Source organism: Plecotus auritus (assembly GCF_963455305.1).
Source record: "Plecotus auritus genome assembly, chromosome: 2".
Classification (NCBI taxonomy): Eukaryota; Metazoa; Chordata; class Mammalia; order Chiroptera; family Vespertilionidae; genus Plecotus; species Plecotus auritus.
The window spans coordinates 169,304,063-169,784,876 of record NC_137771.1 but is presented as its reverse complement, the minus strand read 5'-3'; the positions used below and the strand labels follow the sequence as shown (position 1 = coordinate 169,784,876).

The 480,814-nt window shown below is 41.3% G+C and overlaps 8 protein-coding genes and 1 pseudogene across 18 annotated transcripts in view; 3 read left to right on the top strand and 6 right to left on the bottom strand.

Annotated features, from left to right (window-relative positions):
- Positions 1-2,812: 2,812 nt before the first annotated feature.
- SLC49A4 (solute carrier family 49 member 4) lies at positions 2,813-85,823 on the bottom strand. Of its 3 annotated transcripts, none has more exons than XM_080655728.1 (10): positions 85,357-85,819; positions 79,459-79,552; positions 65,255-65,520; positions 57,514-57,643; positions 51,761-51,869; positions 45,819-45,886; positions 41,843-41,970; positions 26,407-26,589; positions 6,255-6,300; positions 2,813-3,661 (listed from the first exon to the last, which is right to left on the bottom strand). In XM_080655728.1, exons 1-9 carry the CDS (start codon positions 85,697-85,699, stop codon positions 6,296-6,298), a joined length of 1,326 nt encoding a protein of 441 aa, XP_080511854.1. In that variant the 5' UTR covers positions 85,700-85,819; the 3' UTR covers positions 2,813-3,661; positions 6,255-6,295. The 3 variants fall into 3 exon arrangements, 2 of the variants coding, with proteins under 2 accessions (XP_080511854.1, XP_080511853.1); XR_013959912.1 differs by lacking the exons at positions 2,813-3,661; positions 6,255-6,300 and adding exons at positions 18,897-19,093; positions 19,494-19,771; XM_080655727.1 differs by lacking the exons at positions 2,813-3,661; positions 6,255-6,300 and adding an exon at positions 18,897-19,771 and having other exon boundaries at positions 85,357-85,823.
- HSPBAP1 (HSPB1 associated protein 1) lies at positions 85,564-143,508 on the top strand. Of its 5 annotated transcripts, none has more exons than XM_080655724.1 (9): positions 85,564-85,830; positions 99,179-99,257; positions 103,037-103,222; positions 115,956-116,137; positions 126,469-126,605; positions 129,195-129,366; positions 132,117-132,200; positions 142,386-142,496; positions 142,611-143,508. In XM_080655724.1, exons 3-9 carry the CDS (start codon positions 103,084-103,086, stop codon positions 143,142-143,144), a joined length of 1,359 nt encoding a protein of 452 aa, XP_080511850.1. In that variant the 5' UTR covers positions 85,564-85,830; positions 99,179-99,257; positions 103,037-103,083; the 3' UTR covers positions 143,145-143,508. The 5 variants fall into 5 exon arrangements, with proteins under 5 accessions (XP_080511850.1, XP_080511848.1, XP_080511851.1 ...); XM_080655723.1 differs by lacking the exon at positions 85,564-85,830 and adding an exon at positions 87,360-87,529; XM_080655722.1 differs by lacking the exons at positions 85,564-85,830; positions 99,179-99,257 and adding an exon at positions 85,901-87,529.
- Positions 143,509-149,348: 5,840 nt separating this feature from the next.
- LOC308243050 (protein mono-ADP-ribosyltransferase PARP14-like) lies at positions 149,349-225,940 on the bottom strand. The gene is made up of 17 exons (XM_080658112.1): positions 225,625-225,940; positions 216,196-216,329; positions 215,466-215,499; positions 211,376-211,612; positions 208,115-208,351; positions 202,258-204,509; positions 199,781-200,014; positions 198,817-199,038; positions 191,365-191,443; positions 169,064-169,213; positions 167,936-167,998; positions 167,440-167,611; positions 159,614-159,813; positions 156,815-157,414; positions 155,374-155,507; positions 151,118-151,292; positions 149,349-150,786 (listed from the first exon to the last, which is right to left on the bottom strand). Exons 1-17 carry the CDS (start codon positions 225,809-225,811, stop codon positions 150,497-150,499), a joined length of 5,400 nt encoding a protein of 1,799 aa, XP_080514238.1. The 5' UTR covers positions 225,812-225,940; the 3' UTR covers positions 149,349-150,496.
- Positions 225,941-240,310: 14,370 nt separating this feature from the next.
- On the bottom strand, positions 240,311-316,251 carry LOC308243049 (protein mono-ADP-ribosyltransferase PARP14-like). Its single transcript, XM_080658111.1, has 17 exons — positions 315,986-316,251; positions 307,787-307,920; positions 307,020-307,053; positions 302,754-302,990; positions 300,004-300,240; positions 285,311-287,562; positions 282,926-283,162; positions 281,978-282,199; positions 277,109-277,187; positions 273,345-273,494; positions 272,945-273,007; positions 272,454-272,621; positions 268,753-268,956; positions 251,085-251,684; positions 249,634-249,767; positions 243,885-244,059; positions 240,311-243,159 (listed from the first exon to the last, which is right to left on the bottom strand). The coding sequence occupies exons 1-17, from the start codon at positions 316,170-316,172 to the stop codon at positions 242,870-242,872; spliced, it is 5,403 nt and encodes a 1,800-aa protein (XP_080514237.1). The 5' UTR covers positions 316,173-316,251; the 3' UTR covers positions 240,311-242,869.
- A 44,634-nt stretch (positions 316,252-360,885) lies between these two features.
- Positions 360,886-361,055, bottom strand: LOC308240857 (small ribosomal subunit protein uS14-like; annotated as a pseudogene). The gene has a single exon. The product of its transcript is annotated as a small ribosomal subunit protein uS14-like (transcript).
- A 2,714-nt stretch (positions 361,056-363,769) lies between these two features.
- PARP15 (poly(ADP-ribose) polymerase family member 15) lies at positions 363,770-385,545 on the bottom strand (the record flags this gene model as incomplete). Its single annotated transcript, XM_080654688.1, is given in 9 exon segments — positions 363,770-365,833; positions 366,150-366,324; positions 369,622-369,755; positions 373,494-373,703; positions 376,207-376,374; positions 380,889-380,951; positions 383,806-383,955; positions 385,394-385,473; positions 385,475-385,545. Coding segments are annotated over 9 exon segments (1,341 nt in total). The 3' UTR covers positions 363,770-365,543.
- Positions 385,546-409,820: 24,275 nt separating this feature from the next.
- Positions 409,821-417,770, bottom strand: DTX3L (deltex E3 ubiquitin ligase 3L). Of its 2 annotated transcripts, none has more exons than XM_080654157.1 (5): positions 417,300-417,752; positions 416,201-416,406; positions 413,177-414,718; positions 412,566-412,783; positions 409,821-411,433 (listed from the first exon to the last, which is right to left on the bottom strand). In XM_080654157.1, exons 1-5 carry the CDS (start codon positions 417,472-417,474, stop codon positions 411,364-411,366), a joined length of 2,211 nt encoding a protein of 736 aa, XP_080510283.1. In that variant the 5' UTR covers positions 417,475-417,752; the 3' UTR covers positions 409,821-411,363. The 2 variants fall into 2 exon arrangements, with proteins under 2 accessions (XP_080510283.1, XP_080510284.1); XM_080654158.1 differs by having other exon boundaries at positions 409,823-411,433; positions 414,599-414,718; positions 417,300-417,770.
- PARP9 (poly(ADP-ribose) polymerase family member 9) lies at positions 417,591-467,724 on the top strand. Of its 3 annotated transcripts, none has more exons than XM_080654154.1 (11): positions 417,591-417,668; positions 421,238-421,340; positions 422,156-422,297; positions 424,392-425,239; positions 435,988-436,215; positions 437,534-437,752; positions 444,136-444,196; positions 456,362-456,739; positions 460,359-460,495; positions 461,112-461,286; positions 465,443-467,724. In XM_080654154.1, exons 2-11 carry the CDS (start codon positions 421,326-421,328, stop codon positions 465,820-465,822), a joined length of 2,583 nt encoding a protein of 860 aa, XP_080510280.1. In that variant the 5' UTR covers positions 417,591-417,668; positions 421,238-421,325; the 3' UTR covers positions 465,823-467,724. The 3 variants fall into 3 exon arrangements, with proteins under 3 accessions (XP_080510280.1, XP_080510281.1, XP_080510282.1); XM_080654155.1 differs by having other exon boundaries at positions 417,594-417,668; positions 422,156-422,189; XM_080654156.1 differs by lacking the exons at positions 435,988-436,215; positions 437,534-437,752 and having other exon boundaries at positions 417,594-417,668.
- Positions 467,725-480,511: 12,787 nt separating this feature from the next.
- KPNA1 (karyopherin subunit alpha 1) overlaps positions 480,512-480,814 on the top strand; it is a 78,635-nt gene continuing 78,332 nt past the window's right edge. The window contains exon 1 of the mRNA XM_080654947.1: positions 480,512-480,727. The gene's annotated coding sequence lies outside the window, so the exon portion shown is untranslated. The remainder of the gene's footprint in view (positions 480,728-480,814) is intronic.

The following is a 480,814-nucleotide window of genomic DNA, read 5'->3' as shown; positions in this document are numbered from 1 at the left end:
GGTTACCATTGTATCGAATCAGCACATCAACTCTAGTGGTTTGCACAGGGCATGCCACTTAGATTTATTGTTAATAGATGATACTTGCTATAAATGTATACCCGGACCTTGAAATAGAAATCTCTTTATGCTTCATATGTTAAAATACTATATATGTGTATTTAGTATTGTAAGAGTAAAATGCCACATTAACGATGATTGTGAAACTGCTAATTGTATTTTCAAACACAAGTAAGCATTTTAAAATAGTAAATAAATATGGGAAAAGGTTGAGAGTTTAAAGAACATTATGAGAGAATAATTCATGTTAGTCTTTGTGAGTCAACAAATGTTAAACAACTTTACAGAGAATTAGTCAAGGTGATTTCATTGTCCCTCCACCTCCAAGGAGTCCCCTCCTTCCCTGCATGGCCCTGGTTCCTCAGTCACCTGGTCAGACCCCCTCAAGGATCCTGCCACACCTGTTCTTTCACCATCAAACTCTGTCTGTCCGATGTCCTCCATTTCCTAGGACCCTCTTCTCTAAAATACCAGCTGGATAAGCAGATTCCCGCTTCATATAATTTCCTTGAATTAAAATAATTAGGTTTTCCAGGCCTAACCTAAAAGAAGTGATGCTGGGACTTTCAAGAACTACCTGGCAGGTGAGACTGACATTTTAGGTAGAGGGACACTTGACATTCCCTTCTTCCACCCTTTTCCATGTTCAGGAGTTGGGCAAAGGCCTGGGGTTCTCTCACATTGCTCCATGGCTTCCTCCTGACCCTCTACTGAGCACTTTCATCTGCACAAGGAGTGGAGTCTCTCTGGCTGCTTGGGGCATCTCTTTGTACTTAGAAGGTTTCTGTGTTTTCTTGATCTTCATTTTAATGTCTGTATAGGACCCTGGTCCCTAAATAGCAATATAAAGGCATTACTTCAACTTGATTTGTGGCAGGAGATTGGGACAAGCAAGCATGGAGAGAACCAGGCTTCCATCTCAACCCCACAGAATGACACTCAAAGGAATGCATCAGTCCTAGTCCTGTCAAGTCTATTGTTCCCAAAGCTCTGAAGCAGCCCCACCCTCGCACAGGCCTCCTCCCTTCAGACAAGCAACCTTGGTCGTTGGTTGGCTCCACCTGCCACAGGGTGGCCTGGCACGAAGGACTCAGAAGCCCAGAGGAAAATCAGCTGAGCCAATCAGATTGGAACTCTGTGGGATTTGGGATGAAGAATAAAAATAAGATTGGCCAATAGCAATAGAAGAATGGAGCAGACACACAGAGACTCCACAGAGAGAATGGGCTGAGAGAGATGGGGGAAGGGTGGCGATGCCCTCTCTTGGCTCCACACATCGTGCCTTGCTGGGATGGCTGAGGTAACTCTGTGATTCCTGTGACCATGGAGCACACTATCTCACGGACAACCATGGGTGCAGCTCAGAACTCATTCCCCTGGTCCGCCTTCTCCCTCCACTCAATATCCGGCCAAGGAGATTCCCCACCCACAGGGTGTAAGACTGGCCTGGCTCATGATCTTTACTTTTAAAATTTTCTTGCAGAGAAAAGAGGAGTCTGACATAGTCATGTTTGCCTGCCTGACCACATCCAGAAGCAGTCGATGTGCTCAGGTAAATCCAGTTCCCTGAACATCTTCTCTCCCTCCTCCAAGAGGCATGCCAGCACCGAGCCAGCAACTCTTGTGCACCTGCTGGTCCTGAAGGGTAGAGCGGTGGCCATTATTATTATCTTTTCTTTTCCTATATACTTTCTGAAGGAATTTTGAAAAATTTAGTTACATCTTCAGATTTTTACATTGACATCTAGAATATTTCATCATACTTTAAAGAGCTGCAAAAGATGTAATTTCTGGCATATTCTAAAGACTGGCATCCTATATAATAAAAGGCTAATATGCAAATTGACTGAATGGTGGAACGACCGGTTGCTATGACGCACACTGACCACCAGGGGGCAGACACTCAATGCAGGAGATGCCCCCTGGTGGTCAGTGCGCTCCCACAGGGGGAGCTCCACTCAGCCAGAAGCCCTGAGCTAGGCTCACGGCTGGGGAGCACAGTGGTTGTGGCAGGAGCCTGCCAGACTGCAAGAGGGCACAGGCCAGGCTGAAGGAACCCTCCCAAGTGCACGAATTTCATGCACCGGGCCTCTAGTTTAAAAATAAAGTTGTTTTTTTAAATGTAACTGTGATTTAATAGAATCTAAAAAGCACGGCATAAATAGAATCTAAAAAGCACGGCATTTAAAAAAATACAGGAAGAGTTCTTTAACAATTGGAAATTCACATTGTTCCTTTTACCCTTGAATGTGAATATCATCCCACCTACCCCACAGAATTTTACCACAATGTAATATATTTTTAAGTTCAAAAGTCTCTTAATATTCACACTATCATACTTCTCTGCAACTAAAATGTGTACATGAATTATAATGTTAATTTTTAAAATGTCTTATGACTATAAGATCTAAGTTAATCAAGTATTTGGAATTGAGATATCATAATTATTATTAACATCAAACATTATAGAGACACTTGAATTTTAACAAATATTAAATGTAAAATAAATTTTAGGCAACAGTGGTTTAGAATAAATGTTACTTATTACTAAAATGAGAAAGATTAACAATAGAGAGAGAGACCTTCTTAGGACTTGCAAAACAAGTATTAATGCTGAGTATAAGTGCATTATTTACAGAACAACACTTCAGAAAATGGTCTGGCCATTTCTTAAATAGTTAAGCATGTATTTACTACATGATCCAGCCATTCCACTCCTAGGTATTTACTAAAGAAAAAAGAAAGTATATGTCCACACAAAGAAAAAAATAGAAGTTTTATTTGCAAAGCCAAAAACTAGACACAGCCCCTCAACAGGTGAATGGATAAAAACTGTGGTATATCCTTTCAATGGAGTACTATACAGCAATAAAAAGGAACAAACTATTGATACACACAGCAACTTGAATAAATATCAAAATAATTACACTAAGTGAAAGAAGCCAAAAATAAAGGGTACATACTGTACTGTTCATTTATATACAAATCTAGAAAATGAAAATTAATCTATAGTGGCAGAAGGCTGATCAGTGTTGGCCTAGGATGGGGTATAGTGACAGGAGAGAGGGGTGTTAAAGGGGGCAGTAGATATGTCCACATAGTTGATGGTAGTGATGGTTTCATGGGTATGTACATGTATCAAAATGTATATTGTACATTTTAAATATGTTAGGCAATTATATCTCAATAAAGCAGTTAAAAATGTGAATAAGTGTCCAAGAAAATATAAAATACATAACTTAGCTCTTACAGTGTTTCCTTTACTTGAAGATGTACTATTCATCTGGCTGAAGTAAATAGGGAACTTCTTTCCTTCTGGTCTTTGAAACTCTCTCAAGGCTTCCCCTGGGACTCAGGCCGGGCCTGGGTGAGGGACAGCTCTCTCAGAGCACTTCTTCCGGGCTGGGAGCGTGGAGAGGCAGAGGGGATGGCCTTCTCACGCAGCAGGCTTTATTCCAACCTTGAAGATTCCAAGACAGATACAGTGAGATAAGGCCCGCAGCCCAGACACGGGTGTCACGTGGGGGAGATAAGGTCCTGCCACCGTCACCATCTCTCACTTGCTTTGCTTTCTTGGACTGTTCCTTAGGAGTTTCATGATCTTTGACAATAGTTGGGGATAGAAAAGGTGAGGTTATTAAACAGAAGTTGTCATCCCTTCTGCTCCCCCACTCTATACTACATCTGAATTCTGAGCCAGAGCACCCCATTTATAATGCCATGTTTTCTGTAACAGAAATATGTATAAGAAAGGGATGGATACGAAGCCCTATAATAACTTACTGTAGGAGGCATTGTGGAATTGTCCCGATTCCTCCCCTTTTATGGGGCAGTGGGGAGGTTTTCACATCCCAGGACCTCCATAGTAATAATGCTAAGTGTGAGAGATACGCCTATCACTTATAAAGTAGAAAAGGGACAAGTATGAAATGGTAAGTAGGAAAAGTAGAACCCAGCCCGCACCTCAGGTCAGCAGGAGCCATCTCAGATGGGTGTTAGGAAAGGCCGCCCTTGGTTTCCTTAAATCCAGCACCTTGTGAACCTCCTGCACTCACACGCCCTGAGCTGAAAGCCCCTGACGCACAAGGATGACCCCTGGACCTTTGCATTCCAGACCCACCATTTCCTGGCTGGGCGATGTGAGGTGGGAGCGGTGACACCTACCTGGCAGGACTTTTGTGAAGAGTAAATTTTATAGAACAGAGCCTGAAACAAAGTCTGGCAGTGATCTTAAAAAAACCTCCTCCACGTGTGTGTGTGTGTGTGTGTGTGTGTGTGTGTGTGTGTGTGTGTGTGTGAGAGAGAGAGAGAGAGAGAGTGTGTGTGTGTGTGTGTGTGTGTGTGTGTGTGAGAGAGAGAGAGAGAGAGAGGGAGTTTTCCAGGACCTGCTGCCTCCTGGTTGGAGTCGGGGTCTGCATCCTCACAGCCGGGGCTCTAACGCAGCGCACTGCTCACCAGCAATTTAACCTTGGGCAATTTGTTCTTCTTATGCAAAATGGAGCTAATAATAGAATGTACTCTGGGTTTGCTGTGAGGGCTAAAGCATGGAAAGTGCTTAGGACAGTATCAGGCACCCAGCAAGCACCCAAAATTGTTATCTGAGCTAAGCGTGGGGGTTAAGGTTTGTTTCAGCAATCTAAGTCACTGGTATGTCAAAGTAAATATGGAAAATATAGTCTTGAGCTTCACAAAAATTGCTTCGTTGACAAAATTCCAAAATATGTCCTAGCTTCCTTTGGGGACAAAAGATACCAGTCCAGTAAATTATGCATGAAACAGCTCTGCAAGACACCACTAGTGAAAAACTAAAGTCTCCTCTATAGGGTTTTCCATTTATCTCCATTTATCCAAACTTGAGAATTTCTCTTCTTCCCTCCATCCCTTCCTATACTGCCTCCTTCTGGCCTCTTACTTACTGGAATTCAGAATTGAACGGGATCTTAATGATCAGCAGATCCAGTGTTTTAATGTAAGAAAGAACTAAAGGGTTGTAGCAAGGGTCATACATGCCAAGGGTGTGCAATTTATGAGAAGCGAAGCAAAGATCAGGGAGGGGAAAGGCCAGTGTGACTTGCCCTCCTGTCACCCTTACTGCTCACTTTCCCACCAGAGTAGCATCTCTGAAACAAACGCATTTGCTGGTAGACCTAATGGGGCTGTGACACAATAAGAAATAGACATTTGGTCTCTGCCTCCACTTCGTGGCACACAGACCCTAAAACCAGGGGAGTCTCCTAAGTGCGGTGTCTTTTTGTATGCTCATGAGACAAACGGGGCCACAGCCACAGTATGGGGGCTGGTTGCTAGGGGAACCAACCACAGGGATTAGACCGAACTTCAGTCCCACTCTGAAACCTCCTGGGAGGGCAGAGGGACGGGAGGTTGAGCTAATCTCTAACAGCCAATGATTTAATCAATTATTGCTAATGAACCCCTATAAAAACCCTAACTGAAGGCGGTGGGACCTGAGCCTTTGGTGAACACATGGAGGTGCTGAGAGGGTGGCGTGCCTGTAGGGCACCGAGGCTCTGTGCCCCTTCCTCCATATGTCCATCTCCTCCACCTGGCCATTCCTGGGTTGTATCTTTTTATAATAAACTTGTGATCTAGTACAAAAAGTGTTTTCCTGAGTTCTGGGAGCCATCCTAGCAAATTATCAGACCTAAGGAAAGGCTCATGAGAACCCCTGATTTATAGCCTTTCATTGGTCAGAAACACAGGTGACAACTTGGCTTGCAATTGGCACCTGAAGTAGTGGGGAGGGGATCATCCTGTGGGACTCAGGCCTTAACCTTGAGGTCTACCCTAACTCTGGCAGTTAGTGTCAGAATTGAGTTAAATTGTTGGTGTCTGCTGAGAATTAGAGAATTGCTTTGTGTGGAAAACCCCACACATTTGGTGTCGGAAGTGAGAATAGGCCTGTCTCATTTTATTGAGCTTCAGAGACACTGCCTTTTTTTTTTTTTTTTTAAACAAATTAAAGGCAAGATCTTCCACCAGCAGAAAGATTCCAACGCATTGAAGGCTCAGCTGATGGTTAGCATAATTTTTTAGCAATAAAGTATTTTAAAATTAAGTTATGTACATTTTTAGATAATCTTATTGCACATTTAATAAACTACAATATATTTTAAACTTTTATATACACTAGGAACCCCAAAAATTTGTGTGACTCACTTTATTGTGATACTCACTTTATTGCAGAGTCTGGAACTGAAATATCTCCAAGGTATGCCTATACTGAGTATAGAGAAGAAACAGTTTTTCCATTGAGGCTGTATAAATAATCCTATATAATAAAACCCTAATATGCAAATCAACTGAACAGCAGGACGACCAGTGGAACGACCAGTCGCTATGACTCGCACTGACCACCAGGGAACAGACGCTCAATGCAGAAGCTGCCCCCTGGTGGTCAGTGTGCTCCCACAGGGGGAGCGCCGCTCAGCCAGAAGCCAGGCTCATGGCTGGCCAGTGCAGTGGTGGTGGTGGAAGCCTCACCCGCCTCCTCTGGAGGTGGGCGGTAAGGAGCAGTAAGGAGAGAGGGGTCTGGGACTGTGAGAGGGATGTCTGACTGCCGACTTAGGCCTGATCCCCCCCTAAACTGGCAGGCAGACATCCCCTGGGGGGTCCTGGACTGCAAGAGGCCGCAGGCCAGACTGAGGGACCCCCCCCTGCAGTACACAAATTTTGTGCACTGGGCCTCTAGTTAAATTAATATGAGGATATGTGTCAGGAGCTAAAAGTCTTCATACCTGAACCAAGTAATTCTCCTTCTAGGTATCTTTCATAGGAAAATATTGAGAAACTAGGACAAAGGTAAATATCAAACAATGCATTTTCCCAGAATACATCTCCTCAGAAACAACCTTAATGTCCAACAATAAAATTAAAAACCTTAAATTATAAAAGTGTCCCTTGTCATGGGAAAATGTTCATGACATAATGTTAAAGATATAAAATAAAAATGCAGTGATGCTTGTTCTATATTAACCCTGTTCACAATGAGATGTAGAGAAAGCATTATATTTTCCTGTGTTTTTAAAAATGAAGACTTTGAAACCTGTAAGAGGAGAACAGGACAGTTCGGAAACTAATCTGGGAAGATTAAGAAAAACTTTCCTCCACAAGGTTAAAGGACGTTCACGACGCCACGTGTTTCCAGGACTGGGCACCCGGCCACTCGCTCATGGATGAGCTTGCTTTGAAACTAAGAAAGGAAGTGCCCCCATGTTTTAGCAATGGATCTGGACCTACTTCAATAGCTTTAGCTGCTTGTTCTTTTGTTTCAAATTCCACAAGGCAAATCCCATTGGGTCTCCAGTAGACTTAAAGTACTGTCTACTTATATAAAAAAACATCACCTCATTCCCCAGTTGCTCTTTCAATCCAGCTGTGATCAACAGTTTTTGGAATTAACTCCCATGAAAAATTAGAAGCAATATTAAATATGTAAACATCTAATCACTATCTTCTTACTCAGAGGCCAAAAATTTTAACTTGAATATTAAAAAAATAAAAATGACTTTGGGAGAGAGACAAGAGGGGAGGAAAGGGAGAAGGCAAGGAACACCAGGCATAAAAAGAATAAAAGAATATAAAGGAATAAAAATACTCGCGACCTCAACAGTTCCAATGTGCCAGGTGCTCCATGTTCCTCACAAAACTCATGGGAGGGAAGCATGATTTTCCCCCTCCTTTATTTTAATTATGTATTTTTAAAATTACGTTTTATTGGTCTTTAGAGGGAGAGGGAGAGGGAGAGAGAGAAATATCAATTGTTGCCTCCCACACGCACTCAGACCAGGGACAGACCCAAAATCTTGGGATGTATTCTGACAGAGAATCAAACCAGCAACTTTTCGGTGCTCGGGACGATGCTCAACCAACTGAGCCACCCCGGCCAGGACTTTAATTATGTATTTTTAATGGATGAGAACACAGGATCTCCAAAAGAGATGAAGGGGTTCCCAAGTCTCGGGGCTCATTGGTTGAGGGGCAGGGTTCGGCCCAGCCTGTCCTGCTCCCACGCTCATGTTTTTCCCACCACATCTCGCTGCCCAAACGCTCAGGGAGCTTTGTCTTCACTTCTCCTGCCATTTGGAGTTTGGTTAAAAACAAAATGCGGACCACGCTAGCACAAGTGCTTTCAATACACATTTATTGAAAAAGCACAGCACAGTCACTACACCGTCAACAGAACCGTATTTCCTGACTGAACAGGAGATTGCCATTCTAACGTGAATTCTCCCCAAAAGCGGGCCTGTGTGGAAGCTCACGCTGCGAGTAATGACTAGAGCCTCCATTCTGAGCTCGGAGTTCTAAACCATTAAACATTTAATTACCACTTTGGCAAAGCAAAGCACATTACCATTTCTACAATGTAACAGCACAGAGATTTTAAATGCATCTTTATTTTTTAGAATCTTCAGTATTCACAACATGTAAAATGACGTTTTAAATAAAAGGCTATGCCAAAACACAGTTTCTTAGAAAGGCCCAATGGCAAGGAAGGAAAGTTGCACATGAATAATATTTATCAGTGATTATAGTTGACATGAACTATAGTTTTAAAAGAATAAAAATACGACTTCAACATTTCCTTACAAAAGTATACTTGGCCATAAAATAAAAATCTAGAAAACCTCGACTGTTGAAAAAGTAAAATGAAAAAACGATTTATTTTATTAAAATGTAATACAACCTTTACATGGTAAGAATTATTTAAAAACACACAGAACCCTTCCTAAGAGAATTCATCCCATACACTCATGTTCTGACAGTTGCATAGACCCACCAGGTCACAGAGCTGGGACCCCCAGCATCGTCTCAGTGCCGGCAGATGTTAAGCCTCCTCCCTGCACCATTTCATATTTGCACCACCCCTCCTGCCAGGAGACCAGTTTGCTAGGCACGCGGGGAGTCACAGGAAGAGAGCACCGGCTGTCAGGAGCCTGTAATCACCTGGGACTTAGAGGGGCTATTTTAAAGTCAGGTCCTGGAGGTGGGAGAAGCTCAATACATCATGTGCTCTATCCTCAGTCCCCTGGGACTGGCCTAGCCTGTTCTTAACTCAGAGCCCAGAGGCAGGCGTCGGGGCAGCCGGAACTTCTTATGTCTGTCCCACTGCAGCAGTTTCAGCCCAAACTACTCCCAGGACCCCAATAGGTAAGGACTTTGTTCTTCCACAGACTGAAAAGGAGTTAGGGGCTTCAGTGTGGCCAGGACTGGGAGGAAGAATAGGGGAAGGCATGACATTCAAGGTCTAGAGGGAGGCCTAAAGCCAAGGGATGGGTCACCTCCAGGAACCCCAGGGAATGGGGTGAGGGGAACCCTGTTTGGCATGCGAGGCCCCCTAGTGTGGAGATTGGTGACAGTGGGACTATTAAAGGCTCCCACACCAGCGGCTGCCTCTGCTATTACTGCAGCCATCCCACTCAACTCTCTTCCTCCCGCTGCCCCTGCAAAATCAAACCAAATGCACCATGGCTTGAGAACAGGAGAACCAGAGTGCTTGGGCATTGGGATAATGATTTCGGTTGGACAGGCTTTGTGGCTTGCTTCTAGGAGTGTGAGAGGGTGGAGGCAAATGGAAAAGTCTGAATGGAGTAAGACATGGCAACCTGACTTGAATCTAGGTCCACTTGGACGACCTAATTCCTCTGCTCCGCGCTCAGGTATGAAAAGTGATTACTCAGGCAGAGTGCATGAAACATATTGGGGAGCTGAAAGCATGCCTTCACTTACAGACATTCCTAAAAAATGGAAGGGGGCACTGTGAGATTTACAGACTTTTGAATAAAACTCAGTTCCTCTTGGGAGGCAGTGCAGGTGTAGATTCCCACTGTTTCTCAGAGCAGCACAGGCACCTCCACTGTGCCAGATGGGTCAGGGTTCCGGATGGCGGGCTCCACCTTCCAGTGTTCCCGGGGCTTTGGAGTGTGGAGGAAGTGAGAAATTCCTGGTCACCATTCCTTGTCACAGGTCCTCTGCCCTGACTTGTGCTGCTTGTCTTCCCTCTGTCACATGGTTTCTTGACCCCATCTCTCCTGCCGCCACTCTTTGGAAGCAAGCACTTCAAAGTGAGAAGGGCCTGGCTCTGGAACAGACGACAGGGGGACTATAGAACTGCCATCTCTCAAGAGCTGAAAAAGCAGGTGGCCAGACGCACAGCAGACAGGATGTGTGTGGAGGCAGGAGGCTGGGCCAGATGAGTCAGGAGATGAGCCAGCTCAAGCTTGTTTTCTGGAACCTTCTTCCACCACAATTCCCTACGTCCAACCTCCTCCTCCACTTTTGCTCAGCAGACATGCTTACACATGCCTATAAGCCAGTCATACCTCACTAACTCTTCCACGGGGGTCTCCTGGGTTTCCCCGTGCGGGAAGGCCCTTCCCTCTGCCTAACCCCATGTCTGAACAAACACTAGCAGATATGAACGCTTTGGAAGCTTGTCATCTTTCCCTAAACTCTTTCCAATTCTTTTCAAGCCATTAAAACAGATTTCTCTGCCTTTCCCTTCGAAGGCTGTCCTTGAAGGTTACACATAGTTATACGTTGATTAGAGACAGCATGGAATTTTAACAGACCAAGAAAACAGGATTTAGAACATATTTTCCAAGGAGGGAAAGATCCCATAGACAGCTGTAGAAATAAGCTGCAAAACTTCCAACAGCATTTAGGTGGTGTTGCTGGCTTTGAATCAGTTTTTATGAATGGATTCTTCAGAATATGAATGTCTCTGAGGGCCAGGACCCTGTCTTGTTTCTGTAGCCACAGCGCCTAGCCCAGTGCCCAGTGTGCAGCAGGAACGCAAATATACTGGTTGAATTACAAGATCCAGCCTCCTCCATCCCAGGTTTGTGTGTGTGTGTGTGTGTGTTTGTGTGTGTTTAAGTACGATCTGCTTCTCCCAGCATTTAGTATTGACTTTGATGAAATCCCTGCCTGACTTTATTTTAGGGTATTCTGTTATGTTCTCATCTATATATATAAAAGCTTAAGTGAATGGCTGACCGGCCGACTGTCCAATAGTTATGACGCACACTGACCACCAGGAGGCAGATGCTCAACACAGGAGCGGAAACCACAGGCATGGAAACATGGAACAGAATGATGAATCTCAGAGGGAAGGCGGGAGAGGGGAGGGCGGAAAGAGATTAACCAAAGATCTTACATGCATACTAGAGGCCCGGTGCAAGGAGGGGTCCCTTGGTTGGGCCTGCGGGGATAGGGCTGAAACTGGCTCTCCGACATCCCCCAAGGGGTCCTGAATTGCGGCGAGAGGGCACAGGCCAGGCCTAGGGACCCCAGTTTTATTATAAAGTACTCAGATGAAAAAAAGATCACAGTCTGCTTTAAGACAAAAGAAGAAACTTTGTAAGCAAAAATTAAAGCAAAAACAATGAAATAAATTTCAGGACTTAGATAACAAAGAATTGACTGGTAAAGGAATACTGATAAAAGAGTGAATAGGTCAGGGAATCAATGGCTGGTTCATTTCCCCCAATTAGATGGAAGGACAATTATGGGCGACAGAATGTAGCACAGAGTTGCCTGCCCAGGACACTGGGGGACTATAACAAGCTTGTGTAAAAATGACAACAAATATGGATAGGCCTCTTTATTCTGAGATAGAAGAGGGTGAAATATCAGGGCTAAGATATCAATTGATGTTTTGTGTTTTCCTGAAAAGGACAAGGGTAACTGCATTTCTTTGGGACATGGAGCAAGAATTCTGGGGTGCAAGCCGAAAGGACCATGGGGTCATGAAGGACAGGGACGGGTCCATTGGAGACATTTACATCACTTACGAAAACACTTTTCTCAGCAATAACTTATTGATCAGGAAGAGCAGTGCAGTGTGGGTTAGAGGGTTCAGAGGAGGACTGAAAAGAGACAGTCCTCAATTTGGGGTGGATTACGTTGGGTGGCCTGGTTCTGCCCATGGTTGGTGAGGTGGGATCAGTCACCACACAGGACTTCTTCCAGGTACTTTCTCTGAATCACAGACCTAAACAGAAACATGTGTGTATGTCAAGAAAGTGATTTTGGCCGAAACCGGTTTGGCTCAATGGATAGAGTGTCGGACTGCGGACTGAGGGGTCCCGGGTTCGGTTCCGGTCAAGGGCATGTACCTTGGTTGCGGGCACATCCCCAGTGGGAGGTGTGCAGGGGGCAGCTGATCGATGTTTCTCTCTCATCGATGTTTCTACCTCTCTATCCTTCTCCCTTCCTCTCTGTAAAATATCAATAAAATATATTTTAAAAAAAAAGAAGAAAGTGATTTTGTTTGAAACTTGTAGATGTAATTTGGTAGAATGGAGGCAGAATTTTCCTAATATTTCATTTCCAAAAATCATATATTTCTGGTGGGGAGAGAAGTAAGTTTGAAATTGGGAATTCATAGTAAACAAAATCATCTACAGAACTAAAACCTGCCCTTTGAGCAATCTTTGGGTTTCTGCAAAGGCTTAGGAAGGCCAGGACTTCACTAGCAATGCATCAAGTGTGGCATCCAGTGTGGCTCAGGCATACTCACAGGTGGAGACCTGAAGGGCTTCCACATCTCCAGCCCCCGAGTAGCCCTTCTCTACCTGGATAGCTGGTATCCCAAGTTCTATCATTAGAAATCCTTCTTTTTGGTGTTTAGACTTTGTTCTTTGTTAAAACTCAAATCTCTTTCAGAAAGGAGACTCACAAGGCCTCCCGAGCATGTGTATTTCAATGTGTATGCATTTTTGTCTCCAGGGGGAGTTGAGGAGCCAACAGTATCCTCAGCTTCCCTAAGGAATAGTCACCCACCCCCCAGTCATGGAATGATAACAGGGTCTGGGATTCCTTGAAATTGATCCTATGCTCCCAGACAGGTACAGGTTCTGTCTATGATGGCAATTTCCATGGAACAAAATATCCTTCCTTGAACTCAGTTATAGTCAGTGATGTTATGAGACAAATATTTGGGTTCCTGTTATGCATAATTAGGTATTTGGGAAACGGTCACCGTTCCTTTTCATTGTTAGTTCAGGAGAGTATTTGCAAATCAACACGTAATTCGAGGATCAGCTTTACCATCTGATCTGACAATTTGATTCCTGCAGGTGCAAACCCATTGCTGGCCCACGATGAATCAAACCAAACCAAAGGACGTTCCTGTTAGGCCTGATTCTCACGAGCAAATGCAGTATTCTGACCTGGCGCTAGAATGCTCTCTCAGCATCAGATGGCAGGTTTTCTCTTATTGCATTTGATAAATTTAATAAACCCACATTTCATGTATATAGTCCTCCAGGGAAATAAATAGCACCTGTGGTTTATCTCCTGTCAGAAAATGAAGAAGCCACTTCTCATTGCATGTGAGTGCGAGGGAACAGCCCACGTGTTCATGTACCAGCAGGCACAGCAGGAGGGCTACTGCACAAACGGAAACATGACCATAAACGTGACCGTACCACAGGCTGAGCAGTTCCACAGACTGCATGACCTTCAGTCATTTTCTAATACTCAAATACGAGTGGACCTGAATTTCCTGGAAGAAACCTTAGCGAATATCTTTGCTCACTCCCTCATTTCAGCGATGTGAATAAATGAGAGACGAAGTGACTCACTCACGGTCAAACGGCTGAAGACACCAGGGCTGGGACCTGAGCCAGGCCTGGGGCTCCTCGGCCAGGGTGCTTTCTCTATGTCCTCTCCCATCTAGTTCATCAAGACACTGCTTGGCCAGCTTGCCTCCCTGATGCTGGCAATTCAAAAAATCTGGGTTTCACACAACTTGCTTCCAAGCACAGTCAGAAATTAAGTAAGAACACAACCAGAAGGGACAACTGGACGGGAGGGAAGGCAGGAAAGGAAGTGACCACAAAAGCTAAGTTCTTGTCCTGCTGCAGCTCATCAGCTTTGCTGCTAGCGGGAAAGATAGGAGAGCTGAGGAAGCCGGTTAGGAAAACAGTAAGGGTTACCACATCTTCCTTACCTATTATTTTGAGCAAGTGGAATCACATACGCGCATCCTCCAGATGTTCTGAAGCATTGCGTGCCTCTGCTGAGATGGGGAGCCAAGAAACAGGGTCAAGAAATCTATTTGGATTTTGGGGGTCACTCATCTTCTTCCCTCACAGTATGTGGACCTTAGTTGGTGACTTAAAAACAGAAGCTCTATTTCCCAAAAGAAAGGCAGAATATTGCATATTGGAATTCATCTCTAAATTTTAGAATATGATAGAGCTTGATGGTATATAATGAGGCCGGTAAAATGCTGTTAAATATTAACCACTGTGACATTTGATTCAGACTCATGAGGAGACAGATCTCAGAAACTCCTGCTTCTGCCCAAAGTTAATGCCAATGTGGCGTAAGAAACATTCCTTAGATCACTTGATTTTAAATCCCAAGTTTTTATGCATTTGTATGAAACTGCATAGAAGATTTGAGAGGCTTCTGAGGGATGACCTCTGGAAAGGAGAATGGATTAGCCAGCACTTGTTTGTAGAGTTCACTTTATACTTCTGAACTAAGAATTTTATAATGAGTCATGTATTTCTTGTTTCATTTTCAAAAATTTTAAAGAAATGAAAAAAAATTTACCTGTAAGAATTTACTTCTGGTTAGCACATTTATGGAGGGAAATGCTGGTCTGGGAGGCAGTGACCTGCTAAGCCCTGGCTGCGTCATTAACTTCTCAGGTTCTATTTTTACTTACTTGTAAAATGAGGTGGTTGGATTAGATCATCTTTTTGATTCTATGATCCTTCTGCGTAAATGGGAAGAAAGCCAAGCTGACTTATAGGAAGTTCAAATTAAACTGTAGTTTCTTAAAGAAGTATCATTTTCTAACCTTGAGGTAAATTAAAAGTATCTCCAAGTCATTTTGGCCATTTTGGTGGAGCCTGAAGCCGCCTCCCTTTTAAACTGGAAGAGCCAGGTGGGAACCCCAAGAGCCCGTGATGTGGGGTGGATCTCCTGGCAGTCCCTCTGGAGCCCCAACCCTCAACATGTACCAATCCCAGCACGTTTAAACTAAGAGAGTTTGACGTGTGTGTGTGTGTGTGTGTGTGTGTGTGTGTGTGTGGTTTTTAAAAAAATCATTTTACCAAAGTTGCTGAAATGAATTCTGTGCTTTGTTTCATTTTTTAGCTGTGTTTTTTAAAATTTTATTTCAATGCCCCCTTGTTGAATGAACACAGCAGGTGGGGTGGGCTAACTTTCTGCTCTTTCTCAGTAAGGGCTGAGATGGAAAGTTACTGTTTGAGGCCCACCAAGTTCCAAAGCACAACCGGAAGACAACGTAAGGCAATCCAATGTCCGTATTCTAACATGCAGCAGATAACAAGTATAGAAATTTGTTAGAGACCTTTGTAATTCTCATCTATGAGCTTTGACCATAAGAATTGCCGAATCTTTCTGGAGTACCTGGATTTACTTATGTTTGGGCCATGTTAGCATCCTTTCAGGAGAGGGGAGGTCTACCACCAGTCAGGACTGAGCCTGGGACTTTGGCCTGGGAGCTGGGGGAGGGGTGAAGGGTGTGAAGAACCCTGTGCCAGGAAGTCAGTTCAAGGAAGCGGACATCTAGGAGTTGCAGGGATGGAGCTGAGGTCTGACTCACGCAAGCATTCCGAAAGCTGAGGTGCCAGACAATGAGGACAGTGGAGAGACTCAGAAACTGTTCAGTGAAACAAGAGGCTGATGTTTCTGTCCTGCGCAGAACAAACTGAAAGTGGTTATAAAAAGAAGCATGTTCAGGGGAGAGACTGCCCACAGCCTCTATCCTTCCCACCCCTGGCCAGAAGTGACACTTTCAAGGGCCTTGGTATTGTTCACCTCCTGACTCTGCGGTTCTAACTGAGCTGGGAGAACTCCTGAAAGGAAATGAATGCTCAGGGTGGCCAACATGATGTCTGCTTCCCCGATGGATGCTGCCGTAAGGGAACCCCCTGTCTGTCAAGTTTTGTTCTTCTGGGATGGTCCAACACTTTCCCCAAAGTACTGCTTCTATTTCCTAACAGAGTAGCAACTGTTTGATATTATGGAAATAAACTATATCTTTCTCCTTTCTGCATAATTCCCAACTATAATGGAATTCTAGTTTTCCTATATTTAGGTCAAACAGGTTTGATAACATTTTCTCAGTTTTCTATATATTTCTTTTTTAATACGGCACTTTCTTCCTATCACAGCTTTTGCACTTGCTATAATCATAGTAATTCCTTTATTTATTATTTCAGGGACAAATGTGGAATTAAATGTGGCTGTTAACATTAATTTAAAGGAAATTTACTATGCATTTGTATTGGATCTTAAAATGAAGCTTGTACTTATGCAAACAGGAGGATGAATGCCTATATTTTAATAAATATAATAGCAACAAAACTAATTAAAAGTAGATGGGAATTTAACCTCTTCAATTTAAAAGCTCTTAGCTTGAATCCTTCATTAGAAGAGTTTCATCAACAAGTTGTAAGCATTCTCAGTAATTAAACATGCATATGTGATCTATGATAAAATTTGGCCCTTAGGCCATATATGCTTAACTATACAAGATTATACATGTATGGATTCCCTCTTTTTATTTATTTTTTTATTAGCTCCATCCTCCAAGGAAATGTGTGTACTTGTCTTGTTCCTATTCCTCCATCATGGACCATATTAAAAAATATGTCTTCCCATAGACTCAGTTTTCACTGATAAGCCACAGGGGACTTAGACGGTAACATGTCCTTACCAATTACTAATGATGTGGACTTGGTTTATGAGGACTGAACTATTCATCAGATCTTTCTGTATCATGCCATTGCAAACTAAGACTTAGAGTACCAACTGGAGAGTGAAGAAGAAAATAGAATGATTTTACTTAAAAACCAAATAATCACCTCAATTTAATCCCTGTACTTTCCACACAAAATAATGGCAGTTTACTCTTAGGCCCTACTGTTTGTGAACATGGAAGAGTATTCATAAACTCCCCCAAGTGTCCAAATTAAGCTGCAATTCTGTGAGGTAGGAAAAAAGTATTTTGGAAGTCTGAAGATGTGGGTTTTAGTTCTACTTTTGCACTAACTAAGAGTGTGACCTTTGGCAAGATCCTTGACCTCTCTGGGACTGTTTCTACAAATTCTAAAATGAAGGCTTGGGTTAGTGGAAAGTTAAGATTTCTTTCAGTTATAAAATTTCATTAGGATTATATTATAGTTGTTTAGAAAGTGCAAAGATAGCAGCTGGCCTATTTTAAAGCAAGCTGGAAATAAAAACAAAGATAAAAAAATAAGATTTGAAATATTCAGGTAAATAAATAGTGTGTAATGCTCCCCCACCCCAAAGCTTTTTGGTTCTATTTCTATCAGATTTTGTATATGAAATTTTAATCACTTAAAACAGCTGCAATTTGTGATGAGAACAATGAATGATCTGCTGGAGTGGTAAGTGGATATAAATGAGACAGAGGGCCTCATCTCATGCTAAAAACAATGGCTGGTTTCTGGCACATGCGAGAACTTTTAATCACTACTCACTTGAAATATTGAGTTAACTAATGAGCTGTTAACTAATTAGTCATTTAGGTAATAAGTGTTATTCTTTACTTTGTGTTAAAACTAGAATTAACCATAATGAAAATGTTCTACTGGTATATCAGAAGCATTACAGCAAAATTTTATACAGCAACATCCTCAAATACAAAAGATCTGACTAAAACCAAATACTTCAGAATTCTTCCCTCTGCTCTCTATCTTCTTTCTAAAGAGAAGGGCTGGTGGTTAATTTAGGTTCTGGGGCATGAACTACTGATATCCTTAGTGGCTAGCTTTCAATCATCTTAAGGAATTCTGGTTTCATTTTATTTTTATTTAAGAAGAATGATCGAGTTCATTGGAAATAAGTCTAGCTTTCATGGGTTTTCTTCTACTTTTCAGCAACTTCCTTAGGTCCTTTGTTTCTTGTTGCTAAGTCAGCAGAGTGGTTATAAAAGGGAGATGATTTAAAGGTGACTTACAGATGTTAAATTTCAGGGTTTTTGTAAGAAACTTTCCAAGTTGAACAATTTAGGATTTTAGAAGAAGGCTCAGAAGTAATAGAATCTTCCTCCAGGACCGACGTGAGTTAATGAATAGCCTTGAACTTACTAAGGGTTGGAACTATGGACGAGTGTGAGTGATGGTATATGCACACATGGAGAGATGAGTAAGTAAGTGCTGACCAGCTTTCCTTAACCATACGTCACCGCCGTGGCTAACAGAAAGATCTGGCTTGCACCTTGTCTGCCCCCCAAAAAAGACAAATATAAGTTATATTGAGCTGATAAGGAAGACACAATTTCAAGTGAGGAAAAAGGAAAGAGGGTTGAGTGAAACATAATAATGAAGGCAAAGTATCACTCTTGACTTCTGGGGGAAATGTTTGGTTTTCCTGTGTGAGGGGAATTATGTAAATGTGAATAGTGGAAATAATCCCACCACAGCATATTTCATGTGGCAGTGAAGTCCATGTCTGAGAGCTGTTCCATGAGTTATTGTTATTTTTTACAAAGCTATCCTCCTTACACAGAAAATGGGTACCGGTAAAATACTGCCCTCTCAAATACATCGACTCCATATAGAACTGAATATTTTACAACCTGAATTGAAATACAAGAATGTAATTAACAGAAGTTTCAATGTTGTAAATTGTTATTTTCAAACAAGGGTCATTGAATAAAATGTAACCCCTGTAAATAATAGCTGGTGCTGGACTTACACCTCATGCCACCATACACACACACACACACACACACACACACACTGAAGACATAGAATGTCCTATGTGATTTGTCATTTCTCTTTTAACAAAGTGCTAAATCAGAATGGAATTACATTTGTCATACAATTTTTAATGAGACTACATTAAACGTTTAGTCACCTTTAATATAATCATTTAAGAGCCTAATAGATGAAACTGTATTTCACAGAAACAAGGATAACTTTAGGTCGAGACACTAAGTGTGTGTTCTGAAGTCACTGGAAAGCGGTTGGTCGCCATAAGATGGCCAGGGGTTTCTGACCTAATTAAAAATAAGGAGTCATAGAAGAAATGGCTTTATTAGAAAAAAATGTAGTGTACATGTGGCTAATTTCTATCCTGGATATACCTGTTGGCTATTTTTTTTGATTAAAATCGGATATAAGGTTTAAACTTCTTTAGAAGTTAGTGGCATTTCTTCCTATTCTGATATGTCACTTAGGGAAGGAGTTATCTCCATGTGATAGACGCCCTTTATTTCTTTTCATAGTAACAATGGATCCGTCAGCCCTGTGGCACTGGCACAGAGCACAGAGGGAATTATTTAGGTAGTGCCTTGTGTGTAAGACAGAACACTGCCAACCCCAGCAGTGGGCACAGGCATGCCATTTAGAGAGTTTTTTAAATCCCCGATTATCATTTGAGTCCCACATTATCATTACCTAGTAGTAATTAAATGAATGTGATCACCGGTAACTTCACAAGACCTCTGAATGAAGTTTCCGTCTTCTCCTTTTTATCCGTCAGGTGTGCAATTCCGAGCAAATGTGCAGGATGCAGGATGGATCTCCAGTCTCTCTGTAAACTCCTTCGAGTCTGTGCTATTACACGGAGACAACCACATCAAGATAGAGTCTGTCATAGGATTCCCTGAAGCACAGAATGAGGAGGAGACTGAGCAAACACGACCCGGGAAGGCACCAGTTGAACCAAGACAACTCTGTAAGACAAACACACGCAGTTGTAAGCATCCATGTGTCACCAGCAGAACGCCACCTCTAAGCCGGGAGCAAGCTGCCCTGCGTTCAAAAGCACTTTCGATAAACTTGCCCTGGAAGGCCTGGCAACTGGCTTTCCATAAACAGAGAGAGTCTGGGGTCTAAGTGGTACATGTAATATACTACAGGGCTTTCATGTGGAGTATTTTTAATCAGTGTTGTTAATAAGTTTTCATCAATTTAATCTATCTTGATTTTTGTGGCAGAAAAGAATCTATTAACTTCAAAGGGAAAAAATCAATCACCTTCAAATGTTAGTTTGTTAATTATTTTGAAGGGCCCTCTATCACTCTCACTTTTGTCCTTATTTAGAAATAGCTGATGGATTAGACAGACAAATAAGAAAATCACCTGAACTTTGAAATAACACATTTATTTATTTATTTATTTATTTATTTATTTATTTATTTATGGATAGAAACATCTAATTCTCAGAAAAAACATCAAGTAGTAATTCATTGTAAAACAGATGAGAAAATATATAAAAATTAAAGAAAAACATAAAAAATTAATCCTAATTCTACCCTTACAGAAACTACTGTGCCTATGTTGGCTTATGTATTTCTTCTTTTTTCCTACTGGCATCATAGTTACATATGATGCCAATTACCAGAAAACCTACAAGAATCACCTAAACCAGTGGTTTTCAACCTTTCTAATGCCGCGACCCTTTAATACAGTTCCTCATGTTGTGGTGACCCCCAACCATAAAATTATTTTCGTTGCTATTCATAACTGTAATTTTGCTACTGTTATGAATTATAATGTAAATATTTGTGTTTTCCGATGGTCTTAGGCTCTACCCACAGGTTGAGAACCACTAGCAGGGTTGCCTAAGACCGTCGGAAAACACAGATATTTACACTACGATTCATAACAGTAGCAAAATTACAGTTATGAAGTAGCAACAAAATAATTTTATGGTTGGGGGTCACCACATCATGAGGAACTGTATTAAAGGGTTGCGGCATTAGAAAGGTTGAGAACCACTGACCTAAACAGACAATTCTGTTATGATCTGATTTAATGGAATTAAAAACATGCTTCTTCAAAAAGGCTTGCTCCTGAATTCAGGACTCGCCAAAAGACCAATCCTGGGCCTCTCGCTACGAATACACACCACCCACCGTGGCTGCTGCCAGCTGTTCCCTCCAGCTCCAGTGGCCCTTCAGCGAGGCATCTGCTCAGCCTTCTCCTACCCTGACCCCTTTACCAGTCAATCCTGAGGTGCTGGGTGCAGAAGTGAGCAGCTTCTTGGCATAACGAGGTTGGTGGCAGTGGTGGGGATAACTCTGTAGTTTAATATCCATGTAGCAGTTTCAATTTAAAGAAACAGCAAATTAGATAAAGAAGTTCCCTGGGACATCGTTTCTTTGGGCACTGCTATCGGTTTATATTTTCCCTTTGTACTTCTACTGAATGCTAATACTGCCCCAAAGATGTCCACAGTTTAATCCATAATTCATATGGCTAAAAGAGCAATTTTATGCTCAGGAATGGAAACACAAAAACCAACTGGTAAGAGAAGGTGTTGAAATACTTTTTTTCTGTAATATGCTCAGAAAAGCCACCTCCTTACCTCTCAATTTCTACATTTTAAAAGTCAGACATGCTATTATATGGCATGTAACAAAGACATGTATTTCAATCATATTTCATGGAAAGCTGTTTTCTGTGCTTTACTTGGTCTGAATATAATCTAAACACTCAGAGAGGCTGTGACCTCTGGGATCTTGTCTTTATTCAGATATTCCCTGAAATGACACACCAGGTGTCTTCTGCTTTAATATTAACCATATAACCTCTGGATTTCTGATGATAATATTAACAGGCAAAAAGAAAGCAGTAAAAAAATAAGAGAAAAAGCAGCAAAACAGTTGACAACAGCATACCGTTTGTAGTGAGTATTTTGACTTTAAGGGAAAATTTTCAGCTGTTTTTTATGGGGAGCTAGAGCAAACACACATGCAGCAACAATCAGCTTGTCCTTGCTCTTCTTAAACCTAGCTAAGTGTTTGCCAAAGCAAAACTTTGTCAATACTAAGCAAAACTTGATCAAATACTGCCAAAGCGGACCTTCTAGTTTACCAGAGTTGTAAATTATTCCCTCTACCTATGTTCGGATGAAGTCTTTAAAAATGCCTCATAATTACTCTTTAGTGTCATGGTGGGTTGGTCCATGTTTACTATTCTGCTTCTCTCTGAAAATTCAAATCCACCTTTCGGTAAGTTCACTTGGCTCAGTTAACTATAGGGTTCTTTGAAATTCTTTGCCTTTTACGAAAGCAAAAGGTCAGAGACGTGAACCTGTATATTTTCCCACTGGAAGCCACTCACATAAACCACAATGTAGGAGCTCTAACAATCAGGAAATGGTTTGTGTAAAGGTGTCATTTAACTTAGCAGTAGCAAAGTCAACTGCTGTCCTTTCCAACCAGATGTCATATGACGCAATTGAGCCAACAGAGTCCTAATCCATTGGATTTACTTATTCTTATCCTTAAATCTTTTAAAGTGAGCACTGTTTTCTAACATTCCTTCCCTTTGCTCTTAACCAGAGAAAATATAGATCTATATTCCAAGGCTCTGCAATTTGCCTCTCTGCTTCTGCTGGTTCTCTGTCAGTTGTTATGTACTCTGTAACCTGAGACTCTCTCTGCCAATGTACAGTTTGGACGGGTGCTGTCTTTCACTCGGTGTAGTGGTGATGCTTTGTTGGGACTGAACTAATTAGGGTTTTGCTCATCCTCTCACCTTTTTCTACCAGAAGCACTATTGTGCTTTCCACCTGCTCTTTCCATTCAATGATGCCATGGTTTTGTCTCTACCACCTTCGGGTACTTTTCTGAATCCAGATACCACCCTCCAGAAAGAACCTTCTATTTGTCTTCAGTGCTTTAACCAGAATTATGATGATTTAGCAAAACTGCCTCCGTTCTCATTTGTGAGGATCCAGCTGATACCATGGTTTCACACACCGTGTAACACCCTGCTCCCTTCACGCCACGTTAGTTACCCACCAGATGTGGCCATCAAACACACTGCCTGATTTTATCCCTTAGATGTAAGAATACTTCTCACAGGTCCACATATGCTGAAGCTGTTGTAACCACTAGTTAATGCCTCCTACCTCAGCCAGACCCCTGAATCTTTTGAGCCACAAGTGTAGCCTCAAATTTATGGACAGCTGCTTCAAAAATGAAAGGACTGAGGTTAAAACAACAACAACAACAAAAACTTTAAGGCTTTTAGCCAAAACCTGCTGCGAAGCTTCTAGAACAACAACAACAACAAACCAGATAATACAAACGTCAGAATAAGTTACAAACCACACAACAGAACGTTGGAATACATTTCAGAGCATATAAAGAATGTAACAGCATTCCCTAATGATGCTGTAAGTGAAGTTATTGGAGTAAAGCATCACTGTGCTGTGTGAAATAACTCACTGAGATTCTCAAAGCAGATATTATAGGAACACCTGAGTTTTACAAATATGCTTATATTAGAGAGCATGTAACAATTTTTAAAAAGTGACCATGAAAAAGCCAAGTCAGAGCAACTCTAAGAAACTTCTGATACGGTCCCAGGTACCCAAAGCAGAATCAAAACAGGACCTGGGGGGCCCTGTGACCCAGGGCTCCAGTCGTCGGTGTAGGAGCTGAGTGACATTTGCTGTCAATGGCGGCGATGGCCATGAGCTGCAAGCAAATCGCCAGTGGAGCCTTTCCTGCTGGGCAAGCCAGTCTAACGGGCTCACCGCGGGCCAGTCTGTATGCCCTGAAAAACTGTCTGACGTAATCGCTCCTGGGTAGCACATTGTGGGAGACAGAACTCCAGTCAGGAAGTGCAGTGCTTCTTTGAGAAGAGACCTAAAGAGCCGCAGATCTTGATGATGATTAGAAAGCTGGCCTTCCAATCATGTAACTACCAGCTGAATTCTGACATACCACTTAACTTCTGGGTGAATTTTTCAAGTTTTTAAATGACTAAATTATGACATTTGAACACCGGCTCTAATGGAAGGGAATTCAATGTATCATAAAAACTGTCGAGGGTACTAGGCTGTGGAGCTAAAAGATATTTTTAGGAAATAATTTTACAGAATTTTCAGATTTGTAATTTCTGTATCATCATGCCTCAGTTATAAGGCATGCGGACTTTTGCTATAGGACTTTTGGGACAACACCAATTAATTGTATGTGAAAGAATCTCAACACAGTTTTCATAGTTCTGAGGACTACAGCCTCAGAGAGATGTGGGGTATGTTCGTGTGCCTTCAAGAGACACACTCAAAAACAAATATATATAAAAACATTTCTTTAAAATAGAAGCCTAGATATTTAAATTACTAACACCAACCAGTTAGTTATCTAGAAGGAAACAAAACAAATATTGGGGGAGTGTCAGGATCTCGGGAATGACAGAGATATTCTGCTGGCCAAGAAAATGGTCAGGAGTGCCCTGGGCTCTCCAGTCAGACAGTGTTAGGGATAGTCCCTACCCTAAACTGATCAATAAATATGTGTTTCAGTCCGAAGACCGCACACAAGAGGTTTATTGGGGGGAAACATTATCTGGCATCGACTGCTGTTTCTAAATACTGGGAGGACAAAACTCTATTTCCAGCAGACAGGAAAAACCATGCTCTACTGGGCTGCAAGGATCACTACCAAACCTGTGCCCATGAGCTGGAAAATGGTTTCTATCATCTGGAGAGGCAACACAGCCATCTTTGATACTTTACCTGGCAAAAGAGAGATGTGGAGCCTCTTAATTGCAACTGTGACATAACTGAAGTAGATTAAAGCGGATAGGTAGTCATTATCAGGTGATTCTGTTCAGAAAACTCCCTGGAAGCAAACGCCTTAGTCCAGCAGGTGGTGACGGCATTTTCTCTAAAGGAAACACACGTTTCCAGGACAGTCAGGAGTGGTCTGACGTCATTAACGTCACTCTCCTTCAAGCACACATCAGGTTTAGCAAAGCTAAAACCTATTTTACCTGCATTACTGATGGGTAGAAATAATCTAATTTGTTGTTAATTATCATCAGAAATGAATATGTCATTTGTATGACTTTTGCTGTTAGGTGAAAGTATGATGCCAAAAGTTGCCCAAAACTTAGGGCAAATTCTGTTTCATCAGCTTTGAAAGTTTCAAAAATGTCTTTTCCAGGTAAGCAGGTTATCGTGGCTACGATTTCAATTATAAGCTTGTCAGAAAACTTCCTATAAACAATTAGGCCTTTTGGAGCAACACATTTTAGAGCACTTCTTACATTTGAATCTTAAAGATTCTTCCATGTACAAGTTATTCACATTTACTGGTATTTGATGAGTAGTTAAGAGAATAGCAACCAAAGTGTGGCAGGGTAGTAATATTAGATTGATTAAGATGAGATATAAAATGGGATATAAACCTAGTATAAATTAATAAAAGCTTTCTATTCAAAGAGTCACAAGTGTAAGTTCTTATTTTAACAGGCAAAAAACAATTCTAGATAATTATGCCCAAATTTTCTGAAATAGTAAAACAGAATCTGGATTGCAGGAGAGAGAACATCAGAGAAAACCAAACAACTGTACAGAAAAATACAAACCACGAACCCGAACACCAGGGGGCCTGCCTTCAACAGGCCCAGCAACCTCTCCAGCTGTCCCCCGTAGCACCTCCTCCCGCCCCTCAAAGGTTATGTGAAAGTTTCATTCTCTCCTGAAGCCCATTCTCCACCTTCTTCCCACCAACTCTTAATAGATGAACTGGCTTCTAAGCAGAACAGTGATGCCAATAAGAATGAACTCCTTCAATATTCTGCCCAGCAAAGGCATCTGCCTCCACGCCCAACAACACAGCCTTCTCTTGTATCTCCTTCTGTGCAAGGCAAACTCCTCCACTTGGGTTCAGGACCACATCCCTTCCTCCTTTGTACCGATTTCCCTCTTCTTCAAATGTGTATCCCTGGGCTCCAACTTCAACCTTCTTTTTACTCTATACTTGCATGACTATGAGTAACTACTTAAACTTGGATTAATTAAAATGAAATTAAAAATCCAGCCCCATAGCTGCACTAGCTTCATGTGGCCAGTGGCTACTGTACCGAACAGTGCAGATAAAAACATTTTCGTTATCATAAAAAGCTCTGTTTGGACAGTGCTGTTCTATACACTCTATATACTCCTTGGATGACCTCTCATTCATTCCAAGGCTTTAAACTATGTACCCCTGACATTAATGTATACCTCTGTTAAGATAGGAGAGTCTAAATATTTTTTAAAAAGTAATATACCCGTGGTTCTCAATGGGAGCCTGCATATTAGAATTTATACAAATTATAAATGCTTGGCCCTGGTCCAGGTTAATTAAATCAGAAATTTGAGGAGGGGGTAAGGGTACATTAGTTCAGGTTAGGATGCATTAAAAAACAACAACACTGAAGGTATTTTCTTTTATTAGCATGTAAAAGCTCAACTAAAGTAACTGGTCTTAATGAAAATTCTCCATATAAATCCCCTATATAGCAGTGCCACAAACCCCTCTCATAACACATTTAGATAAACAAGAAGCCAATTTCTTACCTTTGTGATAAAATGTGAGAAAAAGTAAAAGCACTCCCATGAACATATTACTTAAAAAAGTGACAACTCCACAAGTAATTCCTTCTGGAACTGGGTAGACAGTTTCCACAAAAAGCTCAAAAAATATCGGTATACTGCTATTCAAGAACACTCCCAGGAGAATACAGGAGGCATACAACGTCACTGAAATGAAAACACAAACACGTCAGTCTCCCGGTGGCAGCAGGGAGTCACAGCAGGTAGGTCTTCTGGGTCTTCTCTCTTATAAGTATTGACTCTGCAGTTTCATCTCTTTTCAATGCAGTTGATAATGTCTGACAAGGCATCATACATCCATCATCTCTTTGCTCCGGTGGGCAGATAGGGAGAAGTTTTGTAGCTAGATGCTTACCAGTTTAACTGTTTTATCATTTTGGTGGCTTATTCCAAAGCACAGAAACAATTTTACCATTATAATATAATTAAAAGGATTCTTCCTCCTTAGTCCTACACTCCTGGCAAATAGAGAGATAGATAAAATATAGCAACTAAATTTGAAATCTAGACTCATTCTATCATTTTAAAGAGAACTTAAAATTTAAGAATAAATATAAGAAGTATTATTACTGACAGTTACATCTTTAAAGAGACTGGTTAATAACAACCCTCCCAGTACAAAATAAAATTATTCAGTATGTAATTCCAGAAGAAACACTTAAACTAGAATTAGTCCTCAATTTTGGAATGAGTTTTGTATCAACTATTGTTTTAAAATTTGTAACTTTTTGGAACACAAAAAAATTCTATCCAGAAATGTATAATTAATAGTAATTAGAGCCCTGGCCAATGAGTGTCGGCCCGTGCACTGAAGGGTTGTGGGTTCGATTCCCGGTCAAGGGCGCATACCTAGGTTGTAGGTTTGATCCCCAGCCCTGGTTGGGGCACATACAGGAAGCAACTAATCGACGTGTCCAACTAATTGACTTGTCTCTCTCACATTGATGCTCCCCTCTCTCTCTCTTTCCTCCTTTCTCTCCCTCCCTCACTGCCTCCCTCCCTTCCTCCCTTCTACTCTCTCTAAAAATCAATGTGAGGATTAACAACAACAAAAAATAGCAGTTAGAACCCTAGATTAGCCAATAAAAAGCCTATTAACCCTGTTCTGTAAGTGAAATTTTTGAATAAGGGCATTATTCTTTTTCTTAGAATAAAGTTTAGAGACATGCACCCCACTCCAAATAATTATATCATTTGCTACTGCTTACATACAAACCTTCACAAATTTTAATTTGAAGATAAAATGGAACCAGTGAGGAAAAAATTATATCCTATTTAGAAATCTAAAACATGTCTCCTATAGACTAATAAGTATATCATACCCACTAGTGATAATGAATAGAACTTATTCTAAGGTTAAGGTTACCAGGAAAATATCTATAATAATAAAAGGGTAATATGCTAATTAGACCAGGTATCCTTCCTTCCGGACAAAGCCACAGCAGGCGAGGGCTGAGGCAGAGGCGGCAGAGGCCCCTGGCCACAGCAGCGGTGGGCGGGGGCCGGGGCCAAGGCCCTTGCATGAATTTCGTGCATCTAGTTTTTAATAAAAATATTTGTTAATGAAAAAATTTCTGTATAGAAAGTGAAGGAGTTATCCTAAATCTGTTAATGTATTATTCATAGGACACAGCAAATTACCACAATTTATCATACTGATTACAATAATTAACAGTCTAAGACATTGTTGAAGGGGTAAAAAAAATAATATGCACTGTTTTCTAATAGAGTTTCTCCAATTAACCTCAACTCCCACTTCCTCTTCCAATTATACTGGCCTTTCAGGGTTATAAAATATTTAGTGTCTTCTAATAACATAAATAGCTGGTGATTACTTTGACTTTCTTTGCATGGATGACACATGAAAATAGAGAACAAAGGCATGACAGTTACTAAAGGACATACTGCTGGCTAAAGCAGTGATCAAATTACCCACAGGATTAAATGGGAAGCATCTAATAGTTACAATAAATACCATTTAAATCATGAAGTAATTGTCAAGAGATTCCTGGAAACAACAAAACCTAACACCGCATGCTCACTGTATATTTACTAGACATAGATCATGTAATTCAATCACCAATTCTACCCAACACATGTCTCACTAGTGAGTGACCCATTAGGAAATCCAGGGATGAAATATCACTGGTAGCTTTTATAGAATATTCTATCTATAAAACATTTTATAATAATTTATTGGGCAGTTAATGGTAATCAGAGCAGATTTGGCTATTGACCCAAACACAGACAGGCCTAGGAGTTTAAAACAAGACAACACTTAAGTGACAGGAAAAAGTAAACCCTTAAGAACTAGAAAGTGCTACTGCTAAGAATTCATAAACCAGTGACAGACTTACTATTTTTTAGGAAATATGTTTGGAAATAATCCTTTCGACATTTATATTTCTGAAGGAAATATACCCTCACATGTAATGTTTAATCAGGCAAATTAAAATGTAGTACCTACAAAATAAACATCATAATCTCTATATAATAGAATAATTGCATGTTGTTAAAAAAAAGCAAGATAATGTAATGATGAGCACATATTGAAAAGGGACCATCTATTGGTATGGAGTCTTGAAAAAAGACATCTGAGTTTGCTGATTTTTATCAATCATGATACAAAAAAGAGAGGGAGGGAAGGAAGGAGGGAAGGAGAGGAAGAGAGAGAGAGAAAGAGAGAGAGAGAGAGACTTGGGATGTCTCAGAGAAGGAGAGCCTGGTGATGCAGGGGAGGAGCCTTTTCTGAAAACCCTCCATGGCCATGCAGCTCCCGTAGCTTCAGTTTATACTCATTATAAATCTCCCAGTTTTGGTTTCTTAGGTATCTAAATTGTGGGAAGGGAAGAGGAAATCTTGGTCATTGGAAAAATAAAATTTTTATTGTGATTAAATTTTGTTGATGGAGCTATAAATAATTCATCTTCTAGTGGGTAATTGAAAATGTCTATCAAAATAAATAATGCACACTGTTTGACCCAGCAATTCCAGATCTAGGAATTTATCCTGCAAGTCCAAGTATATAAAACAGAATCACTGAAATATTGTTTGTAGCATGAAAATATTAAAACCAAGCTAAATGTCTACCAATAGGGGGTTGGTTGTTAAAAATTTATCAAACATCCAAACAAAGGTTCATTATACAACCATTAAAAATGAATTAACTTTATATGTACTGATATTAAGGACATCTAAGATATGTAAGTAAAAAAGGTACAAGTGTTGCCGAAACCGGTTTGGCTCAGTAGATAGAGCGTCGGCCTGTGGACTGAAAGGTCCCAGGTTCGATTCCGGTCAAGGGCACGTAACTTGGTTGCGGGCACATCCCCAGTGGGAGGTGTGCAGGAGGCAGCTGATCGATGTTTCTCTCTCATCGATGTTTCTAACTCTCTATCCCTCTCCCTTCCTCTCTGTAAAAAATCAATAAAATATATTAAAAAAAAAAGTTATTTAAAAAAAAAAAGGTACAAGTGTTATATTTTTTAAAAGGATACACATACATTTGCAAATGTATAGAATTCTCTGGGCAAATACCCAAGAAACTGAGCTTCAGGGTTGCCTCTAGAGAGGAAAGTGGGGGCACAGGAAGATAGACATTTTTCATTGCATACCCTTTATCTACTATTTGAATTTGAGGTGTTTTTTTTAACTATGTGTATATCTTGCCTATTTGACAAAATAAAAAGGGAAATTTCATTGGTAATAAAATAGAGACTTGGTAGCTCATCCAACTCCCCTTCATGCAAAATTGTTAGCTCACTGACTCATCAATGATGTCTGCACTTGGGAGCCACATAGCCCAGTCTTGGTGCAGGAGCCTTGACATAAACATTCCCATTTCATTTACTAGAATTCCTTTTATACACAGGAAAAATATGCTGTGATGTATATTACTTCAGAGGCCAGTAATAAAAAAGTGAGTATTTCCATTCAATTCTCTTACTCTTGATGTTTGCTTCATATATATATATATATATATATATATATATATATACATATATATATATATATATATATGGCTAATATGCTAAGTGTCCGACCATCTGATTGAGCTATGATGGGCACTGACCACCAGGGGGCAGATGCTTAATGCAGGAGATGCCTAGCTGCAGTGACTTGGCAGTGGTGGTTCTTGGGTGACACACCCTGAAACCAGAGAGAAGGGAGCCCGATTCCTCGTGAGGCTGTGCGATTCCACCTTTGGCCGTGGGTTATGTTGTTGCTGGGGCACTGTCGGCCCTGAATCTGGTTTACTGCACACTTGCGTTTGTGTTCCACACCCTGTATGACAGCAACTTTGCAGAGTGCCCTCTCGCACTCTGGGACCCCTTGGGGGATGTCGGAGAGCAGGTTTTGGCCTGATACCCACAGGCCAGGCCAAGGGACCCTACCTGCCAGAGGGATGCCACTCACTCTGCAGACACCCTTCGAGCCACAGCGGCACCCCAGGTGCGGCCAGCTGGGGAGGGACCATGGGAGGTTGGCTCCAGAGCATTTCCAGCCCGTCTTCCCCAGTCCCTCCCTGCTGGCCACCTTCTAATTAATTTCCTTTCAATGTGCATAAATCCATGCACCAGGTCATTAGTCTATATATACGTATAAAAGGCTAATATGCTAAGTGTCCGGCTGGTGCTGCCATGGTGTGCACAGAGAAATGGCACCATGGACCTGGCACCCACAAAGCAACACTCTGCTTCCCCCAAGTGGGACACAGGCCCTGCCTGCCACCACCCCAGAACGACACCCCACCAAATCGCAGCCGATGCTGCAAAATGTGCCCCCAAAATGGTGGGTGTGGGTGCTGGGTAATGATGTCACATGGCAATGCCTGCCTTCCTCTCCCTAGCACCTAGCCTCCTTGCAGTTTCTTCAGCCCAGGATCACGACTTGCTTTATAGGCAGGTGGAAACATTTCACACCTGTGAAACGTTTTCCCGTGCCTCATCTCATATGATCCTCACAGAAGTCCTGGAGTACATATATAGGAGACTCGGCGGAATCCTATTTTCTTTTCATTAGCCAGAAAACGGAGATTTAGAAAGCTTAAAAACTTGACCCGACTGAAAAGAAGTAAGAAATGGTGGACCTTGAAAATGACTTCAGGTTTTCTCACTGTGCAGAACAGAGTCAAACACTGTTGCAGTTAAATATTTTATCCTTTGTTCTCCCTGCATGATCTACAATAATAATATGCTTCGTGTTGATATTTACTGCTGTGTTGCTGACAATTACCTGAAAGAGAAGTTGGGGTGCTTCACTGGGCTGGAGAAACTTGAGCTAAATCAGAAAGCAGGTCTAATTAAGCAAGTTTCTCTATCCTATCTAATAAAGAGGGAATATACTAATTGACTGTCACACCCTCACAAAGATGGAGGTGCCCACGGCCAATAAGGAGGGAATATGTTAATTGACTGCCACACCCTCAAAGATGGCAGCGCCCACAGCCACAAGATGGCGGCACCCAGTCCCCTCAGCCCTGCCAGGGAAGAAGGCGTGTGGCACAGCCGGGCCTGTCCTCAGGCAGATCTGGCTGCTTCGCATGCCTGCCTCCAGAGCCCCCCAGTTCCCTCAGCGCCCCAGCCACCCAGAGCCAGCCCAAGGCACAGGCAAGCCTCGGATGTCAGCTGCCCAGCTGCCCAGGGCAGGCCCGAGGCATAGGCAAGCCTCAGATGGTGGCTGCCCAGCCACCCAGGGCCACCCAAGTCTCAGGTAACCAGGGCTGGCCAAGGCTTGCACTTCCGGCAGTGGCAGTAGCAGAGGTGTGATGGGGTGTTGCCTTCCCCTGATTGCTGGGTCACCTCCCACCCCTGAGGGCTCCGGGACTGTGAGAGGGGGCAGGCCAGGCTGAGGGACCGCCTTCCAGTGCATGGATTTTCATGCACTGGGCCTCTAGTATATATATAAAGCTCTCGCTGGCACCAATCACATGCATGTGTTTTGATCTGTTATTGTCAATCGTGAATTTGGTTGACGCTTCTATTATAGAGAAAGGGCGAATAGCGATATTAAAATATTTCTTCTAATTAATTTCCTTTCAATGTGCACGAATTCGTGCACTGGGCCACTAGTATTACTACAAAAATGATAAGCAAGCCCTAGCCGGTTTGGCTCAGTGGATAGAGTATCGGCCTGAGGACTGAAGGGTCCGGGGATTGATTCCGGTCAAGGGTACAAAAATTGGTTGCAGGTTTCCTGGCCCTGGCTGGGGTGCATGCAGGAGGCAACCAATCGATGTGTCTATCTCATGTTTATGTTTTAATCTGTCTTTCTCTCTCCCTTCCACTCTCCCTAATAATCAATGGAAAAATATCCTCGGGTGAGGATTAACAAAACAAAACAAAAAAGGATGAGTAAAAGGTTATTTTACACTCTATAGATATGCTGAAATCACTTCTTATTGTAGAAACTAAAGAATCAAAGTAATTTGCACAGGAAAGGGTTAAATTGGGATCTCCATAAGCAGAATGGGGGAAGGTGGCTGTCAGGACTGATTTAAAATATTCCTCCCCAGTGTTCTGGGGAATGCCGAAAGTAGAAGCTGATTATTAAGAGCCTGAATTTGACTTCCATTTGAGTTTGCAGTTTAGAGCCTGATACAGTGTCTTTATACACTGGTTTGGCAGATCTAGTGGGTGAATGTCATCTATTAAAAGTCAGGCAGACAAGATAATTTCCTGCTCGTCAGAGAGGGTTCAAACTACATGATCATTAAATATTTCTATGACTTTCTATAGTACTCATACTAAAATTATAACAGACTGCCTTTCAATTAAAAAGCCAAGGTAATTTAGCAGAACAAACACAATGCTGTTGTAGAGTTCTTTCAAAGAAACTAACAAAATTCACAGGCCCATAATTTAAATTTTAAAAACACAAAGTCCTGTGTAGCACAAAATACAGTTACAAAGGATGTGTTTCAAGAACATTAATTGGATCATAACCCTGAACATCTGGTCCCCCAACCCTGCTCCCAATGACAAACCAAATTATTAAACTTTAGGGAAATAAAACTATGTATAAATACATTTTTTAACCAAAATATTCAAACCTTAGATGAGTAGCGGTTATAAAACAAATCACAACATTTCAGATAAGAACTATTTCTACTCAACATCTAATGAGATTCTCAAGATATCATCAATAACAAGAACAATTTCAAATCTTGGATTTACATAATTTTGAAAACATCTTTTAAAATACTTTCAAATATATTATCATATTTTATCATCCTATCAACTCTTTGAGGCAGGTAAGGTGTTTTACAGATGAACTGACCAAAGTTCTGAAGGTCAAAAGGACTTATTTAGAAACAATGTGAGTTAGCAGTGGTAAAAATAATGTAATTAAGGCCTACAGAATCTAGCATGTTTTCCACCAAGCAATTGTGGAAAACAAACAAGGCTTGGTATTTCTTTTACTCAGTGGTATTGACACAGCAGGCATGCTCCTCAAATCTGTATTCAGCACAAAGCTGGAAGTGACTGCACATAAGACAGATGACAGAAATAAAAAATAGAACACCAAAAGGTTACAAAGAAAGAGATGAACTTTAATCATGATAAATGCAAAATGAGTCCAAAAATTATTGCTTAGGCATATAACAGGGAAAACTTTAGCTTAAGTCATTCTTCAAAATCATTTATCAGGAGCCTATTATATGTAAGCCACTCTACTAGAACAATTAATAGGACATACTCTGTCCTCAAATCACTCCGAATCTAAAGAAATATGATAGATGCCTATTGGCTCAGCAGCCATTTACATGCACAAGAAGAGTTTAGGAGATAATTATTCTTCATTCTCTTAGAAAAAGCAATGTCTAATCATGAGAAATAAGAGCCTCCTAATATTAAGTGCTGAGTGCAGCAGGAAAGGTGTGCTGAACTCTAGCAGTACATTTTGAGAAGGACAATGACAAGCAATGGTAGGATTAGAAGAGAGTGACTATGCTGGTCAGTGGTGTAGAATCCAAGTCCAATGAGAAAGAGTTGTAAGAACTGGGGGATGGTTAGATTAAAAGGCTAAGGCCAGACATGATAAATGTCTTCAAATGTTTTGAGGGCCATTAATGGAAGAGGGAGGGAGCTGGCTTGCTCTGTGGAAGCCGTGTTGTTCCACATCAGTTATCTCAATAGGAGGAAGAATTTCCCAGGACTTAGAGCTGACTAACAACAGAACTGGTAATGTGCTTTCTCTTTGGGGAGGTATTCAAATTGCAGTGTGATGAAGATCTATCTGGATGGTAATGAAAGAGATACACTGATACGTTTATGGGATGATAAGTTATAGCAGATGATGACCAGGATTCATTTAAGTAGATCAATAACAAAATTAAAAGATGTAGGTAAGAGAGCTTAACTAGAATATTAGAAACAAAAACCTTATAGGTGCTTCTTGATAGATAAGAATAATAGAGAATTTGTTTGTGGTTTTATTAAAAAGCATTATAAATAAGAAATAAGGATTACAAAATAACAATACATTTTTATTATGAATTATTAACAATTAGAATCAAGAAGTTTCCCTAAAGAGTAGGTTTATAATATTAGTATTCTTTATTATATAAACTTTTATTCTTGCGTATATTGATTGATTTTTATTTTATGATAAAGTTAGGAAAATAACTGGGAATTATATTAGACCTTTACTAAAAATATTTCTACAATCTAAACTTGGTATTGCAAATCCTTTTGGAAATAAAGACATACCTATAAAGAGAAAGAGTAAACACCCACATTGTTAACTACATAGCCTTTCTTCATAGATTTTGAGCATGTGGAACACACAGAATACATATGTATGCATATACACACATACCAATACACATTCCTGTATCACTGAGCTGTGCCTCTCTTTTCAGCCTCATATTTTCTTCCTAAAAATGACTGCTGTGGCCTTCATAATCTTCTGTAATTAAAATATGCAGTGCATCAAACTGTGGCTCCAAAAGAGGATGGGCATATTTTGCTGCAATATTCAGCAGTGGAGATGATTTTCTTTCTTTGTGTTATTAATTTGTGGTGTCCCTTGTTTAGCCTCTTTGTTGACACAGGCTAGTCCTCCAAAGGTTGATGGTTATGTTTAGAGTCTCTCAGGGCTAGAAGTGATTATCTCGAAGGAACCAGGCACAACTAATAATCCATTGTAACAATGGTCCCAGAATAGAGACTAGTGTGAAATCAGATATCGTAGATAAAGGTTTAATCAGTAACTTTCAAGCTCCCAAAGAATTACTTAAGGTTCTGAAGAAGGCGATGTACTGTTAAATCACGAAACACTGATAACCTGGTCAAGCCCTCTACCTTCAGGAAATAGAGATTCTGCCTGGAAAATGATTGTTCTTGACAATCTCATGGATAAACCAACAATATATGGTCTTCCACAATAGGCCCTTTGAGCATTTCATGACATTTAAGATTTTTCACAAATTCATTTTCTTCTTTTAATCTATGTTCTATTTTTTCACTCTTGATCAATCATGAACATGAGTAGTAATCATTTTTAGTTCATAAAAAGTGAAAATAATTAAGTCATTTCTAGTCTTCTTAATATCCCTAATTTATCCTTTAATACCCCTAATTTCCTTAATAATATGCATTTCTTTCATCATGTTCATCATTCTTTTCTGAATTTTCTTTTTTTAAAATAATTCTGTTTTCTAATATGTTTTTAATGATTTTAAAGAAAGAGGAAAGGAGAGAGAGAGAGAGAAACATCAATGTAAGAGAGAAACATCGTTTGGTTGCCTCCCATACGTACCCCATCTGGGGATCAAACCAGCAACCTGGACATGTGCCCTGATCGGGAATCGAACTGGCAACCCTTCAGTGTATAGAACGACACTCAACCGAGACACACCGGCCAGGGCCTGAATTTTCTTATTTACCACCCTTTTTGGCAATTATGTTTTTACTTCTTTACATGCTAATTAAAATGGGACATAATTATCTTAATAAATGCAAAATACATGAAAATATATTAAGAGACTAAAGCTCTCCCTTATTTATGTCACATGCCTTCAGTACAACCAAATATGTTTTCTTTCTTCAAATATCTCTTGAAGTCAGCTTTGTAGTCAGGTATCACTCTCAAGGGGCTCATGTCTAGCTAATTATCCCCCTTATTCCCCTCCCACTATCTGTTTCTGACATCACCATCATGGCATTCTAGTAACTTGAATTAGAGGAAAAACGTCTCCCAAGGCAACTTCTGTTAAACACCCAAATTATATTGTTTCAGCAAACTCAACACCAAAGTGCTAACATTTTTCAAAATGCCATTTTCAAAGTATTCATCTGTTCTGTGAAAAATGACTGAGTTGTGGCTAACAGGGCTAGAGACATCAAGTTCTCAGATAAGGTGAATAATGTATTTTCATAATTTTGTTCATGGCATAGCTTCAAGGTTTTGAAACTTGCATTATCTAATCATGAGTTTATTTATTTTCCCTATTGTAGATGCTTCAATTAATAAAGATATAATGCAATTTTAAATGTTAAGTTTCCTTAAGGAAATAAAAGCATATTGCTGATAGCCTACAAGAAGATGTGTGCAAGCAAGTACATGTAGCAAAACAGTATGCCTTTACACAACTGAAATGATCCAGTTTTCTTCTGTATGGCACAATAATGTCAAGATCAGTGGATTACAAAAAGATTGCATTAGAAGGTTTTAGTAGTAGTAGCACTTACAACACATGGGTTGAACAAAATTAACTAGCTTTTAGTTTATTATGTCAACTGTTATAATTAATGCATATATTTTCAAGTGCTTTTCATGTAAATTCTTCTGATATAGAAAAAGCAGTAACAGAAATACTAAGTTTGCTAGAAATGGGGAATAGGGCTAGATATTTTCCTGATTAAAAAAAGAATGACTGTGGTAAAAAAAAAAAAAAAAAAAGAAAGAAAGAAAGAAAAGAAACATGAATTTGCCATTACTGACTTTAAATAGCTCCAAGGTCTAACTTTGTCTATAATTAGGTCTAATAGTAAGTTCCTTTTCGTGAAACCTCTTTTACTTAAGAGGAATGAGATCAGATTTTTACAAAGGCGGTAAGAGTATCTGTGACAGATTTATTCAAATGCTCCACTGTTCCATTAAAATGTGCCCTTTTGCCTTCCTACAGCTAGTGCTAAATAACAGAGTGGGCATGATTGCTGACTACTACTTGCAATAAGTCATATCTACTGAGATTCAAAATGGAGATAATATATACATTGCATTCATTCATTCACTCATTCATTCCTCAGGGCTTGTGGTAGGTACTGTGGTAGGAGTTTTAAGGTCAGAATTTATAAGGCACAAGTTCATACTTCACATTTTTAGAGGAGATAAAACATACACTCAAGTAACTATTAAGTGGTATCAGGAAAGTGAAAAAAAAATACTATAATCAAGAGAAGGAATGTGAACAAATCTAGTCCTTAACCCAGTGTATGTATAAAATATAAATATAAAAAATATTGAAACTGCATCTTTCAGGAGTATCTAAGTGACATTCAAAAACTGACTTGCAGTTGAAAACAACAGTAGAATTTATAAATTCAGTAGTTGTTAAGATGGCCACATCAAACTCAACCTTTCAATCATGGTCTTGATTTAATTTAGAATTCTGTTTTCCTTTCTGTCCAACATAATTATTTTCAGGGACAAATTGGGAAAACAGTCGTGACCAGGTTCAGTTACATCAATTTTCATTTAAGATTAAAAAAGATGTATTGTTTTCAAATATATACTTTTTTTCTGATTATAAAAGTATGTTCATTATACAAATCCCAGACCCCCCAAAAAGGAGGTAAAAAGTTAAATTCATTCCTACTGCCTCCATCCAGAGATAAAACTGTTAATTTATGTTAATTAGAAAATACATATAATTTAATGAATGTACTATCTTATAATGAATATTTTACACTTAATTCAAGGGAAAGAAATCTGTTCGTTGGGTACTCATGACCATGTTCTTGTAAAATCTAACAGATGCATACTTGACATACAATATCACACAAAAATCTGAGCATAATGCCATGAATAAGAAAAGTTATAAACCAAAACTGTTCCACCAGAATGTTGTACAACTGCTAAACTATGAAATTATACCAGAATAAAATAAAATTATGGCCCAGAATACTTCCCCAAATTGCTCAAAACCCTAAAGCAGGAATGTTAATGTATAAAAAGTACATAATATCCAAATATGATTACTCTGGACACTGGGCTTTATAGGCAAAGCGATAAACATTACAGAGGATTCCCAGGGTGGTATAGAGCAGAGGTTTCAAACCTGCCCTCTCAGCAGTCTTTCTGTCTCAGTAAGTTTTTCATGGTGCTCCAAAGCCAAAAGAAACAGCTAACAGTTGTGTTAATTACACAGTTAGAGCCAAACAATTTAAAGAATATATATGTCCTAATAGTTTAGTAGCTATTTTAAAAAATAATACCCAAATATTGAAATAAATATGTTTTTTATTTCATCCTTAAATAACCACAGTTACCTACTGATGGGATGTGTGCTTCTGATGGGCACTGTACAACTTCTCAAATCTTAGAAATAGATTGACACCACCACTCTCATTTCCTGTTCCACACTGATTTTTGGCAGTATTTGCCTTCTATCACAGCAACCGCAGAAAACCTAACTTTGCCAAGACATCATCAAAAATAACGTAGCAGGATCCATGCTGAAAGTGGAAACTGCCTGGAACCAGAGGCTCGCACAGTGTCTGGCAGATGTGGAATATCTGTTTCCTTTGGAAATTTAAAATAGCCCGTGTTGCCTTGTGAGTTTGCTGTGGCACTTCAGGGCAGCTCGCTTGGCACAGTTTGGTAATCATGGCTATAGGACAACTGTATCCTGTTGCCCTATTATTACCATGAAAGTGGTAGGAACTCCCAAATAAATGAGTGCCTTGGAAAGATTTGCCCCCCACCCCCTGCCTTACATGTCAAGTGTTGGTCCTTTTATTACAGACAGTATAAGTCCAAATTGGGATGCATAGTATTCCTCAATTATCTGTAGACAAGGAGCCCTCCTCTCATGGAGTCCCAGGGAAAATGCATGCCACTGGGTAATAGGTGGCTACAGAGCCACTTTCAGACTATTCACTCCTACCCTTATAAGTGCTTGGTATAACAAATAACCCTACAATCCTACAATCTACCTTTACAACAAATAATCCTACAGTTAAACACATAATCCAACAGGTGGCCGAATATTAATTGCAAATGAAGTAAAAAATATAGTAGTCCCCCCTTATCTGTGGGTTTGCTTTCTGCAGTTTCAGTTACCCAAGGTCAACCTTAGTCTGAAAATATTAAATGAAAATTCCAGATATAAATAATTTGTAAGTTTTAAATTGCACACTTTTCTGAGTAGGGTGATGAAATCTCTCATTGTCACCTCCCCAAACTCCATCCGGCTTGGGACATGAATCATCCCTTTGCCCACACATCCACAATGCATATGATGCATATGCTACCTGCCCAGTACTCACTGAGTAGTCTCTGTTACCAGATCAACTGTCATGGTAGCTCAGGGATTGTGCCAGTATCCCTTATTTTACTTAATAATGGTCCAAAAGCACAAAAGATTCTGCAATTAGAATATGCCAAATAGAAGCCATAAAGAGCTTTCTTTAAGTGAAAAGATACTTACATATAGGAAAAAAAACATAGTATATCTAGGGTTTGGTACTCTCTGGACAAAAGGCATTCACTGGAGATCTTGGAACATATTCCCCATGGATAAGAAGGACTAGTGCATGCATCTCAATCTTTGGTTAAAGTGGAAAAAAAAAAAGGAACAGAATCCTTTGATTTATAAAATAATTTGTCATAGTAATTTTAAAAAATGTTTTAATTAATTTCAGAGAGGAAGGGAAAGGGAGAGATAGAAACATCAATGATGAGAGAGAATCATTGATCAGCTGCCTCCTGCACACCCCCACTAGGGATCAAGCCCGCAACCTGGGCATGTGCCCTTACTGGGAATCAAACTGTGACTTTTGGTTGAAGGTAACAGGTTGAAGCTCAACCACAGAGCCACACTAGCTGGGCTGTCATAGTAATTTTATAAAGATCCTGTGGTAGGCAGAACAATGTCCCCCCAATCCTAACCCAAAATATACTTATGTCTTAATCCCTGGAATCCATGAACATGTTATCTTTGGAATTAAGGTTACTAATCAGCTGACTTTAAAATTGGAAGACTACTATGTGTCTCTCTGCCTAAACCGGTTTGGCTAAGTGGATAGAGCGTCGGCCTGCGGACTGAAGAGTCCCAGCTTCGATTCCGGTCAAGGGCATGTACCTTGGTTGCGGGCACATACCCGGTGGGGAGTGTGCAGGAGGCAGCTGATTGATGTTTCTCTCTCATCAATGTTTCTAACTCTCTATCCCTCTCCCTTCCTCTCTGTAAAAAATCAATAAAATATATATTAAAAAATAAATAAATAAATAAAATTGGAAGACTATCCTAGATTATCTGGATGGGCTCAATGCAATCACAAGGATCCTTAGAAGTGGAAGAGGGAGACGGAAGATGAGAGTTCAGAGGAAGATGTGGCTTTGGAAGAGAGGCACAGATGATACAACGTGGGAAGGATGTAACAGGCTGTTCTGGGCTTTAAAGATGGAGGAAGGGAGCCACAAGCCAAGGAATGTGATAGAAAAGGCAAGGAAACGATTCTTCCTGAGTCGGCCCACACTTTCATTTTAGCCTAAGGAGATCCAAACTGGACCTCTAACGTATAGAAATGTAAGGTAAGTTTGTGTTGGTTTAAGCCACTACCTTTGTGGTAACTTATTACAGCAGCCACAGAGAACTATCACAGACCCCCAATGATACTAATAACAACAATAAAAACAACAACTATAAATGTTTCAGGTCAATTGGATGAGCTAAGTAAGCTGCCTCTAATATACTTCCAATAGATATTTCCAGTAAGTTTTGTTTTGTATTGATGATGTAATTATACTAAATATAAAATAAATTATAGTTGCTGGCTCAAAGGATTTTACTGGAGTGTACTACAAACATCATAGCTTTTTGCCTTTGTTCATTTTCTTTACTGTTGTACAATGATGTAATGGCTATAAAGAAGATAAAAATCTTTGTATTATGCACTGATATGAATGTTAAAAGCATATAAGCTTTTCCATGTTATACAGCTTGGGTTAAAGATAATACTTCTTTTTCATATGTAAAATACAAGTAAAAATATTTTTAGTTATTTATTGAGCTTTTTTTAGATGGGATAATGGTTTGATGGCTGGCAAGGGAGACCTTTTTGTATATTAAACAATTACTTATAGAAAGCAAGAAAAAGTCCTACTGTCAAAATATACATACTCCTATGAACTAAAAATATTTATTCAAGGTTCAAAAGTAAGTGTTTACCTGTGGTTAAAGGCAAGTGTGTGATGCTGTTCAAACAGGTGAGGGTGAACCACGTGGATGATAGTGTAGCCCCAGAAAACAGGAGGAGAAGAATTAATTTCAGCATACCCCTGATAAAATCTGCAAACCTAAAAAAACACAAAAAACACACACAACAGTCTATAAATCCTAGCTGAATTTTAAAAATACTGTTTAAATCTATGATACACTTTTATTTAAGGACTAGGAGCCCAGTGCATGAAATTCATGCACAGGTAGGGTCCCTAGGCCTGGCTGGTGATCAGGGCCGATCGGGGCCTTCCTTCAGCCGGGGCCTTCCTTCCCACGGCTGCTGGCTGGGCCTTTCTTCGTTCCATGCTGCCCCCTGGTGGTCAGCACGCATCATAGCAAGCAACTGAACTCCTGGTTGAACTCCCGAGGGGACACTTTCCATATTAGCCTTTTATATATATAGAAGATAGATAATTTCTTAAAGAAATTTCCATACATTCTTTTAAAAGCAAGTTTTAAATTTTTTAACTGATACATTTTGTGTGTGTATGTGCGCGCGCGTGTGTGCATAAGTGATAAATGTTACTTCGTGATAAATAATTTTTTTCTCTTACCAAACTCACAAAAGGAGATCTCTGTTCAGGATCTATAACTCACAGGATGGATTCTGAGCTTTTAAATACCACTTTTACTTTCTTTATATTTTTTCTTTAATTGCTAAATATCCTCTAATGAGTACATATTGTTCTAGTTTTAGAAAACAGGCTAACTTGTTGACATAAACTTGTAGAGATGGCTTTCCCAAAATTCAGACTAAGAGAACAAATTCTAATGCTTACACTAGAGTCTATGGTCCTATATGACCTGGTCTCTGCCTCCACCCTCCCTTTGCTTTACTATGCTCCAGCTGTACAGGCCTGTTTCTGTTTCTCATACATGCAACATTGTTTCCCCCAGCAGTGACCTGTCCTGTCTGCCTGGAATGCTGGTACTCCCGTTCTTCACATGACTTACTCCCGCCTCTTCCCCAGGTCATTCAGGTGTCAGTTCAATAAGGCTCATTTAAAACACCTCCCTTGGCCACCTCTTTATTTTCTTCCTATCATTTACCTCTATTGTAATTCCTCCTGTTTTTGCATTTGTTTTCTGTCTTTCTTGTCAGACTATAAGCTTTGTGAGAGCAAGAACATGGCTCTGGAACAGTGAATACTATTGTTTAAACCTTGTGACTACTGTTTCCTAGCATTTTAAGTTCTTAAAATCCCTGCTTTTCCCTCTGAGTTAATGTGAAACTAAAAGGCATCTGGTAAGAGATGCTTATCATTTTGTTATGACCAAAACCTTTTCCATTTGTTAATTGCTTTTCCTCATCTGCTGACTAACTGTTGCCTGTACAGGCACAATCCTCTGGCTGAGCCAACATACAACTTTCTCTGTCCTTCAGAATTGTTTCCATCGCAGAAAAACAGATCCCACCCTAAATATGGCTTTTACCATGTTTTCTCTTTGAAGCTTTAAAAATGAATTTAGTTTCTGTTGTAATTATGTGTCCATCCCTATCAACACTTTCAATACTATCTTTTGTATTGCAGTTATTTGGCATGATATGGTTAATCATGACTGTAAGCATTATCGAGACTTAAATAACTTCCTCTGAGAGCTGATGCCATCTTTTGGTAGGAAAAATGACTGCACCTTTGCCCAGTGACAGGTTTGTTCTCAGCTATGAAAGTTCACAGACAGACAATTTTGATCTCGAAAATTCTAAAAAAAGGTTCCACAGCTTGATAGAAATGTCCCTCAAGAAAATCTAAAAATCACACATGTTTCTGATATATATTTTTGGTATGCTGCCTGAACATATTGTCAGATAGGCAGGTGGCCAGGTATGAGAGAATAGAAGAGTTCTGGTACAACCAGAGCTGAGTGAAGTTGAACTGGGAGACAGTTTCCCAGGGCCAGATGACCCAAGAACAAACTGACCACTGGGATCTGCTCTTTTTTGGAGACCTAGACCTTTCAAATGGGCTAATACTATCAAAGTATACTGCTAGGACCAAAGTAGTACATTTAGGAGTGGCCTTTGCCAACATAAATATAAAATAATCATCCAAAGCACTCATGTCTATAAGGAGACTGCAATCTAGGGGTCCCAAAAATTGGTGTTATAAATGTAATTTTAAAATTTATTTAAGGTCTAGGACAGCCGTGGGCAAACTACGGCCCGAGGGCCGGATCCGGCTGTTCTATCCGGTTCTCTTGCTCTCCCCTCCGCTCCTTTACTTTGAATTTATATTAGTTCACACAAACACTCCATCCATGCTTTTGTTCTGGCCCTCCGGTCCAGTTTAAGAACCCATTGTGGCCCTCGAGTCAAAAAGTTTGCCCACTCCTGGTCTAGGAGATACATATAATTGATTTCAGATCCCAGGGTAAGGGTAGTACTTTATAGAACTTCCACTTCAACATATTAAAAACAAAAATGTTCTCATTCTCATTTTCCCCTTAATTCTATTTCTATAGAGTTAAAATGAAAGGTTAATGAAAGAAAATAAAGAGAAAGGAGAATGTGAGATGTCATTTCTAATATATGTATAATGGTTCCCTCTAACCTATTCGGTGCTCAGAATAGAATTTGGTAAATGATGACTCACTCTAATTGGCTTGGAGATTTAATTAGAATAATTAGGTGTGATTTTTGTCAATTGTGATAGGTCAATGCATTTCAGTATCAATGTAGTGATTTGCTACAAATAGCTATCTTCTGGATTTTATTCTTATATTTTCTTAACTTATAAAAACCTCATAAAGTGATTTAGAAATTAGTATCAAATTATTCTTTCATTATCCAAGAAACACTTTGCAAACTTTAAGATCTAGATAGCCCTAGCTGGTTTGGCTCAGTGAATAGACCGCCAGCCTGTGGACCAAAGGGTCCCAGGTTCAATTCTCGTCAAGGGCACGTATCTTGGTTGCAGTCTCCTCCTCGGCCCGGGGCCCTAGTTGGAGTTCATGAAGGGGGCAACCAATCGATGTATTTCTCTCACATCGATGTTTTTCTCTGTCTTTCCCTCTCTCTTCTACTCTCCCTAATAATCAATGGAAAAACATCCTCGAGTGAGGATTAACAAACAAACAAACAAACAAACAAACAAACAAAAGATTTAGATATAATATTATCCTGTGTCAATTATGCTTTAGTGTTTAGATATTGAGGTGATTTACCCATCTTATTTATCTCCCCAAATATGTAATTAGATTCTTCCTTTCCTGGTAAAGTTGATTGCCTAATTTTGTTTCTGATTAAATAGGGTAAAATTATTTGGGAAGTGAATGAATATCATCTCTTTGGAAAGACCAAGAGTAGTCTTATAGGCCGTCACATACATGAGTGACATTTTCATTCTTTCCTTTTTTTAGAATAAATGAAACTTTTTCCCTCTCCTGACTCATTCTAAAAATGTGTTGTCATAATGTGTTAAGATCATAGGCAGTTTGATGAAACTGGAAGTCTTTATGGACATTTTTAACCAAAATGGAATAACCATTGAGATACATGCCAAAAAAAAACAGAAGTAAATATATGCTAATCAGGACAGTGCCTTTTCATGGAAAGTTCTAGACATGCTCTTACAAATGATTGTTTTCAATTCTCGATAACTATCCATTTGCCTCTATTACACTATCACCTTTGGGTTCCATTTGTAGATGTTGTTCTCTAATAACATGGCAAGAGGCAGCTCAATTACACTGGAAATACATCGCCAGTCTACAAAAACATTTCAGGACGGACCACTCTTGAGGTTTCTTCTAGCAGCAAATTCTCCCTACTGTATGTCCACTTTCTTGTAGTCCCCTTCTCTGACCTTTGCCTATTTTACTTTTCCTTAAATTTTAAGGTTTATTTAGGGGAGCTGATTATCCCTTTGGGCTTTTTGTTTGTTGGTTTCTGGCTACTCACATGTTTAACATAAAATGTTCTTACCTTGCCATAGCTATTCCAACAACACAGCCCCCAACAATGGACCAAAATCCAATCCAGCCAGCATCTACCTGTTAAGAAAATGGCAGACACATTAAACATAAGACCATCATGTTGCAATTTAGAAGGCTTGAAAAAAAATCCTCTATAATCAATATTAATAGCTAAATGACAATAAATCTAGGAAATGCCATTTAAGAAAATGAATCAAATGAAGGGATTTGTGTGTGACTACGTAATACAAATGTATCTCAGTAAATATATCCTCCATTAACTTATCAGTGTCACATCATATAATCAATGTCACAACAAATATTTTTAAAATATATTCTACATGCCTAGCATTTTAATAGAAACCCTTAAGAAAATAGGAAAAGGACAAAAGATGGTCACTGATGGAAAGAAGTTTAAAAATAGCCAACATACAGGCAACTACTAGGAAATAATTAAGTGCTAAACACCTAGCAACAACTAAAAATGTATTAACAGAACACAAAAGGGGGAGACAATGTAGGTTTGAGGGTTGAGCACCTGGGGAGACTGGATAGAGCAAGAGAATTTGAGCTGAGTTTCAACTGTATAGCTCAGTCAGCTCTTGAGAAAACATTTCTGGCCCTGCCATGTACTAGCTTTGTGACCCTGGGAAAATTATATTACACCTTCTTAACTATAAAATAGACTAAATGAGATAATTTATGTATAGATCTTAGATCAGTGGTTGGCACAGAGGAAATGCTCAATAAAAGTTAGAGCTGTCATCATTACCTGATGATGCTTCTCTATCTACCTAATGTCTTAATCGCTTTCCTACCTTCATGGCCAAACTTATTCAGAGCAATCTACAAATGCTGCCTTTATTTGCTCATCATGCCTGTATCTTAAACTCTTATTATGACTTGGCTTCTGTCTCAACTCACACTCTAAGTTTCAGTTTTCTCACTAGTAGGTGGGGATGATAAAGATTTTTTTTTTTAGAATTAAATAAGCTAATAAATGTAAAATGCTTGGTACATGTTAGCAGTTGTTACCACTGAAATCCCTGTGTCCCTAACAATAAAGACGTATTCTGTCTCCTATTTCCCCTTCCCACATCCACCACACTTGCTTATCTTATTTCCCACTCTAGACTCTTGTAATAGCATCTGGAATGGTCTCCACAATCTATTCCTCCCATAATGCCAGAACAATTATCCCGATCATTCCACTTTGCTTCTCAGAAACAGTTCCTGGCTTTCCTTGTGGCTGCTGGGAGAAGTCCAAATCTAACCGGCATTTGAGAGCCGCCTAAACCAACTTCTACCTTTTATTTTTTTCTAGTCATATTTTTCATTACACCTGTGTCAGAAATGTTCAGCTGTCCACCAAAATATATCATCTTCTTATGCCTGGGCATTTGGCTAGATTACATGTCCCAGCCCCCATTCAGTTCCATGTGACCACGTGACTAAGTTCTCATTAATGGAAGTAACCAGACTGAGGTGTGCCACCTCTGGGCTAGAACCTGGAACACGGTTATATGCCTCCTCCAAGCTTTCTTTCCCTTCTGCCAGCTGGAATCCAGATGTGGTCACCCAGCTTCACCCATGCCTATAAAGACCAGGTCCTAGGAGACAGAAGAGCTGCAAAGTGGAAGCAACCCAGGTCTCTAAATAAGAGTGAGGAAAAGACTTGTCCCAACTGTAGACAACTGCCCTACATTACCAGGCCAGCTGTCCTAGATTGCTATGTGAATGACAAATGGATTTCTTCTTAAGTCTCAGAATTTTGGGATTCTGCTCCAAGTAATACAATACTTTACACAAGTCCTTTGTTGTACCAGTGTTTGGTGCCAGAGCAAAGATAAACACTCTCTGGAAAAAAGAGAACACCCTGAAGCTTAAATTATCTCTACATTTTTTTTATACTATTGGTTTTTGGAGCAAGAGAATTCTCTGTTCTGCAGAACTGCCCCTCTCACTGCATCCATCATCTAAGGCCCACATAATGCTATCAGGCTCCCGCTAACATTTCCATCTGTCCCCTAGGCGAGTGGGGTCCTGTACCAGGGCAAGAACCACCATGCTTCTGACCATACTGACCCTGGTCCTGCCAGGCTTTTGTGCTTTTCTGCTTCCTTTGCGCATGACAATTGCTTTAGTTAATAGCATTCTACACAATAATTAAAATATTTTCTTTGTTTTGATCTGTTGCTTTCATTTAATTTTAAATTTCGCTTTATTTAATACCTGGTGTGATTTATGGTCTCTATACCTCTCAGAGTTTGTACAGAGGCAGATACTTGGAAGGATTTATAAGATGAAGCATAAAATCTTACAAAATCAGTCCTTGCCTGTTTGGTTCAATGTTTAGAGGAGCCGTGGGCAAACTATGGCCCGCGGGCCGGATCCGGCCCGTTCGGCTGTTCTATCCGGCCCGCGGAGCCGAAAGAGCGGAGGGTTCTCTTGCTCTCCCCTCCGCTCCTTTACTTTGAATTTATATTAGTTCACACAAACACTCCATCCATGCTTTTGTTCCGGCCCTCCGGTCCAGTTTAAGAACCCATTGTGGCCCTCGAGTCAAAAAGTTTGCCCACCCCTGGAGTGTCAGCCTTGGACTGAAGGGTCGCAGGTTCAATTCCCGGTCAAGGGCACTCACCCTGCCCGCCCGGTTGGGGTGTGTGCAGGAGGCAACCAATCCATGTGTCTCTCTCACAGTGAAGTTTCTCTCTGTCTCTACCCCACCCTTCCACTCTCTCTAAAACTCAATGGAGAAATATTGTCTGGTGAGGATAAAAATGAAAAAGGATTTGCAGAATCAGAATCATTTAAATGAGTACTGCACTTTTCCTTCTTGAAAGTGAACATGCTTGAAATACCTGCCATCCAGAAAATAGGTTAGGAAATTAAGGAAGGCTTAGTTCTTATGGTGAAAGTATACCAAGTAATCTGGATTAATACTCTGGTTGAGAACTTGGAAATCTATCTGATGGCATCAGAAAGCCAAGAAGGTAATACCTAACTAATTATGGAAACATGTAGAATGGGAAGGAAACCCAGAGAGATAAACCTGGTACTTGGGGACTCTTTTCCCTTAGGAATGGGGTGTCTGCTGATTTTAGAAAAAGTGGCTAAGGTGCTGAGAAGTTATCAACAGCCTCATTGACACAAGGGGGAAAAAATGAGTTTGAGGCTTACTGTGGGATGAGTGGTCTTGTAAAAAATCCCAGGCTTTAGTTGGGGGCTCTGAAGGACTATACTTAAGAGTACTGTGACCTGGAAACTATACTCTGAGGGACGGAAGCCCAGCTATAAATAATCCCTATTTCTGGAACTAGATTAAATGATCCCTAGACTCCTGTAAGAAAAATATAAGTTCTTTTTGGACAAAAATAAAATCATCTTGGAGCTTAAATTATCTCTATAACTTTTCATAGTGCTACTATGTCTAGCACTCAGTCAAAAACAATATAACACATTAAGGAGATTAGAAAACATCAATGAATACCACAAATATAAAAATACCCACAGGAGATCCAGAAAAGGGAATTATGAGATACAGACTTTAAATAACTACTTAAAAAAATAAAAGACAAGCTCAAGCATTCTACAGAAATTTGGAAACTATGAAAAAGTACCAAAAAAATTTTATAACTTAAAAGTATAATTGAAATTGGTAACTCATTAATAGGTTTAATAGCTTATTAGACTGAAAACTAAAATTGGATTTGGAAGAAAGGCTGGATAAAAAATCCAGTCTGAAGCAAAGAAATACAAAAGGATGAAAAACTCAGAATTGAAAGTAAGAGACTTAGGGAATACAATATGGAGGTATAACATATTAAGAGTTCCTAAAGGTAAAATTAGAAAAAATTTAGCATAGCCCAGCCAGCATGGCTCAGTGGTTGAGAGAGAATCACTGATAGGCTGCCTCCTTTACTCCCACACTGGTGATGGAGCCCACAACCCAGGTATGTTCTGTAACCGGGAATTGAACTGTGGCCTCCTGGTAATTTTTTAAATTAGCAATTACAATAGCTTCAAAAAATATCAAATACTGGGGAATATATCTAACAAATATACAGACGGCATCTTTGCAGAAATTTATAAAGCATCATTCAGAGACATTAGGGCCTAAGTAAATGAAGAGAAATACAATGATCATGGCTTGGAAGACTCAGTATTATGAAGAAGTTAATTCTCAAGCTGATCTATTGATTCAAAAAATATTTCATCAAAATCTGAATAAAAAAGAGTATTATTCTACCAGATACCAAAACTTGTAACATTAGAATACTTAAGACAATTTGGTACTGACACAAAGACAGACAAACAGACTAGAGGTTGACACAATTAAACTAAAGATGACACAAAAACTGTAAACAAGAGGAAGGAATGGATGGCATCAAGGATAGAGGGGGAAAATAATTTAGAAACACCTTCATGTGCACGAGGGCACTTCATTATGACCAAGATGACACTGGAGAGCAACGGGAAAGCATGATGTTTTCAAAGACTGAATTAGGTTAATGGATATTTATTTATATTGGGGGAAAATAAACTCCTAACTACAACAAGCACAAAATTCCATTCTAGGTTTAAATATGACAGGCATAACGATAAAGCTTAGAACAGCACTGTCCAATAGAACTTTCCATGATGACGAAAATGCAATATATCTGAACTGTTCAATGTGGTAGCCACAAGTTACAAGTGGCTATTAAGCACTTGAGAAGTATCACTGAAGAAGTGAATTTTTAATTTTTATTTCAATTCAACTGATTTAAATTAAACAGGCACATGTTGCTAGTGGCTACTATACTTTCAGTTCTGCAAGATTAACAGAGGGAATATGCTTATGAACTTGGAGCAAAGATTTCTCTCTTTTACATTACAGTCTCTGTCTGCTAAATCCAACATCTAGACTATCTCCAAGCTGGTTTCTACTGACTACTTTTCTTTTTACTTTTGTTTTTAAAATATGGGTCACATTTTCCTGTTTCTTTGTATGCCTAATGTTTTGGTGTGGTTTCTTTTTTTTTATTGTATAGTATAGGTCGTGGAAAATACAATATAAAGATTCCAGACTCTCTCATCTTCCTTTAAAATGGTTGACTTTTATGTTAGTAGACAGTTCAATTACTCAACGATCGCCTTGCTCTTGGCTAGGCTTGGTTTTGTGCTTTACGATAGCAGAGAAGTAGAAACCCAGGTGTTTCCCAAGCCCCCTCTCCCTTGGTAGGACTCAACTGTCTCCTCTGCAGATTTTCGTTGGGGCTTGGTTTTAGGCTTTGTTTCTGGGTTTAAGCAGGCTAGGTCTTACTCAATCTCGGGAAGAGTCCTACATTCTAAAGTTTGGCCTTTCTGGTGTCTCAGCAGAAGCCCAAGATGTTAATGAGGCCTTTCCACTCCGGCAGGGCCCGAACTCCGAGAGCCCAGCATTGCTTGCCCTCTACTGTGTGTGTTCTGCTTCCAACCCTGTAACAGTCTCTCTGTTAAACCTCTGGTAGCTTTGCCCCTTACATGTGCCGTGCATTGCTCACTTGCTGAGGACCCCACACCATCAATGAAATGGCTACTTTTAAATAAATGAGATATCCTTATCCTGAGACTAGAGAGAAAGTGAGAAATTAGATGTAGGAATAGCCATATATTTGAGAATGAGATCTTAATCTTCATGAAGCATAAAGCAATAATATAAAGGACAGAGTCAACAAAACTAAGGTTTTCCTTCTTTATTTTTCTGCTTAGTAGCATCATTAATAACATCCAAATAAATGTGAAATTCATGACTTAACAAAATCCAGGAAGAAAATAAATATTGTTTATAACTATTTCACATAGACCTTGCAATAATGGTATGGACTATTATTTTATCCAGGCCTTGAAGCTAAAACTAAGAACATGTAGACAATAGTTATCATTTAAATGAACTAAAAATACCTTCAAATATAAAGATAAAATGCTTACTTGGCTGACATGCACTGGTGTTAAAATTAAGTCCAGAACTCCAGACCAGCCAGCAAATACACCGAGCGGTATGGCATATGCTAAAGCAATCATCAAAAATCTCACGTTGCTGTGAAAGAGAAGTAAAAAATATTATTGCAGATTCAAACTCTAGAATTTAAACTTACTCATGAAAACAGTCATTTGAAAATTGGAACATTCGAATCAGAAATAAAAAATAGTTGTCAGTTGTTAATAAAATCAAAGTTCTTCAAATGTTTTATTTTTATAAGAATAGTCTTTTTTGTTCATATTATTTAAAATTGTCAATGTTTATTATATCGATGAATTACCAACATTATTTCATAGGATGACGTAGGTAGGTTCAGTTAAAAAAAAGCTCTATTTGAAAGGATAAATTACTGTTGCTTAGGTGAGTACTAGACTTATCAGGTGATCACTTTATAAGTTATATAAATGTCTAATCACTATATTGTACACCTGAAACTAATATAATATTATATGTCAACTGTAATTGAAAAATAAAAATTCAAATGTTAAAAAAATTATACTTTCTCCTTGAACAAGTTAGAAAAAAAGATTAAAAACAAATACATAATTTGTTAGTTTTACCATTTTCAGAGAGTAGTTTTAATTTTTGTTTTATTATTATCATTTGTTTTACTATTATTTTAAAAAATAATTATTTAATAGGCAATACAATTTAAATGGCTCACAACCAAACAGGTATAAAAATATGGGGAAAATATCTCCCTCTAATCCCTATTGCCCTCTTCCCACAATTACCAATGTTATCACTTTCTTTGGTAACTTCCCAGAAATATTACAAAACATACAAGCCGATAAAAAAAATATATTCCCCCCCAATCTTTTTACATAAATGATAGCATAGTACAACCATTTGCTGAATTTTACTTTTTCATTTTAAGTCTTAAAGCTCTTCCATAGTCAATACATACAGAGCTTCCTCATAGCTGCATAGTATTCCATTATATTGGTATATCATAATTTATTTATCCAGCTCCATACTATAATATAGACATATAATTTTACATTTTATATAATATGTAGTTTATGTTTTTATATTTATAACATAATTTTATTCCTTTGCTCTTCCTGTTGGAAGAAGGAAGCATCATTTATGAAGTAGTCTTGTAAAACCAAAGCAAAAGCAAAAACTTGAGTTAGAACATAGCTCTGGCTACAATTTGCAGGAAATACAAAGAACAGAGAAACATGGCAAACTACACCATAAAGAAGCAATCCCCAAAATCTAGACCCTGGAGACAAAAGAGTTGGCTCCTCAACAAATAAATTACAAGGGTACGAGAGAGAGAAGAAAGGAAACCTATAGATTGTAATGGATTTGAACCAACTGCAATATGTGAACCTAATTTGGGTGCTGATTCGAACAAATTGCTAAAAAATTTTATGACGTTTATGACAATTGGAAATATAAACAATGATGTAATATTAGTAAACTTTTTTTTTAAGTTTTTAGGTGTGATAATGGTACTATATTTGTGTTAAAGTGTCCCTATATTTTTAACATATATTACACATATTGAAATATTTATGGATGAAATGACTTGTCATCTGGGATTTGCTTCATGATACAGGAATGGGGGAAGTAGGTAAAGTAGAGCTGAAACAATATTAGCTATAAATAGGCAACTGTTGATATTGGGTTATGGGGATATCAAAGTTGAATTATTCTACCTTTGGATACTTCTATAAATTTCCCAAATAAAGTTATTTAAAAAAAACAAACCTTACCATGTTCAGTGAAAATAGTCAAAAATAATGAGATACTTAATGTGCCATCATTTAGATAAGTTAAACACAGATGCATTTAAAAATTACACATATTGAAAAAGCACACAGTCAGATACACATTAAATGCATTTGAAAGGTGGCCTGGTCAAGGGGAGGGGAGAGGAATGAAAGTGGGAAATATAAATAAAAGAATGAACAAGTAAATAAATGAGTAAATGTGTTCATGTGTCCTGAAGTAAATAACATGTTCAACTCAACTCTCCACCCTTAAAGTTTGAAAGGCAAAAACAACAACCACCGTCATCAAACATTAAACCAACACATAAAGGGAGAGAAATGTTTATATTAGGTTATACAGTTTAAATGCATATTAAGAGATGGGAATGGTATGAATAGTAAAAAAATAATTGTGGTGGAAACTTTAGCATATAACCATTGCTTCCCCTACCCCTTACCCCAGATAATGCAATTAATCTAGGGGAAAAAACCACAGTTATTCCAATGAATCCAGGAAATAATAAAGTAACCAGGGTTTCTTTGAAGGACCAGAGAAAATTTCAATTACATTGGTAAGCTAGGGGAATACAGCATGGCAGGCCCAAAGAACTCCCCTGAGGAAGCTCTGTATGTATTGACTATGGCGAGCCAAAAGTAGAAGCAAGCAATTCTGCAGAGTAAACAGTCGAATATGGGAGAGACAAAGGAATGTTAAGCATTAGTGAAAACGATTTATTTTTAATAGAGAAAAAAGATCTTACACTTTACAGTTTACACAGAAAATAAAGATCTTGACTCTGGGGCAATTAGAAGAAAACAGAGGGTAATCAGGGTGATAATTTTAAGTTGTTTTCCCTTGTCAGAACAATCTTTTATATAACTTCTTTCATTAAAATCAATCCTTCAATGACCCCTCATTTCCCACAGAATAGTCCAAAATTACTAATATGGCATAATATGACCCTAATCTACCTCTCTAACCTTATCTATTGCTATCTGATCTCTGGCTTGGCATAAAGAAAAACTTAAATAGCATTTTATTTCCAAAAAACCTATCATTTTAACTGTCATCTTATAAATGTATGCCACTGATAATAATTCAATTTAACTAATATTTCTGTTGTTGCTTATTATGTGGAAGGCAATGTACGAGGTGCTGTAAAGGTTTCAAAAACCTTTTACAGTGCTCCAGAGTAAGAAACATATTTTTACATTGTGACCTACCCATATATATGTACATATAGGTAGACTGAAACTCTCACAAAAGATATGTATCATTACTATAAATGATGCAATAATATTATTCTATTTTATTCTACTTTTTTTTAAAAAAAAGGTGCTAAAAAAAAAAAAAAAAGGTGCTCTACCTTCTTTCATTAGTTGGCTGTGAACCAAAGTTGAAAAAAAATGTTACATAGCTATGCTAACATAGTAGTCACTAGCCAGATGTGGCTATTAAACACTTGAAATGTGGCTAGTGCAACTTTAGAACTAATTTTAAATTTTAAATGCAACGTTTTTTCTTTGGTAGAACTACAATTCACTTTAACTACTGCACTGGGTAAGATACTGTAGTGTGCATGTTGTAGTATGTGTTGCTTCTAGTATTATAACCTGTCACTGACCTTCTTGGTGTCAGTGAACTAACTCAATTCTAAATATTTTTTTTACATTATAATATAACATTGTAATTTGCTTATCTAAATGTTTTATAGAGAAAAATATGAGACTGGAATAAAGTACACTGCAAATTTTGTAACCAATAGCAATTGCAATTTGCTGCAGCAGAGCAAAATGATGTCTGCTGTGTAAAACAAATTTTAAGATAATTAAGTGGATAATATTAAGAGACATGTTCAACAAATACACAGTGAATTTTATAAGTTTCCACAGAAATGAAGTGAAAGATCTTCAATTAAGGGCCAAACAATTGTCTGTAGAATGTAAGACCTTTAAAATAATATCACAGCCGAAACCGGTTTGGCTCAGTGGATACAGCATTGGCCTGCGGACTGAAGGGTCCCGGGTTCGTTTCTGGTCAAGGGCATGTACCTTGGTTGCGGGCACATTCCCAGTAGGGGGTGTGCAGGAGGCAGCTGATCGATGTTTCTCTCTCATCGATGTTTCTAGCTCTCTATCCCTTTCCCTTCCTCTCTGTAAAATATCAATAAAATATTTAAAATAATATCACAGATGTAATGATTCCAAGCTTGAAAAATTGCAGGTACGTATTTTTAACTTTAGATAAAATAGTGCAATATGTGAGACACTGCTCAATTGTTAATATAATAAAATTTAAATTCAGACCAAGTATGTCTAATGAAAATCTAGCATCTGAATTGAGATATGCTGTAAGTAAAATATACACCAGATTCCAAAGATTTTGTATGAATAAAAGAATATAAAATACCTCATTAATAATTTTTAATATGGATTACATGTTAAAATAATATTTTAGATATACTGGCTTAAATAAAATATACTACTAAAATTAATTTTTACCTATTTATTTTAATCTTTTTAAATGCAGTTACTATAAAATTTTAAATTACCTATTATGTGGCTCATATTATAATCCTACTAGAAGCCCGGTGCATGAAATTCGTGCAGGTAGGGTCTGTAGGCCTGGCTGGCGATCAGAGCTGATTGGGGACTTCCTTCCCCTGGCTGCGGACCGCCGGCCAGGGCCTTCCTTCGTTCCGTGCTGCCCCCTGGTGGTCAGCGCACGTCATAGCGAGCGGTCAAACTCCCGGCTGGTCGAACTCCCAAGGGGACAATTTGCATATTCGCCTTTTATTATATAGGATTAGGTAATATTACTGTGGACAAAAAGACATCGTTTTGACTACAGGGTCTTACCATCTGGTGGGAGAGGAGGACTAGAAAAGAAAGAACCAACCAGAGAAAGTTGCTAATGAATCACTAAAAAATTATTATAACAAACTGGGGGAAAAATTCAAAAGCTAAGTTCTAATGACCCAACTGAAAATCATAATCACCAGTGATGGTCTATATATCCAAAGAATCGAGTTCAGTACTGTTGCATTTGAGCCTTCAAGGGCAGAATTTAATCTAGTTACATTTAAATTATACCAATAAAAAAAAATGTTAAGTTTCTTGCCCTAACCGGTTTGGCTCAGTGGATAGAGCGTCAGCCTGTGGACTGAAGGGTCCCAGGTTCGATTCCGGTCAAGGGCATGTACCTTGGTTGCAGGCACATCCCCAGTAGGGGGTGTGTAGGAGGCAGCTGATTGATGTTTCTCTCTCATCGATGTTTCTAACTCTCTATCCCTCGCCCTTCCTCTCTGTAAACAATCAATAAAATATATTTTTAAAAAAATGTTAAGTTTCTCAAAGTATGATCATACTGGATGCATATAAATAAACATTATTTATTTTATTAACTTTTTATTTTAATGTGTATTAAGAAATACAAAATGGCCTGACCAGTGTGGCTCAGTGGTTGAGTGGTAACCTATGAACCAGGAGGTCATGGTTTGATTCCCGGTCAGAGTACATGCCCAGGTTGCTGTTTCTATCTCTCTCTCTCCTTCTCCCTTCCTCTCTGAAATCAATAAAAATATATTTTTTAAAAAAAGAAATACAAATGAATAAAAAGAATTTACATAATAGGAAAAATATAATAAACACATAAAACCCATGATTTCACAGATACTATTATGTGATATGGCTCCTTATAAAAGAAATTATTTAAATGAAAGATTTAATTTTTAAAATGTTAAATAAATAACAATAGAGATAGAGAAGGGAAAAATTATGGAGGTTTTTGTTTTGGGCAACTTTTTAAGATAGATTTCTGATAGGAAGTCCTATTAAAGTATTTAATCCATTTTTATCAATTATTTACAACCTGATTAATAGATTGCTGAAAAATTACTATTTTAAATTATCTTAAATAAATGTGGAATTATTTTTAAAGGTGCTAGTCAAAACCACTCAGTAATTCTAAATACATTTACCTTAATAATCTACAAAAGCTTCGCCGATAACTCAGTCGCTGGCTAGCTGCAGCAACACTGGGAGGAAGGGGAGGCCGGGGTGGGAAATAAGCGAGAGTTGCAGAAAATATTAAGCAGACCACTCCAAATTCTGAAAAAAAAAAAAAAAAAAAAAAAAAAAGTGAAATGTTAACCAGATGACACAAACAGTTCAACATTTCAAGTATTACTTATCTAACAAATATTTACTGAGCATCAACTAACCACTAGGCCTATGAAAATAGGCAAAATATAGTACCTAACCCAAATAGCTCAGCCTTGTGAGAAACCTATGTCAAGATACACATTTCAGCAGGTCATAGGTAAGAAGTCCTACTGTAAGCAATGAAGTGTGGTGGTACTATGGTGCACTATACAGACAAAAAGATTGAGGCAGTAAGCAAAGGTTGCTCTATGGAGAAAAGGGAGGGGGCTGGGTAAAGGGGGGCAAAGAGGGAGGAAGGGAGAACATCTGTAAATGTACCAACAGCAACAGAAAAAATTTTCCTCATCTCCCCAAAAATACCACCTTTCCCATTAGCAGTGACTCTCCGCCCCACCCTCATCCTCCCCAGCTTGTGGAAACTGCTAATCTATTTTCTATCCCTGTGGCTGTGCCTTTTCTGAATATTTCATATAAAAATATAGATATAATGAAAAAAAAACCCCACAGTACTGAACTGTAAGAGATTTTGAAACAGGTCTGGGATGGTTGTCTAATAAACATGGTCCTCATGAATAAAAAATATGAGTAAATATGTAAGAAGAGATCAGGAGGTTTGTTTGATCAATGATATGATATTCTGATGTAGGACAGATTCAATTTACAGGCTATATGGGAAATTTGAACAGAACAGGAAAGCATACAAAAATAAGAAACCAAGAGACAGAAAGTAAAATTTATAAACACAAGACTAGCTACTACAGAATATTAAACAATCAGAATTAAAATGAATATCGCAACAATCTTAGTTTGGCATTATCACAGGAGGGAAGGTCTCTAGTTATCCCGATTATTCCCTCCAGAGATCTGTCTCCTAGAAGTCCCACCTTTTGTTAGCTGTGCTTAATTTAGTAGAAATGTCTGGGAGCCTTAAAGTATATACCTGTCTATGCTATTAATTAACTTGGAATTTGAATGAATCACTTACTCTTTCTGGGCCAATAAAGGGTTTGGGTTAAGTGATTTCCAGAGGACCTTTCAGTAGGATAATTCTAATTCTAGGACTATATTCTTAGCAAAAAAATACAACATTCTTATGACACTTAGCCACAGATAATATCTTTATTCTATGTCAATCTGAGAAGCAACTAAAGTTAATGAACTGTTTTAATTTATAGTTCTTTTATTTATTAGTAACAATGAATGAGCATCTATAATAATAAAAGCATAAGATGCTAATTAGACTGGACATCCTTCCGCAGCCGTGGGATCGAGGATCCAGGCCGCCGCCATGCATGGCTGCGAGGAAGGGAACCAGGCAGCTGCAGTGGCTGCAAAAGCCTACTCTTGCACCAATTTCGTGCATCAGACCTCTAGTCTTCTATACGCTTATTGGCCACTTGTATTTATTTTACTGTGGTTGCCTTGTTCCTATTCTTTGCCCATATTTCAACCGGCATTTTTGTAAACAGCTTGAGATATAATTCACATAATATACAATTTACACTTTTAAAGTGCACAATTAAATGGTTTTTAGTATATTCACAATTGTGCAACCATCACCTTAATCAATTTTAGAACTTTTTCATCATCCCAAAAAAGAAACTCTGTATTCATTACCTGCATAAATATCCCAGGCCTAGGTTACCATTAATCTACTTTCAGTGTCTATGGATGAGTATTATGGAGATATCTTATAAACGAAATCATATAATTTGGGTTTTTTTATGACTGGCTCCTTTCACTGGCATGTTCTCAAGGTTCATTCATGTCAGAGCATATATCAGTACTTTATTCTTTTTTTGCCAAGTAACATTCCACTGAGTAGATATACCACATTCTTAATCCACGTAATTGACAGACATTTTGGACTGTTTCTACATTTAGGTCATCCTATATAATAAAGAGGTAATATGCAAATTGACCATCACGCCCTCACACAAGATGGCTGCCCCCATGTGGTCACAAGATGGCCGCCACAAGATAGCCGGCAGGGGAGGGCAGTTGTGGGCAATCAAGCCAGCAGGAGAGGGCAGTTAGGGGTGACCAGGCCAGCAGGGGAGGTCAGTTGGGGTGACCAGGCCTACAGGGGAGGGCAGTTGGGGGCGACCAGGCCTGTAGAGGAGGACAGTTGGGGGCAATCGGGCCAGCAGGGGAGCAGTTAGGCGTCGATCAGGCTGGCAAAGGAGTGGTTAGGGGGTGATCAGGCTGGCAGGCAGAGGCAGTTAGGGGCAATCAGGCAGGCAGGCAGGCGAGCGGTTGGGAGCCAGCAGTCCCAGATTGTGAGAGGGATGTTGTGGGATCGGGTCTAAACCAGCAGACATCCCCCGAGGGGTCCCAGATTGGAGAGGGTGCAGGCTGGGCTGAGGGGACCCCCTCCCATGCACAATTTCGTGCACCGGGCCTCTAGTTATGAATACCACTACTTTGAACATTCATGTACAATTTTTTGCACAGATGTGTTTTCATCTTACTTGGGTATATACCTAGAAATGAAATTACTGGGTCATATGGCAATTTCTGTTTAACATTTTGAGGAATTGCCAAAATGTTTCCAAAGTGGCATTTTATATTTCTACTAGCAAGGTATAAGGGTTCCAATGTATCATTTCTCCACTTTCTCACCAACACTTATTTTCAATTTGATTGATTATAGCCACCCTATTGGGTGTGAAGTTTATCTCATTATGGCTTTCATTTGCATTTCCCCAATGACTAATGACAGTGAGCATATTTTTCAGGTGCTTGATGGCTATTTTTATATTTTCTTTAGATAAATGTCTATTCAGTAGTCCTTTGCCCATTTTTTAATTTGGTTGTTTATCTTTCTGTTGTTGAATTGTAAGTTTTAAAAAATATATTCTGGTTAAAAGCTCCTTATTAGATACGTAATTTGCAACTATTTTCTTCCATTCTATGGATTATCTTCTCAGTTTGTAGATGGTGTCCTTTGAAGCACAAAAGTTTTAACTTCGATGAAATACAATTTACATATTTTTTTCTATTGTAATTTGTGCTTTTGGTGTCTTTTATAAAAAGGCTTTGACTACCCCAAGGACATGAAGATTTACTCCTATCTCGTCTTATATAAGTTAATTGTTTTAGCTCTCACATTTAAGTCCACGATCAATTTTGAGTTCATTTGTGTATGGTGTAAGAAAGGGGATCAAATGGATTCTTTTGCATGTGGATATCCAGTTATTCCAGTATTGCTCATTGAAAAGACTTTTCCTTCCCCCATTGAACTGTCTTCGCACTCTCCTGAAAAATCAATTGCACATAAATTATGCAACAGTTTATTTTTTGGAATCTCACTTCTGTTCCATTGACTTATATGTTTATCCTTATGCCAGTAGAATTCTGTTTTGATTGGCATAGCTTTGTAGTAACTTTTGAAATTGGGAAGTGTGAGTTCTCCAACTTTGTTCTTTTTCAAGATTATTTTGGCTATTCTAGGTCCCTTGAATTTCCATATAAACTTTAGAATCAGCTTGTCAGTTTCTGCAACAAAGGAAGCCAAATATTATTTGGGCTTGCACTGAATTTGTAAATAAATTTGGGGATATTAGCATCTTCACAACACTAAGTTTTCACATGGGATCTTTTTCCATTTCTTTAGGTCTTCTTTCATTTTTTCCAACAGTGTTTTGTAGTCTTTCAGAGTGCAAGTTTTACCTTATTTTGTTAAACTTATTCATAAATATTTTATTCTTTTTGAGGCTATTGTAAATTGCATTGTTTTCCTAATTTCATGTTTGGATTATTCATTGCTAATGTACAGAAATACAATTGATCTTTATATATTAATCTTGTATCCTAAAACTTTTTTTGGAATAAACTTGTTCATTCTTACTGAACTTGTTTTTTAGCTCTAATATGTTTTGAATGGATTACAGGGGATTTTTTATATTCAAGATCATACCATTTTCAAAAGAGATAGCTTTGCTTTTTCCTTTCTGATCTAAAATGCCTTTTATTTCATTTTCTCAGTGATCCTGGTTAGAACCTCCAACACAATGTTAAGCAGACATAGCAAGAGTGGACATACTTATCTTGTTCCTGATCTCGAGGTAAATGCATTCAGACTTTGACCAATAACTATGATCTTATCTGTGGATTTTTCATATATGTCCTTTATAGACATTGCAAAAATAGACATCCTTGTCTTATTCCTGATCTCAGGGGGAATGCATTCAGTCTTTGACCAATAACTATGATCGTATTTGTGGGTTTTTCATACATGCCCTTTATTAGGTTGAGAGAGCTCCTGTATCTATTTCTGATTTGTTGAGTGTTTTTATCTTGAAAGGGTGTTGGATTTGTGAAATGCTTTTTTTTTTTTCATCTTTTAAGATGATCGCATGGTTTTTCTCCTTTATTCTACTGATATGGCATATTACATTAGTTGAGTTTTGAATGTTCAAACAACCATGCATTCCAGAAATAAATCCTATTTAGTCATGGCATATAATCCTTTGTATATGTTGCTGAATTTGGTTTGCTAGTATTTTTTTCAGGACTGTGGCTCTATATACCTAAGAGATATTAGTCTATTAGTCTATATTTCACCTATGATGTGTTTGGAATAATTCCGTGTAAGAATCATTAATGTTTTAAGGTAGCAATTCTAGCAAATATTTTTAATGGAATGAGGGTTTTGGGATAATATTTCAGGAAGGCAGGTTGGCAAATATAAAAGCAATGAAGAAATAACAGGGAAGTTGTGAGTAGGTTATCTGCTATACACAAAAGTACCTAAAATCAAATCATTTGAAGATATAATCATTGCTTACATTTTCAATAAAAAGGATGATATAACTGAAATAAAGTTTAAAATTTGTTTCACCTGCTTTGTGTTTTATTTATTTACTTATTTAATTTTTACATTTCAATTTTTTTCCTTTAGTAGGAGTAAGGTGGGTTAAATGCTTTATATGCTGCCACTATTTCTGTTTTCACTTGTATTCCCTTCAAACCATATTTTGAAATGTAAATCTCACCATGTAATTCTCTAGCATAAATTCTTCAGAGTATGGCCACTACGGAAAACGTGGTGAATTTCAAACCCTTTAGTCCTGTTTAGAAGGCTTACAGGGCCTGGCTTACTTCATCTACTCTCACCACACCTAAGCCACTCTGGGCTTTAAGTTGCTTGAATGTAGTACACTCTCTCCCCTTACTGGGCTTCTCCTCCATGGTTCTCTCTCTGGTATATTCTTCCTCCTGCCTATTATACTTGGCTAACTCTCTGCCATCCCTCAGGTTCCAACTTAGATGCTAGATCTCTGGGAAGCTCTACTTGACCTCCAAAATCTGGGTTAGGTGTTCCACTTCTCAGCTCTTAGAACAAGCGTAGGCCTTTGGTTATAGTACTTACCACCCTCTTTTACAACTGTTTGCTTTCCTGCTTGTATCCTTTGGGACACTATACGTTCTATGAGAAGAGGAACCATATTTACCAGTACCTCAGTGCCTAGCACAGTGATAGATATATAGGAATTCAAAATACAGCTGTCAAATTAATCAGTGAATAAATTAATTCAAAGTTTATTATAATCTGGTCCCTTATCTTTCCAGTCTCATTTTCTGCCACTTGCTATCTAAACCTAATCACAAATATTGAACCTACTGTAGACATACCAAATTACATGCAGTTCCCTAGACATATTGCATTCTCTAATCTCTATCTTTGTGATTGCTGTTCCTTCTATGCACAATACCCTTAACTCACTTAAGCATTTGGTGAACTCCTATAAAATTCCTAATTTTGTTTATCACAATCTTGGTGAAGGCTTCCCTGCCTCCTCAAATTCTATCCAAACTCAGGCTGGTTAGGCCCTCCAAGGTCTGTACATCTCTATTTCCTTCATCAATGATCTTACCAATTGCCAGTGCTTAGCACAGTGCTTGATATATAGTAAACACTTATTATTAAAAGTTTTCTGAATGCAGAAGGAAACAATAAGCATGCATATGGGGAAAGGGAATATATTTAAGGAGACCTATAGGAGACTGTAACGTAAGAGTGGACTACGGCTTGGCTCTAGAAATAAAGAAAAAGGATATAAGAGAATGTATTGGAAAGGTCTTTATCCCTTATTAATAGACTAAACATACAGAAGGTAGGAAATGAAGAAAAGAATAAATTGTAGGTGACCTAGGTTTATTAGATTAGAGAACATGGCCAATAAAGGGGAAATTGCAAAGGAAGAAATGGGCTTAACACCTACCAATAGATGCTTAAATAATGTTCATTGTTTTTCACGATATTTAGTTTTATATACTGACTAGAGGCCCAGTGCACGAAATTCGTGCACTCAGGGTGGGGGGATCCCTCAGCCCGGCCTATGTCCTCTCGCATTCCGGGAGCCATCAGTGGAACATCCTTAGTGCTGCCACAGAGGCAGGAGAGGCTCCCGCCACCACCGCTGTGCTCGCCAGCCGCAAGCCTGGCTTCCGGCTGACCGGCACTCTCCCTGCGGGAGCACACTGACCACCAAGGGGCAGCTCCTGCATTGAACATCTGCCCCCTGGTGGTCAATGCGCATCACAGCGACCAGTCATTCTGCTGTTCAGTCGATTTGCATATTAGTCTTTTATTATATAGAACTAGAGGCCCGATGCACAAAGATTCGTGCAAGAATGGGCCTTCCTTCCCCTGGCTGCCGGCACTGCCTTCACTCTGGCCAGAGCAGTCTTTCCGCTTCGGCCCGGAGCCGCCTTTCTGCCTTCCCACACTGCCCAGAGGCCCGAAGTGGCTGGGGTGGTGCGGAACACCTGTGTCATCACCATGGTGACGATGCCAGCGTCCTGCCCCTGGCCACTCGGCGCCTGCATATGCAAATTAACCTGCCATCTTTGTTGGGTTAATTTGCATACTCACTCCTGATTGGCTGGTGAGCATCGCAAAGGTACGGTCAATTAGCATGTTACTCTTTTATTAGGTAGATAAGATACCTAGAAAAGAGATTCAAAGTTTTACACTGAGCTTAATTGTAAGTGGGTGGGAAGAGTAAGAAATAACCTTCCATGTAGCAAGAATACATTTGAAACTTAACTTCCTAGAAAGGGTAAGTTTCAGATAGGCCTCTCCATCCTATATAATAAAACCCTAATATGCAAATTGACTGAACCGCCGAATGACCAGTCGCTATGATGCGCACTGACCACCAGGGGGCAGACGCTCAATGCAGGAGCTGCCCCCTGGTGGTTAGTGTGCTCCCACAGGGGAAGCTCTGCTCAGCCTGAAGCCGGGCTCATGGCTGGCGAGCACAGCGGAGGTGTGACGGGAACCTCTCTGCCTCCGGGGCAGCACTCCTAAGCCGGCAGGCAGACATCCCCCGAGAGGTCCTGGACTACGAGAGGGCATAGGCCAGACTGAAGGACCCTCCCCCGCAGTGCACAAATGTCTAGTATTATGTAACAAAGAAAGCACATATATGCATATGTATATATTAGCCCTCTTAAGTATTTCATAAGTGATCTGGTATACAAAAGCAGAGTGAAGATGACTGGGATAAAAGACAAAATATAACAGGAAGAAAATAAACTTCAAAATACCTGCATATAATACAGTCTCTATTCGGTCTTTAATGTGGGCCCTGCTATTCTCGGATGCAAGAAGAGGCGACGTGCCATTGGGAGCTGGAACAAGAAGTGGTCCAACTAAAAAAGCACATGCTCCACCGAGATAACTGAGCATGGATGCGATAGCTGTGGCAGTGGCCCGTTCATCTGCAGAAAACCACGTTGTGGACAGGAATGGAGCTGCATTCATTACGGTTGGGCCTGCCAATCCATTTAAAAGCTGTCCTCCATGGATTAGTCTGGAATTAAACAAATTAAAAGGCTGTGAGGTAGGTGAAGCAGGCATTTTCTAGACAAGACAGTAGCCAAACAGCAGTTAATTAAGGCAATAAGAATACATATCTGTAAATAATATTCCACACCTGAAGGGTAAAGAATGTTGACTCTCTCTGAGGAAGTTTAAATACAGTAATTAGTTACCCCTTATTCATTTCACAAATATTTACTGAAGCCTATGATTTATGCAACACGCCAAACTAAGACTTCCAAATAATCTTGTGTCATTTGTTATAACAACACTATGTGGAAGCTATTATTATCCCCATTTATTGAGATGTGAGAGCTTCACTGAGAAAGAATAAGAAACTTGCCCACGTGCTAACAGGCAAAGCAAAACCCATACTCACAAAGAGACCTAGTAAGTGCTACCAGCCCTACAAATAACACAGTTATTAATGAGCTCCACATTTCATGCCTACTCTGTACCAAGTGACAGAATTACAGACAGAAAAAGTCATCACAGAACCTTCTAATAGAAGAGGAATTAGTGGAGGAATCAGATGACGTGATCTGTAACTAACTAGCTGAATGGCACCGGGTAACCTCTGTGGGAGTCCCTTTCTTCTCCCGTAAAATGAGGGGTTAGGTTACGTAAGCAGGTACTAAGCCCCTGTTAGGTTAAGGGACTGTCATCACAGGATCGCTAGGTCCCTCTGGTTCTAGTTCTCTGGCTGACATGACTTGTAAGGGTTGGTGAAGAGTAGTTTCTTCCATTCCACGTGTTCTCTTGCCCACCTTTTCTCAGCATTCTATTCAGTGCTTCATCCTGCTCTTTGCTGAGCAAACCTTTTCCCAACATTTCTCTTTCCATCCCCAACATACACATTCACATTATGAATAGCCTTGAAGAAGAAGCCAGAAGTCCAAAAAAGGAGGTGAGTCCACCTCTTCTGCCTTAAAGGTAAAGGGAAGGGCAGCGACAGTATATGTAACATATACATGATAGTAATGACTTTTTTTTTTTTTGCTTGTTTTGCCTTTTAATCACATGGGCGTCAAATCCTCTCTATGAAGAATTGCCACCATAAGTTACTTACTTAAAGGTTTCTGAATGCAGAAGGAAGTAACAAACAAGTATTGGAAAGAGAGGTAGGGCCTTAATGTAGAAGCATAAGTGAGTGGGAGGTAAAATATGTGAATTAGGCCTGCTCACATCTTTGTAAATGTTGGAAAAATTATTTTAAGGCAAAATAGTTTCACGTGTCATTATTAAATTAATGCAACTAAAGACATTTTAAAATCTTCTTGTGTAAGGGGAACTATTTTCTAGATGACAAAAATAATTTAGTGTTTATAAACTGAATGCCTCCTCCAAAAGTCAGTGGATCCCAAGCTGTCACACAGCAATTTCATCATAAAAGTATTCTTGAAACAATCACTAAGTGGTTTTAATCATGACTCCCTTAATCATTACTCCCTTAATCATGACTCGTGATGGCGCAACAATCAGACAGCGCAGGATGGCTCATACAGGTAACTGCTTTGATATTTAATACTTTTAATAAGGTGTTCCTGAAAGACTCATCTCACCTAGAAAGGGGAGGGGTGGAAGATGTACATTTTATTAGGCCTAAAAATGTTAAGAATAGAAGGAGAATAAGGAAGAAACAACCCATTAAAAAGACAAAAAAAAAAAAAATGACAAAACAGTATGAATCCTCAAAGTTAAGGTTAAAACTAAAATTATTGCCATGGCTTAACATTTTGGTACTCCACTGTGGAATCATGAATAGACTATTTTCCCAATAGCAAACCTAAGAGTCAGGTCATGTGAGCTGCAATAATGTAAGGATCATCCAAATCCAGTTTACTCAATTCTCAGATCAGAGTATTCCTCACCACAATGTGGTGCATGTGCTCAAGTAGAAACAAAAGCAGGTATGATACTGGGGCATTCAGTCTCCAAGGTCACTGAAGTTGGGGGGTGAACCTAGAACAAGTGTGTATTATCACACTGAAAAGTCATCTCGAATTAAAACATGCTGATTTGGTACTTTAAAATCACTCAAATTTAAATAATTATGTGTGTTTTGTATTAAAAGTAATCACACACAAACACACCCCTCACAAATGAGCTCAGTAGAACTGGGACCTACAGGATCTTGGGGTTACCCTCTGAATTCATGGGAAACCTGGCAGGGAAACCCAATTCCATTCTTATCAGCATCTTTAATTTTTCTTGCTCCTTCTCACGCTAGTATCCCAGAGCCCCTCAGGACTTGGTAGTTACTCATATAACTGGTTATAAGCACTGTTGTCCTGGTAACCATGATATAACACTAACTTGTATTATCAAGAATTTTATGTTTGCCTGACACTATTTTATGCTACCTACCATTAACTAACTCTATTTTATAACATTGTTTGTAAAAATATCTTTAAAAATAAAATTCAGTTTTATATATATAATCTAGTTTTCCCATAAAATAGTAATGCAAAATTAGAGGCATGTTTTCTGGAACAATGCTGGCCATAAGACATAATAAAACCATACAAACTTTACAAGTACAATGAAGAAGATGAATAATGTTAAATTATTCATTATAAGCTGTGTTGTTAACTCATTCAACAAACAGACTGAGTATTTACTGTGTGTTGGGGTAGGTGTTGTGATAGGCCTATGTATACTGGAACATTTGCCCTTAAGAATCGCTAAAAGTAGTTGAAGCACTGTACCAGGAATATAAAGGAAAGTAAGGCAATAATTAGTCCTACCCCTAATGCTTGTGGGCCTCTGACGAGAGTACCAGTGGAGGTCCCTGCCATGTCCTCCTCCTCCTCCTCCTCCTCCTCCTCCTCTGACCTCTGGCTCTGATCTACAGCACCCAGGGCTTCACAGGTATGCACATGACCAACTCTATCCAAGCGCCATCTATCCCCTTCAGAACAGCTGTCCCTTGGGCATAGGGAGCACACACGAGGCATGCAGTCTACTCTTGGAAGAACAGAACTGGAAGGGGGCCTGCTGCAGGGGTTTCTGGGGTCTTGTGTAGCTAGATAGTGGTGGGCAGGGGTGAGGGGACACACACACACATTTCACATTTTCTTGGCCCTACAGACTCTTCAGCTCATAGGGAACGGCAAAACTAAAGGAAAACCAGAGTGGGACACTTTCAAGCATGGAGTCTAGGACAAGGACCCTTTGGCAGTGTTGGCAACAAGAGTGGGGCTACAGAGGAGAGGATGGTTTGGAGAACTGGTCCTAGCCACACAATATGGCTAGGTGAATGACTGGAGAGTACCAACATGTATATTTTCTTTCTTTAATCCTTACCCGAGAACATGCTTAGAAAAAGGAAAGGGGGGAGGGAGGGAGGGAGAGAGGGAGGGAGAGAGAAAGAGAAAGAGAGAGAGAGAGAGAGAGAGAGAGAGAGAGAGAGAGAGAGAGAGATATCAACTGGCCACCCAATGCCCCCCCCCAACACACACACACACACACACACACACTCCCCTACTGGAAATCAAACCGAAACCCAAGTATGTGCCCTGACCAGCAAGAGTCAAGAAAAAGGATTGAGAAGGAGCAATTATAGAGTGAGGAAAAAAATAAAAGTAAAGATGAACATTATAGCAACTGAGAAGAAAAGGGTATCAAGAAGATGAGAGTGAGTGGTTGATAGCATCAAAATTAACAGAGAGATAGTTTAACTGAAATGTAACCACTGGATTCAGCAACAGGAGGTTATTCCTGATTTGAATAAAAGCAGGAATGCTTCCTGAGGAAATGGAAATTTCAATTTAGACTATTCATACTGATAGTTAGAAACAGATGCCAGAACAGAAGTTAGGTATATAAGCTTAGCAATGTGAAAAGAAAAGCACCCAGCTTAAATGAACAGTCTGGACTGAAAAGTCTCTCTGCCTTCACATCATGAAAGATAAATGCACCTCATTATGATTGTCGTAATGCTTTCTAAGCACGCGTGGAAGAAGCTGACTTTCAGAAATTAATACTTAGTGATCTGGGCTGACTGTTAAAAATAATGCAGATAAACAAAAGAGCGTGATTCACAATCTCCAATGAAGTGAAACGAATCGTATGACTTAATGTCTATTTTTGTGTGTCATTGCATGCTTCAGTTTTGTTTTGCAAGTAACAGTTAAATTCCTTGTGGGTAAGGACCATGGTTGCTGAATTCCCAGAGTGCTTCATGAAGAGCTGAGGCGGTGTAGATGCTCTCTAGGAATGCAGGGACCGATTCAAGTAGAGGCAGGTGGGGTCACTGAGATACATAGCTAACCTGCCCTTTAAAAATCTCAGTTACCTTGCCCGGCCGGCATGGCTTAGTGGTTGAGCATGGACCTATGAACCAGGAGGTCATGGTTTCTGGGTCAGAGCACATGCCTGGGTGGTGGACTCGATCCCCAGTGAGGGGCGTGCAGGAGGCAGCCAATTGATGATTCTCTCTCATCACTGATGTTTCTATCTCTCCCACTTCTTTCCTCTCTGAAATCAATAAAAATGTATTTTTTAAAAATCCCAGTTACCCAACACATGCATCATGTCAGTTCTACTTGTAGATTTTAAAAGTTTCAAAATCAGCAATATGAAAAACAAGGTGATTAACTAATATTTGGAAATAAACATTTTTAAAAAAGACACTCAGGGTGGTAAAAGCAAGGCCAACACTTTAGTACTGTCCCAAGCACAGTGGACTTGAGAAGGGTGAAAAGAGTGTGAGGAGGCAGTTTTGTCTCCTGGGCAATAAGGTCTGTAGCAGAAAGGGAGCACCCAGGAAACTGACTAATTAATTCAAGGGGTGAACTCTTGCTTCCTCACCTGATGAAGTAGGTGTATATTCAGAGTTAGGGGATAGCAAGTCTCACCTTTGCAGGCCAATCTGTGACAGATCATCCCAGTCTCCTCTCACTGACCCCTAAACTAACTCCCTCTCCCAGTCTCCCACCCTCTCCTCTTTTCTCCCTTTCTCCCTCCGGTCTTTTTCCTTTTCTCCTTACCTAGCTTCTGCCTACTTCTGAGGTCTGGTTTGTGTCATCCCCATAGGCCCAGTAGGAAAGTGGATAAGAGACAGGGGAATTTCCATAGCCGCTGAGAGGAAGATGAAAGATTCGTGAATTTCTCTAGCACCAGCAGAACTATACCATAGAGACTGGGAAGGCCGAATGCTGCCCACCAGTGTCAGTCTTGCTGAGGCTTGCTGGCCTGTGGTAGGCCAGGGGGACACCTCAACAGGCCTCACCAATCCTGCCCTTGCCTGTGTACTTTCTGCCCTCCATTAGTGCCCCTGCCCATAGAGAGGCTCAGGCCTGGTGGTCCGTGTGGTATTTGTGCACAGCTGTACTCCCTCTTGTATTATTCTATGTACTACAGCTTTTCAAAGAAATGCCAATAGCAGAAGTTCAAACTGAGGATCTCTAGTGCACGTTTTCTAATGTACTTGACATTTCCGTTTGTATTTAATGGTATTCTGATATCCTAATCTTTTGCTTTCTGATATCCTGGAACAAATACCTATCATCCCTAAATTATTTTCTACTTAGAATAATATGATGTTTTAGCCTTAGAATTTTTATAGCTGGAAGAGACTTGAAACCTCACCTAGATAACTCACCCTTCTCATTTTATAGAAAAATTGAGCTCCAGAAAGGCTATTACCATGTTTAAAATCACACTCATAATTTTATAACTTTCCTACCCCTAAAAGTATTGGGGGGAGCTCCAAAGTCATACAATTAGCTAATAGCTGAGCCAGGACTAGTAAGTAAAATTAGAAATGATTTCATCAGCCCACAAATCTCTCTATTCTTCCACAGGGTCTCATTCTGAAGGTTCTCTGTTAATAGTAATAATAAAAATCATTGATTGCTAAGACAACCTAAGATTCTCAGATCCAAAGGCAAACAGTAGCTAGTATATTTTTATTCTGTGGATATATCTACTTTATAAACCTTCAGTTTATTATGACTAGCATTGGTGATAACATTGGAGAGTCAGCTTTTTAGAAACTTAGCAGATACAGCATTAGTGTAAGTACAGCAATCTTAACTTAAATGATATGTATTTTTAATATGAAATAATTTAGAATCTATAAAATACTTCCCTCTAAGGCTCAATATACCAATGGTTCACAAACATTTTTTCCGATTCTTAATCATTGTATGTCAGAATAAACTCATGTGTTATAGAAGTTCCTGGATATTGGAAATGTCAAAAGTGCTAGAAAGAGTTTTCCTTTATGTAGCCCAAGAAAAGATAGGGCAATAAAAAGGATCAGAGATGTTATGAATCAATTATAGAAAAGGAAGTTAGGAAGGAAGAAATAGAGATAATGGTGGAAAGGAAGCGAGCCTTCTAAAGACTGTTATCACAGCCTCAGTTTTCTTTTATAAAAATCTATTTCACTTTTGTATCTTTAATAATCTTGGCCAATTAAGATTCAATTAAAAATATCTATTGACTATCTATTATAGTGAAAGCACCTGCATCTAGACACTAAAGGGAATACAAAGATGAGGATTACAGTCTTGTCCCTAAAGAAGCTTATAATTACTTATCAAGTACCAGTTATAGAAAGTACAGAAAAAAAACACAGAAAAATAATATTGGATTAGATATCAGAAGTCTCAGCTTCTAGTCTTAGCTAAATTTATTAACCATGTAATCTTTGTTGAATCACTTATTTCCTTTCTGTTCTATCTCACAGAGTTTTTATTAAGGCCAAATGCAATAATCTCTCGGCAAGGTACAGGGGGGAAATAAACTGATCTGAGAGATGTCAACCTCCCCACATTTGTCTCATAACTTTTTTCTTGTTTCCTACCTTATATTTTGTACTCTTAGCTTAAAAGTATATATACTCATAGTAGAAGAGTACAAAGAGAAGAAAAAAATGAATACATTCAATAATTCAATTAAATAACTCACACAAGCACTACTAAAATTTTGGGGTTTTTTTAATCTTTCTTTTTCTTTCATTTTTTCCCCCAAAACAATCCTTAAGCATAGGTAACCACAGATATCATATAGAATATACAGTTTTATGCACTAAATATTTTTAACTTTACAGTCTACCATAAGCATTTTATCATTTCACTAAAGATTCTTCATAATTTATTATCATAATTATAATGGCTCCATGGCAGTCTATTATGCAGATGTACAAAAACCCATTTAAGCATTTTTCTAATGTTTGCTACTTATTTGCTAATATTAATAATGCTGTCGTGACCATCTTTGTATGTAAATATTTGCCACTTTCCAAATTATTTCTTTAAGATCAATGAAACAAAGGTATGAACATTTCAGTCCTCACGAAACTTACTTCAAAATTGATTTTCAAAAGAGTTTGTAGTAATTTTCATTCCCCTCAGTAGTAGATGACAGGACCTGCCTTACCAGCACTGAATATCACTAAAAATTACGCATACATGCACACACGCACGCCTACACACACACAAAAGTAACTTGGTGTACTAGTTTTCTATTGCTCTTATAACTAAGTATCACACACTCAGTAGCTTTAAAACAACACTAATTTATTATATTACAGTTCTATAAGTCAGAAGTCCAACATAGGTCTCACTGGGCTAAAATCAAGGTGTCGGCATGGCTGTGTTCCCTTCTAGAGGGAAAACATTACAAAACAGTTCTAGAAAAGTTTATGATTACAGATGCCTAAAGCAATCCTCAGGTCCCGAAATCAGCACCAGGCAGAAAGGGAAATGCAAAGCTGTGTAGCCCTCACAAAGAGCATTTCTTCCAACATTCGCAGGCGTGGACAATGAGGGGCTGGACAAGAAAAAGCCTTGCAGAGGACAAAGCCAAAGCCACAAACAACAAAGAAATTACTCACAGAGCCAAAAAGACTCCGCAGAAACCATAAATCCTGGATTTTGAATTAGATGCAATAATTGAACCTTTGAGGAACTTGTTAAAATTATTGATTTGGGATTCACTCCAGAGACTAACTGAGTAGGATTGGAGTGAGGCCCAAGAATCTGTATTTTTAATAATCATGTAGTCTATGGACCATACTTCTAAAAAATATTGACCTAGGGGAATATGAATCTTATGCAAAAACAGAGACGACTCTTAGTTCTTACATCTACCAATTGTTCATTTTTACATCAAAAGGTTTATATTTCTGTACTAGGGAAATTTACATATAACCCTTACCTTTCCTTCTCTTATTTTCATTATTGAAGCTCTGATTATTTCACTTACCTGGTGTTCTCAGTCAAAAAGGTAATATATGCAAAAGCAAATACATTCCAAAGACTAGAAAAGAGTATAAAATAAAAAGTAAATCTCCTTTCCATCTAGACTTCTAGTTTCCTAAACCTCCTCCCAAAGAATAACCAATGGTAATGGTTTCTTTTATAAATAGCCCTTGCCAAACAATGGCATATACTATCTCCTTCTCACTTATTTCTATGTGAGAAGATATTAAACACAATCTATATATATAAAAGCATAAGCGAGTATTCAACCGTTCGACTGGTAGCTATGATGCGCACTGACCAGCAGGGGGCAGACCCTCAATGCACAGGCATGGAAACACGGAACAGACTGATGAATCTCAGAGGGAAGGGGGGAGAGCGGGAAGAGATTAACCAAAGATCTTATATGCATACTAGAGGCCCAGTGCACAGATTTGTGCACCGGTGGAGTCCCTTGGCCTGGCCTGCGGGGATCAGGCCAAAACTGGCTGTCCAACACCCCCAAGGGGTCTTGGATTGCAAGAGGGTGCGGGCTGGGCTGAGGGACCCCTCCCCCCGTGCACGAATTTCGTGCACCGGGCCTCTAGTCTATATACATAAAAGCCTAATATGCAAATTGTACCCTCGGGAGTTTGACCCAGAGACTGGGAGTTTGATCACTCGCTGTGATGTGCACTGACCACCAGGGGGCAGCGTGGAACGAAGGCAGGCCCTAGCCGGCAGCCAGGGAAGGGAGGCCCTGGCCGGCAGCCGGAAGTCCCCGATCAGCCCTGATTGGCCCTGGTCACCGGCCAGGCCTAGGGACCACCGGTTGCCAACCACTGTCCTAAAGCAGCTTCAACAATTTCACTGAACTGACTTCCTTTCAGGACTAAATAATGGAGGCAATGAAATACGAGACAACCTACCAACTTCGCTTCTGAAATGATACAACAATTCCATTAAAAAGCTACTTCAGGTTATTCCACCCAGCCTACCGACTGTGGAACCATCAGCTAACAGCCCTCTGTCCCAGTCTCGGATCCCACTCCCTGGTCCCCATAGATCAGGCGGGAGAGACTGCCATCTAGACTTCTAGTTTCCTAAACCTCCTCCCAAAGAATAACCAATGGTAATGGTTTCTTTTATAAATAGCCCTTGCCAAACAATGGCATATACTATCTCCTTCTCACTTATTTCTATGTGAGAAGATATTAAACACAATCTATATATATATATATAAAAGCATAAGTGAGCATTCAACCGTTCGACCGGTAGCTATGATGTTATAAGCAAAGCTGCATAAACATGGTTGTTCTTACAAACTGGTAGAGCTTTATATGTGAGCCAATTTTCTAGACATGCAAATACTGGGTTAAAGAACATGTGCATTTTGAATCTGATAAATACTGCCAAAATGCCCTCCAAATAGGATGCATCAAACTACTCACCCATCACAGGGTTCTGTTTTTCCCTATACTTCAACAACACAGCACATTATCATACTTTTTCACTTTTGCTAATAAACAGATATTTAATTGCTGTATTAATTTTCATTTCCTTAATTATGCTGGAAAGTTGAACATCTTAAGTTTATGTCATTTGTATTTCAATTTCTATAATTACTTGCTCATATCTATCACCCATTTTCCTACTGAGTTGCTATGTTTCTTATTGTCGAGAATATTTCCCAGTTTTTAACTTGTCTTTGACTTTGTTTTATAGTATATTTAATCATGCAGATATTTAAAAATTTTAAGTAGTCAATTAAGCTTTTCTTTTATCACTTTGGGGATGTGTGTTTTAGCTGGAAGGCCTTCTCCATTCTAAGGTTATTAAAAAACAGTCTTATTAAAAAAATCTGGTTTTCTCATATGTTTATGGTTTATTTTTCACATTTAAATCTTAGATCCAACTGAAATTTACTAACTGTTGAGGCAGAGATTTAAGGTTCAACTTTATTTTTTTTCCCAGAGAGATAAGCAGTTGTCACAAAACCATATACTAAACAAATCATTTTTTTCTGTTATGATCAATTTAAATGTAATTTTGCCAGCTGCGAAGCACTTCAAAATGGAGTATATTTCTAGAAAATCTATGTTAACTAGATGCATAGTATTTAACTATATAATACATATTAGGAAATGTTATCTATTGTTAATATTAATGAAAATTATACTGAATTGAAAAATAATGGTATGGCAATGTGTTATAGGAATTATTGAATACATTTATGATTAAAAGCAGGTATAACTTACTATATAAGTTCACCTTCTAGGTCTTTAAATTGTTCACTGGATATGCAATATTACATTTCACACTATAGAGCAATGCCATCTATAATTTCTTTAGGTTTGATTTGCTTCCAGATCATAAAAGGAGAAATGTCTTATACTTCATTATTCTAAATTCCATATTTGTCTATGATATTAATAAGAGAAAAATGGTAAAATAATTTTTCTTGAATTGTCATTGATACGATGTACATAAAATAAATAATTGATACTATGCAGTGGTGGAACACCATTTGGAAGGTGGTTAAGACTAGTTTTGATTGAGGAAAGGGCTTGTCAGAAAGCCACTATTCTTGAGATTTACATAAGCTAAGATACAGGAAGCCATAGGTGCATAGACAGTATTCCACAGGCTGGGTCAGTAACTCAAAAGCTCCAAGTGAAACAGGGCCACAAAAACACAGACTGCCAAATGCTGTTTCAGTGCTGGACAAATGCACATTAACAGTCTTTATCCCTTCCCATTGAGTGTCAGCCGAAGCTTCAAAGTGGTGATGTATTGAACTTACTAGTCAACAATACATATTCCAGTTGTAGCATTTTCATTTTAACAGCTGTTAATAAATAATACTGCTTAAAAGAAATACTGTATAGACCTAAAATGAAATCTAATTCCAAGGGGATAATATTACTAAATTCTTTATAACTGAACACACAAGGACTGAAAATTCAAGTTTTTTCATAAACGATTCAATCTCTCTGAACTCTATTTTATTTCTTTCTTCCCTTTCCTGCTTTGTTTACATTTCTTTATGAGCTTTATTTCTTTTTCATACCACTTTCTCCACCAAAACAGAGAGTCAACTCTTTATTATTCCTGGAATTTTATATCTGGAAAGTATATGAAGGGATGGATATAAAACCAGAGAGAAGTAATAATATGGATGGCCCCAAACAGAAGAAAAGCTAACAAATATATTAATAAGCATTTTATAAGAATGTATTGTAGAATTTAAGCTTACCCTGAAATTTGTACTTAAAAGCTGAGGATGCTTAGAAAAAAAAACTGGATGTTTGAAAAATTAAGACCATAATGATAATGAACGTAATCACAACACAATAATGAAAGTAATCTATTAAAACCTCACTCAGGATAGAAAATAAGACTAGCTTTCCATAGGAACCCAAATGATTTGGCTGTCTTCCTATATTTAAAAAAATATATGAAATACTTGCAGTTTATATTTTCTGGAAAGATAACATATTTTAAAAATTTGAAAATGAACAGTATTTATTTTAAAATGGAAAAATTCTTTTCCAAATGAAAGTCAACATCTTGCCCTTAAAATTCCCTCCTCCTGTATTCTTTGAGTGAAACCTTAACACTCTGCCTTCAATTTCTTTCTCTCATATCTGTGCCATTCTTTTCATTCCCACAACTTCCCAGAGTCATTCTGGACTCTACTCTTTTTCTTATCTCCTTATCCAATCCATAAGCAAATCCTTCAAAACATAATCAGAATTTCACCACTTCTAGCCTGGCTGGTATGGCTCAGTGGTTGAGCACCAACATATAAACCAGGAGGCCACGGTTCGATTCCCTGTCAGGGTACATGCCTGGGTTTCGGGCTTGATCCCCAGTATGAGGTGTGCAGGAGGCAGCCAGTCAATGACTCTCTCTCATCATTAATGTTTCTATCTCTCTCTCCCTCTCCCTTCTTCTCTGAAATCAATAAAAATATACTTAAAAAAAAAAAAAAGAATTTGACCACTTCTCACCAGCACCATTGCCACCACTATGGCCCACACTACCATCTTCTCTTACCTAGTTTATAGCACTGGTTTCCTAATAGGTCTCCTTACTCCTGCCTTGACCTCCAGCTTAAGTCTATTCTAAGTAAAGCAGACTATGACTCTGGTTCTCCTTGGCTCAAAACTTCCAGTGGTTTCCTAGCTCACACTCCCACCACCATGCATAACTGCGCTGGTCTCATTTCCTACTATTCTTCCCATGAAGTCTCTCACTCAACTCCAGCCATTATCTCCCTGCCAAGCCATGTCATTCCCTTCCCACCCTTTCCCCTTGTTAGTCTCTCTGCTTAGAATTCTTGTCCCCTAGATAATGCATCATTCCGTCCTATCCTAGGTTTTTATCCAAAAAAGTGAACTTCCCAATGAGGTTTTTTCGTTATTTATGAAATTTTACCATCCTTCCCCTGACATTTCAAATCTTTCTTTCTTATTTTTTTTTCTCCATAGCACATACTACATATTTTACTTACTTACCTAGATTATTGCCAGCCTTCCCAACTGGAATGTAAACTCCATGAGGCAGGGATTTGTCTACTATGTTCCATGCTGTATCCCCCACACCCAGAGCACATAATAGCTCAGTTAACTTTGTTCAATAAATGAACTAATACGTAAATAAACAAACAAAAGAATGACTCCAGCTTGGGCTCTCACTGCATCTTTCCTGGTCTCCTGCCGGCAGGCTCTGTAATTAATCCTACACACCTCAAATCAGTAGTTTACCTCACATGGGTCTGACTCTACTGCTGCTCTGATTAAGAACCAAAGTGGCTCGCAACTGTCCTTTAAGGAAAATAAACTGTATTGATCCTACATAATCTGGATACTCTTTTGTCAACTTATCTCTTCACATTCCATTCTTATACCTTATTCTATAGACCAGTGTCTCCCAAAATCGAGTATTTTATGGGTCTTTTTTAAAGGGAACAAATTTCTTAATGGTTTACAAGGTCACATCTAAGGACACCATTTAAGAAACACTAATTTAAGAAACTGAAGTTCTGATAAATAAAAATGTTTTTTAAATATAGATTGTTACTGGTAAAATAATTCTTAATACAGTATTATAACCAAAAGGAAAACAAAAATTTTAAATCTTCTTATACTTTACATCCCCTGAGAATAAATCCATGGACCCCAGTGGCAGAAATGAAACTACCTACCCAGCTCAGAAGAGGCCTACACTTACCTGCCTCCGTGCCTTTGTTCCTAATGTGCCGCTATCCCGGAATATCCTTCCCCTGACAATAGTTACCAGACTTCTACTCATTCTTCAATACCTAGTTTAATTATCAGCTCTTTCACAAACTCTTCTTCTTCATACCCTCAGACAAAACTTCTCAGTCTCTCAGAGCAATTTTAACCTCTTCTATGACATTAACTACATCATTTCTTCCTTATGTTACACTATTATTTTCCTGTGGTTATTATAGCACCTGGATAGCATGAAGATGAACTTGTTCTCTTTTTATTTACATAACTAGTATAATGTCTTCCATATAACAACTAATAAATGTATACTAAATTAATCATTATATAGGGGGGGAAATAAATGCTACTATAAATATGACCCTCTATTGATCATCTTAAAAATAGAACTGTTCACTAAAAGTTTATAAGCAAACATACATAACATACTCATAACAAAAGAAAAAACTGGGGAAAGAATTTTAAGTTATTTATAGGAGTTACCTTCTTTTAAGCATTAAGTCTGATATAGGTATGCATCTTAGACCAGTTCCCAAAACCATGAGGAAGGATGTCAGGAGCACAGTTATCCGAAGACCTAAAAGGAAACAAAAACATCCAGATTATTTTCTATTTTCTCTTCAAGTAAGTCCAGTGTTAAGAACAAAGATTTTTTTATTCAATCATAATAATGTTATAACCACATATTATAGCTTTTCCCCATAACACCCAACATGGACAAAAGACCTCTACATGCTGAAAATGAAATTTTTATAACTTTAATAGAAAATTTAATGATCACATCAAGGATAAAAGAAGTTCCATTAGCTCTGGTTTTTTCAAAATAAATGGCTAGAATGTTTTGTTCATATGGAACACTAAAAATATAGAAAAAAATTTTAAAGGACTAGGTATTTTAGTTTTATACCTCCAATATAAAATTTCTAATTTTCTAATGCAAACTGCAAAAACTCTAAACTTTCACTAAAATATATATATTTTTAAAGAGCGGTAGTTTTAACTTTTAAAATTTTTTTATTGATTTCAGAGAGGAAGGGAGAGGGAGAGAGAGATAGAAACATCAATGATGAGGGAGAATCATTGATAGGCTGCCTCCTGCACGCCCCCAACTGGGGACTGAGCCCACAACCTGGGCATGTGTCCATGACCGGAATCAAACCCGGGACCCTTCGGTCCGCAGACCAACGCTCTATCCACTGAGCCAAGTTGGCCAGGGCGCTAAAACATTTTTTAATGTGATATATTATTGCTTTAAATTTTCTCCAAAAATGACAACTGGCTAATTACGTATTTTATATTATAATCATGACTAGTAGCCTGGTACATGGTAAAGGGGGTGTCCTTAACCCCGGCCTGTACCCTCTCCAATCTGGGACCCCTCGGGGGATGTCCTAAACTGGCAGTCGGATATTCCTCTCGCAATCCGGGACCGCTGGCTCCTAACTGCTCACCTGCCTGCTTGCCTGATCGCCCCTAACCATTCTGCCTGCCAGCCTGATTGCCCCCAACTGCCCCCCCCCCCCCCCGCTGGCCTACTCGCCCCCAACTGCCCCCCTGCCAGCCTGATCGCCCCCAACTGTCAGCTCCAACAGTCTGCTTGCCCCCAACTGCCCCCCCTGCCAGCCTGCTCACCCCCAATTGCCGCCCCCTGCCAGCCTGCTGGCCCCCAAGTGCCCCCCCGCCGCTGGCCTGGTTGCACCCAACTGACCCCCCCCCTGCAGGCCTGCTCGCCCCCAACTGCCCCCCTGCCAGCCGGCTCGCCCCCAACTGCCCCCCCTTGCCAGCCTGCTCACCCCCAATTGCCCTCCCTCTGCCAGCCTGATTACCCCCAACTGCCCTCACCTCCTGGCCTGATCACCTCTGCCTCAGCCCCACCACCATGGCTTTGTCTGGAAGGATGTCCAGAAGGTCTCCTGGTCTAATTAGCATATTACCCTTTTATTAGTATAGATAAGCTAATGCTTGTTATAGGGTCATAGGAGGTGATTTTGAGAATCCTTTGATTAGTAACACAATAATGGTCTTTCTTTTTATTTTTCTTGATTTATCATATGGCTTTCAACTCACAGAAAGATGTTGTTTAAAAAAAAAAGAAAAAGAAAACATAGCTTAGGACTTTAGAAGAAATTTGGGTCAGATAGCTTTCCTTTTTGTATCACAATATGAACAATTATTTTTAAAATGTTTGCCTCTGGTCGGTCACATGGATAATAGGGTAAGAGAGAATATAAAAAGAAGGTACCAAAAATAGACACAATAATTTAAGTAATAAAGTGGGACTATATCATCCTATTGGAAAGTTGCTGTTGCTTCTAAACGAATGCCACCTTCTTGTTTGCAGCAGCCACATCACACAGTGGCTCATAGTGAGCATGTGGCAGAGGTGGCAAAATTCCTTCCAATTTCTCCCAAACTCAACACCTCTTTGAAACCATTTCACAGTGAGTAGACAAATTGTTTAATGCAAAATTTTCTCTCTTTTCATATCTTTCTCATTTTTTGGCAAAGGGGAGATGGTTAATGGTTTTTTCAAAGGGCTTCTCTGCTCGAAGAAAAATCAACAAAACTATAATTATTCAGATTAAACATAGTGAGGAAAATAAACTTGATATCCAGATCAGGCACACGTAGACACTACATTGAGGACAATTTGTGATATGAACACTATAATATTCTTTATGAGCTGAACATGATTAATGCAATTTGGCAGAAGGAATAGCACAGAAAATTGTGCTTCTCAGTAATAAGCAATGCATACACATTGCTCATTTACTGCTTCTACTAACAGAACACATACTTTAAAACCACATTATAGTCCTGGACAATGTGGCTCAGTTGGTTAAGTGTTGTCCTATGCACCAAAAGGTTGCTGGTTGGATTCCTAGTTAGGGCACATGCCAGCTTTGTAGGCTCAGTCCCCAGTAGGGGATGTGCAGGAATCAGCTTATCAATGTTTCTCTCTCTCCCTCTCTCAGTGGATAGAGAGTCAGCCTGTGGACTGAAGGGTCCCAGGTTCAATTCCGGTCAAGGACACATGCTGGGATTGCAGGCTGATCCCCCGCAGGGGGAGTGCAGGAGGCAGCTGATCAATGATTCTCTCTCATCGTTGATGTTTCAATCTCTCTTTCTCTCTCCCTTCTTCTCTGAAATCAATAATAAATGAATTAATGAATTAATGAAAACTGCAGGATTCTGTTTGGCCTGCCATCTCTTCAGTGCTGCTTGGAAATTCTCTCCAGGTAGTAAGCTGAAGCAACCACAGGAATCACTGCCTTGCTCTGCCGGTTGTTCAATGTCTAAAAACCAGTTTCATATACTTGGATTTTGTTTTTAGTTGTTTAAGGTGGAACAATATATGCAGTTCTTGTTACTCCATCATGGCCAGAACAGCCTTTGATTTAATTCTATCTGACTGTAATACTCACCACTCCTGGCTGCAATTGTCTACAGACCACCACATACCTGCCTCTAGGTCATTCACCTTCACTACTTGAAAATGAATTGGCTCATTATTACTCCTTAGGACACCACTTCTTTCATAAGCCTGGTGATTTCTTGTGCAGATCCTTTCAATATCTTGCCCTTTCAGTCCCCTGACTTCTTATTCCACAGTCATGTCCTCTACCCCAGCTTAGTCCTCCTCTCTGTTGGTTACACTCTGACCTTAAGTTTGCCATAATTGTACCCGTGACACAATTGCAATTTCCCTCATGAATCAACTCCAGCCACACAGGCCTCATTGCTCTTGGATATGCCAAACTTGTTTGCTCCTGGATATGCTAAACCTTTGTATTTTCCCAAAACAGTCTTATCCAGAACTGACAAGCCAAGCTTCCTTTTAACCTCAGGTCTCTCCTCAAACACACGCATCAGGAAGGCCTTCCCTGACACTCTATAGAGAGTATTATCCAATCACAGCCCCTTTCTCCCTTGCCTTACTTTGTTTTCCAAAGCACTATTCACCATTTGACATAGTAAATATTTAATTTTATTGTTGCATGATGCCTGGGTCTTCTCACTAGAATGCAAACTCTGTGAGGGCTATCTCCCCAGTGCTTAGCACATATGTAGGTGCTATCTCTTCTTAAACCTTTCTTCATTTGGCTTCTGGGGCGCACTAGCTTTTGGCTCTCCTAGTATCTCTCTAGCTAGTCCTTTTTATCTCCTTGCTGGAAAATGAAAAGGGGTAGAGGAGTACAAAACCAACCTCAGGAAGAGAAACAGTCTTCTATGCTAAGCAGGCTGTGACTCATGGTAGCAGGAAGGCCAGACAACTACCTCTACCTTCTAGGGACAAAGATACTTTAGAACCCAACAATAGCAAGAACTCACTTTCGATATATGCAGATAGACTATCTGCAGCAGGACAACCAACATATAAACGTTTATTAGCCTTCTGCTACTGAAAAGGAAAACCACTTCCTAAAAGAGAGAATTTTTAAATTTATTTTTTATTGCTTCAACCAACTGAAAACATAAAATTGAATTCACTACATATTCAGGGGAACTCTGAAACAACTCTTAAAGTAACGTGTTTTATGAAGCAAATAGGTAATCCCTAATTTATCTGGCCAGAGATAGCAGATAGTATTATAATAATAAGGGTAAAAATTAACATTTCTCCATCATAAAAATAAGGTTAGCTAAATTCAGTAAACAATATTTGCTCCTGATAAAAAGAAACAACAAAAGAGCATTTCCCTCTAAAGTTAGCCAACCTTGTGAGAAATGACTGAGGAATTGTCACAGATTGGAGGAGGTTAGGGAGAAATAACAACTAAACACAATTTGGGACCCTCCACTGAAACCCTGGAACGGGGAGGAGAGGAAAGGACAGTGGAAAAACTAGTGAAATCTAAATAAAGTCTATAATTTAGTTTAAAAGCAAACAAAACAAACAAAAGAAAAAAGAAATGAAAAGAAAACCTCCGCCTGGCCGTTGTGGTTCAGTGGCTGAGCATCGATCTATGAACCAGGAAATCAGGGTTTGATTCCCGGTCAGGGCACATGCCTGGGTTGCAGGCTCAATCCCCAGTGTGAGGCATGCAGGAAGCAGCCAATCAATGATTCTCTCTCATCACTGATGTTTCTATCTCTCTCTCCCTCTCCCTTCCTCTCTGAAATCAATAAAAAAAAATTTTTTTAAATAAAAAGAAAACCTCCATTCAGAACAAAAACCCTGTCTCAGCACCTAATGCACATCTTCTGCATAAGTGCCTGCTCTACCTGGAGGTTCCACACCAACCAAGACACACCTTCCAGGGTTGGGCACCTTTCATTGTTAGAAGGTTCTTCCTTGTGTGGCTTCTCCCTTTGTAACTTCACTCAGTTTAGTTCTTCCTTCTAGACCCACGCACATTAAGTCTAATTCCTCTTTCACTTGATCTCCACATATTTTATATTCTGCCTCAAGTTTCTTTTTGAAGTCTGACACACCCAGTTCCCTTCATGTTACACATTAAGATTTTTACATCCTTGATTATCCTTGCCACACAACTTCTAAGGTACTCCAGCTTGTCAAGAGCCTTCTTTAAATTAATGTTCAGAACTGAACACTGGAGTAGAGCCTATCAAATGTTTTCTCTTCTTGTTTTTGACACTATGCTCCTCTGCCTAAAATCGTCTGCCCCTTTTCAGCAGCTATATCACATCTATCATGAATCATTTGCTTGTGCTTGTGTGGTATAAATCAATGCCTTATCATTCAATCCTATGACCTTTCCTTCCTCCTCAAAGAATCATACTGGCAAGTGGTAAAGTGAGATATCTGACCAGAATATTCTTCCGTGAAGAGAGAGACTCGATTATCTGCAAGTTTTACCTGAGAATTAAAAATCTCAACTCACACAGCCACCTAGTCCATTCACACACTTTACAGCTGAGGTGCATCGGTTCCCAGAAACCAGAGTCAGATCCGGAGTTTCCCAACAGCTCTTCCTGGGCTGGAGTCATCTATTAGGCAAAGCCAACTCATTACTTCCTTAAATCTGGGCATCACCTATTTTCTAACCTTTCACCCCCAACATCCCCAAGTTCATATGAAGTCAAAGCATCAGTCATTTTTGTGAGGTGTAAAAAAACATACACAGCACGTGCACGGGAATGCTCTGAGGTCCGCAATATGCAAAAACGTCAACGTTAAGAGAACGCTTTGTCTCTGCTGTTGCATAATGAGCCTTGATAAAAAAACAAAACAAAAAAAAAAAACATAATAGCTGCGAAGAAGCCTTCCCGTATTTGCTGCTTTGGGCCCAGAGGGTTCCTAGTCAGGAATGGATGCCAGCAATTCTCCCGTCACCTCTGACAACCTCTAAGACGAAACGGAGAGGAGGCTCCCCCCAGGAGTGACAGCGCGGGCGGGTGTTCCCCGGACCCCCTCACCTCTCTTGTCCAGGAGCCACATGAACGCGAAGCAGGGCAGGAAGCCGATGGGCCCCCACAGCACGAGCAGCGCGATGTCCCAGCTGGAGAAGCCGTAGGCCTGGCACGCCGAGTTCTGGATGGGGCCCCAGGTGTTCCACACCAGGCCCTGCGCGAACCCCAGCAGCGAGAAGAGCAGAAGCACCAGCCAGCGGCGCCCGTACACCCGCCCAAGACCCGGGGCCGCCACGGGCAGCGCCGCCGCCGCTACCTCCCGGCTTCTCCAGGCGGTGCCCGGCGCAGGCCCCGGCCCCGGCCCCAGCAGCGGCTGCCGCTCCTCCTCGCTGCTCCAGTCGGAGCCCATGGCGACGCGCGGCCCGCGGGGCCCCTGCCCAGCGCGGTTCGTGTGGCCGCAGACCAGCCCCGCGCAGAGGCGACGGGAATAGGCGGAGGCCCAAGCTGCTTTGGACGCCCTCGGCCTCCCGGCCGCGCCTGGTGCGCCTGCGCCGCGCGAGCGGGTCCCGGGCTGGGAGGGGTGGCAGGTGCTGCGCGCCTGGAGGAGGCTGGGGTGCTGGAGTGGGACGGCCCCCCCGGGTGGGGAGAGATGGAGAGGAGCTGGCGTCCCAGAAGGAGGACCGTGAGGAATTGGGAAGGCAGGGAGGAGGCGGCTGACCCCGGGAAAATACCGGAGAGGCTGTATTAGAGGAGGTTGGGCAAAGAACCCGGGTTGCTTGAGGAAGTGTCCAAGTTTTACATCATGTGCCTAGTAAACAACTTGTTGACCTCTAGTCACTTAAGCTAATGCTTGCTTCTATATTGGGTTTCTTTTTATTTTTTTTGTTGTTTTTTTAACTTCAGAAATTATAGGGGGAGGTAGAATAAAACTGAGGTGTAGTAGGGACCCAAATGTTGCCACTTGAAAATAATTTTTTTAATGTACAGTAAGTACTGCCTAGTTTTATCAGCTTTTTGTATTACAAATCCAATGAGATTATAAACTAGCCAATTTTACTCATATATAAAAGATAATGTTTCTACTTTTTCCTGTCATCAATAAGCGAGCAATAAAGATATGATCATTAAACTGGAAGATGTGTGCCCTGGCCCGGTGGCCAATTTGGTTGGAGGGTCCTTCTCTATACCAAAAGGTTGCGGGTTCCATTCTGTCAGGGCACATAACTAGGTTGCAGGTTCATCCAGGGTCTGGGCGCTTACTGGAGGAAGCAGATCTTCCTTTCTTTTTCGTCCTTTCTTTCTTGTTTTCTTTCTTTCTCTGTCTCTCCTCTCTCTCAAATCAATTCTACTAGTATATATCCTCGGCTGAGGGTAAAAAAAAATTGCACTGGAAGGTTTGTTCCCAAATGACCAGCTCCATATCCAATTATGATTTTGACCTGAGAAAGAGTAAACGAGAAGGGTGGGGGTTGTTGATCTCTTGATCAAGCTGACGGTTGTTTATTTTGCTATACAAATCCAGAAGCCTGACAGCTGCCGGTTAGTGCCCTTGAAAACCTTAAGCGATTTGGCGTGACTGGGTGGGGAAATGAGTCACAGGGAACACAATTAAAGGGCATCTGATCGAGGTTCATATTCCCCGGCAGCCACGAAAACCAAATGGAGTCATGTTGCTGTCAGAAGGGCAAAACAGGTGGGAAGGAAAAAGAAGAGAAGCGTGAGATCTAGTATCCAAGGCTGGCAAGAGAGTTAGCAGAGTAAAGGGACGCAGGGCTACTCCACTGCTCCGAGCTCCACCAAAAAAAAAAAAAAGCAAACATCCCTAAAACTCCAATATAATTGGAGAGAGGAAATCACCAAGGCCGCAAGGAAGGATCAGACTAGAAAACGAGGAGAAGCAGAAACGAAGCCAAGAAAAGACTGCATTGAAAGAAAGATAAAACTGTGGAAGGCAAAAAGAACCACAACCGAAACCACGTGGTTACATTAGAGCTCCGATGGAATCAAAACAAACCTGCGTGGCCCCGCCCAGCGTCGGTCACATGACTTTCACGTGAGCGGCGCTTCCGGAAGAGCCGGTAGCTGGTTGCAGAGCCAGAGCTTTGGCCCGCCTGGGACCCCTCTCACTCTCCCCTCCACGTTTGGGTTTCGGGCGGAGCTGGAGCCGTGCTAGCCATGGCGGCAGGCTCGGGGGCCACCACCGCTACCGGCGCTGCAGCTGGAACTGGAGAGGAGAAAGGTAGGTGCCAGCCTGAGGTCAGGCCCTGGGTACAACCCTGTGCCAGTTGACTCTCTTGGCACCTCTCACGTGGCCGTTTGGTCTAGCTTCTGTCTCAGGCCTCTGTGGTCCTGCAGTAAGCTGTGAGGGAAATTGTTTTCTAGTGAACGTGGCTGTTCTCAAGTTGTGGCATCCAGATTTTCGATCCTCGCACAGGCCCTATATCCCCGCATCCTACCAGTGCTGTTGCATGCCTGACGGTGTTTCGAATGTTACAGTGGATTAAAATTAAATGTGTAAAATTGGAGCCCACTCTTGAGGCACATGGAGATATCTAGGGCCTTTGCGAACAGGGATTATGAGCTTTTGTTTGATTTCGGTGGAATCCTGTTTTAAAGAACGGGTGAGGTTTGGAAGCCCATTAGCCTGGAGATCCCTGTTAGCATTTATGTAATGGTTTCTCGGTTCTTGGTACTGTTGTGGGGACTGCCACAGGACCAGAGATTGTTTATAACAATGCCTTTTCCCAACCGAGTAAAGAGGTATAGAAAGGAAAAACAATGACTAACATATGTGGTAACGTGAATACTGTCAGTAGTACACACTGGGTGAGGTCTGTGGTCAGGAGAAGAGATCCCAGTAGGGTGAGATAAATGCTTCAAGGTGGGAATAGTTTGAGGTGGGCCTTTATAATTGGATGAGATAGTGACAAACTCAGGTGGTAGTAATGGGGAGTCTTTGGAAGACAGCAGGGGGCAGGATGGATGTGATTCGGGATAAAAGCCTTTTTTTTTTTTTTTTTTGTCTAAAGTTTTACACAAGTCTCCTTTTCCCCCAATTGACCCTCCCCCCACCCAGCCGTTCCCACCCAGGGCAAGCCCCCACTGCCCCAGTGTCTGTGTCCATTGGTTATGCTAATATACAAGTCCTTTGTTTGCTCTCTAACCCGCCCCCCCCCCCCCCTACCATTTGTCTCTAGATCAGCCGTGGGCAAACTACGGCCGGATCCGGCCCGTTAGGCTGTTCTATCCCGCGAGCGGAGGGTTCTCTTGCTCTCCCCTCCGCTCCTTCACCAGCAGCAGTGTTAACATGGCAACTTCGGTTTATATCCGCCCATTCAGTAGAAGGAACAACCTCTCAATCTTCCAGAGGCTCCTTGTAATGCCCGCAGACGCATCCCCGACATCACCCTGGGAATGCGTAGACACGTTATGGTGGTGAAGTAGGGAGACACGCCCCTGGAGAGCACAGTATCAGAGCATTAGCTAAAAAGGAGACCAACAACACTGTTCCCGCTGAAGTTGATGTTTTAAAGACCAAAAACCTTTCAACCCAGTCTACATTGCCATCTACGTCCCGGGCATAATTTGGAAGTTGCACTAAAGAAAATGTTTAATTTACTGTTTACACATTTTGTTCTTTTCTATTTGTTTTAGTTTTAAATTATTTTATTATATTTAAGTTTAATTTGAAAGGCTTTTGTACCTTTCCTTTGTTAGGCAATTTTATTTTGCCTTTGCCATCTTCAATATAAGGTATGTTATTGTGCTATGATTCCTCCATTTTCTGAAGTTTCAAATTATAATAGTGTTTACATTCTTCTTGTTAAAATGTTTGAAATGAATAAAACTATTGAAATAAAAAAAAAGACCGTACCCTTTTATGTAATGATGTTTACTTTGAATTTATATTAGTTCACACAAACACTCCATCCATGCTTTTGTTCCGGCCCTCCGGTCCAGTTTAAGAACCTTGTGGCCCTCGAGTCAAAAAGTTTGCCCACCCCTGCTCTAGATCGATCTATTCTTGTTCATCAAATTATGTTAATCATTATATCTCACATATGAGTGAGATCATGTGATATTTATTTATCTTTCTCCGACTGGCTTATTTCACTTAGCATAATGCTCTCCAGTTCCATCCATGTCGTTGCAAATCGTAAAAGTTCCTTCTTTTTTATAGCCACATAGTATTCCATTGTGTAGATGTACCACAGTTTTTTAATCCACTAATCTGCTGATGGGTACTTAGGCTATTTCCAAATCTTAGCTATGGTGAATTGTGCTGCTATGAACATAGGGGTGCATATATTTCTGATTGGTGTTTCTGATTTCTTGGGATATCTTCCTAGAAGTGGAATTACTGGGTCAAATGGGAGTTCCATTTTTAGTTTTTTTGAGGAAACTCCATACTGTCTTTCACAGTGGCTGCCCCGGTCTGCATTCCCACCAGCAGTGCACCGGGGTTCCTTTTTCACCACATCCTTGCCAGCACTTGTCGTTTGTTGATTTGTTGATGATAGCCATTCTGACAGGTGTGAGATAGCATCTCATTGTTGTTTTGATTTGCATCTCTTGGATGATTAGTGACTCTTAGCATGTTTTCATATGTCTCTGGGCCTTTTGTATGTCCTCTTTGGAAAAGTGTCTATTTAGGTCCTTTGCCCATTTTTTTGATTGGATTGTTTATCTTCCTTTTGTTAAGTTGTATGAGTTCTCTCTAAATTTTGGAGATTAAACCCTTATCTGAAATATCATTGGCAAATATGTTCTCCCATGCAGTGGACTTTCTTATTGTTTTGTTGATGGATTCTTTTGCTGTGCAGAAGCTTTTTATTTTGATGTAGTCTCATTTGTTTATTTTCTCCTTAGTCTCCCTTGCCCTAGGAGCTGTCGGTAAAGATAAGGGGACAATTCTTGAACTTCATCTATACTTCTGATTCATTGATCCTTCCATTTTATGGCAAAACCCATACTCTGGATGAACCCAATCTTTTTGCCCTTTTTGCACCTGCACGGATCTGGATTAACTTTGCTGGGGAAAGTCCTGGATAAATTGATGACACTGTAAAATGAAAATGGTCAACCACTTGAAGATTCACTCAGTATGGGCATGAGATCCTTCTTATCCTCTGTTTCTGTGGTGAGCCTACTTTCTTTTTCCAATGACAATTCCCTAAACTTTCTGTATACTCTCATCATCTCTTTCTCATTTTCAGCTGATGAGTTCTTTGTAAGTCAGGTCAGTTCTGCATCTAGTCTATCAACTTTTTCCTCCTTCACTATCAGATCCTTGTCCAGATCATCCACATTTCTCACCTAAACCACTTCAGGCCTTGTACCCCTCCAATCACTTCTCTGTTCAGAAGCAAAAAGGGACACTTCCTTACTTAAAATTCTTCAATGAATTCCATTGCGCTTAGAACTTAGAATAAAATCCAAATTCCTAAGCACGGCCTACAAAAATCCTTGGTCTGGGTTGTATTCTTAAGAACATCAGTCACTCACCCCCTTCCTTTACCTGCTTTTCACATAGCTGGTTCCTTAATCGTCAGGTTTCAGAGTATGTCACCACCTGAGACCTTACTAAAACAAACCTATTTAAAACATTCTTTGTAGTTTTACATGACCTCTAACCCTAAATGTTCTATAACACAGCATGCTTCTTCTTTTGTTTCACTTATCACAATCTGCAATTACTTGTTTATTTTTATTTCTTCCATTCCAGGGGTGGGCAAACTTTTTGACTCGAGGGCCACAATGGGTTCTTAAACTGGACCGGAGGGCCGGAACAAAAGCATGGATGGAGTGTTTGTGTGAACTAATATAAATTCAAAGTAAAGGAGCGGAGGGGAGAGCAAGAGAACCGGATAGAACAGCCGGATCCGGCCCGCGGGCCGTAGTTTGCCCACGGCTGCATTAGACCTTAAGTACCTTGAGGGCAGGACCTATATCTGTTTTGTTCATCACAGGCAGCAAGTATAGTGAGCACTTGTTACATATTTGTTGAGGGAATGAATAAGGGAACCCTGTGCCAAGTCCAGAGTAAGAGGGAAAAGAGCTTGGCCTGGTCCAGGAACTGAAAGGAGTTGGTATGAGGAGTGGTGAGAAAAGAAGGATCATAAAGGGCACCTAATACCAAGTTAAAGAGTCTGGACTTTCTGTGAAAGTGGGAAGCCTTTGAAGAGCTTATCTGGGAGAGTAACATGATCAGGTTTAGTTTTAAGGAACATCACTCTGGCTGAAGGATGGAACATAGATTCAAGGGAGAAAGACTAAAGGACAAAGTACTTAATCCCCATTAATTTTAGTTACCTCTGTAAAATGCATAATTATTATGAAAGTTAAAGATACTTATAGATCATCAAGCACAGTATCTGGCAGGATTTATGTATTTAATAAAGGTAACCATTTGTATTATTAATAGAAAGTGCTGGCATTGCTGACTGATGTTGAAACTGAGAGAAAATAAATTAGAGATATCTGAAAATTTCCAGTCTGAGAAATGACATATAAATTAGGAACCTGAAGAAAAAAGGAGGTGGTTGGGAGAGCACCTTTGAGTTTTCGTATGAATGCATAGAGTTTAGGTTTGGAAGGATACTGCCAAAGATGTCAAGCATGCAGAAGGGGAAGATGAACTTTTTATTTTTTATGGTATTCACATACCATAAATTCATCCTTTCAAAGTGTACAGTTCACTGGTTTTTACTATTTTCACAAAGTTGTGCAGCCATCACTACTATAACTTCAGAACGTTTTCATCACACCCAAAAGAAACCTGGTACCCATTAGCAGTCACTCCCCATCCACCCCCCTTTCCAACTCCTGGCAATCACTAATCTACTCTCTGTCTCTATGAATTTGCCTATTCTGTACATCCTTCCTATATAATAATCCTATATAATGAAAGGGTAATATGCAAATTGTCCCTTCCACCTGAGTTTCAACCAGGGGGTGGGGCCGGCCCACCAATGGCCCCACACCCTATCAGCCCTCCCACCCCATCAGGGGTGGGGCCGGTCAGACCCCACCCGTGCGTGAATTTGTGAACCAGACCTCTAGTTTCATATAAATGGAATTATAATATGAGGCCTTTTGTGTATGTTTGTTTTCACATAGCATAATGTTTTCAAGGTTCCTCCACATTGTAGCATGTGTCAGTACTTCATTCCTTTTTATGGTTGAATAATATTCCACCCATAGTGTGGATATACCACGTTTTATTTATCCATTCATCAGTTAATGAGCATTTGGGTTTCCACTTTGGGGCTACTATGACTAATGCTGCTCTGAACATTCATATGCAAGTTTTTGTATGAGCATATGTTTTCAGTTATCTTGGTCATAATATCTAAGAGAGGAATTTCTGGGTCATATGATAATTCCATATTTAGCTTTTTGAGGAAACTGGTTATTCTTCATCTCAAAGTCCTAAGGAGCGGGTAAAATGTGATCAATTTAGGTTCATTCCTGGTAAAAATGTACCATCCTGGTGAGTGATGTTGATAATGGGGGGTGGAGTATTCATGTGTGAGTGGAGGGGGTATGTGTGAAATCTCTTTACCTTCCTCTGAATTTTGTAGTAAGCCTAAAACTAATCTAAGTAATAGTCCTAAACAAACAAATATGAAACTACTTTGTTAAGAATCAACTTACTTGTACACATGTATATTAGCATAACCAATGAACACAAACACTGGGGCGGTGGGGGCTTACCTGGGGTGGGAATGGCCTGGCGGGGGTGGGGGGGGTCAATTGGGGGAAAAGGAGATTTATGTAAAACTTTAGACAATAAAAAAAAATCAACTTAAAATTTGAGTTTAAGGTGTTACTTGCAGGATCACACATTGATTAAAGCATTTAGTGAAATTAAAAATTATAATTCTTTAAATCTGATTCTGTCTTTCAGACTGAGGTTATTATGTTTATTTCTATTAGGCTCTCATAGTTTTAGTTATAGCTAGGTTTATACCTTTGTGAAGAGAATGATTTATTCTTTCTACTGTTCTTTCAGTCTTGCCCAAGGAAATATCTCATTTTAGCATTGTATGGATTTGAGTTTCATATATAGCTGACCCTCCTCTACTAGATTTACTCTTTAGTTAGAGATGCCATATTCTCTGTGTCATTCTTATTCTCACTTTTTAAAAAAAGGTCAGGGGGAGGCACAAGATTTTAAAGAAAAACAAACACCTGTATGATAAAGAGTAAAAAATTAATATGTAAGTAAAATACTTCATACTTGATAATGATGAATATTAGAAAAAGAATAGTATTGATTTTTTAATAGTAGTAAAAAAACAAATAATATAAAGTTTGTCACCTTTGTCATTTTCAAGAGTACAGTTCAGTAGTGTTAAGTATATTCACATTATTGTGAAACAGATCTCCAGAACCTTTCATCATGCAAATCTGAAACTCCCTGTCCCCCTGACCCCCACACTCCCGCTCCCATCAGCTCTGGTAACTGTCATTCTACTTTCTGTTCCTATGAATTTGCCTATATTAGTTCCTTTGTATAAGTGGAACAATACAGTATTTATCTTTTTGTGACTGGTTTCTTTCACTTGGCATAAAGTCCTCAAGGTTCATCCATGTTGTAGCATGTGACAGGATTTCTTTCCTTTTTAAGGCTGAATAATATTCCACTGTATGTGTAAATATTTTGCTTGTCCATTCATCTCTCAATGGACATTTGGGTTACTTCTGTTGTTGCCTATTATGAATAGTGCTGCTGTGAATATGGATGTGCAGATATCTTTTCATGACTCTTCTGCTGAATATTTTTGATGAAAATTGAGATAAAATAACCAGGTGTTGTTTTTTTTAGATTATGAAAAATTTACATAGTGAAAGCTGAAGAGATGGAAACATTTTGGTAGAAATTTTAAAAATATTTTGGAACATTTTGAAGAGCTTTATAAAGATTTACTATTCCTTGCTTTAGGTTTAAGACCAGTATTACTTTTGAACTTATAACTAGTATTTATGAGCCAGTTTCTGGTTAATGAATGGATTAAAGTAAGGAAGAGGGGTAACTGGGCAAGAGTGTTAAGTGTAAGAAGATGAACGAGGATGGTAGCTGTCCAGCATGTAACTGTCTCCCATCCCCAGGTGAACTTGCTTGGGGGCTCACTACCACATCAAGTATTGTTATTGGCAAGATGAAGTCATAACAGCCTCAACATTTCTGCTTGTGGTATCTTCAGTAGCACCATCTTCTGGGACTTGAAATTCAAAGGGTTTTTAAACTATACATCAGTTTACTTAAGCATTATGTTAAGTTTCAGGAGAATTATCTTAGTTTGTATTGTCATTTTAAAATAGTGACTATAAAATGAAAAATTACATTTGGTGTAAATTTTACCATTTGGTATTTAGTCATTTTGTTAAGTAGTACTTGCATAATTCCATTAGTGTTCAGTATTTTTCTGACATGGCCCAATGTTCATGATTTGTTACCCTAATATCTACCATTTCTAATATCTACCATTCCAGAGGTTTTAAAGTTTCCTGTATGTATATACAGTAGTTGTCAGACTGATGAAACCGTCATAGGTGTGTGTGTGTGTGTGTGTGTGTGTGTGTGTGTGTGTATCATGTGTGTATATATATATGTGTGTGTGTATATATATATATATATATACATTATATCTATATCTATCTCTCTGTGTATATGTACTGTACCACTACAGTGAGTCTGTGTATTGTAACTTTTTAAAAAACATATTTTTATTGATTTCAGAGAGGAAGGGAGAAGGAGAGAGATAGAAACATCAATGATGAGAATCATTTATTGGCTGCCTCCTGCACGCCCACTACTGGGGATCAAGCCCACAACCCAGGCATGTGCCCTTGACCAGAATCAAACCCAGGATCCTTCAGTCCACAGGCGGACGCTCTATCCACTGAGCCAAACCAGCTAGAGCTGATTGTAACTTTTGACTTACTCTGATATCACCTTCTGAAAGTTTTTGAATAGATTGAAAACTATTAAATTTAATAGTTCTTAAATTTTTTATTAAAATTATATGTGAGTTCATTTTAATTTCAGGATCTTTGTCTTTGTTGTATTCTATTAACATTAGGAGAGTATTCTGGAAACGTGTGTTAGTACACACAGACCTAGGTAAAGGTCCCTGACTGAAAATCTACCTCTGTAAGCAGAGGGCAGGGAAAGCCTGAATGCTACCAGGTACAGAAAATTACTTTATGTGCTCAGAATTATGGCCTGTTCCAGGAACCAGCACCAAGTGGGAGGCAGGGGAGGGGTGCTGACTTACATCAGAATGAACATGGATTACAATCAGACTGCCTCTAAGGGGGGTCTGTGCTAAGCAATCTCTGTTCTGGTCCATGTCCAGCTCTCAGGTCCTGCAGTGGTCACATCATAGAGCAGTCTCTCCTCCACAACTTGGTATATTTTCCTCATTCTTGTCTTGAATTCAAAATCTCAGATACAAATCCACGCCAGCTATTGACTGAAGGCAAATTGCTAACAAATTCAGAGAAATTAGATTTCAAATTATCTTGTACTTTCCGTTAACTAAAGAAAAAAATTACTGAGAAAAAGGCAATTTGCTTTTTGATGGTGTATCATTATCTCCAAAAAATTAGTTATTAACCAAGCTGTAATAAATTGTCTGAATAACATGCTACATTTAGAGGGAAAAGAGACTGTTGTGCAACACCTAGATCACTGATCTGCTTTTTCAGCAATTTCTAAGTCATCTAATTAGACATTGCTGCTTCCTAGAATTTTATTTTATTTTTTTTTTAGATTTAAAATATATTTTTATTTTTATTTTTATTTTTTTTATTTTCTAAAGTTTATTAGTTTCATTTTCTTTTTTTTTTTAATTGTTTGAAGTATTACAAATAGTAGGACATATGTCTCTTTTTTTTTTCCTTCCCCATTGACCTTTCCCCGGCCTCCCTTTCCCCCCAGTACATGCCTTTACCTGCCCCCTCCCCCCGCTTCCTAGAATTTTAGACTTAAACACACTTATCCTTTAAAGGCTGTCAAGGTTGCTTCACAATTTATATAGCTCTTTGCATATACTGTTGGCATGGAGTAACTGGTGCATCCCTAAGCTGTTTAATTAATACAGTATAGATTGCATTCTTCTGAAAGGAAATTGTAATACTTAAACTTGTTAATTTAATGGCCTGGTTCATTGTTGATTAAACTATCAGAAACCAAAGTAGTTTTATCTCACAACCAGCTGGTTGTCTTATTTCACTGATAGGCCTGAAATTCTGTAAATAAGCTGATTTCCTATTACAGGGAGCATCCTATTGCTGTGCACTGTATACGTTTTATAGCACTTTTCATTCATTTAGCAAATATTGGAACATTTAATCTATTCCAATCATTGGACCAGGTGTTTTAGTTTTTAGAGTCTCCTACTTAATAATGTCTGGGATTTTTTTAGATCAGATCATTAAATAGTTTTAAAATTTTTAACATTATATTAGAGAGAAATGTACTTATTTTCTTTGAAACTGTTCTGTCAAAACACTAGACATGTTTTGGGAACTTTCAAGCCATATGATCTATCAGTTCTGATTTAAGATAAGCAGAATAAATAAAAACCCAACCCCAAACAGATTGGTGCTCCTATTTATCTCTGTCCTTTAAATTCCTAGAAGTAAAATGTTCAAAGCTTGAATATCTTACAACCTTAGAACTGACAGAATGCTACAGTGGGTTAGACCAGCCATGATTCATCCTACTTAAGCCACAGAGCACTTTATAGGAATGTTTAAAAAAAATTAACTTAGTAAAATGTAAAGATCTTATTGGTTTTATTCCAAGATTCATGAGTCGGGCAGCATCCCATCTAGCAGATAGAAAGGAGCTCCAAGAAGCTGTACAAATGAAAGACTTTTATAGGCGCAGGGGAGTGGGAACAAGGAAGTTACACTAGCAAAACGTGGATTGGCTGTGGCAAGGTCATTTTCCTTGAGAGATGTCAGGGTCTATCAGGCAGATTGCCTCGCCAGTACTAACCAGGTGATTCTTGATTGGTTCAATGTTCCATTTCTATGAGAGCTGAAACTGTAATTAAGTTTGAGGTTGGTGACTTGGGGCTTAACATAAGCAACTCCATTTTGAGCCTGGTGTCTTGTTTTTAACAGAGAATATATGGTTGTCCTTGAAAACGATAGCTTCAGAAGGTGAGATGTTATACCAGTTATGAGCTAATAACAGTGTATTGACAATAAGAGTTAATTTTTTTTTTAATATGAAAGGATTCAGGAAGTAGAATTTGGCTGGTGGCTCAGTGGCACAAAGATGGACATCTTTGCATTCTTTCAGCTGACATTGCAATTTCCGGGGCTGTTCTTTTATCTCTCAAGATGGCTAACCATTATGTCTGTTTCCCAAGCCAAAGATAGGAGAGGAGGATAAGGGCAAAAAGAATGACTCGAAACTTCCAGATGTATCTCTGGCCGTTCCTATCTGCAAAGGGGTCTAAGAAATGTAATTTTTCAGCTACTCCTAATGACCAAAGTTCTGCTAGTAAGGAAGAAGAGAATGGTAAGTTAGGCAGCCAGCAGCCTCTACTATTAACACCTCCCCCAACACATATACAACGCACAAACCAAACCATTCCTCCCTCCCCCAACAGCTCATATGGATTATCTATCAGTCGATCTAAAGCTTTCCTGCACCTATTTATCTTTTCAGCTTATATTATCTCTCCTGAGATTTTGGTGCCAGTGTAAGTCCCTCAGTTTTAATTCTCTGGTATCAGGATTGTGCAGTGGAAAGAGCCCCGGACTTGGAATCGGGAATGGGACCTATAGTTTCAGTTCATCACCAGGGTGTTGCCCTTTGATATCTGAGCTTCCATTTCTTCCTTCGGGTAGTGGTAATAAAATACCTTCTCTGCCTTCTTAGAGGATCACATCTGCATTTTTATTTTACTGTATATAGGACTATGTGGCATATTTCTCCATCTTTACCATCTCTGCCTTCCTCACTGCCACTTCTTGTTTAGGGCCTTGTTATCACACTTCTCTCTTGGCTATTGCAATAGTTATCTGAGTCAATTCCAGTCCTTACAACTCTACAGATTTCTACATAGCCCTCATTTTTATTGTTACTGGACATATGTACCATGGGGGAAATATTTAGTTATACTTTTTACTCTTAGACACTAGGTTTATATTTTCCGATTTATTTTGCGGTAGTAGATATTTTATATGTATGTATATACATATATTACAAATGTATATCTTATGATTATTTTGTTAAAAGCAAATTCCTGAGTTACTAGGTTAGTGGGTGGTTCTTTGAGACTTCTGCTTCATTTTCCCAGTTATTTCTCAAAGGATAGTTCTAATTTTTATGCCACAAATGAGAGAGTATTATGAATGTATTAATAGCTTTTCATACATAGTCTAGCAAAACTTTAAAAATATATAATAGCCCTAGCTGGTTTGGCTTAGGAGATAGAGCGTCGAACTGCAAACGGAAGGGTTCTGGGTTTGATTCCAGTCAAGGTCATATGCCTGGGTTTCAGGCTCCATCCCCAGTGTGGGGCATGCAGGAGGCAGCTGATCAACGATTCTCTCTCATCATTGATGTTTCTCTCTCTCTTTCCCTCTCCTTCCCTCTCTGAAATCAATAAAAATATATTTTTAAAAATTGTTTTAAAATATAATAAAAATGCAGCTTGTCCATTTTCATGCACATGGAATCTGGCCCTACAAGTCCTGGAAGATTTGGTGCACTGCAATCTGGTAACCTTGTATGTATAGGCCAGTATGAGTTCAGACCTTAAATGTGCATTTATCATACATGTCAAAAGTGGTAAACATTTCAAGGAAAGATAGAAACATTTTTTTATTCCTTGTAACATCCTGTTTTCTTTAACAGGGTACTTCAAGGTCATTTGAAGATAAAGTTGGGGCCTGGCTGGTGTGGCTCAGTGTTTGAGCATCGACCTATGAACCAGGTGGTTATAGTTCGATTCCTGGTCAGGGCACATTGCCAGGATTGCAGGCTCGATCCACAGTATGGGGCGTGCAGGAGTCAGCCAATCAGTGATTCTCTCTCATCATTGATGTTTCTTTCTTTTTTTCTTGTAACAGCTTTATTGAGATATAATTCACATACCACACAATTCACATATTTAATATGTATAATTCAATAGTTTTTAGTATATGTAGAGTTGTGCAACCACTAATCTCCTTTCTATTTCTATGGATTTGCCCTATTCTGGACATTTCATATCAATGAAATCAGCCAATATGTGGTGTTTTATGACTGACTGACTTTCGCTTAGCATAATGTTTTCTTCAAAAGTTCACCTATGTTGTACTGTGTATTAGTACTTTGTTTCTTTTTTTTTCTTTATTGACTAAGGTATTGCATACATGTCCTTATCCCCCCATTGCCCTCAACCCCCCAGTCATGCCCTCACCCCCTGGTGTCTGTGTCCATTGGTTAGGCTTATATGCATGCATACAAGTCCTTTGGTTGATCTCTCCCCCTTACCCCCACCCTCCCCTACTTTCACTCTGAGGTTTGACGGTGTGATCGATGCTTCTCTGTCTCTGGATCTGTTTTAGTTAATCAGTTTATGTTGTTCATTATATCCCACAAATGAGTGAGATCATGTGATATTTATATTTCTTTGATTCTGACAGGCTTATTTCACTTAGTATAATGCTCTCCATTTCCATCCATGCTGTTGCAAATGGTCAGAATTCCTTCTTTTTTACAGTAGTGTAGTATTCCATTGTGTAGATGTACCACAAGTGCTAACAAGGATGCAGAGAAAAAGGAACCCTCTTGCACTGATGGTGGGAATGCAGACTGGTGCAGCCACTGTGGAGAACAGTATGGAGTTTCCTCAAAAAACTAAAAATGAAATTCCCATTTGGCCCAGTGATCCCACTTCTAGGAATATATCCCACCAATTAGAACCACCAATCAGAAAGGATATATGCACCCCCATGTTCATAGCAGCACAGTTTACCATAGCTAAGATTTGGAATCATCACTGATGTTTCTATCTCTCTTCCTCTCCCTTCCTCTCTCAAATAAATAAAAATATGTTTTAAAAACATAATAAAGATAGTTGGGGCTTTTTTTTACATGGAGACCTAAGAGTGTCTCTCCTTCCTCACTCCATGTAGTCCCCACCTCTCCTACCTGCCCTTCCCCTCTCTAAGCTTCCATACCGATTTCCTCCTCACTTGCAAGCCCTGAGTATGTAGAAGGTGACACACTGTTATCAAATGTCAACTGCTGAAGGCTTAGAGCTTGCTCACTTTCACCAAGGGTTTAGGAAAGGATTCTGAGTTTTTGCCCTTGTCTAAGAAAGGAAATCAAATTGACTTAAATTTTCATTTTCTTTAAAAGTAAGTCTTATAATCAGACAAATTACTCAAGTTCCTCAATGAGTCCTGCCCCATTCCTCATTCTTTTATCAAAAAGTTTATAAAAAGTTGGATGATGGGAGAATTTGGATTAGTTATGAGCTTTTCTAAAATTTTTTGAATTAAGTGTAATTACAGATTACATAACTGAAATACATAATTTAGCTGATTCAGACAATCATAAATATATGTTTTGGGGGTCAAAGTATGAAGCATTTTTTTACCTTTCCCAGAACACTTTCATCTTAACACATTGCGGATGGATCATGAGAATTCTCTCTTCATATTACACAGTGTTTTACAAAGATACTAGCTTGTAAGCATATGTAATCAATAACTTCAAAATGCAATGGGTATTTAATTTTAAAGCGTGCCTTTAACATTTATGTAAAACATTTTTGTACTGTTCAACAGAAATTTATCTGGCTACTACGTAAAGCTAGCAATAAAACTACTGGACCGCAATGTGTTTAACATATCTTTAAAGAGAAACTTACTTATTCTTTTATTTAGCAAATTAGAGGCTCGTTGCACGAAATTCGTGCACGAGGGCAGGGGGTGTCCCTCAGCCCAGCCTGCACCCTCTCCAATCTGGGACCCCTTGAGGGATGTCCCACTGGGATCGGGCCTAAACAGGCGGTCAGACATCCATCTCACAATCCAGGACTGCTGGCTCCCAACTGCCCTCCCCTGCAGGCCTGGGTCCACCCCAACTGTCCTCCCCTGCAGGCCTTGTCCTCCCCCAACTGCCCTCCCCTGCAGGCCTTGTCCCCCTTAACTGCCCTCCCCTACAGGCCTGCCCCCCCCAATTGCCCTCTCCTGCAGGCCTGGTCCCTCCCAACTGCCCTCCCCTGCTGGCCTGGTACCCCTAACTGCCCTCCCTGCTGGCCTGATCACCCACAACTGCCCTCCCCTGCTGGCCTGGTCACCCCTAACTTCCCACAACTGCCCCCCCCCTGCAGGCCATCTTGTGTCCACATGGGGGCAGCCATCTTGTGTCTTGGTGTGCTGGTCAATTTGCATATTACTCTTTTATTAGATAGGATACTAATATTTACTATCCTATCCAGAATTAACATCATATAATTCTGCGGAATTTATTGAAGTACTCATTTCTTAGCACCTATGCTCTTTATAAATGTAATTGAAGCCAATGATTATTTTTTTATTTTTACAAATATTTTATCTATTAAGTTAGTTAATCCTCACCCAAGGACAGTTTTCCATTGATTTTTAAAGAGAGTGAAACATCTATGTGAGAGAGACACATTGATTGGTTGCCTCTCACACACTCCCCAACCGGGCCTACAACTGAGGTACATGCCCTTGACCAGAGTCAAACCTGTGACCCTTCAGTCCATGGGCTGACACTATCCACTGAGCCAAACTGGTCAAGGATTAACCCTGATACTCTTCCTAGCACATTTTTAAAATTCTTTTTAAATCTTTCAATAAAAGTAATTCCTCTTTTCCCACTGACTGATATATTTTTATTAATTCAGTTGGTTTTGGGGGCATGGATATGTGATAGAGCAAGTAGAATTGTTGCTGACTCCAGCAATTCTGGTTGTTCTAGAGTAGTTTATATCAGCTTTTCTTATCCTCTGTTTAGAAAATAATATTTTCAAAAAATTGCATCTTTTTAAATTTAAATAGTTAGAAAGCCTTTTAAAAAAACATTTTGACATTGTAAGTATTTTCTAACATTTAAAATTTAATATAATTCATTGATGAATTATGGTTGTTTGATATTTATATTTATACTAGAGGCCCGGTGCACGAAATTCATGCATGGGGGCAGGAAGTCCCTCAGCCCGGCCTGCACCCTCTCCAATCCAGGACCCCTCAGGGGATGTTCAACTGCCGGGACATCCCTCTTGCAATCTGGGACCACTGGCTCCTAACCACTCGCCTGCCTGCCTGCATGATCACCCCTAACCTCTCTGCCTGCCTGCCTGATTGCCCCTAATTGCTCTCCCCTGCTGGCCTAATTGCCCCTAACTGCTCTTCCCTGCCAGCCTGATCGCCCCTAACTGCTCTCCCCTGCTGGCCTAATTGCCCCTAACTGCTCTTCCCTGCCAGCCTGATCGCCCCTAACTGCTCTCCCCTGCCAGCCTGATCGCCCCTAACCGCCTCTGCCTTGACCCCTGCCACTGTGGCTTTGTCCGGAAGGATCTCTGGTCTAATTAGCATATTACCATTTTATTAGTATAGATTTATATGATCAGTAATAAGTGAAGTGTAATTACACAAAAAGATTTGCCATAATAAAAACTATACTAGCTATTTTCCCTATTACATGAAATAACTATAGTTACTTATCTGTTGCTCTATTTATTTCTCTTCCTAGATGAATATGTCAAACCTTTCACACCAGAGAAAGCAAAAGAAATTATCATGTCTTTACAGCAACCTGCAGTCTTCTGTAATATGGTTTTTGATTGGCCAGCACAACACTGGACTGCTGAGCACCTTTCCAAGGTCCTTCATGGCAAGCAGATACGATTTAGGATGGGAATGAAAAGTACAGATACAGGTAGGTATGATTACCGCAAGTAATCATAACAATAATGTCTCTTCAATAGCTTTTCCACATTCCCAGCAGTGTGTTCTTTATCTTTAGAAAATCCTTTATTTCTAATTTTCCTTTTGACCATTTTCAGATAGGGAATATTTTATTGGAAGTTTTAGGATAGTTTGTGTTAAGATTTTTTTTTAAAGAATAAACAACCTATAGTTTATAACCTCATCTATATATATAAAAGCCTAAACGATTGTCTGACTGTTTGCCTGTCCGACCTGTAGCTATGACACGCAATGACCACCAGAGGGTAGACGCTCAATGCAGGAGCTACTAAGCTGTGGCAACTTGGCAGCTGCAATTCTTGGATGATACACCCGGAACCGGAGAGGAGGGAGCCCGATTCCGGGGTGCGTCACCCAAGAACCGCCCTCTTGCAATCTGGGACCCCTTGGGGGATGTCGGAGAGCTGGTTTTGGCCGGATCCTCGCAGGCCATACTGAGGGACCCCACCAGTGCAGGAATCTGTGCACTGGGCCTCTAGTATAAAATGTTTTTCTTCAAGTATGTGGCAAGTGCTTAATATTTGCTAATCTGCTATTATTTCTGTTCCCACATGACTGAAAATAACCAATAGTAATCTAATAGTTGCTCCCACTTTTGACTTGCGTAGAATGTGTCCTTTTATGTGTGGCTTCAGGCACTATTTTATAGTGCTCAGTCTTGGTTGAAATTTTATCTCTCTGCCTTAACAGCTGCCTGACCTCCATTGCAGCTAATATGTAAAGCTATTTTCTTATTCTCTTAAGCAATTAGATTTTGCTAGCTCCCTCTTCTTCCCTGAATACTTGTAATGTTTTGATTTCTTTGCCTTATAGTCAGATAGCACAATTATTGTTACCTCTCAGAATCCTATATAGTAAAAGGCCAATATGCAAATTGACCAAACGACAGAAGGACCAGTGGCTATGAAGCACACTGACCACCAGGGGGCAGACGTTCAATGCAGGAGCTGCCCCCTGGTGGTCAGTGAGCTCTCACAGGGGGAGCGCCACTCAGCCAGAAGCTGGGCTCACAGCTGGTGAGAGCAGCAGTGGTGGCAGGAGCCTCTCTGGCCTCCACAGCAGTGCTAAGGATGTCCAACTACCAGCTTAGGTTCGCTCCCCCTGGTGGGCCTATGTCGGCAGTCGGACATCCCCTGAGGGCTCCTGGACTGCAAGAGGGTGCAGGCCGGGCTGAGGGACCCCCCGCCCCCCAAGTGCACGAATTTCATGCACTGGGCCTCTAGTAGTTAATATAAGAGAAGGATATCGTTTCTAATCTAAAGGAGTCCACAACATTGTCTGGCTTCAGAATGTGTGTTTAACTTATATTTAAATATGGGCAGGTTTGGTAGTCTAGAAATTGAGCATTTTTTTAAAATATTTTTTATTAAGGTATTATATGTGTACATATCTTAACATTGCCCCCCCCCACCCCAATCCCATACATGCCCTCACACCCCAATGTTTTGCATCCGTTGGTTACTCTTACATACATGCATATAAGTCCTTCAGTTGATCTCTTATTTCCCCCACCTCTCCCTAACCTTACCGCTGTAATTTGACAGTCTGTTCGATGCTTTACTGCCTCTGTATCTATCTTTTTGTTCATTAGTTTATAATGTTTTTCATTATCCCCAGATGAGTGAGGTCATGTGATATTTTTCTTTCATTGACTGGCTTATTTCACTTAGCATAATGTTCTCTAATTCCATCCAGGTGCCTACAAATGGTAGTAATTCCTTCTGTTTTATGGCAGCATAGTATTCCATTGTGTAGATGTACCGTAGTTTTCTGATCCAGTCATCTGCTGACGGGCACCTAGGCTGTTTCCAAATCTTAGCTATTGTAAATTGTGCTGCTATGAACATAGGGGTGCATATATCCTTTCTGATTGGTGTTTCTAGTTTCTTAGGATATATTCCTAGAAGTGGGATTACTGGATCAAATGGGAGTTCCATTTTTAGATTTTTGAGGCAACTCCATACTGTTCTCCACAGTGGCTGCACCAGTCTGCATTCCCACCAGCAGTGCACGAGGGTTCCTTTTTCTCCACATCCTCGCCAGCACTTGTCGTTTGTTGATTTGTTGATGATAGCCATCTGGTGTGAGATGGTATCGCATTGTCGTTTTGATTTGCATCTCTCGGATAATTAGTGACTTTGAGCATGTTTTCATGTGTCTCTTGGCCTTCCTTCTGTCTTCTTTAGAAAAGATTCTATTTAGATCTGTTGCCCATTTTTTTATTGGATCATTTATCTTCCTTTTATTAAGTTGTATAAGCTGCCTGTAGATGTTGGAAATTAAACCTTTATCAGGGATAATATTTGCAAATATGTTCTCCCATACAGTGGGGTTTCTTGTTGTTTTGTTGATGGTTTCTTTTGCTGTGCAAAAGCTTTTTATTTTGATGTAGTCCCATTTGTTTATTTTCTCTTTGGCTTCCATTGCCCTAGGGGCAATATCAGTGAAAAAGTTCTTTTGGCATATGTCTGAGATTTTGCTGCCTGTGGATTCCTCTAGTATTTTTATGGTTTCCCGTCTTATATTTAAGTCCTGTAACCATTTTGAGTTTATTTTTGTGTATGGTGTAAGTTGGTGATCTAGTTTCATTTTTTTGCATGTATCTGTCCAATTTTCCCAACACCATTTATTAAAGAGACTGTCTTGACTCCATTGTATATTCATGCCTCCTTTGTCAAATATTAATTGCGCATATTGGTTTGGGTCGATATCTGGATTCTCTATTCTGTTCCATTGATCTATATGTCTGTTCTTGTGCCAGTACCAGGCTGTTTTGATGACAGTGGCTTTGTAATACAGCTTGAAATCTGGTATTGAGATCCCTCCTACTTTATTCTTCTCTCTCAGGATTGCTGTGGCTATTCGGGGTCTTTTTTTATCCCAGATGAATTTTTGGAGAGTTCGTTCTAGGTCTGTGAAATATGCCATTGGTATTTTAATGGGGAGTGCATTGAATCTATAGATTGATTTGGGTAGTATGGACATTTTAATGATGTTGATTCTACCAATCCATGAACATGGTATGTTCTTCCATCTGTTTACATCTTCCTCTATCTCTTTTTTCAGTGTCCTGTAGTTTTCCGCGTATAGGTCTTTTACCTCCTTGGTTAGGTTTATTCCTAAGTATCTTAATTTTTTTGGTGCGATGGAAAATGGGATTGCTTTTTTAGTCTCTCTTTCTGTAAGTTCACTGTTGGTGTATAGAAATGCCATAGATTTCTTGGCGTTAATTTTGTATCCTGCTACATTGCCAAATTCATTTATTAAGCCTGTTAGTTTTTTGATGGAGTCTTTCGGGTTTTTTATGTACAATATCATGTCATCTGCAAATAAGGACAGCTTTACTTCTTCTTTTCCAATTTGGATGCCTTTTATTTCTTCTTCTTGTCTAATTGCAGTGGCTAATACTTCCAGTACTATGTCAAACAGCAGTGGTGAGAGTGGGCATCCCTGTCTTGTTCCTGTTCTTAGGGGAAATGGTTTTAGTTTTTGCCCATTGAGTATGATGTTAGCTGTGGGTTTATCATATATAGCTTTTATTATGTTGAGGTATGATCCTTCTATTCCCACCTTGTTGAGAGTTTTTATCAAGAAAGGGTGTTGGATTTTGTCAAATGCTTTTTCTGCATCAATTGATATGACTATGTGATTTTTATCTCTCAATTTGTTTATGCGATGTATCACATTTATTGACTTGCGGATATTGTACCATCCTTGCATCCCTGGGATAAACCCTACTTGGTCATGGTGTATGATCTTTCTGATGTACTGCTGGATCCGATTTGCTAGAATTTTGTTGAGGATTTTGGCATCTACATTCATGGGGGATATTGGCCTGTAATTCTCCTTCATTGTGTTGTCTTTATCTGGTTTTGGTATTAGGGTGATGCTGGCTTCATAGAAGGAGCTTGGAAGAGTTCCTTCCTCTTGAATTTTTTGGAATAGTCTGAGGAGGATAGGTTTTAGTTCTTCCTTGAATGTTTGGTAAAACTCTCCTGTGAAGCCGTCTGGCCCTGGGCTTTTGTTTGCTGGAAGCTCTTTGATGACTGCTTCAATTTCTTCCATAGTTACTGGCATGTTGAGCTGTTTAGATTCTTCCTGATTGAGTTTTGGAAGGTTATATTTTTCTAGGAATATGTCCATTTCCTCCAGGTTGTCCAGTTTGTTGGAATAGAGTAGTTCGTAGTATTTTTTAGCAATCCTTTGTATTTCGGTGGGATCTGTTGTTATTTCACCTCTTTCATTTCTAATTTTGTTTATTTGGGTCCTCTCTCTTTGCTTCTTGGTGAGCCTGGCTAGAGGTTCATCAATCTTGTTTATCCTTTCAAAGAACCAGCTCTTGGTTTTGTTGATCTTTTGTATTGTTTCTTTGGTCTCTATGTCGTTTATTTCCACTCTGATCTTTATTATTTCCTTCCTTCTACTTACACTGGGCTTTTCTTGTTGCTCTCTTTCTAACTCTTTGAGTTGTAGGGTTAGGTAATTTATTACCATTGTTTCTTGTTTTTTGCAGTAGGCTTGTAGAGCTATGAACTTCCCTCTCAAGACTGCTTTCGCTGTGTCCCATAGATTTTGGATTGTAGTGTTTTCATTGTCATTTGTTGCCATGATGTTTTTTATTTCTTCTTTGATCTCTCTGGTAACCCAGTCATGGTTTAATAGCATGCTGTTTAGTCTCCATATGTTTGATTTCTTTGGGTTGTTTTTATTGTAGTTGATTTCCAGTTTTATGCCACTGTGGTCTGAGAAGATGCTTGATATGATTTCTATCTTCTTGAATTTGAAGAGACTTTGCCTATGTCCCAACATATGGTCTTTTTTTGAAAATGACCCATGTGCACTTGAGAAGAATGTATATTCTATGGCTTTGGGGTGAAATGTTCTGAAGATGTCAATTAATTCCATCTGGTCTAGTGAGTCATTTAGGATTGATGTTTCTTTGCTGATTTTTTGTTTAGAGGATTTGTCCAATGGTGATAGTGCGGTATTAAAGTCTCCTACTATGATTGTATTGCTGTCAATCTCTCCCTTGATATCCTCCAGGAGTTTTTTTATGTATTTGGGTGCTCCTGTATTGGGTGCATATATGTTTACCAGAGTTATTTCTTCTGTTGGATTGCTCCCTTTAGTATTATGAAGTGGCCTTCCTTATCTCTTGTTATGTCCTTCAGTTTGAGATCTAATTTGTCAGATATAAGTATTGCTACCCCAGCTTTTTTTTTTCAGTTCCATTTGCCTGGAAAACCTTTTTCCATCCCTTCACCCTCAGTCTGTGTGCGTCTTTTTTCTGAGGTGGGTTTCTTGTAGACAGCAGATATATGGGTCGTGTTTTCTTATCCAATCTGTTACCCTATGTCTTTTGATTGGGGCTTTTAATCCATTTACATTTAAAGTTATTATTGACACGTACTTATTTGTCGCCATTCCTATTCTTTACCCCTGTGTTACTTCTTCGCTTCCTATTTCTTTTTTTTTTCTTTTTTTTTTTACAGCAGACCCTTTAGCATTTCTTGCATTGCTGGTTTGGTGGTAATAAATTCCCTTAGTCTTTTTTTTGTCTGTGAAGCTCCTGATTTCACCTTCAATTTTGATTGATAGCCTTGCTGGGTACAGTATTCTTGGATTCAGACCCTTCCTTTGCATGACTTTGTATATTTCATTCCATTCCCTTCTGGCCTGATGAGTTTCTGTTGAGAAATCAGTTGCTAATCTGATGGGGGTTCCTTTGTATGTAACTTTCTGTCTCTCTCTTGCTACTTTTAAGATTCTTATTTTGTCATTGGTGTTTGCCAATTTAATTATAATGTGCCTTGGCGTCGGTCTTTTGGGGTTCATTTTGCTTGGGACTCTGTGAGCTTCTTGGATTTGTGTGGGTTTTTTCTTCCCTATATCAGGGAAATTTTCTGTCACTATTTCTTCAAAGAGGTTTTCTATTCCTTGCTCAAATTCCTTTCCTTCTGGAACCCCTATTATGTGGATGTTGTTTTGTTTCGTGTTGTCCCAAAGTTCCCTTAGGCTCTCCTCCTGCCTTTTAATTTTTTTTTCTAGAAGTTGCTCTACTTGGGTATTTTTTCGCATCTTGTCTTCTAGCTCACTGATACGGTCCTCCGCTTCTAGTCTACTCTTGATGCTTTCTATTGAGTTCTTTACAGCAGCGATGTCATTTTTCATTTCTTCTTGGTTCTTCTTCATTTCCTCTTGGTTCTTGCTCATTTTGTCGAATTTGTCTTCCATTCTTTTCAACCACCTTATGACCATTTCTCTGAATTCTTTCTCTGGAAGGTTGCTTGCCTCCATTTCGTTTACTTCCTTTTCTGGTGATGCCTGCTTTTCTTTCATATGCGGGCTGTTTCTTTGTCTCCCCATGGTCTCTCTTCTCTGGGTGTCTGGTTATGTAGTTCTCTCTCTCTCCTTATCCCAGGCGAAATCTGACCTTTCAGTGGGGGAGTGTAGAGCTCCTCTGAACCCGTGTGTTTGCGCCAATTGGGGAGCGTTGTTCTGGGGCTCGCAGCTGTTCCGTGGGTGCCGCAGTTGTGGATTCTTAGGCTTCCAATAAGCTCCACTTTCCGGATCAAGATCTAGAAATTTAGCATTTTAAGTATTGCTGTGAGGTGATATGAATCTACTAACTGAGACAGAGTTTAAAAAATTATCCGTCTTCTCAAAGCCTCTTTCTTTCATGTTGACCTTCTAGTGGATCTCATAGAATTATTTGGTTTTTGGTGTCTAAACTCTCTTTGTATTCCCATGCCAGACCGAAATGTTTTTGCTGTATTTTTTAAATTAAATGCTAGACCAGCAGCAGCCACATAAAAATCAGCTTGTGCTTTTTCCTTCTTGATTGTAGTCAGATAAATCTTCCACTCATTGAAGACAATAATTTGGAGAGAAATAGGACGTAATTTTTCCTCCCATCCTGGTTAGACTCCAAATACAATACTACTACTAATAGCTAGCAGTTATTGAGAGCTATTGTGTCAGTCACTGGTCTAAGTGCTCTGTGGATATTAACTCTTAATCTTCTTCAGACTTATAGATGAGTCACAGTAATTTGACATTTTCAAATTGATACTTAAGCATAAAAGAAAGTAGAAAGTCTTTGTGGTTGTGACAACTCCTTTGAGTTTTTACTAAAGATATTTTGTTCTTTTTAAAAATTAAAATAAAATGCACATAATGAAAAGTTCACCATTTTAAGTATACAGTGGTTTTAGCATATTCACCATGTTGGGCAACATCATCACTGTCTAATTCTAGAACATTTTCATCGCTCCCTAAAGAAGCCCAGTACCCCTTCAGCAGTCACCCTCTATTCTTCCTCACGCCAGTCCCTGGCAACCACTAACCTACTTTCTGTTTTTATTGATTTGACTATTTTGGGCACATCATATAAATGTAATCATACAATATTGTGGCTTTCTGTGCTAGTTTCTTTCACTCACATAGCATGTTTTCAAGATTCATCCTTGTCGTAGCATGTGTCTGTACTTCATTTATTTTTATTACTGAACTAGAGGCCCAATGCACAAAATGCGTGCACAGGTAGGGTCCCTAGGCCTGACCAGCAATCAGGGCCAATCAGGGCCTTCTGGCTGCCAACTGGGGCCTTTCTTTGTTCCACATTGCCCCCTGGTGGTCAGTGCACATCACTCCCGGTTGAATTTCCACAGGGACAAATTGCATAGTAGGCTTTTATATTTATAGATAATATTCCATTATGTGTATATATCACATTTTGTTTATCCATTAATCAGTTTCTGGCTATTTGGGTTGTTTCCACTCTTAGGCTATTATAAATTAGGCTGCTATGAACATTTATGTACAAGTTTTTGTGTGGACATATGTTTTCATTTCTCCTGGGTTTATACCTAGAAGTGGAATTGCCAAGTCATACAGTAACTCTGTATTAAACCTTTTGAGGAACTGCCAAACTGTTTTCCAAAGCAGCTGAACCATCTTACATTCCCACCCCAATGTATGAGTGTCCAAGTTCTCTGTCCTTGCCAACAGTTAACTCCATTTTTTATTCTGGCCATTCTAGTGGGTGTGAATTATTATCTCATTATGCTTTTGATACACATTTCCCTTGACTAATGATGTTAAGCATCTTTTCATATGCTTATTGACCACTTGGGTATCTTTTTTCGAGAAATGCCTATTCAGATGCTTTGCCCATTTTCTAATTGAGATGTTTTTTGCTTTTGGGTGGTTTGTTGTGTTCTGTTTTTTGTTTTTGGGGGTTTTTTTGGTCTTTTGTTGTTGAGTTGTAAAATAGTTTTTTATGTATTCTGGATACTAAATCTTAAAGTTATTCTTTGAGTATAAATGCAATTCTGCCACAAGCAATAAGAGAGCTGACTCGGAGTCAGCTTGCATGGATTCACATTTTGGCTTACTGTGTGATTTTGGGTAAGTAACTTAACTTCTCTGTAATAGAGTAAATGTGTTCATGTACATAAAACATTTAGAACAGTGCCTAGCACATAGTAAATGCTCAATAAATGTTATTTAAAACATAAATAATTTTAAAATAAAAATATGACTTGCTTATTATAGAGAATATTAAAAAAAAATAGGGAGATCCAGAGAAATTAAAAAGCACTTGGTCCTATTACCAAAGTGGTCATATGTCCATATACGCCTTTTTGTCTTTTAAAAATAATGTATTAATGTTCATAGCCTGCTTTTTTTTTTTAACTTAACATTCTGAGCAGCTTCTCTTAACATTAAATGTGACTTTTAAATGGCTACCTAATATTCCATTATATGATAGTACCATGATGTATTTTTTAAATTCTCTTATTTTGATATTTAAATTGCTTAGAAGTTTTAAATTTTTAAATAGGACTGGAGTAAACAACTTTGAAAATAAATCTTGTCCAGGTTTGTGGTTATTTCTCTAGAATAGATTTCTAAAAGGATCATGACTAGGTCAAGGGATATGACCATTATCATCAGTAGCAACAATACTCATGAAGCTTCTTAACACAGGAACCCTCTGAGTCATTCGGAATGCCTCTCTTAAGTGGTGTTCGGTGATTTGATGACTTACACCCTAAATATCTAGTAGCAACCTGCTTCTCTCTTCCTCCATGGCCATCCTCTAGTTGGGGTTACCCTGCTTTCTCTCCTTCCAGTATCCTTATCTATAGTACCACTGCACCTCCCGCTCTCCCTACCTAGGCTATTCTTCATACTGAAACCAGAGACAGTTTTTGTGGGTTTTTTTAAACTCATTTCTCTGCTTAAACCCTTAAATGGCTTCTCATTACCTTTAGGCTAAAGGTCAAAATTTTGTTTTGGTGTAGAAAGCTGTATTTGTCTCATCAGCTTAATCCCTCTTCCTGAGCTCAAGCCAAACAAGCATTTCTGCATTTTTTGTATTTCTAGAGATTGGTTTCTTACCTCAGGGCCTTTGTGTCTGTAGTCTAGCCATGCTTCTCTCTGTTCCTCTTTCCCCTTACTCCACCTTTACCTAGTTAATTTCTCTTCTTCCTTCAGATATTAGCTCAAATGGCATTTTCTCCTGGAAGTCTTTCCTGACCACATCTCCCTCCCTCACCCCCAAATGTGTGATTCTTAAATTATCTCAGAGCACCCACTATTTCTTAGTAACATTTAGCATAGTTATAATAACTGATTAGTTATGTCAGTAATGAACTGTTTTAAAGTCTCTCTTCCCATGAAGAAGTTCACTTTCTCATGGTGGACTGAGCTCCTAATGGACATTCAGATATTTGTGTGGGGTGAAGAATGAAAGACCTCTGATACTACGGCCCAGCTCTTTGCAGACGGCACTTTTTTAAAAATAATCTTGCTTGGGATGTTGAACACACAATACAACATATAGATGATATAGACTGTATCCTGAATAATTATTTTTAATGTATTTTTTTTATTGATTTCAGAGAGGAAGGGAGAGGGAGAGAGAGAGATAGAAATATCAGTGATGAGAAGGATTCATTGATTGGCTGCCTCCTGCACACCCCCTACTGGAGATTGAGCCCACAACCCGGGCATGTGCCTCCGACCGCAATCGAACCCTGACCTGGTTCATAGGTTAACCACTGAGTCATGCCAGGCAGGCTGAAACCTATATAATTTTATTAACCAATGTCACCCCAATAAATTCAGTTAAAAAGAAATGAAAACAATTTTGCTGATAGGTGAAAAATAACATCTCATGAGTTTAATTAACATTTCTTTGGTTGCTGGTGATGTTGAACATGTATTCATGTTTAGTGGCAATTGTATTTTCTTTCTGGAATTGTTCTTTGACTATTCCTTATTGTGCTTTCAGGTTTTTGAGGGTGTTTTTTTTTAAATAAATTCCTTACATATTAAGAATACTGTATTTGTTACTGATCTTACCAGACTAAAGGGGTCCATTTGCCAGCACCCATCAAAGCCCAATAAGATGTGACCAAGAGTTTACAGCAAAGAAAGTAAAGATTTATTTAAGGAAATGGCACAAGCCCACAGTCACAGGTAAGCTAGTGCTCTAAAACCTGGCTCCAGGAGGGACCACACAGGGACAGATTATGTATGGGGAAAATTAGTAATCATGGTGATTTTGGGAGTTGGGGTTGTAGGCTCTTCTGATTGGTTGGGGCCAACGTAGGAAATAGTTGACCATTGTTTCAGGTCCTAAGGTCAACCATCGTGTTGTTCTGCCTAGCTCTGTGAGGGCGTGGCCAGTGGGGTCCTTCTGCTTTTATGGGCCTGGGCCTGAAACACAACTGAGGTCAAGATGTGTGATTGGTTTTACCACGGCTCTGTTTCTGTGGTCAGCAGACTTGAGGCTTCGTTCTTAAGACAGTTGATGCTGACTGGAGTCTGATGTCCTAAGGCAGGGGTGGGCAAACTTTTTGACTCGAGGGCCACAATGGGTTCTTAAACTGGACCGGAGGGCCGGAACAAAAGCATGAATGGAGTGTTTGTATGAACTAACATAAATTCAAAGTAAAGGAGCGGAGGGGAGAGCAAGAGAACCCTCCGCTCTTTCGGCTCCGCGGGCCGGATAGAACAGCCGAAGGGGCTGGGCCGTAGTTTGCCCATGGCTGTCCTAAGGGCTTAAGCATTAAAAAAGAGAGAGGATTGGCAGAAAGGAGAATGGATCATGTTAAAGAAATGCAGTTTCTACATGGATACACTAATGTGTTTCCCACGTTATTATTTGCCTTCTGATTTTGCTTCATTTTTTACCTTTTTATATAGTCAAATCATATAATTCATTAATATTTTTAATCTTATTTATTTAGAAATTTCTTCTGTATCCTGAAAATAAATACTTTTTAAAATATATATATTTTTGTATTTCAGAGAGAGAGATAGAAACATCAATGATGAGAGGGAATCATTGATCAGCTGTTTCCTGCATGCCCCCCACTAGCGATTGAGCCCCCAACTTGGGCATGTGCCCTGACCAGGAATCAAACCACGACCTCCTGGTTCATAGGCCGTCGCTCAACACTGAGCCATGCCAGCCAGGTCTGAAAATAAATATTCTAATATTTTTTAATAGCTTAATGATTTCTTTTTTGTATCTTACTCAATAAAAGCTTTTTTTCAGAAGAGCTTTTCACTTTAATGTTTAACAACTGAATCAGCCAATAGTAAGGATAGTTTTTAGTTTTAAGGTTAAAACTGTGTCTTTTTATAAAAAATCTTAGATTATTTTACTATTTTATTTAAAAATGAATGGTTAATTTAGTAGTGTTTTTAAACATTTTTTATTAAATTTATTGGGGTGACATTGGTTAATAAAATTATACAGATTACAATTCTATAATATATCTGCATATTGCATTATGTGTTTACCACCCAAAGTTCGATCTCTTTCATCACCATATGTTTGATCCTCTTTATCCTTTGATACCTTCCCTCCACGTCCCTTTTCCTCTGGTAACCACCATACCATTGTCTGTGTCTTGGAGTTTTTGTTTGTTTTATTTGTTCATTTGTTGCTTCCAGTTTTATATCCCGTACTAGAGGCCCAATGCACAAAATTCGTGCGAGGATAGGCTCTCGTAGCCCTGGCTGCCTCGGAGGCCCCGGCTGCCCAGCCACACCCGCTTTGGCCTGGCGCTGCTTGCATCCACCACCACAACCCCCTGGCTCCCCAGTTCCGCAGAGGCCCCCCCCCTCCCGCCCGCCATCAGTCCCCCAGAGGATAGCCTGGGCCTCCCTCTTTGGGGTGATCGTGGGGCGATGGCGGGCCCCTGACAAATCACATCGTACCCGCCTTGGCTGGCCTGGTGCCAGTGTGTGTCATAGCATGGTCATCCGGAAGGTCATCTGGACAGTTGTTCTGCTGTTCGGTCATTTGGTCGATTTACATATTATGCTTTTATTATTATAGATATGAGTTAAATTCATATGGTTCTTGACTTTCCTGTCTGACTAATTTCGTTTAGCATGATATTCTCAAGACTCATCCATGCTGTTGCAAATGACAGTATTTTATCTTTTCTTATGGCTGAGTAATATTCCATTGTATATATGTACCACAATAGTATTGTGAAAGTTGTAAATGATTTTAATTATATAGCAAGTGCAAAATTAATTTTTTATTAATTGAAAAGATAGTTAACATTTTTGGTTGAAATTATCTTTATTTTTTTAAAAACAATTTTGGAAAACTGTTTCAAATACATTTAAAGTTTGGTTCTCTTACTTTGCAGTTCCTCAGTTTGAAACTTCATGTAGTTACGTAGAAGCTACACTTGAAGAGTTTCTGACCTGGAACTGTGACCACTCTAGTATTTCTGGACCATTTGTAGATTATGATTATTCCAAATTCTGGGCTTATGCTGACTATAAATATGTTGTCAGTCTATTTGAAGACAAGACAGATATTTTCCAGGTAAGTCAACACATTCCTTTTAATCATGATATTAATTTGTTCTTGAGAAAAGATCACAAATTAGAAATTTCCTGGTCCCATTTCCCTCACTATCATTTTCTCTCCAAAGAAGTTCACTGCGGGTGTTGAATATTTTATCCACTCTAGCCAAAAAGATTTGTTCAAGAGAAGCGGAATATTGGGCACACACACGAGCAGCCTTCTCACTGTTTTTCTACTTACCAAATTTCCTATGCACTTTCTCCTGTGCCTTTAAACAGCTCCTGGGCTGGTTTGGAGTGAATTAGAAGCACAGATTATGTATAACACTTCATTTCCTCTGACCTACATAGAAGTTTTCATTGTGTTGGTGAGACAGAGGTACAGAACTGATTACATGAAGAAGCATTCCAAGCTGCTGCTTCCATCTCTCCCTGTTCGGAGGGTCTAGTGCAGATTGAAGACCTGGGTCAGGTGCTGGGCTCCCACATTATTGTTGTATTTGATTGTAGGAGTCCTGCAGAAGTGTGAACATACTTGCAGAAGTAAGAATGTGGAAGTTCTTTGCCATGTGTTGACATAATTGACAGTAGAGTTTGTAGGCTACAATATCCTCTTTCCTTTTAAGTGTTTTCTACTGCCAGTTTATTTTGTGGAGTGATTTTGCAAACTCCCTGCTCTGATTTCTGGGTGTCTTAGGCCTGGGGCATGAATGGGAGTAGTCCCTGGAAGTTGTTAGGATGACTTTGCCTTGCCCACAGTCAGGTCAAGGCTCCAGAGTCCTTTACCCTGCCCATCTTTTGTGGAGAGAAGTCTTAGCCATCACTGCAGGCTATTCACCCCCCCTCCTCCCTTCCTGCCCGTTACCACCACTCCCTCTCTGGACTTCCCTCTCACATAGGCTGTAGCCCTTGGACTCATGAGAAGTTTTTAATTCAGCCTGTGTGTGGGGGGTTTTTTTCCACTTTGAATCAAGGTGTAGATGCTGATGTTTACATAATTACTATGATACAATTGTTAATACTTTGTAGATTTCATTATTAAATTTTTAAATGCTTTTTGCTTTTTATTTAAAAAATGAAAACTATATCAGCTGTTTCATAATTGTTAGGTGAGGATATATTTTTATTCTCATAACCATGAAATAAATCCATCAGTTTTAAAAACATTTTGTAGATGCTGTCTGAATCCAAAGTCTATACCAAATCTACTCTTTACTCATTTTTAAATGATAATTTTGAAGTAATTTTTTTCTTACAATCTTAGTTGTGATCACTTTATGGATATTTAACCCTGGACATTTTATATATCATAGTTAACTTTTAGAGTATTTCATTATTATTTCTCATATCCCCCACCCAATCTGTAGATTAGATTAGTACTTTTTTACTCTAAATTTCAGGCAAAATGTTGTGTAATAGTAATACTTCTCAAGTACTTATAATGGATGCTTTTCTAAGTGCTTTACATTTATAATCCTCACATTAACCCTATGATTTAATAATTATCCTTATTTTAAGAAAAATGAGGCACAAAGTGGTTAAGTGAAAAAGCTTTTGAAAATATACAACTAAGAAAAGAGTAACCCAAGCTGTCTGCCCTCCAACCTTTAACTGCTTCACTGTATGCCTCCAGAGCAGGCGTCCTCAAACTACGGCCCGCGGGCCACATGCGGCCCGCCGAGGACATTTATCCGGCCCGCCTGTCCTGCTTAGCAGCGGACTCGTCCCGGGCCCACAGTGCACATAGGAATTTGTTCATAGTTTTTTTTAAAACTATAGTCCGGCCCTCCAACAGTCTGAGGGACAGTGAACTGGCCCCCTGTTTAAAATTTTGAGGACCCCTGCTCCAGAGGATCTAAATACATTCAGTTCTATGGGAACTCTACATCCAGAATTAAGGAATTCCATTTATGCTCAGTCTAGGCTCACTCTGCCTTGGATAAATCTCTCATCTGACCCCATCAGTTGTATCTGTCTCAGCCCAGGCATAACAGCCCTGGGCATACATGTATCCAGTCCATAAAGTGTGGACATAAAAGCAGTCTTTTGGCGATGTGCTGGAATTCTAATTGAGCCCTTATAAAATCTGATCATTTTAGTTGAATGAGTTTTCTGTCAGCTCACATTATGGTGATTAAGTCTCTGAATTAGAACAGGCAAATCTGCTATGAAAAACCAAGTCTATTGAGATTATATTATTTTTTAACTCAGAGTTTTCTGAGTACCAAGTCTTCTTACATCAGATACCAAAGTTGTTACCATTTTACTTTTACCGCTATAACTCATTTGGCCACTTAGTCTTATTACTTCTTGTTTCAAGTATTCTTCTGTCATGGTAGGTAGATAAACATTAAAACTGATCAATTTTAAAGTATTAATTCATTTTAAATAAACTCATATGTGAACGTAAGTAACATTTTAATGAAAATAACCATATTCAAACTTTTTTTAGTATGTTCTGAGAAGAGTGGTATTATTTTACATTTTTGTAAGTCTTTTTAATGTCTGCCTTAATAGAAGACAGCTGGATTCTTCTATCGGTTTCTTCATTCAGTCTTTGGTAATTTTTTTATTTATTTGAAGAATATGAAGAATAGCTTACATCATGCATATGCAGCTGTTTAGCAGCCTTTTTAGATAGTTGTGGGTTTTTAAAAATACTCTACCAAACTTGATAAGGAGTAGTTTCTCAAAAGATTTGTTTGTTGCAGTAAAGTCTGAACCCATAATCACTGAACTTTTTGCACTCTCACAATAAACTCCATTGGTCTATCTTGTATAGAATGGAGCTTTTATAATACTGTTCATCAGCCATTTGGAAGATATTGGTTTATTGAGTTATGTAGATGTTCCAACTATTGACACATTTCTGTATGCATCATCATAAAAAAAAGTGACTTGCTAATATCATTCTCATCAGAAAGACTTTTAAGTATTAGGAAGCTTTCAAGTTTATGGGTTTCAGGATACAAGTTTCCAAAATCATTTTCATTCTGTTCATAATATTTCCTTTTTCTTTTCTTTTTTACATGTTAAAATTTTATTTACAAAGCTTCTTTGTTGTACAAAAGATAAAAATGCTGTTACAATTTTGGTGTAACTGGAAGCCACAGACGGTTGACTCACCACCAATCACAGCTATCCACATTACAGCAAGAGTCTTACTCGAAAACCTAACAATGCTTACAATTTTGTTGGTATGCAGTCCCCCAGTTTGGTGGTGAATTTCCAAAAAGGAATAAATGTAGGAAGGCAGTTGTTATTCAAAATATTTTCTAATTTTCCTTGTGATTTATTCTTAGATTTATGAAGTATAATGTTTAGTTTCCAAATATTTGTGGAGGTTTTCCAGCTATCTTTCTGTTAATGATTTCCAATTTAATTCCATTATAATTAGAGAATATACTTTGTATGATTTCACTCCTTTTAAGTTTATGGTTTTATGGCCCAGAATATAGTCAGTTTTGATAAATGTTCCAGGTGAACTTGAAACTAATGTGTATATTGTTGTTGTATTTTATAAATATCAGTTACGTTTATTATTCAAGTCTCCTGTATCCTTACTAATTTTCTGTGCACTTGTTCTGCCCATTATATAGAGAAAGGTGTTGAAATTTCCCAACTGTAATTGTATATTTGTTTCTTTTTCAATTAAGATTGGTCAGTTTTTGTTTTGTGTATTTTGAAACTATTAGATTCATGCACATTTAGGATGATTATTTCCTGTTAATGGATTGATCTTACATCATGATGAAATGACTGTCTCTCCTGGGTTCTTCCTTGTTTTGATGTCTACTTTGTGTGAATTCAACTTTGTTTGATTTGCCTTTGGATTAATGTTAGCATGAAAAAGCAGTACTTACTATAGATTCCATTTATATGGAACTAGAGGCCCAATGCACAAAGATTAATGCAAGAATGGGCCTTCCTTCCCCTGGCTGCCAGAGCCGCCTTTCTGCCTTCCCACTCTGCCCAGAGGCCTGGAGTGGCTGGGGCGGTGCAGAACGCCTGCGTCGTCGCCATGGCGATAACACAAGTGTCCCGCCCACCCTCCACTGCTCAGTGCCTGCGTATGCAAATTAACCCGCCATCTTTGTTGGGTTAATTTGCATACTCACTCCTGATTGGTTGGTGGGCGTCACGAAGGTATGGTCAATTTGCATCTTACTCTTTTATTAGTGTAGATTGTAGAACTCACAAATAAATGGACAAAAAGTAGGTTAGTACTTGTCTAAGAATGAGGGAGTAGGGAGAGATGGGTTACAAAGAGTGACTGGGGAACTTTTGGACATGATCAAAATGTTTCTCATCTTGATTGTAGTAATGGTTTCATGCTAGTACATATATATGTAAATTTGCCAAATTATACACTTAATATATATTCTGTTTATTGTATATCAATTATATCTCAACTAGAGGCCCAGTGCATCAGGTGGGGTCCCTAGGCCTGGCCATCGGTCAGGGCCATCGGGGTCATCTCTCCCAGTTCCGATTGGGGCCAGGCCGATTGGGGTCTGCCAGCCTGGGGGAGAGTCAGAGGGAGGGACCACGGGAGGTTGGCCGGCTGCAAGAGGTTGGCTGTGGGAGCGCACTGACCACCAGGGGGCAGCTCCAGTGTTGAGCATCTGACCCCCGGTGGTCAGTGTGCGTCATAGCGACTGGTCGACCGGTTTTTCCGGTCATTCAGTCATAATAGGTGCTTAGGCTTTTATATATAGATAGATAAAGCTATTAAAAAAAGAATGCTAGAGACACTTTGGTTCCACTTCTTGATCAGCAGTTTTATTCACCATTATTTTTGTGCCCTCAATGTCAACACAGTGAAATAGCTAAGTAACATCTAAGTAGTATGATGAAAATAATTTTAACCTTACAGATCCTGTGGAAGGATCTCAGGGACCCCCAAGGGGATCTATGGGCCACTTTGAGAACCTCTGGTCTACATCACTTCTGAAATTACTCTTTATTCCTTCAGTTCTGACTCTTCCTCTAATTATAAAACAGTTTCTTATGAAAATACATTTCAAGTCATGCTCCAAATTAAATATTGAAATATGTTAATCATGTTCACAAACGTTTCATAACTTAAAATTAAGGATAGCATTTAAGACTCTCCCCAACGTGACTGATGCAACCTTTCTGCTCTACCTTGGTCCCTGTCTAGTCTCCTCGCTGAGTGCTGGGCCACTATGTTCTCTCTCACCTTCTGGCCTTTGCTCATGTTCTTCTCAGTTTCTCCTTATTAAAACTCTACTTCTTTGGGTCTGGCTAAGGTCCAGCCTTGGCTATAAAGCCTTCTCGACCACTTGCACCCACATCCATTCATCCCTTGCTTTCATTCCTGTTTTATTTTGATTGTTATTTAAATGGTATATTACATAGAATTTCTCTAACAATATTGTAAGCTCTTTGGGAACAGGGACGGTGTGTTATACTTTTTTATTCCCCAAAAGTGTTAATATAGTGCTGAATACAGTAGTCCTCCTTATCTACTGGGGATATGTCCCAAGACCCCCAGTGGATACCTAAAACTACAGATAATACCCCATATATACTATTTTTTCTAATCATACATACCTATGATAAAATTTAATTTATAAATTAGGCACAGTAAACATTAACAATAAATAATAATAAAAGAGAACAGTTGTAAAATATACTGTAATAAAAGTTATGTGAATGGCTTTGGAGCCATTGTTAAGTTATATAAGGGTTACCTGAACACAAGCATTGAACACAGTCTGATAACCCAGAATGCTACTAGGTGTTTAAGGGTGGATAGCTTATGGAACGAATATACACTGGACAAAGGGATGATTCATGTCCTGGGCAGAATAGAGCCATTCTGTGTAACATTTCATCATGCTACTTAGAAGGGTGTTGAATTTAAAACATGAATTGTTTATTTCAGAAGTTTTTCACTTAATATATTTGAACCATGGAAAGTGAAACTGCATATAAAGTGGGGTGGAACCACTGTACGTAGTAAGTAATTGAACGATTACATAAGTGTATTTTTTTCTTTTCTTATTTCTTGTTTTGATATTTCTTTGGTCTTTAGGGCCCTTCAAAAGAATATTTTAACTTAAACCCCTAGCTTCACCCTTGTCAAATTTTCTGTGGCTTCTAGTTAATCAATTATAGCATTTGTTAATTTTGATATGAAATTCTTAGCTCTCTTCAGCCTATTAGTTTTTTATAAGTTTTTACTTAGCTCTACTTAAAGTTTCCATGTATTAATCATGTTATTTCACAAATTAAAATCATCCACTGATAAACATGCAATATACATACTGTTAAGTACACTGGCAAATATACTAATATGATTGGAAAATGTCCGGTAATCAAAATTAGGATTTTGACACTTAACTGACTTTCATGAATGGCAAATGAAATTAATAAGTCTCACCATTTTTTAGTTATGTATCATATTATTGACTAATCTAAGTAAAGCATTTATTTGAAACATTTTGTGTTCTACTTCCCAAGGAAGGAAGGGAATTTGTGACATTACCATATAAAATTTCTTTACCTCTGATTCATTAGGTAAAAATGACAGGTGTGTTACCTTTTATAATTATCAATACGTATCATCACAATTGAAGCTATTAAGAATCAATATATAGCAAAAGGGATTTTGCCCCAAGAATGTTTTTTAGGTAGGTTCCATGTTATGTTGTGATTCAGATTAGCTATTGAGAGTCCGGAAGTTTGTTAAGTCACCAGGACACAGAATCCCAAAATGCAATACGTGGAAGATAAGTTCTATCTAACTGTCTTGGACTTTACTGTATAACATAGTTATGAGAGTATGTTGAAATTGAACCAGGCGGTTTAGTGATGATTAAAGGGGTTTGTGATGCTTTCTGATGAAACAAATTGGAATGTAAGAATTTGGGTGTTTACCCAAGCCTACCTGTTTTCTGTTTATGTTACTTAAGGTAATTTCCTAAGGAAAAAAAAAGCCTTAAGTACTTGCTAATTTGTAATGTCCATTTAAGGGTTGTTTGAAATTTAAATTGAAGTATTTATTCTTTATAAGTTTTACATAGTTTTTATTGTTAATTAAGAGATCAAAGGGGAAAAAGGGAACATATGTAATACTTTCAATAAAGATTTTTTTTTAAAGTTCAATTCTTATTGTTTTGGCCAATATTAGGGTTTTTTTCTTTATTTAGATGTAAGTTCATTACAGAATTATGTATAATCAGTTTTCCTACATGTATTTATGATCTAGACTTGGAGAAAAATAGAAGAAGACAAGTTTTAATTGATAGACTCAAATTAACCGTGATCACAAGTTACGCAAATAACATGGTATAAGTTAAGAACAAATACTTTTGAATTGTGGTGTTCTCAGAACCTCTATTTGGTATGAGCTATTATAAGCTCATTTAACCTGTTTGAGCCTTTAGCTTTCTTATATGTAAAACAGGAATGAAAGTAATAATACATATGTGAAAATATTGTTTAAATATTTTATGAAGTACTGTACCATCTTCTAGAACTAAACAATTTAAGAATTACTTTTGGTGATTGGTTTACATGGTAGGCCAAAAAAGCCACCCTTCTCTTTATAAGCATCTTACCAGTTTTTCTTCAGTTCTCTGGTTAAAACTAAAATTATGGAATATTTGGTTACGTGCCCAACATTTTCAAGTGATGTTTGATTCTGCAACAATTATTTAACTTAACTGGAACAGTTTTAGAAGATACTAAGGATAAAAATAGATCTAGTTACCTAGATCAATGACTGGGCAGTTTTTTAGCATTTGCTGTGCTCACTGTTTAGCTACTAGAGATGAATGAAGTTGGGACTCCATGGGACTTTAATGTCTATTGCAGAAGCCAAGCCTTAAGGTAGAAACGTAGTAAATGTTCTATTAGAGTTTAATACTGTTTTTGACATTATTCTATCACTTAAATGTTGTAATACTTTTAGGATATTATACATGATCAAGAAAATTGAAGCATATACATTTTCTTGAATTTTATTTATTACAACCAGATTTTTAGTCTCTTATATGTTGAAGGTGTTGGGGGATATTTTTAATTAAACCATGTTAAAAAACTTTTCCTCATTATTGTTATGTAGAATCCAGTTTCAAAATATTGTGGTAACAGAAAGTAGGTCAGTGGTTGCAGGGGTTGAGAGTGAAGGTAGATAGATTAACTGGATGGGAGTAAGAGGAAACATTTTGGAAGGGAGGGACGGAAGACAAGGAAAAGGAGAAGTCATGACAATTTTTCATATAACTTAAGACAGCAATTTTTGGCAGAAGAGAAAATAAACTTGTCTGTATTGTAGAAAGCAAATATAGGTTCTTTTGGAAGTTATAGGAAAACAGATAGTGTTTTTATAGTAAGCAGTTAACATGATACTTGATTGCTGTTTTCGGGGGCAGTGTTACAATAGAATTTTCTGGATATAGATGATTTCTAAAGACTTCTCTGGCCCAATTGGCGTGGCTCAGTGGTTGAACGTCATGGTTAGATTCCCAGTCAGGGCACATGCCTGGGTTGTGGGCTTGATCCCCAGTGGGGGCGTGCAAGATGCAGCCAATCAGTGATTCTCTCTCATCCTTTATGTTTCTGTCTCTCTCTCCCTCTCTGAAATCAATAAAAATATATTTTTTTTAAAAAAAGACTTCTCCGGTGTTTGAGGTGGATGTGAGAATAGATTCCAGGGTGGATCACCCCATCAATCCCCTGTGTTGGTTTCACTGATGTCGTGACCTAACAGGGTCACTTGTTTTTAGCAAGACTTGAGGCTGATTTCTCCTGGGCCTATATTGATTTCAGACATTTGGCTACCTGTAAGTAGCTGAACTCAATTGGTAAGAAAGGCCCAACTGTCAAGAGCCTGTGGGAAAAGAAACAAAGTGCTGTCCGTTTCCTGACAAATTTACTTTGATTCACACTCTCTGCAACCCCGTCACCCGCCTCCCCAACTCTTCCTCCTCTGGTTTTTCCCAGCCAATAGGCTGCTGAAATTTTAGGTAGTTTAGGTCACCTTAATCTAATCATTCCCAAACAATTTTCCTTTTTTAGTCATTATTGTGGTAGATAAGAGGTTAGGGAAACCTCTTGTCAGTTTCTCATATATTAACTCCCCTCCCCCTCTGCCCCCAACCTATAGAAACTCTTCTGTGATTCTTTCTGAAGCAATGCTGTAGAACAGCGTTTCTCACCTGCAGTCAGTGCTTCGACTCCCTCAAAGCATAAGAAATTGTGTGTGTGCTTGCATTTCTCTGTGGATAGGGGTGTTGGCATTCATTAGATTCCCAAGGGAGTGTCTCTAGAAGAAGATTAAGAATCACGTAAACCAGCTGCTTCTTAACTAAGGCAAACCCCTGCTTTTTGTTTTTATACTGCATGTCTTTAAGCTGCCTTTAGCTAAATTCCAGACTCAGGTGTGGTGACTTGTTCAGCAGGGACCCAGGTTCATTGGAAGCCTTCCCCAGGCTCCCTGCTGGGGACCAGGCATCCTTCTTTTGTTATCTGCTCACTTCTGTCAGAGCATCTGCCACATTATAGTGAAAGGTTCCACTTATGGGACAATCTTTCTTCATTAGATTTGAAGGCTGGGCCTGTGTTGCATTAATTTTTGTATCCCAAACAACCAGTGTCACACCAACTATGTGATAGATGCTTATAAATGTTCCTGGCCTGAACCATTTACCCATAATCAGGCCACAGATTCTTCTCTCCTTCCCAAGCAGCCAGTGTTATGAGCACTTACCCTGAGGCAGGTGTAATTTCAGGCTCTGGGAATGCAGAGCTGAGTCACTGCATGGAGCTTATGAGCTATATCCAGAAGACACATGACTTTTGCCAATCCCTGGAGCGGCTGCACGTGAGCCATAGGCATTTACAGTGGTGCTGACCTTGCAAAAATTCCCCCTTCTGTAATAGACGTTAGTTATGTTCACATGTTCCGCTATTTTCATCACTCAGAACAAAAATGGAAATGCTCATGCTAATCTTCCTCAAAACCATCAATTAAATGTCTCCCCAAAATATTCTTTCTCTGAATACAGCTGTTAATGGTTTGCCTCTAAAAATAGAAAACATAGATTGAAGATACTGATAAAAAGAAGTGTCAGCATTTAGGACCACGTTCTGCCCATGGAAGTGTTTTTCTTTTGTTTTCTTAAACTCAGTAGGAAATATTCATGATTGAAAAAATGAATAAAACCAAACCTGCAAGCCGGTTCACTAATTTGCTCTCTTCTAGCTTATATATATTTTTTAATTCCATGGATTTAGCTTATGTCAGACTAATGTGCAACACTACCATAAGAGGAATTGGTTGGTTCTTCATGGACTATAACTTTATTTTCAAAACAGGATGTGATATGGTCTGACTTCGGGTTTCGTGGAAGAAATGGACGGGAAAGTACATTGTGGATTGGCTCCCTGGGGGCTCACACACCCTGTCATCTGGATTCATATGGTTGCAACTTGGTATTCCAGGTACAAGGAAGGTAACACACATGCCCATGCATGTGAGTGTGTGTCTGCGTGCCAAGTGTGTCTCTGTGTGTTGCACAGGAAGAGGAACAAGTACAGAGTGGGCGGTAGGACCCCAAGGTTTTAGTCCCAGCCCCGTCCTGTCAGCCTGCCTCATGACCAGGGCAGATCTCTTGACCTCTGTTTGTTTCCTCCTTTGTGAAGTGAGGGGAACAGTTGAAATGGTGGTTTCCATGTGTGTCTCTCAGCCATGTTCAGGATAGCCTTCAGAAAGCTGATCCTAGCCCTAGCCGGTTTGGCTCAGCTGATAGAGCGTCCGCCTGTGGACCAAAAGGTCCCGGGTTCATTCCGGTCAAGGGCACGTACCTTGGTTGCAAGCTCCTCCTTGGCCGGGGCCCTGGTAGGGCTCATGCAGGAGGCAACCAATCAATGTGTTTCTCTCACATTGATGTTTCTCTCTCTCTGTCTTTCCCTCTTTCTTCCACTCTTCCTAAAAATCAATGAAAAAATACCCTCTGGTGAGGATTAACAACAGAAAGCTGATCCTAGAATCTCAGTTCAGTGAGATAGTGCTCTGCTTAGCTCTTTTACATAAGAGTCTGCATAATGTTTAAGCTTTTATTTAAAAGCAGGAACACCTTTCCTTCAAGCCTAAACAAGTAAGAGCAGAGCAGTTTGTTGAAAGGAAGAGACTGCTGCCACCCCGAGGCCCCTGAGGCGATGTCAGGGAGCCTGGTTTGAGAACTGCTGGGCCAGAACTGCCTCTTAGTTTGTGCCTACCTGTAGACACAATGCAGTATTTTTTTGAAACTTGGGTCAGTTTTATATCTTCATCTATGTGTGGACCCTAAGAGACAGAAGAGCTAAGTCAGGTAATACTTTTGATAGCCCCTGGTTCTAGGAGTTATGTAGGAATGTAAGTATTCCTGCAGTTGGGGAGATGTACTCCACCTATTGTATGTGCAGCCTTATTTCACCCTAATTAATGATTCCCCATTATCTTCTCCTGGCCTTCCAGGGCTTTTATAGAGCAGCACAGAGGTAAAAGCACAAAGGGTCATAAGGGTCTTGCCTCCCAGGCAAATACTGCTTGTTCTCTGTTCTTTCAGCATGCCGAACCATGAGATAGCTTTTTGAGCATGGTTTGACATGCTGATTGACGTCTTCTGATTAGCAAAAGAAGGATGCATATATGTTACAGTTTAAGCCGAGCCAAGCATATCATATGGCATGGTTATCATTATCGCTCTTCCTTTGGGAAACAGCTATGGGGCAGAGCTAGGAGCTGGTACTGGGAGAGGTCAGGAGAGCTGTGACCTAGTTCTGGCTCTACCATTGACACTAGCCCAGTGGAAGACCCAAGCAAGTACTGGGTCCCTCTTCCACTACTTTGCAAGTGAAATTAGACTGATGATCTCTTAAGAGTCCTTCCAACATTCTAATCATACTAAATACCCATCGTTTTTCTAAACTAGTCATAGGTACAGTGGAATGGAACAGCTTTATCATCTCTAAGACAAAATGAGACGTAAGTGTATACTCCCTAGTTTGAAAATGGCAGACAACTGCTTCCCAGTTCTTTTTATTTTTATTTTTAATATATCTTTATTGAATTCAGAGAGGAAGGGAAAGGGAAAGAGAGATAGAAACATCAATGATGAGAGAGAATCATTGATTAGCTGCCCGCCCACAACCCAGGCATGTGCCCTTGATCAGAATCAAACCTGGGACCCTTGAGTCTGCAGGCTGATGCTCTATCCACTGAGCCAAACCAGCTAAGGGCTGCTTCCAGTTCTGAAAGGACATGATGGCCATTGGAACTGCATTGGGTCTTGAGAGGGCTTTGGGCTTTTCTCAGAACTCGGTGTGCTTTTTTCTACCTCTCTTTCTCTTTGCTTCCCCACCAGTGTATTTCTGTATCACTTCCTTTTTGACACTGGCTCTTCCTTTACCTCCCATGTCCTCCCTCTATTGGCTGGAAGTATGGGTGTGTCTGGTATTGTGTAAGTTAAAATTTATCACCTCCACTTTTCAAAAATTTTTAAAGTGACTGAAACTTCTTACAGTTTTCTCTTTTTGAAAACTCCTCTATTATACTATACTATATTAGTTATGTGGCATCATTTATGCATTTCTCTTCCTTAATGGGTTAACATAACAAATGTTTAACTTAAAAAATTTACAACCCAAACAGGAAGAAGTCTGGAAACTACTTGAAGGATAAAACTACAGGTGGTTACTCTGGTGGATAAGAATACAGATATTTGAAAGGGTGGGGATTGTTCTAAGTAGCTCTAGAATGAGGAATAGGAACTATTTATGAGGACTTTGATTTGGGATAAGAAAGAATGACCTTTCAAACTGGATCCTGTCCCAGGAAAGGGCTGCCTCAGGGCATCATGAGATTATTCTTTTCTTCCTGCCCTCCCTCCACCAGGTTCAGCAGAGATGCCAGAGGTGGGCCAAGTGACCACTGTGACATTGCTCCTCTATTGCTTTATGGATTGAATGAAAATGAGTAAAAAGGAATATTTACTGCGGCCTTCTTACATGTTTTGTCTCAAGTTCAGAGTTCTAATTTATGTCTTTTTTGTTTAAATTAGGAAAAGATGGCATCTATTTCCCCCTGAAGACACTCCTCTCCTTTATCCAACTAGAATCCCTTATGAAGAATCTAGTGTGTTTAGTAAAGTCAATGTTGTCAATCCTGATGTAAAACGTTTCCCTCAGTTCCAGAAAGCTCGGAGACATGTGGTTACACTGAGCCCAGGACAGGTAATGCGGCAGCTGCGACTTGTCTCAAGTCCTTAGGCCACGTGCCTCTCCCTTTCCTCACCTTCCTCTGCCTAGTACTGGTACAGATAAGAAGGGTTTCTTCCTTGGTGCTCTGCTATTGGAAGGTAGCTTTTCCAGCTGTAGGCTTCACATACATACTTCTTTGCTTCTCAGGTCATGGAAAGATGGAGGAGGGATCACAGCTCCTCCTACTGGTAAAGAAGAGAATGCACTGTGGAGGAAGACAGCTCACTGGTCGTTTTTGTTTTTTCATCTTAAGAGCAAGTGTTAAGGCATGGGTATTTGAGCACTTCTGGAACCTTTATTCACAGTTCCTATCTGTTCAACCGTGCTAGAACCCAGACACATACCGTTGCAGTGCATCTAGGGGCAGAGGCATTACAGAGGCAGAATAATGTGCTTTTAAGCAAGAGTGGATGTTGCTTTTGTAACTGTCTCTGAAACATTTCCAAAAGTATGGTACCTAGTGCTGCTACCCAGTAGGGAAAATCACCTTTACAACACTGGCATTTGCTGTCTGATGTTTTATTAACAGTTTGAAAGGTATTCTTAGTCACTTACAGAGAGTTTACTCCCTCCCTTATCCCTCTCTCCTGCCTGTTTTCCTTCCCTTGCTCCCTTTTCCTGGCTCCCTACAGCTTCCTTCCTACTTGAGTACTCCAACGCAAACAATTTGACTAAGTTGCTTCCACCCATTGGTGGTTACTCCCCTTCACCTTCACCCCCAGCCCCTGGCAGCCACTTACCTATTTTCTTTCTGTATAGATTTACCTGTTCTGGAGGTTTCACATAAGTGCACTCATGCAGCATATGAGCTTTGAGAACTGGCTTCTTTGACTTAGCATAATGTTTTCAGGGTTCATCCATGCTGTAGAATGTTATTAGTACTTCATTCCTTTTTATGGCTGAATATATTCTACTGTATGGAGATCTATTTTGTTTATCCATTAATCAGTTGGTGGACATTTGGGTTGGTTCCACTTTTGGGCTATGATAAGTAATGCTGCTATGAACATTTGTGGACAAGTTTTTGTACATACATATGTTTTCAGTTCTCTTGGGCACATATATAGGAGTGGAATTGCTGGGTCATATTAGTAACTCTGTGTTTAACTTTTGGGGGAACTGCCAAACTTTTTCCCACACCATCTGCTTCATTTTATCTTCCCACCAGCAACGTCTGACGGTTCCAATTTCTCTACATCCTCACCAACACTTGTTACTTCCCTTTACTGTTTTTATTATTGTTATAAAAATTCTAGTGGGTGTGAAGTGGTTAAAATTCATTTTTTCTTTGATTTTACTAGCCAAATTTGAATGAGTGTTTTTGTTTATCATATTCGTTTTCCTTACATCCTGCCTATTCCTTAATCCACTACAAAATGGCTCTCTCTTACTACTGTACTGAAACTATACTCTGTGATGGGACATTCATGACCTCCTAATGACGGAATCCAGGGGTTGTGTTTAGCCCTGTTCCACTGAAAGGTGCTCTCTTCCACCTCCCAGCTCTACCTGTCCACAGCAAGTGCCACCAGTTTCCTAAATCTGAAGCCCAAAAGCTTGAGGCCCTCTCCGTGTGTTCTATTCAGCCTTCCAGAGGAAAGCTCGTACTGAGTCTGGACAAGCGCAGTCCTCCTTGACTCTGCCTGTTGCTTTTTTCTATTATACCTTCCTATTTAGATCTTAACATTTAATAATTGGACCATTGCAAGAATCTCTCCTACCCAGACTCTGCCATAATGTCACTATTTTAACCATCCCCCTACTAAAGTTTCTCAGCCACTGCCAGTGCCAATAGGATAAAATCCAGACTGTGTGTTCTCATTTCAGAGCCCTCCACAGACCCTTGCCTTACTAGCTCTCCCACCTCATCTCTCATTACGCCTTCTGCAGTGGTAAGACTGGCCTACTTGCTGTGTCTCAACAGTCCCACCTCCCTTGTCTGTGCCACTTCTCCCTCCTGATACGTCCTCATCCTTTTCTCTGTCTAAACCAGCCTTGGGCAAACTACGGCCCGCGGGCCAGATCCGGCTGTTCTATCCGGTTCTCTTGCTCTCCCCTCCGCTCCTTTACTTTGAATTTATATTAGTTCACACAAACACTCCATCCATGCTTTTGTTCCGGCCCTCCGGTCCAGTTTAAGAACCCATTGTGGCCCTCGAGTCAAAAAGTTTGCCCACCCCTGGAACTCTCTACCAGCCCTGGTTCAAATCACACTTCCTCCATCCAGGATGCCCCTGACCTTAGTTCATGCCTGCTTCTCCCACCTTTGAAGTTCCCTTGCACCAGTGTCCACTCATCTAATTCACCACTTACTAGTATACCACCTTTCTATGTACTACTTTTCCACTGGCTAGGTTTTAGACTGTGAAGAGACAGAAACTATGTCCTATATTTTTACCTAGGCCCATTCTCAGAATTCATACAATTACTTTGCAATGGAAAGGAGGAAATATTAGACTCTCAGAATTCTTTACTAAGACTTAGATGTAAACAGATAAGGTCTTGGATTAAGGAGAGTAGAAACTGGAGGAGCTAGCAGTGTCCTTTGTAGAAAAGATGAATTTGTCAATAAAAAAGGAAATAAAAGGATTGTGGGTTTTTTTCTTGTTTTCCTTTATTACAGCAATATTACTATAAATTCATTTGTATTACTTTCTTTTTGATTCTGATATAAAAATAAAATGTCCTGAACTTGTACTAACCATTCTTTATTTGGTTTTCAGGTTCTATTTGTTCCCAGACACTGGTGGCATTACGTAGAATCCGTTGATCCTGTCACTGTCAGTATAAACTCGTGGATTGAATTGGTACTTTTTTTCCTTAATAATTGTATTCCCTGCTTTTAAGATACACAAAGCCTGTTTCTAAAATGTGGTGATTAATTTTAACCAACATTCCAGTATTACTTTGTGTTGCTGTGTCATAAATTATGTGTTCTGTGTTCTGTGGATGGATGTTGAGGATGGAAACAGGACTGTTAGTGATGTGCCATTCTTTCTTTGAAGGGCACGCACGGGGCCTTGAGATTGGCTTGCAGGGTCTTTTCCCTTGACCAGTGTTGTTAGATTGTGCGGGCCTGGCTGGATCTGCCATGCATGTCTCATGTTGCCAGTCCCATCTCACACCATCTGGACCAGAAATACTGCTTCTTGATTCAGGGCTCTCATAACTAGTTGGACAATCCCCAGTCCTGGCTTACGCATTTTCTCAAAGCAGAGTCGTTCAGTGCTAGGTTTTTTTCATTTCTGCCTGAAGCCTTTTCTCTCCAATATGCCATGCTTAGACCTGGTTGCCTGTTCTACTCGACAATTAAAATGGCTGCCCATTTGGCTCAAGTCTATCTCTTCCACCCAAGGCCTTGATTGCGTCTATGCGCTCTCTCACCAGAGGATTTGACTGCACCTGTGCCCTCTTTAACCTAGGCCTTCAGTCCATCTCTGCTGTGCTCTCCGGCCTTGGTTGCACCTCCTCTCTTTGGCAGTTGCATTCTCCCCTCAGTCGGGCTTTTCTTACCCTTTGGTAATGGAAAGGGCTCTGGTGGAACACACAGTAATAGGAAGCTGTGTTGTGTGCGCTTAGAGCAGAGCTGTCGCCCTTGGGAGTTAGGTACGAGGTGGGGCAGCAGATCAGTAGACTCACCGAAGTTCTGCTTGTGGCATGCTGAATTGGAGTTGGAGCACATGCCAAGGCAGAGTCCATGGAGTCTGCTTCCACTCCCTGTTCCAGTCACATCTGCAATAGCCCCAACAGATGCCGCTTCTCCTGAGGCAGCTTATCCAGTTGTTGAACAGTGGGTTTGTCATCTGCCTGCTTATAGCCATACCCATTATTTCTGAAACTACACACTTCTTTTCTTTTCTAAATATTTGAGGATACCTGCGATGTGCCCCCTTAATCTTTCCCAGGCTCAAAACCTAGTGTTTATTGCACGATGTTTTTATGTGACTTTCTTTTCAGATGCTCCACCATTTTGGCTGTAAACTTGGAGTTAGGTAGACTTAAGACACAGGTCTATACCTTTATTAGCTGTCTAACCTCGATGGTTACTTAATGCCATGAAGCCTAAGTTTCCTCACTGGTAGAACAGGGAATATAATTGCACTCACTTCAATAGGGTGGCTGTGAGGCTTACCTAATAAATTGGGCAAAACATGTATAAGCATCTAATACAGTGCCTGGCACATGGGAAGTATTTAAAAATAGAAATTGCCATGAGGAGGAGAAAGAGCTGTTATGCCAAGCCTAGCCCTCTTAATGTTCGGCACCTAAAACTGAAAACCAGTGGGCCTCATTTGGTGGAGCATAACATTTCTACCTCACCTGACTTAGATCCTACATTAACTTTTTTAGTAATCCTATCTCACTTGTGGTTCATATCCAGCTCTACAATACCCATGCTTTTTCTCACATGATCAGCTGCCACATCAGATTGCCCTTCATCCTGAACCTGTAAAGCTGGTTCTTTAAACCTAAATCCTATTCTTTAGTCATCTCTCTTGGTTTTCATCATGTCGATTCGGTTGAGCATTCCAGCTTCCCAAGATAATTTTGAAATTGAGTCTTATTTATGCTTTTAGTGAAACTCCTTCAGGCTGGCTTGTGCCCTTTTGGTATGTCACCATTAATCTTTGAGATTATCCTTGCTTTCTGGTGCATAGTAGACACCCAAGGATTGCTTTGTACTTGCTGTGCCCCAAACTTGGAAGTCAATAATTTCTCCAAGCGGCCAAGGTTCCTTTTAGTGGGAATGGTATTTAGAAATCCAGATTTGGGCTCTACGGCTGCTCATTGCTACTGGTGTCACTGTTTCCAGACTCTTTAAGTGGCGAAGCTAGAATGTAGATAAATGATTGTTTGTTTGATTGATTGAGAGAGATATACCTATACTTCTAATTCAAAGTTAACATTATAGGGATTTTTCTTATTTATTTCTTTACTTTTATCTCTTATGCTGAATTTCTGGGTCCTTAATAACAGTAATGTATTTACTTCTTTGTTTTATCCACCAATGTTTTTTCAGATGTCGAATTTACAATTCCAAATTCTAGTACTCATATGTGACTTTCTTTTCAGAAACTATAAAACTTGTCAGTAAAATTTAATAGTTTTTTGCATCCTTTTTATCGTTAGGCCATATCCTACTAACGGTACAGAGTACTATTTTCAGTAGCCATCATGACAGAATCCTTTTCATTTGTGATTATGTTACTGACTTCAGTTTTTGCTCTTAAGGCCTGCAACTGATTGGATGAGGTCCACCCACATTGTTGAGGACACTCTTCATTATTTAAATTCAACTGATTATAAATATCAATGACATCTAGAAAATATCTTCACAGCAACATCTCTGCCAGTGCTTGACCAACAACTGGCACCATAGCCCAATCAAGTTGACTTACAAAAATAACCATCACATATGGCAACTCTATGTTGAACCTTTTGAGGAACTGTCAGGCTATTTTCCAAAAGCAGCGGCACCCTTTACAGTCCCACCAGCAGTGTAAGAAGATTCTGGATCCTCCACAATTTTACCAATCTTCTTTATTATATCTATCCTAGTGTAAAGTGGTGTCTCATTGTGGGGGTTTGCTTTTTAAAATTTAGTATTATGGTTCTAAGATTCATCCGTGTTGTGACATGTAGCTGTTCATTCATTTCACTGTGGTACATTTTCTTGTGTCAATATACCACAATTTATTGGCTCATTGTTCTATTGATGGATAATTGGGTTGTTTACAATTTCTTACTTTTATAAATAGAATATTCTTGTACAAAAGTACAAGTTTCTCTAGAGAATATGTGTGTATCTCAAAGTGGAATTGCTGGTCTATAGGGTATATAATACTCAAGTTTACAGATAATGCCAACATGTTTTCCAAATGGTTCTATCAGTTTGCACTTCCATTACCAGTGTGTAAGATTTCTGTCTGTCTGTGCATTTTTCTACCACTTGCAATTATCAAACCCTCTTTTACTAGTTTTATAATTTATATTTCCCCTATTTTTAATGAGGGTAAGCATATTTTCATGTTTATTAGTCATATAATTGTGGTGTGTTTTTTTTTATTGAAATGCTTATCTTCATGTCTTTTGCCCATTTAAAAAAATTGGGTCATTTTCTTTTTGAACTGTGCAGATTGTTTATATAGTCTAGATATTAATCTCATATCAATTATACTAAATGTTAAAGGCATCTGGTTTGTTTTTTCTTTTATGTGTTTGAGGAAGAGAAGTTAATTTTAAGACAATTTCTCAATGCTATAGTTTATATTTATTGTCTCTTTACATATTTACATTCTTTTTTCCATTTTTTAAATTTTTTATTGATTAAGGTATTACATGTGTATATATCTTCCCATTGCCCCTCTACTCCACTACCATACATGCCCTCACCCCCCAGTGTCTTGCATCCATTGGTTATGCTTATATGCATGCACACAAAACCTTCAGTTGATCTCTTATCTCCCCCACCCCTCCCCAACCTTCCTGCTGTAATTTGACAGTCTGTTTGATGCTTTACTGCCTCTGTATCTATCTTTTTGTTCATCAGTTTATAATGTCCTTTATTATCCATAAATGAGTGAGATCATGTGGTATTTTTCTTTCATTGACTGGCTTGTTTCACTTAGCATAATGCTCTTCAATTCCATCCAGGCTGCTGCAAATGGTAAGAATTCCTTCTTTTTTATACCAGCATAGTATTCCATTGTGTAGATGTACCATAGTTTTCCAATCCAGTCATCTGCTGACAGGCACATAGGCTGTTTCCAAATCTTAGCTATTGTAAATTGTGCTGCTATGAACATAGGGGTGTATATGTCCTTTCTGATTGGTGTTTCTAGTTTCTTAGGATATATTCCAAGAAGTTGGATTACTGGATCAAATGGGAGTTCCATTTTTAGATTTTTGAGGCAACTCCATACTGTTCTCCACAGTGGCTGCACCAGTCTGCATTCCCACCAGCAGTGCACGAGGGTTCCTTTTTCTCCGCATCCTTGCCAGCACTTGTCATTTGTTGATTTGTTGATGATTGCCATTCTGACAGGTGTGAGATGGTACCGCATTGTCGTTTTGATTTGCATCTCTCGGATAATTAGTGACTTTGAGCATGTTTTCATATGTCTCTTGGCCTTCCTTCTCTCTTCTTTCGAAAAGGTTCTATTTAGGTCCGTTGCCCATTTTTTTATTGGGTCATTTATCTTCCTTTTATTGAGTTGTATGAGTTCCCTGTAAATGTTGGAAATTAAACCCTTATCAGTGATAACATTGGCAAATATGTTCTCCCATCCAGTGGGCTTTCTTGTTCTTTTGTTGATGGTTTCTTTTGCTGTGCAAAAGCTTTTTATTTTGATGTAGTCCCATTTATTTATTTTCTCTTTAGTTTCCATTGCCCTAGGAGTGGTATCAGTGAAGAAATGGCTTCGGCATATGTCTGAGATTTCTCTGCCTGTGGATTCTTCTAGTATTTTTATGGTTTCCTGTCTTATGTTTAAGTCCTTTATCCATTTTGAGTTTATTTTTGTGTATGGTATAAGTTGATGGTCTAGTTTCATTTTTTTGCATGTATCTGTCCAATTTTCCCAACACCATTTATTAAAGAGACTGTCTTGGCTCCATTGTATGTTCATGCCTCCTTTGTCAAATATTAATTGAGCATAGTGGTTTGGGTCGATATCTGGGTTCTCTATTCTATTCCATTGGTCTATATGCCTGTTCTTGTGCCAGTACCAGGCTGTTTTGAGAATAGTGGCTTTGTAGTACAGCTTGAAATCTGGTATTGAGATCCCTCCTACTTTGTTCTTCTTTCTCAGGATTGCTGTGGCTATTCGGGGTCTTTTTTTATTCCAGATGAATTTTTGGAGAGTTCTTTCTAGGTCTGTGAAATATGCCGTTGGTATTTTAATGGGGAGTGCATTGAATCTATAGATTGATTTGGGTAGTATGGACATTTTAATGATATTGATTCTACCAATCCATGAACAGGGTATGCTCTTCCATCTGTTTATCTCTTCCTCTATCTCTTTTTTCAATTTCCTGTAGTTTTCTGAGTAGAGGTCTTTTACCTCCTTGGTTAAGTTTATTCCTAGGTATCTTAATTTTTTTGGTGTGATGGTAAATGGGATTGTTTTCTTAGTCTCTCTTTCTGTAAGTTCACTATTGGTGTATAGAAATGCCATAGATTTCTTGGCGTTAATTTTGTATCCTGCTACATTGCCAAATTCATTTATTAAGTCTAATAATTTTTTGATGGAGTCTTTAGGGTTTTCTATGTACAGTATCATGTCATCTGCAAATGAGGACAGTTTTACTTCTTCTTTTCCAATTTGGATGCCTTTTATTTCTTCTTCTTGTCTAATTGCAATGGCTAGTACTTCCAGTACTATGTTGAACAGGAGTGGTGAAAGTGGGCATCCCTGTCTTGTTCCTGTTCTTAGGGGAAATGGTTTTAGTTTTTGCCCATTGAATACGATGTTGACCATGGGTTTGTCATATATGGCTTTTATTATGTTGAGGTATGATCCTTCTATTCCCACCTTGCTGAGAGTTTTTATCAAGAAAGGATGTTGGATTTTGTCAAATGCTTTTTCTGCATCAATTGATATGACTATGTTGTTTTTATCTCTCAATTTATTTATGTGATGTATCACATTTATTGATTTGCGGATATTGTACCATCCTTGCATCCCTGGGATAAATTCTACTTGGTCATGGTGTATGATCTTTCTAATGTAGTGCTGGATCCGATTTGCTAGAACTTTGTTGAAGATTTTGGCATCTATGTTCATGAGGGATATTGGCCTATAATTCTCTTTCATTGTGTTGTTTTTATCTGGTTTTGGTATTAGGGTGATGCTGGCTTCATAGAAGGAGCTTGGAAGAGTTCCTTCCTCTTGAATTTTCTGGAATAGTCTGAGGAGGATAGGTTTTAGTTCTTCCTTGAATGTTTGGTAAAACTCCCCTGTGAAGCCGTCTGTCCCCGGGCTCTTGTTTGCTGGAAGCTTTTTGATGACTGCTTCAGTTTCTTCCATAGTTACTGGCATATTGAGCTGTTTAGATTCTTCCTGATTGAGTTTTTGAAGGTTGTATTTTTCTAGGAATATGTCCATTTCCTCCAGGTTGTCCAGTTTGTTGGAATAGAGTAGTTCGTAGTATTTTTTAACAATCCTTTGTATTTCTGTGGGGTCTGTTGTTATTTCTCCTCTTTCATTTCTGATTTTGTTTATTTGGGTCCTCTCTCTTTGCTTCTTGGTGAGCCTGGCTAGAGGTCCATTAATCTTGTTTATCCTTTCATAGAACCAGCTCTTGGTTTTGTTGATCTTTTGTATTGTTTCTTTGGTCTCTATGTTGGTTATCTCCACTCTGATCTTTATTATTTCCTTCCTTCTGCTTACACTGGGCTTTTCTTGTTGCTCTCTTTCTAACTCTTTGAGTTGTAGGGTTAGGTAATTTATTACCATTGTTTCTTGTTTTTTGCAGTAGACTTGTAGAGCTATGAACTTCCCTCTCAAGCCTGCTTTTGTTGTGTCCCATAGATTTTGGATTGTTGTGTTTTCATTGTCATTTGTTGCCATGATGTTTTTTTTATTTCTTCTTTGATCTCTCTGGTAACCCAGTCATTGTTAAATAGCATGCTATTTAGTCTCCAAGTGTTTGATTGTTTTTATTGTAGTTGATTTCCAGTTTTATGCCATTGTGATCTGAGAAGATGCTTGATATGATTTCTATCTTCCTGAATTTGAAGAGACTTTGCCTGTGTCCTAATATGTGGTCTATCCTTGAAAATGTTCTGTGTGCACTGGAGAAGAATATATATTCTGTAGCTTTGGGGTGAAATGTTCTAAAGATGTCAATTAAGTCCATCTGATCTAGTGTGTCATTTAGGATTGCTGTTTCTTTGCTGATTTTTTGTTTAGTTGATTTATCCAGTGGTGTCATAAGTATTGCAACCCCAGCTTTTTTCTCATTTCCATTTGCCTGAAAAAATGTTTTTCCATCCCTTGACTCTCAGTCTATGTGAATCCTTTGTTCTGAGGTGGGTCTCTTGCAGACAGCAAATATATGGGTCATGTTTTCTTATCCATTCAGCTACCCTTTTGGTCTTTTGATTGGTGCATTATTATTGACAAGTACATGTTTGTTGTCATATTTTTCCTTAATGTTTGTGTTTCTTCTTGCCTTTCTCTTTCTTCTTTTTATAGCAGTCTCTTTAGCATTTCTTGCATTGCCAGCTTGGTAGTGATAAACTCTCTTAGCCCTTTTTTGTCTGTGAAGCTCCTAATTCCACCTTCAATTTTGAATGATAGCCTTGCTGGGTGTAGTATTCTTGAGTTCAGTCCCGGCTTTGCATCATTTTGTAAATTTCATTCCATTCCCTTCTGGCCTGGAGTGTTTCTGTTGAGAAATCCGTTGATATTCTTATAGGAGAACCCTTGTAGGTAACTTTCTGTCTCTCTCTGGCAGCCTTTAAGATTCTTACTTTGTCGTTGGTATTTGCCAATTTAATTATCATGTGTCTTGGTGTCGGTCTTTTAGGGTTCATCCTGTTTGGGACTCTATGTGCTTCTTAAACTTGCATGTTTTTTCTTGCCAATATCAGGGAAGTTTCTGTCATTATTTCTTCAAACAGGTTTTCTATTCCTTGCTTCTCTTCCGCTCCTTCTGGTACCCCTATTATGTGAATATTGTTTCATTTTGTGTTGTCCCAAAGTTCCCTTAGGCTCTCCTCTTGCTTTTTAAGTCTTCTTTCCAGTTGCTGCTGTGTTTGTGTGCCTTTTCCTACCTTGTCTTCTAATTCGCTGATTCGGTCCTCAGCCTCTTCTAGTCTACTGTTTAAGCCTTCCATTGTGTTCTTTATTGCAGCTATGTCGTTCTTAATCTCCTCTTGGTTCCTTTTCATGTTGGTTCCTTCTCATTCAGCTCCTTATAATTCTCATTGAGTTGTGTGTATTTGTCATCCAGCCGTTTAAACATCCTTATAACCATTACTCTGAATTCTTTCTCTGATAAGCTGCTAGTCTCAATTTCATTTAACTCCCTTTCTGATGATTTCTCTTTTTCTTTCCTTTGGGGATTGCTTTTTTGCCTTCCCATGTTTTCCTGTTATGTTTTATTTTTTTTTTTTTCATTATTTTTCTTTTACATGTGTCCTTATTCCCCCATTACCCCCCACACCCTATTTGTGCCCCCTCCCCCCCCGTTGTCTGTGTCCATTGATTAGGATTATATGCATGCATATAAGTCCTTGTTGATCTCTCCTCCTGTAATGTTTTAATTGTAGATCCAATTGCTTTGCTACCCAGGTTCTTTTGGGGACGGTGCTACTGGTGTAATCTCTTAGTTCTCCTGGGCTTGGTAATCTAGTGTAGCTCCCTACTTGAGCTATTTGGGTTCTCTTGATGTAGGCCTTCGAGCTTGAGAGGCAGAACCGCGGTGTCTAGAAGTCAGCAGCCGTGGAGGGGAGTGTCCCAATTTTCGCTGTCTTGCACCCTTAATTGAAATCACATGTGCCCAGCGGGGACTCACAGTGGCACCCAGGAACCATCTGTTGGGGTGTTGGGGCTCAGGGGACCTGCACTCTGGAAAGGCATGACTGTGGTGTCCAGAGTTCTGTAGTTGTGGGGTGGGCAGACTCAGGTTTTGCTGCTGCACCTGTGGTGGATAGGCGCTCACTCCCAGTGGTGGCTCACAGGGGCGCCCGCGGTACGTTTGCCTGCGAGGCACACTGAAGCACTCTGAAGGGATTCTGGCAGTGTAACCACGTAATTGAGGCGCCTGTGGGTAGGTATCCAGGATGAGTGAATTCAGAATTTCTACTGCTGGGGGGGGGGGGGAGTGCACCCCTGTTTGTCCAAGGTCACACCCAGGGAGAGCTCACAGTGGCTCCCACGAGTGCCCTATGGGTAGGTGGGCTTAGGGTGCCTGCCTGTTGGAAATTCGCATCTGTAGAGGTGCGTTTGCTGGCGCAGAGCTCTGACGCACTCTGAGGGGTCCTGGCACTGAGGTTGAGCAGCTGGGGTGAATGTGGGCAGTTACTCAGGAAGAGGGAATTCAGAATTTCTATTGCGGGGCAGCACGCCCTTGTCTGTGCAGAATCACACCCAGCAGAGTCTCACAGCTGCTCCCCTGAGCACACTGTGGGTAGATGGGCTCAGGGGTCTTGCTCCTTGGAAATGCGTGGGTATGGAGGTGCCTTTGCCTGCACAGAGCTCTGACTCACTCTGAGGGGCCCTGGCACTGAAGTTGAACAGCTGGGTGTCCGTGGGCAGTTATTCAGGAAGAGGGAGTTCAGAATTTCTACTGCGAGGCCACGTGCCCTTGTCTGTACAAAATCACACCTGCGGGGGCTCCCAGTGGCTCCCAAGCGCTGCCTATGGAGTGGCGTGCCCTGGATGTCTGCGCACGCTGGAAACACGCCAATGTTTTGTCCGGAGTTCTGCTGCTGGGGAGGGGAGGTTGCACTTACTGCTGCCTAGCAGTGCACCTCTGGAGGTGGAGGTCCCAGGGTCCGCGGGTCTGCGGGTGGGGCAGCAGGATTTGGGCTGGAGTGGCTGCTGGGTCGCGGGGCAGTTCCAAGGCCCATATTTACATTCTTGTGGCTAAGCAAGTTTATATGAAATTTTCTCGCATTCCTCAAACAATTAGTATATCAACCTCTGTAGGGATTGATTATTCCTCCATATGTAACACTCTTTTTTTTTTTTGCTTGAGACATGTCTGAGAATGGAAAAGATTGGAAAAAAATCACAAGGCAGTTCATACTCAAGGCCTATGCCTTATAGACAGGATATATACTTAAATTTGGTTAGTGAAATATTCTGCAACTCTTCTAGATGTTAGATGATAGTGAACACATAAAAAACTGTGGTCTGCCATTCCTTCTGTAACAAAGCTTACGTTGATGAGAACAGAACACATAATTAAGGGACTCTACTCTGTTGTAAGCCATGAGACAGAGAGACAAATGAAAAAATGATGTTTTTATCTCAACTTAGGAAGAGGACCACCAGGCTCGGGTAGAAGAGGCAATCACCCGCATGCTTGTGTGCGCCCTGAAAACTGCAGAGGACCCCCACAGTACCAGGGCTTGGCTAAACCCAACGGAGGTAGGCCGCTCCTGGTTTCCATCATGGCAGTTGGTATTCTGTAATAAATCAACCCTGACTAGATTTATTTTCCAATGTATGTAACCACTCTAAAAGATTTCTCTTTTTCCTTAGGTTGAGGAAATATCCCATGAAGTCAATTGTTGCTACTTAAATAGAGCTGTTTCTGCCTTTTTTGATCATTATAGAACATCTAAGACAGCAGAAGTCCAAGCACTCAGAACAAACGGGGAGCACATGAAAAAGGAAAAATCCAACGTGCACACCCTCATGGAGGTAGAACAAACAGGTAGCCAGAACTTAACCTTGGGAACAGTAGGAGAGCAGGCAGCATGTCCCTTTGGCCCTGATCTGGTTCCCGTACTACCGAGTTCTGAAGCACCATCCTCAGAAACAGGAAGCATGTTTAAAAATGATGGTAAAGGCTTTGTTGGCAAAGACGGAGAGCACTTTGACAAATTGCACTGTACCAAGAAGCAACGAATGGTGAGTGGACGTGAGAATGAAATTGTTGAACAGATTGCTTCAAATAGTACTATGGCCCCTTCCCAAACATTCATTTCTACAGATGACTTACTGGACTGCTTGGTGAACCCACAAGTAACCAAGATAGTGGCACAACTTTTGATACAAGGAAGAAGCTTGTGATTGTAATTGTAAATGACTTTTTAAATAATATTTTAAACATATTTTTAAAATAGTGTGATTTTTAAATAAAAGACGAAACAATGAAAAGTCTGTTTGCACAGGCTTGTAAATGTACTTGTTCTTACCTAGTTAAATTTCACCCTCTTGCCACCTTCTTAAATGCACATTGCTCTTTGCCCAAACTGACTCTTTGTTATTTGTGAGGCCTTCTTTCTGAGCCTTTTCCTTTCCTCTCCCATCCCATCTCCTCAGCCTATTTCAGATGTAAACCCTAAGTGTTCTCAACAGGAAATAATCTCTCCATCAGCCTTAAGCAGGGATCAGCCTGCTGCTTGTTTTGTAATAAAGTTTTATTGGAACACAGCCATGCGATTTGTTTACATATTGTCTATGGTGGTTAGGGTTGTAGCGGCAGAGTTGAGTAGTGACAGAGACATTATGGCCCACAAAGCTGAAAATCTTCACTCTCCCCTTACAGAAAACAAAAATTGCCAACTCCTGGCCTAATGCATCCGCTGGGTAGATTCTAGCCTTGACCTAAAGTGATCACACTTCTAACATCTGCAGAATTCTCGCTGTTAATCCCTGTCGTCCAGAGCAGGATACCAATCAGGAGAAAAGTAGATGGGGGTACAACATGGAAGGAACTGGGACATGTAGGAACACGAGTCCTGGAAACAAAAAGGCCTGGATGCTACTGATGCCCAAAATTGACTAAAAGCTTGGTTTGATGAAATTGGTCCCACTCATTACATTTGCAAGATCTGGGGATAATTATTATCATTACTCTCTTAGTAAGAATTTAGAACTTAGAAAACCATATTGATCTCTGCGTAACCACTTATGAAACAAATACATAACCAAAGATAAAGTCACGTTTTTGATGAGCTCACTACTGGCCCCATCCTTCTCAGTCTTCAGATTGAAAGTATCAGTAAATTGAAAAAACAAACAAATAAAAAAACTGCCTTCCAGGAGAGAGCCAGGGAGGGAGGTGTGTGAACATGACAGGAAAGGAGGATCTGGAAAAAACCCTTCTGTAGCACTTAACCACCATCTGACCACTATATATTTACCTACTTATTTGATTGTTGTTTATCTTCCCCAACCAGAACCTCACAGCATGAGGGTTTTAGACTTTGATTATTGCTGTATTCACAGAGCCAGATCAGTAACCAGAATATGGCAGGTGTTCATTATATATCTGACTGAGTGGGTTATTCTTAAAAGGATGCCTTGTTGGCAATAACCCCTCAAATACATTGGGGCAGAGGATGTTATAGTCAAGGGTATGATGTCCATGAACCTTAATAGGTGTATCTCTTTTTTTTTTAAATATATTTTATTGATTTTTTACAGAAAGGACGGGAGAGGGATAGAGAGTCAGAAACATCGATCAGCTGTCTCCTGCACACCTCCTACTGGGGATGTGCCCGCAACCAAGGTACATGCCCTTGACCGGAATCGAACCTGGGGCCCTTCAGTCCACAGGCCGACGCTCTATCCACTGAGCCAAACTGGTTAGGGCGATAGGTGTATCTCTATTGCAGAAATAAACGTATCTTTGTCTTCAAAAATTTTATGTTTGTTACTCCTTTGACCACTGTTTTTCAAGTTGCAGGCTGTGACCCATTAGTGAGTCATAAAATCAATCTAGTGGGTGAGACCAGCGTGTTTTTTTTTTAACGGGACATAATAGATAATTTCAGTGAATTTAATAGTAAATGCAAGTATTCTGTGAAACTTTGCAGGAAAAGTATTTTTTTTAGGGTAAATATATTTCATAAAACTTTTCAGTTATATCTGTGTGTGTACTGAGCCTAATATAAAATGTATTTCTTAGTGTAGGTCAGAAACATTTGAAAGTTGTTCTGAGACAAAGCATTTAACTCAGAGGTTATAGTCTTTGACATGCAGAGCTGGAAACAGTTAAGACATTGGGCCCAGCTGGTGTGGCTCAGTGGTTGAGCTTCGACATATGAACCAGGAGGTCATGATTCAATTCCCGAGCCGGATTGCAGGCTCGATCCCCAGTGTGAGGTGTGCAGGAGGCAGCTGATCAATTGATGCTCCTGTCTCACTCTCCCTCTCCCTTCCTTTCTGAAGTCAATAAAAAATACAGTTTAAAAAAAATACATTGGTATGAATGGACTGGAAGTGTAAATAGGTAATGAGATATGGCGGGGTCTCTTTTTTCCACGTCCCACATGGAAAGAGAGATGAACCGGTTCTTCGAATAGAGACGGCTGGGGATTGAGAAATAAAAGAAAGAAAGAGACAAGACACAAAATGGAAGGAAAAAGCTGGGAACCGGGTGGGACCACTGCCCTCTTCTGCTGGAGAGACAGTGACCCAGAGCCCATGCAGCGTGTTTATTTTATACCCCAAATACCAGCAAGTTTCACCAAAAGTTAAGGCAAAGGAGATTATTTGCATTCTTGAGTAGGCCCAAGCATTCCTGGTGCTTGACTGGATTTACATATACACACTTTCCGACACCTGGGCGAAGGTAAGAGTCAATGCTGAGAACACATCTGCATTTTTGGTAAGATGTGTATCCAAGACGCGGCTTTGCCTGTCGCCTTGGGTTCAGCTGAAAATTATTAAAGAAATGCCCATGTGCCTTCCCAGGCTCTGTCTACAATGGGAGATAATTTCCTGACTTCAAATAAAGAGATTATGATGCAGCAAGATATCCTGGCTATCTGCGAAAGGGGAGCCTGAGAGAGGAGAGAGTGAAAGGGCAGGCTGTCAGCCACCTGGATACCTCAGTCCCATTCATCCTGTTTCTCAGATGAGCTGCCTGTGTGAGTGAAATCAATTATTAAAGCACTGACCCCAGAGCAGTGGTTCCCAACCTTTTTTTGGCCATGCCCCACCTTAGCATCTCTAAAACTTGATGCCCCCAAACCTCCTCCCCGTGACATATAATTCTTATTAATCAAAAAGTGAACTCCTATTCACGTGGAGGAAGCATAAAAAGCCATTAGCTTCCAAAGAACATGGCATCCATGAAAACAAAAGAATGAAAGGACAATTGAAGTACTGAGGAAGAAATCACTAAGAAATTGTTTAAAAAATAAAAATAATATGAAGTGATATGAAAAAATAGCAAATAAAGTATCAAAAAAAGAACTGAAATGCATAAATATGTCACAATATATATTTATATACTGTGTATGAGGCCCCTAGAACCATAAAAGATGTAAAAAATTCACTGTTAATAACTCATTCTCGATTTGCCCCCCCTAAAAATCAAATTGCCCCCTTGTGGGGCGTGTGTCCCACGTTGGGAACCACTGCCCTAGAGGCTAGAGGGATTAAGGAATACAAGCTCATCCTGTGCCTAAAGTCACAGTAGGGCTGACCTATACAGTAGGCACAGTGGCTAGGGCCCCTGAGCTTTTAGGGGTCCACAAAAATGTTTAGTTTCTTAAAGAATATCCTATCTAATAAAGAGGGAATATGCTAATTGACCGTGACCCCTCACAAAGATAGCGGCACCCACAGCCAATAAGGAGGAAATATGCTAATTGACTGTCACGCCCTCAAAGATGGCGGCGCCCATAGCCAGAAGCTGGCAACGCAAGTACCCTCAGCCCCGCCGGGGTGGCAGGTGGGCAGCACGGCCGGGCCCACCCCCAGATGGGTCTGGCCACTCCGTGCACCTGCCTCCGGAGTCCCCCAGTCCCCTCAGCCTTCCAGCCCAGGGCCAGCCCGAGGCACAGGCAAGCCTCAGATGGTGGCTGCCCAGCAGTCCAGGGCTGGCCAAGGCTTGCGCTGCTGGCAGTGGCAGCAGAGCAGAGGTGTGATAGGGGCATCATCTTACCCTGATTGCTGGGTCACCTCCTGCCCCTGAGGTCTCCCAGAATGTGAGAGGGGGCAGGCCAGGCTGAGGGACCCCCCCTCCAGTGCATGAATTTTCATGCACCGGGCCTCTAGTATACATATATAATCCATGCTCGATTCCATTCATGTGTATATCAATGAAGTTGCAACATACAAGTTTTAATTCTTAATAGAGTAAGAGACCCACAAAGGCAAAAGTGCCTGGGGCCCATGAAAGTCCTAAGAGGCTGTGGGAACCCGGGGTTTCAGAGGCATTAGAGGTGCTTGCTGAAAATGCAGAGTTCTGGGCACCCTCTAAAGCTACAGAATCTGACTCCTTTGGGATGGGCCAGGATTTAGTCTCAGCAGACACCCCAGGTGATTTAAAAACCAAAAACAGTTAAGAACCTCTGCCCTGGAGTCGACCACTGTGACCTATCACAGGCTCAAGGTGGGCTTCTGGCAGCAGGGGCTACTTGCTGCGGTCAGTTTGCCCTTCAGATTTACTGAACTAAACCTGCGCTGTGCCCTTCCTGTAATTTTCAGCCAATTTATTTTTTAAAGAGAGACTATTTTTGTTTTAATCCTCACCCGAGGATATGCTTTTTATTGATTTTTAAAATTAATTAATTAATTTATTTATTTATTTATTTATTTATTTTAGAGAGAGAGAGAAACATCAATGTGAAAGTAAAACATCGATCGGTTGCATCCTGTATGCACCCTGACCAGGGATCGAACCCACAGTCTCTATATGTGCCCTGACTGGGAATCAAACCTGAAACCTTTTGGTACTCGGGACGCCACTCCAACCGATTGAGCCACCCTGCCAGGGCTCAGCCAAACAGTATTACCACTCTGAGGATCCTTTGATGCTGTCATATTTAACTGTGGTCTTACTCAGCAGTGGCCTGTGTTCATCATCAAGCTCTCTTGTATTTGCCCTTGTGGGTAAAAATGTTCACCACCAAATGACATTTTCCAAGTCTTTTATTCAAAAAGCAGATAAGTGACATATTTCTCTTGACTGGGGATAACTTAACATTTACTGACTGGATCATTATACCTTGATTCAATGCACCCTGATAGTCAGCCTTGCCCTAAGTTAACCAAACCACTGGAGGAACAGCAATAAGAGAGCGGGCCTCTCCTTTTTTATTTCTTACATTCATGGTCAAGCCCTAGTTGAGATGCCAGTGCCCAATCCCCTTACAAAACAAAGAACAACAGCAAGAGAAATGTCAAGTTGTCTATGTTAATGAAGCAGCCACTGTGGCCCTCTCAACCACCTACCTCTACTTGAAGTGCAGGTGCTGTTCCCTGTGGCCAGGGAAGAGCGACCCCTGGTGTCGGAGTGCACCATCTGCACAGGCTTTGCCTAGCATCAGCTGACCTCAGCCTACAGAGCTTCAAATGAAAACTAGGATAGAAACCAGAGCCAGAAGGAAAAAGTGAAGGAAATATAAAAGCAGTTCGCAGATTAGCTGAGCTGTTCCTGGTTTAGTAACATTCATCTGGAGGCCATGTTCTGTCATGAGAAGAACAGAGGGCTTGATGACACAGGGACCTGATTCTGCTGGCTCTGAGGCCGTTACTTAGGTGACCGACCTTAGGCAAGGAAGCTGCTTGCACTCTGAGCATCAGTTTCCTCAGCTTTAAAATGGGGATATAATTCTTATCTCACAGGATTGGATGGGGAATAAAATTAGTACTGTATATGAAAGCATCTATTACACTATCTGGTACAAGCTAAGTGCTCAAAAAGCAGTGTTTGAGCCTGAAATTTACCTAGGGAAAAGTTAAAAAAGAAACTTTCCTTTATCGTCCAACAGATACTGAGTTAGCAGATTAGCATTATAGTTCATTCCTTTGTTGAGCGTATTTGATTTAAATCATCAAAAGCTAGGCTGCCAAAGAAAATGTGCCATTTAATAATCTTAGAATTCACTTCATCTTAACATAACAGAGAGTTTCACACTAAAAATGTAGCAGGCATTATCCTACTGTTTCCACTGGGACAAAATGTGCACCAATGAGAAGCTGTAAGAAGGCAGATTTGGATTCAACAGCAAAAGGACCAACTGGGGCCAGGCCTGCTGTGCTGCCCAACTCCAGGGGACACGATCCACCTACACAACAAGGCAGACCACAGCCCTGGGCTGTGCAGGGCCCAGCTGCACTGCAGTCCCAGAGCCCCAACAGGAGTCCCTGTGTCATGGGCTGGCTCATGAAATACCAAGTTCCCTATCACGGAATCTGTTCAATTTAAGGCAACATGACAATAAGTCAAGGATGTAGAAGAAATGGTTCCTGCTTGGATAGGAGTCTGACTAGACCTTTTCAGTCTTTTCATTCATTTGTTTTTTTGTTAATCCTCACCCAACCAGGGCCTGGGCCGGGGAGAAGCCTGCAACCAAGGCACTTGCCCTTGTCTTGAATCAAACCCAGGACCCTTTGGTCAGCAGGCTGATGCTCTATCCACTGAGCCAAACCAACTAGAGCGACCTTTTTACTCTTAATTCGTTTATGAAACATTTCTGGAAAATTCACTGGACTTCAGACCTCAGTCCAGGGATAAAATAAATTGAATAAGACACCATCTCTGCCCCAGCAAAGACGGCAGTTCACTCAGTACGTTGTGCTCCCCACAGTAATATGGCATCCTGACATGGTAACAGCTGCCCCCTTCAGTGGCAGCTGAAATTGCATAGCTGTGCCCTCGGCTTTTAAGATTAAAGCTTTCCTTCCCTTCCTAGAAATAGAAACCTGTACTCCTCTTCTGCAGCTTTGATGTCCATGGTTGTGGACACACAGTTGTAACTAAATTAATTTAAATTCTCAAATTTATTGATTTCAAGAAAAGGTCACTGCAGTTATGAAAGCGAAGCTCAAGAAAGTCTGATTTCAGTGACAAGGATCCTTTGATCTTAGAATAAGCGGTTAAGAGAAAAAAAATCTAAAACGTGTTTTACGTAGTATAGATCAGCAATTTTCAACTGGTGTGCTGCAATACTTTTTAGAACATGCAATACCTGACTAGTCAGGGACACTGATCTCATTTCCCTTAGATTGTCAAGTTAAAAAATGACAACAGCCACCCAGCTGATGTGGCTCAATCGTTGAGCATCAACCAGGAAGTCACGGTGGTTCGATTCCTGGTCGAAGCACATGCCAGGTTGCAGGTTCAATCCCCAGTGTGGGGTGTGCAGGAGGTAGGCTGATCAATGATTCTCTCTCATCATTGATGTTTCTCTCTCTCTCTCTCTCTCTCTGCCGCTTCCCCTCTACCTCCCTCTTTGAAATCAACAAAAATATATTTTTTAATGACAATAGCCAACACTATAGCTACTGGTGTGAATGAATAAAAATTATACAGGTGTTTTTTTTTTTTGTCAGATTGGCAAAAAATATATTTTTGGTATGTCATAGAATTTTAGTAATTAGTTTATGTGTGCCATGCGATGAAAAGGGTTGAAAATCGCTTGTGTAGATAAATAATGTCTTCAGTGAAGGATACCAAAATGTTATTTTTTAAAAGTAATGAGGTATTCTGGGTAAGCCTGGTAGTCATAAAATACCACAAATAAATTTGGTTTGCTCACATTATCTGTGACAGTATCATACAGGTCAAGGGGATTTTGAGGATTCTTTGGAGGAGGCTCAAGTAATGAATGATTTCCACGTGCGTACAATCCAGTAAGCACGCGCACATAATACATATGCTTTTTCCCATTTGCGTCTGGTCTGGAGTAAGTATCATTGGCAGAATAAAGGGCATGGACAGCAAAGTAGGTTCCCTTTCCGTATGCCACAGCTGTGAAAAGAAAAACAACATTTTTAAGAATTTCAATTTGTCTATAATTTGATGTATTGACTCAATATGTCAAATAATGTTAATATAATGTTCAGTTCTCTCTAAAACCTCTTTAAAAAATTGTGTGTGTTTTAATTTTAAAAAATCATTCCTCCACCTCAAAGGGCCAGTCAGTCCCTCTGGGATGAAACTTAGTGAGTCTGACCTGAAACGCTGGCTGCACCCTGGCCATGAACCCTGAGGGAACACAGTGCAATCCGCGGGATCCCTGAGCCAGCTTGGCTTCTCATGGCTGACTTCTTTGGAGCAGCCACATAACTCTCTTACTTACCATTCTTTCCTGCATAACTGCGGTTAAAGCCATGTTGATTGACATGTGGCAAGGAGACAGCATCTGTCCCATGGAAGAGCAGCTTCTCATTTTGTATATGGCCATTCTTATCATCCATGGTTTTTTTCTTTGTCTGGTAGTGCTGCCAGAGACTTGGATTCTGGATTCTCTCAATCTGCAAATCAATAAGGAAAAATATCTGTCTGTGCCAAGTGCCTGTGGCAAGATACAGCAAATGAAACATGATCCTTATTTTTATTTTAAAAATATTTTTATTGATTTCAGAGAGGAAGGGAAAGGAAGAGTGAGAGAGAAACATCAATGATGAGAGGGAATCATTGAAACGGCTGCCTCCTGCACGCCCCCTACTGGGGACTGAGCCCACAACCCAGGCATGTGCCCTTTATCAGAATCGAACCTGGGCAGGCCCACACTCCATCCTCTGAGCCAAACCAGCCAGGGCACTATTTTTTCTTTTACTAGTAATCCTCACCCAAGGATATGTTTAGAGAGAGGAAGGGGAAAGAGGTAGAGATGGAGATAGAGACAGAGATAGAGAGAGGCAACGATGTGAGAAACATCCATCTATTACCTCCCATATGTGCCCAAACAAGACTCAAACCCACAACCTAGATATGTGCCCTGACCAGGAATCAAACCCAAAACCTTTTGGTGTTCCAGATGGCACTCCAACCAACTGAGCCACCTGGCCTGGACATGATCCTATTTTTTATCAGTAAAAATTACTGTAAACAGCGAATTCAATGCCTGATGGCAGCTCTCTGCATTCAGAAATCTTTTTACATCCAGTGCTTCACAAATCAGGCTTTGGGGAAAAAATTGTTTTAATTTTTAACATCTTTTCTGCACCACATGCAGCAAGCAATATTTAGGATCTTGGACGACCAAGGCAGCTCAACTCCTGCTTCTTACTTTCACTGTAATCACTGCTCCTGTTGCAGTCTACCCCACTTCGTCCCTTTGCCTCTCTCCTCTTCAGTCCTTTTAAGGTACTGGTTTACCTAGCCAAGGTCTAACCACAGAGAAGCACTAGAGTGTCTAGGCAAGAAGGAAATTAATTAATGGAAATTAATCTCTCATCCATTAGAAGAGTGGGGCATGAATCCTGGAGGCAGGGAACCTGGCTGTAGACCAAAGTGGCCATGCTTGGAACCTGGTATTGGGCTGGGTCGTCTTGCTCCTCATGGGAATCCTCCTCAACCACGATATCCCTTCCAATGAAAAGCATGCCACACAGGGGTGTCAGACCAGCCCATTCTGCACCTCACCCCTCCTACCAGTCCCAATGTGCTTTCTTCTTTAATTCTCTAGCTGTAGGACTTCCATTCAGCCAGATTTCAGGTGGTTCTGAATGATGGTTCTGTTTTTCAGTTGTAATTTTGATGTGGTTGTGGGAGGATGCAAGTGCCAGCGTTTTACTTTGCCACTATCTCTCTGGTTTATATCTCTTAGGACATTCCATATCTTTTTGAATTATTATGTGCTTAACTACATGAGTAAACAGAATGGGAGAGAGTACCACAATTGGGGCCAAAAGGCACTGGCACCCTTGTGTTGGCAGTAGAAGGGTGACAACATAATGGAGGAAATCAGGATTCCAGGCCAGGGCAGTAAATAGCAATGTAGTCTGGCTGCACAGCACAGGGAGGCTAGGCTGAGAACTAGGCCTCTGAAGTCTGGAGCGATGCTAAGACTTTGGTGCTCTCCAGTCATTTAACATATAAATGCACTTGTCCCAGGTTCACTCTCATTGGACCAAATCTCTTGGGAGAAGCAGCTGGAGTTCATCAGAGCATCCCCTCACATTGGTGTTTGAGGCATGCCCCCAGTTCTGAAGAGCAGTTGTGGCAGTGCAAATAGAAAGTAAAAAGAAAATTTGCAAAGAAAGGAATTGTATACCTTACTGGCATACTCATTATTATGGATGAAGAGAAGGAACTCAAAAATCTCTAGCTTTGGGAGGGTCAATCGCGGAAAAAGGAGACATATGTAAAACTTTAGACAATAAAAAAACTTTCTATCTTTACTCAGGGAGTGGTGGAACCAAGGTCAGAAAAGAGAAGGAAGGGGAAGATAATTACTTAGAGAAGATGAGTTAGGTTTTAGGAAGTTGATTTAGCAGATAGATAATCAAGTGGAGATATTTTTATTCTACTGTGAATATGTTCTAGAGCTAGAGTCAAAATTCCAGGTTGGTGATATGTTGATTTGAGAGCTATTTACATTGACATAATAGCTGCATCCATAAAGGTAAAAACATTCCCTGGTGAAGTGCAGAGTCAGAAGACCAAAGTATAAACCCTGTGCGTAAAGCTAGAATGAGGGATTTGGAGGAGAAACAGATACCAGTGATAATGAAAAGAAAATTAATTAATAAAGAAAAAAACATCAAAATATTATTGCCATAGAAGTCAAGAAAGAAAACAAATTTCAAATAGCAATATTAATTTTTAAGAGTAGGAGATGCCAAAATACTAGTAAATGAGATGAATAGTGAAAGGACTAGTGGGTTTACTAAGGAAGCAAGCAGTGTTGGCCTGTGAACAGTGGAGCAAAGGCACATAACCCAACCCTGAGGAGCCTTCCTGGTCTCTCTGTGGTGGTTTGCTTCTTATCAACTTCAACTTTGAAGCTGTATCTTTGAATTTTAATTAGCTTGCTTCACAAAGAAAATATATGTCTTTAGTATACTAATATCATATTGCAATCTATTATCTACATTATAAAAGGCCAGGGGCCATCACATCCTAAATGACCAGACAGATGACCAGTCACCAGGTAGGCAGGGAGGCAGGGGATGGGTGGGATAGTGCAGGGGGAGTGCAGGGGGGGCAAGGCGGGTGCAGCGAGATCGTTAGCCTCTGGCCTGGGGCGGGGCGGAGGCCTAATGACCTTGCCGCTGCCTCAGTGGCTACGGATCAGGCCCGGAGAGACAGGCAGGACCTGATCCACAGCCACCGCAGCTACTGGAGAGGCCCGGAGAGAGAGAGAGAGGCAAGGGCTGATCAGCAGCTGCTGAGGAAGCTGTGGATCAGAGCCGGAGAGAGGCCGGGAGATAGGCCCGGAGACGCTGACTAGCATAGAAACCAACCAGTCAGAACCTAATCTGGGTGAACTGCGAAGGCAGAACCTAAGGTGGGGGCTGAGGAAGGGTTTTAAGGGCAATAGCTGTTTGGTGTAAGGTGTAAGAAAGAGGTTCAATTTTTAATGACCAGTTTGGCAGTTACTGAGTGGCCAGAATATTATGATCTCTGAACGCATAATAATCTGGCCACTCAGTGTATATCTTATATAATAAAAGGCTTCGGCCAGCAGGCAGGCCAGCCAACCATGTCCCCTCTCCCTGACCAGGCTGGCCAGACCCCACCCATGCACAAATTCAAGCACCGGGCCTCTAATATATATACATATAGTGCATGTGGCTGGCTATCAGTCCAGATATAGGGATTATGTATTTTTGTCTGCCAAGAGCATCTCTTCCTGCTGAAAAATGCTTTCTCTCCCTCCCCCATCTAAGCAATCCTATCCTATATAATCTATTTATATTAATAAAAGGGCAATATGCTAATTAGACCCGGTCGACTGGCCATCTTCTGGACGTCCAAATTCCTTCCAGAAAAAGCTGTGGTGGTGGGGGCCATGGCAGAGGCAGTTAGGGGCGATTCGGCCGGCAGGGGAGGGCAGTTGGGGGCAAGATCAGGCTGACAGGGGAGGGCAGTTGGGGGCAGATCTGGCTGGCAGGGGAGGGCAGTTGGGTGCGAGATCAGGCCAGCAGGTGAGGGCAGTAGGGGATGACCAGGCCTGCAGTGGGGGGCAGTTGGGGCAAGATCATGCCAGCAAGGGAGGGCCGTTGGGGGCAAGATGAAGCCGGCAGGGGCAGGGAGTTTGGGGTAATCAGGAAGGCAGGCAGGTGAGTGGTTAGGAGCCAGCGGTCCCAGATTGCAAGAGGGATGTCCAATTGGAGAGGGTGCAGGCTGGGCTGAGGGAACCCCCCTGTGCACAAATTTTGTGCACCAGGCCTCTAGTCTTGTAATAACTGACTCAAAAATCTCAGTCTTAATGTCTCAGGAATTTGGGGGAGATGAGTAAAATCTAGAATTTAAAATCTAATTATCATGAAATATTCTAATTCTGGGTTAAAAATATGTTAGGAAGTAAATATAAGTATATTATTCCAGGAACACAATACCCCTTATTTCCACCATTAAGAAACTCCATGTCATCAGAATGCTTACCTTCTCTATCTTGAATTGTGAGCAGGTACGATTGAAGGCATCTGCCACTTTTCTGTATTCTGGTTGACCAGGCTGTAGCTCAACCAGACAGACACGCTGCTGCTTCATATCACTCCAGTGTCCAGGGATCTCAACTGCAAAGTAGACATTTGAGGACACTCTGCACCCGGGAAGGCTCATCTACACAGTCCCCCTCCCTGGTATGCTTCAAAAAACCGAATAGCATGTGTGTTCTGGTTTTACAATCTCCTGTTTCAATGTATTCAATACATTTCTTATATTTCTGGGAGAATGTTTTTCAAAGCGTAGACCACAGACCACCACAGAACCAACTGTAATGCTGAAAACACACACACACACACACACACACACACACACACATCTATCAAATCAAAATCACTCAGGGGTGGAACCTGTGTGCCTACATCTTTACAAGTTTTGATCATGCCCAGATTTGAAAACTGCTGGTGTAGTGTGACTGGACTGCATGTTCTGCTCAGTCTCTAATCTGTCATAATTCAGTAATTTAACAATCAATTATTTCCCTATGAGTTTTAGATAATCACTATTGTCTTGTTTATAACTGCATGGATTTTTGCTAGAACTCCCACCACAAGGCCATCCACATGGGTGCTTTCATTATTCTCCACAACACCCTTAAGAGTTGAGTGGGTAGTGGGTTTTGCTATGTGGCAGTTTGTGGTGGCAGCTCCATCTCCACTTCTGCTAAACAACGTTTTATTCTTGAGTTCTCATTGCTCCAGGGTTGGTCAGGGTGTGAGGAATTCATTCGCACTGATCTCCCAAAAGATGAAGAGAAGGTACTGAAAGGGAAGCCATTTTTACTAGTTTTCAGTGGGGGGACTTCTGCGGTTTGAAGTCAGTCTCACCTCTATACGAGACAAGCATTCCCTTCTTGGAAGCAGATCCAGTCATAGAATCTGAGGCTGCTTGCTATGTGTGTGTCTAGGAACTTTATTCTCAGGGCAGAGGAGGAAGTGACTTCTGGGAGATCCTGCAGGCTCGGGAGCCTCTCTGGGTACCAATCACAGAGGCAGAGAGTGCCCACTTTCTGACCAGGCTGTCTTCTCCCTTTTGTTCTAAATAAAACCTTGGGCCACTTTTCTTTAAAGCCCGTGGCTGTCCCTCTCCTGACTGGAGCAGCCATTACCTCCCAGAAGAAGTGTCTCTAGGGAGCTTGTGAACTACAAAAAGGCAAGGAATGGCTATGTTACCACTAAGATGGTCATCCTCAGGATGTTGGGCTCACCCAGGCTGTATTTTCCCGACCTTAATGTAAACTCCCTAAGTTTTCTATCTTAATACGTAAGAGTCACTTGAATTTTATCGACTTGATTACAATTTTGATAGACATACAAAATACTGTTAAGCCCAAAGTAAGTGTAAAATAGTGGAAAACAAGCATGAAAGTTTGACTCACCTTGCGGTTTCGTGATGCGCTGAATTTGTAAACTGTGTCCGTTTGCACCTGTAGCAATGCATGTTTTCAAGTCCACTGTGTAGTTCTGATTATTAATTTGGACATCAACTGTTTTTCCCTGTTTTTTTCTTGCCTCCTCCAACTTCATATTGGAAAATTTGTCAAAACTACGAAAAGTGTTATTGTCGTCATATTGCCATTCTACAAAGTCAGTGATACAATCTGCTCTGGATTCCTGCTCTTTGGCTGATCTAACTGTCTTGATCATTTCCTCTACTGCATTTCTAGCCTGTTCCACATCTCTGCTAATTCCTGAAACCTTAATCAAAGGTTTCTGATGGTCCAAGTCCACGATAATATTCAAGTCCTTCTGCAGCTTATTCAATTCCTGATATTCGCTTTCATCAAAGTCTTTGATACATTCCTCTTCACTGGTGTAAAGACTCTGTTCCTTTTCCAGCAGATTCTGTAGGCAGGAGAGGGCGTTTTCTACACATGTTGCATTTTCACCACACACCTGAAAAATTGCTGATTCCGTTTTCTTCTCCAAAACCAAAGGCTTTCGTCTGGGGGGAGGTTGCTTTGAGAAGCCCAAAAATGCTAAAAAAAGGAACACAAGAGAATGCAACAATTGTTTTGGATTTAAAAAGAAAAACAAATATTTAGCCATTAGCTGTTTCTCCCTTTCTTTCTCCTTTCCTCCATCCCTCCCTTCTTTCCTTCTTTCTTCTTTTATAGTCGCTGTGCTACATATCGAATTTCTAGGACTTATTCATCTTATAATTGGAAGTGTGTACCTTTTGAGCACCTTCACCCATTTGCCCACCTCCCACCACCCCACTTCTGGCAACCACCAATCTGTTCTCTGTATCTGAATTCAGGTTTTTTTAGATTCCACATATTAGATTTATTATACATTATTTGTCTTTCTCTGTCTGACATTTCATTTAGCATAATGCCCTTAAGGACCATCCATGTTGGTGCAAATGCCAGGATTTCCTTTTTTATGACTGAATAATATTCCATCACCAATGCAGGATTAGGCCAAAGGAGGTTTACAGTTGCTCATATGGAAAATAATACCATAATTTATAAGTAATAATGCAAGAATAAACTTCAGTTTCACATACTCACAGCTATAAACCTATTTTTGCCCCACCATATATGTACCACATCTTCTTTATCCATTTATTTTGCCAATGGACAGTATGTTGTTTCCATGTCTTGGCTATTTCAATAATGCTTCAATGAACATGGGGGAGCAGATATCTTTTAGAGATGATGATTTCATTTCCTTCAGATAAATACCCAGAAGTGTAACTACCGGATCAAGTGTTAGTTATATTTTTAAATTTTTTAGGAACCTCCTACTATTTCCCATCGTGGCTGTTACCAGTTTACATGCCCAGTGCACAAGGATTCCCTTTACTCCACATTTTTGTCAACATTTATTTCTTGTCTTTTCCATAATAGCATTCTAACAGGTCTGAGGTGATATCTCATTATTATTTTGATTTGCATTTCCCTGATGATTAGTGATGCTAACCCCCTTTACATGTACCTGTTGGCCAATTGTATATCTTTTTTGGAAAAAATATGTCTATTCATATCCTCTGCAAATTTTTTAATTGGATTGCTTGGGTTTTTTCATTGAGTTGCATCAGTTTTTTATATGTATTTTATATTAACCCCTAATCAGATACATGACTTGCAAATAGTTTCTTCCATTCAGTAGGTTGATGGTTTCCTTTGCTCTACAGAAGCTTTTTTGTTTGATATATTCGCACTTGTTTATCTTTGCTTTTGGTGTGTGTGTTTTTGGTGTCAAATCCAAAAAATTATTGTTAAGAAGCTTATTCCTTATGTATTCTTTTGGAAGGTTTACAGTTTTAGATCGTACATTCAAGTCTTTAATCTATTTTGAGTGGATTTTTGTAAGTGGTGTAAGATAGTGGACAGTTTCATTCTTTTGCATGGCTGTCCAGTTTAAAAAACACCATTTATTTTAGCATATGTGCTACTGAAGTGAGTGCCCAACACTATTTTTTAAACAGACTACCTTTCCTCATTGTATATTCTTAGCTCCTTTGTTGTAAATTAATTGAACATATATGCATGGATTTATTTCTAGGTTCTCTATTCTCTTCCATTGATCTATGTGTCTGTTTTTTTACCAATACCCTACTGTTTTGATTATTACAGCTTTGAAATATATTTTCAAATCAGGAATCGTGATGCTTCTAACTTCATTATTCTTTAAAGAGAGTGTTTTTTTTTTTGTTTTTTTTTTTTTTTTGCTATTTTGGGGTCTTTTGTGATTCCATACATTCTTTGCAATTGTTTGTTGTATTTCTGAGAAAATTCCATTGGAATTTAGCACTGAATCTAGATTGCTTTACAAAGTATGGATAGTTTAACAATACTAATTCTTATAATACATGAGCAAGATAAATAAGTACCAAGAATATAATGTACAGCATGATGACTATAGTTAACACACCTGTATGATATATATGAAAGCTGTTAATTCTAAGAGTTCTCATCATAAGGAAAAAAAATCATTTTGCTTTCTCATTTTAAGAGATGTATGAGAATGATGGATACTAACTAAACATAGTGCAGTAACATATGTAAAGTCAAACCATTATGCAGTACACTCTAACTGTGACGTATGTCAATTATATCTCAATAAACCAGGGGAAGCCAATAAACTACTACAAAAAATAATGTAGAATTTTAGCTATTTCTCATGTGACCTCAATATTAGGAACATGCATTTCATAAAAATCAACAACTCACATGCAATTTTAGACATTATAGACTGTGAGGGAGCCTGGGAGCCTTCTCTTTTTTTCATGTTGGCACAAAAAACATCCATTATTTGAGGCTGAAAGATAACAACTTTAACTTTTTTCACAGACCGGACAAGTCCTTTCTGGATAAAGTCTTCAATGGCATCCATTATGGCTTCAGCAACCTTATCTGGGTCTTGTTGAGCACTTCCTGGAAAGGCAAATAAAAATGACTAGAAAAATAAAGATCCAATTGGAAAGGGCTGAGGAATAAATTAGGGATTCCAATTCTCAGAGAATGACCACACACCCCAAAGTTTTCATCTCCATGGACCTTTCTAACAATCCATCAGCAAACACTTTTGAAGCCCTAGATGCAGTGGAGAGTTCTTGTTCCAGGATGTCAGGAAGCCAACAGCCCAACAATGAAAAAAGGAAATCTAACTTTCGAGGTCTGATGTTCATATCTGCTCTATTGAGCGGATCCCAGCTCATTGTGTTTCTCTGTGTTACAAAGCAGAGTTCATCTTTCTTGGCTCTCTAGTGTTCTCAAAATATCCAAAGTGAAAGATACTAATACATATTAAAATATCATGCTCTTTAAAGACAACTGCAGGGGAGAAACCAAGATGGCGGCATAGGTAAGCACCTAAACTGCTGCCTCGCACAACAATTTCAAAACTACAACTAAAAGACAGAACGGACACCATCCAGAACCATAGGAAGGCTGGCTGAGTGAAAATTCTACAACTAGAAGGAAAGAGAAAAGCTCACAGAGAATTGGAGGTATGGCAAAGGGTCTTTGTGCGTGCAGAGAGGAAGGGCGGCTGAGAGCCTGGCTGACTTTCTCTGGCGGAAGGGGGAAGGAAGCCTCCGACCCCACTGAACCCCAGTTCTGACTGCATTGAACCCCAGTCCCGGGCGAAACCCCGTGGACCCAGGCTCATAAAGGGGGAGTCTGGACTGTCAGGTAGAGAGAAAGGCACCTGGAGACTCGGAGACCCGGGGGAGACCCGGGGAGCCTGGGCGGGCAGGAGTCTGGAGGCGCGCGCGCCAGTGTGCATAAAGGCTGCGGAGGTTGCCACAGGCTTTCCCTAGCAGAAGGGAGTCGGAAGCACCTGATTGCACAGAACCCCAGTTCTGACTGCACTGAACCCCAGTTCCAGGTAAGCCCCTGGGGACCCACGCTCTTGTGGGGGGAGTCTGGACTCTTGGGCGGAGACTCGGGAGCCGGTGAAGGCAGAGGTCTGGGTGCATGCACGTGCAAGGGCAAGGCTGACTGGAAGCCAAGACTGTCTGCTCCGCCCTGAGACTCCACCCCATCCAAGCTGAGCACAGAGGCTATTGCAATTTGGCAAGTCTAATCCTATAAGGCTGTCTCCAGCAACGAACTTCTCCCAGCATAGACACAGCTGATCCTCACAGCCAATTGGCCTAGAGGTCAATTCCTCCCAGTGATACCAACAACAATCAAGACTTAACTACAACAAGGCTGTACACACAGTCCACAAAGGGGTGCACCAAGAGTGGCCACCTCAGGTGAACTGGGGAGGCCGACCCACTGGGCCGTATAGGAAACCTAGCACACAAATCTACCCTACTAACTCAGGGAATCAGTGAAAATGCGGCATCAAAGAAACATCACAAATGAAAGAAATGGAGGAAAACAAACGACTGGATACAGAATTCAAAACCACGGTTATAAGGCTTTTCAAGAATATCCTAGAAAAGGCCGATAAATATAACAAGACCCTCAAAGATATGAAAAAGGACCAACTAGAAATTAAACATACACTGACTGAAATAAAAAATATTATACAGAGACCCAACAACAGACTAGAGGAACACAAGAATCAAGTCAAAGAATTGAAATACAAAGAAGCAAAAAACACTCAACCGAAAAAGCAAAAAGCAAAAAAAAATCCAAAAAGTTGAAGATAGGGTAAGAAGCCTCAGGGACAACTTCAAGCGTACCAACATCAGAATTATGGGGGTGCCAGAAGAAGAGAGAGAGCAAGATACTTAAAACCTATTTGAAGAAATAATGATTGAAAACTTCCCCCACCTGGTGAAAGAAATAGACTTACAAGTCCAGGAAGTGCACAGAACCCCAAACAAAAGGAATACAAAGGGGACCACACCAAGACACATCATAATTATAATGCCAAGAGCAAAAGACAAAGAGAGAATCTTAAAAGCAGTAAGAGAAAAATAGTTAATTACCTACAAGGAAGCACCCATACGATTGTCAGCTGATTTCTTTTTTTTTTTTAATATATATTTTATTGATTTTTATAGAGAGGATGGGACAGGGATAGAGAGTTAGAAACATTGATGAGAGAGGAACATCGATCAGCTGCCTCCTGCACACCCCCTACTGGGGATGTGCCCGCAACCAAGGTACATGCCCTTGACCGGAATTGAACCTGGGGCCCTTCAGTCCGCAGGCCGACGCTCTATCCTTTGAGCCAAACCAGTTAGGGCCGTCAGCTGATTTCTCAACACAAACTATGCAGGCCAGACGGGAGTGGCAAGAAATTTTCAATGTGATGAATAGCAAGAACCTACAACCAAGATTACTCTACCTGGCAAAGCTATCATTCAGAATTGAAGGGCAGATAAAGAGCTTCACAGATAAGAAAAAGCTAAAGGAGTTCATCACCACCAAACCAGTATTATATGAAATGCTGAAAGGTATTCTTAAAGAAGAGGAAGAAGAAAAAAGTAAAGATAAAAATTATGAACAACAAATACATATCTACCAACAAGTGAACCTAAAAATCAAGTGAATTAAAAACATGAGGAAGAGAATAATCTGGTGAATATAATAGAATCAGGGGCATAGAAAGGGAGTGGACTGATAATTCTCAGGGGGAAAGGGGTATGGGGGGACTCAGGAAGAGATTGGACAAAAATCATACACCTATGGATGAGGACAGTGGGGGGCAGGTAAGGAGAGAAGTTGGGGTGGGAATCGGGTAGAGGAGAGCTATGGGGGGGGGGAGGAGAAACAATTGTAATAATCTGAATAAAGATTTATTTAAAAAAATAAATAAATAAAGACAACTGCAATTTTCTTTTTTTCTTTTTCTTTTTTTTTTTTTTGCTTTATCATCACATGTGACCTTTTTCTTTGGGTATTTGATTTATGCTAAGATAATTTTGTAAGACACCTAGAGCTCTAAGCTATTTGTTATCATCTATACTTTTTTGCATGCAAGTTATCCTTAAACCTCCAGGAAGTCTTTCTTCCCACACTTGGTGAGATTTTAGCTGATTAGCAGGATTGAAGGTTGCCACCTGAGCGGGTCATCTCCTAAATAAGCATGCTCCATACTTTTTTTCCCTCCAGCTTAATGCCTTGGTAAGATCACGACAAGTTCCTTGAAAATTCTCATGAAAAACCATGGAAGCAGTCCCACATGAACAGCAGCTATCACATTGCGGGGGACGGCAGGTAACAATGTAAAAGTCCCCTGACAAACCTCGTGTGATAGAGGAAGGGCCCACAGCTTTATCGCCACTGATGGTGCCCACCATTATCGCAGAAATAAGATAGACGTGGCTCTGTGGACAACTGTGGGAATGTAGACAAACCCCACATAAAACTACCCAAGAAGGTTTGTTCATGTATTTCCTTTTTTGTTTTTAATGAGATGAGCAGGGAAAGAGGGAAATTCTCCTTTGCAAAGCTATGGTTATCTCATGATAGTTAGAAGAATTTAAATAGGAGTGTTTAGATATAGTCACTCACTTTCAACAAATATTTAATGTGTCCCATCAAAAGCTAAATGCTCATCTAGGCACTTAGGACACATGGCATATAATATGAAAAGACGAATGGTGTTCAATAGGTGAAGTATGGAAACTGGGGGAAAGCCTACAACTGTGTAATAGGGCTGTGAGATGTGCAACCTCACCTGGTGTGTTCAGGGAAATAGATCTGTTTTTGAGAAAAATAAGTCTGCAAGGCCTACCATGCCAGTGGTGGGGGGTATAGGAGGCACTGGGGCTGAGAGCCCAGGACTAGATAGGAGGCTATAAAAAAAAGGTTAGGCAAAGACAAGAATTGAATAAAAAGTGGTCAGAGCAAGGAGATATTTAGAAAATAAAGTCAGGAAGACCTAGGGACCAAATGCCTGTATACCTGACCTTTTGTTGAAGTATACATGTACCTTCTTTTGCCACCCGCACACCTTCATGTGTATATCATGGGCACACAGAACTGCGGTCATTTGTTTACATGTCTGTCTCACAATGAGCTAGGTACTTCTTCTGGACTGGTTCCTTTTCATCGGCATCTTTCTATCCTCCAGGCCTCAGCATGCTGCCTGGCACATGGCAGTCACTCAGAAAACATTTAATCAAACTAATTAATAAACTAATAAACATGGGAACCCTCCCTGTCAAACTCAAGTCATAAACACCACTGAGGGAGAAAGCATCCCCATCTGTTTGTCTAGGGACCAGCTCAGGTTGTGATAGAGATAGGTAAAGAAGACAAGCAAGGAGATCCTGCTAATGTGCAGTTATTTGTGCAGAACAACAATGCCATCAGGTCATCAGGTCGATAGAAGAAACAAAAGGTTTGCAGTAACGCAGAAATACTCAAACTTGTATACATATTTGTACAAAACTAAACCAGCCTCATTTCCTTGTTTCTTTTTTGACTCTACTTAGGTACTCCCTTGGGCAGGTCTATGCTAACCCAGGGCCACCTGCTTTTTTGGCCCAAATAAAGTTAAGATAGAAACATAAGACTGGAGCAAAGAGGAAATAGCAAATGGAGACAAAGACTAGACAATCATTAATGGGTGTCTACAAGACGTGACAGGTGATAGATAGGTAGAGATAGATAGAGAGATAGATAGATAGATAGATAGATGATAGATAACATGTTGGCTGATGTGAAAATGAAAAGGATGGGTAAGTTTATTGAGGCTAAACTTTTGGAGGGCCTATCAGGCCAGTGCAGACATTCAAACTTAGATTCCTGTGCAATGGAATGATCAATCCAGTGCCGAGTGGTCCCTCTCTGGAACCGGTCAGCTCCATTCCACTTCAAGCCTGAGGAAATTTGCCTCCGCTAACCAGCTCTCTTAAGGGAGATCAAGCAGAAATTCCTATTCAATGCATACTAATGGAACTCAGATTCCTGGGAAAAGAGCTCAAAAAGCATAACCTTAGTAATAATAAACCCAAAGCCCATCTTTTATATGGAGAATCACTCACTCAATCATTATATAGTTAGAGGAAAACAGGCAAGTTTGAAAGAGGCAAGTAGGCTGAGAAGAGAAAGGTGGTGAGTTGAGTTTCTGACCCATTAGAACCCACTGGGTTAAGGTGATTGAAATGTTTCTGTGCAGAAAAGCCCTAAGGCCAACCTACACAGCCACTGCTCAAGAGGTGAGAGAAGAGGCTTGGCAATGCTCACCGGGGAGTCAGTTTCAGGGATGGGGAAGTCGAAGCACTGATGTTCTCCATGGAGAGGGGATGGAAGGGAAGGTTAAGTACTAAATAATGGGGGATATAGAAGAGATTGAAAAAAGGGAAAGGAACAAGTGAAAGAGAAGGAGGGATAGCCATTCTTTCTCTTTGCTCCTTTCCCTTCCCCTCTCTTCCCCTCCATATTAGAGAGTAGATGTCTTGCTCATTCTCTCAGTGACTGCCTTGGGATGAGGAAGCTGCTCTTACTCAGACTCAGCATCAACTACATTCAGGTCAGCAGGAAATCAAAGGGAAAAGGGACACCTAAGAATTTAGCCTTGGAGGTACGGCAAAGGGTCTTTGTGCACGCAGAGGGAAGGGTGGCTGAGAGCCTGGCTGACTTTCTCTGGCGGAAGGGGGAAGGAAGCCCCCGACTGCACTGAACCCCAGTTCTGACTGCACTGAACCCCAGTTCTGGGCGAGCCCCTGGGGACCCACGCTCTTACGGGGGGAGTCGGGACTCTCGGGCGGAGACTCGGGAGCTGGGGAAGGCAGAAGTCTGAAGGCGCGCGCCTGCCAGTGCGCACAAAGGCAGTGGAGGATGCCACAGGCTTTCCCTAGTGGAAGGGAGTCAGAGCCTCCTGATTGCACTGAGCCCCAGTTCTGACTGCACTGAACCCCAGTTCCAGGCGAGCCCCTGGGGACCCACGCTCTTGTGGGGGGAGTCTGGACTCTCGGGCGGAGACTCGAGCCGGGGAAGGCAGAGTTCTGCCCCTGCGCCCAAGGGCAAGGCTGACTGGAAGCCAAGACTGTCTGCTCCGCCCTGAGACTCCACCCCATCCAAGCCGAGCACAGAGGCTATTGCAATTTGGCAAGTCTAATCCTATAAGGCTGTCTCCAGCAACGAACTTCTCCCAGCATAGACGCAGCTGATCCTTGCAGCCAACTGGCCTGGAGGTCAATTCCTCCCACTGATACCAACAACAATCAAGACTTAACTACAACAAGGCTGTACACACAGTCCACAAAGGGGTGCACCAAGAGTGGCCACCTCAGGTGAACTGGGGAGGCCGACCCACTGGGCCATATAGGAAACCTAGCACACAAATTTACCCTACCAACTGAGGGAAGCAGTGAAAATGCGGCATCAAAAAAACAGATCACAAATGAAACAAAAGGAGGAAAACAAACGACTGGATATAGAATTCAAAACCACGGTTATAAGGCTTTTCAAGAATATCCTAGAAAAGGCCGATAAATATAACGAGACCCTCGAAGATATGAAAAAGGACCAACTAGAAATTAAACATACACTGACTGAAATAAAAAATATTATACAGAGACCCAAAAACAGATTAGAGGAACACAAAAACCAAGTCAAAGAATTGAAATACAAAGAAGCAAAAAACACTCAACCGAAAAAGCAAAAAGCAAAAAACAAAATCCAAAAAGTTGAAGATAGGGTAAGAAGACTCTGGGACAACTTCAAGCGTACCAACATCAGAATTATGGGGGTGCCAGAAGAAGAGAGAGAGCAAGATACTGAAAACCTATTTGAAGAAATAATGACCGAAAACTTCCCCCACCTGGTGAAAGAAATAGACTTACAAGTTCAGGAAGCACACAGAACCCCGTACAAGAGGAATCCAAAGAGGACCACACCAAGACACATCATAATTAAAATGCCAAGAGCAAAAGACAAAGAGAGGATATTAAAAGCAGCAAGAGAAAAACAGTTAATTACCTACAAGGGAGCACCCATATGACTGTCAGCTGATTTCTCAACAGTAACTATGCAGGCCAAAAGGGAGTGGCAAGAAATTTTCAATGTGATGAATAGCAAGAACCTACAACCAAGATTATTCTACCCAGCAAAGCTATCATTCAGAATGGAAGGGCAGATAAAGAGCTTCACAGATAAGAAAAAGCTAAAGGAGTTCATCACCACCAAACCAGAATTATATGAAATGCTGAAAGGTATTCTTAAAGAAGAGGAAGAAGAAAAAAGTAAAGATAAAAATTATGAACAACAAATACATATCTATCAACAAGTGAACCTAAAAATCAAGTGAATTAAAAACATGAGGAAGAGAATAATCTCGTGAATATAATAGAATCAGGGGCATAGAAAGGGAGTGGACTGATAACTCTCAGGGGGAAAGGGGTGTGGGGGGTTCATGAAGAGACTGGACCAAAATCATACACCTATGGATGAGGACAGTGGGGGGAGGTAAGGGCAGAAGGTGGGGTGGGAACCAGATGGAGGGGAGCTATGGGGGGAAATAGGAGAAACAATTGTAATAATCTGAATAAAGATTTATTAAAAAATGCAAAAAATAAATAAATAAAGGTAAATGGTCTAAACATAAAAAAAAAAAAAAAAAGAATTTAGCCTTGAGAGGCTACCAACCTGTCCCAATGGCTGGGAGGCAAATGGTTGAGTGATTCCGTTTTTCACACTCTTGCAAAACACAGGTAACTGATCTCTTGACATCAGCTTCACCAGCAACATGAATAATCTTCTTGCACTTCAGTGCTCCACCATCAGTAATTATATAACCATTGTGGTGCTGTTGAGCTAAGAAACACAAAACAAAAAGATGCAAAATCAGATGCTGAACTTACTGTTTGTTTGCAAAGCAAAATGTCTGCTTTGGCAAATAAAGCATTTTGCGCCAGTAAGAGACTCCTGACATACTACCTCTGATGAATCTTTCTTGCTTACTTTCTCTTTTTAGCCATGATCTCACTTTTCACTCCTCTTCATTTCTAATTCTCTTTGAGTGGAATTCTTTAGTAAAATTTATGATTTTAAGATTAATATGTTGTCTCCCTCTCCAAGCCTCCCACATTCAGCCTTCCACTTATACTTTAGGACCGAAAAGCAGCATTGTTGCCTTACCTAGGCGAGAACATTCTATTTCCACATTTTGTCCAGCCTTTTCCAAAATTGCTTTGGAGACCCCTACATGAGAACATCAACATATTTACAAACATGAGTAAAAAATCAGTACAACACACTTGGATCAGAATGATTGCCTCATTATCTAAATGCTTTCCCCATCATTAAAGGATTCTTACAACCTGGGCATTTCTGATCAAAGGAAGAAAAATTCATGAAATAACTGTTACCAATTAAAGAAACCATGTCAAAATAATATTAAAATTATTAATTCACTAGAGGCCCGGTGCACGAAATTCATGCATGGAAGGGGGTCCCCCAGCCCAGCCTTCACCCTCTCCAATCCAGGACGCCGTGCATAAATCGGCAGTCGGACATCCTTCTCACAATCCTGGACCGCTGGCTCCTAATCACTCACCTGTGTGCCTGCCTGGACACCCCTAACTGCCACCCCCTGCTGGCCTGATCGCCCCTCACTGCCTCTCCCCACCAGCCAGGTCACCCTCAACTGTCCCTCTCTGCCGGCCTGGATGCTCATCACTCCCCACCCCCCGGCACCAATCTGGTCACCAATTACTACCGCCCCTGCTGGCCTCATCACCCCCAAATGCCCCCCCTTATCTCCCCCAACTGCACCCCCAACTGCCGGCCTGGTTGCCCCTCACAGGCCCCCTGCCAGCCTCGTCACCCCATGCATCCTGCTGTTTCATTGTTTGGTTGCTCCTCACTAACCCCCCTGCCACCTTGGTCAACCATGCAGCCTGCTTGTTTAGTCATTTAGTCGTCCCTCACTAACCCCCCTGCCGTTCTGGTCTCCCCACACAGCCTGCTTGTTCAGTTGTTTGGTTGTCCCTCACTAGCCCCTTGCTGGCCTGGTAGCCCCAAGCAGCCTGCTTGTTCAATTGTTTTGTCGTCCCTCACTAACCCGCTGCAGGCCTGGTGGTAGGCAGCCATCTTGTGAGGGGGTGAGGGTTAATTTGCATATTACCTCTTTATTATATAGGATATTACAAAGCCAAAGTTGTAGAAACCAGTTTGGCTATAGCAACTGTAGAATAGTTTGGTTATTGAAACCCTCCTTCATGGAATCGACTGTGACCATCACTGTAGCAAAAATCCTACAAGTACCTGCTTTGTGATCAAATGTCTTTGTTGTTGAATTTACAATCACATCTGCCTCTTCTTTAGCAATATCTCCAGTGGCCAGCTGGAAGGTGATGGGGCCAATTTTCATTTCATGCACTCCTGAAACAGAGCTGGTAACAGTCCCATACAAACCTGAAAAGAAAAAAAAAAAATGGAGTTAATAATCCAATTAACAATAGCAAAAATGACTTAAGTCTCATGCTCCTCACATGTGTCCCTCCCATACTTCTCTCCCTCTCCATCCCAAGCCCTATATCTCTGGCCTTTAACATGGTTCTCACCCTTAGCCCCAAGGATGGTCTGTTTCTGAAAAAGCATTATAAAATACCAGTGCCCCGATGCACCGATTCGTGCACATTGAAAGGAAATTAATTAGAAGGAGGCCAGCAGGGCGGGCCTGGGTGAGATGGACTGGATACACCCTGGAGCCAACCTCTCGAGGTCCCTCCCAGGCCGGCTGCACCTGGCGCAGCACTGTGACTTGAAGAGCTTCTGCAGAGTGAGCAGGGCCTCTTCGGTAGGTGGGTCCCTTGGCCTGGCCTGCAGGCATTGGGCCAAAACCAGCTCTCCCACATCCCCCGAGGGGTCCCAGATTCTGAGAGGGCGGTTCTTGGGTGACACACACTGGAATCAGGCTCCCTTGTCTCTGGTTCCGAGGTGCATCACCTGAGAACCACTGCTGCCAAGTCAACACAGCTCCACAGCTCCTGCATTGAGCGCCTGCCCTCTGGTGGTCATTGCACGTCATAGCTACTGTTCGGGCAGTCAGATGGTCACTGAGCCTTTTACATATATAGAGAAAACATATGAAATGTGGGCTTCTGGTGCTGGCCAAGGTGACGTCAGCTTAGGAAAGCCTATCTCTCTAACTGATTACAATTAAAACAAGGGGCAAATACAATATCTGTGAGCTGAACAGTATGGCAGGGATCTTCCATATTTATTTTTTTAAATGCAGCCATACCCACAAGGTGACCCCAGTTGCAGAACTCCATAGTGGCACCACGGGGAGTTAAAGCTCTTAGAGACGTTCTGTATTTCTGTCCAGAAGATCCAGGGAAAAGGGCCCTTGTGGTCTGAAAAGGGTACATGGCTCTATGTGGGAAATCCCTATTATTTTTTTTTTCTCTCTCTTTTCTTTCTCTTCATTTTGCCCAAGGACAACCCTGATCACACAAACTTATGCAGCAACAGAACAGGCAACTTAAACTCCAAGAGAACACTGTCTCTCTGGGGAGAGGCCTAGAAAATGGGCTGCTGCAAGCCAAGAGTGTCTTTTCCATAATAGCATTTTAACATGGGTGAGGTGATATCTCATTATTATTTTCATTTGCGTTTCCCGGATGATTAGTGATGCTAAGCACCTTTTCATGTACCTATTGGCCATTTCTATATCTTCTTTGGAAAAAATATGTCTATTCATATCCTCTGTGCATTTTAAAATTGATTGTTTGGGGTGTTTTCCATTGAGTTGTAGGAGTTCTTTATGTATTTTTTTTTTATTAACCCCTAATCAGGTATGTGACTTGCAAATATTTTCTCCCATTCTGTAGAAAAATATTGATGGTTTTCTTTGCTCTGCAGCAGCTTTTTTGTTTAATATATTCCCCCTTGTCAAGACTGATGTTAAGAAGCTTAGCCCTTATGTTTTCTTTTAGATGTTTTATGGTTTCAGGTCTTATGTTCAAGTCTTTAATCTATTTTGAGTGGATTTTTGTGTGTGGTGCAAGATAGTGTTCAGTTTTCCCAACACCATTTATTTTAGCACTAGAGGCCCAATGCATGAATTCATGCACGGGTAGGGACCCTTGGCCTGGCCAGCGATCAGGGCCTTCTCACCCAGTCCCGATCAAGGCCAATTGGGGCTGGTCCCCATTTAGGAGGCCTGCCGGAGGGAGGGACCGTGGAAGGTTGGCCTTGGGAGCCCAGTGACCACAAGGGAGCAGCTCCTGTGTTGAGCATTGGCCCCTGGTGGTTAGTGCACGTCAGAGTAACTGGTCAACCAGTCATTCAGTCGACCAGTCATAACAGTCACTTAGACTTTTATTTATATGGATATGTGCTACTGAAGTAAGTGCCCAACACTATTTATTAATGAGACTACCCTTTCCCCATTGTATATTCTTGGCTCCTTTGTTATCAATTAATTGACCATATATGCATGGGTTTATTTCTGGGCTCTCTATTCTCTTCCATTGATCTATGTGTCTGTTTTTATACCAATACCCTACTGTTTTGATTACTGTAGCTCTGTAATATACTTTCAAATCAGGAATCATGATGCCTCTACCTTTTTAATTCTTTCTTAAAATTGCTTTTGCTATTTGGGGTCTTTTGTGGTTCCATACAAACTTTACAATTGTTTGTTGTATTTCTGAGAATATTCCACTGGAATTTTGAAAGGGATTGCACTGAATCTGTAGATTGCTTTAGGAAGTATGGATAGCTTAACAATATTAATTCTTACAATACATGAGCACATACTATCTTTCCATTTATTTTGTCTTCTTCAATTTGTTTCATCAGTGTCTTATCAGTTTTACCTTCTTGGTTAAATTTATTCCTAGATATTTTATTCTTTTTGATGCAATTGTAAATGGGATTGTTTTCTTAATTTTTCTTTCTGATAGCTCATTAAAGATTAGCTGATGCAAGGTGGACAGAAAAAGACAAATACCAGAAGATTTCACTTGCAGCCCTAGCCGGTTTGGCTCAGTGAATGGAGCGTAGGCTTGCAGACCAAGGGTCCCAGGTGGATTCCAGTCAAGGGCACATGCACAGGTTGGGGGCTCGATCCCCAGTAGGGGGCGTGCAGGAGGCAGCCAATCCATGATTCTCTCTCATCATGGATGTTTCTCTCTCTCTCTCTCTCCCTCTCTTTACCTCTCTGAAATCAATAAAAATATATTTCTTAAAAATCTCACTTACATGTGGAAGCTAAAAAAACAACAATTCACAGTCATAGAAAGAGAGATCATATTTGTGGTTACCAGAGATGGATTGGAGGAAGGGAAAATTGAAAAAAGAGGTCAAATATACAAACTTCCAGTTACAAGTTAAATAATTACCAAAAATATAATGTACAGCATGATGACTATTGTTAACATACCTGTATAATATACATGAAAGCTGTTAATTCTAAGAGTTCTCATCATAAGGAAAAAAAAATCATTTTGCTTTCTCATTTTAAGAGATGTATGAGAATGATGGATACTAACTAAACATAGTGCAGTAACATATGTAAAGTCAAACTATTATGCAGTACACTTTAACCTGTACGTATATCGATTATATCTCAATAAAACCAGGGGAAGCTAATAAACTACCACAAAAAATAATGTAGAATTTTAGCTATTTCTCATGTGACCTCAATATTAGGAACACGCATTTCATAAAAATCAACAACTCACATGCAATTATAGACCTTGTAGACTGTGAGGGAGCCTGGGAGCCTTCTCTTTTTTTCATGTTGGCACAAAAAACATCCATTATTTGAGGCTGAAAGATAACAACTTTAACTTTTTTCACAGACCGGACAAGTCCTTTCTGGATAAAGTCTTCAATGGCATCCATTATGGCTTCAGCAACCTTATCTGGATCTTGTTGAGCACTTCCTGGAAAGGCAAATAAAAATGACTAGAAAAATAAGGATCCAGTTGGAAAGGGCTGAGGAATAAATTAGGGATTCCAATTCTCAGAGAATGAATCCACACACCCCAAAGTTTTCATCTCCATGGACCTTTCTAACAATCCATCAGCAAACACTTTTGAAGCCCTAGATGCAGTGGAGAGTTCTTGTTCCAGGATGTCAGGAAGCCAACAGCCCAACAATGAAAAAAGGAAATCTAACTTTTGAGGTCTGATGTTCATATCTGCTCTATTGAGCGGATCCCAGCTCATTGTGTTTCTCTGTGTTACAAAGCAGAGTTCATCTTTCTTGGCTCTCTAGTGTTCTCAAAATATCCAAAGTGAAAGATACTAATACATATTAAAATATCATGCTCTTTAAACACAACAACAATTTTTTTATTTTTTTTTTATTTTTCTTTTTGCTTAATCATCACTTGACTTTACCCAAAGTCCTTTTTCTTTGGGGACTTGCTTTATGCTAAGATAATTTTGTAAGACACCTAAAGCTCTGAGCTATTTGTTATCATCTATACTTTTTTGCATGCAAGTTATCCTTAAACCTCCAGGAAGTCTTCCTTCCCACACTTGGTGAGATTTTAGCTGATTAGCAGGATTGAAGGTTGCCACCTGAGCAGGTCATCTTCTAAATAAGCATGCTCCATACTTTTTTTCCCTCCAGCTTAATGCCTTGGTAAGATCACGGCAAGTTCCTTGAAAATTCTCATGAAAAACCATGGAAGCAGTCCCACATGAACAGCAGCTATCACAGTAGTTGTGGGGAGGGCAGGTAACAATGAAAAAGTTCCCTGACAAACCTGGTGTGATAGACGAAGGGCCCACAGCTTTATCGCCACTGATGGTGCCCACCATTATCGCAGAAATAAGATAGACGTGGCTCTGTGGACAACTGTGGGAATGTAGACAAACCCCACATAAAACTACCCAAGAAGGTTTGTTCAGGTTCTTTGTTTTTGTTTTTAATGAGATGAGCGGGGAAAGAGGGAAATTCTCCTTTGCAAAGCTATGGTTATCTCATGATAGTTAGAAGAATTTAAATAGAAGTCTTTAGATATAGTCACTCACTTTCAACAAATACTTAATGTGTCCCATCAAAAGCTAGAAGCTCATCTAGGCACTTAGGACACATGGCATATAATATGAAAAGATGAATGGTGTTCAATAGGTGAAGTATGGAAAACTGGGGGAAAGCCTACAACTGTGTAATAGGGCTGTGAGATGTGCAACCTCACCTGGTGTGTTCAGAAAAATAGATCTGTTTTTGAGAAAAATAAGTCTGCAAGGCCTACCATGCCAGTGGTGGGGGGTATAGGAGGCACTGGGGCAGAGAGCCCAGGACTAGATAGGAGGCTATAAAAAAAAGTTTAGGCAAAGACAAGAATTGAATAAAAAGTGGTCAGAGCAAGGAGATATTTAGGAAATAAAGTCAGGAAGACCTAGGGACCAAATGCCTGTATACCTGACCTAATGTACCTTCTTTTGCCACCCGCACACCTTCATGTGTATATCATGGGCACACAGTACTGCGGTTGTTTGTTTACATGTCTGTCTCACAATAAGCAAGGTTGCTTCTTGTGGACTGGTTCCTTTTCTTAGTCACCTTTCTATCCTCCAGGCCTCAGCATGCTGCCTAGCACATGGCAGTCACTCATAAAACATTTAATCAAACTAATTCATAAACTAATAAACATGTGAGTGATAAAGGGGGTAGAGTTAAGGATTCTAGGGAGAAAGTGATATAATCAGGGATATAACAGGAAGGTAAGGTTTTGGGGAAGAAGACAGTTAATTGGGTTTGGAGTTTTCATTGAACTTGAGGTGCTTGCAGGAATCACTGACCACCCACTCTCTCCCTGATGCCAGATATTTGAAGGTACTAGGTACAGGGCTTCCTTTACAACCAGAAGGTGTCTTGATCCCTTCGGGTCAAACTCAAGTCATAAAAACCACTGAGGAAGAAAGCATCCCCATCTGTTTGTCTAGGGATCAGCTCAGGTGGTGATAGAGATAGGTAAAGAAGACAAGCAAGGAGATCCTGCTAATGTGCAGTTATTTGTGCAGAACAACAATGCCATCAGGTCATCAGGTCGATAGAAGAAACAAAAGGTTTGCAGTAACGCAGAAATACTCAAACATGTATACATATTTGTACAAAACTAAACCAGCCTCATTTCCTTGTTTCTTTTTTGACTCTACTTAGATACTCCCTTGGCCAGGTCTATGCTAACCCAGGGCCACCTGCTTTTTGGGCCCAAATAAAGTTAAGATAGAAACACAAGACCCGAACAAAGAGGAAATAGCAAATGGAGACAAAGACTAGACAATCATTAATGGGTGTCTACAAGACATGACAGGTGATAGATAGGTAGAGATAGATAGATAGATAGATAGATGATAGATAGATAGATAGATAGATAGATAGATAGATAGATAGATAGATACATAGGTAGATAGATAGACAGACAGATAGATTGATAGATTGATAGATTGATAGATGATAGATTACATGTTGGCTGATGTGAAAGTGACAAGATTGGGTAAGTTTATTGAGGCTAAACTTTTGGAGGGCCTACCAGGCCAGTGCAGACATTCAAGCTTAGATTTCTGTGCAATGGAATGATCAATCAGGGCCGAGTGGTCCCTCTCTGGAACCGGTCAGCTCCATTCCACTTCAAGCCAGAGGGAATTTGCCTCTGCTAACCAGCTCTATTAAGGGAGATCAAGCAAAAAAATCCAATTCAATGCATACTAATAGAACTCAGATTCCTGGGAAAAGAGCTCAAAAAGCATAACCTTAGTAATGATAAACCCAAAGCCCATCTTTTATATGGAGAATCACTCACGCAATCGTTATATAGTCAGAGGAAAACAGGAAACTTGAAAGAGGCAAGGAGGCTGAGAAGAGAAAGGTGGTGAGTTGAGTTTCTGACCCATTAGAACCCACTGGGTTAAGGTGATTGAAAGGTTTCTATGCAGAGATGCCCTAAGGCCAACCTACACAGCCACTGCTCAAGAGGTGAGAGAAGAGGCTTGGCAATGCTCACCTGGGAGTCAGTTTCAGGGATGGGGAAGTCGATGCACTGATGTTCTCCATGGTGAGGGGATGGAGGGGAAGGTTAAGTACTAAATAATGGGGGATATAGAAGAGATTGAAAAAAGGGAAAGGAACAAGTGAAAGAGAAGGAGGGATAGCCATTCTTTCTCTTTGCTCCTTTCCCTTCCCCTCTCTTCCCCTCCATATTAGAGAGTAGATATCTTGCTCATTCTCTCAGTGACGGCCTTGGGGTGAGGAAGCTGCTCTTACTCAGACTCAGCATCAACTACATTCAAGTCAGCAGGAAATCAAAGGGAAAAGGGACACCTAAGAATTTAGCCTTGAGAGGCTACCAACCTGTCCCAATGGCTGGGAGGCAAATGGTTGAGTGATTCCGTTTTTCACACTCTTGCAAAACACAGGTAACTGATCTCTTGACATCAGCTCCACCGGCAACATGAATAATCTTCTTGCACTTCAGTGCTCCACCATCAGTAATTATATAACCATTGTGGTGCTGTTGAGCTAAGAAACACAAAACAAAAAGATGCAAAATCAGATGCTGAACTTACTGTTTGTTTGCAAAGCAAAATGTCTGCTTTGGCAAATAAAGCATTTTGCGCCAGTAAGAGACTCCTGACATACTACCTCTGATGAATCTTTCTTGCTTACTTTCTCTTTTTAGCCATGATCTCACTTTTCACTCCTCTTCATTTCTAATTCTCTATGAGTGGAATTCTTTAGTAAAATTTATGATTTTAAGATTAATATGTTGTCTCCCTCTCCAAGCCTCCCACATTCAGCCTTCCACTTATACTTTAGGACCGAAAAGCAGCATTGTGTCTTACCTAGGCGAGAACATTCTATTTCCACATTTTGTCCAGCCTTTTCCAAAATTGCTTTGGAGACCCCTACATGAGAACATCAACATATTTACAAACATGAGTAAAAAATCAGTACAACACACTTGGATCAGAATGATTGCCTCATTATCTAAATGCTTTCCCCATCATTAAAGGATTCTTACAACCTGGGCATTTCTGATCAAAGGAAGAAAAATTCATGAAATAACTGTTACCAATTAAAGAAACCATGTCAAAATAACATTAAAATTATTAATTCACTAGAGGCCCGGTGCACAAAATTCATGCATGGAAGCGGGTCCCCAGCCCAGCCTTCACCCTCTCCAATCCAGGACCCCGTGCCTAAATTGGCAGTCAGACATCCTTCTCACAATCCTGGACCGCTGGCTCCTAATCACTCACCTGCCTGCCTGCCTGGACACCCCTAACTGCCACCCCCGCTGGCCTTACCGCCCCTTACTGCCCCTCCCCACCAGCCAGGTCACCCCCAACTGTCCCCTCTCTGCCTGACTGATTGCTCATCACTCCCCACCCCCCGGAACCAATCTTGTCACCCATTACTACCCCCCCTGCTGGCCTCATCACCCCCAAATGCCCCCCATTACCTCCCCCAACTGCGTCCCCAACTGCCGGCCTGTTCACCCCTCACAGGCCCCCCACCAGCCTCATCGCCCCACACAGTCTGCTGTTCCGTTGTTTGGTCGCCCCTCACTAACCCCCCTGCCACCCTGGTCGACCCACGCAGCCTGCTTGTTTAGTCATTTAGTCGTCCCTCACTAATCCCCCTGCCGTTCTGGTCTCCCCACACAGCCTGCTTGTTCAGTTGTTTGGTCGTCCCTCACCAGCCCCTTGCTGGCCTGGTAGCCCCAAGCAGCCTGCTTGTTCAATTGTTTTGTCGTCCCTCACTAACCCCCCTGCAGGCCTGGTGGTAGGCAGCCATCTTGTGAGGGGGTGAGGGTTAATTTGCATATTACCTCTTTATTATATAGGATATTACAAAGCCAAAGTTGTAGAAACCAGTTTGGCTATAGCAACTGTAGAATAGTTTGGTTATTGAAACCCTCCTTCATGGGATTGACTGTGACCATTACTGTAACAAAAATCCTACAGGTAAATTACCTGCTTTGTGATCAAATGTCTTTGTTGTTGAATTTACAATCACATCTGCCTCTTCTTTAGCAATATCTCCAGTGGCCAGCTGGAAGGTGATGGGGCCAATTTTCATTTCATGCACTCCTGAAGCAGAGCTGGTAACAGTCCCATACAAACCTGAAAAGAAAAAAAAAAATGGAGTTAATAATCCAATTAACAATAGCAAAAATGACTTAAGTCTCATGCTCCTCACATGTGTCCCTCCCATACTTCTCTCCCTCTCCATCCCAAGCCCTATATCTCTGGCCTTTAACATGGTTCTCACCCTTAGCCCCAAGGATGGTCTGTTTCTGAAAAAGCATTATAAAATACCAGTGCCCCGATGCACCGATTCGTGCACATTGAAAGGAAATTAATTAGAAGGAGGCCAGCAGGGCGGGCCTGGGTGAGATGGACTGGATACACCCTGGAGCCAACCTCTCGAGGTCCCTCCCAGGCCGGCTGCACCTGGCGCAGCACTGTGACTTGAAGAGCTTCTGCAGAGTGAGCAGGGCCTCTTCGGTAGGTGGGTCCCTTGGCCTGGCCTGCAGGCATTGGGCCAAAACCAGCTCTCCCACATCCCCCGAGGGGTCCCAGATTCTGAGAGGGCGGTTCTTGGGTGACACACACTGGAATCAGGCTCCCTTGTCTCTGGTTCCGAGGTGCATCACCTGAGAACCACTGCTGCCAAGTCAACACAGCTCCACAGCTCCTGCATTGAGCGCCTGCCCTCTGGTGGTCATTGCACGTCATAGCTACTGTTCGGGCAGTCAGATGGTCACTGAGCCTTTTACATATATAGAGAAAACATATGAAATGTGGGCTTCTGGTGCTGGCCAAGGTGACGTCAGCTTAGGAAAGCCTATCTCTCTAACTGATTACAATTAAAACAAGGGGCAAATACAATATCTGTGAGCTGAACAGTATGGCAGGGATCTTCCATATTTATTTTTTTAAATGCAGCCATACCCACAAGGTGACCCCAGTTGCAGAACTCCATAGTGGCACCACGGGGAGTTAAAGCTCTTAGAGACGTTCTGTATTTCTGTCCAGAAGATCCAGGGAAAAGGGCCCTTGTGGTCTGAAAAGGATACATGGCTCTGTGTGGGAAATCCCTGTTATTTTTCTCTCTCTCTCTTCTCTCTCCCCACTTTGCCCAAGGACAACCCTGATCACACAAACTTATGCAGCAACAGAACAGGCAACTTAAACTCCAAGAGAACACTGTCTCTCTGGGGAGAGGCCTAGAAAATGGGCTGCTGCAAGCCAAGAGTGTCTTTTCCATAATAGCATTTTAACATGGGTGAGGTGATATCTCATTATTATTTTCATTTGCGTTTCCCGGATGATTAGTGATGCTAAGCACCTTTTCATGTACCTATTGGCCATTTCTATATCTTCTTTGGAAAAAATATGTCTATTCATATCCTCTGTGCATTTTAAAATTGATTGTTTGGGGTGTTTTCCATTGAGTTGTAGGAGTTCTTTATGTATTTTTTTTTTTTATTAACCCCTAATCAGGTATGTGACTTGCAAATATTTTCTCCCATTCTGTAGAAAAATATTGATGGTTTTCTTTGCTCTACAGCAGCTTTTTTGTTTGATATATTCCCCCTTGTCAAGACTGATGTTAAGAAGCTTAGCCCTTATGTTTTCTTTTAGATGTTTTATGGTTTCAGGTCTTATGTTCAAGTCTTTAATCTATTTTGAGTGGATTTTTGTGTGTGGTGTAAGATAGTGGCCAGTTTCTTTCTTTTGCGTGGCTGTCCAGTTTTCCCAACACCATTTATTTTAGCACTAGAGGCCCAATGCATGAATTCATGCACGGGTAGGGTCCCTTGGCCTGGCCAGCAATCAGGGCCTTCTTACCCAGTCCCGATCAGGGCCAATTGGGGCTGGCCCCCATGGGAAGGCCGGCCGGAGGGAGGGACCATGGAAGGTTGGCATTGGGAGGGCACTGGCCACCAGGGGGCAACTCCTGTGTTGAGCATCTTCCCCTGGTGGTCAGTGCACATCATAGCAACTGGTAGATCAGTCATTCAGTCGACCAGTCATAACAGTCACTTAGACTTTTATTTATATAGGTATGTGCTACTGAAGTAAGTGCCCAACACTATTTATTAATGAGACTACCCTTTCCCCATTGTATATTCTTGGCTCCTTTGTTATCAATTAATTGACCATATATGCATGGGTTTATTTCTGGGCTCTCTATTCTCTTCCATTGATCTATGTGTCTGTTTTTATACCAATACCCTACTGTTTTGATTACTGTAGCTCTGTAATATACTTTTAAATCAGGAATCATGATGCCTCTACCTTTTTTATTCTTTCTTAAAATTGCTTTTGCTATTTGGGGTCTTTTGTGGTTCCATACAAACTTTACAATTGTTTGTTGTATTTCTGAGAATATTCCACTGGAATTTTGAAAGGGATTGCACTGAATCTGTAGATTGCTTTAGGAAGTATGGATAGCTTAACAATATTAATTCTTACAATACATGAGCACATACTATCTTTCCATTTATTTTGTCTTCTTCAATTTGTTTCATCAGTGTCTTATCAGTTTTACCTTCTTGGTTAAATTTATTCCTAGATATTTTATTCTTTTTGATACAATTGTAAATGGATTGTTTTCTTAATTTTTCTTTCTGATAGCTCATTAAAGATTAGCTGATGCAAGGTGGACAGAAAAAGACAAATACCAGAAGATTTCACTTGCAGCCCTTGCCGGTTAGGCTCAGTGAATGGAGCGTAGGCCTGCAGACCAAGGGTCCCAGGTGGATTCCAGTCAAGGGCACATGCACAGGTTGGGGGCTCGATCCCCAGTAGGGGGCGTGCAGTAGGCAGCCAATCCATGATTCTCTCTCATCATGGATGTTTCTCTCTCTCTCTCTCTCCCTCTACTTTCCTCTCTGAAATCAATAAAAATATATTTCTTAAAAATCTCACTTACATGTGGAAGCTAAAAAAACAACAATTCACAGTCTTAGAAAGAGAGATCATATTTGTGGTTACCAGAGATAAATTGGGGGAAGGGAAAATTGAAAAAAGAGGTCAAATATACAAACTTCCAGTTACAAGTTAAATAATTACCAAAAATATAATGTACAGCATGACGACTACTGTTAACATACCTGTATAATATACATGAAAGCTGTTAATTCTAAGAGTTCTCATCACAAGGGAAAAAAATCATTTTGCTTTCTCATTTTAAGACATTTATGAGAATGATGGATACTAACTAAACATAGTGCAGTAACATATGAAAAGTCAAACCATTATGCAGTACACCTTAACCTGTGACGTATATCGATTATATCTCAATAAAACCAGGGGAAGCTAATAAACTACCACAAAAAATAATGTAGAATTTTAGCTATTTCTCATGTGACCTCAATATTAGGAACACGCATTTCATAAAAATCAACAACTCACATGCAATTATAGACCTTGTAGACTGTGAGGGAGCCTGGGAGCCTTCTCTTTTTTTCATGTTGGCACAAAAAACATCCATTATTTGAGGCTGAAAGATAACAACTTTAACTTTTTTCACAGACCGGACAAGTCCTTTCTGGATAAAGTCTTCAATGGCATCCATTATGGCTTCAGCAACCTTATCTGGATCTTGTTGAGCACTTCCTGGAAAGGCAAATAAAAATGACTAGAAAAATAAGGATCCAGTTGGAAAGGGCTGAGGAATAAATTAGGGATTCCAATTCTCAGAGAATGAATCCACACACCCCAAAGTTTTCATCTCCATGGACCTTTCTAACAATCCATCAGCAAACACTTTTGAAGCCCTAGATGCAGTGGAGAGTTCTTGTTCCAGGATGTCAGGAAGCCAACAGCCCAACAATGAAAAAAGGAAATCTAACTTTCGAGGTCTGATGTTCATGTCTGCTCTATTTAGCGGATCCCAGCTCATTGTGTTTCTCTGTGTTACAAAGCAGAGTTCATCTTTCTTGGCTCTCTAGTGTTCTCAAAATATCCAAAGTGAAAGATACTAATACATACTGAAATATCATGCTCTTTAAACACAACAACAATTTTTTTTATTTTTTTATTTTTCTTTTTGCTTAATCATCACTTGACTTTACCCAAAGTCCTTTTTCTTTGGGGACTTACTTTATGCTAAGATAATTTTGTAAGACACCTAGAGCCCTGAGCTATTTGTTATCATCTATACTTTTTTGCATGCAAGTTATCCTTAAACCTCCAGGAAGTCTTCCTTCTCACACTTGGTGAGATTTTAGCTGATTAGCAGGATTGAAGGTTGCCACCTGAGCGGGTCGTCTCCTAAATAAGCATGCTCCATACCTTTTTTTCCTCCAGCTTAATGCCTCGGTAAGATCATGGCAAGTTCCTTGAAAATTCTCATGAAAAGCCATGGAAGCAGTCCCACATGAACAGCAGCTATCACAGTAGTTGGGGGGAGGGCAGGTAACAATGTAAAAGTCCCCTGACAAACCTGGTGTGATAGACGAAGGGCCCACAGGTTTATCGCCACTGATGGTGCCCACCATTATCGCAGAAATAAGATAGACTTGGCTCTGTGGACAACTGTGGGAATGTAGACAAACCCCACATAAAACTACCCAAGAAGGTTTGTTCAGGTTCTTTGTTTTTGTTTTTAATTAGATGAGCGGGAAAAGAGGAAAAAGTCTCCTTTGCAAAGCTATGGTTATCTCATAATAGTTAGAAGAATTTAAATAGGAGAGTTTAGAATTGGTCACTCACTTTCAACAAATATTTAATGTGTCCCATCAAAAGCTAGAAGCTCATCTAGGCACTTAGGACACATGGCATATAATATGAAAAGACGAATGGTGTTCAATAGGTGAAGTATGGAAAACTGGGGGAAAGCCTACAACTGTGTAATAGGGCTGTGAGATGTGCAACCTCACCTGGTGTGTTCAAGGAAATAGATCTGTTTTTGAGAAAAATAAGTCTGCAAGGCCTACCATGCCAGTGGTGGGGGGTATAGGAGGCACTGGGGCAGAGAGCCCAGGACTAGATAGGAGGCTATAATAAAAGGTTAGGCAAAGACAAGAATTGAATAAAAAGTGGTCAGAGCAAGGAGATATTTAGGAAATAAAGTCAGGAAGACCTAGGGACCAAATGCCTGTATACCTGACCTGTGCACCTGACCTAATGTACCTTCTTTTGCCACCCGCACACCTTCATGTGTATATCATGGGCACACAGTGCTGCGGTCATTTGTTTACATGTCTGTCTCACAACGAGCCAGGTGCTTCTTGTGGACTGGTTCCTTTTCATGGGCATCTTTCTATCATCCAGGCCTCAGCACGGTGCCTGGCACATGGCAGTCACTCAGAAAACATTTAATCAAACTAATTAATAAACTAATAAACATGGGAGTGATAAAGAGGATATAGTCAAGGATTCTAGGGAGAAAGTGATGTAATCAGGGATATAACAGGAAGGTAAGGTTTTGGGGGGAGAAGACAGTGAATTAGGTTTGGAGTTATCATTGAACTTGAGGTGTTTGCAGGAATCACTGACCACCCATTCTCTCCCTTAGTGCAGATATCTGTAGGTACTAGGTAGAGGGCTTCCTATATAGCCATAAACACCACTAAGGGAGAAAGCGTCCCCATCTATTAGTCTAAAGACCAGCTCAGGTTGTGATAGAGATAGGTAAAGAAGATAAGCAAGGAGATCCTGCTAATGTGCAGTTATTTGTGCAGAACAGCAATGCCATCAGGTCATCAATTCAATAGAAGAAACAAAAGGTTTGCAGTAACGCAGAAATACTCAAACTTGTATACATATTTGTACAAAACTAAACCAGCCTCATTTCCGTGTTTGTTTTAGAGTCTACTTAGTACTCCCTTGGGCAGGTCTATGCTAACCTTGTGCTGCCTGCTTTTTTGGCCCAAATAAAGTTAAGATAGAAACATAAGACTAAAACAAAGAGGAAAAAGCAAATGGAGACAAAGACTAAGCAATCATTAATGGGTGTCCACAAGACATGACAGATGATAGATAGGTAGAGATAGATAGATAGATAGATAGATAGATAGATAGATAGATAATAGATAGAGAGGTAGGTAGATAGACAGATAGATAGATGATAGGTTTCATGTTGGCTGATGTAAAAATGAAAAGGATGGGTAAGTTTATGGAGGCTAAACTTTTGGAGGGCCTATCAGGCCAGTGCAGACATTCAAACTTAGATTCCTGTGCAATGGAATGATCAATCCAGTGCCGAGTGGTCCCTCTCTGGAACCGGTCAGCTCCATTCCACTTCAAGCCAGAGGGAATTTGCCTCAGCTAACCAGCTCTATTAAGGGAGATCAAGCAAAAAAATCCAATTCAATGCATACTAATGGAACTCAGATTCCTGGGAAAAGAGCTCAAAGAGCATAACCTTAGTAATGATAAACCCAAAGCCCATCTTTGTATATGGAGAATCACTCACTCAATCATTATATAGTCAGAGGAAAACAGGCAAGTTTGAAAGAGGCAAGTAGGCTGAGAAGAGAAAGGTGTTGAGTTGAGTTTCTGACCCATTAGAACCCACTGGGTTAAGGTGATTGAAATGTTTCTGTGCAGAAATGCCCTAAGGCCAACCTACACAGCCACTGCTCAAGAGGTGAGAGAAGAGGCTTGGCAATGCTCACCTGGGAGTCAGTTACAGGGAGGTGGAAGTCGAAGCACTGATGTTCTCCATGGTGAGGGGATGGAGGGGAAGGTTAAGTACTAAATAATGGGGGATATAGAAGAGATTGAAAAAAAGACAAAGGAACAGGTGAAAAGAGAAGGCAGAATGGCCATTCTTTCTCTTTGCTCCTTTCCCTTCCCCTCTCTTCCCCTCCATATTAGAGAGCAGATGTCTTGCTCATTCTCTCAGTGACTGCCTTGGGATGAGGAAGCTGCTCTTACTCAGACTGAGCATCAACTACATTCAGGTCAGCAGGAAATCAAAGGGAAAAGGGACACCTAAGAATTTAGCCTTGAGAGGCTACCAACCTGTCCCAATGGCTGGGAGGCAAATGGTCGAGTGATTCCGTTTTTCACACTCTTGCAAAACACAGGTAACTGATCTCTTGACATCAGCTCCACCAGCAACATGAATAATCTTCTTGCACTTCAGTGCTCCACCATCAGTAATTATATAACCATTGCGGTGCTGTTGAGCTAAGAAACACAAAACAAAAAGATGCAAAATCAGATGCTGAACTTACTGTTTGTTTGCAAAGCAAAATGTCTGCTTTGGCAAATAAAGCATTTTGCGCCAGTAAGAGACTCCTGACATACTACCTCTGATGAATCTTTCTTGCTTACTTTCTCTTTTTAACCATGATCTCACTTTTCACTCCTCTTCATTTCTAATTCTCTATGAGTGGAATTCTTTAGTAAAATGTATGATTTTAAGATCAATATGTTGTCTGCCTCTCCAAGCCTCCCACATTCAGCCTTCCACTTATACTTTAGGACCGAAAAGCAGCATTGTGCCTTACCTAGGTGAGAACATTCTATTTCCACATTTTGTCCAGCCTTTTCCAAAATTGCTTTGGAGACCCCTACATGAGAACATCAACATATTTACAAACATGAGTAAAAAATCAGTACAATACACTTGGATCAGAATGATTGCCTCATTATCTAAATGCTTTCCCCATCATTAAAGGATTCTTACAACCTGGGCATTTGTGATCAAAGGAAGAAAAATTCATGAAATAACTGTTACCAATTTTAAGGAACTATGTCAAAATAATTTTAAAATTGTTAGTTCACTAGAGGCCTGGTGCATGAAATTCATACCGAAGGGGGTCCCCCTGCCCATCCTTCACCCTCTCCTATCCAGGACCCCTTGGGGGATGTCCAACTGCCAGTTTAGGCCGGATCCCCGGAATCAGGCCTAAACCAGCAGTCAGACATCCGTCTCATAATCCTGGACCGCTGACTCCTAATTGCTCATCTGCCTGCCTGCTGGATGCCCCTAACTGCCCCCCTCCCTGCTGGCCTAATAGCCCCTCACTACCTCTGTGTGCCAGCCTGTTCCCCCCTAACTGCCCCCTCTCTGCCAGCCTGGTCGTTCCTAATTTCCCTCCCCCCCCCACGAATCTGGTCACCCATTACTGACCCCTGCCGCCGACCTCATTGTCCCCAACTGCCCCTCCATCGTCGCCCCCAACTGTGTCCGCCACAGCCCTGCCTGTGGCCTGGTCACCCTTAACGGCCCCCCTGCCAGCCTCATCGCCCCATGCAGCCTGCTTGTTCAATCGTTTGGTCATCGCTCACTAACCCCTCTGCGTGCCTGGTCGTAGGCAGCCATCTTGTGAGGACATGAAGGTTAATTTGCATATTACCTCTTTATTATATAGGATATTACAAAGCCAAAGTTGTAGAAACCAGTTTGGCTATAGCAACTGTAGAATAGTTTGGTTATTGAAACCCTCCTTCATGGGATCAACTGTGACCATTACTGTAGCAAAAATCCTACAAGTAAATTACCTGCTTTGTGATCAAATGTCTTTGTTGTTGAATTTACAATCACATCTGCCTCTTCTTTAGCAATATCTCCAGTGGCCAGCTGGAAGGTGATGGGGCCAATTTTCATTTCATGCACTCCTGAAGCAGAGCTGGTAACAGTCCCATACAAACCTGAAAAGAAAAAAAAAAAAATTGAGAATCCAAGATGGCGGCATAGGTAAACACCTAAACTGCTGCCTCGCACAACAATTTCAAAACTACAACTAAAAGACAAAACATCTATCACCCAGAACCACGGGAAAGCTGGCTGAGTGGAAGTTCTACAACTAGAAGGAAAGAGAAAACAGCATTGAGAGGTGCACAAGCGCTGAAAAGCTGAGGTACAGAGGCGAGCGAATCGGGCTGGCGATGGGCAGCTTGGGATCACTGAAGTTTTCAACCTGAAGGGAGATAAGCTCCCGATTACTCCGAACTCCAGTTTCTGGGGAGACGCAGGGGACCCAAACTCCTACAGGGAGAAGCTGGACTGTCTACCATTGGGTTGGAAAGTGAGGGTGGCTTGCTTGCAGGGCTGGGCGCAGGAATAATTGTTTACCGTGCTGGGCTGCGGGACGCAGAGACACCGTCAGAGATGCAGAGCCGGCTAACTGGCAGCCATCACTGTTTGCCACGCCCTAGCCTAGTCACGCCCTGAGACCCCGCTCTGCACAATCTACAAACCCACCCAAGCTCCAAGCAGTGGCTTTAGCATATGAATAGCCTGCCCTATTGCAGCTTAACCTAGCAAACTTGCAGCCCGGGTCAGACAGCTCCAAAACCTCCAAACCCCAAGCAAAGAGGAGAAAACTGTAGTTCTCGCTGTAGCTCCTATTGGGTGGCCTCAGACAGTAGCTGACCTGCACCCCATTGGAGATCCAGAAGCCAGTGTACCTAGTGGTCAGTGTGCGACACCAGATTTCAACTCCTCACATCCATAAGTGACACATTCAAGAGGCAGACTCGGTGTGCACCAAAGCCCCACTGAAACAAGTCCTGCACCATAAGCGTGTCTCCAGTGCAGCAGTTCTTCCATTATAGACACAGCGGGTCCTCACAGCCAATTGGCCTGGAGGTCAGTTCTCTCAGTGTATCAACAGCAATCAAGGCTTAACTATACCAAGACTTTGCACTCAGCCCGCAAAGGGATGTACCAAGAGCGTCCACCTCAGGTGATTGGGGAGGCTGAGCTACTGGCCCCTATAGGTCACCTACCACACAAAGCCACTCCATCAACACAGGGAAGCAGCAAAATGCGGAGACAAAGAAACATGTCACGAATGAAAGAAGTGGAGGAAAGCAAACTACTGGATGACATAGAGTTCAGAACCACATTTATAAGGTTACTCAAGAATCTTCTAAAAACCGCCGAGAAACTTGATGAGACCTCCGAGGAGCTTAGTGAGACCTTCAAGGACCTTAATGAGAATGCCAAAAAAAAAAATGGAAAAGGACCAGTCAGAAATTAAGCATACACTGTCTGAAATAAAGAATATACCGAAACTCAACTGTAGATCAACGTACCCCAAGAATCAAACCAAAGATCTGAAATATGAGGAAACAAAAAACACCCAACCAGAAAAACAAAAAGAAAAAAGAATCCAAAAATATGAAGATAGTGTAAGGAGTCTCTGGGACAACTTTAAGCGTACCAACATCCGAATTTTGGGGGTGCCAGAAGAAGACAGAGAGCAAAATATTGAAAACCTATTAGAAGAAATAATGACAGAAAACTTTCCCTACCTCGTGAAAGAAATAGACTTACAAGTTCAGGAAGCACACAGAACCCCATACAAGAGGAATCCAAAGAGGACCACACCAAGACACATCATAATTAAAATGCCAAGGGCAAAAGACAAAGAGAGAATCTTGAAAGCAGCAAGAGAAAAACGGTTACCTACCTACAAGGGAGCACCCATACGACTGTCAGCTGATTTCTCGGCAGAAACTAGCAGGCCAGAAGGGAGTGGCAAGAACTATTCAAAGTGATGAACAGCAAGAACCTACAACCAAGATTACTCTACCCAGCAAAGCTATCATTCAGACTTGAAGGTCAGATAAAGAGCTTCACAGACAAGAAAAAGCTAAAGGAGTTCATCACCACCAAACCAGGATTACATGAAATGCTGAAGGGTATTCTTTAAGAAGAGGAAGAAGAAGAAAAAGGTAAAGATAAACATTATGCACAACAAAATGACATCAAATACATACCTACCAACAAGTGAATCTAAAAATCAAGTGAATAAAAAATCTGAAGAACAGAATGGACTGGTGAATATAATAGAATCAGGGACATAGAAAAGGAGTGGACTGACAATTCTCAGGGGGAAGGGGTGTGAGGGGTTCTGGAAGAGATTGGACAAAAATCTTACACCTATGGATGAAGACAGTGGCAAGGGGTAAGGGCATGGGGTGGGGTGGGGAATCAGGTGGAGGGGAGCTATAGGGAAAAAAAGAGAAACACCTGTAATAATCTGAAGAGTAAAGATTTATTTAAAAAATGGAGTTAATAATCAAGTTAACAATAGCAAGAATGACTTAAGTCTCATGCTCCTCACATGTGTCCCTCCCATACTTCTCTCCCTCTCCATACCAAACCCTCTATCTCTGGCCTTTAACATGGTTCTCACCTTTAGTCCCAAGGACGGTCTGTTTCTGAAAAAGCATTATAAAATACCAGTGCCCCGATGCACCGATTCGTGCACATTGAAAGAAAATTAATTAGAAGGAGGCCAGCCGGGCAGGACTGGGCGAGATGGGCCAGATATACCCTGGAGCCAACCTCTCGAGGTCCCTCCCCCCGGCTGCACCTGGGGCAGCACTGTGACTTGAAGGGCATTCGGTAGGTGGGTCCCTCGGCCTGGCATGTGGGCATTGAGCCAAAACCAGCTCTCCCACATCTACCGAGGGGTCCCAGATTGTGAGAGGGCAGTTCTCAGGTGACACACCCCGGAATCAGGCTCCCTCACCTCTGGTTCTGGAGTGCGTCACCTGAGAACCACCACTGCCAAGTCAACACAGCTCGGCAGCTCCGGCATTGAGCGCCTGCCCCCTGGTGGTCATTGCACATCATAGCTACCAATCGGATGGTCGGACAGTCAGATGGTCACTTAGCCTTTTACATACATAGAGAAAACATATGAAATGTGGGCTTCTGGTGCTGGCCAAGGTGAAGTCAGCTTGGGAGAGCCTTATCTCTCCAACTGATTACAATTAAAACAAATACAATATCTACTGACTGAGGATTGAGACGTAAGCAACAGCAGGCAGGTTGGAGAGGGGAGTCAAAACCTGAAGAGGCAACCTGTAAAGAAGGGAGTTTTGAAATTTTCCTCTTTTCTCTCCCAGCTTTGGAACTGCACAAGGAGAACAGGCAGCAAAACTCTCAGAGGATCCCTGCGTGAGGCCAGAGGATTGAGAATAGGGGCCCTGTGGGCTGAAGACTATGGCAGGAATCTTCCTTATTTTCCATATTTATTTTTTTAAATCCAGCCCTACCCACAAGGTGAGCCCAGTTGCAGAACTCCATAGTGGCACCACAGGGAGTTAAAGCTCTTAGAGACGTTCTGTATTTCTGTCCAGAAGATCCAGGGAAAGGGGCCCTTGTGGTCTGAAAAGTGTACATGGCTGGGTGTGGGAAATCCCTGTTATTTTTCTCTCTCTCTCTTCTCTCTCCCCACTTTGCCCAAGGACAACCCTGATCACACAAATTTATGCAGCAACATAACAGGCAACTTAAACTCCAAGAGAACACTGTCTCTCTGGGGAGAGGCCTAGAAAATGGGCTTCTGCCAGCCAAGAGTGTGGGGGAGTTCTGCTGAGGGGATAGCTGGAGAAGGTGGACCCCTGTCCTGTGACAAACGGGGATAAATCCTACGCCCACCCCGGAGCTGCACATGTGGGAGCCATCCCCAGAAGCACAGCAAAGGCTCTGAGAACTGAAGTGACATGGGAACGCTGCCCATAGAAAGTGAGACAGAACTATTAGGATGAACTTAACTGACTGCCTGCCTGCTAAAACAATTACCATTTTCCAGGAGATTTTTAACAAGACCCAAGTTTCACAATATAAAAATGAAAATAACCAGCCTATTATCCAAAACTGCTTGTCATACAAAGAACCAAGAAAATGTGAGCAGTTCTCAAGAATAAAGAAACTCAGTATAGATGCTTATGTCACGATGATCCAGATGTTGGACTTATAAAAGGCTTTAAAGTATCTACTATAAATATGCTCCCTGAGGTCAAAGTAAATATATTTGAATGAATGGAAATGATTTGGAAAGAATGGAAAAATAGGAGTCTCTGCAGAGAAATATAAATTATAAATTAAGAATTAAATGGACATTTTAGCACTTAAAAATACAATATCTGAAATTTTAAAGATTCATTGGATAGACTGAAGTGTAGACAGAGAAATGAATCTGTGAACTTGGAGGTAGATCAATAAAAATTATCCAATCAGAAGAACAGAGAAAAAAAAAGATTAAAAGGAAAAAACAAAACAAAAATAGATCCTCAGGGACTGGCAGGATACTAGCAAAAGGTTTAACATTCATGTTTTTGGAGCACCAGAGGAGATGAGAGACAAGTGCAGGAAAAGTATTTGAATAAATGACTGAAAAATTCCCAAATTTGATGGAAGACATACATATTGAGATTCAAGAAGCCTCAGAAAACTCCAAATAGGATAAAGCCAATCATATAACAGCAAATTTGACAGAGAAGTATTTGGTTGGTATTGTCTCTTTAAATGTGTCTATTTCCAAAAGCACAGGTCATACCATCCTTAGAAAATAGTAGCCTCATCACTACTTAAAGCCCTCTGTACAGATCATCTAACTTGGATTGCTTAATCTTCCGCTCAAGATTGTCAATCATGGTCAGTGTCTTGCATGCCCGAGTGCATGGAATATGATTTAATATCTCCTTTCTCACAAATAGGTTTTTTCATAAAAATCATCACTGTCATCTTTCACTTATCATTAAATAGTCATTTAACAACTAGAAGTAATTTCTTAATTTAATATTTTTTCTGAACCCCAAAAAAGAACAACAAAAAAGAATAAAATAAATATAGGAAAAATGAAAAGATATCTTTACTGAACCTTGTGTATTCTGAGCCTTGGGAATTCTGTCACTGTTGGAATTTCCATTAGCCCTTCTGTCAAATTCATCTGAAAATGCCTAGAAACACAAAGACAGTTTTGATTACTACAATCCTTAGTAGATGAATGAATTTGATTCATCACAGCTTTTGATCATGCATGCACAAATATTGATGAGAGAACAATTCTCAAAGTATTGTTATTATCATTTTATATTTTTAAAGTTATGAAAATACATATATTATTTCTACAAATGCATCCCATGAAAATTATCAAAGATGGGAACAAAGATATAAATACAAAAATATTCATTACAGTGCTATTTATTAAAATCAAGAAGAAAATAAAACAGTTTAAAATCCAGTACAGAAATAGTTAAATACACTTTAGTATATCCCTGTGTTAAAATATTTAGCAGCCAGTAGGAATTACATTTTCAAAGAGTAGTTACTGGAATAGGGAAGTACTCATTTTACATTATTAAATAAAAGAAGATTAACTTTAATTATATTATTGACACCACTTTGCAAAGTACATATGTATAGAAGACTAGAACAAAATATGATGAAGATAATTTATGCATTTTGCACTGTTCAAAATTTCTACAATGAATATATATTTCTTTCATATTCAGTAAGAGCAAATAAGTTGCCAGTTGTTAAAAATACAGTGTTAAGAGAAAGACAATCACAAGAACCTAGATACTTCAGTTTTTAACTTCTTAATTGTACCAGAAGAGAAATGGCTAGTGGAGTAGTGCATTTTGGAGCAAGAGGCTGTATTTTAGTCTTAGTGAACCTGTGAATTCCATTTCTTTGAGTTGGTAGAGGCACCCCAAAATCATCACATTTGTGTAAACAAGCAACAGAGGATTTTGTTGGTAAAAAACAAAAAGTACCAAGTAACATCTTGGCTGAAAGGCTGATATAATAAAGCGATAAGGACTGGAATAGACTATAGACTGAGGGTGTCAGACTCATAGACCTGCAGGGCCCAGGCAGGTAAGCTACAAGTGTAAAGGTGAAGTGATGTGACTCTGGAGAACTATACAGCATCTGCCATTCAGCCACAGCAAACTGTTCAGACAGAAACGCATATCCAATGTGTCAGAATGTCACAGTGGACATCTGGAGTGTTATGTGAAACCAGATGCCTGGTGCATGAAATTCGTGCACTCGGGGGGTCCTTCAACCAGGCCTGCACCCTCTCACAGTCCTGGAGCCCTTGCGGGATGTCTGTCTGACAGCTTGGGCCCGCTCCCTATGGGAGTGAGCCTAAGTCTGCAGTTGGAAATCCTTGGCGCTGATGCGGAGGCGGGAGAGGCTCCCACCACCACTGCTGTTCTCACCAGTCGTGAGCCTGGCTTCTGGCTGAGCGGCACTCCCCCTGTGGGAACACACTGGCCACCAGGGCGCAACTCCTGCATTGAGGGTCTGCCCCCTGGTGGTCAGTATGCGTCATAGCGATCGGTCTTTCTGCTGTTTGGTCAATTTGCATATTAGCCTTTTATTATATAGGATGTTTGATTTGAAAATATTAGCAACTGATTCAAACTAGACCAAATAAAACACATCTAGAGGCCATGTTCAGACCATGGGCTGCTGTTTTGTAACCTCTGTTACCTCTAAACATCTCAATAAGCTTGTTGTTGTTTTTGTGTGCAAATATAACCAAAGTTTAACTGTCTTTAAAAATCTTAAGCAACGAAGTGTCACAGCATGTATAGAGAATCAGTACTATTTCCAGTGGCAGTAAAGGTGTCTGTAAAGACTAATCCTTCTTCTGAATACTTGCATAGGAACCGAAGCCTTTAGTAAAGGAAACAGGATCTGGGGATGCACAGCAATAATTAAATTTGAAGGTCCAGGTAAATGTCATAGGACTCACTCCCCTATTCACCCACTGAAAAATGCTCAGCACTTTCTTTCTAATTTAGTTCATTTTATGTGTATAAACCTTAGCTCCCAGAGTAATTATGATGTACAGGAGGGGAACTATGTGCTACATACCCACCCCATGATGCACATCACTTTGTATAATGCAGGTCATAGGAGGGTTGTTCAAAAAGCATTTATTGACTATAAATTACTGTATTTATTCAGACCAAAAAAATGGACCATGTTATTTTGCTCAGGTGGTTTGGTTGTTTGAATAGAATTTAGATTGGAATTGTTTGCTTCAGAAGAACTTAAAGGTAGTATCTAGATCCAGAAAAAAATTAACAATGACTTAAAAATTCAAATGGTCCAATAATTCATGGACATCTCCTGGGTTGCTGGCCTTGATCTGTTCATTTAATCCTTGCACTACCATGGAACTTTTCAAACATTTAATGTCATTTACTCTATTGGACTCTAAGGACTTGGAGGCACTGATAATAGCCTCTTAACAAATGTCTCTTGTTCTATCATAATGTAGAGTCCAGTGGCTCACCTATAGCTTGTGTTCAGCAAAATGTGAGCTGGTCAATAGACTCTCTATGAGTGAAGATGGTCCTGTACTTCTGGTACCAACTCTCCTATTCCAGGAGGTAGGGGATGTGCTGAGTTCATTCTTACCACATCCTTCAGTTGTATTTCATCCTGACAATCTTCTATTTAGAGGACCACAACTGTGCTTTTATATTATGTATTAAAATTCCTGTGTTCATATGGAAGGAAATCCTATAGATTAAAAGAAGGTTAAGGACATGTCAACTCCATTGCAATATGGGCCTTATTTGGATTCTGATTAAAAAAACAGGCTGTAAAAACAAAACATTTATGAGACAGTTGGAAATTTGAACATTAACTTGATAATTGATGAAATAAAGGAATAATTGTCAATTTATTTTATGAGTGAAATAGTATTGTGGTGTTGTTACTTTTTTTTAAGTGAAGGGAAACCCTTTTTTAAAAAAATTACATTTTGTTTGACTTGAGAGAGAGAGAGTAAGTGAAACATTGATGAGAGAAAACATTGATTGGCTGCCTCCTACATACCCCCTAACGGAGATCGAGCCTACAACCCAGGCATGTGTGCTGACTGGGAAACAAACCTGTAACCTCTCGGTGCATGGGACAATGCTCAACCAATTGAGCCACACCAGCCAGGGACATGGTGTTGTTACTTTTTAAATTCCAAAGTCTAAAATAAATAAATGACTTGTTTATGGGTAAAATGTGTATCTGGATTTGCTTCAAAATAATACGGGGCCCGAGAGATTGACAACAATACAATCATATTAGGGGACTTTAATACACCACTGACATCACTGGATAAATCCTCTAGACAAAAAATCAGCAAAGATACAACAATCCTAAATGACTCACTAGATCTGATGGACTTAATTGTCATCTTCAGAACATTTCACCACAAAGCTGCAGAATATACGTTCTCCAGTGCACATGGGACATTTTCAAAAATAGACCACATACTGGGCCACAAGAAAAGTCTCCCCAAATTCAAGAAGATTGAAATCATACCAAGCATCTTTTCAGACCACAATGGCATAATATTAGAAATAAACTACAATAAAAACAATCCAAAACACTCAAACACTTGGAAGCTGAATAACATGTTTTTAAATATTGATTGGGTTACCAATGAGATCAAAGAAGAAATTAAAAACATCCTGGAAACTAATGACAATAAAAATACAACAATCCAAAACCTATGGGACACAATGAAAACAGTCCTGAGAGGGAAGTTTATAGCTCTACAGGCCTACCTCAAAAAACAAGAAAAAATGGTAGTAAATCATCTAACGCTACAACTCAAAGAATTAGAAAGAGAGCAACAAGAAAAGCCCAGAGTGAGCAGAAGGAAGGAGATAATATAGAGCAAAAATAAAAATGACATAGAGACCAAAAAAACAATTCAAAAGATCAATGAACCAAGAGCTGGTTCTTTGAAAGGATAAACAAGATTGATGGACCTCTAGCCAGGCTCACCAAGAAGCAAAGAGAGAGGACTCAAATAAACAAAATCAGAAATGATAGAGACGAAGTAACAAAAGGCCCCACAGAGATACAAAGGATTGTTAAAAAATATTATGAACAACACTATTCCAACAAACTAGACAACCTGGAGGAAATGGACATATTCCTAGAAAAATACAACCTTCCAAAACTCAATCAGGAAGATTCTAAAAATCTCAATAGGCCGATAACTATGGAAGAAATTGAGCAGTCAAAAAGCTTCCAGTAAACAAAAGCCCTGAGCCAGACGGCTTCATAGAGAGTTATACCAAACATTCAAGGAAGAACTAAAACCTATCATCCTCAGACTATTCCAGAAAATTCAAGAGGAAGGAACACTTCCAAACTCATTCTATGAAGCCAGCATCACCCTAATACCAAAACCAGATAAAGACAACACAATGAAAGAGAATTATAGGCCAATATCCCTCATGAACATAGATGCCAAAATCCTCAACAAAATTCTAGCAAATCCCATCCAACAGTACATCAGAACGATTATACACCATGACCAAACAGGATTTATTCCAGGGATGCAAGGATGGTATAATATCCACATATCTATAAACATGATACATCACATAAACAAATTGAGGAAGAAAAATGACATAGTCATATCAATTGATGCAGAAAAAGCATTTGACAAAATCCAACACCCTTTCTTGATAAAAACTCTCAGCAAGGTGAGAATAGAAGGATCATACCTCAACATAATAAAAGCCATATATGACAAACACACAGCCAGCATCACACTCAATGGACAAAAACTAAAACCATTTCCCCTAAGAACAGGAACAAGACAGGGATGCCCACTTTCACCACTCCTGTTCAACATAGTACTGGAAGTACTAGCCATTCCTATCAGTCAAGAAGAAGAAATAAAAGGCATCCAAATTGGAAAAGAAGAAGTAAAACTGTCCTTATTTGCAGATGACATGATACTGTACATAGAAAACCCTAAAGACTCCATCAAAAAAATTATTAGACTTAATAAATGAATTCAGCAATGTAGCAGGATACAAAATTAACGCCAAGAAATCTATGGCATTTCTATACACCAATAGTGAACTTACAGAAAGAGAGACTAAAAAAGCAATCCCATTTACCATTGTACCAAAAAAATTAAGATACCTAGGAATAAACTTAACTAAAAAGGTAAAAGACCTATATGCAAAAAAATACAGGACTGAAAAAAGAGATAGAGGAAGATATAAACAGATGGAAGAACATACCGTGTTCATGGATTGGTAGAATCAATATCATTAAAATGTCCATACTACCCAAAGCAGTCTATAGATTCAATGCAATCCCCATTAAAATACCAACGGCATGTTTCACAGACCTAGAACGAACTCTCCAAAAATTCATCTGGAATAAAAAAAGACCCTGAATAGCTTCAGCAATCCTGAGAAAGAAGAACAAAGTAGGTGGAATCTCAATACCAGATATCAAGCTGTATTACAAAGCCACTGTTCTCAAAACAACCTGGTACTGGCACAAGAACAGATATATAGACCAATGGAATAGAATAGAGAACCCAGAAATTGACCCAAACCACTATGCCCAATTAATATTCGACAAAGGAGGCAGGAACATACAATTGAGTCAAGACAGTCTCTTCAATAAATGGTATTGGGAAAATTGGACAGATACATGCAAAAAAATGAAACTAGACCACCAACTTACACCATACACAAAAGTAAACTCAAAATGGATAATGGACTTAAACATAAGACAGGAAACCATAAGAATACAGAGGAATCCACAGGCAGAGAAATCTCAGACATATGCCAAAGGAACTTTTTACTGATACTGCTCCTAGGACAATGGAAAATAAAGAGAACATAAACAAATGGGACTACATCAAAATAAAAAGCTTTTGCACAGCAAAAGAAACCTTTAACAAAACAACAGGAAGGACCGCTACATGGGAGAACATATTTGCCAATGTTATCACTGATAAGGGTTTAATCTCCAACATTAAAAGGGAACTCATACAACTCAACAAAAGGAAGATAAACAATCCAATCAAGAAATGGGCAACAGACCTAAATAGAAACTTTTCGAAAGAACACAGAAGGAATGTCAAGAAACATATGAAAACATGCTCAAAGTCACTAATTATCCGAGAGATGCAAATCAAAACGACAATGTGGTACCATCTCACACCTGTCAGAATGGCTATCATCAACAAATCAATAAACGACAAATGTTGGCGAGGATGCAGAGAAAAAGGAACCCTCGTGCACTGCTGGTGGGAATGCAGACTGGTGCAGCCACTGTGGAGAACAATATGGAGTTGCCTCAAAAAACTAAAAATGGAACTCCCATTTGATCCAGTAATACCACGTCTAGGAATATATCCCAAGAAGCTAGCAACATCAATCAGAAAGGATATATGCACCCCTATGTTCATAGCAGCACAATTTACCATAGCTAAGATTTGGAAACAGCCTAAGTGCCCATCAGCTGATGAGTGGATTAAAATACTGTGGTACATCTACACAATGGAATACTATGCTGTGCTAAAAAAGAAGGAATTCCTACCATTTGCAACAACATGAATGGAACTGGAGAGCATTATGCTAAGTGAAATAAGCCAGTCAGAGAAAGATAAATATCACATGATCTCATCTATGGGAAATAATGAACAACATAAACTAATGAACAAAACAGATCCAGAGACAGGGAAGCATCGATTAGACTGTCAAACCTCAGAGGGAAGGTAGGGGAGGGTGGGGGTAAGGAGGAGAGATAAACCAAAGGACTTGTATGCATGCATATAAGCCTAACTGGTGGACACAGACAACAGGGGGGTGAGGGCATGAATGGGGGGGAGGTAATGGGGGTTGACGACAAATATGTAATACCTTAACCAATAAAGAAATTAAAATGCAAAAAAAAAAATAATGATAAGGCAGAGTGGCTTAGTTGGAGTGTCGTCTATACACCAGAAGGTTGTAGGTTGGGCACATACTTAGGTTTGGTTTCAGGTTCGATTCCTAGTAGGTGTGTGTATGATGTTTCTTTCTCACATTGATGTCTCTCTCTCTCTCTCTTTCTCTCTCTCTCTCTTCTTTCTCTTTCTCCCTCTCTCTCTAAAAACAAAAATTAATAAAAAGATTCTCAGGTGACAATTAAAAATAAATAAATAATTTTAAAAATAATATGGAAAGAAAGGCATAAATGGAGATAGAGATAAAACATATTAGCCATAGGTTGATAATTGTGAAGATGAGTGATGGCTATAAGGGAGTTTATTACACTATTTTGTTTATGTTTCTACATGTTTGAAATTTTCCTAAATAAGAAGCTAAATTTTTTTCTATATTCCTAACTTTGCTTGAAAATTGCCATGCTGCAACTAGTCTACAGTGCTCTTTTACTTTCCTGCATGGGAAATACATAAAAGAAACAACCTGTTCAACCAAGAAGACATTGGATACCGTTAGGGCTCAGTTGACAAAATAACCAGAAATGAGTGAAGCTGTACCTGAATATTCCCGTGATCACTCGGGTGCAGCAGAAAGCAAACCTCTTGTAAAAGTGTTGGTTGATTGTTGCTACTAAATTTGAACACTTCCGAAATGATCAACTCAGCAAAAACAGTCTTAGGAAACCCCAAATTGCCTGTTCCTATGCCTAGAAACGTAATTGAGTTTAAGCGCATGTTCTCAACGATTTCCAAACATTTTCTGATTATGTCTTGCATGATCTGAAAAGTACAAAGCACATCATTATACATTTTTTTTTTTTTGCCTAGAAATGGGAGTTAGGACCAAAAAAAGAGAATTTAGCAACTTTGACTGTGATCTCTCTCTACTCCTTTTTGCTTTCAAAAAAAGGCAGGCTAAGGGCAGTCAGAAAGGGAAGGAAAAACACAGGAAAAGAAAAAGAGAATGTAAGAAACCCTTCAAAAAGATTCACATGCACCCAGCAATGAAGGAAAGAAGCAAAGCAACTACTGTTCTAATCCCTCATGCTCTTCCATTCTTCATGCCCTCACCTTGCCTTCGTCACTAAAGATGTGCTATCTTCGGCCAGCCAATGTGGCTCAGTGGTTGAGCATCGACCTATGAACCAGGAGGTCATGGTTCAATTCCTGGTCAAGGCACATGCCTGGGTTGCAGGCTCAACCCCCAGTAGGAGGTCGTACAGGAGGCAGCCGATCAATGATTCTCTCTCATCATTGATGTTTCTATCATTATCTCCCTCTCCCTTCCTCTCTGAAATCAATTTTTTTAAAAAGATGTGCTATCTTCAATAACTCTTCCCTGTCTTCAATAACTAGTTTTCAGGAGCAGTCAGCTACACTAAAAGAAAGGGCCATAATGATGGAACCTGCCAAGAATGTGAAATTATTACAGAAGAGAAATAGACAGGGTGCAATCTACATTTTATTGAAAGGAGAACAAAAAGGTACTCAATTTCCCGAGGAATTTAAAACCAGGCCTCACCTTGTATGAAGATGTATCGCCATCTTTCCAGCTTGGAACCACCACATGAAGCACTTGATAGGACACACACTGACCAGTGGTTTGAAGAACCGTGCCCACATCAACAGCTATCCCTTGTGCAGCTTCGTTCAATTCCTCTTGGAGAGTAGGCCCAGCTTTTGCCAAGAGGGCCTGAGAAAGGGGCCCACTATTAAGGTTGAGATCCCGAGGAATGAAGTTGACAACAACATCATCCTAAAGACAAAACCAACAATTTGTTTCAAATTCTAACAAAAAGCATTCATCAAGGATTACTGTATTTGAGCCACTGGACTTGGCACAATGGGGACAACTAAAGATGACTCTTTTCAGAGACAAATACCACCCAAGACAATGTGTTATTAGATACTTATTTAAGTTACACTCCAGGACAAAAGAGAGCTGTCAAAAAAGTGTGATCACTGAAGGAGCCAGAGGAAGTGCCATCGGTGGCCAGTGAGGACCCCTGCGTGATGTGTGCCCTTTGGGAATAGTTGAAGCAGACAGGGAGAGACGGGGAAATCATTCAGAAGGGGGAACACATGCATGGTGGGTGTGAGCTGCTGAGCTGATAGACAGCTTGTGCAGCAAAATGGTGCAAGCCAGGCTGGCAATGTTACCGTGGGGGTAGACTGCAGAGGACCTCAAGTGCCAGGCCATCTGGACTTCCCGACAGACAGTGAGAAGCTATGGAAGCGTTTCCAGCAGGACATGTGAGTGGATTAATCAGCTAGAGTAAGACATGAAGAGAAAAGAGAAGAGAAGAGAAGAGAAGAGAAGAGAAGAGAAGAGAAGAGAAGAGAAGAGAAGAGAAGAGAAGAGAAGAGAAGAGAAGAGAAGAGAAGAGAAGAGAAGGCATGTGACTAAGTCCTTTTCAAAGCTGTCCTGCATGGGTCACGGATGAGCAACACACGGCAGGTACTGTGGCATGGGAACTCAAATATCTATGGGGAAAAAAGGAATGGAAGGAATATCTTATTATTTAGTGTTCAAGATGGAAAAGGAATGGAACTATCCCATTACTGACTCGAAATCAAAGAGTTTCTTGTGTATGTATTTGTTGTTGTTGTTTTTATGAGAAATAAAATTATTTTATAATATTTTTGAAATAGTGCCTGAACAAATTCCAATCATGCCTCTACCATTTGTTAGCTGTGAGAGTTGGGCAAATTACTAAGCCCCTCTAAGTCTCATTCCTTCATCTCTTTGAGAAGAATACTAATCCTGGAATCTACCTCATGGCATTGAATGAGAAAATGCAAGCCAAGCACTTAGCATACTGCCTGGCACATACTAAATGATCAGTGTTAGCAATTATTCTTGTAATTATCATTTAAGCTTATTATATAAGTATGATGACCCACAGAATGAAAAAAAAATATTTGCAAATCATAATCTGGTAAGGGACCTGTATCCCAAATACATAAAGAACTCTTAAAATTCAGTAATAAAAAGAGAACCCAATTGCCCTAGCTGGTTTGGCTCAGTGGACAGAGTGTCAGCCTGTGGACTGAAGGGTCCCAGGTTCGATTCCAGTCAAGGGCACATGCCCGGGTTGCAGGCTCCATCCCCAGCAGAGGGTGTGCAGGAGGCAGCCCATCAAGGATTTTCTCTCATCATTGATGTTTCTATCTCTCTCCCTCTCCCCTCCTGTCTGAAATCAATAAAAATATATTTTTTTAAAAAGATAACCCAATTTAAAAGAGGACAAAGGATCTGAGTAGATATTTCTCTGAAGAAGATAGGCAAATGGCCTTCCCTAGGAATCTCTTCCCCAGGCCTGCCCACAATCCTCAAAGGAAGGAAGGAACATCTGGCACAGCAGGGGCTTCCAGGGCTATTTCCATTACTTAGAGCTTGTGTTGAAAAGGCTGTTAAAAACGTTTTTAAAAAACACACCACCCCCTTGGCAGACCTACAATAATAGTCCCCACATAATACTCAGACCACTTCCAGGTGCAGTTTGGACTTTCCTTCCCACAGTTTCTTACTGGTGCTGGGTGCTTATTGGCCCTCAGACTCAGGTCTCCAGGCTCAACCTGGTTCAGCTCCATTGACAAGATTCCTGTCTTCTGTCCCCACTATACACGCTAATTTTCTATATCTGCTATCAGTAAATTTGATAGGAAAGTAACCTCAGATTTGCCAAAATATGACAGGAACGAAGGCCCTGAGAAAGTATAGAGAGCCTTGTAATTGTAAGCTATTATTGTGGATTTTCACATTTACTGGGAACCTGGTGATCTGAATACACTTCCAGTTCCCACACATAACTGGCCACTCCCTATCAGGAAATGCTGTGGTGAAGTAGCCCAATTTTCTAAGAAAACTTATTTCCAGGTCAGGATGGAGAGCAGGGGATTCTCTCCCTAATTCTCCCTTGATCCTAATCTTCCTTTGGCAACAGACTCCCTGGAGTTGCAGCACCTACTGGGTGTTCTGTAAAAAGGGACACTCACCATAGCATCCTGCACATCTCCTTTCACCAACAGGATCCTCAGACCGCCTGGGCATAGCAGCATTTGTCTGTTTCCATCATCATTTCTCGGGCCCGGCTGGACTCCTGCTGGTACACTGGGTAGGGAAGCAGTATCAGGCTTGTTATCTTTAAATACAGTTTTCACAGTTTCAGCAAAGGCCTCAACAGTCTTCACAGCTAAATCCACAAGGTAAACCTCTTTCAAGGTGCATCCAGCCGAGTTATACTGGAAGGTTTCCTTGATGGCCAAAACAATGGTCTCCACACACTGGGATAAGGGAAAGCCACTGTCTCCAGAACTAATAGCAGGGATGGCTATGGATTGGTACTGGAAATTATCAGCCAAATGGAGACTTCTTTTCACAGCATTCTTTAACTGTAACACACACCCCAGAACATCATTGCTGTCCCACTTGGGTCCTACTGCGTGGATCACCTGGTGGTATGGGAGCTTTCCTGGTTTCGAGATGGTGGCATGGCCAGTTGGGATCTTACCCTTTTTCTTCACTATCCGGTCACAGTCTGCTTGGAGCTCAGGGCCAGCTGCCTTTGAAAGAGCAGCAGCCAGGCCCCCACTGAGACGGAGGTCCTCATTTGCGGCATTCACAACCACTTCAACAGGAAACCGTGTCAAGTCACCTTGCTGTACAATCAGTGAGACTCCAGGGGCCAATTCTGTCCGACAGGAGCACTTCTGCCCATCACTGCCACCTCCCTCCTTGTTTTCTTCATTCTGCAGTAGTTCTACAAAACAACCATATAACCGTACCTCACGTTTATAATACCATGGTTTATCCCGGAAGGACTGGCTGGCTCCTGGCTTATCAATACTGATGCTTTTAACACAAACTGAATCCCTGGCTTGCTTGAGGATGTTCATTCCCTCTAGGACTTCGGCCTTTGAGCCAGTTAGTAAAATGCCTTTTGGTTTGTTCCTAGAATTGAAATCTACCTGAACATTTAGCTTGTTCATCTTTATCTTTTGCAAAAACAGCTTCTTCTCTGCCTTCAAATAATCAATAACTAAGGGAGGCTTTACTTCAAGGAATCTCTCTATTTTCATGTTTTTTTCCACAAAGTCAAATAGGAAGTTATAGATTTCATTTACTTCTCTCACGCAGCCTGCAATAATGACCTCAGCTGTGGTTCCTGAAGTTAACTCATTGATCGTTACAGTCTTTGAGGAGGAATTATGTTTCTTAGGCAAATTGTTAGTGATGGTTTTCCATCTCTTGCTGTTAATAACTTCCCTGTCCTCAATGACTATGCGCTTATAACTTAAGGCACTGACCATTTGCTTTTCAGCTTCTAATAGGACTTCAGAAGAACAGCCGGTTAAGAAAACAGTTGTGCCCTCTAGCTCATAAACGGCAAGAATTTTCTGCGCTATCAAAAGAGACTTGGAGAGATCTGAACAGTCGACCTGTTGCAAAAACTGGAAAACCTCAGGGGGAAGCTGAATGCTTTTCTGAACCATGGTGTACATCTTTTCCTGGACTTCACACTTTGCTTTATACACATCTATAGCGAGTCCTTTAAAGCACATGTGTTGGGTGGCTTTGTCATAAAAAATCTCCATCTCTGGGTACTTCTTGCGGAGACGCTCCTGTATACCGCTGTGGCACAGAAGAGAATACTTTCTTGGAGAAATGGCCACTTTCTCCTTCAGACTTTGCTCTTCTCTTTTAATTTTTTGAGTGGCGTTTTCTATTAATTCCTTGATTTGTGGCTCAATGTTTTGTACATCCTCTGATTTCCCCACTAAGGTTACAATCCCCATATCTGTATCAAACTCAATCAAAATTCTTTCATCTTCTAAGTCATTTTTCATGATGTCCCACACTGCTGGATCCACTTTAAATGGGGTAACTTTAAATCTAGACCTGATGCCGAAGAAGGCTGTGGAAGCATCTTTCTTCCAGTTCTTGATTCTTTTTCTTCCTTGATTGACTAAGGTGGCTGCAGGTCTGATGGTAACTTCACCATTGAGTGGGGACCATGTTAGCTCACAGTGAGAACGTCTCACTTCTTCATTTATCTCCTCAATCAGATGATTCCTTTTGTGTAAGAACTTCCATAAAGAAAGGTCCAAAGATTCTTTAAATGGCGCTGGAAGCTTGATCAGAGGCTTCTCCTTTCCGTACAAAGCTGTGCCCAAAGAGGTATAGTATGGGAACATGGAGAGCGGCATATTATTGAGGCCAAGCTTCTTGGTCATGATGGTGTCTAACACTTAAAAAGAAATAAATAAAATAAAATAATCCCAGGGTAATATGTTTCAAATGAAAACAAACAAACAAAACTCTCCTGTCAGGGGGTGGAGGGGGAATCCTAGTGTCTATAGAACTTTGCTGTTACAACATAGTATTAAAAGGACAGCTCTACTCTCAAAGTGCTCAAATATAAATTCATATGTATTAACACTGCACAGGTATCCCTTGTGTAATGGAGTAATTACTTTCTGGCCAAGATCACTGTATGGTGAAATTATGTTATGTAAATTCTGTTTTCTGTTTTTGTGGTAACAATGATATATCAAAACCAGGTTAAGAAATAGATATGACTTTGGTCACCAGCATGGGGATACTGTTTGCGCCAATGTAAAGAATATTCTGGTGCTTAAAGCCAACCTTGTCTAAGAATCATGCTATGTGCTGTTTCTTGTGCCTCTCACAATTTTAGGCTTCATAGATGACTTAGATTCCATTATCACTTCTAAGGGGAGGAGCATAATAATAATTATCATAGCTTACTAAGTGTCAGACACTATTCTAAGTGCTTTATAAATATTTAATTAATTTAATCCTCATGATAACCCTTTGAGATAGAGACACTATTATTATCATCACTATTTACAAATGATAAAATTCAGGCTAATAAAAATTAGATAACTCCAATAGGGTCCTGTAGACTGTAAATGTCTGAGCTAAGATTCCAATCAGTGTCTGTTTGGCCCCAAAGCCCACACTCTTGCCCTTCTACCAGGGGTTCCAAACCAAGGTCATCCTCGAAGTCATCAGAGCCCAGCCCAGAGACTGATTCAGCAAGTCCTGCACCTCCCCCATCCCTGCTATAATCAGTCTCTTGCCACTTTTACTGGGACACTCGGTAGGATGGTATATGGGCATGTGTGTGTGTTGGGTGGGAGGATACTCATGTCCCCAAAACTCATTTTGTGGTAGTTATTAGACAGGTACAAGGAGTCTAAGAAGGAAGGGAATTAGAAAGAATTCCAGTAACGATTTGGATTAAAATAGCATCCTTGTGGAAATATGCTAAAAATAACTTCACTTGTGATGATTGGATCCTAGGCCTTGAGCCAGACATAATAAAAAAAAACATGGCCTTCAGAGATCCAGACACATAGCCTCAACTTCCCCATGTGGCCCCGTACACGCTACAAGCCTGGGCAGTACCAGTGACCGCTAACACTGACTGAGCACCCACCATGTGCCAAGCACTTTGCAGATATAATTTCACTTAATCCTCATAATGTTCCTGCGAGGGAAGTAATAACAGGAACTGTTTTACACATGAGAAAACAGGATTTGGTGGGTTTAAGTAACTTGTCCAAGATCACAAAGCTAGTAAGCACCAAAGCCAGATCTGAACTTGGATCTATCTGATCCAAGAACCACCAAAGAGATCTTAATTTTCCATCCCATTTCCTCTGCTGTAAAGAAAGAGTAACTATATCTAACCATGCAGGTTATTATGGGGATTCAGTGAGATGCTATGGCAGAAAACAGCACTTGCTATAGTGTTTAATAAGGTTTCCCTTCCTTAAGATTTTATGAATCAGATTTGGGGAAATTGAACCAAATAATTTCAAATAATCTACATATAAAACAATGCTGCTAAATAAATTCTGTTCTTAACCCATCTTTATCTCCAGTTTGCCTCTTTATTGATAACCCACCCTAAGTAGTGAAATATCCCACAAGAAACATTCATGTCATAGGTGAACAGGAAACTGGGGAAAAGTGGAAAACTTAAAAGCATTGATTATGGGCCCAGACTGCTAAGGTTCAAATCCTGCCTCTGTCACTCACTAGCTGTGTAACCTCGGTCAAGTGATTTGAGCTTTCTGTACCTCAGTTTCTTCATTTGTAAAATAAGGATTACAATAATAGCAATGCCTGTAAAGCAATGTCCATAAATCCACTTTGTAGCACTCTGAGAGCTCTGCAAATGTCGAGAGTGAGAAAGGGAAAGTCAGTGTATCTCAGACCCTGGAAAACAGGGAATGAGCGAGGTTAGGGAGGAGGCGTGACCAACATAGTCAGTTGGTACAAAGATGTCAAGTGAAATGGAACCTTTAAGAGGACTCTACTGTTCACAGGTGTAGCTTGGGTGTAAAATAAGCCTCAATTAAGTACTTCCTATTGTTAGTGGTACCCATGTAACTAGGCATTCTGAGGATACACCTGCCCCGTGCCCTCACTATGTTCAAAAGCCCCAAAGTTGTCAACTCCCACCATTGGTTGGGAGCTAAGTTCTAGGGTAGACAGCTTTATGTAGCTCTCTACCTTTGCCCAAGGAACACTGGATCTTTCATTCTATTTTAAGCTAAACCATACCTTCACCCCATTTTCTCCAACTTATAAAAGCTGAAGGGAGGTTCTTCCAAGTTCCCCATGAGGCATTTTATCTTAATTGGGTGGCATATCACATGATCCTATCTCATGCTCCACCATTTAATCCCAAACATGATGTTTCTTGTTTCTCTAAGAAGTCAGGTTCCCTAATTCCTCAGCCTTGACCTCTGAACATGAATGGAATCTCTAAGCCGGCTTTGCAAGTGTCTCAGAGAACTGGCAATTTATGTCTACAAAACCCTCAGGTGTGCTTCCCTGAGGTTCAGGTGGACATGGTTTTCACAGGGTTACTGCACCCACTGATCATGTGAAATCGTCCCTATTAACTTCTGAATGATGACCCTGACAGGTGAAAGGGGAAGTAGTGATACTTTCTAGGACAGTCGTTCTCAACCTTCCTAATGCCTCGACCCTTTAAAACAGTTCCTCATGTTGTGGTGACCCCCAACCATAAAATTATTTTCGTTGCTACTTCATAACTGTAATTTTGCTACTGTTTGAATCGTTATGTAAATATCTGTGTTTTCCGATGGTCTTAGGTGACCCCTGTGAAAGGGTCGTTCGACCCCCAAAGGGGTCGCAACCCACAGGTTGAGAACCACTGTTCTAGGAGCAGATGCGTTTCTGAGTATTTCTTTACCTAAACTTGTTGAAATTAACATGAGAATTTCTGCCAAGTGTACAGCTAAAAAACACATATAATCCCTTTTTAACATGGTATTTCCAGGATTCTAAGAATTACATATTTTTCAGTTATCATAATTAGAGACTTAAGAGAGAAACTTTATATCTTTCAACAATGTGACATTACTTCTTTAATGTTTGAATCACTAGACACATTAAATATCATATTCCAGATGAACAGGATTTCCTAATTGGATTACCAAGGAAATATATGAATAAAAATAAAATACATCAGAATTCAACTGATGCCCTAACCGGTTTGGCTCAGTGGATAGTGCATCAGCCTGCGGACTAAAGGGTCCCAGGTTCGATTCTGGTCAAGGGCATGTACCTTGGTTGTGGGCACATCCCCAGTAGGGTGTGTGCAAGAGGCAGCTAAAGCGATGTTTCTCTCATCGATCTTTCTAACTCTCTATCCCTCTCCTTTCCTCTCTGTAAAAATCAATAAAATATATTTTAAAAAAAGAATTCAAATGATAACTATAATAATAAGATCTGCTAACATATTTAAATTATGCCAGGTAAGGTGTACAAAATCAGGCTAATAGACATTACCTTTTCTGTCAAAAAATTCTACCAGAGCTGAACTCTCTTCAGGAAAACATTCAATACTGACAACTCTTCCCCCTCCATTTTGAGGATTTTCAAATAAACATTTCAAATTATAGGAGTCAACACCAGGCGGCAGGTTTTCAACCCTGATTGTTTTTGTCATTTCCAGAAGTCTTGGAGAAAGCTGAAGTTGTGTCACTGAATGGTGCATGGCACAATCTTCAACAAATTTCATGGCATCTGCAAACCAAAATTAATCAATCAGAAAATTATAATTATATCCTTACTAGAAGCACGGTGCACGAAATTCATGCGGGTGGGGGGGTGTCCTTCAGCCCAGCCTGCACCCTCTGCAATCTGGGACCCCTCAAAGGATGTCTGACTGCCCTCTCAGAATCCAGGACTGCTGGCTCCCAACCGCTCGCCTGCCTGCCTGCCTGATTGCCCCTAACTCTTCTGCCTGCCAGCCTAATCACCCCCTAACCACTCCCCTGCCAGCCTGAATGATGCCTAACTGCTCCCCAGCTGGCCTGATTGCCCCTAACTGCCCTCCCCTGCCGGCCTGGTCACCCCCAACGGCCCTCCCCTACAGGCCTGGTCCACCCCAAGTGCCCTCCCCTGCTGGCCTGATCTCCCACAACTGCCCTCCCCTGCTGGCCATCTTGTGGCGTCCATCTTGTGTCCACATGGGGGCGGCCATCTTTGACCACATGGGTGCGCCCATCTTGTGTGTTGGAGTGATAGCCAATTTGCATATTACCTCTTTATTATATAGGATATTATACAAAAACTGTCTGAATTAATAGAGATAAAGAGGGGAGCTAAGCACTCAATTTTTAGATGCAAGATTTTAATTCCTAAATGTGAATTTACTTGCCTAAAATTCCCAGTCTCTGAACAATGATGCATCTATGAATGTCTTACCACAGAGTTGTGTCCCTACCTCCATTCACAGCCCGCTCCAACCCTCCTTGATATAACCACCTGAGTACTCTCTACTATTCAAATCTCCTCATTTTCTCAAGTCTTTCTCAAGTTTTTCAGTGGCTCCCCATTACCTGCAGGCATGAGTTCACACTCCTGAGCTAGGTGAAATATGTCCTTTGCTATTTGACTCCAAACTAATTTCTAAATATCAACTCTGGTTATTCCGTGACATTCATTTTATTTTCATACTGCCACAGAAACTAGTAATTATTATGAAAACCCATTCTCCTTTGCCTTTATTTATATGGTTTCCTGTGCTTGAAATGCCCTCCTCCAATTTTTTTATCTTGGTTCTATTCCTCCTTCAGGACTTGATCCAATTATCACTTTCACATAAATAAATATTGATGCACGGCCCACATTGTGTCACGCACTGTGCTAGGAGCTGGGGAGAGAGAGTGAGGAATATAACATGTTCTTGGAACATTCACTATCCAGGAGGGAGGAAGTCTTGAAAACAAGCAAGTGGTCTATTGTAGTATCACATGAGGCCGGAAAACTAATAAAGGCACTCAGACAAGGATTCCCAGAGTAAGTAGTCACCAATCTGAGTTTTGAAGGATGAAGAAGAGTTTATCAGATAGATAAGGGAGAAAGCATTTCAGGCAGAGGGAACAGCAGTGGCATGGAACATAGTATATTTGGGACCTGATAGCCCGGTACTGCTGGCGTCTAAGCTTCATAGAAGGACGTAGGCAGGGCAAAGCCACTCTGCCTTGTTTGGGTCCCCTTTCCTCCCATTCCCCACAGCCTGCTGTTCACAGCCAAGGGAGGCAACTTCTCTTGATCTTCACTGTTCATTTATGTATTGGTTTCCACCCTGTCCCATAGGAGTTCCTCAGAAGCAGGGACCAGGAATTATTCATCTCGGCAACAGCAAAATCTCCTATTAATACTACAGCACCTAGACATGTGCACATAGTAGGCATTCAATATTTTTTGTTCAATAAAAAAAGCAAGTCCATCTAGTTCTACCATTATGAGAAATAATCATAAACTTCAATTCAGAATAGCTCCCTTATTGAGTCCTTACCATGTCCTTACCAAGAACAATGTTAAGAGCTTCTCAAACATTTTTTCTTTATTCTCACAGAAACTGAATAAGGTAGGTATTATTATCCCCATTTTATAGGTGAAGAAAGCAAAGCACACAGAGGATAGTAACTCGGCCAACCTCAGATAATTACTTAAATGATGAAGCTGGAATTTTTACTTCATGACCTTGCTCTTTCTTTTTTACCCTCACCCAAGATACATTTTTGTTGATTTGAGAGAGAAAGGAAGGGAGAGAGTGAGAGAAACATCAATGTGAGAGAAAAACATCAACTTCGAACCCACCTTTTGGTGCATGGGATAACATTCCAACCAAGTGAGCTACCTGGCCAGGGCATGACCTGTGCTCTTAATGAACCATTCCACTGCCACAGCTATGGGACTGTGAGGACTTGGAACTGGAAAATGTCCCCATTTTTCTAGAGATGGCTCTTCCAACTCACAGACTCCTCCCACAGACCTCAAACAGCACTCATTTTCTGCATCACATGCACTTACTCTCCCTGCATATGTGGATGACCATGAAAACACTGAGAAGATATATGGTAAAGGGGATAAGAGTACAGGCTGGATAGAGGTATGCTGCCAGGGTTCAAATCCAGTTCTTCATTTATTAGCATCGCTGCACCTCTGTCTCCTCAGGTGTAAAATGAGAAATAATAATAATCATCTCAAAAAGTTGTTGAAAGGAACAGATCAATTAATACATGTAAAGAGCTTAGCATAGTCCCTGACTTACAGTAACAGCATTTGAGTATTTGCTAGTATTATAATTATTACTTCAAGTCCAGTTTGGTGACACAGATCAATATTTACTTCTCTCAATGAGGTAACACGTGCAAACACTGACTCCTGTGTTCAGAATCACTTTAAGATCCTTGGACTTCATTTAGATTTTCATTTGGGTGTGTTCTCTCTCTCTCTCTCTCTCTCTCTCTCTCTCTCTCTCTCTCTCACACACACACACACACACACACACACACACACATACACACAAAACTCATACAATAATTTTAATTTATTAAACATGCCATAATTTGGATTCACAGCAAAAATAACAAAATTGCTTCTCTTTCAAATAAAAAAGGATCTATATTAACTGGGAGTCCTCTCTTACCAGCTTCTAGCAAGAGTCAAACTTTTAGAGACATTCCATTAGCTGGCTGTCCCAAATCCCAAAGTGCTGTGCAAAAAAGACAGAAAAGAAGGGTCACTTCATCTTACCTATGTATTTTCGAAAGGTAACTACGCCAACATCGAAATCTCGTATTACTTCCACTTGAAAATCATCACTGGACAGGCCACTTATGTTCTCCACCAACAAGGTTAGCATCATGTCAGTCACATTTGCTTTGAGATTTTCAAATGCAACCAAAGAGGGAATATTTTCACATTGCTTTGGGACATCTTCCATTTTTTCTGATCTTCTGTTGAGAGACATTTGTGTATCTTCTGATGCATCTGATTTTAGGGATACAAAAGAGGTCAAGATGTTATATTTATCTACCAGAATTTTAGCAAAGTAAATTACCATAAGACACTGTCTTCTTTCCTTCCCAACCTCTTAGCTAACTCAAATAAAAACAGATCTTAGAAGGCTTTTAGCTTAAATGAATTATGATGATGATGTTCAATTTTATCACACTTTTTCCTGCTGACATATACTTCTATCACAGCACCATAGTATAATTATTGAACTCAGTTTCTCAAAGGCAAGGAACATGTTTATGCATCCTGGGATTGCTAGCACAGGGTATATACTCGAGGCTCAATGAGTGTTTGGTGAATTAGAGATTTAGTGCTTGGACCACTGGAGGAAAGCAAGAATATCTGATGATGCTGAACATGAGCACGATCTAACACTTTATGCTCTGAAAAGCAGTACTTCCCATCACTGAAGAGAAAAAAGATGCTTGCACTGAATGACTGCGGGATACACAGAGAAAGTAAAATGGCTTAGAGGGCTATATATGTACATCAAACTCAGTGAATAGCAATCACTCCAGCCAGCTTGTTCCTCCCCATTGTTGACCATAAGTGAGTTACACATATACATAAAGTCAGTTTCACTCTGTGCTTAATCCAGTGCAGTGAAGCATGATGGGTATAATAGGATCTTTAGACAGTCTCTGCGCAACTATTCAGTTGGAGCCCTTGTTATGCTGAAGGTACTGGATATGTGGAGAGGGTCTGTAAAAAGCATTAGATAAGAAACTTATTTTTCTAATGGAGGTATTCAAGAAAAATGAGAAGAGAAACTGATATTTGAAAATGTTTATTATGGCAGAGTAAAATGTCATGTGCTTATCAAATCCATTTTGTTGTCTTTCTGGGAAATATTGCCCAGACTTCCTACAGTTAAATTCCTATAGTAGAGTTCGTGTGGCTAATGGAATATGGGAAGAAGGGGTGAATTCCACTTCCAAGCATGACCAATACGTGTCTCCTTCATATGGTTCTCCATTCTCTCTTGCAGTGACCTTGGAGGCCATGTATCAAGGAGCCCTGGATTCCCAAATGACTGCATAAAGCAGTCTAGACTCCAGCCACCACCCTAGCTGCCAACTACACTGCACTGTGACCTGGGGAGTTGTTACAGCAGTTAGATCACGCCAAGAAACACACACACACACACACACACACACACACACACACTGTTACAGCAGTTAGATCACGCCAAGAAACACACACACACACACACACACACTGTTACAGCAGTTAGATCACGCCAAGAAACACACACACACACACATACACACACACACACACACACTGTTACTGCAGTTAGAACATGCCAAGAAACACACACACACACACACACACACACTGTTACAGCAGTTAGATCACACCAAGAAACACACACAAACACTGTTACAGCAGTTAGATCACGCCAAGAAACACACACACACACACAAACACACACACTGTTACAGCAGTTAGATCACGCCAAGAAACACACACACACTCACACACACACTGTTACAGCAGTTAGATCACGCCAAGAAACACACACACACACACACACACACACACACTGTTACAGCAGTTAGATCACGCCAAGAAACACACACACACACACACACACACACACACACTGTTACAGCAGTTAGATCACGCCAAGAAACACACACACACACACGCCAAATAAAAAATAGCTTGAGGATTCAATAGCAACATAAAGTAGCATTCAATGAGTCATGTATGACAAAACAGAATGAGTACTAGGCTGGGGTGAGTTCAACCCCTGACTCCATCACTCTTTAGCCAAGTCACCTTGGGCACATCTCTTAATTTAAAAATGAGACTATTGGACTGAGTGAATGATAAGAGCCTTGCTAGCAATATAGTTTTATCACCCCACTATTAGAAGCTTCATCATAAGAGAGGCATTGCCATATAAAGAGCACCAACAATTAAGTCAGGATTCCAGGAAAGAGAGATAAAGGGATTGGCTGGCTTGGAAAGGCTTTAGAGAAGAGGAGGAATCTGAGTAGATCTTGAAGGGTCTATTGAATTTAGGCAGAGAAAAGTGGGGTAGAGGGTACTGTGAGCAACAGAATACAGGCAGAGTATCGTGTTGTGCCAAACTATTTAGGAAATGGTGATCTGACCAATAAAGCTCAAGGAGCTCTCATGTACAGCGATGTAAGAAATGAGGCCAGAAAAGTCAGCTTCATCCAGAATGTGGTCTGGACTTTATCTTGCAGTTGGTGGTAAGGGAGCCAGGGAAGGTTTCTGTGAAAAAGATGACCAGATATCCAGCAATACACAGGACTGGTCAGATTTAAGGAGAAGGACATCAGGTACAGGGAGACCAAGCAGGGTATTCCTGCCATGCTGGATTTGTAAAGTAATAATGGGGGCCTGGGCTGAGGGAGGAATGAATGAGTCCAACATATGTGAAAGCTTAAAGAAAAGACAAATTCCTAGTCGGTGATGGGCAAACTGGTTATGCACTTGAAGAGAAATAAAAAGGACAGAAGAGGGCACTGGTTTGGAGGCAGATGACACACGTGGCTTCAGACACGTTGGTGCTAACATATTTTCCAACAGAAAGGTCAAACACAGCTCTGGGATTTAGAAGAGGGTCCAGGCTTGAAATATAGACTTGGAATAAACAGAATTTGCTGACCACAAGTGAGCAGTATTTCTCTGCTCTTGTTCGTCTCTCTTCTCCTAGTTCTTCCACTTGCTGGTTTCCACCTTTGAGGCCCATCCCAGCTCAGCTTGGCCTGAAACAGGACACTGGCTCAGTGCTCATATCCCCTGATGTCGGTGTGTGCTTTTCCCTGCTCTGTCACTGCCTGTCAATCTTTAACTTGAAGCTATGGGTTTCAGGCATGCCTAGTGCCTTCATGGTGCTATGTCCTCTGCTCTCCTCCTCCCTTAGATATGGGACCTACTAGGTAACCACCCTCCATCCTCATTTTGCTCACCATTCCAATGAAATTCTAGAGCTCTGACAATGGCCGCAAGATCCCTGACAATGACCCCAAGTTTTCATCCTAGTGTCATTTTCAAAAAGAGAACGTTGCAAAAATCTAAACATGTTCTCAAGACAATTTCTACTTTAAAAGAAAATATTCCACATTTTTTGGAATTTTCTTTTCCCTAAGATCTGGATATGTATCACTTTATCTCTCTTGCTCAGCCATTCAACACATTTCACCATTTCCTCCCCCTTATAACACCATGCTTAGCCCAGAAAACCAGTTGCTTCTTTAGTAAATGTCAGGTGCTACAGGCTAACACCAGACACTAGTAAAGCAACAGACTCCACAACAGTCACTAGGTGTCGGGCTCTATCTTACAGCAGATGGGACGAGAAGGCTGCTGCTGCTCTGGAGGGTTGCACGCTCATCCTGCACCATCAGAAGCTTTCATCCACAGAGGACCCACACCTTCCTGTAGTGGCTCCTGAGGACAGCACTTTCCACACCCAGTGCTCAGAAACTGACTTAGCCACACACAGCACCCACTGATACGTCATGTACTTGCTTCTGGACAGCAGCTTGGGCACAAGTGGGCTCTAAAGATCACTTCATCACCTTCCTCCAGGCACCTCTTAGCCCTCCCCTCAATTGCAAGGTGTCTCCCAGTCCCCACAGAGAGAGCTGTTTCCATCCTCCTAACCTGAGCCTTAGAGCTCAAGTGGCTGCGAGTACTGTATAAAGAGGATGCAGCCCAAGGCATCGCCAAGCTGAGAAAAACCTGCCTGGTGAAGTAAAGAAGATAAGGATGATGTCTACAAGTGCCATCTTTAATCAAAGCAAAACTGCCTCGTGAAGGCCAGTCATCTCAATTGAGACCTTACCTGGTTCTTTGGCATGTTCTTTGGTCTTGGATTCCTGAAATTCAAACAATAAAGTAGCATTAATAAATTACCAATAACGCAAATTTTTTTATATTAAGAAAATGTGCCTGAGACCAGCCTGGAGATATAGGGTCAACAGACACAATAGTGAAAAACTCCAGCAATATTGCTTTTAAATGTCCCCCAGGTGTAGTGGCACCTCCACTTACTCAGAAAAATGTATACCAAGTGTCCGGGGCATGGGGTAAGAGCTCCATCTTTCCCCCATTTAACATTTATTGAGTCTTTCCTATGAACACTGTACCATTTGCTTTACACAGGTTGTCTCATCCAACCCTCACAACAATCCTACAAACCAACAAGGTAGATTCTATTACTATACCATTTTAGGAAACACTTAGTACTTGCAGTATGGATTGCTATCTCCTCAAAACAATGTAAAAGTAAAACAAATACAGCAAGTTCCAGGTTAAGAGCAACCCAAAATTTTACATCTCAAACCTCCCTTATTATAACCCCTAAATCTTGACTTTTCCCAAAGTGTCTAACATCGAAGAAAAAGTGCCTCCTCCTTCATTATTCCATACCTATCCCACCACATCTATAAGTTTCATTTCTCACTGCAGTTTGATTTATATTTTTTGTTCCACTAGGTGTTCCTCCTTGTGCTTCCCATCCCACACACCTTGGGAGAACAGCCTACTTCCTGGGTACTCACTCCTTTACTCACATTTGCTGGAATTTTCTCCTTAGAGGCATCATGGACTTCATTTGGGGCTGGAGGCAACTTGACAGTTAACTTCAATGTTCCTTTTCCTGGCCATGCTAACTCGTGGTTCTCTCTCTCCAGAACGTTCTGCCGAACTGAAATACCAAAAAAAAGCAGAAGGAGGAGAAAGAGAAGGAGAACTGTCAAGCAATCTTTATTAAAATAATTCTGTATTTCCAAAGGCTTTGTCATCATCAATCAATTACTCAGTCATTTCCCCAAGAGAGGCCTTATGTGGTAAAAAAAAAAAAAAAAAAAAAAGTTTAGCAGACAGACATGGATTTTAATTCTATCTTTAAACTTATTTTTTTTATTTTATAAATCTTTATTGTTCAGATTGTTACAATTGTTCCTCTTTTTTCCCCCCATAGCTCCCCTCCACCCGGTTCCCACCCTACCCTCTGCCCTTACTTCCCACCCCACTGTCCTCATCCATAGGTGTACGATTTTTGTCCAGTCTCTTCCCGCACCCCCACACCCCTTTCCCCCCAAGAATTGTCAGTCTATTCCCTTTCTATGCCCCTGATTTTATTATATTCAGCAGTTTATTCTGTTCATCAGATTTTTTTATTCACTTGATTTTTAGATTCACTTGTTGATAGATATGTATTTGTTGTTCATAATTTTTATCTTTACCTTTTTCTCTTCTTCCTCTTCTTAAAGAATACCTTTCAGCATTTCATATAATACTGGTTTGCTGGTGATGAACTCCTTTAGCTTTTTCTTATCTATGAAGCTCTTTATCTGACCTTCAATTCTGAATGATAACTTTGCTGGGTAGAGTGATCTTGGTTGTAGGTTCTTGCTATTCATCACTTTGAATATATCTTGCCACTCTTGTCTGGCCTGCATAGTTTCTGTTGAGAAATCAGCTGACAGTCGTATGGGTGCTCCCTTGTAGGTAACTAACTGTTTTTCTCTTGCTGCTTTTAATATTCTCTCTTTGTCTTTTGTTCTTGGCATTTTAATTATGATGTGTCTTGGTGTGGTCCTCTTTGGATTCCTTTTGTTTGGGGTTCTGTGTGCTTCCTGGACTTGTAAATCTATTTCTTTCACCAGGTGGGGGAAGTTTTCTGTCATTATTTCTTCAAATAGGTTTTCAGTATCTTGCTCTCTCTCTTCTTCTGGCACCCCCATAATTCGGATGTTGGTACACTTGAAGTTGTCCCAGAGGCTCCTTACACTATCCTCATATTTTTGTTGTTTTTTTTTTTTTAATAAATCTTTATTGTTCAGATTATTACAGGTGTTCCTCTTTTTTTTCTCCCCATAGCGCCCCTCCACCTGATTTCCCACCCCACCCCATGCCTTACCCCCCCCCCCCGCCACTGTCTTCATCCATAGGTGTAAGATTATTGTCCAATCTCTTCCCGCACCCCTCACACTCCCTTCCCCCTGAGAATTGTCAGTCCACTCCCTTTCTATGTCCCTGATTCTATTATATTCACCAGTCCACTCTGTTCTTCAGATTTTTTATTCACTTGATTTTTAGATTCACTTGTTGGTAGGTATGTATTTGATGTCGTTTTGTTATTCATAATTTTTATCTTTACTTTTTTCTTCTTCCTCTTCTTAAAGAATACCCTTCACCATTTCATGTAATCCTGGTTTGGTGGTGATGAACTCCTTTAGCTTTTTCTTGTCTGTGAAGCTCTTTATCTGACCTTCAACTCTGAATGATAGCTTTGCTGGGTAGAGTAATCTTGGTTGTAGGTTCTTGCTGTTCATCACTTTGAATATTTCTTGCCACTCCCTTCTGGCCTGCATAGTTTCTGTTGAGAAATCAGCTGACAGTCGTATGGGTGCTCCCTTGTAGGTAACTAACTGTTTTTCTCTTGCTGCTTTCAAGATTCTCTCTTTGTCTTTTGCTCTTGGCATTTTAATTATGATGTGTCTTGGTGTGGTCCTCTTTGGATTCCTCTTGTATGGGGTTCTGTGTGCTTCCTGAACTTGTAAGTCTATTTCTTTCACCAGGTAGGGAAAGTTTTCTGTCATTATTTCTTCTAATAGGTTTTCAATATTTTGCTCTCTGTCTTCTTCTGGCACCCCAAAAATTCAGATGTTGGTACGCTTAAAGTTGTCCCAGAGGCTCCTTACACTATCTTCATATTTTTGGATTCTTTTTTCTTTTTGTTTTTCTGGTTGGGTGTTTTTTGTTTCCTCATGTTTCAGATCTTTGGTTTGATTCTTGGGGTACGTTGATCTACAGTTGAGTTTCTGTATATTCTTTATTTCAGACAGTGTATGCTTAATTTCTGACTGGTCCTTTTCCATTTTTTTTTTTTTTTTGGCATTCTCATTAAGGTCCTTGAAGGTCTCACTAAGCTCCTCAGAGGTCTCATCAAGTTTCTCGGCGGTTTTTAGAAGATTCTTGAGTAACCTTATAAATGTGGTTCTGAACTCTATGTCGTCAAGTAGTTTGCTTTCCTCCACTTCTTTCATTCGTGACATGTTTCTTTGTCTCCGCATTTTGTTGCTTCCCTGTGTTGATGGAGTGGCTTTGTGTGTTAGGTGACCTATAGGGGCCAGTAGCTCAGCCTCCCCAATCACCTGAGGTGGACGCCTTTGGTACACCCCTTTGTCGGCTGAGTGCAAAGTCTTGGTGTAGTTAAGTCTTGATTGCTGTTGGTACATTGGGAGGAATTGACCTCCAGGCCAATTGGCTGTGAGGACCCGCTGTGTCTATAATGGAAGAACTGCTGTGCTCTTTGGTAGAGTCAATAGTTTAAGTTTTTCAATCAATTCTTTAACTTATGAAGGAAAAGCCTCACATCCTGCTTATGGTGCAGGACTTGTTTCGGTGGGGCTTTGGTGCACACCGAGTCTGCCTCTTGAATGTGTCACTTATGGATGTGAGGAGTTGAAATCTGGTGTCTCACACTGACCACTAGGTACACTGGCTTCTGGATCTCCAATGGGGTGCAGGTCAGCTACTGTCTGAGGCTACCCAGCAGGTGCTACAGCGAGAACTACAGTTTTCTCCTCTTTGCTTGAGGTTTGGAGGTTTTGGAGCTGTCTGACCCGGGCTGCAAGTTTGCTAGGTTAAGCTACGATAGGGCAGGCCATTCACATGCTAAAGCTGCTGCTTGGAGCTTGGGTGGGTTTGTAGATTGTGCGGGGCGTAGTCTCAGGGCGTGACTAGGCTAAGGCGTGGCAAACAGCGATGGCTGCCAGTAAGCCGGCTCTGCGTCTCCGACCGTGTCCCCGTGTCCCGTGCCCCAGCACGATAAACAATTATTCCTGCGTGCAGCCCTGCAAGCAAGCCACCCTCACTTTCCAACCCAATGGCAGACAGTCCAGCTTCTCCCCATAGGAGTTTGGGTCCCCCGCGTCTCCCCAGAAACTGGAGTTTGGAGTAATCAGGAGCTTGTCTCCCTTTAGGTTGAAAAAAGCAGCGCTCCCAGACGCCTGTCGCCAGCCTGATTCGCAAGCCTCTGTACCTCAGCTTTTCAGCGCTTGTGCACCTCTCAATGCTGTTTGCTCTTTCCTTCTAGTTGTAGAACTTCCACTCAGCCAGCTTTCCCGTGGTTCTGGGTGATAGATGTTTTGTCTTTTAGTTGTAGTTTTGAAATTGTTGTGCGAGGCAGCAGTTTAGGTGTTTACCTATGCCGCCATCTTGGATACTCCATCTATCCTCATATTTTTGGATTCTTTTTTCTTTTTGCTTTTCCATTTGAGTGTTTTTTGCTTCTTTGTATTTCAAATCTTTGACTTGATCCTTGCGATCCTCTAGTCTGCTGTTAGATCTCTGTATATTATTTTTTATTTCAGTCAGTGTATGTTTAATCTCTAGTTGGTCCTTTTTCATATCCTCGAGGGTCTTGCTAAATTTATTGGCCTTTTCTAAAAAATTCTTGAAAAACCTTATAACCATGGTTTTGAACTCCAATGCTTTCCTCCTTTTCTTTCGTTTGTGACCTATTTCTTTGTCTCCGCATTTTGGCTGCTTCCCTGAGTTGATAAGAGTGGCTTTGTGTGCTAGGTGTCCTATGGGGCCCTGTGGTTCAGCCTCCCCAGTTACCTAAGGTGGACACGCTTGGTGCACCCCTTTGTGAGCTGTGTGCACAGTCTTGTTGTAGTTAAGCCTTGATTGTTGTTGGTGTCATTGAGAGGAATTGCCCTCCAGGTCAATTGGCTGTGAGGATCAGCTGTGTCTACGCTGGGAGAACTTCTGTGCTGAAGACACCCTTATGAGACAAGACTCGCAAAAGCCTCTGTGCTCAGCTGGATGGGGCGGAATCTCAGGGCAGAGCAGACAGCATTGGTTTCCCATCAGCCCTGCCCTAATAGACCCCTGGGTCTCAGTGTCCCGCGGTAATTGCTGCACGCACCTCTGAGAGAAAGCCGCCCTCAAGTTTCGCCCACTGCCAGATTTACCCCGAATGAGTCTGGGTCCCCAGAGTCTCACCCGGAAATGGAGTTCAGTGCAGTCTGGAGCTTTTGTCTCCCTCCTGCTTGAGAAAGCCAGCTTTATACTCAGTTACCAGTCCTCTCAGCGCACGGGCATCTCCATACCTCAGCCTTTTGCAGCTCCTCTGAGTCTCAATGTGCTTTTCTCTTTCCTTCTATTTGTAGAATTTCCACTCAGTCAGCTTTCCTGTGGTTCTGGATGATGTCTGTTTTCTCTTTTAGTTGTAGTTTTGAAATTGTTGTGCGAGGCAGCAGTTTAGGTGTTTACCTATGCCGCCATCTTGGTTTCTCCTCTACACTTATTTTTTTAACCTTAAGTATTTCCAAAGCCTCAGTCTTATTGTATAATAAGCAATTAATAAAGATTGTATTATATGGGTGTTACATGGATTAAATTGAAGAAACATAAAAAATTTAATATAGTACCTGATGCTCAGTGGGCACTCAGAAAAGGAGCAATATTTATTGCACAGTAAAGGAAATAAAGTCGTTTACATCATGGTGAGCAGTGGAAATTGGGTGCTGGGACATGGCATGATAAAAGCTAAGTTTTAGGAAGATGACTCGGGTAACCAGTAGCAGAATGGCCAGAATAGTTTAAGTTTTTCAATCAATTCTTTAACTTATGAAGGAAAAAGCCTCACATCTGATAGTAAAAGGAAAAGGAAAAAATGGATGGAGAGATTTAAAAAAAATAGCACATCAGGCAGCTGGGCTGTAGTGGGAAAAAAAAAAAAAACTGAACAGTGAACATAAGCATTCAAAAAACCTGGATCAGAATTCCAACTCTAGATGAGTGACACTGAGAAACTATCTGAACTTCTCTTAAATCTGTTTTCTCACTCAAACTAGTGGTCTGTGAATGAATTTTGTAACACAAACACAAGAGGTAAGAAGAGGCAGGCAGAGAAAGAAAGGCAAAGTTAGAGTATCTCAGACTGTGGAGAATAGGGAGTGAGTTTAGATGAGGAGATTTGGTCAACATAGTCAAATGGTACAAAAATGTCAGGGTGAAGGGGAACCTTTGAGAGTCCCTACTGTTGGGTTACCATGTTGCATTCTGATATGGTTGGCCTGATGAGGCCAAGGATACAGGTAGGAATCTTTCAAAAAGAGGGTCTTAAATAGCTTTCCCACCTCAACCATCCATGGAAAGGTAGGATGCCAACTGGATGAAACAGTCCCCCAGAAACAATATAAGAAGAAATGCCAGACTCCAATTTCACTCTTTATGGGAGGGAAGATACCTTCACAGAGACTCCTAAGAGGCTGCCCTAAGCTTGAGTAAGGGCTGGAGAAGAACCCAGTTCCAGAGAGGAAGCTAAGTTTTGTAAGCCAGGTTGTCCAGAGTCATGGACCTCTGTGATTGAAACCCTCCTTTATTATTCCCCACACTTTGGTAGAGTCATATCCATATCTGGGCATTTAAATGTGTCAGCCTGGCCTTGGCCAGTATTGGTCAATGGTTAGAGTGTCAGCCCTCGCACCAAAGGGTCATGGGTTCGATTCCCAGTCAAGGGCATAGGTTGCAGGTTTGATCCCCAAAGTCAGGGTTGAGTGCAGGAGGCAACCAATCAATGTGTTTCTCTCACATTTATGTTTCTTCCTCTCTCTCGCACATGCTATCTCTCTCTCTCTCTCTCTCTCTCTCTCTCTCTCTCTCTCTCTCTCTTTCTCCCTCATTCCTCCCAATCAATAAAAAAAAATCCTTGAGTAAGGATTAACAAAAATAACAATAAAGTAAAATAAAATACAAGTGCTAGCCTGGCTCGGCTGGTGTGCCTCAGTGGTTGAGCATCGACCTATGAACCAAGAGGTCAGGGCACATGCCTGGACTTTGATTCTAGCTCCTCATTAATATGTCTATCTCCCTCTCCCTTCCTCTCTGAAATCAATTAAGTTGTTTTAAAAATAAATAAGTATGCAATCCTGTTCTGTGAGCAATAGGCATGGGCACCACTACTTCAAGAGGGCAGATGGCAGCAAGATCAGTAAGTGCTCCCCAACAAGGAAAAGGTGAATCTGGGAGGAATAAGGCTGAATCTCTGGTGTCCAGCCACCCTGACCTATGTCCTTTCTGCACCAATCTCAAACCATTCACATTTGCTTTTATTAATGGGTTTCCTCGCACCAAAGAGACTGACAATAATCAGGAGCCAAATTATGACCAGAGAGGATGATAAATGTACACATCCAAAAATCTTCCAAGTCAATTTACACTCATCTTTTCAGAAATTCAATGAACTATATAAAAGTAAGATGCAGCTTCTCAATAGTTCGGGTGTGCTCTACCGTAATCTCCACAGAGAAATGCTGGTGGGCTCAGCCTGATTATGTGAATTATATGATTAAAGTCGTGTTACACGACAAGACTGCACCTGCTGAGGCCACTTCCTGGTGTGGAGGGGATGGGTCTCCCTGTAAAGACAAGATCTCCTGCCCTAGGACTGCCAGGGCAGGTCATTCACTGTTAGCAATTTCCTGGCAACTTGCTGCTGAGAAGGCTGTCTTCTGATAGGAAATCGAAACTCACTGGGACTTTCCACTCCCCAAGAACTTTGACCATAAAAGATCATCAGTTGCACAGATTATGAGATGTCTGTGCTGGGGATAACACAAAGGGGTCATTGGGGCAGCCTGGGGGTGGAGGTAGAGGGTCGTGGGCTAGAACAGGTGAAGGAAGAAGCCTGGCAGGAGACTGAAATTGGTTCTACTTTGAGGGTTAGAACAGAATGATGTTAGCATCACAGAATTATATTTTGCACTGGTTGTATTTTTATGCTGTGTGTATTTCCTATAATGGGCTCCCATCTTGTTCATCCAGGGACATCAACAACCAGCATTCTCAAACTTCAGTGCTTTAGAGTCACCTAGGGTGCTGGTTCAAAGAGCTGATGCCCTCTCACCCACCCACACTCAGGGCTCCTGAGTCTCTAGGACAGAGCTGGGCTGTGTCTGTTTAACCTGCTGAGGGTTAAGAGATGCTAAAGAAGAAAAGCATTGCTAAGGGCCAGAACCATGGTGATGCTAACAGTTGGAATCACAGTGGTAACATCTCTTGAGGAAATGACTGACATCATACAGCTGCCCTTCTGTGCATTCCTTGGTGAAATTAATCCTTGGAAAACGGTGTTCCTTGTTTCCATAAAGCTCTGAGCCAAGCAAGTCTCCTGTCTCCTGCCCCCTGCCACCTCACTTCTTTCGCACAATCTGTGTACCCCTTTCCTCTCTGGGTTTCATCTTTCCTTCCTGGATCCTTGCTTAAAGCTTTCCAATTGCTCTCATGGCCTTGTAAGCCTCCTTGCCTCTCCTCTGGCCCAAACGCTTCTCAAATCCAGGGAAGGAAAGGAGGACTAGGGGTTGTCCACAACCTCTCCTGTGACATTCCAATGGAAAAAGTGTGAGCTCTGGGAGTATCTGGTCACATGACTCCCCGTAAAGAACCTGGTAGTTGTCTTAAGCAAGCAGATGTTTGGTATTTGTCCTCGCCCTTTCTTTTTTGTTGTTGTTGTTATTGTTAATCCTCACCAGAAGGTATTTTTTCCATTGATTTTTAGAGAGAGTGGAAAGGAGTGAGGGGAAAGGGAGAGGGAGAAGGAGAAGGAGAGGGAGAGAGAGAAGGAGAGGGAGAGGGAGAGAGAGAAGGAGAGGGAGAGGGAGAGGGAGAGGGAGAGGGAGAGGGAGAGGGAGAGGGAGAGGGAGAGGGAGAGGGAGAGGGAGAGGGAGAGGGAGAGGGAGAGGGAGAGGGAGAGGAAGGAAGGAAGGAAGGAAGGAAGGAAGGAAGGGAGGGAGGGAGGAAGTTCGATGTGAGAGAGAGACACATCAGCACTGGATTGAACCTGCAACCCTTTGGTGCACTGGCCTATCCTCTAACCACTGAACCCACCAGACAGGGCCTCCCCTTTTCTTCAACAGCAAAAGCAAGCAGGAGAGAACTCAGCTGCTCAACTTCCTGTGAGGCGGGAACTTCCCCCTCAAAAGCTCACAACTCTCAACCTGCTTCAACCCAGTGTGAGGTCCGCCCTGAAACCCAGGAACAGGTACCAGCAAACTTCCAACAAAGACAGAGGGGATCAGGAGCAAGCAGCCATCTCCCTCCAATAACTCTCTCTATTTCACCCAGGCAATGTGATTTTCAGCAGGCCTCTGCCCCTCCCCAGGTGACCCCAGAACCACTGGGAAGCTCCATGACCCATGGGGAAATCTCATTTTGCTTAGCCCCTTTCCTCCCCGCCCCCCCCCCCCGCCCCTAAAAATTAACAGGAAGAAGAGGGGCTCTCACTCTCCCTCCCTCTCCCTTCCTCTCCCTCCCTCTCAAAAATGGAGCACAATGGAGCACTGCCCATTCCCATAGGATCAGTCACCAAATCCAGAACAGCACACAAATATGTCCCTTCCATCCCCACACTGACTTTCATTGTTTAAGGACTCACTTGTCCTCCCTCAGAATAACTGCAGGAATCTCTTCAAAGGTCTGATTTCCATGGTCTCCCCCAACAGAAATCAACGTACCTATTTTCAACCAAATTTATCTTCCCTTTCTATCCCGGGAAACTTTCTCTTCCCTTCAAATCGTGTTCCCATCAACCTTGGGAGTTCTACAACTGCTGCCTTAATAGGCAGAAGACCAAAAGCGCAAGAGTGCAACTCTGCCATTAGCACACTGTGTATTAAGCCATTAAGGCACTATGTAGCCTTGTCAAAGGAGGCGAGTGCCAGGGCTCTCAGCGCCTTTCGCCTTTCGGTTCTACCTGGCGCGGTTCTGCTCGCACCTGCCACCTCCGGGCAGAGGCCACCGCTGAGTTCCTAGAAGCGCTGGGCAGAGGAACCGCAGCGACCCCGCGCATTTCTGGTCCATTCTGCAACCCGCCCACCCCCAACTGCTGCTGGGGAAGCCGGTCCCGCTGCGCGCCCCAGTCCACGTGTCCCCGCAGGGAGAGCCTGATGGTCTCCCCTCACCCCCGCCCAGGCGCCCCTTACCATCAAGCGGGTGGAAGAGCACCAGGAAGCGGGCGGGGCTGCCTGGTTCCTGCCTGACCTCACACTCCCCGCCTCCTGATCTCTTCTGGCTCTGGAAGTACAACTGCAACTTGGTGGTCAAGCTCTTCGGGGGATCGGGACCCCAGGACCCCTCGACCAGCAGCGGGAAGTAGCCGGGCGCAGCCATCCTCAGCCCTTTTCAGGGCGAGACTGCTAGTCCTATACCAGCTCAAAGCAGTTAACTTTGCCTCTTTCGCTTTCGTTTCGGGGGAGGGAAGGGACTCCTCCCTGCTCTTAGGTTACTGCCTTTGGCTGTAAACAGCAACCCCAGATTTGATGAGTCACCCCCTCAAAATCTTCACTTTCATCTGCGGCCCAGGGCAAAGGCCATCCAGGTATTTGGGTGTACACGGGTCCCTAAACTCAGGGCTCATTTGCCACACACACAAGCCACAGGTGAAATCAGCAGCTTTGTGTCACCAGATTTCCTGCAGTTTTATTTTTGCCTCAACAGGACATTTGACAAGGAAATGAAATGGCTCATCAAACTGTGGATCTTTAGAATATTTGGGGTCCGCTGGGGAACTTCTTTCAACAATTAATGAACTATGAGAATTTTACCTCGTTTTCCTTCCTTTACACTTTGTTCCCGATCTGCTAATATTCTATGTCTAGAAATGGGGGGCAGGAGGGGAGGACAGTACATTCACAGTTTTTTAGGTAATATTTACAAGGTGCCATGCACTTGGGATGGATTCAACAGATGGACACAGTTCCTGCCCTCTCTGAGCTCAGGAAGCTGTGGGGCAGAGGAGTTAGGACACAGCGGAATGAGTGCTCTTGGAAGGAATACATAGGTGTTCACAGAATGGCACAAATTAGGAGGGGCTCCTGGAGGGCTTATGAGGAGATGAGATGTATTCTGAGGCCTAAGGATGATGGGGGATAACCTTGGAGGTTTGAGAAGAAGGCATGCCATTGTGTTGTACGTGCACTGTATTGTCCCAGGTGAGAGATGGGAGTGGCTGAGACCAGGGTGCTGGCAGAGGAGGACCTTCTATGAAAAGGTAGGATTCCAAATCCATACTGAAGGCACAGCTGCGGGACTGGATGAAGGATGTGGGATGACAGATGGCATGAGCTGGATCAGTGATTATCAACCGGTGTGCCACAGAATTTTAAAACATGCAATACCTGAGTATTTAGTCAGGAACATTGACCTCTCTTCTCTTAGATTGTCAAGTAAAAATATGACAACAGCCAAAACAACAATAGCCATCTGGTGTGAATGAATCAAAATTATACCTATTTTTTTTTGTCAGATTGCCAAAAAATATATTTTTTTGGTGTACCACAGAATTTTAGTGATTGGTTTATGTGTGCCATGGGATGAAAATGGTTGAAAATTGCTGCGCTAGATCATACTGACATCTACCAGGTAGGAACACCCAGGGGAGGCCAGAAAGGTGGAAGGGAGGCTAGGAATGTGTGTATCCTTGGCCCATAATAAAAGAGTGTTTCCATGAGAGGGAGCGATTATCATTCAAACACTACCAGTGCATCAGGTCGGAGAAGTGTCTCTTGGACTGCTGAGGACCTTGCAAGCACTGTCTCCTAGTCGGGTCAGGAGACAGAGATGGCCCTGGACGGAGGGAAGGAAGTGGAGACAAGCAAAGTCAGCTCTTCCAGAAGTGTGACTGAGGGAAAAAGAAGTTAGGCAGCAGTTTATGGGGTTACAAGATCAGGCAGTTGTTGTGTCTTTTTTTCTGGCTTTTAAAATATTTTTAAGATAGAAGCGTCTTAGGCATGTTTAAATATTGGTAGAAAGAAGTGAAGGGAAGGTTGAAGATCAGGTTGTGGGAGAAGGTGGGATGGAATGCTGGAGGCAGTAGTAACCTGAGGAAGGGGACACTTTTCCCACGCACAAGGAACAGGTGGAGATGGAGTAGAGAAGTGAGGAATTCTGAATGACTGTTGATGGAAGGTATGGAAGTCCTTCCCTGGTGGACTCTGTTTCCTCTGTGAAGGAGGTAGTGAGGTCTCTCAGGTTCTGCCAAAATTAGGGCTGCTTTCCCTTGCAGGACTGGACCTGACATACTGTCCCCTAATCAAAAAGAAACTAAATTTCAGAGATGGGCCAAAGAGAGTTCACTGGGCTTTTGTTCTGATCCATAAGAATGCTGAACTGTATTCAGATATTTTCTCCACTTTTCTACCTGCAGGTGGTGCTCATCATCCAGTTCAAACCAGCTTGGTCCACGGGGGAGGGGGGGGGGCGGGAATGGGGAGGGCACAGAAGGGCAAGTCATAGCTCTCAGCCACACAGCAATGACTGATTTCCCACAAGGCGTCTCACCCCAAATCACAAGTAAAATCAATGTCCTCTTCTCACTAGAATTTGGGGAGCCAGAACTGGGCAAACAGTTTCTCTTTTTCCTCACATCATCATTTTCAAAAAATAAAACCAGAGTGAAACTCAAACTCTTTATTTATGCGTGAGGCAAAAGTGGGTTTATAGTTGTAAGTACATGAAACACAGAATTTTATGCTTTTTTAAATTTTATTTATTTATTTATTTATTTATTTATTTATTTATTTATTTATTATTTTAATCCTCACCCAAGGATATTTTTCCATTGATTTTTAGAGAGAGGAACAGACAGAGAGAAATATCTATGTGAGAGGAACACATGGATTGGTTGCTGGCTGGAGCGGAGGCTGCAATTGAGGTACGTGCCCTTGACCCTTCACCCTTCGATGAATCCGGTCGAATCGAACCCGGCACCCTTCGATCCACAGGTCGATGCTCCATCTACTGAACCAAACTGGACAAGACTCACAAATTTATTCTTGTATTATTATTTATTAATTACTGTATTATTTTTCCATATAAACAAATGTAAAGTTACTACCTTTGCCCCACCCTGTATAGTAGAAGTTTTAGCCAGCTATTTCTGTTTTTCTCTCAAGGATTTATTTCATTATCAGCAGTGTGCCTCGCCACTCAAGTTCCACTCATCATCCCTGGGTGGATTGGGGAAAAGCTAACAGAGGATCAGGATGGCAGGTCTTGAAAGCCAAGGAAAGGAAGTTCTACAAGAAGGAAGTTGTTGACTGTCATCAGCCCCTGAAGTACTTTGTCTTCTCTCCTAGGTTGTTTTGAACCTATTCACCCACCCCTTTCCCACAGTGCTTATCCTCTCTCAATTCTCTGTCTCCAACGGGTGTCTACCTCCTGAAACTCATTTCCTTCCAGGGAAGCAAGGGTCCTCTCAAGGCCTGGGGACCGTGGCCCTCCAACATAGGAGTGGCCATGTTCACATGGCTGATCTAGGTTCTCCTTTCACCTCATAGCCACAGCTGATCTTTTTTAAAAAAATACATTTTATTACTTTCAGAGAGGAAGGGAGAGGGAAAGGGAGATAGAAACATCAATGATGAGAGAGAATCATTGATCAGCTGCCTCCTGCAGACCTCACATTGGGATTGAGCCCACAATGTGGACATGTGCCCTGACTGGGAATCAAACTGTGACCTCCTGGTTCATAGGTCAACCCTCAACCCCTGAGCCACACCACCTGGGAGCCACAGCTGATCTTAATATAAAATTTACAGCTGCATTTTGAAGCTGACCTTCCCTTTCTCTGCTTCATCTAAATTTCCCTTTTCGGCTTCTCTACAACCTTCTATTCAAACTTCTAGCATCAGGCTCCTTTCAACTTCTCAATAGACTTCTTTACAAACCCTCCCCATTTCACCCATTGCAATGTACATTGGGGAAAGGGTGGTTTTCCCATTTGTTCTGAACCAGCGAGTTGTGAGCACCTCTTGTCCTTGTCCCTGAAACTCCTGGCCTAGGTCCCCTGAATAGGATGTGATTTTAGAAGAAGTGAAGCAAGCCGCCCTCTCTGTTACCACTCCACATTCAGTCCTCAGACATTTCACTCTGCCAGTACAGTAATTCCTCATGTACATGTTCCCACAGAAGTCATTTAGGTTCACTAATACTACCATTGGCTGGTAAGTGGAGGGAGGCTTCTACAGAAGAGTCCAGAATAAACTAGATCTTTCCAAATTTGTGTGAGATGAAGAGTAAAGATCCTTCCTGTTGATCTAGTAGGTAACCATTGAATCAGACACACGGGGCATTTATCTCAAGACAAGCATTAACCAGATACTGAACCCCCTTTTTTGTCACCCCCCGCCCCTTCAGCACAAAGTAGCTAGAGCAGTCGTCAACTTTATCCCCAATTTCTGAGTCTTTTGTAATCCCCAAGGCTAAGAATAGCTTGTGGAACAACAGGGGGAATGAAAAGGAAAATGGAGTGGGGGCGGGGCGGGGGGGCTTGCAACCTAGTTCAGTATCTAGTTAAAACTGTAGTCTTACTTCCCCACTCTGACTGACCTGGGTGGAGCTGCAGAGCCTAACCCCAGGGCCCAGCCAGCTTCCGGAATCCACAGGGGCTGCCACAGGAGGAGATATTTAGCTCAGAGCCTCCCCACTAGTTCAGTTCAGGCTTTGGATCCAGAATTCCCCTGGACTAGCAGATCTGCGAAATAAAGGTTAACTTTCCTCCCTCAGAGTGCTGGCTGATCATTCTCCCCTGCATTCTGCCACAATACTACTACTTTGCAAGTAAAATTAGACTGATGATCTTTTAAGAGTCCTTCCAACATTCTAATCATACTAAATACCCAACGTTTTTCTAAACTAGTCATAGGAACCGTGGAATGGAGCAGCTTTATCATCTCTAAGGCAAAATGAGACCTGAGTTGTATACTCCCTAGTTTGAAAATGGCAGCCAACTGCTTCCCAGTACTTTGTTGTTGTTTTTTAATATATCTTTATTGAATTCAGAGAGGAAGGGAGAGGGAAAGATAGAAATATTAATGATGAGAGAGGATCATTGATTGGCTGCCTCCTGCACATTCCCTAGTGGGGATCGAGCCCACAACCCAGGCATGTGCCCTTGACCAGAATCGAACCTGGGACCCTTCAGTCTGCAGGCTGATGCTCTACCCACTGAGCAAAATCAGCTAAAGGCAGAGAAACCAAGATGGCGGCATAGGTAAACACCTAAACTGCTGCCTCGTGCAACAATTTCAAAACTACAACTAAAAGACAGAACGGACACCATCCAGAACAACAGGAAAGCTGGCTGAGTGAAAATTCTACAACTAGAAGGAAAGAGAAAAGCTCACAGAGAATTGGAGGTACGGCAAAGGGTCTTTGTGCGCGCAGAGAGGAAGGGCGGCTGAGAACCTGGCTGACTTTCTCTGGCGGAAGGGGGAAGGAAGCCCCCAACCGCACTGAACCCCAGTTCTGACTGCACTGAACCCCAGTTCCGGGTGAGCCCCTGGGGACCCACGCTCTTGTGCGGGGAGTCTGGACTCTCGGGCGGAGACTCGGGAGCCGGGGAAGGCGGAGGACTGAAAGCACGCGCGTGCCAGTGCGCACAAAGGCTGCAGAGGTTGCCACAGGCTTTCCCTAGTGGATGGGAGTCAGAGGCTCCTGACTGCACTGAGCCCCAGTTCTGACTGCACTGGACCCCAGTTCTAGGCGAGCCCCTGGGGACCCACGCTCTTGTGGGGGGAGTCTGGACTCTCGGGGGGAGACTCGGGAGCCGGGGAAGGCGGAGGACTGAAAGCACGCGCGTGCCAGTGCGCACAAAGGCTGCAGAGGTTGCCACAGGCTTTCCCTAGTGGATGGGAGTCAGAGGCTCCTGACTGCACTGAGCCCCAGTTCTGACTGCACTGGACCCCAGTTCTAGGCGAGCCCCTGGGGACCCACGCTCTTGTGGGGGGAGTCTGGACTCTCGGGCGGAGACTCGGGAGCCGGGGAAGGCGGAGGACTGAAAGCACGCGCGTGCCAGTGCGCACAAAGACTGCAGAGGTTGCCACAGGCTTTCCCTAGTGGATGGGAGTCAGAGGCTCCTGACTACACTGAGCCCCAGTTCTGACTGCAGTGAACCCCAGTTCCAGGCGAGCCCCTGGGGACCCACACTCTTGTGGGGGGAGTCTGGACTCTCGGGCGGAGACTCGGGAGCCGGGAAGGCAGAAGTCTGAAGGAGCGCATGTGCGCGCAAGGGCAAGGCTGACAGGAAGCCAAGACTGAGACTCCACCCCATCCAAGCTGAGCACAGAGGCTATTGCAATTTGGCAAGTCTAATCCTATAAGGCTGTCTCCAGCACCGAACTTCTCCCAGCATAGACACAGCTGATCCTTACAGGCAACTGGCCTGGAAGTCAATTCTTCCCAGTGATACCAACAACAATAAAGACTTAATTACAACAAGGCTCTACACACAGTCCACAAAGGGGTGCACCAAGAGTGTCCACCTCAGGTTAACTGGGGAGGCAGACCCACTGGGCCATATTGGAAACCTAGCACACAAATCTACCTTACCAACTCAGGGAAGCAGTGAAAATGCGGCGTCAAAGAATCAGATCACAAACGAAAGAAATGGAGGAAAACAAACGACTGGATATAGAATTCAAAACTACGGTTATAAGGCTTTTTAAGAATATCCTAGAAAAGGCCGATAAATATAACGAGACCCTCGAAGATATGAAAAAGGACCAACTAGAAATTAAACATACACTGACTGAAATAAAAAATATTATACAGAGACCCAAAAACAGACAAGAGGAACACAAAAATCAAGTCAAAGAATTGAAATACAAAGAAGCAAAAAAAACTCAACCGAAAAAGCAAAAAGCAAAAAAAAAATCCAAAAAGTTGAAGATAATGTAAGAAGTCTCTGGGACAACTTCAAGCGTACCAACATCAGAATTATGGGGGTGCCAGAAGAAGAGAGAGAGCAAGATACTGAAAACCTATTTGAAGAAATAATGACAGAAAACTTCCCCCACCTGGTGAAAGAAATAGACTTACAAGTCCAGGAAGCGCACAGAACCCCAAACAAAAGGAATCCAAAGAGGACCACACCAAGACACATCATAATTAAAATGCCAAGAGCAAAAGACAAAGAGAGAATATTAAAAGCAGCAAGAGAAAAACAGTTAGTTACCTACAAGGGAGCACCCATACGACTGTCAGCTGACTTCTCAACAGAAACTATGCAGGCCAGACGGGAGTGGCAAGAAATTTTCAATGTGATGTATAGCAAGAACCTACAACCAAGATTACTCTACCCAGCAAAGCTATCATTCAGAATTGAAGGGCAGATAAAGAGCTTCACAGATAAGAAAAAGCTGAAGGAGTTCATCACCACCAAACCAGTATTATATGAAATGCTGAAAGGTATTCTTAAAGAAGAGGAAGAAGAAAAAAGTAAAGAGAAAAATTATGAACAACAAATACATATCTATCAACAAGTGAACCTAAAAATCAAGTGAATTAAAAACCTGAGGAACAGAATAATCTGGTAAATATAATAGAATCAGGGGCATAGAAAGGGAGTGGACTGATAATTATCAGGGGGAAAGGGGTATGGGGGGTTCATGAAGAGACTGGACAAAAATCATACACCTATGGATGAGGACAGTGGGGGGAGGTAAGGGCAGAAGGTGGGGTGGGAACTGGGTGGAGGGGAGCTATGGGGGGAAAAAGGAGAAATAATTGTAATAATCTGAATAAAGATTTATTTAAAAATAAATAAATAAATAAATAAATTAATTAATTAATTAATTAATTAAAAAGAGGGAAAAAAAATCAACTAAAGGCTGCTTCCAGTTCTGAAAGGACATGACGGCCTGTGGAACTGCATTGGGTCATGAGAGGGCTTCGGGCTTTTCTCAGAACTCAGTGTGCTTTTTTCTACCTCTCTTTCTCTTTGTTTCCTGTAGAGGGCCGCCTGGGAAGGCACATGGGCATTTCTTTAAATTGTTGTCAGCTGAGCCCGAGGCGACTGGCAGAGCCGAGTCTCGGTTACTCCCTCCCCGAGAAGGTGGGTGGCGTTATCAGTACAGACTTTTTACCTTTGTCCAGGTGCCAGGGAGCAGGATTTGATATGTAAATCCAGTCAAGCACCAGGAATACTAGGGCCTACTCAAGAATGCAAATAAGCTCCTTTGATCCTAAATTTTGGTGATACTTACTGGTATTTGGGGGTATAAAATAAATGTGCTGCGTGGGCTCAGGGGTCCCTGCCTTTCCATCAGAGAGGATGGCGTCCCACCTGGCTCCCAGCTTTGCTTCTATTTCTGCCTCTTGCCTCTTTCTTTCTTTTATTTCTTAATCCCCAGCTCCTCAACTCAGGAACAGGACCTGTTCCTTTTCCATGCTGGACGCGGAAAAGAGAGAACACCTCTACAGCTTCCCCACCAGTGTATTTCTGTGTCTCTTCCTTTTTGACACTGGCTCCTCCTTTACTTCCCATGTCCTCCCTCTATTGGCTCAAAGTATGAGTGTGTCTGGTGTTGTGTAAGTTAAAAATTATCATCTCCATTTTTCAAAAATTTTTAAAGTGACTGAATCTTCTTACAGTTTTCTCTTTTTGAAAACTCCTCTATTACACTATACTATATTAGTTATGTGGCATCATTTATGCATTTCTCTTCCTTAATGGGTTAACATAACAAATGTTTAACTTAAAAAATTTACAACCCAAACAGGAAGAAGTCTGGAAACTACTTGGAGGATAAAACTACAGGTGGTTACTCTGGATAAGAATACAGATATCTGAAAGGGTGGGGATTGTTCTGAGTAGCTCTAGAATGAGGAATAGGAACTATTTATGAGGACTTTGATTTGGGATAAGAAAGAATGACCTTTCAAACTAGATCCTGTCCCAAGAAAGGGCTGCCTCAGGGCATCATGAGATTATTCTTTTCTTCCTGCCCTCCCTCCACCAGGTTCAGCAGAGATGCCAGCACTTACTGAGAGGTGGGCCAAGTGACCACTGACATTGCTCCTCTATTGCTTTATGGATTGAATGAAAATGAGTAAAAAGGAATATTTACTGCGGCCTTCTTACATGTTTTGTCTCAAGTTCAGAGTTCTAATTTATGCCTTCTTGGTTTAAATTAGGAAAAGATGGCATCTATTTCCCCCTGAAGACACTCCTCTCCTTTATCCAACTAGAATCCCTTATGAAGAATCTAGTGTGTTTAGTAAAGTCAATGTTGTCAATCCTGATGTAAAACGTTTCCCTCAGTTCCAGAAAGCTCGGAGACATGTGGTTACACTGAGCCCAGGACAGGTAATGCGGCAGCTGCGACTTGGCTCAAGTCCTTAGGCCACGTGCCTCTCCCTTTCCTCACCTTCCTCTGCCTAGTACTACGTGTTTCCGCGAAAATAAGACATCCTCCGAAAATAAGACCTACTTACAGGTTTCCTTCTGAGTGAAATATAAGGCGTCCCCTGAAAATAAGGCCCCAGGCTCTGTCTCAGAATGAAAATTAATTTACCGTAAAGTGGTCACTAGGGCCGCCCCGACTGGCGTCTAGCAACCAGTGACGTTACACAGAGTCCTGACGTCACTGCTGTATGGAGGCAGAGTGGAGGACAGAGTGAGCGGTGAGTGCGGGGTGGGAGAGAGGAGGAGACTTTCGCAGATGCGTGTAGAAGAACAGGAGGATTAGAGCGGACAGGACGCGGCGAAGGTGGTGAGTGCTGGTCTGTCTCTGGTGACACTACCTGATGCTCGCGGCTGCCTTCATGATGACTGAAGGTTCTCAGTCAGTGGCAGACCCTGCTCCAGCCCAGATCCAGGCCCCAGCAAGCCCAGTGACAGTCCCCAGGCAGGCCCCAGGGGGTAAACGTCTGATAAAGGGGTAGGGGGGATGTCTGGTGAAGGTGTTCAGTGGCACAGGGGTGGGGGGAGGGGGATCACTTAAAATGACACAGGAGGATCAGAGGGGGCAATCAAAATGACACAGGAGGATCAAAAGGGGTTACTAAAATGGTAATCCTCCCTCTGATTCTCCTGTGCCATTTTGATTCCCCCCTCTGATGCCCCCTGTGTCATTTTGAGTGATCCCCCTCCCCCCACCTTGATACCCCAATTCCTTTTTTTTTTTTTTACCCCTAGAAATGAGCGCAAAAAGAAAAGGCTACTCTGTGGAGTACAAGAAAGGAATCATGGAAGACTCTTGGAGCCAAAATCTTACTGCTTTCTGCAAAGAGAAGATGTTGAGTATCCGATTGGTCCGAAAATGGCGAGCAGAGTATGGTAACCTCATTGAACAAGTGGACAAGGGAAATGCTAAAAAGCGCAAGTGTGGATCAGGTCGGCAACCATTATTTTCCGAGCTGGAAGACCTGATCTGTGAATGCGTTGTTGACAGGAGAGCAAAGGCTTTGGTTGTGAATAGGGCTCAGATTCAAGAATTTGCCCTTGCAATGGCACCACAGTTTGACATAGCCCCCGAAGACTTCAAAGCATCACAACACTGGCTGGATAATTTCCTTCAGCGAAGTGAACTGTCTTTAAGAAGATCTACAACATTGTTTAGGTTGGAAGATACTCAAGTTATTAAGCGAGCACTTGCATTCAAGTCCTTTATTGATGATGCTGACTTCTCTAACTACAATCTTTCCAACATGATTGCTATGGATGAAACTGCAGTGTTTATGGGCCAATCATCTCAAACAACAATTGAACAGCGGGGTGCCTCCTTGGCGTACATTCCCTCCACTGCTTACGAAAGTGCACGTGTTTCCTGTATTTTGGCAATTCGTCTGGATGGCACTAAAATCCCACCTTTCATCATTTCTAAGGGCAAGAAGGAAAAGATTGAACGTGTTTTGGGCGTTTTTATTCTTGAAACTGAAGAAGCCTGGGCCACACAAGCAGTTGTAAGGAAGTGGGTTGATTTAATGCTGCCGCTTGTTATGCGAGGGAGCCAAAGAGGTCTGCTAGTCTGGGATGCAGCCAGCACTCACCGTGCTAAAGACATGAAGACATTTCTTCACGAAAGAAAAATAGATCGGATAATGATTCCCGCAGGAATGATGGCCTATCTCCAGACTCTTGATATTGCAATAAACAAGCCATTCAAAGACAATTTGCACATGAAAATTAATGACTACATTGAAAATAGAATGGAGAGAAATCAGCGTGGAAACTTTGTGAAACCTAAACTGCAAGAAGTTGTGACTTGGGTGAAGAATTCATGGGAGAAAATCACTGGCAGTTGCATTGCAAATGCACTGCGAGCAGGCTACCTTGACAAGAAGTACTCATTTAAAGACAGTGCTATTGCTAAACATGAGAGATTTGGTCCACTGATTCTGAAAGAAATGGAGTCACAAGAAATTCACCAGGAAATTCAGGAATTGCATTGTTATGATGATGTTCCAGAAGATGATGACATGATTGTCATTGAATAAATGAGTAAATTCTTGATACTGTAGGACTCACAGTTTGTCTGGTTTTTGTTGACAACTACCGTACTACCGTACCGTATACAGGTAATAAATTTCCTTTATTTTCATTTAACAATAAATGTGTACTGTATTCTTCTTCATGGAAAAATAAGACATCCCCTGAAAATAAGACCTAGCGTGTCTTTGGGGGCAAAAATTAATATAAGACACTGTCTTATTTTGGGGGAAACACGGTAGTACAGATAAGGGTTTCTTCCTTGGTGCTCTGCTATTGGAAGGTAGCTTTTCCAGCTGTAGGCTTCACATACATACTTCTTTGCTTCTCAGGTCATGGAAAGATGGGAGGAGGGATCACAGCTCCTCCTACTGGTAAAGAAGAGAATGCACTGTGGAGGAAGACAGCTCACTGGTCGTTTTTGTTTTTTCATGTTAAGAGCAAGGGTCAAGGCATGGGTATTTGAGCACTTCTGGAACCTTTATTCACAGTTCCTATCTGTTCAACCGTGCTAGAACCCAGACACATACCGTGGCAGTGCATCTAGGGGCAGAGGCATTACAGAGGCAGAATGATGTGCTTTTAAGCAAGAGTGGATGTTGCTTTTGTAACTGTCTCTGGAACATTTCCAAAAGTATGGTACCTAGTGCTGCTACCCAGTAGGGAAAATCACCTTTACAACACTGGCATTTGCTGTCTGGTGTTTTATTAACAGCTTGAAAGGTATTCTTAGTCGCTTACACAGAGTTTACTCCCTCCCTTACCCTCTCTCCTGCCTGTTTTCTTTCCCTTGCTTCCTTTTCCTGGCTCCCTTCCTGCTTCCTTCCTACTTGAGTACTCCAAAGCAAACAATTTGACTAAGTTGCTTCCACCCATTGGTGGTTACTCCCCTTCACCTTCGCCCCAGGCCCTGGCAGCCACTTACCTATTTTCTTTCTGTATAGATTTACCTGTTCTGGACGTTTCACATAAGTGCACTCATGCAGCATATGAGCTTTGAGAACTACCTTCTTTCACTTAGCATCTTTTCAGAGTTCATCCATGCTGTAGAATGTTATTAGTACTTCATTCCTTTTTATGGCTGAATATATTCCACTGTATGGAGATCTATTTTGTTTATCCATTAATCAGTTGATGGACATTTGCGTTGGTTCCACTTTTGTGCTATGATAAGTAATGCTATGAACATTTGTGTACAAGTTTTTGTACATACCTACGTTTTCAGTTCTCTTTGGGTACATATTATAGGAGTGGAATTGCTGGGTCATATTAGTAACTCTGTGTTTAACTTTGGAGGGAAATGCCAAACTTTTTCCCACACCATCTGCTTCTTTTTATCTTCCCACCAGCAATGTCTGACGGTTCCAATTTCTCTACATCCTCACCAACACTTGTTACTTCCCTTTACTGTTTTTATTATTGTTATAAAAATTCTAGTGGGTGTGAAGTGGTTGTAATTCATTTGTTCTTTGATTTGAATAGCCAAATTTGACTGAATGTTTTTGTCCAACATATCAGTTTTCCTTACATCCTGCTTATTCCTTAATCCACTACAAACTGGCTCTCTCTCTTCCTACTGTACTGAAACTATACTCTGTGATGGGACATGCATGACCTCCTAATGACGGAATCCAAAGGTTGTGTTTAGCCCTGTTCCACTGAAAGGTGCTCTCTTCCCACCTCCCAACTCTACTTGTCCGCATGAGTGCCACCAGTTTCCTAAATCTGAAGCCCACAAGCTTGAGGCCTTCTCTATGTGCTCTATTCAGACTTCCAGAGGAAATCTCGTACTGCGTCTGGACAGAGGAGCCTGAGAGAGAAGAGTGAAAGGGCAGGCTGTCAGCCACATGGATACCTCAGTCCCTTTCATCCTCTGTTTCTCAGATGAGCTGCCTTTGTGAGTGAAATCAACTATTAAAGCACTGACCCCAGAGCAGTGGTTCCCAACCTTTTTTTTGGCCATGCCCCACCTTAGCATCTCTAAAACTTGATGCTCCCAACCCCCTCCCAGTGACATATAATTCTTATTATTCAAAAAGTGAACTCCTATTCACATGGAGGAAACCTAAAAGGCCATTGACTTGTTCTAAACAAGTTCCCAGAGAACATGGCATCCATGAAAGAAAAAAACAAAAGAATGAAAGGACAATTGAAGTACTGAGTAAGAAATTGTTTTAAAACTAATAATATGAAGTGACATGAAAAAATAGCAAATAAAGTTTCAAAAAAAAGAGAACTGAAATGCATAAATATGTCACAATATATATTTATATACTGTATATGAGGCCCCTAGAACCATAAGAAAAGCAAAAAATTCACTGTTAATAACTCATTCTCGATTTGCCCCCCCTAAAAATCAAATTGCCCCCCTGTGGGGCATGTACCCCACATTGGGAACCAATGCCCTAGAGGCTAGAGGGATTAAGGAATACAAGCTCATCCTGTGCCTAAAGTCACAGTAGGGCTGACCTATACAGTAGGCACAGTGGCTAGGGCCCTTGCGCTTTTAGGGGTCCACAAAAATGTTTAGTTTCTTTAAAAAAAAAAAAGAATATAATCCATCCTCAATTACATTCATGTTTATATCAATGAAGTTGCAACGTACAAGTTTTAATTCTTAATAGAGTAAGAGACCCACAAAGGCAAAAGTGCCTGGGGCCCATGAAAGTCCTAAGAGGCTGTGGGAACCAGGGGTTTCAGAGGCATTAGAGGTGCTTGCTGAAAATGCAGAGTTCTGGGCACCCTCTAAAGCTACAGAATCTGACTCCTTTGGGATGGGCCAGGATTTACAGTCTCAGCAGACACCCCAGGTGATTTAAAAACCAAAAACAGTTAAGAACCTCTGCCCTGGAGTCGACCACTGTGACCTATCACAGGCTCAAGGTGGGCTTCTGGCAGCAGGGGCTACTTGCTGCGGTCAGTTTGCCCTTCAGATTTACTGAACTAAACCTGCGCTGTGCCCTTCCTGTAATTTTCAGCCAATTTATTTTTTAAAGAGAGACTATTTTTGTTTTAATCCTCACCCGAGGATATGCTTTTTATTGATTTTTAAAATTAATTAATTAATTTATTTATTTTTTTAGAGAGAGAGGGAGAGAGAAACATCGATGTGAAAGTAAAACATCGATCAGTTGCATCCTGTATGCACCCTGACCAGGGATCGAACCCACAGTCTCTATATGTGCCCTGACTGGGAATCAAACCCGAAACCTTTTGGTACTCGGGACAACACTCCAACCGATTGAGCCACCCTGCCAGGGCTCAGCCGAATAGTATTACCACTCTGAGGATCCTTTGATGCTGTCATATTTAACTGTGGTCTTACTCAGCAGTGGCCTGTGTTCATCATCAAGCTCTCCTGTATTTGCCCTTGTGGATAAAAATGTTCACCACCAAATGACATTTTCCAAGTCTTTTATTCAAAAAGCAGATAAGTGACATATTTCTCTTGACTGGGGATAACTTAACATTTACTGACTGGATCATTATACCTTGATTCAATGCACCCTAATAGTCAGCCTTGCCCTAAGTTAACCAAACCACTGGAGGAACAGCAATAAGAGAGTGGGCCTCTCCTTTTTTATTTCTTACATTCATGGTCAAGCCCTAGTTGAGATGCCAGTGCCCAATCCCCTTACAAAACAAAGAACAACAGCAAGAGAAATGTCAAGTTGTCTATGTTAATGAAGCAGCCACTGTGGCCCTCTCAACCACCTACCTCTACTTGAAGTGCAGGTGCTGTTCCCTGTGGCCAGGGAAGAGCGACCCCTGGTGTCGGAGTGCACCATCTGCACAGGCTTTGCCTAGCATCAGCTGACCTCAGCCTACAGAGCTTCAAATGAAAACTAGGATAGAAACCAGAGCCAGAAGGAAAAAGTGAAGGAAATATAAAAGCAGTTCGCAGATTAGCTGAGCTGTTCCTGGTTTAGTAACATTCATCTAGAACCCATGTTCTGTCATGAGAAGAACAGAGGGCTTGATGACACAGGGACCTGATTCTGCTGGCTCTGAGGGCCATTACCTAGGTGACCGACCTTAGGCAAGGAAGCTGCTTGCACTCTGAGCATCAGTTTCCTCAGCTTTAAAATGGGGATATAATTCTTCTCTCACAGGATTGTATGGGGAATAAAATTAGTACTGTATATGAAAGCATCTATTACACTATCTGGTACAAGCTAAGTGCTCAAAAGGCAGTGTTTGAGCCTAAAATTTACCTAGGGAAAAGTTAAAAAAGAAACTTTCCTTTATCGTCCAACAGATACTGAGTTAGCAAATTAGCATTATAGTTCATTCCTTTGTTGTGTGTATTTGATTTAAATCATCAAAAGCTAGGCTGCCAAAGAAAATGTGCCATTTAATAATCTTAGAATTCACTTCATCTTAACATAACAGAGGGTTTCACACTAAAAATGTAGCAGGCATTATCCTACTGTTTCCACTGGGACAAAATGTGCACCAATGAGAAGCTGTAAGAAGGCAGATTTGGATTCAACAGCAAAAGGACCAACTGGGGCCAGGCCTGCTGTGCTGCCCAACTCCAGGGGACACGATCCACCTACACAACAAGGCAGACCACAGCCCTGGGCTGAGCAGGGCCCAGCTGCACTGCAGTCCCAGAGCCCCAACAGGAGTCCCTGTGTCATGGGCTGGCTCATGAAATACCAAGTTCCCTATCACGGAATCTGTTCAATTTAAGGCAACATGACAATAAGTCAAGGATGTAGAAGAAATGGTTCCTACTTGGATAGGAGTCTGACTAGACCTTTTCAGTCTTTTTGTTTATTTGTTTGTTTTTTTGTTAATTCTCACCCAACCAGGGCCTGGGCCGGGGAGGAGCCTGCAACCAAGGTACATGCCCTTGACTTGAATCAAACCCAGGGCCCTTTGGTCCCCAGGCTGATGCTCTATCCACTGAGCCAAACCGACTAGAGTGACCTTTTTACTCTTAATTTGTTTATGAAACATTTCTGGAAAATTCACTGGACTTCAGACCTCAGTCCAGGGATAAGATAAATTGAATAAGACACCATCTCTGCCCCAGCAAAGACGGCAGTTCACTCAGTACGTTGTGCTCCCCACAGTAATATGGCATCCTGACATGGTAACAGCTGCCCCCTTCAGTGGCAGCTGAAATTGCATAGCTGTGCCCTCGGCTTTTAAGATTAAGGCTTTCCTTCCCTTCCTAGAAATAGAAACCTGTACTCCTCTTCTACAGCTTTGATGTCCATGGTTGTGGACACACAGTTGTAACTAATTTAATTTAAATTCTCAAATTTATTGATTTCAAGAAAAGGTCACTGCAGTTATGAAAGCGAAGCTCAAGAAAGTCTGATTTCAGTGACAAGGATCCTTTGATCTTAGAATAAGCGGTTAAGAGAAAAAAATCTAAAACGTGTTTTACGTAGTATAGATCAGCAATTTTCAACTGGTGTGCTGCAATACTTTTTAGAACATGCAATACCTGACTAGTCAGGGACACTGATCTCATTTCCCTTAGATTGTCAAGTTAAAAAATGACAACAGCCACCCAGCTGGTGTGGCTCAATCATTGATTATCAATCAGGAGGTCACGGTGGTTCAATTCCTGGTCGAAGCACATGCCAGGTTGCAGGTTCAATCCCCAGTGTGGGGTGTGCAGGAGGTAGGCTGATCAATGATTCTCTCTCATCATTGATGTTTCTCTCTCTCTCTCTCTCTCTCTCTCTCTCTGCCGCTTCCCCTCTGCCTCCCTCTTTGAAATCAACAAAAATATATTTTTTAATGACAATAGCCAACACTATAGCTACTGGTGTGAATGAATAAAAATTATACCGATGTTTTTTTTGTCAGATCGGCAAAAAATATATTTTTGGTATGTCATAGAATTTTAGTAATTAGTTTATGTGTGCCATGCGATGAAAAGGGTTGAAAATCGCTTGTGTAGATAAATAATGTCTTCAGTGAAGGATACCAAAATGTTATTTTTTAAAAGTAATGAGGTATTCTGGGTAAGCCTGGTAGTCATAAAATACCACAAATAAATTTGGTTTGCTCACATTATCTGTGACAGTGTCATACAGGTCAAGGGGATTTTGAGGATTCTTTGGAGGAGGCACACGTAATGAACTGTTTCCACGTGCGTACAATCCAGTAAGCACGCGCACATAATACATATGCTTTTTCCCATTTGCATCTGGTCTGGAGTAAGTATCATTGGCAGAATAAAGGGCCTGGACAGCAAAGTAGGTTCCCATTCCGTATGCTGCAGCTGTGAAAAGAAAAACAACATTTTTAAGAATTTCAATTTGTCTATAATTTGACGTATTGACTCAATATGTCAAATAATCAATACTAATAATAGAGGAATATGCAAATTGTCTGGGATGCTGTCACAGTAACAGTGACAACCAAACTGCAGGCTGCATGGAGTGACGAGGCTGGCAGGGGGTTAGTGAGGGACGACCAAATGACTGAACAGCAGGCTGCGTGGGGCAACTAGGCCAGCAAGGGGGGCAGTTGGGGGTGATCAGGCAAGCAAGCAGGTGAGCAGTTAGGAGCCAGCAGTCCTGATTGTGAGAGGGATGTCTGACTGTCAGTTTAGGCCCTATCCTTGGGATCAGGCTTAAACTTGCAGTAGGACATCCCTCGAGGGGTCCCAGATTGGAGAGGGTGCAGACTGGGCTGAGGGGACCCCCTCCCTGCATGCATGAATTTCATGCACCAAGCCTCTAGTGTTAATATAATGTTCAGTTCTCTCTAAAGACTCTTTTAAAAATTTTTGTGAGTGTGTTTTTAATTTTAAAAAGTCATTCCTCCACCTCAAAGGGCCAGTCAGTCCCTCTGGGATGAAACTTAGTGAGTCTGACCTGAAACGCTGGCTGCACCCTGGCCATGAGCCCTGAGGGAACACAGTGCAATCCGCGGGATCCCTGAGCCAGCTTGGCTTCTCATGGCTGACTTCCTTTGGAGCAGCCACGTGACTTACTTCCTTACCATTCTTTCCTGCATAACTGCGGTTAAAGCCATGTTGATTGACATGTGGCAAGGAGTCAGCATCTGTCCCATGGAAGAGCAGCTTCTCATTTTGTATATGGCCATTCTTGTCATGCATGGTTTTTTTATTTGTCTGGTAGTGCTGCCAGAGACGTCGATTCTGGATTCTCTCAATCTGCAAATCAATAAGGAAAAATATCTGTATGTGCCAAGTGCCTGTAGCAAGATACAGCAAATGAAACATGATCACTATTTTTTGTTTTAATCCTCACCTGAGGATATGTTTAGAGAGAGGAAGGGGGAAAGTGATAGAGATAGAGATAGAGATAGAGATAGAGATAGAGATAGAGATAGAGATAGAGATAGAGGGGGGGGGCATTAATATGAGAGAGAAACATCGATCTATTGCCTCCCATATGTGCCCAAACAAGACTCAAACTTGCAACCTAGGTATGTGCCCTGACCAGGAATCAAACCCAAAACCTTTTGGTGTTCCAGATGGCACTCCAACAAACTGAGCCACCTGGCCAGGGCATGCTCCTATTTTTTATCAGTAAAAATTACTGTAAACAGCGAATTCAATCCCTGATGGCAGCTCTCTGCATTCAGAAATCTTTTTACATCCAGTGCTTCACAAATCAGGCCTTGGGGAAAAAATTGTTTTAATTTTTAACATCTTTTCTGCACCACATGCAGCAAGCAATATTTAGGATCTTGGACGACCAAGGCAGCTCAACTCCTGCTTCTTACTTTCACTGTAATCACTGCTCCTGTTGCAGTCTACCCCACTTCGTCCCTTTGCCTCTCTCCTCTTCAGTCCTTTTAAGATACTGGTTTACCTAGCCAAGGTCTAACCATGGAGAAGCACTAGAGTGTCTAGGGAAGAAAGAAATTAGTTAATGGAACTTAATCTCTCATCCAATTGGAAGAGTGGGGCATGAATCCTGGAGACAGGGAATCTGGCTGTAGACCAAAGTGGCCATGATTTTTCTTTTCTAATATATTTTTCAATTACATTTTACATTCAATACCATTCTCTATTAGTTTCGGGTGTACAACAAAGTAGTTAAAAAATTATGTACCTTGCAGAGTGGTTCCCTTACCCCCACCCCCCCGCCTCAAGTACCCACCTAGTCCTATACCCATTTATCTCGATATTATGGACTATATTCCCTACACTGTAATCTACACCTCTGTGGCTATTCTGCAACTAGCAATTTGTACTTCTTAATCCCTTTATCTTTGTCACCAAGTCCCCCAATACCCTCCCCTCTAACAGCTATCAGTCTGTCCTCTGTATCTATGAGTCTGCTTCTATTTTTTTTATTTTATTCATTAGATTCCACATGTAAGTGAAATATATGGCATTTGTCTTTCTCTGACTTATTTCACTTAGCATAATCCTCTCTAATTCCATTCATGCTGGCATAAAAGGTAAGATTGTCTTTTTTTTTTACAGCCCAAAGTAGTATTCCAATGTGTAAATGTACTGCCACTTTCTTATCCACTCGTCTACTGATGAGCACTTTGGCTGCTTCCAAATTTTGGCTATTGTAAATACTGCTGCAATAAATATAGGGGTGCATATATATCCTTTCAAACTAGTCTTTCTACTTTCTTTAGAGATAGTCCCAGAAGTGGAATCACTGGTCATAAGGCAATTCACTTTTAAATTTTTGAGGAACCTCCACACCGTTCTCCGTAGTGGCTACACCAATCTGCCTTTCACAGTGGCCCTGCTTTGACCATCCTCTCTGGGCAGTGGTCCCAGGGCTGTGGTGAAAACTCCTTGGGTCCTGGATTGCAGATCAGCTTAGAAACTTCCCTAATCCATAGGCAGTGGTAGTTCCATAAAGCTGTCAGAATCTCCTTCCATTCTAAAGGACTCTCAGTTCTAATACTGTTACCTGCCATCATCTGGTTTGTTTGTTTTTTCAGTTTTGGGATTCCCATTTTTAATTAAGATATAGTTTGACCTCTAGCTCAAAATCTCTGCATTATCCTGCATTTTATCTGATTTGTGATTTTAAAATTTATTTTTCTTTTTATCTGCAATTAAGTTTCTAATCTTTAAACTGCCTACTTCTGTTTCTTTTCTATTTACCTTAAATTTTATTTATTTTACTCATCTCCCAAACGCATTAAAAATTTCATCTTAAAGAGTTTTGAAATAATTCTTACTTCTTAGTCTTTTCATTCTTGTTCCTCACCCTTTTTTTAGTATATGTGCTGCTGAAGCTAGCACCCACCCTTCTAAAATTTAATAACCACACAAAGAAAAGAATTACTTCAAGTAGTTTTCAAAACATAAATCTGATTCTATATTCCTAATGGGATAAATTATAAGGTTAAAAAAATACTGCAAGTAAATCTTAAAACTTTACTTAGTAGGTTTATGTTAGCAGCAGGCTTCTGGCTATAGTAAACTATTTGGATCAGACCAATCCTCTTGCCAACAATTATTAGAAGGGCTCGAGGGTGAGGGTAAGGGGGAGAGCTTTTTGAAGGCAACAAGGATTTGATGGGCCAAGTTCCAATATAGAAGGGCAGTGCAGAGTGAAAAAAAAGTCAGAAGACAGTAGAATAATGCCTTCAAAGTGCTTAAAGAAAATAACTGTCACCCAGAATTCTACACCCAGCAAAAATATCCTTCAAAGAATGAAAGTGAAATGAATACATTTTCAGACAAAAACTTAGACTACCAGAAACATCACAACCAGATCTACACCCGAAAGAAAAGTAAAACCAAAAGGACAATGATCCCAAGGTGTAGGCATGAAAATGCAAGAAGAATGGAAGGGCAGTGGGATAAAAGGGTAAATATACAATGACTGTATTAAAAAAATAAAAAGTTTTATAGGGTTTCAAGTATATATAGAATTAAAATACAGGTAAAAGTAGTACAAGAGGCAGGAGGGGATAAAGGGGTTTAAAGTGTTCAAAGTTCACGGCATTGTTTGGGAAATGAGAACTATACTAATTTACACTAGAGTTTAATAATCTCGAAGTAAACAATGAAAGGATTGTAATAGGATGTATAATGAACATTCTAATAGGGCATAAAAATGGAATGATAAAAATACTTAATACAAAATAACATAGGAAGAGAGAGAAAAGGAGCGGAGTAGAAATGATACATAGAAAAAAAGATTAATATGGCATATTTAAACCCAAACATATCAGTAAATTCATCAAACAGACTACTCCAACTAAAAGATAAAGATTGGCCCAGCCAGTGTGGCTCAGTGGTTGAGCGTCCAACCATGAACCAGGAGGTTGAGGTTTGATTCTGGTAAGGGCACATGCCTGGGCTGCAGGCTCTATCCCCAGTAAGGAATGTGCCGGAGGCAACCAATCAAGGATTCTCTCTCATCATTGATGTTTCTATCCCTCCCTCCCTCTCCCTTTTTCTCTCTTAAATCATTAAAAACATATTTTAAAAAAGGTAAAGATGGTACAAATGGATGAATAAAAAACAAAACTCAAGTATATGCTATTATCTTAATTACACAGTTACAGGAAGTTGAAAAGGAAAAGGGTTAAAGATGCCAATAATAACCAAAAGAAGGAGGGAGAAGATGGCTTGCCTCGCTGCCAGACAATTTATGTCCCCATATGTCCCTGGATCCTTTCATGCTGCTGCCCAAGCGCTGAAGCTCAGAGGGAATGAGCCTAAGTCCGTGCATGGGCCCTTTAAGAAGAACTGCCTGGGATTCCAGCAGCTTCCATGTCACTCAGACACAATCCCCACTGGTTTTTACAGCCGGAAGGAAGTCATAGGGAGTTCTCTTCCCAGCACTGCAACCCTGGGCTTGGGGCGTGGTATTGGACTCCGGTTTAAACACATACCACACGTGGGTGTCAGACCAGCCCATTCTATACCTCACCCCTCCTACCAGTCTCAATGTGCTTTCTTCTTCTTCTTTTTTTAAAATATATTTCTTTATTGATTTCAAGGAGGAAGGGAGAAGGAGAGAGAGATAGAAACATCAATGATGAGAATCTTTGATCGGCTGCCTCCTGCACGCCCCCTTCTGGGGATCGAGCCCGCAACCCAGGCATGTGCCCTTGGTCGGAATCAAACCTGGGACCCTTCAGTCCACAGGCTGACGCTGTATCCACTGAGCTAAGCCAGCTAGGGCAATGTGCTTTCTTCTTTAATTCTCTAGCTGTACGACTTCCATTAAGCCAGATTTCAGGTGGTTCTGAATGATGGTTGTTCTGTTTTTTTAGTTGTAATTTTGATGTGGTTGTGGGAGGATGCAAATGCCAGCATTTTCCTTTGCCACTATCTTGGTTTCTCTCTGGTTTATATCTCTTAGGACATTCCATATCTTTTCGAGTTATTATGTGCTTAACTACATGAGTAAACAGAATGGGGGAGAGTACCACAAATGGGGCCAAAAGGCACTGGCACCCTGGAGTTGGCAGTAGAAGGGTGACAACATAATGGAGGAAATCAGGATTCCAGGCCAGAGCAGTAAATAGCAATGTAGTCTGGCTGCACAGCACAGGGAGGCTAGGCTGAGAACTAGGCCTCTGAAGTCTGGAGCGATGCTAAGACTTTGGTGCTCTCCAGTCATTTAACATATAAATGCACTTGTCCCAGGTTCACTCTCATTGGACCAAATCTCTTGGGAGAAGCAGCTGGAGTTCATCAGAGCATCCCCTCACATTGGTGTTTGGGGCGTGCCCCCAGTTCTGAAAAGCAGTTGTGGCAGTGCAAATAGAAAGTAAAAGAAAATTTGCAAAGAAAGGAATTGTAGACCTTACTGGCATACTCATTATTATGAATGAACAGAAGGAACTCAAAAATCTCTAGCTTTGGGAGGGTCAATCGGGGGAAAAGGAGACATGTAAAACTTGAGACAAAAAAAAAAAAAATCTCTAGCTTTATTCAGGGAGTGGTGGAACCAAGATCAGAAAAGAGAAGGAAGGGGAAGATAATTACTTAGAGATGGTGAGTTAGGTTTTAGGAAATTGATTTAGCAGATAGATAATCAAGTGGAGATATTTTTAGTACACTGGGAATATGTTCTAGAGCTAGAGTCAAAATTCCAGGTTGGTGATATGTTGATTTGAGAGCCATTTACATTGACATAATAGCTGCATCCATGAAGGTAAAAGCATTCCCTGGTGAAGTGCAGAGACAGAAGACAAAACTATAAACCTTGTGGGTAAAGCTAGGATGAGGGATTTGGAGGAGAAACAGGTATCAGTGACAATGAAAGGACAATTAATTAATAAAGATGAAAACATCAAAATATTATTGCCATAGAAATCAAGAAAAACACAAATTTCAAATAGCAATATTAATTTTTAAGAGTAGGAGATGCCAAAATAAATGAGATGAACAGTGAAAGGACTAGTGGGTTTACTAAGGAAGCAAGCAGTGTTGGCCTGTGAACAGTGGGGCAAAGGCACATAACCCAACCCTGAGGAGCCTTCCTGGTCTCTTCTCCTATATTTGAATTTTTATTAATTTACTTCACAAAGGAAATATGTCTTCAGAATTCTAATATCATATTGTAATCTACTGTCTTGTAATAACTGACTCAAAAATCTCAGTCTTAATGTCTCAGTAATTATGGGGAGATGAGTAAAATCTAGAATTTAAAATCTAATTACCATGAAATATTCTAATTCTGGGTTAAAAATATGTTAGGAAGTAAATATAAATGTATTTATCCAGGAACATAATACCCCTTATTTTCACCATTAAGAAACTCCATGTCATCAGAATGCTTACCTTCTCTATCTTGAATTGTGAGCAGGTCTGATTGAAGGCATCTGCCACTTTGCTGTATTCTGGTTGACCAGGCTGTAGCTCAACCAGACAGACACACTGCTGCTTCATATCACTCCAGTGTCCAGGGATCTCAACTGCAAAGTAGACATTTGAGGACACTCTGCACCCGGGAAGGCTCATCTACACAGTCCCCCTCCCTGGTACGCTTCAAAAAACCGAATAGCATGTGTGTTCTGGTTTTACAATCTCCTGTTTCAATGTATTCAATACATTTCTTATATTTCTGGGAGAATGTTTTTCAAAGCGTAGACCACAGACCACCACAGAACCAACTGTAATGCTTAAAACACACACACACACACACACACACACACACACACACACACACACACCAATCAATTCAAAATCTCTGAGGGACGGAACCTGTGTGCTTACATCTTCACAAGTTTTGATCATGCCCAGATTTGAAAACTGCTGGTGTAGTGTGACTGGACTGCATGTTCTGCTCAGTATCTAATCTGTCATAATTCAGTAATTTAACAATCAATTATTTCCCTATGAGTTTTAGATAGTCACTATTGTCTTGTTTACAGATGCATGGATTTTTGCTAGAACTCCCACCACAAGGCCATCCACATGGGTGCTTTCATTATTCTCCACAACACCCTTAAGAGTTGAGTGGGTAGTGGGTTTTGCTATGTGGCAGTTTGTGGTGGCAGCTCCATCTCCACTTCTGCTAAACAAAGTTTTATTCTTGAGTTCTCATTGCCCCAGGGTTGGTCAGGGTGTGAGGAATTCATTCGCACTGATCTCCCAAAAGATGAAGAGAAGGTACTGAAAGGGAAGCCATTTTTACTAGTTTTCAGTGGGGGGACTTCTGCGGTTTGAAGTCAGTCTCACCTCTATACGAGACAAGCATTCCCTTCTTGGAAGCAGATGCAGTCATAGAATCTGAGGCTGCTTGCTATGTGTGTGTCTAGGAACTTTATTCTCAGGGCAGAGGAGGAAGTGACTTCTGGGAGATCCTGCAGGCTCGGGAGCCTCTCTGGGTACCAATCACAGAGGCAGAGAGTGCCCACTTTCTGACCAGGCTGTCTTCTCCCTTTTGTTCTAAATAAAACCTTGGGCCACTTTTCTTTAAAGCCCGTGGCTGTCCCTCTCCTGACTGGAGCAGCCATTACCTCCCAGAAGAAGTGTCTCTAGGGAGCTTGTGAACTACAAAAAGGCAAGGAATGGCTATGTTACCACTAAGATGGTCATCCTCAGGATGTTGGGCTCACCCAGGCTGTATTTTCCCGACCTTAATGTAAACTCCATAAGTTTTCTATCTTAATACATAAGAGTCACTTGAATTTTATAGACTTGATTACAATTTTGATAGACATACAAAATACTGTTAAGCCCAAAGTAAGTGTAAAATAGTGGAAAACAAACATGAAACTTTGACTCACCTTGAGGTTTCGGGATGCGCTGAATTTGTAAACTGTGTCCGTTTGCACCTGTAGCAATGCATGTTTTCAAGTCCACTGTGTAGTTCTGATTATTAATTTGGACATCAACTGTTTTTCCCTGTTTTTTTCTTGCCTCCTCCAATTTCATATTGGAAAATTTGTCAAAACTACGAAAAGTGTTATTGTCGTCATATTGCCATTCTACAAAGTCAGTGATATAATCTGCTCTGGATTCCTGCTCTTTGGCTGATCTAACTGTCTTGATCATTTCCTCTACTGCATTTCTAGCCTGTTCCACATCTCTGCTAATTCCTGAAACCTTAATCAAAGGTTTCTGATGGTCCAAGTCCACGATAATACTCAAGTCCTTCTGCAGCTTATTCAATTCCTGATATTCGCTTTCATCAAAGTCTTTGATACATTCCTCTTCACTGGTGTAAAGACTCTGTTCCTTTTCCAGCAGATTCTGTAGGCAGGAGAGGGCGTTTTCTACACATGTTGCATTTTCACCACACACCTGAAAAATTGCTGATTCCGTTTTCTTCTCCAAAACCAAAGGCTTTTGTCTGGGGGGAGGTTGCTTTGAGAAGCCCAAAAATGCTAAAAAGGGAACACAAGAGAATGCAACAATTGTTTTGGATTTAAAAAGAAAAACAAATATTTAGCCATTAGCTGTTTCTCCCTTTCTTTCTCCTTTCCTCCATCCCTCCCTTCTTTCCTTCTTTCTTCTTTAATAATTGGAAGTGTTTACCTTTTGAGCACCTTCACCCATTTGCCCACCTCCCACCACCCCACTTCTGGCAACCACCAATCTGTTCTCTGTATCTGAATTCATGTTTTTTTAGATTCCACATATTAGATTTATTATACATTATTTGTCTTTCTCTGTCTGACATTCATTTAGCATAATGCCCTTAAGGACCATCCATGTTGGTGCAAATGGCAGGATTTCCTTTTTTATGACTGAATAATATTCCATCACCAATGCAGGATTAGGCCAAAGGAGGTTTACAGTTGCTCATATGGAAAATAATACCATAATTTATAAGTAATAATGCAAGAATAAACTTCAGTTTCACATACTCACAGCTATAAACCTACTTCTGCCCCACCCTGTATGTACCACATCTTCTTTATCCATTTATTTTGCCAATGGACAGTATGTTGTTTCCATGTCTTGGCTATTTCAATAATGCTTCAATGAACATGGGGGAGCAGATATCTTTTAGAGATAATGATTTCATTTCCTTCAGATAAATATCCAGAAGAGTAACTGCTGGATCATGTGTTAGTTATATTTTTAATTTTTTAAGGAACTCCTACTATTTCCCATAGTGGCTGTACCAGTTTACATTCCCAGTGCACAAGGATTCCCTCTTCTCCACATTTTTGTCAACACTTATTTTTTTTCTTTTCCATAATAGCATTTTAACACGTGTGAGGTGATATCTCATTATTATTTTGATTTGCATTTCCCTGATGATTAGTGATGCTAACCCCCTTTACATGTACCTGTTGGCCAATTGTATATCTTCTTTGGAAAAAAAATATTCATATCCTCTGCGAATTTTTTAATTGGATTGCTTGGGTTTTTTTCATTGAGTTGTATGAGTATTTTATATTAACCCCTAATCAGGTATATGACTTGTAAATAGTTTCTTCCATTCAGTAGGTTGATGGTTTCCTTTGCTCTACAGAAGCTTTTTTGTTTGATATATTCGCACTTCTTTATTTTTGCTTTTGGTGTGTGTGTTTTTGGTGTCAAATCCAAAAAATTATTGTCAAGACTGATGTTAAGAAGTTTACTCCTTAAGTTTTCTTTTAGATGTTTTACGGTTTCAGGTCTTACATTCAAGTCTTTAATCTATTTTGAGTGGATTTTTGTGTGTGGTGTAAGATAGTGTCCAGTTTTCCCAACACCATTTATTTTAGCACTAGAGGCCCGGTGCACGAATTTGTGTACGGGTAGGGTCCCTTGGCTTGGCCAGTGATCAGGGCCCATCAGGGCCTTCTCACCCAGTCCCGATCAGGGCCAATTGGGGCTGGCCCCCATGGGGGAGGCAGGCCAGAGGGAGGGACCATGGGAGGTTGTCCTTGGGAGTGCACTGACCACCAGGGAGCAGTTCCTGTGTTGAGCATCAGCCCCTGGTGGTTAGTGCGCATCATAGCAACTGGTCGACCAGTCATTCAGTTGACCAGTCATAACAGTCACTTAGACTTTTATTTATATAAATATGTGCTACTGAAGTAAGTGCCCAACACTATTTATTAAAGAGACGACCCTTTCCCCATTGTATATTCTTGGCTCCTTTGTTATCAATTAATTGACAATATATGCATGGGTTTATTTCTGGGCTCTCTATTTTCTTCCATTGATCTATATGTCTGTTTTTATACCAATACCCTACTGTTTTGATTACTGTAGCTCTGTAATATACTTTCTTTTTTTTTAATTTCTTTATTGATTAAGGTGTTACATATGAATCCTTATCCCCCCATTACTCCCCCATCCCCCGCATTGATGCCCTCACCCCCCTGTTGTCTGTGTCCATTGGTTAGGCCCACATACATGCATACAAGTCCTTTGGTTGATCTGTCCCCCTTACCCCCACCCTCCCCTACCTTCCCTCCTAGGTTTGATGGTCTGATCGATGTTTCTGTCTCTGGTACTGTTTTTGTTCATCAGTTTATGTTGTTCATTATATTCCACAAATGAGTCAGATCATGTGATACTTAAATTTCTCTGACTGGCTTATTTCACTTAGCATAATGCTCTCCAGTTTCATCCATGTTGTTGCAAATGGTAGGAATTCCTTCTTTTTTAGCGAAGCGTAGTATTCCATGGTGTAGATGTACCACAGTATTTTAATCCACTCATCTGCTGATGGGCACTTAGGCTGTTTCCAAATCTTAGCTATTGTAAATTGTGCTGCTTTGAACATAAGGGTGCATATATCCTTTCTGATGGATGTTTCTAGCTTCTTGGGATATATTCCTAGACGTGGTATTACTGGGTCAAATGGGAGTTCCATTTTTAGTTTTTTGAGGAAACTCCATACTGTTCTCCACAGTGGCTGCACCAGTCTGCATTCCCACCAGCAGTGCACAAGGGTTCGTTTTTCTCCGTATCCTCGCCAACACTTGGTGTTTGTTGATTTGTTGATGATAGCCATTCTGACAGGTGTGAGATGGCACCGAATTGTCGTTTTGATTTGCATCTCTCGGATAATTAGTAACTTTGAGCATGTTTTCATATGTTTCTTGGCCTTCCTTCTGTCTTCTTTCAAAAAGATTCTATTTAGGTCTGTTGCCCATTTCTTGATTGGATTGTTTATCTTCCTTTTGTTGAGTTGTATGAGTTCCCTTTTGATGTTGGAAATTAAACCCTTATCACTGATAACATTGGAAAATATGTTCTCCCCATGTAGTGGTCTTTCCTGTTGTTTTGTTAATGGTTTCTTTTGCTCTGCAAAAGCTTTTTATTTTGATGTAGTCCCATTTGTTTATTTTCTCTTTAGTTTCCATTGCCCTAGGAGCAGTATCAGTGAAGAAGTTCCTTTGGCATATGTCTAAGATTTTGCTGCCTGTGGATTCCTCTAATATTTTTATGGTTTCCCATCTTACGTTTAAGTTCTTTATCCATTTTGAGTTTATTTTTGTGTATGGTGTAAGTTGGTGGTCTAGTTTCATTTTTTTGCATGTATCTGTCCAATTTTCCCAACACCATTTATTGAAGAGACTGTCTTGACTCAATTGTATGTTCATGCCTCCTTTGTCGAATATTAATTGGTTTGGGTCTATTTCTGGGTTCTCTATTCCATTGATCTATATGTCTGTTCTTGTGCCAGTACCAGGCTGTTTTGAGAACAGGGGCTTTGTAATACAGCTTGATATCTGGTATTAAGATCCCACCTACTTTGTTCTTCTTTCTCAGGATTGCTGTGGCTATTCAGGGTCTTTTTTTATTCCAGATGAATTTTTGGAGAGTTCTTTCTAGGTCTGTGAAATATGCCATTGGAATTTTAATGAAAAGTGCATTGAATCTATAGATTGCTTTAGGTAGTATGGACATTTTGATGATGTTGACTCTACCAATCCATGAACATGGTATGTTCTTCCATCTGTTTATATCTTCCTCTATCACTTTTTTCAGTGTCCTGTATTTTGTTGCATATAGGTCTTTTACCTCTTTAGTTAAGTTTATTCCTAGGTATCTTAATTTTTTTGGTACGATAGTAAATGGGATTGCTTTTTAGTCTCTCTTTCTGTAAGTTCACTATTGATGTATAGAGATGCCATAGATTTCTTGGCATTAATTTTGTATCCTGCTACATTGCTGAATTCATTTATTAAGTCTAATAATTTTTTGATGGAGTCTTTAGGGTTTTCTATGTACAGTATCATGTCATCTGCGAATAAGAACAGTTTCACTTCTTCTTTTCCAGTTTGGATGCCTTTGATTTCTCCTTCTTGTATGATAGCAATGGCTAGGACTTGCAGTACTATGTCGAACAGGAGTGGTGAGAGAGGCATACCTGTCTTGTTTCTGTTCTTAGGAGAAATGGTTTTAGTTTTTGCCCATTGAGTGTGATGCTGGCTGTGGGTTTATCATATATGGCTTTTATTATGTTGAGGTATGATCCTTCTATTCTCACCTTGCTGAGAGTTTTTATCAAGAAAGGGTGTTGGGGCTGTGGAAAAAAATGGCGGCGGAATAGACCGACGTGTTCCGAGCCTTGTCCCGGAGCAGAAAGAAAGAACAGCTGAGGGTCACAGGAGGAGTGTTTGTTGGCAAGTTAAGGGACAGCTAAACGCCAGGAGAAGGTGGGAGACTGCTAGACGGGGTTCCCCTGACCAGGCAGCCCCCACTGCAGCTGGGTCCCCTCCCGGAGCTCGGACGCGGAGTCTGCGCCATCTTGAAAAGGAAAATGGAGCTTATTGGAAGCCTGAAAATCCACAACTGCGGCACCCACGGAACAGCTGCGAGCCCCACAACACCAGTCCCCAATTGGCGCAAACACGCGGATTCAGAGGATCTCTACACTCCACCACGGAAAGGTCAGATTTCTCCTGGGATACGGAGAGAGAGAACTACATAACCAGATATCTGGAGAGAGACCATGGGGAGACAAGAAAGAGCCCGCATATGAAAGAAAAGCAGCCATCACCAGAAAAGGAAGTTAATCGAAATGGAGGCAAGTAACCTTCCAGAGAAAGAATTCAGAGAAATGGTCATAAGGTGGCTGAAAACAATGGAAGACAAATTTGACAATATGAGTAAGAACCAAGAAGAAATGAAGAAGAACCAAGAAGAAATGAAAAATGACATCGCTGCTATAAAGAACTCAATAGAAAGCATCAAGAGTAGACTAGAAGAAGCAGAGGACTGCATCAGTGAGCTAGAAGACAAGATGGGAAAAAAAACCCAAGTAGAGCAGCTTCTGGAAAAAAAAATTAAAAAGCAGGAGGAGAGCCTAAGAAAACTTTGAGACAACACGAAACAAAACAAGATCCACATAATAGGGGTTCCAGAAGGAAAGGAAACTGAGCAAGGAATAGAAAACCTGTTTGAAGAAATAATGACAGAAAACTTCCCTGATATAGAGAAGAAAAAACCCACACAAATCCAAGAAGCTCACAGAGTCCCAAGTAAAATGAACCCCAAAAGACCGACGCAAAAGCACATTATAATTAAATTGGCAAACACCAATGACAAAATAAGAATCTTAAAAGTGGCCAGAGAAAGACAGAAAGTTACCTACAAAGGAACCCCCATCAGACTAGCAACTGATTTCTCAACAGAAACACATCAGGTCAGAAGGGAATGGAATGAAATATACAAAGTCATGCAAAGAAAGGGTCTGAATCCAAGAATACTGTACCCAGCAAGGCTATCAATCAAAATTGAAGGTGAAATCAGGAGCTTCACAGACAAAAAAGGACTAAGGGAATTTATTACCACCAAGCCAGCAATGCAAGAAATGCTAAAGGGTCTGCTGTGAAAAAAAAGAAATAGGAGGAGAGAAACCAAGATGGCGGCATAGGTAAACACCTAAACTGCTGCCTCGCACAACAATTTCAAAACTACAACTAAAAGACAGAACGGACACCATCCAGAACCACAGGAAAGCAGGCTGAGTGAAAATTCTACAACTAGAAGGAAGGAGAAAAGCTCACAGAGAATTGGAGGTACGGCAAAGGGGCTTTGTGCGCGCAGAGAGGAAGGGCGGCTGAGAGCCTGGCTGACTTCCTCTGGCGGAAGGGGGAAGGAAGCCTCCGACCGCACTGAACCCCAGTTCTGACTGCACTGAACCCCAGTTCCGGGGGAACCCCTGGGGACCCACGCTCTTGTGGGGGGAGTCTGGACTCTCGAGCGGAGACTCGGGAGCCGGGGAAGGCGGAGGACTGAAAGTGCACACACGCGCGCACGCCAGTGCGCACAAAGGCTGTGGGGGTTGCCACAGGCTTTCCCTAGTGGAGGGGAGTAAGAGGATTCTGACTGCACTGAGCCCCAGTTCTGACTGTAGTGAACCCCAGTTCCAGGCGAGCCCCTGGGGACCCACGCTCTTGTGGGGGGAGTCTGGACTCTCGGGGGGAGACTCGGGAGCCGGGGAAGGCGGAGGACTGAAAGCGTGCTCGCGCCGGTACGCACAAAGGCTGTGGAGGTTGCCGCGGGCTTTCCCTGGCGGAGGGGAGTCAGAGGCTCCTGACGGCACTGTGCCCCAGTTCTGACTGCAGTGAACCCCGGTTCCAGGCGAGCCCCGGGGGACCCACGCTCTTGTGGGGGGAGTCTGGACTCTCAGGCGGAGACTCGAGCTGGGGAAGGCAGAGGACTGAAAACGCACATGCGAGCAGGGGCGGGGCTGACAAGAAGCCAAGACTGAGACTCCACCCCATCCAAGCTGAGCACAGAGGCTATTGCAATTTGGCAAGTCTAATCCTATAGGGCTGTCTCCAGCACCGGGCTTCTCCCAGCATAGACACAGCTGATCCTTACAGCCAACTGGCCCGGAGGTCAATTCTTCCCAGTGATACCAACAACAATAAAGACTTAATTACAACAAGGCTGTACACACAGTCCACAAAGGGGTGCACCAAGAGTGTCCACCTCAGGTTAACTGGGGAAGCAGACCCACTGGGCCATATTGGAAACCTAGCACAAATATCTACCTTACCAACTCAGGGAATCAGTGAAAATGCGGCGTCAAAGAATCAGATCACAAACGAAAGAAATGGAGGAAAACAAACGACTGGATATAGAATTCAAAACCACGGTTATAAGACTTTTTAAGAATATCCTAGAAAAGGCCGATAAATATAACGAGACCCTCGAAGATATGAAAAAGGACCAACTAGAAATTAAACATACACTGACTGAAATAAAAAATATTATACAGAGACCCAGAAACAGAATAGAGGAACACAAGAATCAAGTCAAAGAATTGAAATACAAAGAAGCAAAAAACACAACCGAAAAAGCAAAAAGCAAAAAAAAAAAAAATCCAAAAAGTTGAAGATAATGTAAGACGACTCTGGGACAACTTCAAGCGTACCAACATCAGAATTATGGGGGTGCCAGAAGAAGAGAGAGAGCAAGATACTGAAAACCTATTTGAAGAAATAATGACCGAAAACTTCCCCCACCTGGTGAAAGAAATAGACTTACAAGTCCAGGAAGCCCACAGAACCCCAAACAAAAGGAATCCAAAGAGGACCACACCAAGACACATCATAATTAAAATGCCAAGAGCAAAAGACAAAGAGAGAATATTAAAAGCAGCAAGAGAAAAACAGTTAATTACCTACAAGGGAGCACCCATACGACTGTCAGCTGACTTCTCAACAGAAACTATGCAGGCCAGACGGGAGTGGCAAGAAATTTTCAAAGTGATGAATAGCAAGAACCTACAACCAAGATTACTCTACCCAGCAAAGCTATCATTCAGAATTGAAGGGCAGATAAAGAGCTTCACAGACAAGAAAAAGCTAAAGGAGTTCATCACCACCAAACCAGTATTATATGAAATGCTGAAAGGTATTCTTAAAGAAGAGGAAGAAGAAAAAAGTAAAGATAAAAATTATGAACAACAAATACATATCTATCAACAAGCGAACCTAAAAATCAAGTGAATTAAAAACCTGAGGAGCAGAATAATCTGGTGAATATAATAGAATCAGGGGCATAGAAAGGGAGTGGACTGATAATTCTCAGGGGGAAAGGGGTATGGGGGGGTTCATGAAGAGAATGGACAAAAATCATACACCTATGGATGAGGACAGTGGTGGGGGAGGTAAGGGCAGAAGGTGGGGTGGGAAAGGGGTGGAGGGGAGCTATGGTGGGAAAAAGGAGAAATAATTGTAATAATCTGAATAAAGATTTACTTAAAAAAAAAGAAAAAAAAAGAAAGAAAATGAAAAAAAAAGAAATAGGAAGTGAAGAAGGAACACGGGTGTAAAGAATAAAAATGGCGACAAATAAGTACCTATCAATAATAACTTTAAATGTAAACGGATTAAATGCCCCAATCAAAAGACATAGGGTAACGGATTGGTTAAAAAAACAAGACCCATATATCTGCTGTCTACAAGAAACCCACCTCAGAAAAAAAGACACACACAGACTGAGAGTGAAGAGATGGAAAAACGTCTTCTAGGCAAAGGGAAATGAAAAAAAAGCTGGGGTAACAATACTTATATCTGACAAATTAGATCTCAAAGTGAAGGACATAACAAGAGATATGGAAGGCCACTTCATAATACTAAAGGGAGCAATGCAACAAGAAGAAATAACTCTGGTAAACATATACACACCCAATACAGGAGCACCCAAATACATAAAAAAATCTCCTGGAGGATATCAAGGGAGAGATTGACAGCAATACAATCATAGTAGGAGACTTTAATACCCCATTATACCATTGGACAAATCCTCTAAACAAAAAATCAGCAAAGAAACATCAATCCTAAATGACTCACTAGACCAGATGGAATTAATTGACATCTTCAGAACATTTCACCCCAAAGCCACAGAATATACATTCTTCTCAAGTGCACATGGGTCATTTTCAAAGATAGACCATATGTTGGGTCATAGGCAAAGTCTCTTCAAATTCAAGAAGATAGAAATCATATCAAGCATCTTTTCAGACCACAGTGGCATAAAACTGGAAATCAACTATAATAAAAACAATCCAAAGAAATCAAACACATAGAGACTAAACAGCATGCTATTACACAATGACTGGGTTACCAGAGAGATCAAGGAAGAAATAAAAAACATCATGGCAACAAATGACAATGAAAACACAACAATCCAAAATCTATGGGACACAGCGAAAGCAGTCTTGAGAGGTAAGTTCATAGCTCTCTACAAGTCTACTGCAAAAAACAAGAAACAATGGTAATAAATTACCTAACCCTAAAACTCAAAGAGTTAGAAAAAGAGCAACAAGAAAAGCCCAGTGTAAGCAGAAGGAAGGAAATAATAAAGATCAGAGCGGAGATAAACGACATAGAGACCAAAGAAACAATATAAAAGATCAACAAAACCAACAGCTGGTTCTTTGAAAGGATAAACAAGATTGATGAACCTCTAGCCAGGCTCACCAAGAAGCAAAGAGAGAGGACCCAAATAAACAAAATCAGAAATGAAAGAGGTGAAATAACAATAGATCCCATCGAAATATAAAGGATTGTTAAAAAATACTACGAACAACTCTATTCCAACAAATTAGACAACCTGGGGAAATGGACATATTCCTAGAAAAATATAACCTTCCAAAACTCAATCAGGAAGAATCTAAACAGGTCAATATGCCAGTAACAATGGAAGAAATTGAAGCAGTCATCAAAAAGGTTCCGGCAAACAAAAGCCCGGGGCCAGACGGCTTCACAGGGGAGTTACACCAAACATTCAAGAAAGAACTAAAACCTGCCCTCCTCAGACTGTTCCAAAAAATTCAAGAGGAAGGAACTCTTCCAAACTCATTCTATGAAGCCAGCATCACCCTAATACCAAAACCAGATAAAGACAACACAATGAAAGAGAATTACAGGCTAATATCCCTCATGAACATAGATGCCAAAATCCTCAACAAAATTCTACCAAATCGGATCCAGCAGTACATCAGAAAGATCATACACCATGACCAAGTACGATTTATCCCAGGAATGCAAGAATGGTACAATATCCGCAAATCAATTTACGTGATACATCACATAAACAAATTGAGAGATAAAAATCACATAATCATATCAATTGATGCAGAAAAAGCATTTGAGAAAATCCAACACCCTTTCTTAATAAAAGCTCTCCACAAGGTGGGAATAGAAGGATCATACCTCAACATAATAAAAGCTATATATGATAAACCCACAGCTAATATCATACTCAATGGGCAAAAACTAAAACCATTTCCCCTAAGAACAGGAACAAGACAGGGATGCCCACTCTCACCACTCCTGTTTGACATAGTACTGGAAGTATTAGCCATTGCAATTAGACAAGAAGAAGAAATAAAAGGCATCCAAATTAGAAAAGAAGAAGTAAAGCTGTCCTTATTTGCAGATGACATGATATTGTACATAAAAAAACCCGAAAGACTCCATCAAAAAACTAACAGACTTAATAAATGAATTTGGCAATGTAGCAGGATACAAAATTAATGCCAAGAAATCTATGGCATTTCTATACACCAATAGTGAACTTACAGAAAGAGAGACTAAAAAAGCAATCCCATTTACCACTGCACCAAAAAAATTAAAATACCTAGGAATAAACTTAACCAAGGAGGTAAAAGACCTATACACGGAAAACTACAGGACACTGATAAAAGAGATAGAGGAAGACATAAACAGATGGAAAAACATACCATGTTCATGGATTGGTAGAATCAACATCATTAAAATGTCCATACTACCCAAAGCAATCTATAGATTCAATGCACTCCCCATTAAAATACCAACGGCATATTTCACAGACCTAGAAAGAACTCTCCAAAAATTCATCTGGAATAAAAAAAAAGACCCTGAATAGCCACAGCAATCCTGAGAAAGAAGAATAAAGTAGGAGGGATCTTAATACCAGATTTCAAGCTGTATTACAAAGCCACTGTTCGCAAAACAGCCTGGTACTGGCACAAGAACAGACATATAGACCAATGGAATAGAATAGAGAATCCAGATATCAAACCAAACCATTATACAAAATTAATATTTGACAAAGGAGTCATGAACATACAATGGAATCAAGACAGTCTCTTCAATAAATGGTGTTGGGAAAATTGGACAGATACATGCAAAAAAATGAAACTAGATCACCAACTTACACCATACACAAAAATAAACTCAAAATGGATATAGGACTTAAACATAAGACGGGAAACCATAAAAATACTAGAAGAATCCACAGGCAGCAAAATCTCAGACATATGCTGAAAGAACTTCTTCACTGATACTGCCCCTAGGGCAATGGAAGCCAAAAAGAATATAAACAAATGGGACTACATCAAAATAAAAAGCTTTTGCACAGCAAAAGAAACCATCAACAAAACAACAAGAAAGCCCACTGTATGGGAGAACATATTTGCAAATGTTATCACTGATAAAGGTTTAATCTCCAACATCTACAGGCAGCTTATACAACTTAATAAAAGGAAGATAAATGATCCAATAAAAAAATGGGCAACGGACCTAAATAGAATCTTTTCGAAAGAAGACAGAAGGAAGGCCAAGAGACACATGAAAACATGCTCAAAGTCACTAATTATCTGAGAGATGCAAATCAAAACGACAATTCAATACCATCTCACACCTGTCAGAATGGCTATCATCAACAAATCAAAAAACGAAAAGTGTTGGAGAGGATGCGGAGAAAAACGAACCCTCGTGCACTGCTGGTGGGAATGCAGAGCAGCCACTGTGAAGAACAGTATGGAGTTTCCTCAAAAAACTGAAAATGGAACTCCCATTTGACCCAGTAATCCCACTCCTAGGAATATATCCTAAGAAACTAGAAACACTAATCATAAAGGATATACGCTCCCCTATGTTCATAGCAGCACAATTTACAATAGCTAAGATTTGGAAACAGCCTAGGTGCCCGTCAGCAGATGACTGGATCAGAAAACTATGGTACATCTACACAATGGAATACTATGCTGCCATAAAAAAGAAGGAATTATTACCATTTGTAGGAACCTGGATGGAACTAGAGAACATTATACTAAGTGAAATAAGCCAGTCAATGAAAGAAAAATACCATATGATCTCACTCATTTGTGGCTAATAAAAAACATTATAAACTGATGAACAAAAAGATAGATACAGAGGCAGCAAAGCATCAAACAGACTGTCCAATTACAGCAGGAAGGTGAGGGAGAGGTGGGGGAAATAAGAGATCAACCGAAGGACTTATATGCATGCATATAAGAATAACCAACGGATGCAAAACATTGGGGTGTGAAGGCATGTATGGGAGTGGGGTGGGGTGGGGGGGCAATGGTAAGATATGTACACATGTAATACCTTAATAAAAAATATGTAAAAAAAAAAAAAAAAGAAAGGGTGTTGGATTTTGTCAAATGCTTTTTCTGCATCAATTAATATGACTATGTGATTTTTCTCCCTCAATTTGTTTATGTGATGTATCACGTTAATTGATTTGCAGATATTGTACCATCCTTGCATTCCTGGGATAAATCCTGCTTGGTCATGGTGTATAATCGTTCTGATTTACTGTTTGATGGGATTTGCTAGAATTTTGTTGAGGATTTTGGCATCTATGTTCATGAGGGATATTGGCCTATAATTCTCTTTCATTGTGTTGTCTTTATCTGGTTTTGGTATTAGGGTGATGCTGGCTTCATAGAATGAGTTTGGAAGTGTTCTTTCCTCTTGAATTTTTTGGAACAGTCTGAGGAGGGTAGGTTTTAGTTCTTTCTTGAATGTTTGGTGTAACTCTCCTGTGAAGCCGTCTGGCCTGGGGCTTTTGTTTGCTGGAAGCTTTTTGATGACTGCTTCAATTTCTTCCACAGTTATCGGCCTATTGAGATTTTTAGAATCTTCCTGATGAGTTTTGGGAGGTTGTATTTTTCTAGGAATATGTCCATTTCCCCAGGTTGTCTAGTTTGTTGGAATAGAGTTGTTCATAATATTTTTTTACAATCCTTTGTATTTCTGTGGGGTCTGTTGTTATTTCACCTCTATCATTTCTGATTTTGTTTATTTGAGTCCTCTCTCTTTGTTTCTTGGTGAGCCTGGCTAGTGGTTCATCAATCTTGTTTATCCTTTCAAAGAATGAGCTCTTGGTTTCATTGATCTTTTGAATTGTTTTTTTGGTCTCTATGTCATTTATTTCTGCTCTAATCTTTATTATTTCCTTCCTTCTGCTCTCTGGGCTTTTCTTGTTGCTCTCTTTCTAATTCTTTGAGTTGTAGCATTAGATGATTTACTTCCATTTTTTCTTGTTTTTTGAAGTAGGCCTGTAGAGCTATAAACTTCCCTCTCAGGACTGCTTTCATTGTGTCCCACAGGTTTTGGATTGTTGTGTTTTTATTGTCAATAGTTTCCAGAAGGTTTTTAATTTCTTCTTTGATCTCATTGGTAACCCAATCAACATTTAATAACATGCTATTCAGCTTCCAAGTGTTTGAGTGTTTTGGATTGTTTTTATTGTAGTTTATTTCTAATATTATGCCATTGTGGTCTGAAAAGATGCTTGGTATGATTTCAATCTTCTTGAATTTGGGGAGACTTTGCTTTTGACCCCGTATGTGGTCTATTTTTGAAAATGTCCCATGTGCACTTGAGAAGAACGTATATTCTGCAGCTTTGGGGTGAAATGTTCTGAAGATGTCAATTAAGTCCATCTGATCTAGTGAGTCATTTAGGATTGTTATTTCTTTGCTGATTTTTTGTCTAGAGGATTTATCCAGTGATGTCAGTGGTGTATTAAAGTCCCCTCCTATGATTGTATTGTTGTCTATCTATCTCTTGATATCTTCCAGATTTTTTATGTATTTGGGTGCTCCTGCATTGGGTGCATATATGTTTATCAGGGTTATATCCTCTTGTTGTATCGATCCCTTTAGTATTATGAAGTGGCCTTCCTTATCTCTTGCTATGGCCTTCACTTTGAGGTCTACTTTGTCAGATATAAGTATTGCTAACCCAGCTTTTTTTTTTTTTTCATTTCCATTTGCCTGAAAGATATTTTTCCATCCCTTCACTTTCAGTCTGTGTGAGTCTCTTGTTCTGAGGTGGGTCTCTTGTAGACAGCATATATATGGGTCATTTTTTTTATCCATTTAGTCACTTGATGTCTTTTGATTGGAGCATTTAGTCCGTTTACATTCAAAGTTATTATTGAAAGGTACTTGTTTGTAGCCATTTTTATTTTTTGAGGCTGTGTTCCTTCTTACCTTTTTGTTTCTTCTTTTTACAGCATTCCCTTTAGCATTTCTTGCATTGCTGGTTTGGTAGTGATAAACTCCCTTAGCCTTTTTTTGTCTGTGAAGCTCCTGATTTCCCCTTCAATTTTGATTGACAGTCTTGCTGGATAGAGTATTCTTGGATTGAGTCCCTTGCTTTGCATCACTTTGTATATCTCCTTCCATTCCCCTCTAGCTTGATGTGCTTCTGTTGAGAAATCATTTGATAATCTGATGGGGGATCCTTGGTAGGTAACTCTCTGTCTCTCTCTTGCAGCCTTTAAGATTCTCTCTTTGTCGTAACATTTGCCATTGTAATTATGGCGTGTCTTGGTGTGGGTCTTTTGGGATTCATCTTGCTTGGGACTCTTTGTAATTGAATAACTTTTTTCTTCCCTATATCAGGGAAGTTTTCTCTCATTATTTCTTCAAGTAAATTTTCTAACCCTTGCTGCTCTTCTTGTCCTTCTGACAGCCCTATTATACGTATGTTATTTAGTTTTGCATTGTCCCAAAGCTCCCTTAGGCTCTCCTCCTGATTTTTAATTTTTTTCTCTAGCTGCTGTTCAGATTGGGCTTGTTTCTGTACCAGATCTTCTAACTCACTGATTCGGTCCTCTGCTTCTTCTAGTCTACTGTTGAAGCCTTCCATGTTGTTTTTGATTGTAGCCATATCATTTTTCATTTCTTCCTGATTTTTGCATAGGTTGTTGATTTTCTCGTCCATCCGGTGTATGAACTGTATGACCATTACTCTGAATTCCTTTTCTGTCATGTTGCATGCTTCTGTTTCACTTATTTCCTTACTTGGCGATTCCTCCTTTTTTTTCCTCTGGGGATTGCTTCGTTGTTTCCCCATTCTGACTATCACCAGAAGGTTCAGATGTCGAGTTGCGGGGGCCTGGACCGTGTGCAGTGGGAGTTTTGCACCCCTCCAAGTGTCACTGAAGAGCTCTGATACCAAGACATGCAGTTGCTGTGGGTTGGTGGGAGCCATGCTCGCCCTGGGTCAGAGTCACAGGCGCTTATTGTGGCCTCGTGTGTGCACCTAGAATCAGGGACCCTGCCTGCGTCACACTGAAATAGAGAACCCACTGGCGTGTGCCAAAAATCAAAGTCCCGTATTGCATGTCAGGAATCAGAGGCTCCCTGTGTCCATGCCGAGAATCGAGTATCAGAGTCTCTATTTCTTGGTGCTACCTCGCACTGAGAAACAGGTCCCTCTGTGCACATGCACCAAGAATTGGAGTCACTGGCTCTTAGTGAGTGTGAATGTACTGGGAATCAGGGATCTCAGGCACACGTAATGAGGAACGGAGTCTAGTCACTGGTGGTCAATGCTGCCTCTTGTGTGCAGATTCAGGGTCCCTGATCTGCCTAGCAAACCCGTTTGCTCAGTTGTACTGTGTTGGCAGGAGGTCCACTTCTGCCCTGCAGTAAACAGCCTTCTGTGTGTGCTTGCCCTGAATCAAAGTCAGGTGGCACTGCCACTTAGGGTGGGTGTGGGGTCTGGTCACGTGGGTGTGTACTGTGGAAAGCAAACTCCCTGTGTGCATGTACCCAAGCTCAAATTCAGCGCTGCCTTCCTGTGTGGGCACAGGGTCTGGTCGTGGGGAACAAACTCCCGGAGACCGCACATCCAGGTTTAAATTCACCGCAGCCTCTCTGCTAAGGTGCAGGGTCTGGTCATGGGAAACCAATTCCCCGAGTTTGCAAGTCCGGGCTCAAGTTCAGCATTGTCTCCCTGCCCTGAGAGCGTGGGATCTGGTTGCAGAAGACCACCTCCCTATGGATGAGCGGCTAGGCTTGAATTGCGCTCAGTCTACCTGCCTGGGCGCGGAGACTAGTCGCGGGAAACAAACTTCCCGAGTCCGACAACAAGGCTCAAAGTCAGGCAGAGTCGCCACTGCTTTGTGTGTGCAGAAAGCCTTATTATGCGGCTGGGGTCTCATAGTTTTTATGTCGCTGCCGCGGGGACAGCAGGAGAGGGGGATTGGCTTTGTGACTCACAGAAATCTGTGGCCAGGTGCCTGGAGTCTTGGTGTCCCTGGGGTTGCAGCTGTAGTGGCAGGTCTTCTCTGTAATATACTTTCAAATCAGGAATCATGATGCCTCTACCTTTTTTATTCTTTCTCAAAATTGCTTTTGCTATTTGGGGTCTTTTGTGGTTCCATACAAACTTTACAATTATTTGTTGTATTTCTGAGAAAATTCCACTGGAATTTTGATAGGGATTGTACTAAATCTGTAGATTGCTTTAGGAAGTATGGATAGTTTAACAATATTAATTCTTACAATACATGAGCACATAATATCTTTCCATTTATTTTGTCTTCTTCAATTTCTTTTATCAGTGTCGTATCAGTTTTACCTTCTTGGTTAAATTTTTTCCTAGATATTTTATTCTTTTTGATGCAATTGTAAATGGGATTGTTTTCTTAATTTTTCTTTCTGATAGTTCATTAAAGATTAGCCGATGCAAGGTGGACAGAAAAAGACAAATACCATAAGATTTCACTTACAGCCCTAGCCGGTTTGGCTCAGTGAATGTAGCGTCGGCCTGCAGACTGAAGGGTCCCAGGTGGATTCCGGTGAAGGGCACATGCCTGGGTTGTGGGCTCGATCCCCAGTAGGGGGCATGCAGGAGGCAGCCGATCCATGATTCTCTCTCATCATGGATGTTTCTCTCTCTCTCCTCACCTCTCCCTGCCTCTCTGAAATCAATAAAAATATATTTCTTAAAAATCTCACTTACATGTGAAAGCTAAAAAAACAACAATAACTCACAGTCGTAGAAAGAGAGATCAGATATGTGGTTACCAGAGGTGGATTGGGGGAAGAGGAAATTGAAAAAAGAGGTCAAATGTACAAACTTCCAGTTACAAGATAAATAATTACCAAGGATATAATGTTCAGCATGATGACTATAGTTAACATACCTGTATAATATACATGAAAGCTGTTAATTCTAAGAGTTCTCATCACAAGGGAAAAAAATCATTTTGCTTTCTCATTTTAAGAGAGGTATGAGATGATGGATACTAACTAAACATAGTGCAGTAACATATGTAAAGTCAAACCATTATGCAGTACACCTTAACCTGTGACGTATATCAATTATATCTCAATAAAACCAGGGGAAGCTAATAAACTACCACAAAAAATAATGTAGAATTTTAGCTATTTCTCATGTGACCTCAATATTAGGAACATGCATTTCATAAAAATCAACAACTCACATGCAATTTTAGACATTATAGACTGTGAGGGAGCCTGGGAGCCTTCTCTTTTTTTCATGTTGGCACAAAAAACATCCATTATTTGAGGCTGAAAGATAACAACTTTAACTTTTTTCACAGACCGGACAAGTCCTTTCTGGATAAAGTCTTCAATGGCATCCATTATGGCTTCAGCAACCTTATCTGGGTCTTGTTGAGCACTTCCTGGAAAGGCAAATAAAAATGACTAGAAAAATAAAGATCCAATTGAAAAGGGCTGAGGAATAAATTAGGGATTCCAATTCTCAGAGAATGAATCCACACACCCCAAAGTTTTCATCTCCATGGACTTTTCTAACAATCCATCAGCAAACACTTTTGAAGCCCTAGATGCAGTGGAGAGTTCTTGTTCCAGGATGTCAAGAAGCCAACAGCCCAACAATGAAAAAAGGAAATCTAACTTTTGAGGTCTGATGTTCATATCTGCTCTATTGAGCGGATCCCAGCTCATTGTGTTTCTCTGTGTTACAAAGCAGAGTTCATCTTTCTTGGCTCTCTAGTGTTCTCAAAATATCCAAAGTGAAAGATACTAATACATATCGAATTATCATGCTCTTTAAACACAACATTTATTTATTTATTTATTTATTTATTTATTTATTTATTTATTTTGCTTAATCATCACTTGACTTTACCCAAAGTCCTTTTTCTTTGGCGACTTGCTTTATGCTAAGATAATTTTGTAAGACACCTAGAGCTCTGAGCTATTTGTTATCATCTATACTTTTTTGCATGCAAGTTATCCTTAAACCTCCAGGAAGTCTTCCTTCCCACACTTGGTGAGATTTTAGCTGATTAGCAGGATTCAAGGTTGCCACCTGAGCGGGTCATCTTCTATTAAGCATGCTCCATACTTTTTTTTCCTCCAGCTTACTGTCTTGGTAAGATCATGGCAAGTTCCTTGAAAATTCTCATGAAAAACCATGGAAGCAGTCCCACATGAACAGCAGCTATCACAGTAGTTGGGGGGAGACCAGGTAACAATGTAAAAGTCCCCTGACAAACTTGGTGTGATAGACGAAGGGCCCACAGGTTTATCCCCACTGATGGTGCCCACCATTATCGCAGAAATAAGATAGACTTGGCTCTGTGGACAACTGTGGGAATGTAGACAAACTCCACATAAAACTACCCAAGAAGGTTTGTTCAGGTTCTTTGTTTTTGTTTTTAATGAGATGAGCAGGGAAATTCTCCTTTGCAAAGCTATGGTTATCTCATGAGAGTTAGAAGAATTTAAATAGGAGTGTTTAGATATAGTCACTCACTTTCAACAAATATTTAATGTGTCCCATCAAAAGCTAGATGCTCATCTAGGCACTTAGGACACATGGCATATAATATGAAAAGACGAATGGTGTTCAATAGGTGAAGTGTGGAAAACTGGGGGAAAGCCTACAACTGTGTAATAGGGCTGTGAGATGTGCAACCTCACCTGGTGTGTTCAGGGAAATGAATCTGTTTTTGAGAAAAGTAAGTCTGCAAGGCCTACCATGCCAGTGGTGGGGGGTATAGGAGGCACTGGGGCAGAGAGCCCAGGACAAATAGGAGGCTATAATAAAAGGTTAGGCAAAGACAAGAGTTGAATAAAAAGGGGACCAAAGCAAGGAGATAATTAGAAAGTAAAGTCAGGAGGAGCTAAAGAACAACTACCTGTATACTTGACCTTTTGTTGAAGTATACATGTACCTTCTTTTCCCACCCGCACACCTTCATGTGTATATCATGGGCACACAGTACTGCGGTTGTTTGTTTACATGTCTGTCTCACAACGAGCCAGGTGCTTCTTGTGGACTGGATCCTTTTCATGGGCATCTTTCTATCCTCCAGGCCTCAGCATGCTGCCTGGCACATGGCAGTCACTCAGAAAACATTTAATCAAACTAATTAATAAACTAATAAACATGGGAGTGATAAAGCGGGTAGAGTCAAGGATTCTAGATACAAAGTGATATAATCAGCGATATAACAGGAAGGTAAGGTTTTGGGGGAGAAGAAAGTGAATTGGGTTTGGAGTTTTCATTGAACTTGAGGTGCTTGCAGGAATCACTGACCACCCATTCTCTTCCTGAGGGCAGATATCTGTAGGTATTAGGTACAGGACTTCCTTTACGTCCAGAAGCTGTCTTGTTCCCTCCCAGTCAAACTCAAGTCATAAACACCACTGAGGGAGAAAGCGTCCCCATCTGTTTGTCTAGGGACCAGCTCAGGTGGTGATAGAGATAGGTAAAGAAGATAAGCAAGGAGATCCTGCTAATGTGCAGTTATTTGTGCAGAACAGCAATGCCATCAGGTCTATAGAAGAAACAAAAGGTTTGCAGTAACGCAGAAATACTCAAACTTGTATACATATTTGTACAAAACTAAACCAACCTCATTTCCTTGTTTTTTTTGACTCTACTTAGGTACTGCCTTGGACAGGTCTATGCTAACCCTGGGCTGCCTGCTTTTTGGGCCCAAATAAAGTTAAGATACAAACACAAGACCCGAACAAAGAGGAAATAGCAAATGGAGACAAAGACTAGAGAATCGTTAGTGGATTCCACAAGACATGACAGAAGACAGATAGCTAGATAGATAGATCATAGATCATAAATAACATGTTGGCTGATATGCTAGGGTTGGATGACACTACGGGGGAATGAAAACATAAAAAGGCAATAGATTGTACTTTTAGAAATAGGAAAGTAATAAAGTAGACATAACATTCCATTTGGAAACTTTAAGAGGAATCACACAACTCAAAATGTGGGACACAGGATTAGAAGAAGGTCCAGAAAGTGACAAGGATGGGTGAATTTATTGAGGCTAAACTTTTGTTGGAGGGCCTACCAGGCCAGTGCAGACATTCAAACTTAGATTCCTGGGCAATGGAATGATCAATCCAGTGCTGAGTGGTCCTTCTCTGGAACCGGTCAGCTTCATTCCACATCAAGCCTGAGGGAATTTGCCTCCCCTGACCAGCTCTCTTAAGGGAAACCATGCAAAAATTCCTAATCAATGCATAGAACTCAATGCATACTCGTAGAACTCAGATTCCTGGGAAAAGAGCTCAAAGAGCATAACCTTAGTAATGATAAACCCAAAGCACATCTTTGTATATGGAAAATCAATCACACCGTCTTTATATAGTCAGAGGAAAACAGGAAACTTGAAAGAGGCAAGGAGGCTGAGAAGAGAAAGGTGTTGAGTTGAGTTTCTGACCCATTAGATCCCACTGGGTTAAGGTGATTGAAAGGTTTCTGTGCAGAGATGCCCTAAGGCCAACCTACACAGCCACTGCTCAAGAAGTGAGAGAAGAGGCTTGGCAATGCTCACCTGGGAGTCAGTTTCAGGGAGGTGGAAGTCAATGCACTGATGTTCTCCTTGGAGAGGGGATGGAGGGGAAGGTTAAGTACTAAATAATGGGGAATATAGAAGAGATGAAAAAAAGGGAAAGGAACAGGTGGAAGAGAAGGAGGGATGGCCATTCTTTCTCTTTGCTCCTTTCCCTTCCCCTCTCTTCCCCTCCATATTAGAGAGCAGATGTCTTGCTCATTCTCTCAGTGACTGCCTTGGGGTGAGGAAGCTGCTCTTACTCAGACTCAGCATCAACTACATTCAAGTCAGCAGGAAATCAAAGGGAAAAGGGACACCTAAGAATTTAGCCTTGAGAGGCTACCAACCTGTCCCAATGGCTGGGAGGCAAATGGTTGAGTGATTCCGTTTTTCACACTCTTGCAAAACACAGGTAACTGATCTCTTGACATCAGCTCCACCAACAACATGAATAATTTTCTTGCACTTCAGTGCTCCACCATCAGTAATTATATAACCACTGTGGTGCTGTTGAGCTAAGAAACACAAAACAAAAAGATGCAAAATCAGATGCTGAACTTACTGTTTGTTTGCAAATCAAAATGTCTGCTTTGGCAAATAAAGCATTTTACCCCAGTAAGAGACTCCTGACATACTACCTCTGATGAATCTTTTTTGCTTACTTTCTCTTTTTAGCCATGATCTCACTTTTCACTCCTCTTCATTTCTAATTCTCTATGAGTGGAATTCTTTAGTAAAATGTATGATTTTAAGATCAATATGTTGTCTCCCTCTCCAAGCCTCCCACATTCAGCCTTCCACTTATACTTTAGGACCGAAAAGCAGCATTGTGCCTTACCTAGGCGAGAACATTCTATTTCCACATTTTGTCCAGCCTTTTCCAAAATTGCTTTGGAGACCCCTACATGAGAACATCAACATATTTACAAACATGAGTAAAAAATCAGTACAATACACTTGGATCAGAATGATTGCCTCATTATCTAAATGCTTTCCCCATCATTAAAGAAATCTTACAACCTGGGCATTTCTGATCACAAAGAAGAAAAATTCATAAAATAACTGTTACCAATTATAAGTAACCATGTCAAAATAATTTTAAAATTATTAATTAATATTACTAAGCCAAAGTTGTAGAAACCAGTTTGGCTATAGGAACTGTAGAATAGTTTGGTTACTGAAACCCTCCTTCATGGGATCTACTGTGACCATTACTGTAGCAAAAATCCTACAAGTACCTGCTTTGTGATCAAATGTCTTTGTTGTTGAATTTACAATCACATCTGCCTCTTCTTTAGCAATATCTCCAGTGGCCACCTGGAAGGTGATGGGGCCAATTTTTATTTCGTGCACTCCTGAAGCAGGGCTGGTAACAGTCCCATACAAACCTGAAAAGAAAAAAAAAATTGAGTTAATAATCAAGTTAACAACAGCAAGAATGACTTAAGTCTCATGCTCCTCACTTTTTTCCCTCCCATACTTCTCTCCTTCTCCATTCCAAACCCTCTATCTCTGGCCTTTAACATGGTCCTGACCCTTAGCTCCAAGGACAGTCTGTTTCTGAAAAAGCATTATAAAATACCAGTGCCCCAGTGCACATATTCATGCACATTGAAAGGAAATTAATTAGAAGGACGCTGGCGGGGCGGGACTGGGTGAGATGGATTGGCTATACCCTGGAGCCAACCTCTCGAGGTCCCTCCCTGGGCGGCTGCACCTGGGACAGCACTGTGACTTGAAGGGCGCCTGCAGAGTGAGAGGGTTCCCTCCGGTAGGTGGGTCCCTCAGCCTGGCCTGCGGGAATTTGGCCAAAATCAGCTCTCCCACATCCCCCAAGGGGTCCCAGATTGTGAGAGGGCTGTTCTCGGGTGACACACCCTGGAATGGGCTCCCTCGTCTCTGGCTCCGGGCGGGGTGTGTCACCTGAGAACCAACGCTGCCAAGTCACTGCAGCTCAGCAGCTCCTGCATTGAGCCCCCTGCCCCCTGGTGGTCATTTTGCACATCATAGCTTCCTATCAGATGGTCGGACAGTCGCTTATATAAATATAAATGAAAATAAATAAGTATAAATAATATATATAAATAAATAAAAATATATATAAATAAAACATATCAAACGTGGGCTTCTGGTGCTGGCCAAGGTGAACTCAGCCCACAAGAGCCTATCTCTCCAACTGAGTACAATTAAAACAAGGGGCAAATACAATATCTACTGACTGAGGACTGAGACGTAAGCAACAGCAGGCAGGTTGGGGAGGGGAGTCAAAACCTGAAGAGGCAACCTGTAAAGAGGGGAGTTTTGAAATTTTCGTCTTTTCTCTCCCAGCTTTGTAACTGCACAAGGAGCACAGGCAGCAAAATTCTCAGAGGATCCCTGCGTGAGGCCAGAGGATTAAGAAAAGGACCCTGTGAGCTGAAGACTATGGCAGGGATCTTCCTTATTTTCCATATTTTTTTTAAATCCAGCCCTACCCACAAGGTGAGCCCAGTTGCAGAACTCCATAGTGGCACCACAGGGAGTTAAAGCTCTTAGAGACGTTCTGTATTTCTGTCCAGAACATCCAGGGAAAGGGGCCCTTGTGGTCTGAAAAGTGTACATGGCTGGGTGTGGGAAACCTCTGTTATTTATTTATTTATTTTTGTCTCTCTTCTCTCTTCCCATTTTCCCCAAGGACAACCCTGATCACACAAAGTTATGCGGCAACAGAACAGGCAACTTAAATGCCAAAAGAACCCTGTCTCTCTGGGGAGAGGCCTAGAAAATGGGCTCCTGCAAGCCAACAGTGTGAGGGGAGTTCTGCTAAGGGGATAGCTGGAGAAGTGGACCCCTGTCCTGTGACAAACGGGGAAGCACGGCAAAGGCTCTGAGAACTGAAGTGACATGGGAACGCTGCCCATAGAAGGTGAGACAGAACTTAACTGCCTGACTGGCTGCTAAAACAATTACAATTTTCCAAGAGATTTTTAACAAGACCCAAGTTTCACAATATAAAAATGAAAATAACCAGCCTATTATCCAAAACTGCTTGTCATACAAAGAACCAAGAAAATGTGAGCAGTTCTCAAGAATAAAGAAACTCAGTATAGATGCTTATGTCACGATGATCCAGATGTTGGACTTATGAAAGGTTTTAAAGTATCTACACTAATAAAAGAGAACATGCAAATTAACCCAACCAAGATGGCGGCCGGCCACAGAGCGAGCAGGAGGCTTGGGTTTCCCTGGCAATGGAGGAAGCCAAGCTTTCTGCCCACTCTGGCCAGCCCTGGCCTCCACTCAAGGCTACAAAGTTTCAATTATAGAAGATAAATAAATCCAAGATACCAGGGCTTCTGCTTGGGTCACCAAGGGGCGTGGCTGGCCTGCAAACTACCACAGGCCTCTCACCCAGGCCACCCCACACCTCAAGGGAACCCCCACTCTGATCCGGGACACCCTTCAGGGCAAACCAGCCAGTCCCCACCTGTGCACCAGGCCTCTATCCTCCTATCTAATAAAAGAGTAATATGCAAATTGACCATCACTCCAACACACAGGATTGTTGCCCCGATGTGCTCAAAGATCCTGCCCCCATGTGGACACAAGATGGCCAGCAGGGGAGGGCAATTGGGAGGGACTAGGCCTGCAAGGGAGGGCAGTTGGGGGCAATCAAACCTGCAGGGGAGGACAGTTGGGGGTGATCAAACCTGCAGGGGAAGGCAGTTAGGGGTGACGAGGCCAGCAGAGGAGGGAAGTTGGGGGCGACCAGGCCTGCAGGGGAGAGCAGTTGGGGGGGACCAGGCCTGCAGGGGAGGGCAGTTAGGGGTGACCAGGCCTGCAGGGGAGGGCAGTTAGGGGCAATCAGGCTGGCAGGGGAGCAGTTAGGCATCAATCAGGCTATCAGGGGAGTGGTTAGGGGGTGATCAGGCTGGCAGGCAGAAGTGGTTAGGGCCAATCAGGAAGGCAGGCAGGTGAGCAGTTCGGAGCCAGCAGTCCTGGATTGTGAGAGGGATGTCCGACTGCCCGCACTGGGATCGGGCCTAAACGGGCAGTCGGACATCCCTCGAGCGGTCCCAGATTGGAGAGGGTGCAGGCTGGGCTGAGGGACACCCCCCACCATGCACGAATTTCGTGCACTGGGCCTCTAGTCTACTATACCCTGAGGTCAAAGTAAATATATTTGAATGAATGGAAATGATTTGGAGTGAGTGGAAAAATAGGAGTCTCTGCAGAGAAATATAAATAATACATTAAGAATCAAAAGGACATTTTAGCACTTAAAAATACAATATCTGAAATTTTAAAGATTCATTGGATAGACTCAAGAGTAGACAGAGAAATGAGTCTGTGAACTTGGAGGTAGATCAATAAAAATTATCCAATCAGAAGAAGAGAGAAAAAAGATTAAAAGGAAAAAACAAAACAAAAATAGATCCTCAGGGACTGGCAGGATACTAGCTAAAGGTTTAACTTTCATGTTTTTGGAGCACCAGAGGAGATGAGAGACAAGTGCAGGAAAACTATTTGAATAAATGACTGAAAAATTCCCAAATTTGATGGAAGACATACATATTGAGATTCAAGAAGCCTCAGAAAACTCCAAATAGGATAAAGCCAAACATGTAACAGCAAATTTGACAGAGAAGTATTTGGTTGGTATTGTCTCTTTAAATGTGTCTATTTCCAAAAACACAGGTCACACCATCCTTAGAAAATAGTAGCCTCATCACTACTTAAAGCCCTCTGTACAGATCATCTAACTTGGATTGCTTAATCTTCCGCTCAAGATTGTCAATCATGGTCAGTGTCTTGCATGCCCGAGTGTATGGAATATGATTTAATATCTCCTTTCTCACAAATAGATTTTTTCATAAAAATCATCACTGCCATCTTTCACTTATCATTAAATAGTCATTTAGCAACTAGAAATAATTTCTTAATATTTTTTCTGAACCCCCCAAAAAAGAACAAAAAAAATAAATTAAATATAAGAAAAAATGAAAAGATATCTTTGCTGAACCTTGTGTATTCTGAGCCTTGGGAATTTTGTCACTGATGGAATTTCCATTAGCTCTTCTGTCAAATTCATCTGAAAATGCCTAGAAACACAAAGACAGTTTTGATTACTACAATCCTTAGTAGATGAATGAATTTGATTCATCACACCTTTTGATCATGCATGCACAAATATTGATGAGAGAACAATCTCAAAGTATTGTTTTTATCATTTTATAGTTTTAAAGTTATGAAAATACATATATTATTGCTACAAATGAAATAATGAAAATTATTAAAGATGGGAACAAAGATATAAATACAAAAATATTCATTACAGTGCTATTTATTAAAATCAAGAAGAGCCCTAACCGGTTTGGCTCAGTGGATAGAGTGTCGGCCTGCGGACTGAAGGGTCCCAGGTTTGATTCCGGTCAAGGGCATGTGCTTGGGTTGCGGGCACATCCCCAGTAGGAGGTGTGCAGGAGGCAGCTGATCGATGTCTCTCTCTCATCAATGTTTCTAACTTTCTATCCCTCTCTCTTCTTCTCTGTAAAAAATCAATAAAAATATATTTTAAAAAATCAAGAAGAAAATAAAACAGTTTAAAATCCAATAGCGAAATGGTAAAATACACTTTAGTATATCCATGTGTCAAAATATTTAGCAGCCATTTGGAATTGCAATGTCAAAGAGCAGTTAATGGAATAGGGAAATACTCATGTTACATTATTAAATGAAAGATTAACTTTAATTATATTATAATGACACCACTTTACAAAGTACATATGTATAGAAGACTAGAATAAAATATGACTAAAATAATTTATGCATTTTGCACTGTTCAAAGTTTCTACAATGAATATGTATTTCTTTCATATTCGGTAAGAGCAAGTAAGTTGCCAGTAGTTAAAAATACAGTGTTAAGACAATCACAAGAACCCAGATACTTCAGTTTTTAATTTCTTAACTAGAAGCCTGATGCACGAAATTCGTGTAAGAGTAAGCCTTCCTTCCCCCAGCTGCCAGCACCAGCTTCCCTCTGGCACCCAGGACCCGGGCTTCCCTCAGGTTGCATGCAGGCACCAGAACCTGGGCTTCCCTCGCAGCCCCGGCTTCATCCGGAAGGTCATCTGGAAGGATGTACGGAAGGATGTCCACATGACATCCAGTCTAATTAGCATATTATGCTTTTATTATTATAGATTATACCAGAAGAGGAATGGCTAGTGGAGTAGTGCATTTTGGAGCAAGAGGCTGTATTTTAGGCTTAGTGAACCTGTGAATTCCATTTCTTTTCCAGGTAGTGACACTCCAAAATCATCACTATTTTGTAAACAAGCAACAGAGAATTTTGTTGGTAAAAAACAAAAAGTACCAAGTACCATTTTGGCTAAAAGGCCGATACAATAAAGGGATAAGGACTAAAATAGACTATAGACTGAGGGTGTCAGACTCACAGACCTCCAGGGCTCAGGCAGGTAAGCTACAAGTGTAAAGGTAGAGTGAAGTGACTCTGGAGGACTATACAGCATCTGCCATTCAGCCACAGCAAACTGTTCAGACAGAAACGCATACCCAATGTGTCAGAATGTTTGAAATTTTAGGTCTCAGTGGACATCTGAAGTATTATGTGAAATGTTGATTTTAAAATATTAGCAATTAGATTCAGAAGTTTTTAAAACTAGACCAAATAAAGCACATCTAGAGGCCATGTTCAGACCAGGGGTTGCTGTTTTGCAACCTCTGTTACCTCTAAACATCTCAGTAAGTTTTGTTGTTGCTTTTGTGTGCAATATAACCAAAGTTTAACTGTCTTCAATAGTCTTAAGTGAAAAAAGTGTCACAGCCCTGGATAGAGAATCACTACTATTTCCAGTGGCAGTAAAGGTATCTGTAAAGACTAATCCTTCTACTGAATACTGGCAGAGGAACCGGAGCCTTTAGGAAAAGAAACAGGGTCTGGGATTGCACAGCAATAATGAAATTTGAAGGTTCAGGTCCATGTCAGAGGACTCGCTCCCCTATTCACCCATTCAAAAACACTCAGCACTTTCTCTCTAATTTAATTCATTTTATGTGTATAAATCTTAGCTCCCAAAGTAATTAGAATTTACAGGAGGGGAACTATGTGCTACATACCCATCCCATGATCCACATCACCTTGTATAATGCAGGTCATAGGGGGGTTGTTCAAAAAGCATTTATTGATTAGAAATTACTATAGTTATTCAGACCAACTAAATGGACCATATTATTTTGCTTAGGTGGTTTGGTTGTTTGAATAGAATTTAGACTAGAATTGTTTGCTTTGTAAGAACTTAAAGATAGTATTTAGATCCAGAAAAAAATTAATGACCTAAAAATTCAAATGGTCCAACAATTCATGGACATCTCCTGGGTTGCTAGCCTTGATCTGTTCATTTAATTCTTGCACTACCATGGAACTTTTCAAACATTCAATGTCATTTACTCTACTGGACTCTAAGAACTTGGAGGCAGGGATAATGGCCTCTTATTAAATGCCTCTTGTTCTCCCATAATGTAGAGTCCAGTGGCTCACCTATAGCTGATGTTCAGCAAATGTGAGCTGGTTGATGGACTCTCTATGACTTCTGGTACCAAATCTCCTATTCCAGGGGGGATGTGCTGAGTTCATTCTTACCACATCCTTCGGTTGTATTTCATCCTGACAATCTCCTGTTTATAGGACCACAACTGTGCTTTTATATTATGTACTAGAGGCCAATTGCACAAAATTAGTGCACGGGTGGGGGATCCTAGGCCGGCCTGCACCCTCTCACAATCCGGGACCCCTCGGGGGATGTCCAACTGCTAGCGGGATTGGGCCTAAACCAGCAGTCAGACATCCCTCTCGCAATCCAGGACTGCTGATCCTAACCGCTCGCCTGCCTGCCTTCCTTCCTGATCACTCCTAACCACTCACGTGCCTGCCTGATTACCCCTAACCGCTTGCCTGCCTGCCTGATTGCCCCTAACTACTCTTCCTGCCTGCCTGATGCCCCTGCACTGCTCGCATGCCTGCCTGATTGCCCCTAACTGCCTCTGCCTCGGCCCCTACCGCAACAACTTCATCTGGAAGGACATCCAGAATGACGTCCCGAAGGTTGTTTGGCTATCCAGTTTAATTAGCATATTATGCTTTTATTATTATAGATAAAAATTTCTGTGTTCATATGAAAGGAAAAAGAAGGTTAAGGGACATGTAAACTCCATTACAATATATGGGCCTTATTTGGATTCTGATTCAAACAAGCTGTAAAAACAAAACATTTATGTGACAGTTGGAAATTTGAACATTGACTTTATAATTGATGAAATAAAGGAATGATTGTCAACTTATTTTATGTGTGAAATAGTATTGTGGTGTTGTTACTTTTTTTTAAGTGAAGGGAAACCCTTCTTTGTTTAAAAAAATTATGTTTTTACTAGAGGCCCAGTGCATGAAAATTCATGCACTGGAGGGGGGTCCCTCAGCCCAGCCTGCCCCCTCTCACAGTTCAGGAGCCCTCAGAGGCAAGAGGTGACCAGGCAATCAGGGGAAATTGATGCCCCATCACACCTCTGCTGCTACCACTGCCGGCAGCGCAAGCCTTGGCCCGGCCCTAGTTACCTGTGCCTTGGACAGCCCTGGACGGGCTGGGCAGTCACCATACGAGGATTGCCTGCGCCTCAGGCATCAGCTGGGCAGCCACCATCGGAGGATTGCCTGCACCTCGGGCTGGCGCTCAGGGGACTGGGAGACTCCAGAGGCAGGCGCATGGGCAGGCCCAGCCTTGCCGCACACCTGCCACCCTGGCAGGGATGAGGGGACTGGGCGCCACCATCTTGTGGCTGTGGACACCGCCATCTTTGAGGACATGGCAGTCAATTAGCATATTCCCTCCTTATTGGCTGTGGGAGTTGCGATCTTTGAGGGTGGGGCAGTCAATTAGCATATTCCCTCCTTATTGGCTGTGGGTGCCGCCATCTTTGCAATGGCGTTAGGGTCAATTAGCATATTCCCTCTTTATTAGATAGGATTGACTTGCAAGAGATAAGTGAAACAGTGATGAGAGAGAAACATTGATTGACTGTCTCCTACATACCCCCTAACAGAGATTGAGCCTGCAACCCAGACATGTGCGCTGACTGGGAATCGAACCTGCAATCTCTCAGTGCAAGGGACAATGCTCAACGAATTCAGCCACAGCAGCCAAGGCCATAGTGTTGTTACTGTTTAAATTCCAATATCTAAAATAAATACTGACTTGTTTATGGGTAAAATGTATATCTGGATTTGCTTTAAAATAATATGGGGCCCTGGCAAAGTGGCTTAGTTGGTTGGAGTGTCCTTTCATACACCAGAAGGTTGTGGGTTGGGCACATACCTAGGTTTCAGGTTCAATTCCCAGTAGGTGTGTGTGCGATGTTTCTCACATCAATATCTCTCTGTCTTTCTCTCTGCCTCTTTCTTTCTCCCTTCCTCTCTCTCTAACAACAAAAATCAGTAAAAACATTCTCGGGTGATGATTAAAAATAAATAAATAAATAATTTTTAAAATAATATGGGAAGAAAGGCAATAAATAGAGATAGAGATAAAACATATTAGCCATAGGTTGATAATTGTGAAGATGAGTGATGGCTATAAGGGAGTTTATTACACTATTTTGTTTATGTTTCTACATGTTTGAAATTTTCCTAAATAAGAAGCTAAATTTTTTTCTATATCCCTAACTTTGCTTGAAAATTGCTATGCTACAACTAGTCTACAGTGCTCTTTTACTTTCCTGCATGGGAAATACATAAAAGAAACAACCTGTTCGACCAAGAAGACATTGGATACCGTTAGGGCTCAGTTGACAAAATAACCAGAAATGAGTGAAGCTGTACCTGAATATTCCCGTGATCACTCGGGTGCAGCAGAAAGCAAACCTCTTGTAAAACTGTTGGTTGATTGTTGCTACTAAATTTGAACACTTCCGAAATGATCAATTCAGCAAAAACAGTCTTAGGAAACCCCAAATTGCCTGTTCCTATGGCTGGAAACGCAATTGAGTTTAAGGACAAGTTCTCAGTGATTGCCAAACATTTTCTGATTATGTCTTGCATGACCTGAAAAGTACAAAGCACATCCTTATACATTTTTGCCTAGAAATGGGAGTTAGGACCAAAAAAAGAAAATTTAGCAACTTTGACTGTGATCTCTCTCTACTTCTTTTTGCTTTCAACAAAAGGCAGGCTAAGGGCAGTCAGAAGGGGAAAGAAAAAATACAGGAAAAGAAAAAGAGAATGTAAGAAACCCTTCAAAAAGATTCACATTCACTCAGCAATGAAAGAAAGAAGCAAAGCAACTACTGTTATAATCCTTCATGCTCTTCCATTCTTCATCCCCTCACCTTGCCTTTTTCACTAAAGATGTGCTATCTTCGCCTGGCCAGTATGGCTCAGTGGTTGAGTATCATCCTATGAACCAGAAGGTCATGGTTCATTCCTGGTCAAGGCACGTGCCTAGACTGCAGGCTCAATCCCCAGTAGGAGGTCGTGCAGGAGGCAGCCTATCAATGATTCTCTCTCACTAATATTTCTATCTCTCTCTCCCTCTCCGTTGCTCTCTGAAATAAATTAAAGGGGGGAAAGGAATGTGCTATTTCAATAACTCATCCCCAGCTTCAATAACTAGTCTGCAGGAGCAGTCAGCTACACTAAAAGACAGGGCCATAATGATGGAACCTGCCAAGTATGTGATGTTATTGCAGAAGAGAAACAGATAGGGTGCAATTATTGAAAAGAGAACAAAGGGGTGCCCAATTTCCTGGAGAATTTAAAACCAGACTCCACCTTTTGTGAAGATGTATCGCCATTTTTCCAGCTCGGAGCCACCACGTGAAGCACTTGGTAGCATTGCAGATTACAACCAGTGGTTTGAAGAATCGTGCCCACGTCAACAGCCATCCCTTGTCCAGCTGCGTTCAATTCCTTCTGGAGATTTGGCCCAGCTTTTGCCAAGAGGGCCTGAGAAAGGGGCCCACTATTAAGGTTGAGATCCCGAGGAATGGAGTTGACAACAACATCAGCCTAAAGACAAAACCAACAATTTGTTTCAAATTCTAACAAAAAGCATTCATCAAGGATTACTGTATTTGAGCCACTGGACTTGGCACAATGGGGACAACTAAAGATGACTCTTTTCAGAGACAAATACCACCCAAGACAATATGTTATTAGATACTTATTTAAGTTACACTCCAGGACAAAAGAGAGCTGTCAAAAAAGTGTGATCACTGAAGGAGCCAGAGGAAGTGCCATCGGTGGCCAGTGAGGACCCCTACGTGATGTGCGCCCTTTGGGAATAGTTGAAGCAGGCAGGGAGAGACGGGGAAATCATTCAGAAGGGGGAACACATGCATGGTGGGTGTGAGCTGCTGAGCTGATAGACAGCTTGTGCAGCAAAATGGTGCAAGCCAGGCTGGCAATGTTACCGTGGGGGTAGACTGCAGAGGACCTCAAGTGCCAGGCCATCTGGACTTCCCGACAGACAGTGAGAAGCTATGGAAGCGTTTCCAGCAGGACATGTGAGCAGATTAATCAGCTAGAGTAAGACACCAAGAGAAGAGAGGAGAAGGCATGTGACTAAGTCCTTTTCAAAGCTGTCCTGCATGGGTCATGGACAAGGAACACAGGGCAGGTACTGTGGCATCGCAACTCAAATATCTATTGGAGGAAAGGGAATGGAAGAAATATCTTACTATTTAGTGTTCAAAATGGACAAGAAACAGAACTCATTCCAATTACTGACTTGCGTTCAATAAAATTTCTTGTTTATGTATTTGTTTTTTTTTTAATGAGAAACAAAATCATTGTATTATTTTTTTAAATAGTGCCTGAACAAATTCCAATCATGCCTCTACCATTGGTTAGCTGTGAGAGTTGGGCAAATTACTAAGCCCCTCTAAGTCTCATTCCTTCATCTCTTTGAGAAGAATACTAATCCTGGAATCTACCTCATGGCATTGAATGAGAAAATGCAAGCCAAGCACTTAGCATATGGCCTGGCACATACTAAGTAATCATTGTTAGCAATTATTCTTGTAATTATCATCTAAGCTTGTTATATAAGGATGATGACCCACAGAATGAAAAAAAATATTTGCAAATCATAATCTGGTAAGGGACCTGTATCCCAAATACATAAAGAACTCTTAAAATTCAGTAATAAAAAGAGAACCCAATTGCCCTAGCTGGTTTGGCTCAGTGGATAGAGTGTCAACCTGTGGACTGAAGGGTCCCAGGTTCGATTCCAGTCCAGGGCACATGCCCGGGTTGCAGGCTCCATCCCCAGCAGAGGGTGTACAGGAGGCAGCCCATCAAGGATTTTCTCTCATCATTGATGTTTCTATCTCTCTCCCTCTCCCCTCCTGTCTGAAATCAATAAAAATATATTTTTTAAAAAAGATAACTCAATTTAAAAGAGGACAAAGGATCTGAGTAGATATTTCTCTGAAGAAGATAGGCAAATGGCCTTCCCTAGGAATCTCTTCCCCAGGCCTGCCCACAATCCTCAAAGGAAGGAAGGAACATCTGGCACAGCAGGGGCTTCCAGGGCTATTTCCATTACTTAGAGCTTGTGTTGAAAAGGTTGTTAAAAACATTTTTAAAAAACACACCACCCCCTTGGCAGACCTACAATAATAGTCCCCACATAATACTCAGACCACTTCCAGGTGCAGTTTGGACTTTCCTTCCCACAGTTTCTTACTGGTGCTGGGTGCTGATTGGCCCTCAGACTCAGGTCTCCAGGCTCAACCTGGTTCAGCTCCATTGACAAGATTCCTGTCTTCTGTCCCCACTCTACACTCTAATTTTCTATATCTGCTATCAGTAAATTTGATAGGAAAGTAACCTCAGATTTGCCAAAATATGACAGGAACGAAGGCCCTGAGAAAGTATAGAGAGCCTTGTAATTGTAAGCTATTATTGTGGATTTTCACATTTACTGGGAACCTGGTGATCTGAATACACTTCCAGTTCCCACACATAACTGGCCACTCCCTATCAGGAAATGCTGTGGTGAAGTAGCCCAATTTTCTAAGAAAACTTGTTTCCAGGTCAGGATGGAGAGCATGGAATTCTCTCCCTAATTCTCCCTTATCCTAATCTTCCTTTGGCAACAGACTCCCTGGAGTTGCAGCACCTACTAGGTGTTCTGTAAAAAGGGACACTCACCATAGCATTCTGCACATCTCCTTTCACCAACAGGATCCTCAGACCGCCTGGGCACAGCAGCATTTCTCTATTCCCATCATCATTTCTTGGGCCCGGCTGGACTCCTGCTGGTACACTGGGCAGGGAAGCAGTAGCAGGCTTGTTGTCTTTAAATACAGTTTTCACAGTTTCAGCAAAGGCCTCAACAGTCTTCACAGCTAAATCCACAAGGTAAACCTCTTTCAAGGTGCATCCAGCCGAGTTATACTGGAAGGTTTCCTTGATGGCCAAAACAATGGTCTCCACACACTGGGATAAGGGAAAGCCACCGTCTCCAGAACTAATGGCAGGGATGGCTATGGATTGGTACTGGAATTTCTCAGCCAAATGGAGACTTTTTTCCACGGCTTTCTTTAACTGTAACACACACCCCAGAACATCACTGCTGTCCCACTTGGGTCCTACTGCATGGATCACCTGGTGGTATGGGAGCTTTCCTGGTTTCGAGATGGTGGCATGGCCAGTTGGGATCTTACCCTTTTTCTTCACTATCCGGTCACAGTCTGCTTGGAGCTCAGGGCCAGCTGCCTTTGAAAGAGCAGCAGCCAGGCCCCCACTGAGACGGAGGTCCTCATTTGCGGCATTCACCACCACTTCAACAGGAAACCGTGTCAAGTCACCTTGCTGTACAATCAGCGAGACTCCAGGGGCCAATTCTGTCCGACAGGAGCACTTCTGCCCATCACTGCCACCTCCCTCCTTCTTTCCTTCATTCTGCAGTAGTTCCACAAAACAACCATATAACCGTACCTCACGTTTATAATACCATGGTTTATCCCGGAAGGACTGGCTGGCTCCTGGCTTATCAATACTGATGCTTTTAACACAAACTGAATCCCTGGCTTGCTTGAGGATGTTCATTCCCTCTAGGACTTCGGCCTTTGAGCCAGTTAGTAAAATGCCTTTTGGTTTGTTCCTAGAATTGAAATCTACCTGAACATTTAGCTTGTTCATCTTTATCTTTTGCAAGAATAGCTTCTTCTCTGCCTTCAAATAATCAATAACTAAGGGAGGCTTTACTTCAAGGAATCTCTCTATTTTCATGTTTTTTTCCACAAAGTCAAAAAGTAAGTTGTAGATTTCATTTACTTCTCTCACGCAGCCTGCAATAATGACCTCAGCTGTGGTTCCTGAAGTTAACTCATTGATCGTTACAGTCTTTGAGGAAGAATTATGTTTCTTAGGCAAATTGTTAGTGATGGTTTTCCATCTCTTGCTGTTAATAACTTCCCTGTCCTCAATGACTATGCGCTTATAACTTAAGGCACTGACCATTTGCTTTTCAGCTTCTAATAGGACTTCAGAAGAACAGCCGGTTAAGAAAACAGTTGTGCCCTCTAGCTCATAAACGGCAAGAATTTTCTGCGCTATCAAAAGAGACTTGGAGAGATCTGAACAGTCGACCTGTTGCAAAAACTGGAAAACCTCAGGGGGAAGCTGAATGCTTTTCTGAACCATGGTGTACATCTTTTCCTGGACTTCACACTTTGCTTTATACACATCTATAGCGAGTCCTTTAAAGCACATGTGTTGGGTGACTTTGTCATAAAAAATCTCCATCTCTGGGTACTCCCTGCGGAGACGCTCCTGTACACCGCTGTGGCACAGAAGAGAATACTTTCTTGGAGAAATGGCCACTTTCTCCTTCAGACTTTGCTCTTCTCTTTTAATTTTTTGAGTGGCGTTTTCTATTAATTCCTTGATTTGTGGCTCAATGTTTTGTACATCCTCTGATTTCCCCACTAAGGTTACAATCCCCATATCTGTATCAAACTCAATCAAAATTCTTTCATCTTCTAAGTCATTTTTCATGATGTCCCACACTGCTGGATCCACTTTAAATGGGGTAACTTTAAATCTAGACCTGATGCCGAAGAAGGCTGTGGAAGCATCTTTCTTCCAGTTCTTGATTCGTTTTCTTCCTTGATTGACTAAGGTGGCTGCAGGTCTGATGGTAACTTCACCATTGAGTGGGGACCATGTTAGCTCACAGTGAGAACGTCTCACTTCTTCATTTATCTCCTCAATCAGATGATTTTTTTTGTGTAAGAACTTCCATAAAGAAAGGTCCAAAGATTCTTTAAATGGTGCTGGAAGCTTGATCAGAGGCTTCTCCTTTCCATACAAAGCTGTGCCCAAAGAGGTATAGTATGGGAACACGGAGAGCGGCATATTATTGAGGCCAAGCTTCTTGGTCATGATGGTGTCTAACACTTAAAAGGAAATAAATAAAATAAAATAATCCCAGGGTAATATGTTTCAAATGAAAACAAACAAACAAAACTCTCCTGTCAGGGGGTGGAGGGGGAATCCTAGTGTCTATAGAACTTTGCTGTTACAACATAGTATTAAAAGGACAGCTCTACTCTAAAAGTGCTCAAATATAAATTCATATGTATTAACACTGCACAGGTATCCCTTGTGTAATGGAGTAATTACTTTCTGGCCAAGATCACTGTATGGTGAAATTATGTTATGTCAATTCTGTTTTCTGTTTTTGTGGTAACAATGATATATCAAAACCAGGTTAAGAAATAGATATGACTTTGGTCACCAGCATGGGGATACTGTTTGCGCCAGTGTAAAGAATATTCTGGTGCTTAAAGCCAACCTTGTCTAAGAATCATGCTATGTGCTGTTTCTTGTGCCTCTCACAATTTTAGGCTTCATAGATGACTTAGATTCCATTATCACTTCTAAGGGGAGGAGCATAATAATAATTATCATAGCTTACTAAGTGTCAGACACTATTCTAAGTGCTTTACATATATTTCATTAATTTTATCCTCATGAAAACCCTTTGAGATAGGGACATTATTATTATCGTCACTATTTGCTAATGATAAAACACAGGCTAGCCTTAGCCGGTTGGGCTCAGTGGATAGAGCATCAGCCTGTGGAATGAAGGGTCCCGGGTTCGATTCTGGTCAAGGGCACATGGCCTGGTTGTGAGCTCGAGCCTCAGTGTGGGGTGTGCAGGAGGCAGCCAATCAATGATTCTTTCTCATCATTGATGTTTCTATCTCTATCTCTCCCTTCCTCTCTGAAATCAATAAAAATAAAATAAAAATCTTAAAAAAACAACAACTCAGGCTAGTAAAAATTAGGTAACTCAAATAGGGTCATGTAGACTGTAAATATCTGAGCTAAGATTCAAACCAGTGTCTGTCTGGCCCCAAAGCCCACGCTCTTGCCCTTCTACCAGGGGTTCCAAACCAAGGTCATCTTCAAAGTCATCAGAGCCCAGCCCAGAGACTGATTCGGGAAGTCCTGCACCTCCCCAATCCCTGCTACAATCAGTCTCTTGCCACATATACTGAGACAGTCGCTAGGATGGTATATGGGCATGTCTGTGTGTGGATGGGAGGATACTCTTCTTCCCAAAACCCATTTTGTGGTAGTTATTAGACAGGTACAAGGAGTCTAAGAAGAAAGGGAATTAGAATGAATTCCAGTAACAACTTGGATTAAAATAGCATCCTTGTGGAAAGATGTTAAAAATAACTTCAATTGGGGAAAGAACCAAGATGGCGGCATAGGTAAACACCTATACTTGCTGCCTCTCACAACCACATGAAAATTACAACTAAAAGGCAGAACAACTACCACCCAGAACCTCGGGAAAGCTGGCTGACTGGAAGTTCTACAACTAGAGAGGTAAAGAAAGCACATTGAGACTGGTAAGAGGTGCGGAGTATGGAAAGTGCTGGCATCTGGCTGTGCTGCTCTTTTAATCAGGAGGGAGATACAAGCTCCCGTTTGCTCTGAACTCCAGTTCCAGGCGAGACTCTCGGTGACCCAACCACATACGGGGAGAAACTGGATTGTCTGGCATCGGGACAGGAACGCAAGGGCGGCTTTCTCTCAGAGGTGCTCGCAGCGATCATTGTTCCTAAATGGGGGCACAGGACGTGGAGACCCAGGGACCTCTCTAGTGCAGGGTTGACTGGCAGCCATTGCTGTTTGCTCCGCCCTGGTAATTCCCAGATACCCTGTGCCACCCAATTTACAACCCCACCCAAGCTGTGCACATTGGTTTTTGCATATGAATGGCCTGTCCTTTCTCTGCCTAAAACCTGTCAAACTTTAGCTGGGTCAGAGCCCCAGAGCTTCCAAAAGAAGGCCCATGGCCCAGCAGCAGCATCCGGCTTTGCTTCACAGCTGGGCCTCTTCTGGGCACTTCCAAATCCCATACAAAGAGGAGGAATCTGCGATGTCTCTGTAGCTCCTGCTGGGCGGCCCCAGACAGTGGCTGACCTTGTACCTCCTTGGAGATCCAAGAGCCAGTGTACCCAGTGGTCAGTGTGAGACCATACTGGATTACAGCTCTTCATATCCATAAGAGACACACTCAAAGGGTAGACTCAGTGAGCACCAAAGTCCCAGTGAAGCAAGTCCTTCCCCATAAGGGTGTCTCCTCCATAACAGATATTCCAGTGTAGACACAGCTGGTCATCACAGCCAATTGGCCTGGAGGTCAATTCCTCCCAGTGATAACAACAGCAATTAAGGCTTAACTATAAGAAGACTGTACACACAGCCCACAAAGGGGTGCACCAAGAGCGTCCACCTCAGGTGACTGGCAAGCTGAGCCACTGGGCCCTATAGGACACCTACCACACAAGCCACTCTATCAACTCAAGGAGACTTAGAAGCTACCCAGTACATAAAAACAAACACAGGGAAACAGCCAAAATGTGGAGACAAAGAAACAAGTCACAAATGAAAGAAATTGATGGAAGCAAACTACTGGATATAGAGTTCAAAATCATGGTTATAACGTTATTCAAGAATCTTCTAGAAACCTCCGAGAAATTTAGTGAGACTTTCAAGGATATGGAAAAGGACCAATCAGAAATTAAGCATACACTGACTGAAATAAAGAATAATATACAGAGATTCAACAGCAGACTAGAGGATTCCAAGAATAAAGTCAAAGATTTGAAATACAAAGAAGCAAAAAACACCCAACCAGAAAAGCAAAAAGAAAAAAGAATCCAAAAATATGAAGATAGTGTAAGGAGCCTCTGGGACAACTTCAAACATACCAACATCTGAATTATGGGGGTGCCAGAAGAAGAGAGAGAGCAAGATATTGAAAACCTATTTGAAGGAATAATAACAGAAAAATTCCCCTATCTGGTGAAAGAAATAGACTTACAAGTCCAGGAAGCGCTGAGAACCCTAAACAAGAGGAATTCAAAGAGGACCACACCAAGACACATCATAATTAAAATGCCAAGGGCAAAAGACAAAGAGATAATATTAAAAGCAGCAAGAGAAAAACAGTTAGTTACCTACAAGGGAGTACCCATACAACTGTCAGTTGATTTCTCATGCCAGAAGGGAATGGCAAGAAATATACAAAGTGATGAATAACAAGAACCTACAACCAAGATTACTCTACCCAGCAAAGCTATCATTTAGAATTGAAGGTCAAGTAAAGAGCTTCACAGATAAGAAAAAGCTAAAGGAGTTCATCACCACCAAACCAGGATTATATGAAATGCTGAAGGGTATTCTTTAAGAAGAGGAAGAAGAAGAAAAAGGTAAAGATAAAAAACAATTATGAACAACAAAGTGACAACAAAGACATATCTATCAACAAGTGAATCTAAAAAGCAAATGAATAAAAAACCTGATGAATAGAACAAACTGATGAATATAACAGAATCAGGAGCATGGAAAGGGAGCAGACTGACAATTCTCGGGGGGAAGGGGATGTGAGGGGTGCAGGAAGAGATTGGACAAAGAGCTTACCCCTATTAACGAGGTCAGTGGGGGGAGAGAGGGTTGGAGTAGGGTGGGAACCGGGTGGAGGAAAAAAGAGGAACATCTGTAATAATCTGAACAACAAAGATTTTTTTAAAATTTCAAAAAAAATAACCTCAATTGTGATGATTGGATCCTAGGCCTTGAGCCAGACATAATAAAAAAAAGCATGGCCTTCAGAGATCCACACACATAGCCTCAACTTCCCCATGTGGCCCCGTACACGCTACAAGCCTGGGCAGTACCAGAGACCGCTAACACTGACAGAGCACTAACCATGTGCCAAGCACTTTGCAGATATAATTTCATTTAATCCTCATAATGTTCCTGAGAGGTAAGTAATAGCAGGAACTCTGTTTTACACATGAGAAAACAGAGGATTTGGGTTAAGTAACTGGTCCAAGATCACAAAGCTGGTAAGCACCAAAGCCAGATCTGAACTTGGGTCTTATTTGATCCAAGAACCATCAAAGAGATCTTCAATTTTTCATCCCATTTCCTCTTCTGTTAAGAAAGCGTAACTATATCTAACCATGCAGGTTATTATGGGGATTCAGTGAGATGCTATGGCAGAAAACAGCAAAAAATCTCACGTGCAATAGGTGTTTAATAAGGGTTCCCTTCCTTACGATTTTGTGAGTCAGATTTTGGGAAATAGAACCAAATAATTTCAGAGTAAAGTGCCTAACATTCAATCTCAAATAATCTACATATAAAACAATCTGTTCTTAATCCATCTTTATCTACAATTTGCCTCATTATTGGTAAACCACCATAATTGGTGAAATATCCCACAAGAAAAATTCATGTCATAGGTGAACAGTAAACTGGGGAAAAGTGGAAAACTTAAAAGCATTGATTATGGGCCCAGACTGCCAAGGTTCAAATCCTGCCTCTGTCACTCACTAGCTGTGTAACCTCGGTCAAGTGATTTGAGCTTTCTGTACCTCAGTTTCTTCATTTGTAAAATAAGGATTACAATAATAGCAATGCCTGTAAAGCAATGTCTATAAATCCACTTTGTAGCACTCTGAGAGCTCTGCAAATGTCCAGAGTGAGAAAGGGAAAGTCAGTGTATCTCAGACCCTGGAATGAGCGAGGTTAGGGAGGCGGCGTGACCAACATAGTCAGATGATTCAAAGATGTCAAATGAAATGGAACCTTTGAGAGGATCCTACTGTTCACAGGTGTAGCGCGGGTATAAAATAAACCTCAACAGACTTGGGAAGAAGGCAGCTTGCGGGACTGAGGGGAGGGAGAGGTTGTGAGTGAATGAGGGGGTGTGCGGACAAGTCTGTTGTGTGTGAGTAAGTGAGGAACAGTCAGATACTGCAGGGGTATCAGGAGCTAGCAGACCAGGCTCTCTTGGACAGGGAGCCCCTGGCATTCCCCATGCTGCCGGGCTCAGGCATGGAACTCATGCCATCTTGAAGGGGAGAGTGGCCTCCTCTAGGAATTCAACATCACCAACACCCAGATTGGCCTTGGACACTGCCTGGGACCCTACAGCCACACCAGCCAAAGTCCTGCTGCCCCGCCCACAGACCGGCGACCCTAGGACATCCACCTCCAAGGGCGCAGGGTTCCCTCAGCAAAAACTCAGACTTGCCTCTCCCTGATTGCCGGCCCATAGACACTGTGGTCACCCTGCTCCAGGGTGTGGGTTCCCCCAGACTGCCACCCAAGCAGGCGGCCCCAGGGTGCCTCTGTGAACCTCTGCTGGGTGTGCACATACCAAACTAAGGGCACACGGCTCCTGGAACAGAAACTGGCACCTCCCTCTCCCTGGCTGCAGACCTCAGGACACCGCGGTCATGCTGCTCCAGCATGCGGGGCCCCTCTATGAGCTGCCACTGGGCACATGCCTCTCCAACCAAGGACACATGGTTCCCTCAGCAGGATCCATGACTTCCTCCTCCTGGCTGCCTGCTTCTGGACACTCCGATGAGTTACTGAGGACTCGCCACACTGTTCCAGCCACAGGCTATGAGACTCCCACATCCCCAGCTGCTGGCTCCTGGACCCCCTCATTACTCGCAGAGGGAAATCACCTTGGCCAGAGTCCCACTGCCTCTACCACAGAGTATGGGACAGCTGCCCCCCACTGTCATGGGTTCTGGAACCCTTGTAGTGAGTTGCAGAGTGATGCTACCCTAGTAAGAGTCACACAAAACCAGCCAAAGTCACAGTACCTTCTCCTCAGGCCCTGTGACCCCTTCCTCCCACGCTGTGGACTCCGGGAACTCACAATGAACACATACCAGTGAGACCTCAGGCAACCCTTTTCACAAGAGCCGGAACCATGATCACATCCACAACAGCTTGCACAATGAAGCTGGGGGGTGAGTCACATTGCTAGACAATCCATGATGAGACTTCATCCAAGAATCAGAAACTAACATTCAAGACCCAAGTACATCAGAAACCCAAATAGCTCAAGTAGGGGGCTCCACTAAATCACCAGGCCCAGGGGATCTGAGAGTCTGCATCACTGGGTCCCAAAAATCATCAACTACATAGCACCACCCCCAAAAGAACCTGCATAGCAAAGCAGTTAGATCTAAGACATAGAAACAACTAAAACCTTACGGCAACAAATGGGGAGACAAAAAAACAATCTCCAAAGGAAAGAAAAAGAGGAATCACCAGAGAAGGAATTAAATGAAGTGGAGACAAGTAACTTGACAGAGAAAGAATTCAGAGTAATGGTTATAAGGATGCTTAAACGTCTGGATGACAAATACACACAACTCCATGAGAATTGTAAGGAGCTGAATGAGAATGTCACCAACATGAAAAGAAATCAAGAGGAAATGAAGAATGACATAGCTGCAATAAAGAACACAATGGAAGGCTTCAACAGTAGACTAGAAGAAGTTGAGGACCACATCAGCAAGTTAGAAGATGAGGTAGAAAAAAACACACACAAACACAGTAGCAACTGGAAAGAAAACTTAAAAAGCAGGAGAGCCTAAGGGAGCTTTCAGACTACATGAAACGAAACAGTATCCGCATAATAGGGGTGCCACAATAAGAGGAAGCGGAGGAAGGAATAGAAAACCTGTCTGAAGAAATAATGACAGAAAACACCCTGATGTTGGGAAGAAAAAAGCCACACAAGTCCAAGAAGCACATAGAGTTCCAAAGAAGATGAACCCCAAAAGACCGACACCAAGACGCATCATAATTAAATGGGCAAACATCAACAACAAAGTAAGAATCCTAAAGGCTGCCAGAGAGAAACAGAAAGTTACCTACAAGGGATCTCCCATTAGAATATCAACTTATTTCTCAACAGAAACACATCAGGCCAGAAGGGAATGGAATGAAATATACAAGCAAAGCAAGGGACTGAATCCAAGAATACTATATCCAACAAGGCTATCAATAAAAATTGAAGGTAAAATCAGGAGCTTCACAGACTAAAAAGGGCTAAGGGACTTTATTACAACCAAGCCAGGAATGCAAGAAATGCTAAAGGGACTGCTATAAAAAGAAGAAATAGAAAGGGTAGAAGGAGCACAGGCATAAAAAATAAAAATGGCAACTAACAATTACCTATCAATAACAACCTTAAATGTAAATGGATTAAATGCTCCAATCAAAAGACACAGGGTAGCTGAATGGATAAGAAAACATGACCCATCTATTTTCTGTTTACAAGAGACCCACCTCAGAGCCAAAGACTCACACAGACTGATAGTGAAGGACCGGAAAAAAAAAAATTTCAGGCAAATGGAAAAAAGAAAAAAGCTGGGGCAGGAATACTTATATCTGACAAAACAGACCTCAAAGTGAAGGCCATAACAAGAGATAAGGAGGGCCACTCCATAATACTAAAGGGAGCAATTCAACAAGAGGACATACGTAACACTGGTAAACATATATGCACCCAATACATGAGCACACAAATATATATAAAAAAAATTCTGGAAAATATCAAGGGAGAGATTGACAACAATACAATCATAGTAGGGGACTTTAATACCCCATTGACACCACTGGATAAATCCTCTAAACAAAAAATCAGCAAAAAAACAGAAATCCTAAATGACTACTAGATCAGATGGACTTAATTGACATCTTCAGAACATTTCACCCCAATGTTACAGAATATACTTTCTTCTCAAGTGCACATGGGACATTTTCAAAGATAGACCACATATTAGGACACAGGAAAAGTCTCTTCAAATTCAAGAAAATAGAAATCATATCAAGCATCTTCTCAGATCACAATGGCATAAAATTAGAAATCAATTACAATAAAAAAAATGAAAAAAATCAAACACTTGGAGGCTAAATAGCATGCTATTAAACAATGACTGGGTCACCAAAGAGATCAAAGAAGAAATAAAAAGCATCCCAGAAACAAATGACAATGAAAAAAACAACAATCCAAAATCTATGTGACACAGTGAAAGCAGTTCTGAGAGGGATGTTCGTAGCGCTACAGGCCTACCTCAAAAAACAAGAAAAAAAATGGTAATAAATTATCTAACTCTGTCACTTAAAGAATTAGAAAGAGAGCCATGATAGAAAGAGCGCAACAAGAAAGGCCCAGAGTAAACAGAAGGAAGGAAATAATAAAGATCAGAGCACAAATAAACAAAGACAAAAAATAAAAAATAAAAAAGATTAATGAAACCAAGAGCTGGTTCTTGGAAAGGATAAACAAGATTGATGAACATCTAGCTAGGCTCACCAAGAAACAAAGAGAGAAGACACAAATAAACAAAATCAGAAATGAAAGAGGTGAAGTAACAATATAACAGACATATAAAGGATTGTAAAAAATACTACGAACAACTCAACTCAACAAACTGGACAACCTCGATGAAATGGATGGACATATTCCTAGAAAAATACAAGCTTCCAAAACTCAATCAGAAAGAATAAAAAAACCTGAATAGGCAGATAACTAATAATGAAATCGAAATAGTAATCAAAAAACCTGCAGCAAACAAAAGTCCTGGAAAGGATGGCTTCACAGGGCAGTTTTATCAAACATTCAAACAAGAGCTAAGACCTATCCTCCTCAGACTATTCTAAAAAATTCAAGAGGAAGGCACACTTCCAAGCTCTTTCCACGAAGCCAGCATTAACCTAATCCCAAAACCAGTAAAGACACTACAAAGAAAGACAATTACAGGCCAATATACCTGATGAACATAGATGTTAAAATCCTCAACAAAATTCTAGTAAATCAGATCCAGCAAGATCATACACTATGACTACGTGGGATTTATTCCAGGGATACAAGGCTGGTACAATATCCGCAAATCAATAAAAGTGATATATCACATAAACAAATTGAGAGATAAAAATCACATAGTCATATCAACTGATGCTGAAAAAGCATTTGACAAAATCTAACACCCTTTCTTAATAAAACCCCTCAGCAAAGTGGGAATAGAGGGATCATACCTCAACATAAGCCTTATATGACAAACCTACAGCCAACGTCATACTCAATGGGCAAAAACTAAAACCATTTCCCCTAAGAACAGGAACAAGACAGGGATGCCCACTCTCACCATTCCTGTTTGACATAGTACTGGAAGTGCTAGCCATAGCGATCAGACAAGAAGAAGAAATAAAAGGCACCCAAATTGGAAAAGAAGAAGTAAAGTTGTCATTATTCACAGATAACATATTGTACATCAAAAACCCTAAACACTCTATCAAAAAACTACTAGACTTAATAAATGAATTCAGCAATGTAGCAGGATACAAAATTAACACCCAGAAATCTATGGCTTTTTTATACACCAATAATGAACTCACAGAAAGAGAAACTAAAATAAAACAATCCCATTTACCATTGCAACAAAAAAAAAATTAAGATACCTAGGAATAAATTTAACCAAGAAGGTAAAGGACCTGTATTCAGAAATTACAGGACGCTGAAAAAAAGAGATAGAGGAAGACATAAACAAATGGAAGAATATACCATGTTAATGGATTGGTAGAATCAACATCATTAAAATGTCCATACTACCCAAAGCAATCTATAGATTCAATGCAATCCCCATTAAAATACCAACCTCATACTTCAAAGACTTAGAACAAACTCTCAAAAATTCATCCGGAATAAAAAAAGACCCCAAATAGCTGCAGCAATCTTGAGAAAGAAGAACAATATTGGAGGGATCAGAATACCAGATATCAAGCTATCTTACAAAGCCACTGTTCTCAAAACTGCCTGGTACTGGCACAAGAACAGACATATAGACCAATGGATAAGAACAGAGAACCTAGAAATAGACCCAAGCCATTATGTTCAATTAATATTTGACAAAGAAGGCAAGAGCATACAACAGAGTCAAGACAGTCGCTTCAATAAATGATGTTGTGAAAATTGGACAGATACATGCAAAAAAAAATGAAACTAGTCCACCAACTTACACCATACACAAAAATAAACTCAAAATGAATAAAGGACTTAAACGTAAGATGGGAAACCATGAAAATCTTAGAAGAAGCCATAGGCAGCAAAATAGCAGACATATGCCGAAGCAATTTCTTCACCGATACTGCTCCTAGGGCAGTGGAAACTAAAGAGAAAATAAACTAATGGGACCACATCAAAATAAAAAGCTTCTGCACAGAAAGAAAACCATCAATAAAACAACAGGAAAGCCCAATGCATAGGAGAACATATTTGCCAATATTATTTCCAATAAGGGTTTAAAATTTATAGGGAACTCATACAACTTAACAAAAGGAAGATAAACAATCCAATCAAAAAATGGGCAAAGGACCTAAATAGACACTCTTTGAAAGAGGACATACAAAAGACCCAGAGACATATGAAAACATGCTCAAAGTCACTAATCATCCCAGAGATACAAATCAAAACTACTACGAGGTACCATCTCACACCTGTCAGAATGGCTATCATTAACAAATCAACAAACGACAAGTGCTGGCGAGGATGCCGAGAAAAAGGAACCCTCTTGCATTGCTGGTGGGAATGCAGACTGGTGCAGCCACTGTGGAAAACAATATGGCGTTTCCCCAAAAAATTAAAAATGGAACTTCCATTTGGCCCAGTAATCCCACTTCCAGGAATATATCCCAAGAAAAATGAAACACCAATCACAAAGGATATATGCACCCCTATGTTCATAGCAGCACAATTTACAGTAGCTAAGATTTGGAAACAGCCTAAGTACCCATCAGCAGACTAGTGCAGTGATCGGCAAACTCATTAGTCAACAGAGCCAAATATCAACAGTACAACAATAGAAATTTCTTTTGAGAGCCAAATTTTTTAAACTTAAACTTCTTCTAACGCCACTTCTTCAAAATAAATTCGCCCAGGTCGTGGTATTTTGTGGAAGAGCCACACTCAAGGGGTCAAAGAGCCGCATGTGGCTCTCGAGCCGCAGTTTGCCGACCACTGGATTAGTGGATTAGAAAATTGTGGTACATCTACACAATGGAATACTACGTTGTTTTTTTAAAAAAAGGGGGGGGGGGATTCTTACCATTTGCAACAGGATGGATGGAACTGGAGAGCATTATGCCAAGCAAAATAAGCAAGTTAGAGCAAGATAAATATCACATGATCTCACTCATTTGTGGAATATAATGAACACCACAAACTGATAAACAAAAATAGATACAGAGATAGGGAAGCATCAAAGAGACGGTCAAACCTCAGTGGGAAGGTGCAGGAGAGGGGCAGGTAAGAGATCAACCAAAGCACTTGTATGCATGCATATAAGCATAACCAATTGACACAGACACTAGCGGGGTGAGGGCATGTGCTGGGGGGTGGGGTGGGTGGGGGGAGGTCAATGGGGAAAAACGGAGACATATGTAATACTATATGTAATACTTTAAACAATAAAAATTTTTAAAAATAAAATAAGCTTCAATTAAATACTACCTATTATTAGTGGTACACAACTAGGCATTCTGAGGACACACCCAACTGCCCCATGCCCTCAAGATGTTCAAAAGCCCCAAAGTTGTCAACTCCCACCATTGGTTGGGAGCTAAGTTCTAGGGTAGACAGCTTTATGTAGCTCTCTATCTTTGCCCAAGGAACACTAGGTCTTTCATTCTATTTTAAGCTAAACCATACCTTCACCCCATTTTCTCCAACTTATAAAAGCTGAAGGGGGGTTCTTCCAAGCACCCCATGAAGCAATTTATCTTAAGTGGGTGGCATATCACATGATTCTATCTCATGCTCCCCCATTTAATCCCAAACACGTTTCTTCTTTCCCAAAGAAGTCAGGTTCCCGGGTTCCTCAGCCTTGATCTCTGAACATGAATGGAATCTCCAAGCCGACTTTGCAAGTGTCTCAGAGAACTGGCAATTTATGTCTACAAAACCCTCAGGAGTGCTTCCCTGAGGTTCAGGTGGACATGGTTTTCACAGGGTCACTGCACCCACTGATCATGCGAAATCGCCCCTATTAACTTCTGAATGATGACCCTGACAGGTGAAAAGGGAACTAGTGATACTTCCTAGGATCATACGCATTTCTGAGTATTTCTTTATCTAAACTTGTTGAAATTAACATGAGAATTTCTGCCAAGTGTAAAGCTAAAAAGCAGATAACCTCTTTTTTTAATACAGTACTTCCAGGATTCTAAGAATTATATTATTTTTCAGTTATCATAGGTAGAGACTTATAAGAAAAACTTTATATCTTTCAACAATGTGACATTACTTCTTTAATGTTTGAATATTGGACACATTAAGTGTCATATCCCAGATGAACAGGATTCCTAATTGGATTACCAAGGAAATATAAGAATAAAAATAAAATACATCAGAATTAAACTGATAACTATAATAATAAGATCTGCTAACATATTTAAATTATTCCAGATAAGGTGTACAAAATCAGGCTAATAGACATTACCTTTTCTGTCAAAAAATTCTACCAGAGCTGAACTCTCTTCAGGAAAACATTCAATACTGACAACTCTTCCCCCTCCATTTTCAGGATTTTCAAATAAACATTTCAAATTATAGGAGTCAACACCAGGCGGCAGGTTTTCAACCCTGATTGTTTTTGTCGCTTCCAGAAGTCTTGGAGAAAGCTGAAGTCGTGCCACTGAATGGTGCATGGCACAATCTTCAACAAATTTCATGGCATCTGCAAACCAAAATTAATCAATCAGAAAATTATATCTTTATATTATACCAAAAAATGTCTGAATTAATAGAGATAAAGAGGGGAGCTAAGCACTCAATTTTTAGGTGCAAGATTTTATTTCCTAAATGCGAATTTACTTGCCTAAAATTCCCAGTCTCTGAACAATGATGCATCTATGAATGTCTTACCACAGAGTTGTGTCCCTACCTCCGCTCACAGCCCACTCCAACCCTCCTTGATATAACCACCTGGATACTCTCTACTGTTCAAATCTCCTTACTTCACCCCTTTCTCAAGTCTTCTCCCCACTACCTGTAAGCATGAGTTCACACTCCTGAGCTAGGTAAAATATGTCCTTTGCTATTTGACTCCAAACTAATTTCTAAATATCACCTTTGGTTATTCCATGCCATTCATTTTATTTTCATACTGCCACAGAAATTAGTCATTATTTAGAAAACCATTCTCCTTTGACTTTGTTTATATGGTTTCCTGTGCTTGAAATGCCCTCCTCCAATTTTTTACCTTGGTCCTATTCCTCCTTCAGGATTTGACACAATTATCTCTTTCAAATAAATAAATATTGATGCTCGGCCCACATTGTGTCACGCACAGTGCTAGGAGCTGGGGAGAGAGAGTGAGGAATATAACATGTTCTTGGAACATTCACCTTCCAGGAGGTAGGAAATCTTGAAAACAAGCAAGTGGTCTATTGTAGTATCACATGAGGCCAGAAAACTAATATTGGCACTCAGACAAGGATTCCAAAGTAGTCACCAATCTGAGTTTTGAAGGATGAAGAAGAGTTTACCAGATAGATAAGGGAGGAAGCATTTCAGGAAGAGGGAACAGCAGTGGCATGGAACATAGTATGTTTGGGACCTGATAGCCCGGTACTGCTGGCATCTAAGCTTCATAGAAGGACGTAGGCAGGGCAAAGCCACGCTGCCTTGTTTGGGTCCCCTTTCCTCCCATTCCCCACAGCCTGCTGTTCACAGCCAAGGGAGGCAACTTCTCCTCCTGATCTTCACTGTTCATTAATGTATTGGTTTCCACCCTGCCCCATAGGAGTTCCTCAGAAGCAGGGACCAGGAATTACTCATCTCGGCAACAGCAAAATCTCCTATTAATACTACAGCACCTAGACATGTGCACATAGTAGGCATTCAAAATTTTTCCTCAATAAACAAAAGCAAGTCCATTTAGTTCTACCTTTATGACAAATAATAAAAAATTTGAAATCAGAATAGCTCCCTTATTGAGTCCTTATCATGTCCTTACCAGGAACTATGTTAAGAGCTTTTCAAACATTATTTCTTTAATTCTCACAGAAACTGAATAAGGTAGGTATTATTATCCCCATTTTATAGGTGAAGAAAGCAAAGCACACAGAGGATAGTAACTCGGCCAACCTCAGATAATTACTTAAATGTTAAAGCTGGAATTTTTACTTCATGACCTTGCTCTTCCTTTTTTTATCCTCACCTGAGATATGTTTTTGTTGATTTGAGAGAGAAAGGAAGGCAGAGAGTGAGAGAAACATCAATGTGAGAGAAAAACATCAACTTCGAACCCACCTTTTGGTGCATGGGATAACATTCTAACCAACGGAGCCACCTGGCCAGGGCATGACCTGTGCTCTTAATGAACCATTCCACTGCCACAGCTATGGGATTGTGAGGACTTGGAACTGGAAAATGTCCCCATTTTTCTGGAGATGGCTCTTCCAACTCACAGACTCCTCCCACAGACCTCAAACAGCACTCATTTTCTGCATCACATGCACTTACTCTCCCTGCATATGTGGATGACCATGAAAACACTGAGGAGATATATGGTAAAGGGGATAAGAGTACAGGCTGGATAGAGGTATGCTGCCAGGGTTCAAATCCAGTTCTTCATTTATTAGCATCACTGCACCTCTGTCTCCTCAGGTGTAAAATGAGAAATAATAATAATCATCTCAAAAAGTTGTTGAAAGGAACAAATCAATTAATTAATGTTAAGAGCTTAGCATAGTCCCTGACTTACAGTAACAGCATTTGAGTATTTGCTAGTATTATAATTATTACTTCAAGTCCAGTTTGGTGACACAGATCAATATTTACTTCTCTCAATGAGGTAACACGTGCAAACACTGACTCCTATGTTCAGAATCACTTTAAGATCTTTGGACTTCATTTAGATTTTCATTTGTTTGTGTCCTCTCTCTCTCTCTCTCTCTCTCTCTCTCTCTCTCTCTCTCTCACACACACACACACACACACACACACACACACACACACAAACAAACAAAACTCATACAATAAATTTAATTTATTAAACATGCCATAATTTGGATTCACAACAAAATTGCTTCTCTTTCAAATAAAAAAGGATCTATATTAACTTAAAGTCCTCTATTACCAGCTTCTAGCAAGAGTCAAACTTTCCAAGGCATTCCATTAGTTGGATGTCCCAAATCCCAAAGTGCTGTGCAAAAAAGACAGAAAAGAAGGGTCACTTCATCTTACCTATGTATTTTCGAAAGGTAACTACACCAACATCGAAATCTCGTATTACTTCCACTTGAAAATCATCACTGGACAGGCCACTTATGTTCTCCACCAACAAGGTTAGCATCATGTCAGTCACATTTGCTTTGAGATTTTCAAATGCAACCAAAGAGGGAATATTTTCACATTGCTTTGGGACATCTTCCATTTTTTCTGATCTTCTGTTGAGAGACATTTGTGTATCTTCTGATGCATCTGATTTTAGGGATACAAAAGAGGTCACGATGTTATATTTATCTACCAGGATTTTAGCAAAGTAAATTACCATAAGACACTGTCTTCTTTCCTTCCCAACCTCTTAGCTAAATCAAATAAAAACAGATCTTAGAAGGCTTTTAACTTAAATGAATTATGATGATGATGTTCAATTTTATTACACCTTTTCCTGCTGACATATACTTCTATTCCAGCACCATAGTATAATTATTGAACTCAGTTTCTCAAAGGCAAGACACATGTTTATGCATCCTGGGATTGCTAGCACAGGGTATACACTTGAGGCTCAGTAAGTGTTTTTTGAATTGGAGATTTAGTGCTTGGACCACTGGAGGAAAGCAAGAATATCTGATGATGCTGAACATGAGCACGATCTAACACTTTATGCTCTGAAAAGCAGTACTTCCAATCACTGAAGAGAAAAATAGATGCTTGCACTGAATGACTGCGGGATACACAGAGAAAGCAAAATGGCTTAGAGGGCTATATGTGTACATCAAACTCAGTGAATAGCAATCACTCCAGCCAGCTTGTTCCTCCCCATTGTTGACCATACGTGAGTTATACATATACATAAAGTCAGTCTCACTCTATGCTTAATCCAGTGCAGTGAAGCATGATGGGTATAATAGGATCTTTAGACATTCTTTGTGCAACTATTCAGTTGGAGCCCTTGTTATGTTGAAGGTACTGGATATGTGGAGAGGGTCTGTAAAAAGCATTAGATAAGAAACTTATTTTTCTAATGGAGGTATTCAAGAAAAATGAGAAGAGAAACTGATATTTGTAAATGTTTATTATGGCAGAGTAAAATGTCATGTGCTTATCAAATCCATTTCGTTGTCTTTCTGGGAAATATTGCCCAGACTTCCTACAGTTAAATTCCTATAGTAGAGTTCGTGTGGCTAATGGAATATGGAAAGAAGGGGTGAATTCCACTTCCAAGCATGACCAATACGTGTCTCCTTCATATGGATCTCCATTCTCTCTTGCAGTGACCTTGGAGGCCATGTATCAAGGAGCCCTGGATTCCCAAATGACTGCATAAAGCAGTCTAGACTCCAGCCACCACCCTAGCTGCCAACTACACTGCACTGTGACCTGGGGAGTTGTTACAGCAGTTAGATCACGCCAAGAAACACACACACACACACACACACACTGTTACAGCAGTTAGATCACGCCAAGAAACACACACACACACACACACATTGTTACAGCAGTTAGATCAGGCCAAGAAACACATACACACACACACACTGTTACAGCAGTTAGATCACGCCAAGAAACACACACACACACACACACACACACACATTGTTACAGCAGTTAGATCACACCAAGAAACACACACACACACACACACACACACTGTTACAGCAGTTAGATCACGCCAAGAAACACACACACACACACACACACACACACAGTTACAACAGTTAGATCACGCCAAGAAACACACACACACACACACACACACACTGTTACAGCAGTTAGATCACGCCAAGAAACACACACACACACACACACACACACACACACTGTTACAGCAGTTAGATCACGCCAAGAAACACATACACACACACACACACACACAAACACTCATGCCAAATAAGAAATAGCTAGAGGATTCAATAGGAACATAAACTAGCATGCAATGAGACAGGTATGACAAACCAGAATGAGTACTGGCTGGGGGTAAGGCTCTATGAGTTCAACCCATGACTCCAACCACTCTTTAGCCATGTGACCTTGGGCACATCACTTAATTGAAAAATGAGAGTATTGCTCTAGCCGGTTTGGCTCAGTGGATAGAGCGGTGGCCTGTGGACTGAAAGGTCCCAGGTTCGATTCTGGTCAAGGGCATGTGCCTGGGTTGCAGGCACATTCCTAGTAGGGGGTGTGCAGGAGGCAGCTGATCGATGTTTCTCTCTACCCCTCTCCCTTCCTCTCTGTAAAAAATCAATAAAATATTTTTTAAAAATAAAAAATGAGAGTATTGGGCAGAGTGTATGATGAGAGCCTTGCTAAGCAATATAGTTTTATCAACCCACTATTAGAAGCTTCATCATAAGAGAGGCATTGCCATATAAAGAGCACCAACAATTAAGTCAGGATTCCAGAAAAGAGAGATAAAGGGATGGCTGGCTTGGAAAGGCTTTAGAGAAGAGGAGGAATCTGAGTAGATCTTGAAGGGTCTATTGAATTTAGGCAGAGAAAAGTGGGGTAGAGGGTACTGTGAGCAACAGAATACAGGCAGAGTATCGTGTTGTGCCAAACTATTTAGGAAATGGTGATCTGACCAATAAAGCTCAAGGAGCTCTCATGTACAGCGATGTAAGAAATGAGGCCAGAAAAGTCATCTTCATCCAGAATGTGGTCTGGACTTTATCTTGCAGTTGGTGGTAAGGGAGCCAGGGAAGGTTTCTGTGAAAAAGATGACCAGATATCCAGCAATACACAGGACTGGTCAGATTTAAGGAGAAGGACATCAGGTACAGGGAGACCAAGCAGGGTATTCCTGCCATGCTGGATTTGTAAAGTAATAATGGGGGCCTGGGCTGAGGGAGGAATGAATGAGTCCAACATATGTGAAAGCTTAAAGAAAAGACAAATTCCTAGTCGGTGATGGGCAAACTGGTTATGCACTTGAAGAGAAATAAAAAGGACAGAAGAGGGCACTGGTTTGGAGGCAGATGACACACGTGGCTTCAGACACGTTGGTGCTAACATATTTTCCAACAGAAAGGTCAAACACAGCTCTGGGATTTAGAAGAGGGTCCAGGCTTGAAATATAGACTTGGAATAAACAGAATTTGCTGACCACAAGTGAGCAGCATTTCTCTGCTCTTGTTCGTCTCTCTTCTCCTAGTTCTTCCACTTGCTGGTTTCCACCTTTGAGGCCCAACCCAGCTCAGCTTGGCCTGAAACAGGACACTGGTTCAGTGCTCATATCCCCTGATGTCGGTGTGTGCTTTTCCCTGCTCTGTCATTGCCTGTCAATCTTTAACTTGAAGCTATGGGTTTCAGGCATGCCTAGTGCCTTCATGGTGCTATGTCCTCTGCTCTCCTCCTCCCTTAGATATGGGACCTACTAGGTAACCACCCTCCACCCTCAGCACCATTCCAATGAAATTCTAGAGCTCTGACAATGGCCCCATGCTCTCATCTTAGTGCCATTTTCAAAAATAAAAAGTTGCAAAAATCTAAACATGTTCTCAAGACAATTTCTACTTTAAAAGAAAATATTCCACATTTTTTGGAATTTTCTTTTCCCTAAGATCTGGATATGTATCACTTTATCTCTCTTGCTCAGCCATTCAACACATTTCACCATTTCCTCCCCCTTATAACACCATGCTTAGCCCAGAAAACCAGTTGCTTCTTTAGTAATGTCAGGTGCTACAGGCTAACACCAGACACTAGTAAAGCAACAGACTCCACAATAGTCACTAGGTGTCAGGCTCTATCTTACAGCAGATGGGACAAGAAGGCTGCTGCTGCTCTGGAGGGTTGCACCCCATCCTGCACCCAGCATCAGAAGCTTTCATCCACGGAGGACCCACACCTTCCTGTAGTGGCTCCTGAGGACAGCACTTTCCACACCCAGTGCTCAGAAACTGACTTAGCCACACACAGCACCCACTGATACGTCATGTACTTGCTTCTGGAGAGCAGCTTGGGCACAAGTGGGCTCTAAAGATCACTTCATCACCTTCCTCCAGGCACCTCTTAGCCCTCCCCTCAATTGCAAGGTGTCTCCCAGTCCCCACAGAGAGAGCTGTTTCCATCCTCCTGACCTGAGCCCTTGGAGCTCAAGTGACTCCCCCAGTGTTGACCCTCTGAACAGCCTTCTGAGAGTATAAAGAGGATGCAGCCCAAGGCATCGCCAAGCTGAGAAAAACCTGCCTGGTGAAATAAAGAAGATAAGCATGATATCTGCAAGGGCCATCTTTAATCAAAGCAAAACTGCCCCGTGAAGGCCAGTCATCTCAATTGAGACCTTACCTGGTTCTCTGGCATGTTCTCTGGTCTTGGATTCCTGAAATTCAATCAATAAAGTAGCATTAATAAATTGGCAATAATGTAAATTTCTTTACATTAAGAAAATGTGCCTGAGACCAACCTAGAGATATAGGATCAACAAACACAATAGTGAAAACTCCAGCAATAATGCTTTTGAATGAACCCCATATGTGGTGGCACAGTTACTCAGAACAAAAATCACTGGCAAAAATTAGTCACAAGTAACAGAAACCCCAGTGAATACCAAGTGCCTGGGGCATGGGGTAAGATCTACAGCTTCTCCCCATTTAACATTTGTTGAGTCTTTCCTGTGAACACTGTACCATTTGCTTTACACAGGTTGTCTCATCCAACCCTCACAACAATCCTACAAACCAACAAGGTAGATTCTATTACTATACCATTTTAGGAAATACTTAGTACATGCAGTATGGATTGCTATCTCCTCAAAAGAATGTAAAAGTAAAACAAATACATCAAGTTCCAGGTTAAGAGCAACCCAAAATTTTATGTCTCAAACCTCCCTTATTATAACCCCTAAATCTTGACTTTTCCCAAAGTGTCTAAAATCAAACAAAAAGTGCCTCCTCCTTCATTATTCCATACCTATCCCACCACATCTGTAAGTTGCATTTCTCACTGCAGTTTGATTTATATTTTTTGTTCCACTAGGTGTTCCTCCTTGTGCTTCCCATCCCACACACCTTGAGAGAACAGCCTACTTCCTGGGTACTCACTCCTTTACTTACATTTTCTGGAATTTTCTCCTTAGAGGCATCATGGACTTCATTTGGGGCTGGAGGCAACTTGACTGTTAACTTAAATGTTCCTTTTCCTGGCCATGCTAACTCGTGGTTCTCTCTCTCCAGAACATTCTGCCGAACTGAAATATCAACAAAAGGAGAAGGAGAAGGAGAACCATCAAGCAGTCTTTATTCACAAAATTATTCTATATTTCTAAAGCGTTTGTCATTATCAATCAACTACTGAGTCAATTCTCCAAGAGAGACCTTATGTGGTAAAAAAAAAAAAAAAAAATAGGAAAAGTTTAGCCAGCAGACATGGATTTGAATTATATCTTTAAAGTTATTTTTAACCTAAGTATTCCCAAAGCCTCAGTCTTCTTGTATAATAAGCAATTAATAAAAATTGTATTATATGGATGGTGAATTTGCGAGAAACCAAGATGGCGGCATAGGTAAGCACCTAAACTGCTGCCTCGCAAAACGATTTCAAAACTACAACTAAAAGACAGAACGGACACCATCCAGAACCACAGGAAAGCTAGCTGAGTGAAAATTCTACAACTAGAAGGAAAGAGAAAAGCTCACAGAGAATTGGAGGTACAGCAAAGGGGCCTTGTGCGTGCAGAGAGGAAGGGCGGCTGAGAGCCTGGCTGACTTTCTCTGGCAGGAGGAGGAAGGAAGTCCCCGATGACTGCACCGAACCCCAGTTCCGGGCCAAACCCCATGGTCCCAGGCTCATACAGGGGAAGTCTGGACTGTCAGGTAGAGAGAAAGGCACCTGGAGACTCGGAGACCCGGGGGAGACCTGGGGGACCCCCAGCAGGCAGGGGTCTGGAGGTGCGCACGCCAGTGCGCACAAAGACTGCGGAGGTTGCCACAGGCTTTCCCTAGCAGAAGGGAGTCAGAAGCTCCTGACTGCACTGAACCCCAGTTCTGACTGCATTGAACCCCGGTTCCAGGCGAGCCCCTGGGGAACCACGCTCTTATGGGGGCGGGGGGGAGTCTGGACTCTCAGAAGGAGGCTTGGTAGCCGGGGAAGGCAGAGGTCTGGAGGTGCGTGCGCCAGTGCACACAGGGACTGCGGAGGTTGCCACAGGCTTTCCCTAGTGGAAGGGAGTCGGAGGCTCCTGACTGCACTGAACCCCAGTTCTGACTGCACTGAACCCCAGTTCCTGGCGAGCCCCTGGGGACCCATGCTCTTGCGGGGGGAATCTGGACTCTCGGGCGGAGATTCGGGAGCCGGGGAAAGCAGAGGTTTGGAGGTGCGTGCATGCAAGGGCAAGGCTGACGGGAATCCAAGACTGTCTGCTCCGCCCTGAGACTCCACCCCATCCAAGCTGAGCACAGAGGCTTTTGCAATTTGGCAAGTCTAATCCTATAAGGCTGTCTCCAGCACCGAACTTCTCCCAGCGTAGACACAGCTGATCCTCACAGCCAACTGGCCTGCAGGTCAATTCCTCCCAGTGATACCAACAACAATAAAGACTTAACTACAACAAGGCTGTACACACAGTCCACAAAGGTGTACACCAAGAGTATCCACCTCAGGTTAACTGGGGGGGCCGACCCACTGGGCCATATAGGAAACCTAGCACACAAATTTACCCTACCAACTCAGGGAAGCAGTGAAAATGCGGCGACAAAGAAACAGATCACAAACGAAAGAAATGGAGGAAAACAAACGACTGGATATAGAATTCAAAACCACGGTTATAAGGCTTTTCAAGATATCCTAGAAAAGGCCGATAAATATAACGAGACCCTCGAAGATATGAAAAAGGACCAACTAACCCCCTGGCAATGGGCAAGGAGACACCTGATTGGTGGTGTTGCTCTTATATGAATCAGGGGCAAAGCAGATGTACAGTCCTTAGTTCATCCTAGCTTGATGCCTGTGTCAGTGGCCAGAGCTGTTTCATGCCTGAGGCACATAAAATGATAATTGCTAGGTCTTGGAGGGGAAAAGATCAGAAACACTGGTCTCATAATAAGTAGATTATTATTAACTGAGGCTTAGGATGGATGTAGTTTTAAAGTTTGTGGAGCTGTAATTGCTCTAGTAACTTCTAGATAACAGTAAGTAGGTAGTTCTAACACAACTCCATTAAGAGTGAACATGTCACATAATAGTTTTTGTGGCATGGATATATGTTATTTGCACATAAAACTGGGTGCTATGAGAATAATAAGTGGGTCACTATTTGCTTTCAGGAAATTAGATGGGGGTCTAGTGTGGTAATGTAGGAATTATTTCAGAGGGCAGTTACTGTGAATCATGTATTCTCAGGGGCCAGAAGGTTCAAATCCTGAGTCTCTGCCATTTAACTGTCAGTGTGATCTTAGATGCATTTAACCTGCCTGTTTCTCACCTGAAAAGTGAGTTTTAATAATAGTGCATATAAGTTGTTGGAAAAAAATAAAACATCAGAAGCACTTAAAATGGGGCCTGGCACAGTTGTAGCTAATAATATATATGAGCATCTGAAAAATAAAAAGAAAAAAAAAGAAAAAGGACCAACTAGAAATTAAACATACACTGAATGAAATAAAAAATATTATACTTAGACCCAACAACAGACTAGAGGAACACAAGAATCAAGTCAAAGAATTGAAATACAAAGAAGTATAAAACACTCAACCGAAAAAGCAAAAAGAAAAAAAAAAAATCCAAAAAGTTGAAGATAGTGTAAGAAGCCTCTGGGACAACTTCAAGCGTACCAACATCAGAATTATGGGGGTGCCAGAAGAAGAGAGAGAGCAAGATACTGAAAACCTATTTGAAGAAATAATGACAGAAAACTTCCCCCACCTGGTGAAAGAAATAGACTTACAAGTACAGGAAGCGCACAGAACCCCAAACAAAAGGAATCCAAAGAGGACCACACCAAGACACATCATAATTAAAATGCCAAGAGCAAAAGACAAAGAGAGAATCTTAAAAGCAGAAAGAGAAAAACAGTTAATTACCTACAAGGGAGCACCCATACAATTGTCAGCTGATTTCTCAACAGAAACTATGCAGGCCAGAAGGGAGTGGCAAGAAATTTTCAAAGTGATGAATAGCAAGAACCTACAACCAAGATTACTCTACCCAGCAAAGCTATCATTCAGAATTGAAGAGCAGATAAAGAGCTTCGCAGATAAGAAATAGCTAAAGGAGTTCATCACCACCAAACCAGTATTATATGAAATGCTGAAAGGTATTCTTAAAGAAGAGGAAGAAGAAAAAAGTAAAGATAAAAATTATGAACAACAAATACATATCTATCAACAAGTGAACCTAAAAATCAAGTGAATTAAAAACCTGAGGAACAGAATAATCCGGTGAATATAATAGAATCAGGGGCATAGAAAGGGAGTGGACTGATAATTCTCAGGGGGAAAGGGGTATGGGGGGTTCAGGAAGAGACTGGACAAAAATCATACACCTATGGATGAGGACAGTGGGGGGGATGTAAGGGCAGAGGGTGGGGTGGGAACCTGGTGGAGGGGAGCTATGGGGGGAAAAAGGAGAAACAATTGTAATAATCTGAATAAAGATTTATTTTAAAAAATTGTATTATATGGGTGTTACGTGGATTAAATTGAAGAAACATAAAGAATTTAGTATAGTACCTGATGTTCCGTGGGCACTCAGAAAGGGAGCAATATTTATTGTACAGTAAATGAAATAATTAAAGCATCCGTCACGGTGAGCCAGTGAAGACTGGGTGCTGGGACATGGCATAATAAAAGCCATGTTTTAGGAAGGTGACTCGGGTAACAATGAGCAGAATGGCCAGGAGCATAGTTTAAAAGTTTTTCAATCAATTCTTTAACTTGTGAAGAAAAAAGCCTCACATCTGATAGTAAAAGGAAAAGGAAAAAATGGATGGAGAGATTTTAAAAAAATAGCACATCAGGCAGCTGGGCTGTAGTGGAAAAAAACAACAACTGAACAGTGAACATAAGCTTTCAAAAAACCTGGATCAGAATTCCAACTCTAGATGAGTGACATTGAGAAATTATTTGAACTTCTCTTAAATCTGTTTTCTCACTCAAACCAGTGGTCTGTGAATGAATTTTGTAACACACAAGAGGTATGCAAATGTAAGTTATAAGAAGAGGCAGGCAGAGAAAGAAAGGCAAAGTTAGTGTATCTCAGACTGTGGAGAATAGGGAGTGAGTTTAGATGAGGAGATGTGGTCGACATAGTCAGATGGTACAAAAATGTCAGGGTGAAGGGGAACCTTTGAGAGTTCCCTACTGTTCACAGTTGCAGCCCTGCCATGAATGTTGGGTTACCATGTTGCATTCTGATATGGTTGGCCTGACGAGGCCAAGAATATAGGTAGAAATCTTTCAAAAAGAGGGTCTTAAATAGCTTTCCCACCTCAACCATCCATGGCAGGGTAGGATGCCAATAGAATGAAACAGACCCCCAGAAATAATGTAAGACTCAAATTTCACTCTCTATGGGAGGAAAGATGTCTTCACCAAGACTGCTAAGGGGCTGCCCTAAGCTTGAGTAAGGGCTGGATAACCCGGTGCCAGAGAAGAAGCTACGTATTTAAATGTGCCAGCCTGGCCCTGGCCGGTGTTGCTCAATGGTAAGAGTGTCGACCCTCCCATGGAAGGGCCAGGGGTTTGATTCCCTGTCAAGGGCATGTACCTGGTTGCAGGTTCCATCCCCGGGCCCCAATCAGGGCGAGTGCAGGAGGAAACCAATTAATGTGTCTCCCTCACATCAATGTTTCTTTTTCTCTCTCTCCCTTTTCCCCCTATCCCTTCCAATCAATGGAAAAAATATCCTTGGTTGAGAATAAACTAAACTAAATTAAATTAAATAATGAAATAAAAATGCCAGCCTGGCTCAGCTGGTGTGCTCAGTGGTTGAGCTTCGACCTATAAACCAAGAGTTCACAGTTCGAACCCCGGTCAGGGCACATGACCAGGTTTCGGACTCTATCCCACATAGGAGGCATGCAAGAGGCAGCCAAACAGTCATTAATATTTCTATCTCTCTCTCCCTCCCTTCCTCTCTAAAATCAATTAAAAATAATTTTAAAAAAATAAATATGCCATCCTGTTCTGTGAGCGATATGCATGGGCACCACTACTTCAAGAGGGCAGATGGCAGCAAGATCAGTAAGTGCTCCCCAACAAGGAAAAGGTGAATCTGGGAGGAATAAGGCTGAATCTCTGATGTCCAGCCACTCGGACCTATGTGAACTGTGTCCTTTCTGCACTAATCTCAAACCATCCACATTTGCTTTTACTAATGGGTTTCCTCACGCCAAAGAGACTGACAATAATCAGGAGCCAAATTATGACCAGAGAGGATGATAAATGTACACATCCAAAAATCTTCCAAGTCAATTTACACTCATCTTTTCAGAAATTCAATGAACTATATAAAAGTAAGATGCAGCTTCTCAATAGTTCGGGTGTGCTCTACCGTAATCTCCACAGAGAAATGCTGGTGGGCTCAGCCTGATTATGTGAATTACATGACTAAAGTCTTGTTACACGACAAGACTGCACCTGCTGTGGTCACTTCCTGGTGTGGAGGGGATGGGTCTCCCTGTAAAGACAAGATCTCCTGCCCTAGGACTGCCAGGCAGGTCATTCACTGTTAGCAATTTCCTGGCAACTTGCTGCTGAGAAGGCTGTCTTCTGATAGGAAACCGAAACTCACTGGGACTTTCCACTTCCCAAGAACTTTGACCATAAAAGGTCATCAGTTGCACAGATTATGAGATGTCTGTGCTGGGGATAACACAAAGGGGTCATTGGGGCAGCCTGGGGGTGGAGGTAGGGGGTCGTGGGCTAGAACAGGTGAAGGAAGAAGCCTGGCAGGAGACTGAAATTGGTTCTACTTTGAGGGTTAGAACAGAATGATGTTAGCATCACAGAATTATATTTTGCACTGGTTGTATTTTTATGCTGTGTGTATTTCCTATAATGGGCTCCCATCTTGTTCATCCAGGGACATCAACAACCAGCATTCTCAAACTTCAGTGCTTTAGAGTCACCTAGGGTGCTGGTTCAAAGAGCTGATGCCCTCTCACCCACCCACACTCAGGGCTCCTGAGTCTCTAGGACAGAGCTGGGCTGTGTCTGTTTAACCTGCTGAGGGTTAAGAGATGCTAAAGAAGAAAAGCATTGCTAAGGGCCAGAACCATGGTGATGCTAACAGTTGGAATCACAGTGGTAACATCTCTTGAGGAAATGACTGACATCATAAGCTGCCCTTCTGTGCATTCCTTGGTGAAATTAATCCTTGGAAAACGGTGTTCCTTGTTTCCATAAAGCTCTGAGCCAAGCAAGTCTCCTGTCTCCTGCCCCCTGCCACCTCACTTCTTTCGCACAATCTGTGTACCCCTTTCCTCTCTGGGTTTCCGCTTTCCTTTCTGGATCCTTGCTTAAAGCTTTCCAATTGCTCTCATGGCCTTGTAAGCCTCCTTGCCTCTCCTCTGGCCCAAACGCTTCTCAAATCCAGGGAAGGAAAGGAGGACTAGGGGTTGTCCACAACCTCTCCTGTGACATTCCAATGGAAAAAGTGTGAGCTCTGGGAGTGTCTGGTCACATGACTCCCCGTAAAGAACCTGGTAGTTGTCTTAAGCAAGCAGATGTTTGGTATTTGTCCTCGCCCTTTCTTTTTTGTTGTTGTTGTTGTTATTGTTAATCCTCACCAGAAGGTATTTTTTCCATTGATTTTTAGAGACAGTGGAAAGGAGAGAGGGGGAGGGAGAGGGAGAGGGAGAGGGAGAGGGAGAGGGAGAGGGAGAGGGAGAGGGAGAGGGAGAGGGAGAGGGAGAGGGAGAGGGAGAGGGAGAGGGAGAGGGAGAGGGAGAGGGAGAGAGGGAGGAAGGGAGGAAGGGAGGAAGGGAGGAAGGGAGGAAGGGAGGAAGGGAGAGGGAGAGGAAGGAAGGAAGGAAGGAAAGAAGGAAGGAAGGAAGGAAGGAAGGAAGGAAGGAAGGAAGGAAGGGAGGGAGGGAGGGAGGGAGGGAGGGAGGGAGGGAGGGAGGAAGTTCGATGTGAGAGAGAGACACATCAGCACTGGATTGAACCTGCAACCCTTTGGTGCACTGGCCCATCCTCTAACCACTGAACCCACCAGACAGGACCTCCCCTTTTCTTCAACAGCAAAAGCAAGCAGGAGAGAACTCAGCTGCTCAACTGCCTGTGAGGCGGGAACTTCCCCCTCAAAAGCTCACAACTCTCAACCCGCTTCAACCCAGTCTGAGGTCCACCCTGAAACCCAGGAACAGGTACCAGCAAACTTCCAACAAAGACAGAGGGGATCAGGAGCAAGCTGCCATCTCCCTCCAATAACTCTCTCTATTTCACCCAGGCAATGTGATTTTCAGCAGGCCTCTGCCCCTCCCCAGGTGACCCCAGAACCACTGGGAAACTCCATGACCCATGGGGAAATCTCATGTTGCTTAGCCCCTTTCCTCCCCGCCCCCCCCCCCGCCCCTAAAAATTAACAGGAAGAAGAGGGGCTCTCACTCTCCCTCCCTCTCCCTTCCTCTCCCTCCCCCTTCCTCTCCCTCACTCTCAAATGGAGCACAATGGAGCACTGCCCATTCCCATAGGATCAGTCACCAAATCCAGAACAGCACACAAATATGTCCCGTCCATCCCCACACTGACTTTCATTGTTTAAAGACTCACTTGTCCTCACTCAGAATAACTGCAGGAATCTCTTCAAAGGTCTGATTTCCATGGTCTCCCCCAACAGAAATCAACGTACCTATTTTCAACCAATTTTATCTTCCCTTTCTATCCCGGGAAACTTTCTCTTCCCTTCAAATCGTGTTCCCATCAACCTTGGGAGTTCTACAACTGCTGCCTTAATAGGCAGAAGACCAAAAGCGCAAGAGATGCAACTCTGCCATTAGCACACTGTGTATTAAGCCATTAAGGCACTATGTAGCCTTGTCAAAGGAGGCGAGTGCCCGGGCTCTCAGCGCCTTTCGGTTCTACCTGGCGCGGTTCTGCCCCCACCTGCCACCTCCGGGCAGAGGCAGCACCGCTGAGTTCCTAGAAGCGCAGGGCAGAGGAACCGCAGCGACCCCGCGCATTTCTGGTCCATTCTGCAACCCGCCCACCCCCAACTGCTGCTGGGGAAGCCGGTCCCGCTGCGCGCCCCAGTCCACGTGTCCCCGCAGGGAGAGCCTGATGGTCTCCCCTCACCCCCGCCCAGGCGCCCCTTACCATCAAGCGGGTGGAAGAGCACCAGGAAGCGGGCGGGGCTGCCTGGTTCCTGCCTGACCTCACACTCCCCGCCTCCCGATCTCTTCTGGCTCTGGAAGTACAACTGCAACTTGGTGGTCAAGCTCTTAGGGGGATCGGGACCCCAGGACCCCTCGACCAGCAGCGGGAAGTAGCCGGGCGCAGCCATCCTCAGCCCTTTTCAGGGCGAGACTGCTAGTCCTATACCAGCTCAAAGCAGCTAACTTTGCCTCTTTCGCTTTCGTTTCAGGGGAAAACTCCTCCCTGCTCTTAGGTTACTGCCTTTGGCTGTAAACAGCAACCCCAGATTTGATGAGTCACCCCCTCAAAATCTTCACTTCATCTGGGGCCCAGAGCAAAGATACATCCAGGGTGTACACGGGTCCCTAAATTCAGGGCTCATTTGCCACACACATAAGCCACAGGTGGAATCAGCAGCTTTGTGTCACCAGATTTCCTGCAGTTTTATTTTTGCCTCAACAGGACATTTGACAAGGAAATGAAATGGCTCATCAAACTGTGGATCTTTAGAATATTTGGGGTCCGCTGGGGAACTTCTTTCAACAATTAATGAACTATAAGAATTTTACCTCGTTTACCTTCCTTTGCACTTTGTTCCCGGATCTGCTAATATTCTATGTCTAGAAATGGGGGCAGGAGGGGAGGACAGTACATTCACAGTTTTTTAGGTAATATTTACAAGGTGCCATGCACTTGGGATGGATTCAACAGATGGACACAGTTCCTGCCCTCTCTGAGCTCAGGAAGCTGTGGGGCAGAGGAGTTAGGACACAGCGGAATGAGTGCTCTTGGAAGGAATACATAGGTGTTCACAGAATGGCACAAATTAGGAGGGGCTCCTGGAGGGCTTATGAGGAGATGAGATGTATTCTGAGGCCTAAGGATGATGGGGGATAACCTTGGAGGTTTAAGAAGGCATGCCATTGTGTTGTACGTGCACTGTATTGTCCCAGGTGAGAGATGGGAGTGGCTGAGACCAGGGTGCTAGCAGAAGAGGACCTTCTGAGAAAAGGTAGGATTCCAAATCCATACTGAAGGCACAGGCTGCGGGACTGGATGAAGGATGTGGGCAGTGAGAGAAGATGCTCACGGATGACACGGTGTGAGCAACTGGCTGCATCCGTGATTTTCAACCCGTGTGCCACAAGAATTTTTAAAACATGCAATACCTGACTATTTAGTCAGGGACATTGACAACAGCCAACACAAGAATAGCCGTCTGGTGTGAATGAATCAAAATTATACCTACTTTTTGTCAAATTGGCAAAAAAAAATTATAATTTTTTTTTGCATGCCACAGAATTTTAGTAATTAGTTTGTGTGTGCCATGAGATGAAAATGGTTGAAAAACGCTGGGCTAGATCATAATGACATCTACCAGGTAGGATCGATCACCCAGGGGAGGCCAGAAAGGTGGAAGGGAGGCTAGGAATGTGTGTATCCTTGGCCCATAATAAAAGAGTGTTTCCAGTGAGAGGGAGCGATTATCATTCAAACTCTACCAGTGCATCAGGTCGGAGAAGTGTCTCTTGGACTGCTGAGGACCTTGTAAGCACTGTCTCCTAGTCGGATCAGGAGACAGAGATGGCCCTGGACGGAGGGAAGGAAGTGGAGACAAGCAAAGTCAGCTCTTCCAGAAGTGTGACTGAGGAAAAAAGAAGTTAGGCAGCAGTTTATGGGGTTATAAGATCAGGCAGTTGTTGTGTCTTTTTTTCTGGCTTTTAAAATATTTTTAAGATGGAAGCGTCTTAGGCATGTTTAAATATTGGTAGAAAGAAGTGAAGGGAAGGTTGAAGATCAGGTTGTGGGAGAAGGTGGGATGGAATGCTGGAGGCAGTAGTAACCTGAGGAAGGGGACACTTTTCCCACGCACCAGGAACAGGTGGAGATGGAGTAGAGAAGTGAGGAATTCTGAATGACTGTTGATGGAAGGTATGGAAGTCCTTCCCTGGTGGATTCTGTTTCCTCTGTGAAGGAGGTAGTGAGGTCTCTCAGGTTCTGCCAAAATTAGGGCTGCTTTCCCCTGCAGGACTGGACCTGACATACTGTCCCCTAATCAAAAAGAAACTAAATTTCAGAGATGGGCCAAAGAGAGTTCACTGGGCTTTTGTTCTGATCCATAAGAATGCTGAACTGTATTCAGATATTTTCTCCACTTTTCTACCTGCAGGTGGTGCTCATCATCCAGTTCAAACCAGCTTGGTCCACGGTGGGGGGAGGGGGGGGGGCCGGGAATGGGGAGGGCACAGAAGGGCAAGTCATAGCTCTCAGCCACACAGCAGTGACTATTTCCCCACAAGGCGTCCCACCCCAATCCACAAGTAAAATCAACGTCCTTTTTTTCCAGAGTTTGGGGGTTCGGAACTGGGCAAGGAGTTTCTCTTTTTCCTCACATCATCATTTTCAAGAAATAAATCAGAGTGACATGAAACCCTTCATTTATGGGTGAGGCAAAAGTAGGTTTATAGTTATATGTGAAACACATAGGTTATTCTTGTATTATTATTATTTATTAATTATTGTGTTATTTTTCCATATAAACAACTGTAAAGCTACTAATTTTGCCCCACCCTGTACAGTAGAAGTTTTAGCCAGCCATTTCTGTTTTTCTTTCAAGGATTTATTTCATTATCAGCAGTGTGCCTCGCCACTCAAGTTCCACTCATCATCCCTGGGTGGATTGGGGAAAAGCTAACAGAGGATCAGGACGGCAGGTCTTGAAAGTTAAGGAAAGGAAGTTCTACAAGAAGGAAGTTGTTGACTGTCATGAGCCCCTGAAGTACTTTGTCTTCTCTCCTAGGTTGTTTTGAACCTATTCACCCTCCCCTTTCCCACAGTGCTTATCCTCTCTCAATTCTCAATCTCCAATGGGTGTCTACCTCCTAAAACTCATTTCCTTCCAGGGAAGCAAGGGTCCTCTCCAGGCCTGGGGACCGTGGCCCTCCAACATAGGAGTGGCCATGTTCACATGGCTGATCTAGGTTCTCCTTTTACCTCATAGTCACAGCTGATCTTTAAAAAATAATAATAATAACGTATTTTATTGATTTCTGAACAGAAGGAAGAGGGAGAGGGAGATAGAAACATCAGTGATGAGAGAGAATAATTGATCAGCTGCCTCCTGCACACCTCACACTGAGTATCGAGCCTGCAACCCAGGCATGTGCCCTGTCCAGGAATTAAACCGTGACCTCTTGGTTCATAGGTCAACACTCAACCCCTGAACCACTCCAACTGGGAGCCACAGCTGATCTTAATATAAAAAACACAGCTGCATTTTTGAGATGAACTTCCCTTTCTCTGCTTCATCTAAATTTCCCTTTTTGGCTTCTCTACAACCTTCTATTCAAACTTCTAGCATCAGGCTCCTTTCAACTTCTCAATAGACTTCTTTACAAACCCTCCCCATTTCTCTCATTTCAATGTACACTGGGGAAAGGGTGGTTTTCCCATTTGTTCTAAACCAGTGAGTTGTGAGGACCTCTTGTCCTTGTCCCTGAAACTCCTGGCCTAGGTCCCCTGAATAGGATGTGACTTTACAAAAAGTGAAGCAAGCCATCCTCTCTGTTACCATTCCAAGTTCAGTCCTCAGAGATTTTATTTCCTGAAAACAATGATGTGAGGGAAACGATAAGCTGTTTGCCCAGTTCCAGACCCCAAACTGGGGAGAAGAGGATTCTGATTTTACTTGTGGTTTGGGGTGGGACGCCTTGTGGGGAAACACTATTGTGTGGCTGAGAGCTATGATGGACACTCATTCCTGGCTTTGCTTCCTGTGTTCATGTCCCTCTCAGGAAATTCATCTTCTTCAAACCTCCACGGTCTCCAGTACCTTTCATTCTGCCAGAACAGTAATTCCTCATGTACATGTTCCCAAGCAGAAGTCATTTAGGTTCACTAATACTACCATTGGGTGGGAAGTGAAGGGAGGCGTCTGCAGAAGAATCCAGAATAGACCAGATCTTTCCAAGTTTGTATGAGATGAAGAGTAAAGATTCTTCCTGGTCATGTAGTAGGTAACCATTGAATCAGACACACATGCATTTATCTCAAGACAAACATTAACTCTCAGAAAGAGTACAATCTAGGATATACTTAAAAAGAAAAACAATATTTTTTTTGCACTATGCCATGCTTGATTACCTATGATGTACTGTTAAAATATTGAACAACCAGCTCTCTGGGGAAAAAACAAAATATTTTGCATATATGTCTTTGTTCACTATAATTTTTTTAAATATAAACATTGTATAACACTTAATTTATAAATAATAATAAAACATACAATACTCTTTATTGTAAATTTCAAATAGTCTATGGTTGCAATTAATGAGTGTAGTTCTAACATAAAAGTTGGTCGATACTTTTATTCACATTAATAAGTGAAATGAAAATGAGAAAATGAAAACATATGTGAGTACTTCTCTTATTTCTGTGACATGGGCTCCTGCTTTGCTGAATTGGATAATAGTTTTCAAATGCTGCAAGAATATTTTCTCCAGTGGAAGAGCAAATTAGAAGACAGGGAAGCAAAACAAATGCAAACTGAACTGCAATTGGAGAAAAAAATTAAAAGACAGGAGGAGAGCCTAAGGGAGCTTTGGGACAACATGAAATGAAGCAACATACAAACAATAGGGGTGCCAGAATGAAAGGAAGAGGAACAAGGGTTAGAAAACCTATTTGAAGCAATAATATCAGAAAACTTCCCTGATTTGGGGAAGAAAAAGTCACACAAGCACAGAGAATCCCAAACAAAATGAACCTGAAAAGACCTACACCAAGACACCTCATACTTATGATGGCAAATATTCAGGACAAAGAGAGAATCTTACAGGCTGCAAGAGAGAGACAGAAAGTTACATACAAGGGATCTGCCATTAGATTATCAAATTATTTCACAGTAGAAACACATCAGGCCAGAAAGGAATGGAAAGAAGTTTACAAAGTGATGCAAAGCAAGGGACTGAATCCAAGAATACTCTATTCAGCAAGGCTATGATTCAAAATTGAAGGGGAAATAAGGAGCTTCACAGAAAAAAAAAAAGGCTAAGGGGGTTTATCACCACCAAGCCAGCAATGCAAGAAATGCTAAAGGGACTGGTGTAAAAAGAAGAAATAAAAAGAGAAGAAGGAACACAGGCACAAAAAATAAAAATGGCTACAAATACCAATCAATAATAACTTTAAACATAAACGGACTAAATGCTCCAATGATAAGACATTGAGTCCTAACCAGTTTGGCTCAGTGGATAGAGCGTCGGCCTGCAGACTGAAAGGTCCCAGGTTCAATTCCGGTCAAGGGCATGTACCTTGGTTGCAGGCACATCCCCAGTAGGAGGTGTGCAAGAGGCAGCTGGTCGATGTTTCTAACTCTCTTTCCCTCTCCCTTCCTCTCTGTAAAAAATCAATAAAACATATTTTTTTTAAAAGAAAAGACATCGAATTGCTGAATGGATAAGAAAACATGACCCATATATATGCTGTCTGCAAGAGACCCACCTCAGAACAAGAAACTCACACAGACTGAAAGTGAATGGATAGAAAAATATCTTCCAGGCAAATGGAAATGAAAAAAAAAAAAAGCTGGGGTAGCAATACTTATATCTGACAAAATAGACCTCAAAGTGAAGGCCATAACAAGAGATAAGGAAGGCCACTTCATAATATTAAAGGGAGCAATTCAACTAGAGCACATAAATAACTCTGATAAACATATATGCACCCAATGCAGGAGCACCCAAATACATTTAAAAAAAACAAACCTGGAAGATATCAAGGGAGAGATCAACAACAATACAATCATAGTAGGGAACTTTAATACCCCACTGACATCACTGGATAAATCCTCTAAACAAAAAATCAGCAAAGAAACAGCAATCCTAAATGACTTACTAGATCAGATGGACTTAATTGACATCTTCAGAACATTTGACCCCAAAGCCATGGAATATACTTTCTTCTCAAGTGCACATGGGACATTTTCAAAGATAGACCACATATTGAGTCACAAGCAAAGTCTCTCCAAATTCAAGAAGATTGAAATCATATTAAGCATCTTCTCAGACCACAATGGCATAATATTAGAAATAAACTACAATAAAAACAATCAAAAAATTCAAACACTTGGAAGCTGAATAGCATGCTATTAAACAATGATTGTGTTACCAAAGAGTTCAAAGAAGAAATTTAAAACATCCTGGAAACGAATGACAATGAAAACACAACAATCCAAAACCTATGGGACACAGTGAAATCAGTCCTGAGAGAGAAGTTTATAGCTCTACAGGCCTACCTCAAACCACAACTTAAAGAATTAGAAAGAGCCAAAACCGGTTTGGCTCAGTGGATAGAGCGTCGGCCTGCGGACTGAAGGGTTCCGTGTTTGATTCCGGTCGAGGGCATGTACCTTGGTTGCGGGCACATCCCCAGTGGGAGGTGTGCAGAAGGCAGCTGATCGATGTTTCTCTCTCATCGATGTCTCTAGCTCTCTATCCCTCTCCCTTCCTCTCTGTAAAATATCAATAAAATATATTTTTAAAAAAAGAATTAGAAAGAGAGCAACAAGAAAAGCCCAGAGTGAGCAAAAGGAAGGAGATAATAAAGATCAGAGCAGAAATAAATGACATAGAGACCAAAAAAAAAAATGATACAAAAGATCAATGAAACCAAGAGCTGGTTCTTTGAAAGAATAAACAAGATTGATGAACCTTTAGCCAGGCTCACCAAGAAGCAAAGAGAGAGGACCCAAATAAACAAAATCAGAAATGCAAGAGATTAAATAACAATAGATCCCACAGAAATACAAAGGATTGTAAAAAAAAAAAAAATACTATGAACAACTCTATTTCAACAAACTAGACAACCTGAAGGAAATGGACATATTCCTAGAAAAATACATCCTTCCAAAACTCAATCAGGAAGAATCTAAAAATTTCAATAGGCCAATAACTATAAAAGAAATTGAGCAGTCATCAAAAAGCTTTCAGCAAACAAAGTCCAGAGCCAGGCAGTTTCACAGGGGAGTTTTACGAAACATTCAAGGAACAACTAAAACCTATCCTCCTCAGACTATTCCAAAAAAACTCAAAAGGAAGGAACACTTCCAAGCTAATTCTATGCAGCCAGCCATAATACCAAAACCAGCTAAATACAACACAAAGAAAGAGAATTACAGGCCAATATCCTTCATGAACATAGATGCCAAAAGCCTTAACAAAATTCTAACAAATTGGATCCAGCATTACATCAGAAAGATCATACACCATGACCAAGTAGGATTTATCCCAGGGATGCAATGATGGTACAATATCTGCAAATAAAGAAACATGATACATCACATAAACAAACTGAGAGATAAAAATCACATAGGCATATCAATTGGTGCAGAAAAAGCATTTGACAAAATCCAACACCCTTTCTTGATAAAAACCCTCAGCAAAGTGGGAATAGAGGTATCATACCTCAACACAATAAAAGCCTTATATGACAAACTTACAGCCAACATCATACTTAATGGGAAAAAACTAAAACCATTTCCCCTAAGAACAGGTACAAGATAGGGATGCCCACTCTCACCACTCTTGTTCAACATAGTACTAGTCATAGTACTATGTGCTAGCCATAGCAATTAAACAAGAAGAAGAAATAAAAGGTATACAAATTGGAAAAGAAGACATAAAACTGTCATTATTCACAGATGACATGATACTGTACATAAAAATCCCTAAAGACTCCATCAAAAAATTATTAGACTTAATAAATGAATTCAGCAATATAGTAGGATACAAAATTAATGCCCAGAAATCTATGGCATTTTTATACAATAGTGAACTTACAGAAAGAGAGCTTTCAAAAACAATCCCATTTACCATTGCACCAAAAAAAATTAAGATACGTGGAATAAACTTAACCATGGAAGTAAAAGACCTGTACTCAGAAAACTACAGGACACTGAAAAAAGAGATAGGGTAAGACATAAACAGATGGAAGAACATACTGTGTTCATGGATTGGTAGACTCAACATCATTAAAATGTCCATACTATCCAAAGCAATCTATAGATTCAATGCACTCCCCATTAAAATACCAACGGCATATTTCACAGACCTACAATGGACTCTCCAAAAATTCATCTGGAATTAAAAAAGACCCCAAATAGCTGCAGCAATTCTGAGAAAGAAGAACAAAGTAGGAGGGATCGCAATACCAGATATCAAGCTATATTACAAAGCCACTGTTCTCAAAACTGCCTGACATATAGTGCAGGAAGTCACCCACTGCCGATACTATCATGAGAGTGCACCAAGGAACATGGAAGGCCGATGGACCTTGAGCATTAGCAGGGCTGATGCTAAGCACTTTGTCTGTTGAGATAGTGGTGGCTCAAGGCAATTCCCTAACCTGATAATCCTTTTACTGTTTACCAAATTTTACCTTTGATATGCCTGTATGCATTGCTAAAGGGCAAATGTGTATTAAAGTAAATAAAAAGTGGAACAGCCAGAGGTCAGTGTGCTCTTCATGAAAAAGATACCACCTGGCCCCCACCCCTTAATAATTCATATTTCTTGTCTAGTGTTTTCATTTGTGCGTCAGCCCCTCCTTCAGATCCTGAACCCAGCCATGCAGGTCATGGCATTCTGCCACCCAAAAAGGAGACTGGAGGAAAAGATTCACCTGAGCAGAAAAACAAAGTGAAAAAAGAAAAAGTGGAAATTCATGGGAAAGGTGGGCAGTTCACCATGCACAGAGTGGGAAAGTGGAAATTCATGGGAAAGGTGGGCAGTTCACCAAACTTCGGAGTTGCACAACCATAAGTGGACGGGAATGTTTTGATTCAGCCAGGTTATAATGGGGCATAATTCAAGTAAAGGGGTAAAACATTATTGTAGCCCTTTGGCTTACATGCTAAGGATAAAGGAATTAAGGTGTCAGAAGGTATTCTCTTACAGTTTTTGCATATTACTATAGAACATAATCCCTGGTTTCCTGACAAGGGTACATTAGATGTTGAATGTTGGGAAAGAGTTGGTTGGAACTTGAATATAGCTCAACAGCAGGGGAAAAACTTGCCCTCAAATTGTTTCTTTTTGTGGAGCATGGTATTGCATTTGCTAGAACCTTTTAGAGAGGCAAAAGAGGATAGACCTCCTCTCCTTACACCCTCTGCTCCTAAAGAGAAGCAGAAAGAAAAATTAGAGGAGTGGCCTTCATGTCCCCCTCTACCTCTGCATCCTGATCCTGAAATATTTAATTCACCGCTAATAGAATCAACTGTGCAAAGAGCTATCTGAGAAGGATTAAAGGACATGATGATGGAGGAGAGACTTGCTTTTTCTATTATATAGGTAGCTAATCTACATTACCCAAATCAAATAATAAGACAGCATGAAAAATTTGACTTTAAGATGATAAAGGCCTTGTGTGAGAGGGTAGTACAAAATGGTCCTACTGCTCCATTTATCGGAGAAACTATGACTAACATTTCTGAAGCATACCTACCTCCTTTCGATTGGTATTCTCTGGCCCAGGCAGCCCTGGATGGAGGAGATTATTTGTTATGGAAGGGAGAATTTTTAGAGAGGTGTCAAGAGCAGGCTCATGCTAATTGAGGGCAGAATGCTCAAATAACTTTTGAAGCGTTAGCAGGACAAGGACAATACAGTGACTTGCAGAATCAGCTAGAGTATGTACAACAAGCTTATGAGCAGATTAGACTTTGTGGAAGAAAAGCCTGGTGGGCTTTACCAGCAAAAAGGGATCCTGAGGGAGCTTTTAGTAAGTGTATGCAGGGACCTAAGGAATCATTTTCTCATTTTGTGACTCACCTCACTCGAGCAGTGAGACAACAAATACAACGTGAAACAGCAGGAGACATTTTAATTCAGCAATTAGCCTATGAAAATGCCAATGCTGATTGTAAGAAATGTCTGACTCCACTAAGAAAAAATGGTACCATTACAGAAATGATTCGAGCATGTCAGAATGTGGGGTCAGGCATTTTTCAAGCAAACTTACTAGCTGCCGCTGTAACAGCGAGGAGTAAAAAATGTTTTAATTGTGGAAAGCCAGGACATTTCAAAAAGGAGTGTAGGCAACCAAAAAGGACTCAGGGTGGAGCCCAAAGGAAAGGCGTGAGCATTCCGCCTCCTGATTCAAACAACGCAGATCCAACCTCTTTATGTCCTAGATGTCAAAAAGGAAATCACTGAGCTAGTCAATGTAGATCTAAATTTCGTAAAAATGGGCAGCCATTAAATTGAGACATAGGGAATGACCAGCCGCAGGGAATCGGCCAGAGGGACTTCCCTTAGCCCCGTCAACAACAGGGGGTTTACGCCCTTCAAGGCCCACAGTGGATTCCCTTATCCAAGCCACTTCAGGGAGCGCAGGCCTGGATCTCAACAGCACAGTAGCAGTCACTTTGACCCCTGATATGGCTCGGCAAGCTGTTCCCACAGGAATTGGGGGGCCTGTATCACCGGGAACATTAGGATTAGTCTTAGGAAGGAGTGGAAATACTCTGAAAGGACTGTTTTGCCTGGAGTCATAGATTCAGACTATGAGGGAGAAATCAAAGTAATACTAGAATGCAAACATATCATACAAATTACTCCAGGACAAAGAATTGCCCAGCTCCTACTCCTATCTTATATTCAGCAGGGTGAAGCTATAAATAGGAAAAGAGGAATGCAAGGATTTGGAAGCTCAGATATCTATTGGGAACATGAAATTAATAAAACCCGTCTTATGATTAACTTAAGAATAGAGGGGGAAACTGTTTAAGGGTCTAGTAGACACTGGAGCGGATATCAGTGTTATTAGTAAAGAATCCTGGCCTCCAAATTGGTCCATGGTAGAAGCTATGGGCTCTGTTACGGGGGTCAGAATTCCTGATAATATCCAACGTAGTGCTGCAGTGTTAAAGTGGCAAGGTGAGGAAGGACAAAGAGATTGGTTTCAGCCCTACATAGTCTCTGGAATTGCAGTCAACTTATGGGGACGGATATTTTAGAAGGTTTACAAGCTTGTATTATTACTGGCAAGGGACAGCAGTTAATAACTCAGATGGGATATCAATCTGGTCAAGGCTTAGGAAAAAATAATCAGGGAATTAAAGAACCCATTCAAGCCAAAGGAAACCCAGGAAGATGAGAATTAGGATATCAACCTTTTTAGGAATGGTCACTGCTCAGTTTCCTTGCCCCCATGCTGATCCCATACAATGAAAAGATGATAGACCTATATGGGTGGATCAGTGGCCATTAACCAAGGAGAAATTAGGTCATATTCATGAATTAATAAGGAACAAGTAGAGGCTGGCCACATAGAGCCTACCAATAGCCCTTGGAATATGCCTATATTGACAATACCTAAGAAAGCAATAGGAAAGTGGTGATTATTGCATGATCTTAGAGCAGTTAACACTACTATGCATACCAGGGGAGCTTTACAGCCTGGACTCCCAGTGCCTTCACAAATACCTCTAGATTGGTCTCTTATAGTAGTAGATCTTAAGGATTGTTTTTTCACCATTCTCTTGGCACCTCAAGATAAACAAAGATTTGCCTTTTCTCTAGAGAGTGCCTGTGAAGGCGTATGAGCTGAGTGTCAGCCAAATTCAGTGGCGTCAGCAGAGCCACGTCCTAGAAACGTACCTTGCCAGAGGCAGGTATGTTGTTGGCCTGACCTTTAGCTCAGGCACCAGGGGGTGGGTTTCATTATCTAAGTTCAGCCAGGCACCAGGAATGGACGCAATTATCCAGGCTCAGCCAGGTGTGACAATTACAAAGAAGCCACAAGAACGAAGAATTGCAGCTTGATCTTTAACCATGATTTCACATAATTTCCTTTGTCTTAAACTTTAGTAAAACTTCCTGGTATCACGCTGTATATAATAAACACGCTGCACTAGCTCTGGGTTGCTGTCTCTCCATCAGAGGGCAGCGCCCCACCTGGTCCCAGCTTTCCCTACTGTATCTGTGTCTGTCTCTTTCCTTTTCTCAATCCCCTGTCGCCCCTACTCAGGACTTGTCTGCCCCCTAGCCATGCTGGTCGAGGCTCAAGAGAGAGAAAAAACTTGTATTTTCAGTGCCATCTATTAATAATATAAAGCCTATGAAAAGATATCAATGGAAAGTGTTGCCTCAAGGAATGGCCAATAGCCCCATTTTGTGTCAAAAATATATAGCTCAAGCTATCCAACCTTTAAGGGACAAATATTCCCAATATTACATTATCCATTATATGGATGACTTGCTCTTAGCAAGCCCACAGGAGGAGCAGACTTTAGCAATGTTTTCCCAATTAGAGAAAGAACTCCCTAAATGGGGCTTCAAGATTGCTCCAGAAAAGGTACAGAGAGAAATGCCCTTCAAATATCTGGGAACCATAATTGAAAACCATTGTATTAAGGCTCAAAAAGTGGAAATACAAAGGATTGCCTTAAAACCTTAAATGACTTTCAAAAATTATTAGAGGACATTAATTGATTAAGACCTTATCTAAAAGTCTCTATGGGAGAAGTGATAAATTTATTCCATATACTTAAGGGTGTCTCTAATCTTTCCTCACCCTGAACATTAACAGATGAAGCTAGGAAGGAGTTATAAAAAATTGAGCAGGCAATCTCCTCAGCCCAAGTAGCATGGGTACAGCCTGAATTGCCTTTATTAGAACAAATTAATCCTACTGCAAATAGTACCAATGGAATTATTTTCCAAAATAAGAACTCTCCAACTATTATTGAGTGGGTCCATCTAGGGCATAGATCCTCTAAAACGGTGATTACATATATAGAACTCATGGCTCAATATCTCAACTCAGAAAGCGCTACAGATAGCTTAGAGGAGAAGAACCCCAATGCATCTATCTTCCCCTCACTGGAAAGCAATTAGAAATGTTATTTCAGACTGATTTAAATTGGCAGATTGGACTAAGTGGATATTCAGGGGAACTCAGTTGTCACCTACTAAAAAACAAGTTACTACAATTTTTATATTACACCCCTATTATTATACAAAAAAAATACTGGGCAGGAGCCTATTCCTGAAGCATTAATGTTTTTACTGATGGTGTATCAAATGGTAAAGCTGCTTATCATGCAATGAATTCAGACCAGTGACACTTCTGTGCAAAGAATTGAATTAGAAGCTATCAAGGCTGCATTGCAGGATTTCCAAGAGCCTCTTAATATTATTTCTGATTCTGCCTATGCTGCTGGCCTGGTAAATAGAATTGAGACTGCTCAATTAAAATGGCTCAGTGACCAAAGTCTATTTATATTCTTTAAACAGGTACAGCAAATTATACAGCAAAGATAATATCCCTTTTATATTACTCATATCAGGGCTCATATCCCCTGCCTGGTCCTTTAACAAAAGGAAATGCATATGCCGATCAACTGGTTGCTTTATTAAAACAGGCCACAGACTCTCATCAGCTTTTGCATCAGCCTGCCAAAATGTTTCTGCCACAATTAAATTCTCAATCACTAGACAGCAGGCAAAAGAGATTATCAAGGAATGTCCCACTTCCATGTTATATCTGCCTCAAGGGCCTAATACAGAAATTAACCCTCAAAGATTGATAAGGGACCATATCTGGCAAATGGATGTAATATACTATACTCCGTTTGGACGCCTTGAGGGCATTGCATGTCTCTGTAGATACCTTTTCAAAGGTCCTATGGGCCACTGCATCTACAGGAGAAACAACAAAACAGGTCATTAATCATTGCCTAGCTGCTTTTGCTGTCATGGGAATTCCAAAAACTATTAAAACTGATAATGGACCTGCATACACAAGCTATCATTTCCAGCAATTTTGTACAAAATGGAAAATTCAACACATTACGGGAATACCGTACAATTCCCAAGGACAGGCAATTACAGAACACCAACATCAGCAGCTAAAATCCCAACTTGAAAAACCAAAAGGGGGAATAGTGATGCTGGAGAAATCTCCTGTAGGAAGACTACACCAAGCCTTAATTACTTCAAATTTTTTCACTTGTAATGCTGATGGCAAGACACCTATGGAAGTACACTGGTGTCAGAGTAAACCAAAGGAAAATGGTTTGGTTAAATGGAAAGATCCTGAGTCTGGTTTATGGAAGGGTCTCAACCCTTTGTTAACATTTTGTCCAGGATATGCTTGTGTATTTCCAGAAAACTCCTCCAAGCCCATGTGGAATCCTGCAAGAAATATTAAACTTCAAAATGGATCCGATGGAGGAACTGAGCAGATTAGCCAGGACTTTGCAGCTGGAGCCTCACCCTGTACCTGCGGCTGCAGACAGACAACTACTCCAGCCCCTGAAAGCAGTAGCCCCAAGCAACACACTGAAGATAAGGAATAGAAGGAGAATGAGACAGACGAAACAGTCGGGAGATGACCTGGAGGATGGTGAAGAAGACAGTCCAGAAAGCTGAGCAAATTTGTGAAGGGACAAAAACCCCAAGAACACCTGAGAATGTTTTCCTTGCCATGCTAGCAGCCATCAGTTGTGCGGTAATACTACCAGGGGCAAATGGGAAAGTATATTGGACTTATGTTCCTGACCCTCCATGGGTGAGACCCCTTATTTGGGCTGATCCTCCACCTATAGTCACCAATAATACCAAGCACCTTGGTCATCGAGGGGGACCACAGATAGGACAAGGAAGTATCTGGGCGAAATATAATTACACGGGTGTCATCATCCAGCTTTCCTTTTGTATGACACAGAATCCAACTGCTGCTTCTTTGTGTGTAGAATTAAAGAGAGGTTTCTGGTTAGCATGGACACCAAAGGAGAGGGAAGCAAAACCCCAAATACTATCACTAATTGCTCCTGGAAAAGGTACAGAAAATGTAACATTATTAAGTCACCCCCCCGCTAAGCCATTATGTAAATGTTTTATGAATGGCACCCCTCAGAGGCAGAAATCAATTGTCAAGACTGCTATAGTGACCACCCCACTAGCAGCAAACTTAATAACAGTTTTCCTTTGTGGATTGGAGCCCTTATGGATCTGTTTATAGTAACAATCGCATCCTAAAGTGGTGATATGAGCCAGCTCCAGCACAAAACTCTACCTTTCTCCCAACAGAGGTAGTATCACCAGATAGAGCAGTCTGATAGAGTACACTGCCCCCCTCTCCCCAGCCCCACACCACCTTAGTATAATTGTTGTACTAATATTCTCCTAGTCCAGTGCGTTTTAAAACTGATTGCTTCCCTTCATTCCTACAGCCAATTAGTTACCAAGACAAACAATCATTAATGTATTCATGACTTTTGAAAAATCTATCCTGGAAGAAATAAATGTCCTTGAAAATCATAAAACATGGACAAATGTAGTAAAAAAGTTATAAAGTGTAATAATTAATACTCACAACAAATTTATAAGAAAATTAATATTAACTCCATTTTACTATGAAGAAACTGAAGCACAAAAAGGTTAAAAATCTTTCCCCAAGGCTACACAGCTAGTGACTGATCAGGCTGAGATATAAACACAGGTGATCTTGCTCCAGAGCTCAGCAGGATGCTATACTTACATAGTGATGCTCTACCCAGATCTCTTCTTCAGGCGAATAAACCCATTGTCCAGTTGCTAGAGCTGTTGAGAGTTCACAGCAGTGTCCCTCACTGGCCTTGCCCTTGCCTCATCTCTCCTACCTATAGTTTCTTCTTCCTCAGGGCAGGGAATATTTCTGTCTCCTACATTTGAGTCCAGTTCTACTCTCAGGCCAAGTTAAGCATTCATATTTATGTGGTCCAAATAACAATGCTGTGGTAGTGAGGGTATGGAGACTCATATATGGTGTGTGATTTGTTAATATATCTTTGTACAATAGTCCCCCATTATTTTCACAGGATACATTCTAAGACCCTGCCTCCCCCCAGTGGATGCCTAAAACTACAGATTGTAAAGGACCCTATATATACTATGTTTTCCCTATATGTACATACCTATGATAAAGCTTAATTTGTAAGTTAGTCACACTAAGAGATTAACACTAGTTAATAATAAAATAGAATAATTATAATAATACTAGAGGGCCAGTGCATAACATTCATAGTCCAGGAGCCCTCAGGAGCTGTCTGACTGATGGCTAAGGATGTCTGACTGAAGGCTTAGGCCCGCAGGAAGCAGGCCTAAGCCCTCAGGCAGACATCCTTAGCGCTGCCACGGAGGAGGGAGAAGCTCCTACCACCACCGCTGTGCTCGCCAGCCCTCAGCCCAGCTGTGGCTGAGCTGTGCTCCCTCTGTGGGAGCACACTGACCACCAGAGGGCAGCTCCTGTGTTGATCATCTGCCCCCTGGTGGTCAGTGCGCATCATAGCGACCGGTCATTCCACCGTTCGGTCTATTTGCACATTACCCTTTTATTATATAGGATAGTAGAATATGTGATTGTGGTCTCTTTCAAAATATATTATTGTACTATATATTCACTATTCTTGTGATGATGTGAGATGATAAAATGCCCATGTGATGAGATGAAGTGAGGTGAATGATGTAGTATTAGACTACCATTGACCTTCTGACAATACATCAGAAGGAGGATCATCTGCTTCTGGTGATCCTGGATCATTGAGCCGTGACGATGTTGATGGTTGGATGTCAGGAGCAGATGAGTTTGATGGTTGGGGAAATTTAATATTTTCTAACTGTGGTTGACCACTGGTAACGGAAATTTACCATGGAAAGTAAAACTGGGTAAGGGGGGCTACTATAATTTCACCACTTTTTACTTAATTTATCTTCTTGTGCTTTTGCTTAATTTAAAACTGTATTAAGATTCATAATTTTTATATCACCCAAGTAAATTGTTCCTTTTTGTCATTAATGAATAACACTCTTTCTCCTTTATTCATTCTCATTGTCTTAAAGTCCATTTTGTCTTGTATTAATATTGCTATGACCACTTTGAGTTGGCTAATCCTTGCTAAATGTGATGGACACTTTGAGTAGGTTGGTTACTGACTCAAAGGCAGTCTCTCCTTCCTCGTTAGAACTTAACTTTGTTTAGATACTGAGCAGCAAAGTACTTAGGTAAACAGATATCCTCTCAGGACCACATTTGACTAATGGTTGGCCTAAGCCAGTTTTAGTCATCTCATTCTCTTCTAGTGGGATTGGTTTAGGGATGCCCATGTGACGCTGTTACTTTCTTCTTCCATAGATAGAGACACTTAGGGAGAAATCCTTTTTCTTTTCTGTTTTTGGGATGTTGTCAAAGGGTACAAGAAAAGTGGCTTTTAACAATACAATATCCACATATGTTTTTTATTACATCCTGTGTCCTTACTAATTTTACTTCAAAAAAATTTTTCTCAAGTCCAGTGAGCAGTGAAAGATGTGGCCAAATCCAAACACCAGAAACTAAAATAGATTCATAGATTTGAGTTGACAAAAACTTTGCCCAGAATTTGGCCACATAGCCAGAAATTTCAGAACGCAGGGGTTCCTAAAATCATCCCTAAAACTCCAGGGAAGCAATAGCTTCCTGAGTCTCCTTTTCTCACAGCTCAATCAGTTCCACTTGAAACTCATCGCCCTGGTTGGAATCCTGAGAGTTGTTCTCCAAAGTCATACTTCAAAGCAAAATGTACAATTCATACTCAGCCAGTTTTCATCTCTTTTGAAATACTTGGCAATTTCTGTTGGCCACAGTGATGCACCACACAGAGTTTCCCCTTTAAGGAAGGGCTTGTTGACTCAGCTGCTCAAGGACGCTCCCTAAACGCCCCTGCACATCGCATTTCAGGTCAGCGTCTGATCCCTGGAGAAGCCAGCCCCTGACATAACTGGGTATGATATTTTACAGCATCAGTGATTGAGAACTGGTGCCATCTGCTCAATCCATGTGTGTTCACAGCCCGGCCAGAGCACCTTCTCAAGAAATGAGCCGTGTCCTTCCTCCTGCAGTCTCAAATTCAGGGTATTTGGATGTTATATCTATCGCCAGTCAGAAAGCACACACTTGTGAGTTATTCTACATACAATAAGGTGAATATCTCAAGCCCTTACATTGTAGAAGCCTTTCATCTGTGGAAAAGGTAATTTTTTTTTCTGTTTCCATAAATCAGACATATGTCCAAATTAAAAGAAATAAAATCTCCACCCTACATATCAACTTCTCCCCTAAATCCCAAAATCTGTCAATGAAATAAAGACATGGACATAAAGAAATTTCACTATATTCTCTTTTTCTAATTTTTTTTTTAAATTCTTGACACAGTAGGAGCTGAATACATTATTCCAGTTTATCTTTTACTTCTTAACAACCCTCCCCAAAATTTAGTGGCATAAGACAACAACAATCACTCGTTACCATATTATCTTTCAAGATTTGGGGGCTTGACTGGGCTCTCCTAGGCAATCTCCCTCAAGTGTTTGTGGTCCGATTGTGGCTGAGATTGAAGTCATCTCAAGGGCTATTTTATTCACATGCATCTGGTGCCCAGACTAGGACAAGTCAAGCAGCAGGCGGGGGAGGGCTGAGGGGGGGAGGGCGAGGCCGGGCGGGGGGTGGGCAGGTAACTGGAACAGCCAGGGCTCCTCTGGCATCCCTATCAGCACGTGGGCTCACCACATGGTCTTCCAGCATGGCAGCTCAGTTCCTAAGGGAGGGGGAGAGAGAGAGAGAGAGAGAGAGAAAGCGAAAGCTGGATCATTTTTTGTGACTTAGCCCTCAGAAGTTATCAGTGTCTTTTCTCCAATATGTTATTTATTAGAGGTGAGTCACTAAGTCCAGCCCACATTCAAAGAGAGGAGAATCAGACTCTACTTCTTCGGAGGAGTGTTTAAGAATTTGCAGAGGTGTTTTAAAACCAACACATGTTGCCCTAACCAGTGTGGCTCAGTGGATAGAGCGTCGGCCTGAAGACTGAAAGGTCCCAGGTTCGATTCCAGCCAAGGGCATGTACCTTGGTTGCGGGCACATCCCCAGTGGGAGTGTGCAGGAGGCAGCTGGTCGATGTTTCTCTCCCATCGATGTTTCTAACTCTATATCCCTCTCCCTTCCTCTCTGTAAAAAATTAATAAAATATATATTTTTAAAAAATAAAACCAACACATGTACCAAATCTTTTCCTTTAGAGCTGAAAAGTGGCTGAGCTTCCTTTGTTTCTTTCTTGGCAAGTGTGCATCCTGGCCAAGGGATCTGTGTTTCCGGATGTATTCCAGAAAACAATAGCTACTTACAAAAGCCAAAATGTAATGAGGGTTTATTATAGGCTACCTATTACTCTAAGTCCCCAAGTTCACTATCCTGTGTGAATTATTCTCCACTAATATCCACATAAAAGAGCCCACATTCCCATCCAGTGCACTGTAGAAAGGTCCAGAGCCCTCTCCAATATATCTCTTTTAAGTGGACTATATTTTTCCAGAGAAAGTCCACATTGAAATCGGCTTCTTGGCTCCTGTTTCCACCCTGCTTTGATGCTAGAGACACCACCCCCGTTTTTTCCCTTCAAATCATCACTAACATATTCACTGAAGGTTCACTAATTACATCTCAGTGTTGGAATCAACTCCCAGGTCACACATAAATATTTCTAGGAATTTATCAGCCATTTCCTACCAGAACCATTTCCTCCAGGGCACTCTCTAAACATCCTGCTCATCCCATTTTAACATGGGGAGTTCCTCCCCACTCTCTAGATCAGAAGTTAAACTTGGTGATCACCAACTGAAGCCTGTCTTGAGACCTGCTTTTCAAGTTTGAATTAGATCCTACATTTTAACAGTGTGAAATTTCCCATTTTTCTTGGAAAGAAATCGATGGTTTGCCAATATTTGACTGGTTTACTTCCTCACATATCAGTGATCAAGTGGAGCCAGGACCAGCTGACTCCTGGCTTCTATTCACTAAAATTTCCATTTGGCCCACTGCACTCATTTACTTTAACTTCCAGCCCCTCTAGACATCTGGGTTTGCACCCTCTTGCCCTAAGATCCACCTCCTCCTCTTTACCTTCCCCATGTTCCCAGGACCCTACCTCAAATTCCTCTGACTTTGTTACACCGAATAACTTAGCTTTTCCACTTGTCTTGCGCACACACCTAGACCAGGAGTCAGCAGCAATCTTTTTCTATAAAGAGCCAGATAATAAATATTTTAGACCGTTTATATGGTCTCTGTTACAATTACTCAATTTCTGCCTTCATAGACCAGAAACAACTGCTGGAGAAATACAATTAAAAAACAAATATTCTGCCAGCCCAGAAAACATCTCCATAAAGGAGAAGAGAAAAAAATAGTTTTATTATTGATTAAGCATTAAGCCTGAGTGTGATACTCATCACAGGCAAGCCACTAAAGGGATTGCAAAGACAGAAAGAAATCTCAACTTTGTATATAGCCAGGCAGATACAATCCATTACACACATGTTCTCAAGACAAATGATAACTAGTCATCAAGTAAGAGGACTTGACAACACCATTTGTCACACACTGTTCATCCTAAATTCACCTGGTAATTGGGATGTCCATCTGTGTTAGCTAATTGCTTTATTCAAAAGAAGTGTCTCCTGTCTCTGGGATAGGAACTAGTTACAACTTGGAGCCAGATGCCAGTGGAAGTTAGGCCCCTGCCCTCCCACGGAAACTGGGAGATGGGGTGCCATCTCCCCTGACGATGGCACTTCAAAGAGATGGTCCTTGAAAAAAAAGTTCCTGGGTTGTAAAACTGGCAAGAGGCTTTTTACAGCTTTCAGAAACATTTACATGCACCTCAAAGAGGCAGAGAGCAAATGAACCATTCATTGCAAGTTTTCTGAAATGAAAATGAAGAGTGGAGGGAAGATCTCTTCCCTTTTTAACATCTGAACAAATTAATTTTTTAATTATTTTCACCATTATGCAGCCTTAGAAAATCTGTAAACAAATGAACATGACTGTGTTTCAATAAAACTCAATATGAGTTCATTTTAGTTTAATTACATCTGCAAAGACCCTGTTTCCAAAAGTTGCATGCACAGGTATGGGGATTGGCACTTCAACATGTTTTTGGTGGACGCAATTCTACCCACTGTAGTCCACTTCTCAAATTACTTTCTGGCAGGTGGCTATGACCTAATAATTCCTTTATGCTTGCTAACACTCTCAGTTGGAACTAAAGGGTAGTAGAATATGCCACCCCCCAATATGACCATAGGAGTTCAAGACATGCTACTCCCAAATATGCTGCTTTGGTATATTGATTATTTTGAGCTGAAGGGACTTATAGAGCAGCAAATGTAGGAAGAGGCTTTCTCTGAATTGCCCCTATCTATCTAAAGGCAGAGCCCCCAAAAGGAACTCAGTTATCATAAATTCCCTCCCCAGGAGTTTCATGAACCAGGGAAGATTGACTCTTCACAGGAGAGGAGACTAGAAGTCAACACAACACCCAGACAAATTGCAAACTATCATGTGTCTCATCTTATTCTTCTAAGGCCCATTCATCTTTCCCCCAAATAATTTACTCTCCCCTAAGAGACCTGCATCCCCCCACTTCTGTCCCTTCAGCTATTAAGATGGTATTTAAGTCTGAATTCTAAGCCACCTTCAGGGGTTATTCATTCTTCCTGAGTCCCTCCCAGGCATACATGTTAATACAATTCTGTTTTTCTTTTGTTAATCAGTCTTTTATTATAGGGGGTCTCAGCCAAGAACTTAGAAGGGTAGAAGGAAAATTGTTTTTTCTCCCCTACAGAACATTCTCCTGTAGTAGAGTGACACACTCTGACCATTGTTTACCTCTAACTTTTTCTCTTTTTATGAAAATGAGCATTCAATAAGGTTCATATAACTAAATGGAAATGACATTATCTTTCCATCTGTCCAGTTAAGAAGGCAGCAAAAACTGTATTTTTACTAGAGGCCTGGTACACAAAATTCATGCACATGTAGGGTCCCTAGGCCTTGCTGGTGACCAGGGCCGATCAGTTTCCCCACCTCCCGGCCTCCCCACCTCCTCCTTCCCTTGCTCCCTCAGTGCCCCCCCACCACCGCTGGTTGCCCACCATGTTCCGCACTGCCCCATGGGGGTCAGTGCATGTCATAGTGAGTCATAAAACTCCCAGTCTCCTGGTTGAACTCCTGAGGGGACAATTTGCATATTAGCCTTTTATTATTATACTAGAGACCCAGTGCACGAAATTCGTGCATAGGGGGTGGGTCTCCTCAGCCCAGCCTGCACCCTTTCCAATCCGGGACCCCTCGGGGGATGTCCGACTGCCAGTTTAGGCCCGATCCCCACCCAGCCTAGTCACCCCACACAGCCTACTTGTTCAGTCGTTTGGTCATTCCTCACTAACCCCCCTGCCGGCCCGGTTGCCCCACACATCCTGCTTGTTCAGTCGTTTGGTCGTCCCTTACTAACCCCCCTGCCGACCGGGTCATAGGCAGCCATCTTGTGTGGGTGTGAGGGTCAATTTGCATATCACCTCTTTATTATATAGGATAGGATAAATCCAGTCTTATGCCCTGCAAAGAAAATCCTGCTCTCATTATAGCAATATTAAATTCTCTAAAAACATAATTTTAACACCTTTACAGAATAACTCACTACAAGTCTTATTGCTCTTAGTCCAACTAGAAACATTCTCTTTATCTCTGCCCATACATATTCATGGTCCTTTTATAGTTATTACTAGAGGCCCGGTGCACAAAATTCGTGTACGAGGGGGTGTGTCCTTCAGTCCAGCCTGCACCCTCTCCAATCTGGGACCCCTCGAGGTATGTCCGACTGCCCGTTTAGGCCCGATCCAAGTAGGATCGGGCCTAAATGGGCAGTCGGACATCCCTCTCACAATCCAGGACTGCTGGCTCCCAACTGCTCGCCTGCCTGCCTTCATGATTGTCCCTAACTGCTTCTGCCTGACAGCCTGATCACCCCCTAATGGTTAGGGCAAACAGGCTGGCAGGGGAGCAGTTAGGCATCAATTAGGCTGGCAGGGGAGTGGTTAGGCCCTAACCACTCCCCTGCCAGCCTAATTGATGCCTAACTGCTCCCCTGCCAGCCTGTTTGCCCCTAACTGCCCTCGCCTGCAGGCCTGGTCACCCCTAACTGCCCTCCCCTGCTGGCCTGATAGCTCACAACTGCCCTCCCTTGCAGACCTGGTCCCTCCCTACTGCCCTCCCCTGCTGGCCATCTTGTGGCGGCCATCTGGTGTCCACATGGGCGCAGTCATTTTGGACCATATGGGGGCAGCCATCTTATGTGTTGGAGTGACAGTCAATTTGCATATTATTCTTTTATTAGATAGGATGAGTGTGTACACACAATTCTGTATTCTTCCTTTCCTGAAATGTGATTTAACTAAATGTTTTCTATTTCCTCTATCATCTTTATTTTAATGATGTTTAGTGTATCATTAGAGTGCACTAAACATTTTGGTTCTATATTTCTGTAATGTTGGGATCTTAGCTTTCTTCCAGTGTTTTATTGGCATAAAATAAATGTTGGATATATTTATGCTTTTTTATTAAACATTATTTCCTCAGGATAAGTTTTATTACTTGGTCAGGGATTAGGCATAGTTATGATTTTTTCAATAAAGTACTATTTTGCCCTGCAGAAAGGCTGGCTCCCTTTACATTGCTATCATGAATGTGTGAGCATGTGTGCTTTCTGGACCCTTGCAGGCTGGTGATTTTATCACTTTTTAAAACTTTTTCTAATTCTTTTTTTGGTACAGAATGAAACTTCCAAGTAGGTTTAATTTGCAGTTATTTTACTGACAAGTTTGAACAAAAGTTTAAAAAGTCATGATTTAAAATCATGTTTCTTCTTGTATGAACTCTTTTAATTATTTATACTTTTAAGTTATTGAATTTTTGTGTTTATATGCAAACACTTTCTCCAACCATCTAAATTTTTAAATCTCAGCTTTATTGGTATTCATTGCATCAGAGGTAAAACTATCTAAGTAATGAATCTGTCTATCTTATTTTATTTCTGTTCCATCGAGAGTGGAAAAGTGATTTCCCCTTGAGATAGTCTATTCACATATGTGGGAGTGCATTTCTTTTGATTTTTAAGTATTTAATATTTAATTCACCTGAAATCTTTTGGAGAATATGATGAAAAGTGTAGGTCTTTTTTAATATTCCCATTATTGGTATTCTTGTATGCCAAGGGTCTCAAATTGGTTACCAGTACATTTTAATGACTGCTAGAACAAATTCTTCTCAGGACCCCTTTTGAATCAGGAATACTATTTGATGTTTTTGTTCATTTACATTCCAATATAAAGTAAAAATTACATTAATTTAAATTTGAAATTACATTACATTTTAATTTTATAAAGCATCTTCTTTCTCATTGAGGCTGGTCACCTGAATCCAATAATGAACCATGCTGAGTTGTGGCTGAGTGCAGCCCTGGTAAGGCTCAGTCTACCTCCATTTTACTCCTGTCTCTTCAGGATTTTTAGCAGAAATCCTGCTGGTAAATCCAGTAATTCTAATCTGTGTTTCACAAGATTTCTGAAGGCTCTATTCTTCTTTCAGAGGCTTTCTGTTTCTATTTTGAAACTCCAGCCTCTTGCAGCCCCAGAATCTCATAGACCTTCCGAATCCCCTCCAATAGCTCCACCCGTCGGTCTCCCAGCAGTGGTCTTCCAAGGTCCGGAATGATCAGCCTCTGGTCCATGCCCAAAATCAGCAAATGACCCCGGTAAAGTGGCTGCAGAAGCCAGATCTCCCTCTCCAAGTTTCTTCCTCTGTGGAGGGTGAGCCTCTGCAGTTCTTGCTGATTCAGCAGCTCTCCTCTGCCTTACACAGATGATTTCTCTATTTTGCTTTTATTTCCTGGTTGCTTGAGGTGTGAGCGTGGGTCAGTTACTAGCTAATCCATCGTACTCAGAAACAGGTTCATTTCACCTTAAACATGCTGATTTTACCTTCTTATATTTAATAAAAAAAACTTTAAAAAAATTGAGTTATAATTCACATATAATGTATAAGTTAAGGTGTACAATGGGTTCATTTGATACATTTATATATTGCAATATGATTACTGCTGTAATGTTAGCTAACACTTTTAAAATCTTATTTCTGTTTGACATATTCCTGTAAAAGAGGAAAAAATCTCCTTCTCTACCCATTTTAGGCTTTCACCAGGGGCCCTGTAAATTGGACTGACAAAAGACAGATTAACAAAAGAAAAACAAGCAGAAGTTAATAACCATATGTCACATATGGGAGTACCCAGAGATAAGTACCTCAAAGTTTTGCTTAGAATGTAAGTTTATATATATAGCTTCTTAGCAAAGGAACAATTAATTTTTAGAGAAGTGACAAGATAAAGGAAAAGAGAAAAAAAAAAATGGCGGCGGAATAGACAGACGTGTTTCGAGCCTTGTCCCGGAGCAGAAAGAAAAAACAGCTGAGGGTCGCACTAGGAGTGTTTGTTGGCAAGTTGGGGGACAGCTGAACTCCAGAAGAAGGTGGGAGACTGCTAGACGGGGTTCCCCTGACCTGGCAGCTCCCACTGCGGCTGGGTCCCCTCCCGGAGCTGCGGGCTTGGACGCGGAGTCGCCGCCATCTGGAACCAGAAAGTGGAGCTTATCGGAAGCCTGAGAATCCACAACTGCGGCACCCACAGAACAGCTGCGAGCCCCAGAACAACGCTCCCCAATTGGCGCAAACACACGGGTTCAGAGGAGCTCTACACTCCACCACGGAAAGGTCAGATTTCGCCTGGGATAAGGTGAGGTCTCTGGTCCCGGCGGGAGAGAGGAACGCGCGTTTTGCGGGAGCTGGAGGACCAGGGAAGTCTGTGCCTAGAAAAATCCGTGGCTGTAGGGGCTGGCGTGATCTGTGATTGTGGAAAGGGGTCCTCAGAGCTGCTAAGAGAAGGGCACTCTAAAAAGCAACCCATTTTGATCTGAAGTGCAGGGACACCCTAAGAATTTCAGGCAGTCCAGACTTACGCGCAGCCCGTGCGCTCCCTGGGTGCCTGGGCTTACTCGCAGTCCCGGAGTTCGCACAACTGGGCTTTTTCCTCTTGAAATTCTTGCTTCTGATTACTAAGCCCAGGACTGGCTTACAACACCGAAGAGCAGTGGATCGCAGGGAACTGCAATACTGTCTGGACTGAGAAACAGGCGTGCCAAACAGAAAAACAGAGGAAGTGAATGACCTTCACTACTTCACATTTTATTTTTACCTTTTATTTTTTTATTTTTTTTATTTTTTTTTATTTTCATTTTTTGCATCTTTTAATCAAGAAACTTTTTTTTCTTTTTTCATCACTTGATTTTACCTTTTTAATGATTACATTTTTATTTTCAATCCGTATTATTACTACTGCTATTTTATCTTTTTTTTTTTTTTTTTTTAAAGTGTCATTTTATTTTATCTTCATTTTATTTTGGGATTAGGGTTCTACATTCTATTTTTATCTTTCCTTTAGCATCGTTTTACTCTATCTCAACTCTACCTTTAGGCCATCACTCTCTTCCTAACCTCCCCCTTTTCAGTGTCCTGTTTATATTACCCTTTTACTGCTTTAGATTTTCCCTATTCTTTCTGTTTACCCCTTGTTAAAATTTCACCCTACTTACATATCTAATCTCCAATCCTCTGCTCCAAGTCCACATACACCTCTCCCTTCGCTGTCTGAGCTATCCATAAACTTGTCCTTCTCTCTGTCCTTTTGTTGTTGTTTGCTTGAATGTAGATTATATCCAATTTTTATGCTTTTTTGTGAGATTGTTTTGCTTATTCTTCTTTTGTTTATTTTTTTGTTTGTTTTGTGCTTCAGCTTTCCCTTGCCTCACTCCATATTAGTTGGTGTGGTAGTTTGTACTAATCCCCAGGCACTTGTTGCTGGCATTTTCTGGGATTAGTGATTGTTCTATTGGAGTTTTATCCCCAATATATATAGTCTGTTCCCCTTTCTCTCTTAGTCACTTTCTTGTCTCTCTTACTTTTTTTTTTTCTCTTTACTTTCCCTTTCCCCAATTTCATTTTCACACTCCTTTTTTCTTTCTTTCTTTCTTTCTTTCTTTCTTTCTTTCTTTCTTTCTTTCTTTCTTTCTTTCTTTCTATTTCCTTTTTCCTCTTCTTCTTTCTCTCCTATCACCTAATTTGCCTTTCTCTGGTGGTCACCTTTATTGGAGGTTATTAATATCGTGAATACATTCCTGTTCAGTGCCTTGTGAGTTGTACCTGGTAGTGCTGTATTTTGTGCCTTTAAATCAACCCAGGAGAGAGAGAACTACATAACCAGACACCCAGAGAAGAGAGACCATGGGGAGACAAAGAAGCAGCCCGCATATGAAAGAAAAGCAGACATCACCAGAAAAGGAAGTAAACGAAATGGAGGCAAGCAACCTTCCAGAAAAAGAATTCAGAGAAATGGTCATAAGGTGGCTGAAAAGAATGGAAGACAAATTCGACAATATGAGCAAGAACCAAGAGGAAATGAAGAAGAACCAAGAAGAAATGAAAAATGACATCGCTGCCGTAAAGAACTCAATAGAAAGCATCAAGAGTAGACTAGAAGAAGCAGAGGACCGCATCAGTGAGCTAGAAGACAAGATGGAAAAAAATACCCAAGAAAAGCAACTTCTAGAAAAAAAAATTAAAAGGCAGGAGGAGAGTCTAAGGGAACTTTGGGACAACACGAAACAAAACAACATCCGCATAATAGGGGTTCCAGAAGGAAAGGAAGCTGAGCAAGGAATAGAAAACCTCTTTGAAGAAATAATGACAGAAAATTTCCCAGATATAGGGAAGAAAAAACACACACAAATCCAAGAAGCTCACAGAGTCCCAAGCAAAATGAACCCCAAAAGACCGACACCAAGGCACATTATAATTAAATTGGCAAACACCAATGACAAAGTAAGAATCTTAAAAGCAGCAAGAGAGAGACAGAAAGTTACATACAAAGGAACCCCCATCAGACTAGCAACTGATTTCTCAACAGAAACTCATCAGGCCAGAAGGGAATGGAATGAAATATACAAAGTCATGCAAAGGAAGGGTCTGAATCCAAGAATACTGTACCCAGCAAGGCTGTCAATCAAAATTGAAGGTGAAATCAGGAGCTTCACAGACAAAAAAGGACTAAGGGAATTTATTACCACCAAACCAGCAATGCAAGAAATGCTAAAGGGTCTGCTGTAAAAAAAAAAAAAAAAGAAAGAAAGAAAGAAACAGGAAGCGAAGAAGTAACACAGGGGTAAAGAATAGGAATGGCGACAAATAAGTACCTATCAATAATAACTTTAAATGTAAATGGATTAAATGCCCCAATCAAAAGACATAGGGTAACGGATTGGATAAGAAAACACGACCCATATATCTGCTGTCTACAAGAAACCCACCTCAGAAAAAAAGACGCACACAGACTGAGGGTGAAGGGATGGAAAAAGGTTTTCCAGGCAAATGGAACTGAAAAAAAAGCTGGGGTAGCAATACTTATTTCTGACAAATTAGATCTCAAACTGAAGGACATAACAAGAGATAAGGAAGGCCATTTCATAATACTAAAGGGAGCAATCCAACAAGAAGAAATAACTCTGGTAAACATATATGCACCCAATACAGGAGCACCCAAATACATAAAAAAACTCCTGGAGGATATCAAGGGAGAGATTGACAGCAATACAATCATAGTAGGGGACTTTAATACCCCACTATCACCACTGGACAAATCCTCTAAACAAAACATCAGCAAAGAAACATCAATCCTAAATGACTCACTAGACCAGATGGAATTAATTGACATCTTCAGAACATTTCACCCCAAAGCCACAGAATATACATTCTTCTCAAGTGCACATGGGTCATTTTCAAAGATAGACCATATGTTGGGACATAGGCAAAGTCTCTTCAAATTCAAGAAGATAGAAATCATATCAAGCATCTTCTCAGACCACAGTGGCATAAAACTGGAAATCAACTACAATAAAAACAACCCAAAGAAATCAAACACATGGAGACTAAACAGCATGCTATTAAACCATGACTGGGTTACCAGAGAGATCAAAGAAGAAATAAAAAACATCATGACAACAAATGACAATGAAAACACTACAATCCAAAATCTATGGGACACAGCGAAAGCAGTCCTGAGAGGGAAGTTCATAGCTCTACAAGCCTACTGCAAAAAACAAGAAACAGGGGTAATAAATTACCTAACCCAACAACTCAAAGAGTTAGAAAAAGAGCAACAAGAAAAGCCCAGTGTAAGCAGAAGGAAGGAAATAATAAAGATCAGAGCACAGATAAACGACATAGAGACCAAAGAAACAATACAAAAGATCAACAAAACCAAGAGCTGGTTCTTTGAAAGGATAAACAAGATTGATGAACCTCTAGCCAGGCTCACCAAGAAGCAAAGAGAGAGGACCCAAATAAACAAGATCAGAAATGAAAGAGGTGAAATAACAACAGATCCCGCCGAAATACAAAGGATTGTTAAAAAATACTACGAACAACTCTATTCCAACAAACTGGACAACCTGGAGGAAATGGACATATTCCTAGAAAAATATAACCTTCCAAAACTCAATCAGGAAGAATCTAAACATCTCAACATGCCAGTAACTATGGAAGAAATTGAAGCAGTCATCAAAGAGCTTCCAGCAAACAAAAGCCCGGGGCCAGACGGCTTCACAGGAGAGTTCTACCAAACATTCAAGGAAGAACTAAAACCTATCCTCCTCAGACTATTCCAAAAAATTCAAGAGGAAGGAACACTTCCAAGCTCCTTCTATGAAGCCAGCATCACCCTAATACCAAAACCAGATAAAGACAACACAATGAAGGAGAATTACAGGCCAATATCCCTCATGAATGTAGATGCCAAAATCCTCAATAAAATTCTAGCAAATAGGATCCAGCAGTGCATCAGAAAGATCATACACCATGACCAAGTAGGATTTATCCCAGGAATGCAAGGATGGTTCAATATCCGCAAATCAATAAATGTGATACATCACATAAACAAATTGAGAGATAAAAATCACATAGTCATATCAATTGATGCAGAAAAAGCATTTGACAAAATCCAACACCCTTTCTTGATAAAAACTCTCAACAAGGTGGGAATAGAAGGATCATACCTCAACATAATAAAAGCTATATATGATAAACCCACAGCTAACATCATACTCAATGGGCAAAAACTAAAACCATTTCCCCTAAGAACAGGAACAAGACAGGGATGCCCACTCTCACCACTCCTGTTTGACATAGTACTGGAAGTATTAGCCACTGCAATTAGACAAGAAGAAGAAATAAAAGGCATCCAAATTGGAAAAGAAGAAGTAAAGCTGTCCTTATTTGCAGATGACATGATATTGTACATAAAAAACCCGAAAGACTCCATCAAAAAACTAACAGACTTAATAAATGAATTCGGCAATGTAGCAGGATACAAAATTAACACCAAGAAATCTATGGCATTTCTATACACCAACAATGAACTTACAGAAAGAGAGACTAAAAAAGCAATCCCATTTTCCATCGCACCAAAAAAATTAAGATACTTAGGAATAAACTTAACCAAGGAGGTAAAAGACCTATACACGGAAAACTACAGGACACTGAAAAAAGAGATAGAGGAAGATGTAAACAGATGGAAGAACATACCATGTTCATGGATTGGTAGAATCAACATCATTAAAATGTCCATACTACCCAAAGCAATCTATAGATTCAATGCACTCCCCATTAAAATACCAACGGCGTATTTCACAGACCTAGAAAGAACTCTCCAAAAATTCATCTGGAATAAATAAAGACCCCGAATAGCCACAGCAATCCTGAGAAAGAAGAATAAAGTAGGAGGGATCTCAATACCAGATTTCAAGCTGTATTACAAAGCCACTGTCCTCAAAACAGCCTGGTACTGGCACAAGAACAGACATATAGATCAATGGAACAGAATAGAGAATCCAGATATCGACCCAAACCAATATGCGCATTTAATATTTGACAAAGGAGGCATGAGCATACAATGGAGTCAAGACAGTCTCTTTAATAAATGGTGTTGGGAAAATTGGACAGATACATGCAAAAAAATGAAACTAGATCACCAACTTACACCATACACAAAAATAAACTCAAAATGGGTACAGGACTTAAATATAAGACGGGAAACCATAAAAATACTAGAGGAATCCACAGGCAGCAAAATCTCAGACATATGCCAAAAGAACTTTTTCAGTGATACTGCTCCTAGGGCAATGGAAGCCAAACAGAAAATAAACAAATGGGACTACATCAAAATAAAAAGCTTTTGCACAGCAAAAGAAACCATCAACAAAACAACAAGAAACCCCACTGTATGGGAGAACATATTTGCAAATGGTATCACTGATAAAGGTTTAATTTCCAACATCTACAGGCAGCTTATACAACTTAATAAAAGGAAGATAAAGGATCCAATAAAAATATGGGCAACGGACCTAAATAGAATCTTTTCGAAAGAAGACAGAAGGAAGGCCAAGAGACACATGAAAACATGCTCAAAGTCACTAATTATCCGAGAGATGCAAATCAAAACAACAATGCGATACCATCTCACACCTGTCAGAATGGCTATCATCAACAAATCAACAAACGACAAGTGTTGGCGAGGATGCGGAGAAAAAGGAACCCTCGTGCACTGCTGGTGGGAATGCAGACTGGTGCAGCCACTGTGGAGAACAGTATGGAGTTTCCTCAAAAAACTGAAAATGGAACTCCCATTTGACCCAGTAATCCCACTCCTAGGAATATATCCTAAGAAACCAGAAACACCAATCAGAAAGGATATATGCACCCCTATGTTCATAGCAGCACAATTTACAATAGCTAAGATTTGGAAACAGCCTAGGTGCCCATCAGCAGATGACTGGATCAGAAAACTATGGTACATCTACACAATGGAATACTATGCTGCCGTAAAAAAGAAGGAATTACTACCATTTGTAGGCACTTGGATGGAATTAGAGAACATTATGCTAAGTGAAATAAGCCAGTCAATGAAAGAAAAATACCACATGATCCCACTCATTTGGGGATAATGAAAAACATTATAAACTGATGAACAAAAAGATAGTTACAGAGGCAGTAAAGCATCAAACAGACTGTCAAATTACAGGGGTAAGGTTAGGGAGAGGTGGGGGAAATAAGAGATCAACTGAAGGACTTATATGCATGTATATAAGAGTAACCAACGGATGCAAAACATTGGGTGGTGAGGGCATGTATGGGAGTGGGGTGGGGGTGGGGGGCAATGGTAAGATATGTACACATATAATACCTTAATAAAAATTTGAAAAGAAAAAAAAAAAATAAATAAATAAATAAATAAATAAACCACAAAAAAAAAAAAAAAAAAAAAGATAAAGGAAAAGAACCTTGAGTCACATAGGTGGTAAACTGTGGGAAGGCAAATATTGTAGCCCTCCCCCGACACACACACACTCACATCTGTAGGAGGATACATTCCAAGACCCCCAGTGAATGTCTAAAAAGACACTCCCAAACCCTATATATACTATGTTTTCCCCTATACATACATACATACCTATGATAAAGTTTAATTTATAAATTAGACACAGTAAGAGACTAACAATAATAACTAGTAATAAAGGAAAGAAGATAGGAGGGAGGGAGGGGAAGTAAACTGCCTCCTTCAGGGCAAAAATATCTTCATGTCCTCTTTCTTTCCTTGATTCCCAGGCATTCAGCTTCCGGTGCCTTCCTCCCACTAGCCTAAAATGGCTAGGGAAGGAATGGCTATGACTTCCAACTAATGTCATAGGTTGTGAAGATTTTGCAAAGGCAAACATGGGCCTTGCTAATTGCCTAGGAAAGGGCCATAATATGGGAAAAGAGCAAAGGCTCAAAGTTGGAAGGAGTAGATGTTAAAAAGGCTGGGGGGAGGGGGGAGAATAAAGTAGCATGAGAGGAGGAGGGCTCTGTATTTTACAGGCTTTATCTGGTGAAGGTCGGGGTGAAGAGACTGTATTGCCTCGAGGGATGAGCTCTATTAGAAGCTTGCGATCTCCTCGTTCTGCTCAGTGTGGGTTCTTCCCTGGGAAACTAGGAGAAAAGAGCATATGGAGCATTGTTTGGGGGCGGCATGCATGTGTTCACACCACAGAGGGTGGGGGAATAAACCAAAGTAATTCTCTCATCCCACCTTCTCAGTCAAGGAAGTACCTGAGCCATCTTCAATGCAGACAGAGCTCACTCTGGGGGATGGCTCTGGCAGAGTTTGGGTAGGGTCAAATCACCTGAACAGCCTCTACCCTTCCACAGAGGGGAAACAGACGTTATCCCAAGGGCAAAATTACAGATTGAATACAACTTGAGACTCATTTTTTATTTTATTTGGGAACTCGTTTATTTACAGTTTTTAAGTTTATAATTTCTTACATCTTTCCTCTTACTTTTTATTTGATGGGTTTTTAATTATGCCTTTTCAATAGTACACTTACAGACCCTAACTTACTTCTCAAAATAATTGTTCTAATTTAAACTTCTACATCTTCAATACTTAATATTGTCAGACATTATATTTTCTCAAGCTGATAGATGTGAAAATGAAGCCTGGTGGTCCCTGTGAGGTTCGCGACGCAGGAAACAAAAACAGAGAGCCAGGCCGGTTAACAGGAGGAGGCTTTAATGTTACACTCCGCGGTGAGGTTCACCGGTCCAAGGGTGGGGCCGGGCCGGAGAAGTTCGCATCCGGTGGGAGCTGTGGCGCTTTCCTATACAGCTGTTTAGTGAGGAAGGGGGCATTTCCGCGCAGGCGGGGGTTTCCGGAAGGCGCCAGTTATTTGCGCCACCATCTGCCTTGCGGCTGCATGCATCGGCTCTGGAATTCCTCTGACCTAACATCCCGGCCTTTGGGTGATAGGGGGCGCCGAAATCGTCCTGGCTACTTCCTGCTGACCAGGGCCGAAGAGGGTGGGGGGATGTTAAAGGCCAGGGTCAGGCAGAGGCGGGTCGGAGGGCAGCCGAGAGTAGGGGTGGAGCGGGAGCTGGTTTACAGTCACCCGTGACATCTCCGCTATCCGAAGCGGATAAACTTAAGGAGGCAGGGGGCTAGGAGGAAAAAGACACAGATGAGAATTAGGGGCCCTACCATGGGTGGGATCCACGTAGCTAAGGGGCTTTGGAGCCAGCCAAAAAGAGAGTTGTCCTTGGAGTAGTTGTTCACTCAGCTCAGTCAGGGTCTGCATGTTCTGCTCCACCACTCCGGACTCGTTGATGTAGTAGAAGCATTCTTCTTCTTCTTTTTTTTTTTTAAATAAATCTTTATTCAGATTATTACAATTGTTTCTCCTTTTTCCCCCCCATAGCTCCCCTCCACCCAGTTCCCACCCCACCCTCTGCCCTTACCTCCCCCCCACTGTCCTCATCCATAGGTGTATGATTTTTGTCCAGTCTCTTCATGAACCCCCCATACCCCTTTCCCCCTGAGAATTATCAGTCCACTCCCTTTCTATGCCCCTGATTCTATTATATTCACCAGATTATTCTGTTCCTCAGGTTTTTAATTCACTTGATTTTTAGGTTCACTTGTTGATAGATATGTATTTGTTGTTCATAATTTTTCTCTTTACTTTTTTCTTCTTCCTCTTCTTTAAGAATACCTTTCAGCATTTCATATAATACTGGTTTGGTGGTGATGAACTCCTTCAGCTTTTTCTTATCTGTGAAGCTCTTTATCTGCCCTTCAATTCTGAATGATAGCTTTGCTGGGTAGAGTAATCTTGGTTGTAGGTTCTTGCTATTCATCACTTTGAAAATTTCTTGCCACTCCCATCTGGCCTGCATAGTTTCTGTTGAGAAATCAGCTGGAACTCATATGGGTGCTCCCTTGTAGGTAATTAACTGTTTTTCTCTTGCTGCTTTTAAGATTCTCTCTTTGTCTTTTGCTCTTGGCATTTTAATTATGATGTGTCTTGGTGTGGTCCTCTTTGGATTCCTTTTGTTTGGGGTTCTGTGCGCTTCCTGTACTTGTAAGTCTATTTCTTTCACCAGGTGGGGGAAGTTTTCGGTCATTATTTCTTCCAATAGGTTTTCAGTATCTTGCTCTCTCTCTTCTTCTGGCACCCCCATAATTCTGATGTTGGTATGCTTGAAGTTGTCCCAGAGGCTTCTTACACTATCTTCAACTTTTTGGATTTTTTTTTCTTTTTTCTTTTTCGGTTGAGTGTTTTTTGCTTCTTTGTATTTCAATTCTTTGACTTGATTCTGTGTTCCTCTAGTCTGTTGTTGGGTCTCTGTATAATATTTTTTATTTCAGTCAGTGTATGTTTAATTTCTAGTTGGTCCTTTTTCATATCTTCGAGGGTCTCGTTATATTTATCGGCCTTTTCTAGGATATTCTTGAAAAGCCTTATTACCGTGGTTTTGAATTCTATATCCAGTCGTTTGTTTTCCTCCATTTCTTTCGTTTGTGATCTGTTTCTTTGTTGCCGCATTTTCATTGCTTCCCTGAGTTGGTAGGGTAGATTTGTGTGCTAGGTTTCCTATATGGCCCAGTGGGTCGGCCTCCCCAGTTAACCTGAGGTGGACACTCTTGGTGCACCCCTTTGTGGACTGTGTGTACAGCCTTGTTGTAGTTAAGTCTTGATTGTTGTTGGTATCACTGGGAGGAATTGACCTCCAGGCCAGTTGGCTGTAAGGATCAGCTATGTCTATGCTGGGAGAAGTTCGGTGCTGGAGACAGCCTTATAGGATTAGACTTGTCAAATTGCAAAAGCCTCTGTGCTCAGCTTGGATGGGGTGGAGTCTCAGGGCAGAGCAGACAGTCTTGGCTTCCAGTCAGCCTTGCCCTTGCGCGTGCACGCCTCCAGACCTCTGCCTTCCCTGGCTCCCGAGTCTCCGCCCGAGAGTCCAGATTCCCCTTCGTAAGAGCGTGGGTCCCCAGGGGTTCACCTGGAACTGGGGTTCAGTGCAGTCAGAACTGGGGTTCAGTGCAGTCAGAACTGGGGTTCAGTGCGGTCGGGGCTTCCTTCCCCCTTCCGCCAGAGAAAGTCAGCCAGGCTCTCAGCTGCCCTTCCTCTCTGCATGCACAAAGACCCTTTGCCATACCTCCAATTCTCTGTGAGCTTTTCTCTTTCCTTCTAGTTGTAGAATTTTCACTCAGCCAGTTTTCCTGTGGTTCTGGATGGTGTCCGTTCTGTCTTTTAGTTGTAGTTTTGAAATTGTTGTGCGAGGCAGCAGTTTAGGTGCCTACCTATGCAGCCATCTTGGTTTCTCACCAGAAGCATTCTTCTTGAAGGAACATGCAGGTTCCCCCTTTTTCCGCAGTGAGAAGGTCTAGGGCAGCCTTGGGCAAACTACGGCCCGTGGGCCGGATCCGGCTGTTCTATCCGGTTCTCTTGCTCTCCCCTCCGCTCCTTTACTCTGAGTTTATATTAGTTCACACAAACACTCCATCCATGCTTTTGTTCCGGCCCTCCGGTCCAGTTTAAGAACCCATTGTGGCCCTCGAGTCAAAAAGTTTGCCCACCCCTGGTCTAGGGCCTGTCGGTTCTGCAGGGCTACTTGGGCTACCGATGTTACTTGCCGCTGCAGGGAGACTAAGGAGGCGGTAGTAGACTCCAGGGCTATCTGGAGTTTGTCATTGAAATCCTGAGCAGAGATTATGCTGTTCCCGAGGCCCCCCCCCCCCCCCCCGCAGTGAGGCCTACTGAGGCAGTGATACCCCCAACATGACAGGGAGGAAGGCGGCCTGGCGGGCCCGGGGGTGCAATGAAAGGAGCAACCAGGCGAGCTCCGACTCTCCATACAGGGTTAGTTGGGGAACTACTGTGACCACGAAGAAAGGCCCAGGGTCAGAGGAGTTTATGCAGTTGCTTAAGGTGCCGTTGCACCAAAAGAAGGTACCCGGGCTGGCCTTGGTGGGACTGGCTGCAGTGTGGTTTTGGGTACAGTTCCAAGTGACTCGTCCCCCAGTTACCGGGTTGCTGGTCTGGTAGCATATCCGCGGGGGCAAGGTGGGTTCTGGAGTTTTGGGTTCCCAGAGGAGAATGCCAGCCAGGGGAGGCTGACATTCACCGTGTCCCTGGGTTCCTGGAGGAGTCATGAGTGGGACAGCAGCCAGCAAAGGTCTTTGGAGAGAGAGACACATAGGAAGCAGTGCGAGACATTGGGCAGGGTGCGGGTCTCGTTGAGGAATAGTAGAGTGTGTTGAATAAGTTGGAGCCAAGAAGACAGGACTTCTACCCGGGGGGAATCAGGCAACTTCCCTTTAAGGGACTGTTCGGCCTGTAGGATGCTGTTGGAGACCTGGATTTGGGCCTTCTGGGCCAAGACATATTCCCGGGAGATGTAGATGGTCCCTGAAGGGGTCGAGCTCCAACCATTCCAGTATAGTTTTCCCATAATGTCTGTAACCCATCGCTGGTCCCAGGGATCCTGGACCTTGATGTTGAAAGTCCCATCCTTCCAGAAAAAGGGGCCAGACCTGACCTCATTATAGGTATCATGGGTGACACAGCCTGACCAGTGGCAACCCCCATAGGGGTTGACATATTACACCTGTCTGGGTTCTGCTGGTCGTAAGCAAAACAGGTATAGGGTCGGCCATCGTTGGACACTGACCAGAGGTCGACAGCAATCAGGATCTCTGCCTGGCATCCAACCAGAGGGCAGTCCTGAGATCCTACCTGCCGGGTGACTTGTGTGCTGTCCTGGTCGTAGTTTTCACCGAACTTGAATCTCCATACACAAGCGGGTGGGGGTGGGTGTAGGTTGCCCAGGGCATGGAGGAGGAGGAGGAGGGGGAGGGCGACTAAGGCGGACCTTAGTGGGGCCCAACACCTCACATTTATAGAGGTCATGTTGCTCCAGGGCCCTCTTGAGCCTAGAGAGGTGGTGCCACTACAGATCTCTCAGTAGCTTGGCCGCAGTGGGGGTTGTAAGGATCACTGTGTGAGGTCCCGTCCACCTGGGCTCCAGGGCCTTGGGATATAGGTTGTTGAGGAGAACTGAGTCCCCCAGCTGGAGGGCTGGTCCTCGGGAGCTTTGGTCGGCTGGTTCTGGCCTGGGCAGAAACCTGTCAGCGTGTTCCCGGAGCAGTTGCCTGAGTAAGGGCAGGTATGGAAGATAAGTAGCCAGGAGAGGAGGGTCAGTAGGGAGACGATGGTTGAGCAAGAAGTGTCTCCCATATAGGAGTTCAAAAGGGCTTAAGAAGGAGAGGCTCCTTGGTGTAGCCCGGATTCTGGTCAGGGCCATGGTCAGGAGGTCTGGCCAGGAGCTGTGAATTTCTAGAGAGAGTTTAGTTAGATGGTCTTTAAGGAGGCTGTTGACCCTCTCGATCTTACCCGATGATTGTGGGCGGTAGGGTATATGTAGTTTAGTTAAGTCAGGATTAGAGAGAGGAAAATCTGAGAGTCCTGCCCGAGGTTGATTGAGGGCCTCTGTGACCTTGGGGCAGGCGTGTATTGCCACAGGTTGGGTGGAGGCAGCGGGAAGGAGAATGGCCGGGTTCAGGGCTGGGACTGAGTTAGGGAGATGTCAGGGTTCTCGAGGAACAGGAGATGGAGTTGCTGCATGTGAGAGGGGGCAAGGAGAGATAAGGATTGGTGGGACAGAAGATCCTCTAGTCTATGGGTGGAGAAGACCTGTAAGGGTTGCTAAAGGCAGATCTTCTGGGCCTCCTTGGTGAGAGCGGCGGCTGCAGCCAGAGCCCGGAGACAGGGCTGCCATCCCCGAACCGTGGGATCAAGCTGTCTGGACAGGTAGACTACGGGGGTGAAGGCTGGCCCTAGGGGCTGGGTGAGGACCCCCATAGCTATTCCCTGTCTTTCATCAGTAAATAGTTGGAAAGGCTTAGAGATGTCTGGGAGAGAGAGAGGGGGAGATGCCAGAAGGGTATCCCGGAGCTTAGAAAAAGCCTGGCAAACGAGGGAGGGTGAGGAGAGGGGGCTACTGGTGTTTCTTTAGCGGCCTGGTATAGGGGCTTAGCTAGGAGAGCAAAGTTTGGGACCCAATGGCGGAAGAATCCTACTAGCCCTAGAAAGGACAGGATCTGTTCTGCAGAAGTGGGAGGCTGTAGGTCTCGTATTGCCTGCGCTCGGTCAACTGTCAGTCTTTGGGAATTGGGCGTCAGACAGATCCCCAAGTAAGTGACGGTGGGGGCTGACAGTTGCACCTTGGCAGGGACACACGGTATCCTTTGTCCCCTAGAAAGTTGAGGAGGCCAGCTATATGCCTCTGAGACACGTCCAGGGAGGGGCTGCAGAGGAGATCATCTACACACTGGAGAAGAGTGCTAGGTTCTAATGAGCATTGTTGGAGGTCTCTGGCTAAGGCCTGGCCAAACAGATGAGGACTGTCTCTGAACCCCTGGGGCAGGACCATCCAGGTGAGTTGGCGGGATACCTGCTCGTCTGGGTCCTCCCAAGTAAATGCAAACAGATGGTAAGAGTCTGGGTCCTTTTACAATTCTTGTCAACAGTTAACTTTAGAACTTTCTTTCTTTCTTTCTTTCTTTCTTTCTTTCTTTCTTTCTTTCTTTCTTTCTTTCAACATACCTTCCATTAAATATTCTAAACATGTCTAGCAATTAATGTTTCAGTATTGTATGCTATTTAAAATATTTAGAAAAGGCAGGGGGAGGAGGGAGCAGGCCCTGCAGCCTGTTCGCAGGCCTCTAGATGCTTGGATTTTAAAACTGCCGCATTTTTCCTAGAGATAAAGATCTAAGTTTCTGATAAGCCTGTGCCAGCAAGAAAGTTGTTCTTTAGGAAGGGTGGAGTGGGGGAGGGGGCGGGGTGAGAAGGCTCTGAGGCCAGAGCAGTTTTCAGAGCATTAAAGGATGATTTGCTGTCAATACCCATGACCAAGATCATGGAAGGGAAAAGGGGCCCTGAAAAGGAGGGCAGGACAGAGAAGGTAGCCCCCATGTCGGCCAGGAAGGAGACTGGCTTACCCGCTACCTTGAGTGTTACCCTGGGCTCGGTGAGGGTGATGGGGGTCGTCAGTCCAGGCACCTTCAGTCTTCAACCAGTCCCAGCATGGCCAGTGGCGGGTCATGACCTGGAAGGGCAGCCCCTCTACACTGAGATGCAGAGGGCCCATCACTTTTCCAGGGGCAGTCATTTTTCCAGTGGCCGCTTTGCACGCCGGGAAGGGCTTGGTTGGAGCCCGGGGCTGGGGGCACTGCTTTGCCCAGTGGCCTTCATTTCCGCACTTGAGGTATCCTCCAGGTGGTGCTCGTCCTCTCGTTGCACCCCCACCATGCACAGCCCCCTTGGGACCATGCGTGGCTGCCGTCAGACGCAGGGCCGCAACCAGGTCTTGGGTTTGCAGGTTTGCTTTCTGTTGAAGGCAGGTTTCCCAATCCGACTCTGCCTGCTCCTCACGGGCATTAAAAACCTTAAAGGCCATGTTCACTAGATCTCAGACCGGGGTCTGAGGACCATTTTCAGCCTTTTTTTAACTTAACTTTATTCAAAGAGAGGGGTTGGCCTTTGCTGTTTCAAGATGGCGGCCCCCATGGGAGCGGCAAGCCATGAGGCCAACATGGCGGCTGCCTAAACTGTTCTTTGATAGAAAAGATGGTTTGTTTATTCTCACAATACACAAGGGAAGAGCAAACCAAAATCCCTACAGACAAATAGAAACCTCAGTAGCTGTTTGGAGCGGCTGGTGGGGCAGCGGGCAGGCGGCTCTTGCACTGTGCGGCAGCCTCTGCTCAGCTCACGGCCCGAGGCAGCGACGGCAGCACCAGCAGCGGCGGGAGGAGGAGGAGGATGGGGGAAAAGAGGGAGCGGAAGGCGGGGCGGCAGGAGCTATGGGGAAAGGGCCTGGGTAGGGAGGGACGGGAGTGCAGATAAGGCCTGGACATGTGGAATCTCGGGCCACTTCCCAGTTTGCCAGCAGAAATTACTGAGGCCAGTAAGGATGTTAAAAATCAAAATCCTGTTCTCGGGCCATTTTGACCCATTGTCCAATTCATACTGAGGCCATGCCCCTGGGACAGGCCCAGCTTAGCCAGATTGGTAAGCAGGCACCCTAGAGGTGTGCTCGGATCAGGTTAAGATTTTTGATTACCCATGCTTGATAATAACCTGAGGTCAGTAGCCAGGGCTAAAGGACCAGCGTCCCAGTCATTCAACCAAGGCTATGGATAGGGGACCCGAGGGACGGCAGGGGACATCTCCCCTAACTCTCGGGGTCCGGACAGAGGACAAAAGGCCGGAGAACTGAGGGGCGGTAGGAACGTCTCTGCTACCTCCCAAGGTTCGGAACTCCTCCTGGAGGGGTCCGGAGGGCTATGCCCAGAAGGCAATCTCTGACGCGGGCTGCGGTTTACGGACAGAGATGCCAGACAACCGTCAGGGATCAGCACGGGCCGGGACTTACCACTGATGCTGCCGAGCTGGGGGAGAGGCCGGAGGATCCTGAGCCAGGAGAAGGGAGATGGGGGCACCCCAGACCATCGGGGGACAGTCGAATGGAGCGCTCGCTCCTCCCGGGTTTCGGTACCAAATGTAAGGTTCGCGACACAGGAAACAAAAACAGAGAGCCAGGCCGGTTAACAGGAGGAGATTTTAATGTTGCACTCCTGGGCAAGGTTCACCGGTCCAAGCATGGGGCCGGAGAAGTTCGCATCGGGCGGGAGCTGTGGCACTTTTTTATACAGCTATTTAGTGAGGGAGGGGGGCATTTCCGCCACAGGCAGGGGTTTTCAGAAGGCGCCAGTTATTTGCGCCACCATCGGCTCTGGAATTCCTCTGACCTAACAGTCCCTCCTTTGGAAAACTGCTGTTTAAAACTGCTGTTTGAACTACTCTGTTATTTTTAGATAGTCTCTTATTCTATAAAATATAACTTTGTTTTTTAGCTTGAATAATAGAAAAGATAAACTTAACTGTCTGACCTTGCAAGCTAGCCATATAAAGGGGCTTATACACTGATACTGATATTAATTCACATATTCTGCTAAGTGTTTGTTCATCCAAGGTTACAGGTGTCTATATAGATATAATATGTACTCAAAGTTACAAGTTGTCTGTATAGATATGACAGGTGTTTGATTAGATACAATATGTACTCAAGGTTACAAGCTGTCTTACACAAAGAACTAGAAGGACATAAAAAGGAAATACTCCCTCCTGTGTTTGTTTAGAATTTGACAGAGGTAATCTGCTCTGAACCTGTGCACAATAAAGATGACTCCTAACTAATTGGCTCATTAGGCATCTTATCCAGCTCAATGATTTGCAATACAACAAAATAATACATCATTATTGTTTTAATAATGCTGAGAATTTTAAAAACTCTGTTTATGAAACATGCCAGTTTCCTTTTCTGTGAATTGCTTTTTCATGGTCTTGTCCATATTTTTATGGGGATTCTTGCATTTTCTGTTGATTCATGGAAGTTCATTTATATTTTCTGGATACTAGTTCTTTACTGGTTATATGCATTGCAAATATCATCTTCCAAGGTCTTTCTTACTGTATTGATTAGTTTTCAAAATTATTATACAGAAACTTTAAAAGATTAAGGGATAGTGTTTGTTTTTAAACAGGTAATAACACTTGTGAAATTCAAAGGCATGAAAGTATGCAGCAAAGAGTCTCCTTCCACTGCATCTAGCTAGCTAGTTGCCTTGTTTACAGGGAAAACAATGCAAAAAAATACTATGATGCTGCAACAAATAGCCATGCACATAGATCATTCCTCACTTTTATCTGTATGACAAATTCCTAGCAGTGGGATTGCTAGGTCAAGGATATGTGCACTTACAATTTTTATATTATTGCTTCTTATGTATCTTTCCAGAGCTATTCTAAACATATCCAAACACATGTAAATATGGAAGAATTTCTTTTATTTGGACAGACTTGTATTTTCTCCTGAATTGCAGTCTACAATGATCAGAAGGCTCTTGCCAGTATTAAAAGTTAGAAATTCTTTTCCATTGGAAATTTGAAAACATTTGCTCTATTTTTTTTTTTTTTTTTTTTTTTTTTTTAGCTTCCAGTGTTGATGTTGAGAAATCTGAAACCATTCTGATTCTTCATCCTTTTTTAATTTTCTTCCCTCTAAAATTTTGTTCTCAGTGTTTCTGAAATTTCCCCGTGGTATACCCTGGGATTGCTCTTTTTTCTTCTTCTTCTTCTTTTCCTATCATACTGAGCACTAAGGCATTCATCTGGAAACTCATGTCCTTTAGTTTGGAGACGTTTTCTTGAATGATTTCATTGTTAAGTTCTCTGCTTCCTGATCTCTTTGTTTCTGGAGTTACTATCAATTAAACATTGGGCCCTTTGAACTGGTCTTCTAATTTTATCTTTGTTTTCTACCTTTCATTTTAGTTTTTACTCTACTTTCTGAAATTTCCTCAATTTTATCTTCTTTTTTCCATTGCTACTATTATACTTTTTAACTTCAATTCCCCTTGTTTTCTTATTAAATGTTCCTTTCTTATAGAAATTTCTTTCCAATAGTAGTTTTTCTTTAACCTTTATGTTCTGAGTTAGACACTTTCCTTGAATGTCTGATAAACTTTGGTTGTCTGTTCTCAGAAGTTTAAACAGCATTTGGAAGTTCTGAGCTAGTGAATGGGGCTTATTTACTTTTTCACTGTAGGTGCTTCCATGGTCTGTATTGGGAAACCTCTATTGTCAGTATCTTTAAGTAAAATTTCCTCTTGATCTGGACAGGTCCCTAGTTGCAATTTCCAATCTCTTGTTTGGAGAGTAAAAGTCTGGCTGCTACTGTTTGGGGAGCGAAATAGGGAAGGGGGCTTTGGGAAGGATCATCTCAGGATTTAGGATTTAGTATACATTTGGCCACTGACTCTCCTCTTGCTACAGCACCCAAAATCTCACCTGTGCCTGGTATCCTGCTTAGAGACCCTCTATTTTACCTTCTACAGAAAATAGCCTCCAGATTTCCATTGGGGTAAGTGAGGGGTTGTCCTGAGCAAGGAGGGTGGGGAGAGTATCTAGGGGTTTAAATGTTCTTAAATGTTCTATCCTTTTAGCACCTGCCCTTCCTCCCTGCTTCACTGTTAGCTCCAGAGGCACACATGTTGTCAGTTCCTGAGCCTTTTGAAGGCAAAGCAGGTTGGTTCTTGGCTTTCTTCTCACTTTCTAGCTTAAGGTTGAGCTATCTGTAGGCATTATCACAGATCCATCTGCTTTCTAGCTTCTAAAATGTGTTTGCTATCATCTTCTATTCTCACTGTTCTTAAGGACTTATGTATCCTTTTAAATTCCTTTCCTAGGATTTGGGGAGGAGGCAAAATTAGATGCATATGTTCAATCTTAACCCTGAACCCAATTTTTAAAATGTTAATGAAGTCAAATGTACTTATCTTTGCCTCTATAGTTTGTGCTATTTTTATATATATACTAGAGGCCTGGTGCATGAAATCCGTGCACTGGAGGGGGGTCCCTCAGCCCAGCCTGCACCCTCTTGCAGTCTGGGACCCCTTGGGGATGTCCACATGCTGGCTTAGGCCCAATCTCCCTAGGGATCAGGACTAAGCCAGCAGTCAGACATCCCTCTCGCAGTCGGGGCTCTCACAGTCCAGGACCCCTCAATCCTTACCACCCGCCTACAGCAGAGGTGGAAGAGGCTCCCACCACTGATACTGCGCTTGCCAGCCATGAGCCTAGCTTCTGACTGAGCAGCGCTCCCCCTGTGGGAGCGCACTGACCATCAGGGAGCAGCTCCTGCGTTGAGCATCTGCCCTCTGGTGGTCAGTGCATATCATAGCAACCTGTCATTCCACTGGTCGTTCTGCCATTCGGTCGATTTGCATATTAGGGTTTTATTATATAGGATTCATTTGAAGGGTTGTTGTTGTTTTCATGTACAAAAAGATAGCCTTCTGTCATAAGGTAGATGTCTTGAATGACCCATTCATAAAAATTCACTTAGTCCAGCTTAATGAAGCCTATGTCCTCGCGTACTGAGGGAAACACTGGCTACACATGTTGAGGCCATATTTCCGGATCAGACCATGGCGGTTTGAGCAGATGCAGCAAGAATGAAAACCCTGGCCGAATTTCCAAGGATGGCTCCAGTCGAGTTATTGGTGACCCATCCTGCTCTCTCTGTAGCAATGAGGCAAAAGTTTTTCTCAATATAATTTTGGTATTATCTTATTTAATCCTGGAAACTAGGAAGGCAGGAATCATTATCTTACTTTTTAAAATGAAGACCCGAGGCTCTGAGAGTTTAAATGACTTGTCCAAGTTTATACAAGTAACACATTAGTTCTTGGGTCAGGACTAAATCCAGGTCTACCAACTCTAGGACAATACTAAGTGATGCCACCTTTTGATATTCTAAAACTAGTTTTATTTCTTTTTTGTTTTTATTTCAAAATTTTTATTATATTTACATCTTAAATTTTTATTGTCTTTCATTCTGATTTGCACACCAATCTTTTCCTTATTAATATGTTGGCCTTATATTGATTACTGATAGAAAAATAGTGATGATCCCAAATCCCTGGATTGCCTGGCAGCAAAGAACAATCAAAGAAAATAACTTCTAGTTTTTATTTGTTTATGTGGTTTCGTGAACCTCAGGCCCTTACCTGTATAATAGTAGTCCTTTGGGTCTTTATATACCGCAATAAGAGAGCATAATAGAAAGATGAACCCAAGGAAAGGAGATTTTGTGAAAGTTATACCCAAATGGCAAGCTGAGGTTTTTCCCCAGGATCATGTCTCACGAAGCTGAAGAATGAAATCAAAGACCAGAAGATTTAAGCAAAAGCACGGGAAATTTATTGCAAGCAGATTCAGACTCTCTGCACAGGAATGGGGCCCAATAATGGGTTGCCACTGAAGCCTTTTAGTCTAGGGGATTATATTTGTTACAAGCCTACCCTATATCTATCCTTGTGGCCACCTGATTGATTCCCTCAATTGTTTCTGCCCAGCAACGAACCTGGACTTCCCCTGTTCCTATGCCTAAGCTCACCTTATTGTTGCAGCCCTTCCCTGGTTTCACAAAGCTCCCACTCTGAGTCTAAACATTGTTATTTCTGCATGGTTGGTGTCTGTGGTTAGGCTTGCTCATTGCCGTGTCTGCCCCTGCCGACGTTCCACCTGCCTTTGTTTTCTACTGGACCCCTGCCCTATCTGCCTGCATGTCAAGCTAACGCCTCTCAAAAGTCAAAGTTATTTATTTGATGGGCCTTAGTTATAGAATTGTAATTTTAGGTAATAAGGTCAACAGTTAGGTAATAAAGGGCTTCAGAGAAATAAATTACTGTGTTTAAAATGCCTTTCTTAACAAGATAAGGAAAGTAAAGTAGGAGAATATTTATATTCTGGTGGCTACAAAAATAATATAAACAATGAGGGAAATGAAGCAACATCTTTCAACATTGTTATTCACTCTAATTACAAGATTCCCTTCATATGTTTACTATTAGTTGTGGTGAAAACCAAGATTCATCTGAGATAATGGAAAATACAGGGTATCCAAATAAAAACTATATACACACTTTGAATAATTATTCATTCCAATGGGTTAAATCTGAAAAGAAAGAAACATCAATTGTGCTATCAGCTCTTAAGTAAATTTGGGGGGGGACATCCTATATATATTGATCTCTGCTCCTTGTTCCTGGCACACAGTTCCTAAAACACTTGTATTTTCCTAAGTGATAACAGCATTAGGAGCAACTTTTGTTCTAAAATTTGACCTCAGTGCCTGACACAAGAGTTCTTAAATAACTTGGAATTTCCCGGGTGTGGTAATGTATTTTCTTCTAATGAGGTAACTCTTGGTGAGCTTCTGGGTCGGGGCTGGTCATCAGGGAGACCAAGTCACAATTAGAAACTAGATATTCCTCTAGCAAAAAAGGGTTTATTCCAGGAAAAAGAGAGAACTGCAACCCAGAACATGCAGCCATGGCAAATTCACCACCACAAATGAAGAGAAAGTTCTTATATGGATGGTAAAAAGAAGGCTGTTGTGATAACCAGAGTTCTTATTTAGCTTCTTGACTAACATAGGAATGAGAGTTCCCCCTACAGGCCCTCCAGATTCCAATCTGATTGAAGTCAACTATTAATTTTTTTATATATATAACTTTCAGCACCATGCTCTAGTCTCCAGAAAGGGAAGAGGGACTGGAATTGACTTAATTATTGATTGTGCCTACGTGATGAAGCCTCCATAAAAATCCAAGGGTATAGCCCTGGCTGGTGTTTCTCAATGGTTAGAGTGTCAGCCTGAGCATCAAAGGGTTGCAAGTTCAATCCCTGGCCCCAGTTGGGACGTGTGCAGGAGGCACATCAATGTTTCTCTCTCTCTCTCCCTACCCTACCCTCCCTTCCACTCTCTCTAAAAATCAATATCATGTTGTTGTTAACTCTCACCCAAGGATATTTTTTACTTTTATACTCAAGACTTCGGTGTTTTACTGCTGAAGTAGGAGTACAGCAAAATAAATTGGGGAATCCTTGAATAACAGCACCAGAGGAGACAGGAGACAGCAGTTTACATCCTAAGAGTCTACCTTACCTAAGGAAAAGGAGCTGTTCCATGCTCCAACCTGGCTCATTAGAATTCTACACTGGGATTGGAAGCCAAGGCCCAGGTAGTTAACAGAGCATTATTTAACATTGTTTTGTTCTCTAGAACTATATTTCCTTTAAGAAATCTAGGAAGTAATGTTAATGAAGGTAGATTATGGTCTTTGCAACTCATATTCCAATCATATATTTATCTAGAGATATAACCACCCTATTTTGACATGACATATATGTAAAAACATACATTAAATACAACTAAAGTGATATGTAAGGTATTTAATGACACATAACAGGAAAATGATACACATATAGTACAGAACTCAACCATTAATGAGACAAATACTTGTAATGTTAAATGAAAATGTAGATACAGTATTGTATAATTGGTAATTGAATAAAATGTTAATTTAATAAAGTGCGATTTTTACTTTCTTGAAGGTGGATGAAGAAACTAGAAGAGAGTACATAAGAATACTGGCAGTGGTTTCTTCGAAGTATTGGAATTATGGGTGATGGAGTTTGGTGAGAATTTTTTTAATGCATTACTCCTTAATGTGCATGTGCTTTATTTATGATAACATAAATACTTCTTAAATGTCTGCAACTCTTGAAAAGCAATGTTTCAGGATAAATATGCTACTAAATATTTTAAGAATTTACCTAACTCTAATATAAGGGATGAATCTAAAGGACCACCATCTATGAAAGAAATGAGATATGTTCTGTGTCAGTGTAGATAGGACAGTGATCAGCAGCTAATAGACATTGAAGAATAGATTTCAACTCAGTATAAGCAAGAGTTTTTCAATACTTAGAGCTGTCCTGGAATGGAATACTAGTAGGTTCTCTCAAGATGCTGCGTGCTGGAAGTGCTCAAGCAGAGCCAGAGGGCTTTTTGCCCTAGGAGATGGTGAAGGGAGAAAGATGAGGAGACAGTGGGACTAGATGATCTCTAGTGCCCTTTTCACTGCTAACATTTTATCAACTTGTCATTCATTCACTTATTCATATGACCTCCAAGATGGTCCCCAATGATCCTTGCCTACTGATGGCCATGCCTTGTTTAATACCTCCCACATTGAAGGAGCTGATTCATGGAACCAATAGGCTATTGTAGAAAAGATGGAGTATGACTTCAGAGACTAGACCATAAAAGATATTGTGGCTTCTGCCTTCTCTTTCCTGAGTTGCTCACTGTGGAATAAGTCAGCTGCCACGTCATGAGGACACTAAAGCAGCCTGCAGAGAGGCCCATGGGGAGAGAAAATGAGGGCTCCTGCCAACAACCAGCAAAAAACTTGCCAACTATTAGAGTGATTCCCCTTGGAAGCAGATCGTCCAGCCCCAGCAAAGCCTTCAGATGACTGCATCCCCTGCCTTCATCTTCACTGCAACTTTATGACAAACCTTAAGTCAGAACAACTCAGTTAGGCCATGCCTGAATTCTTTAGCCACAAGGACACTAAGTTTGGCAGTAATTTGTTATGCAGCATTAGATAGCAATACAACACATTTTTACCAGATTTGTTTCACAACAAATTTGACATAATATTCTTTGATTCAGTCACTCTATTGCTAATAAGAGTTTCTTAAGGAGGCAAAATCCCAAGCTGTTACAGATGCACAATAGCAGCCTATTCATTTAATAGTATGGTTTAGCTCAACACAGTTTGGGGTCTTAACATATTCCAATAAGAACAATGACAACTTGGCTTTAGAATGATTCATCTTATTTCTTTTCCAATAGAAGAAAAAGAAATGTTCTCTTTGTTTCCTATGGATTTGGTGTCTGTAGTTGTAGCTATAATTGTGTCATTTATATTTCTCAGCTTCCACCCATCAATATGCTCAGAAGAAAGATATGCTAGAAATTGCAATAAAGCATTTTAAAAAGCTTTTTTTCAGCATTATAGTACCTGGCATGGGGATTTTTTTTATCTGTTGAAACAAACCAAAGGCAAAGACAAAAATTCTATAAATTGTTCTCATAAATAGATGACTAAATCACCTCTGAGGGTTTTTTTTAATCCTATGTTTTAATATCTGAAAGTTATGAGGTATTCTGGGTAAGCTTGATTATCAAAGAATACCACAAATAACTTTGGATGTTGTATATCATCTGTGACAGAATCAAAGAGATCTATGGAATTGTAAGGGTTCTTTGGTGGAGGCGTAACTATTCCTTCACGTCCAAGTGTGTAGACTCCTGTAAGTACTCGTACAACATAAATATGTTTCCTCCCAGTGCTGTCTGGTCTGGAGTATCTATCATCAGCAGAATAACTGGCATCAACAGCAAAATAAGTTCCTTTTCCATAGGCTACAGCTGCAGAGAGAAAGACAAAACCATTCATAACAATATAAAATTATCACAGTATGCAGAACCATACCCAAACCTGAAAATTAAATAAAATTTTAATGCAGTTCTTGGTCACCACAGCCACTTTTCATCATTTCTAAAATTTCCTTCATCTGTCCTGGAAAGGTTGCCAGTCTCCTTCTGGGTGAAACAGAATGAGCTCTATCCTGACAATGACAGTATGGCTGCCATCTATGGCTAGCTACACTGCTTGGGTATGAATAGTCAACACTAGAACATCCATTCACCTCATTCTGATCAGTCAGATTACTTGCTTCCTTACCATTCTTCCCAGCATAACTGCGATTAAAGCCGTGCTGATTGACATGTGGCACAGAGTGTGCATCTGTCCCGTGGAAGAGGATTTTCTCATTATCTATATGGCCATTCTTGATGTCCATGTGCTTTTTCTTTATCTGGTAGCTCTGCCAGAGAAATTCATTCTGTATCCTCTCAATCTACAAATGACAAAGAGCAAAACATTTGGATATGACCATAAAGCTCAGTACAGTGTCTGCTGTGGCCTTTAAGCAATATAGAGAAGGAGGAGAAGGAGAAGAAAATGCAAATAACCAGCAAATTCAGAGTGGGTAATGACAAGAGAAAAATTCTGAGGTGTTCTATACTGAATTACAGTGGGCTGGAGAGTGGAAGACCAAACAGCTAACAAGATTGCTCTCATTCCTGAGTATATGTTGGGCTATGAATTAACTTCTAGGCAGCTATTGCTGAGATTATCTAAACGAGAGAATAGCCGGGCACCATCAAACCCCAGGAGCCTCAGCTTCTTGTTTACACATTAACTTTCCAGATTGTTCCCCACCACGAATCTGAATGAGCAAACACTTCTGCCTGACGGACTCTGCGCTTATCCCAGAACTAGCCAGGCTTCATCTTTCCCCACACTCTTTCTCTACCTCTAGCCAATGTAAATTCTTTCAAACTAGTACTTACATCTTCTTCCCCCTACTTGATGCAAAATGCTCGCTGATTCCAAGAAGGCAGGCATTCTATCTTTTCCACCAGGCACTGCTGCAGGAGGTTTAGACTTCACGCCTCAGGACCTGGTCATTTTTCTTGGTAACAATGACCCAAAAAGTCTTTCTTTTCAAAAGACTTTCAGTGGTGGAAGTTTAAAATTTTGTTTAACAGTAGCTTTTTGCCTTTAGAAAAAAGATAGGCTAAAAGCATCTGTATGTTATAATACTCTTTATTATTGTTATCTATTTTACATAAAAGAACTTATAATTTATATTAAAATGTTTACTTGGAATTCCTAGAAATTTATTGACATTCAAACTCCTACTCAAAAATTTGTAATCATTTAATAATTATTTCCATAATTCCTTCTGATCTTCCAATCATAATTCTTTCTGCATTGCTCCAATTATGGTCACAAATCACCTCATAATTGTCTATTTTAATGACTATTTCTTTCCAGAGATATCAAGAGCATTTCAAACCATGAACCATCCTCTCCTTGGAACTTTGTCCTTCAACTTTTTTCAGAAAATCATTCTCTATTGGCTTTCATTCCTTCTAGAGAATGAATTTAATTCACTAATCATCTATTGAACATCTAGTGTGAATCAAGCACTGTGTTGGGTCTCTGCCCTCAAAACACTTTCAGTCTAGAGGGAGAGAAAGACAAGAAAAAAAAATCACCACCCCTCACTATGAGAAGGGATGGGTTAGGAGAACATACATGGAGTATGAAAGCATCAGAAAAAGATCCAGATAATCTACATCTCGGGGGAGAGTAGGAAATCTGAGCAAATGGTGTTCTGGAAAGAAAGGCAGAAGAAAAAAAAAAAAAAGAAAGGCAGAAGAAGGGTTGAAGAAGAAGGGAGTGGACAACTGTAAGCAGATATTGAGGGGAAGCCAAGTGATAAAAGCAGGAGGGAAAGTTCTTCTGCTGAGTGTGATGGAAGCCTCATGATGAAGGTTTGGAATAGGAAATGCATGAGGGGGTTGACTGGAGGAAGCAAGGGAGGATTCCAGGTACCTGAAGGGTCCAGCTAAGGTTGGAGACCATGAATTAGTAATGATTTTATTTAGCAGCAGCAGGAGAGAAGGTAGGTTATAGAATTAATTCAAAGTTAATGTTTTTTAAAATGGGTATAATAGAAGGATAAGAGCCAATAATGTTGCAGAAATTGAGTAGACAAATTAAAGCGAGGTTCCAGTACTCTCAACAGCTTTGAACATAATGAAGCATCTCCTCCTTTAAATCTGTCCCTTCTACAATCTCTCTTTTCTGGTTCTCCTTCTTTCTCAGGAATTTTTACTCATTCCTTCCATAGGTATTGTGTCCCACAATATACTAAGTACTGGGAATGCAGAGATGAGTGGGAGGTGATTCCTACCTTACAAAGTCCACAGCCAAACAGGGGAATCAGGCATGTGCAAAGTTACCAAAGCACAATTTCATAAGTGCTGTAATGTAGTTCAGTATACAGTTTTATGGAAGAACCAGCTAGATTTTAAATTACTAGGCTGTTGCACCCTGCTCTGATACCTATGGTATGATAAGGACCTTCTAATAAACTCCTACACTTTACTGGCTAATATTTTTATGCAGCATAGTGAATGGACATTGTACAATCTCTGATCATCTATTCCACTTCATCCCCATTGTGGAGAAACTTCTGGTTTGGGTGGAGTTGGCCCTCCTTATAGTTCTAAAATGGAACCCAATTGGGTTAAATAAATCTCATGATGGGTTCCAATAGCCCAGGTCCAAGGCAATCAGTATATGGTAACTTCCCCAACCCAGACTGGTTGGAGTGTCCCACTCAACACAAAGCCTGGTACTCTTATCTATTAATTGTGTGACAGAACACAGTGTCTCTTCTGAAGAATGTGAATGGGGGAAGCCGAGACTCTCTGGCTGACACCAGCAGCCATCCTATAATCACGAAGGGACTCCTGCCTTCAAACAAGGCTGACACTGCAAACAGCAAATCCAGAGAAACTGGACCCAAGACATCATCGAGCCACTGGATCCAACTGCTCCAAAAACCGTCCTACTTCTGGACTTTCCATTAATTTCTAATACATTTCTTTTTTTTAATCAGTTTCAGTGGGTTTTCGAATTGTAAGTTAAAGTATTCCAACATATACATATAACTTTTGGGGGTCTCCTTCATTATTGTTAATGCATGAATCGTGAGATTTGAAGTTTATGGAACTTGAGTGAGTCCAATCATACTAATATGCTAATTAGACCAGATGTCTTCTGGACAAAGCCATGGTGTTGGGGAATGAGGCAGAGGTGGTTAGGGGCGATCAGGCTGGTAGGGTAGAGCAGTTGGGGGCAGTCAGGCTGGCAGGAGAGAGCAGTTGGGAACGATCAGGCAGGCATGCAGAGATGGTTAGGGATGATCAGGCAGAGTGGTTAGGGGTGATCCCACAGGCAGGCAGAGTGGTTAGGGGTGATCAGGCAGGCAGGCAGGCAGGTGAGTGGTTAGGAGCCAGCGGTCCCAGATTACTAGAGGGATGTCTGACTGCCAGTTTAGGCCCGATCCCACAGGGATCGGACATCCCCCGGCAGTCGGACATCCCCCGAGGGGTCCTGGATTGGAGAGGGTACAGGCAGGCTGAGGGACATCCCGCCCCCCGCATGCACGAATTTCATGCACCAGGCATCTAGTTAAAATATAAGATATAAAAGAAGAAAGAACTTATATAAAAAGATAGCTTTCATGTTAGTTTTTTAATATTTAAAAGAAGTCGTTTTTAAAATGCAGTATTACCTTCTCTATTCTGTAGGAAAGACAAGTCTGAGAGAATCTATTCTTCACAGTGTCATATTCTGACTGTCCAGGTTGTAGCTGGATCACACAAAACAGCTGCTGATTCACGTCAGACCAGTATTCAGGAATATTATCTGGAAAGTTAGCATTTGGTGAAACATGACATTCATTACCAAGGATCTCTGAAAACCTAGGCATTTCTAATGCTCTTTCTTCCCATTCATCTAATCCTAGTCTTTAAGGTGGGAGGAAGCTACAACTCTACTATCCTAAATTTGGTAAACACAGATGAAGTGAACAGTTCTGACACTAATACAACATAGGTTAATTAATGGTTTAGCTAAAATACTTAGATAAACTTAGATTCACTATAGCTTGAAATGATAATTTTCCTAGAAAGTTCTATGGAATTCCATAAGAAGCTAATATATAAACATGAAAGCTAATTTATTGGTGTTTTCACTTTTATAAGTTCTATTTAGTGTGGTTTTTGCAACATGATTATCCTGCTAAAGATGTTTAAAACACATTGTTCTGTATCCCATCTTCCTTGCTAAGTAAACACCACCTAAAGAAAATAACAGAAGTGCTCAGTGAATGCTTTCACATAAAGTGGTGATGCTCAAAGTTTCTCTTTGCTTTCCAATAGCTTCCAGAAACTTTAAACACACTGAGCTACATAGACATCAGCGTCCTGAGATGGTATGACTAGTAGAAATATGGACAGATCGTATTAGAGAAGAAAATGCCACAATACCACGGATTAAAACCAAAGGATTCTCCTTACAAACAAAGCCACAATTTACCCATTTTTAGTGAAAGATATGCCAGGCCTGGGAGAGGGATCTAGGGCACTCCCATCCTGTTTTCCAAGTCCATTCAGGGAATGAAATCCTAGTGACAAAGTGAAGCATCTTACCCTAATCTGGGAGGTCTTTTCAAATTCCATTTTCAAAGAGTTTTTCTGGAAAAGTTTTCCCATGGTAGGGTGTGTAGTTTCTGCAAATTCAGTTCTTTTCTTTCCCCCACTGTCCACCCCTTCCAGATCTTTTGGCCTAATCATTTCTAGTCATAGGGGTTAGAGTCCTCTTGGACCTGTTCTTTGTTTTTCTGAATGCAGCAGGCAAAACTGGAAAGAAAGGGGAGTGTTTCTTTGGGCCCTACCTTCCTTTCACGCCATGAGCTTACAGATCAGAAAACCACCAGCACTTGGATTCAGAAGACCTGATAAGCCTCAACCTGTGACCAGCCGTGTAAACTTCATTTTCTCATCTGTAAACTGGAGATAATAAGATCTGCTCTCTCTACCACCTCATGGCATTGTTACAAGTTTAAAATAAAGTAAGAGGCATTAAAGCACTTTAGGGGATGCCAAGTCCTTTATAAACAAACACATGGTTATTGTTCTTAAAAAATGATTACGCTTGGTGTTTTCTACAGCCCAGTGCTTCATAAAAAATAACATGTGAGCCACCTTTCTTTAAGAGTACTGGGCACTTTCTTGAGCTCTTTCCCTATAAATATCTTTTAAAAGATAAATCTCTCTCTCCTTTCCCACTCCCGGTGTTGAAGACAAATGCTCTCCTATACCTTTCCTTGTGCGCCTGCCTCAGTCTCCTCTCCACAAGTGAAGGTGGGATTAAACACCAAGAATCCCGGCTCTGCCTTCAGTGTCCACTCTCTTCACCTTTCATACTCTCCACAGATAATCCAACCCATGCTCAATGGCTTCAACTCCCATCCATTTACATGACTCCCAAATATATATCTCTAGTGTCTGATACACAGTTGGTGCTCAATAAATGCTCTCTGAACCAATAAATAGCTTTAATATACATTGGAAAGTAACTTGTGTATCATCTGCTCAAATGAAACTCAATGCTATCCTTTTTAAGTTCTCTTTTAAAGAAGTCCATATGAGCCCTGGCTGGTGTGGCTCAGTTGGTTGAAGTATGGTCCCATGCACTGAAAGATTGTGGGTTTGATTCCCCATCAGGGCACATACCTAGGATTCGGGTTCGATCCTGGTTGGGAAGTGTACAGAAGGCAACTGATCAATGTTTCTCTCTCTCTCTCCTTTCCCCTCTCTCTAAAAGCAATAAACATATCTTCCTGTGAGGATTTTTTAAAATAACAATAAAATAAAGAAATCCATATGAAAAATTCTTACTAAAATTGAAGTTTATCTTTGCCAATAAACTTCCTTTTTATCTGACATTTTATCTGTATCATTCCTATTATCTAACAACAAAGATTATGTGAGGCAGTTTTGTTGTTGTTTGTTTTTGCCTCAACTACTATATGATCACCTGTCTGCTTATTTTAGTCATTTTTTGTTTCCTTCCTTCTTTAACATCCCTGTTTTATTATGTAAATTTCATGTCAATTTAACTTCTTGAGAACAAGTTTAACTTTATTTGTTTTTACTTTACTAATAATGACTTACTGCTCTTATATTTAAATTAAAAAAATGTCCTCTATAAAGACCAAAGGGAAAAAATGTTCATTTATACATCCCTAGATACTATGGTAGATATTTGTTATATTTAACTGTCTGGCATCCTTTCCCCCTTTCCCTGGTGAAAGCATCCTGAATTTCCTTTGGAAGACAACCCTTCGCTATTGCTTCAGATAGTGACCCCCTCCAGTTTAAGTATAAAGACTGTGAGTCTGGCTTGGCCAGTTAGTGTAATTCTGCAAAAATGACCTAAGCTGGTCCAATCAGAAGGAATCACAGGCCTTATAATGGTACTTCTGTTCCCAAGCATCATATTCCTGATGGGATATATTGCTATGGGATTCTCTCTCTCCTATTGGGCCTGATCATACAAGGATATGGACCTGAAGCTGTGAGCAGCCATCTTACACTGTGTGGAACCTGATAATAAAGACAACACAGCTGAGAAGAGAATGAGAGATAAAGTCAGAGTCCAGATGATATCAAATGAGCAACTGGGTCAAACTGGGCCTGAAGCCAAGTATGTCTGGACTTTATAGACAGGTGAGTCAATGAATTCCATTTTTTGCTTAAGCTACTTTAAAGTGGATTTTCTATTACTTGCTACTGCCAAATCCAACTAGTATTTTTATTTATTTTGTGTGTGTGCATGGAGCTCTTACATGTACTGTGTGTTGCAGTACATTGAGGAGAATTGTTATCAGGAAGTAAGTGGAGGGAGAAATGAAATTCTTGCTGGCAGACAATTCTCAGTTTAGGAAGGCTGCTGGTGACAGGTATGCCTCATTGCCAGTAAAACTCAGTGCTTTCTGGGTAAGTGCTCAAAAAAAGGGTAAAAACAGTAGTTGCAAGAGGAGGCTACTTTTCTAGTTATTTTAACAGCAATACAGAAGTCACAAAATGGGAGAAGGCTAGATCAGAGGAGCAGGTCGATATAGATACTTTCAAAGCAGGAATCTGTTTGCTCATGATGTAGTACAACCAGATTACCCTGGCCTCTCTTTTCTTGCATCTGCTTCTGTTCTCAGGCTAACTTGTCTAGAGGTGGATGATCAATAAACCAGTATTGACCAGATAGTTCATAGCTACAAGAGGCACTGACGGTCAATACCAAACAAAAAGGAAGAACATGAGATCATTGGCTTGGATTTTCAAAGTCTATTCCCCTCTTTCTGCTTTCTCAGCCCTTCTCTTCTTTCTGCTCATTTGTTATTCCTGTTTCCCAGGCATGATTTTGTCCCTCAGAAGAATAATCAGTTGACAGGAGATTGTGTTCCATAGTTCCTGTACTTTTCCCAAGTATTACAGGTTTTCTGTAAAGTCCTAAAACTCATAGAAATAGTGAGCATTCGCATCTAAACACTTTCTAAGTGATATTACAGATAACCACATGATTTTTAAAAGAACATCTTACATGCAGCCTCGGAAAATGTGGACTGAAAGGTAGGTGATGTGGCTATTCCTTCTCTTTTCTTCATGCTGTCATAGAATACATTCAGCAGCTCAGTTACAAAGATGACAACTTTAACTTTTTTTAGTGATGGAGTAGAATGTTTCCGTGTGAAGTCTACAATAGCACTGATTATGTCATCAGCAACTCTGATTGGGTTTTTCCCAGCATTTCCTGGAAAAAAAAAATTAAGTGACAAAAATAGTTTCAGCTGGTGTTGGTCATGTGATCAGATTTGGCAAATGCAGTTCCTGATGCTGAGAAAGAGGAAAGCAACATCCGACAGCCAGAAACTGATCTGGCATTCATAGTTGGGTCTTGGTGTTCTACAGCTGAACACAAATTATTTCATAGAGCATCATCGAATGTAACCACTCTGTAACCATGATGAATTAAGCCAAAAGGAGACCCCTGCATAGTCATGTCTGACCACAGACAAAAATATGAACACTATCCAAACCATATAAATGGCTCAACACCCCCATCTTGACTAATATGAACAATCATTCTTCATTACCAATCACAGCTTTAGCTACACTCTTTTCTTCTTCCAGATAATATACCCAATCATAGAATTACATCCGCTTCCTGAAAGCATCCAATCCAAAGCAAAGCCCTACTTACTTGTGACTGCCATGAAGTCACCTAGCACAAGCTCAAATCTATTAACAAGTCCTTTTCACAACTTCTTGCTGAGATGCTGCATAGTTCCCCATAGGGTGTACTCCTAGTGGTTTTAGCTGAAGGGCATTGGAAGTGCAGAGAAAACAACATGCTATTTGCATGCAGAAGATCTGGGTTTATGTCCTGGCTCTCCACTGATTAACTGTGAGATCTTAGATAAGTCATTTGATCCCACATATTAGTTTGCTAGGGCTGCCATAACAAAGTGCCATGGACTGGGGGCTTAAGCAACAGAAATTTATTTTCTTAAAATTCTGGAGGCTAAAAGTCTGAGATCAATGTGGCTAGTGGATGGCCATCTTCTGGCTATCTCCACATGGCCTTCCTTCTGTAGCTATCAATGTCCTCTTCTAACGAAGACACCAGTTATATTGGATTAGGGACCGCTCCAATAACCTCATTTTAACTTAATTACCTCTTAAAAGGCTGTGTCTCCAAATACAGTCACATTCTGAAGTAGGAATTAAGGCCTCAGTAGATGAATTTTGGGAGACACAACTCAGCCCACAACACCTCTAAACTTCAGTTTACTCAGCTATAAAATTGGAGTGATAATAGAAGATAGTAGATATTAGAGATAAGAATATGTTGCTAAGACTATAGTAATTAAGAGCATAATGGTAAAAAAAATAAAAGGTAATGTGAAAAAAAAGTAATAGTTGAAATGTACAGGCTAAGCTGCCTAGGTTTGAACTTAGTTATGTTGCCTTCTAGCTGTGTGATCTTGTGCTTTAATACTTTAAGTTCTTATCTACCAACGGGGAAAACTAATAGTCAAGGCTAGGTTCACATACATTGTAAGTTTTGAAATGTATACATCTCAGAAGAAGAACATAAAATTACAAACAGAAAATTACGATAAAAGTGAATATTTAGAATCAGAAAAGAAATCACAACCAAGTATAAATTTTTAAATGCTAAAAATGTATTCCTAAGTCAACTTTTTTAGCTGTTTTCCAAAAATGCTTGCAGCCACTCCAACACCCAGTGCCCAGGGAATACTGAGAACTCAAAGTAGGAAGTAACAGTGGTCTTAACCCGTGGTGTCTCACTTTTGAAGTTTTACTAAATCATAAAACCATGTGAAGGCATCATTAGGGCCCTTCTCAGGGCTTCTTTAAAAGCATGTGCGATTGGGTGTGAATGAATCGGGGAGTGAGCTATTAACATCATCTTCAAGTAGGAGCAAATGATTGTATGATATGATAGAGATGATGAGGAAAGTGTTCCTAGAAACTGTGAGCAGGATGAATCTGAGCTTGTTGGTTAAGGATAGAGACTGTATCTTAGTCGTGGTTTTATACCAAGTGCCTTGCACAGGGCCTGGGTAACTGCATTTCAATCTGACTCCACAAATGAGGACCCAATTGGGAAACACGGCAGTAAACCAGTGGGGAGTGGTCTTATGGGTTTGGAAACGAAAAAGAAGGCTGAAACTGAACTACCCTCTGGAAGAAGATTTAATAGGACCTGCTGACTACAGGGGTCTGGGACACAAAGAAGCAAACGTGGCAGGACAGCTGGGAGTTCATGGCACCTCCGAGGGAAGAAACTAGAAAATGAGACAACTCAAGGGATGATAATGAGTTTGGATTGTAATATCATCATGTTTCTGGTGACAGAGAAATCTCCCTGAGGAGATTCTGGAGAAGCCTAGAAATGCTGATTTGGGAGTCAGTGCTGAAATGGTCATTGATACTAGTGTAACGAGAACAAATGAGTCCCCCAAAGGGAAGAAAAATGAACAGTGAGAAAACCATGACGTGAAGGGCCAAACATGGAAAGATACTTAGGAAACCTAAAATAAAGAAAAAGATGGATAAAAGAGGCACAGGACCAACAGATGGCCCTAGAAGGGTCTGACAGGTTGCCTGCCGACTTTCTGATTTACCTCACTATCACTTTCTGGACTCAGCATTGAGTTTATTAAAAGTGAGGTTGTCTAAAGGAATCTGGGTTATTCTGAATCTTTGGGCGATGGGAGGCTGCAAACCTGTTCCAATGGCAGGAAGGGCAATAGATGTGTACTTCCTCTGTTCACACTCTTCTAGAACACTGGAAACTGATTTCCTGACATCATTTTCTCCAAGGACATGAATTATTATATCGCACGATAGGAATCCACCTTGTGTAACTATAAAATCTCTGTGAGGCTGTGTCGCTGGGAAAGAAAAAAAAAGGAAACACACACAGTACATTAGTTACGGGAAGCAACGCTGATTTTTGAGATGAAAATAGCTGACAAAGGAAAAAGCCCTGAAGATTCCTGACCAAGTGCAACCTCCTCCCTCAATCTAGCTGGTTTCACTCTCTGGGACTATGACAGGCTCATTTCCTTTACAATCCAGGTTATTCATTATTGAATATTTTGCACCTGCGTTAATTCACGCACTCCTCAAAGCAAGCCTGTGACATAGGTTCTGTTTTCTCCATTTCACAAATTAAACAGAAGCACAGGTGGTTAAGGTCAGCAGCCGAAGACCGCCCAGGATTTGAACCTAAGCAGTCAGTGTCCAGAGCTCTCAACTCCCTCTCTACTGTCCAGGAGAGTAATTTATACTTCATTCAGCCAGATTCACTTTTCAAGGAGGTGAAAGTAATGTATTGTGTGGTGTGGAGGTATGAAAGCATGAAAACTTCCCCTCTCTCAGAACCCATAGAGCTCTTGAGCACATGGAAATTATCAGGGCTTGTTTTAAGGCACCACCTTTTTGTTCTCTGAGCAAAGCAAGACTCCAGGGAAATGCAGGAGGAGGAGAACTGGTCCCTGCCCACCCCACCCCACCCCACCCTCCTGGTGAGCTTCCATCGCGCAGGCACTCCCTGCTGCCCCTCAGGTGTCCACCTGCTCTCCTCTCCCAGGTATCATCCTTAGACTTTTCCAGCTGTCAGGCCAGCTTCATGCTCTGCTTCTGCCTTCCAAGGTACAGCTAGCTCTTGCAGCACACAAATAAATCCCTGCTGATGTCCTCATGTTGGGACCAATATTACCATCCTCTGATCTCTCTCCAGGAATTTATTCACTCCAGAGAAAATGTCTTAGAGGAGAACTATTAAGGTGGGAGTTTCAGGCATGACAATAGGTCAGTTGTGGGAATGTGTTGTCAAACATGTGACTTCTCCAAATCATACTCAGAGCTGACTGTGTACTCTGCAAGGTTCAGTCCTGGTTTTGAAGGATGAACATTTTATGCTCACTCTTACAGGTTCTTTACCATGCTATAATAAAAAATAAATATTTCATTCCTGGCTCCTGGTTCAGAGTTCCTGGAACCCTTCAAATCCCCTGAGTGATAAGAGTATCTTTTATACATTAACTAGAGGCCCAGTATATGAAATTCATGCACGGGAGGGAGAAGGTCCCCTCAGCCCAGGATCCACCCTCTCCAATCCGGGACCCCTTGGGGGATATTCGACTGTGGGTTTAGGCCCGATCCCAGGGTTAGACATCCCTCTCACAATCCTGGACTGCTGGCTCCTAACCACTCACCTGCCTGCCTGCCTGATTGCCCCTAACTGCCCCCCCTGCCAAGCCTGATCACCCCTAACCACCTCTGCCTGCTGGCCTGAACACCCCTCACTGGCCCCCCTGATGGCCTGATCACCCCCAACTGCCCCCCCCCGGCCTGGTTGCCCCTAACTGTCCCCCCCCCCCCCCCGCTGGCCTGGTCACCCCTATCTGCCCCATTGTGCTGACCTGGTTGCCTCTAACTGCCCCCCTCTGCCAGCCGGGTCACCCCCAACTGCCCCCCCTGCCAGCCTGGTTGCCCCACACAGCCTGCTGCTCAGTTGTTTGGTCATTCCTCACTAACCCCCCTGCTGGCCTGGTCACTCCAGGCAGCCTGCTATTTAGTCATTTGGTCGTCCCTCACTAACCCCCCTGCCGGCCTGGTCACCCCACACAGCCTGCTACTCAGTCATTTGGTCATCCCTCACTAACCCCCCTGCTGGCCTGGTCGCCCCACGCAGCCAGTTTGGTTGTCCGTTAGGTTGTTTCAGTTGTAATGGTCGCTTAGGCTTTTATATTTATAGGTGAGATAACTCCTGGAGGCTGAGAAGTGGAGCTAGATAGCTCCCGAAAGACCAAGCCAGGGGTCCTCAAACTTTTTAAACAGGGGGCCAGTTCACTGTCCCTCAGACCTTTGGAGGGCCGGACTATAGTTTAAAAAAAAAACTATGAACAAATTCCTATGCGCACTGCGGGCCGGGGATGAGTTGGCTGCTAAGCAGGACAGGCAGCGGCACCCAGCAGGCTGAATAAATGTCCTCGGCAGGCCGCATGTGGCCCGCGGGCCATAGTTTGAGGACCCCTGGACCAAGCCATCTTTCCAGGATTGGAACTCTCAGCCCCACCCCCTGACCTCTAGGGACTGGAGAGGGGCTAGAGATTGAGCTCAGTCACAAATCCAATGGTTTAATCAATCATGCCTGCGTAGTGACAGCTCCATAAAAACCCTTAAACAACAGAGTTCAGGAGCTTCCTGGTTGGTAAGTACTTCCAGGTGTAGGTAGGGTGGTGCACCTGGAAAGGGCATGGGAGCTCTGTGCCTCTTTCCCCATACCCTGTCCTGTGCTGGCATAAAATTTTAGGTGCACTCCTGCCTGGTGAGCCACTTCAGCAAACTGAACTCTCAAACCAAACCCTCCTTTTCCTGTAAATGCTCCACTTGGCCAGAAACGTAGTATATCCAGTCAGCCAATCCCCAAACACCAACTCTGAACCAACTCTAAGCACTATATTTATTTCCTTGTTGCCGGATCTTTCTAACTGAAGTCCAATATACAACCCCAGCCAATCACACACTGTTTCCACAGTCCCACTTCCAATCCTCTAAAAAATTCACTCTTGCCCACAGTCCCTCAGGAAGAGTGCTCCACACTTGTAAGGCACTACACTCCCCTCCATGGGTTGTTTTCTTAAATAAAGGACCTCACACTCGTTATTAAATTGTTTTAGCTTTGTCATTTGACTCATTTCTTTCACTTGGCTGTTCCTGAGTTGTATCCTTTATAATAAACTGGGAAAGGTAAGAAAAGTGTTTTACAGAGTTCTATGAATTATTCTAGTAAATTGTTGAACCTGAGAAGGGGTTATTTGGAACTTCTGAATTTGTAGCCAGCCAGTCAGAAGTACAGGTGGCCCCTGGGACTTAAAACAGGCATTTGAAGGTGGGAGGGCGGGCAATCTTGTGGGAGTGAGACCTTTAACTTGTAGAATCTGGTACTAACTCAGGTGGGTAGTGTCAGAAGTGGAGAGTTGGTTGGTGTCAGAAAACCCCTCAGACCCACACAGGCTCCCTTATCCTATATAATAAAAGAGTAATATGCAAATTAACCATCACTCCACGACAAAAATGGCAGCCCCCATAGCCACAAGATGGCGGCGCCCAGTCCTCTAAGCCCCGCCAGAGTCCCGGCAGAGTAAGCGGCCTGGCAGAATGCTGCCCATAGGCCCTCCTGACCCTTTATAAAAAACAAAAACAAATTCACTCCCCATGGAGCGATCCCATCCCAGCCCCAGCCTGGGGTCTCAGCCTGGGAGGGGCATGGGGCCCCACAGAGCAATCCCGTCCCAGCCCCAGCCTGGGGTCTCAGCCACTGAGTCACACCAGCCAGGCAGATATGGAGGAATCTTAAATGTTTCTTTTTTTATATATGTTTGATTGAAGTTTTACAGAGAGGAAGGGAAAGGGATAGAGAGCTAGAAACATCTATGAGAGAGAAATATTAATCAGCTGCCTTCTGCACACTCCCCACTGGGTATGTGCCCCCAACCAAGGTACATGGCCTTGACCGGAATCGATCCTGGGACCCTTGAGTCTGCAGGCCATCACTCCATCCACTGAGCCAAACCAGTTAGGGCTGTCCAATATGTTAAAGAAAAAACCCTATCTAATAAAAAGGGAATATGCAGGGGAGGGCATTTGGGTGTGACTGGGCTGTCAGGGGTGGGCAGCTGGGGACTATCAGGCTGGCAGGGGAGTGGTTAGGGGTGATCATGCTGGCAAGCAGAAGCGAGTAGGGGCAATCAGGCAGGCAGGCAAGCAGTTGGGAGCCAGCAGTCCCGGATTGTGAAAGGGATGTCCGACTGCCTGTTTAGGCCTGGCAATCAGACATCCCCCAAGGGGTCCCAGATTGAGAGGGTGCAGGTTGGGCTGAGGGACACACACCCCCGTGCACGAATTTCATGCACCGGGCCTCTAGTGTATTCATAAAAGGAGTAAAACTCAGGTACATGCTGTGCTATGTGAAGTAGAACAAGACTGGGGAAAGTAAAAGGTCGTTTATAGAGCACTTTATAGCTTACAAAACTTTCTTTACATTCACTTTTCCTTCTCCTCCTCACAACCACATGTGGGATAGCCATTGTCATACTCCTCATCAGCAGAACTGTCTTATGGGTGAAAGAAGAGAAGCAAAGCTCGGGGAGGATCCCTGAGTAAAAGAAGGTGGAGCCTGGGTTCTTTTTAATTTTCAGGAAGAGACAGGTGGGATGGTGGGGGAGAGGACCTCTTCCCCACAGCCACCTCGTCATATACCACCCAAGTCTCCTCTCCTAGTGAGCCTACCTTCTTCCAAAGCACTCACCACTTACTCCACCCATGGATCCTCTCACAGTAGTCTCAGCCCTTTAATTTTCAATAGGTTGTAGGCAAAAGCAACATGAGATCATACCTAGTACAGCACATTCATCTTCCACAGCTGGTCCAGCACCTTCTAAAATTGCTTTTGACACCCCTACAGAAGACATATTAATGATGTAAAGCATCTGTTAAAATTCAATAAGTAGTTATTGCTTTTGTACATTACTCAGCTCACCCTTTGCATAATCCATTGACGTCCCCCTCCTTAGAAAATCACCTTTCTATAGCTGCCTTCATTCAATGGCAGATGAATGAACAATCTGACCCACAGGATGAGGGCACTGCCCAACAGCTGAAAGTGTCCAGTGTCTGCAGCTTTACCGCCTCTATTTGTACTGGGATATTTCTGCAGTTATTTAAGTTTTGTTTTGTGTGGGTTTTTTTTTTGTGTGTGTGTGTGTGTGTGTGTTTTTCATTTTTTGCTTACTATTTTACAAAATTGAATAAAAATACAAAAATTAAAGTTCTGATATGAATGAGAAGCATGAATCTCAAAACTATAATAACCCTGAGCAATTTACTTAACTTCTTTGATTTTGTTATTTAATTTGGTTTGGCTGGGTTTTTCGCAATTAGACAGATAGTTGGCTGGCTTCCGATCAATGAATCTTCCGATCAAGGCTGCAGCCTCACCACCTTGGTCACATCTAAGGACAACTGGGTTCAGTGGTTGAAAACATGGACTTTGCATTTTGACGCTGGGTTGGAGTTGACTCCACCACTTACTAGCTAACATGTGACTGGTCAGTTCCTCACCTGTTACACAAAGGCTGGCATAGTACTTTTCCTACAGGGTTGTTGAACATTGAAAGAGATAATGGATAAAAATTACTTAGCACAGAATCTGGCACACAGAAAGTACTAAATAAATGTTAGTTATTTCATCATCATGAAGATCTATTGATCTATTATCTATCTATCTATCTATCTATCTATCTATCTACCTATGTACCCATATCTCCATGATTATGAATTGTCTCTTTTTAAAAATCTCCTTTTTTTCAGTTCGTTTGTTTTGGTCTCTGACTTTGCAATGGTGGAGGTTTTTCTCAAATACGTGGTATTTGTCACTCCATTCATATGTAAGAGTGATTTTGGAAGCTCCATGTGCAGGAGGCTTGCTGACTGATAGGCTTCAGTGTAAGGTGAGCAGGCAGTAACTACTGGACTTTAGGACGATCAGGTTCACCCCAGAAGAATACTCCCATCTCCCATCTGGGGAGCACAAGCCCATCTGCTGCTCATAGAGCCCCACAGGGATAGGGGCTGGGCACTCACTGTTCACTACAGACACCTCACTGAAACCCTGTTTTCAGTCTAGCTCCCCATCCTCATCTCACCTGTTCCCAGTGTGCTAAGTCCGGAAAGCTCTCTGGTTCAGTGTCTCTAAAAAAAATTATACCTCCCATCTCTGGCTAGGAAAGAGCAAGGGAAGTTACTGCTGCACAGGATGGGGGATAGCATCAAAGGTCTAAGTGCTACTGATTCAGAATTCCATCCAATTCCATTTTCACCTCTTTTTATCCCCTGCCTTCCCAGGTTCCTGCTGCCTCCAGTTCCTGTGTTCCTAGGGGCTGCTGTTCTCTCCTGCAGGTCCTAAGTTTTCTCCATTCTGTCAGCTAACTTCACTGGCTAGCTGCTTCCCATCTTCTGAAAACATGTTGCTATCTCTGTTCACTGTTGTTTTCCCTCCAACTCTCTTTCTCTGTGGGTTTATACCCTTTTAATTCCTTTACAGTTGCTCTGTCAGGGTTTCAAGAGGGAGCAAAAATAAATGCATATATTCAATTTACTATGTTTTAAATAATTGAATGTTCTTTATGTTTTAAAAAAAATTGAATGGAGCCCTAGCCTGTTTGGCTCAGTGGATAGAGTGTCGACCTGTAGACCAAAGGGTCCCAGTCAAGGGATGTATCTTGGTTGCAGGCTCCTCCCCGGCCCAGGCCCTGGTCAGGGCACCCGCAGGAGGCAACCAATTGATGTGTTTCTCTCACATCAATGTTTCTCTCTGTTTTTCCCTCTCTCTTCACTCTCTCTAAAAGATCAATGGAAAAATATCCTCGGGTGAGGATTAATTTTTTAAAAAATTTTTTTTTGCATGGATATTCTACAGATTCACTTCTGCATGGTAAGTTCCATAATATTTTTGTGATTTAGAAAATATTTTTAAAAATGTTAAATCTTTATTGTTGAAAGTATTACATATGTCCCCATTTTTTCTCCATTGACCCCTTGTAGCTTGCCCTGGTCCCCCACCCCAGGCCTTTACCATGCTATTGTCTATATCGATGGGTTATGCATATACATACATACAAGTTCTTTGGTTGATCTCTCCCCACCCAGCCAGCCACCCTATGTTTTATCTTGCCCTTTTAATTTAAAAATTAGTGTTTTATAATATACAAGATATATCAGCATATGAGTAATGTATATAAGTTATAAATGAGTAAACATGTGGAGAGGGCATGCTCAAAAGTGTTATATCAAAAGGGCTGGTCAAATATTTTAGGGAAAATTAAGAAAAAGAGGTTGAATTTCATTTGGGTCAGTATAGTATAGAGAACAGTTATGGGAGGTGAGATGTGAGTATCAACATAAAAAGGGAAATAAAAATAGAAGAACTTAAAGCTGATTAAATTGTAAGTGTGGAATTTTGATAGTTCAGAGCTAAGAAGGGGATGAGAGCTGACACTAGGTATAAGGTGCTTCTTTGGTAGTAGGCATTTGATGGCAGAGAAAGTCAGGCTCAGAGAGGTTGAGTGATTTGCCCAAGGCCACAAGATGGTAAGTGGCATAGCCTGGATTCAAAGCCAGTTCTTTCTGATTCCAGGGCCTGCATATTTACAACACACCTCTCTGTCTATTCAGGGCAACATTAGCCACCATTTCCCTTCCAGAAATTGGTTTTATTAATAGTTACAATCAAGTATATAATTTAAATGAGGTACCTAATTTCAGGTTAAACATCCTTGTTGTTGAGTTTACAATAACATCTGCACTTTCTTTTGCAATATCTCCAATAGCAACCTGGAAAGTAATCGCACCAATTTTCATTTCATACACTGTGGGCCAAGGACAAGTGACAGTCCCAAAGATACCTGAAAAGAAAGAAGATGGATGAAGGAGCAGCTGGCTCCTGCAGGAAAAACATGAAGGGTTTCCGCTCTCTTTCTTTCCCCTCGAAATAAATCCAAACATTACCATGTCTCCTAGTCTATTAAGCTGCTGGGTGTTCTTTTTTAAGGAAATCAGAAAACAATGTTTTGTAGCAGTAGGAATATCTACATTTTCTCAGTTAAATAGGATGAGGCAGAAACATCTGCTTGACCATCTATTTGTCTGCAAAAGTTGCTGTGATGTCAGGAGAGAGAAAGAAGGTGAGAGAGCAAAGTGCACTCTCATTTCATGCTGACATTTCTTGGAGATGCTTTTTTTTTTAACTTTATTGATGTATGGTTGACAAACAAAAATTGTATATATTTAAGGTGTTTTCATTTCAGTTTTCATTGTGAAATGATGCCACAATTGAGCTGATTAACACACCCATTCTCACACAGTTGCCGTGTATGTGGGGTGAGAACCCTTGAGATCCACTCTCTTAGCAAATTTCAAGTATTTGATACATTATTATTAACTGTATTCCCCATGCTATACATTAGGTCTCCAGAATTTATTCATCTTATAACTGAAAGTTTGTACTTTGGGAGATCCTTTTATTACCATTTTACAAAAAGGAAAAATGGTCAGAGTGGCTAGGTCATTTGTCCAATGTTAAACAACAGCTCACTAATCAACATGAAGCTCTTCCTCCCCCTTTATATCCCACTGGAATAGCAATAGCAAGGCTGCTCTGGGAAAATGACAGTGATATGCCATTTAACATGTTGACATATGACTGTCCACTCTACACTCTGAGGCTTTACAACTTAGATGTGCCGTTTCTACTAATGCCATAAACTCTTTAGACCTCCGTTTCCACATTTATACAATGGCAACAGAACCCACCACTTGCCCATGGGGCCATGGTATAAGTTTAAATAATATAATACATATGAAAGCAATCAGTAAAGTTTAGTGTGCCATGCAAATTTCAGTTATCTTTTATCATACTAGAGGCCCGGTGCAGGAAATTCATGCACTTGATGGAGGGGTGTCCCTCAGCCCAGGCTGCGCTCACCAGCCATGAGCCTGGCTTCTTGCTGAGTGGTACTCCTTCTGTGGGAGCGCACTGACCACCAGGGGGCAGCTCCTGTGTTGAGCGTCTGCCCCCTGGTGGTCAGCATACGTCATAGCGACCAGTTTTCAGTCGATTGCATATTAGCCTTTTACTATATAGGATCTTAGGAATTCTGGCCTCATTACCAGTTATTTCATTCACAACAATATGATCTATTCTTTGGAATGCACTGACACTTTCTCCATTACTGATTTGTTCTTCATGGGAATTTGTCTCTTTCTATGGGACTTCAACTAACACCAAAGAGTTACTAAGCAACGGGAAATATTTCCCCAGCAGAACAACTTGACCAGCCAGACCTTGGGTATTTCCAACCATGAGAATCCTCTCCTTGTTGGGATTTCCACTCGACCATCTAGAGAATTTATCTAAAAATGCCTAGATAGAAAGAAACACAGTTACTGACCACAACAATGCTCTGTAGAAATATTAACCCAATTCTTTGGAACATGGAGAATCAAACATCAAACAGGAACAATCGTTCTCAATAGATTTTCTCCTTATTTCAGAGACTTTTTAATCAAAGGGTTATGATTCAATTTAGGAATTTCCTCAATACCAGTGCTGATTTATATTATTTCATGGGAAGACCACACTTCTATATGACAACTCCCATCAGCACTTATGGGCAAGAAAGTAGAAAATGCTGTTATTTATACATCTACAAAAGACATCAGATTGCACTTAGCTTGCCAGAATGACCAGAAGAGATATGTAACCATACCTTATGGCTTTCATCATCATCGAGATGTACCAGAAAGTAAACTTTTTGTAAGGTTTTCAGCCGCACACTGCTACTAAATTTGGACACTTCTGAAAGAATTAGTTCAGCAAATACAGTTTTGGGAAACCCCAGATCTCCTGTTCCAATCATGGGAAATGTAATTGATGAGAAAGATAGCTGTTCTACAGTCATCAAACACTTCTTGATTATATTTGCCATTATCTGAAATGTACAAAATGCATTTATATAAGTTAGGGCTCAAGCTGGTAGAAAACAGAAAAACTATGGTTACAGCAACCCTGACCAGGCCTTCTCTGTTATCCTAGGTTTTGTCAGGGCTTATTGAGTCAGAAGGAGAAACCAAGAAGGAGAGGACTTTTAGAGAGATTCAAACTCATGCCGGAGAGAGGGCCCAACAGTATGGAAATGGTTATGAGCATCTCATTGCAATTAAAATTGATGTTTATGAAGAGTTTTAAATAACATGGGCTAGTGTTTATGTTATGTAAAAAAGGCAGGATTAAAAATGGAAGAATATATCAACTAAAAATGAATATGCATAAAATTGAATTGAAGATAATATAGTAAAATGTTAATCAAAGTTATCTCTACGTGGCTGGATTCTGATTTTTATTTTTGTGCTTTCTGTGTATTTTCTGCAATGTACACGTATTACTTTATATTCTGAAAAAAAAGTTAGGGGGGTTAAATTAGGAACAGAAGTGAAAATTAGGTCATCAAAAGAAGGGCACTGACCCTTCTTCATTCTACACCACAAATATGGCTGCATTTCTTAGTTGTACTGAAGGATTATTATGCTAATCTAATCTTCAGACACCATTCCTAGAGAATCCCAATGATTGCTATTCCTTTTAAAGGTCAGTTTTTCTGAAATAACTGAAAGTTGTGATGGACTCTTCCCGAAAGGTAATAAAGATTTCAATAAATAGACAGGGTTAAATACAAGCTAGGGTTTCTCAAGCTGGGCCAGATAATTATTTGTTCTGGAGACTGGCATATGCCTTGTAAGGGATTTAGCAGCAGTCCTGGCCTCTACCCCTAGCTACCAGTAGCAGTTGTAACAGGCCAAATGTTTCCCTGTGAGATAAATTTGCTTTGGTTGAGAACCACAGATCTATACCATGGCAGCAGATTACCAATGCTATCAAATGATATGGAGAACTAAGGACATTTTCTACCTGCCAAGAAGACCCCGCTCCATTATCCCAGTCTGGAGCCACAACATGGAGCACAGCTTTGCAGTTCAGATTGCATCCACTTGTCATGAATATGCTACCCACTTTCTCCTCTGTTTCCTGTCTGGTGGCATTTAACTCTGTCTGGAGCATGGGACCAGCTTTACACAAAAGAGACTGAGAGAGTGATCCTCTTCCAAGCTGAAGATCCACCGGTACGGTGTTGACAATGACATCGGCCTTAATGAAAACAGCAACAATTTGTTAGGGGTTGAATCAATAAATAACTACTGAGCACCTTTGACCTGCTAAGTATTGTGGGGTACTGCAAAAGCTATGCTTTGCATCTCATACTGGCCTATCAGCCCTACCCTCAGGGAGCTTACAATCTGTTGTTAGTACTTAGACACTATAATGAGGTGAGCCCCAAAATTTAAAAATTAAGGAAATACATACCCACTACCATCAAGTCAAAAAGTTATGAGTCAGAGTAGAGCAATGAAAATGACTGAAACACCCAGAGACAAAAAATGAAAGGCAGAAGCAGAAAGAGAAACACACAGAAAGATTGAGAGAGACTGAGGAAGAAAGAATTGCTTTTAGGCAGGCAGGAACTGAGAATAATTGTTTTGATTTCATTAGTATACATAAAAAAGAATGGGTCCATCTGAAAGGGGGTTTCTGATCAGCCTTAAAGGCCTAGACGAAGGAAGGTCACTGGAGTGAAGGTCGGCTGTGTCCATGCAGCCTGTCCCAAGACACTCAATTCTACAATGTCTGTGCCAATACCATCTCTTCGGTGAGATGGGGTCATGGCCTGATGCCAATAGATATTAGATATTCAATTAATCTAATTTCATTTATTCCAAATTTTTGTTCAAAATTGGAGGGAGAACACTGATCATATGGATTTTGAGGATTCCAGTCCCTTAGGGAGCTCTTCATTGTAAATGAAAAGGTGTTTACGTCTTGGGGCCACATAATAGTTCTATTTCACACTCCAAGTTAACAATCAGCACTCACGGGTCCACCTCAATCTTATATAAAGTTAGTTAACATAAACTAATCTCTGGAACCAAGAAGGTCCTTGCAGGGACAAGAGTGAGTGAGCCTTCCAAAAAACAAAAAACAAAAAACAAACAAACAAACAAAAAATACTAGATTCAGCCCACTTTCGTCTCACTCCCATTTACAGCCTCACTCTCTGCTTACTGATTCAGTATACTAACATGTAAAGGGTAAAATGGCCTTAATGTTCAAATCAGTTCAAGATAACAAAAAAAACCCTCTGTGTTAAATATACAATTATTAATTGCTATAGAATTTCCCAAAAAGGATAGGTATCATTTAGATTAGATTGGTTAGTAAAGTCTTTACAAAGAGGATAAGGGATATAACTAAGACAGGTAGGAAGAAGGCAGGAAAGCATTCTAAGTGGGTTACTATCTAAAAAAATGCATGGAATTGAGGAAGGTCAAAGAGTTGGCTAATTTAGCTAAAAGAGAGTCTCAATGGTGAGAGACAGGGCTGGGAACAGATTTAGAGCCAGATGATGGAGGACTCTGAAAAGCCACCTTTTTTCTGGACTTTATCCTATAGGCAGTATGGAGCACCTGATACAACAATGTTTTTGGAATATGCATCAAACAGCAATGTAGAGGATAGATTGGAGGGTGAGAGACTAAAGGCAAGGTGGCAAGGCCAGTAACAAGGGGATGAAAAGGAAAGGGTGTGTGCAAGCAACCTGTACAAAGAGTCTTGGAAACTTACTTGATATGGAAAGGAATTCAGAGATGAAAGAGTTTAAGAGGATTCCAAAGTTTATACAGCATCATCCATTGGTGAGAATAGGTACCCTGGCATGATTTGACAAGAATTTAACAATCAATAGACCAACCATGTAGTGGAAAGACTGAGATCAGTGCTGGGGTAGTATCTGAACCCTGCCAGTACTGGCTTTACAATCGGTCTGCATACCCACTGCATTATGCCAATTCCTAGAGTGACAAAGAAATTTAGTGTACTTTTGTGTCATTCAGTTTCTTTCTAGTCTGATTATATCCACCAAGCAATCTCATAATAGTCATCTACAGAGCTCACTATTACCAGTATCGATGGCAATTATCTTTCTCGTTGTAAATTAAATAACTACCATTCCATTTTACAAATGAGTCTCTTGAGTTTGATTAATGTCAGGTCAAGTCTGGTTACAATGATAAGATTCAACTTCTCAACATGCAGATATGAGGACAAAGTCCTCAACCCGTGTGACAAAGGAGTCTATGAACTCTATACTCTATTTATTCTAGAGAACATGAAGAAAGTAGCTGTCTGCCTCACCTCTGCCACCTCATTAGCTGCAGCAAAAGCAAAAGAAAAAAGAGAGAGAGAAAAGAAAAATAATTTTCAGTGGCTCATAATCCATAAGAGTCTCTAAATTTCTAAGAAACATTCTCTACTCATTAGTCTTGAACGTGTGCCACCTGAAGGTAAATATCAAGTGTCAAAATGATGGTGGCTATAGAATTCTGAAGACTTCGAATCAATAATAATTCTGAGCCCTAGCTACATATTAGAATCACCCAGAATGCTTTCAAAAACTACTAACACTTAGACCATATACCTGACCAACTAAAATCAGGATCTCTAAGGATGGGGCCTGAGCATTGGTATTTTTTTAAGTTTGCCAGGTGATTCTGAATTGCAGCCAGGATTGTTTCATGGATGTCAACTATAGAGGGGACACAGGGTCTGCTAATTGATGGTTCTAAGGAAAAGGAACCAATAGGTGGACAGGGGCAGGCAAGAGCCAAGCTGAGCATTTAGTACCTGTACTGGTAACCTTTCTCCCTCCTCATTCCTCCTGTGCCTCAGAAAGTGCTCAGGCAGGAGCAACAGGGTGTGTTTGTGAAGGGTGATATTATAATGTAATATACATATGTCTTCCCCATTAATGCTGACAGAATGTGAGAAGAAAACAGAGTTGGGTTGAGAGTAGGTCACGATAAGTTATCTTTGCTGCAACCGGTTTGACTCAGTGGATAGAGCGTCGGCCTGCAGACTGAAGGGTCCCAGGTTCGATTCCGGTCAAGGGCATGTACCTTGGTTGCGGGCACATCCCCAGTAGGGGGTGTGCAGGAGGCAGCTGATCGATGTTTCTCTCTCATCGATGTTTCTAACTCTCTATCCCTCTCCCTTCCTCTCTGTAAAAAATCAATAAAATATATTTAAAAAAAAAGATAAGTTATCTTTAATAATAAAAGCATAATATGCAAATTGACCGAACGGCCGATCAGCAGAATGGGTCCCAGGCCAGCCAAGGCAAGTGTGATGCGATTGGTTGGGGGAGGTGAAAGGGGGGCACCATCACCCCACGATCACCCCACAGAGGGAGGCCCAGGCCACCCTCTGCAGGGCAATCGATGGGGGGAGGGGAAGGCTCCATGATCGATCTCCCCAAAGAGGGTGGCCCAGGTCACTGACTGGCTGGCTGCAGCGGGTGGGCGGGGCCTCCCTCTGCGGGGGCAATCGATCGCAGGTCTCCTGGACTACACTGCAAGAGAACGCAGGCCAGGCTGAGGGACCACCCTCCGCCCTGCCAAGTTCACAAATTTTGTGCACGGGGCCTCTAGTAGAGAAATAAAAGAGGTGGGTTTGAACAACCTGATTTGTGGTTAAACTTGGATCTCCCCACATGAGTAAAGGTGGAAGAATATCAGAAATGGTAAATATAACACTGCATGAACCTCAGGTGGGTTTAACTTCTCAAACTTATACGATCTTAATCGTTAACCTTAAATCACAGAACCAGTTCATTAGACCCCACTGTTCCTTTGGAGATTTACTAAATAGAACCACTTACACAGAAACATGAAACATTTCCACTTATCAACACGAGTTTCAGACCTTCTTTGGTTTGCGTTGAGGCTACCTTCTTGTTTGGATTGAAATGGTATTTTGACTGTGAAGAAAACAGTAAAAAACATTACCAGATAATGCTATCTAAAGACTTTCCTCATAGGTATTCAAATAAAAATAACTAGTAGATTTCACAGACTTCTCTAACTCAAACGCAAGTAATTTATTATCATAGTGTTGGAGTATCAACTGTATTTAATACCCCAACTGCCAATGAGTTCTTTTACATATTACCCCAAGAATCCTAGTCTAGCTGACCCTGTCCATTTCCCCTGACTTACTACTTAAGGGCGCCTCAGTCATATTTGGAACTGTATTTCCTGCCTGAGGACTTCCTGTATGTAGTGCCAATGTCTGCTTTGCTTGCCAGTGTAGCAGAGAGGAAGTAAATTAAGCTGCCCTCCCTCACCCTCAAACCCTCATTCAATGATTGACTTGTCTCCCAGATAGGACTCACTCTGATTTCCCCAGTGGAAATAAGTGGTAACTGATTTGATAACACACCCTATCAGGGTTCTTTACTTTCCTATTTAAATCACTTGCCCAGCCGGCATGACTCAGTGGTTGAGCATCGACCTATGAACCAGGAAGTCATGGTTTGATTCCCAGTCAGGGCACATATCCAAGTTGCAGGCTTGATTCCCAGTGTGGGGTGTGCAGGAGGCAGCCAATCAATGATTCTCTCTCCCTCTTCCTTCCTTTCTGAAACCAATAAAAATATATTTTTTAAATCACTTGCACTTGCATCTGTCTCAGGTTCTCTTCTAGGGGAACCCACAGTAAGACACACCCTACAGTTTCCCATAATAATTCATTAGTTTGACTAGTAATCAGTCATATAATTTTAGGATTTAAAGAGTTAACACAGATCATCCAGTACAGAAAATTCATTCTTCTTAAAGGAAAACAGTGCTCAAAGACATGAAGCCACTTGCTCAAAGTCAAACTACTAATGAAAGAAAAACACAATACTTAAATCTGTTCTTCACAAAAGAGGAGCTCAATGGTAAAAATCTGCCACATGTCACACACACACACACACACACACACACACACACACATACACCTGTGACAGACATTATTCATTGATAACAGCACTCTTTTTCAGTCAACCCAGATACAGTCTCAAAATCTTTCTCAACACAGAGCTCAGGCAACAACTATCATTTGATCAGCAATAACGCATGAAATGAAATGTATTTTCCATGTCTGATCTAACTCAAAAAGGATATTAATTTTCTTTGCTTATAATATTCTTAGAGAATTATTCACACTCTACTTTGTGAAACAAACAGAAAACTCCAGAAGGACTGGGAATGGGCTTCTTGAACAATCCTTTCACTTTCTCCAGAATGCCATTCTTCACTTGTATTCTCCTTCATGCAATCTGGTGTGTCTGGTGAAAGCATGAGCAATGATCTCCCACACTCAGAATTCCTTGGGTATGGACTCTTTCACAGGCACTGATATGAAGACTAGAAAACCTTTCAGCAGAACCAGCCACATTCTCTGTCACAATGTTTTGGCTGGTATCTTTAGTTGTGTTACAATTCTTTTCACATCCTCCAAACAACCTATTATTATGACCATTTCCTTGACATATCAATCAAAATCCTATCATCCTCTATGCTGGTTTTTTATGTCATCCCATACCATTGGCTTTTAGACATAATATGAGAAAAATTTTTAGAAACATTTCCATCCCAGGTCTTGATGACATTGATCTTTGTTCTTCCTTGAGTGAATTAGGTGGCCACAGACATGAGTGTTACCTCCAGTCCTGTACAGTTGACTTGGGGCCATGTTACCTCACAGTGGCCCCTTCCCCTTTTATAATTTTCATTCCAATCAGGTGACACTTTCTCTGCAAGATTCATCCTTATGAAAGGATCCAGGGCCACCAGGAATGGTGCTGGCAACTTTCTGAACAGTTCTTCCCTTCCATGTAAGGCTGTGTCCAAAGACACATAACAGGGGAACACAGACATGGGACTTTCATTGAAGAAAAGCTTTTTGATCAAGTAGGTGTCCACCACTAAAAAATAAAAGGCAGATATCATTCAGACAAAATCTTTGGCACAAGAAGAAATCCTGATACTAATGAGACTCTGAAATACAGTATGTCTACTCTCTAAAATAGTACCACTGTCAAGCAGCTCAATGAAAGTTGCAGCATGCAGGAATGAAGTGAAGTTAATCCCCTTCTAATGAAATAAATCTATTCCATTCATGGTTACTTTGCAGTGAAATTTTATAAAATTAATCAGATTTTCCCATTGACATTCAATATAATATTGGAGAGGTGATTTTTTTTTCTGAAAAAAATCTGGCCCTAAAATATTTTTTTAAGTAAAAAAAAAAATTGGCCCTTAGGGATTCAATAGATACAAACAATAATGCATGAACAATCCAAAATAACCTATTAGAAGTTAAGTCAATGCCATTTTAAAGGAATAGTTATAATAGTCAAAAATATTGAAAACAATTGTGTGCTATAATCAAAAGAAGTCATAAAATAAGACCAGATTCTCTAGAAGCAGAGCCTAGGAAGGGAATTCATATGCAAGTGATTTATTAAAGTTGTGTCCTCGGGAGAAACCTGTAAGAAGTGAGAGAAGATAGAAAATGTGGTTTAGGTTAAGCCTGGCTTCTGTATGACCCTTCAAGAGCTCTGGAGAATATAAATTGTATCACAGTTGAGACAAGGGAGCTGGGTTTTTGTACCTCCATACCAGTCAGTTATTGTGGGCCCTCCTGGTTGGGAGATGAATGTAAACTCCCAAACACCTCCAGTTTTCAAAACTTCAGTCTCCCAAAGTCCTTCACAGCAAGACATGCAGCAGTTATAAGTGCACCTAATAAATAAGAGACCCCAGGGCATCTGGGAGAGGCACCAATGGGAAGGAAGAGCACTTAGGGAAGTCTAAAGATTAACTTTAGAAGAAAGAGAATGTGACTTACCCATGAAGTCATGTAAAAACATCTAAGGGATTTTGGTTGACAGCAAACTCAGTATAAACTAAAAGTGATGTAACTGTGTTTGATGAGGGGAATGGTCACCAAATGCTGGCAGGGATGCAAAGCAAAAAGAACTCTCATTCATTGCTGATGGGAATGCAAAATGATGCAGCCACCTTGGAAGACAGTCTGGCAGATTCTTATAAAACTAAATACACTTTTGCCATATGGTCCAGCATTTGCTCTCCTTGATATTTACCCAAATGAGTTGAAAACTTATATCCACACAAAACTTACACATAAATGCTGATAGTAGCAAGAGAGCTTTATTCATGATAGTCATAACTTGGAAGCAACCAAGATGTCTTTCAATAAGTGAATGTCTAATAAATTGTGGTACTTCCGTAAAATAGAATGCTATTCAGAGATAAAAAGAAATGAGCTATCAAGAGACACAAAGACAGGGAGGAACACAAATGCCTATTGCTAAAGTAAAAGCGCCACTCTCAAAGGCTATATTTTGCATGATTCCAACTATATGACATTCTGAAAAAGGCAAAACTATGGAAACAGAACATAGAGAGTACACAGATATCAGTGGCTGCCAGGGGTTTGGAGGAGGGAGAAAGGAATAGGTGGAGCACAGGGGATATTTAAGGCTCTGAAATTATTCTGTATGAAACTGTAATTGTAGACACTCACTAGTAACATGTATTAGTTAAAATCCATAGAACTGTGGATGAAAGGGGCCACATTCTAACCTGACAAGCTCAGGGAAGGCCTGCATGGCAGTCTTGCAAACTCTTAAAGTACCCACAAAGGATGGTGTGAAGTTAAACTTTAACTAAAAGCAGTTATAGTGGGTAGTCACCTCCTAGGCCGGTATCTTCCCTGACAAGGTCAACCTTCACTTAACTGAGCCTATCTGTCTTTTTGCATCTACGATTACATATCCTTGAAATGTCAGGGTAATTTGTAACTTCCCTTTTTTCCAGACCCCCGTGGGACACAACCAAATGCGCCTGGAGCAAGGATTGAGACCATAAATTCCTTATTGTTATCATGATAATCGTTGACTGATAACTATCCTGCACCCACCTAAGTAATGTGTCTATCATTTTACTTTTTATCCAATCCCAGAGGTTTCCCTGCTTTGCTTTCTCCTCCCTTATCTATCACCAATGGATTTCATGTAACCCACTTAGATCTCCTCTTTTGATGTAAAGTATAAAACAAAGTGAAAAACCACCGTTCTCAGGAACATTATCCCAATCCGTTGAGATTCTGCTTCCTGGCACTTGTCGACAGTTTGGCTCAAATAAACTCACAAAAATTCTTTATAAGTTTAAATGTTTTTACATTAACATGGAGTGAACTCTAATGTATTGGACTTTAGTTAACAATAATGTATCAATACTTTTTCATCAATTGTAACAGATATACTACAATAATGCAAGATGTTAATATTAGGGAAAACTGGGGCCAGTGTGGGGCATGCAGGAGGCAGTTGATCAATGATTCTCTCTCATCATTGATGTTTCTACCTCTTTCTCCCTCTCCCTTACTCTCTGAAATAAATAAAAATATATTAAAAAATAAAATAAAATAATTTTAAATGGTATTTATTTGGTCATATTATCCAAAATATAAACTACTTTGTGGCATAAGTACTTCAGGAGATTGTTATTGCCTTTAAAATGGTTCATTCAATTTTCCAAATTCTTAATGTGCTCTTTGAGAAGTGATCAGATTCTGAATACATCATGAAGGTGGAGTGAACAGGATTTTATAACAGACTGGCTATGGGATATGAGAGAAAGAAAGGAGTCAGCTTGACTCCCAGGTTTTGGCCTTAGCAAGTAGGAGAATGAAGTTGCTCTCAACTGAGATGGGAAAGCCTGTGGATAATGAAGGTTGGTGGGGTGGGGTGACAAGGTTGGGAGTTTTGTTTTGGACAGGTAACGGTTACATCATATGCTTTTAGACAACCAAGTGAAGACATTGACTAGGCAATGAATGTGGACATTGGAGTTCATGAGTCTTGATGAGATATAAATTGGGAGTCATGGGTACATAGTATTTACAGCCAGTAGGCCTCAATAAAACTATGTATAGACAAAGGGGAGAAGAGCACTGAATCCTACATTAAGAACTAAGGAAAAGAAGGTGAATGAATGAATAAAGAGAATGAGCAGCTATTGAGGTAAAAATAACAACCACCAAGGTGTGATGTCCTAACAACAAGTAAAGAAAGTGCATCTAGAAGGAGAGGGTAATTAAGTCAAATATTGCTAAGAGATCAAGTAAAATAAGGACTGAAAAATGGCTATTGAGTTTTAGCAACCTGATGGCCATTGGTGAACTCGACAAGAGCAATTTAGGTGGAATGATAGAAGTAAAAGCCTCTCTCAAATTGATTTAAGAAAGAATGAGAAAAGATACTCAAGGTCACTAATAATCAGAGAAATGCAAATTAAAACTACAATGAGGTATCACCCCACACCTGTCAGAATGGCTATCTATACTAATAATGGCTATCTATACTAATATGCTAATTAGACCGGATAAACTGGACATCTTCCAGACGTCCTTCCGGACAAAGCCACAGTGGCGGGGGCTGAGGCAGAGGCAGTTAGGGGTGATCAGGCTGGCAGGGGAGAGCACTTAGGGGTGATTACGCTGGCAGGGGAGAGCAGTTAGTGGCAATCAGGCAGGCAGGCAGGGCAGTTAGGGGCGATCAGGCTGGCAGGGGAGCAGTTAGGGGCAATCAGGCAGGGAGGCAGAGGTGGTTAAGGGCGATCAGGCAGGCAGGCAGAGGTGGTTAGAGGTGATCAGGCGGGCAGGCAGAGGCAGTTAGGGGCAATCAGGCAGGCAGGCAGAAAAAGTTAGGGGCGATCAGGGAGGAAGGGGAGCAGTTAGGGGCATCAGGCTGGCAGGCAGAGGTGGTTAGGGGTGATCAGGCAGGTAGGCAGAGTTGGTTAGGGGCGATCAGGCAGGCAGACAGAGTGGTAAGGGGTGATCAGGCAGGCAGGCAGGTGAGTGATTAGGAGCCAGCGGTTCCAGATTGCAAGAGGGATGTCTGACTGCCAGTTAGGCTCAATGTAGGATCGGGCCTAAACTGGCAGTTGGACATCCCCTAAGGGGTCCCAGATTGGAGAGAGTGTAGGCTGGTCTGAGGGACCCTGCCCCACATGCATGAATTTCGTGCACCAGGCCTCTAGTCAGCCTGTGGGGATTGGGCCAACCAGCTCTGCAACATCCCCCGAGGGGTCCTGGATTGTGAGAGGGTGGTTCTCGGGTGATGCACCCTGGAATTGGGCTCCCTCCTCTCTGGCTCCAGGTATGTCACCCGAGAACCGCAGCTGCCAAGTCACTGCAGCTCGGCCCCCTGGTGATCATTGCACATCATAGCTACCGGTCAGATGGTTGGATGGTCAGATGGTCGCTTAGGCTTTTATATATATAGACTAGAGGCCCAATGCACAAAATTTGTGCAAGGGGCTCAGCCCTTGCAGCCTTGGCTTCATCCAGAAGATCGTCCGGAAGAATGTCCGGAAGGTCGTTCAGCTGTCCGGTCTAATTAGCATATTATGCTTTTATTATTATAAATTATTATAGACTAGAGGCCCGGTGCACGAAATTCATGCACTGGTAGGTGGGGGGTCCCTCAGCCCAGCCTGCCCCCTCTCACAGTGTGGGAGCCTTCAGGGGATGTCCTGCTGATGGCTTAGGCCCGATCCCAATGGGCCTAAGCTGCAGTATGGCCACAGAAGCTCGGAGCAGGCACCATGTGTGTGTGTGTGTGTGTGTGTGTGTGTGTGTGTGTCTGCTGGGGGCCTGCCCCCAGCTGCGCCGCAGAGGCTCGGAGCAGGCGCCCCTCTGTGTTGATCTCTCAGACTCCGGGCTGTGCCCAGCCCCTCCTCCTGAGCTGGTCATGACCATTACAGAGTCCTGACCTCATTTTGCATATTACTTCTTTATATACATAGATAGCCACAATATGGAAGCAACTCAAGTGCCCGTCAATAAATGAATGGATAATAAAGCTGTGGTACATATATAGAATGGAATGTTCCTCAGCCATAAAACATAATAAAAAAATAAATCTTATCATTTGCAACAGCTTGGTTGAACCCAGAGAGTATTATGCTAAGTGAAATAAGTCAATCAGAGAAAGAAAAATACCATATGATTTCACTTATGTGTGAAATCTAAAGAACAAAATAAACAAACAAAATTGAAACAGACTCACAGATACAGAGAACAGACTGATGTTTGCCAGAGGGGAAAGGGTTGGGGAACTGGGTAGTTACAGAATAGTCACGGGAATGTAAAGTATAGTATTGGGAATATAGTCAATAATACTGTAATAACTATGTATGGTGACAGGTGAGTACTGGAAATATTAGGGGGTGGAGAGAGCACTTTGTGAAGTGTATGATTGTCTGACCACTGTGCTGTACACCTGAAACTAATAAAAAATAATATTGAATGTAACCTGTAATAAAAAATAAAGAATAATATACATCAAAACAAAAGGAGAGAGTGACATGAGAGAAAATGGGAGTAATTACAAACTCAATTGAGAAATTTTGCTGCAAAGGGAAGCAAAGAAATGAAGTTATAGGACAAGTAGGGCCAAAGGAAGTTTTTGTTATTTTACTACTGCACACACACACAAAAAAAAACAACACAATTCTTTTGCCTAGATCTCCACAGAGCCTTGAGTTAATTCATAACATATTTCAGTAGGTATGTGGTAGCTTTGATGTATTTCCCAGTCACCTATATGGCACTTATTCTGACTTCATTTGTGCATGAAATGGTTAATAATAACTGTAAATATAAAGAAAGAAGAGAAATTTATTACCTTTGTAGTCAGAAAACTCAACCAAGGCTGAACTCTTCTCTGGGAAATATTGGACATGGGTCACTCTTTCTCCATTTGGAGGATTGGTTATCAAAGAAGCTGTTATGTAATTATTATCAACATGAGGTGGCAGATTTTCAACCCTTAATTGGTCTTGCACATTCCATAAGTCTTGGGAAAATCTGAAGTTGCTGAGCTCTATGATGTCTGTCACAAACATTGACAAATGTCCAGCCATCTACAAATAAAAATCAGTTGGTACTGTAATTTTATTTCATATTAGAAGAAAACAGATTTTTTAAAGTAATTTTATTTAAAAGCCATGACTAAATTTCTATGTAAAGTTAAATTTCACAGTGTCAGCTTCTACTTATCCCACTTTGCCTACCCTGAATGCACAGCCAACATTAACAGTGAACTCCATTTGAGATTATTTTGAAAACATGGATCAGCCACATTGTAAGCTGATAACAGTAATAATGACTGTAATACAATATTGTTTCCTAGACCTAATTTCTCTTGGTCCCCTCTACTAATTTCACCACATCTCCATCTCTATTTGCATGTGTAATTCTCATAAAGATAACATCCTGTAACTATTAAAACTCACTGGAAAGTTGAGGGTACATGCACAGTGGTTAAGACAATACACTCAGATGTCAGAATGACTAATTTGGAATTTTGGTTCAAATACTTACTAGCTGTGTGACTGTGAACAAGTCATTTAATCCCCTCTAACCCCAGATTTCTTCATCTTTACAATGAGGACAATAATAGTAGTATCTATCTCATAGTGCTATATGTTATGAGATAAAGTACATATAAACTTAATATAGTGCTTAGCATAGAGTAAGCACTTGATAAATGTTTGCTATTAGAAGTACCAGAAATAGTAATACATATTCCCTTGCAGTTCTCTCACTGGGAGTTAGAAAGCACACAACTTTTAAAGACCCATTCGGGGATGCCTGTAACCTCAAAATAGGATACAACCACAATTTGCAAAGAAGGGTTAAAAGCCATTGTCTGTCTTACCAGTATTTTTGAGAAAAGTGACGACAGCAACTTTAGTATAAGATATTACTTTCACCCTGAAATCACCATTGGCTTCTGACAGGCCACGAATCAACTCCGAAAGCAAGAGTAGCCCATTCTGTCACGGCATCTTGGATATTATAAAATGCAACCAGCAGGGAGGCTTGCAAAGGGTCTTTTTAAAATTCATCTATTTTATCAACGTCCATTTCATCACTTTACTCTTCTGAAAAGGATTACTTTTGTACTGAGGTCTTCCAACTCGGCAATTTTTAGGGAGACAAAAAACACTTAAAATGTTAGTTTTTATATCTGGTTTGAGATTTGAAAGGCCCTGTTCTTTATATTACTTGCTGATGTTTTAAATACTTTTAAAAAGTAGATTTCACTCATTGCCTTATTTTTAAAAAAATAGTGACTCTTCAGCTAAATGATCATGTGAAGTTAAATATTATTCTTTGTAAAGACAGGTTTATACTGACCCAATCACAGGAAAATGAAAGTAACAAACATGACAGTAAAAGATGTCCTTCCACTGACCAAAAATAATAGAGCTACAACTTGTTACTGAAAAGAAAGAAGTTTCTGTTACTGCATAATAAAAGGGAAATCTACAAAGCTAACCAAAATGCAGAAAACACTGCCTAGATTGGAGAACCAAGATGGCGGCATAGGTAAATACCTGTACTTGCTGCCTCTCACAACCACATCAAAATTACAACTAAAAGACAGAACAACTATCATCCAGAACCACGGGAAAGCTGGCTGAGTAGAAGTACTACAACCAGACAGGTGAAGAAAGCACATTGAGACTGGTAGGAGGTGCGGAGGTGGGGGCGCAGAATGGGCTGGCATCCGGGTGCGCTGCTTTTTTAATCAGGAGGGAGAGACAAGCTCCCACTTGCTCTGAACTCCAGTTCTGGGCAAGACTCTGGGGGACCCAGACACATACGGGGAGGAACTGGACTGTCTGGCATCGGGGCAAGAACACAAGAGCGGCTTTCTTTCAGACAGAGGTGCTTGCAGTGGTCATTGTTCCTGCACTGGGACCTCTCTGGTGCAGGGCTGACAGGCAGCCATTGCTGTTTGCTCTGCCCTGATGAATCCCTGAGACCCCACACCACCCAATTTACAACCCCACCCAAGCTGTGCCCAGCGGCTTTTGCACATGAATGGCCTGTCCTTTCTCAGCCTAAAACCTGTCAAATAGGCAGCAGCTGGGTCAGGGAGCCCCAAAGTTATCAAAAGAAGGCCCAAGGCCAGCAGCAGCAGCCTGCCTTGCTTCACAGCTGGGCCTTGTCTGGGCACTTCCAAACCTGATACTAAGAGGAGGAATTTGCAGATCTCTCTGTAGCTCCTGCTGGGTGGCCCCAAGCAGTGTCTGACTTTGCACCTCCTTGGAGATCCAAGAGCCAGTGTACCCAGTGGTCAGTGTGAGACCATACCAGATTGCAACTCTTCACATCTATAAATGACATACTCAAGGAGCAGACTCAGTGAGTACCAAAGCCCTACTGAAGCAAGTCCTGCCCCATAATGGTGTCTCCTGCACAGCAGCTCTTCCATTGTGGACACAGCTGGTCCTCACAGCCAATTGGCCTGGAGGTCAATTCCTCCCAGTGATAACAACAGCAATTAAGGCTTAACTACAACATGACTGTGCACACAGCCCACAAAGTGGTGCACCAAGAGTGTCCACCTCAGGTGATTGGGAGGCCGAGCCATTGGGCCTTATAGGACACCTACTGTACAAGGCCACTCTATCAACTCAAGGAGACTTAGCAGCTATCCAATACATAGAAACAAACACAGGGAAGCAGCCAAAATGTGGAGACAAAGAAACATGTCACAAATGAAAGAAATGGAAGAAAGCAAACTACTGGATATAGAGTTCAAAACCACAGTTATAAGGTTACTCAAGAATCTTCTAGAAACCTCTGAGGAACTTAGTGAGACCTTCAAGGATCTTAGTGAGAATGCCAAGAAAATGGAAAAGGACCAGTCATAAATTAAGCATACACTGACTGAAATAAAGAATAATATACAGAGATTCAACAGTAGATTAGAGGATCCCATGAATCAAGTCAAAAATTTGAAATACAAGGAAGCAAAAAACACCCAACTGGAAAAGAAAAAAGAATCCAAAAATATGAAGATAGTGCAAGGAGCCTCTAGGACAACTTCAAACATACCAAAATCCGAATTATGGGGATGCCAGAAGAAGAGAGAAAGCAAGATATTGAAAACCTATTTGAAGAAACAATGACAGAAAACTTCTACCTGGTGAAAGAAATAGACTTACAAGTCCAGGAAGCACAGAGAACCCCAAACAAGAGAAATCCAAAGAGGACCACACCAAGACACATCATAATTAAAATTCCAAGGGCAATAGACAAAGAGAGAATCTTAAAAGCAGCAAGAGAGAAACAGTTAGTGGCGTACAAGGGAGCACCCATATGACTATCAGCTGATTTCTCAACAGAAACTATGCAGGCCAGAAGGGAGTGGCAAGAAATATTCAAAGTGATGAATAACAAGAACCTACAACCAGATTACTCTACCCAGCAAAGTTATCATTCAGAATGGAAGGTCAGATAAAGAGCTTCACAGATAAGAAAAAGCTAAAGGAGTTCATCACCACCAAATCAGGATTATATGAAATGCTGAAGGGTATTCTTTAAGAAGAAGGAAAAGAAGAAAAAGGTAAAGATAAAAAAATTATAAACAACAAAGTGACAACAAATACATATCTATCAACAAGTGAATCTAAAAATCAAATGAATAAATAATCTGATGAACAGAATAAACTGGTGAATATAATGGAATCAGGGGCACAGAAAGGGAGTGGACTGACAATTCTCAGGGGGAAGGGGGTGTGGGGGGTGCGGGAAGAGATTGAACAAAGATCTTATACCTATGGAAGAGGACAGTGAGGGGGTGGGGGTGGGGGCGAGGGCCTGGGGAAAACTTCTAAAATGTGACTAAAGTCCAGATGCAGTAAAACAAAAGGTTGGTATATTTTACTACATAAAAATAAAAATTTGCATAGGGAAAAAGGCCACCATAAGCAAGCTCAAAAGACAAAATGACAAACTGGAAAGAAATATTCATAATTTATATCAGAGATAAAGGACCAATATTCCTAATTTATAAGGAGCTTTTTTAAAACTTGAGGGGGAAAAGATGCCCCGCACTCTCTTCCGAAACAGTCAGGGTGGAAAGTCCCCAGAAAAGCGTGTTCTGGGGTCTCTGGGCAGCCCAGTGCTACAAGGTGTCGCGCATGTACCTGTACCAGCGCCTCCTCCCACCCCCCGCCCCCCCCCCCCCGGGGCGCCCCTCACCATTCTCGTGGCAGAAGAGCGACAGGAAGCGGGGCGGTCTGCCTGGCTCCTGGCTGACCTCAGGCTCCCGCCTCCCAATCTCGTCGGGCTCTGGAAGTCCTCCTGCAACTTGGTGTGCAAGTTCTTCGGGGGATGGGGCCCCAGAGCCCCAGGACTCTCACGCGAGCAGCGGGGGACTGAGCGCAGCCATCCTCAGCTCCATCTGCCCCCACTGCCGGCCTGCCCCACCCAACAGGCAAGTGCCTACATGTTTCATTTTCATTTCTGCGAAAACTGCTTCTGCCTTCGGTTGCAATCTTGAGGTAACAAACAACAAGCTGCCCCGGATTTTATGTCACCATTTTGGGACAGATGTTGCTATCAGACAAATTCTGAGTCGAAATGCTGGGCTCTATCGTAACTCAGTGGAGTAACCTCAGTCAGTGGCTTCTGTACAGTGGGCATCGCCATAACTACTTCATGATACTATTGTGAGGATTCAATGAGATAGTCTGTACAGTGTCTAGCATGTTTTAGAAATCAGCATTCTCAGGGCTCTAGGACCCTGCATGAGGCCTTCCCAGGGGATCCTAAACTGAGGAAGTTGGGGCCACAGGAGCAGCAGGAGGTCCTGTCCTCAGGGGACCCGTTGGTTCTGCCCCATGGAGATCAACAGCTCCTGCCCTTCTATGTATGGCAGTACCAGAGCCACCACTCGACACTGGAGGCAGCTGTGGTGGCCCTGATGTCCAGCACCTGGGCCAACCAGCCCCCATGCCTCTTCATGCCCTTTGGCAAGCAGGTGAAGGTGGATGCTCACCGCTTGATGTTCATTGGGAACATCCTGGGCCAGCTGGCAGCCTCCGCTCTTCTTCAAGCATAGGTCAGGGTTGCAGGTACAGTGCTGGGCCAGGCATTGCGGGCTACTGTGCTCACTGTCAAAGGAGCTGCTCTGGGCTACCCATCGAGTTCCGCAGCCCAAGCAGATGGTGCTGTGTGGGACACAGCTGGCAGGGCAGGCCCTGCAGTTCACCACCCTGCTCACCTGTCTGGCCCCCTGAGGGTCATTTGGCCCTGCTGTTCCCTCCCCAGCCTGCGGGAGCCCTCTTCCAGTCCTTGGACAGCTAGAGTTAGACACTAGAGTGGCAATCTTCCCCCATTCCTGCCCTTTTCAGTCATCTCAGTCTCTCACAGAGGCATCTCTTCCGCCCTCTGCAGCTTTTTGTATGAGCCATTTTGTATAAATTATTTTTACTTAATATTATTCCTTGCTTTGTCAGGAGCAGGTGCCAGGCCCTCTGGGACAGGGGGAACTGAACTCTTCCTCCTCTCTCAGCACTGCCACCCACCTCTGGAGGCTTGCCCCCATAGAGAATCAGGTGGGTGAGACTTGGACCACCAGGAGCCCTTTCTTGTCCTGCTTTTGTGTGTGTGTGTGTGTGTGTGTGTGTGTGTGTGTGTGTGTGGTGTTGTTTTTGTGGGTTGGGTTTTTTTGTTTGTTTTGGTTGGTTGGTTGGTTGGTTGGTTTTTTGCTCTAGAACATCAGTGCCTTACTGTTAATTGAGAGTAAGGGCAGGACATTGACTCCCCAGAATATGAAGGTCTGGGAGAAGCCAGAGGGAAGTTGGAGAGAGCTGGGCCTCAGGGACTGGGCGTGCACCTCAAAAAGACCTGCTGACTGGTTAAAAAATAAAAAATCTGTATTAGTTCCCCTTTATCATGGGCATCTCATTCCTAACCCATCCTGCTTTCCCTCCCCACTCATCTTCAGAAAAATATACTGGATCCTTTTCATACACACTAAGACGGGCTGGAATCAGGTCTAGACTAACAAGACATTATTTAACTCAGCCAACATGTATTGAAAGCCCTTTATATGCCTGGCATTGTGTTAAGATTATAAAGATGAATTGGACACAGATCCTTTCTCTCTGTGGTAAGCATGCAAGCAAGGGGAAGGAAGCAAAAGAGCGGACTAATACACATTTACCTGGTGTATCTTGGCAGAATACAGATGGTACACTCAAAATAGGTAATTGAGGAGAGTTCAATGAAGGGATCACTTAGATGGGTGTGGGCAAAAAGGAAACAGAAACCAGTAAGAAATGGTGAAACACCCCCCAACCCGCTTCTCCTTACCATCTAGGCTAAAGGGGCAAGGAGGAGGCATGTACTGAGTGAGACTGGGAAGAGCCGTACCTATAGGAGCGAGACATTGCAAGAGAACCATGGATTTTGGGAGACAGCAAGAGGAGTGAGTCCCCCAACCACTCTCTTCCTTGAACCTCCAATCTCTTGCTGGTACCTCCCTTTGCCGAACCCAGCCAGTATCAGAGGGCATGAGAATGGGGTTGCTGCAGTACTTAGAAGTCAATGCTCAACATCACAAGAAAGCTCGGTAAGTGATTCTTGACATCACATCTGCATTGTCAACTGATGGTTGTTGGAACCAATTCAGTGAGAATCTCCAATTTGGGGTGCAGTAAGAAGGAAACTCTATTTAATGCAAAACAGCTCGTTGTGATACAGCAGGGGTGTGAGGTGGCCCTTGGGTTAGACCCCTCTTGAGCTAAATAGCTCTGCTCTTCTCCTCACTCATCTGCTTTGTTCTGTGCCAGTTTGCTCTGGCCCGTGCTGGTCTATCCCACTCCGCTCCAGTGAGACATCTTCTGAGTTTCAGCTCCAGCCAAGGAAACACAGTTTTTGGTGGAAAGAGAAAGTGTGCTCTCAGGGCCAGAGGAAAGTGGACTTATATAGACTGAAGTCCCTGCCCCTGGTCCCTGATTGGCCTGTCCTCATGCAAATGAGGATTCCAAATCCTCACCGTTTGATTGTTCCAAAAGACATTGTCCTTATTGGTCTGAGCCATTTGGATTGGTTGGTGAAGAAGCAGGTGGGGATATAGCTGCCCAGCTCTGATTAGATGGGAAAAGCCTCAGTCCTATTGGTTGAAATAGGACTTCAGGAATTCCTTTATAAGGGCTGGCTGAGATGGCAGAAACACCACACAGGCAGGCAGTTCAGGGCAGAGGCAGGTAATTCAGTGCAGGTTTTTCCCTGAAGTGCAGTTTACATGAGAGGTTCCTGTGTAAAAATGGCTGCTAGGCTGTTTTTGTTTATTTATTTGTTTGTTTTTAATTTGAGCCCAGTTAGCCACTAGCGGCTCTTTTTAGTGGGTATCTTTTTTCTCAGGATTCACAATGAGAAGGCTAAAAAGGGCTAATTCCAATGTAACCCTAATATTTGGGGGCTAGTGATCTGATTCCATGCCAGCAAGCTCAGTGTACATTCTTGATAACCTATAATTAAGTCACTACCTCCTTCCCAGATACTGGTCTTGCAGAACCTGTTACTGTGAACAGTGCACTGCCCTGGAGGGAGGGTTATTAACGCTGGCACCAGGCCAGACCATCAGATATGGCCTGAGACCCCCAACACCTGGGGGCCTTCTTGCAAGGCCCGCAAAAAGGACCGGAAGCATAATCCACATTTGCAGGACAAAGATCACAGGGAGATATAAAAAGAAGCCCCATGCATGTTTCTTCACTCAGATTTGGAAGGCTGTCCCCTGAGTCCGCCAGTGTATTAAATAGTGTCCCTCCTCTTCTTAGAAGCGTCGCTTGGTTTTCTTTGGTCTTCTGCAACAACAACATTAATAGAGATATATGTATAAACTAGAAGCCCAGTGTACAGATTTGTGTACCGGTGGGGTCCCTTGGCCTGGACTGTGGAGATTGGGCCAAAACTGGCTCTCTGACATCCCGAGGGGTCCTGGATTACGAGAGGATGGTTCTCAGGTGACGCACCCCGGAATCAGGCTCCCTACTCTCTAGTTCCGGGTGTGTCACCCAAGAACCGCAGCTGCCAAGTGACCATAGCTTGGCAGCTCCTGCGTTGAGCGTCTGCCCCTTGGTGGTCATTGCACATCATAGCTACCCGGTTGGCTTGTCGAACGGTCGGCTGGTCAGCCAGTCACTTAGGCTTTTATATATATAAATTATTAGGAACACAGGGAATTATGTGATTCATAATTTGGAGACAAGATTGAATGAAAATTTCTGCAGTAGTGGCATTTGAGACCTTAAATGATGAGTAGGAGAGTCCTAAAAGAAGAATGAGTTGGAGAAGCATTCTAGAGAGAGAACGCATAGAGCCAAGGCCATAATAATAAATGTATGGACTATGATTTGGAAAAGCTGGTGGTCTGGTATAACTACACTGTAGGAGCTTGGTGTGGAGGAAGGGACATGAGCTAAGCAAAGTAGAATGAGAAACCCCTGATGGCCATGCTGGGGAGTTTCTAGGCCAATGGCCCTCAAAAATGTGGACTGAAGACCACCACCAGCAGCAACAGCAGTTGAAACTTGTTAGAAATGCACATTCATGGCCCCAACTTCACACCTACTGGGTCAGAAACTCTGGGGATGGGTCTTAGCAATCTGCATTTTATTGAGCCCTCCAATGATTCTGACACAAGATCAAGTTTCACAAGCACTGCTCTGGGCATTAGAGAATCACTAATGGCATATCATCAGAGAAGTAATGAGATCAGAACTATTTTTCTCAAAAGGTAGTTTGCAGTAGGAGGAGGAAGAGAGATGGGGACAGAGTTTTATGTGGGTAATCTTTCTGGTAAGAGAGCTATGAAAATGCCAATGGGGTAGTAAGATTTGAAGTGAAGGAGAGGCAGGACTAGTGATGGACATGTAGGACAAGAGGGAGAAGCCAAAGGTGCCACTAAGACTATATATCAATGTACTATTACTGTAATATATTTTATATTGTCTGTTTTCCCAGGAACTAAAACTAAGGTTCCTCCTCTATAAAATCACCATTTCTGCAGTCCTTTTTTACTCCTATGCCAAGCAAATAAAGCTGTGGAGTGACCTGCTGTGTCTTTTCAAAGCTCTGTGTGAAGCAGTGGTTGGAATGATAACCCATGGCATTGTACTGTATCACATCTTAGTTGGCCTCACTTCCCTTTTTGTTTGTCCTTCCTTCACTGACCTGGGTTTGCACCTCCCAAACAAGTTGCTAACATCTTGATTTTTGCCTAAGGTTCTGTTTTGGAGGACTCAGAGCCCAACCAATAGAAAAGAAAATGGTACCCAACTCCCATATGGCAATCAAAGCAAAACCAGTACTACACCCCAAGATAAATGTAAGAAGTAGCACAAAGGTTTGATTTTTCTGCTAATGATTGCTTTGATGCCACCTGTGATGTGATTTATAATAGGAAATATGTATTTGGTATTTGTCCCAGTTTGTGGCACAGACTTCCTAAGATCCTTGGAATTTTCCAAAAGCTGAGAGCCCATAAAGATGTATTTTATGTTAATGAGGTGACTTATTATAATGAGGTTGTTATGGAATTGGCATGGAAGAAGACAGTTGGGACACTCGGAGGTTCAGGAAAAGCCTTTATTCAAAGCAGTGCTGCTGGTTCGGGGGACTCAAAGATCCAGATCCTGAACAGCTTAGACAATGAGATTTTCTCCTTATATATTTCTGAGTCTCTTTGTTTCCTAACTACCAAGCTTTTGTAGTGGACTCGCCCAGCCCCCTCGAGTCAGTCAGAATGGTTTATTTAGATTGTTTCTAATGCCCATCCTGGATGGTGCCAGTGACCTCCCTCTAGTTAAGCTGTTAATCTGGTTTATGGCCCCTTGTAAATTGGAAGTATTTAGGTAAATAGGTCTTGCAAGACCAGGTAATTAAGGAAGGGGCAGTGACTTCAGGAATGTGCATTAGGGATACTGATTAACTAGGTAGAGTCCGGCTGCTAGTCTCCTACATTCTTTCACACATGGAGTTAACTATCGGCTAGTAAAAGTGTGTAGTAGAAGGCAGGTTACTGGAACAAATTCAGATTGCTAGCCCCCAAAAATGTCTTATGCTCCCCATCAAGGTGACTAAAAATGGGGTTTGGTTACCAGAAGAGCCAACCACATGATTAGAGGGTTGGAACTTTCAGTCCCACTCCTGACATCTGGGGAGGAAAGAGGAGCTGGAAATGAAGTTAAATCACCAATGGTTGATGATTTAATCAACCATGTCTATGTAATAAAGCTTCCAAAAGGACAGGGTTCAGAGAGCTTCTGGGTTGGTGATCAAGTAAAGGTACTGGTAGAATGGAATGTTCAGAGGGCATGGAAGTCCATGCTCTTTCCTACATACCTTGCCCTGTGTAACTCTTCCATCTGGTCAGTTGTTTCTGAGTTTTACCCTTTTGTAATACACAGATAATCTAGGGCAGTGGTCGGCAAACCGCAGCTCGTGAGCCACATGCGGCTCTTTGGCCCCTTGAGTGTGGCTCTTCCACAAAATACCACATGCGGGTGCACATGTACAGTGCGACTGAAACTTCGTGGCCCACGCACAGAAGTCGGTTTTAGGCTCTCAAAAGAAATTTCAATCATTGTACTGTTGATATTTGGCTCTGTTGACTAATGAGTTTGCCGACCACTGATCTAGGGAGTAAATTGGTTTCCTGAATTCTGGGAGTCATTCTAGCAAATTAGTTGAATCCAAGGGGTAGGGGGTCATGGGAAGAAGGAGAAAATACTAAGAAATGTGATTTTTCACAGCTGAAAATGACAGCAATGAAGTCAAAGTACTTCTGTTGTACACTGTATGTGTTGTAGGAAACCACCAGAATCTCAACCTAAGGAAAAAGAAAAAAGGAGTAGGGAAAGAACACAGACCATCTGTTCCTAATATGTAACTTTATTTGAAGCAGATACAGCTGATAATACCTCACACAGAGCAAAAGCAACCATCTAAAGCTCACCAACCACTCACACCATTAAAATGCCAATGCACACACTACATTGTAATCAAGGATCTAGACCTAAGCAGGAACCAAACTTTTGTTTTTTGAAGCAAATTTAGCTAAAAGTTTAGTAGATACAAAATAACTACTCACAATGGTTAAGACTTTAATGAATAATCAAAAATTAAATGTATCATCTAATATTTTTAAAGGCCTGTCGTTTAGTTTAAGCTTCCTCAACTCTCTAGAACTAGATAAAGGAAAAGATTCTGGGTTTTTAAGTTCTTCAAATAGGACTTCTTTGGAGGAAATGTGCTGTGAGCAATGTGTAGGAATGCATTTTTGAGAGAAGCCCATAATAACAGGAACTCCTCAGTCACTCCATGGAAAAGTCCCCCTATGGGAGGCAGTATAGCTCTGGGGTTTGGAAGCCTTGCAGCCAAACTATCTCCTTCAAATCCCAGCACTTCTACTTATTAACTATGTGACCTTTGTCAAGGTATCCTTTCTTTTCATCAGTTTTCTCAGTTATAAAATAGGGATACTAATAGTATCAATCACACAGATATAAAGATCTTATAAAGGGGACAAAATAAGTCCACAATAAATATTAACTATTACCCTGTGACTAAAAGTGAGTGAGTGTGTGAGTGTGTGAGTGTGTGTGTGTGTGTGTGTGTGTGTGTGTGTGATCTTTAGGAAAAGAAAAAGACATCTTGTTCATCATTTTCAGAGAGAGGCGGGGATATGATAACCAGATAAGAAACTCAGTTTTCCAAATGAGTGGTGAGGACTTCAGAAATGGCTTCTTACTCCTGCCTCTGCTAAAGATTTAGGGAGTATATATCCCTCTGCTGGGGTATTAACATCCTGAGTCAGGCAGCAAAAATATATTATGCACCAACTGTATATACCAGGCTCTGTGTCATGAAAAACAATAGCCTTATGCTATTTATTAACAAAGGTTGCCCAATCTTTGCTCCTGGCCATTTTTCTGGCCATTAGGGAGGGAAATGTGTCTTAATTTTCCTTAATCAAAGCCTCTCCCCTCCCCCATTCACACTAGGATTTTACCTTTGGGGTACTTAAAGGGCTAACCAACCAACAAACAAAAACTAAAGGACCACCCAGAGATGGTAATTTAAAAAGGATCAATTGGCAGCTAATATTTCAACTGAAGAGCATAAAGATGATTTCAGACCCACGGTACTCCATTCCCCCCAACAATGACACAAGAATGAGGCACAATACCACTGCAGCAAAAATCACATACTGATAGATCTTTGGGGCTTTTATCTTCCATAAAAAGTGACAATCCAGAAATGACAGACTATCAGATTCTTACTCTTACATGAATCTCCTTGAGATGAGTATTTTTAAAGGTTGTTTCTACATTATGATTTAGATTGGTATTTACTCTGCCTTTTCAACTGTGTCTTTGGAACGCTTGGCTCAAATATCCTTCCACCAGTCTTCTTACTCAATTCCTTTATCTTTCAGCTCCTGCTTGACGCGTTTCAGATAATAAGGATCAGGATAGCCATACCTGCAAAAGGAAAAGCCCCTTAGTTTCACACATGGTGTTAAAGATTCTGTACAGCAGGTCCCTGGCATTAACATTGTGTTGCAAACATTAACAAGCAATCCTGGAGGGGGATGAATTATAATCATTTGTAAGTGTGCAGATGTGAGTCATTCAGCTAGTGAGTGAGCCTAGCTGTCTGTCTAGGATCTGCCTCCCAACAAGACTTTTCATTTTCAGTTTGTGGTAAGCAGTGACTCTAATAAAGTTATACTATACTATAAATATATAAAAAATAAATATATAAAATGTATTAAAAACATGTTATATATAAAAATATAGTATAGTATATATTTTTATTATATATATATGTGGTATATGCACAGGAGTATTTTCAAATTTGGAGAATTTGCAAAAATCTCAGGACCCTTTTGAATATTAAGGATCAGAGATATTCTATCTGAATTTTACTAAGAACAATTGGTTGCCTACAATACAACTTTCACAACATTAAATAAGAGCTTTTCTAGAGTACTATTAGCCAAGTAAATTAAGGATCTCTATGGACCAATGGGAGGAGAGGGTAGATTCTACCCGGTAGAAGGATGATCTTAAAAGAAGGCAAAGTAAATAACATTCCTAGGATCTACCCTTCAAATAAACAGGAAACCACAAATCAAATCATCCGAGATATCACTGATCTTGGATTCTGAAGACCCTTGCCTTTTGATGCAAAATGTAATAACTGTATAATAACTATCATACAGTTAGAAGGCGATGGGAACTGATCGTTCTGCCTTTAAGTTTAACATCTCTCAAAAGACAGTATCCAGCCCTAACTGGTTTGGCTCAGTGGATAGAGCGTCGGCATGTGGACTGAAAGGTCCCAGGTTCGATTCCGGTCAAGGGCATGTATCTTGGTTGCGGACACATCCCCAGTAGGAGGCGTGCAAGAGGCAGCTGATCGATGTTTCTCTCTCATCGATGTTTCTAGTTCTCTATCCCTCTCCCTTCCTCTCTGTAAAATAGCGATATATATATGACTGTACCCAATCCCACTGCTATAAATAGTCCCTTACAGCCATATCCTCAAATTGCCATAGCTTACAACCTCTAAATTCTGTTGAGCAATCATAGTATTTCAAAACGTTCTCACATTGCTGGTCCCCCACGCCTGGAGGTTTTGTGGTGGATATCATTCCATGTAACGACATTTGACGCTCCTGTAACTCGAGAATCCCCCACTGTGAAAATTAGCTTTTGGTCAAAGGCCCTTTGAAGCAGTTTCAAAACCTCCTTTCCTTCCTTGTTATCAGGCAAGAATGCAGTTCGCTGTGTTCCAGAATATGACATTCCTGGGTGTGGGTGCTCTTTCTGTGTGAAGACAAAACAATGTCACACTCATGAGTCCAAATTTTACTATACAGGATAGATGTGTTCATTTGCAGATAGGGTAAATAAAAATAAAAAAAAGTATAGAAATTTTGCTCATATTCCCAATAATTCATATTTCTCCTCTTTCCCTAAATTCATGCTGGGAATACCATCCACCCTAAGACATAATCACCACCCACCCTTCCTCCCCCTTAACAGACACAAAAGGTAAGTTCTAAGCTAACACTGTTAACTTCATCACTACTTAAAGCCTTAGAAATATGACCACAGAAATAAGTCCCTGGGAAACCCACTAATTGGCAACAGCAGTCTCTTTTGCACTGGTAATCCTAGCACAGTGGAAAGAAACACAGGGATCTCAGAAACACTTACTGTTTGTGTGCCTCCTCTCATATCATAATTAATCACGATGGAGCCACAGGTTTCATAACCTGGAAGTGAATCTCTTTCGTAATGGACAGACATCGTTCCCTCTGGCTGATTCCCTTTTAGGACACCATAAACAGTCTGGCACACGGGACAGACTGGTTTATATGTCATGTATGTGTTGATACAAGGGGTGCAGAATTCGTGCTTGCACTTTGGTAGCACTAGCTTGTTATTAATGGGCTCCAAACAGATGGTACACGTATCCTCTTCCTTGTTCATTCCTGATGCCCCAGAACTGGCAGAGCGCTGGGATGTTGGTAAATATGTTTCTGAATCATTACTATCAACGTCCATGGGTGTTTCATGATCCTCATTAGATTTCTCTCCAGCTAATGGGGACATGCCCCCTGTCTGTAAGACATATTGTTTTGCCTTTGCTACGTGATTTGGCAATCCACAAAGAGTAATTGATTCTTGATTTACCACAAAGTCTACACCTGGATGTCTTTTTCTAAGGTTATCAGCAAACTTGATCCCATAAAAGACCTTTCTATCCTTGCTCAAAGGTTTCAGTGAAACAACTTCTCTCATCAGCTGACAAGAAACATGCTGATAGGCATCAATAAAAATTGCATAAGCATGCGCAGACAGATCTAACTCCTTGTCCTTAGGTTCAAATAGAATGCAGGTTTTATGATCTTTCCCCAAAATCTTACTTTGAGTGTTGTACTTTTTTTCTATCTCTGCTATCTCCTGGAATAATTCAGCTTCTAAAAACTTATAGTGAGCCGTATCAATCTCAATTCCATTCATCATGCACTTCGGAGTCAATATTTTCACAGGTACCTTGACACGACTTTCAGAGATTTGAGGGGCAAGAAAATGTCCAGCAGCTGCAATGTCATCTTGGGTCCCAGGGAGAGGTAATTCTCCTTCATTCTCTTTTATAGGAAGCTTTTTAAGTTGGTGATAAAATCCCTGATTGATTTTATTTGCCTGCTTCTTGTCTGCTAATGCAACACATTCCTGCTCCATATTTTCTATGCTTTTCTGAAATTCACTGGCAAAAGTCTCTTCAGCTGCTCTGAGGTCACCAGATTGACTTGAGGTGAAGTATAAAAAGACCATATTGGAAGAACTCTCCTGGCTTATTTTTACACCAAATCTTTTCTCTATCGAGTTTATTTTTTCAGGGTAGGTATTTTTGAAGTACTCAAATAAGGACAAGGAAACTGTGTAACAACTGCTTTTTCCTTCTGACTTCGTTCTTGGTGCAGAGGGAAAAACACAGCTGTTCTGGTCCTGCTGATGGAGTGGCTCCCTCTCTGTTGTCAAAGGGGCTGGTTCCTGTTTCTGCACACTTTTTAGGAGTTGCTCACTCAAGAAGTCATGTATTTTTTCAATATCTCTGAAGTCACCACACACCTTCTCAATTCCATCGGAGCCCTCCATTTTTTTTACATTGGGGCAGAGAGTGGTTATGTATTCCCTCTGCTCTTTGGAGAACAGGTTACAGTCCAGGACAGCTGTGACAGTAAGGAAGATCTGAAAATTTAAAAGGAACAAACGAAATCTTTCAGACATCCAGGCCTACAGTCTCTTCTAAGGAGAATGTCTAAAGACTAGAGAAATAACTATGTCCTCCCTTAGAAGATTTGTTGTTTCAAATCCTTTTCACAGAGGATGGAGCACACTATAGCCCAGAGAGAGGTTCTCAGCCCTGTCTCCACATTAGAACCACCTGGGAAGTTAAAGGAGAGCGGGGAAGAAGAAGAAAAAAAAAAAAGCCAAGGCCTATGCCCATCTCCAGAGATTCTGATGTAAATGTAGAGCCTGGACATGAGCATATTTTAAAGGCTCTGTGGACAAGCAATCTGGATTTGCCACTATCTGTTTGATGGAGGGAAGGCACTTGGTCTTTTCAAGCAAGCTGCTGTGGTTCTCACAAAAGAGTGTAAGCCAAGAAGGGACCCATAAATCTGAGGAGGATGTTTTTTCCTCTTACTATTTTTTCTAGTCTTCAACCCCCCTCCTTTTTTTTTTTTTTTTTAACTAAACACCTAAGTGCATGCAATGTTGTTGAGTCCTCTAAACCCAAGCCTTTAGTAGCTCAAGTGTAAGGCAAGCACAACAAATTAGGCTAAAAAATATATATAGGCAAATTAAATAGAATAAAAAAAGCAAGATTTCTAATTTTTGTTCCCCCTCAAGGTCTTTGCACATGCTATTTCCTCTGCATGTAACATCCTCTTTCTAGATCTTCCTTCAAAATGTTTACTGAATCCAGCCACTTCTTACACCTTGATCAGAATCACCCGAAGTCCAAGCCATTCTCATCTTGCACTTGGCCTATAGCAACTCCTCCTAATTGGGCTCTGACCTTCCACTCTAGCCCCTTTCTAAAATCAGTTATCCACGCAGCAGCCAAAGTGATCCTTTAGAGTCATAAACCAGATCCACTCCCCTGGCACAAAACCATCTGATGAATCCCCTAACATTTAAGTGAAAATCCAAAGTCCTTACTTTCATCCCCAAAAACCTGACTTCTGGTTACCTATCCAAGTTCCTCTCATATCACTTTCTCCCTTGCTCACTGCCCTCTAGCCCACTGGCCTCCCTCCAGCCCACTGGCCTCCCTCCTTGAAGCTTCGGGGCTCAGGATGTAAGCTCCCATCGTGAGACCTTTGCTCTTGTGCTCCCCTCTACCTAGAACATTCTTCTCCCAATATCCACTTAGCTAGCTCCCTTACTTCATCCATGTCTCTACTCAGACGTTACCTCATTCAAGAGGTTTTTCCAGATATCCCAAAGTAGTGGTCTTGTCACTGTCATTTACCCTGCTTTATTCTTCTTCCTTTTATGTAGGGCCTCCACCCCCGCAGGGACTTGTTGTCCTCTGGGTCCCAGTACCTGAAACAGTGCCTGGCTCATAATAAATCCTTAGCCAATGGTTGTGAGACAATAATGAAATATATGGTGACTGGAGAGGAAGTTGCAAATATACACCTACCTCCTTTCAATACTCACCTTTTGGACACCAGAATCCACAGAATTAGGAATATGTTCTTCATTTGGATGCTTCTCACCAGACCTTGCCCCTTCTTGTGATTGTGTTTGCACTTGAGACATTCCATTCTTCTCTACTGAATTTTCAGTGGGTTCCAGGGAAATAGTCACAAGTTTGTCATCAACCAGAATTTGATGCTCTCCTTTTTTCAACACTCCCTCCTTAGCTTCAATGGAGACATTAAACACACACATACACAAAAACAAGGGAGAGATTTCAAATAATCCTCTATTCAGGCATCTGTACCCTGCCCAAGCACCCTCCCAGTGAGGGCTGCTCCCCGCATGCTGGGAGGGTGTTTATGTTAGGGAATGTGAGGGAACTATTCAAAACTCTCACATGGGCAGCTTCAATTTTCTTGCACAAATGAAAGCTCAAGGATAATAAAACATTGACAACTCGTGACAAGTCATGTCTCTGAAACTGTCTCGGTTTCCTTTTTCAATCAGATGGGATAATATTCATATAAAGTGGATTGGAAAAAACAACAACACAGGGAGTCGGCAGTGCAGACTCAGAATTTTGTAAATATTCATGTGTGTACTAAAACTTATAGAAAAAGGCTGGAAGAAATATACCAAAATGTTCACATTGCTTATCTCCAGGTGTTGTTCTTTATTCTTTTTTTCTCTCTTTTCTATGGCGGGCATCTATTATTTTTGTAATCCTCAAAAATAAATCAATGGAATAATTATTTAAAACATAAAAGTGGAATATCTAAATAGCCAGGAATATCTAAATAGACAGGCCTATGGGGGACGGAAAGGTGTTAGAGCTGAGAAAGATGAGTCAGGGCCAGGATACTGGAAGGTGTCAACGGTAAGGTGCAGTCAGACCAGACCAGCGACCGGCACTCTGGCCTCTATCCTCCTGGGGGCTGCGTCTCTCGGCACGAAGAGACCCAGTTCCTGTCTCTCCTCTCCCCTCCCCCAGACTGTGCCATGCTTTCTCCCGCCCTTTCCCTGGTCGGCTCGCTCTGGGTCTGCCTGGAATCCCGTGAGGCTGGGCCCGGGCCCCAGGGACGGCCTTTGCACCCCCGGCCCCAGGCCTGCAGCTCACCTGCCCTTTCCAAGAACTCCACCCGGAAGGCGCCGGAGCCCAGGTTTCGGACGTCGCACTCCCCGCCGCCCGACTGCCGGCTCTGGAAGTAGCTTTCCAGCTTCCGACGTAAGTTCAGGCCGGGCTCGGACACCCGCACCAGCAGCGGGGAGGGCGGGCTGGGGTTCGAGGCCATGGCTGCGGATGGGCGTCGGGCTGCGCGGCGGCTCCAGACGCGGCTGGGTCTGGACTGAGGCGGGGGCGCCCCCGCCCCGCCCTGCCGCCGCCGGCGACAAAGTTTCAGTTTCGCTTTCCCCGAAGCCCCTCCCTGTTCCCCGCACAGCCGCTCCCCTCCTCACCGTGCAGCCTTCTCTTCCGCGGCCCACCAGAGTGAGTAGGTTCCGTCCCGCGTCCCCCGGGAAGGTGGGCGACGGGCGGTGGGGACCGACGGCCCGCGTTCCCTCCTGCGGGCTTGGGCTTGGGCGGCGGCGAGCGGGCGGAGGGGGGAGAGTGGGGGCAGGCCGCCCATGTGAGGGTGAGACTGGTCAGGTGCTGAAGTCAAAGAAAGTTTCTCCTGAGCTTGTGATTCCTCCTAACTCTTACTGTTGTTACCGTTACTATGATATGCAGCTAAAATGTCATTCCCATTCTGAATTCAGATTAATACCTGCATTTTTAAAAAATTTGAAATTGTTCACTTGCGTTATGACATAGCACCAGTTACCTCCCTCCAACTTGGTCCTTTAGACTGACTCTTCTGGTTTTCCATTCCTTGACTTGACCAAACGGTATGAACCGGGTGCAGCCCTGTGCACTTGAGAATAAAGATGAGAATGCTCTCGGGCTAGTAAAGGGAGGTGGACTTGTGAAGCAAATCTCTCGAAGGCCTCGAAGAGGAAATTTGAAGCAAAATCTTAGAGAGAGAGGTGGGGGGTGGGGGAATGGTGGGGTGCATCTGAGGCACAGAGAGTACTGCGGCCTTGGAGGAGATGAGATGGGTGAGGGACATGATGGAGGAAGGGGTTAGATCAGTGCTGTCCGTACAAATATAATGGAACCAAAGATCCAATTTTAATTTTTAAAATGTTATGAGCTATATTTCATAAACAAGTGATACTAATTTTAATAATGTTATTTAACTCAATAAATGTAATCATATATATCCTAAATTAATCACTCAGCATGTGATCAATGTTAAAAACGTTTTTAAAATTTTATTGTTAAAAGTTATACAGATGTACCCATTTTTTTCCTCACTGAACCACTCTAGCCCGTCCCCTCCTCCCCACCAGGCCTTCACCACACCATTGTCAGTTCCATGTTTCTATGTCTCTGGATCTATTTTGTTCATGTTTATTTTGTCCTTTAGATTCTACATATGAGTGAGATTATGTGATACTTGTCTTTGACTGGCTTATTAGATATTTTACATACTTTTTCTCATTCGGAGTCTTTGTGATCCAGTGTTTATCTCACACTTGCATCACATCTCAGTTGGGACTAGCCACACTTCAGGAGTGTAAGGTTTAATCAGAGATGTAAGACTTAACCCGACCGAAACCAGTAAGTTGACCAAAACAAGCAGGTTAAAAGCGAAAAATCTCGTTTATTGAAAGCTCTCGGGTGAGGTCCTGAGGTCCGAGAGCACAGGCCGGGGGAGTCACACTTTATTCACCGGTGGGCTGCACCGGTGGGCTTAGAGAAAATGAATTCAAATTCTAAGCAAGGTTACAAGCAGAACTTCCCTTTTTATTAAAGAGCCAGCCCTATGTGCACTTAGTGGTTATCTCACTGCTGGCCTTGAAAACAACACAGTTCTATCCAATTAAAAATGCACCTGGCATGGCATTGAAATTATGGGCATATCTAGTCTCTGGCCTACAAGGTCAGACAGCTTAAGTTTATTTTTCTCATTATTCAAGCAGGCTGAAGCAGGCTAGAAAGCAAAGTTTGTAAAGTTCCTGCTTTCCCAGCCCCAGACCTTACAAGGAGCTCAAGAGCTGCATGTGGCTAATGGTCCACACTGGACATACAACACGGGTCTAGACAGTGAAAGGCATGAAGATCAGTGGGAAGAACCGGAAGGGTTGTCAGATGTGCATTTTAGAAAGACGGTGTTGACAACCATGTGGAGGACACATTTCCAAGCAGGGATGAATGAAGGCAGAGAAGCCAGAGATAAAGTTTTTGCACATGGCTGGTAAGACTGGAAATGGGTCAGTCTTTATGGAAAGCAATTTGGCAGTACTATCAGAATTACAACTGCATAGACTTTATGATTCTGCAGTTAGGGGTAGGAGGGAGCCTTTCACACTTCTAAATTTGAACCAGGAAACATAATACCTATTCAAACAATAAAATGTAAAATTAAATACATTTAAATTTTTAAAGAGATTGTGTTGACATAGCTCAGGCAAGAGGCCCTGAGGCCCTGAAGTGAAGTGGTCCATGGGTAAGAAGGATAGGAGTGTAAGTGACTTAGGTGTTTAGACCTAATTGATAGGTTGTTTATGGGACAAGTTTGTTTAGACCTAATTGATAGGTTGTTTATGGGACAAAAGAGAAAATTCTAGATTTCTGACTTGAGTGGATAAATGGTATATCATTGATTGAACTGTGGAGTCTAGGAGAGAAAGCATGGACTTTGGAGGGAGTCGGGTGAGGATAGGAAGGTGAATCCAGGCAAAAGGCCCGTAAAGGTAAAGTGAAAGGTAACAAAAGAACCAAGTGAAGATGGTTCACTTCTGCTAAGAAAGCAGAGTTTTGGAACACAATGAAATATAGAAGAGAGTCTATTGAGGTTAACCTCATGGAGGATACTGATGAGCAGAGGAGTACTGGGGGTGAGGCAGGAACCCACTACAGTGGGCTGAGCAGGCAGTTGGATAGAGGAGAGTCCATATATCTTCCATGTTCCCATGCAGAGAAAAGAACTCGGTAGGAACCAGTGATGGAAAGTTGGGTAGGCTTTTGTTGCTATTGGTGTTGTTATTAAAATTGAAGAGACTGTATTATGGGCAGTATGCTCCTTGTTCCTGATTTCTTTGGAGAGATATACGCCCACACACACCCCTCAAGTGTGTCCCTACGCCTTTAAAGCCTGACCTAAAGGAAAAAAGAAACAAGAGCAACACCATCTAAAGCAAAAGGCCCCAGCCAGACTTGCTTCTTTTGTGAAAACAGCAGTGCCCTCTGGAGGCAAAAATGCATCTTGTCCTGGGACTTGAGGATTGGACTGAACTTGCTGTTTTTCCTGACATGGAAGAATAATAGTGCTCTGATGCTGTAGATAGCTGCACAAAATTTTTTCTGTTGCAAATGCATTACAAATCATTTCAGAGGCCTGTTGCCAACTCTGGACAACAAGTGTAGGCTACTGTGTCATTAAACATTTTCATTTCCACCAATTAGATAGAAAATCATTAAAACAGTTTTTCCAGAGTTTCTGATTTTTATCCAGATATTCCCCTTTCTTATCAGATCAAGAATTTATCACAAATTCAGTACACATACCCTTGACAGGCAAAACTACAACCCTTTCTTCAAACACTCTCCAGGGTTCTTCATGTTCACGCAGAAGGCTGGTTTTTCCTCATTGTTTTTTTGAATGCTGTGCTCAGTCTTACCACTTGGTATCATTCTCCTCTTCTAATTGTAAAAACCTGTTCCACCCTTCAAGGTCTTGTTCTAGTCTCACCTTCTCCATAAAGCTCTCCCGGCTGTAGCCCGTATGTCTCTTTCCCTTCTCTGAACTGCCTTTATGGTTTCAGTTGGAACCTCATGGTAAAGGATAGAAGGTAAACAGTAACTATGGCAGCAAAACAATAGTGCTTTTTCACTAGTAAAACTAAAACCTACTCATGATCGGAAATCATCATGTTTAGTTTTCCTATGGTGCATTCTTACCAAATTCCCTAAGACTGGTCAGTGCTTATTGCATCCTTTGTATTCATTCCTAGAAGTGGACCATCATATTTGGGAACAGCAGTCTATGCTTGGAAAAGCAAAACAGGGTACAAACATTTGAAGACCCCAGAGTCCTAGAGGATGGAGTTTTCTAAGGTAAAAGTACTTAGGTATAAACATATATAAGTCATGAACTTTGATCAGCACATGAATAGTTCCTCCCATAATAGCAAGAAATCTGGGTCTTCATTTTGGTATTAATAGCCCAATTAAAGTTTCCCCTTGTACCATGTGAGACAAAGGGAATCCAGAATATGCTAATCTAATCGACAGAGGCAGCCTGGGGATGGATGATTTGTAAAAGTGGGGCCTCAATGTCATTTTGATTCTGTATACTCATTCAGCAATTCTACTTTTGCTGGCTGGGGCGAGGGGGGAGGAGGATTATGGAGGAAGAATAAAAACAAAGAAATGGAGAAAAGACACCTCATTTTATCAACCGTAAAATTCTACGTTTAGGCTTGTGTCATGAAATAAGCAATTGAAAGTGGGCCCTTACTGGTAGATGGGAAGGTGTAGCTGATGAGGTTCAGGTCCCCATGTCTTCTGTTCTGTCTAGAAAAACCCACAAGCCTTTGGAAACTGGAGGCTTATCTGAAAGTTTTGGTAATTTGGGCTGTGACCTTTGGACCTTTTTATGTGTTAATCTCTAACCCTTCATCTTATCCTGAATTAGAAGTGCATTGATTGGCCTCTAGGAAGTGGGGTAGGATCAGTGTTTGCTAGAATATTTAGTATTTCAGGCACACAGATTAAACAAATTAACAAACCTGTAGGTGTTCCCCTTCCCCTCAAACCCAGCGCTTTTAGCAGAGTATCTGTTGCTTTGTGATTATTAGGCTGTATTTGTTATCAGTAACCTGTAGTCATTTGGTTTCAATTTTTTTAAAACCACTCTCATTTTTTCACAGGATGGTGGAGCATCAGCTTACAATGAGAAATCAGGTAGGATCGCCTCACTCTCAGACTTGTTTCAGAAAGTCTTTACTCATATCTGTCCTCAGTGGAAAAAGGGGAATGCAGAAGGAGACTGTCTTCCCTGCAAGTGTTCAGGTGTGTAATTGCAGGACCTGTGGCAACCCGGACCGTGCCTCAGATGGGGGACTGCTTCAGGGGCAGTGTGCATCAGCAGACACGTTCTCTTAGGGCTCCCATTGATCCCTTTCTTTGCACATCTTATCTGCCACATACAGTAAGGTAAGACTCTTCTGACCACAGCCCTAGAAATTGATCAGAAGAGGTGACCAACTGATCGTCCCTTGCTCAATAAGGGCTGTAAGAACAAGTGGAACCTGCCTAATCCTAAGGGTGGTCCACTTGAGATTTTCTATCGAAGCACAGGCCAATTGAATCTGGCTACTGCATGCTACTTCTTTTATTTATTTTCTTATCTTTTTATTTTTTTAAATTGATGACAGTAATATAGGTGTCCCCTATGTCCCCCTTTTTTGCCTCCCTCCACCCAGCCCCCGCCCCACCCCACACTATTGTCTGTGTCCATGGGTTATGCATATATGCATGCTACTGCTCTTAGATAGTTGAAGCCATCAGAGGTTTTTCTAGGTGACTGAAATTAGAAATATAGTTGAAGTAAAATATAATTAATTACCACATTTTGCCTGTTTTAGGACGCAGTTTTTCACATCTGTTAAATAAAACTATCAACCAGTAATGTGCCATGTTTTAATTGGCATTATTTTTCCTTCCTCAGTGACATTTAATAATGACGTCTTAGATTCCATGAAATGCAGTCACAGGTTAGGTTCTCAAAGAAGCAGAAACTGAGATGGAGTGAGGAATGCAAAAGGTTCAGAGAAAGGAAAAGAGATGAAACCAGATTGGGCAGGTGGAGCCATCAGACTGCAGCCTGAGATTTCCCTTTAGGGGAGTCCCACATTGGACATAAGTGGCCTTGATCAGCCATTGATGGGTGGCCACCCTAAGAATAGTGTGACCCTGGCTGGAAAGCTAAGATGGACCCTGAGGGGCTAAAAACTGGAGGCTGTCAGCTAACTGTATTCCCTCCTTCATAACCACATTGAATGGGGATCTGAACAGCACATCCTATCTGCCACATACAGTAAGTAATTTTTAGTCAGTCAGTTTTAATTCCACCAAAATTGTTCCATGAAACTAGAGTATGATGCTCCGCCCATTGCTGGACCATGCCCCCCACAGAGCATCCTTGACCCGTGACTGATACGAGGTTGGATGAATATCCCAGCTCCTTTCCCTTCTGGTGATATTACTCTGAGACACACTGTCCCCCAGTGGAATTATGCTTAATTTGCTTCATAACACATCCTTCGCTCATTTCCTTCCCTTTTCTGTCTTACTTTCCCACTCTGCCCTCCCATCTCACGCCCCTGGTATTTTCTAGGATCAGCTCCCGAGTAAACTTATGTTCAAATCCTTATCTCAGAGTCTGCTTCTACTAGTAAGAGAGCCCAGACTAAGGCACTAAGACTAAGCAAACAAGTTACCAATAAAGCCTCCACTTATTTTTGACTCATAATTAAATCCTTTCCAATATTTGTGCCTTAAGCGTGGTTCTTCCCAAATTCACCATTTTTTTAAAAAATATATTTTATTGATATTTTACAGAGAGGAAGGAAGAGGGATAGAGAGCTAGAAACATCGATGAGAGAGAAACATCGATCAGCTGCCTCCTGCACACCTCCCACTGGGGATGTGCCTGCAACTAATGTACATGCCCTCGACCGGAATAGAACCCGGGACCCCTCAGTCCGCAGGCCGACACTCTATCCACTGAGCCAAACCGGTTTTGGCCCCAAATTCACCATTTTAATGCAGACTTAAAAATTCACGAACTCCCATACACATAGTTTTCTCACCACCACCATTGTATCATGGTAGTGTAACTACAACTTATGGAGTATTTACGGTATGCCAGACACAAGACTAAGTACTTTATGGATGATTTACCATCGAAAACTCTTGGACATTCTTGGTCTAATTACATATCTATGTTAGAAAGATAATCAGGAAGAGGGGTAGAGGAAGTTCATCTCTCTTTTGTATATGGGACACTTAGTTTTCTTATGTGAAGTGGAATTACATTATTTTCAAAGGAACTCTTACCCGTTTCTTGATTTTTTTTTTTTTTTAAAATCTCTCCTTTTCCAGAGACTGACATTCTTGGAGAAAACTATAGTTGGCAAATACCCATTAATCACAATGACTTCAAAATTTTAAAAAATAATGAGAGTCTGCTGTGTGAAGTCCTCCGGAATAAATTTGGCTGTGTCTCTACCCTGGTCTCTCCAGCCCAGGAAAGTAGCAGTGAGTCTCGGCAAGTCTTCAGAAAAAGGCTGACTCCGGGACTAGAGCTTTCTGTCTGGAAGGATGATCTCACCAGACATGCTGTTGATGTTGTGGTGAATGCAGCCAATGAAGAACTTAGACATGGAGGAGGCCTGGCGCAGGCCCTGGTGAAAGCTGGTGGCCAACAAATCCAAGAGGAAAGTAATATGTATATTTTCAGACATGGTAAAATACCAACTGGTGAGATAGCTGTCACCGGACCAGGGAAACTTCCCTGCAAATTCATTATCCATGCCGTTGGGCCTCGGTGGGTGGAGAGGGATGCACAGAGATGTAAAGCTGATCTGCAAAAAGCCATGATAAGTATTCTGAATCGTGTCACCTTTGGCTCTCCATCCCCTGAGACAGTAGCAATTCCAGCCCTGAGCTCTGGGATTTTCCAGTTCCCTCTGGATTTGTGTACAGGGATCATTGTGAAAACTATCGGGCTTTATTTCCAAGGGAAGCAACTGGTCAATAATTTAAAAGAAATTCATCTGGTAAGCAATGAGGACCTCACTGTTGCTGCCTTTAAAACTGCTTCAGAAGTCATTCTAGGGAGTAACGAACTGGGGTCCTCAGTGAGTCAGGGAGCCATCCTTCCTTTCAATACGATGGTTGTGAACAGCGTGACTCTCCAGATTGTCCAAGGCCCCATTGAACTGCAGCAGGTAAGTCTTTGTTCCTATTCTCTTACACTGCCAAAGGGGATCGCTGGACTGTTTATTACCTATCAAGTATGTTTTGAGTATAAACTATTTCAAACACTGTTTAATCTTGTTAAGGTAAAGAGTATGGACTTTAGGGACAGACAATCTGGATTTGAATACGAGGTGTGCCATTTACTAGCAGGGTGACGTGAATCTAGTTACTTTATCTTTTGGTCCTCAGTTTCCTCACCTGGAAAATGATGATAATAATAAGACTTATATCTTAGAGTTGGAATTAATACACATAAAATGCTTAGAATAAATTTTGGCACTTGACAAGTATTTACAACTGTTATTGCTATTATTCTTAGGCACCATGAGGAAATAAAACAATCTTTGATTCCAAGGAACTTAAAATCTGTTGTACTCTTTTTATGTTAAAAAATTCTCTATTTGAAAAATCTCATTGGGAGACAAACCATCTGAGCATTTCTGAAGCAACCTACCAATAGTAAACAATGTATTCATTAATGCAATGAATTCATAATATTTAAGAGTGTGTCCATTTTGTGACAAGAGTGTGGTGTACCAAGAAAGATTATTTCAGAAAATGTGTGTTTTGGATCTGATCTCAAGTTATGATAGATATGAATTGGCAAGAGTGTGTCCTGGTTGTTAGAATGACTTGATTAGAAAGACACAGAGAATAATAGATAAAAAATGATGGGCTGGACCAGGTGGAGCTGTAAGTTGTATTCTGAGTATATGGCTCTGTGCCAGGGGCCATAGATGATACAAAATGTGACTTAGCATTTAGCCAGAATTCCTTGGGCACAAAGGAGAGGGCTCTGGCAGGAAGGGGAGGGAGTCAGGGTAACAATGAACTTAAGTATTTCTGGATTAGTGCAGCTCCCCTGTTAGGCGTAGAGTACCTTGAGGATGGGGATCATGGCTTGTTCATCTCTGTAGCCCCAAAGCCCAGTCTGGGCCTGTTTCTAGGTGTTGAGCAAATTATGGATGAATAAGTGAAGGAGGAAACAGGTAGCAGGAACTGCAACAGAGAATTCTTTTTCTTTTCTGGATCAATAATGTCACACTTAAGACTCCTGTGGCTGCAATCAAATAGACTTAAGCATACATGAAAAAATACCATATACTGCCTGCAAGACAATTAGCAAGAAGATTGAGGAGATCCCCACAAAATGCAATACAGTCAAACCTCAGTTCTTGGAACAATTCAGTTCTAGAACAAGTTGTTCATGAAAAATGTCTTGGTTGTCAAACAGAACTTAGGTTCTAGAACTCTGTCATGCTGATACATGTATGATCAGTCACACATCTGTCAGGTGACAAACAAAGAAGAGATTGCATGAGTGTGAGTCAGTTTACTGCTAAACCTTGAGTTATTAACATCTCAGGAAATTGTACTGTGATTATTTCATGTTTTTTTTGTTTTTGTTGCTGCTTATTATTATTCAACTAGAGGCCCAGTGCACGTAATTCATGCACTCAGTGTTGGGGGGGGGGGGCGTTCCTCATCAGCCGATCTGTGCCCTCTTGCAGTCGGTGAGCCCTCAGAGGTGTCCCTAACATCCTTAGCGGTGCTGCAGAGACAGGAGAGGCTCCCGCCACCGCCACTGCGCTCTCCAGCTGAGAGCCCGGCTTCTGGCTGAGCGGCGCTCCCCCTGTGGGAGCGCACTGACTACCAGGGGACAGCTCCTGTGTTTTTTTTTTTTGTTTTTTTGTTTTTTTTTAAGTCTTGTTTTTTATTTTTTTTTTTTTGTTTTCTTTCAAATTTTTATTAAGGTATTATATGTGTACATATCTTACCATTGCCCCCCCCCACCCCACTCCCATACCTGCCCTCACCCCCCAATGTTTTGCATCCGTTGGTTACTCTTATATGCATGCATACAAGTCCTTCAGTTGATCTCTTATTTCCCCCACCTCTCCCTAACCTTACCGCTGTAATTAGACACTCTGTTTGATGCTTTACTGCCTCTGTAACTATCTTTTGGTTCATCAGTTTATAATGTTTTTTATCCCTAAATGAGTGAGATCATGTGGTATTTTTCTTTCATTGACTGGCTTATTTCACTTAGCATAATGTTCTCTAATTCCATCCAGGTGTCTATAAATGGTAGTAATTCCTTCTTTTTTATGGCAGGATAGTATTCCATTGTGTAGATGTACCATAGTTTTCTGATCCAGTCATCTGCTGACGGGCACCTAGGCTGTTTCCAAATCTTAGCTATTGTAAATTATGCTGCTATGAACATAGGGGTGCATATATCCTTTCTGATTGGTGTTTCTGGTTTCTTAGGATATATTCCTAGGAGTGGGATTACTGGGTCAAATGGGAGTTCCATTTTCAGTTTTTTGAGGAAACTCCATACTGTTCTCCACAGTGGCTGCACCAGTCTGCATTCCCACCAGCAGTGCACGAGGGTTCCTTTTTCTCCGCATCCTCGCCAACACTTGTCGTTTGTTGATTTGTTGATGATAGCCATTCTGACAGGTGTGAGATGGTATCGCATTGTCGTTTTGATTTGCATCTCTCGGATAATAAGTGACTTTGAGCATGTTTTCATGTGTCTCTTGGCCTTCCTTCTGTCTTCTTTCGAAAAGATTCTATTTAGGTCCGTTGCCCATTTTTTTATTGGATCATTTATCTTCCTTTTATTAAGTTGTATAAGCTGCCTGTAGATGTTGGAAATTAAACCTTTATCAGTGATACCATTTGCAAATATGTTCTCCCATACAGTGGGGTTTCTTGTTGTTTTGTTGATGGTTTCTTTTGCTGTGCAAAAGCTTTTTATTTTGATGTAGTCCCATTTGTTTATTTTCTCTTTGGCTTCCATTGCCCTAGGGGCAGTATCACTGAAAAAGTTCTTTTGGCATGTGTCTGAGATTTTGCTGCCTGTGGATTCCTCTAGTATTTTTATGGTTTCCCATCTTATATTTAAGTCCTGTATCCATTTTGAGTTTATTTTTGTGTATGGTGTAAGTTGGTGATCTAGTTTCATTTTTTTGCATGTATCTGTCCAGTTTTCCCAACACCATTTATTGAAGAGACTGTCTTGACTCCATTGTATGCTCATGCCTCCTTTGTCAAATATTAATTGCGCATATTGGTTTGGGTCGATATCTGGATTCTCTATTCTATTCCATTGATCTATATGTCTGTTCTTGTGCCAGTACCAGGCTGTTTTGAGGACAGTGGCTTTGTAATACAGTTTGAAATCTGGTATTGAGATCCCTCCTACTTTATTCTTCTTTCTCAGGATTGCTGTGGCTATTCGGGGTCTTTTTTTATTCCAGATGAATTTTTGGAGAGTTCTTTCTAGGTCTGTGAAATATGCTGTTGGTATTTTAATGGGGAGTGCATTGAATCTATAGATTGCTTTGGGTAGTATGGACATTTTGATGATGTTGATTCTACCAATCCATGAACATGGTATGTTCTTCCATCTGTTTACATCTTCCTCTATCTCTTTTTTCAGTGTCCTGTAGTTTTCCGCATATAGGTCTTTTACCTCCTTGGTTAGGTTTATTCCTAAGTATCTTAATTTTTTTGGTGCGATGGAAAATGGGATTGCTTTTTTAGTCTCTCTTTCTGTAAGTTCACTGTTGGTGTATAGAAATGCCATAGATTTCTTGGCGTTAATTTTGTATCCTGCTACATTGCCAAATTCATTTATTAAGTCTGTTAGTTTTTTGATAGAGTCTTTCGGGTTTTTTATGTACAATATCATGTCATCTGCAAATAAGGACAGCTTTACTTCTTCTTTTCCAATTTGGATGCCTTTTATTTCTTCTTCTTGTCTAATTGCAATGGCTAATACTTCCAGTACTATGTCAAACAGGAGTGGTGAGAGTGGGCATCCTTGTCTTGTTCCTGTTCTTAGGGGAAATGGTTTTAGTTTTTGCCCATTGAGTATGATGTTAGCTGTGGGTTTATCATATATAGCTTTTATTATGTTGAGGTATGATCCTTCTATTCCCACCTTGTTGAGAGTTTTTATCAAGAAAGGGTGTTGGATTTTGTCAAATGCTTTTTCTGCATCAATTGATATGACTATGTGATTTTTATCTTTCAATTTGTTTATGTGATGTATCACATTTATTGATTTTCGGATATTGAACCATCCTTGCATTCCTGGGATAAACCCTACTTGGTCATGGTGTATGATCTTTCTGATGTACTGCTGGATCCGATTTGCTAGAATTTTGTTGAGGATTTTGGCATCTACATTCATGAGGGATATTGGCCTGTAATTCTCTTTCATTGTGTTGTCTTTATCTGGTTTTGGTATTAGGGTGATGCTGGCTTCATAGAAGGAGCTTGGAAGTGTTCCTTCCTCTTGAATTTTTTGGAATAGTCTGAGGAGGATAGGTTTTATTTCTTCCTTGAATGTTTGGTAAAACTCTCCTGTGAAGCCGTCTGGCCCCGGGCTTTTGTTTGCCGGGAGCTCTTTGATGACTGCTTCAATTTCTTCCATAGTTACTGGCATATTGAGCTGTTTAGATTCTTCCTGATTGAGTTTTGGAAGATTATATTTTTCTAGGAATATGTCCATTTCCTCCAGGTTGTCCAGTTTGTTGGAATAGAGTTGTTCGTAGTATTTTTTAACAATCCTTTGTATTTCGGCGGGATCTGTTGTTATTTCACCTCTTTCATTTCTGATTTTGTTTATTTGGGTCCTCTCTCTTTGCTTCTTGGTGAGCCTGGCTAGAGGTTCATCAATCTTGTTTATCCTTTCAAAGAACCAGCTCTTGGTTTTGTTGATCTTTTGTATTGTTTCTTTGGTCTCTATGTCGTTTATCTGTGCTCTGATCTTTATTATTTCCTTCCTTCTGCTTACACTGGGCTTTTCTTGTTGCTCTTTTTCTAACTCTTTGAGTTGTTGGGTTAGGTAATTTATTACCCCTGTTTCTTGTTTTGTGCAGTAGGCTTGTAGAGCTATGAACTTCCCTCTCAAGACTGCTTTCGCTGTGTCCCATAGATTTTGGATTGTAGTGTTTTCATTGTCATTTGTTGCCATGATGTTTTTTATTTCTTCTTTGATCTCTCTGGTAACCCAGTCATGGTTTAATAGCATGCTGTTTAGCCTCCATGTGTTTGACTTCTTTGGGTTGTTTTTATTGTAGTTGATTTCCAGTTTTATGCCACTGTGGTCTGAGAAGATGCTTGATATGATTTCTATCTTCTTGAATTTGAAGAGACTTTGCCTATGTCCCAACATATGGTCTATCTTTGAAAATGACCCATGTGCACTTGAGAAGAATGTATATTCTGTGGCTTTGGGGTGAAATGTTCTGAAGATGTCAATTAATTCCATCTGGTCTAGTGAGTCATTTAGGGTTGATGTTTCTTTGCTGATTTTTTGCTTAGAGGATTTGTCCAATGGTGATAGTGGGGTATTAAAGTCTCCTACTATGATTGTATTGCTGTCAATCTCTCCCTTGATATCCTCCAGGAGTTTTTTTATGTATTTGGGTGCTCCTGTATTGGGTGCATATATGTTTACCAGAGTTATTTCTTCTTGTTGGATTGCTCCCTTTAGTATTATGAAGTGGCCTTCCTTATCTCTTGTTATGTCCTTCACTTTGAGATCTAATTTGTCAGATATAAGTATTGCTACCCCAGCTTTTTTTTCAGTTCCATTTGCCTGGAAAACCTTTTTCCATCCCTTTACCCTCAGTCTGTGTGCGTCTTTTTTTCTGAGGTGGGTTTCTTGTAGACAGCAGATATATGGGTCATGTTTTCTTATCCAATCCATTACCCTATGTCTTTTGATTGGGGCATTTAATCCATTTACATTTAAAGTTATTATTGATAGGTACTTATTTGTCGCCATTCCTATTCTTTACACCTGTGTTCCTTCTTCGCTTCCTATTTCTTTTTCTTTTTACAGCAGACCCTTTAGCATTTCTTGCATTGCTGGTTTGGTGGTAATAAATTCCCTTAGTCCTTTTTTGTCTGTGAAGCTCCTGATTTCACCTTCAATTTTGATTGACAGCCTTGCTGGGTACAGTATTCTTGGATTCAGACCCTTCCTTTGCATGACTTTGTATATTTCATTCCATTCCCTTCTGGCCTGATGAGTTTCTGTTGAGAAATCAGTTGCTAGTCTGATGGGGGTTCCTTTGTATGTAACTTTCTGTCTCTCTCTGGCCGCTTTTAAGATTCTTACTTTGTCGTTAGTGTTTGCCAATTTAATTATGATGTGCCTTGGCGTCGGTCTTTTGGGGTTCATTTTGCTTGGGACTCTGTGAGCTTCTTGGATTTGTGTGGGTTCTTTCTTCTCTATATCAGGGAAATTTTCTGTCATTATTTCTTCAAATAGGTTTTCTATTCCTTGCTCAGCTTCCTTTCCTTCTGGAACCCCTATTATGCGGATGTTGTTTTGTTTCGTGTTGTCCCAAAGTTCCCTTAGGCTCTCCTCCTGCCTTTTAATTTTTTTTTCTAGAAGTTGCTCTACTTGGGTATTTTTTCCCATCTTGTCTTCTAGCTCACTGATGCGGTCCTCTGCTTCTTCTAGTCTACTCTTGATGCTTTCTATTGAGTTCTTTACAGCAGCGATGTCATTTTTGATTTCTTCTTGGTTCTTCTTCATTTCCTCTTGGTTCTTGCTCATATTGTCGAATTTGTCTTCCATTCTTTTCAGCCACCTTATGACCATTTCTCTGAATTCTTTTTCTGGAAGGTTGCTTGCTTCCATTTCGTTTACTTCCTTTTCTGGTGATGCCTGCTTTTCTTTCATATGCGGGCTGCTTCTTTGTCTCCCCATGGTCTCTCTTCTCTGGGTGTCTGGTTATGTAGTTCTCTCTCTCCTGCGTCAATTTAAAGGCACAAAATACAGCACTACCAGGTACAACACACAAGGCACTGAACAGGAATGTATTCACGATATTAATAACCTCCAATAAAGGTGACCACCGGAGAAAGGCAAATTAGGGGATATTAGAGAAAGAAGAAGAGGAAAAAGAAAGAAAGAAGAAGAAGAAAAAAGGGGGGTGTCAAAATGAAATTGGGAAAAGGGAAAAAAAAAAGAAGAAAAAAAAGTAAGAGAGACAAGAAAGAGACTAAGAGAGAAAGGGAAACAGACTATATATATTGGGGATAAAACTCCAATAGAACAATCACTTATCCCAGCAAATGCCAGCAACAAGTACCTGGGGATTAATACAAACTACAACACCAACTAATATTGAGTGAGGCAAGGGAAAGCTGAAGCACTAAACAAACAAAAAAATAAACAAAAGAAGAATAAGCAAAACAATCTCACAAAAAAGCATAAAAATTCGATATAATCTACATTCAAGCGAACAACAACAAAAGGACAGAGAGAAACACAATTTTTTGGATAGTTAAGACAGCGAAGAGAGAGGTGTGTATGGACTTGGAGCAGGGGATTGGAGATTAGATATATAAGTAGGGTGAAATTTTAAAAGGGGGTAAACAGAAAGAATAGGGAAAATCTAAAGCAGGAAAGGGGTAAGATAAACAGGACACTGAAAAGGGAAAAGTGAGGAAGAGAGTGATGGCATAAAGGTAGATTTGAGATAGAGTAAAATGATGCTAAAGGAAAGATAAAAATAGAATGTAGAACATTAATCCCAAAACAAAATGAAGAGAAAATAAAATGACACTTAAAAAAAAAAAAAAAGATAAAATAGCAGTAGTAATAATACGGATTGAAAATAAAAATGTAATAATTAAAAAGGTAAAATCAAGTGAGGAAAAAAATTAGTTTCTTGAGTAAAAGATGCAAAAAATGAAAATAAAAAAGTAAAAAATAAAAATAAAATGTGGAGTAGTGAAGGTCATTCACTTCCTCTGTTGTTCTGTTTGGCACGCCTGTTTCTCAGTCCGGACAGTATTGCAGTTCCCTGCGTTCCACTGCTCTTCAGTGATGTAAGCCAGTCCTGATTTTAAGCAGGCGGTGTGTCTTAATTCGTATTCCTTTATTTTTGATTACACAAGAGTCAATTTGTGATTCAGCCCCTGGGTGGCAGTGTTTCTGGATTGACTTCCGGGTTTATCTATGGCCTCTCTAGGGAGTGTTAGAGCCGGTTTGTGGGAGTGGGCTGCCTCAGAGCTGGCTCTCCGATGGTCACTCCCCGCTCCGATCCCCAGGTTCCAGAAAAACAACTTTCCCCTGCAGTCTCCCAGGGTGTCCCCAACTGGGTGAACCTATGAATTGGGCTTAGTAATCAGAAGCAAGAATTTCAAGAGGAAAAAGCCCAAGTGTGCGCACTCCGTGGCTGCGCGTAAGTCTAGCACACCCCTGGAATTCTTAGGGTGTCCCTGCACTTCAGATCAAAATGGGTTGCTTTTTAGAGAGCCCTTCTGTTAGCAGCTCTGAGGACCCCCTTCCACATTCACAGATCACGCCAGCCCCAGCAGCCACCGATTTTTCTAGGCACAGACTTCCCTGGTCCTCCAGCTCCCGCAAAACGCGCGTTCCTCTCTCGCGCTGGGACCAGAGACCTCACCTTATCCTAGGCGAAATCTGACCTTTCCGTGGTGGAGTGTAGAGCTCCTCTGAACCCGTGTGTTTGCGCCAATTGGGGAGCGTTGTTCTGGGGCTCGCAACTGTTCCGTGGGTGCCGCAGTTGTGGATTCTCAGGCTTCCGATAAGCTCCACTTTCCGGTTCCAGATGGCGGCGACTCCGCGTCCAAGCCCACAGCTCCGGGAGGGGACCCAGCCGCAGTGGGAGCTGCCAGGTCAGGGGAACCCCGTCTAGCAGTCTCCCACCTTCTTCTGGAGTTCAGCTGTCCCCCAACTTGCCAACAAACACTCCTAGTGCGACCCTCAGCTGTTCTTTCTTTCTGCTCCGGGACAAGGCTTGGAACACGTCTGTCTATTCCGCCGCCATTTTTCTCCTCCTCTAAAGTCTTGTCCCAGCTCCTGTGTTGAGCGTCTTCCCCCTGGTGGTCAGTGCGCATTATAGCGATTGGTTGTTCCGCCGTTCGGTTGATTTGCATATTAGCCTTTTATTATATAGGATATGTACAGTAAGTCTCATGGGTTCTAAGAAAGTTAATGATAGCAGCAAAATGAAAAGAAAGTTGTGAGAACAATAGAGTTTCGACATGTACTGTATATAAGAAACAGGAAATCATTTGGGGGTCTGGAACAGATTAATTTAATTTACATTATTTCTATTGGGAAAAATGATTCAGTTTTCAAACAAATTGCTTCTTGAGAAGTCTTCTGGAATGAATTAAGTTCAAGAACTGAAGTTCCACTGTATTTATTTGATGTCATTAATATGTCAATTTAAAATTAAAGTGGAAACATCCTCGTTAAATAACTTTTCATTTAACTAAAATTTTATTGTATTTTTTTATTGCCAAAAACATTAGGTACCTTAAATTTAAAAAGGAAGCAGTACCCCCAAATTGCAAATTCTGATTGTACTTTCAAAGTGAAGCATTCATTAACATCCATGAGAAATACCTAATTACCCCCAAAGGGAGCCAAAACCACAGGATGATTTAGGGCAGCCGTGGGCAAACTACGGCCCGAGGGCCGGATCCGGCTGTTCTATCCGATTCTCTTGCTCTCCCCTCCACTCCTTTACTTTGAATTTATATTATATTCACACAAACACTCCATCCATGCTTTTGTTCCGGCCCTCCGGTCCAATTTAAGAACCCATTGTGGCCCTCGAGTCAAAAAGTTTGCCCACCCCTGATTTAGGGGGATTTGGGCATGAAGGAGAAAATGGATACAACCCTGTTAGCACAGTTCTCAGAACTAACTAGGTGATACTACTTAAAAATACAGCCCAGTTGAATACACAGTCTGTTTCTTTCTTTTTAACAGAGAGAGGGAGAGGGAGATAGAAATTTCAATGATGAGAAAGAACCATTGATTAGCTACCTTCTGTATGCCCCACACTAGGGATGGAGTCCACAACCCGGGCATGTGCCCTGACCAAGAATCAAACTGTGGCCTCCTGGTTCATAGGTTGATGCTCAACCACTGAGCCATGCCAGCCAGTCTATTTCTGAAAGGACAGATGAAAAACTGATAAAGTGATTGCCTGTCAGATAGGTGGGTGAGTGGGGGATATGGGGACCCCACCAAGATAGAGGCCTACTTTTCACTGAAGACTTTTTTGTCTCAATTGTACTTTTTTTAACTATGTACTACTCACCTTTAAACAAAATAGGAGGTGAAGCCGAAACCGGTTTGGCTCAGTGGATAGAGCGTCGGCCTGCGGACTGAAGGGTCCCGGGTTCGATTCCGGTCAGGGGCATGTGACTTGGTTGCGGGCACATCCCCGGTGGGAGGTGTGCAGGAGGCAGCTGATCGATGTTTCTCTCTCATCGATGTTTCTGGCTCTCTATCCCTCTCCCTTCCTCTCTGTAAAATATCAATAAAAAAATATATTAAAAAAAAATAGGAGGTGAAAATTTCCTGAGAAATTTTATTTCCACTCTGTTTAAAACAAAACAGAAAATTCACACACAAATAGCAACAAGAGATGACAGTGGGGCAAGGAATGAAACCATTCATTGATAAAGCTTAAAATAAATCACAGGGAATGCTCAGAATCTGGGAATATGGGAGGGATAAGCCAGCAAGGGGCTGATAGAAATATGAGTTTCTATCCATTATTAAATGATATTTTTGTGGACTTAGGATCTTCAGAAGTGTTTTTCAAAACTCTTCAGGGAAATAAAGACTTAAATTAGCAATTTAACAAAAAGTAATTAAAAAAGGAATCCTGTCCATTTTTTCCTTTTTCAGACGGATGTAATTGTTAATTCTGTAAGTCCAGGTTTTAATTTTCGAGATGGTCCTGTGTCGCTGTCAATTCTACAACAAGCAGGACATGAAATAGAAGAGGAATTTCTCAAAAAAAGGCAGCAGAAATCTCAGGATTCCCAGTTGGTACTGGTCACAAAAGGATTTAAATTGTCCTGTCAGTATGTATTCCATGTGTTGTGGCTTCCAAAATATTCTGACCGAGATCTGGTAAGCTCAAAATAAATTTATCTTTATGTAACTTGAAAGGCTGTGTAGTCTTTGTTGAATTTCCATCATATCATTACATTAATGAAATATTATCAGGTTGTATAATCCCCATTTTCTACTACTGTGAAAATTTGTAATACTGAATAACTTTTGTTGTCTTTTTTGTTGTTGTTAATCCTCACCCGAGGATATTTTTTCCATTGATTTTTTTAGAAAGAGTGGAAGGGAGGGGGAGAGACAGGGAGAGAGAAACATTGATGTGAGAGAGACACATCAATTGGTTGCCTACCACATGCACCCTAACCAGAGCCAGGGATCAAGCCCACAACCTAGGTATGTGCATTGACTGGAATCGAACCTAGGACCCTTCATTCCATAGGCCAACGCTCTATCCACTGAGCCAAATTGGCTAGGGCTGTTGTTGTCTTAATAAGTTATCTAAAGAAGTTTAATCTAAAATATTACCTAACACATGTCTAAATTTTAAGTAGGTTTATTGCAAATAGGCACAGAAACATCCGTCTGCACACCATTCACCTCACCACACTGTACGCTGTAGGCCTTTTCCTAAGTAGGCCTGGGAGTCAGCCCCTCTGTTTCCTTCCAACTGTTAAATTCCAGGAGGACCTGGATTTCCCTTCTAGCCCCATTCTAGTCAGATCTGTTCCCTATGGTGTCTTCCCATCTGCCTTTGTTCTATCTTTGTTTTGTCACCATTTCCGGTTCTTTCTTGGCTAGAGGGCCCTGTAATCCCTATCATCTCTATTTCTCAGTTTTCCTGTATTAGTATTCAGACAACCTTCCTGTATTAGTATTCATTTGGATGTTGAAACATTGATAGAAAGTTTAACTCTGCCAAATATACTAGGAGAACTACATGGCAGACCTTAAAAGACTTTGAATAAATGCTGCTTATTCATTTTAACTTCTACCTCCTTTATTAAACTCTCAAGAGCTCTTTATGTTGACCTGGAAGTGACAGATGAGTGGGAATAAACTGATGATTGGCTCTCTGACATGGGCAGGTCAGCAAGACTACATAAGCTGTGATAAATCATGGTGCCCAAACGTCCTGAATAGCACAAAAAGGACCAGTCCATTACTTTAGTTTCTTCAGCCTTTTCATTTTTCATCATTTAACCTTATAGCTATAATGGATTCCCGATGGAGTGGGACCTTTTCTGCCCTCTGAGGAGGCATGGACATGACCCTGAAGGAGAGTGGAGATTAGCATTGTTAAATATGAGCAGGATCAAGGGATAAGTGGAATCTTATTTTTGACTTGAAGGCTGATCTTAAAATTGTGTTTTTTCTACAGAGATTGAAATGTGTAGTGAAGAAGTGTTTGGAAAAATGCCTTGACTTAAATATAACTTCCATTTCCTTTCCTGCTCTTGGGGCTGGAGGCATTGGTATTAAGAACAATAAAGTAGCACAGATTATGTTTGATGAAGTTTTAATGTTTGCCAAACATCATCCTGAAAAACAACTAACTATAAAGTTTGTGATCTTTCCTACAGACCTGGACATATACAAGGTAAGTTAATATCTTAGAAATGTCCTACAGTTCATTCATTCAACAACATCTGTTTAGTATCCATGTAAGACCCGGGACTAAGCTGTATAGCATGGTGATTTTTCCAATTTAGTGAAACTTCACTTTTATAAATTGTCCACCTCAGACCTTCCTGTATTAGTAGGAGACATTAGAATGCCATTAGAGAAACCATGTTTAACTCAGTACCTCACTTCACTCTTTTCCTTTTTGGCACTTATGCTTCCCTCTGGTCCTTAAAGGTAAGCAAACTCCTAATTTCAGTGTAGGGTCCTATGCTCCTCTTTCTTCTTTCTTCTTCTAAGCACACAACTATTCTTAAATTTCTGCCATAACTTCTGCAGAGTCCTATCTTCTGAGCCAACTTCAGATCCACATCACCAACCCTCTCTCATTTCCACTTAGATATCAAACTGTCATCTTAAATCCAACATATTTAAAACAAATTCTTTGTCTTTTCCTCTCCAATCAATCCACATCATTGGGCAAGTTAAGTTACTTATCTCAGTGTCCTTAGCTTTAATATGGGGGTAATAACCACCATCTTCGGGAGCTGTTGTGAGAATTCAAGGAGTTAATACATGTAAAACACTTAAAACAATATCTCATGTACAGTAAGTCCTCTATGAAAGTTAATTGTTATATTAGCTGTAATAGGCTAAGGTTCACTAAGTTCTGAACTGAATACTAAATTAAGTGAATTGTTTGTTATCTTTTTTCCAATTAGATTAGTTTTTTTTTTTTTAGATATATTTTATTGATTTTTTACAGAAAGGAAGGGCGAGGAATAGAGAGTTAGAAACATTGATGAGAGAGAAACATCGATCAGCCGCCTCCTGCACACCCCCTACTGGGGATGTGCCCTCAACCAAGGTACATGCCCTTGACTGGAATCGAACCTGGGACCTTACAGTCCTCAGGCCGACACTCTATCCACTGAGCCAAACCAGTTAGGGCTAGATTAGTTTTTTAACAGCAAGGGTGTATCTGATTACTTTTGCCATATCCCGAATACTGTCCTCAAATTCATCCTATTCTTTCTTAACTCACCTATAGGTGGCTTCAGAGGGAAATCAGCTGTGGTGTAGGGGACTGTGTCTATGTGTCTGAGTGCCTCTTGATTTCACTTCATCTCAGCTTTTTGTTTTTGAGTGGCCAGATCAGCTGAGTTTCTCACATGTGAATAGGTCACTGACATATTCAGTGTAATTAGTATATATTGCTGTACTATTCTGCCCTTAGAGTACCATCTCTTTGCTTTATTCTCACTTAGCTGGCATTTTCCAGAAGGACTTTAATGATGTTAAGAAAGACTAAAAAAGAAATGAGATAAGGTACAACACCTTACACTAGGTTTTGAAGACATAGGTTTCTGATTCTGTCGACAGCAGCATCGAAGTGCTAGTGTGATTTCCCAGGCATGTGTCTGGGTTCTGGGTATAAAGGGCCTTCTGAGGGCCTGGCTCAGAGTGTGGCTCTGAACATTAGTCCTCTTTCCCACCCTAGCCTATCTTTATGTGGGTGGTTGCCATTTTATCTCCTTGTATAGGACAACAGACATATTGGTTCCAGCTTGCTCTTTCCTGGAACAAGTGTAAAGGTTCTTATTCCTTTTGCTGCCTGACTAGACACAAGGAGGTTTGTAGTGTTTGCTGATTTCCCCTGTTGACTTCAAATGATCAATGTGACACCACTGAAGGTGGAGGTGAGAGGATACGTGAACAATGGGCTCTTGTAAGCCAGTATCAGCTGGCGCTAGCATACCTCTGTGTTTCATCCACAGAACATGGTGGTCAATTACTCCAAGAAGGAGCCTGTCTTCTTGACAAAATGAATCATCCTGTCCTTCAAATGAAATTCACCAGTTCTGCCCTAACCAGTTTGACTCAGTGGATAGAGCATCAGCCTGTGGACTGAAGGGTCCCAGGTTCGAACCTGGTCAAGGGCATGTACCTTGGTTGCGGGCATGGGATGTGTGGGGATCAGTGGGGAGTGTGCAGGAGGCAGCTGATCGATGTTTCTCTCTCATCGATGTTTCTACCTCTCTATCCCTCTCTCTCTCCTTCTCCCTTCCTCTCTGTAAAAAATCAATAAAATATTTATTTTTTTAAAAAAAGAAATTCACCAGTTCCCCCCAAGCAGAGGACTATAATTGGGCCCTGGGTATATCTTTGAACTATTCATGAAGTCCCATATCCCTACAAGAAGAATTAACCATGAGTAGAAAAGAAAGTTCATTCTTTCCAACCTACAATAAAAGTGTACATGGCAGTTCCAACAAAAGTAGAAAGACTGATCACAGTTTGAGGGCTAAAAATAAAAATAGCTGCCATGGGAGGAAACCAAGATGGTGGCATAGGTAAACACCTGAACTTGCTGCCTCTTACAACAATTTCACAACTACAACTAAAAGACAAAACGGACATCATCCAGAACCACAGGAAGGCTGGCTGAGTGGAAATTCTACAACTAGAAGGAAAGAGAAAAGCACACTGAGACTCAGGAGCTGCGGAAGTAAAGGCAGAGGTACTGAGGTGCTCATGCGGAGAGGGCTGGCAACTAAGTACGCGGCTGGCTTTTTCAATCTGCAGGGAGACAAAAGCTTCCAACTGCTCTGAACTCCAGTTCCGGGCGAGACTCTGGGAACCCAGACTCATAAGGGGAGAAACTGGACTGTCTGGAAGTGGGCAAAACTCAAGGGTGGCTTTCTCTCAGAAGTACTTGCAGCAATTACTGAGGGACACTGAGACCCTGGGGCCTCTTAGGGCAGGGCTGACGGGAAGCCATTGCTGTTTGCTCCGCCCTGAGACTCCGCCCCATCCAAGCTGTGCACAGAGGCTTTTGCATATGAATGGCCTGGTCCTTTGAATTCTAAACTTACCTATCAAACTGCAGCTGAGTCAGAGAGACCCAGAACATCCAAAAGAAGGCCCAAGGCCCACAGCAGCTTGCATTGCTTCACAGCTGGGCCTCATCTGGGCACCTCCAAAACCCAAACAAAGAAGAGGAATCTGCAGATCTCTCTGTAGCTCCTGCTGGGTGGCCTCAGGCAAAAGCTAAATTAGCACATCCTTGAAGATCCAAGAGCCAGTGTACCCAGGGTCCAGAGTGGGACCATCCAGATTACAACTCCTCAGATCCATAAGGGACACACTCAGTGAGCACCAAAGCCCCACTGAAGCAAGTCTTGTCTCATTAGGGTGTCTCCAGCACAGAAGTGCTCCCATCATAGACACAGCTGATCCTCACAGCCAGTTGGCCTGGAGGTCAATTCCTCCCAGTGATACCAACAACAATCAAGGCTTAACTACAACAAGACTGTGCACACAGCCCACAAAGGGGTGCACCAAGAGTGTCCACCTCAGGTAACTGGGGAGGCTGAGCCACTGGACCCTATAGGACATCTAGCACACAAAGCCACTCTATCAACTCAGGGAAGCAGCCAAAATGCGGAGACAAAGAAACAAGTCACAAATGAAAGAAATGGAGGGAAGCAAACGACGATATAGAGTTCAAAACCACGGTTATAAGGTTTTTCAAGAATTTTCTAGAAAAGGCTGATAAATTTAGGGAGACCCTCGAGGATATGAAAAAGAACCAACTAGAAATTAAGCATACACTGACTGAAATAAAAAATATACAGAGATCCAACAGCAGACTGGAAGATCACAAGAATCAAGTCAAAGATTTGAAATACAAAGAAGCAAAAAACACCCAACCAGAAAAGCAAAAAGAAAAAAGAATAAAAAAATATGAAGATAGTGTAAGGAGCCTCTGGGACAACTTTAAGCGTACCAACATCTGAATTATGGGGGTTCAGAAGAAGAGAGAGAGCAAGATACTGAAAACCTATCTGAAGAAATAATGACAGAAAACTTCCCCCACCTGGTGAATGAAATAGACTTACAAGTCCAGGAAGTGCTGAGAACCCCAAACAAAAGGGATCCAAAGAGGACCACACCAAGACACATCATAATTAAAATGCCAAGAGCAAAAGACAAAGAATATTAAAAGCAGCAAGAGAAAAACAGTAGTTACCTACAGGGGAGCACCCATACAACTGTCAGCTGATTTCTCAACAGAAACTATGCAGGCCAGAAGAGAGTGGCAAGAAATATTCAAAGTGATGAATAGCAAGAACCTACAACCAAGATTACTCTACCCAGCAAAGCTATCATTTAGAATTGAAGGTCAGATAAAGAGCTTCACAGATAAGAAAAAGCTAAAGGAGTTCATCACTGCCAAACCAGTGTTATATGAAATTCTGAAAGGTATTCTTTAAGAAGAGGAAGAAGAATAAAAAGGTAAAAATAAAAATTATGAACAACAAATACATATCTATCAACAAGTGAATCTAAAAATCAAGTGAATAAAAAATCTGATGAACAGAATAATCTGCTGAATATAATAGAATCAGGGGCATAGAAAGGGAGTGGACTGGCAATCCTCGGGGGGAGAATGGTGTGGGGGGTGCGGGATGAGACTGGACAAAAATCATACACCTATGGATGAGGACACGGGGTTGTAAGAGCGTGGGGTGGGATGGGAACCGGGTGGAGGGGAGCTATGGGGGGAAAAAAAGAGGAATAATTGTAATAATCTGAACAATAGAGATTTAAAAAAAAATAGCTGCCGTGTATTGCATCAGCCAAGTACTGTGCTAAGAAGCTCTCTCATTCCATTCTCCCTGCTAAACCTGTAGTGAGAACACTGTTGTCATCTCCATTTTACAAATGAAAACTGCACACAGCTACTCAAATGGCCAAACCAAGATTCCAACGTGGTCTGTCTGTCCCAAAAGCCTGTGTTCTGAACCACTAAAGAAAAACAGAAAAAAAATAAATGAAGAGATGACACATCTCTCGGTTCTGTAACTCAAAGGAGAGGATGATCTTACACAGTAACTGACGCTATACCCTAACGTGGACCATCCCTTCAGGTTTATTTCAATATCAACAATACATTACATCCATGTGGAGGCATGATGTGTGTGCACACATATGTATACCCTCTGGCCTTCTGATAAACACATCTTTGCTTTCTAAATAAATCTTTCAGTGAGGGGTGTGTGTTCAGAAAGATCAGAGGACAACTTACACATTTCTCACAGGGGCCTTACCTACAGGGGCAAGTCCGTACATTTCAGAAAATGGATTTGTCAGACATCCATAGCTGACCTGACGCAGGAAGACCAGCCTACACTAAACTCATAATAGGGTGATACTTACATTCAGTGAGTAATAATTCACAGCTGACTGAAATACTTGTGTTCACCAGTATTTCATGGTGATAAAGGGTCCTGGTTGGAGCTGAGTATCTGTAAAAGGTGATGGATAGTCGTTCATTTGTTTATTTAACAAATATTTATTGTGTATCTACCTTGTGCTAGACAGTATGTCTCAGAATAAGGAACACACTAGTAGCACCCTTCACTTTAGGCATTGGTCATTTGTGGACAGAGCTGGAAAGACTTTTAAATTCCATTTTTCCAAACTTCTTGTAGACCATCTGCTTGGTAACCACACATTATTCTAAGTTACTGCTGCTGGTTAAGTTATAGATTTCTTTCCAATTTAATTTGAAAGCCTTGCCTAATTGATTTCTCATCCTGAAACACATACTGACATTTAAAGGGACTTTGGGAGAGAGCTGATTTTTATCCTTTTTGTGTATGGCAGCTATTCTAAATCTATTTATCAGCAGATAATATTATTTCATTTGTTTTATTTCCAAGTTCTTGGACAGGGAGTGCAGGGAAGTTCCCCATAATGACCTCTCCAGGTATAAAATATGGTAAGATGGAAGGCCTTTGGCTCTGGAAATAGAAGCTGCAAATATAATTTATGAAGAAAAATGGCTTACAGATTAAGAAATTTTTCACCTCATTTTTTCCATCTTTTCCATGAAGTAATTACTGCCAATTGTATCAACTTTAAAAAAGGGAAAACACTGGATATGGTAATTCCAAACTATAAGAGAGATGAGTTTCTTTAAAATAGACAAATGTGTTCTATGTGCCAGATACAATATTAAGCATTGTATAGGAATTGATCATTTATTCGATCTACAGAAAAAGCAATGTGTGTGTATCTTTTTTAAAATGAATTTTTTTATTAACTTTAAGAGATTCTGCCTGTTGGTTTTCTTTCCATTTTTCCTATACTTGGTTCTCGTCCATGTTCTAACAGATTGTGGTGCTGCACTTGTTACTCCCCAAGATTTTCCTACAGGCTGCTTTAGATTTGTGGCAGTGGAAATGGGGACTCACAGAGTGGATGAGGTCAAGTGTGGTATGTACAGGTAGAGGAAGGGATTTTGATGACAATGACTAAAAGCCCTGCTCTGCTCTGTTTTGCTTCTTATAGGCTTTCAGCAGTGCAATGGAGAAGGTTAAGTCCAAGCTGCAGATCCCCAACAATTACAGTGGTGAGTAAGAAATTCATGGACCTAGAAGCAGCATCTCCCACCCTAGGCTCATTCTATTCTTTTTTTTTTTTTTTTGTACTTTTTAAAAATACTTTTTATTGTATATCCTTTAAGTGTTTTAAATGAACAAACTTGTGGGTGTAACACATAATCAAACCATTTGATATGGTCTGAATGTTTGTGTCCCCTTAAAAAATGTTTTTTTTAATTTTATTTTATTGTTTAAAGTATTACAAATAGTATTACATATGTCTCCTTTTTTGCCCCATTGACCTTCCCCCAGGATCCCCTACCCCCCGGCACATGCCCTCACCACCCCACCCCCAGTGTCTTGTGTCCATTGGTTATGCTTATATGCTTGCATACAACTCCTCTGTTGATCTCTTACCTCCCCCCCACCAACACTCTCCAGCCTTCCCGCTGTAATTTGACAGTCTGTTTGATACTTCTCTGCCTCTGTATCTATCTTTTTATTCATCAGGTTATAATGTTCTTTATTATCCATAAATGAGTGAGATCATGTGGTATTTTTCTTTCACTGCCTGGCTTATTTCACTTAGCATAATGCTCTCCAGTTCCATCCATGCTGCTGCAAATGGTAAGAATTCCTTCTTTTTTATAGCAGGATAGTATTTCATTGTGTAGATGTACCATAGTTTTCTAATCCACTCATCTGCTGATGGGCATTTAGGCTGTTTCCAAATCGTAGCTATTGTAAATTGTGCTGCTATGAACACAGGCGTGCATATATCCTTTCTGATTGGTGTTTCTGTTTTCTTGGGATATATTCCTAGAAGTGGTATTACTGGGTCAAATGGCAGTTCCATTTTTAAATTTTTGAGGAAACGCCATACTCTTCTCCACAGTGGCTGCACCAGTCTGCATTCCCACCAGCAGTGAAGGAGGGTTCCTTTTTCTCCACATCCTTTCCAGCACTTGTCATTTGTTGATTTGTTGATGATAGCCATTCTGACAGGTGTGAGGTGGTGGTGGTTTTGATTTGCATCTCTCTGATGATTAGTGACTTTGAGCATGTTTTCATGTATCTCTTGGCTTTATGAATGTCCTCTTTTGAAAAGTGTCTATTTAGGTCCTTTGCCCATTTTTTGATTGGATTGTTTATCTTCCTTTTGTTAAGTTGTATGAATTTCCTGTAAAAGTTGGAAATTAAACCCTTATCAGAGATAACATTGGCAAATATGTTCTCCCATGCAGTGGGCTTTCTTGTTATTTTGTTGATGTTTTCTTTTGCTGTGCAGAAGCTTTTTATTTTGATGTAGTCCCATTTGTTTATTTTCTCCTTAGTCTCTCTTGCCCTAGGATCTGTGGCTGTAAAGATATTGCTATGACATATGTCTACAATTTTGTTGCCTATGGAGTCTTGTAGGATTTTTATGGTTTACCATCATACATTCAGGTCCTTTAGCCATTTTGAGTTTGTTTTTGTGTATGGTGTAAGTTGATGATCTAGTTTCATTTTTTTGCATGTATCTGACCAAATTTCCCAGCACCATTTATTAAAGAGGCTGTTTTGGCTCCATTGTATGCTCTTGCCTCCTTTGTCAAATGTTAATTGAGCATAATGACTTGGATCAATTTCTGGGTCCTCTATTCTGTTCCATTGGTCTATATTTCTGTTCTTGTGCCAGTACAAGGCAGCTCATTCTATTCTTGATCATCTAAACTAATGGAGGGGAGGAGAAGAATAAAGAAGCCAAATATATCTCATTGTGCTCCTGCTTAGATACCAACCTGCTCTATACCTGACCATGTTCTTGTTTAGTCCAGTTTTATGATATGAGCAGAGTGAGGCAAAGTTGCATTAGGTAATTCACAATGTGCATAGTTCATTTACAAATGCCATCTATAATTTTTTTCTAAGAAAAAGTTCTGCACTTCACAAACTGATTTAGCCAGCACTCTTTCTGCTCTAAATAAGCAAACCTCTAAATGGAGTTACTCTTTAATAATTATAGAAAACACATCTCAGTAATGACAGATAACAATAAATGGATTAACCCAGTGCTATCCAAACCTAAGTAATCACTAGGATCATGATGGGAACTTTAAAAAACAAACACACTAACAAGCATATGTATACTAGTAAACCCCAACTCTACAGATTCTGATTCAGGAACTCTGGGTCTGGGCCAAGCATGTATATTTTTCAATACCCCCTAATCAATTTTGATAAGGAACCAGGTTTGGGGATCACTGAACTAAACCAATCCTGATTGATAGGGGCTGGAGAATGTTTAACTCTTGTCTTACATTTCTTTGCTTTTTTTAAATATATTTTTATTGATTTCAGAGAAGAAGGGAGAGGGAGAGATAGAACATCAATGATGAGAGAGAATCATTGATCAGTTGCCTGCTGCACATCCCCCACTGGGGATCAAGCCTGAAACCCAGGCATGTGCCCTTGAACAGAATCGAACCAGGGACCCTTTAGTCCGCAGGCCGATGTTCTATCCACTGAGCCAAACCAGGTAGGGCTAACTACATTTCTTTAGTGGCATTTAAGTAGACTGAGGTGGAATTGCCTTATGACATCTAGGTTGTGTACATCTGAAATAGTCTTTTAATCTAACGTATTCTGTAGATGTTAAGAACACTACACATTCACCAGCAATAGAAACTGTTAGGATATTTCCCATTAGGGTCAAAGTGATTTTTTTATACATTTTAATAAAAGAGTTCACTTATGTTTTCTTTTGAGTCAAACAGCTTGATTTTATTTAATCCAGCATTTCTCTTTTATTTTTTTTATTGTTTAAAGTATTACATATAGTAGTACATATATCGCCTCTTTCTTTTTTTTCCATTGACCTTCCCCCAGCCTCCCCTACCCCCTGTCGCATGCCTTCATCCCACCCCCGCAGTGTCTTGTGTCCATTGGTTGTGCTTATGTGCATGCATACAAGTCCCTTGGTTTCTCTCTTCCCCCGCCACCAACACTCCCCAGCCTTCCCACTGTAAGTTGACAGTCTGTTCAGTGCTTTACTGCCTCTGTATCTATCTTTTTGTTCATCAGATTATAATGTTACTAGTGGCCCGGTGCACGAAATTCATGCACATTAAAAGGGAATTAGAGGAAATAATTTAATATTGCTATTTGCCCTTTCTCTATAATAGAAGTGTCAGAGATGAAAGAAAATTAGTAAAATGTATGTGAAAACCTTCCTCCTGTCAGAGTCTGGGGCACACATGGGACCCAGAGTCAAGTAACTGCCCACCCAATGCGCCTCAAAATCATGTGAGACCCAGACCTGGCTGGCCCCTGCCCCCATTGGGCTAGATCCAGACCTGGCCAGTCCTACCCTTGTCAAGCCCAGCTGGGCAGGGGACATAGCCTCAGGTCCCCTAGCCCGGCGCCAGGATGGGGGGCATGGCCTGAGGTCCCCCGTCAAGCCACGCCAGGCAGGGGGAGGGCACAGCCTCAGGTCCTCCAGCCTGGCATCGGGATGGGGGAACAGCCTCAGGTCCCTTGTCAAGCCCCATTAGCAGGGAGGTGCAGCCTCAGGTCCCCCCTGGGCGGGGGATGCCGCCTGAGTTCCCCCAACCCAGCACTGGGGATGTACCTTGAGGTCCCCTGTCAAGCTCCACGGGGGTGGGGGAGGGCGTAGCCTCAGGTCCCTGCTGATTGCTTATTAAGGCTCCTTATGGGAACTTGGCCTCAGCTGTGGATGCAGCCATCTTTGTGATGGAGTGATGGTTAATTAGCATATTCCCTCTTTATTAGATAGGATTTTCCATAAATGAGTGAGATCATGTGGTATTTTTCTTTCATTGCCTGGCTTATTTCACTTAACACAATGCTCTCCAGGTCCATCCATGCTGCTGCAAATGGTAAGAATTCCTTCTTTTTTATAGCAGGATAGTATTCCATTGTGTAGATGTACCGTAGTTTTCTAATCCACTCATCTGCTGATGGGAATTTAGGCTGTTTCCAAATCTTAGCTATGGTGAATTGTGCTGCTATGAACATAGGGGTGCATATATCCTTTCTGATAGGTGTTTCTAGTTTCTTGGGATATATTCCTAGAAATGGGATTATTGGGTCAAATGGGATTTCCATTTTCAGTTTTTTGAGGAAACTCCATACTGTTCTCCACAGTGGCTGCACCAGTCTGCATTCCCACCAGCAGTGCACGAGGGTTCCTTTTTCTCCGCATCCTCACCAGCACTTGTCATTTGTTGATTTGTTGATGATTGCATTTCTGACAGGTGTGAGATGGTACCGCATTGTCATTTTGATTTGCATCTCTCAGATAATTAGTGACTTTGAGCATGCTTTCATATGTCTGTTGGCCTTCCTTCTGTCTTCTTTCGAAAAGATTCTATTTAGGTCTGTTGCCCATTTTTTTATTGTATCATTTATCTTCCTTTTATTAACTTGTATAAGTTCCCTGTAGATGTTGGAGATTAAACCTTTACCAGTGATAACATTTGCAAATATGTTCTCCCATACAGTGGGCTTTCTTGTTGTTTTGTTGATGGTTTCTTTTGCTGTGCAGAAGCTTTTTATTTTGATGTAGTCCCATTTGTTTATTTTCTCTTTAGTTTCCATTGCCCTAGGAGTGGTATCAGTGAAGAAATTGCTTCGGCATATGTCTGAGATTTCTCTGCCTGTGGATTCCTCTAGTATTTTTATGGTTTCCCACCTTATGTTTAAATCCTTTATCCATTTTTTTGTTTATTTTTGTGTATGGTGTAAGTTGGTGGTCTCGTTTCATTTTTTGCATGTATCTGTCCAATTTTTCCAACAGCATTTATTGAAGAGACTGTCTTGACTCAATTGTATGTTCATGACTCCTTTGTCAAATATTAATTGAGCTTAGTGGTTTGGGTCAATATCTGGGTTCTCTATTCTATTCCATTGGTCTATATGCCTGTTCTTGTGCCAGTACCAGGCTGTTTTGAGAACAATGGCTTTTGTAATACAGCTTGAAATCTGGTATTGAGATCCCACCTTTGTTCTTCTTTCTCAGGATTGCTGTGGCTATTTGGGACCTTTTTTTATTCCAGATGAATTTTAGGAGAGTTCTTTCTAGGTCTGTGAAATATGCCATTGGTATTTTAATGGGAGTGCATTGAACCTATAGATTGCTTTGGGTAGTATGGACATTTTAATGATGTTGATTCTCCCAATCCATGAACATGGTATGTTCTTCCATCTGTTTACATCTTCCTCTATCTCTTTTTTCAGTGTCCTGTAGTTTTCCGCGTATAGGTCTTTTACCTCCTTAGTTAAGTTTATTCCTAGGTATCTTAATTTTTTTGGTGCGATGGTAAATGGGATTGCTTTTTTAGACTCTCTTTCTGTAAGTTCACTATTGGTGTATAGACATGCCATAGATTTCTTGGCGTTAATTTTGTATCCTGCTACATTGCCGAATTCATTTATTAAATCTAATAGTTTTTTGATAGAGTCTTTCAGGTTTTTTATGTACAATATCATGTCATCTGCAAATAAGGACAGCTTTACTTCTTCTTTTCCAATTTGGATGCCTTTTATTTCTTCTTCTTGTCTAATTGCAATGGCTAATACTTCCAGTACTATGTCGAACAGGAGTGGTGAGAGTGGGCATCCCTGTCTTGTTCCTGTTCTTAGGGGAAATGGTTTTAGTTTTTGCCCATTGAGTATGATGTTGGCTGTGGGTTTATCATATATGGCTTTTATTATGTTGAGGTATGATCCTTCTATTCCCACCTTGCTGAGAGTTTTTTTCAAAAATGGGTGTTTGATTTTGTCAAATGCTTTTTCTGCATCAATTGATATGACTATGTGATTTTTATCTCTCAATTTGTTTATGTGATGTATCACATTTATTGATTTGAGGATATTGTACCATCCTTGCATCCATGGGATAAATCCTACTTGTTCATGGTGTATGATCTTTCTGATGTACTGCTGGATCCGATTTGGTAGAATTTTGTTGAGGATTTTGGCATCTATGTTCATGAGGGATATTGGCCTGTAATTCTCTTACATTGTCTTGTCTTTATCTGGTTTTGGTATTAAGGTGATGCTGGCTTCATAGAATGAGCTTGGAAATGTTCCTTCCTCTTGAAGTTTTTGGAATAGTCTGAGGAGGATAGGTTTTAGTTCTTCCTTGAATGTTTGGTGAAACTCCCCTGTGAAGCCGTCTGGCCCCGGGCTTTTGTTTGCAGGAAGCTTTTTGATGACTGCTTCAATTTCTTCCATAGTTATTGGCCTATTGAGGTTTTTAGATTCTTCCTGATTGAGTTTTGGAAGGTTGTATTTTTCTAGGAATATGTCCATTTCCTCCAGGTTGTCCAGTTTGTTGGAATAGAGTTGTTCATAGTATTTTTTAACAATCCTTTGTATTTCGGTGGGGTCTGTTGTCATTTCTCCTCTTTCATTTCTGATTTTATTTGGGTCCTCTCACTTTGCTTCTTGGTAAGCCTGGCTAGAGGTTCATCAATCTTGTTTATCCTTTCGAAGAACCAGCTCTTGGTTTTGTTGATCTTTTGTATTGTTTCTTTGGTCTCTAGGTCGTTTATCTCCGCTCCGATCTTTATTATTTCCTTTCTTCTGCTTACACTGGGCTTTTCTTGTTGCTCTTTTTCTAACTCTTTGAGTTGTAGGGTTAGGTAATTTATTACCATTGTTTCTTGTTTTTTGCAGTATGCTTGTAGAGCTATGAACTTCCCTCTCAAGACTGCTTTCGCTGTGTCCCATAGATTTTGGATTGTTGTGTTTTCATTGTCGTTTGTTGTCATGATGTTTTTTATTTCTTCCTTGATCTCTCTGGTAACCCAGTCATTGTTTAATAGCATGCTATTTAATCTCCATGTTTGATTTTTTTGGATTGTTTTTATTGTAGTTGATTTCCAGTTTTATGCCACTTTGTTCTGAGAAGATGCTTGATATGATTTCTATCGTCTTGATTTTTTAAAAATACATTTTATTGATTTTTTTACATAGAGGAAGGGAGAGGGATAGAGAGTTAGAAACATCGATGAGAGAGAAACATCTATCAGCTGCCTCTTGCACACCCCCTACTGGGGATATGCCCACAACCAGGGTACATGCCCTTGACTAGAATCAAACCCGGGACCCTTCAGTCCGCAGGCCAACGCTCTATCCACTGAGCCAAACCAGTTAGGGCTATCGTCTTGAATTTGAAGAGACTTTGCCTGTGACCCAATATATGGTCTATCTTTGAAAATGATCCATGTGCACTTGAAAAGAATGTATATTCTGTGGCTTTGGGGTGAAATCTTCTGAAGATGTCAATTAATTCCATCTGGTCTAGTGAGTCATTTAGGATTGATGTTTCTTTGCTGATTTTTTGTTTAGAGGATTTGTCCATTGGTGATGTTGGGATATTAAAGTATCCTACTATGATTGTATTGCTGTCAATCTCTCCCTTGATATCCTCCAGAAGTTTTTTTATGTATTTGGGTGCGTATATGTTTACCAGAGTTATTTCTTCTTGTTGGATTGCTCCCTTTAGTATTATGAAGTGGCCTTCCTTATCTCTTGTTATGTCCTTCACTTTGAAATCTAACTTGTCAGATATAAGTGTTGCTACCCCAGCTTTTTTTTCATTTCCATTCGCCTGGATGACCTTTTTCCATCCCTTCACCCTCAGTCTGTGTGCATCTTTTTTTCTGAGGTGGGTTTCTTGTAGACAGCAGATACATGGCTCATGTTTTCTAATGCAATCCGTTATCCTATGTCTTTTGATTGGGGCATTTAATCCATTTACATTTAAAGTTATTATTGATAGTCACCATTTTTATTTTTTACAAACCCTGTGTTCCTTCTTTGCTTCCTTTTTTTTTTTTTTTTTTTTACAGCAGACCCTTTAGCATTTCTTGCATTGCTGGTTTGGTGGTAATAAACTCCCTTAGTCCTTTTTTGTCTGTGAAGCTCCTGATTTCACCCTCAATTTTGATTGATAGCCTTGCTGGGTACAGTATTCTTGGATTCAGACCCTTTTTTTGCATGACTTTGTATATTTCATCCCATTCCCTTCTGGCCTGATGTGTTTCCGTTGAGAAATCAGTCCCTAGTCTGATGGGGGATCCTTTGTAGGTAACTTTCTGTCTCTCTCTGGCCGCTTTTAAGATTCTTACTTTGTCGTTGGTGCTTGCCAATTTAATTATAATGTGCCTTGGCGTCGGTCTTTTGGGGTTCATTTTGCTTGGGACTCTTTGAGCTTCTTGGATTTGTGTGGGTTTTTTTCTTCCCTATATCAGGGAAGTTTTCTGTCATTATTTCTTCAAACAGGTTTTCTTTTCTTTGCTCAGTTTCCTTTCCTCTGGACCCCTATTGTGTGGATGTTGTTTTATTTCGTGTTGTCCCAACATTCCCTTAGGCTCTCCTACTGCTTTTTAATTTTTTTTTCTAGATGTTGCTCTACTTGGGTATTTTTTCCTACCTTGTCTTCTAGCTCACTGATGCGGTCCTCTGCTTCTTCTAGTCTACTCTTGATGCTTTCAAATCAGTTCTTTACTGCAGCGATGTCATTTTTCATTTCTTTGGTTCTTCTTCATTTCCTCTTGGTTCTTATACATATTGTCGAATTTGTCTTCCATTCTTTTCATCCACCTTAAGACCATTTCTCTGAATTCTTTCTCTGACAGGTTGCTTGCCTCCATTTCGTTTACTTCCTTTTCTGGTGATGCCTGCTTTTCTTTCATATGTGGGCTGATTCTTTGTCTCCCCATGATCTCTCTTCTCCAGGTGTCTGGTTATGTAGTTCTCTCTCTCCTTTCCATGAGGGAGTGTAGAGCTCCTCTGAATCCGCGTGCTTGCACCACTTCCAGACCGGTGTTCTCGAGTTCGCAGCTGTTCGGTGGGTGCCATAGTTGTAGATTCCCCGGGCTTTTCAGGCTTCTGATAAGATCCACTTTCCCCTTTAAGATGGCACGGTCTCCGGGACCGAGCTGGTCGCTCCTGGAGGGAACCCAGCAGCAGTGGGGGCTGCCTGGTCAGGGGAGCCCCGTCCAGCAGTCCCCCACAGTCTCCTGAAGTATAGCTTTCCCTCAACTCACCAACAAACACTCCGCATGCAACCACACACTCTCTCTTTGTTTTCTCACTCAAACACTATTTTGCAGTCTGCCTTCCTGTCAGCAGCCATCTTATTTTGACCCCGAAGAGTTCATTTATGATGTTCAGTGATTCGAGCAATGCTAGAAATGAAGGAGGAATTTTAAGAGCTCTGGTCTGTGACTATACCAATTATGAAGCTGTTTATATTTATCTATAAAATAACAATGACAGACAATTGTGAGGATAATTAGAGATTATATATGTAAAAATGTCCTGTAAATTCCAAAGCATTAAAGAAATAGCAGGGGATAAATAATGAACGGGCAAACTGCTCAGGTGGCCAATAGGAGGGAGAGAGCCCTTCTGACTGCAAGGGATCAAGAATGGCTTCATGGAGATGAGTCTAAGCTTGGCTTTGAGGATGGCAAGATTTTCAATGGCCAGAGTTGATGGGGGTGGGCACCCATGGTCAATAAAACCCACAGAAGCAAACAAAGGCAGTGCATGTTTGGGGATGCTAGATAGCTGGAGTTTTGGGTGAGGATAATATTGAATAGGAACATGCAAATGTCTGTCATTAATCTAAATAATGGGGCCAGACATTACCATTTTCTTCAATTATTTTTGAGAACGTCTGTAGAGGAATTATAGCACAGGACAATAATTAACAATAATAATAATTAATGATAATTATCTCAGCCCTAGCCAGTTTGACTCAGTGGATAGAGAGTTGGCCTGCAGACTGAATGGTCCCAGGTTCGATTCTGGTCAACTGCACGTACCTCGGTTACAGGCTCAATCCCCAGCCCTGGTCGGGGCATGTATGGGAGGCAACCAATCTGTCTCTCTCACATTGATGTTTCTCTCTCTCCCCCTCCCTTCCACTCTCTCTAAAAATCAATTGAAAAATATCCTTGGGTGAGGATTTAAAAACAAAAAACAAATAAACAAAAAAAGATAATGATCTCAGGTTACCAAGGAAAAGTTAAACTATTTAACTTCAGTGATCTGAACAATGTAATTATCTAGAACAATTCTTCTTTCTTGATGATGATGAATTAAAGAAGTATCAACACATGTTTTTATTTTCTCCTAAAAAGTAATGTAAGCCCCCAGGCAGAACAAGGGTTAAAAAAAAAGTATGCCTCCAATTTAAGAAACACTCACCACTCCCCTCCCGTACACACACACACTTCTTAGTGTTGTATAAAACATTGACTTTGATTTTTACTCAGAGGAGGCCATCTTCTCCCCCCCACCCCCACCCCCAACTTGGAAGTCTGTCCTGATACTTTTCCATAGTTCCTGATACCACCCAACTGCTACATTAGGCAAAATATGTTAATTACCACTATTGTCCTGGGATCACTTACTGGGAGGCAGAATTGTGTGAGCACTGGAATTAGACTGCCCACACTTACTAGCTCCCTGGCCACCACATACTAGTCCTAAAACCATTGGCAAGTTTCTTTTTTTTTTTTAATTTTATTTTTTTAATATATTTGTATTGATTTCAGAGAGGAAGGAAGAGGGAGAGAAAGATAGAAACATCAATGATGAGAGAGAATCATTGAATGGCTACCTCCTGCACACTACCCCTACCCCCCTGCCCCCACCACTGGGGATCGAGCCCGCAACTCAGGCATGTTTGACTGGAATCGAACCTGGGACCCTTCAGTCCAAAAGCCGACGCTCTATCCACCGAGCCAAACCGGCTAGGATGGCAAGTTTCTTAATAACTCTGAGTTAGTGTCTTCATTTGTAAGATGGGGCTACTAATAGTACTGTTAGTATCTAATTGGGTTGTGAGGATTGAATAAAATATATAAAGCTCTTAGAATAATGCCTAGAATATAGCAAGTGCTCAACTTAGTTTTTCCCCTCAAAATGTTATTGAGATTCGTCCATGTAGCTAAATTCACTACTTTTCACTACTATAATAATATTCCGTTGTTGAAGGGAATGGCTTATTTCCAGTTCTTGGCTGTTAAAAACAAGAATGTGAACTTTCTGGTACACATCCCCTGATGCACATGTGCCAAAGTTTTTCTAAATAATATACTTATAGGAGTGGTTGCTCCAATTTTACATCTATCATGAATACATAGGAGTCCCAGTTGCTCTGTGTCCTTCCCAATACTTGAGATTGTCAGACTTGTGAATTTTTGCCAATATGGTCGGTAATTTTTCATGTCCCTGGTTACCAATGAAGAGAAACATCTTTTCACACATATATGGGCCATTTGTGTTTCCTTTTCTGTGAATTCTTTTGCCCAGCTGGCTATGGGTTGTTTCTTTTAATTAATAATTTGAGGGAATTCTTTATATATTTTAGGTGCTGTTTCACCTATGAATTCTCTCTCAACTGGTCCACCCTCGCCCCCCCCCCCCCCCCCCCCCGCTTTCTTCTGGAATTTGGGTTCAGAGCCACCCTAATCCATCAGAGATTCTTCTTCTTGATATATATCTTTACTCCTTGTGGAGGGGGTTGCAGAGAGAGGTATACCTGAGTGGGTTGGAATCAAATTCTGTTTCTTTTTCTGCTGGGATATACTGTGTCCAGCAGCAGGAGCTGCTAAGCTCCCAGTGCTTGTGGAGGTGCGAAATGTCCTGTCACTCACAGATAAGATATAAATAAGAATCCCAGGTAGTGGAATTATGGGTATTTCCTTATTTCATTATACTTTGATAATTTCCAACTTTTCATTAATAAACATCTATTCTTTTATAATCAGAAATACATTTTTTTAAAAGAATTTTACTCTTTAAGCTCTGTTGCTTCTGAGATGTTTGATTTTTAAACCTGGGATTAGTAAGAAGTTGAGGAAAATCCCATTCAGCAGGAAATAATAGTTGGTCAACATCCAGAATGAGATCACAAGGTGAACTCATCTGTGATTGGCAAATGCAACACAGAAGGGGCAGGGCATGATAAACCCAACTCAGGGAAACTGTAAACTATACATTTAGATTTCCTTTATACCCAACACAGCTCTCAGAGATAGTATTTAATTGAAGCTGCTACAGCCAACAACAGTGACAATATCCTGGGGCAAATACTGGCCATGGTGTATTGTTCTGCTCTGGTTTAAAACTCACCTGTCTTCTGTGGTTGTTTATGATAGTCTTTTCAGTCCCCCAGGAGATCAGAGGGAACCGAGAAAAGGAGCTAAAAGCTAAATCTCCTGCCATCAATCTGATGGGATCTAAGGTGGAAAAAATGAGTGAGGCCCAAGACTGGATCCAAAGGATGCTGACCCTCCAGGATAAGCACATCATTGAGAATAATCATATCCTCTTCCTCGGAAAAAAGGAACATGACATTTTGTCTCAGCTTCAGGAAACCTCAAGTATCTCTATCTCAGAGATTATCAGTCTGGGAAAGGCAACTTTAGAGATTAAAGGAGCCCAGGCTGACCTCATTGAGGTGGTTATGAACATTGAACGAATGCTGTGTGAAGTTCAAGAGGAAATAGCAAAAAAAAAGGAGCAAGCCCTTTGGAGCTTGTCAGGTGAGTAACTTTCTATTTAGTTGGAAAGTCACCTCTCCCAGCTGTCCTTTTGGGTGTGATTATGTATGTGGATAAGAGATAGAATAGAAGAGAGAGAGAGCAAACTGTGCAGGTTCTGTGCTAGGCCATAAACTTTTATAACCATTTTGGGGCTCTGTTGCTACCAGCAGGGTTAATTATTAGTAAATGAACACACACACACTCACAATTGGATTTACTTATGATGACTTGATTACCTAAGAGGAAGTTACATGGAAAGCCTAGGGTAACCCACTCCTAGGCAGTGGGGGAAAAAAGCACATCTCTAATTCTGCAGATGGAGCATTCAAATGTAGACACATTCCACATTCATTTTAAAATTGAGTTTTATTGCATTTATCTGTTGCTGGCAACCTTAGGAACCCTAAAATTACTTACTTTGAGCCTTCTCACCAAAATAAATTATTAATTGGTACTATTAAGTACATGCAAACAGCACCCATTTCGTGGAGCAAAAATCCATCAGGATGATGGGGAATTGGGGTCTGTAGAGATCCTTTTAACATAGTCCTAGAGCTAACTAGGAAATTATACCATTGGAAACACCACCTAAGGGACAAAAGCTTATTTCATTCACTTATTCAGCTGATGAATATTGCATCTATGATATGTACCAAGCATTGTTCTAGGTGCTGAGGATACAGTGATAAAATGGACATTGTTTTCACTAAGAATCTAATTGGGGATTCTGAGAAGCAAGCAAGGTTAGTTAGGAAAGAGGGTGAAAGTGCTCTGGGAGCACCTAGGAGACGCACCCTAACTAGATTTGTATTTTAGAAAGATCACTGGTTGTAATGTGGAGAATGGACTTAGTACAGCAATTCAGATGCAGGAATTTAAAGGACACCTTATTTTCACCATGTGTTTATAAAAATTATTTAGGCAGAAATGGTCAAAATGAGTGGGAGTTTGCAGTAAATGTTGTAGCCACATTCCACAGAAAACTCAGTGTCCAAAAACATGGGCAAAAATCATATGCAAGCCCTGACCGGTTTGGCTCAGTGGATAGAGTGTTGGCCTGCGGACTGAAAGATCCCAGGTTCGATTCCGGTCAAGGGCATGTACCTCGGTTGCTGGCACATCCCCAGTAGGGGGTATGCAGGAGGCAGCTGATCGATGTTTCTCTCTCATCGATGTTTCTAACTCTCTATCCCTCTCCCTTCCTCTCCGTAAAAAATCAATAAAATATATATTTTTTAAAAAAATCATATGCAAGAATGAGACCCAAGATTATGATTTCTACTTAGCTTTTAAAGTGTAATGCCTGTGAATGTGTAAACTGACACTGATACCTCTCAAGAGAACAAGAGACAAAGAAATATTGATCTCCTGTAAAGCTTGTAGCATCACTTTAACTGCATTTGTAAGGTTGAGCCCTCCTCCAGCTACTGGCAATTTAGCCATATAAGTCCCTTGTTCTGCTGCAAGGTGACATTTTTAGTAGCTGATGACTACATTTCAGAGGCTCATACAGACTCATCCTCTCTTAATCAGATTAAGATCATCATTAACAAAATGGATAAATTTGAAATGAGCTCTTACTACAGAGAATATCAACTATCCATCAGAATAAAATTTAAATGATACAAGTTAGGCATCACCTCTCTATTGTGTTGCTCTTTAATCCTTCCTGGTGAGCTTTTCTGATAGCAAGAGTTTGTAGATTTTGAATCACCAGTGCCCAGTCAGTGCCTGGCATGTAATAGTAATTCAATAAATGTTTGCTGAACTCAAGTCAGCTGGACTTAATACTATACTGCATCATGTGAGCTATTGCTCTCCAGATTTAATTTAGAGTCTCCTTCTTTGAAATTTCCTGGCTTTGGAGTTCCTTTGCTAGGGTGTTTTGTCCTTCCTGCCTTCCAGATTTACAACTTGACCCTCTAGCAAGTTTCTCTGAATGTATCATCTGCTTTTTTAGTTAAATTCAGCCCACTCCATTAGAAATGTGCTGGGCATTAGGTCATTTTAGTATACTTGGTCTACTAGTAAAGTCAAACTCTCAAATGGGAAGAAAGTAAGCCTGTTGGGGAATTTCTATTTTGTCCACCTGTGTATTTAGTCCAATAAGGAGCTTCTTTGGACAGTAACAGGTAGTCCCTTGAACATAAAAAAAAGGAAATAAGTAAGTTAAGGGAGAAAGGGAGGAAATACATTACACAATTTAATCTTAATCTCCAAATTTTGCTCTTCTTGCTTGGAAGTGGCATATGAGTGATGTATATGCCAAATATTCTGCCTTGCCCCTTACAGAAGGCACTGGGGAAAGCCATATTTATAACTTGGATCTCTTTACTTATTAGCTGTGTGATATTGGGCAAGTCACATAAGTCTCTGGGTTTTAATTTCCTTATTTGTAAAATTGTGTTGATTATTTCAGTGGTGGAGGTGTAATGATCATATGAGTTAGAGATATGAAATCTCTTTGAAAACCTTGCTGTGTCATATAAACAGCATATCATTTTTTTATTATCTTTTAACTAGTGACCCGGTGCACAAAATTCGTGCACATTAAAAGGGGATTAATTAGTGGAAATAATTTAATATTGCTATTTGCCCTTTCTCTGTAATAGAAGTGTCAGAGATGAAAGAAAATTAGTAAAATGTATATGAAAACCTTCCTCCTGTCAGAGGGGCTCACCACAGGACCCAGAGTCAAGTCCCCACCCACCCACATGCACCTCAAAATCACATGAGACCCAGACCCAGCCGCCCCCCCCCCCAATTGGGCTAGATCCAGACCCAGCCAGTCCCACCCTTGTCAAGCCCTGCCGGGCAGGGGGCGTAGCCTCAGGTCCCCTGGCCCGGCGCCAGGACAGGGTGGCGTAGCCTGAGGTCCCCCAGACCAGACCAGGACGGGGGGTGTGCCTTGAGGTCCTCCATCAAGCCCCACTGGGTGAGGAGTATGGCCTGAGGTTCCCCGTCAAGCCCCGCCAGGTCCCCCCTCAAGCCCCACTGGGCGGGGGTGCGGCCTGAGTTCCCCCAACCCAGCACTGGGGGTGTATCTTGAAGTCCCCTGTCAAGCCCTTCTGGGTGGGGGACATGGCCTGAGGGCCCCTGTCAAGCCCCACGGGGGCGGGGGAGGGCGTAGCCCCAGTTCCCTGCTGATTGCTCGTTAAGACTCCTTATGGGAACTTCACCTCAGCTGTGGGTGCAGCCATCTTTGTGACGGAGTGATGGTCAATTTGCATATTCCCTCTTTATTAGATAGGATGTTTTCTTATGCCTCTTTTTTTGTTGATGGGCATCTTGACTGGAAGTGCGAACATTTTCTATGAACAACACAGTTATATATCATCACTACAGCATTGATGAGGGAGTATGTATTAATGCTTTTTTCCTCATCTCCTCAAACTCATAATCCAAATCATCTGAGGACAAATTTATTAATCCTCTCTATTATTTTATGACATCTCACAGTGTTGTAGCTCTCCTTGCATTTCTTAAAAATATGTGGCATACAACTTAAACTGACTAATCTATTCCTTCAAATTTATTTAATTTGTTTCATAATATTTCTTTATAAACCTATTGCCTCTCACAGAGCATTGAAAAAGAATTTCCTGTTACTCATTTTTAGGGCAATGGACTTATCAGCAACCAATACACCAAGATGAAATGAAAGAAAATAAGTTTCTGAAATGTCTAATGCTTTCAACTCCAGAAATTCAGGATCAAAAGAAAAAGTTTGAAAACTGTGGTTTGCGGGTTATAAAGGTATACGTAATTAAAGGAAAGATTTGACTTGCCTTGTTATTAATCCATTTGTTCTATAGACACCACCCCCCCCCAAAAAAAAAAAAAAACAACACCTGTTAATGGCTATTGACCAGGAATCTCAGAAATAAGATGGAGAGGAGGCTAGAGATGGGGAGATACCAAGGTATAAGGCAGAAATTATGTCAGGATATACAGAAGCATAGATCAAGACCCAATTAAAAGCTGCCTATGTTGATGCAAAATAAAAGGACTGGAATAGAACTTACCACACTGCATTATTATAATTGTGTACCTATTTTTATCTCTCACTAAACTATGAGCTTTAAGAGGGCAAAGACCGTAAATACATTGTTGACCATTTCATTAAAGTGATTGTTCAGTGCATTTTTATTAAATGAATTTATCAAAGAAGGGACAGGGAATTTTGAAGAGATAGAAATCAAGCTAGGAGAGGGTTGGGGCCAAGAGAGACCCCTGTGTAACTTGAAATGAAAATCAAATTGCATGCAAAGCTATATGCACATAAGTGCCTTTATTTTTGAAGCAGTGCATCAGGCCATTTAAGTAGCAGTTCTCCAGTCTCTTTTCAGATTTTCATTCCCTTGGATTCCAGGTAGAGAAGATAGACAACATGCTTCTCATGGCTGTCTTCCAAAGAAAGAAGAAAATGATGGAAGAGAGAATGCCTGGGGAACCTGTGAGCCACCGGTTGTTTCAGCAAGTCCCACAGCAATTCCGTGAAGTGGTATGCCGAGTTGGCTTTCAAAGAATGTACTCAGTGCCCTGCGGTAGGTGTCAGCCCCTCATTATTGGAGCTACTGTGTGTGGGAATTGGTGAGCAGACATCAGCAGAGGACTCTCCACAAATAGCATTTGTTGCTGTGATGAGGGGATCATTTGCAACTAGGATTTAGTGGTTAAGTCATTTGGAAAGGGTCCTTATTTTTATTTTCCTTCATATATTTTGTTGCTGATGGGTTTAATGTTGATGAAAGTATTAGCAGTAAGATGTACAGTTCAGGTTCTCTCCTTTCTGTGTTTGTGTCTTATATACAGAGTACCCTGGAGCTATTCTTTCTCTTTCTCCCCCCCGCCCCACTCCCTCCCGCCCCACTTATCTCAAGCAAATTATTATCACTACCTAGCCATTCTAATCCCTTAATTAAAAGGGCATTTTCCTGAACTTAATAAAGTTGGTCTTTTCTCTTCCATCCTCTTCATTTCCTATAGCCTTATATCAGGTGAATGAATTTGATTTCATCTGGTGGGTGAAGTGACTAACATCTTAAGATCCCTCTCAGCTATAAGAGTTCTGTGTGTGGCTTCCATGTCTCTTTTCAGTTGTACAAAAATATTGCATACAGCCCTGGCTGGTGTGGCTCAGCAGTTAAGAGTGTCAGCCCATGCACCAAAGGGTCTTGGGTTCGATTCCAGGTCAAGTGTACATACCTGGTACGATCCCCGGCCCCAGTTGGGGCACGTGTGGGAAGCAGCCAATTGATATGTCTCTCTCACATTGATGTTTCTCTGTTTCTCTCCCCCTCCTTCCCTCCTTTCCACTCTCTCTGAAAAGCAATGGAAAAAATACCCTTGGGTGAAGATTAACAAAACAACAACATACTTCATTGCTATAGTGTCCCCTTTAGATCTATTCAAAGGAGGCCAAGAAGTTTTTTAATTATTGTGGGAGGTACCTAGCAATGCAGCTTGATTTTGCCTCGTCCGTGAAATCTCTTCATCTTTACCCTTCAAAATATGTAGCATGAGCCTTGATTTCTGGAAAGCAAAGAGTTTTTAAAACTCTTTGCCCCAGAGAGAATATAAGCAGTACCTAGGGGAAAAATAGAGCATACTCAACTCCTGGAGGTAAAAATTAATCAATGAATCCCCTCCAAGAAATTTTCCAGTGCAATCAGGAAAGTGATGATCGGTATGGTCCTTTCATTAGCAGTCTTAAAAACTCACAACTTCTTTTGCTCCTAAACCATTGTAACTGGCTTCTCTGCACCCCACTCTTCCTACCCCTCCACACACAATCACCACCTTCTACTCAAATTACTCTAAGATCATCACTATCTTTCTATTTTCCAAATCCAGCGAGTGCCCTCTTTTCAGTCCTGTGGCAGATATGGCTAATTACCTCTCCATCTATAACCTATCTCTCTCCTGACCTGCAGGTCCATATTTCAAACTATCTTTTGGACATTTCTACCTATGGTCCCATAGCCAACTCCAGCTGAACTCTTCTTGGCCATATTTTTCCCTAAGACATAGGCTATTTTTTTTTTCTTTCTTTCTGATACTCCCTAACCTGGCTGACACCATCATCATCTATGAGGTCTTCTAAGGTAGAAACTATCATCCTCCATTCCTTCCTTTCTCTCTTATATCCAGGCAGTCACAGAGTTCTGGTGATTCTAAATAAAATTCTCAGCACAGCCTCACTTCTCTATTCCTGCTGCCTTAGTTTACCTTCCCATAAGCCTAGATGATTACCAGGTCCTTCCTTTGCCTCAAAACACCTCTGTCTAACCTGTCCTTTTCTCTTCCAGAATTATCGTGCTAAAAAATTACATGCCTGCCATGCCCTAACCGGTTTTTGCTCAGCGGATAGAGCGTCGGCCTGTGGACTGAAAGGTCCCAGGTTCGATTCTGGTCAAAGGCATGTACCTTGGTTGCGGGCACATCCCCAGTAGGAGGTGTGCAGGAGGCAGCTGATCGATGTTTCTAACTCTCTATCCCTCTCCCTTCCTCTCTGTAAAAAATTAATAAAATATATTTTTTTAAAAAAATTACATGCCTGTTTAGCACCTGCATTCCTAGTTACCTAGAAGGTAAAAACTCAGACTCCTTAGCAGAGTATAGAAGGCCGTAGCCCCACGTTATTTCACCAGCCTCATAACTCATTGTTCCCCAACACTCTAGCCATGAATTTCTTAGAGTTTCCTGAATATGCTGTATGCTCTCATGCCTTTGTGCCTTTGCATGTGGAATGTCTTCCCTCTTCACCCTTCTTAGCCCTGCAAATTCCTATTCCTTCTTTAAGACATAGCTCAATGGCATAGCTCAAATGGGTTGACACTTTCCCGAAGTCCTGCAGACCCAGTGAATTGCTTCCTTCTCTGTGTTCCTGCACTCCCTCCATTCCTTTGAACTTCACCTGCCTTTTATGCTCCCAAGTCCACAAATGTGGAAAACTCCATCTTGACAGATGAACTCAGTCATTTTCAGAGTATCCTTAGTCCCTTTGGAGTTTAGACTCAGTTCCTGCAAGGTTTTGCCTGTACTTCTCCTCTTCTGAGAGTGTTCTCCATGATGGGACAAGCATTGAGGGGAGGGTGGTCTGGTTCATGGCCCCATCTGTCCTCTGCCTCTCAGTGTCCTCTGCTAGATAAAACACCTTTGGTCATTAGCACCTTCCTTTACTTAAATTTCCAGTCCCTTTGCTCTTAGGTAGTGTCTACACAGTGTCTACTCTGTTTTTCATGTCAAGGGAATTCCTTTCCAGGCCATGTTTGTGTTCCTCCTACAGCATGCAAAGTGTTTGAGTGTGCACATCCTCCAAGATGAAATATGTGGTCTTCCTTCTGGAAATCTTCCCCGGCTATTGCTACTTTCCACTCAGGTGCCAGGCTGGATGAGGGGGCTGAAAACAGCGGAGTCAGGCAATGGTCCCTTCTATTCTGGATGTCCCCCTAGTTTTTCTGAGGTTTCTGTTGGTTCTTCAGCATCTTGACTCTCAGGGCACTCTTGAAAGAGTGCGACAGAGAAGTGAGTTCTAGTTATGTCCTCCCTGATTCTTCTCTTCCCATAAGGTGGAAGAAAGAACTTACATTTATCTTGAAATGAAAAAACTGCTCTTAGAATATCTTGTATTGTTCTCTTTTCTGTTATAAGTGGTATAAAATCCATGCTCTGAATCCTTCATGCTTTCATCCTTTTGGTTCAAAAAACTCTTTTCCTCACTCAGAAAATCTAACTGTCAAGGCCATATTTTCAAGACCATATTTTCTGCTTTGATTAAAAATAATTATATATTATATATTATATATGATGTGTATCATATATATTCAAATGACTTTGTTCTAAGCGTTATATATTTTGCCCCTGTATAAGTAGCAAGAATTCAATGGGTGGAGGAACAAAGAGCAAGAAGAAACTCCCAGGAAAGAAATCTGATATTTATCTCAAAATACTTGTTTGCCACATGAAATTGTACTATATTTTATGTGGGGAGTTCCCATTGTGAACTTTTGAGAATAGGGATCATGTCTTAGTCATTTTTGAAGCTCTAAAGCTGTACGGTCCAATATGGTAGCCATGAGCCAGTCACATGTGGCTGTTGAACATTTGAAATGTGTTTAATCTGAATTGAGGTACACAGTAAGTATAAAATATGCACTGTATTTAAAGACCACTACCAAATTTTAAAAAATGTAAAATGTCTCCTTAATAATTTTGCATATTGATTACATGTTGGAATGATAACACTTGTATATAATAGGTTAAATAAATTTATTATTAATTTCATCTGTTTCTTTTTACCTTTTTTAATGTGGCTACTAGAGAATTTAAAATTATTTGTGTGGCTTACATTGCATTTCTATTGTTCAGTGCTGCTTTAGAACCTGACACAGTGTTTGGTTAAGTCCCAAGTAAATGTAAAGAAAGAAGAGGAAGGTGAGGGAGGAAGGTGGGGAGGGAAAGAAGGAAGGAAGGAAGCTATATTTAAATGTAAGCTATTATTATATTGATGATATCAGTGATAATTTGTCTTAAGGGAACAACTTTGGGTATCTTTGCTACAGACACAGGGACTTGGGACCAAAAAGTAGTGATTATTTGGTTTGGAGGATTAGACAGTGAATATATATTAGCACCCAAATAGGCAATATGTTTCTGCAGGTCATAATAACCATTTCCTTTTTTTTTTTCTTTTTTCAGACCCAAAGTATGGAGCTGGCATATACTTCACCAAGAACCTCAGAAACCTACCATACCAGGTCAAGAAAACATCTGCTACAGATAAGCTGATCTACGTGTTTGAGGCTGAAGTACTCACAGGCTCCTTCTGCCTGGGTCATCAGCAAAATATTGTTCCACCACCATTGAGTCCTGGAGCCACAGATAGACATGACAGTGTGGTTGACAATGTCTCCAGCCCAGAAACCTTTGTTATTTTTAGTAGTGTGCAGGCTATGCCCCAATATTTGTGGACTTGCACCCAAGAGCCTGAATGGTCACAGGATTACTTATCAAAACCAATGATGTCATATCCACAGTTGACTTGGAGGGAACACTCAAGTGGTAGCCCTGTTGATTAATCTCCATAGAATTTTAACAACTCGCATGGCCTTGCCTTGAGAAACTAACCAATAATGACCATCCATGACTCAAAGCATGGTTTGAATGTGTTAAGTGGGTTGTCTGTATGCACTAATTGGGTTATTGAAGGGGCCAGTTATATACTGCTAGCATCTTAGTCTTTATCTCCTGGGGCTGGGATAGATATATACCATGATCTATCATCCCTCTCCATCAAGTTGTTCTTTCACTTCCTTTCCTATATAATAGCAAAAATGTTTTGCATGCAATGAAGAGACTTTTCTAATATATAATCCATTTTATTTTCTAAAGTGGTGATAGTGTAACATATTAGGAAAGCAGGATGATTTTATATTTTCCAGATAATCTTATACAGTGCTTTAGATAACAAAATAAATCACCTTTACTTTGAAAAATCACATGTTAAATGAAATTATTTGAAGTGGAAGGACATCGAAAGGCTGATATTCTGCCGATAACCTGTGTGGATTCAGCCACATCAAGCAAAGCAACTCAAGTACCACTAGGCCAAATTATTAATTTACCAAATATTTTTTGACCACCAGATGTGTTTCAGTCACTTTATGAGTCCTGGGGATATGATGCTGAACAAGACAAATGTCTTCATACAGCTTTCAGCCTGACTAATTAGAAAGGCAGCTATGGACAACTTAATAAGTATGATTGGAATGAGGAATTACAATTCTTTGGGAAAATATAAGAGGGAGAGGGACCATGGGTTGGAAACTAAAGGAGAGATCTGAAAAATTTGTAAGAGTCAGGTAAGGGATGCAGCAGATAGGGAGCAGAGTCGAAGAGTATTTATTCAGAGAGAATCCTATATAATAAAAGGCTAATATGCAAATCGACCAAACAGCAGAACGACCAGTCGCTATGATGCGCACTGACCACCAGGGGCAGATGCTCAATGCAGGAGCTTCCCCCTGGTGGTCAGTGCACTTCCACAGGGGGAGTGCCGCTCAGCCAGAAGCCTTGAGCCGGGCTCACAGCTGGCGAGTGTAGTGGCGATGGCGGGAACCTCTCCCGCCTCTGTGGCAGCACTAAGGATGTCCGACTGATGGCTTAGGCCCACTCCCCATGCCTAAGTTGTCAGTTGGACATCCCTGAGGGGTCCCAGATTGCGAGAGGGTACAGGTGGGGCTGAGGGACCTCACCCCCACCCCAAGTACATGAATTTCATGCACCAGGCCTCTAGTAGTTCTTATAAAGGCTGAATCCACTGTGACTGCCCAAATTTGGCTTCAGTTCTTGAATGTAGAGGCCAGCTAATCTCGCCATGCAACTCTTGCCTATTCTGAAATCCATATTTCTCTATACTTCCAAACTTTTCTGATTCTCACATCCTCAACCTCTTGCATGAACATATTTCCTTCTCATCTTATTGTAATCAGCATTCTTCCTCTTAAAAGAAGATGCTTATTGTCTCACATGGTACTGCCCTTTGATATGGGCAAGAGGCCCCTACTATGGCCTTCCTTCAACTGTGCCCACCTCCACAAAGCGAGGGATCCACAGGGTCATTGCATAGCTCACTCCTAAACCACCTAATAGGTACCTGGAACCCCCAAATTTCCTACCTAAACAGCTCCACCTCTACTTACAGGGCCTGATTGAACATCTTTCTCAGATCTCTCCTCCAAAGGATAGACAATGTCACAGTCTGCATCAAGAATGGCCTCAGAGCCCTAGCTGACTTGGCTCAGTGGATAGAGCGTCAGCCTATGGACTGAAAGGTCCCAGGTTCAATTCTGGTCAAGGGCACATGCCCGGGTTGCAGGTTTGATCCCCAGGGGGAGGTGTGCAAGAGGCAACCGATGAATGATTCTCTATCATCATTGATGTTTCTATCTCTCTCTCCCTCTCCCTTCCTCTCTGAAATCAATAAAAAGAAAAAAAGAATGGCCTCAGAATAACTGTTTGCAGAGATAGGGCTTGGACATGAGGCTGAGGTATTTGTATGCCTGTGGATTCGGCCTATGGCACAGAGCTGAGGGTAACAGGACAGCTTTGAAATAACTAGTATGTGTTTAATATGGGTTTCAGAAGAGAATGTAGGAGAGGCAATATTCACAAGAATAAGAACAAAAGAAAATCCATACCAAGAAACATAGTGAAACTGTACACCACCAAAGAAGTGATCTTAAAAGCCGCAGAGAGAACAGCCAAATCATCTACAAAGAAATGACAATTAGATTGACAGCACACGTCTATAGTAGGCAGAATAATGTCCTCCCCCTGCCCACTGCAAAGATATCCACACTGTTATTGGAATCTGAATGTGTTATCGTACATGGCAGAAGGAATTTCAGACAGGAAGATTAGCCAGATTATTCAGATGGGCCCAATTTAATAACATATATTTTCAACAACAGAGAACCTTTCCTAGCTGTGTCAAAGAGATAGCAGCAGGAGAAGGATTTGATGCCCTGTGCTGGTTCTGAGATGCAGGGAGTTATGTGCAAGGACCAGAAAGAAGCTTCTAGCAGGGAAGGGTAGCCCCAGCTGACAGGCCATATGGAAACCGGTATCTGTCGTTTAACTGCATGGAATTGAATTCTGCCTATACCTGAGTGAGCAAGGAAGGCGACTCAAAGGCTTCCGGAAATGAATGAAGCCTGCCAACACTTTGATTTTAGTCCAGTGAGGCCCATAACTGACTTCTGACCGACAGAACTGTGAGGCAATAAATATGTGCTCTTTTAAGTCACTAAGTTGTGGTTATTTGTTATGGTAGTAATAGAAAACTAATACACTTTTTTTTTTTAAACAGCAATAATGGAAACTTGAAGACATTAGTATAACAATTAACTGTTAACCTAGAATTCTATATTTAGCTAAACTTTTATATTGCCTTTATTTTTGAATAGACACTCAGACCATCAAAAAAGCTGAATTTACCAAAAATAGACTCTCATTTAAGAAACTTAAAATTTAAAGGATATTCTTCAGAAAGAAGAGGGCAAAAAACAAAAATCTAAGCTGCAAGAAGGCATGATGAGCAAAGAAATTGTAAATATGAATACATATAAACAGTCATTGTCTTCATAAAACAGCAGTAATAGGAATGTCTAGTTTGCGGAATAAAATAAGATTGAAATAAAATATTGAAAAATGAAGCATGTAAAAATGGTGGAGGGATGACTACAGTTAAAGGGGTTTAAAGTCATTGTGTTGTTCAAGAGATTAAAGTTTCTTATACAGATTAAAATTTAAGGACAGATACTATAAGAAGAGAAATAAAGTATCTAACTTCTAAATAGTAGACCCAAAAAAAGGAATCTAGTTTTGGGTTCAATTCTCAGGGCACATGCCCAGGTTGCGGGTCCCATCCCTGGTCCTGGCGAGTACTGGAAATAACCAATAGATGTTTCTCTCTCACTTTGATCTTTCTCTTACTCCGTTCCTTTCTCTAAAATCAATGAAAACATACCCTCGAGGAAGGATTTTTTAAAAAGGAATCCTATATAATGAAAGCCTAATATGCAAATTGTTCCCTCAGGCGGGAGTTCGACCAGGACCAGGAGTTAGACTGCTCACTATGACGTGCGCTGACCACCAGGGGGCAGTGCGGAACATGGCAGGCATCTGCGATACAATGTGACCTCTCACTTGCTACCTGGGGGTGGGGGTGATGGGGACGGAGGTGCAGTGAGAATACGGGATGTCTGCCAAGCTCACTCTCCCCCTGCTCCCCTCCCCTTGGATGCCAGGGCTCATGTGCCAGGGAAGCCCCTGCACTCAGGTTCCCGGCGCCCACAAGGAGCCCATCCCACAGCCACTGGGACCACAGGGGCCGGTTGGGCTCCTCATGGGTTCATCCAGGAGCTGGTCTGTGAGGCCAGCAGGGAGAGAGCACACTACCCGCCTGGCATCCGTGCAGCGCCACTGGGTAGCCCAGAGGCTCACGCTGCACCCCGGTGCATGCCATCCAGCCAGGCTCACCACATCTCCGCCTGGGGACTCAGGCACCGTGATTCAGGCAGAGGGGAGCACCCAGGGGCCCAGGGTCCAGAGGTCAGCTGGGACTTGCCCTTCCACACCATACGCTCACAATTCAATCGCGGGCCAGGCCTAGAGACCGCACCCGTGCACGAATTTCATGCACTAGGCCTCTAGTTTTTAAAATCCTATATAATAAAAGGCCAATATACAAATTGACCCCACGGTGGGAGTTTGCCCAATTGGGAGTTAGATGTATGCTGACCACCAGGGGGCGGCATGGAACATGGTGGGCATCGGCAACACAGCACTGGCAAAGGGCGGCAGTGAAGGGACTGCTGGCCTTGATGGGCCCCAACAAGAGCGGGACTGTGGTGGGATGGTGGAGCAGGTGAGCGGGCAGCACCAGACCAAGGTGGGTATGAGCGGGGGCCCCCGATCACCCCACCGGTTACCCCATAGATCAGCCATGATCTCTGGCCAGGCCTAGGGACCCTACCTGTGCACCAATTTTGTGCACCGGGCCGCTAGTAAACATAAAAACAGCTAGAAAAGCAAGGAAGGCAGATAATAGAATCAAGAAAATAAGTGAGATAAACAGCACAAAAGGTTAGAAGTAATTCCAAATATATGTGACCATAATATGTGTAATTTGGACTAAAATTTCTAGTTAAATCACAGACTGATAGATTGGATTTTGGAATCCAACTACAACCATGCTGTTTAGAGGAGATATGAAAAGCATTAAAATACATAAATATTTAAAATAAAAAGATAGAGAAATGTAATTACCAAATACCAAAAGAAAGCTGGTGTGCCTTTATTAATAACAACAAAATAGACTTTAAGTTAAAAAGTGTTACCGTGTTTCCCCGAAAATATGACAGTGTCTTATATTATTTTTGCCCCCAAAGATGCGCTAGGTCTTATTTTCAGGGGATGTCTTATTTTTACATGAAGAAGAATACGGTACACATTTATTGTTAAATGAAAATAAAGGAAATTTATTACCTGTATACGGTACGGTAGTTGTCAACACAAACCAGACAAACTGAATCCTACAGTATCAAGAATTTACTCATTTATTCAATGACAATCATGTCATCATCTTCTGGAACATCATCATAACAATCCAATTCCTGAATTTCCTGGTGAATTTCTTGTGACTCCATTTCTTTCAGAATCAGTGGACCAAATCTCTCATGTTTAGCAATAGCACTGTCTTTAAATGAGTACTTCTTGTCAAGGTAGCCTGCTCGCAGTGCATTTGCAATGCAACTGTCAGTGATTTTCTCCCATGAATTCTTCACCCAAGTCACAACTTCTTGCAGCTTAGGTTTCACAAAGTTTCCACGCTGATTTCTCTCCATTCTATTTTCAATGTAGTCATTAATTTCCATGCGCAAATTGTCTTTGAATGGCTTGTTTATTGCAATATCAAGAGTCTGGAGATAGGCCGTCATTCCTGCGGGAATCATTATCTGATCTATTTTTCTTTCATGAAGAAATGTCTTCATGTCTTTAGCGCGGTGAGTGCTGGCTGCATCCCAGACTAGCAGACCTCTTTGGCTCCCTCGTATGACAAGCGGCAGCATTAAATAGACCCACTTCCTTATAACTGCTTGTGTGGCCCAGGCTTTTTCAGTTTCAAGAATAAAAACGCCCAAAACACGTTCAATCTTTTCCTTCTTGCCCTTAGAAATGATTAAAGGTGGGATTTTAGTGCCATCCAGACGAATTGCCAAAATACAGGAAACACGTGCACTTTCTTAAGCAGTGGAGGGAATGTACGCCAAGGAGGCACCCCGCTGTTCAATTGTTGTTTGAGATGATTGGCCCATAAACACTGCAGTTTCATCCATAGCAATCATGTTGGAAAGATTGTATTTAGAAAAGTCAGCATCATCAATAAAGGACTTGAATGCAAGTGCTCGCTTAATAACTTGAGTATCTTCCAACCTAAACAATGTTGTAGATCTTCTTAAAGACAGTTCACTTCGCTGAAGGAAATTATCCAGCCAGTGTTGTGATGCTTTGAAGTCTTCGGGGGCTATGTCAAACTGTGGTGCCATTGCAAGGGCAAATTCTTGAATCTGAGCCCTATTCACAACCAAAGCCTTTGCTCTCCTGTCAACAACCCATTCACAGATCAGGTCTTCCAGCTCGGAAAATAATGGTTGCCGACTTGATCCACACTTGCGCTTTTTAGCATTTCCCTTGTCCACTTGTTCAATGAGGTTACCATACTCTGCTCGCCATTTTTGGACCAATCGGATACTCAACATCTTCTCTTTGCAGAAAGCAGTAAGATTTTGGCCCCAAGAGTCTTCCACGATTCCTTTCTTGTACTCCACAGAGTAGCTTTTTCTTTTTGCACTCATTTCTAGGGGTAAAAAAAAAAAAAAAAAAAAAAAAGGAATTGGGGTATCAAGGTGGGGGGAGAGGGATCACTCAAAATGACACAGGGGGGATCAGAGGGGAGAATCAAAATGGCACAGGAGAATCAGAGGGGGGATTACCATTTTAGTAACCCCTTTTGATCCTCCTGTGTCATTTTGATTGTCCCCTCTGATCCTCCTGTGTCATTTTGATTGCCCCTCTGATCCTCCTGTGTCATTTTAAGTGATCCCCCTCCCCCCACCCCTGTGCCACTGAACACCTTCACCAGACATCCCCCCTACCCCTTTACCAGACATTTACCCCCTGGGGCCTGCCTGGGGACTGTCACTGGGCTTGCTGGGGCCTGGATCTGGGCTGGAGCAGGGTCTGCCACTGACTGAGAACCTTCAGTCATCATGAAGGCGGCCGCGAGAATCAGGTAGTGTCACCAGAGACAGACTAGCACTCACCACCTTCGCTGCGTCCCGTCCGCTCTAATCCTCCTGTTCTTCTACACGCATCTGGGAAAGTCTCCTCCTCTCTCCCGCCCCCGCGCTCACCGCTCACTCCGACCTCCGCTCCGCCTCCACACAGCAGTGACGTCAGGACTCCGCATAACGTCACTGGTTGCTAGACACCAGTCGGGGCGGCCCTAGCGACCAGTTTACGGTAAATTAATTTTCATTCTGAGACAGAGCCTGGGGGCCTTATTTTCGGGGGATGCCTTATATTTCACTCAGAAGGAAACCTGTAAGTAGGTCTTATTTTCTGAGGATGTCTTATTTTCGTGGAAACACGGTATTAGGAGCCTGGCCCACATGGCTCAGTGGTTGAGTGTTGAACTATGAACCAGGAGGTCATGGTTCAATTCCTGGTCAGGGAATATGCCCTGGTTGCGGCTTGGTCCCCAGTGTGGGGCGTGCAAGAGGCAGACAATCAATGATTCTCTCTCATCATTGATGTTTCTATCTCCCTCTCACTTCCTCTCTGAAATCAATAAAAATATATATATTTTTTAAAGTGTTATTAGGAATACAAATGACTTCTGATAATAACAAGACTTCTGTATGCTATTAATAACATAGCCCCAAACTATATAAAGCAAAAACTGACGGAATTGTAGGCAAAACTAACAACTCCACTATCAGAAGTTTAACATAGCTCTCTGAATAACTATATCAGTGGTTTAAAAAATAATAATACTATAGAAGATTTGGATAACACAATTTTTAGCTAACTTATTAGAACTCTCCACCCAATAATTAGAGAATATAGATTCTTCTCAATTAAACTAAATATGGTTAGTTATATATACTAACCATATTCTAAGTCCAACAATTTGAAAGACATTTTTCAACTGGACTGTGTTCTCTGACCATCATCCATGGTGCTATTAACTTAGAAATCAATAAAAAAAATAGCTTAAAAATAAATGTTTGGGGATTAGCTATACACTTCAAAATAACACTTCATGGGTCATGAAAATGTAACAAATTAGAAAACAGAAACATTATAATGAAGACATATGGTTTGAGACATTAAAACTAAAATAGTGCTTAAATTATTCATAACCTTAAAGCTTATATTAAAAAATAAAGGTAGCAATTAACCAGTAAACATCCAATTTAAGCTAAGAAAAGAAAATCAGAATAAACTTGAAAAATAAACACAAAAAATAAGGAAATAGAAAAAAATACAACATAGAATAAAACCAATAGCTATTTCTTTGTAAAGATTTGAAAAATAGACAAATCTTTGGTAAAACTGATCAAGAAAAAATAAGGTACAAATAAAGAATTAGAGCAATAAAAAGAGGATATAACTAAAATATATTAGAGATCTAAAGGTAATACTAGAAATAATGTTATGCTAATAAGTTGAAAATTAGACAAAAATTTTGATTTTCTTAGCAAACTATAATCTACCAAAATTGAAAAAATAGAAAATCTGAATTTTTAACTATGTATAAGTTGAATTAGTAATTGAAAATTTACCTACCAAATAAACAAGTAAATTCAACAGGTTAAATTGATTTTACTAGTGACATTTATGTAAATCAATGCACAAATCCTAATCAAAATTAACAAATATAACTCAGCTTTGTATAAATAAATAAATTATGGTCAATTTGGGTTTATATCAGATATGCAAAGATAATTTAACCTTAGAAAATCTATTAAAGTAACTCACCATATAAACATAGTTGACCCTTGAACAACTCTGGGGTTAGGGATACCAGCTTCCCGGCACAGTTGAAAATCTATATATACTTTAACATGACTCCCAATGGACACCCAAATCCGTGTGTGCTCAATTCCCCTATATACAATGGTGTAGATCAATGCATATAGTTGGCCCTCCACATCTGCAAAATCCCAACTGCAGATGGAATACATTATAGGTATTTACTTAAAAAATGTGCACATAAGTGGACCCATGCAATTCAAACTCATGTTGTTCAGGGTCAACTGTATATTAAAGGGTATGCTCATTTCAGTACATAGAGAAAAACCATTTGATAAACAATTCATAAAATGATGTCTACCAAAAACCTAGAACAAGCATCATATTTTCTGGTAAAATAATTCCCTAAAAAATTAGGAGTGAGACAGTGGATGCTTCCTATACCACTTATATTTAGCAATGAATTAGAGCTCCTGTCGAACACCATAAAGAAAAAACAAACAAAAAGACTGAAAATGGAGAAATAAAAATGTCATTAATCACAGGAAATATAATTGCCTAAGGAAAATCCAAGAAAATCTGGAGACAAATGATTAAAATTACTAAAAACATTCTCCAAAGTTCTAAATAGAAGTTACACATAAATCAATTTCACTCTTATGCATGAGAAACAGTAGATGTAATGACTTCTTTTTACCATTACCATAGCAACAGCAAAAAAGTAAGGTAACTAGAAATAAATTTAACAAAAGATCTGTAAAAATTCATGAAAAAAAATTTACAAAATGTCACAGTAAGACATTAAAGAAGACCTAAATAAATGGAGATATATACTATATTCCCACCCAGAGGAAGACTCAATATAATAGAGATAATTATTCTCCAAAAATTGATCTTATCAATTCAATACCATTTAAAAATCATTCCAGAATTTCTTCATAAAAATTGATGGAGTAATTATAAAATTTATAAAATGAAAAGGCCCAAAAAGAGCCAAACCAGTTTTATTGTTTTATTTTTTTTAAATATATTTTATTGATATTTCACAGAGAGGAAGGGAGAGGGATAGAGAGCTAGAAACATCGATGACAGAGAAACATCGATCAGCTGCCTCCTGCACACCTCCCACTGGGGATGTGCCCGCAACCAAGGCAACATGCCCTTGACCGGAATCGAACCCGGGACCTTTCAGTCCACAGGCCGACGCTCTATCCACTGAGCCAAACCGGTTTCGGCGAGCCAAACCAGTTTTAAAGAAGAAAAACAAAGTGGAGGTGACTTGACCTACAATATAGCATGATTTATTATACAACCACAGTATTTAAATGTGTTATTAGTACATAGGTAGATAAACAGACCAACTAAATGGAACAGAAAGCTCCCAAACAGACCTGTGTTAATAAGGAAACTTGGGAATATATGTAGCTTAAATATATATCTCAAAATATACAGGGTGGGGCAAAAGTAGATTTACAGTTGTGAGAACAGAGTTTAGTCTAATATTATTATTTATTAATCAGTGGCCTGGTACACGAAATTTGTGCATGGATGGGGGGTTCCCTCAGCCCAGCCTGCACCCTCTCCAATCGGGGACTCCTCGAGGGATGTCCAATTAAGCGGGCAGTCGGACATCCCTCTCACAATTCAGGACTGCTGGCTCCCAACTGCTCGCCTGCCTGCCTTCCTGATTGCCCCTAACCCAGGGTGGGCAAACTTTTTGACTCAAGGGCCACAATGGGTTCTTAAACTGGACCGGAGGGCCAGAACAAAAGCATGGATGGAGTGTTTGTGTGAACTAATATAAATTCAAAGTAAAGGAGCGGAGGGGAGAGCAAGAGAACCCTCCACTCTTTTGGCTCCGTGGGCCAGACAGAACAGCCGAATGGGCCGGATCCGGCCCACGGGCCATAGTTTGCCCACGGCTGCCCTAACCGCTTCTGCCTGCCAGCCTGATCGCCCCCTAATCACTCCCCTGCCAGCCTGATTGATGCCTAACTGCTCCCCTGCCAGCCTGTTTGCCCCTAACTGCCCTCCCCTGCAGGCCTGGTCCCCCCCAACTGCCCTTCCCTGCAAGCCCGGTTGCCCCCAACTTCCCTCCTCTGCCGGCCTGGTCACCCATAACTGCCCTCTCCTGCAGGCTTGATCGCCCCCAACTGCCCTCCCTTGCAGGCCTGGTCCCTCCCAACTGCCCTCCCCTGCTGGCCTGATCGGCCACAACTGCCCTCCCTTGGAGACCTGGTCCCTCCCAACTGCCCTCCCCTGCTGGCCATTTTGTGGTGGCCATCTTGTGTCCACATGGGGGCAGCCATCTTTAACCATATGGGGGCAGCCATCTTGTGTGTTGGCATGATGGTCAATTTGCATATTACTCTTTTATTAGATAGGATAGAGGCCTGGTGCACAGGTGGTGGCCAGCTGGTTTGCCCTGAAGGGTGTCCTGGATCAGGGTGGGGGTTCCCTTGGGGTGTGGGTCGGCCTGGGCGAGGGGCCTGTGGTGGTTTGCATGCCGGCCATGCCCCCGGCGATGCAAGCGGAAGCCCTGGTATCTGGGATTTATTTATCTTCTATAATTGAAACTTTGTAGCCTTGAGTGGAGGCCTGGGCCTGCCAGGGTGTGCAGAAAGCTTGGCTTCCTCCATTGCAGGGGAAACCCAAGCCTCCTGCTTGCTCCATGGCCGCAGCCATCTTAGTTGGGTTAATTTGCATACTCGCTCCTGATTGGCTAGTGGGCGTGGCTTGTGGGTGTGACAGAGTGATGGTTAATTTGCATATTACTCTTTTATTAGATAGGATATACTATATAAGTTATATAAATATATATTCTACAATATTTATAATTCACCTTTTCATATTGCAGGCTTTATGGTGTCAACATTTTTATGGTACATTTAAAAATTTCCAACCCTGGCTGATGTGCTTTAGTTAGATGGGCATCGTCCCATGCATGGAAAGGTTTCTGGTTCAATTCCCTGTCAGGGCACTTGCCCAGGTTGAGGCTTGATCCCTGGGGGCGTACAGGAGGCAGCCAATCAATGTTCCACTCTCACATCAATGTTTTTCTCTCCTCTCTCTAAAAATCAATTTTAAAATCTTTTTTTTAAATGTCCAGCAAGTGTTTTTAATTAGAAGCTAAATACAAGAATGTTCATAGCAGCATTGTTTGTAATAGCAAAACTATTGTTTTGTAGTTCTTAAATTTCTCAAAATACAAAAAGATATTGTCAGAAAGACATTAGGTAATAAAACATTACCTATGGTATAACATTTTTATAAAAGCAACATAAATAGTGTGTCCCCCAAAATTTATACACAGTTTGAATAATTATAAAGGCAGTGTTTATTAAAATACATTTAATTTTCAAAATTGAGCTATCAGCTGTTAAAGTGTATATACAGCACTAACCCGTTTAGCTCAGTGGATAGAGCATCGACCTGCGGACTGAAGGGTCCCAGGTTTAATTTCAGTCAAGGGCATGTACCTTGGTTGTGGGCACATCCCTAGTAGGGGGTGTGCAGGAGGCAGCTGATTGATGTTTCTCTCTCATCGATGTTTCTAACTCTCTATCCCTCGCCCTTCCTCTCTGTAAAAAAATCAATAAAAATATATTTTAAAAAAATAAAGTGTGTATACATTTTTGGCACACCCTGTATATCAGAATTCTCTTTCAGTAATGGCCTGCTGCTGTTGTCTTGAACAAATCCACCCACCATTGAGAACTGGACAAAATAAAAAAACATTAAGGCACTGAACTGTTACCATGGCAGTGAGAATTTGTGGGTCCAAGATCTGAAAGAAAAGGGAGCCATGAGAGATGATCTAGATATTTGCCATCACTTTTTCCTCCTGAGGTGATTGCTAATTCTGAAAGCAGTGGCTGAATAAAGCTTTTGGCTGTCTCGTCAAGCTTAAGAGGCCTGGCTGAGGAAGAGAAGCCCTTGTAAACACACCAGATTTTTGGTTGTGTTAACTTAAAAATAAAAGGCCTTTCAAAGTGAGAGGCAACAAAGAATAGCTATTCAGAAAACACTGATTCAGAAAGAAACCCAAATAGTGTTCCAAGTAGAGACAAAGGCAAGGGATATTTATGAGAAAGGAAGGGGAACAATTACATTAATAGAAGGAAGTGATTTCTATTGGTATAGATAACAAAATAGTGATGCTAATTCCAAACAGTTTTTAAAAATTTTAGTCTGTTTTTCATGAGGCTGGTAGAAATACTACCTGCTTTCTTGTTATCTTTGCAACCAGTTCTTTGGGACACAATGTTGCGTTAGGCCCAATCCAAAGGTTATTTTGCTCTGCTTTAACATTTGAGGCATAAGATAGATGTGCAAGGCAGTTCCTCTGGGATGACAGCTCTGGCTCCATTTTAAAGTGACTCTGATATTATTCTTATAGTTGGGATCCTCAAAATATACCCCAACTAGGATTAATGATGACCTGGAAATGAACTAGTTTTCACAAAGACTAAAGTCCACCTCTGAAGAATCTTAGCTCCTGATTGGAATAAAGTGGTCAGTCCTCAGCTTCCCTGTGGTCAGGCATACTTACCCCTAATTCTTTCAGAATACTTTCCCTTTCCATAGCCCTCTAACTTAAACTCAGCTCTGGTCCTAGAAAACACATCATCACTGGGGAATACTGATGCTGCAGAGGAAGATCCAGGACAAATGAATATTGTATAGCCTAAGATTCTGGTAGTGTGATCCTCTTTCCTACACTTATAAATGTATTAAGCTACCCCATCTCTTTCACCTTGCTTCTTAGTAGGTGTTTTAAATTGAGAGAGAGAGAGAGAGAGAGAGAGAGAGAGAGAGAGAGAGAGAGAGAGATATCATCGACGTGGACAATAGTGTGATGATTGTGGGGGTCACAGGGGATGCGTGAAGATGATAGAGGGAATAGAGGGAATAAAAGGTGATGGGAAAAATCAAAAGAATTTTTAAAGTAAAATGAATAAGTTGGTATGATAAATCATGCCCCACGTGAGACTTTCTATTCTTTGACCTCTGCTTGTCTGGTTTCAGTCTTTCTTTTTTTGAAGCCACTGCTCAAAAAGAATTCACACACACACACACACACACACACACACACACACACACACACACAAATTCGCCAGGCAGATGTGGGCTCAGTGATTGAGCTTCTACCTAGGAACCAAGAGGTCACAGTTTGATTTAGGGCACATGCCTGGGCTGTGGGCTTCATCCCCAGTAGGGGGCGTGCAGGAGGCAGCTGATGGTTGATGTCTCTCTCTCTTATAGATGTTCCTATCTATCCCTCTCCCTTCCTCTCTCTCTTTCTAAAATCAATAAAAACATTTTAAAAAATCCCACCAAATTTAATAGTAACAGTTATTTGCCCCAAATTTTCTTTTGTGGGCACTGATTGAGAGTAAAGCAAGTATTTGTGTTTCATCGAGTTATTATTTTTTACTAGAGGCCCAGTGCACAAAATTCGTGCATGGGGGGGGCGGTCCCTCAGCCCGGCCTGCATCCTCTCCAATCCGGGACCCCCTCGGGGGCTGTCCGACTGCCAGTTTAGGCCCAATCCCGCTGGCTTCTAACTGCTAACCTGCCTGCCTGCCCTCCCCTAACTGCCTCTGTCTCGGCCCCTGCCACCGTGGCTTTGTCCAGAAGGATGTCCGGAAGATGTCCAGTCTAATTAGCCCTTTTATTAGTATAGATACTCCTCATACCTAATCAGGCAAAGGGGATGGGGGAGAATTTTAAAAAAGGAATAACCAAAATCTTTCTCAAAGGTGCTGCATGTGAATGCCTTAGACATGAGGCACTGACTTAACACTTTTGTTCTACTCCTTCAGCCTTCATTCACCCCACCCTTCACTCAATAAACGTGTATTTGGTACCAAAGGTGTTGGAGATTAGAAACCGACAGAGGTGAGCGAGGATCGATCCACCTGGAAAAGTTTGGAAGACGGGGTTGTAAACTTAACCTTTCAGTTCAACCTAAGAGTATCCTTTCATCGTCACTCCACCATGACTCTTTGACTTTTGCCATTGATGCGAACTTTCTCAGCGAGACTTCCCAACCTAGGGATTCTTCCACTGGTTGGGATTAACAGCAAGGGCTTCCAGCAAAAGGTCGTTGGAAGACTACAACTCCCGGCAGCCTTTGTAGCAGGGAAGCGGAGGGGCGTGCGCAGGCGCGAGGGCCGGCCCCCACGCGCAGACGCACTGTGAACGCCGGCTGAGCTGGGTCTCGCTGCTGGTGCGCGGCGGCGGAGAGCGAGGCCTGGTGAGCACCGCGGAGGTGCGAGTCGACTCTTTGAAGCTGTGTGCGCACTAGGTACGGCGGGCCGGCGAGGGAGCAAGCGGCTCACCCCAACAGTGGCACCGGGATTGGTTGCCGTTAGCCTGGTGAGTGCGGGGGTGCCCCCGTGGTCCCGGCCCCTCCCCCTCCCGCCGGCGGATCCGGCTGTTCTGCGGGACCCTGGAGAGGTCCCG

Coding starts and splice junctions, on each gene's coding strand:
- SLC49A4 (XM_080655727.1), bottom strand. CDS start 85,699: ATGGGCTCCGACTGGAGCAGCGAGGAGGAGCGGCAGCCGCTGCTGGGG. Junction 65,521..79,458: donor GACTTAATGCTTAAAAGAAG/GTAACTCCTATA, acceptor GTTTAATTCCAG/ACTAATCCATGGAGGACAGC. Junction 41,971..45,818: donor GTTGGAATAGCTATGGCAAG/GTAAGAACATTT, acceptor GTGTTTTTTTAG/GTTTGCAGATTTTATCAGGG.
- HSPBAP1 (XM_080655722.1), top strand. CDS start 87,466: ATGGCGGCAGGCTCGGGGGCCACCACCGCTACCGGCGCTGCAGCTGGA. Junction 129,367..132,116: donor TTACACTGAGCCCAGGACAG/GTAATGCGGCAG, acceptor TTTGGTTTTCAG/GTTCTATTTGTTCCCAGACA. Junction 142,497..142,610: donor CTTGGCTAAACCCAACGGAG/GTAGGCCGCTCC, acceptor CTTTTTCCTTAG/GTTGAGGAAATATCCCATGA.
- LOC308243050 (XM_080658112.1), bottom strand. CDS start 225,811: ATGGCTGCGCCCGGCTACTTCCCGCTGCTGGTCGAGGGGTCCTGGGGT. Junction 200,015..202,257: donor GAGATGTGCAGGATGCTATG/GTGAGTGTCCCT, acceptor TTTTGTCTTTAG/GATGATGTTGTTGTCAACTT. Junction 155,508..156,814: donor GCGCATCACGAAACCGCAAG/GTGAGTCAAACT, acceptor TCTACTTTGCAG/TTGAGATCCCTGGACACTGG.
- LOC308243049 (XM_080658111.1), bottom strand. CDS start 316,172: ATGGCTGCGCCCGGCTACTTCCCGCTGCTGGTCGAGGGGTCCTGGGGT. Junction 307,921..315,985: donor GCTCTTCCACCCGCTTGATG/GTAAGGGGCGCC, acceptor TTGATATTTCAG/TTCGGCAGAATGTTCTGGAG. Junction 277,188..281,977: donor GTGATCACGGGAATATTCAG/GTACAGCTTCAC, acceptor TTGTGTTTCTAG/GCATTTTCAGATGAATTTGA.
- DTX3L (XM_080654157.1), bottom strand. CDS start 417,474: ATGGCCTCGAACCCCAGCCCGCCCTCCCCGCTGCTGGTGCGGGTGTCC. Junction 416,407..417,299: donor GGAGTTCTTGGAAAGGGCAG/GTGAGCTGCAGG, acceptor TCTCCATTGAAG/CTAAGGAGGGAGTGTTGAAA. Junction 414,719..416,200: donor TGGATTCTGGTGTCCAAAAG/GTGAGTATTGAA, acceptor TTAAATTTTCAG/ATCTTCCTTACTGTCACAGC.
- PARP9 (XM_080654154.1), top strand. Junction 425,240..435,987: donor GCCCCATTGAACTGCAGCAG/GTAAGTCTTTGT, acceptor TTCCTTTTTCAG/ACGGATGTAATTGTTAATTC. Junction 436,216..437,533: donor AATATTCTGACCGAGATCTG/GTAAGCTCAAAA, acceptor TTTTTTCTACAG/AGATTGAAATGTGTAGTGAA.